The sequence below is a fragment of the Entelurus aequoreus genome, linkage group LG01 (assembly GCF_033978785.1).
Source record: "Entelurus aequoreus isolate RoL-2023_Sb linkage group LG01, RoL_Eaeq_v1.1, whole genome shotgun sequence".
NCBI classification, from domain to species: domain Eukaryota; kingdom Metazoa; phylum Chordata; class Actinopteri; order Syngnathiformes; family Syngnathidae; genus Entelurus; species Entelurus aequoreus.
Window position 1 is genome coordinate 33,771,500 of NC_084731.1, and position 576,716 is coordinate 34,348,215.

A 576,716-nucleotide genomic window follows, 5' to 3' on the forward strand; every position below is an offset into this window, starting at 1 on the left:
TGTGCCAGTTCTTCTGTACAGATTCCCTTCCGCCCGCTGAGAGGGTCAAGATCAAGGTCATCAAACGCAAGTGGACGGAGCTCAGGTGGACTGGTACCTTCAAGGTCGTGGAACGGACGTCCCACGCCCTTCGACTGGCTGGTGGAGGGGACACCTGGTACCACCTCTCCCTCTGCACTACAGCTGAAGAACCTGACAGATCACCAGGGGATGTCATTGCTGACATCGCCACAACATCTGCCCCTCAGCCCAGGAGACGAGAGAGATTTTCTACCTACATTACTCTTTTCAACTTCTATATTGTATATCCTTGTGTGAGACCAATCCAGTATGCTAAATGTTTCTTAGTTTTTCTTGCTTGTTTTCAGCATAACTATATGTGTCGTTACATTAAGTGAAAAGTGTGATGTTTATCCCCGTTTTGTTACCTAAATTACTCTGATATTGATAGACGAAAGGCAGGATGTTACACCCGGTAGTGTTCCCTGACGGACTGGTGCTTGGGCGTGTTCTACTGTCTTTGTGTCTTAGTTCATCCTTCCTGACGACAGTGACTGACAAGTGTCTAAGAACATATAGCGGACTTTAAATAGACCGGGTCAAAGGGGATAGCAAGACTTATTTTTGACCTGTGTAGTGTGATTAATTATGGGGGACACAATAGCTATTACCGTGGAAATAACCTCTATATTTGTTACGACTCAACCCTGAACCATTGGTGTCAGATGCAGACAACATACTCTGGTAAGTTGTGCCCATCGTCCCTTTTATTTTGTTTTGGGGCTTGACCTGACTGATACAGACGCTAAAGGAATTATTAAAATTAATGTCCTTGAGAGGGCGTTCACTACCTCTACACCCTCTATAGCACCTAAAGTACCACCCCACCTCGGTGGTGTTTCAAAGGCTCTCACATCTGTGCGTGCTAATGACATCACCACCGAAGGCCTGGTAACTTTGACCTTAGGAGCGGGTGCAGAGAACCTGTGGCTCAGGTGGAGGCCAAAACCTGGGTGACTGTGTTGCTTCTTCCGCTGGACGTCCCTTTTCCCACACTTACCCCGCCCCTTTTAAGTTGACTGACATGTGTACCCTTCTGTTGACAATGCCACCCGACTTCTTCCCTTTGTGGCCCAAAAGCTGAATTACACGCGTTTTCAAATTACAGGACCCTCTTCGTCCCCCAACAAATTGGGTGACATTAACCGTTACTGGTGCACCACACTGATAGATGGCTCTAGGATAGGCCCTTGGGCACGAGCTGACTTATTCTGGTGTTGTGGGCAGCACAAATTGTACATTAGAATCCCGACGTCAGCCGTTGGGCTTTGTGCTATGGTTAGACTGGTGACCCCAGTCACCAAATTAACACCCCTTGGAACTCCTGTTTCAGGGGCCTCTCTAACTCCCCGCCGCCGTTGAGACTAACCAACCTGACTCGTGACGCAGTTGAGGGACTTGCTGAACAACTTTCCCCGACCTCCCTCAAGACCATCCAGAACCGCACAGCCCCCTGTGCTAAGTGTCACTAAAGGGGGTCTAGCAAAGTGGTAACTTTAAGACTTTAATGTGGGGCGTGCTTTATAAGTTTTGTACAAGTAATAAAGATCTTATTAGAAGATCTTAAAGGGGGACTTGTGGGAAGCAGATCAGAATCATATCCATATTTAAGTGTTACTTCTTTCTAAACTCCTATAGTCATATTTACATCAGCTAATGTCTCGTGTGGTACAAAGTGCTTGGATTCGAGTGTCCTTGAGTAGACAGGCAGAGCGCTGTTGGGACTGCCATAACATTCCTAAGATAAGGAGCACAGGGCAGTGCTGAGCTTGGGGGGACAGGAGGTGGAGGGAAGACCGAGCTAGACCGATCTGGGCCGGGCTGGGGAACGCTGGTGTGCTAGATTGGTCTCAGGTTTGTCCTCTAAGCTTGGAGAATAAACCACAAAATACCATCTACTGCCTGTTGATTGAATATAAACATCAGCGTATTGCCATAAAAAGAATCTGGGAGAGACTAGCAATTTGAATTCCCCATTGGAGGAATGCTGGTCAACGCAACTCTACTGTGTTGTATGTATCATGTCAATCCATCGTCCTCACAGCGTGATAATCAACAGCTGCCTCTGAAAAATAAATCTTTATTTCAACAGGCAGCTGCACAATCCAGTTCATGTCAATCATAAAATAGCATATTTGCTAATTAATCCCACATATTTAGGCAACATCCTCTGTGTTATTGTCTGTATCAATGTGCATTATCCCTTTGAATATATGAACATGGTCAAATACATGAGCACACTTGTGACAAATATCTCGCAGCACTGATTGTTGCCATACGCGCAGATTAAAAAGTTGCATATTAATAATGATTTGCAAAAAGAGTCGCTTTTTTTCCAGGCATTTTAGATTAATTTGGCCCTTAATTGATTGATTGAGACTTTTATTAGTAGATTGCACATAGTAGATTGCACAGTACAGTACATATTCCTTACAATTGACCACTAAATGGTAACACCCGAATAAGTTTTTCAATTTGTTTAAGTCGGGGTCCACGTTAATCAATTCATGATAAAATTATTACAATTATGGGTGACTTTCACCAGAATTACATCCCAAATTAACATAAAAAGTCACTTTTTTTTGTTTGATTATATTTCTCAAAACAGGATTGATTAAAAGTTGTGTTACATTTAATGGGGCCTGACTACTTCTGAAAACAAATCCTGTGCTGTGAGGTTAAACAAAATAATGCTCACTGTCTGTGCTAGTCTTGGATTACTGATCTTTTCTGCCCTCTAGCGGCAAAACGGTGAGCTACATCAAACAAAGCGTAAATCCATTTCGATTGTAACTTCCGGTTCAGTTGTTGAATGGAGAATTAAAAACAATATCACACGATCTTTATCCTTGGTTGAAATCATTCCTAATACAGCTGAAAATGTTGTCACCAATATCTAATATCCCTCAAATTACAATTAGATTCTATGAATTTAAATTGACATTGTAAACAGGAAGTATATGAAATCCCAATTGATAATTTTGGTGCTTTCCAAAATCATGCTTCACAATATATTCCATCCATCCATCCATTTTCTACCGCTTGTTGCTCTCTTGGAGATATCAATATTTACTTGATATTGTAATCACAGCAAATGTTTTTTTAATCAAAAATAATAAACACATTTACAGCAGTGTCAAATACATTTTCATTGAGGGCCAAATTGCAATTATGGCTTGAAACAGTTAATTGATATAAATAGCAATGTATAATCAACTTATTATATTATTTAATTGCTTATGTATTTGATGATTATTTAATAAAATAAATATAAATATTTGACCTACTCAGTGGCCTAGTGGTTAGAAGAGTGTCCGCCCTGAGATCGGTAGGTTGTGAGTTCAAACCCCGCCCGAGTTATACCAAAGACTATAGAAATGGAACCCATTACCTCCCTGCTTGGCACTCAGCATCAAGGGTTGGAATTGGGGGTTAAGTCACCAAAAATTATTCCCGGGCGCGGCCACCGCTGCTGCTCCCTGCTCCCCTCACCTCCCAGGGGGTGATCAAGGGTGATGGGTCAAATGCAGAGAATAATTTCACCACACCTAGTGTGTGTGTGACAATCATTGCCTCAAATTAAATTCAAGTTTGATTGAAAAAAAAAAAAATCACATAACGTGTGAAAATCTTTTGTAGTGGGCGACTTGAATTAAAATTCTGGGGTGCTTCATATGAAATTCCAACTTATTCCTCGCCCCTTCCTGCTCCATCACTGGTATGAATATACAAGTAATAGCTCAAATACAATGACATCATCACCCTCACCTGTGGTGCGCAGCACTAATGTACTGGTCTTACAAGGCAGACATGGCAGGTTTGCTTCCCGACAGCAGCTGTGACAGTTTTAATTATGTTAAATTTGTTATTTTGCACTAAAAATATTTGTTGTACAATATCATTCCCATTAATTGGTCTTAGTCCCAAATAAACATCAAATCAAATTTGAGTTTGAGTCAAATAGAATAAAAATTGGTACTTTAACTTTAATTATATTTTAACAGACAAATTGATGGATATTGCTTTGAAATCGGTTACAATCTGTCCCATTTATATTTTATATGTTCATTAATGTGCATTGTTTCATGTCACAAAGTTATAACAAATGGCAACTTCCTATGAGGAGTTTTATTCTACATCCATAAAAAAGCTTATTGGTGTGTTTAGTGGGACAGGAGGAAGTTAAGCAGTCGTTTATAAATTATTTAATGTTTCTCTGCGTCACGGACCGGTACCGGTTTATAAAGTCTGGAAATATGTCCCTGGACACAGGAGAACTTGAATTATGACCAATGTATGACCCTGTAACTACTTGGTATTGGATTGATACCAAAATGTGTAGTATCCCCAAATAACAAAGGAATGAGTGCTTATAACATTTAACACAAGTTTAGATAGAACATGTTAAAATAGAAATTAATAATAATAAATAATTATACATTTTACTTTTAAGGCGCCTTTCTAGGTACATACAAAAACCATACAAAAACAAAACAATTACATCAATTTGATAAAAACAACAACAACAAAGATAAATCAAATGTACAGTGAATAAGCAGTCAGGAACAGATGTATTTTGAGTCTTGATTTAAAGAGGGGAATAGAGTCCATATTGCAAAGGTCTGGTGGTAGTGAGTTCCAAAGATGAGGGCTGAGCGGCTGAAGGTTCGGACCCCCATGTTGGACAGTATATAGAAGGGGACAGTCAGATGGACGGATGACGAGGATCTTAGGGAACGTGAGGGTCAGAAAGATATGACGTGGCGAAGTCATGGATAGCTTTGAAAGTGAGCAGAAATATTCTAAATTGGATACAGTGTTTGATGGGTAGCCAGTGCAGTTGTTGCTAAACAGGTGTGATGTGCTGGATTTAAGGGGTTCTAGTTATTATCTGAGCAGCAAAGTTGTGGAAACTGATGTTTGTGGAGCGACTTGTGAGGGAGACCAAACAGGAAAGTAAGCGGATATTAACAGTAAATGAACAAGTGCATTAATAACCCATTTTCTACCGCTTGTCCCTCACAATTTTGACAAAATAATAGTCTGAGGGGCGTTGCATGCGGGCCTGCCGCGGAACGGGGTGTGCCAGGACCGGCCTTGAAGACAGCGACAGGTGAGTAGATGGCCAAGGTGGGCCTTGTTATCTAATCACCTGTCGCCTTTATTAGCAGAAGCCGGAATGAGACACGTTGTTGGAGTTGGAGGTGCTGATGAGCGGACGCAAGGGAAAAGACATTTTGCTGGAAAGCAGAAGCCTGTCGAGATTGATGAAAATAAAACAGTGTTATACCCTGAATTCCGGGCTTTCCTGGCAGTATGTGGTGGTCCGAGGAACCCACTAGAGGGCAACCTCTACAAATAGAATGGGAAATGACACAATATAAGTAGTTGTCTAGAATGTTCACTTATTTTGGGACAAAAATATTATTTGATTGCAGAAAGAAACATGTTTATCCTATCATAAGATTTTCTGTTAAAATAAAGCCAACGGTAAAAAAAAAATTGTGGTACCCTTTATTTTGAAAAGTATGGAAAAACATTTTGATACCGGTACAGGACAGTTGTAATATCAGAGACACAAAGTAGTTTCAACTATTGAATTAAGAGATATTTTTTACCTTGCACGGCGGAGCCTCCTTTATCCTGGAGCACGTCACCGTGGACATATTTCTTCCAGCATGTCCTGCAGCCAGTGTGTTACTATGTCGGTGATGGATGTCAGATCACCTGTGCGACGTGCACACATCTGGAGGCTGCCGGCTTCTCTGACCTCAAACTAAGACATATTGAAGCGCCACTCATCTTCAACAAAGCACACGTCCTGGGGTACGGCCTAAAGTAGATTTATAGACTTCGTGCTCACCTGACGCTAAAGACACCATGTCAGGTCCTCATTGTCACTTCTCGTCACCTCAGGGCTGTTTTTATCTTCTAGTTACAAGATCCACAGCACTTTTTTATTTATTTTGAATACAGATGAAATGCTGACACTGGAACTATAGTTGGGGGAAAATTAGTACAGGTTACACGTATAACACCAAGGTTTTGCCCGCAGAAGCACATGTAAAGTGTCAATTACTGAATGACATGGCACTTCATATTACATTTTACCACAAACATATTTCTAACCCCTTCCTGCTCCATTACTGATAAGAATATAATGGGAAATTTCCCACAGCAATACCACCATCCCTTGTAGCACACAACATTAGTGCTGGTCTTGTAAGGCAGTGTTATTGGGGCCGATCCCTGGTCGGATCTGTGCCAGGAAGGTTGGCAAATGTATGTTTTGGTTACGTTAAATTGTGCACTAAAAACACATTTTATTTTCTCATGAATTAGTTTTAGTACATACAGTAACATGGAGCAAATTAAATTCAAGTTTGATTAATCCTAATGCTGACTTTTTAGTCCTTTCCTGGCCACCATTTTTGTTTTGTTGCTCCCTTTCACATATCTCCCCCAAATTTTCACGTTTTAAAATTTCCATGTCCAACTCTTTCACAGGTGATACACAACAGGTGTTCCATGTTCTGTCATCCTACAATACCCCAAAGCCAAAGAGGATATAAAAGTCCTCTATTTTTCAATGGACATAAAAACTATTTGGTTTCTTTTTTTTAACCATTTAAAGGGATTTTGATCAAATGATGTCACAGTTTGGTAGTATCAAATTTACATAACATTACTTATGTAACTAATTCAAACCTGATTAAAAGACCTTCAAAAATTACATAGTTGATATTTTTGTTTAGGACATACGGAGCCCCTAAAGCAGACCTGGGCATTCTGCGGCCCGCGGGCCGCATCCGGCCCTTTGTACGTCCCTGTCCGGCCCGCGTGAGGCCAATTATAAATTACAAAATACATTTTAAAAAGTATCTATTTCGAGTGTGCAATACAACGGTGCTGCTTTTGTTTTGAAAAGCGTTATTTGTATTACTTCCATGTGGGTGTATGCCCGTGCGCGCAGCGGCAATCACAAATTACAAAATAAATTTAAAAAAACATCTTTGTCGTGCGTGCAATACAACTGTGCTGCTTTTATTTTGAAAAGTGCTATATGTGCTTATGTCCTGTGAGGGAAGGTGCACAGCGACAAGTGATGCCCGGTTATCCCCGAGACTGTCATGACGCGGAGTCGAACCCACGTTTCCTCTGCAGCTGGAGCTGCAGGCACCTCTGCTAACCCCTCTGCTGGCAGCATGCTCAGACACGCCTCTGCTCGTGCTGAGAACAACACGCCCACACAGCAACAAGCCTGCAAGCAATCAATGATCAACGCACCTGGACTTGACGAGGGGGAGCGGCATAAAGACCAGCGGACCCGAGGAACCTTTGCCAGAACGTCGCTAACCTTCCAGTAAGCATCACGTCTGGCATTCCCTTATCCCAGTGATTTCCTCGTCCTTGTGGTTGCTCTATCTCTCCGTGTTTTCCTCCTGGTTCATGCCCTTTTGTATTTCCACAGTGACTCCCCTGTCCTCCGTGATCGTGCCTTGTCACTCGATACCCATCCGGATTCCTGACTGCTCTCCCCGATCCACGACCTCCCTGCTCGGAACCAGACCACGCTGCCCTGCTCTTGCCCACGACCTCTTGCCTGTCCATGAACTGCCTCTTCGCCTTGCCCCTTTGGATAACGACGAAAGATACAACCAACATTTTCTGACAACAACTCATGGTAACATTTACATTATTAATATTACACATAGACAACACTCATTCACTTTGAGTAGCATACACACGCTACGTATACATCAAAGGTTTAAAATAAACCTTGAAAACCGCAGTCCTGCCCTGGTTGTCGCCTCCTTCCCTTCTCTGATATACAACAGTACGTTCTGGCCAACAACATGTCGGAACCAGGCGACAACGGCAAGCCCCAGGCCCAGATAGCCATATCTTCCGACCTAGCTATCCTTAGCTCCGTTGTTAGCGAACATCAGGTTCGGTTTACTGCCCTTGAGGATCATCTAGAGAGAGCCTTCACCAGACTATATTCCAGGCTGGACAACATGTGCCCCTGGGCCAGTCCTGGACCGGTGGTACCTCCTCGTGCTTCTCCAGTCCTTGGACCCGAAAACAGCATTTTGGCACGTGAGCCCAGAATTGCCAGCCCTAAACCCTTTGAAGGGGACTTTGAACTTTGTAGAGGGTTTTTGGTTCAATGTGACCTCATTTTCCGTCACCAGCCCTCCCGTTATTCCCCCGACGGCGCCAGAATAGCATTTATTTTTTCCTTACTTTCCGGTCCGGCTCTCAAGTGGGCTACAGCTGCAGTCGACAGGACCGTTGGGCTTAACTCCGACTATTCTGCCTTCCGTGCTGAATTTCGGGCTGTTTTTGATCACCCCAAGGATGGGGGGGACGCGGCCGGACGTCTGCACTCCATCTCGCAGGGATCCCGCTCCGTGGCAGCCTACACCTTAGAGTTCCGGACTTTGGCGGCAGACAGCGGTTGGGGTGACCGGGCGCTCCAAAGCACATTCCGTCGCGGTCTTTCTGAGGAAATCAAGGACGGTCTACTGAGGGACAGACCCACGTCCTGCAGAGATCTCATCGAACTGGCCCTCCAATTTGACCTAAGACTTTGTGAGCGAGCAGCAGAGCGAGACCAGAGAGCTGCCTCTAGGAGCCAAACTCTGCCTACCTTCAAGGCAGAAGTGGAACCAGACCGCTCCCCTAGTACATCTATGGCAGTCCTGGTGAGCCATACTTTAAATCCCCCGTAATGAAGAAAACCCTGACATACTGCTAGCCGCTATTCTGGCCTGGGACAAGAGGAGCATTCAAGTACAGGCATTTGTGGACTCTGGAGCTGACGAAAGTCTTTTGGACTACAAATTCAGAGACGTTCCCCTGATCTCCCTGGACAAAACGCTGTCAGCACAGGCCCTGGATGGACGGCCATTGGGCCCCATCAAGTACCGCACAGAGCCCCTTTCCATGACCATTTCTGGTAACCACAAGGAGACCATCAGCCTATGGGTGCTGGAAGCTCCAGTAGCCCCACTTGTGCTTGGAAGATCTTGGCTTCGTCACCACAATCCCCATATTTCCTGGACTTCCGGCAGAATCCTAGCCTGGAGCACACCCTGCATGGCCAATTGTCTGGGGTCAGCGTCTCCTCCGGTCCACCACTCCACTACCCCGACTCCCCAGGCCGATCTATCCATGGTTCCTGCTTGCTACCATGACCTAGCCGAGGTCTTCGGCAAAGTACGTGCTCTGGGACTACCCCCTCATAGACCCTACGACTGTGCCATTGAACTACTTCCTAACGCTACCCTGCCGTCTAGCCGCCTTTACAATTTGTCAGAACGGAATTTGGACTTCCGGCAGAATCCTAGCCTGGAGCACACCCTGCATGGCCAATTGTCTGGGGTCAGCGTCTCCTCCGGTCCACCACTCCACTACCCCGACTCCCCAGGCCGATCTATCCATGGTTCCTGCTTGCTACCATGACCTAGCCGAGGTCTTCGGCAAGGTACGTGCTCTGGGACTACCCCCTCATAGACCCTACGACTGTGCCATTGAACTACTTCCTAACGCTACCCTGCCGTCTAGCCGCCTTTACAATTTGTCTCTTCCAGAGAAGGAAGCAATGAGGAAGTACATTACAGAGGGCCTTGCCTCGGGCATCATTACCCCGTCCAAGTCTCCACTGGCGGCGGGATTCTTTTTCGTGGCCAAGAAGGACGGGTCCCTTCGACCCTGCATTGATTACCGTCATCTTAACAACATTACCATCAAAAACAAGTACCCCCTTCCGCTACTCAACTCTTCCTTTGAGTCCATGGCACCTGCAACCATATTCACCAAACTGGATCTTCGTAACGCCTATCACCTGGTACGAATCAGAGAGGGAGACGAGTGGAAAACGGCCTTCAACACCCATATGGGGCATTACGAGTACCGGGTAATGCCTTTCGGACTTACTAATGCACCTGCAGTTTTTCAAACACTTGTTAACGACATCCTCCGGGACATGCTGGATCAATTCGTGGTTGTGTACCTTGACGATATTTAGATTTTCTCCCGTAACCTCTCTGATCACCAGCAACATGTTCGACGTGTCCTGCAAAGTCTTTTGGAGAATTGCCTATTTGTTAAGGCAGAAAAATGCTGCTTCCACTCCTCTTCAGTGGAGTTCCTGGGATTTGTGGTCGAAAGGGGTCACATAAGACCCGACCCGAAGAAGGTGGAGGCCGTGGTGAAGTGGCCGCAACCAACCACGAGGACGGAACTTCGGAGGTTCCTCGGCTTCGCCGGCTTCTACCGACAATTCATCCAGGACTTCAGTAGGGTTGCGGCACCGCTCCATTCTCTCACGTCAACTAACGTGCCTTTTGTATGGACTCTTTTGGCTAGGAAGGCCTTCGAGGAATTAAAGGAGCGTTTTGTTTCGGCCCCCATTCTGGTCCACCCTGACTTGGACACTGCCTTCTTGGTGGAGGTGGACGCCTCGGACTCAGGGATTGGGGCTATTCTCTCTCAAAGATCCAAGAATGACAAATTAATTCATCCTGTTGCCTTCTTTTCTAGACGCCTGACTCAGGCCGAACAAAACTACGATGCTGGGAATAGAGAATTATTGGCGGTCCACGAGGCCCTGGTGGAATGGAGACACTGGCTGGAAGGGGATAGACACCAGTTCCAGATCCTGACTGGCCACAGCAACCTTCTGCACATCCGAGCTGCCAAAAGAATCAACAATCGCCAGGCAAGGTGGCAGCAGTATTTTTCCCGCTTCAATTACGTGCTCTCTTTCAGGCCAGGATCCAAGAACACTAAGGCTGACGCTATATCCCGTTTATTCGTAAGAGAGCCCACTTGTCCATCAGTAGCGGAACCCATCCTTCCTCCCACTCGCATTGTGGGAATGGTAACCTGGAAGGTGGAGGACCTGGTAAAATCTGCGCTGCGCTCCAATCCAGGACCAGGAGGTGGACCACCCAACAAACTATTTGTCCATCGGGAGCTACGACCCAGAGTCTTGGATTGGGGGCACTCCAGCCTGTTCTCTTGCCATCCAGGTTTTCAACGAACTCTATCACTGCTGCGAAGACGTTTTTGGTGGCCATCCATGGCCAAGGACACTCATGAGTTCATCGCTGCTTGTTCTACTTGTGCCCGTAGCAAGACGTCACACAGGCCTCCCGCTGGTCTCCTTCACCCTCTCTCCATTCCTTCCCGTCCTTGGTCACACATTGCCCTGGATTTCGTCACAGGATTTCCAGCCTCTAGAGGTAACACCACCATCTTAACTATTGTTGACCGTTTTTCCAAGGCAGCCCACTTCATTCCGCTGCGCAAGTTACCTTCTGCCTCAGAGACTTCTGATCTCCTCACTCTACACGTCGTCAAGCAACATGGTATCCCGGTGGATATCGTCTCTGACCGTGGCCCTCAGTTTACGTCACAAATCTGGAGAGCCTTCTGCAAGGGAATCGGGGCCTCGGTCAGCCTCACATCGGGATACCATCCCCAAAGCAACGGGCAGGCTGAGAGGGCGAATCAAAGCTTGGAGACCATGCTCCGCTGTGTCGCCAGTCATCAACCCACATCCTGGAGCAAGGCTGAGAGGGCGAATCAAAGCTTGGAGACCATGCTCCGCTGTGTCGCCAGTCATCAACCCACATCCTGGAGCAAGTTTCTGCCTTGGGTGGAGTTTTCCTATAACTCCTTGAAGAGCTCCGCTACCGGTATGTCTCCATTTGAGTGCTCATTGGGTTATCAACCCCCCTTGTTTCCCCAGCAGGAACTGGAAATCGCTGTGCCCTCAACAAGGGCTCATATTAGACGGTGTCAGAGGGTGTGGAGAGCCGCTCGTGCAGCTTTGGAAAGGGCATCCGAGAGGATGTGTCGCAACGCAAACCGTCATCGCATTCCAGCCCCATCCTATAAACCTGGACAACAAGTGATGCTTCTCACTAAGGACCTCAGTCTCCAGGTACCATCAAGGTCCATTCTCCATCATGTCGATCATAAATCCTGTATCTGTTAAATTGGCCCTCCCACCCTCGGTCAAGCGACATCCAGTTGTCCATGTGTCTCAGATTAAACCGGTAGCGGAGAGCGCTCTGTCCCCTCCTGTCCCTGCCCCCCCACCCTCTAGGTTCTTGTCTAACGGAGATCAGGTTTGGACGGTTAAGGAAATCCTCAGGGTCCGTCGACAAGGTAGGGGGCTCGTTTATCTGGTCGACTGGGAGGGATATGGACCTGAAGACAGATCTTGGGTGCCAGCCTCCTACCTTGCCGATCCCTCACTTCTAGAGGATTTCTACCGTGCCAATCCTGATGCTCCCCGGCGCTCGTCGGGGGCCTCGCATAAGGGGGGGGGGGGGGGGGGTACTGTCATGACGCGGAGTCGAACCCACGTTTCCTCTGCAGCTGGAGCTGCAGGCACCTCTGCTAACCCCTCTGCTGGCAGCATGCTCAGTCCTGCCCTGGTTGTCGCCTCCTCCCCTTCTCTGATATACAACAGAGACGCTAAAAAGAGAAAAGTTGATGACGAATGGCGTGTTTTCAACAAGACATGGACTGCCAAGTAAAGGTAAAGCCGTGTGCTTATTTGTGGTACACACGTTGCTGTGTTTAAAGAATATAGTGTAACGACCTGCTGAAGTAGATGTTGTCTTCTTGAGTTGCGTAAATGAGGAGTGAGGAGACGTGCGTGTGGAAGGAACGAGATAAGTTGAGCTGTGTTAGTATAGCTTGCTCAATAAAAGTTTAAAAAGAGCGTCAGACTTGGTGTGCACTTCTTCTGGACGCTACAATTGGTATCAGAAGTAAAACTTTGCGCATACTGCACTGTTTGTGTGCTACGTCATCGGGAGGTACGTGCCACGTGAGGAGCTCGCCGCAAAGAGAGAGAGAGAGACAGAGAGAGAGACAGCGTTTACAGGTGCAGCCACGCTGCTTGCCACGGGGGGAATTCCGCCCTCAATGAAGACTCCCAGGTTTGATGGCAAGGCGAACTGGGAGGCATTTCATCCCACTTCTGACATCAATTGTAGCGTCCAGAAGAAGTGCACACCAAGTCTGATGCTCTTTTTAAACTTTTATTGAGCATGCTATACTAACACAGCTCAACTTATCTCGTTCTTTCCAAAAGGAAAACCAATCCTCACTCCTCATTTCCGCAACAGCAACGCTTCCTCCTTCTTCGCCAATCACCTTACAGGCGTGCTACGTTCACAACAAAGAGGATGCAGGATAAAGTGACAGAAATTGAAATTTTTGTATTGTAATATACATCAGGAAGTGTTGTGTAAGAAAGTGTTAAAAATAAAACCATCAAAAGCCATCTGCTTTTGTATAAAGATAAGTTAGGTTAAATGAAAATAATAGTATTATTATTATCTATCTTACGGTATATCAAAAATAATTTGAGCAAAATTTAATTGAAATATTGTCGGTGTGGCCCTCCAGCAGTGCTCGGGTTGCTCATGCGGCAACTTTTCTCTTTTTAGCGTCTCGGGGATAACCGGGCATCACTTGTCGCTGTGCACCTTCCCTCACAGGACATACGCACATATAGCACTTTTCAAAATAAAAGCAGCACAGTTGTATTGCACGCACGACAAAGATGTTTTTTTTAATTTATTTTGTAATTTGTGATTGCCGCTGCGCGCACGAGCATACGTCCACACGGAAGTAATACAAATAGCGCTTTTCAAAACAAAAGCAGCACCGCTGTATTGCACACTCGAAATAGATACTTTTTAAAATTTATTTTGTAATTTATAATTGGCCTCACGCGGGCCGGACAGGGACGCACAAAGGGCCGGATGCGGCCCGCGGCCCGCAGAATGCCCAGGTCTGCTTTAGGGGCTCTGTAAGAAAAGGGTCATATTGTGATTAATTTTTTTGGTCTACAAAACATGTAATGATTATTTGGTGAAAAATGTGCATGGATTTAGTTCTACAGACCTTTTCAAGACATTTTTCTCTCCCTTATGAAACGGTTGATTTTGAGAAGCGGAGTCGTTAGATGCAAACAAACCCCTCCTCACCAAACACCCCTCATGCTCAGTAAGCATTTGCCCCCGCCCGGGAATGAATTAATAATTCCTACTTGGTGAAAATCCTTCCTGCACTCATTATTCAACAGTGTGTTGCTGAAGGAGAACTGCGAGCCTCACCCAGTGCGTCTTCGCGGCCGTTTTATTATTGCTCATCACAAAAAATACGTTACACACATACAGTTGTTGACAAAATACACTGTACATTATATACCTCAGCTAACTAAACTATGGAAATGTATAATATAATTCATATAGCAATACGGTCTCACTGCACAGCAGGCCAGCAGTTAGTCGAGTCATTGCGCAATCCATGGTGAGGCTCAACTGGCTGCTGACTCACCGCAAGTTTCTTCTCAGTATTTGAACGGCAAATGTGAAAATTCAGCGATTTTAAGTTAAATGGAAAATAACTTTATAGTATAATCACTGGATACATATAACAATTACAATTTTTTTTTTCTTTTTACTTTTTTTTTCTTTCCATAATGGCACGTGAGGCCCCGCCTCACCTGCCTCCCCTGACTGCACGTCACTGATCTACACAAAGATTCATAGGGCAACACAAAAGATTACGGAACAGGAATGTATGGAACTGAAAACCTTCTGCAGCATATATTCACAATAGTCCCGAATTAGTTAAGGACATAGATCCAGATAAAAAATGTTTTCTTTCATATCAGGAATAACTGTTACACAGACAAAACATACATTTTTGGGCTAATGGTGTTCTTGTTATTTTGTTTGCTTTGAAAAATTTAACTGTGAGCAAGTTGCAAACCTCCCCTTCAAACTCCTTATTTCCAAATACTCTTAGATTCAAAGGTTTGGATGGAGCCTATTTCTACTTGATTGTACAATGCTGCTATTTCATGCGAAGCATGTCTGCGGTGGAGAATGTATGAGCAATATGCCGGCATGAGTAATATATAATGCTTAACTGCCCTTGGCAAGTTATGCATTACACTGCTCGTAAAACATGAGGAAGTTCAACCAGCTATTCCCAGAAAACATTGCAGCCAAATGTTTGTGCCTGTTTAGTGGAGATAGTTACAACTTTCAAGTGGGTTACATTTCCAGGTGTCCGGATTTAGGCCGGACAGTCCGGATTTTTAATGCCCTGTCCGGCGTCCGGCGCAGCATCAAGCCGGACACGTATTTGTCCTCCTTTTTGAGGCACTAGGCTTGAAAAGCGGAGTTTTTTCATCTTTGCTGGGCTGCAGCGCAATAGCCAATCATAGACCGTAAAAAAATGCCCCCAACGCAGTAACATATCAAATGATTGGCTAAGAGCGGTGTTAGATACAAATCTGCTTATCATTGGTTAAAAAGGTAAACAAGGGTCCAACGTTCCCTCTAAGGTGCGCGCCTGCGCAATTGCGCACCGCTCACGCGTCCTCAGCGCACTGCAAATTAATGCCGCGCAGGAAATCAAAAATCCAATCTGAACTTTAAACAAAATAAACATATTACAATTTATTCTGTATGATTTTGCAATGCAACTCTGTGAGTGACAGGTGACAACAAGAGTGGCCCCAATGAATAAAACAATCTTTGTCAACACAGTTCAATTATCGTCTGTCGAGACACTTTACGGACAGGAATTCCATCAATCACTTTATTGAGCAAAACTGTTTGTAACCACACCAAAAACAAGAACTGGTAATTTTCTGCCATACAAACCAGGCTTAAACCAACGTTGTCATCCGTCATATCAGCAGAAGCCGCTCGCTCTGTCTCACCTGCACCAACACACGCACTCATGGCACTTAGCCAGTGCTGCGTTTATGGCCACAAAAAAAGTCGGACAACCCCAACACCACACAATGTGTAAATGCCAGGTTGTAACACTGACTCCACAATCAGATGTGTGCTTATTTTACTGCCATTTATTAAGAATGTTAATCTAAGGATATTATTCATGAAATATTGTCACTAGATTTCATAAATGCTAATAAAAAGATGTATTTTACAGACAGAACGTTACAGGAACTAAATGTAATCTCTGAAAGGGGTAACATTTCTTTTAAAGGCAGGACCCACAGCCAGACATACAGTACTAGCACAGGTCATGAAAAACATGTTTTTTTGTTATTGTCATTGTAAGGGGGCAAAATCACTTATATCAGAAAATTATTTTAATAAAACATTTAAATTGTTATGATGTCAGGTTTAGGACAGGTGTGACGCTGGTGTGGCCACAGTGTGCACTTCTGATGTCGCTCACATGTGCTCCCCTGAATGCTCAGGGAGTTTGTGCGTTTGCTCACACACATGAAAAATTAGAGGGAACATTGCAAGGGTCCATGTGCTGCTGCGGCATGACATTGACAGAAAGTTAGCATCATGCCAAAACGCAAGACCTCGTTTAATTCTGAATGGATAAAAGAGCACGAATTTATAACGAAAAGCAGTCGAGACTCATTCCATGGCTTCTGCACACTTTGTCGATGTGATGTCGACGTACTGTAAGTAGTCAGAAGAAAGCTGCAATTGAACGGCATGCGGGTACGGATAAACATAAAAATAATAAACGTGCGGCAGGTACCTCTTCAATGAGGACATTTTTTCGTGAAGTTTCGTCGCCCCTGGATGACAAGATAACCGCTGCGGAGCTGTGCAAGGTGTACCATGCTGTAAAGCATCACCAGTCCTACAGAAGTTTAGACTGCGGCATGAAAGTGGACCGGGAGATTTTCAGTGACTCGCCCACAGCTAAAGGGATGGCCTGTGGCCGAACACAAGCCAAGGCATTGTGCGAGAACGTCATCGCTCACTATTCGGTACAGGAACATACCGACTACATAAAAGAAAACAACCTACCCTTTTCCGTGGCAACCGACGCCTCAAATAAAGGAACAAACAAGTATTTTCCCATTGTGGTAAGGTATTTCACTTTGTTTGTTACAATCTCCTTTGTTGTTTATATAAAAGGTTATTCAGGCTTTTTTAAAAAGCATTTTTTTTAAATTATATATGTTACCTGTTAATTGTTGTTTACATTTAAGTCCACACATGTTATGCTCAGTGGCCTAGTGGTTACAGTGTCCGCCCTGAGATCGGTAGGTTGTGAGTTCAAACCCCGGCCGAGTCATACCAAAGACTATAAAAATGGGACCCATTACCTCCCTGCTTGGCACTCAGCATCAAGGGTTGGAATTGGGGGTTAAATCACCAAAAATGATTCCCGGGCGCGGCACCGCTGCTGCCCACTGCTCCCCTCACCTCCCAGGGGGTGATCAAGGGGATGGGTCAAATGCAGAGGACAAATTTCACCACACCTTGTGTGTGTGTGACAATCATTGGTAGTTTAACTTTTAACTTTAACTTTGTGGCACTCTGCACTTGAAAAGATTCATCTCAGTGTCACTTTTTGAACACCACAATGTATTGAATAAATACAAATACTGTTAACAAACACTTGACTTTAATATTTTTTCCTATTCAGCCACACAAACATCCTCTTTAAACCACTCAAAATTGTACTATAAATAAGAGTATACCAGAGTCCTATGTACACCATTGTAATTTATTGATATGCCGCATAATGTCCTCCTTTTTGGTGTCATGGAAATGGTCACCCTAGTCACGTTTCAGGAAACACTATCGAAAGTTAACTTGGACATAATTCAGAGTAGTCGTAGTAGTATTAGAGATCAACCGATTATCGGCCGGGCCAGACGTACAGTACAGGCCAACAGTTTGGACACACCACATTTTCATTCAATGCGTTTTTGTCAGAACGTAGTTTTTCGCAGCTTACTGCGAGGATTGTTTTCCCAGGAAGCAAACGGACTACTCCGGACGTGGCGTGCAGGTGAAAACATGATTTAATCTTGAATCTCAAATGTGAAAACAGAAAAGGCGCACAAGGCGAAGGCACAAACTTAGCGCAGGGAACAAAACTAACACTTAACGTAAACTATGAACAGGGCAAAACAAAAACTAGTTAACTGTGGCATGAATACACAAAACTTACATAGCAATGGGCAACATGAACTGTGGTGACGCATGAAAACAAAAAGCATGAACAGAGCATTACACAATCAGCATGAACTATGGAATAAACAAAACATTAAAAACGCATATCAACAGAGCAATGTCGCCAGGATGACTAACTGGCAAAACAGGCTTAAATAATAGTCTCTGATTAGAGCCAAGTGCGTGTGTCAAATGAGGTAGGTGAAACCAATGAGTCGCCATGGTGACAAACAAGGGAGCGCAAACAGGAACTATGAAGTCTTAAACAGAAAATAACAAAAAACATGATCCAGACCACAGATCATGACAGTTTTCTTTATTTCCATGACTTTTTACTTCGTAGATTGTTACTGAAGGCATCAAAAATATGAATGAACACATGTGGAGTTATGTACTTAACAAAAAAAGGTGAAATAACTGAAAACATGTTTTATATTCTAGTTTCTTCAAAATAGCCACCCTTTGCTCTGATTACTGCTTTGCACACTCTTGGCATTCTCTCGATGAGCTTCAAGCACACCGGTGAAATGAAAACCATTTCAGGTGACTACCTCTTGAAGTTTATAGAGAGAATGCGAAGTGTGTGCGAAAAAGTAGTCAGAGCTTGTCTCTAGTTGCCAGTTAGTGATTGGTGTTCTATTGGCCAGGTAGCTATTGGCGCCCTTGTTGCCAGTTAGAGAATGGTGCTCTCGTGGCCAGCTGGCGATTGGTGCATAGTGGCCAGCTATCGGTTGTTGCGTCAGTTGCCGGCTGGCATTTGGGTCGTCAGCAGTTTCCGGCTAGCGATTAGCGTCAGCAGTTGCAGGCTAGCGATCAGCATCAGCAGTTGCCGGCTAGCGATTGGTGCATCAGCAATTCCCAGCTAGCGATTTGAGCGCCAGTTGCCAGCTAGCAAATAGCAGCACAATACTGCTATTTGAATATGGTTAGTACCCCGCTACCCAGAGACGGACAAGCGGTAGAAAATGAATGAATGAATGAATGGATGGATGGATGGAATATGGTTAGTATTGCACAATAACAAGGTACCTAAATGACCAGTTGAATGTAAAATACAATCCAAATGTCATACAAGGTATATAAGTAGGGGGTCAACGCTCCTTCTCTCCATCAGTTTGAGGATCCTTGGCCAGGAAAACATTAAAGATCCCTGCCCTAAACTATATCCAAGTTTATTTTCTACAGTGTTGCCCTTTGGAAAAATACAATAAATGCAAAAATGTTGGAGGTTTTTACTTTAGTGAGATACGGTATATATATATTTTAATTGCCAATATATTTTTTTTTTCATGCAGGAGAACTGTAAGAATGAGGAAATCCTTCAGTCGTTAAAGTACATCCGACCCGTTAACGGCTTTGAACCCAAGTTACAGCTTTTGGAGAAGGTGGATGTGAACGGCAAGGACGCTCACTCCCTGTTTGTGTTCCTGCGTGAAAGCCTCCCGGTTCCCAGCGACGAGCCTGCTGCCCTGATGAGCGACCCTAAGTTCATCACCTGGAGCCCCGTGTGCAGGAACGATGTGTCCTGGAACTTCGAGAAGTTTCTCATCGGCCCGAACGGCGTGGCCTTCAAGCGTTATAGTCGCAGGTTCCTCACCAGCGACATCGAGGGAGACATCAGGAAGACAGGCAAACTAAGGACCACCTGTGCTCACCTGTGCGCTGTTTTCGGCTCTCTTCACTCCATGAAGGCAACCTCTAAAACCAAGCTGCTTGTGAGGAGGTCACCTGATGCTCTGTGAACAAGCAGAACACCTCAGCTGCACTCAACACCTGTTGTTAAAGAACAGATGACAAATAAATGTTTGTCTTGTCTTAATATTTGCACAATCAGCACTTATCCTGGTCTGAGGCAGACATGCAGCAGCTTGAGAAAGATAAAGACAAACACTCTTTTTTCTGGCATGTTTAAAGGCAAAATGTACGTTTATTTTATGCAGTTACTTTAGTAAGAGCAATCTATGGAGGCCCATGTCGGACAATATCACCTAAATATGTTGTTAGGTCATTCTAATTTGAATTATATACCGTATTTTTCGGAGTATAACTTGCACCGGCCGAAAATTAATAATAAAGAAGGAAAAAAAACATATATAAGTCGCACTGGAGTATAAGTCGCATTTTTGGGGGAAATTTTTTTGATAAAACCCAACACCAAGAATAGACATTTGAAAGGCAATTTAAAATAAATAAAGAATAGTGAACAACAGGCTGAATAAGTGTACGTTACATGAGGCATAAATAACCAACTGAGAACGTGCCTGGTATGTTAACGTAACATATTATGGTAAGAGTAATTCAAATAACTATAACATATAGAACATGCTATATACGTTTACCAAACAATCTGTCACTCCTAATCGCTAAATCCCATGAAATCTTATACGTCCAGTCTCTTACGTGAATGAGCTAAATAATATTATTTGATATTTTACGGTAATGTGTTAATAATTTCACACATAAGTCGCTCCTGAGTATAAGTCGCACCCCCGGCCAAACTATGAAAAAACTGCGACTTATAGTCCGAAAAATACGGTACATGAATGTTACTAAATAACTGATTTCAATATCTAACTACACAAATGTACTGTTCGTAAAATAACTGATAATTACATATAGGAATCTGGTGAAACTTAAAACCGCACAAATAACATTCAATCCTGAAATAATCAACTACCACGAAATATTTTAAAAAAAAGTTCAGAGATAGAGATGCAAAGTATTATTTGAAGGGTAAAATGAATTTAAAGTAACAATTTTAATACGTACACTATGTGCATTTCAGTTTGTGGGGTGAGTCAGTGAAGAAATCAATGCAACGACATCATCCATCCATTTTTTACCTCTTGTCCCTTTTGGGGTTGCAGGGGTTCCTAAAGCCTATGCCAGCTGAATTCGGGCAGAAGGCAGTGTACACCCTGGACAAATAGCCACCTCATCACAGGGCTAACACAGATAGACACCATTCACACTTGCAATAACATAAAAATGAAAAATAAATATAAAAAAATGTTTTAGATCAAATCAACTTTATTTATAAATAGGTAAAACAGGACGAAAGATACAATATCTTAAAAACTATAGTTATTAATACAATTGTAATAAAATAATAAATGGGTTTCTGGTGTGTGTAATTATATATGACATAATATATACTGAATATGGTTATACATCAGTTGATTATGTATTGTATTGTTGATCAACAATTCAGATTATTATATCTGAGTGATGGGTTAGGGTTAACATTTAAAGAAGTGTATACAGATGAGGTAATAAGTGAAAAAAAGAAATGGGCATAGGGTTAGCATTTAAGAAAGTGTACAAAGATGAGATAATAAAGTATTACATTAAGAAAAGAAAATATTTCTAATTTTATGAAAGAAAAATGTTTTAGCGTTTAGGGGAATGGATAAAGAGGAGGTTAGGGTTAGCATTTAAATGGGTCATAGTGTGATTTTTTTTCTTCAACGTTTAAAACACTTCCTTTTCATTTACATGCATGTGGTTTGGTCAGTATAGTAATAAAGTATATATTAATATTATGCTTTACAGACCACCTTCAAGCCGCTTTCTGACCATTTTGTGGGGTGTCTTTTTTACGTGCCTCCACTTCGACTGTGTCTTCTCCTCGTCATCCATGTTGTACTTTTTAGCACTTCTGTATGGAGTCTACTGACGGATATAAGTTCAAACTATATGCTACTTTGTATTAGAAATGGCAACAGCGGAGGATGTATGTGCATGGGCTGTGTACTCTCCCCCTGGCTCTTCTCCCTGTATACAAACTGCTGCACCTCCAGTCACCAGTCCGTAAAGCTGCTCAAGTTTGCGGATGACACTACCCTCATCGGGCTCATCTCGGATGGCGATGAGACCGCCTACAGGAGAGAAGTGGACCGGCTGGCGTCCTGGTGCAGCCTCAACAACCTGGAGCTGAACGCCCAGAAAACAGGGGAGATGATCATGGACTTCAGGAAAGTCACAGCCCCACCATCCCTCCTCACCCTGATTGACTCTCCCACCCCCGTCTCTGTTGTGGTATCCTTCCGTTTCTTGGGCACCACCATCACCCAGGACCTCAAGTGGGAGCCGACCATCAGCTCCCTCATCAAGAAGGCCCAGCAGAGGATGTTTCAATTTCTGTCACTTTATCCTGCATCCTCTTTGTTGTGAACGTAGCACGCCTGTAAGGTGATTGGCGAAGGAGGAAGCGTTGCTGTTGCGGAAATGAGGAGTGAGGATTGGTTTTCCTTTTGGAAAGAACGAGATAAGTTGAGCTGTGTTAGTATAGCATGCTCAATAAAAGTTTAAAAAGAGCATCAGACTTGGTGTGCACTTCTTCTGGACGCTACAATTGAGTGGAGATTCTCTTCATAAATAAAGCACAGTTAAATGTTGCCAGTTATATTAATAAAACAAAAATATCCCACCTCTCTTTTTGTAAAAGTTTGAGTTTGAATTTATTTCAAACATGCAAACAATTACAACATGCAGTGACGTGCGGTGAGGTTCATGGCTGGTGAGGCACTGACTTCATCACAGTCAGATTTACAAACATATGAACCCTAAAGAGTATCTTATTCACCATTTGATTGGCAGCAGTTAACAGGTTATGTTTAAAAGCTCATACCAGCATTCTTCCCTGCTTGGCACTCAGCATCAAGGGTTGGAATTGGGGGTTAAATCACCAAAAATTATTCTCGGGCGCGGCGCCGCTGCTGCCCACTGCTCCCCTCACCTCCCAGGGGGTGATCAAGGGATGGGTCAAATGCAGAGGACAAATTTCACCACACCTAGTGTGTGTGTGACAATCATTGGTACTTTAACTTAACTTTAACTTTACACATACAAACTGTAGCACACAAAAAAGCACATTTAATAAAAAAAACATTATTATGGTCTTACCTTTACTTATAAATGAAGTCCATGTGCCGCTGTTGTGCTGGATTAATGCACCCCCGCCGTAGAATGCACCCCCTGACGGGAGTGTTGTATCAACTGAAGCCCGAACTTAAACTTTCCACGTGCAAGATTGAATCTATTTTAAAAAGTTATTTAATAAGAAGCCAAAAAGTGCAAAAACAATAATGTTTGTGTTGGAGGAGTTGTGAATGAATGAAATATGAAATCCGTGCTGCAGTCTGCAGGTGTACCTAATGTTGTGGCCCTGCAGTCATTCACAACTATTTTTTGTCATAAAAAAATACAATCATGTGTGTTTACGGACTGTATCCCTGCAGACTGTATTGATCTATATTGATATAAAATGTAGGAACCAGAAATATTAATAACAGAAAGAAACAACCCTCTTTTGTGCGAATGAGTGTGAATGGGGGAGGGAGGTTTTTTGGATTGGTGCACTAATTGTAAGTGTATCTTGTGTTTTTTATGTTGATTTAATAAAAAATGAAAAACAATTTTTTAAAAATTATTATATATTTTTTTTATTTCTTGTGCGGCCCGGTACCAATCGATCCACAGACCGGTACCGGGCCGAGGCCCGGTGGTTGGGGTTCACTGGTCTAGACTGTCTATTTGTATTTGTTTGATTTTCTCTTCTACTGTTACCGAACAGCATTATTTTATTTTTACTGAGATTCAAAGATAGTCTGTTTTTGTCAAACCATCTTTTTAATTTATTAATTTCTTCTGGTATTATTTGTATTAGCTTCTGTGTGTTCTCTCCTGAACAAAACGCTGTTGTATCGTTTGCGAATAATACTAACTTTAATTATTTAGTAACTTTAGAAAGGTCGTTTATACAAAGATTGAACAATTTTTGTCAAGTAGCTTCTACTCCAGTTTAAGACCAACCCTCTGATGCCATACCATTCAAATGTTTTGATTAAAATATTGTGATTAATTGTGTCAAATGCTTTAGTAAAAATCCTACAAACATTGCTGCTGCACAATGTTTACCATCTATTGCATTGGTAATTTCCTCTGTTATTTTGATTAAAGTCATCGATGTTGAAAGTAGTTTTAATAGTGATGGAAATATGAGACCTGCTCGATCATAAAGCTGGTCATTGAATGTATACTGTTTGAAGTTAAGTCTGACAAACTACTGTTAAAGAAATATGTTTAAAAAAATTTAAGTCAAACAGGAACAACTTCTATTTAAGACAAAAAAATGTATATTATTCTGTTAAATTTAGTTATTTTGCACAAAAAAATTACTATTGAACAATTTTTTTTCCCATGTATTTGTATTAATCCAGAACCTGCACATCCAATTCAATTCTGCTTGAGTCAAATAGTATAAAAGTATCTATGTAGATTGTCAGTCATCAACTCATACAATCCACAAAGGTTGAATGGAAGAAGAGTCCAGTTGCCTCCATTCAGCCTTTGCGGATAGTATAAAACACACATTTTTAAAACAGGCCAAAAGAAATCAGCTCGACCAGCCTTGCAAGGTGTCACTTTTTTTTTTTTTTACAGGGAATTGGCAACCCTAATTAGGGGTTAGTACATCCTGTTGGTACGTTAACCATCCATCCATTTTCTACCGCTTGTCCCTTCCTGGGTCGCAGGGGGTGCTGGAGCCTATCTCAGCTGCATTTGGGCGGTAGGCGGGGTACACCCTGGACAAGTCGCCACCTCATCGCAGGGACAACACAGATAGACAGACAACATTCACACTCACATTCACACACTAGTGCCAATTTAGTGTTGCCAATCAACCTATCCCCAGGTGCATGTCTTTGGCAGTGGGAGGAAGCTGGAGTACCCGGAGGGAACCCACACTGTCACGGGGAGAACATGCAAACTCCACACAGAAAGATCCCGAGCCCGGGATTGAACTCAGGACCTTCGTATCGTGAGGCACATGCACTAACACCTGTACCACCATGCCGCCCACGTACGTTAACACCTGCTATAAATAATACACTTGCTTACGTCCTAGATTTAATGGACGTAAGATGTGTTAGGAACAGATAGAGAAGAAACAGACGATAGAAGCCATCCCGCTTGGGAGAGGTGGACAGGGTGGCGAAAAGCTAGTGTGGGGTGCATGGGGCCGCCCAGCATGGGGCCACGGGAGCCACTCGCCCCACCTGCAGGGACACCAACGATGGAGATGGAACATCCGGCAACTGCCATGGCGGACCCCCCAAGAAAAGAGGAAAAAAAGAAAAGGAGAAAAGGAAAGGAGATCACAGACACATCGACACACAAGGTCACGAGTCCAACAGCTGCCCGACATGCAACACAGCAGAATACCATGCAACGCACCGAGGTGCCACGATAGAAGTGGAGACTAGACCCAGCAGGCCCCAACCAAGTCCGGCATCTGGAAAGGGGTGGGCGGCGGGGCCAAGGCGCTCCAGACACGGAGTCCGACTGCAGCAGCCCAAGACGCCGACCCCGTGGGGAAAGCAGGCTCCATGAGTTTTTATTTCATCACAGCAATAGTATGTAGTTTATTACTGATTCATTGTGGGGCAGGCACCTCCGCTGGCAGCGCGCTCAGACACGGCCCTGCTCGCGCTGAGCGCAACACGCCCACACAGCAACAAGCCTGCAGACAATCACTGATCTGCGCACCTGGACTTGACGAGGGGGAGCGGCATAAAGACCAGCGGACCCGAGGAACCTTTGCCAGAACGTCGCTAACCTTCCAGTAAGCATCACGTCTGGCATTCCCTTCCCCCGTGCTTTACTCGCCTTTGTTTTGCTCTCTCTCCCCGTGTTTTTTTGATTGATTGAGACTTTTATTAGTAGGTTGCACAGTGAAATACATATTCCGTACAATTGGCCACTAAATGGTAACACCCGAATAAGTTTTTCAACTTGTTTAAGTCGGGGTCCACTTAAATTTATTCATGATACAGATATATGCTATCAGATATATATTATCATCATAATACAGTCTTCACACAAGATAATCACATTGAATTATTTACATTAATTACAATCAGGGGTGTGGAGGGGGGGGGGGTAGGATGTGGACAGCAAGTAGTGGACATAGAGAGAGAGAGAGAGAGAGAGAGAGAGAGAGAGAGAGAGAGGGAGAGAGAGAGAGAGAGAGAGAGAGAGAGAGAGAGAGAGAGAGAGAGAGAGAGAGAGAGAGAGAGAGAGAGAGAGAGAGATCAGAAGGCATAAGAAAAAGTATCTGCATTTGATTGTTTACATTTGATTATTAGCAATCCGGGGAGGGTGTTAGTTTAGGGTGGTAGCTGCCTGGAGGTGAACTTTTATTGCGGTTTTGAAGGAGGGTAGAGATGCCCTTTCTTTTATACCTGTTGGGAGCGCATTCCGCATTGATGTGGCATAGAAAGAGAATGAGTTAAGACCTTTGTTAGTTCGGAATCTGGGTTTAATGTGGTTAGTGGAGCTCCCCCTGGTGTTGTGGTTATGGCGGTCATTTACGTTAAAGGCCTACTGAAAGCCACTACTACCGACCACGCAGTCTGATAGTTTATATATCAATGATGAAATCTTAACATTGAAACACATGCCAATACGGCTGGGTTAACTTATAAAGCGCAATTTTAAAATTCCCGCCACACTTCCGGTTGAAAAACTCCTTTGGATATGATTTATGCGCGTGACGTCACAGAATCCACGGAAGTGGTTGGACACACATCACAGCATGGTGCATGCGCAGAGCGGGTTGATAGAATTTGAGGCAAACCTGATTCAAAGTCAGGTGCACCAGTCTGGGTTGGGTTGGATTAAAGGGAAGACCAACTAACTAAAATGACATTGAAGAGAATAAATCATACAGACATGCCCTTCTTCGGAAAATATGTGAAGATGCTTCAGGTATGTAATGACTTTTGTTTGTCTTTAAAATAATACATTTAGATGGTAAACATCAGTGTTATTTATAGAGTATTACATTTTCTTTAATGACTACTTTTTTAAGACTATCCTTGAAGGGGAACTGCACTTTTTTGGAATTTTGCCTACTGTTCACTATAATTATGATGGACAAGAAGACAAAAGTTATTTTTTTCTTTTGCAGTCTAACATGTAAATATCATATATTGTTCCAAAATTGAACAATATATTGAAACAACACTAACAAAGAAAGTAAAACAAAACAAACAAGAAGCATGTGTGAGAAATAACACTTAAAATATAAAACAAAAAGCAAATAAAAGCATCATATTACATGTTGATTTTTCTTTGATGTAATGTTGGATTTAGAAATATGGAATATTCCTAGTAGACACAACAGTTTGACAGCTTACTCAAGTTTTTATGAAATTTAACTTGTAAGAAAATAACAATGTATTTGAAGTCAAACAGTATATTGTAAGTACTAAACAGTACAACAGAAAGTTCAATCCAGAATAATTGGGAGATTGGACATTCATCAACACTGTATAGTGGACATACTAAACTAGACTGTAACTGAGTGTATGGATGTATGTGTTTACTTTATGTGTAGGTAATGCATATCTGTATCTAAATGTGAGCCTCTAATGCATATATTTATGTGTGCAAAGTAGGTACATGTGCATGGTTGTTGTGCATGTATTGGTAGAGAATTGTGAATGTGTGTAAATTAATTGTGAGAAATGATGACGACATGGGAACACATAACAGGTAGAGAAATAAAAGGGAAAAACAAAAAACATAAGATAAACAGAAAAGAAAAAAAGAGAGAGTGGTGGATTTGACAGGAAGTGAAATAAGTGAGATAGAGACAGAGAGCGGTTTTGTATTGTTTTCATTTTTGAAATATTGAGTGATAATTTTGGTGTATTCTTTTTAATCACCCTGTACTTGCAGTGTATATATATAAATGTTGCTGGAGGGTTTTGATGTTTTTTTAGAGGGCTTTGAAGGCTACAACGGTGACTCCCATTAGCTGCATCTGTCAAGCGTTATTTTGTATCATCTTTAATTTTTTTGTATCATCTTTAAAACCTTTAAAAACAAGATGTGTGTTGTTGTCTCTCATAATGATTGTGAACGATAGGCAAAATCCCACAAACATACAAACCCTAAAGAGTTTCTTATTCACCATTTGATTGGCAGCAGTTAACGGGTTGTGTTTAAAAGCTCATACCAGCATTCTTCCCTGCTTGGCACTCAGCATCAAGGGTTGGAATTGGGGGTTAAATCACCAAAAATTATTCCCGGGCGCTGCGCCGCTGCTGCCCACTGCTCCCCTCACCTCCCAGGGGGTGAACAAGGGGATGGGTCAAATGCAGAGGACAAATTTCATTACACCTAGTGTGTGTGTGACAATCATTGGTACTTTAACTTAACTTTAACTTTACACATACAATCTGTAGCACACAAAAAAGCACATTTAATAAAAAAAAACTTTATTATGGTCTTACCTTTACTTATAAATGAAGCCCATGCGCCGCTGTTGTGCTGGATTAATGCACCCCGCCGTAGAATGCACCCCCTGACAGGAGTGTTATATCAACTAAATCAGAATCAGAATCAGAATCAGCTTTATTGTCATTACGCAGGGTAACGAGATTGAGGCCATTCCATACAGTGCGATAAAACAAGTGTACACTCTATACAAAGGGTGAAATGAATATGTACATGAATATCTACATGAAACAGGGTGGTTGGTGGAATGGGTTATTGCACCGAAGAGACTGCAGTTATGAGGGTCAATGGGGAAGTCTGTTCAGGGTGGTTATGGCCCTGGGGAAGAAGCTGTTTTTTAGCCTGTTCGTCTTGGTTTTAATGCACCTGTAGCGCTTCCCAGAGGGCAGCAGGTGGAACAGGTCAGAGCCAGGGTGGGTGCTGTCCTTGATGATGGCACTGGCTCTGTTGAGGCAGCGGGAGGTGTAGATGTCCATCAGAGAGGGGAGAGGGCGGCCGATTATCTTTTGAGCCGTCTTGACCACTCTTTGCAGCCTCTCCCTGTCTGCTGCAGTGCAGCTGCCGTACCATACTGTAATACAGTAGGTCAGCAGGCTCTCGATGGACGAGTGGTTGAAGGTCAGCAGCAGGTCAGGCTTCAGGTTGTACTTCCCGAGGACTCTCAGGAAGTGTAGCCGCTGCTGAGCCTTCTTGATGATTGCTGTGGTGTTGACTGTCCAGGAAAAGTCGTTAGAGATGTGGACTCCAAGGTACCTGAAGGTGTGGACCCCTCCACACGCTCGCCGTTGATGTAGAGGGGGGCAGGGTTGGTGCTGCTCCTCCTGAAGTCGACGATGATCTCTCTGGTCTTGCTGGTGTTGAGAGCGAGGTTGTTCTCCGAAGACCAGGCCGTCAGCTTCAGGACCTCCTCCCTGTAGGCAGCCTCGTCACCCCTGTGGTATCGTCAGCAAACTTGACGATAAGGTTGTCACTGTGGGCTGGACTGCAGTCATGGGTGTAGAGGCAGTAGAGGAGGGGGCTCAGCACACAGCCCTGTGGGGAGCCGATGCTCAGCGTGCGGGTGGATGAGAGGTGGGGGCCAAGTCTCACATTCTGGGGTCGGTCCGTTAGGAAGTCCCTTAGGAAGTCCCTTATCCAGGCGTTTGTGAGAGGGGGGAGGCCAAGAGTGTCCAGTTTATTGCAGAGTCTGTCCGGGATTATTGTATTGAAGACAGAACTATAATCCACAGAGAGCATCCGGACGTAGCTCTGCTGCTGCTCCAGGTGGTTCAGAGCAGAGTGGAGAGCAACAGCGATGGCGTCCTCTGTGGATCTGTTCGCCCGGTATGCGAACTGGTGGGGGTCAAAGTCTGGAGGGATATGGTCCTTGATGTGCTGGAGAACCAGTCTCTCGAAGCACTTCATGATTACCGGAGTGTGGGCCACTGGTCGGTAATCATTCAGGCTGGTGATGGGAGACTTCTTCGGCACCGGGATTATTGTAGATGACTTCAGGCAGGATGGGATGACTGCCTGAGCCAGGGAGAGGTTGAAGATCCTGGTGAGGGGGGAGCGAGCTGGTGAGCGCACGCCCTGAGCACCTTTCCAGGTACTCCGTCTGGTCCGGCAGCCTTCCTGGGGTTCACAGCCAGGAGCACTCGTCTGACACTGTGCTCCTGTACAGTGAGTGGAGTGGTGCCGGAGCCCGGTGGGGGCGGGGGCAGGGTTGGAGCAGATGAGTGTCGCTGGGGGGTATCGAAACGGGCAAAGAAACAGTTAAGCTCCTCTGCCAGGGTCGCACTCTGATCCGCTGTTGTCACATTGCAGCCTCTGTAGTTCGTGATGTCATGAATGCCCCGCCACACCTCCCGTGAGTTATTGCTGGACAGATGGGACTCTATGCACCTCCTGCAATCCATGTGAGGCTCAACTCAGTGACGTGCCTCAACTGGCTGCTGATAACAGCAAGTCTGTTCTCAGTATTTGAACGGCAAATGTGAAAATTCAGCGATTTTGAATAAAAATAATCTAAAACTGGTGAAGTAAATGGAAAATAACTTTATAGTATAATCACTGGATACATATAACAATTTAATAATTTTTTTTTCTTTTTACATTTTTTTTCTTTCCATGATGGCACGTGAGGCCCCGCCTCACCTGCCTCCCCTGACTGCACGGCACAGGTACAGAACAATCAAATTCCGGAGGGCCCGCCTCTGTCTTATCCCTGCAGCTATAGCCGCCCTAAACAGCAGGCCCGGCCGACCTGTCTGACAAGCCTGTAAATGTGTTGGTTATGTATGATGTCTTTTTTAAATTTTTGTTCGTGATGTGTAATGTCTATTGTTTAAATGTACGGCAGTGAAAATGAATTTCCCCAACGGGGACCAATAAATCTAAATCAAAATCACCCGCCTTCCGCCCGAATGCAGCTGAGATAGGTTCCAGCACCCCCCGTGACCCCAAAAGAGACAAGCGGTAGAAAATGGATGGATGGAAATATATCAAGTACAGTACATTCAATAACAGTAATTAGGGATGGGCACCAATATACAGTTCCATAATAGCAGCAAAGTAATTGGTAGTTACAGACAGACCGATGTTTTTATGTAAGTATGGAATGGATGCATGTGCATTGAACCACGGTCAAATAAGGTGAATGGTTCCCCGAGGCTAAATTTTTGACACCATTCTTTAAAATGTTTATGTGCTGCCTGTTGGGGACATCATCAGGGGACACGGCATCAGTTTTCACGGTTACAGTACGCTGATGACCAATAAATACCCTTTTTAACTGCATTTTAGACATCAACTCCCTGATGGCAGTGGATTTCCTACAGCTCAGCAAGGACAAAACACAGGTTTTAGTTATAGGTAGTAATTTATGTATCTCCAAAAGAGGGAGGCCATGGAGGGCCTGCCGTGGTGCAGAACTTGCCGCCCCAAAAAGGTGTCATTTAGGAATGTGCAAAAAGCTGAATGACTAGGAAAAAAAGTTAGGGTTAATTTTCTTTGTTTTAGTACAAAACTAGAATATTTTTTAAAATAAAACAACATGCAAGTTAAGGAAAAACATTTGCAAGAGTGGGAAAAACAACATTTCGACACTTTGCATGTAAAGTGAATACATTTTAGAAAGAAAGTTGTATTTGAGAATTTTTAATGTAAGTTTGAAAATAAAAATAAAAATATACAAGGACAGGAAAAAAAATACAATACAAAAATGGTTAGGTTTAAGAAAGTGTACAACAATGACAAATTTCAAACCTAATTTGTTTGAATAAATAGTTCCATCTTATGTAGGAAAAATGTTGAGGTTCGCATTTTAAAAAGTTTATAAAGATGAAGGGGTTAGCGTAATTCAAACGATGATTTAATGAATGAAAACAATACAATAATAAAACTACTATAAAAACAAATGGATTTAGAAAATATATGATGATCGGATGAACTTTTGAACTGTTCTGAGCTTTTATGTTGTGATTATCTACGGGTTGCGGCGCATCTTCATGTTTCGAAATTTTGCGTCTTTGAGGCTAGCAGTTAGCATTTGGAGTAGGTGTAATTTCATTTATAAAACAGTTTGTTAAGTAGGCTGACCATATTGTGAAATCCCAAAAAGAGGACACACATATGCGTAGGGATGATGTTTGATAAGGAATTATCGAGTTCGAGCCTATTATCGAATCCTCTTATCGAACCGATTCCTTATCAATTCTCTTATCGAGTCCAGATAGGTTGTTGTATATGGAAAAAAACACACAATTTTTGGTTTAACAAAAGCTCACTTTTGTTATATAATTAAAAAAAAAAAAATCTAATAAATAAATAAATATTGACTGTTACCCACCTAAAAAAATAAAATAAAATAAATAAATATTGACTGTTGTTACCCAAAGTATATTAAGTGGGATTTTTCAGAGAAACAAATATATACAGTAACACAAAAACAACCTGTCTCTATGATTACTATAGGTGTATAAATAATAATATAGTGTTAAATAAAATCAGTCCCTTGGGCACAAAACTGAAAATAATACAGCTCTCCAAAAAGTGCACTTCTGCTGCTATTTGACATAACTGTTTGTTATGATGCTTTGACATTTTTGCACTTTATTTCTTTATTGAAGAGAAAAGTTGTTTGCAAATGTGGTTACAATGCTAAAAAATGAAAAGTTAAAGCTAAAAAAAGAAATACACTTTATAGAGTTAACATTATTTCTTTATATGGGGAAAAATGTTATGAGCTAGAGCAGGGGTCGGCAACCTTTACCACTCAAAGAGCCATTTTGGCAAGTTTCACAAATTAAAGAAAATAATGGGAGCCACAAAAAAAATTTTTTAATTTAAAATGAAAAACACCGCATACAAAGCTTAAATTGCTTTGTGCTATGTTAACCAGGGGTCTCAGACACACGCACCGGCACGCACTTTAATATGGAAATTTGATGTTAGTGCGGGCCACGAGTTTTGAATGAATGGCGCTTGATAGCGTCATACTTGCCAACCCTCTCATTATTTCCGGGAGACTCCCGAATATCAGGAGGTGATGGCACTGCTTTTGGCGCCCTCTACAGCCTGCCCAAACAGTGTACCTGCTCGACCACACGTAGAATGCAGCTTCAGCTTGCTCACGCAAGTGACAGCAAGGCGTACTAGGTCAGCAGCCACACAGCTTACACTGACGGTAGCCGTATAAAACAACTTTAACACTGTTACGTTACAAATATGCGCCACACTTTGAACCCACACCAAAAAAGAATGACAAACACATTTCTAGAGAACATCTGCACTGTAACACAACATAAACACAACACAACAAATACCCAGAATCCCATGCAGCACTAACTCTTCCGCTCAACCGATGCACGGTGAAGGGGGGGTGTATAATCTAGACCGGAAGCGTTAGGGCTGCATGGGATTCTGGGTATTGGTTGTGTTGTGTTTATGTTGTGTTACGGTGGGATGTTCTCCAGAAATGTGTTTTTCATTCTTTTTTGGTGTGGGTTTACAGTGTGGCGCATATTTGTAACGTAACAGTGTTAAAGTTGTTTTATACGGTACGGCTACCGTCAGTGTAAGCCAGGGGTGGGCAATTAATTTTCACCGGGGGCCGCATAAGCAACCCGAGCACTGCTGGAGGGCCACACGACAATATTTCAATTAAATTTTGCTCAATATTATTTTTGATATACCATAAGATAAATAATAATGATGATAATAATTAATAATAATAATAATAATAATTTCATTTAACCTAACTTAACTTTATACAAAAGCAGATTGCTTTTTAAGGTCACTTTATCCTGCATTATCCAACATTTTTCCCCATCAGATTTGGACAACCATCTGTTGTTAAAAATAGTTTTTAATCATATCTATTCTATATTGTTTTTTATATTGGTTTTATATGTAATTGTTTTTTCTTTTTATTCAGTCATTGGTGGAGCTAAGGATAATATTTGAATATTGTTTGTAATATTGTTGTGCAGCACTTTGGAAACATTTTGTTGTTTAAATGTGCTATATAAATAAAGTGGATTGGATTGTCACACCTGCCAGCGTGTCCCAACACGCATTTACCTCTGTGAACAAGTCATTACCTGTGGTTGTCTCTTTAATTGACTGCATCAGAGCTCTCATCCAAAGTTAGCGAAAAACAGTCCTGTCTCCGGGCATTATCAGCGCAACAAAGTCCAATAAGCACTCCTTAATAAACTCTCCGTCAGAAAACGCCTTACTTTTTCTGGCGCTTTTGTGAGAAATGACGAAACTTGTCCTGACGGCTGCATCTCTGGGGGTGTGAAATATGGCACAAAGTCCTTGTTGGGTTTGCAGTTTTACCATCAACGCATCAGCCTCCCTTGCGCGCGCTTCATCAGACACATCCCGGTATTTTCCCTCGTGTTTCTTCGTGTAGTGGCGAATAAAATGATATTTAAACACAGCAACCTGTGTACCACACATTAAGCACACGGCTTTACCATTAATTTATGTAAAGAAATACTTGGCAGTCCATGCCTTGTTGGAAACACGCCATTCCTCATCAACTTTTCTTTTTTTAGCGTCTCATCACTTGTCTCTATGCACCTTCACTCACAGGTTCCCTCCGGACATACGGCATAAATAACACATTTCAAAATAAAAGCAGCACAGTTGTATTGCGCGCACGACATAGATGTTTTTTAAACTTTATTTTGTAATTTGTAATTGCGCCGTTCAATTCACTCACAATCGCACACGCGCATACGTCCACACGGAAGTAATACAAATAACGCTTTTCAAAACAAAAGCAGCACCGTTGTATTGCACACTCGACATAGATACTTTTTTAAATTTATTTTGTAATTTATGATTGGCCTCACGCGGGCCGGACAGGGATGCGCAAAGGGCCGGATGCGGCCCGCGGGCCGTACAATGCCCAGGTCTGGTGTAAGCTGTGTGGCTGATGACTAACTATGCTTTGCTGTCTCCTACGTGTGCAGGTAAAAGCTACATACAACATGTGGCCGGGCTGGCACGCTGTTTGTAAATGCTATAGGGGACAATTATTGTAGTGCAATTAGGGCACGCCCTTAATTTAGTAATTACAGTGAAAATAGGATTATATTTGCCCTGGGAGTTATCTAGGAGAGTCACTGAGATCCATGAGTCTCCTGGTAAAATCGGGGGGGTCGCAAGTATGCAGCTGAGCCGCATCAGAGTGGTCAAAGAGCCGCATGCGGCTCCGGAGCCGCGGGTTGCCGACCCCTGTTCTAGTGTCATTTATTAGGAATCTTCATTTATAAATATTAATCATTAAATGCTGTTAGTATATTAAATAAATACTAATAAAAATATATTTTTTACAAGCAGGAAGTTGCAGGAATGTACACATGATCCCCTGCTTACATCTCATTGTGCAACATGTGAATGTTTTAATGGGAACTAAATGCAATGTCTGAAAGGGGTACAAATGATTTCCAAAGCAGGACCTCCACCCAGACAAACAATACAAGTACACAGTTCATGAAAAACAATATTTGTTGTTATTGTCATTGTAAGTGGGCCTAAACACTTCTATTACAAATGGAAATGACTGCTGTAATTTGATTATAATAATAAGAGAATGTTGTCTGTCTATCTGTGTTGGCCCTGCGATGAGGTGGCGACTTGTCCAGGGTGTACCCCACCTTCCGCCTAAATGCAGCTGAGATAGGCTCCAGCGACCCCGAAAGGGACAAGCGGTAAAAAATGGATGGATGGATGGAGATTAAAGTTGTTATTTAGTCAGGTTTGGGCCAGGTGTGCTGCTGGTGTAGCCACAGTGTGCACGTCTGATGTTGCTCACATGGCCTCCACTCAATGCTCAGGGACTTTTTGCGTTTGCTCACACATGAAAAATTACAGGGAACATTGACTGACAGAGTGTGTACCTTCAGTGCTGAATGATGAGCAGAGGCAGAGTTAATCCTTAAAGGCCTACTGAAACCCACTACTACCGACCACGCAGTCTGATAGTTTATATATCAATGATGAAATCTTAACATTATAACACATGCCAATACGGCCGGGTTAACTTATAAAGTGACATTTTAAATTTGCCGCTAAACTTCCGGTTCGAAGCGCCTCTGAGGATGACGTATGCGCGTGACGTAGCCCGGGGAACACGGGTATGCCTTCCACATTGAAGCCAATACGAAAAAGCTCTGTTTTCATTTCATAATTCCACAGTATTCTGGACATCTGTGTTCGTGAATCTGTTGCAATCATGTTCATTGCATTATGGAGAAAGAAGCTGAGCAAGCAAAGAAGAAAGTTGTCGGTGCGAAATGGACGTATTTTTCGAACGAAGTCAGCAACAACAGTACACAGCCGGCGCTTCTTTGTTTACATTCCCGAAAGATGCAGTCAAGATGGAAGAACTCGGATAACAGAGACTCTAACCAGGAGGACTTTTGACTTCGGTACACAGATGCCTGTAGAGAACTGGGACAACACAGACTCTTACCAGGATTACTTTGATTTGGATGACAAAGATGCAGACGTGCTACTGTGAGTATGCAGCTTTGGCTTCTAAACATTTGATGCTTGACCGTATGCTCGCAACTTTTTTTTGCGTATGTACGTAACTTTTTTAAAATATATAAGCTTTATGAACCTTGGGTTAGGTGAACGGTCTTTTGGGCTGAGTGATTGTGTGTGTTGATCAGGTGTTTGAATTGTATTGGCGTGTTCTATGGAGCTAGGAGCTAGCATAGGAGCTAGGAGTTAGCATAACAAAGACCTAGGTGTTTTTATGCAGGATTAATTTGTGTCATATTAAATATAAGCCTGGTTGTGTTGTGGCTAATAGAGTAAATATATGTCTTGTGTTTATTTACTGTTTTAGTCATTCCCAGCTGAATACCAGGTACCGTGAGTATGCAGCCTTGGCTGCTAAACATTTGATAGCTTGACCGTACGTTCGCGTCACGTACGTAACTTTTTAAAAATATATGAGCTTTATGAACCTTGGGTTAGGTGAACGGTCTTTTGGGCTGAGTGATTGTGTGTGTTGATCAGGTGTTTGAATTGTATTGGCGTGTTCTATGGAGCTAGGAGCTAGCATAGGAGCTAGCATAACAAACACGTAGGTGTTTTTATGCAGGATTAATTTGTGGCATATTAAATATAAGCCTGGTTGTGTTGTGGCTAATAGAGTATATATATGTCTTGTGTTTATTTACTGTTGTAGTCATTCCCAGCTGAATATCAGGTACCGTGAGTATGCAGCCTTGGCTGCTAAACATTTGATAGCTTGACCGTATGTGCGCGTCACGTACGTAACTTTTTAAAAATATATAAGCTTTATGAACCTTGGGTTAGGTGAACGGTCTTTTGGGCTGAGTGATTGTGTGTGTTGATCAGGTGTTTGAATTGTATTGGCGTGTTCTATGAAGCTAGGAGCTAGCAGAGGAGCTAGGAGCTAGCATAACAAACACGTAGGTGTTTTTATGCAGGATTAATTTGTGGCATATTAAATATAAGCCTGGCTGTGTTGTGGCTAATAGAGTATATATATGTCTTGTGTTTATTTACTGTTATAGTCATTCCCAGCTGAATATCAGGTCACCCCCGGCTCTCACAGCATCTTCCCTATCTGAATAGCTTCAACTCCCCACTAGTCCTTCACTTGCACTTTACTCATCCACAAATCTTTCATCCTCGCTCAAATTAATGGGGAAATTGTCGCTTTCTCGGTCCGAATCTCTCTCACTTCATGCGGCCATCATTGTAAACAATAGGGAACTTTGCGTATATGTTCAATTAACTACGTCACGCTACTTCCGGTAGGGGCAAGCCTTTTTTTTATCAGATACCAAAAGTTGCAATCTTTATCGTCGTTGTTCTATACTAAATCCTTTCAGCAAAAATATGGCAATATCGCGAAATGATCAAGTATGACACATAGAATAGATCTGCTATCCCCGTTTAAATAAAAAAAATTCATTTCAGTAGGCCTTTAAGTGGTGGTGGTGGAGGGAAAGTAGCATTGGAGTCTCTGTCTCTCTTTACTAGCTTCGTCGAAGCATGTTGCTTATGTAGCTTGTTTCAGCACATTTGAATTGCTGTTTTGGGTAGTAGATGGGATCTTTGATCCAAAGCACAATTTACATTTAACTAAAATGTTATTTTCTTTGTGCTCGACAAAAGGAAAGTAGTGAAAATATCTCCATGTAACAAACTCGACTGCAGCTCCGCCATGATCAGACACGCCCCCCTCTCTCTCTTCCATCCCCTCGCACACACACAAAGAGCGTACGTCTCTCTGGGAGGAGGGGGCGTAATGTTGTAACAAATAATATTTCTATTAAATAGGCTTTACTTTGCATTTTAATTAACGTGGGATTATTTTTTGTATTTAAAAATAATAGTACCAACTTTTTTTTTTTTTTTCTCCAACATTTGTGGCACTGGCGTGGCGCCCCCTGATGGACGGCGCCCTTAGCATTTGCCTATACGGCCTATGCCACGGGCCGGCCCTGCTCGAACTTGCTTTATAAATAATATATTTATTTAAATAAAACATTTGTTCTCCTCTGTTGACAGCAGTGTTGGCGCTAGGAATTTTCAAAATGGGGTCCCAGAGACCCCATCAAGTCATAAAAATGGGGTCCCACAGTAAATTTTTGGGGTCCCACTTTTTTGTAAGCATTTTGAAAACAAAGGGTAAATGTATGCATTATCCTGTTATATCTCACATTCTATATAGTGATTTGGAAACATGTTGTCATAAACGTTACTTCATTCATTAAAAGAAATAATAAAAAAAGAAAACAAATTTGTATACATACTGTATGTAAATGTATTCAGTTATAAACATTCATTCACTTTCTTCTTTCCTTCATGGATCTAAACTTAACGCTGCTGGTAGTTTTTTCTATGTTTTTATTTAATAAGTTGTAGGTGTATTTATTTCAGTATAAAAGTGTAAAAAGTGTTTTGCTTTGGTCATGAAATGATGATAATGGTGTGCCAGGACATACATACATTTTATATTTAACGCTTAAATCTCTGGAGTCTACATCAACTTTTAGGTTTTTTTATGTTGTTTTTATGTTGTTTTTTTGTTTCTTTGTTTTTCGCCCTTTTTTGTCAAACAAAGCTATGTTTTTAATGGCAAACACACAATATATGCAAAATCTTCCACCAAAAATATGTTTCAAAGTGAAATATTTGATGTGAAGTAATCGGAACCTTGGATAGGTCAATAATTCATAATAACATTGATTTTGATTCAATATTATGTTTTGAGCGATGACAGTTTGAAAGAAAAAAAAACAGCTTTGTTTTATTAGTCAACATTGCAACTTTTTCTAAATTACATTTCACCTTTAAGCTTTTTTATTTCACTTTTGTTATGTTTTTGTTTATTTTAATAGTATTTTTAGAATGTGCCATGGGCCTTTAAAACATTAGCTGTGGGCCACAAATGGCCTCCGGGGCATACTTTTGACACCCCTGCTATAGATAATAAAAAATTAAATCTGATAAATCAATGGATAAAAAGCAGAGCCTGGCGACGCATGCATGTTTATCATAACGCACAGTCACCATCTGTGCTTCAGTAAACAATGACGGTGATGACGTCACTGTCAGCGATGCTAACTTGTCATCCACTTCTTCAAGAGACTCCTTTTGAACACTCCTCGCACATTAACACTTCAAAAGGGAAACAATTGTCACGTTTTTTGACCTGCAAAGTATGTTTTTGGGGTGGAGGAGTCTGCTCGGGTGCTGGTTAGCTTGAAGCTAACAGCTAATCTGTCTCCATCCTTGAACGATGTGCATCCAGCGGGAGATAAAACTGAAGTTTCCATGGACTCACAAAGACTAAAATATCTCATTTACTGGAGTTAAAAATGTTGACTTTACACTCACCTTAGTGTTTACCATGAAGTCTTTATTTTGACAGCCCCTCGCGGTAAACTTGTCCGAGTGCAAACTGAGGCAGTAGTTGTCATTAATAAAACTTTTGGCGAATCAAAATAAAAACGCAATAAACTGGGACGGAAATTGACCCGGCAAATATAAACAAAACAAAACACTGGCGGAAAGCAATAATCGATAGAATAAAAAAAAAACAAGCAAACCGGGTGTCTTGTCTGTCTCTCCACTCCCTTTACCATGAATTGATTAATGTGGACCCCGACTTAAACAAGTCGAAAAACTTATTCGGGTGTTACCATTTAGTTGTCATTTGTACGGAATATGTATTGTACTGTACAATCTACTAATAAAAGTTTCAATCAATCAATCAATCAATCAATCAATCAATCCCTCGCTCGCTCTCTCTGTCTCTGCCCCTCCCTCACGAATGTTGCTGCGTGCGCACACCTTCACAATTAGTTTTGTTTTTAACCCCTTCTTAATCCTGAACGTACATTGAAAATACACGCAACCCTAACTCAAAATGCCGGACATTTGAGGCATTTAAGAAATTTCGATCCAAACGTGTTGAACGGGTAAGAATATTCTGAATGGCTTGTTTACTGGAGCATTTTTATTCCAGCTGGGCTTTTAATCCGATTAAATGTGTTCATGTGCGCATAGCTTGAGACATTAACAAAACAGCCTTTGGTAATAAAAAGTGGTTAGAGCTAACTTAAAAATGGCTTTAAAAAAGTAGAAAAACACAAATATTCAGTCTAAGCCTGGGCCCCTGGAGAGGGGTTCCAGACTGAAGCCAAGGAAAAAACAAGTCATAGCCATAGCACACATAAACATGTATTTAAGAGGGAAACATCAAAGAATACAAAGGACATTAAAGACATTAAAAGAGCAGAGCTGATGCAACCAGCTGCCACTCCAGCAGTGCCATTTCTACATACAGCTACAAAAGTAAAACAACAAAAAAACTAAATTTAATTAACCAATAATACATATTGCGCACACACGATTGCACCATGCATAGACAAGCAACCAAACAAAAACATAATTTCAACACCCATATGCTATGCGGTGGCCATCGTTTGCTGGGGTGGGGTGAGCATGGCCAGAGACAGGAGGGGACCCAACAAAGCAACCAAGAGAGCCGACTCCACCCTAGGCCGCCCACTAACTCTCGGCCAGTGTCCAGTCTGCATGGATGAGCGAGGATGCGTCTAAGGCATGGGTGTCCAAAGTGCGACCCGGGGGCCATTTGCGGCCCGCAGCTAATTGTTTACCGGCCCGCCACACATTCTGGAAATGCTATTGCAAAAATAAAAAAGAACATTAAAAAAAGTGGAATGAGGTGAAATCTAACGAGAAAAAGTTGCAACGTTGACACAAAGCTGCCGTACAGGCTGTTTTTTTTCTTTTGTCTTTCTTTTTCTTTTTTTGCCATTGCTCAAAAAAAAAAATTATTACAAAAAATCCATGTTATAATGAATTATTTTCAAGGCTCCAATTACTTCAAATATTTAACTTTAAAATGTTTTATGTGGTAAATATTGCATATATTGTGTAGTTGCCATATAAAAACATCAAAGTTTTCTTTGACAAAAGCGCATAAAACAAACAAAATAATAGTTCAAACGTAAAATCGACAGATATATCTGAAGTTGATCTCGTAACTTAAGTGTTGAAAGTAAAAGAAAAACCTAATAAAAATGTATCACTTTATGAGTGGGGCACCTTTTGGATCCCAAATATATTTAGTGGTATTTTATTTATCTTTTCACTGTGATTACTCAAAAATATTAAAGAGTTGAAATCAATGGTGTCCTGCATTATTGATATTTTAGGGCTGTAATTACTAAATACTGCATATTTCAGTTTTACTATAAAAAAACAAAGGGTTTTTTTGACAGAAAAGCCATAAAACCTTATTTTTTAAATGTTTTATTACTTTATATCAACTTGAAGTTACTATAGAGATTTACTGTAAGTGTTAAATAAAAAAATAAAAAAATAAAAATTCACTTATTTTTAACATTTTAATGCTTGAGACCCTTTATGGTCCCCGGGACCCCTAAAGCTAAAATCAATTTTTAAAAATCCATATATTTTGTTATGGTTTGAAAATGAAAAATATCAAAAAGGCCCCCACAAGCTTTAATTTTTCCGTGTGCGGCCCTCAGTGAAAAAAGTTTGGACACCCCTGGTCCAAGGAGACCGAGGTGTCTGATACCTGCTCATTCAGCCAAGACACTGGGAAGCCCGTCCGTCCCGGTGCTCAGCGCCAACTCCGCAGCCCTGTCTCTTCATCCGCATCTCCTCCAGTCTCTCCATATGGACTCTGGTGTGGCAGAGACCCAACAGCTGGTCTCCACTTGGTCTACAATCAAGATGACGCCTTACACACTATAAAAATGACAAAATTAAAAATGGCGTATACGTCCGGTTATAGGTCATAATCATTATGATGTATTGACAACAAATCAGATTTATTAATAAAAACTACAAAAATAGAATGGCTGCTGGATATGACATATGCTTCCGGGTTCCGGTTTAGGGTAAAAAAAACACCCAAAATTGGTGGTATGTATAAGCCACGCCCCCATGAACTTTTGACCCCACAGAATCCTCCGCGGGCGACCCCTATCACCCCCATCTTTTGGATATACATATTACCACTAAAGGTCCTGAAATCAGAACTCTTCAATTATTACAAAACTCAGCTGCACGTGTGCTGACAAGGAGCACATTACACCAGTTTTAAAGTCGCTGCATTGTCTCCATGCCCACTTCAGGGTAGATATTAAAGTTCTATTATTAGTTTTTAAATGTCTTAATGGCTTTGCACCTTCTTATCTATCTGACCTGCTTTTACTGTATCAACCCGCGTAGATCCTGACATTCTATGGCACCAAACATTTATCTTTACCAGTGTACCCCGCCTTCCACCCGAATGTAGCTGAGATAGGCTTCGGCACCCCCCGCAACCCCGAACGGGACAAGCGGTAGAAAATGGATGGATGGATGGAAATACTAGAACAAAGACGAGCGGTGAGGCGCCATTTAGCCAACTGTGGCGCCCACCTGCAGTACAGCCTGCCAAAGAGCCCCTCAGCACTAAAGAGACCATTGATATTTTACAAAAAAGGTTAAAGACACACCTTTTTAATCAGGCTTTTTACTGATCATGTCAAACTCTTCTTAGGTTCTCCATTTTTATTGTGTTATTTTCTATTTTAAATATTGCTATAGTAATATTACTAATATTAATATTACTGTTCCTTTTCTCTTGTAACAGTGCAATCACACCAAAAAGGCTACACTACAATTATTCCTCTGCTTCCTCTGCATCCTCTGTGTTTTGATGCTGAGTCTTCATTACGACTGGCTGAGGGAATCCTCGTTTTCAGCTGCTTCCTCCTCCAAAAACTCCAAGCAACACAATGTAACCATCCTGCAGTGGCACTGGCCCTATGAAAACGTTTTGAATTTCAGCCAGGACATCTGCTGGAAACACTTTGGCATCCCAAACTGCAGGGTCGTGACACAGAGGTCCTTGTTTTCAGAGGCGGACGTGGTGGTGTTCTTTAACCGAGAGCTTAGTATTAACAAGGAGAAACTGCCCCTAGAGCTTCCCAGACCGCCAGGCCAGAGATGGGCTTGGATGACCATGGAGGCGTCTGTGCGCAACGGAGACCGGAGACGATTTGCAGGTTTGTTCAACCTCACTGTGCACTTCAGGAGGGACGCAGATGTTAGCATACCATACGGTGGACTTCTACCACAGGATTCTAAAAATCCAATGGAAAACATCCAATGGAATAAAACAGATCTGGTCTGCTGGGTGGTCAGCAACTACAAAGAGTCCTACAAAAGAAGCCAAGTGTACAAAGAACTCAGCGCTGTCGTCCCCGTGAAGGTCTACGGACGGTGGGCAAATGTTCCTCTTGCGGCCAAAAACCTTCTTCCCACCCTATCTCGCTGCTATTTCTATTTAGCCTTCGAGAACACCATCGCCAAAGATTACATCTCCGAGAAGCTGTGGAGGAATTCTTACCAATCTGGGGCGGTTCCGGTCGTCCTGGGAGCATCTGTGCAAGATTACGAGGCTGTGGCGCCGCCTCACTCGTTCATCCACGTTGACCAGTTTGCGTCGGTGAAAGAGCTTGGCAAGTATCTGCAGCAGCTGGCGGGCGACGTCAATCACTATCGCGAGTATCTGCAATGGAGGAGAGAGTGGAAGGTGGAATTGCACAACAACTTGAAGTGGAGACTGTGTCAGATCTGTTTGCGGTATCCCAGCTTCCCTCCGTACAAGGTCTACGATGACCTGGAGGCCTGGGATAATGCTGTGTAGGAGGGAGGGAGGGAGGGAGGGAGAGAGAGACCTGCTGCAATGTTTAGTCAGTCAGATTATACCTCCTTTAAATACAACAACTTTGCATTTGTGGAATTAGAACAACAAGTGTGTCTGTTTTCTGCTGTAAATTGTGAACTTGTATTTAGTTTCCGTGTTTTGGTTTGTTAACTGTGAAAAATTAGAACACAACACACATATGTATATCATAACATCATATATATAACAACACATGGATCTCACTGGATTTAACTCAACTCTAAATAAGCAAAAAAAACTACAGGATGACAGGTAATGAAATATACAATATTATTGGGCCAAAAAATAAATAGACATCTCTAATCAAAGCTAAAGACACCACTGATACAGCTTTCAAAACTCTGATACCAATGATAATGATGTATTTTTCTTTATGGCATTGATGCACATGTGAATGTTTGATGTGTTTGATTCCTTATATTATGTGACGTGCATAAAATATATTAGAGAGAAATGTTAGAGTTAAGTCATCTGATGCGGATGCAATGGACAAAAGTACAAGAATGGAATTATAATGAGTAAAGACCGTAGAGACCACTGGTATGTAATTACTATTGTTGGTCCTAAGATACAGTTGGATATAAATACTATGTATATATTGATGGATTTTTACAAAGTATTAAATGGTTACTGCGAGTAGTGTTTGATGCTATCCCTCTTTGATTTAAAGAAAAACTGCATTTTCTTTTAAAATGTTGCCTATCATTCACAATCCGTATGTATCACAAACACACATGTTTTTCTTTTTTTTTAATGGATTCTAACTATTAAATAAACAGGTGTAAAAGTCAGCTTACAATGGAGCCTATTGGAGGCGATTCTAAAGATTGGTTCAAAGTGAAGTTGGAAATATTCGTAAATTTTGGAAGTTGTATCCTCAATACTTTGTCACTATATTTATTGTACAATAACTGAAGTACACATTTCTACAAATGTCTTATATTTTCAGAATATTGAGGAATGTTTATTCCTCTCCCCAAATGTGTCACTATCGAAACAGCAATAAATTACAAATAAAAACTATTATGCTAACCTGTTACTATGGTTACTTCCCTTGTGTAGAGATTATTTTTAAATAATTGATGTTTTTCACAATAAAATCCATAAAAATGATTTTTTTCAACAATATTTCTTACTTCAATACACGCAATCTTTTTTTCTGAAATGCAAACTAAAATTGACTTCAGAGTTAATGATTTATGAAATTGATAATAGACTTAACCAATCGGTATAATATTTTAATTGATAACTCAATACACTTGTCTTTTCTTTGTGAACGCAGAGTGTTACGGTAGTGACTGCACATGTTTCTGTAGTGACCACTATTTTGTTTGCAAGGTTGTATCATAATCCCTCAAATTCATTGCTTGATATTAACTTATTCATGCTTGATGTTGGATATATTACAAACGCTTGTTTTGTGGTCAATAAAATAATTTTTTTTTGGAATAAACTTAATATCAGTTGAAAATAAGTACCCACATGGGTTCAGTCTTCAGTGGCAGCACAGTGGGTAGCGCTCGTGCCTCACAGCGAGAAGGTCCTGGGTTCCATCCCCAAGCTCGGGGTCTTTCTGCGTGGAGTTTGCATGTTCTCCCTGTGACTGTGTGTACTTTGGGCTTCCTCCCACCTCCAAAGACATGCACCTGGGAATAGGCGTATTGACAACATTAAATTGTCCCTAGCGTGTGAACGTGGGGGTCCCACCCTCCTGTCTGTTTCAGTTTAAAACCTATCTTGAGAGCTGTTTATTGAGAACAATGAAGGGGTTTGTCGAACCTGGGTGTGGAAAACGTGCGTGTTTGTGGATTTTATCAATGGTGTCTGAGCATTCTAACTGTGACAGGGCCAAGCTTCAATCGTCACAGGACCAAGAGTTGTAACTCCAGTGACAGCGGTAAATTTGAGAGTACTGTAAAATGACACAATATATATATTTTTGTGTTTAGTATATGTTTAATCCTGTTAATAAAATTAAAATTGCTCTGTTTTAAGAATCGGAATAGTCACAGCCTTCATGATTGAATGTAATCACGCTCCCCATTGTTGGATGATGCTGAGACAACTGATTATACAATGACATCGCAATGTCAAATCAGTTTCTACCTAACACTGCTTACTATCTTAAAGAAAATGTTGAAACACTGTTTTATGTGCTCCATTTAATCTTGCTTTATATCACAGTCAAATTAAGGAAGTTAAAAATAAGTATTTATTTGTTTTTAACATATATCTTGATTTTAAATACCACCAACAGAGTAAATATTTTTACCAACATTAAAATATAATATGCAACAATAGCTTAGACAATACTACAAATAATACTAAAGGCATGTCGTTGATTGTATGGTTGAGTTGAGGTTTAAGCCACTCAAGCAGTTAAAAAATATGAACAATTAGTTTCATATGAATGGTAAATGTTTAAAGCTAATAATGCCAAAGTTTTTCAAATCTTCCCATACTAATTTTTAAACTTTAAAATGTCTACTCTTTATCATTGTAAGATTTTCAGGAAAATACATCAATACAATCTTTTTCTAATGTTCACATGTTTAATCTCCAACACCCAACATGACCCCGAGAGGGACAAGCGGTAGAAATTGGATGGCTGGATATTGTACTACAATACAACAAAATTAAATTGAATGAATAGCTGCAAGTCAACTTTAGCTTCTTGATTTTTAAGTGTTTCGTGTAGTGAGAATTTTTTGGTGCTTTTAGACTACCAACCATCCCCATGCTTTTACCATTGCTTTTTCCTAAGTCTAACCTTGTTTATGTGTATGTGTTCTTCACAAGCAGATAATAGTTTCTTGTTTGTTAGTATTTTCGAATGGCCGTTTTTCAAAACTAACAGACATAATAATGCAAAATATATTTGTATGTGTATCTCATTTTCCTAGTTTAATGATTGGTATTACAATTGTACACCATGCACATGTGTGCATTAGTACACATCATGGAAAAGCAGGGTCTTCCTACTGCATTTGTACATCTATTCATTAAAGTCATGTTAAATCAGAGCAAAACCTGTTCACCCAATTACTTTTTTAATCTTTTTTTCTGTTTCCATCCATCCATCCATTTTCTACCGCTTGTCCCACTGTTTCTTTTTCATTCAATACTCAGTTTTTCAGTATTTATAGAAGTTTTTTTTCAAATCCTATTCAAAAAAATTTAAAATTCAAGATGGCTGTTGGCTAGATGCACTGGGTCACACAGCTCCAACAATCCATGAAAACGCTTGAATATAAGTTGACATCCATCCAGCAGAGCAACATCTTCATGTTTATGAGGAAGATAAACATCAAACTGCTGGATAATTTTTGTGATTTTGGACTTGTTGAAGACTTTTTGATGACATGTGCTTCAATGCACTGACACACTATCAATACTGGATTGCCTGGAATCTGATAATATTCTGAAAGATCACCGGAATTATGCGACTAAGAAGTTATCAGAAGAAATGGAAGAGGTGAAAAAGTCTCTGAATTTCATGTCAGAGGAACTGAGCAAAGTAGTAATACAGCAAATGGACCTTCTGGATTTAATTGATGAACTTAAGCCATACTTGCCAACCCTCCCGTTTTTAGCGGGAGACTCCCGGTATTCAGCGCCTCTCGATAACCTCCCGGCAGAAATTTTCTCCCGACAAACTCCCGGTATTCAGCCGGAGCTGGAGGCCACGCCCCCTCCAGCTCAATGCGGACCTGAGTGGGGACAGCCTGTTCTCACGTCCGCTTTCCCACAATATAAACAGCTTGCCTGCCCAATGACGTCATAACATCTATGGCTTTTAGAGAGTAGAGTGCACAACTGCGCACACAACAAGGAGACGAAGCAGAAGAACGAGGAAGTTACAGACATGGTGACGCCGTCGACGAGCAAGACGAAGAAACACGCTTGCAAGTTCCAAAACAAACGGAAACAAGAATTTCAGTTCATCCAGGACAGTCGAAAGGGAAGGGGTATGTTGCCTGTACATTTTGTAGAACAGACTTCTCCATTGAACACGGTGGCCGAAATGATATACTCATTCATGAACGGAGAAGTTAAACAGGACAATGCTGCCATCTACTGGATAGCCTCCAGAACACTGAAGTTCAAGTATTTATTTTATTTATATGTATAATAAAATATATATATATATATATATATATATATATACTGTATATATATATATATATATATATATATATACATATATATAAATATATATATATATATATATATGTGTATATATATATATATATAGCTAGAATTCACTGAAAGTCAAGTATTTCATACATATATATATATATATATACATATATATATATATATATATACATATATATATATATATATATATATATATATATATATATATATATATATATATATATATATATATATATATATATATATATATGAAATACTTGAGTTGGTGAATTCTAGCTGTAAATAAACTCCTCTTAACCACGCCCCCAACCACATACCCCGCCTCAACCACGCGCCCCGCCCCGCCCCGCCCCCCCATCCCCCCCCCCTCACCTCCCGATATCGGAGGTCTCAACTCAAGGTTGGCAAGTATGACTTAAGCAGCTAAAGGCAATAATCAAAGACAAGAAGATTGAAGAGCTTGAAAGAAGAGTGGACAATCTAAAGCAGTACTCGAGGATGGATTACCTGGTGATTTCTGGGTTTGAGACAAGCCACCGCTCCTATGCACGGATCACAGCAGGTGACAAGGAGGGAGAAGATGCACCAAGAGGTGAACTGCACACGCTTGAGCAGTAAGTCATCAACTTCTTCAACAACAAAAGGAATTCCTGTATGTGTGATGCCTTCACAATATGGGATATACTGTATATGTTTTTTGTCAATCACTTTTTATAGACAAAGGTTATAGCCGTTTTCCATCCATGTTAGTGTAAAGACAGAAATGAAGAGCAGAACTAATGTGTAGTGAAGTAGTTGCCCATAGGTCCCTTTTTAGGTGTGGGTATTTCCTCCCCCTCCCCTCAGAGGAAACTTGAGAAGCTTCAAGGATTGTTCGTGTCTTCACTCTTCTTAAACATTGCCTGTGTTTTCCAGGTTAGTAATGTTGCGAAATATCTCAAATGTAAACGTTTGGTAATTAAACACCCTACAATTCAAATGTAATATGGTTCAGCGACAGAGATTGATGTTTTAGTGCCTTTAGACTTTAATACCACAGTGTGTTAGCATCTAGCTAGCTCTTCTATACGTGTGGGTCAGTTGAGAGCAGTTAACCCTTTTAATGCCAACCGAAGAGCACTGCAGTGTGTATATATAGTTCTGTGTTGTAGAGAAATACTCTTCTATCTCTATCTCACACAAGGTCTTATTATTGTCTGTGTAAATATGTTATTGTTGTTTCTTATATTTGTAAATAGATAATGAACTGAGTGATGTGGATACATTTTGTTTGACTCCAAGTATACTTCCCAAGGACATTTCATGTCTAAAAGATACTTCCCCATTTGTAAAAGAGTCTATTACTCAAGATGTTTCTGTAACAACACTATATAGAAATGTGAATATACAGACGTATATACCATTATAATAGCTATTGTGCTATGGAGAAGATATGTTTTGAGAATGTAATATTGAATTTAGAGAATAATAATTATATTGTTATTGTGGATTATAGGAAATATATATAATGTGTAATAAAGAGAGGAAACTTGGGAAGCTTCAAGAATTGTCCGTGTCTTCACTCTTCTTAAACATTGCCTGTGTTTTCCAGGGGTTAGACTATGAACACAACCTTTTGTCTACTGAACTCACACGCCTGTGAGACCTGTAACAAATAGTGGGGGCTCGTCCGGGATCTCTAGTCCACTTAAGCGGAGGAGCTGATCCAGAGATATCAGAACCGTAAAACCAGGGTGACTGCAGCCTACAAGGGGACCAGCAGGTGTCCACAGTGAGCAGGATTCCAGCGTCACAGAGGGAGCCGTGCTGTTTAACCAGGGGCCACCAGCCATCCCGCGAGCACAACTGATTCAACAAGATCACGTTGTAAAACTACGAAACTCTCCAACATGACAGACGCGCGTAAGGAAATGGTGTGGAGTATCAAAAAGAACTTGTTTCAGCTCTCAAGTGCCAATCTTCACCAAGTAGCAAGGAGCATTGCAGCCGATGAACAAGAATTTGTCAAGACAAATGTAAGCAATGAGGAGGGTGCCATGGACTTTATCATCATCTATCTTCAGTCCCCCACCTTACTAGAACTGGAAGATGAAGGTATGGGAAATTTGTTGATGCTGAATGATTTAATCTGTCAGATGATTTCCTGTGTTGCTGCTGATTTACCTGTAAATGTAGACAGTGATGTTGTACATGTTTCGCCTAGCTCCACCCCACTCACTGTAACTACAGGCACTACATTACCATCATCATACCAACATTCCCACAACACAGTCACAAAGCTATATGCTAATAATGCTACTAACATGAGCTGTGACACAACTGCACAGTCAGTAGGAGAACTTAGAAGAGTGTATGACGAGTTAAGTGAAAGGCTTAAAACGGTATGAGGCTGAAGGTATTGCTCAACCCACTACACCTAACCTTGTAAGACCACAGCAGATGACTGAGAGGTTAGTTACCTTTAACGACCACCTATTTTCAAAGCTGAGAATTTTAAAGTACAAAAGTACATGGTGGACAAATTGCAGATCATACATCAGACATTAGCTACAACAATGTTTGCAAACAAATTAATGAAGGGGTTAAAGAGGGTTTTAGAGGGCCAGAAGTAGTTTTAAGGGTTGTTAAACCAGGCACTTTTCGAGACATGCTTGTAAATAAAGATGAAATTAGCATCCCTGAACTCAAGGGCTTCCTAAGGTCCCACCTAGGGGAAAACGCAACCACCGAAATGTTCCAGGAGCTAATGTGTGCTCGACAAACTGAACATGAGTCACCCCGACAGTTCCTTTATCGCATGATTGGGCTAAAACTAAAAATTTTATTTCAGTCAAGGCAGGCTGGCACAGACGTTTCTTATGACCCAAAGACAATCCAGGAAGTGTTCCTCCACACAATTTACCAGGGGTTTGGAGCCAAATATATTGACCTTCGGCAGAGACTGAGGCCCATCATTTCTAACCATCAAATAAGCGATGAAGAAATCCTCAGCCATGTCATGAAAATCATTAATGATGAAAATGAACACCTTCGTAGACTTGGTCAAACAACCCGTCAGAAAACAATACACGCTAACAGTGCCAAAGTGGACACAGAGGGCCATTGTTATGAACAAGGTAGAGATGCATCTGTAAATAGCACAAACACACAGACACTGGAGCAACTCTGTAACCAAGTTGCCAACCTGACACAACTGGTGACAACACTGATGGAACGGCAAGCTGTTAGCACCCATACCCCCGCAATGGTTTCAGGCCATCGTACCCCAATATCCATAGCACCTTTGGTTGGTAATAAAAGACTGTTGGATTGCCTAATAAGTGGCTATCCCGTGAGGGTCCTATTTGATTCAGGCTCCCACGTGAGCATAATTGATCGTGATTGGACAGACACACACATTCCTAACTATGCAGTAAGGCCACTTAAGGAACTTATTGAGGAGAACCTGGATGTTTATGTAGGTGTACACCTAATATTGTGCACATATTTCTTTATGTATCTCTAATAACCTGAGATCCTTCAAAATGTTTTCATCCAATCGCACCCAGGACCTTGGCCATAGGCTCGGCCAATCAATGACTTGCAAGCTGGTGGACTGGCGAATGGGAGGAGAGGAGAGGCGGGACAAGACAGAGGAGGGAAAAACACAGAAAAGAGACAGAAGATGGCGGCGCCCGAAGAGCTCCGAGGCTGACGAAGATTTTCGGTAATATAACAATAAATAACAGTTTAGCTCTTAGTTACCGCGTGTGTGACAGGGTAATCTGAGCTAAGGAACTGCTAAGGATTGAGTGGCGTGTGGAAGAGTGGAAGACTCCACGCTAACAACGCTGAGGATTCGTCCGCCATTATACCAGCAACAAGTACAGGTCGCGTAGTGCGAGGCACACGTCCTCGTTAAGTATAGGGAAAAGTGTTTTTACTGAAGTATATAACTAACCGTCGTCAACGTGGGGGCCTCTTCCCGTCAGAGAAGGACGACGCCAGCCTGTTGACTGCTGCAGTACGGACGTGTTGGTGGCTCCTCTCCCTGCTCTCCTCCTCATCCTCTCACGCCAGTGATATACGGTGCGGTTGGTGAGTAAAAAGACTTCCCTGCTACACATAACTTCACCATTTGGACCGGACAATGCGCTCATGATGGACACGGGGTTTTTTTTGTATTTCAAACGGAACGTTGCGTGAGACAATCCAAACCGAAAAGGAACTTTGAATTGACTGTGAACAAGGAGAGGACATTGAATACTGTGCAAACTGTGTGAGACTGTTTTTGGGTTTACTATTAATAGCAAAGGTACTGTGTGTGCATTGTGTTCACAAGCATACGACTACTATTTGCATATGTGGGAATTTTGCTGGTTTTTTTGTGTATAGACACATGCTGATGGTGTTTAATCCAGTTTGCAGGTGTTATTGTGCCACTCTAGTGAAGTGAAGGTGAACACAACGTTTTGGGGTTCGTATAGTGGTTACAAATTATTCGAAAAGTCATTCCTACAAGTCTATATTTTGTTTATATATTTTTTTATTTACTTTTTTATTTTACTTAGTATTAGAGTACTAATACTAGTGTAATAAATCACAATCTTTTTCAACTTTCACAATACTGATTTTATTGTGCGGTTTTTTCCTTTCTCTGAAGTAGGGGCGTCTCGTCCCCTGTTCTGGAGCATAATAGTTAAGGGGAATACAGTAAGTCCCACACACTGACACTTACTCACTTATTCTGTACTTTAGGTTCTCACCGTGACAGGTAAAATCCTAGAGCCTAAACTATTGTGTTTTGACTGGGCAGGCAGAGTGGACACGAGACTAATAGGCCTGGGGGTTAGGGATTTAGCTCCTCTAACTTCCTGCCATTCAGGGAAGAGTGATTTACCCCTACTAAGCAGACGTAGGTCCTGTCTGTTACATTTTGCCGTCACAAACAGGATAACTTCTTGTAGCGTCGTAGTTTTTGCACGATGGCTGAGATGGAAGAGTTAAGGAAGCAATTTAATGATCTCCAGAAAACAGTTACAGCTCAGACAGCTAGGCTGGGAGAACAAGCAGTACTTCTTGATCAGGTCAGACAAGATCAGAGGGAAGCGCTGATGATGGCTAAAACTGTTATCGAACAGCAGGCCAAGAACCCTACGTCTTTGTATATCCCAAGAGAGAGAAAATGTTCCGATTTCTCTGGTAGCCCAGCCCTAGGGGAGCCTTGCGTTGAGGAGTGGATAGCCTCCATGAAGTCTAGTTTCAAGATAGCCAGAGTTCCAGAAGAAGATCAAATTGAGCTGCTCAGACAGCACCTCAAGGGGGAGGCAAAATTGACAGTTAGGTTTCTGTTAAGTGAAGGAAATACTGATATCACAAAAGTCTTTGAAGTTCTAGAGAAAACCTATGGCGACAAGGTCCCGGTTGGTACTCGCCTTAGAGAGTTTTATGACAGGAAGCAAGGGCTAGGTGAAAAGATACGTGCCTATGCTTATGATCTTCAGGAGAAACTATGTAAGCTGAAACGACGAGACCCAGGGCGAGTCCAAGATTCAGACCAAATGCTGAAAGAGCAATTTGTACTTGGGTTAAGAGATGACTTCTTACGGCGTGAAACAAAGAGACAAGAGAAAGCCCAACCAACGATGTCCTTCCTGGACCTGATGCAAGCAGCCATCACGTGGTCTGAAGAAGAAGAAGCTCCTCCAGCTGCGGCTGGAGGGGTTCATGCAGCGGCTGCTGAAGAAACCTCCTCTCCACTGACCCTGAAATCACTATATGAAGCTATTCAAAACATTTCGGCCCGCCAGGAGGAACTCTACAAAGCAGTTCACGGCAGAGAGCAAACTGTAATGCCCACTAGACTTGCTAGACCACCTGTAAGATCAATCAATCAATCAATGTTTATTTATATAGCCCTAAATCACAAGTGTCTCAAAGGGCTGTACAAGCCACAACGACATCCTCGGTACAGAGCCCACATACGGGCAAGGAAATACTCACCCCAGTGGGATGTCGGTGAATGACTATTAGAAACCTTGGAGAGGACCGCATATGTGGGTAACCCCCCCCCCCCCCCCCTCTAGGGGAGACCGAAAGCAACGGATGTCGAGTGGGTCTGACATAACATTGTGAAAGTCCAGTCCACAGTGGATCCAACACATCAGCGGGAGTCCAGTCCACAGCGGGGCCAACAGGAAACCATCCCGAGCGGAGACGGGTCAGCAGCGCAGAGATGTCCCCAACCGATGCACAGGCTAGTGGTCCACCCGGGGTCCCGGCTCTGGACAGCCAGCACTTCATCCATGGCCACCGGACCTATGCAACTCCCCCTCGCAAGGGACAGGGGAGAAGAGGAGAGAAGAAAAGAAACGGCAGATCAACTGGTCTAAAAAAGGGGGGGTCTATTTAAAGGCTAGATTATACAAATGAGTTTTAAGATGGGACTTAAATGCTTCTACTGAGGTAGCATCTCTAACTGTTACCGGGAGGGCATTCCAGAGTACTGGAAAGACGACTAATTTGCTATTCCTGCAATAAACCCGGCCACACGAGCCGTACATGTCGGCAGGGTAAACCAGCAGAGCATAGAGCGATGATGACAGCCGTTGCCACATCAGAGTGTCAAGCCGAAAATGACACACAAGGCTCTGGTGGTTTGGCTTCAGCTGGCATTAAAGCCGTTACCCAGACCAACGAGAGGGACTCAGCGGCTTCTAGTGGTGCATTTGGGGAGTGCTTCAAAATTGATGTTTTGATAGATGGAGTAAAAACCAGCTGCCTTTTAGACACTGGTTCCGAGGTCACTACCATTACAGAGAGTTATTTCAGGGAACATTTCCAGGGGACCGAGTACTGTCTGTCACCAGCTAAATGGGTTCGTCTAACAGCGGCTAATGGCCTTGAAATTCCAGTGATCGGGTGTTTGGAGGCGGATATTGAGTGTATGGGCAGGATGTTGAAGGGTCGTGTGTTTTTGTGCTGAAAGACAGTTGCAGCGGCCAGAAAGAAAAGGGAAAACCACCGGGTATTCTGGGAATGAATGTAATCGGAGGGCTCAAGGGCTTCCTGTCTGATTTCAAGGGTGTTAAGAAGCTTGACCGAGGTACTCTACAGCCAGGCCATGCCAGCCTACGTCGTATACTGGCAACTATGGAAGAAGAGGAACGGTGTATAGGTCCGAACGGGCGGATCGGGTTCGTAAAAGTCGCAGGGAGACGGGCGGTCACTATTCCCCCGTTCAGTGAAAAGGTGATTGAAGGTCGCTGTAGGATACCACCCAGAGCAACATGCAAAGTGTTGGTTGAGGCATCAGCCAGGGCCAGTCTCCCATGTGGTCTACTGGTGGCCAATGTACTGGCCCAGGCTACTGAAGGGAAGGTCCCAGTGCGTGTACTCAACTCAAGTGAGAAGACCATCACATTGTTCCCAAGGTGCAGAGTGGCAGAGTTGAGTAAACCCGATGTGATCTTACTAAGGGAAGTAGTGTCCGTGGAGGAGGTGGTTGGAGAAGTGTACGTGAGGAAGGTTAGTCGTGGGGAGGTTATTAAGTCAGCAGAGGGGGATGGATCATTGTCTGTTCCGGTACAGGCAAATCTCGAGGGCCTGACGTCATCCCAGGTGCAGAAGCTGGACGATCTTCTCAGGAAACACTGGGATGTGTTCTCAGAGCATAAAAGTGATTTTGGGTACACTACCACGGTGACCCACCATATTCAGACTGGAGATGCAAGGCCAATTAAGCAAAGACACCAGCGTATACCTCCACACATATTTCAAGAGTTTAAGAGACACGTGCAAGACTTAGTCGCACAGGGTGTACTTAAGGAGAGCTTCAGCCCGTGGGCCTCTCCTGCGGTAATTGTCATTAAGCCAGACCAATCTGTACGGTTCTGTTGTGATTACCGTAAGCTAAATGGTGTTACATTGAAAGACGCCTATCCACTACCAAGGGTTGAGAAGTCATTGGATGCTCTTGGAAAGGCAAAGCTCTTTTCATCGCTAGATTTGACAGCAGGATATTTTCAGGTGGCAGTCCATGTAGACGATCAGGAGAAAACAGCTTTTACCACCCCATTTGGTCTATTCCAGTGGACTAGAATGCCATTTGGTCTTTGCAATGCCCCTGCCACATTTCAGAGGCTGATGGAGGTGGTCCTAGGTGATCTGGCATTTGACGTGTTACTGATATATCTGGACGATGTCCTGGTTTTTTCCAACGACTTCGATAGCCACTGCGAGAAACTGGACTTAGTATTCAGTCGTCTGAAGGAACATGGGCTGAAGCTTAAGCCAAACAAGTGCTTCCTACTAAAGTCAGAGGTCAAATTCTTAGGCCATATTGTTTCGGCAGGAAGGTCTTGTGTGCAGGGGGCTTCCCAAGCTGCTGTTGCAGCGAAGGTTGCTGGGTATAGCTGGGAGGAGCTTCAGCAACTTCAGGTAGAGGATCCTGTAGTGGGCCCTATAGCACGGGCAACGAAATGTAACGCTCGGCCCAACAAGAACCAGTTACAGGGAATGGCCCCGGAACAGAAAAAACTGTCCTCACAATGGGATCGGCTGAGCATCCGTTATGGTGTCCTATTTCGTAGCATTTGTGACCCCAGAGACGGTGAAGAGGTGTACCAGTTGGTATTACCAGAGTCTCTGCGGAAACATGTAGTGCCTGTGGTCAAGGCTCATATCGTTCAGTTTCGCTCCCACACCAACGGCACAACATCATTTTTACTTCATAAAATAGATTTACTGGTAGTAAGTAAGATACCAAAAGTTCGGAAATTGACACCTAGCCCATTTTGTGTAATCGGTGTTGAAAGCCGGTACTATTTTTCAGTGAGGCGCAGTGATATCTAGTGGGGAGTGGCGCGGTTTTGGTCACATGGACCAATCAGGTAGCAGCTTTATTCTAACAACATACCTGCTATGGCGACGACAACATCCGAGAGTGAAGAGGAACGAAAGACCTCAAAAGTTAGAAAAAAAGTGCGTAAAGAGGAAAATAAAAGATGCTATATGCATCTTTCATCTGTGAACAATGAGGACGTCCAGCACTTCACTCGGACACGGTGGGACACATACAGAAACTATTTAAAACAGTGGCTTTGTCTGCAAGACCAGAACAAGCATCTGGCAGAAATCTATAAACATTGCTCGGATGTAGATTTTGACGCTATTCCTGACGACGCTGGGTTTCACGCAAAATGCTACCGACGTTTTACAGATAAATCTGCATTGTTTTATGCCGAGAAAAGGACCGCACGGGCGGTGGGAGAACCATCTGCAGCCGCAGGTCAGTCAGCAGGCACGTCTGAAACTCCCCGAAAGAAACTTCGATCTCGTTCAGGTTTGCCCGTTGCTTCTGCCGGCCCCGTCCTGCCAGCCATCTGTATAATTTGTCAAAAAGTGGAAAAGTACACTCGTGTGGGAGGAAAACGCCAGAGGGATCAACTCACACAAGCAGAAACCGTGTCGGCAGGTATGTGACACACACACACACACACACACACACACACACACACACACACACACACACGTGTGTGAATCTATAGTAATAATGTTACAGTACATAGCGTAGGATTGAAAGAATGTGTTGTTACTTTGTAATAACCAAATGGACCATTTATACACTGTCAGAGTTAAGGGGAGACCTTGGAATTTAAAAGTTTGAGAACCACTGGCCTAGAAAAGGAAGCCCCACCCATCCCCCCATATACCTTCACACCACAGCCCCAATCTCTCTCTCCCCCCCACACACACACACACACACACACACACCCCTGGACTGATTTACACATCACAACCCCCACCCCTCCCCCCGCACACCTTCACACCTCACCCCTCATCCCTGAACTGACTGAACTGTGACCACTACCCACATCCCTGCTGTGACTTCATGTCACCTCCACTGCTGCTACAATAATTGAAGAATGCATAGTGCACTTTATACATCATCATTGTCATATCATCCATTATCATCTTCACTGTGAACTGAATGTGCAATACTGCTTCTGTCTACTCATGCCCACTATAGATCTGTTGTAAGATCCACACTTTAATTTACTTTATCTTATTTCTTTATTTTTGTTTCTTATTTTATTTTATTATATTTATTAGTATTAAACATCCTTAGCATTTACATTTTTAGTAAGTTTATTGTAAGTGTGCAATATAGTTTAAGTTTATTCTTGTTTAATTTTTATATTCTGTGATTCTTTATTTAGCTTAAGTTTATATTTATATTTATATTTTGTGAATTTGCAAGGGGGACCAGCAAAATAAGCTTTTCATTGTGCAGTGTGACTGTCTGTTTATCTGTGCATATGACAATAGATATCTTGAATCTTGGAATGTTTAGCTGGGAGTTCAGCAGCTCACATCACAGAGTCGTAAATCACAGGGTCATAAATACCTCTCCAACCCCCCACTCAAGACACACACACACACACACACACTTTTTTACTTGTAAATCTCTGATTTTGCCAATAAAGCTTATTCTAATTATTTTTCTTTTAAAGGCCAGTTGCTGAAGGCAGCTGAGATTAAGAAAGATGCTGCCATTCTTCTGCACATCAACGACAAAGACTGTGTTGCTATAGAGGTCCGGTACCATAGGACCTGTTACAGACAGTACACCAGGTTCTTGTCACTGTCTACAGCAACGCACACTGCAACCAGAGATGAAGAAATGTGAGTAATTACACTGTACTGTCATTTTGCTCACATTTAAAAAGTAAAAAAAATTTCAACAACATGCAGCTTATATTTAGTTTTGCTTAAGATACAGCTTTGAAAGCATGACTCTTTGCACATGTTAAGTGTGTGTGTGTGTGTGTGTTTTCAGACAACCCTTTGCTGACAGCTACAACCTCTTCTGTGACCAAGTGATCCGTCAAAGGATTATAATTGACAAAGAGGTGCTGAGAATGGACAAGCTAAGGAAGTTGTTCGTGGACACCGTTAAGAAGCACGAAGATCTTGATGCTTCAGGCTACAGGTAACTGAAACAAAAATAATAAAATATTCATACTGAAAAGTTTATTATTTATAGATTTAGTCTCTCCCCATAAAGGCTATGAGAGTATGTTTAAAGTAATTTGATTATCATTGATGTGTGTGTGTGTGTGTGTGTGTGTGTGTGTGTGTGTGTGTGTGTGTGTGTGTGTGTGTGTGTGTGTGTGTGTGTGTGTGTGTGTGTGTGTGTGTGTGTGTGTGTGTGTGTGTGTGTGTGTGTGTGTGTCTGTGTCTGTGTGTCTGTGTGTAATGTGCTCATATTTCCCTTTAACTTTATGTTTCAGGAGGGATAAACTGAAAAGAAGGTTGGTCCGTGATTTCCCCCAGCTGGTTTTCCACTGCCCTCCCCAGCGCAACGTCTCTGAAATGGTTTTTGTTGAGACATTATCGTTAGCAGACAGGGTACCTCTGCCATCAGGCACATCACCATCAACTACCGAGTCAACTGAGGTGAGCCAAGCTGAAAGCCAAGCTGAAAGTGACAGTGAACACACGGCTAGTACAACAGCTGGTCAGAATACCACGGAGAACACAAGGACACTTTACAGTGCAGGGCTGATATTGAAGCGCCTTCTAAGTGACTCTCCCGGTATGAAATGCCCGTGGCCTCCCACAGCAGAGGATTTAAATGTATCTGAAGCTAAATCTGTTGTGCCTGTTGAACTGTACAACTTCATTGCCTGGATTATAGGTGCAACAGAAGAGCCAACACTAGCCTGTTATGTTGATGTTCCTGATGATGTGAATCTAAAGGTTATCTCTCTTTGTCAAGACATTGTGTATCTGGCATCTAAAGGTCGAAAGCAGACACCCAAGTCATTGTGTCTTGGTCTAACTGTTCGCCATTTAACAGGTTCATCAAATGTTCTGTCACTGCTGAATAGGTTAGGACATTGTGCTTCACGGGACACAGTTGTCAGTCTTGACACTAGCCTTGCTCAGCTACAACTTTTAGAGGGTAGAAACAAAATACCCAAGGGATTCGCACAGAAGGCACCCACAATACTGGTGTGGGACAACATTGATTTTGGGGAGGAGACACTGTCAGGTCATGGAACTACTCACCACACAAATGGCATTATGCTCCAAAGTTCTGTCACTGAAACTGTGTCGAGAACAGAGAGACAGCCACTACAGAAGGCAGTTAAATCATTCAAACCACCTCCTAGCTACCCCGTAGAACACTACCAACAGTCTAAAAGACACGGGCCACAGAACTTGAGTCACCATGGAAGTGTTCCATTGGATGCAGAAACATACAGGTTGAACACTGTATCTGCTGCCAAAACTGAACTGGCATATGTTTCAGTAAAGTACACAGATGCTGAAGCATGCACAGTGCCAAGCTGGACAGGTTTCCATACACTGCTCCAAAGTGGGGCCACTCTGCCAAAGTCAGCACTGTATTATCTTCCAGTCATTGAGGCTTCACCGACGGAGATGTCAACAGTTAACACGATTTTGAAGCGAAGTGTTGAAATTGCTGATCAGCTAGCACTGGACCATGTAGTGGTAGTTTTTGACCAGGCTATATATGCCAAAGCTCAGCAAATCCGCTGGAAGGACCAGGAATTGACAAAACGCCTTGTGATTAGACTTGGTGAGTTTCATACTTGCATGTCTTTCCTAGGGATTATAGGAAAAAGGTTTGGTGATGCAGGACTGCAAGACATACTCATTGAGTCTGAAGTTGTTGCCCCAGGTTCCATCAATGGTGTGATCAGTGGTCATCATTACAACCGCAGCATGAGGGCACAGAAACTTATGTATGAGAGCCTGCAACGTGCCAGATTCAGCACATTCTTAGACTCTTTGACACCAGCGGGGAGAGATGAGTGCATGGCTGTCATCAGTGAAATCAAAGACACATTCCCAGACAGAACAGTGGATGTTTTGTGTGCAAACCAGAAATTTGACCAAATGTGTTCAAAGTATGCTCTCTTTGTGGAAAAGAGAACTGCCGAAAACCCAACGTTTGCTTTCTGGAGTTCTTACATTGACATGGTGCAAATACTCCTTCTGTTTGTGAGAGCTACACGAGAATCAGACTGGCAGCTTCACCTGTCAACAGTGCGCTTGATGATGGCATGGTTTTTTGCTTATGATCGTGTAAACTATGCTAGGTATTTGCCTACATACTGGATGGAAATGGTCAACTTGCCTATAACACACCCTTCTTGTCACAAAGACCTCAGTGTGAAAGGTCAGTGGACTGTTCAACGTCAAAGTGCCCATGGATTTGCCTCCATTGCTTGTGACCAGGCTATTGAGCAAACATGCAACAGAGATTCAAAGACAAAGGGTGGCTGGACAGGAATAACTCTAAATAGGGCTGCAGTGTCTCGCTGGATATTGTCACAACATGAACGAGCTGCCATAGCTAGACAATGTGAGTCAATGTCTGGAAAATCCCCAGAAACACGAAGGCGAAAAGATCTAGACCGCTCACGGATTCATGCCGATGAAGAAGCTGTGACCAGAATAAGTTCCACCATTGATTCCATGCTGAACCCATTTGACTTACACCAAGATGGCATTGTTTGTCTTAGCTCAGGGACAGTAGCATCTGAAGGGGTCAAGAAGGATTTGCTTGCAGCACCAGAAAGGGGGGAAGAAGCTGTCAAAGTCTTTATTGACCAAAGACTGTTAACAAAATCAGTCGACATTTTTGCCCCCATCAAGGCTCAAAAACTGAAGACCTTTAGTGACCAGGCAAAAACAAAGACAAAATCTGCAGCAGCCAAAGATGTCATTCTGCGTGCAGACAAGAAACTTTTCTCCAGGCTACTCATTATTGGTCAAAGTAGAAAGGTAGACCTGAGGCAAATTCTGTCCTACTCCTTGGGAACGGTTTCATATCCCTTAGCCAGTACTGATGGGTCACTTGCTAAAACAGACAAATCTGCCTTGATGAATATATTGGAGAACAAAGACAAAGACTGCTTAGTTCAGCAAGTTCCGTCAGATGGAGCTATTCTCTTCGATGGCATGGCAGTCATTCAAGCCATGCATTCCAAACCAGCTACCTTTGGAGAGTTGGCTGACAACTTACTCCAGTACGTGGTCAAGATAGCTCTGCAGCACAAGTGTACAAGGATAGACTTTGTCATTGACCAGTATCCAGAAATCAGTATTAAAAACCTAGAGCGGTCACGGAGAGCTGAGGGTGGTACACAACAGGTGCAGATCTATGGACGGGATCAGAAGGCACCCACACAGTGGAAAAAGTTTCTATCTAATGGGACCAACAAAGCAGCACTGGCAGAATTCCTCTTTGTTGCATGGCGAGATGCTGATCTCACCATTTTGGGCAGGGACTTCAGCTTGTACATAGCACATGGAGAACTGTGTCACTGTGTTACTGTGAAAGAGGGTTCACAAACTGTCAGTGCTGTTCACGAACTGACATGTGACCATGAGGAATGTGACACTAGGGTGTTTTTACATGCACAGCATGCTGCACAAGAACATCAAACTGTTGTCATCAAAAGCCCTGACACTGATGTGGCAGTGATTGCTGTAAGTCTTCAAAGAGCTTTACAGTGTAGCTTGTATTTTTTCACGGGAGTAGGCAACAGAACGAGGATCATAGACGTGGCTAAGGTGGCAGCAGCTCTTGGCAACAGTGTTTGTTCTGCACTCATTGGCATCCATACCTTCACAGGTTGTGACTCGACCAGTGCCTTTCATGGCAAGGGCAAAAGGAAGACATTTTCTCTTGCTTGTCAGAAAGACGAATACCTGACTGCGTTCTCAAATCTGGGCAGCAGTTTTAACCTTGACCAGTCTACGTTCAAAACACTGAGCAAATATGTGTGCCACCTGTATGGACAGGCATCTGCCAAAGACGTGAACGATGCAAGATACAAAGCATTCTGTATGGCATCGTCAGCTTTGCCAGAACTGTCCATTCCCCCAACAAGTGATGCCCTCCACCAACACTGCAAAAGGGCAAACTACCAAGCAGCAGTAATGCGACATTCCCTGACTGGTATGATGTGTGCCCCTTCACCCATTGGCAATGGATGGTACATTGAGGATGGGGAGTTAACAGTAAGATGGATGACTAGAAATCCTGCCCCAGATAGTGTGCTGCAGGTAGTCCACTGTGGTTGCAAGACAAGCAAATGTGAAACAGAAAGATGTTCATGTATGTCTGCAAAAATGTCTTGTACTGATTTATGTCACTGCCAGAACTGTGGAAATGTTTCAAAGGAAACAGAAGAAAGAGGTGCATGGGATGATGACACAGATGAAAGTGATATTGATGAGTAATTACGCACCATGTCACCATGTAAAATTTGCCACTTTTGTTTCTTTATCAAGATGTTTGATTATCGAGATGCCACACTGCCATTTTAACGGTAAAGCTTAAATAATGTCTGTATTACCTTTTTTTTCAAATTTGTTTTGGTCTTTTGTGTGTGTTTGTGTGTGTGTGTGTGTGTGGGGGGGGGGGGGTGGGGGGTATAAATGACACATGCTGTGAAACAATTTGCTACTTTAATAAATATTTATCATATTTTATACCAATTTGGGCCTTTACTGCATCTATTTTAATCTTGTCCATTTTTGCCTTATTCCAGTTTTGGGGTGCATGGTAATATTTTGCTAGATTTAAAGCCACTTTTGGCCACGGTGTGTTACTTCTTTTGTACCTTTGATTACATAGAAGGTTGTGACATTTTTTTAATGTATGATACATAAGCTTTTAGCTAAATTTAATAAGTGTGTGCTTCATTGTGCTGGGGCAAATCACTTCAGTTGAATCGTTTTTTAAGAAATTTGCTACATTTCATGATCTAAATTCACATATGAGTATACTAAGGCACCAATATTTGTTTCAGATGTTAGGTATATGTATTTATGATATTTGAGAAAGATTTTGTGTTGCCAAAATGAATAAGACATATTTTACAAGCCAAAACTGCAGCACAAGATTTTCGTTTTTTGTGATTTACCTCTATATACATTTCTGGCTTGTGACAAAATTTGGCTAGGTATCATGTTCTGAACTTTTAACCCAAAGTCCAGAAGGGTATTATCTATGCAAAAATGCATTGAACAAGTTGTGCTTAGACGTGGGAGCGAAATTCATTTTCTAGGCACTTTTTCTCATGTCAGCTCACCGTCTAATGTGTTCAGTATGGAGCATGAACATGGGGGTCATTTTAGTCAGAAGGGTACACTTGCACGTATGACACGCAGTTTTTACTGGCCCTCAATGAGCAGAGACGTACATAAGTGGGTGAAGCAGTGTAAGCGTTGTGCACTTGCCAAAGACATATTTCCAACTATCCGAGCCCCATTGACATGCACTAATGTGACCACCCCTCTAGAGGTACTGGCCATGGATTACACCCGTTTGGAGATGTCTGTGGGTGGCTATGAGAATGTGTTAGTCATGACTGACATGTTCACACGCTTTACAATGGCTGTGCCCACGAAAGACCAGTCTGCTAAAACCACAGCCAGGGCCATAGCCAAGCACTGGTTTGTGTACTATGGCTGCCCCTCTAGGCTTCACTCAGATCAGGGCCGCAGTTTTGAAGCCAGTATTATCAAAGAACTCTGTCGTATCTATGGCATCGCCAAGAGTCGTACAAGTCCATATCACCCCCAGGGCAACGCTCAATGCGAGCGATTCAATAGGACGATGCATGATATGCTTAGAACTTTGACACCCGAGAGGAAACGAAATTGGAAGGAGTATCTTCCTGAGCTTGTGATGGCTTATAACAGTCACGTTCACTCCTCGACGGGATACTCCCCGTTTTATCTCCTCTTCGGCCGAGATGCACGACTGCCTCAGGACATTCTGGGGGGAAAAGACTTGGAGCCCAGTGATATTGACAACCTCGATGATTGGGTCCTCGACCACCATGAGAGGCTGAAAGTGGCCGCGGAGGCCGCCGGGGACGCAGCTCAGGATGCGTCACGGCGACGCAAACGTCTCTACAACCGGAAGTCACGCGCTGCACTTGTCCGATCAGGCGATCGAGTACTGCTGAGAAATCATCGACCAAGGGGAAGGAATAAGATCCAGGACAAGTGGGAGCCAGAGCCATATATAGTTGTCAAGCAGAACCACCCCGACATACCTGTATTCACAGTCAGGCCTGAAACAGGGGGCCCGTCAAAAGTAGTGCATCGAAACCAGATGAAACATTGCACCTTCCAGAAGTAGTTGCTCCCAGGCACAAGAGAGCTGCATCTGGTTCAGACACTGACTCTGTAGGGTTAGTTTGCATTCCTTGCACCCTTCACAATGCACCAACACCAGGCGAGGGTATTGGAGATAGTCAAAGGGAATTGCGGGATGTTGAGCCAGAGGCAGTTTTTGGCGGTAGCCGGGAGGGGGTGTCTGATCATGAAAGTGGGGAAGCCTCTAATGCTAACTCTGGGGACGGGTCTGTTTTGGGGGTTTTATCGGAAAATGCAGATAACTCAGAGTCAGACAACGAATCTGTGATAGTGAGGCGTCCACAGAGGAAAACTAGGGGTCAGTTACCCGTTAGGTATCGGGAGGAGTATGTTCTGAAGTGAATTCCTTTTCTTTTGTCATGTTTTGTGTCTTCATATGTGATATGTGATATGTGATTTTGTTTTACACTGAAAAAAATCGAAAAGGAATTAATGTGTGTGTACTTCTGACCTATGTTCTTAAGCTGTAAGCAAACAGAGAAGTCTATGATGTGGCAGGGTTTGGAAGGGGGGAATGTAGGTGTACACCTAATATTGTGCACATATTTCTTTATGTATCTCTAATAACCTGAGATCCTTCAAAATGTTTTCATCCAATCGCACCCAGGACCTTGGCCATAGGCTCGGCCAATCAATGACTTGCAAGCTGCTGGACTGGCGAATGGGAGGAGAGGAGGGGCGGGACAAGACAGAGGAGGGAAAAACACAGAAAAGAGACAGAAGATGGCGGCGCCCGAAGAGTTCCGAGGCTGACGAAGATTTTCGGTAATATAACAATAACAGTTTAGCTCTTAGTTACCGCGTGTGTGACAGGGTAATCTGAGCTAAGGAACTGCTACGGATTGAGTGGCGTGTGGAAGAGTGGAAGACTCCATGTTAACAACGCTGAGGATTCGTCCGCCATTATACCAGCAACAAGTACAGGTCGCGTAGTGCGAGGCACACGTCCTCGTTAGGTATAGGGAAAAGTGTTTTTACTCAAGTATATAACTAACCGTCGTCAACGTGGGGACCTCTTCCCGTCAGAGAAGGACGACGCCAGCCTGTTGACTGCTGCAGTACGGACGTGTTGGTGGCTCTTCTCCCTGCTCTCCTCCTCATCCTCTCACGCCAGTGATATACGGTGCAGTTGGTGAGTAAAAAGACTTCCCTGCCACACATAACTTCACCATTTGGACCGGACAATGCGCTCATGATGGACACGGGGTTTTTTTTGTATTTCAAACAGAACGTTGCGTGAGACAATCCAAACCGAAAAGGAACTTTGAATTGACTGTGAACAAGGAGAGGACATTGAATACTGTGCAAACTGTGTGAGACTGTTTTTGGGTTTACTATTAGTAGCAAAGGTACTGTGTGTGCATTGTGTTCACAAGCATACGACTACTATTTGCATATGTGGGAATTTTGCTGGTTTTTTTGTGTATAGACACATGCTGATGGTGTTTAATCCAGTTTTCAGGTGTTATTGTGCCACTCTAGTGAAGTGAAAGTGAACACAACGTTTTGGGTTTCGTATAGTGGTTACAAATTATTCGAAAAGTAATTCCTACAAGTCTATGTTTTGTTTATATATTTTCTTATTTACTTTTCTATTTTACTTAGTATTAGAGTACTAATACTAGTGTAATAAATCACAATCTTTTTCAACTTTCACAATACTGATTTTATTGTGCAGTTTTTTCCTTTCTCTGAAGTAGGGGCGTCTCGTCCCCTGTTCTGGAGCATAATATTTAAGGGGAATACAGTAAGTCCCACACACTGACACTTACTCACTTATTCTGTACTTTAGGTTCTCACCGTGACAGGTAAAATCCTAGAGCCTAAACTATTGTGTTTTGACTGGGCAGGCAGAGTGGACACAAGACTAATAGGCCTGGGGGTTAGGGATTTAGCTCCTCTAACTTCCTGCCATTCAGGGAAGAGTGATTTACCCCTACTAAGCAGACATAGGTCCCGTCTGTTACCTTTATGCTGTAAATGGACGAGCAATCCCCTATGATGGGTGGGTTGAATTTACTGTTAATCTGGCAGGCAATGATAATCCAAACCTAACTAAACAAGTCCCATTCCTAGTCAGCCAGTTGTCGCTATCTCAGCCACTTGTATGTGCAAATGTGATTGAGGCAATCATCTAAACATCGGAGTCATCTGGGGATGCAGCCGCCAGGGTTACCAGCCTCCTATGTCGCACATTTAAGATGGAAGCAGATGAAATAAAAGCCACGGTAAACATTTTCCAGGTTCCCCATGGAGCAAACTGTGACCCAGTCACAGTGAGGGTAGGAAAAGATAACATCATCATCCCAGCTGGAAAAATGGTACATGTGTGGTGTAGAATACCGCAAAACTTCAACACCTCAGACCCACTAGTCCTGTATGAACCCATGGAGGAAAACACAGCTTTAAGACAGTTCAGTGTAGGAGAGGGTGTTTTAGAGATCTACAACAGTCAACGACCTTACATAAAAATACCTGTTGCCAACCATTCAAAACATGACATTATTTTACCAAAGAGAACTGCCATGGGCACTATACAGCACATAGACAACATTTTAGAGACAGATACACCAGACACCCAGCAGACTGCACAGACAAATGTAAAAATATAGTGCAACTGAGGTAAGGGCAGTCTCTTCAAACAACCCTGTTGAGCATTGGTTGCCCCCTGTCGATCTCAACCACCTGAGTGCCAAACAACAAGAACTTGTGAACAAAGTACTTTGTAAGAAGTCAGGTGCATTTTCCCGTACTAGTGATGACATTGGTTGCATCTCGTCCCTTCAAATGGAGGTCATAGTCAAAGATGACATTCCAGTTAAAAAGTCCTATGCATCAATCCCAAAACCCCTTTACAAAGAAGTAAAAGAGCTTTTAGTGAAGGGATGTATTGTTAAGTCCCGGTCTCTTTATGCAGCCCCAGTCATATGTGTAAGAAAAAAAGATGGCACCTTACGGCTATGTATAGACTATAGGCTTCTGAATAATAAAACTGTACCCGACAGACACCCCTTGCCTGGGATCCAGGACCTCACTGACTCCCTGTGAGGTTACAACTGGTTCTCAATTCTCGATCAAGGAAAAGCTTATCATCAGGGCTTCATTGCAGAGGGGTCAAGATATCTGACGGCATTCACAACTCCTTTCGGTCTGTACGAATGGGTCAGGATCCCATTAGGACTATCAAATGCTCCAGCTGCATTCCAAAGGAGCATGGAGGAGATGCTCAGCACCCTCCGAGACGAATGCTGCATCTCCTACCTCGACGATGTGCTGTGTTATGCCAAATCATTTGACGAGCATTTGGAGGTGCTGCGCAAAGTCCTCCAAGCTTTACAACGACATGGAGTGAAGTTAAAACCTGAGAAGTGTGAGTTATTTTGCAAAGAGGTCCGGTATGTTGGTCGACTAGTTTCAGCTGAACGTGTGAGAGTTGATCCCAAAGACCTAGAAGCTGTCCAGGCACTGACACAAAAGACACCACAGACAGTTAGAGATGTCAGGCAGTTAATGGGATTTTTGAGGTACATATGTGCAGGATTTCTCAAGAATAGCAAAACCTTTGTATGACCTGCTCCAGGTGAGGATCGACACCCAACAGTCTCATGCGTCACATGGAAAGAACAAGAGTGCCCAGCAGTCATCTCGAACCCCAGTGAACTGGTGTGAGGATCATCATAGAGTTCTGGAAAGCCTAATTGACATGCTCACCAAACCGCCAATACTGGCCTACCCCGATTTTGACAGCCCTTTTATTCTCCACACAGATGCTTCCCAGGAAGGCTTAGGAGCAGACCTCTATCAGAATCAAAATGGAAAGATGAGGATCATTGGATATGGTTCACGTACATTGACACCAGCAGAGCAGAATTACCATCTACAAAGTGGGAAGCTTGAGTTTTTAGCCCTGAAGTGGGCAGTATGTGATACATTTAGGGATTATCTGTTTTACGCACCCCACTTCACGGTCTACACAGACAACAATCCCTTGACATATGTGCTTAGCACTGCCAAACTCAATGCTGTGGGTTACTGTTGGGTGAGTCAGCGCATGGATTTCAATTTTGATATCAATCAATCAATCAATGTTTATTTATATAGCCCTAAATCACAAGTGTCTCAAAGGGCTGTACAAGCCACAACGACATCCTCGGTACAGAGCCCACATACGGGCAAAGAAAAACTCACCCCAGTGGGACGTCGGTGAATGACTATGAGAAACCTTGGAGAGGACCGCATATGTGGGTAACCCCCCCCCTCTAGGGGAGACCGAAAGCAACGGATGTCGAGTGGGTCTGACATAACATTGTGAAAGTCCAGTCCACAGTGGATCCAACACATCAGCGGGAGTCCAGTCCACAGCGGGGCCAACAGGAAACCATCCCGAGCGGAGATGGGTCAGCAGCGCAGAGATGTCCCCAACCGATGCACAGGCTAGTGGTCCACCCGGGGTCCCGGCTCTGGACAGCCAGCACTTCATCCATGGCCACCGGACCTATGCAACTCCCCCTCGCAAGGGACAGGGGAGAAGAGGAGAGAAGAAAAGAAACGGCAGATCAACTGGTCTAAAAAAAGGGGGGGTCTATTTAAAGGCTAGATTATACAAATGAGTTTTAAGATGGGACTTGAATGCTTCTACTGAGGTAGCATCTCTAACTGTTACCGGGAGGGCATTCCAGAGTACTGGAGCCCGAATAGAAAACGCTCTATAGCCCGCAGACTTTTTTTTGGCTCTGGGAATCACTAATAAGCCGGAGTTCTTTGAACGCAGATTTCTTGTCGGGACATATGGTACAATACAATCGGCGAGATAGGCTGGAGCTAAACCGTGTAATATTTTATACGTAAGTAGTAAAACCTTAAAGTCGCATCTTAAGTGCACAGGAAGCCAGTGCAAGTGAGCCAGTATAGGCGTAATATGATCAAACTTTCTTGTTTTTGTCAAAAGCCTTGCAGCCGCATTTTGTACCAACTGTAATCTTTTAATGCTAGACATAGGGAGGCCCGAAAATAATACGTTACAGTAATCGAGACGAGACGTAACGAACGCATGAATAATGATCTCAGCGTCGCTAGTGGACAAGATGGAACGAATTTTAGCGATATTACGGAGATGAAAGAAGGCCGTTTTAGTAACACTCTTAATGTGTGACTCAAACGAGAGAGTTGGGTCGAAGATAATACCCAGATTCTTTACCGAGTCTCCTTGTTTAATTGTTTGGTTGTCAAATGTTAAGGTGGTATTATTAAATAGATGTTGGTGTCTAGCAGGACCGATAATCAGCATTTCCGTTTTCTTAGCGTTGAGTTGCAAAAAGTTAGCGGACATCCATTGTTTAATTTCATTAAGACACGCCTCCAGCTGACTACAGTCCGGCGTGTTGGTCAGCTTTAGGGGCATGTAGAGTTGAGTGTCATCAGCATAACAGTGAAAGCTAACACCGTACTTGCGTATGATGTCACCCAGCGGCAGCATGTAAATACTAAAGAGTGCAGGGCCAAGAACCGAACCCTGGGGAACTCCGCACGTTACCTTGACATAGTCCGAGGTCACATTGTTATGGGAGACGCACTGCATCCTGTCAGTAAGATAAGAGTTAAACCAAGACAAGGCTAAGTCTGACATACCAATACGTGTTTTGATACGCTCTAATAAAATATTATGATCGACGGTATCGAAAGCGGCGCTAAGATCAAGAAGCAGCAACATAGATGACACATCAGAATCCATCGTTAGCAATAGATCATTAGTCATTTTTGCGAGGGCTGTCTCCGTAGAGTGATTTGCCCTGAAACCGGATTGAAAAGGTTCACAGAGATTGTTAGTCACTAAGTGTTCATTTAGCTGCTGTGCAACAGTTTTTTCGAGAATTTTGGAAATAAACGGAAGGTGGGAGACCGGTCGGTAGTTTACCATGAGGTCAGGATCGAGGTTAGGTCTTTTGAGCAGAGGATGAATAACCGCTTTTTTGAAGGCTAGGGGAACAGTGCCGGAGGAAAGTGATAAGTTTATAATATTTAACACTGATGGACCTAATAATACAAACAGTTCCTTGATAAGTTTCCCAGGAAGTGGGTCAAGTAAACATGTTGTTTGTTTTATCCCACTTACACGCTGTAATAATTCCTCTAATGTTATTTCATCAAAAATAGAGAGACTATTTTGGAGGGCAGTGTCCGTCGTATATACAGTCGTATTTGTGTTAATAGAGCCCAGTTGTAGCTGGGATGCGTTGTCTTTAATCTCCTTTCTAATGAGTTCAATTTTCTTATTAAAGAAATTCATAAAATCATCTGCCGAGTGGGTGGAGCTACTGGGAGGAGTCCCTTGTTGGGTTAGCGATGCTACTGTACTAAACAGAAATTTAGGATCGTTTTTGTTGAGGCGGATGAGATTTGAGTAGTATTTAGCTTTAGCTAAGGTAAGCATGCGTTTATAAGTTATTAAACTATCACTCCATGCTTGATGGAAAACCTCAAGTTTAGTCGCGCGCCATTTGCGTTCCAGTTTTCTACATGATAATTTATGAGCTCTAATTTCTTCTGTAAACCATGGGGTGCGCCTTTTAGGGGCCCTTTTTTGCTTTAGCGGTGCTATACTATCAATAATTTCGCGCAAGGCATCGTCAAAGTTGTTAGTGAGTTTATCAATAGAGCCGACATAATTTGGGAATGGTGCTATTACCGAAGGCAGTAGGTCAGCAAGAGTCATCGTTGTGGAAGCATTAATGTTGCGGCCGCTATAGCAGTTATTATTATTATTAGCTTGTTGACAAAGAGTCAAAACTTCAAATTTTATAAGGTAATGATCGGACATTACTTTAGTATATGGAAGTATCATAACTTTGGAGGTGGTGACACCCCTGACAAGCACTAGATCTATTGTATTACCGTTGCGATGCGTGGGTTCATGTATTATTTGTGTAAGACCACAGCTATCAATTATGGTTTGGAGCGCCACGCACTGAGGGTCCGATGGGGTATTCATATGGATATTAAAGTCCCCCATTATGATTATATTGTCGGCGTGCGTCACTAGATCAGCAACGAACTCTGAGAATTCACTGATAAAGTCCGAATAGGGCCCAGGGGGGCGGTAGATAACAGCCAGGTCGAGAGGTAGCGGTGTGACAGACCTCATAGTAAGCACCTCAAACGATTTATATTTATTATTTAGGTTAGGGGTAAGGTTGAAATTTTCATTGTATATTAGTGCGACACCCCCTCCCCTTTTAAGAGGGCGGGCAACATGCGCATTCGTATAGTTAGGAGGAGATGCCTCATTGAGCGCAAAAAATTCGTCCGGTTTGAGCCAGGTTTCGCTAAGACCAATGACGTTAAGATTGTTGTCTCTAATGACCTCATTAACCAATAACGCCTTGGGAGACAATGATCTTATGTTTAAAAAGCCCATATTATAGGTATTGGGCTGTTTTGACGAGTTTTTGTTAAGATTATCCGTAGTGGCAATATTAACAATGTTGCGTTTATTATGCGTAGTGCACTTTAAATAGTTTCGACCATATCTAGGAATTGATATGACGGGAATTTCCCGATTGTTTGCTTGGTGCTGCAATAGACTGGACATATCATAATTTGCCACCTCAGTAGAATGCATGTCCACCTCTGACACAGACACAACAGAAAAAACATTATGTGAATTGTGTATTATTCTAAGAGAATTGCTATGCGTACATGGATTATCCAGCCTGGCGCTGGCTAGTTCTAGCTTAACTGACTCCTCACCCGGACTAACAGACATTGTAATTGCCTGTGACCGGGCTTGCTCTAGTGTAGTCAGTCAAGTGAGACTTAAATAGTAGTCTATGTTTCTAGACAGGATGATGGCGCCTTCCTGGTTAGGGTGAAGGCCGTCTCTCATCAGCAAGCCTGGTTTGCCCCAGAAAGAGGGCCAGTTATCAATAAACGTTAGTCCCTGCGTCCTACAGTAGCTAGCCAACCACTTGTTAAGCGAGACTAATCTGCTATATCTCTCATCATTGCCTCTCGCAGGCAGGGGGCCAGAGACAATTACTCGATGCCTGGACATCTTTCTGGCGAGATCACAAGTCCTGGCTATGTTTCTCTTTGTAATCTCTGACTGTCTCATTCTAGTGTCATTGGAGCCAACGTGTACAACTATATTCGCATAATTAGTGGTGCGATTAGCCTGTCGTACGTGTTTACTAGGCCTGTTGCGAGTTAGCTCCCTAAGATTAGCTTCAATGACAGGTGCTCTGGCCCCGGGGATACACTTTATTGTGGCTGGTTTGCTAAGCTTTATGTTTCGGGTGATGGAGTCCCCTATAACTAAGGTGTGGTGCCCGGTAGACTGGGGTGTAGGACTAGCTAAAGAGCTAAATCTATTATGCGTCTCAACCGGTACACCGTAGCTTGTAGGCCGCTTAGGACTGCTACAAGCTGGGCTAGTTAGCTCGCTACAGCTAACGCTAGCAGATGTGTCCGCAACATCTAAAGTTACGACATTACTCTGCTCTAACTGGCGGACACGGCCCTCTAGCAGAGCCAACCTCTCCGTGAGTATGGTGCAAGACGCGCAGGAAGCCATTACTCACAGTGTTTTCTGTCACCGAGTGAAGTTCCTGCTGTCCTCAGGGAAGTGGTCGCGGTCTGTAGGAGTAGCTTCTTACTGACCGGCGCTGCCTTTCTCCGCGCTAGCTTAGCAGCTAGCTAGCTGAGGAAAGGGTGGTGGGACAGAGATCGGGTGATTTGCAAGTTAAATAGTACCACTAAAAATGTTTGAGAAGTGATAAAGAAAGCTGTAGAACAATTAAAAGCACACAGATAGAGCGCTACTTAGCTTTTTCGCAACAGCGAACAGACGGCGAGCAGTCACGCACGGTGAACCGGAACCGGAAGTCAAAAAAAAAAAACAAAAAAAAAAACAAAAAAAAAAAAAAAAAAAAAAAAATATAGACCCGGCAGAAATAACATCGATGCAGAAACTTTGTCTCGCTGCCCCTTGGATATTGGATCCTTAATAGATGAGTGTTCCGAAGAACTATCTCAAGAAGCGGTAGGTGCAATATGGGAAGGGAGTCGGCGAGGCCAACAAGGGGCTGTAGCCTGGGTGGCAGCTCTTAACTTTATATCTGAGGACCAACCCCAAACGGAACCTCTGCCACAGATAAGTCATGACGAGTTGGTCAGAGAACAAAGGAAAGATGCAGCAGTTGGAAAAGTTATGGAACTTAAAGAGAAAGACATGACACTCACACAGGTGGACAAACTTAAATCTGACATAAACATCAGAAAACTGTTATGAGAATGGAGTAGACTAGTTATAGAGGATGACCTTCTTTATAGGAAGACTACAGAAATAAGATAAGTAGTAATTCCCGCCACCTATAAGCAGACAGTTCTTGTCCACCTTCACAACCGCATGGGCCACATAGGTGTCGAAAAGGTGCTAAACTTAGCAAGAGCCAGGTTCTACTGGCCTTTCATGAAAAGGGATATTGAGGAGTATGTAGCTAGAAAGTGCCCCTGTATCAAGCAGAAAAAACCCACATTGCACAAAAGAGCACCCATGAGTAACATTACATCAAACTCACCTCTGGAGCTCATGTGTATTGACGTTCTGCATTTAGAAGCTAGCCGTGGAGGATTTGAGTACATTTTGGTTGTTATAGACCAGGGGTCGGCAACCTTTACCACTCAAAGAGCCATTTTGGCAAGTTTCACAAATTAAAGAAAATAATGGGAGCCACAAATAAAATTTTTAAATTTAAAATGAAAAACACTACATATAAAACTTAAATTGCTTTGTGCTATGTTAACCAGGGGTCTCAGACACACGCACCGGCACGCACTTTAATATGGAAATTTGATGTTAGTGCGGCCCGCAAGATTTGAATGAATGGCGCTTGATAGCGTCATACTTGCCAACCCTCTCATTATTTCCGGGAGGCTCACGAATATCAGGGTGGGATGGCACTGCTTTTGGCGCCCTCTACAGCCTGCCCAAACAGTGTACCTGCTCGACCACATGTAGAATGCAGCTTCAGCTTGCTCACGTACGTGACAGCAAGGTCAGCAGCCACACAGCTTACACTGACGGTAGCCGTACCGTATAAAACAACTTTAACACTGTTACGTTACAAATATGCGCCACACTTTGAACCCACACCAAAAAAGAATGACAAACACATTTCTGGAGAACATCTGCACTGTAACACAACATAAAAACAACACAACAAATACCCAGAATCCCATGCAGCACTAACTCTTCCGCTCAACCGACGCACAGAGAGGGGGGGGGGTTTGATGTGTGGGGGGGTTTGGTGGTAGCGGGGGTGTATAATCTAGACCGGAAGAGTTAGGGCTGCATGGGATTCGGGGTATTGGTTGTGTTGTGTTTATGTTGTGTTACGGTCGGATGTTCTCCAGAAATGTGTTTTTCATTCTTTTTTGGTGTGGGTTCACAGTGTGGCGCATATTTGTAACGTAACATTGTTAAAGTTGTTTTATACGGCTACCGTCAGTGTAAGCTGTGTGGCTGATGACTAAGTATGCTTTGCTGTCTCCTACGTGTTTAAGTAAAAGCTACATACAACATGTGGCCAGGCTGGCTGGCACGCTGTTTGTAAATGCTATAGAGGACAGTTACTGCAGTGCAATTAGGGTACGCCCTTAATGTAGTAATTAGAGTAAAGATAGGATTATATTTGCCCTTGGAGTTATCTAGGAGAGGCACTGAGATCCATAAGTCTCCTGGGAAAATCGGGGGGGGTCGGCAAATATGCAGCCGAGCCGCATCAGAGTGGTCAAAGAGCCGCATGCGGCTCCGGAGCCGCGGGTTGCCGACCCCTGTTATAGACCATTTCACTCGTTTTGCACAGGCCTATCCCACCCGTAACAAAGCTGGCAAGACAGCAGCCGATCGACTGTTCAATGACTTCATCCCTAAGTTTGGGTACCCCACCAAACTCCACCATGATCAAGGCCGGGAATTCGAAAACAAATTGTTCAGGAGACTCAGGCAACTGTCTGGTATTGGGCACTCAAGGACTTCCCCCTACTACCCACAGTCCAACCCAGCTGAAAGGCTAAACCGTACATTGTTGCAAATGTTAAGGACCCTTGAAGAAAAGGAGAAGGAACAGTGGAAGGACCATTTACCCCATGTCATGCATGCATACAACTGCACAAAACATGAGGCTACAGGCTTTTCCCCCTATTGTTGTATGGCAGACACCCCCGTCTCCCAGTTGACCTTTCCTTTGGGCTCATGAATGATGAAGGAGTTGACAGTCCAAAAGGATATGTTGAGAAATGGGCTAGAAAGATGAGTGAGGCATACCGGATTGCTAATTCAAACAGCCAACAATCAAGCGCAAAGGGAAACGCACATTATGATAAGAGATGCCGAGGAGTGACTCTTCAAGTCGGTGACGAGTCCTTGTCCGCAAAGAGGCGGACCTGGTAAACTGAAAACTTACTGGGAACAGAATATCTATGTGGTAAAAGAACAAGTAGGGGACAACCCTGTCTACAAAGTGATCCCAGAATCTGGAGGCTTCTACACCCGCACACTACATAGAAACTTGTTATTACAAGTTAATGACTTGCCAGTTGAGACCCCTCAAAGCTTACCTGATAAAACAGCCCAAATGCAGAAGAAACTTAAAAGAAGCCAAACACACACACAGAACATTGAACAGGCACAAAGGTCAGACAGTGGTTCAGATGATGACAGTGATGAGGCTCAAAATCCTTGTCAATATTGGCTCCGGGTCCCTACAGTACACCAGAACAGAAAGAACAAATTCCACGACCACCTTATAACACGGGAGACCCCAGATCAGCCAGAGCTTACAAGGGCAGCTGAGCCAGGACAAGGATCTCATCCTGACCGTGACAGTGACATAAGAAACTCTGTTGAGAGACAAGAGATATTGCATGTGAGTGGACCTGACCAAGGGCTAGAACCCATGCCATCGAATGTGCAAGATGTTAATCAGGACCAAGAAGTAAATGTAATACGACACAGCCCTAGGCCACTGAGACAATCAACTCGAGAGCGAAGACCAGGCTATGTGTTCACGTACCCCTCTCTTGGCCAACCAACCTATCAGTTACGCCCTACCATTAGCGCAGTTGAAATATATCCAACACAGTACACTCAAATGCAACACATTCCAGCTTATCCCTATACATTCCACCATCCAATTTTAAACCCATATCTGTACTTACCTGCCACACACTCTGCTACCTGTTAATGACATTTAAAACACTCACAGTATCTGTTGGAAATAATTCATGAATGTTGTGATATTTGAGTTGATAAAAATGAATTGTTCCAATGAAAAAAAATTTGTATTAGATTGTGCAAGATGAGTTTATGATTCTGTTATTCTTACGTGCCAGGAGCCACTTTTGTTTGTCGGGAAGTATGTGTGATGCAGTGGCGTGCGGTGAGGATAATGTCTGGTGAGGCACACTGCATCATCACAGTCAAATTTAAAAACATATGAACCGGCAGTGCAGGTGTACCTAATGTTGTGTCCCTGCGGTCGTTCGCGGCTCCTGCAGCGCGAGCATTGTTGTTTTTGCACTTTTTGGCTTTTTGTTAAGTGACTTTTTTTGGGTGGATTCGGTCTTGCACGTGGAGGGTTTGGGTGTGGGCTTTGGTTGGTGTGGCCGCGGTGCTCCCGTCGGGGGTGCATTCTGCGGCGGAGGCGCTTGGCACCAGGAGGCGGGGTTATGATACGAGCCTCACACAGTGTGTCTCCGCAGCAGATTTATGATCGTTCAGCACTAAAAATACGTTACACGCATACAGTTGTTGACAAAATACACTGTACATTATATACCTCAGCTAACTAAACTATGGAAATGTATAATATAATTCATATAGCAGTACGGTTTCACTGCACAGCAGGCCAGCAGTTAGCCGAGTCGCAATCCATGGTGAGGCACAAGTGCCTCAACTGGCTGCTGATCACCGCACCGTCTCTTCTCAGTATTTGAACGGCAAATGTGAAAATAAAAATAAAAATAATAAACTGGTGAAGTTAAATGGAAAATAACTTTAGTATAATCACTGGATACATATAACAATTTAATTAATTTTTTTTTTTTATCTTTTTTTTTTCTTTCCATGATGGCAGGTGAGGCCCAGCCTCCCCTGCCTCTAGTGACTGCACGCCACTGGTGTGATGCCTTCACAACGTGGGATATATATATTTTTTGTCAATCACTTTTTATTGACAAAGGTTATAGCTGTTTTCCATCCATGTTAGTGTAAAGACAGAAATGAAGAGCGGAACTAATGTGTAGTGAAGTAGTTGCCCGTAGGTCCCTTTTTAGCTGTGGGTATTTCCTCCCCCTCCCCTCAGAGGAAACTTGGGAAGCTTCAAGGATTGTTCGTGTCTTCACTCTTCTTAAACATTGCCTGTGTTTTCCAGGTTAGTAATGTTGTGAAATATCTCAAATGTAAACGTTTGGTAATTAAACACCCTACATTTCAAATGTAATATGGTTCAGCGACAGAGATTGATGTTTTAGTGCCTTTAGACTTAAATACCACAGTGTGTTAGCATCTAGCTAGCTCTTCTTTGCGTGTGGGTCAGTTGAGAGCAGTTAACCCTTTTTATGCCAACCGAAGAGCACTGCAGTGTGTATATATAGTTCTGTGTTGTAGAGAAATACTCTTCTATCTCTATCTCACACAAGGTCATATTATTATCTGTGTAAATATGTTATTGTTGTTTCTTATATTTGTAAATAGATAATGAACTGAGTGATGTGGATACATTTTGTTTGACTCCAAGTATACTTCCCAAGGACATTTCAAGTCTAAATGATACTTCCCCATTTGTAAAAGAGTCTATTATTCAAGATGTTTCTGTAACAACACTATATAGAAATGTGAATATACAGAAGTATATACCATTATAATAGCTATTGTGCTATGGAGAAGATATGTTTTGAGAATGTAATATTGAATTTAGAGAATAATAATTGTATTGTTATTCAGAGATGGGACCAAGTCATTGTTTTGCAAGTCACAAGTAAGTCTCAAGTCTTTGCCCTCAAGTCTCGAGTCAAGTCCCGAGTCAAGACAGGCAAGTCCCGAGTCAAGTCCAAAGTCAAGACTGGAAAGTCTCAAGTCAAGTCCCAAGTCCTGCATTTTGAGTTTCGAGTCCTTTCAAGTCCTTTTAACCACAGACTAATATATTTACACAGATTGTGTATACTAGGCTGACCATATTCTGAAATCCCAAAAAGAGGACACACATAAGCGTGCCAAGGCGGGCAGCACGCCAAGGCCGGGACTAGGTGAAAATTTGCCAATGATACTCGAACTTGCTTCATAAGTAATATATTTATTTAAATAAAGCATTTTTTCTCCTATGTTGACAGTAGTGTTGGCGCTAGGAATTTTCAAAATGGGGTCCCAGGGACCCCATCAAATCATACAAATGGGGTTCCACAGTAAATTTTTGGGGTACCACTTTTTTGTAAGCGTTTTGAAAAGAAATGACAAATGTATGCATTATCCTGTTATATCTCACATTCTATGTTGTGTTTTGGAAAAAGGTTGTCATAAACGAGCTCTCGCCCTGCACAGCTGTTTTGTGCTTTGTAGCGTCGTTATGGCCTTGTAGATCTTTATTTGCCACAGATATACACGTTCCTGCTTTGCACACAGTGCATTCTGCTTCCCATGTGTCACGGCCAGGACCAAAACACAAATACTTTTTCCGCAAATCATCCGTGAAGTTGCATTTACTTTTCGGCATTTCTTGTTTTCATGTCTGTCTCCACTCACTAGCTCTCTCGCTCTGTGTCTCTGCCCCTCCCTCACAAATTTTTCTGCGTGCGCACCTTCACAGCTTGTTTTGTTTAACCCCTTCTTAACTTAACCCTAGGGTCTAGGGTCGGCAACCTTTATCACTCAAAGAGCCATTTTGACGAGTTTCACAAATGAAAGAAAACAATGGGAGCCTCAAAACTCTTTTGAAATTTAAAATGAAATAACACTGTATACAAAGCTTTTTTTTGCTTTGTGCTATGTTTAAACCAGGGGTCTCAGACACGCACCCCGGCCCGCACTTTAATATGACAGTTTAAAGTTAGTGCGGCCCTCGAGATTTACATGAATGGCGTTCAACAGCGTCATAGTTGCCAATCCTCCCACTTTTCCCGTGAGACACCCGAAATTTGGGCGTGATGGCACTGTTTTTAGTAGTGTTGTGTCGTTCGCGAACGATTCGTTCGAAAGAACGAATCTTTTGAGTGAACGTACTGAACCGAATCACTTCATGAACTGATTCGTTCCTTTCTCAGTTCAGTTGAGCTCCGCCGCGACCATGCCGGTATGAGTGGAACTGGCGCATTCTGTGACTCACTGAACCCTCGACGTCGGCGAACGACGCAGCCAATGAGAGGGCGGGGGGAGGGACTGAGCGAACGATTCGTTCACCGCGGATTAACGACATGAATCACTCAGTGAACGTCAACGCTCTCGCTCTCTGCTCTGCTTGCCCCAATGCCGCGAGTGATTCTCCCCCCGTCGCGGGGATATGTTTCATGCCATTGGCATCCGTTCTCCATTCATTCTCCAAGCTAACGGCTAATGTTGACTCAAGCCACATGAAAACAAACACACGTCCCCATTATCTCAACACATAAAGTTAAAGAAAATCCGTGCAGGCTGAGCAGCAGCGACGCAAGGGGGAGGGGCGGAGGGTAACGTGTAGGGCAGGCTGTTTTGAGAAGATTTAAAATTAAAATAATAACTAATGTATGTACACATACATAGGCTATTATTTACACAGTTATTGTAACAAAAATACATTTGTCCTTGGGGATCAATTCTGATTCATATTATTATTATTATTATTATTATCCATTCTACTGCAACTGTTGTTGTTGTTGTTGTTTAGTAGCTATCATCATCATTATAATAATGCTGATTTGCAATTAAACTGTACTGCTGCTGCAGAAGTGATTCGGTACACGTACTGAACTGGCCACCGTGTGGCGTTGTCAGTCACTGATTCTAGTGATCCGTACTGTCAAAAGAACTGCAGAAGAGATTCGGTACACGTACTGAACTGGCCACCGTGTGGCGTTGTCGGTCACTGATTCTAGTGATCCGTACTGTCAAAAGAACTGCAGAAGAGATTCGGTACACGTACTGAACTGGCCACCATGTGGCGTTGTCAGTCACTGATTCTAGTGATCCGTACTGTCAAAAGAACTGCAGAAGAGATTCGGTACACGTACTGAACTGGCCACCGTGTGGCGTTGTCAGTCACTGATTCTAGTGATCCGTACTGTCAAAAGAACTGCAGAAAATATTCGGTACATGTACTGAACTGCGGCCACAGTGTGGCGTTGTCAGTCACTGATTCTAGTGATTCGTACAGTCAAAAGAACTGCCGATCCCATGAAAACAAGCCACATGAAAACAAAATGAGAGTAGACTAGTAGAGGAGACAGAAAGAAGGGGCGGGGGGTAAAGTGTAAGCAGGCTGTTTTGAGAAGATTTAAAATAAAAATAATAACTAATGTATGTACACATACATAGGCTATTATTTACACAGTTATTGTAACAAAAATAAATTTCTCCTTGGGGATCAATTCTGATTCATATTATTATTATTATTATTATTATTATTATTATCCCTTCTACTGCAACTGTTGTTGTTAGATTAACGCGAGTCCCTACGCCGTGCGCGAATGTCTGCACTGTACTGTCTGTACTACGCACGCCCCCCCCCAATTTTTTTTTTTGGGGGGGGTGATTCGGTGAACGAATTTTTTGAACGAATCAATTTAAGGAACTGATTCTAGTGATTCAGTACAGTCAAAAGAACTGCCGATCCCATCACTAGTTTTTAGCGCCCTCTACAGCATGCTTAAACAGCATACCTGCTTGGCCACATGGTGAATGCATCTTCTGCTACAACACAAAATTGACAACAAAGCTTACTTGCTCAGCAGCCACACAACTTACACTGACGGTGCCCGTATAAAACAACTTTAACACTGTTACGTTACAAATATGCGCCACACTGTGAACCCACACTAAAAAAGAATGAGAAATGCATTTCTGGAGAACCTCCGCACCGTAACACAACATAAACACAACACAACAAATACCCAGAATCCCATGCAGCCCTAACTCTCCCAGTCTACACGCCCCGCTAGCACCAAACCCCCCCACACATCATTCCCCCCCCCCCCCCCCCCCCCCCTCAGTGCGTCAGTTGAGGTTAGAGAGTTAGGGCTGCATGGGATTCTGGGTATTTGTTGTGTTGTGTTTATGTTGTGTTACGGTGCGGGGGTTCTCCAGAAATGTATTTGTCATTCTTTTTTGGTGTGGGTTCACAGTGTGTCGCATATTTGTAACGTAACAGTGTTAAAGTTGTTTTATACGGGCACCGTCAGTGTAAGCTGTGTGGCTGTTGACTAAGTATGCCTTGCTGTCTCCCACGTGTGCAAGTTAAAGGCCTACTGAAAGCCACTACTACCGACCACGCAATCTGATAGTTTATATATCAATGATGAAATCTTAACATTGCAACACATGCCAATATGGCCGGGTTAACTTATAAAGTGCAATTTTAAAATTCCCGCCACACTTCCGTTCGAAAAACTCCTTTGCATATGATGTATGCGCGTGACGTCACAAGAGCTACGGAAGAGGTTGGACCCTATCGGACCCGACATAAAAACCTCTGTTTTCTTCGAGAAAATTCCACAAAATTCCACAGTATTCTGGACATCTGTTGGTGAATCTTTTGCAATTTGTTCAATTAACAATGGAGACTACAAAAAAGAAAGCTGTAAGTGGAAAGCGGTGTGCTGCTGCGGGATGTAGCAACACAAAGACAAACACAACTGGTGTTGCGATGTTTTTATTCCCAAAAGATGGCGGCCAAGCTTTACTATGGAACAAAGAAGTCAAGCGAACACGGTTGGATTGGACCACACACACAAAGTACAGTGTATTATGCAGCGAGCATTTCGAACAATCATGTTTCGAAGAGGGTCCCTTGCAAAGGGCAGCGATGGGCATCGCTACCACCCGTCGACTCGTGCTGAAGAAAGGTGCGAAGCCAACTATTTTCAACAGACCACGGCCATGCTTAAGTGCAAGTTCGACAAGTTCAGAGCACCCCACACCCTCCACAAGTGGACAGACTGTGCACACGAGGTCTGCATTTGCCAAAAGGGAAAGGAAGAGGGTAAGAATCTTGATTTCCAGTTTCCATAGTCAGACTACACTGTTCCAATATCCATTTCTTTGTTCTCAATTGTTGATGACTGATGATAACAACCAAACCTAACCCCTCCACACCCCGGATTGTAAATAATGTAAATAATGCAATGTAATTATCTTGTGTGATGACTGTATTATGATGATAGTATATATCTGATAGTATATATCTATCATGAATCAATTTAAACAAGTTGAAAAACAAGTTGAAAAACTTATTGGGGTGTTACCATTTAGTGGTCAATTGTACAGAATATATACTTCACTGTGCAACCTACTAATAAAAGTCTCAATCAATCAATCAAAACTCACACACACAGTCATAGACTACTCCAGTGGTTCTCAACCTTTTTTCAGTGATGTAACCCCTGTGAACATTTTTTTAACTCAAGTATCCCCTAATCAGAGCAAAGCATTTTTGTTTGAAAAAAAGAGAAAAAAAAAGTAAAATACAGCACTATGTCATCAGTTTCTGATTTATTAAATTGTATAACAGTGCAAAATATTGCTCATTTGTAGTGGTCTTTCTTGAACTATTTGGAAAAAAAGATATAAAAATAACAAAAAACTTGTTGAAAATAAACAAGTGATTCAATTATAAATAAAGATTTCTACACATAGAAGTAATCATCAACTTAAAGTGCCCTCTTTGGGGATTGTAATAGAGATCCATCTGGATTAATTCTAAACATTTATTTTGTTGAAGTATTATTCAATAAATATATGTATAAAGGATTTTTGAATTGTTGCTATTTTTAGAATATTTAAAAAAATTCTCACGTACTCCTTGGCATACCTTCAAGTACCCCCAGGGGTACGCGTACCCCCATTTGAGAACCACTGGTCTACTCCATGAACAATGAAATAAATTAACAATAAAATAGTCTACATATAATTATTGCTTCAAGTTCTAGTCAAGTTCTTCTGCAGTATAAAGTATCGTACATTTACTGACATTACTGTCAATAGTGTCAATAGATTACAATAGACCAGGGGTCGGCAACCTTTACCACTCAAAGAGCCATTTTGGCAAGTTTCACAAATTAAAGAAAGTAACGGGAGCCACAAAATAATTTTTAAAATGAAAAACACCGCATACAAAGCTTAAATGCTTTGTGCTATGTTAACCAGGGGTCTCCGACACACGCACCAGCACGCACTTTGATGTGGAAATTTGATGTTAGTGCAGCCCGCGAGTTCCCGGGAGACTCCCGAATATCAGAGCGTGATGACACTGCATTTGGCGCCCTCTACAGTCTGCCCTAACAGTGCACCTGCTCGACCACACGTAGAATGCAGTTTCAGCTTGCTCACGTAAGTGACAGCAAGGTGTACTTGTTCAACAGCCACACATCTTACACTGACGGTACCAATACCCAGAATCCCATGCAGCACTAACTCTTCCGCTCAACCAATGCACGGAGAGGGGGGAGGGGGGGTTGATGTGTGGGGGGATTTGGTGGTAGCGGGGGTGTATAATGTAGACCGGAAGAGTTAGGGCTGCATGGGATTCTGGGTAATGGTTGTGTTGTGTTTATGTTGTGTTACAGTGGGATGTTCTCCAGAAATGTGTTTTTCATTCTTTTTTGGTGTGGGTTCACAGTGTGGCGCATATTTGTAACGTAACAATGTTAAAGTTGTTTGATACGGCTACCGTCAGTGTAAGCTGTGTGGCTGATGAGTAAGTATGCTTTGCTGTCTCCTGTGTGTGCAAGTAATAACAACATGCAACATGTGGCTGGACTGGCATGCTGTTTGTAAATGCTATAGAGGACAATTACTGCAGTGCAATTAGGGCATGCCCTTTATTTAGTAATTAGAGTGTAAATAGGATTATTTTTTCCCTGGGAGTCATCTATGAGAGGCACTGAGATCCATAAAACTCCTGGGTAAATCGGGGGGGTCGGCATGTATGTAGCTGAGCCGCATCAGAGTGGTCAAGGAGCCGCATGCGGCTCCGGAGCCGCGGGTTGCCGACCACTGCAATAGACAATAATATAAAGTATTGTACATTTACAGACAATAGATCAGATCATGGCCAGTACGACTACGGCATCAGTGGCGGATGCGGTGGATGAACCAATGGCAATGGCACTAGATTTGCCTGATGAGGAGGGCGATCAAGATCAGGTTCGATTTGTTTTCCTAATCAATGTTCAAATGGATTACAGTTCAAGCCCAATACAAAAGTATTCATAATTTATGTAAATGAGGTATCCATATTACATGTAGCTGTTTCTCCATTTCTAGGGAAATACAAGAGAACAAGGATGCCAGACAGACTGCGTACCGATTGGGAGAGCACCAACAGCAATGACCAGTAGCAAGAGCACCCAAACAGGGAAAATACATCATAGATCAAAGGGTATGTCTATTTCGGTGATGAACATGATTCTGCACATCACAGTACACATTGCACAGCTGCCTGTACAGAGTAGAGTAAATAAATAAATGATAAATGGGTTGTACTTGTATAGCGCTTTTCTACCTTCAAGGTACTCAAAGCGCTTTGACAGTATTTCCACATTTACCCATTCACACACTGATGGCGGGAGCTGCCATGAAAGGCGCTACCAGCAGCCATCAGAGGCAAAGGGTGAAGTGTCTTGCCCAAGGACACAACGGATGTGACTAGGAAGGTAGAAGGTGGGAATTGAACCCCAGTAACCAGCAACACTCCGATAGATAAATTAGGTGATTCAAAGACAATAAGTAGTATGTGATTCTAGTTTAGTTTTAATAGATTATATAAAACAACTTGTGTTTGATTTTATTGCTAGGACACCAGGTGACCCCAGAGATCCTCGAGAGGGTTAGAGCTCGGCTGGCCAGGGTTAGTGAAGTCCCATCGTCAAGTGTAGCAGCTCCATCTGACAGCCCCGAGATGCAGACTAACATAGCAACTCCAGGTGCTCCTGCATTGTTTGATGTAGGACCAGCATCAAGTCCCACTGCGCCTTTTGTTAGTGGTTCTTCCAATGACAGCTATGTGCCGAGTGAGTCATCGACATCGGATCCGTGTCAATCTGACGGGTCGCCAGATCGCCCACGTACTCACCAGATGCGTGAAGAGGGCTGCCACAAGGAACCGAAGTACATCATCTTTGAGTCGTGCCTCCAGAGTCTCGTCAAGTGGTGTCACTGTCCAGTCTGTGGCAGCCAGGACATAAGCCCTTCTTGGGATTCAAACAGTACACAGCTGACCATGACTCTTCAATGTGCATCATGTGACCAGAGGAGTAGTTGGAGCAGCCAGCCAAATATTGGCCCTTATGCCGCGGGCAACATCCTGCTATCTGCTGGCATGCTCTTCGCTGGCGCATCTTCTGGCAAGGTGTTGCAAGTGCTGAACAGCATCGGAGTGGTCACGTATGTGAAGAGGACATTTTTCAACCACTAGGAGCTCATCCTGCAGCCAGCCATCAAAAAGGTGTGGGAGGAACAGCAACGGATGCACCTCACCATGCTGCAGGTGGAAGGCCGACCCCTCGTCCTTGGTGGTGATGGGCGAGCAGACAGTCCGGGACACAGTGCCAAGTTTGGTACCTACACCACAATGGAGCTTGTGGCCAATGTGGTTCTCGACCTTCAGGTTGTACAGGTACGACCATATAATCTCACTAAAACACTAGTAACATAATAAGCAGAGAAGGGATTTTCCAGAATTATCCTAGTAAATTTGTTTAATAACATTAACCATTTCAATGTATACTAAGCCCCTTTTTCATATTTTTCTTTGCTCATTCCTTTTCTGTTATATATATTTCAGAGCAACGAATGTCTTGGCAGCTACCATATGGAGATGGAAGGACTGAAGAGGATGGTGGAGCTGCTGATCAGCTGGGACCTGGATGTCGGGGTGCTGGTGACAGACCGACACAGACAGATCGCTAAATGGATTCGCGAAAACATGCCCAATACACGGCACTGCTATGACATCTGGCATGTTGCAAAATGTTAGTTGGATTATTTGTATGCATGACAAGTTGTGAAGTAGTGTGTACATATTAGTGATCAGATGAATGCCATATTGTATTTAATCCACAAATTTCTGCTTTTTTCTGTTTGTAGCCATCGGAAAGAAACTGAATGCCATTGTCAAGCATAAGGACTGTGAAGACCTGAAGCCCTGGGTGCAAAGTATAATCAACCACCTCTACTGGGCAGCAGTGTCTACACCGCCTGGAGAGGGGGAACTTCTGGTTGCCAAGTGGAAGTCTGTGGAGCGACACATTCAAAACATCCACAAGGACCATGGCGACCTCTTCCCAATTTGTACTCAAGGACAACTGCAATGGCAAAAGAAATGGCTCAAACAAAGTGAGTAGGCAAATAAGTTGCCCGAAAGCAGTGAGGGACTAGCAGTATTTTCCTGCACATCTTTTGAAAGTCAAAAAATTCAGATAAACTTGTAAGTAAATAACCAGTTTAAGTTGACTGGAACATTTTTGTAGAAACGTTGTTCTATTTTAAATTTATGTTTAGGTTCACGCTCAGCAGTGAAACTGGAGGAGGTGGTCAACAACAAGTCCCTGCTAAAAGATATCGCCATGCTGTCGGGTGAACACCAGACTTCCAAGGTGGAGGCGTTCCATAGCCTTATCATACAGGTGAGAATTAGACTGATCGCCTGTAGGTGGTGTCGGTGGTTACCACCTGCCACTAGGACTTTGGTGGCCAGGGAGCAAAATACTAGAGCATACTAAATGTAGCCTTGATACAGTCAGTGTAAGCAAGAGAATGTTGGAGGTCCAACATAGTGGCTGGCATCTTGGTGAGAAAGATTGCAAACAATTCTGGCGTGGTGTTAACATTGAAAACAAAACAGCTTCATTACTGCAGGAGATCAAGCTTTAATAGCTGACTATTAACAGTTTAATACACAAACATTTGTATTCAAATTTACAAACAATTTATAAATTTACACACACATTGTATGGACGCATGACTGAATAAAGTGTCTTTTATCTTATACAGTTCGCACCGAAAATGTATGTCTTCTCATACATCGGAATGCTGTGCAGGTATGTTTCCACACTAATCTAAGTGTCACTAGTGTGTGCCATACTTTAGTACTAATTATTACATTATTCTGTTACCACACCTAGGAACCTGCTTGCTGGGCTGCACTGGAACGAAAATTCGAGCCGCCCTATAGCCACTACACAAGCGGGTGCTGAGCGCTATGCAGTACGCTACCCGAAGTATAAAGCAGGGGGCCATGTGGTCAAGAAAATTGCGACAGAGCCAACATACCGTAAGTGTAGAGGACACAAAACATGTAAACACTTGACACTTTGTATCATGATAATAATACTGTCAAGTTTCACTCTCCATGAGTATATTATGTTGTGAGCAAGAACATGTACAATTGTATTTTGCAGGCTACGTAGATGACTTGATCAGGGAGGTTGTTGCTGGCTGCAGACAGACCCCTGACGAGAGAACACCAGTCAGCGTCACTGTGGATGTGCCTCCCTTCCTCTGCGATGAACTGGAGAAGCCAGACAAGGAGGAAGCCATCGCCAAGCACAGGAGTCGCTTCGGTAAGTGTGAAATGCCCTCCCGGTAACAGTTAGAGATGCTACCTCAGTAGAAGCATTTAAGTCCCATCTTAAAACTCATTTGTATACTCTAGCCTTTAAATAGACCCCCTTTTTAGACCAGTTGATCTGCCGTTTCTTTTCTTTTCTCCTCTGCCCCCCCCCCCACGTGGAGGGGTTATTCCGGTGACCATGGATGAAGTGCTGGCTGTCCAGAGTTGGGACCCGGGGTATACCGCTCGCCTGTGCATCGGTTGGGGACATCTGCGCTGCTGACCCGTCTCCGCTCGGGGTGGCCTCCTGCTGGCTCCACTGGACCCTCACTAATATGTTAGACCCACTCGACATCCATTGCTTTCGGTCTCCCCTAGAGGGGGGGGGGTTACCCACATATGCGGTCCTCTCCAAGGTTTCTCATAGTCATTCACATCGACGTCCTACTGGGGTGAGTTTTCCTTGCCCGTGTGTGGGCTCTGTACCGAGGATGTCGTTGTGGCTTGTGCGGCCCTTTGAGACATTTGTGATTTAGTGCTATATAAATAAACATTGATTGATTGACTGATTGATTGATTGATTTTATTGATTAAGTACAGTGGCCATGTAGATTCTGTTGCAGTCACTGCACGTCTTGGAACCCCGTGTAGTCCATCGATGGGAATGTTGTCCTAATCTTATGTACTACACAAGCTGGTAGTACCACCCTTATGTCCTTTCCCAGATATCCCCAGCAGAAGCGGACAAACTGTCGATAGGCTGTGTGTCGTCTCCGCCTGCAAGTAGCAAATGATGGCAGCTGTTATTATCCGGACATGGATACACAGTGACTCACTGTTCTCTGAGATTCAAAAGACATTGTCATGCATTCTATTCATTTGTCATTTACTGTTGCAGTAAATTGTAAATATTGTTGACATCTACGGTCCATCTATGTAATACTTCTATGATATATAATGTCATGTGCATTGTAGCACAGTACATTTCACAGAATAAGAATAAGATAAGAAAGTGCTCATTCTGACTTATCTTCCAAAGGTTGATAGAATAAAGAATTATTTAAACTTATTAGTGCCTCACTCATTTTGCTGTTGCTGCAGCATGCCATATTGCTGTTTGTAGGCGTTATACGCTGTCTGCAGCACCCATTCATCCAGACACACAGATGGAAAGCCATGGTGGTCTATGATGCACGTCTTCACCCCCTCCTCCTCCATCGTTCTGGTCACTGCCTCTATTTCACTACAGCAGACACACTCAGCCACTGTCTCCATGTTCACACAGTTTTGACATGTACACCTGGAAATAGAAATGTTCATAATATTTGTAAATCAATTCATATTATTGACACCTGCCATCTGCAAACATGTGGAATAATTAATATTATCATTGTCTTGTTGTGGATCTTATTAATCTGCATGCATATTTTTAGTATTGCCGGTATATGGAGCTGTGGCCCATAGAAATAATGGGTAATTAATTAGGTTTGACATTGTGTCAATGATAGATACTTAGTGTATAGATAGGCCTGGGGTGTAAGTTGTAACACTAACAGTAACACATTGTGTCAATGATAGATACTTAGTGTATAGATAGGCCTGGGGTGTAAGTTGTAACACTAACAGTAACACATTGTGTCAATGATAGATACTTAGTGTATAGATAGGCCTGGGGTGTAAGTTGTAACAGTAACAGTGCAAGACTAGGCCACAAACTAAAACTAGTCTATAAATAAATAACATATTACCATTCTGTATTCTCAAGGCGATCTATGTCGTGTGCTCCTCCAGCATCAATAGCAGCAGCGTCCTCCTGACCGTCTTCATCAGCGTCGGGTTCAAAGCGGTATGGCTCTATCCCTCTCACAGCTTCTTCCCTATCTGAATCGCTTCCACTCCCCACTAGTCCTTCACTTGCACTTTCCTCATCCACAAATCTTTCATCCTCGCTCAAATTAATGGAGAAATCGTCGCTATCTCGGTCAGAATCGCTCTCAGATCTGGCGGCCATCATTGCAAACAATAGGGAGCTTTGCGGATATGTTCAATTGTCTACGTCACGCTACTTCCGGTAGGGGCAAGGCTTTTTTTTGTCAGATACCAAAAGTTGCGATCTTTATCGTCGTTTTTCTATTCTAAATCCTTTCAGCAAAAATATGGCAATATCGCGAAATGATCAAGTATGACACATAGAATAGATCTGCTATCCCCATTTAAATAAAAAAATTTCATTTCAGTAGGCCTTTAAACAAATCTAATTTCATTGAAAACCTGGTCTGTTGAATATAAGGCCCTTTTTTTAAAAATAAAATAAAATAAGATAAATAAATAAACATTTTCTTGGATAAAAAAGAAAGTAAAACAATATAAAAATAATTACATAAAAAATAGTAATTAATGAAAATGTTAGTGGACCAGCAGCCTATACAATCATGTGTGCTTCAGGGACTGTGTCCCTTGCAGATGTGTTGTCTATGTTGTGGGAACCAGAATATTGGTAGCAGAAAGAAATAACCCCTTTTGTGTGAGTGGGTGTGGATGAGTGTGCATGGGGGAGGTTGTTTGGGTTGATGCACTGATTGAAAGTGTATCTTGTGTTTTTTCTATGTAGATTTAATTTAAAAAAAAAAAAAAAAAAAAAAAAATTTTTATTTTTATTTTTTTATATTTTTTTTTAGAACAGGTCCGCGGGCGACTCATCTGGTCCTTACGGGCGACCTGGTGCCCGCGGGCACCGCGTTGGTGACCCCTGCATTAAACAATGTAACAAGGTTTTCCAAAATAAGAGAACAACTTCAACTCAAGTTATGGAAAAAAGTGCCAAAATGGCAGTGTCATATTTATTATTGAAGTCACAAAGTGCATTATTTTTTTTAACATGCCTCAAAACAGCAGCTTGGAATTTGGGACGTGCTCTCCCTGAGATAATCCTGATACCCACTACAACTATGGGAAATACTATACTTTTACTTTCACAAAGTGCATTATTTTTTATTTTTTTAAACATGCTTCAAAACAACAGCTACAAAAACAATGAAGGCACACAGCTTCAGTCCAGAGTATACTAGAGTAATAAAGTAAACATAGTTATCCTTTAGTGCAAGACTGCCTGGCATACTGTATAACAGGGAATTATAAACTGGGCTCACACCCATCTTCCGCTTGTATTCATCGTGTAACTCCTTAGGATTCTTGAAGAGGTGGGAGATCTAATTGCTCGTATTAAAGTAAGACGTTTTGGTTCCTCCTCGCATTACCAACTTTTTGCAGTCATTGCAAATTGCCTGTTTTTTATCCGTCAGACACACTTTAAAATAATCTCAAACCATAGACATGGTGTCGTTAGTTAGTCACCGAGCTCACTCGCTTGTTAGCCACGGCTACAGCACCGGCAACAACACACTCTTGTTGTTGTGCTCCGCTCGCGGCGGTTTGATGAGGTCATCAAGCGTCGCCAGTAAACCTCTCATGCTGCAGTCGTCAACTCCTGTGTTGTGTGTGGGAGAGGGAAGAGGGAAGAGGGGAGGGGCTGCTGATTGAGACGCAACTGCTCTGTACTTCTCCCTACGTCCGTGTTTTACCAGATACGTACTGCTACGTACAGCGGCGTTTTCAAAAGTCATTAATTTTAATTTTTGAAACCGATACCGATAATTTCCGATATTACATTTTAAGCATTTATCGGCCGATAATATCGGCCTGTATCGGCCGACATCTCTAATCAAAGCTAAAGACACCACTGATACAGCTTTCAAAACTCTGATACCAATGATAATGATGTATTTTTCTTTATGGCATTGATGCACATGTGAATTTTTGATGTGTTTGATTCTTGATATTATGTGACATGCATAAAATATATTAGAGAAAAATATTAGAGTTAAGTCATCTGATGCGGATGCAATGGACAAAAGTACAAGAATGGAATTATAATGAGTAAAGACCGTAGAGACCACTGGTATGTAATTACTATTGTTGGTCCTAAGATACAGTTGGATATAAATACTATGTACATTAATAGATTTTTACAAAGTATTAAATGGTTACTGCGAGTAGTGTTTGATGCTATCCCTCTTTGATTTAAAGGAAAACTGCATTTTCTTTCAAAATTTTGCCTATCATTCACAATCCTTATGTATGACAAACACACATGTTTTTCATTTTTTTAAATGGATTCTAACTATTAAATAAACGGGTGTAAAAGTCAGCTTACAATGGAGCCTATTGGAGGGGATTCTAAAGATTGGTTCAAAGTGAGGTTGGAAATATTTGTAAATTTTGGAAGTTGTATTCTCAATACTTTGTCACTATATTTATTGTACAATAACTGAAGTACACATTTCTAGAAATGTCTTGTATTTTCAGAATATTGAGGAATGTTTATTCCTCTCCCCAAATGTGTCACTATCGAAACAGCAATAAATTACGAATAAAAACTATTATGCTAACCTGTTACTATGGTTACTTCCCTTGTGTAGAGATTATTTTTAAATAATTGAGGTTTTTCACAATAAAATCCATAAAAATTATTTTTTTCAACAATATTTCTTACTTCAATATATGCAATCTTTTTTTCTGAAATGCAAAGTAAAATTGTTTTCAGAGTTAATGATTTATGAAATTGAACATAAACTTAACCAATCGGTATAATATTTTAATTGATAACTCAATACACTTGTCTTTTCTTTGTAAACGCTGAGTGTTTCGGTAGTGACTGCACATGTTTCTGTAGTGACCACTATTTTGTTTGCAAGGTTGTATCATAACCCCTCAAATTCATTGCTTAATATTAACTTATTCATGCTTGATGTTGGATATATTACAAACGCTTATGTTTTGTGGTCAATAAAATCATTTGTTTTTGGAATAAACTTAATATCAGTTGAAAATAGGTACCCAACATGGGTTCAGTATTCAGTGGCAGCACAGTGGGTAGCGCTCGTGCCTCACAGCGAGAAGGTCCTGGGTTCCATCCTCAAGCTCGGGGTCTTTCTGCGTGGAGTTTGCATGTTCTCCCTGTGACTGTGTGTACTTATTCTGTTTTTATATGTTTAAATTGATCTTAAGGTCTGCAATAAAGATTGATGATGATGATGATGATGAAAAGTATGACCCGAGAGCCGGATCAGGCCCGCGAACAGGTTTTATGCGGTCCGCGGGATGAGTTTGCCAAGTATAAAAATGTACCTGATTTTTTAATGAAACAGCTGTTCTAAATGTGTCCACTGGATGTCGCAATAGCAATTGCATCTTTGTAGATGATGCTACATATGTACAAAATAAACCACATGTTAGTACATCAGTCGAGGAAAATGATCAAACTACGTACACAACATACTGTAATTTGATTTTGATTACTGGCTAAAATGTTTTGTTTTCTCATCGAATTGAACGCAGTCAGTGAAGATTGTTTATTAGATGTGTGAGGTATCACTCCGGGGGTTTTTTGTTGGCCAAACTGTTTTACTGAACCACTAGGGAGGGGTTGGAGAAGAACAAAGCTTGTTTATTAGACTTCATCTTCATTAGCCAAACTGCTTTTGTGTTTTATTTTGATATCACAAAGGAAACAGGTTTTGTTTACATGAATTGTGTTTTTTTTTCATGTCAATTCAAAAATCATTCATGTGACATCATTTTGTTAATGTGTTATTGTGTATAGATAATTCCTATATGACATATTTCTGCTCAAACTCATAATGCATCTGTCCCGATACAGCATCTACATGATGTACATAACTTTAAAAAAAAAAAAAAACTATCAAAATGTAAAAATAAAGATAAAGGCATCATGTAATGACAAAAAACTGACAAGTTGATGTTATTAAATAATTTTTTTTTAAAAAGATATTTAAATATATGGATAACATTTATAGTGTTTTTATTAGACATTACAAATGACATGATGGTATAACGTTCACACCCCAACACTGCTTTACTTAAGTAATGTTTGCCTTGGTGCCCTAAAACATGAGCCCTCCTTTAAGGCGACACTTGCCTTGACCTTAAAAAGTTAAAATTCGAGACCTGTAGGAACTATATTTGCTTTTTTGCAAAATCTTCAAATTTGCTTATTTTTTCAAAAAAAAATTTAAATCTAGTTTTTGCTAAAAGCCAATAAGAAGTAAGCTACTAATGGCCTTCAGGCTGTATTTTGGAGACCCTTGAGCTAATGCAATTAAACAGTTGGTGATACAATGAAAAAATAGATCAAGACAACTGTTTTGCATTAACACATAACTCTCACAAAACTAAACATGACTGTTGATCTAAAAAAAAAAAAAAAAAGGACATTACCATACTTTGCGTGCATGCTTGAGTAGACCCTGTCTGACGTGCTGCATGGGGGAAAAAACATATTTAGGTTATGACTTCCAATTAAAGCATGTGACCAAATTACTGGTGACAGGCTTTCGTCCATACATACCAAGTAGTCAGTGAACCTAACAAGTATCTGGAGAAAAGCAACAAAAGCATAAAACAAAATGTGAAGACAAACTTCTGTACATTCAACCACTTTGTTACATTTTTGTGTATTCCAGGGTGGAGCTTTCTACTTCATGGAACATGTGGTGTCAAGTCCCTCCACCTGGACACACTTCCTGCAACACACACTTGAGCCCTTGTGGCTCTATATTGAAGATGGATGCATCATTACGAGAGCGACATGGAAAGATCTGGAGTCAGCTGGCTTTTCTCAAGTCAACATTAAACACTTGGAGGCTCCAATCTCTCTAGTGATACGACCACATATCCAGGGATATTGCATTAAATAAAAATACCTAATATGATTGTCAACATTATTTCTAAACCAAATTAACCGCTGGTGTAAAGATAAAACATAATAAAATACAAATATAATATTCCAAGTACACCCTTTAAGATGCAATAAACTAATATTTCTTGTATATATTTTCACATTGTAATTAAATTGTCAATTTAAATAAAAAATATATGTCAGAATAATTGTATATAAGTTATCACACAACTTGTTTGCTTGCAGTTCAGGTTGCCCTGCGTGAAGACCGGTTGCCCTTACTATCCACTGGTGCACACAAAGCTGTCTTTGATCTTATCAAGCAAAAGGCGGACAGCTTGTAAAACTCCACTGTGTGCAATGGAATGCGCCGTAGAGGTGTCGGTTTCTCAGATCTGGACAGCCACGGGAAGGGCCTTATCAGGACCCAAAATCTACGAGCAGAGAGGGGGCAAACCTGACACCGCTTCAAGCACCTTTTGTTTTAACTGTATATGACCCAGTGCAGCTGCTGCATAATGAGACCCCTCCCCTTAGAAGCAGCTGCAGCTATGTAATCAGGGAAATTCCCAAATAAATGGGGAGGCGTGGAACTTTTTCCTCAGAGCGTGGGGTGACACTGTACGAGGGTGCAGTTTCCACGCGCTCTCATCATAAGCTAAATTGAATCTTTTCTCTGTTTGATTCCTTGCTTCTTGTCCTGTTTAATAGATAGTTCTGTGTTTGAACCTGACAATATATACATACACTCAGTCACGGTTATCGCAGTATTGTTTCGGATAAGCGGAAGATGGATGCATGGCAGTATTGCTGAATGTGCTCAAAAAGTACTTAAATAGACCAAAATCTTTCAACCAAGTGTTCTTTTTTTAAAATGACAAATAAAAAGACACACAACATACATTCTTGGCAGAGAAAACATCAAATATTGTTTTGGCTTCATAAAAGCCGTATAATTTTTATTTATGTGTTTAAATATGTTTATCTTCTTCCATTTTCATTTGTAAATGTTACAGAATATTTCTTAATGAATGCAAATTGGGTGTTCATTTTGCTTCACTTCTGGTTTATGTGACGTTCCCTACCTGTTGAAGACAGTCTATTTCCAACGTGACACTGTGTCATAACGTGGTGGGGGAATGGGTTGTTTGTTTTCCCGAGATGCAAGTAAAGTTGGAGCGGGCAAGGCGTGAAGGTCATCTTTTATTTGAACACTAACTACAAAATACAAACAAAAGGGTACAAACAAAAGGCGCGCACAAAAGGCGGAGAACAAACTTGACTAATGAAACCAAAACTAGCACTTGGGCAAAAAACTATGAACAATAAACAAATCTTATATGGAACGCAGGGAACTATGGCATAGATTTCAAAGGTAGCATGGAGGTACAGAAGTAGCATGGCATTAAGTGAGCAGAGGTAAAGTCGCCAGGCTGACTTCCTGGCAACAATGGGCTTAAATAATACAAACATGATTGACAACAGGTGCGCGAGTGCAAAACGTGAGACAGGTGCATGACATGAGGACAGGTGAAAACTAATGGGTTGTCATGGAAACAAAACAAACAAGAGTGCACAAAGGGTCCAAAAACCAAACCGAACATAACCAAAACAAAACATGATCACACAGACATGACACACTGTATAAATCGATCAGTTTGTGCAAAAAAGCACAGCCTTTAATTTCAATGTGAATGCTGTATCTTAGTTGTTTAGACAGTAATGTGTTCATACAGATTTAGATTTCTTATTGGGGAAAGACAAACATTTCTCTTGTTTTCATGTTAGCATTTAAGTTAACTAGCAAACTAACGCTAGTCAGTCCAAAAGTTTATCAACGTGTGGTTATCAATCACGTTTTTTTATCATTTTAATTGAATACGGTACTACTAACCGTCGGGAGTTTTACAGCGGTTATCATTATTACAGTTTAAGTGCATGTAGTACAAACAAAACCGATGCAAAGAGTGACCACTTATGCAGCCCGTAAACACGCATGCACATGGCGATTTACTGAGGCTGGCAAAGTTATCACTTTCATTTTCATTTATCGTTCGTTTAATTGACTTATCAAATATCGCCACAGGTCTTCATAAAACTACAGTAGTTGTTTGCGGTAAATTCTGTTGTATTGTTTTGTCATACAATAGATCACACCTAAAAGTTTTTTTAAAGGCATGTTACATAAAATTGTGCATTCAATCGATCCCAACTGGACTGCTTGGTTTGTCTTGGAAGACCTTTCGCCTCTCATTTGAGTAGGCTTCATCAGTTTGTGCTCATAGACTTAGATTGGTCAGATCTAGTCTAGCGACTGGTGCCAAATCCCCAAATATTCATGCTCCAAAAACCAGGAGGGTGTGCCTGGGCAAGGATGGTTTTGCCCTATCTTAGTGAGAAAAACAACTGTTTAATACAAAACGAGCAATCCTAACTCTCAAAGCCAACGGCAGTTGTTGAAGTGTTATTTCCCCTCGTTAGCATTGAGGTATTGTGTGGCAGAACCATATCTGCCAACTTTTGAAACTCAAAAAGGCTTTTTAATAAACACCATGCCAGTACACTTCAAACCAGGCAAATCCCTGAGACAGAGACTGGTGCATCCTAAAGACCGGACACCCCACACCCACAAAAACAATCTGGTGTATGCTATGAAGTGTAATGATGAATGCACTGATTCATATATTGGGGAAACAAAACAACCACTAAGCCGACACATGGCACAACATAGACGGGCAAACTCTTTAGGCCAAGACTCAGCTGTATACCTGCACCTCAGGGAGAAACAGCACTTCTTAGAGGACACAAATGTACAGATTCTGGACAGGGAGGACGGATGGTACGAAAGACGTGTGAGGGAAGCCATCTATGTCAAGGTTGAAAAACCATCCCTGAAAAGAAGAGGTGGTCTGCGACACCACCTGTCTCCCACATACAACACTGTCCTTTCAACCATCCCTAAAAGACTTGAGCCTCCAACAAATAACAGGAGTTAGAACACATTCTGCTCACAGTAGGTGACCAAAATGCCATTTCTTTACAACTGAATGAAATACTTACACGGGAGATTTCGACTACTTTGACTGGTAGTAGTCCATCCACAGTGATCGTTCTGCCACACAATACCTCATTGCTAACGAGGGGAATTTACACTTCAACAACTGTCGTTGGAAACTAGGGTTGTACGGTATACCGGTATTAGTATAGTACCGCGATACTAATGAATCATATTCTGTACTATACCGCCTCTGAAAAGTACCGGCGTCACAACATCTTCTTTTGTTTTTTTAAAATGTATATTATGTTTATAAACTCAGGAAATATGTCCCTGGACACATGAAGACCAATGTATGATCCTGTAACGACAAATTTGTGGTATCATCCAAACAACAGAAGAATAAATGATTATTACATTTTAACAGAAGTGTAGATAGAACATGTTAAAATAGAAAGGAAGCAGATATTAACAGTAAATGAACAAGTAGATTAATAGTTCATTTTCTACCACTTGTCCTTAATAATTTTGACAAAATAATAGAATGGAAAATGACACAATATGTTACTGCATACGTCAGCAGCTAAATTAGGAGCCTTTTTGTTTTGTTACTCCATTTCACATATTTCCCCTAAAAAAATTTTCACGTTACATTTTAAAATTTCAATGTCCAACTCTTTCACAGGTGATACACAACAGGTGTTCCATGTTCTGTCATTCTACATTACTCCAAAGCCAAACAGGATATAAAAGTCCTCTATTTTTTCATTGGGCATAAAAACTATTTGGTTTCTTTTTTTAACCATTTAAAGGGATTTTGATCAAATGATGTCACAGTTTGGTAGTATCAAATTTACATATTACTTATGTAACTAATTCAAACCTGACCAAAAGACCTTAAAAAATTACATAGTTGATATTTTTGTTTAGGACAGAAGTTTAAAGAGAAAAAAGTAAAGCAAAAATATGACACCAAAAATGTTTTATTCCCTTCAAAAACGTCAAGGAAAGGGTCATATCATGATTACTTTTTTTAAAACACTTCCTTGTGGTCTACTAAACATGTAATGATTATTTGGTGAAAAATGTGCATGGATTTTGTTTTACAGACCTTAAGACATTTTTTTCTCCCTTATGAAACGGTTGATTTTGAGAAGCGGACTCGTTAGATGTAAACAAACCCCTCCTCACCACACACCCCTCAGTAAGCATTCGCCCCCGCCCGGTGGTAAATGAATAATTCCTATTTGGTGGAAATCCTTCCTGCACTCATTATTTAACAGTGTGTTGCTGAAGGAGCTCCTCCTCTACTGTGTTCATTAGGTCAGAGCAGTGGTTCTAAAACTTTTTTCACCAAGTACCACCTCAGAAAAAAACTTGGCTTTCCAAGTTCCACTATAATGACCACATTATTATACAGTAGCGTAGTAGGCTCAAGTATTCACAAAAAATAAAACAGAGGTTTTATTTAACAAATACATTTAATATTTTGGCCACTGTAACATTACACACAGTTTGAATACTAACACTGTGTATGGAACAAGTCTGGAACTATACACTGACTAAGGTTACATTCCTCCCGAGTCTGTAACTTTCTAATGCTAGATCCTGGACGTATACATGTGTACATTGACAATAAAAGGCTTTACTATTCTATATCATGTAAACAACTCCGCTCCTCGGCTGTTTGGAATTATAAATAATTAGTGACGTGATTGATATTTATAATGCGCTTTTCTCTAGAGACTCAAAGCGCTTTACATAGTGAATATCTACATCATTAAGCTACATTTAAACCAGTGTGGCTGGCAGTGAGAGCAAAGTAAAGTGTCTTGCCCAAGGACACAACGGAAATGATGAGGATGGCGGAAGCAAAGATCGAACCTGGAACCGTCAAGTTCAGGGGTGGGCAATTAATTTTTACCAGGGGCCGCATGAGCTACCCGAGCACTGCTGGAGGGCCACATCGACAATATTTCAATTAAATTTTGCTCAATATTATTTTTGATATATACCGTAAGATAAATAATAATAATAATAATAATAATAATAATAGTAATACTTCAACATAGTGTGTGTAACAGCATTCCATGACTAATATATATAAATTAACATTAATAATAAATGACAGTAAAATAAGCACACGTATGACTGAGGAGTCATAGTGTAACTTTGTGTGGTGTTTGAGTTGTCCGACTTTTTGTGTGGCCTTAAACGCACCAGTGGTTTAGTGGTATGCGTGTTGGTGACAGATGACAAGTTGGTTTTGGCCTGGTTTGTACGGCAGAAAATGACTAGTTTTTCGAGATAGAATTGTTTTACTCATGTTTTTGGTGTGGTTATGTCCGAATATAAACAGTTTTGTTCAATAAAGTGATCGATATAATTCCTGTCCTCGAAGCATCTCGATAGACGTTACAATAATTGAACGGTGTTCAATTGAACGGTGTTGACGAACACCGTTAGGGCCGCTTGTTGTCACTGTCACTCAAAGTTGCATTGCAAAATTCCATAGAATAAATATGTTTATTTTGTTTAGAATTCAGATGGGATTTGATTTGGTGCGCGGCATATATACTTGCTGCGCGCAGCGGACGCTTGAGCAGTGCGCAATTGCGCAGGCACGCACCTTAGGTGAGGGGACGTTGCTTTGCAGTTCATGTGTTGTTGAAAACACGCCATTCCTCATCAACTTTTCTCTTTTTGGCGTCTCGGGTGTAAACCGTGCATCACTTGTCGCTGCATGTGCACCTTCACTCGCAGGTTACACACGGACACACGCCCATAAATAATACTTTTCAAAATAAAAGCAGCACAGTTGTATTGCGCGCAGGACATACATGTTTTTTCAACTTTATTTTGTAATTGCAGTTGTTCACATTCACTCACAATCACGCATACGTCCACACGGAAGTAATACAAATAACGATTTTCAAAACAAAAGCAGCACCGTTGTATTGCACACTCGACATAGATACTTTTTAAAATTTATTTTGTAATTTATAATTGGCCTCACGCGGGCCGGACAGGGACGCACAAAGGGCCGGATGCGGCCCGCGGGCCGCAGAATGCCCAGGTCTGGTCAAGTTGCTGGTACGGCCGCTCTACCAACCGAGCCACACCGCCCGGCTAAAGGTTATCAGCTGTGTTACGTGTGACACGGTGATTGTAATAACAGATTATATAACTTACTCGTCCATTGCCAAACACAGAAAGCACTGATTAAAAGAAGGATCATTATTTTGCCAGAGGACAATGACGCAGTTGTCTTGCATTAATTAGAAGACTAAGCTCGCTCCACAACAAATCAAGTTAAAACTGCTGAAGTATATTTAATATATTTATCTTGTGTGGCCAAACTGTTAATTTCATTCCTAATATTTCTTATTTCCCTTAATGTATCCTGTCCCAAATCTACTTTGTGTCTTCTTTCTAATTCTTTTAATATATTTTTTTTAAGTCATCTGATTTTGTATTCTCATTTTTTTTTTCTTAAATGAAGATATTGCTATAATTTTCCCTCTTAAAACAGCCTTCAGGGTATCCCATAACATGGGGGGCGAAACCTCTCCTGTGTCATTGAACTCCAAGAAGAGATTCATTTCAGATGTATTTTGTGCCTTAAAGGATAGGTCATTCAGCAGACTTGAATTTAGTTTCCATGTATTATTTTTTGCCCTCAGATTAAAGTCAACAGATAAGTATATAGATGCATGGTCACTTAGATCTATCGTCCCAATTTCACAGCTACATATTTTATCTTTATCCTTCCCAAATGTTAGAAAATAATCTATTCTTGGCGGCGTGGCGAAGTTGGTAGAGTGGCCGTGCCAGCAATCGGAGGGTTGCTGGTTACTGGGGTTCAATCCCCACCTTCTACCATCCTAGTCACGTCCGTTGTGTCCTTGGGCAAGACACTTCACCCTTGCTCCTGATGGCTGCTGGTTAGCGCCTTGCATGGCAGCTCCCGCCATCAGTGTGTGTGAATGTGTGTGTGAATGGGTGAATGTGGAAATACTGTCAAAAGCGCTTTGAGTACCTTGAAGGTAGAAAAGCGCTATACAAGTATAACCCATTTATCATTTATAAAGACAGTGGGGAGCAGAGAAATAAGTATAATCCCTTCTGTCAGGGAAAAGGTCTCGCCATATGTCAATTAAGCCTACTTCCTCAAAAAGTGTATTTACTTTCTTATAAAGGGGCTTGGTGTTATGTATTTTTATACTAGATGAGTCCAATTTTGGCTGTAAATATATACATAAATCCCCACCACAAATCAAAAGACCTTCGCTTTCCGTTACCATAATATTGGTGATTTTTTGGAAGAAATGAATATCACTCCCAGGAGGGCATTCAGTAGGGTGATTGGGTTCCCATCTATCTTTCCCTTTAAATAAATCTACCCTCCTTATCACCAAATTCCAGTACTTTTTCAAAATGTTGCTTATATGAGATGAGGATAGCAAATCCTCTCCTATGTCCTAATTTATATGACGAAAAAAACAAACGAGTGAAGCCCATTCTCTTTAGTTTTACATGCTCCTTGTCAGCCAAGTGGGTCTCCTGTAAATACACTATGTGGGCTTGTTCTGTCCTCACCTTCGATAAGATTTTACTGCGTTTAATTGAGCTCAATAGTCCATTAACATTAAACGATACACATTTTACTTTGTCACACCAACGGTTTCACTTCACTACCTAGCAACCATGAGCACGATAAGACAAAGTCAACGGAGCAATAGATCATTGCCAGAAGTGAAACCGGACTTAAAAGCATTAAAAAGAACTCTACAAAACAATCTCCAAGAACAGACTCTCTGAGAGAGTCAAAGAATATTGTGATAATGATAGAAATTCAAAAGTTCAGAGAAGAAATGAAAATTCTTAGTGAAGACAACACAGCATTAAGACGGGAGATGGAGAAGCTGATAGAGAAGAATGCAACATTGTACCAACAATCGAATGCCAAGCAACAAGATAACACTGATTTGGGGAACTTTAGGGAGGAGATGGCATCATTGAGACAACAGCTCAATGTCAGACAACAAGATCCCACCCATCTGGAGAATATCAGTGTTTTGGAAAACATCAAAGAGGAAATAGATCAGTTTAAAAGACAGAATGGCATAATCATTGCAGGGCTACACATCAATCCTGGATCCTATACAAGAGTAGTTGACAACAGAGGACAACCAGACGACATGGACGCGGTTTCAACAGAGCAACAAGTGGTCAACTTTCTGCAATCAAAAATAATTTATGTCGATATTAACACCATTGATAGGTGCATTTCAGTGAATAGGAGAGACAACAGCACCACGGCAGTCATCACTGTGAAGCTTGCCAACAGGAAATCCAAATTGGCATTGCTGAGACAGAGAAAAAAGCTGAAGGGCACAAATATGTACATGAACATATTCATTACCTCACTAAACGCAATGCAGATATCGCCAAGAGAGCACGCGACTTGAGGAAACGGGGGCAAATTCAGGGAAGTTTGGACGTCAACTGCAAAATCTACATCAAACTGAATAGGGCTCCAGAAGAAAGAGTCCTAGTTGTCACAGACATCAAGGATTTGGACAAATATTGCAACCACAACAACCAAAACAACAATAATGGAGTCTGACGGAAAACAAACATCGACATTCAACTACAAAACTACGACGCTCCAAAGAATTACCAAACAAAAAGATCTGTACTCAGATGCATATTCGGGCCACTCCCAGTTAAAGACTCCCTGAAAACCACTGGTTTGGTTTATATAAGCTACAATAACACCCAATAGGTACATGAATTGGCTATCATAATTTAATCAGGTTTCTCTATTAAGGATTAAAAAAACTAATCCTGTACAGTTACAGAAAACTATGTTATAAAGATGCCACAATTGGGATTACTAGCAGGATTACAATTTAAAATACATTTAGTGTTCATTGTGTATTTATCCGCTAACTAGAGATTTCATCAATTTTGCAAATTATTTATCTATTAATAAAAATAGAGTTGTGTTTCCTTCAGCCACCGAAGGTGGAGTATTCAAGGCACATAACTTGTAAATAGCCGACATCTGTAGTTTTTTTCACAGAGATCTCTATGATGAAATAAAGAAATCTTAGTGAATGTCTAACGTTAATGACCTATATTGTTTAGGCACCGTCTAGCAACACATCAACTGCCTGTCGAACAAACTTCCATCATCAGGGTTCCTAATAGTTTCTGAAGGAGAACAGCATTACAGCTTTTGAAGAAGAACCCGCGTTTTCACAACAAAGGGCCACATAGCGATAGCATAGACTAGAGCAGGGGTGTCAAACTCATTTTAGCTCAGGGGCCACATTAAATGCCTACTGAAACCCACTACTACCGACCACGCAGTCTGATAGTTTATATATCAATTAGTTTATATATCAATGATGAAATCTTAACATTTCAACACATGCTAATACGGCCGGGTTAGATTAGTAAAGTGCAGTTTTAAATTTTGCGCAAAATATCCAGCTGAAAACATCTCGGTATGATGACGTCTGCGCGTGACGTCACGGATTGTAGAGGACATTTTGGGACAGCATTGTGGCCAGCTATAAGTCGTCTGTTTTTATCGCAAAATTCCACAGTATTCTGGACATCTGTGTTGGTGAATCTTTTGCAATTTGTTCAATGAACAATGGAGACAGCAAAGAAGAAAGCTGTAGGTGGGAAGCGGTGTATTTCGGCCGGCTGCAGCAACACAAACACAGCCGATGTTTCATTGTTTACATTCCCGAAAGATGACAGTCAAGCTTTACCATTGGCCTGTGGAGAACTGGGACAACAGAGACTCTTACCAGGAGGACTTTGAGTTGGATACACAGACGCGGTACCGTGAGTACGTACGCAGTTGCGGCTTCCAAACATTTGATCGCTTGCCCGTACGTGCGTGCCGCTATGTGCATGTCACGTACGTAACTTTGGGGAAATATATGTGCTGTATGAACTTTGGGGAGGTGAACGGTACTTTGGGCTGTGGGATTGAGTGTGTTGTGCGGGTGTTTGATTTGTATTGGCGGGTTATATGGACGGGAGGGGGAGGTGTTTGTTATACGGGATTAATTTGTGGCATATTAAATATAAGCCTGGTTGTGTTGTGGCTAATAGAGTATATATATGTCTTGTGTTTATTTACTGTTTTAGTCATTCCCAGCTGAATATCAGGTCCCACCCGCCTCTCACAGCATCTTCCCTATCTGAATCGCTTCCACTGCCCTCTAGTCCTTCACTCTCACTTTCCTCATCCACGAATCTTTCATCCTCGCTCAAATTAATGGGGAAATCGTCGCTTTCTTGGTCCGAATCGCTCTCGCTGCTGGTGGCCATGATTGTAAACAATGTGCAGATGTGAGGAGCTCCACAACCGGTGACGTCACACGCATATCGTCTGCTACTTCCGGTACAGACAAGGCTTTTTTATCAGTGACCAAAAGTTGCAAACTTTATTGTCGATGTTCTCTACTAAATCCTTCAGCAAAAATATGGCAATATCGCAAAATGATCAAGTATGACACATAGAATGGACCTGCTATCCCCGTTTAAATAAGAAAATCGCATTTCAGTAGGCCTTTAAGGAAAATGTATTCCCAAGTGGGCCGGACTGGTAAAATCATTAAATGATAACTTCAAAATAAAGACAACTTCAGATTTTCTTTTTTTTAAATAGAACAAGCACAACCTGAAAATATACAAATTATAATGTTGTAAGGTTGTTTTTACACTTACAGTATTATATCTTCCTTTGTCGTTATTTCTACTTCCTGAATAAATGATGTAATAATGTTCATCAGTCAAATAGGTGGAATTGAGTCTGGCAGAGTTTTTAAATGCCTCCATTGATGTTCATTTTTAATCTATCAGAAGATTGAATGAATAATAATATAAAAATCCAATTACAGGATGTTATTATTGTACTTTACCCATTTTCCTCAACTGATGTACTAACATCATGTAGTTTATTCTGTACATATTTAGCATCATCTACAACAAAACTTGTGAATTTGGGCTTATTTCATTAATCACACATGAAGTTTAAGGGGGATACAAATTATTTCAGCATATTTATGTGCGCCCAGATAATGTGTCCCCAGTCCTATCTTAACAGGGCACATAGCTCCGCCCCCTCTGAAGTCATGCACGCTCTAGAGACAGAGGACACAAATAATTGCTATTGTGACATTCAGTGTGTAGAAACCTAACCTATAGTGTGATTTTGGTCTTTTTTGATTTGGTTTGTTTTTGGCTTTTATCTAGGTTATTTTTTTTGTTTGTGGTTTTTTGGTTTTTTTATTTTTTTTGTTTTTTTTGTGGATTTTGGGTTTTGTTTTTTTTGTCTCTTAAAGGGGCCGTGCCCATTTTCACAACATTACATCCCTCCTTTTCTTTCAAAGGAAATGTCCTTGTTTCTGATGAAAAAAATGGACTGTATGATGACACTTAACTTAAGTCAAACTAAAAATTTTGCCAGCTCAAACTTTAACAATGATAATACAATACAAATATTTTAAATGGATAACAAATGCCTCCTGACATTAGTATACACGAGCAAATAGAGGTTAATTCAGTCTAAGAGTCTCCTTGGGGGGAGTCTGTCTGCTCTGACAGGGTAGTTCCTCTGGTCTTGATCCGGACCTTGTTGTTGTCGTTGTTGATCCTGGTCATGAATCTGATCACCGGTACTGTCCTCATCATCATCATCCTCACTGCTGTCACTGTCACAATTCAGTGGGACAAATGACTGGTGTTTGAGAAGCTTATACAGAGACCTGTGCCTGGTGACTTCATGTCCCTGTCTTTTTGCGGTGACCATTGTTCCTTTCACTGAGATGACCTTGTATGGCTTGGGGTTGAATGGTGTGACCATTTTCCCGGTTCTCCTGACGTATCAGGACAACATCACCCTTTTTCAACTGTGAGTGCACGGCATTCCTCCTTTCAGTTTGATTTTCGTCTTCCTTAGTGCATCAGTTTGCCTGAGGTCATCGTCGTTAGTGGGGTGAGAGATGGAGGGCAGTTTTATTGACATGGGTCGACCAAAGAATAATTCTGCTGGAGACCGGTTGATGGTGTGGTGAGGAGTGGCGCGATAGTTGCAAAGGAACTTGTACAAATCTGGCTTCCATGGCTTGCCTTCAACCATGGCAGTGTGCACAGCCTTGATCAAAAGGTCTGTTGAATCTTTCAACTTCCGCATTGGCCTGTAGCCAGTATAGTGTCACTCTTGACGACTTTTGGCGTGCCCACCAAGGAAAATATTTTATCTATGACAGGGATCAGTGTGTGTGCCGAGGTTGAGGATGTGATCTCGACGAAGGGGAATCTTGAGTACTCTTCCAGCATAACAAACAGGTAATCACCGGAGGGTAGAGGACCGCAAAAGTCCACGGAGACATTTTTACCGGGTCTAGTTGGGAGTTCAGACATTTGTAGTGGCTGGTGTTCCGTTCTCGGTACTGATGCACTGAGACACTAGTTATTCTGCTTGCTTATCTATTCCCGGGAACCAGACCTTTTCTCTGAGTAGCTGCTTGGTCTTAACTACGCACTGATGTCCTTCATGAGCGAGAGCTAGAGCTCTAGTTTGTAGCGTCTGTGGCAGTACCAGTCTGTTGCCTCTAAGGATGAGGCTGCCGTCACCCAGGACTGTGAGCTCTTCCCTGACTTTGTGGAAGGCTTTTAACATTGAGCGATCAAATTCCGAGGGGCCGTCATACAGGTGGGTCCAGTCGCCGGAGTGAATCACTTTTTTCAGGTCTAGCAGCACTGGATCCTTGACTGTCTCTCATTTTACTTCTTGGAGAGTCATTGCTTTGGGGATTGCATGCTCTGCGATGAACCTGACATAGATGGGTTCTACATGTAAAGCGACTTTGGGTACTTAGAAAAGCGCTATATAAATCCCAGGTATTATTATTATTATAGATCTCAGTGTCAATGTCATCATTTGTCACACACTGGTGGAGAGTTTGTGGGTGGCGTGACAGTCTGCTGGATTGGATTTACCCGCTTTGTGGACCACTTTAAACTTGTAGGGTTGGAGTCTGAGAGCCCATCTTTCCATGCGTACTGGGGGTTTGGACTTCGGATTGTTGAAAATCAGTTCCAGTGGTTTATGGTCCGTGACCATGACAAAATCCGATCCACATAGGTAGAGGTGGAAGTGTTCGCAACTCCAGACTATTGCAAGTGCTTCCCGCTAAGTCTGGGAGTACGTTTGTTCCACTGGAGTCAGGGCTCTGCTGGCATAGGCCACAATGTGCGTTTTGTTGTTTGTTTTGTCTGTTTTTGCAAGGATGGCGCTGAGACCAACCGGGCTTGCATCCACAGTGACTTTTGTCTTTCTTCCTGGATGGAAGTAGCTCATGACTGGGTGGCTGATTAGTCTGTCTTTTAGCTGAGTCAGGGCTTTTGTATGTTGTTCTGTCCAGTGCCAGGCCGCATCTTTCTTTGTAAGTTCACGAATTGGCTGGGTGATTGATGAGAAGTCTGGAATGAAGCGAGCTCTGTAGTTGGCCATTCCCAGTAGACTGCGGACTTCACTCTGGTTCTGAGCCAGCAGCATGTGTGTGATGGCCTGTATCTTCTTAGGGTCAGGTGAAACACCATCTTTTGAAAAGACAAAGCCATAGAATTCCAAAGACTGTTTAACTCACATTTTTGCTCATGATTGTGAGGTTGTTCTCAGCGAGTTTCTTGAAGACTGCCTCCATGGAACGATCGTGATCTGCAGGTGTGGCCCCAAATATGATATAGTCACTGAAATATCTGACCCCTGGTATTCCGTACAGCACGTTTTGAATTGTGTGCTGGAAAACTTCTGCTGACGACGATATTCCAAAGATGACCCTCGTATATCTCCTGAGTCGAAAATGTGGTTATGTATCTTGATTCGGGTGCTAATTCCAGTTGATGGTATCCTGCGTTGAGGTCCAGCTTTGAGAAGATAGTTGCACCGTTGAGATCGTGTATGATGTCATCCACTGTAGGTGATATGTGCCTTTCTCTCTGGACAACTGTGTTGGGCAGGCGCATGTCAATGCGGAGACAGATGTTTTCTGGATTTTGGGTTTTGGAGTCGCTACGATGGGGGACACCCATGGCGTTGGGCCATGAACTGTCTCAATAATGCCCTGGTCCTCTAGGTGTTGCAGTTCCTGCTCTACTTTCTTTTGCATGTGGAAAGGCATGCGACGATGTGGTTGGACTAGAGGTCGTACGCTGTCGTCGAAGTGACTTGGAAATTCTTTAGTTTCCCTATGCCCGTGGTGAGATTTGGATATTGCAGAAATAGCTGTGTAGCCTTGGACATGTCCTGCTTCTTGGTCTGTGTGCAACACACTATGTGCAGTAAGCCTAGTTCAGTTCCTGTTGAGTGGCCCAGTAGGGCGCCATGAGCTCCTTCACCCACATACAAAGTTGCTTGGACAGTTTTGCCATTTGCCGAGACTGTTGTGTTTATTTTTCCTCTGAGTGGGAGTGGAGTATTTGAGCCATAGGGAAATATTTTCTTTCTAGCTTGTTTGAGCTTTACATTTGACTGTATTGTGCCGAAGGCTGTCTCATCAAGAATGTTGGCTGAAGCACCTGAATCGACCAGAACGTTCATGTTTTCACCAGATATCACAAGCTGCCGCACTGGTGGTAGTGCGCCACCAGCTGTGCTTATGACAAATAGGTACTCATCATCTGTGCAGCTACATGGCTGACAGAGGTGTGAGGTAGTTCGTCTGCATCAGTCTGAAGTGATCTGACTTGTTTGTGCTGTTTTGTGCATACTGTGTGTTTGTTTGGTTGTCTGTTGTGAGAGACAGCAACGAGCATAATGATTGAGTTTCCCGCATGCATTGCACGAGACGCCTTTTGGGCATGCTGATTGTCTTCCCTGGTAAGGAAATGTGCCCCCATAATTCCTGCATTTTGTTTTTGATTGCTGTTGTTGTGCACTGTTCATCTTTGATCTGTGGGGCAGCGAGCCTGTCCATCTTTTGTTGCTTGTGCTAGCTATGGCTGCAATCTTGCCTGTTTTATTTTTGTTTTCTATGTCAGAAGCTTGTAATTCAGATGTTTCGAATGCCCTGGCAAGATCCAGTAGGTCTTTGAGAGTCATCCTAGGGTCTCTTAGTGCTCTCCTCCTGAGACGAGACGACATGCAGCAGAGTATGATTTGTGATTTTATTTATTTATTTTCGTCACTGAATTCACAGTTTCGGGCCAGTTTCCGTAGTCTAGTATGGAATGCATCCATTGTTTCTCCCTCGTTTTGTTTTGCTTGTCTAAACGTGTAGATTTCAAACTCCACATTACGCATACTTGTCAACCCCTCCCGAATTTTCTGGGAGACTCCCGAATTTCAGTGCCTCTCCTGAAAATCTCCCGGGACAACCATTCTCCCGAATTTCTCCTGATTTCCAGCCGGACTTAAGGCACGCCCCCTCCAGGTCCGTGCGGACCTGAGTGAGGACAGCCTGTCGTCACGTCCGCTTGGCCAACCAAAAAGTAACCACAGAACACTATACCGTGTTCTGTGGTTACTTTTTGGTTGGCCAACGGTTTACGTTGTATTGCGCACCCTGACGGCAAGTGTGGGAGTCGGTTCTGAAGTGTGAAGTAAAGAGACGTAACTTCATCTCCTCGCCTGGTTATTGACTCCAACCCAGAATATTACACTGCCCATACATATGCTCCTTCAAAGGCTGTGCTACTGGCTGCAAGCATTGCACTTTCAAATACAACAATGAGTAGAGGAGTGTTGTGTGTGTATATGTGTAAATAAATGAACTCTGAAATTGAAGTATTTATTTTATTTATATGTATATACGTACAGTGTATATATATATATATATATATATATATATATATATATATATATATATATATATATATATATATATATATATATATATATATATATATAGCTAGAATTCACTGAAAGTCAAGTAATTATATATATATATATATATATATATATATATATATATAAGAAATACTTGAATTTCAGTGAATTCTAGCGATAAATATACTCCTCCCCCCTTAACCCCGCCCCCGACCACCTCAAACCCCCCTCCCAAATCTCCCGAATTTGGAGGTCTCAAGGTTGGCAAGTATGACATTACAACTTGGGCTAGAGTATGCAGTGAGTAGCTCAACTGCTTTATCATAGTCCTTTTTCAGTAAAAGTCTTGAAAATATCTTGCACTGGTTCCCCAGCATAATACAGTAGCATAGCCCTTTTACGTGTTGCATCCGTTATGGCTGCTAAAGCGAGAAACGTTTCAAAACTAAACATCTATTTCTTCCATTTTGAGGAGAGGGAGGCAGGTTCAGTGCTAATATCAAAGTGTGGGAACTGCGGGAGCCCAGCTAATGCCGCCATCTAGCTTGTTTCCATGTTTATTGGTAGAGTGGCCGTGACAGCAACTTCAGGGTTCCAGGTTCGATTCCCGCTTCCGCCATCCTAGTCACTACCGTTGTGTCCTTGGGCAAGACACTTTACCCACCTGCTCCCAGTGTCACCCACACTGGTTTAAATGTAACTTAGATATTGGGTTTCACTATGTAAAGTGCTTTGAGTCACTAGAGAAAAGCGCTATATAAATATAATTCACTTCACTTCACTTGTTTTCGTTGTTTTTTTCCCATTTGAATCTCTCTTTCGTTCTGTCTGTAGTGCTGGTTAGCAGTGGAGTAGCATGTATGGTTCAATGGTTTTCACTTACGGCCGATCAGCTTCGTAGCGTGTCATGATACTGCCCTCTGCAGTGAATGGGGCAGACGGTGCTGGAGGGGAAAATCGATGGGTTCTTTCACAGCTTGTGCTCCATATCCTCGTCGCCAATGTAGAAACGTGATGGCCACTCGTTTTATATAACTGTGTTTAATGAACACCTTCATACATCAATCATACTCCGTTGTACTCTTTACCGGCATCGCTACCGTTCTCTGTGCTATCAACATCTAACTTGCGGGAACACGTGATTGACTCGAGAACTCAGTCTCTTAAAGGGGCCCATTTTCACAACTTTACACAGTGGATACATTTAAAACAGCAGTTTCTTTCATTCCAAACATTCTCCTTATTTTATGCTTAGCAAACTCATCTCGCGGGCCGAATTAGGCCATGCGAAACAAACTGGACTAGAGCATGTAGTTGGCATCCACAATTTAATCGTATTTAACAGCATTATTATCATGGAAAACAAGTCTAACCTACCCCTAAAAGAGGATGCTCAGCGTCGCTGCTTCCCGGCTGCTGGTAGTGTGTACAATTTGGATTTGGCAAGACGACGACTGGCGAGTGTCAACTTTTCATCACATCTTTACCTTAAAAAACCTCTAAAGGCCTTAGTGGCCACATGCGTGGACAGCACCTTTTAGCTCGTATTTCCAAAATTGTTTACACTACTGAATTGGGGTCTTATGCCGACATATGGACACTTATACTGCTATCTGGTGGTGTCAGAAGAGTATAACATACAATGGAATTTGGGGGGAAAAAAAGTAAAAATAAAAGTTAGCATGTCACTACACACATACTTGCCAACCCTCCCGAATTATCCGGGAGACTCCCGAATTTCAGTGCCTCTCCCGATAATCTCCCGGGACAACCATTCTCCCGAATTTCTCCCGATTTCCAGCCGGACTTAAGGCACGCCCCCTCCAGGTCCGTGCGGACCTGAGTGAGGACAGCCTGTCGTCACGTCTGCTTGGCCAACCAAAAAGTAACCACAGAACACTATAGTGTTCTGTGGTTACTTTTTGGTTGGCCAACGGTTTACGTTGTATTGCGCACCCTGACGGCAAGTGTGGGAGTCTTTTTTTTTATTTTTTATAAACCTTTATTTATACATTTCAACATTTACAAAACAGTTGAAAATAATAATCAAAGTAAATACAAAAACAGTACAAAAACAATACAAAGCATCGCCTGGGGGTTGTAAATTCAAAGTAACTAAAATAGAATACAAAATATATATATATAATAAACAAAGTGCAAAGCCACAGGCTCACTCAATTTCAGTAAATAACTTAAATTTGGCACACAGCATCATCGTTTTCACAGCTTTTTGGTTGTTAGCGGTAGAAAGTGTTTTAATGTAGAGTTCTAAATATTTTTTAAAGGCACAAAAAACTGGTCGGGTATTGAGAAACTTACATTTATGAATATAAAACTTAGCCAATAGTATAATGAGGTTGCAAAGGTAAAATTCCTTTTCAAATTTTTTTTCATACAGTGTAAATCCAAATAGCACATATTTAATGCAAGTGTGGGAGTCGGTTCTGAAGTATGAAGTAAAGAGACGTAACTTTGTCACCTCGCCTGGTTATTGACTCCAACCCAGAATATTACACTGCCCTTACCTATGCTCCTTCAAAGGCTGTGCTACTGGCTGCAAAGCATTGCACTTTCAAATACAACAATGAGTAGAGAGGAGTGTTGTGTGTGTATATGTGTAAATAAATGAACACTGAAATTCAAGTATTTATTTTATTTATATGTATATATATATATATATATATGTGTGTGTATATATATAAGAAATACTTAAATTTCAGTGAATTCTACCTATAAATACACTCCTCCCCCTTAACCCCGCCCCCGACCACTTCAAACCCCCCCAATCTCCCGAATTTTGAGGTCTCAAGGTTGGTAAGTATGACTACACAAGAAGTACACGTTTGTGTACTTATGGACCAAGTACATCATATCAAACGATGATTTTTAGTTTTTATTCTATTTAGGGTCCAATAAGCCCAAATAGCAAAGAGAAATAAAAAAAGCATGTAAACAAACAGCTTGGGCCTTAAGAAGTTAAAGGCCTACTGAAATGCGATTTTCTTATTTAAACGGGGATAGCAGGTCCATTCTATGTGTCATACTTGATCATTTCGCGATATTGCCATATTTTTGCTGAAGGATTTAGTAGAGAACATCGACGATAAAGTTCGCAACTTTTGGTCGCTGATAAAAAAGCCTTGCCTGTACCGGAAGTAGCAGACAATATGCGTGTGACGTCACCGGTTGTGGAGCTCCTCACATCTGCACATTGTTTACAATCATGGCCACCAGCAGCGAGAGCGATTCGGACCGAGAAAGCGACGATTTCCCCATTAATTAGAGCGAGGATGAAAGATTTGTGGATGAGGAAAGTGAGAGTGAAGGACTAGAGGGCAGTGGAAGCGATTCAGATAGGGAAGATGCTGTGAGAGGCGGGTGGGACCTGATATTCAGCTGGGAATGATTAAAACAGTAAATAAACACAAGACATATATATACTCTATTAGCCATAACACAACCAGGCTTATATTTAATATGCCACAAATTAATCCCGCATAAAAAACACCTCCCCCCCTTCCATATAACCCGCCAATACAAATCAAACACCCGCACAACACACTCAATCCCACAGCCCAAAGTACCGTTCACCTCCCCAAAGTTCATACAGCACATATATTTCCCCAAAGTCCCCAAAGTTACGTACGTGACATGCACATAGCGGCACGCACGTACGGGCAAGCGATCAAATGTTTGGAAGCCGCAGCTCATGCGTACTCACGGTACCGCGTCTGCGTATCGAACTCAAAGTCCTCCTGGTAAGAGTCTCTGTTGTCCCAGTTCTCCACAGGCCAATGGTAAAGCTTGACTGTCATCTTTCGGGAATGTAAACAATGAAACAACGGCTACGTGTTTGTGTTGCTGCAGCCGGCCGAAATACACCGCTTCCCACCTACAGCTTTCTTCTTTGCTGTCTCCATTGTTCATTGAACAAATTGCAAAAGATTCACCAACACAGATGTCCAGAATACTGTGGAATTTTGTGATGAAAACAGACGACTTAATAGCTGGCCACAATGTTGTCCCAAAATGTCCTCTGTTGGTGCGATCGGTGTATTAGCGGCGGACTACAGCAACACAACCAGGAGGACTTTGAGATGGATAGAAGACGCGCTACCTTGAGTACAGCTTTGGCTTCCAAACATTTGATCGCTATGTGCATGTCACGTACGTAACTTTGGGGAAATTATCTTTCTTGCCTACTCTGATGGCGGCCGGGGTGTCGTCGAAAGCTACAACGCCCGCCGCCGTCCCGTAGCTAAGTTAGCTTCAATAGCATCGTTAGCAACAGCATTGTTAAGCTTCGCCAAGCTGGAAATAATTAACCGTGTATTTACATGTCCATGGTTTAATAGTATTGTTGATCTTCTGTCTATCCTTCCAGTCAGGGGTTTATTTATTTTGTTTCTATCTGCCTTTGAGCCCGATGCTATCACGTTAGCTCAGTAGCTAAAGAGCTTCGCCGATGTATTGTTGTGGAGATAAAAGTCACTGTGAATGTCCATTTCGCGTTCTCGACTCTCATTTTCAAGAGGATATAGTATCCGAGGTGGTTTAAAATACAAATCTGTGATCCACAATAGAAAAAGGAGAAAGTTTGGAATCCAATGAACCCTTGTACCTAAATTACGGTCAGAGCGAAAAAAGATACGTCCTGCACTGCACGCTAGTCCTTCACTCTCACTTTCCTCATCCACAAATCTTTCATCCTCGCTCAAATTAATGGGGTAATCGTCACTTTCTCGGTCCGAATCTCTCTCGCTCCATTGTAAACAATGGGAAAATGTGAGGAGTCCTTCCTCCTGTGACGTCACGCTACTTCCGGTATAGGCAAGGCTTTTTTTATCAGCGACCAAAAGTTGCAAACTTTATCGTCGTTGTTCTCTACTAAATCATTTCAGCAAAAATATGGCAATATCGCGAAATGATCAAGTATGACACACAGAATGGATCTGCTATCCCCGTTTAAATAAAAAAAAATCATTTCAGTAGGCCTTTAAGCATACTTGCCAACCAACTGGATGCGGATGGTCCAAGATGGCGGACTAAGCAGCGTGGCTTTCCGGAGAAATTCACATTTACGACCATATTAATAGAAAAAAAAAAAAAGACTTTGAGTTTGGAGTGACGGCGTGTTATCTGAAGTGAAGACAGAGAGGAGGCTAGCCGGCAGGAGCGGCGAAGGGACCCTGCGGAAGACGTCGGTGGCGAGGGAGAGGCCTGGCTAGCAGCTAGCAGCAGCTAGCAGAAGCAAGACCACCTCGCGACGACGGGACCGGTAGGTGACGGCGGCGGCGAGTGACGGCAGCGGGGCGGCGAGGTAGAGGCCCGGCTAGCAGCCAGCAGCAGTTGGACCACCACCTCACGGCGGCGAGAGCGACAGATTTCTAGCGGCGGCGTGTGACAGCAGCAGAGTGGCGAGGGAGAGGCCCGGCTAGCGGCTAGCAGAAGCGGGACCACCTCGCGACGACGGGACCGGCAGGTGACGGCGGCGGCGAGTGACGGCAGCGGGGCGGCGAGGGAGAGGCCCGGCTAGCAGCCAGCAGCAGTGGGACCACCACCTCACGGCGGCGAGAGCGACAGCTTTCGCGTGGTGGCGTGTGACAGCAGCAGAGCGGCGAGGGAGAGGCCCGGCTAGCGGCTAGCAGCAGCTAGCAGAAGCGGGACCACCTCGCGACGACGGGACCAGGGACAGCCTTGGCTGAAGGTGGTAAACACCCGCAACAGCCAAAATCAACATGGGGCCAAAGAAGGTGCTCTCTCCTGATGAAGGTGAGGAGATAAGGCGATCACTTGAATTTTTAACAGCAGAGGTATCAGCCATTAAGCAGTACCAACAGACAATTATGCAGCTGGTGGAGGAGGTAAAAATTCTACGAGTCGAGAATGATGCAAAAACTTTACAAATAGAACAATTAACAGACCGAGTGGATGAACTGGAACAATACACAAGAATAAATGACGTTATTTTGACCGTGCTTAATATTAAGCCCCGTTCATATGCTCGGGCGGTGACCGCCAGTGGTGGAGAAGAGCCTGGGAATTTGGACATCTCCACAGAGAGGCAAGTGGCAACATTCATGGAGTCAAAAGGCATATTCTTGGACATGGCAAATGTGGAAGCTTGCCACCCACTCCATGAGAAGAAAGATAATTCAGCACCAGTAATAATAATGAGATTTGTCAATAGGAAACATAAAACCGCATTCCTAAAACAAGGGAGGAAGCTGAAAGGAACAGACGTGTACATAAATTAACATTTACCAAAGAAAAACGCAGACATAGCCAGAAAAGCATGTAGCTTAAGAAAACAAGGAAAAATACAACAAACATGGACAGCAAACTGTAAAATATTTATTAAACTAAATGGAACACTAGAGGAAGCAAGAGTAATAGTCATAAGGAAAATAGCAGAGCTGGATAAATATCAATAACGATAAAAAAATTAAACACAACCATGACACAAACAAACAATAATCAATCAAACAGAGAATTTATAACCTTTTCCAGCACCGACTATAACAGGACGGAATTGGACAGTGCTATAGATCCAGACATACATTTTTTTTCTCACATGGACAATAATTGTTTATATTATACAGAAGTACAGTACAACACCAACATTAATTCCAATAACAAACTGTCAATTATTCATATTAACTGCAGAAGCTTGTATGCCAATTTTAACAATATGAAATTATTTTTGGAACAATTTAAAGAACCTTTCAAAATTATCGCTGTATCAGAGACATGGATGGATCCAAAAAAAGGAATGGACTTTGGACTAGAAGGATATGAACTCAATTATATTAATAGAGTAAATAAGAATGGAGGCGGAGTTGCTGTATATGTGATGAAGGACTTCCATTACAAGGTGGTAAAAGACATGTCACTGGCTATTGACAATGTTTTAGAGTGTATAACCATTGAGATATGTCATGAAAGAAATAGAAATGTATTGATCAGTTGTATATATAGGGCACCCAACTCAAGTATTGAAGGATTTGAAGACTGGATTAAGGGAACTTTCAATGGAATCAGTCAAAAAGTACTCTTTTTATGTGGAGACTTCAACATTGATCTCTTGAACCCCAACAACCAAAAGTGCATTAATGATTTCACAGATACAATGTATAGTATGAGTTTGTATCCTCAAATCACAAGGCCAACCAGAATTGCAAGTCACAGTGCTACACTTATTGACAATATATTCACTAATGTCTTTGATAATAATATAACAAGTGGACTGTTAACAACCGACATCAGCGACCATCAGCCAGTCTTTACTATTTATGATGGGAACTACAGGAAGAAGAACATTGACAAAAAGACATTTCAAAGACTATGTACAGAGGAAGGAATGATTTTCTTCAAGAAGGATCTGAGGAAACAAATTTGGGACAATGTATATAATGAAGATGATGTAGATGATGCATATGGGAATTTTGTCAACACCTTTCTAACACTCTATGATAAACATTGCCCATGGAAAGAACGTAGTAAGAAGCAAAAGAAAAACAACCAACCGTGGATGACAAAAGGACTGAAAAATGCTTGTCACAAAAAAAAGACATTGTATCGAATATTTATAACACAAAGATCTATAGAGGCAGAAAATAAGTATAAGAAATATAAAAACAAGCTAATTGGTATACTACGAACATGTAAGAAGGAATACTACAGTCAATTATTAAACAAGAACAAAAACAACATGAGAGCAACATGGGGCATCCTAAATAGCATCATTAAAAATGGTGCTAAGAAAGATTACCCCCAGTACTTTCTAGATGGACATACAAAAAATGACAATATGAACCAAATAGCTGAACGTTTCAATGATTATTTTGTTAATATCGGAACAAATCTGGATCAAAGAATTCCAAATGCAGATGATGGGTCAGTTGAGGACTTGAGTGAGCTCATAGACAGAAATCCCAATTCCATGTTTCTTAAAAGTGTAACAAAAGAAGAAATAATCAAAATTGTAAAAAATTGTAAATCCAAGACTTCAACTGACTGTCATGGAATAGATATGGTAACGATAAAAAAGGTTATAGAAGACATTTCAGAACCTCTGACATATATCACCAATGTATCATTTTTAACCGGAAAATTCCCAGACAAAATGAAAATTGCAAAAGTCGTAGCAATCTATAAGAATGGAGACGTACACCAGTTTACTAACTACAGACCAGTTTCATTACTTCCACAATTCTCCAAAATCATGGGAAAATTATTCAATAGTCGATTAGATTTATTTATTAACAAAAGTGGGACGCTCGTGGAGAACCAATATGGATTTCGAGCAAATATCTCAACATCAATAGCATTAATTAAAATAACAGAGGAAATTACCAATGCAATAGATGGTAGAGAATGTGCGGCAGCAGTATTCATGGACTTAACAACAGCATTTGATACAATTAATCATGATATTTTAATACAAAAATTAGAACGATATGGCATCAGAGGTTTGGTCTTGAACTGGGTAAGAAGCTATTTAACCAACAGGAAGCAATATGTGAAGATGGGTGAAAATATGTCAACACGGCTTGATATATCCTGTGGTGTGCCGCAGGGATCAATACTGGGACCAAAATTGTTTAATCTTTATATAAACGACATTTGTAAAGTTGCAAAGGACTTAAAGTTAGTTTTATTTGCAGATGATACAACTGCTTTCTGTTCAGGAGAGAACACACAGAAGATAATACAAATAATAACAGAAGAAATGAACAAATTAAAAAGATGGTCTGACAAAAACAGACTATCTTTGAATCTCAGTAAAACTAAAATAATGCTATTTGGTAATAGTAGGAAAGAGCATCATACGCAAATACAAATAGATGGAGTAGACATCGAAAGGGTAAAAGAAACCAGATTTTTGGGAGTATTAATAGATGATAAAATGAACTGGAAATCTCATATACAAAACATACAACATAAGGTAGCAAAAAACATTTCAATAATGAATAAAACAAAACACGTCCTGGGCCAAAAATCACTTCATATTCTCTACTGCTCACTAGTGTTACCATATCTGAGTTATTGTGCAGAAATATGGGGAAATAACTACAAATGTGCGCTACATTCGTTAACCATGTTACAAAAAAGATCAGTTAGAATAATACATAATGTTGGATATAGAGAACATACAAACCGTTTATTTATTAAGTCAAAAATATTAAAGTTTGGTGATTTGGTAAAATTGCAAACAGCTCAAATGATGTACAAAGCAATCTATAACCTGCTACCAAAGAATGTACAACATTTCTTCTCAACTAAAGAGGAGAAATATAACCTTAGAGGAAAAAATAATTTAAAACATTTATATGCACGTACAACACTTAAAACTTTTAGCATAACAGTATGTGGAATTAAATTATGGAATGGATTAAGTAAAGAAGTTAAAAATTGTACTGACATGATCCAGTTTAAGAGGTTGTTTAAATTAATAGTGCTTACAAAGTACAAAGAAGAAGAATTATGAGAAAAACTTCCAACCTTATTGAAAATATTCTTCATCTCAGTATGTTAATAATGACTGAATTAATTAATTACATATTACAAACTGTTGTATATACTAATTCATAGATGTTATTTTATTATATAAAAAGGTCAGTAAATGATTTTATATAATTGTAAACGCTTTGAAGTGGGAAAGGGGTAGGATTAAATAAGCTTTGCTTCTTCCTACTCCTTTTCGGGCATGATGTAAATGAAATGATATGAAATTGTGTGATGTATTATGATGTAAATGTGTTCATGTTCGAAATAAACTAAAAGAAAGAAAGAAATCCTCCCGGTTTTACCGGGAGACTCCCGGTATTCAGCGCCTCTCCCGATAACCTCCCGGCAGAAATTTTCTCCCGACAAACTCCCGGTATTCAGCCGGAGCTGGAGGCCACGCCCCCTCCAGCTCAATGCGGACCTGAGTGGGGACAGCCTGTGCCCTGTTCTCACGTCCGCTTTCCCACAATATAAACAGCTTGCCTGCCCAATGGCGTCATAAGTGAAGTGAAGTGAATTACATTTATATAGCGCTTTTTCTCAAGTGACTCAAAGCGCTTTACATTGTGAAACCCAATATCTAAGTTACATTTAAACCAGTGTGGGTGGCACTGGGAGCAGGTGGGTAAAGTGTCTTGCCCAAGGACACAACGGCAGTGACTATGATGGCGGAAGTGGGGATCGAACCTGCAACCCTCTAGTCACTGGCACGGCCGCTCTACCAACCGAGCTATACCGTCCCATCTACGGCTTTTAGAGAGTAGAGTGCACAACTGCGCACACAACAAGGAGACGAAGCAGAAGAACGAGGAAGTTACAGACATGGCGACGCCGTCGACGAGCAAGATGAAGAAATACGCTTGCAAGTTCCAAAACGAATGGAAACAAGAATTTCAGTTCATCCAGGACAGTTCGAAGGGGAAGGTGTATGTTGCCTGTACATTTTGTAGAACAGACTTCTCCATTGAACACGGTGGCCGAAATGATATACTCATTCATGAACGGAGAAGTTAAACAGGACAATACTGCCATCTACTGGATAGCCTCAGGAACACTGAAATTCAAGTATTTATTTTATTTATATGTATAATTAAAAAATATATATATATATAGATATGAAATACTTGAGTTGGTGAATTCTAGCTGTAAATATACTCCCCTATTAACCACGCCCCCCGACCCACCCCCGACCACCCCACCTTCCGGTATCGGAGGTCTCAAGGTTGGCAAGTATGTCTTTAAGCATGCTTCCTTCATTCAGCAGGTGTCGTAATGAACGAGACAGCGATTCATTTCCCCTCAGAGACCGATGGGGGAAAAAGTGGCGCATTGCATGAGAAATCAGCGAGAGCAGCCAGAAGAAGAAGAGACTTTGCAGCGACCAATCAAATGAGGTCCCGGGAGCGCGGTCATCCCTGCTCTGCGCTAGGGTTTCTAAACTTGCGACTGGTTTTCACTTCCGGGCAGAAGTCACGTGACATAACACAGTAATTAGGAAGCTCACTTCAGCTTCAAAATAGCGCAGTTGAGACTCTCACCACACATTTTATAAGGTATTACCTGCAGTAAGCTTGTGGGGTTTAAGTGTCAGGACTAAAGAGGATTATCAGAAATGACTTCTTGGCTTCTGAAGACTTGCAAGCTGCTTTGCTTGTGCTTCACTTTACCTTTGCGCCTCCTGGATGTGTTCGGTTTACGCGCGGCGTACAAACGTCTCTTCCCCCGGCTCATGTACAACATGACGTTCCGGTACAACGACTTAATGCACAGAGAGAAGAGACAACTCTTCAGGAACGTGAACACGTTTGCCAACAGCGACGGAACGCTTCGCCTGCTTGAGATCGGCTGTGGCAGCGGCGCCAACTTCCAGTTTTACCCGTATGGTTGCACCGTGCTCTGCGCCGACCCCAACCCGCACTTTGAGACCTACCTGCGGAGGAGCATGGACGCCAACAAGCACCTGACCTACGAGGCCTTCCTGGTGCTCCCTGCAGAGGACATGAGGGAGGTGGAGGACGCGTCTGTGGACGTCGTGGTGTGCACGTTGGTGCTGTGTTCTGTCCAGGACGTCAAGAAGGTTCTGCAGGAAGTTCGACGCGTGCTGAAAACAGTTGAGTATGGGCCGCTGCCTTCAGGTGCTGTAGGAAATTGTGGTTGTAGCATTATGTGATCATTAGGATGATCTGATACAGGGGTGTCAAACGTACGGCCCGAGGGCCGGATCAGGCCCCCAAACGGGTTTTATCCGGCCCGCGGGATGAGTTTGTTAAGTATAAAAATGTACCTGATTTTTTAAAGAAACAGCTGTTCCAGGTGTGTCCACTGGATGTCGCAATAGCAATTGCATCTTTGTAGATGCTACATATGTACAAAATAAACCACATGTTAGTACATCAGTCGAGGAAAATGATCAAATTACATAAACATACTTTAATTTGATTTTCATATAATTTTTTTATCTTGATAGATTGAAAATTAACACCAATGAGTTGACTGATGAATATTATCACATAATGTATTCAGAAAATATAAATAACGACAAAGTATATATACTATTAACTGCAACAGGTAATTGTAAAAGACATAACAAAAAAACATCATGATTTGTACAATTTTAGAATGTTATTGTTCTATTTTTAGACAAAGAAAAACGTTCTGAAGTTATCTTTATTTTTAAGTTATGATGCTGTGATTTTACCAGTCCGGCCCACTTGGGAGTAGATTTTTCTCCATGTGGCTGCCGATCCAAAATGAGTTTGACACCCCTGATCTAATACTATTGGGTATTGGTGATTACACGCGTGTGTGACTACAAACGTTTTGCACCTTCCACAAAAGTACAGTAAATTTTAAAGAACTGAATTATGACTTTATAAATGTAATTATAAAGAGCTGGCTGATGTTAGCTCAATTCCGTAGGGGTGGACGACACCAATATTCTTTACTTGAAATATCATAATTGTGGTGTGGCGATAATGGAAAAAATTATTGTGCCTATATTTTGCATTTTCAAAAATAGATTTAATGTTTTACAAATCAGGTACAGTCATACAGTTTATCGCTGGTAATTGGTTCCAGACATGGCCGTGATAAATATATTTTAGTAAAGTAGGAATCATTCATTATAAATCAAATGTCTTCATAGGTAGAGCATAAAAAACATGTTTACGACCTTTTAAATGTTTTCCAACATAATTAGAGCCCTCTTAACATGAAGTAAAACTCTAAAAAGAAGAACTGCACTTTTTTGAAATTTGGCCTATCGTTAATATTCCTTATGAGAGACAAGAAGACAAAAGTGTTTTCTTTTGCATTCTAATTTGTAATATTTGGCTTGTTTTAGGTGTCTAGTAATGCAGCTAATAGGATCAATCCATTCTGCCTCTAAATTACTTTGAAAATGCATCCAAAAACCACCAAAAGTACTTAATTTACATTCTGTAACCTGTGTAATAACCAAGCTGTAGCGACATTGTTAGCCCACATTTCTTGTTTTGTTTGTACACAGCTAGATCGACAGTGTATGTATAGTTGTCATAACAAGCATGACGTTCTGCATGTACCATGATCAGTATCATAGTGACTCACTCGATGGACATTTGTCCATTTGGTCCAGTTGGCCGGGGAAGTTTTTTCAAGTTGACTTTGGGAAAGCACTCCATTTATGTTGGCATAGCTTTGCTCCAAGTTCCACATTTAAAGCGTCAAGTCACACCGACCTCATTCTCTTGGCTTCTGTCTGCTCCAGCGTATTACCCTTTATTCGTGCTTGCTTCTATAAACCGTAGTTTATCCTCCATATATTCAGGTTAAAAAAGATAAGGTTCTGAATCCTCATTTTTCAAAAAATAGTCATCTTTGTTGTCTATTACTAAGCCTGCCATGATTACAACACACTTGCGTTTGTTTCCGGAAATAGGAACACACATTTGTTTCCTGAAAGTCAGAAGAGCGCTGCTATGGAAACGAAAATAAATGCGCTGAGTCAGAAAGAAGTTCCGGTAATGCATAAAATGACCAAAATGCTGAAAATATTGTACATATTACATATTGTTTTGAACATGTTTGTTACTAAATTATATTTATACTTGCAGTGTGTATATAAAACATTAATGGATGATTTTGAAGTTGTTTTAGAGCGGGGGTCTCAGACACGCGACGCGGCCCGCGAGACGTTATTTTGCGGCCCGCACCTTAATATGGAAATGTAATGTTAGTGCGGCCTGCAAGTTTTATATGAATGGCGCTTGACAGCGTCATACTTGCCAACGCTCCCGATTTATCCGTGAGACTCCCGAAATTCAGGGCAACTATTCTCTCGAATTTCTGCCGATTTTCACCCAAACAACAATATTAAGGGCGTGCCGTGATGTCACTACCTTTAGCGCCCTCTAAAACTGTACAAACAGCGTGCCAGCCCAGTCACATGTTGTATTTGGCTTCTGTATACACACGTAAGTGACTGCAAGACATACTTGATCAACAGTCATACAGGTCACACTGAGGGTGGCCGTATAAACAACTTTAACACTGTTACAAATATGCGCTACACTGTGAACCCACACCAAACAAGAATGACAAACACATTTTGGGAGAACATCCGCACCGTAACACAACATAAACACAACAGAACAAATACCCAGAATCCCTTGCATCCCTAACTCTTCTGGGCCACAATATTCACCCCTGCTACCACCAAACCCCGCCCCCCCCCTTTGTGCGTCGGCTGAATACAAATATATATTCTACAACCCCAAACATGTCTTTTTCAAAGCCTGCAGTGAAGAGAAAGGTTAGTGATGAGCAAAGACAATTCCAGGAAAAGTGGGAGATGCAATATTTCTTTGTTGAGCATAGGGGCACCCCGACGTGTCTTATTTGCACAGAGAAAGTTGCGGTGCACAAGGAATACAATTTGAAACGTCATTATACAACAATAACAGTGTTAGTTGTTTATACGACCACCCTCAGTGTGACCTGTATGGCTGTTGATCAAGTATGTCTTGAAGTCACTTACGTGTGTCTGCAGATGCCTCATACAACATGTGACTGAGCCGGCACGCTGTTTGTTAGGTGAAAAAGCGGACGCGACGACAGGTTGTAGAGGACGCAAAGGCAGTGCCATCACGGCACGCCCTCAATACTGTTGTCCGAGTGAAAATCGGGAGAATGGTTGCCCCGGGAGATTGTCGGGAGGGGCATTGAAATTCGGGAGTCTCCGGGTTGGCAAGTACTGGTATGTTGCTAGGGCGGGAAAGCCATTCAAAGAAGGTGAATTAATTAAAAAGTGCATGTTAGATTTTTTTTAAGAAATCTTTTCTTGCGGCCCAGCCTCACCCAGTTTCTGCATCCAGTGGCCCTCAGGTAAATTGAGTTTGAGACCCCTGGTTTAGAGGCTTTGTAGGCTACAGCGGTGACTCCTTTCAGCCGCATCTTGCAAGCAAGAATCCTAAAAAAAATAAGAAAAAAAGACATGCGCGTTCTTGTTTTTATATAATGATTGTTATGATTGTTAAAAGGGCCGTTCCCCTTTAATAAAATTCTGCCTGACAGACAATGGCCACAGTACTGAAAAGCACATTCTTGTTTTGCCTCTTTGTTTAGTCAATGTTATGCTTGAAAATGCTTAAATGTAGGACAAAAAAAATGTAGAAAACACTTTTTAAAAAATTAACAATTACTTAAATAAAATACAAATATTGTTTTTTTTTTATCCGAAATGTAGTGAGGGATGAATGCATCTAATATTAGGTACTATAATTTCTTTTTTGCAAAACCTTCAAATTTGCTACTTTTTCACAATTTTTTTTTATCTACCATTGCTAAAAGCCAATAAGAAGTAAGCTACTAATGACCCACAGGCTGTATTTTGGAGACCCTTGAGCTAATGCAATTAAACAGTTGGTGATACAATGAAAAAATAAATAAATCAAAACAACTGTTTTGCATTAACACATAACTCTCTCAAAACTAAACATGACTGCTGATCTAAAAAAAAAAAAAGAAAAGGACATTACCGTACTTTGAATCCCTTTAATCGCAGCGTGCATGCTTGAGTAGACCCTGTCTGACGTGCTGCATGGGGGAAAAAACATATTTAGGTTATGACTTCCAATTAAAGCATGTGACCAAATTACTGGTGACAGGCTGTCGTCCATACATACCAAGTAGTCAGTGAACCTAACAAGTATCTGGAGAAAAGCAACAAAAGCATAAAACAAACTGTGAAGACAAACTTCTGTACATTCAACCACTTTGTTACATTTTTGTGTATTCCAGGGTGGAGCTTTCTACTTCATGGAACATGTGGTGTCAAGTCCCTCCACCTGGACACACTTCCTGCAACACACACTTGAGCCCTTGTGGCTCTATATTGTAGATGGATGCATCATTACGAGAGCGACATGGAAAGATCTGGAGTCAGCTGGCTTTTCTCAAGTCAACATTAAACACTTGGCGGCTCCAATCTCTCTAGTGATACGACCACATATCCAGGGATATTGCATTAAATAAAAATATTTTTTGAGATGAACAGGAAAAAAATTTTCAGAAAACAATATTGAGTGAAAATATATATTATTTACTTACAGAATCAGCAACATTTCAAACATTGTTCCGCATCTTCGCACCTTTCAAGACCAAATAAAATATCACTTGGACAAAATGTGCTTCGCCCTCATTGTCTAGGTAAGGGCCAAGAAAGACTTGCACATTCATATATATTTTTTACCCTTTTCCTCCCATTGTACAAAAATAAGGAATGAAAACTGTAACATTTCCTTATTGGGAATAAGAGACACTGCTGTGTAGCAATTCATTAAGAAATAACACAAGTTCTGTGAATGTTATTGGGAGACCTACACAACAAAGAAAACCCCAATAACATTATTTTAAAAACACAAGCAAGAAATGAGACAAATCCAGAAAAGGACATTCAGAAATTGAGACTAAAAAAAGCTCATTATTTCAAATCTGCCGTTTAAAAATATACACAACTATAAATGTTATAGCATTAGTAAATACAAAAAAATAAGTGGAAAAATGTCCAAATTCTTTTGTTTAGATATATAAAAGTATATATCTGATTGTTATATCAAGCAAAACGTAAAAAGATGGAGGATCTCAACCTGAAGTGTTCCAAGAAACCTGATCGTATCCAAAGAGCTGAAAGCCCAACTCGTCTCTGCGCTTGAACACGTTATCCAGTTTTGACACAATAAAGTTCTTTCAAAGTTTTGAGCTCCTCGATCAGGGTTTTGTTTTGGTTCTCAAGCACGGCCACTCGGTTCTCCAGGCATTTGACATATTCCTTCTTCTTTCGTCGACACTCGCGGGCTGCTTCCCTGCGACGGAGCAGCAGGAGGAGAGTTGTCAGTCCCAAGTCACACAGCTTTAATACATATAGTGACTTCCTGTTCGTTGTAAATTCATCTTTAAAATAAAAGCATGGCCGTATCTTGAATTAACTTAATTTTTGATGACCAGGTGCACACTGTTTTATTGACAGGGAAATACAAATACAGTGGTACCTTGCAATAAGGATGCCACAGATTACAAGTTTTATAGGATACAGGTTGTCTCTCAGCTAATTTTTATGTTTTAGGTAACGAGGAAATATTCTGGTTAGGAGCCTAGTTAGTTAGCGTAGCAAATGTCACAGTGAAGCCCATAAGAGCCGATCAAAACATTCGGTCTTATTCGCTAGCATTAGCTCATAGCTAGAGATTGAGATAACTTTGTCAATTGTTTTAATGCAAACGAGCATTCCTAACTCAAAGCCAACGACAGTCGTTGAACTGTAATTTCCCCTCGTTCGCACCATGGTATTGTGTGGCAGAACCATACCTGCCAACTTTTGAAACTCAAAAGTAGAAGCATTTAAAAGCTTTTAATAGACACCCCTTTTAGACCAGTTGATCTGCCGTCTCTTTTCTGTTCTGCCCCCCTCTCCTGCATGGAGAGGTTATCAGGTGACTACAGATGATTCGCTAGCTGTTCAAAGTCGGGACCCGGGGCATCAGTTGATGACGCCTCTGCGCTGCTGGCTTGTCTACACTCGAGATGATCTCCTGCTGGCCCCACTATGGACTGGACTCTCACACTATTAACTAGATCCACTCCACGTCCATTGCACCGGTCACCCAAGGGGGGGTCCTCACATCTGCGGTCCCCTCCAAGGTTTCTCATTGTGTTGAGTTTTTTCTTGCCATGATGTGGGATCTGAGCTGAGGATGTCGTTTTGGCTTGTGCAGCCCTTTGAGACACTCGTGATTTAGGGCTATATAAATTAACTTTGATGATTGATTGATTGATTGAAAAATACTTTTTAACAAACACACCATCCCAGTACACTTCAAACCAGGCAACTCCCTGAGACAGAGACTGGTGCATGCTAAAGACCATCTGTTCATCCCTGAACAGAGGAGGTGGTCCGCGACACCACCTGTCTCCCACATACAACACTGTCCTTTCAACCATCCCTAAAAGACTCTGCAATTGAGCTTCCAACAAATAACAGGAGTTAGAACACATTCTGCTCACAGTAGGTGACCAGAATGCCGTTTGTTTACAACTGAATGAAATGCTTACACGGGAGATTTCGACTACTTTCGACTGGTAGTAGTCGATCCACAGCGATTGTTCTGCCACACAATACCTCATTGCTAACGAGGGGAATTTACACTTCAACAACTGTCGTTGGCTTTGAGAGTTAGGATTGCTTGTTTGCATTAAAACAGTTGTTTTTCTCACTACGATAGGGCAAAACCATCCTTGCCCAGGCAAACCCTCCTGGTTTTAAGAGTATAATTATTTGGGGTTTGGGCAGGAGCCGCTGGACTAGATCTGACGTCTTCTAAGACAAACCAAGCAGTCCAGTTGTGATTGATTGAATGCCCTGAGATGACACTGACCTAGATTAAGGATAACCTTCATTGACTTAAAATTGTGCAGTTCTAGGGGAGTGGTGGTAGTGGGCTGTGGGTATTTGGGGGATACGCAAGGTTAAAATTGATTTAAAGTTGTTTCAATGGTTGACACAGTTTTACAATACAAGTTTTTCCGATTTGTTGCTGCTTCCAGAACCGGTATACTTAATTTGTTCTCATCAGATGCATTTTATTTGTAGAGGGTTGTGGTGTGGCGTTAGAGAAGTTTACCTTTTATGTGAATCTGTCTTGGGTTTAATAAATATTGACAGTCAATATGAAACCCTTACATTTATGTCATTGTTTTTAAGGCTGAGATTTTCCCTAGTAGCAGGATTTCCTATTTTTTCTGACTTCCTTTTATGACTTCATACTTACCCTAAGTTGCCTTTTGGCACATACATACATTGGACATATCTTACTTGCCTGTAGAGGAGTTAGCTAAAGCCTCATATAAAATTAACAATAACGATAATAATAATAATAACAATGTAAAAGCAAATTAACTTCTGGTATTAGAATAGTATTGGCAGATATCCAAATTCAGGTATTGGGATCAGATCAGAAGTGAAGAATGTAAATAGGTGCATACTTAATTAGGTTCCAACAGCATGTTTTACAACCTTGCGTCTTTTTACCTGTTCTTTGCGAGTCTAATTTCCCTCTTCATTGTTGGATCATCGGGTTTGCTCTGAGACAGACCTAGGGATGAGGCCATCACTAAGGCTTGAGGCAGAGAGCCTGATGTCGGCGCCGTGCGAATTTGGTACGTTTGTACTTCTCCTCCTGCATCTTGGAAAAATGGGAGATATTTTGTCACAGATTGATGCTGCAAGACCATGTCCACAAAACTTCATAAAAGAGACAATATCCTCACCCTGCACAACGACCTGGTTACTTGGTACCAATATCTGCTGGCCGTCGGGGGTCTGAGCATACTGGAGGATGGTTGTCCCCTGCTGGCCTCCAGTAGGGTTGGCCATGGCCACCTGCAGTTCCTGAACGCCATCAGGTCCTGGGTTTGTCAGCTGGATGGTTCCATTAGGAGTTACGGTGACTAACATAAACACGGATCAGTAAAAGGTTTTAACGCAGTCCAGTTATTTAATGTGCGTGCAAGAGAGGCGAGGTACACACTGTACTGGCCAGTGGTGGTCTGGTAGATGGGTGCAGGTATGGTCACACCCGACACTCCTGAGGTGGTCGAGCTGTCCTTCCCCTCGGTGGGTGGTAGTCCCTCGGATGAAAGTTCATTGAGGATTTTTCTAAAGAGTCATCAAGTGAGGTGGTAAATACACTCTTCTTTATGTTGCGTGAAAATGAGTTTTTGCTAGTCTAACCTGTATGACGGCCGTCTGGCCAGTAGCTCTCTGGTTTTTTGCGGTGTAACTCCACTGTCTGAAGAATCATGTGAATCGTCGCTATCTGAACCCTTTATCAGAAACATGTGAGGTGAGTCGTCAGCCAAGAACCATAGTGTTTTAAAAAAGCAAAAAAGTACACTCCTCACATTTCATTGGTCAGTGATAGTGATGTCATCGCTCGTGGATGGAGATGAGCATGAACGAGTGAGCGCAGCTACTAGCAACAACATTGCGGGTGAAAACATGTTAAGTGTGGGAACATTTCACCCTTATCCCGTTAGAGACATCACTTGCTAATTTTGCAAAATTTTAGCCAAAGTCCACGAGCTAAACATTGTCTATATCAATTAAAGTACTTTATTTAACCAATAGGAACTTCAGGTGTGTAGCAGCGTCAATTTGCAGCACAAAGAAGAAAGAAACAATAACAAACGTCAATTACACAAACATGCGACACCCCTGTGCCACTTTCATTAAATAATATACAATCTAATAAACGGCTTACATATTGACAATGAATCCATAACACAGTAACATACAATGAGTCTATTACAGTAGCCCTCTAGAATTGCAAGCAATTAATCAATCGACCTTAGTGCAGCTTTTCATTTTGAGGAAGTTAGATAGCTTAGAAGTTTTTATCTATTGCTGCTATTTTGACTGACCTTTGTTTTCATAAGAAATGATCCCTTGTTTTTGTCAGCATTTGCCTGTTCTGGCTTCTAAATGGACAAAAGTTTAAAGGGGAATTGCACTTTTTTGTGAATGTTGCCTATCATTCACAATCCCTATGTAAGACAAGCACACGTGTTTTTCATTTTTTTATACATTCTAAGTTGTTAAATACGGAAAGTACGAGGTAACAAAAGCTAATGAGAGTAAATCCATTAAATCCACCACAACAAAGTACAAAGATGTATCAGAAGATCATGTGAGAAATGAAAATCGTAACCGTCAAATTTAACGCTGTGCTTATTGATGCCAAGGGCTGCTACATAGCTTATGCAGCTATTTACATACTGAGCTGCTGCATGGCCTCTGAGTTGATCAAAGTTCATTCTACATTATAAATCATGCCTCTCACTTGTATAGTCAAAGGTTGTTGCCATAAACCGTAAGGTTGTCCAACTTTGACATTCAACTTAGACCCAGAGATGGCAAGAAAGACACAAAATTATAAATATAAATGCGGTCAACAAAGTAAGACTTTGCCATTTACCCTCTCAGACAATTTATAAAAATGATAGGTGAACAGCTGATTTTATTACTGCTAACGTACCACACTCCATGTGACTCACATTCCCGTCAAGCACCAATAAGTTATTTGTCATGCAAAAAAAATAAACACCACAAAGCCTACAAATAACATTAGCTGGCAACTACACTTACATTTTAGCAACCATTTTTATGAAAGTTTAGCTTCTTGAAGGACAGTAGCATTGAAAGTACCGTATAGTGGTTAGAGTGTCCGCCCTGAGATCGGTAGGTTGTGAGTTCAAACCCCGGCCGGGTCATACCAAAGACTATAAAAAATGGGACCCATTACCTCCCTGCTTGGCACTCAGCATCAAGGGTTGGAATTGGGGGTTAAATCACCAAAAATGATTCCCGAGTTAGCTTTTATGATGACGCCGGCTGGAAAGTTCACTTTTGGCAAGGTCTTCCTTTTGAATATCACCATGGGTGGAAGTTTCTGGCCGTTAGCATGGCAAGCTAGAACCACAGTGAAGGACGACTTCTCATTCCCTGCGGTGGGAATATTCACCGTACGTGTTCCCGTTGTATCCACAGTGCGGTTCACATAAATATCAAAAGTCAGTGGAACCTTGTACGCGTGTCTCTTAGTAGGAGACATTTTGTGGTCTTTACAGAAACACACAAATGAAATGAAACGTAATATCCGTGCGCTTCTTATTCTACGGGGGTGGGTGCTCACCTTGGCGGTTGCTTACAGTAGAAGAAGAAGCGCTTCCTCTTCTATGGGGGCGGTTGCTTACCGTAGAAGAAGAAGCGCTTCCTCTTTTACGGGGAAAAAAGATGGCGGCTGTTTACCGTAGTTGCGAGACCTAAACTTTATGAAAATAAATATTAATATTAATCCATATATAAAGTGCACCGGGTTATTAGCCGCACTGTCAGCTTTTGAGAAAAATGTTGGTTTTTAGGTGCGGCTTATGGTGCGGAAAATACGGTAAACTTAGATATAATTTACATTAGTCAATGTATAGCTTGTACAGCAGCATAGATTTATGATTCAATGAAAATGACTCAACACCAAGTAGGGCTGGGCGGTATACCGGTATTATAGTTAATACCGGTGTATTTCAGAAAGCGGTATATATTTGAGACAATACCGCCATTCTGGCTATAAGTTTTGGTCCATATCGCCCAGCCCTGACACCAAGCCATTATTGTCTAAATAGCTAGCAACATAAGTGAGTAGCAAGATAATTGTGTCTTACGGTCAGTCGTGTTGGTGGTGGTATAGTATTGTTATGTTCTGGGCCGCATGAGTGCTTCCAGGTTGTCAGGGGAAACATGAATTCCGAAAAATGACTGTGTCACATTATGAAGCAGAGCATGATACCCTACTCCTGAGAAACTGGGCTGCATGGCAGTTTTCTGACAAGATAAGGAGTCCAAACACACCTCCAAGATGAAATGCTAAGTTGAAGAAGTTGAAGGTGATGGAGTGGCCAAGTATGTCGCCTCCAAGGCTGAACCCTTGAACTTCTGTGTGGAAAACGGAACAAAAGAAGGTAGAGGAGCGCAAGGTGTCCACTGGAAAGAGGATTCCAGTAACAACCTCTGGAGCTCTACTCAATTCCATGCTTAAGGCAGTGCTAAATATTGATGATCACACTAAATAGCCACACCAAAGCCAATTTGTTCAATGTGAGGTTTCACCGTTTTTTCCCACTTATTTAGACAATAATGGCAGTGTGTTTACTTATTTTGTGAGGACAGTTTATCTATACTGTTTTCCAAGATGTACACTGACTACTCTAAACTATATGCAAGTTTCATTTTATAGTATTGGTAGTGTTACCTTAGTCTCTCCCAAAAGCAAGAGAGTTAATTTAATTTAATTTCCCATATAGCACTGAATCGTACAAGCAGCTATTTTAATACACTTAATAAAGAACAGGTACATACATTGCGTTTTTATTAAACAAACTACATGGTCTTGTTTACAAATTGTCATGTTATCTGTATCAGATGAGAAGTAGGAATCGGCTTCAATTAACGACATGTCTCTATTTTGACTTTGTAGATTATTTTGGAGTCTTTGCTTTCTTTTACTAGTTTGGGAAATGTAACTGTGGAGGAGTGATTGCGATTATGGCTGGGAGATATATCGATATACTTGATATATCGCGGGTTTGTCTCTGTGCGATATAGAAAATGACTTTATCGTTATATTCGAGTATACATTCTCACGCATTTGCTTTTAGCTGCTGGCATTACACTACAGGCTCTTCCCACTCCTTGTGTCTCCTTCTCACAGACAGCAAGCGCACCTTCTTACACACGTCACATACTGTCACGTAATACGTGACATACGTATACGCCCTCGTGGAGCAGAGAGGTAGCAGCATGGGTAACGTTAGCTGTCGTGCTAGCGGAGCCATGCGAAATACGAGAGAAAGAAGATGTGAATCTGGTAAAAAATGAAGGAAGAATTAATTCCCAAGAAAAACAGCAGGGGGTCCATCGTCTGGCGGTGGTTTGGCTTCAAGTGGGAATACCTGTATGTCGAACAGACAACTGTAATTTGTCAAGTGTGGGGCAAAAGTGTTGCTACAAAAAGTAGCATTACTGCTAATATGTAGCATCATTTGAAAAGTCCCCTGCTAGAGAATGAAGAGTGCTTGAAACTCCGCATGTCAACATCTCCGTTCGGTGCCACACCATCAAAATGCAGAGGCAAACATTTCCAGATCAACACCGTATGAAAAAAATAGTCAACAACAAAAGAAGATAATGTCCACAGTAACCTACCACATAGCGAAGGACATACACTATTTGATTTCCTATTATGCAGCTCATTTCTATTATTGAAAGGCCTACTGAAATGACATTTTTTTATTTAAACGGGAATAGCAGATCCATTCAATGTGTCATACTTGATCATTTTGCGATATTGCCATATTTTTGCTGAAAGGATTTAGTATAGAACAACGTCGATAAAGTTTGCAACTTTTGGTCTCTGATAAAAAAAAACCTTGCCCCTACCGGAAGTAGCGTGACGTTGTCAGTTGTTCACTCCCTCATATTTTCCTATTGTTTTCAACGCAGCTAGCTATTCGGGCCATTACCCCATGAATTTGAGCGAGGATGAAAGATTCGTGGACGAGGAACGTTAGAGTGACGGACTAGAATGCAGTGAAATACATATTTTTTTTCGCTCTGACCGTAACTTAGGTACAAGCTGGCTCATTGGATTCCACACTCTCTCCTTTTTCTATTGTGGATCACGGATTTGTATTTTAAACCACCTCGGATACTACATCCTCTTGAAAATGAGAGTCGAGAACGCGAAATGGACATTCAGTGCCTTTTATCTCCACGACAATACCTCGGCGAAACGCTTTAGCTACGAGCTAACGTGATAGCATCGTGCTTTAACTGCATATAGAAACAAAAAAAAATAAACCCCTGACTGGAAGGATAGATAGAAAATCAACAATAGTATTAAACCGTGGACATGTAAATACACGGTTAATGCTTTCCAGGCTGGCGAAGGTTAACAATGCTGTGCTAACGACACCATTGAAGCCTACTTAGCAACCGGACCGCACAGAGCTATGCTAAAAACATTAGCTCTCCACCTATGCCAGCCAGCCTTCATCTGCTCATCAACACCCGTTCTCACCTGCGTTCCAGCGATCGGCGGAAGGACGAAGGACTTCACCCGATGCGTTTGGCGGCCCGGAGACGTAGGAAGTCAAGGTGAGGTCGCCGGCTAGCGCGTCTGCTCTCCAACAAAGTCCTCCTGGTTGTGTTGCTGTAGTCCGCTGCTAATACACCGATCCCACCTACAACTGTCTTCTTTGCAGCCTTCATTGTTCATTAAACAAATTGCAAAAGATGTCCAGAATACTGTGGAATTATGAAATGAAAACAGAGCTTTTTGTATAGGATTCTACGGGGTACCATAACTTCCGTTTAACTGACTACGTCACGCGCATACGTCATCATACCGCGACGTTTCAGCCGGATATTTCCCGGGAAATTTTAAATGTCACTTTATAAGTTAACCCGGCCGTATTGGCATGTGTTGCAATGTTAAGATTTCATCATTGATATATAAACTATCAGACTGCGTGGTTGGTAGTAGTGGGTTTCAGTAGGCCTTGAAATATGTTGTGTGACCTCATGCACAAAAGTGCACTTTATTTGTTTTAAACTATTGTAGTGGCGTTCTGTACAAAAAGTGCACTTTAATTTAGTGTTGTTTTGATATGTCATCTTAGTGACATCATGCACAAAAGTGCACTGATAGCTTGTTTTAAAATGTATCTGACAATCTTGCACTTTCTGTTTTGGAAATGACATGAATGTTTGTGCCACTGCTTAATTGTTTAATAAATACAGTTTTGGTCAATTGACTTAGTTGTGATTTCCTTCTCTGCATGAAAATTTAAAATGAGCATATGCAGTATGAACAAAAATGTTTTTATGTAGACACATAGAATCATCATACTGGTGTGATTATATGCATCAAGTGTTATTTCAGGGCTAAGGCAAAATATTGAGATATATATCGTGTATCGCGATATGGCCTAAAAATATCGAGATATTAAAAAAAGGCCATATCGCCCAGCCCTAATTGCAATACAGTCGGCTACACTGTACACATGCGGTGAGCCAAAGACCCCACCCAATTCTAACTATGTGAAACGCCAAAATAAAATGTGAGGAGTGTGCTCACTTTTGTTAAGACTGTGATGACTTATTGATTTGTTTGACGGACAATGGTAAGCAACACAAATGGAGGTCTGACCTGCGAAGTCTGCACCTGTGGGGCCTGAATGACCGACGACTGAGGAGACTGGATCACTCCTTGCACCTGTAACTGACCCCCTGGCAGCTGGACGACGGTCACAGGAGAACCACCAAGTGACATCTAAAATGAAAAAAAAAACAACCCACACATCTTTGCATTAAAAACTAGATTCAGGACCTTGGGACTAGAAGCCATACTAACAAATACACTGGAAAAAAGGCCATCACCAAAGAACACGTTCTGTGTTCTGAAATCTCACGTATTTAGTAATGATACACCAAAAGACTCATCACTGAAACAACATTGCAGAAACAGAAAACACACCATAGGAAAAAAAAAAAAAAAGAGTATTGTCTGGTGCCCCATTTAGTATATAGCCTGTATTTTTTTATTACATCATATTGCTATAATACCAATGGTAAATAAAAATAATGTGTTAAGGATAAATATTAATTTGTGCAATTGCAATGCTTTAATTTTAGCGAGGTTAGTACACAGTCATAGTCATAAATGCCATTGTACAAATTATTGACATCAAATTATTTTGGTGTTTTGGGCTTGCCGTCCTCATTTTCGGTTTCGGACAAGAATTTACATTTTGGTGCATCCCTAATATTTAGCCTGAAATTCACAAATAGCATGACTCATTTTGTCACCTATTGACTGCATTGCACTTACAAATGATAGTGTTCTCAAAGTCTTGACAACTGCAAAGGGACGGCGTGGCGAAGTTGGTAGAGTGGCTGTGCCAGCAATCGGAGTGTTGCTGGTTACTGGGGTTCAATTCCCACCTTCTACCTTCCTAGTCACGTCCGTTGTGTCCTTGGGCAAGACACTTCACCCTTTGCCTCTGATGGGTGCTGGTTAGCGCCTTGCATGGCAGCTCCCGCCATCAGTGTGTGAATGTGTGTGTGAATGGGTAAATGTGGAAATAGTGTCAAAGCGCATTGAGTACCTTGAAGGTAGAAAAGCGCTATACAAGTATAACCCATTTATCATTTATAAATAATTTTAAAAGCAGAATATTTTAAAAAATACGTATCGTAAAGTCCTTGTCAATACCGAGCACCTACATACAACAGCCTTAAAATGGACAGTCAGTATAGAAAATTAATCGATCAATGAAAGTGTGAAGTCGCTGTCATCCGTTTGTGACAATGCGATCAACAGTTTGCTCACACATATTGCACCTTGGTCTGAGCTGATAGTACATAAATCAATTATTCGAAAGAAAAATGAAAATGACCTTGATAACTTCCATAATGGATTAATTGCTACGTCCATGTGTGCTTGTTTTCTTTATCTCTTGCTTTAAGACACGGTGCAGGAGGGTAAAATGAACGCAGTGAATCTTCTTGTCAGTCATCCACAATCTTTGTCTCGGTGGGTGGAGGCGGGATCGCTAGCTTACACCAGGGTTCGTACACCTTTTCCATGGCCAAATTCAGGCACTTTTTAAGGACTTTCAAGATCAATTTTCCAGTTTTTCCAGTACCCTTTAAAAGGCGAAAACCAGTTTGAGGTCACCAAATGCTGCCTGTAGGAAAAATATGGAAAATCTGCTAAAACTTAAGCCTAACATTGAACCAGCAGTTATCATTAACTGAATGGGGCATAGAAAATGAAGCAGTGTTTCTGTAGACTATTCAATGTCATTGGTGTTTGCAAACGTGTCTCCATTTGTGTTGTTTTTCAAATTTCTTGTCCTCTTTCTTACTTACAGCACTCAATGACATTGAACAGCACGGATTGATTCACACCGCATTTGTGCTTGTAAACTGCATAATGTGATATAAATACACGCACCCTCAAAATTTCAATTTCACTCATTTATTAACAAAACTGTTCCACATTAATATAAGGATAATAAATGTACAGGAAATATTGGGATCTTTTTGTGTGGAGTTTGCATGTTCTCCCAGTGAATGCATGGCTTCCCTCCGGGTACTCTGGCTTCTTCCCACCTCCAAAGACATGCACCTGGGTATAGGTTGATTGGCAACACTAAATTGTCCCTAGTGTGTGAATGTGAGGGTGAATGTTGTCTGTGTTGGCCCTGCGATGAGTTGTCGACTTGTCCAGGGTGTACCCCGCCTTCTGCCCGAATGCAGCTGAGATAGGCTCCAGCACCCCCCGTGACCCCGAAAGGGACAAGCGGTAGAAAATGGATGGATGGATATTTTGTTTGTTTCACAATACCTCAGTCACCTTTCATTAAGCACATCTAGCCTTATAACTGTGGCTATGATAACAAATTAACAAAAATACAATAGTAAACTTGTTTTGCTTTCACTGAGGGAGCCAGACAAGTTAAGTAGACAATGAAAATAATAGAGCAAGTAATGCATACAACCATGCTTGTGTAAAAACAACAAAATCCTTCAAATTAACTCAGCTCTAAGTTGTGAAAAAGGTTACAAATTATACATTACAGTAGATCTTGATGCTTTTTTCCTAACATCAAAAACAGGGGGCAATTTTTAAAATGGTTTACCTTTAAGTAGCCTATCAATAAGATAGGCTACTGAAAATATCTTTTATCAGCTGCACCTAAGCCTACTGTTCAAATATTTAGGCTACAAACTTCTGTTTTTAATGCATGTCTCTCTCTTTAGTTTTTATGGTTGTAATTCCATCTAAATGTTACCAATGAAAATATAATCAGACGACTAAACATGAAAATATAGATGTCAACTTCTTTTCTATAACTTAGTCATTCACATCCTTGCAACTGTAGACTAGCCATGGCACCCAGTGTTTACCTTAGGCATATTATGCGCTAACGTCAGATGACCTTAGATTTTTAGTTGAGGGAAGTTCTTAACATTTTAATTTGTCATTGACAAACGCTAGCTTTTTTCCTTTCATAGCTTGTAATAACTGTCCGTAATTGACATGTAATCTAGCGCTGATCTCACAGTTTAGGTCTACCATGTACCAAAAGGTTAGAAAACAAAACTTTAGCTAACGTTAGTTAACTTGTAAGGCTAGTAATCTCTGTGGCTTACCTTTCATATGACTCAATTTCCTTTTTGCATACTTTGCAGCAGGCTACACATGAATTTGGTCCACGTTTTATCCAAAGTTTGTGTTGGTCATTTTCCATCCAATGTTCATTAAAAGGACAACCTCCCGGCATAATGGACCGATGCACCACTGTCCTCTTGGGGGCGACACAGAGCCATAGGCTCTGGCATGACAACAACCTAATGCAGGGGTCACCAACGCGGTGCCCGCGGGCACCAGGTAGCCCGTAAGGACCAGATGAGTAGCCTGCTGGCCTGTTCTAAAAATAGCTCAAATAGCAGCACTTACCAGTGAGCTGCCTCTATTTTTTAAATTTTATTTATTTACTAGCAAGCTGGTCTCACTTTGCTCGACAACAGATTTAGTGTCCAGTTCAAAGTGTGACATGATTTAAAAATTTGAGAGTTGACTTCTGTATTTTACATGAGTTATTATTTGTACAAACATGGTGCAAAGTAATTCATGATTTGTTAAAAAATGTTAGTGGCTAGCTAGTTAAAATGGGATATTGGGATTTCACAAGACTGTCTTAGAAATGATCATTTGAAAATGTTCAATTTGAAAAATGTGCACTTAGAGAAAATATAAAAATAAAGTGTTGCATATTGATATTTATCTGTTTCTATATATATTGTGAGAAATCATTAAGATGATCAGTGTTTCCACAAAGATAAATATCATTAATTATTAATAATAACAAGAGTTAAAGGTAAATTGAGCAAATTGGCTATTTCTGGCAATTTATTTAAGTGTGTATCAAACTGGTAGCCCTTCGCATTAATCAGTACCCAAGAAGTAGCTCATGGTTTCAAAAAGGTTGGTGACCCCTGACCTAATGTAAGGGCTCGTGCAAAGCCAACAGATCAAGCGTGTAGCTTTCATTTCTAAGGAAACTTATTTTATTTTTTCCTTTTTATAATTAGCCTATTGAGTCAGACTGCCGAGAAATATGATGAACATTTCCAAGCACTTCACCCAAAATTCTGGCATTTTTCAAACCTTGAAAACACAACATTAAAATCCAAGCATTGTCAAGGTTTTTAAGCACCCGTACGAACCCTGTTACACACAGGGAATGGTAGTCGCTAATAAGCACCACGACGTAACAAAAAGTATGAAGGAAAAAAATTTGATTACAAAAGCAAATGTCCCGTGTGGAAATATTTTGGCTTCAAACGAGTTTGCAAGATGAATCTATCAACAAAGACGAACAAGCAAATATACCCAATTTGTTGGAAAGTGATAGCAACAAAAACCAACTAATCACCTACCCAGTTTTTTCAACTAGGTAAAAACTGAGTCAATTTTAATTTCATTATTGTTCATCTATTTACGATAATTAAAAGTTATTGACCTTCCAATTACAAAGTAAAAAAACACTAATTACAAAATCAAAGTTTGTTGCTTTTGAAAATAATTTTTGGTTTATTACTATTATATGATTACATTGGTGCTTAATTTGGTCTGAAAATAATGCTGACAATAATATTGTTTATCAGCAATAATTTTGGAACAATATATCTTCCATCCATCCAGCTTTTTCCGCTTATCCGAGGTCGGGTCGCGGGGGCAGCAGCCTAAGCAGAGAAACACAGACTTCACTCTCCCCAGCCACTTTGTCCAGCTCTCAGCGGGAGATCCCAAGGCGTACTTGGGCCAGCTGGGGGACATAGTCTCCCAACCGTGTCCTGTGACTTCCCCGTGGCCTCCTAGGCATTCGGGGGAATCCTGATTAGATGCCCTAACCACCTCATCTGGCTCCTCTTGATGTGGAGGAGCAGCGGCTTTACTCTGATCTCCTCTCGAACGAGAGAGCTCCCACCCCATCTTTAGGTAGAGCCCCGTCACCCCATGGAGGAAACTCATTTTGGCCGCTTGTTCCATGATCTTGTCCCTTTGGTCACAACCCAAAGCTCATGACAATCGGTGAGGATAGGAACTTAGATCGACAGGTTAATTGAGAACTTTGCTTTTTGGCTCAGTTCCTTCTTCACCACAACGGATCAATACAGCGTCTGCATCACTGCAGATGGCGCACCAATCCGCCTGTCAATATCCCGATCCACTGTTGCCTCACTCGTGCAAAAAAGACTAAACTTGGGACAAGATCTCTTCTCCAATACACAGCCCTACTCACAACAAAATAATATCGTCCAGCAAAATGTATTATCGGCTAAGGCATAAGCCACCATATAAAGACAGCATTGTCATCACCAGCCATGTATCGTATGAGGGGAAAAATTACTTTTAGTTCTGATTCAAATTCTTTGACAATTTCCCCCCCAAAACCCTCCTGTCAAATGACTTATCCTAAGTTTGTAAACATAAAGTGGTACCTTAACTTGAGTGCCCCAACTTAAGAGTGTTTTGAGATAAGCGCCGTCTCTCGGCCAATTGTTATGCTTTAAAGGCCTACTGAAACCCACTACTACCCACCACGCAGTCTGATAGTTTATATATCAATGATGAAATCTTAACATTGCAACACATGCCAATACGGCCGGGTTAACTTATAAAGTGCAATTTTAAATTTCCCGGGAAATATACGGCTGAAAACGTCTCGGTATGATGACGTTTGCGAGTGACGTCACGGATTGTACCAGACATTTTGGAACAACACGTGGCCAGCTTAAGTCGTCTGTTTTCATCGCAAAATTCCACAGTATTCTGGACATCTGTGTTGGTGAATCTTTTGCAATTTGTTTAATGAACAATGGAGACAGCAGTAGGTTGGATCGGTGTATTAGCAGCTGGCTACAGCAACACAACCAGGAGGACTTTGAGTGGGATAGCAGACGCGCTATCCGACGCTAGCCGCCGACCGCACCGATGATCGTGGTGAAGTCCTCCGTCGCTCGCTGGAACGCAGGTGAGCACGGGTGGTGATGAGCAGATGAGGGCGGGCGTAGGTGGAGAGCTAATGTTTTTATCATAGCTCTGTCGAGGTCCCGTAGCTAAGTTAGCTTCAATGGCGTCGTTAGCAACAGCATTGCTAGGCTTCGCCAGGCGGGACAGCATTAACCGTGTGGTTACAGGTCCAGGGTTTGGTTCGGTGTCTCCTGATAGTAGAAGTAATAGTAGTATTGTTGATCTTCGGTCTATCCTTTCAATCAGTGGCATGTTTCTTCTGTTTCTATCTGCAGTTAAGCACGATGCTATCACGTTAGCTCCGAAGCTAAAGTGTTTCGCCGATGTATTGTCGTGGAGATAAAAGTCACTGTGAATGTCCATTTCGCGTTCTCGACTCTCATTTTCAAGAGGATATAGTATCCGAGGTGGTTTAAAATACAAATCCGTGATCCACAATAGAAAAAGGAGAAAGTGTGGAATCCAATGAGCCCTTGTACCTAAGTTACGGTCAGAGCGAAAAAAGATACACCCTGGCGTCCTGCACTGCACTCTAATCACTCTCACTTTCCTCATCCACGAATCTTTCGTGGATGAGGAAAGAGATCTGCTATCCCCGTTTAAATAAGAAAATCTCATTTCAGTAGGCCTTTAACTTGAGTGCCCCAACTTAAAGAGTGTTTTGAGATAAGCGCCGTCTCTCGGCTAATTGTTATGCTTTAAGTTGCAAGCAAAAATTTGAGTTACAAGCATTCCCGCCATTAGTTGGTGTAGCAAATGTCACAGTGAACCCCGTAAGATCTGCCCAATCATAATATCTTACTCGTCAGCATTAGCTTATAGATAGAGATCGACATAACTTGGTTTTCCAATCATGGGAAGGGAGAATATGGGTGTGAAGGACAACGTTGAGAAGAAGTGGATGATATTCATTAAATTAACAAATAAACTGTCAAAAAACACGACTGAGGGTGTAGCCAACTTGGCAAGGCAACTCGAGTGTATAACTGCTAGTCTGCAATCATACTGAAGCACAATGAGTCTAAAGTAGGGCTGGGCGATATATCGATATATGCGATATATCGCGGGTTTGTCTCTGTGCGATATAGAAAATGACTATATCGTGATATTCGAGTATACGTTCTCACGCAGTTGCTTTTAGCTGCTGGCATTACACGACAGGCTCTTCCCACTCCTTCTGGTGTCTCCTTCTCACAGACAGCAAGCGCACCTTCTACACACGTCACATACTGTCACGTCATACGTCACATACGTATACGCCCTCGTGGAGCAGAGAGGTAGCGGCATGGGTAACGTTACCTGTGTTGCAAGTGGGGACGGCGTGGCGAAGTTGGTAGAGTGGCCGTGCCAGCACTCGGAGGGTTGCTGGTTACTGGGGTTCAATCCCCACCTTCTACCATCCTAGTCACGTCCCTTGTGTCCTTGGGCAAGACACTTCACCCTTGCTCCTGATGGCTGCTGGTTAGCGCCTAGCATGGCAGCTCCCGCCATCAGTGTGTGAATGTGTGTGTGAATGGATGAATGTGGAAATACTGTCAAAGCGCTTTGAGTACCTTGAAGGTAGAAAAGCGCTATACAAGTATAACCCATTTATCATTATATGCATCAAGTGTTAATTCAAGGCTAAGGCAAAATATCGAGATATATATCGTGTATTGCTGCAAAGAGGAAGGAAGACAGCTCCTGTGTGGACTCAGAAGACGCAACTGCTAGCTAGCTGCTAAGCTAGCGCGGAGAAAGGCAGCGCCGGTCAGAAGGTAAGTAGGAAGCTACTCCCGCAGACCGCGACCACTTCCCTGAGGACAGCAGGAACTTCACTTGGTGACAGAAAACACTGTGAGTAATGGCTTCCTGCGCGTCTTGCACCATACTCACGGAGAGGTTGGCTCTGCTAGAGGGCCGTGTCCGCCAGTTAGAGCAGAGTAATGTCGTAACTTTAGATGTTGCGGACACATCTGCTAGCGTTAGCTGTAGCGAGCTAACTAGCCCAGCTTGTAGCAGTCCTAAGCGGCCAACAAGCTACGGTGTACCGGTTGAGACGCATAATAGATTTAGCTCTTTAGCTAGTCCTACACCCCAGTCTACCGGGCACCACACCTTAGTCATAGGGGACTCCATCACCCGAAACATAAAGCTTAGCAAACCAGCCACAGTAAAGTGTATCCCCGGGGCCAGAGCACCTGACATTGAAGCTAATCTTAGGGAGCTAACTCGCAACAGGCCTAGTAAACACGTACGACAGGCTAATCGCACCACTAATTATGCGAATATAGTTGTACACGTTGGCTCCAATGACACTAGAATGAGACGGTCAGAGATTACAAAGAGAAACATAGCCAGGACTTGTGATCTCGCCAGAAAGATGTCCAGGCATCGAGTAATTGTCTCTGGCCCCCTGCCTGCGAGAGGCAATGATGAGAGATATAGCAGATTAGTCTCGCTTAACAAGTGGCTGGCTATCTTCTGTAGGCAACAGGGACTAACGTTTATTGATAACTGGCCCTCTTTCTGGGGCAAACCAGGCTTGCTGATGAGAGACGGCCTTCACCCTAACCAGGAAGGCGCCATCATCCTGTCTAGAAACATAGACTACTATTTAAGTCTCACTTGACTGACTACACTAGAGCAAGCCCGGTCACAGGCAATTACAATGTCTGTTAGTCCGGGTGAGGAGTCAGTTAAGCTAGAACTAGCCAGCGCCAGGCTGGATAATCCATGTACGCATAGCAATTCTCTTAGAATAATACACAATTCACATAATGTTTTTTCTGTTGTGTCTGTGTCAGAGGTGGACATGCATTCTACTGAGGTGGCAAATTATGATATGTCCAGTCTATTGCAGCACCAAGCAAACAATCGGAAAATTCCCGTCATATCAATTCCTAGATATGGTCGAAACTATTTAAAGTGCACTACGCATAATAAACGCAACATTGTTAATATTGCCACTACGGATAATCTTAACAAAAACTCGTCAAAACAGCCCAATACCTATAATATGGGCTTTTTAAACATAAGATCATTGTCTCCCAAGGCGTTATTAGTTAATGAGGTCATTAACGCCAACAATATAATCATACTGGGGGACTTTAATATCCATATGAATACCCCATCGGACCCTCAGTGCGTGGCGCTCCAAACCATAATTGATAGCTGTGGTCTTACACAAATAATACATGAACCCACGCATCGCAACGGTAATACAATAGATCTAGTGCTTGTCAGGGGTGTCACCACCTCCAAAGTTATGATACTTCCATATACTAAAGTAATGTCCGATCATTACCTTATAAAATTTGAAGTTTTGACTCATTGTCAACAAGCTAATAATAATAATAACTGCTATAGCGGCCGCAACATTAATGCTGCCACAACGATGACTCTTGCTGACCTACTGCCTTCGGTAATGGCACCATTCCCAAATTATGTCGGCTCTATTGATAACCTCACTAACAACTTTGACGATGCCTTGCGCGAAATTATTGATAGTATAGCACCGCTAAAGCAAAAAAGGGCCCCTAAAAGGCGCACCCCATGGTTTACAGAAGAAATTAGAGCTCATAAATTATCATGTAGAAAACTGGAACGCAAATGGCGCGCGACTAAACTTGAGGTTTTCCATCAAGCATGGAGTGATAGTTTAATAACTTATAAACGCATGCTTACCTTAGCTAAAGCTAAATACTACTCAAATCTCATCCGCCTCAACAAAAACGATCCTAAATTTCTGTTTAGTACAGTAGCATCGCTAACCCAACAAGGGACTCCTCCCAGTAGCTCCACCCACTCGGCAGATGATTTTATGAATTTCTTTAATAAGAAAATTGAACTCATTAGAAAGGAGATTAAAGACAACGCATCCCAGCTACAACTGGGTTCTATTAACACAAATACGACTGTATATACGACGGACACTGCCCTCCAAAATAGTCTCTCTATTTTTGATGAAATAACATTAGAGGAATTATTACAGCGTGTAAGTGGGATAAAACAAACAACATGTTTACTTGACCCACTTCCTGGGAAACTTATCAAGGAACTGTTTGTATTATTAGGTCCATCAGTGTTAAATATTATAAACTTATCACTTTCCTCCGGCACTGTTCCCCTAGCATTCAAAAAAGCGGTTATTCATCCTCTGCTCAAAAGACCTAACCTCGATCCTGACCTCATGGTAAACTACCGACCGGTCTCCCACCTTCCGTTTATTTCCAAAATTCTCGAAAAAATTGTTGCACAGCAGCTAAATGAACACTTAGTGACTAACAATCTCTGTGAACCTTTTCAATCCGGTTTCAGGCCAAATCACTCTACGGAGACAGCCCTCGCAAAAATGACTAATGATCTATTGCTAACGATGGATTCTGATGCGTCATCTATGTTGCTGCTTCTTGATCTTAGCGCCGCTTTCGATACCGTCGATCATAATATTTTATTAGAGCGTATCAAAACACGTATTGGTATGTCAGACTTTGCCTTGTCTTGGTTTAACTCTTATCTTACTGACAGGATGCAGTGCGTCTCCCATAACAATGTGACCTCGGACTATGTCAAGGTAACTTGCGGAGTTCCCCAGGGTTCGGTTCTTGGCCCTGCACTCTTTAGTATTTACATGCTGCCGCTGGGTGACATCATACGCAAGTACGGTGTTAGCTTTCACTGTTATGCTGATGACACTCAACTCTACATGCCCCTAAAGCTGACCAACACGCCGGATTGTAGTCAGCTGGAGGCGTGTCTTAATGAAATTAAACAATGGATGTCCGCTAACTTTTTGCAACTCAACGCTAAGAAAACGGAAATGCTGATTATCGGTCCTGCTAGACACCAACATCTATTTAATAATACCACCTTAATATTTGACAACCAAACAATTACACAAGGCGACTCGGTAAAGAATCTGGGTATTATCTTCGACCCAACTCTCTCGTTTGAGTCACACATTAAGAGTGTTACTAAAACGGCCTTCTTTCATCTCCGTAATATCGCTAAAATTCGTTCCATCTTGTCCACTAGCGACGCTGAGATCATTATTCATGCGTTCGTTACGTCTCGTCTCGATTACTAACGTATTATTTTCGGGTCTCCCTATGTCTAGCATTAAAAGATTACAGTTGGTACAAAATGCGGCTGCAAGGCTTTTGACAAAAACAAGAAAGTTTGATCATATTACGCCTATACTGGCTCACCTGCACTGGCTTCCTGTGCACTTAAGATGCGACTTTAAGGTTTTACTACTTACGTATAAAATACTACACGGTTTAGCTCCAGCCTATCTCGCCGATTGTATTGTACCATATGTCCCGACAAGAAATCTGCGTTCAAAGAACTCCGGCTTATTAGTGATTCCCAGAGCCAAAAAAAAGTCTGCGGGCTATAGAGCGTTTTCTATTCGGGCTCCAGTACTCTGGAATGCCCTCCCGGTAACAGTTAGAGATGCTACCTCAGTGGAAGCATTTAAGTCCCATCTTAAAACTCATTTGTATAATCTAGCCTTTAAATAGACCCCCCTTTTTTAGACCAGTTGATCTGCCGTTTCTTTTCTTCTCTCCTCTTCTCCCCTGTCCCTTGCGAGGGGGAGTTGCATAGGTCCGGTGGCCATGGATGAAGTGCTGGCTGTCCAGAGTCGGGACCCCGGGTGGACCACTAGCCTGTGCATCGGTTGGGGACATCTCTGCGCTGCTGACCCGTCTCCGCTCGGGATGGTTTCCTGTTGGCCCCGCTGTGGACTGGACTCCCGCTGATGTGTTGGATGACTGTGGACTGGACTTTCACAATGTTATGTCAGACCCACTCGACATCCATTGCTTTCGGTCTCCCCTAGAGGGGGGGGGGGTTACCCACATATGCGGTCCTCTCCAAGGTTTCTCATAGTCATTCACCGACGTCCCACTGGGGTGAGTTTTTCCTTGCCCGTATGTGGGCTCTGTACCGAGGATGTCGTTGTGGCTTGTACAGCCCTTTCAGACACTTGTGATTTAGGGCTATATAAATAAACATTGATTGATTGATTGATATGGCCTAAAAATATTGAGATATTAAAAAAAGGCCATATCCCCCAGCCCTAGTCTAAAGGCATATATATTAGCTAAATAACAGACATTTTTTTAATGAAAATATTTAAAAGCTGCTGATGGTTTGTTGACTGAAAAGCAGCTGGAAATGAACACCATAGATGTCCACTATCCAAGAAAAGGGTATTTAACTGCTGAGTTCAGTTCGAAACTTGGAAGAGACTTTAATAGTTGTGCATACAGATGATGTTTGATAAGAAATTATGGAGTTTGAGCCTATTATCGAATCCTCTTATCGAACCGATTCCTTATCGATTCTCTTATCGAGTCCAGATAGGTTGTTGTATATGGAAAAAAACACAAAATATTTGGTTTAACAAAAGCTCACTTTTATTATGTAAGAAAAAATAAAATCTAATAAATAAATAAATATTGACTGTTTCCCCCCTAAAAAAATAAAATAAATAAATATTGACTGTTGCTACCCAAAGTATATTAAGTGGGATTTTTCAGAAAAACAATTATGTACAGTAACACAAAAACAACCTGTCTCTGTGATCACTATAGGTGTATAAATAATAATATAGTGTTAAATAAAATCAGTCCCTTGGGCACAAAACTTAAAATAATACAGCGCTCCAAAAAGTGCACTTCTGCTGCTATTTGACATAACTGTTTGTTATGATGCTTTGACATTTTTTCACTTTGTTTCTTTATTGAAAGAAAATTCTATGAAGAGAGAAGTTGTTTGCAAATTTGGTTACAATGCTAAAAAATGAAAAGTTTAAGCTAAAAAAAGAAATACACTTTATTGAGTCAACATTATTTCTTTATAGGGGGAAAGATGTGATGTTATGTGCTAGACTAGGGAATATAACTACACTACCCAGCATGCAACGGGAGTGACGAACACGCGCGGTAGCCCCGAAAAGTGTTGTTGCATGTCGTCACGTAAGAATGAGGTTATGAGCAGGCTGTGAAAGTAAACGTCAAGAGCTCAGCCAACACGCCTCGTCTGCTTTATTTATAATTAGACAGACAACACATATACAGTGTGATTTTGTTTTGTTTACAAGGAAAGAAAAACAAACGTTAAAAAAGGGAGATGTCATATATGTTGTATATATATGTATGTGCTGCGGTTGCTTTAAGAACGTTGCGACAGCTGCCGTAAAGGAGGTGCGTTGCTAGCCCGGTTGCTATGTTTCCGGTTGGTCGTAAAAGTGTTCGTCATGTGTTTGGACCCTGCTCAAATCTCTCAGTAAAATTATTCATTGGATTATACCTTTTTGTTTTTAACTTTATTACACCTTGGAGCGCTTTTGTTTTTCCTGCTTTCCCTACCTGCGCCTAATGACTGAGCTACGTGACGTAATTTCTTGTGATGTCTCACAGGGCATTTCTGGTCGGGACAGGATTCATTCCCAGGGATTCGAATAAAGAACCAACTCTTTTTCTTTACTATAGTGTTCTCGATAACGGGTACCGGTTCTCAAAAAGGGATTTGAGTCTGAGGACTCGGTTCTTTTCTTATCGAACAACCGGGAAAACCGGTTTCGAGTACCATCCCTAGTTGTGCAGCATATTAAATATAACAAAAACACAAGAGCTTTCATTGAACCTGTGTAAACAAACTGGCAGATCCTTGCATTGACATTTTAACCTCCTAAAGGCTAGCGTCCACTGCAGTGCATAAATTTGCTATTTTTTTTCCTGAAATTTGTAACTTCAACAAAATATATAGACCAAAAACAAATATCCCCTACAGAGAATATTGACTCTCAAAATAAGAATAATAATTAGTACCCCACCCCTTCCTTGGCGTTCTAGAACAATTAAGTTGAATAGCCCTGCTCTAAGCTAAATGCTTTACATAATTGTTACATTACTTTATAAAGTGAGAATATGTCAATTGTATGATGTATCTCATATTGTGAGTGCATATATTTTCAAAATAAACTTAAATCAAACAAAACAAAAATACTGTGGTTGTTAGTAGTACATTCAATGTATTGTTTATTGTTCTTATTTAAAAGGAATGTTACATGTTAAAATCGAGCTGTTCAGGGCCAAGCACAGATTAAATGTATTTAAATGCAAAACTATCTTGTAAATTGAGGTACAGTTTTTTTGGGTTTTTTTTAAATATCACTGAATAAGCGGTAGAAAATGGATGGATGGATGGATGGATGAGGTAATATCAATATTGGGAGGGTTATGCCCACCTTTATATATATACTTGTATTATGTTCAACTTTAAACATGAGCACAGTAATAGTAATAAGGAATGCTTCCGCTTTATCCCGCCAGAATGTCAAGGCATGTTTTGAAATGCACGTTTACGTAATCGACACAACGATTCTGATCTCTGATGCCCCCCCCCCTGCGCCCAGACCAAGTCCACATATCTCATCTCGCCTCTTTTACTAAAAAACTGGAGTCGATCTCAGCTGCATAAGGGCGGAAGGCACATACACCCTGAACAAGTCGCCACCTCATCGCACGGCCAACACAGATAGACAGACAACGTTCACACTCACATTCACACGCTAGGGCCAATTTAGTGTTGCTAATCAACCTATCCCCATTAAGTTTAATAGCCCTGCTGTAAGGTAAATGCTTTACATAATTGTTACATTACTTTATAAAGTGAGAATATGTCAATTGTATGATGTATCATATTGTGAGTGCAAATATGTTCAAAATAAACTTAAACCAAACCAAAAAAAACTGCTATAGTTGTTAGTAGTACATTCAATGTATTGTTTATTGTTCTTATTTAAAGTTAGTCGTTTTCCTTTGAACAGAAAACATGTTCAAATCGAGCTGTTCGGGGGCCAAGCACAGACTAAATGTATTTAAATGCAAAACCATCTTGTAAATTGAGGTAGTTTTATTTTTTATTTTTAAATATCCCTGGATTGGGTAATATCAATATTGGGAGGGTTATGCCCACCTTTATATATATATATATATATATATATATACTTTTATTATGTTCAACTTTAAACATCCATCCATTTTCTACCGCTTGTCACTTTTGGGGTCGCGGGGGGGTGCTGTAGTGTATCTCAGCTGCATTCAGGCGGAAGGCAGGGTACACCCTGGACAAGTCGCCACCTCATCGCACGGCCAGCACAGATAGACAGACAACATTCACACGCTAGGGCCAATTTAGTGTTGCCAATCAACCTATCCCCATTAAGTTGAATAGCCCTGCTCTAAGGTAAATGCTTTACATAATTGTTACATTACTTTATAAAGTGAGAATATGTCAATTGTATGATGCATCATATTGTGAGTGCAAATATGTTCGAAATAAACTTAAACCAAACCAAAAAAAACTACTATAGTTGTTAGTAGTACATTCAATGTATTGTTTATTGTTGTTATTTAAAAAAGTTAGTCGTTTTCCTTTTAACAGGAAGTATGTTCAAATTGAGCTGTTCGGGGGCCAAGCACAGATTAAATGTATTTAAATGCAAAACCATCTTGTAAATTGAGGTAGTTTTTTTATATATATATAGAGCAGCACGGTGGAAGAGGGGTTAGTGCGTCTGCCTCACAATACGAAGGTCCTGAGTAGTCGTGAGTTCAATCCCGGCCTCGGGATCTTTCTGTGTGGAGCTTGCATGTTCTCCCCGTGACTGCGTGGGTTCCCTCCGGGTACTCCAGCTTCCTCCCACCTCCAAAGACATGCACCTGGGGATAGGTTGATTGGCAACACTAAATTGGCCCTAGTGTGTGAATGTGAGTGTGAATGTTGTCTGTCTATCTGTGTTGGCCCTGCGATGAGGTGGCGACTTGTCCAGGGTGTACCCCGCCTTCCGCCCGATTGTAGCTGAGATAGGCTCCAGCGCCCCCCGCGACACCGAAGGGAATAAGCGGTAGAAAATGGATGGATGGATGTCTATATATATATATCCCTGGATTAGGTAATATCAATATTGGGAGGGTTACGCCCACCTTTATAAATATATATACTTTTATTATGTTCAACTTTAAACATCCATCCATTTTCTACCGCTTGTCACTTTTGGGGTCGCGGGGGTGCTGGAGTCTATCTCAGCTGCATTCAGGCGGAAAGCAGGGTACACCCTGGACAAGTCGCCACCTCATCGCACAGCCAACACAGATAGACAGACAACATTCACACTCACATTCACAGGCTAGGGCCAATTTAGTGTTGCCAATCAACCTATCCCCATTAAGTTGAATAGCCCTGCTCTAAGGTAAATGCTTTACATAATTGTTACATTACTTTATAAAGTGAAAATATGTCAATTGTATGATGTATCACATTGTGAGTGCAAATATGTTCAAAATAAACTTAAACCAAACCCAAAAAACTACTATAGTTGTTAGTAGTACATTCAATGTATTGTTTATTGTTCTTATTTAAAAGTTAGTCGTTTTCCTTTTAACAGGAAACATGTTCAAATCGAGCTGTTCGGGGGGGGGCAAGCACAGATTAAATATCCCTGGATTAGGTAATATCAATATTGTGAGGGTTACACTCACCTTTATATATATATACTTGTATTATGTTCAATGTATTGTTTATTGTTCTTATTTAAAAAGTTAGTTGTTTTCCTTTCAACAGGAAACATGTTCAAATCGAGCTGTTCGGGGGCCAAGCAGTTTAAATGTATTTAAATGAAAAACCATCTTGTAAATTGAGGTAGTTTTTTTTATATATATATATCCCTGGATTAGGTAATATCAATATTGGGATGGTTACGCCAACCTTTATATATATATATATATATATATATATATATATATATATATATATATACATATATATATATATATATGTGTATATACATATATATACACATATATATATATATATATATATACATATATACACTTTTATTATGTTCAACTTTAAACATGAGCACAGTAACAGTAATAAGGGATGCTTCCGCTTTATCCCGCCAGAATGTTAAGGCGTGATTTGAAACGCACGGTTTTGCCATACACTTTTTTTTTAAGTATAAAGAGAGAACTTCCTCTTTAGACTTCTTAGTTTTGCGTCTTTTATGTAAAACCGCGCGCCATTGGCAGGCCCCGCACTGTTTAAACGCGCTAAAAACCAAGTCGCGTTCGCCATATTGCAAGTTTAGCATTTCCAAAAAAGGGGGCGCCTTCCTTTAAAACAAAACAAAGTTAAGAGTATTTTGTAATGGAGTCAGGACGTTGTGACCGCGCGTCGAATTTGTCCAGCTAACATGTGTTAAAAAAAATAAATGAAAAAAAACACACTAAAAAGTGCACTCTTTGAAAGGCTCAAATCAACAGTTGCTTCACAGGACGGACGAAGTTGTGTAAGTCTCTGGTGAGCAAATGTCTACAACTCTGTCACTGGCACTCGGCTCGCCGCGTCAAGAGACGTCAGCAACACGGGGGAGCAGCTCAGCTAACTACACTCATCTGCCAGGCGGCGGAGAGGAGTTACCGAGAAGCCGAACAGCCGCCATTACGACCACGGCGCCGACTTACCGACGACCCGGACAAACTTACCTTTCACAGGCCGCGTAGCTGCTCCCGATCCCGGCGTGGAGTTTGTCGAATTGGTTGTGGTTGTAATTTTCACACCGCAAAATATTATGGAAAGTTACTTCGCGGGTATGGTTAAAAAAAAAATGTTTTTGAATAAAAGCTACAGATACAAGCTAGCTTGTATCCAGGGCCAAAATTGCTCCCAAATAATATCTAAGATCAATAAGTGTCCCACAGAAAAAAAAACTGACGTCATTAATTTGGGCCTCGTACGGCAGAGTCTCTGTGACAAAGTACGTCACAGAGCATGGCGCACGTCACCACGCCTTCGGCCCGCCTACTTTTCTTCTTCTCGGCAGCACAACACTCATTCGGATGCGCTACTGCCGCTTCTGGTCCAAGTCTATCACTGCAACCACACGCAAGTACAGCACGTCTCATGAGTACTTCTGAAGGTATTTATTTCAGTGGTGCCGTTCAAAACTCAACTTATGGTCAATACAGAGTGAAATATTATAAGGATGTATTTTTGTAATTTCGCAATAATTTGACAACTTATCAAAAACAAATCCAGTACAATAAAGCCCTCGTTTGTCGCGGTTACTTGGTAAATTATTTTCCGCACAAGAGGAATCCATCCATTCATTTTCGACCGCTTGTTTGCAAACCAATGTTAAAGTTGGCCAACGATCGTCACACACACACACACACTGGGTGTGGTGAAATGTGTCCTCTGCATTTGACCCATCCCCATGTTCACCCCCTTGGAGGTGAGAGGAGCAGTGAGCAGCAGCGTGCGCCACGCTCGGGAATCATTTGGTGATTCAACCCCCAATTCCAACCCTTGATGCTGAGTGCTGTTGGGATATATTGTGATTGGGATACAGTCCCACCACTCTGGTCGCTTTGGTGTAGAACACATTAAAGCCTTCTACAGAAAGCTAAGAGTATCCAACGATGATTTCAAATTAGAAATGGTCACAGCTGATGAGGTGTTTAAAAAATTGAGCGCGCTCCACCCTAACAAGGCCACCGGCCTTGATAATATTCCCTCCAGATTCCTCAGGGACTCTGCCTCCATCATTGCCCCCATCATCACGCACATAATAAACCTCTCAATTACACAAGGCCAAGTACCAAAAGATTTTAAGATTGCAAGAGTAACTCCCCTCTTTAAAAAAGGAAGCAAATTGGAACCTGGCAACTACCGACCTGTTTCTATTCTCAGTTCCATTTCGAAAGTAATGGAAAAAATTGTTTATGAACAGGTCGATAGTTACCTTGCCACTAATAAACTCATGTACAAATTCCAATCCGGCTTCAGAACTAACCACTCCACTGACACATGCCTTCTCTATCTGACCGACCACATAAAACATGAGGTGGACGCGGGCAAATACTGCGGCATGGTCATGCTGGACCTTCAGAAGGCCTTTGACACCGTTAACCACGCTATACTGTTGGATAAGCTCAGAGCAATCGGATTTAACAAAACCTCATGGAGCTGGATGCAATCTTACTTGGAGGGGAGGGAGCAGGTGGTAGAGGTGAACGGCACCGTGCCCCCCCCCCCCCTCTTGGTGAGCTGTGGAGTCCCCCAAGGCAGTATATTGGGACCTTTACTGTTCCTAATATACATGAACGACATGTCATCGACATGCGACTGTGAATTGTTTTTGTTGGCGGATGACTCTGCCTAGCTGGTATCCGGCAAGGACAAGTCACAGGTGGAGAAAATCCTCAGTGCTGAGCTCTGTAGAACTTGCACCTGGCTCGCTGACAACAAGCTATCCATACACTTGGGTAAAACAGAATCCATCCTGTTTGGGTCCCACATCAACCTCAAGAAAGTCAATGACTTCACCATAAAAGTGGGTGACATTGTTATCACCAGGAAAGATGAGGTCACCTACCTAGGTTCCATTCTAGAGGCTAATCTTTCCTGTGATAAAATGGCAACCAAGGTAATCAAAAAGGTTAACCAACGAACGAGATTTCTCTACAGAATCTCCTCTCTGGTCAACAAAAGCACCTTGAGGATTCTGGCGGGAACTCTCGTTCAACCCTTTTTCGATTACGCATGCACCTCCTGGTACCCTAGCACCTCCAAAACCCTCAAATCTAAACTCCAAACATCTCAGAACAAGCTAGTCAGGTTACTTCTAGACCTCCACCCCAGATCCCACCTCACTCCTACCCACTTCTCTAAAGTGGGCTGGCTCAAGGTGGAGGACAGAGTTAAACAACTTGCACTGAGCCTAGTCTATAAAATCCGCTACACCTCCCTGATACCGAAGTACATGTCAAACTACTTCCTTAACGTAAATGACCGCCATAACCACAACACCAGGGGGAGCTCCACTAACCACGTTAAACCCAAATTCCGAACTAACAAAGGTATTAACTCATTCTCTTTCTATGCCACATCAATGTGGAATGCGCTCCCAACAGCTCCTCCTTCAAAACCGCAATAAAAGTTCACCTCCAGGCAGCTACAATCCTAAACTAACACCCACCCCGGATTGCTAACAATCAAATGCAGATACTTTTTCTTATGCCTTCTGATCTCTCTCTCTCTCTCTCTCTCTCTCTCTATGTCCACTACTTGATGTCCATATCCTAACCCCCCCCCCCCCTCCACACCCCTGATTGTAAATAATGTAAATAATTCATTGTGATTATCTTGTGTTATGACTGTATTATGATGATAGTATATATGATAGTATATATCTGTATCATGAATCAATTTAAGTGGACCCCGACTTAAACAAGTTGAAAAACTTATTCGGGTGTTACCATTTAGTGGTCAATTGTACGGAATATGTACTTCACTGTGCAACCTACTAATAAAAGTCTCAATCAATCAAAAAAACACAACATCCGGTTGTTCCAAACTGATTGGAAAAAATCATTTCAGTTCATCCAGGACAGCTCGAAGGGCAAGGGGTATGCTGCCTGCAAATTTTGTAGATCAGACTTCTGCCATAACCGCAGCACCAGAGGGAGCTCCACTAACCACGTTAAACCCAGATTCCGAACTAACAAAGGTCTTAACTCATTCTCTTTCTATGCCACATCAATATGGAATGCACTCCCAACAGGTGTAAAAGAAAGGGCATCTCTATCCTCCTTCAAAACCGCACTAAAAGAACACCTCCAGGCAACTTCAACCCTAAACTAACACCCTCCCTTCCACATCATACCTCTTCGGATTGTAAATAATCAAATGTAGACACTTTTTCTTATACTTTCTGATCTCTCTCTTTATGTCCACTACTTGCTGAACATATCCTACCAAGTCAGTCCTACATTGTTTCAATGTCCATTTCTCTGATGCAATTGTTGATGTTGATTGTTGATGACTGAAGTGTTGATACCAACCAAACCTACCCCCCCCCCCCACCCCCCTCCATATCCCACACCCCGGATTGAATGAATGAATGAATGAATGATCTTTATTGTCATTGTGCATGTACAGGTTTGTAAATAATGTAAATAATTCAATGTATATACTGTGATGATTATCTTGTGTGAGGACTGTATTATGATGTTAGTATATATTTGATAGTATATATCTGTATCATGAATCAATTTAAGTGGAGCCCGACTTAAACAAGTTGAAAAACGTATTCGGGTGTTACCATTTAGTGGTCAATTGTACGGAATATGTACTTCACTGCAATTTACTAATAAAAGTTTCAATCAATCAATCAATCAGACAGTGCCAAGCAGGGAGGCAATGGGTCCCATTTTTTGTAGCCTTTGGTATGACTCGGCTAGGATCTGTTACAGAGAATAACAATACATTGCTGGGTCTCAGGAAGACATAAATTAAGGTTTTTATTTTATGGAATGGAACTTCCATAAAGTCCACAATCCAAGGAGAATGTCCAGTAAACGCCATTAAAACATTGCAGTAAGACCCTTTGTGTGTTTACAATAAAATAATCAATGGAAACTGCAACACACCTACTACAAAAGATTAAATGCTTTTCTTAATTTATTCTGCATTACTTGTACATAAAGTATAAAACAAAGGTACAACCAAGCAAATGATAAAATAAGTAAATAAGGGGGGTGAGGGGGAATCACATGTTCATGGACCAGTTAAGAATTCATGAAATACTTAATATTTATACAACATGCTGAGGGGGTGCACACACAATATCAACTGAACAACTCAAGAGGTGAATATCGTCATTAAAAAAAATAAATTTCAATGTTATCAGTGACTTAGAAAATGTAGAAGCGTCGTTCACAAGACTGTGCAAACTTCAACAAAATTGCACTGTCGTCAAGTTTTGCATAGTGTGTGTAGAGGTTGACGTAAAAAGAACAGGAAAATCCCAAAATGTGGACTTCTTAGCAATGCAGGAGATGGTCATGGACAGTGTTAAATATTATTTCATCGTTTGCACCATGGGACCAGCTGGTCCACCATCCCTGGGTTAGCTGAGTTGTATTCCCTGAATATTTCATACATACATGTCTATATATATCTATATTTATATAATTTTTCTCTCTTCTGCCTGGAGATAAGCACTCTGCTGCACCATTAACCTCCTAAACCCTGGGCTTTAGAGGCTTGCTAGAAAAAATAAATTAATCTCTAAATCTACACGGATGAGATTGGTGACAAAGAGAAGGAGACTTTGATGCTTGCTGTAAATATGAAAATGTACATGCTGAACGGTGGTACCTCCATCGTCGGTAGTAATCTGTTCCAAAAAGTAAGAGGAAAACGGAAGCAATTTTTTACATAATGCAAGTCCAATTAATCCGTTACACACACCCGAAATATTAACACAAATCTTTTTAAAGAGAATACAGTAATTATAGCTTTACTTCCAAAAACAATGCAAAAAATGTATTAAATGAATTGACGCTTTAATGCGGATTAATTTTTAACATCAATATTAATCTGAAAATTTAACACCACCCATCTGGAGCGCAGTATGACTGAAAATCCCTGAAACGTCTCTAGCAACACATTTTGTCTGCATAAATAGAACTGATTTAGTAAAAGTGAGTAAATGCAGTCGTACACCAAAACAAAAACAAACAAAAAAAAAGCAGACGTGTCAAATTGTTTTTGGGGCCCTCAATTCCGCGGGGAAACGGACTAGCTTGTTCTGCTGTAAGACGACCGAGATGGTATTTTGGCGAAAATTTTGGTCAAAAACCAAATCATGTAAAGCAGGGCGTACGAAAACCGCGGCACCGCTTTGTGTTGCTACCGGGTAAGAGTGATTGAAGATGCTTGTTTGGGAAGTTTCGGCGGTTGGAAGGGCTGAGTGTTAGCTTTCAAACAGTGCTACTGTAAATTTGTCGCATCCGCGTTTTGTTTTGTGAAATTATTCATGACATATGCTTCTAAATCAGGGGTGTCAAATGTACGGCCTTTGCTAAGTAAAAAAATGAGCCAAAATTTTTGAATGAAAGAAACCGCTGTTCTAAATGTGTCCACTAGATGTCGCAATAGCAATTATTTGTATCTTTGTAGATGATGCTACATATGTAAAAAAAAATAAACCAGATGATGTTAGTGCACCAGTCGAGGAAAATGAGCAAACTACATTAATACCATTCTGTAATTTGATTTTGATATTTTTGTTATCTTGATAGATTAAAAATGAACACCTATGTGTTGACTTATGAACATTAGCACATCATTTATCAGGGAAGTATAGATAACGACAGATAAAGGTAGAATACTATTAACAGCAACATGTAAGTAAAAAAAACCAACATGATTTGTACATTTTCAGAATGTGCTTGTTCTATTTTTAAACAAAGAAAACAATCTGAAATTGTCTTTATTTCTAAGTTATCATGCCGTGATTTTACCAGTCCGGCCCACTTGGGAGTAGATTTTTCTCCATGTGGCCCCCGATGTAAAATGAGTTTGACACCCCTGCTCTAAGTCCTTGTGGTTTAGATTGTATCCTGTTTTTCCTCCAATTCCAGTTCAGTGGAGTTTTTAGCTAACGTTTTAGCTAATGTTAGGTGGCGTATATTGATGTAAGCGTCAAGGTAATTAACATATCTTGCAAGGATTTTTCCAACATTGTCAGTCACATTGTAATGGGACGTAAAGTCTAACAAAAAATATGTACATGTTAAAAGTTAGGGTTTAACACAGATACTATGTTGTCCAGTACAAAGAGCCTACATATGATGGCAAAGAGCACAAGAAAAGTACACCAAATTACAATTTGCACATGCTTCTTGATGAAAATCATATTTTTCAGTCAACGAAATGGATCTCCACCGTGCTTTTTGCTACTCGTGCTTACGAGATTTAGAGACTGAATCCAGTGAAGAACCCCCATGTGCTAATCTCCAACTCCAAACAACAACATGGCGAAATGATGCAATCCAAAAACTAATTTGATGAACATATTCTGCATGAATAACCTTGCAGCCTGTAAAAAGTTGGATTCATAAAGTAGTTGCTCCTGCGCGTTTGAGCTGGTTAGATACCGTGCTCGTGGTCAGCGTGTGATTGGCCGGACAAGGCGACGGTGTACAGTAAAGCGCGTAGAAAGGCGCGTTTTAAGTGCTTTTATATTTTTTATGGCCTTAAACGCAATACAACTTTCCTGAAATATTAGTTAGAATATCTCATTGTTGTAATAAAATATATATTTTTTGGAAGAAAGTGCAACATATGTGTCGTGTCTATAACAATGATTTACAGGTTTATTATTCATAACCTTCCATCACGTGACTACTATTGCAAGTACCGTCATAGCTCTTTAATCTTATTTACAGTCTTCTTCATCTCCCAGCCGATTCAAGTTAGTCAACCACCTAGGATCAATCAGTAGATGAAAGTAGAGTTTTATACAATTTATACAATTAAAAACATCTTTATAGTTACATAAGTGTATCTAAAATACAAAGAGGGCTTTTGACATAGAAGCCTCTTTTATTTGCATCCTTTGGTTGTCTCATCAGGATTTCCGATTAAAGCCAAAGGAAAACAAACTGCCTTTAAAAATAGATTCAATCCAATGAAAGAGGAATGTATAACTTTTTTATAAGGCAGGAAATAGTGTATATTAGGGCAGGAAAGCTGTGAAAAGATTTGGCTTTTAATATCTTAGGACATGTAAGCTAAATAACTAAGACTATAGAGGCTGCGTTCACACTTGTGGTTTGGTACTTGGTTGGGACCAGAAATGTAAAGATTGTTGGTGATACTTTGGTGCGGTTCCGCTCACAGTTCACACTTTTGTTACACTTTACAGGATGTGACTCACATTTTCCAAATCAAAATGCAAATATAAAATAACATAATACTATTAATATGTATAAGTAAATTATATACACTATATTGCCAAAAGTATTTGGCCATCTGCCTTGACTCACATATGAACTTGAAGTGCCATCCCATTCCTAACCCATAGGGTTCAATATGAAGTCAGTCCACCTTTTGCAGCTATTACAGCTTCAACTCTTCTGGGAAGGCTGTCCACAAGGTTGCGGAGTGTGTTTATAGGAATTTTCGACCATTCTTCCAAAAGCGCATTGGTGTGGTCACACACTGATGTTGGTCGAGAAGGCCTGGCTCTCAGTCTCCGTTCTAATTCATCCCAAAGGTGTTCTATCGGGTTCAGGTCAGGACTTTGTGCAGGCCAGTCAAGTTCATCCACACCAGACTCTGTCATCAAATTCTTCATGGACCTTGCTTTGTGCACTGGTGCACAGTCATGTTGGAAGAGGAAGGGGCCCGCTTCAAACTGTTCCCACAAAGTTGGGAGCATGGAATTGTCCAAACTGTTTTGGTATCCTGGAGCATTCAAAGTTCCTTTCACTGGAACTAAAGGGCCAAGCCCAACTCCTGAAAAACAACCCCACACAATAATTCCTCCTCCACCAAATTTCACACTCGGCACAATGCAGTCCGAAATGTAGCGTTCTCCTGGCAACCTCCAGACTTAGACTCGTCCATCAGATTGCCAGATGGAAAAGCGTGATTCATCACTCCAGAGAACGCATCTCCACTGCTCTAGAGTCCAGTGGTGACGTGCTTTACACCACTGCATCCCACACTCTGCATTGGACTTGATGATGTATGTCTTAGATGCAGCTGCTCGGCCATGGAAACCCATTCCATGAAGCTCTCTGCGTATTGTACGTGGGCTAATTGGAAGGTCACATAAAGTTTGGAGCTCTGTAGCAACTGACTGCAGAAAGTCGGCAACCTATTTGCACTATGCGCTTCAGCATCCACTGACCCCTCTGTCAGTTTACGTGGCCTACCACTTTGTGGCTGAGTTGCTGTTGTTCCCAAACTCTTCCATGTTCTTATAATAAAGCCGACAGTTGACTTTGGAATATTTAGGAGCGAGGATATTTCGCGACTGGATTTGTTGCACAGGTGGCATCCTATGACAGTTCCACGCTGGAAATCACTGAGCTCCTGAGAGCGGCCCATTCTTTTACAAATGTTTGTAGAAACAGTCTCCATGCCTAAGTGCTTGATTTTATACACCTGTGGCCGGGCCAAGTGATTAGGACACTTGATTCTGATCATTTGGATGGTTGGCCAAATACTTTTGGCAATATAGTGTATATATAATATATATTAAAATATTTAGGAATGTTTTTACCAGCTTAAATTTCACCAAAATATTCTGAAAAACTTTAAAAGAGTGCACACAAAGAAAGAAGGCAGAGAAACAGCCTTTTCTCATACATATTTGTCATTTTTTTACACAATTTTTGCTGTCAGTTTAACACATCTCCATGTCTTTGGTCTGTGTAGCGTTCAATTTCTGCTCAAGTGAAGTAAACCACACCAAAGTTCACATGTAAGAAGACTGCAACCTAAACTCTCAGTCATTCCGCTTAATCAAACATGACATGTTATTGTGGTTTGTTGCTCTGGTCCGGACCAATGATCAAAAACAGAAACTCGGTGCATACTTTGGTGCGGCTCTTTTAGCGTTCACACGTATATTTTTGTCATGGCACCAAAGGCCGCGCAGTAAAGAACATAAGCATAAAGTAGGGACTTGTTTTCATGACATTAATATGTGACAAAACTCACATATTCACAACCAAAACACCTTTTTAGATTTTACCAAAAGCCTCTAAAATGTACCTTAAAGAGCAGTTATCGCAAACACACAGTGAGAGAACTTTCAACACATTTTCTCACATATTTGTCATTTTTGCATTACTTTTGTTATCATTTCAACACCGGTCTGTGTCTTTGGTTCTTGTAGCATTCACTTTTGCGAAAGAACCACCCCAGAGTTCACTTAAAGAACAGGCCGAGTCTCATCTACGCCTGTTTGGTGCACACCAGGGTTCAGATGATTAAGTTTGGAATTAATCGAACGATCCTTTCTAGCAGAGTAACTGCACCAAAGTTCCTTTTAAACGATTCAAACGTGCCAAGGTTGAACGCAGCATGAAACAAGCTGCATTTGCTTTTTTTTCCGACACCATTGAGGGTAAAGACAGGCTCAACACAAGCGTGTGTGCATTTGTTTGAAAGCTGCATGTAAAAAAGATTTCAAGTTGAGTAGTAGCTCTTGGAATCAGTGTCACCACAAGTGTTTCAAAAGGTTTGTGGTAACTAACTATATAGCAGGTAGATTGTTCTTTTTAAATATATATACCGTGTATATACTAATAAAGGCAATAACATGGAATTTCCAAAGTGGTCCTGTGTGAAAGGCCCTTTACATAGGAAGGGCAATTCAACTTTTTTGGAGGGGGCCTTTTATAACGAAACGCTCCTGGCGGTTTCGTCTTCCTGCTTCGGACTGATTTGCACGTCAATAAAACACAGTGACCATTCAAACAGGACGGGTCCAGTCACACGCCAGCAGGCCTGGACCGCCACCAACCCTTACATGTTGTAAGCGACATAAATGGGATCCAGCTGGTCGGCCAGAAATGAGTCCCGAAGGTGCATGCGTTGCTTCTCCCCCCGTGAGTTGATGGGAATGACCCCGGGGTCCACGATGACAACCACGCCCACAATGAGGTGGTGCTCCTCCAGGACCACGTTTGTAATCAAGGGCACCAGGTCCAGCGCGTCTTGCTCTGAACCGCACAGCTCCGACACCACCACCAGTAGGTTGGTCCATGTAAACACAGCACTGCGGGGGACAAGAGCATAACTGCAACATTTGCTGAAACATGTTGGATTTCAAAGAACTAAAGCCTGGTTTATGCATTGACAGCGCTCTTTTTGAAATCCTGCCTCAGGTGTTGAATGCGTGCTCTGCAATCTTCCTCCAAACTCTAGGGGCAGTGTTTTCCAGTAAGTCAAGGGCAATCGGACCCTTGTTGATGATAGAGGAACTTTGATTTACCAGCTTTTTTGTGTTTTGAACAGAGTTCGTAAATATAAAAGTTTGTATATTGAAGCAAATTACTCCATAAGAAACAATGTAAACACGAATAATGCGTTCCAGCCTCGACAAAAGTCCATTATTTAGTAAAAGTGTGTACACTTTGAAGACAATGTATAGTGCTATACAGTAGTGATGTTCCAATCAGAGATTCTATATGCTGCTGATTCCGATACGATCATCCATGAGTGAAAAAGGTCGATACCAATTCCGATCACATGTATTAAACTGTAAATCTTTCAATGTATTTATGGTGAGTGCTATTGACAGTTTAACAATATCAGCACAATATTTTAACCAGTTCCTTATTCTCTTTTATTACATACACTTCTGTTGCAAGTCTCGAGTTGAATGTTGTAATATGTATATGTGCTTTGCTATGGAGTTTTTTTCCCACTCCAGACTGGGCCCCCTTAGGAGCCCAGTCTAGATTGTATTTTTTTACTCATCCTCCCCCAGCGTTTACCCTTTTCCCCATCTTTTACAGGGCGCCTTGTGGCGACCTATTAGCGTTCCTGTTCAGTAACCCTGGACACTGTTTGTTTGTCTAATCTTGAACGGGTTTGTGCTGAAAACAAAGTGTTGTCGTACTTGTGCAATGACAAAGACCTACCTACCTACCTACTTGTTTGAGCAAAGTCAATCGGACATAATATATAAACACAATCAAAAACTACCATCTATTACTCATTGAAATAAAATTGTCCAGGGACTTATTCTCTGGATTTGTAAACATTAAGAAAATGGATTTTGAGAAAATAATATTGACCTAATCATTTTGTGTTGATCATATAGTGATTTTTACCCTTGGTGTCAACAGTAACAAATCAAAATCACTAATAAAGCACACACAGTAACACAGTAACTAATGCCTGGAACATTGGGTTGACAAAGAATGAGCACAGAAGATCGATCAAGACGCCCACAATACAGTCCGAAAACGATATGTTATAATTTAATTTCAAAAACATATCGTAACGATATGTGTTTGAAATGATTTAAGCCTTTATCGTGTCCGAAAAATGAAAGAGTTGGCCATTTCTATGGTATTAAATGTGATTGTAAAGGACTGTTATTGATCCGATGTTGATGTGCTAAAACCTCTTTCTTGTTTAAAAGATACATTCAATATTAGTGGCATTGTGGTTAGAGTGTCCGCCCTGAGATCGGTAGGTCGTGAGTTCAAACCAAGTCATACCAAAGACTATAAAAATGGGATCCATTACCTCCCTGCTTGGCACTCAGCATCAGGGGTTGGAATTGGGGGTTAAATCACCAAAAATGATTCCCTACTGCTCCCCTTACCTCCCAGGGGGTGGAACCAGGGGATGGGTCAAATGCAGAGGATAATCTCACCACACCTAGTGTGTGTGTGACAATCATTGGTACTTTAACTTTTAACTGTTCTTTGTTCATGCACATAATAAATACTAATAAAGTGTATGGTTAATGGCTGCCAAAAAGTGATTCAATATAATGCTTTGATATTGACACATCTCGTCTGTGGATAAATTATTAGATTACCCATAGGAGAGTTACTTATATGATAATAAAATACATTACTGTTTTGTTGAATTACCCTTACAAAAACGACAACTTAGTGGTTGCCAAAAAGCGATTCAAAGTAATATTGTAATATAGACACATCTCCTCTGTGCATCTCCTAAGGTTATTCTAGTAATGTATGCACAGATGAGATGTGTCCATATCACAATATTACTTTGAGACCCTTTTTAGCAACCAAGAATACATTAATTTAATGAATACATCCAAACACTTTATTAGTATTTATTATGTGCATGAACAAAGAACAGTTAATATTTTATGTAGCTTTTAAACAAGACAGGTTTTAGCACATCAACATCAAATCAATCACAGTCCTTTACAATCACATTTATACCATAGAAATGGCCAACTCTTTCATTTTTCGGACACGATATAGTCTTAAATAATTTCAAACACATGTCCTTACAATAACCATAAATATAAAGTATTTGTCTTACAGTTGACAGAGGAAGCCCCAGCAGTGCAGCTTTAACTTTAGTTTTAAGCGTGTGTGCTCTCGCAGTGGGAGTCAATTTCTGGCAGGGGCCCCCTTGAAAAAATCCAATGCCCACCCTTAAAAGAAAATTCTGCAGTCGGGTCTGTCACAATTGCTGCTGCTGGGCACAAAATGGCTGCGCTGCAATGCACACAATGGGTGAATGGCACGTTCTTACACAGAGACAAGGCTTGTAAACCAAAGTATATTCTGTCTATGGTTCGTAAATAGAAAAGTTGTATGATGAAGGATTTGTAAATCAAGGTATTAGCTTCGTATCTTCCTTCTTCACGAGTAAACAATCGCTATTAAAGAGTGTTTATTGAGCAGGAAGTAATCGGTGTGACTTTCTGCACTACAGCTAAGCTAGTTAGCATCTTACTTTTGCTAACCCCATAAACCTCCCTCTCATCCGCGACCACACAACCCCTCCAAATACAAGTTGCGCATTCCAGCCATTAGTTAAGTGGCTCCCAATCCACTGACCAGCATGGCTCAGGGAGTGAGGTTTACGTAACGTTCTAGCGCACAGCTAAGCTATCTGCCATTTGTTACATCTTAACGCAGGTGTCTTTTTTTTGGCAAAGGTTGATCCGAAATCTGAGAACAATACATTCTCAAAGGCGGGCTATTTTTTTTGCCTGTGTAAGTGCGGATGTTGCCCAAATGTGTGACAGTCAAAGTCATGGACCCTCTCACCTCTCAGCGATACTGCGGTGGGCACGAGACACGGATGTCTCAATGTCAATGGGGTGGTAGCGAAGCCCACGGAGCTCCAGGGTCTCGCCCAGCGATCCCACCACAAAAAGAGCATCATGCCGATCTGAGAATGCAGATGTGTTAACATCGCTAAGGTGTTACTCAAGATAAATTGATGAATTGTACTGTCAAATAAACTGTGTTAATGTGTACCTCCACTGGCATCCAGGAGCTCGGTCCTCTTCACAAAGCCCAAGTATCCGGTTCTGGCCCATAAGGTCTGCGGGTCCCCAAAGCTCAGCTTGGTGTTAAAGTGGTCGGCCTGAAGACTTTCCTCTCCGTAGATTGTGTAGTAACCACTGGCATTATGAGGGCTGTTTACCCAAATCTACATGAGAAAAGCTGATGTTAAGTCACAAATCACTTAAATTGTGGTTTAAACGACACCTTATACTACCTCTCCGAGATGAGAGTCTCCGAGCGGCCCTCTGGTCTCTGGGTTCACGATTATGACTCGAACGCCTGGCAATATCTGAAAATAAACAACTTACAGTCATACCGTCCAATTTCACCGCCAAGAAAACTTTCAATGTCTTAAATTGGGACTTGATTCTATAAGTTCCTTTTGGAGTGGTTGTCATGTGACTATACAAGGTTATGGCTTCCCAAAAATGGCAGTGTTATGTAGCTAGGTAATTTTTTCAAAAACTTGTTTATGCCATTTAGGCATTTGATACAATTAGCCATGACGTTCTCATCTCATCCATCCTGTGTTTGTATCTTCGCTCAGACACACTCCCACACACACGCACACACACATAGCATACTTCCAAGTTTCGATGATGAGAAGAGCTGCTGGGTATGGTTTCTAGAGATTGGTCTTCTCTCCAGTGCTGGAATTGCTATAATGTTTATATTTACTCCATTTGTAGAACAAATTGGTAAACTTCAATTCTAAAGTTCTGGCTTTATTTAGACCAGGGGTGTCAAACTCATTTTAGCTCAGGGGCCACATGGAGACAATTATATTCCCAAGTGGACCGGATTGGAAAAATCATGGCGTAATAACTTAAAAATAAAGACTACTTCAAATATGTTTTCTTTGTTTAAAAATAGACCAAGCACATTCTGAAAATGTACAAACATAATGTTCTTTTAAACATACATGTTGCGGTTAATAGTATTCTATTTTCATTTGTCGTTATTTATACTTTTTGAATAAATGATGCGATCATGTTCATCAGGTGGAATTGAGTCCTGCAGTTCTAAAATGCTCCCATTAGTGTTAATTTTAAATCTATCAAAAGATGAAATAAATAATGTTAAAATCAATGTTATTAATTTAATTTGCTAATTTTCAACTCATGTACGAACATAGTGTGGGTTTTTTCTGAATTTGGACTCATTTCATTACTCACACATGAAGTTAGAAGTCCCTGTACAACATGAATTGTACAGATTATCAAAAGTATTCATTTGGGTAGAAATGTCACAGGTTACATTACTAACAACTGATTTGACAATCAAGGCATTAACGTAACAATCCACATTTTGTATGCTATCGCTAATAAGCAGCGTAAGTACGTAGTGTCCAAACATGGACGTGTTGACACGACACCTGGCTCCGCCCCCTCTCAGGTCACATGCACTCATGGCAGAGGATAAAAAGAATTGCTATTGCGACATCCAGTGGACACATTTAGAACAGCAGTTTCTTTTTGTCAAAACATTTATCTCACTTTTATACTTAGCAAACTCATCTCACGGGCCGGATAAAACCTGTTCACAGGCCGTATGTTTGACACCCCTGATTTAGACTTACTGTAGAACAAGAAACTGGGAGGACTTTGCCCTTCAAAAGGGAAGCCCCCGAACACAAGTTCCCCTTGAAAAACAAAATCGTCCCGTATTCAAAAGTAAAAGTACACATCCCCTATTAAACTGAAAAGATACTCACTTTGTCCCTTATTATCCTGAAAATAAAAAACTGTCTGTAAATTGTCAATGCATCAGCTTGGCGGCAGATAGCCCGCTAGCTAGTCATACTAATTATCAGTCTAGCTTCTGTTGTTTGCACAAAATGTGACTTTTTTTGTCTTTAAAAACAGAGCAATAACACACATATTTGCTTAAGTATTACAATAAAAATGGTTTCACATAAATAAAGGCAAAACAAGGACAACCCGGTCTGGCCCTGCCAGCAAGATGTCCTTTAAGCCTTAGGATCAAGTTCAAATAATACATTTACCATAAATGCCCAATGTAACATCCATCCATCCATTTTCTATCGCTTATTCCCTTCGGGGTCGCGGGAGGTGCTGGTGCCTATCTCAGCTACAATCGAGCGGAAGGCGGGGTACACCCTGGACAAGTCGCCACCTCATCGCAGGGCCAACACAGATAGACGGACAACATTCACACTCACATTCATAATGTACAAATAACATCACACGCATCCTTAAAATTGAATATTTTACAAAAAAACATAGAACATGTATTTTATGTGTTCATCACTTCACAGGCACAAATTGACATGTGTTAACTTTTTTTGTGTGTTTTTACTAAAATAACAGACTGAGTGACTCAGCAGCGGCAATGGCCAATAAACTGCAGGAGAAGATCATATTGTGTTTATATTGGATACATCTGAAACATTTATTCACGTTCACTTAGGTGCTTTAACGAGACACTTGTTTTTACCTTGCCAGACTCCATCAGTGGAAGACTCTGAGGAGCTCCTCTCTCAACCAGTCTCACCCTGAAACAGCACACAGACACATTTTCTGAAACCAGTGTCTGCTGCAGTAAAAATTAGTTTTTAGTCTATTTTGTCAGCGTTACAAATGTCCCTGTTCAGCAGAACACAAATGTCTACTGCAAAGAATGCCGTATTTTAGGGGAGTTAGGATTTATGACAAATTTAGCAGTCTTTTAGTTCTTATGTTGTATAGATTAACGTCAAATTGTACACCAGCATACATCCACTTTATAAAATGTTGACTACGTTGTTTTCATCACATTTGGATGAGGAGAAAAGTTTAAATTATGAATGGTAAAGCAGAAGGCGTGGTCAGTGCTGCTGTTACCTGTCATGGCGAAGCGACTTCATGTCCACGTACACTGTACAAGGATCAGGACCAGTGGTACCCTGCAACATCACAACAAAAACACACTGAGGGTCACATAGCTCTAGATTGGGTTTTCTAGCTATGAAAAACATCCTAGGAGCAGCAGTGAGCTCAGCAATTATGGACTTGATTTTAGATAAGTATATTGTAACTGAATTGTAACTAGATGCTAGTTGGCTTCCTGCCTACAGAGTCGTGCACAACACCATCACGCTGTCATCTGTCCTTGCTGGTGGATGTAAAGACCCTTTGGGATCCTCCACCTTCCTTCCTTCTGCTTGAAGATGTCACGCAGGCGCTTGGCTGCCTGGTTCAGTCCCGACCACTCGAACCTGGATCGTCCGGCATTAGTGATGAACGTGCTAGCTATTGAGTTAAAAGCCCAAGCTATCACCTAAATGTCCAATACTAGTTCTTAAAGTTGACAAGGTGTGAGGTTTACCAATGAACACATGGTCCAGCTTCAATGGCAGGCATATGTTACCAATAGTATACTTACTATACTGCCATATAAACAGTACACTCACTAATCTAAATTGTATCCAAGTTGTATTTCTATAGTATTGACGCTTGAGATGTAATAAAAATGGTTGCAGTGGACTGTCTAGGAATTAAATTAAGACTCTTGTGCCACAAAGTGAAGCTGGCCTACCTGCAGACAGACAGCCAGGTTAACCCTGGATCCAAAAGCGGTGCTGACAGCCCTGGTTGACAACCCCAGATCTTTAAACAGCTTAGAGAAAGAGTGTGTGAGGGCCAGACGAGGGCGCTCCTCTGCAATCACCACGCAGCTTCGCACGCACGACAGGTTGACGCCACGAGCCTATAAAATGCAGAGAATTTTGACTTATTTTTTTCAATCACATAGAGTAGGTGTGGTCCTGGCCTGCCCACCTTGAGCAACTCCGTTTGAGTGCCCAGTCCTTTGGTGCAGAACTCCATGACGGAGTAGGAGCAGAAGGTGTCTCTGACACGATACTGACTGAGCGTGCTGAGCCACAGGGACAAGCAGGTCTCCAGCTCAAACGGAGGAATCAGGATGGACTGATGACCTGAGTAAACACTGCAAGACAAATCAAAGCAGGGCAGCATGAGAGGGTGACAGTGACACACCTGACAGAGTCTCACCTACTATTATCTTCCCTCTACGGAATCCCTCCATGGCCTTAAGAAGGTTGAACATTTTTATTTTATTCATAGCAACGTATCATAACACGTACAGTAATTGTCATACTAAGTAATTTAGGGATAGTGTTCATATAGAAGGGGTCAATACTTAAGGGTTTTTTTAATCAAAAAGTGAAATAGCTTTACTTGATCTTATTTACACAACAACATGCCATTAAAATTCATTGTCTGCTCGCTGTATTGCATGCAGAGGAGCAATCAAATACAGGTACAGGATGATTTTTTTCCCCTCCTCAGACCACAGTACCACATCCTGCCTTACGGCTGTCTGGACAATTCGGGGGAAGTGCAGCCTTCTCTCGAGATTGACTTCTATTTCCCACGATTGAGCCTTTTGTAGAAAACTGGTTCTTATTGTTGGTCCGTCCTTGACAAACTGGATTGCTGTTTTTCAAAGGGGCTAGTGTTTCTGAATTCTCTTCTGCTCTAGAGTGTTAGCAAGTGTCATGAGCGCCTCATCTTGGCGCCACCTGTACCTTCCTTGAATGAGAGCTATTTTACATCCAGACCAGAAAGTGTGCAATGGTGCCACCCTTCGCTCAAAGCATGCACTGTGGGTCCTCTCTCATACCCCACATGCTCAAGTTTGTTGGCGTTGGAAGTGTCATACACTGATCTCAGCAGGAAAGAAATGCAGAACGGCTCCAGTCTCCATAATATGTCAAACCAGGTGATCTTCCTCTGGGGAAGGTCCCACTTGGCCCAAGCTCCTTGTGAGCCTAACTCCTGTGTCTTTCCTCCTCCAGATTCTGTACCTCCTCCTGGATCATGGCTCTTCTGTCACTGGTTCCTGCTTTCCTCCATTGCTTGATATGGGAAGTTCCGACGCCCTGTTTTCCAATACATGGAGCTCCAATGATGTCACATAGCTTCAGGATGTTTTCGGCTTGCGCAACAGATGTTTTAGCTGCCCACTTGCTTCCTGATCTTGTGGTGACGCCTGCAGGTCTCACAAGCTCATCCTGGGTGTCATTGCGACTGCACTTAGCTACAGTACCTTGAATTACTCTACCAAAAATGAAAGAGGAAGTTAGCGTTGGCCTGATCTTATGTAGAGGCCCACTGCAGTGAAGCTTGGACAACCACTTTCCGAGGTATTGCTCTTTCGCTCCACTCCTTTCACACTTTTTTTGGAACCTCATACACGGTCATCATCCACATGAGTCTTGGCAGCAGTCTGTGCAACTTCACCAAGAGCCACGATTCTTAATCCTCCTTAACTATTTTACACACACACACACACACACACACACACACACACACACACACACACGCACACACACACACACACACACACACACACACACACACACACACACACACACACACACACACACACACACCTCAATTGTTGTTTCATCTGACATCACAAGGACAAAGATAAGACCTTCTGGAGGAAAGTTCTGTGGTCAGGTGAAACAAAAATTGAGCTGTTTGGCCACAATACCCAGCAATATGTTTGGAGGAGAAAAGGTGAAACCTTCAATCCCAAGAACATCATTCCTACCGTCAAGGATGATGGTGGTAGTATTATGCTCTGGGCCTGTTTTGCTGCCAATGGAACTGGTGCTTTACAGAGAGTAAATGGGACAATGAAAAAGGAGGATTACCTTCAAATTCTTCAGGACAACCTAAAATTATCAGCCCGGAGGTTGGGTCTTGGGCGCAGTTGGGTGTTCCAACAGGACAATGACCCCAAACACACGTCAAAAGTGGTAAAGGAATGGCTAAATCAGGCTAGAATTAAGGTCTTAGAATGGCCTTCCCAAAGTCCTGACTTAAACGTGTGGACAATGCTGAAGAAACAAGTCCATGTCAGAAAACCAACAAATTGAGCTGAACTGCACCAATTTTGTCAAGAGGAGTGGTCAAAAATTCAACCAAAAAGTTGCCAGTAGCTACCAGTTGTAGCTAGTTGTGGTTTGTGAAGCCCTTTGAGGGACTTGTGATTAAAGGCTATATAAATAAATGTTGATTGATTGACTGTCCCTGTAGACCGCACACAACTCATTGGTTGGCTTTGTTTCCCATTCATATTACTCCAAAACATGCCCCCCTTTCAAGCCACGCCCCCTGTGCGCTAGCCAGTGGTGTTCCACCCTTGACTGCTGAGATCCAAATTTCGTCCCCGGTCGGCCGTCATGCCAACGATGAGTAAAATGGCAGCGTTTGATAAAAATAATTTTGAAATACATTTTTTTTTAAATGGTGTCAGTTAGAAGCTTGATCGCATTTTATTGAGAATGAAAACATTTTTTTTGCAACCATATTTTGAATTATCTTCATAATGCATTTGATTATGATGTTTTGCTTTGCGTGTGCATATGTGTCAATATTTGTAAGCCCCGCCCCCCAAAAGCTGCAAATCTAGGGGAAACACTGCTGAGGGTTATTTCACTGTACCTAGCGAGGCACCACAAGACAAAGCCCAGACCGCAGTAAGGATCCAGGCAGATGGCGATTTGGCGAGAAGAGTAAAGCTCACACTGCAGTTTTATAGAGCGGCACAGCGCACTGACCGCTGCATGAGAGATCTGCACAGAAAGACAATAGACAGCATATTAATACATTGAATAAGTTTTCTTTGTTCAAACCATGGGCCTGGATTGACATGAAGTTACGATACTGGTTATGGCATCTACCAGAGACGTGCGCTGAGGTTCATGACTGGTGAGGCACTGACTCCTTGAGTTGTTTTATTTTACTTTAAATTTGTGTGTTTACCAGTGTAATACAGGTTGCTCATTAAAAGGAGAATAAGAAAATTTGAATATTTAACTTCGGGTAAAAAAAAAAAAAGTCCTCCTTATTTTAGTTTTCAAAGTCTATTTTCTTCCCTGTAGAAAGACAGCAGCGACAAGAACCTACCAGCTCATGTACGCCCCCCTAATGGTGAGACAGAGTAGTGTGCGCCTCACTGTGTGACATTTCTTTGCATTCTATTGTCTGATTATCAAGAATAAGAATTTCACATACATTACACAGGCTTTAGAAAGTCATGTAGAAAAGTCACAAATGAGGCAAATTCGGGTCGTTTAGCGGAAGTACTGTATGAAGGAAGGCAAGTTGGTTTTATAAATATCTTTGAAATGCCTAAATGGTTGATTTAAAATTTTTGGGAAACCAAATACAAAACAGCAGGTACCAATAGGTAAGAAAAGTTGGTTTTGCATAATAAGGCTCCTTTAAAAAAAACTGAGAACATTTGAAATCATACAGAAAACACATTTATAACCCAGCTAAAAGGACAAATATCCTTTTTGTAATTTTTCATGACAGGGCGACCCTGACCGCACGTCCCTGGCTTCTACTTTAAACAAGATGATGGAGTCTGTGGTTGTTGTCCAATTCATGAAATGTGAGTTCACTGAGAGGCCTTGGCATGGATCAAACCTTCTTTTTCTTACCCACAAACTCATCCAACCTCAAGACATTTGTCCACTTTTGGAAGACAATCCTGTCTCATCTCACCTTGACTCCAGTGAGCATGCCCGTAGTGGACACACTGAAGTCCAGATAGGCTATCATCTCGGCTGTGGGCGGCTTATAGATCTGAGGAGGCCGGCGGCGAGGAAGGTCATCTGCAAACAACGATGGCTGCATTACAGTCAATCTATCCGATATGAAGTCAAATAAATGCAAATGTAATTCGCTCAATTGTTGCATTCCAATGTGTTTTAGGTGTTTGCGTGCAGCTTACCAGTGTCTATGATTGTCGGCCATGTTTTAATGTTTACAGATGCTGCAGCATCTTTGGAGCGAAGTATCCGCATCAGATTTTGAGTTGTGAGGATACATGCTGCTTTACTGACCTGGTGACAAGCACACATTAAGCAAGTTGAACTGATCTTCTGACATCAACAGTAGAATTAATCCTTTGTCACTAGTCACAATTAGGCAAACTTACACAATCTAATAAGATTCACTACAAAGAATGATACCTTTACAAAGATAATGCATATTGTCACACAGTCTGAGAGGTAATCATTTAATTTCTTAGTTCTCACTCATGTGTCACTAATGACTGCTGTAAATATATTTTTCCCCACTTTAAATGAGTCCACCTTACTAATTGAGCTTGAAATATACATACTAGATACTAATTGTGTTTTAAGGAAAAACACACATTTGACTGTTTTCTGAAATGATAAGTCATTGCTTATCATTTCAGAAAACAGTCAAATGTAAGACATTTTGCAGCAGGCTTTGAATGCGACAAAAGTAGTGCCATTTGGTGGACACATAAAACATATTAAATTGAAAGCAGGTCCACATTAACATTTTAACATAAATGACAATAAATAAGATTGAAAATGTAAATTTTAGAGTTTTGTAATGGGACACTTTTGTTTTTAGGAACAACTGTGCCAGTTTTTTGTGTAGTTTTGCAATTTTAGGGTATTTAAGGAACACATGAAATGAGATAGGCTCCAGTGACCCCCCGCTACCCTGAAAAGGGACAAGCGGTAGAAAATGGATGGATGGATGGATGAAATGTTTATGGTATTATTATAATTTTTTTAAATTCCTATATAATAATAAAATAAACATGATCTGGGAAATTTGATCTGAACCCATTCAACACAGTCTAAATGGCTTATAAAAAAATAAAATAATATGCGCGAAATATCAAAATATTTAGGATCTCATAAGCTTTAACTATATATACATCAGAGGTATCCCAAAACAACTTTTTCACTTCCGATACAATACTGATATTGGAGCTTTGAGTATTGGCTGATGCTGATCATTTTTGTAGAGTGAAATGGAATGTTAGAAAACCTTGATCAAGTGAAACTACCCACACAGAACAATGTTGGGTATGAAAAACACTAACCTGTTTATTGTTAACCATATGGAATGGACTTATACTGTCTTTAAGTCTAAGTGGAGTGGTAATTGTTTTTTTTTTTTGCCGCACGTAGTGGCCACAATAATTCATGAACTTAAATTCATTATGCAGTAAATATATTGATGCGGACACATTTGTTACTTTCTAAAACACTTCTGTCTTGGAGAGTTTGTATGTGCAAGTAATATGTAACTATAAATAGTTGATACTTTTTTATAATGACAAATGTGCTGTTTTAGACTACAATTGTACAATTAAGGACACTTATAACATATATCTAGCTTGTGTCTATTGTATGCTTAGTTGTTGTGCAGCTGCTAGCTCCTAGTAGCCTATAGCCTACCATGTTTACCTTTTGTAAAAGACTTAAATAAAATACAAGAAAAAAAACAACCTTATTGGAGGACAGTTAGATGTTAACTGGCTGTCCAGCTTTGCATAAGTAAACACACTGCAGAACTACATGTATCGGAACACTTTTATCAGAGACTTTAGAAAACAAGCCAATATAATCCAGTATTGGACCTGTATACGATATTGTTATTGGATTGGGACACCCCCAATATAATTACAAAGTGTGCTACGTTTTGATTTGTTGAAAGCTTTAGGGACATTTCTCATAACATGTCAATCACATGATGACACAAAAGCACACACAAACTTACATCAATGATCATACGGACAGTAGGCAGCGTGGCCGCCAGGTTCTGAGGGTGTGGAGGTCTGACGTTTACGGGGACACAGCCAGCGTAGAGGCAGCCATAAAAGGAGGCGATCAAGTCAATACCTTGCAGAGTGAGACAAAAGAAAATGATCAATATCTTCCAATAAATGAAGACAACGGCAGGAACTGCAGCGGAGCCTACCAGGAGTATAAAGCAAGACAACGTTCTCGCCGGTGTTGATGCTGCCTTTCTCCATGAGCGCCGCCGCAATCTTCTCGGCTCGCTTGTGAAGCTGAACGCAGGTTGCCGTGCTCACAGCCACTCCCTGCAGGATATCATAGAGACATAAACTTTACACGTGTAAAAATGATTGTTTGAGTCCTCCCCTGTTAGGGTTTTTCAAAGCAATTAGCTACCTTGGCGTTAAGAAGCACGTAAAGAACATGGTCTGGATCAGTCTGTGCCCTCCACTGTAGTGCTTCTGCCAAATACTGATGCTGCAGGAAAAAACATTTGTCGGTAAGGTTTTGGTATTAAATTAACATAAAGTCATAGGGTAATACAGTGCATACAGTGACCAGCCACAACATTAGGTACAACTGCGCATTCTGCTTTTGCTCAGTTTTGATTTGACACTGTCAGAAAGGTATTTGTAATTGTGCACAGCACCTCATCACATTAAGCTATCTTTGATTTTTTTTACACTTATACACAGTTAATTGAGGTACAACATTTGAAAAATTATGCTGAACAAACTACAATGACAACAATAAAGATGCTATCGAACAACAATGGTGAGGTTTAACAATGCTAACTTTCAAACTGTACACCTTGTGCATATTTTGACGTGTACATTTCGTCATTCTGATTCATGAGCTAATCAGACACATGAAGGAAAATGCTTATGCTTATCCAAATCTCAGTGTTAAATAATATCGGCACTACCTGTCTGCCCCCTTTCATACACTGTTGTCGTTTCAACTGCGTACAATAGGTGTCATTCTAACTGTGCTTCTTAACATACCTCGTGAGCACCTGTTCTGCCAGAGAATAAGAAGACGTCGCAGAAGGATTGAGTGTTGCCAACTTTGTCCCTATAACTACAGAGTGCTCAGACTCCTCTTGATTGGGTTCATTAAAAAAGCGATAAGCAACAAATCTAGTGACTTTTTCGGCTATTATCGGACCCTTTTGGAGGCTCGATTATGAAAATACGTATCTATGGCGTCAGAACAGTGCTAAAATTCTCTCGCGTCAAGAACGTGCTTGCGGACTCCTTTTGCGTGCGCTTGGACTCATGTTGGGCTTGAGCAGTCTCGCTGTTTAAAGTGACTAATCAGAAAGGAGGGGAGTTAATGAGGCGTGTATTCAATGCCCGCCGCTGAATGTGCCAAAAGGATGGAATGTTGCGCATGTAGAGAAAGAGAAAGACACATCGCCAGCGCAAAAAGATGCTGTGTGCATGCAAAAAGACGCCACGCACATACAACTTTGTCTACGCACACGCAGAATGTATTTTTTACGCATGAGGATTTTGGCACTGTTCTGACGCTATACTAAAATGTACTGGGTTTTATCTATCTACGTTAACCAATTACTGTATCTGAAAGTCTCTGACAAACTTTTGTGAAAAGCGCTTAAGTAGTTTTGGTGGTAATAACACTTTTTTGACAGTGTGTGTGTTTGTATTGCATCCCATTAGAATGTGTTGGTGTACCTAATGAAATTTGTACAGTGTGTGCACAAAAACAAGGAACTGTTGTATTCCTTAAGCAGACAGCTGCATAGCACGGAACATTAATAAGAACCAAACCTTAGGTGCTATAACCCAGCTCTTAGAAATAGCAATAATAAAGAATATGAAAAGGAAGCTTAAAAAAATTGCTATTACAAAAGGATGGAAATGCACAGACTTTTGTATGTGTCGGTCAAGAACACAAGCGACCAAAATAAAAGCACAATACAGCACTGGTTAGCGAATGGCAAAAATAAAGACGGGTGACAAAAAGATGCTGTTAGAGGCCGTGATTCTTACCATGACAGTGGGCCACATACAGAGCTACATCCAAAGAAAAGTGAAAAAAAACAGAGAGAGAGCAGATTTTTGTTTTGTTTGACATCTCTAACTGAACTATTGCGGTCTCCAAGCCTAACTGTCAACCATTAGACCACAACCTAGATATACTTGATGATGAACGTGCACGAAGATCCTCTGTGGACAGTTACAGATTATAACGCATCTGGTCCGCCAAAGAATATGAAAACATAGCAGGAGCTATTTGTGTTGCCAATTTAGCGACATTGTGCTATATTCAACTAGTAATCAGATGCCTCTGGGTACAATTTTTCAACAAGCCGACTAGCGACAAATCTAGTTAAGTTATGGAAAGTCTGATACAAAAGTACGTATCTCTCTTCCTAGACCAGGACACTATGTCTTGTTTGTTAAGCCACAGAAGAATTGTAATCGTAGTAAACAAATGCGAAAACAGATTTGTTTTGCTTTAATTTTTTTCCCAATTTCTTTGCAAATGCGTCATACTGAAATACGCAAAAATCACTGATTACATCATTCCACCTTGCCCGCAACCAACCACACTACAAATAGATTGCAGTCCCATGGTAGACACTGTATTGACTATTTAATTGAACATAATAAAAAGGTATAATTGGAATATTTTGTTGATATTGTTACTAGGAGTGCCCCGATATATCCTTTCAATTCCGATATGATACCGATATTAATCCAATACAGTATCAGCACAAATCATAGTAAATACTTATTATTTTGTAGTGTGGAATGTTAGAAAAGGCTTCATCAAGAGAAATTACTCAGCGAACAATGGTAGGTATGAAAAACACCAACCTATTTATCATTAACCATCTGGAATGTATTTATGCTGTCTTTAAGTTGAAGTGGAGTGGTAATTTTTTTGGTGACACCTAGTGGCCACAATAATTCCTTAGATCAACATCATATTGCAGTATTAATCCAGTATTAATATATCATAATAACACTGGATACTTTCTAATATGCTTCTGCCTTGGAGACTTAGCGTCTGTAAATAATATGCAACTATAATTATTTGATACTTGTTTATATTGACAAATGTGCTGTTTAAACTGCAATATTGTTCAATTAAGGACACTTATTATGTCTCGCTTGTGTGCTAAGCTGTTGCGTAGCTGCTGGCTCCTAGTAGCCGATACCTACCATGTTCACCTTTTGTAAATGACTTCCCAAAAATAGAAGAAGACCAACTTTGTGTGTTTATTGGAGGACATTTAAATGTTAACTGGCTGTCAATCTTTGCACAAGTAAACACTGCAGGAACGCTCGTGTCAGAGCGCTTCTCAGACATTTTACATGCAAGCCGATATCATCCAATATTTGTTTTGTTTTTTTGCTGATATCGAACCAATATCTTGTATTATTATTGGATGGGGATACCCAAATTGTTACATTGTCTATATTATTGTGTTAAGTATTGTTAAATTGTGCAGAAATAAGTTTATAAAAATTATAGTTTTGGTTTGCGTAAAATTTTGGAGTTGTTGGAATTATGATCCTGATTGTTAAATTAAAAGCAATATCACAAAGTCTTTCAATTATCGTGAAAAATCTAGAATAAAAAGTATCAGTATCGGTAATACTGACCACGAATTGTTATTAAATCGGCTCAACATGTGCTGTATCACCCTCTCCTAGTTTCTGGTGTACATCTGGTGGGTGTTGCTGGATGACATACTTTCCGGACAAGATCCTGATCTTCAATCACGCCGAGCTCTCTGCCTGATGCCTGGGCGATCCTCTTCCCTGCCACCAGGTTTCCCACCATCACGGATGCAGGACCAACGCCAACTACAGGAAACAGAAAGTTGAGAAGATGGGGCTAAAGACCAAAAATTGTCGCTATAACGAATATTTCCGATTATAGCTCAGTTCATTCAAAAGTCAAAACCCCTTCTACGTTTTCAAGACTTGACATCCCAGGGATTTTTGTTGCCGGTGCTCAGCTTTCAAATATGACATTGTTGAAAGATATCTATTGTATACAACCCACTGGAGACTTTTTATTTTAATAGTCTATAAAGCCAAACGGGACATAAAAATCCTTAAGTTTTTATGTCTTGTTTGGTTTTAGGGTATTGTTGAATAACTGACAGTGTATCATACTTTCACAGATGTACGATACACTGGCAGTTATTCAACAATACCCTAAAACCAAACAAGACATAAAAACTTAAGGATTTTTACATCTGTGAAAGAATTACGGTCGATATTGAAATGTATAAATAACAAACTTCGAAAAAATTATGTATACTGGCGTAACACAACAAAAATTAGGGCCAAAAATACAGCAACAAACTACTGAAAGGACAAAAAAAAACTCAGCCTTTGTCCCTTGAAGGTTAAGATAAATATTATTCCATCCAAATATAACACAAATATTAGGTATCGGTAGTTATCTTGTAAACACACCCTTCATGAATATGCAGTAGAGCAGTGTTTCTTAACCATATGGCCAGGGCCCATTGTTCGGCCCCTAGAGGGCCACCAAAAAATATCTGTTTCTCAGCTGAGTCCGTATGGGCTGCAGCAGTACTCATTTGTAATACACTTTTTCACCACTTGTGGCAGTAATGACAGCATCAAACAAACATAAGAAGTCTGGAGCTTAAGTCATACAGAAGTTTCTTAGGCGCAAACATTATGACTAAAGTGGTGAAGCTGTATTTTCATTTGCACTTTCATTTTATTGACAGTTTATTCAAGAAACACACATATACATATACATATATATATATATATATATATAGAATATATATATAAGTTATTGTTAATTTAGTTGTATTTATTTTAGCACTTTGTAATTGTATGTAAATGTATTTTTCATCAGTTTTTAAGTCCCTTCTTTTGCAGTATATTTGATTAGTATTTATATTTGTAATCAGCTTGACCTATACCTTGATAATAATCTTTGTGAATAACACATGCTTTCATATAAACTATATACCGACTGTAAGTAGGTAAGATAGAATTATTGAATATGATTAAAATCAAGAGTGGAAAAGTTTGGCCCCAAGGTCAAAAAGGATAGGAACCCCTGCAGTAGAGGATACATCGTTCACCCCCCTGCTGACTGGGAATGAAGACGCATGCACGCGTACACACATTAACACACTCACTCACTCACTGTACCTGGCTGCTTCTGCCGGGGTTTGGGCAGGTTGGTGACACAGGTGTGTGGACACATGAGGATGTTGCAAGGGTGGAGGTTGCCCTCTAAGAAGAACTGCTTGGTGTCGGAAATGTGGATGCCCCCCAGAGGTGTTTTTGGTAAGGTGTTGGCTGGGACTAGAGCAAGGCAGTAGAGGCCGACCTGGTGGATACTGTCAATGGCCTGCAGGGGAAACATGGAGTGCGTGGTGGGTGACTACATTATACACAGCATGGTTGGCAGAGAACTACTATATTTACTGACGCTGTTGTCCTCATCTGGGATTTAAAGGAAGGGCTTGGCTCGTACCTGAAGGACGCGGCTCATCCACTGGAAGCTGTCCTCCTCGCTGGCGTCCGGCCTCTGCTCGGCCACAATCACGACCCTCTCGTCGTAGAACACAGTGACTGAGAAGACAGCGATCCTGACACACACGCACACAAACATAAGTCACTCAAACAGAATCCTTGCAGTACTCAAAATGCGCTTAAAACATTGACTTATTTATATAGTACTGTTGGTGTGTATTGCCTATAGAAGGAAACCAATCTTCAAGAAACTTAATTTTTAATTGCTTGTATAAACAAATGTTGGTCTCTGAGTTGTCATCTCAACCCTGAAGTGGGGAGTTACACAACCTAACAACTCGACTAGGTAAGTGCTATAGTTGCCTATTTCAGAAAATATGTCCACGAGCAAAACATTCTGATTTTGTGCAGAATCTGCCCATAACTCAGAAGTTCCCTCAGGAAAAACAGTCATCGTGTTTTCTTGCAAGCTACTACACAGAAGAGTCGTCATGCCAAAGCCCTAACCTAAAGCCAGGTACACATATGTATATAAAAACTTCTAAATCTAAAAAAGATTATTTATCTGTTATAGACCCCGTGCAAAAAGATAAATAAAATAGGTATTAAACATTTTTTATCCTAATGTGTGTGATGTGCTAAGATAATATCAATCACTAGCACACACATTATTGATCCAGATTATATTCCTCTAAAAACCAAAAACTCGCATGAACAAAGGTGATCCAACAAAATTGAAGAAAAAGAAACACAGCAACCTCCATAGCAACAACCAGAACATAAAAAAAACGGCAACACGAAAAGAAGACACACGAGACGAGGGAATGATGGTGTTCTTGGCACTACTTTTGACATTAAAATAACAAATTTTAAAAAAGAAGAAAGTGTGGAAAATGTCATGAAAACGGCGTCAACACTGACTTTATAATCTACTGAGTGAGCTACAGATGAGTTGTTATCTGACTGAGCGGCTAGCCTATTATTACAAAGACCTAAATGTAACCTAGGTAAATAAATCTGGCAGCCATTAAAAAAGAGACACTGTATGATTGGCTACTTTCTGTGCTGCGTCACAATTCATGGAGCTATGAGGTAATTAGGCGTTTGCCATCTTTGGTCGAAAGGGGATATCGGGACAAAAACCATTGTCTTCGTGTATGTACCCCGCTTTATTAAGCAGATCCGCAGTGTTGCTGGATGCAAACACATCATAACATCACATCAAAGTGGATTTATTTTTTTCATGACTAAAAATGTTTCCGGCCGGCTGTTCTGAACAAGGCTGTTTAGATGGATGCTGTTAGTCTTGATCACTGGTGGGTTTTACTGAAGCATTTCACAGGCATGTTATTAAAACACCTTTCAACTCTAAAAAGGAAGGGCATAATGTGTTCCCCTTAGGTGTTCAAAAATCAAACTTGCATCCTACAAATTGCCAGCCCGAACGCGTTTTTTTGTGGAAACACGCTCAAAACTTTTGTTCAGTTGTAACATGTTTACATTGCAAGAAGATCTGATTATTGCAATATTTCGACAACTTGGATGTATTGATAAACTGAACATTTTAAATAAAAATTATCGAAAAACAAGGATTGATAACTGCACTTACTGTAGATAAACTCACAGACTGAATCTTAAATGGCAACATGAAAACAAGAGATATTAACGTCTTTCCCGATTAAGAAACAACATACCACAATTTAAACCTATACAAACACATTATGTCTGAGCAACTAAGTCAGATATTCAATGGTGCACATTGAACCTACAGACTATGCTCTCTTAGAACAGAGTGATCGTACTATACTCAAGAGGAATACAAGATGGAGGTGTTTATACGGTGCGTTTAAGGACTGCTGAACAGAGTAGGACGACACGACGCCCGCCAGAAATAATAAATAATAAAATGAGATTTTATTTGTTGCACACTTAAAGTGCTACAGTACAAACCAATATTTAAAACAATAAAAGTTCAGGCATTAAAACAGATAAAATACTAAGACTAAAACACTGTAAGTGAAGCATAAGAAAGACAAAAGTATGTGTCTATGTATTTGAGTGATTTAAAAAAACGTGTTCAAAATATTTCAGTACTTTTTGAGCACATTAAATATACCCTGATAATAATGATCACCGTGATACTTTTGGTCACAATAACCGTGATATGATATTTTCATATTGTTACATCCCTAACTCGTACTATTAAAATCTGACAACTGGTTAAAATCTAAAGTCAAATAACAAAATTATATCAAGTTCCTCCAATGCAAATAGTAAAAAAAAAAAAATTCCAGTGACCCCGAAAGGCACAAGCAGTAGAAAATGGATGAAAATGGACAATTTCTATAATTCTACTTAACGAGCTGCATCACTGCACTGGTACTCAATGACTCGCGCGGCACACAACCCTTTCTCTTTGGTCTTTCAGTCCACCAACAAGCTTCACTGGCCAGGACTGGTTGGCTCTGCTGCCCTGGTCCTCCATGACAATGGCCAAACTACCTGCCTGTTGTTCATCGGATTGTGAGAGGAGCTATTGCATTCATTAATGGACTTTTCTGTTTTATAACATGTATGAATGTACTGCTGCGTGAGAAAGCGGGCAATGTTTTTAACTTAATGGATTATTTTCAGTCTTTATAGTCATTTCTCCTAAGAAAGTTCCCTGTCAACCGTTTTTCCGGGACCTCCCTTTGAGAATAGTAGAAAAAACATTGACAGTTTATTTAAAGCAGAGCAAGACAATGAGGAGGACAATTATAACAAATAAAAACCAAGTGTTTGTGCTTGTGCTTGTCTGTGTGGAAAAATCCTCCCAGGGAATTGCATTCTCAATTCTAAGCAATCGAATGGTGATTCACATTTTATATATCTTATTGTCCACTCTGCTCACCTCCCGCGGTACACAGTCTTGACCGGCTCCACGGCGAGTGCAGTGGCCACTAGGTCGTCGGCGTTGTGTCTCCGTCCGCTCACTTGTAGGAGACCCTCCATCTTGCCCACAACAAAGATCAGACTTCCCTGTGTACGCACAGCGGTGTTATTAGTTCCAAAGAAAGATGGGCTCATGTTGCCACAGATGTGATCAAACAGTCTTAACTTACCGGACCAACAAACCCCAAGAGTCCTGACCGCACAAATGGAATCTCTCCAATGGGGACTCCATTAGCATTGACCGGTATCACCTGAGCACAAAGCCAAATAGGACGGCAAAATTACACAAAAACATGTAAAACAATTTTGCTTTGCTTTCGTACCTCAAATGTGTTTTTGGTGACCCCGGGCAGGCCATAGTACATTGTGCCCCCAGCTCGGGAGTTGATTATTATCTCTCCGATCTCATCGGTTTTACATAACTGAGGAGGCCCGTCCGGTTTAACAATGCACATCAGAGCTGGAGACACACAAAGACAAAAAAAACAAAAAACGAACGCATAATTGTGTGATTATTTTTTTATTTCCTTCAGTTTTATTTTATCGTGCTCTATGCTCACCTCCTGGCATAACATGCCCCACGTCCTGCACGGTGAGGGCTGAGTTCTTGTCTTCTGTATTGACCCTGATGACCCCATGGCTCAGGCCGCCAAGGGAAAGGACAGCTCGGGCGGGAAGTGGCGCGCCCGGTAACCCAGGTCTACAATTTGGGAGGTAACCAATCATCCGTTAGTCGGCAAAATACTTTTTATTCTCATTGGTAGACCAGCAAAAGGTACAATTAATTTGTAAGCGAAAATCTATATTTGTAATGTTTCTCATGTAAAATATGTAAAATGTACTTTTTAATAATGGTCTAACAGGAAAATGTTTTTTGAGCGAGCAAACCAAATGGATCATCTCCCTCATAAGTTCCAGGTTTTCATGATGTCCTGAAGGAAAAAACACCTTTGTGGATGGGCAGTAGGCTTTGCTACATATCTTAAAATGCAGCCATTTTACAGATACAGAGCTGTAAATTGGATTATTTTGTTTTTCTTTCTAGTGAATATGCTAACCCAGCATGATGTTGCTATCAAAATGTGACTAACGTTAGCACTGTAACTCACATAGCTACGCTAGCGCTGCTAACTCATGTCCTTAAAGTACCAGTAGAGTATAAAACAAGTTGCCTCTATTATCGTATATATGTGATGTATGACACTGAAAGACTAACAAAGTTTGCGAACAAGTAGTATCAATCTCACGGAGATTCCCGCTGCATTTTGAGAGCTAATGAGTTAGCCAGAGGTAGGAATCACAGATCCCTTCATCACCAACAACAAAGCAAATCATGCAGACTTTTTGAAAGCCAATAACGATTACTTTGGGAAAATTATGATCCAGAACCTTATATTTTTGATCCTGAATAGGAGGAGGATGAGCTACAAGTTTTAGAAGCTCTGCTAAACAGATGCAGCTTTAGTGAAACACTAAGCATCATGTAGCAGTATTGCTAAGTGCTAAACAAGAAATACAAACTACAAACATAAAACAATCGCTTACTGTACAATGTCTGCTCTCACTGTGATGATGACTGATAGGGTGTCCATATCTTCCCGTTTAGATGAAAAATTAATCATGATGCACACGAAGGGTTAACAAGAAAAACTCTCCCTGTAGGCACTGTCTTCAGTTGTGTGTGTTTGTCTCCATCTCAGGGTATACATTGAATGTCACAGATGAACAACTTCTAGATTGATGGCGAAATCCTCCTAATATCCGGATGAGCGGCGTGATTTATAATCTAGAATAACTTTGACGAGCCGAGACATGATGATGCGGGAGCAGCAGGACATCACGGCCAGCTCACAGGAAAGCAGCAGAGGGCTACTTAGCTGTGTGCTATCAATCCGCCGCAAAAAAATAGTTTGTCTGTGTTAGCGCTTACAATAACAATATTGCTAATATTTGGTTAATATTCAGGTCAGAATATGTGTATAGAGCAGGGGTCACCAACCTTTTTGAAACCAAGAGCTACTTCTTGGGTACTGATTAATGCGAAGGGCTACCAGTTTGATACACACTTAAATAAATTGCCAGAAATAGCCAATTTGCTCAATTTACCTTTAACTCTATGTTATTATTAATAATTAATGATATTTATCTTTGCGGAAACACTGATCATCTTAATGATTTCTCACAATAAATATATATAGAAACCGATAAATATCAATATGCAACACTTTATTTTTATAATTTCTCTGAGTGCACATTTTTCAAATTAAACATTTTCAAATGATCACTTCTAAGACAGTCTTCTGAAATCACAATATCCCATTTTAACTAGCTAGCCACTAACATTTTTTAACAAATCATGAATTATTTTGCACCATGTTTGTACAAATAATAACTCATGTAAAATATAAAAGTCAACTCTCAAATTTAAAAAAAAATCATGTCACACTTTGAACTGGACACCAAATCTGTGATCTGTTTATTTGTCAGTTAGTGAAGACCAAGTCTTTAAAATATTTTCTTGGATTTTCAAATTCTATTTGAGTTTTGTCTCTCTTAGAATTAAAAATGTCGAGCAAAGCGAGACCAGCTTGCTAGTAAATAAATAAAATTGAAAAAATAGAGGCAGCTCACTGGTAAGTGCTGCTATTTGAGCTATTTTTAGAACAGGCCAGCAGGCTACTCATCTGGTCCTTACGGGCTACCTGGTGCCCGCGGGCACCGCGTTGGTGACCCCTGGTATAGAGTATTGTTGTCGGGTTTTGGATGGTTATTTAGAGGGTTTTGTGAGCGGAATAGAGATCCCCCATTTACTACATTGTCAGCTGACTTTTTATGTATGTATTTATTTATGACTTAAAATGCATAAAAAAGAAAAACCATATGTCTTATATAAGGGTTGTGAATGATAGACAGCACATCACTCTCTAGTTTTTGTGGATTTCCAGTATGACTGATTTGATGCTATGGTCGGAGTGCTGAAGTGTTACTCCAGTGACGTCAATCTCCGGAAATGACCGAAGATGTTTGGAGTGGAATAGTCAAAATGGATGACTGAATTTGTGGCATTTTGAGATGTTTAGACGGTATTCTCACATACTTTTACAGATTGTAAATACAATTGGATATGGTTTAATGGATACAATGAAACCCACTTAAGCATATAAAGTCAACTTGTTTTCTCACTCTGCTAGCACTTTAATAGTACGTTGTTGTATTTGATATATGGCATCTATTACGTTGGAAAAGTGCAGAGTTAAAGTGTATACGTTCAAAGTGTATAAAGTACACAATAGCGCTTATTCTTGGAGGTTGATATATGGCATCTATTACGTTGGAAAAGTGCAGAGTTAAAGTGTATACGTTCAAAGTGTATAAAGTACACAATAGCGCTTATTCTTGGAGGTGCAGTCTGTTTTGAGAAACACCGATCATTAGCATTACAGTTACAGGGCTTATTAAAACACCTTTTAAGTGTCTAAATTCCAGCAGCAAGGCTAGATTTTGGACCACAAACTTCCAATACACTATTGTAGAATCTCTAATAAATCATGTAACCTTGGAAAAAATGCCAAAGAACAATTCATGTAAATATGTGTCAGTGACTGACCTGCGTATAGCCACTGTCATGGCCTCAGGGGATGTAGCGCAGGGACAGATGACTTCAGGCTTCAGCCCGTGAGACTGGAACACGTTCAGGAAGGCATCACAGGAGGAAACTGACCCTAAAATCAAAAGATACAAAGAAATAGGCAGAGGTCCAACTCTTTCTGAGTTGCTTGGAAAAGAAGACGCCAGGGGGGATTACTCACAGGGGTTGGCGCCATCAGCAACAATCAGCATCCGCAAAGACACCAGGCTAATGTCTCTCTGCTCCCGATGAGCCATCATGGCCCAGTGCAGGTCCCGGCACTTCACCAAAGCTAAACGAGCTGGAGAGTAGAAAAGTACAAAAATAACTCACACAGGGATATCCAAACTTATTCAAAAAGCGGTTATTCATCCTCTACTCAAAAGACCTAACCTCGATCCTGACCTCATGGTGAACTACCGGCCGGTGTCCCACCTTCCGTTTATCTCGAAAATCCTCGAAAAAAATTGTCGCACAGCAGCTAAATGAACACTTAGCGTCTAACAATCTCTGTGAACCTTTTCAATCCGGTTTCAGGGCAAATCACTCTACGGAGACAGCCCTCGCAAAAATGACTAATGATCTATTGCTAACGATGGATTCTGATGCGTCATCTATGTTGCTGCTTCTTGATCTTAGCGCCGCTTTCGATACTGTTGATCATAATATTTTATTAGAGCGTATCAAAACGCGTATTGGGATGTCAGACTTAGCCTTGTCTTGGTTTAACTCTTATCTTACTGACAGGATGCAGTGTGTCTCCCATAACAATGTGACCTCAGACTATGTTAAGGTAACGTGCGGAGTTCCCCAGGGTTCGGTTCTTGGCCCTGCACTCTTTAGTATTTACATGCTGCCGCTAGGTGACATCATACGCAAATACGGTGTTAGCTTTCATTGTTATGCTGATGACACCCAACTCTACATGCCCCTAAAGCTGACCAACACGCCGGATTGTAGTCAGCTGGAGGCGTGTCTTAATGAAATTAAACAATGGATGTCCGCTAACTTTTTGCAACTCAACGCTAAGAAAACGGAAATGCTGATTATCGGTCCTGCTCAACACCGACATCTATTTAATAATACCACCTTAACATTTGACAACCAAACAATTAAACAAGGCGACTCGGTAAAGAATCTAGGTATTATCTTCAACCCAACTCTCTCGTTTGAGTCACACATTAAGAGTGTTACTAAAACGGCCTTCTTTCATCTCCGTAATATCGCTAAAATTAGTTCCATTTTGTCCACAAACAATGCTGAGATCATTATCCATGCGTTCGTTACATCTCATCTCGATTACTGTAACGTTTTATTTTCGGGCCTGCCTATGTCTAGCATTAAAAGATTACAGATGGTACAAAATGCGGCTGCTAGACTTTTGACAAAAACAAGAAAGTTTGATCATATTACGCCTATACTGGCTCACCTGCACTGGCTTCCTGTGCACCTAAGATGCGACTTTAAGGTTTTACTACTTACGTATAAAATACTACACGGTCAAGCTCCTGCCTATCTTGCCGATTGTATTGTACCATATGTCCCGGCAAGAAATCTGCGTTCAAAGAACTCCGGCTTATTAGTGATTCCCAGAGCCCAAAAAAAGTCTGCGGGCTATAGATACTCCAGCCTTTAAATAGACTCCCTTTTTAGACCAGTTGATCTGCCGTTTCTTTTCTTTTCTTTTCTACTCTGCTCCGGGGTGGACCGCTAGCCTGTTCATCAGATGGGGACATCTCTACGCTGCTGACCCGTCTCCGCTCGGGATGGATCCTGCTGGCCCCACCATGGACTGGACTTTCGCTGATGTGTTGGACTTTCACAATATTATGTCAGACCCACTCGACATCCATTGCTTTCGGTCTCCCCTAGAGGGGGGGGGGGGGGGGGGTTACCCACATATGTGGTCCTCTCCAAGGTTTCTCATGGTCATTCACATTGACGTCCCACTGGGGTGAGTTTTCCTTGCCCGTATGTGGGCTCTGTACCGAGGATGTCGTTGTGGCTTGTACAGCCCTTTGAGACACTTGTGATTTAGGGCTATATAAATAAACATTGATTGATTGATTGATTCCAAGAGGACCTCCAGTTGGAACATGTACCAACTTTTTTAAATGATTGTTTTAACGGTGTGATGAAAATAAATAAAAATCCTGTCACAGTAGCGCATGGATGCTACGGAGACAATAGGCAAAGTGCAGATAAGAAGGGCTTTCACTTCAAAATACACACCATGAAGTTTGTCACAATAGGCAAAAGCCAAAGGAAGCAACAGTGACAGATAAACCCTCCTATTTAGTCATTTAGAGGCAGGTGAGTCCCCTGATCACTAATGAACAGCGTTCAAAAAACAGTTATGAAGTCACTGGAAGACATAACTGAAACAGAAAGTGAAACAAAAAAAAGCACGCTCACCATTAATAAACACTAAACACTAGAAAACAACACAACAACACAAAAACTGTCACGGATATCAAGACAAATCCCTCATTTTCCTGGAAAATTTGACCATGTTTTGAAATACAAAGTTTGACAGATATGGGTTGAAATGAGCGTTGAATCGGCCTAATCCTAATTTTTTGCTTATTGCTTTGATTAAATTGTTCTTTAATTGGCAAATATCAAACTGAAACAACTACATTTTTACTTGTAATAACCAAATACATGTTTTTGCATGGCTAATAGTCATGATTTCTCATGACATTTATTAGTTTCTGGTATTTTTTCTATTATTTTCTGTCCAGCGCTTTTCATGTTTCCCTTTTGTGTTTGTCTCCATTTGCCACTATTTCCCCTGTCTGGGCGCTGGCTTCCTCACCTGCCCTTGAATGGCAATCAGGACACACCTGTTCTGGGTTGCCAATCAGGATGCTCTATATGTCAGCCATGTTATCCAGACACTTCTTGCTGTGCTATTTGCTTTTGTTACTAAATACATTTTTACCTGTGCTACATCTGCCTTCTCTGCATTCTGTTTTTTTTTTGTTTTTTTTAAGATAAAGATTATTTATTTATTTATTTATTTAATATGTGTTTACTTACTATGATACATTATTTATTTATTCACTGTTCTGTTACAGAGAACAAGGAAATGGGATAAAATTGCTATGGTATGAAAAGGGGTAGGATTAAATAAATTCAGCTTCTTCCTACTCCTTTTCGGACGTGCTATAATGAAACAACTGGAAATATGTGACGCATTACATTGTATCGTATGCATGTTCGAAATAAACTGAAACGGAACTGAACTGAACTGAACTGGACGCTTAAAGCTAAGCTTTTGCAGAAAATAACAGCGTCTTTTGGTTTTGATAACATTTTGCAAAGCATTTTTTTGTTTTAGATTAACTATAACTATAGTTTGACATACAGTATTAATCAAGTAATGATGTGCTTTATTGATTATTTTTTTAATTTTTCCAAAACGAAAAATCTTATGGCAAATGTCATTTACATTTTAGGAGTGAAAATTATATTTTCTATAGTTTTTTACATACTGGTGTATGGGTGGGTTGCAATCACATGACCTAGAGCAGGGGTCGGCAACCCGCGGCTCCGGAGCCGCATGCAGCTCTTTGACCACTCTGATGCGGCTCAGCTGCATACTTGCCGACCCTCCCGGTTTTCCCAGTATACTTAACGACCCCCCGATTTTCCCAGGAGACTGCCTCTCCTAGAAATCTCCCAGGGCAAATATTATCCTATTTTCACTCTAATTACTTAATCAAGGGCGTGCCCTAATGGCACTGCATTAATTGTCCTCTATAGCATTTACAAACAGCGTGCCAGCCCGGCCACATGTTATATGTTGCTTTTACTTGCACACGTAGGCGACAGCAAGGCATACTTGCTCAACAGCCACACAGCTTACACTGACGGTGAACGTATAAAACAACTTTAACACTGTTACGTTACAAATATGCGCCACACTGTGAACCCACACCAAAAAAGAATGACAAAAACATTTCTGGAGAACATCCGCACCTTAACACAACACAACAAATACCCAGAATCCCATGCAGCCCTAACTCTTCCGGTCTACATTATACACCCCCGCTACCACCAAACCCCCCCACCCCCTTTCCGTGCGTCGGTTGAGCGGAAGAGTTAGGGTTGCATGGGATTCTGGGTATTTGTTGTGTTGTGTTTATGTTGTGTTACAGTGCAGATGTTCTCCAGAAATGTGTTTGTCATTCTTTTTTGGTGTGGGTTCAAAGTGTGGCGCATATTTGTAACGTAACAGTGTTAAAGTTGTTTTTGTACGACTACCGTCAGTGTAAGCTGTGTGGCTGTTGAACAAGTATGCCTTGCTGGCACTTACGTGAGCAAGTAAAAGCTGCATTCAACATGTGGCCAAGCAGGTACGCTGTTTGGGCAGGCTGTAGAGAGCGCTAAAAGCAGTGCCAGCACGTCCTGAAATTTGGGATAAGATGCGTGCCGGTGCGTGTGTCAGAGACCCCTGGTTAAAATAGCGCAAAGCAATTTAAGCTTTGAATGCAGTGTTTTTCATTTTAAATTTTCTAAATTTTTTTGTGGCTCCCATTGTTTTCTTTAATTTGTGAAACTTTCCAAAATGGCTCTTTGAGTGGTAAAGGTTGCCGACCCCTGACCTAGAGGCACATCCGGGCACTACAGGGTTTCAGGTGATGGTCTGAACTCATTAGGCTACTGTTTATTTACCTGAATCAGTGCAGATTTATAAAGGCTTTTTTTGAAAGATTTAGAGACAAATAAAAAACGATCATGTAAAAAATATTTTAAATGGGCTGGAGTGGATTTTTACAATCTTAATAAAACTTTTTTTTATAAATGTATTTATACCACTTATTATTATTATGCATGCTATACTAATGCTAACTATTTTTCATAACCTTTTTTTGTTGTTGTTTTCAGTATAGTCCTATTCCGTCGTCAGTATGATCTGATGCCATGTTGAATTGTATACCTTTAAAACACTAGAACACAATAAAAAACACAGGGGAGCAACAAGTGTTTTTTTACCTTTGTGGATGTGGACCCTCTGCACCCAGGAGAGAGGACACGCCTTCATGACTGCATAGGGAACACTTATAGTGTGGATCCTGTTCATCACAGCCTGTAAAGAAACAACACCTGATCAAGCAGCTAATCAACCTCCAAGTAAGTTAGTAAGTCAAACCTTCTTGAACAGAATTCAGCGGACATATTGTGTCATAATGAGATCAGTGTACAGTATATACATGACATTCATATATCCCACTAACCGTGAGAACCCCATGCCACAGACCCATGTCTTTCTTAAAGTCCAGAACATTCACTAATGTTTCCCCTGTGAAAAATAAATAGAAGACATCAGACTTATATGGGCTGCAGAGTGCGAACCAATCATGAGAGAGCAGGTGTTTACCCTCGCAGTAGTTGCAGGCCTGAGTCAGTGCCTGGCAGTGGGTCAGCATGGCCACTTTGGACACAGCCACACCCACCACGGTGCCCTCTTTATTGGCCTTGTACTGTGCAACGAGAGGACGCCATCACAGGGAAGACGACAAAGATAGTTCAGTTCAGGTTGCATCGTGTAATCCAGGGGTGTCAAAACCTTTTCCACCCAGAAGTTGAAGGATGTGTGCTTTTGATACATTTTTTGTATATTGAAGATACTGAGCGCGATCAAATGTAGGCTAATACATGCTAAGCTATCTGAACAAAACATAATAATCAAAATAGTGTATTATTCAATAAGAGTCAGCCCCATTTAGTGGGGAACTGCACTTTTTTTGGAAAAGAAGACAAGGGTTTTTTTTTTGCATTATAATTTGCAATAATCGGCTCATTCTCAGTGGCTAGCTAATGGGAGCAATCCATTCTGCCTCTAAATCACTTTAAAAATGCTTCCCAAAAATGCCAACGATACTTCATTTACGTTCCGTAAACTGCAGATTAACCAAGCTGTAGCGACTTTGTTATTGTAAGAGCGAACACTAAGTACCGTATTTTTCGGACTATAAGTCGCAGTTTTTTTCATAGTTTGGCCGGGGGTGCGACTTATACTCAGGAGCGATTTATGTGTGAAATTATTAACACATTACCGTAAAATACCAAATAATATTATTTAGCTTATTCACGTAAGAGACTAGACGTATAAGATTTCATCGGATTTAGCGATCAAGAGTGACAGATTGTTTGGTAAATGTATAGCATGTTCTATATGTTATAGTTATTTGAATGACTCTTACCATAATATGTTACGTTAACATACCACGCACGTTCTCAGTTGGTTATTTATGCGTCATATAACGTACACTTATTCAGCCTGTTGTTCACTATTCTTTATTTATTTAAAATTGTTTTTCAAATGTCTATTCTTGGTGTTGGATTTTATCAAATAAATTTCCCCAAAAAATGTGACTTATACTCCAGTGCGACTTATATATGTTTTTTTCTTTCTTTTTTATGCATTTTCGGCCGGTGCGACTTATACTCCGGAGCAATTTATACTCCGAAAAATACGGTAACTATTTTTCTAGCGTACTAACACGTCGCCTTGCGGCGACGTGCTACGACATGCTACGATATTTAGCCATAAGCGAGCTTCTGCGTCAACAGCTGACTGGCTTTTGAGTTTTTAATGCACACAATGCAATGGGACACCAATCCGTACTGACTAAAAACACGATCATAAACACAATCATATAACAGTATGTGTAAAGTATTAGCACACATTTAATTATTTGTTTGTACACAGCTGGTTTGACAGCGAATGTACTGTAGTTGTAATACCAAGCACGATCATAATCAATATTATAGCGACTCACTCGATGGACAGTTTTCTGTTTGGTCCAGCTAGCCAGAGACATTTCAAATGGATTTTGAGTAAGCACGCCATTTATGTCAACATAGCTTGGCTCCGAGTTCCACATTTATACTTGCAAGTCAACTCCAACATTTCACCATCTATTCGTGCTTGCTTCTATAAGCTGTAGTTCATCCTCCGTATATTCAGGTCCAAAAAGATAAGGTTGTGAATCCTCATTTGTCCAAAAATAGTCGTCTTCGTTGTCTATTACCAAATCTGTCATTATTACAACAGTTTGTTTCCTGAAGTAGGAACACACATTTGTTCCTGTAAGTCGGAAGTATGCTGCTGTGAAAACGGAAACAAGTTGCAGTATTGCCTAAAGGGGAACTGCACTTTTTTGGGAATTTTGCCTATCGTTCACAATCATTATGAGAGACATGAAGATGGACGTTTTTTTTTTTCCATTCTAAACATTAAATAAATGCGATCAAAAGTTTGCTTACAATGGAGCTTATGGAAGCCGCACAATTCCGCCTATAAAGCCCTTAAAAAAACATCCAAATACCTCTATTGAGATGTTATGTATATGATGTAAGTATATATGTAATGTAGTAACGGGCACATTTATAATAACATTTAATATTTACGTATTTTGATCATTTTAAGCATAAGCGGTGCATTAATTTAAAAAACGCTTCACAATCTTTGCTTTTTTTATTTCTTCATCACTGATTATTACTCTCTGCAGCCAACAAACATAATAAAACATCACTTCCTGTACAATGTTTTCTGTCATTAGGATGCTGACTGCTAGGATTTTTTTTAGAACATGCCAAAAATGACCCCGAGATGTAATTTGGACACCCCTGATTCAGTTCATGCCAGACACAGAATTCGGCATAGTTACCTCGATGTATGCTGGGTCAGTATTGGCCGTCGGGATGTGCGGCTGCCAGTCTTTAGAAGGCTTAGTCAGATATTTGGAGTCTGTAATCACCCACTTCATCCGAGGCCAGCCTGGAAGACCAAGGCACCAGTGAGGGTTAATGGCTGTGAAATTCATTCTACGTAGATCATTTCATCAGACCACCTGGATTCATACTGTTGTATGTCTCTAAATATTTCATATTTTGATGCTTTTCCTCAAAGCAATTCAAATATTAACCAAGGATACTGATTAGGGGTGGATGTTACAAGGAGGTGCACTACTTGGCTGCTACCAGTAGAGGCGCCGCTGATTTAGTCTTAGATAGTGGTCAAAACAACACTGAAAAAGTAGTTCAGGATATAATGTACATTAAAAGTTATATATACCAATTAATCATGAATTTACCACATAATCAAACAAACATTTCTTATATAGATACCAATTGGAGCTGACCTTTGAACTGCATTATTTCTCCAGCTGGGGTCTTAGGTAAACCCTTCAGACAAATCTCGCTAGTCAGTGCCAGGCCGACACCACAGCTACCGAGGAGAAACCCCACCTGGCTGATGCCCGCATCCTACATGTCCAGCAACACACACACACACACACAGACTTAATTATGCAGGATTAATAATATTAGGAACTCATACACCTCACCTTGCGAGACAGGGGCACCTCTATGGGTACAGGTATGACCTCAGCCAGGAGGCAGCCATAGAAGGCCACCCAGAACATCCCAGGGTCACTGTTAGGGAACACCAGTGCCACCTACCAACAAAATAAACAAACATTGAGCTATATTGTTAAACAAATACTTTTTTTTTTTGAAAATACAGTGACTAATATTTCCATGCTAGGACAACACTCAGTAGTGGGGAGACCTCCCCCAATGTTAAAAAACGGGTTATAAGGAGCATCAAGATTGTTTGCCAAGGGAAAGGACGACACATTATATGTTAGTCAGCCAGTGACTCTTTATTGACATTAATAGACCAGCAAAGGGAAAATTAATTTGGAAGCAAATTTAACATATACTGTAAATTAGGGCTGGGCGATATGGCCTTTTATTAATATCTCAATATTTTTAGGTCATGTCACGATACACAATATATATCTCGATGTTTTGCCTTAGCCTTGAATTAACACTTGATGCATATAATCACACCAGTATGATGATTCTATGTGTCTACATTAAAACATTCTTGTTCATACTGCATTAATATATGCTCATTTTAAACTTTCATGCAGAGAGGGAAATCACAACTAAGTCAATTTACCAAAACTGTATTTATTAAAAGGTTATTAAGCAGTGGCACAAACATTCATGTCATTACAAAACAGAAAGGGCAAGATTGTCAGAGACATTTTAAAACAAGCTTGTACACTTTTGTGCATGATGTCACTAAGATGACATATCAAAACAACACTAAATTAAAGTGCACTTTTTGTACAGAACGCCACTACAATATTCTAAAACAAATAAAGTGCACTTTTGTGCATGATGTCACACAAGATATTTCAATAAGTGTCAAATAAAAATTGGCTGTATAATAGGAAATAAAATTGTGTATGTCCTTCGCTATGTGGTAGGTTACTGCAGGCGTTATCTCCTTCTGTTTTTGACTATTTTTCTCATACGGTGTTGATGTGGAAATGGAACACGCCAGGCTCAATTCGGTCAGAGCTGGTTGCTTCGGCATTTTGTTGGGTGTGGCACCGGCCGGAGATGTTGACATGCGGAGTTTCAAGCACTCATTCTCTAGCGGGTGACTTTTCAAATGATGGTACAAATTAGTAGTGTTGCTACTTTTCGTAGCAACGCTTTGCCGCATACTTTACATATTACGGTTGTCTGTTCAACATCTTCCCGCTTGAAGCCAAACCACCGCCAGATGATGGACCCTGTTCTGTTTTTCTTGGAAATTAATTCTTCTTCCTCCATTTGTTACCAGATTCGTACCTTCTCTCTCTAGTATTACCACTTGCACGGCTCCGCTTGCACCACCTGCCACTGCTAACTTTACCTATGCCGCTACCTCTCTGCTCCGCGAGGGTGTATGACGTTGCACGCGTGTCAGTATGTGACGTATGTAACAAGGTGCGCTTGTTTTATCACTCTGTGAGGAGAGACAAGAACGAGTAAGAAAAGCCTGTACTGTAGTGCCCGCAGCTAAAAACAACTGCGTGAGAACGTATACTCGAATACTCACGATATAGTCATTTTCTACATCGCACAGAGACAAACCCGCGATATATCGAGTATATTCAATATATCGCCCAGCCCTACTGTAAATCAACTTTTCCCCAAATCTTCAGAGCCGTTCTTAATAAGGTACACACTATCAGGGTACATATAAAATATTCTCATTCATCCAGGTATTCTAAGGGCATTTGATTAATCACAACTGGACTGCTCAGAATGTCTTAGACAAAGTTTCACTTTTCATCTGAGCAAATTTCATCCATTCATGCTCAAGGACTAGATAGGACAGGTTTAGTATGTAGATCTTACTCAAACTGTATTTTATCAACAATCGTTAGGCTTCCCAAAAGGGTAAAACATTTGTCAGGGCAAACCACTACCTTAGAGGATACCGTAATTTCCGGACTATAAGCCGCTACTTTTTCCCCTCGTTTTGGTCCCTGCAGCTTTTACGACGGTGCAGCTTTTTTACGGCTTTACGGTAACCAGGGGCGCGCACTACCGAGAGCAAAACAAAGAGTAGGAGAGCGTCAGCGACAGTTTGCGCGAAGGAAGTATTCATGCAAACACCCTCAATATGGAAAACAAACGGATTATTGCATATGATGCTGCTTTTAAGTTAAAGGCAATCGATCTGACTGTCAAAGAAGGAAATAGAGCTGCTGCACGTACCGTTGACTTGGCTGACGACGCCATTTTGGACGTGTTTTTCTCCGACACCGACGAAGAGGATTTCGGTGGTTTTAGTACGCAGGAGGAAGACGATGACACAATGATTAAAGACTGACTACCGGTAATACCGTTGTATTATTTGTACTCTGCACGAATGCTGTTCACCATGTCAAAGATGTGAAAGTTTGATTGAATGATTGAAAGCTTTATTGTTAATAAATGGGACGCTTTGCGTTTCCAAACAGTCATCTTTGTCCCGACAATCCCCTCCGTGGTAGCAGGAACCCCTATATACTACGGTAATTACACATCAAAACGCCTGCGGCTTATAGTCGGGTGCGGCATATATATGGAGCAATCTGTATTTTCCCCTAAATTTAGCTGGTGCAGCTTATAGGCAGGTGCGGCTTATAGTACGGAAATTGCGGTATATAATTGCACCCTGCACCATTCTCTCAGACTAAAGATGTCCTATCTGGTCTTTAAGCATGAACTGAAAGATTAAACCAGGGGTCCCCAAACTACGGCCCACGGGCCAGATCCGGCCCGCCAGCGTCCAATATCAGGCCCGCGGAAGTCCCAAGTATAAAAAAATAAAAAAAATAAAAATGGTTTTTCTTTTTTTTCCTGTCTTTTCTTATCCACTTTGTACCGCTTGCTACTCACGGTGTCTCCTAGCCGCTCAGGCAAATCATATTGTCTAAAAATGCATTTTCTCATCGACAACGTGACATCATCACGCGCGCGGAAAGTGCGCTATATACTGTATATCTAATATATACATATATATATATATATATATATATATATATACATATATATATATATATATATATATATATATATATATATATATATATATATATATATATATATATATATATATACACACATACATATATATATATACAGCCCGGTCCCCGGCCAAATTGTTTTAACCCAATGCGGCCCCCGAGTCAAAAAGTTTGGTGACCCCAGGATTAAACAGTCCAGTTGTGATTCAATAGCCTTAGAAAGATACATAATGGTACCACTTTCAGACAAAGATGTACTATTTGCGGTCAAGGTCCCAGTGACCAGACCCTGTACCTTTAAAGATAAAAGTACAACACCATACTTCTTTTTTCTAAGGAGTGTGTAGGATGCTCATGTGTTCTCACCCTATCACCGGGTTTGAGAATCTGCTCATTCTTGGTGCCCAGCTTATTGAGAAGAGTGAACGCCAGCTTCACACTGCGACTCCACAGCTTCCCTAACAGACGGCAGGGCAGAGAGTCACAATGTTACAACATTATTTAAAAAAAAAAAATAGTAGTATATTATCTTTGGAACACACCTAATGTCCCGACTACTAAAACCAAAGTCACATGTCTCACCATACGTCAGCGTGTACAGCGGTTTGCCTGTGATGTCCAGAGCTGTGAGGGCCGGGCTTTTTCCCTGTGTGGCCCCCCACCGGGCCAACGCAGCCTGCAAGGCTGGGGGCCAGTTACTGACCACCCCCAAAGGCTCGCCTTTCACCGGGATGATCTGACGGCCTTCCGGCTTGGGTGTGTTAGGGTCCGGCTGGGGCACTGAATTATATAGCAACAGAAAAAAATTTACTACGAGAATATGTTCAAGTTGACATTCCTCGGACTGGCTGACTGATGTCGATATCAGCGGTTGTCAACATCACCAAAATAAAACATATCCAAATAAAATATTGTATATTTATAATGTCTATGTTTAATGTCAGGTTATACTCATTTCAGAAACGTTTAAAAATAATATTGGATCCTGGTGAGTCAAACTACTTCCTTAACGTAAATGACCGCCTTAACCACAACACCAGGGGGAGCTCCACTAACCACGTTAAACCCAGATTCCGATCTAACAAAGGTCTTAACTCATTCTCTTTCTATGCCACATCAATGTGGAATGCGCTCCCAACAGGTGTAAAAGAAAGGGCATCTCTATCCTCCTTCAAAACCGCACTAAAAGTACACCTCCAGGCAACTTCAACCCTAAATTAACACCCTCCCCGGATTGTTAATAATCAAATGTAAATATAGAAATGTAGATACTTTTTCTTATGCTTTCTGATCTCTCTCTCTCTCTCTCTCTCTCTATGTCCACTACTTGCTGTACATATCCTACCAAGTCAGACCTACACTGTTTCAATGTACATTTCTCTGTATATACAATTGTTGATGACTGAAGTGATGATATCAACCAAACCTAGCCCCCCCCCCCCCACCTCTTCCCACACCCCGGATTGTAAATAATGTAAATAATTCAATGTATATACTCTGATGATTATCTTGTGTGATGACAGTATTATGATGATAGTATATATCTGATAGTATATATAAGTTGAAAAAACTTATTCGGGTGTTACCATTTAGTGGTCAATTGTACGGAATATGTACTTCACAGTGCAATCTACTAATAAAAGTCTCAATCAATCAATCAAAACGATAGGAAGTTTCTTTTTATAAAATCCATAAATCTCAAGTTGTGTAAAGGGTAAATCTGCATTCTTCTCCTTTAGGCTGACATGCCCGAATTTTGAACCCCCTCCCCCACCACGCAATACTGCATAGAGACACACCCCCTCAACCGGTTATGTACTAATGGTTATCAGCAAACAATAAAGCAAAATTGGGTTTTGAACATAATTGGCTAAATATTGGAAAATCTGAGGGAAGACTGCGTTTTGTTAACGAAACAGCTGTGAAGTGACGAGACCAAAGAAGCAGTGACCGTGATGTTCCCTCGGAAACAAAAATTATTTACATTGCTGCCATACTCTAGTTTAGATACACAATTCTTTTACATTCAAAGAAATACCTTCTGGTCTACCTTTTTAACAGGTTTATAGCACTTATTCTTTTGCAGTTTCTCAACTGCACATTCAAGCTTGCTTAGCGTTTAGCATGGCTTCACGTCGCCTACCTGCGTTTTTGCTGTGTTACCGTGCTAGTTTCACATTTAAGAACTGTCTGTATTACTTCAATGATTTATTTATTCATGTACTTGAGAATCGATATTTGGACGTTTGTCAATCGATTCCAAATAGTCCACGTCCCAATCGTGAAGCATCAAAGAATCAATAATTTTTCTTACTCCGAGTTGTGACGTGAGAAATTTGAACGATCTCGTGGAAATCTTGTGAAGTTCTCGTACTTGACCATTAATGAAAAACCTCAGACCTTAATACTTATATTCGTACATCTCACTTTTTGTTGGATTTAGTTTTAAACAAACATTTTCACAAAAATGATGCCCTGATTTCCCTACATTGTCTGGGTTGTCGTGTCTCAAACATTTCATGTAACAAACTCCAACAAAGAATCCCGCGCGTCTTTGTGCTTTTTATTACGACTGCAAAACAAGCCACCTTGGGGCCAAAGAAAGTTGTGAGGCAGTATTCTCTTCTTCTAGTTAAATTCCTATTTAGCTAAACAAGCTGAAATGACCACAATCGCCCTCTAGTGTACAAGAGGCACACTTTGTATAGCCAACAGTCGAGAGATAGAATTTGTGAAAATAGAAGAAACCAAATTATTTGAGAAATCAGACTAATTTAGTGCGTGAAACGTACTGAGTGTGTCAGTATGATTTTTCTATATTTATTAGCAAGAATAATGATGTCACACGTACATTAAATACATTAGACAGGCTGTAAATTTTAAAGTGTAGAAGGTGTTGTGTTTCTGGAAACGTTATATTGGTGACATTGCTAACAAAAATAAATAGCCACGCCCTCAGCTAGCGGGCCAGAGAGTGCACTAAATGAGAAAACAAACACTGCACTGCCTCATCTGGTTTCTATGATGTATTCATTTAGTGCACTCAGTACATAGCACACTGCACAATGATTGGTAAGTTTGCATATTAAGCAGACAGGAGTGTCTACAGCGGCAGCCTCATAATAGCTTCCTGCAATATATATAAATCAGGAAATACGCACATTTTTGAGATCTTGAGAACATGTTAAAAAAATAGATGCAATTATACAGAACATTTATTTATTCATTATTTATTTATTTGTTTATTCGCACAATATAAACGGTACAAAAGGTAACATTGTTAAGACAATAAATGAGTAATGAGAAATCGGTAATAAGAAATAAGTGCAGGTGAGAAAAGAAACCCAAAAAGGGCTTATGCAAGGTTCTCACCTAAAGCAGTAAATTAACAAACAAAATTAAACATAGTATATAAAAATAAGACAACAACAAGAAGTCTACTTTGTGTGGATTGAGTCTAAGTGTGTGTGTGTGTGTGTGTGTGTGTGTGTGTGTGTGTGTGTGTGTGTGTGTGTGTGTGTGTGTGTGTGTGTGTGTGTGTGTGTGTGTGTGTGTGTGTGTGTGTGTGTGTGTGTGTGTGTGTGTGTGTGTGTGTGTGTGTGTGTGTGTGTGTGAGGAAGTATAGGGCTACATTATAAGGTAGGAACAAATGGAGAATGTTAATTCATCAGGCTGGCCCTTAATCTATGTTTAAAGTTACTGAGTGAAGATGAGGAGTTTGCAATACATAGGTGAGTATTCCAGAGTAAAGGACCTCTGTGTTTAATGGAAAACTGGCTAAGACTGATACGGCCAAAGATAGGACGGAGATTATCAGTTTGTCTGGAATCATGATCATGAACTTGCTGGTCTTAAAGTAATCTTTGAAAGGTGTAGGAAGCGTATTAGGGAGGTAAGTACATTTATAGATAAAAGAAGAGGACTGAACTGTGTTGATATCATAAATAGATAGTACATTTAGTTTCCTAAACAGAGGAGCAGATGGAGCCAAAAAGTTAGAGGAGGTAGCTATTCTTACAAATTTATTTTGCATAATGAGTCATTTGTGTAAATTTAATGGATATGTACTAGCCCAGACAATATTGCAATAGATAAGATATGGATAAATTAAACTGTAATAAAGAATTAAGAGGCATGCCTGATGAACCAAACCCCTGATTCTTCTGAGGATACCAAGAGATCTTGACACTTTGTTGGTTACTGAACCTATCTGTTCTGTCCATGACAATTTTTCATCGACTAGGATAACTAGAAATTTGTTAGATGAAACTAGACTAATTTCGATTCCTCCAATAGAAATCTTAGCACTCTGTCTACTGTATGCTTTGTTTTTGCTTGCAAACACAATAAAGTTGGATTTTTTTACATTTAGTGATAGCCTATTAACAAGGAATACATTTATAACACAGTTTAACGAACAAAGCTAGAGGGACAAGCAGTATAAAACGGATGGATGGATATTAATATTCATTTTATTATTTATGGATGGTTAATATCAGTCTTCTCTCCAAAAAAAAAAAGAGACCTATTGGCACTAACAACGTGTTGATGTGTGCGTGTCTCACCTTCGACTATCTCTTCAGAGTCGTCCGTGAAAAACTCACTGAGGGGTGGCCTCTTTGGCCTCTTCAGGGTGTTTAGCAGTTGCTGGATCTTGGTGGACACTCTGCTGTTCACTGGAACTCCTACAAGGACGAGGGATGCGGGTGGTGGTGGTGGAGGGTGTAGTGGGAGTATCAGGACAAACAATCACACACAAACTCTGTCGTGCACACCGTACCAAAAGTTATTTGAGCAACATTTCATCTCACAGTCTGCTGCTCCTCAACCCCAAAAAACATGTTGCCAAACATTTGCCTTGATTGCAGAAGAGGTTGAGAATTGAAAAGCAGCACACGCGAGTGGGATCATCACGAGGAAAACAAGGTGAGAACTGGGGTAAAGAGTGTTTTTAGATTGGGACTGCATGTCCGTAGGTTGCTATTCAGTAGTTCCAAACAAGAGGGACAATAAGGGCAAACACAGCAAAGACATATAAGGCTGCGGACAATATGCATGAAGGAGTGCCCTTACTCTGGAGATTAATTCTTCCTAAAAAAAGCGACAGGGCAGAGAAAGAGCGAAGAGCAAAAGAAAGCAGTGCAGTCTGATTAATTGGAATTGAAATGAGAGATTTAGAGGCTCCCAGAAAGATGATAGAAGCAAACAAAAAACGGCGAGGCTGCTTTTTTACCGTCTGCGGTCTCCATCATGCTGGAGCGACTCTGCCCTCGACTCATCCCACGGACGGTGGCGTTGGAGGGCAAGTCCACCCGCGGGCCTCTGGCTGGGAGAGCAACGGCGGTCACATCTGGAGGCGGGGCACTGCTCTCAGAGGGGGCTGCAGGTAGGAGGTGAAGGGCATGGGACAGCTAATTTAATGTACACAAGCATAGAGAGAGGCTATGTATGGATAATCTGAAACACATCAAATATATGTTTGGTATGCATGCATAACACTTGTTTTCTCGATTTAAGTCTATTTGATTGAACAAATCATTAAGTTATGTTAGAAATTTCTTTGAATTGGAGAAGGGGTAGGATTAAAAAGATCTTCTTCTTCCTACTCCTTTTTAGACGTGTATCATATTCACTTCGCTTATCGGTACCTGCCGGCTGCCTCTTGAGTCCCATGAGCCAAAAAGACCCAAATGACTCCTTCTTCATCTTGACTGTGTCCGCCAGAAGGTTCTGGGCTTACCGCCATGCCAGGCACCAACCACTTTGCGGCCACAGCTTCGATCGGCCGCCTCGACAATAGAGGCACAGTACACTGTAAAAAAAAAAAAGTTGAGAAAACACAAATTTTCAAGGCAACATGATGCAACAAGATTTTTGCGTTTTCTCAACTTTTGACTACTATTGTTGACTCAACTAAGATTTACAAGTTGAGATAAGAGTTATGTCACATGTCATATGTCATATGTCACATGTCATATGTCACATATGTCATATGTCACATAACTCTTATCTCAACTTGTAAATCTTAGTTAAGTCAACAATAGTAGTCAAAAGTTGAGAAAACGCAAAAATCTTGTTGCATCATGTTGCCTTGAAAATTTGCATTTTCTCAACTTTTTTTTTTTTTTTTACAGTGTACATGGCCCATTCAGATCAAATGTCCCTCGCCTCCATTGGAACATGCTCAAACTCTTTAGATCTCTCTCTATCAGATCATCCAAATGCCCTTGGGCCTGTCAGGATTGACCGGCATCCTCCCGCCATCTTTCCCCACCATCGGAGCCAACTCACCACAAAGCAGTGATTGGTGGAACCCGAGTGTCCAAGACATGGGACAGCATGGCCAAAGACACAGCCACAAAGTCGAACTTCAAACTGCGGCCCAGGGTGTTCTGGTGCCAGGTGCACATATGGACAACCTTATGTATGAACATTGTGTTCATTATGGAAAATCTGTGACAAGCACAAAAGTCCAGTAACAAAACACCACTCGAGTTCAAATACGGGCGGCCGTTCCACCCAATCAAGTGAAGGAGCACTCGTCAGTAATCCTTCTAGGGAATCAAAAAAGGGCTTGTATTACTACTGTAAACTACTGTTTGGGTGCATAAGCACAAACAGTCAGGACACGACACCCCATCCGGAAGCGCAGGATTTGTGTCTTTGTTATAAATGTTCTATATAGTACATATGCATTTTTCTTGGTACAAGCATTTTTCAATATCTTTATCATCCAAGGTTGACAGTTAGAATGTGCTCTTAAATCCAGGTCTTCTTGTTCAGTGGTCCCTTTATAAATACAGTAGTGTAGATATTGAATGTTGATGTGTGTTTTCCCTTCACTCCATTACCGTTGTTGTCTTTAATATTTGTACAGATACTTGATGTCTTTGACAAGTACTATAGCTCCTTGTCCTCCATTCAGATTGATGTAGATTCTGCAGTTGCTTTCCTGGAGATGTCAGCATTGCATTTTGTGAGGTGCTCATTCATGTACACATTTGTAGCCTTCAACTTCTTTCTCTGTTTCAGGAGTGCAATTTTGAATTTCATGTTGGCGAGCTTCACAATGATGCCTGGCGTGGTAGTGTTGTCTCTTCTATTCAGTGGAATGCACACGTCGATGGTGTCAATATCAATATCGACTTCCTTTTATTGCAGAAAGTTAATAATTTGTGGCTCAGTTGAGGCAACAGCCGGAACTGATTTGGCATAGGATTTGGGAGTAATTTGCTGCCCAGTCACGATCACATCATTCACTCATGTATTCTGGTCCATCTCATCCATGAAATTCTGCAGAGTGGTGTTGTCTTATTGCAAGACCTTCAGTTCTTGGCACATTGCTGCGTTTTCTTCTTGCAGGACCTTCAAATCGTGTCAATTCGATTCAAAATCGATTTTTTTCGATTTAACACGATTCTCGATTCAAAAACAGTATTTTCCCGATTCAAAACGATTCTATATTCATTCAATACATAGGATTTCAGCAGCATCTACCCCAGCCTGCTGACATGCAAGCAGAGTAGTAGATTTTTGTAAAAAGCTTTTATAATTGTAAAGGACAATGTTTTATCAACTGATTGCAATAATGTAAATTTGTTTTAACTATTAAATGAACCAAAAATATGACTTATTTTATCTTCGTGAAAATATTGGACACAGTGTGTTGTCAAGCTTATGAGATGCGATGCAAGTGTAAGACACTGTGACCCTATTGTTCTTTTTTTTTTATTTTATAAATGTCTAATGTCAATGTCAATGAGGGATTTTTAAGCACTGCTATGTTGAAATTGTAACTAATATTGATACTGTTGTTGATAATATTCATTTTTGTTTCATTACTTTTGGTTTGTTCTGTGTCGTGTTTGTGTCTCCTCTCAATTGCTCTGTTTATTGCAGTTCTGAGTGTTGCTGGGTCGGGTTTGGTTTTGGAATTGGATTGCATTGTTATGTTATAGCTGTGTATTGTTTTGTTGGATTGATTAATTAAAAAATAAATTAAAAAATAAGAAGAAGAAGAAGAAGAATTTTTTTTAAAAACGATTTTTTTAAAATGAGAATCGATTTTCAATAGCACAACGTGACAATCGCGATTCGAATTCGAATCGTTTTTTTCCCACACCCCTAGTAACAAAACCAGGAATAGCATCAGCATATGGTTGATACTACAGTGATTAAATTGATATTTTTTACTATTACAAAATATTTTATTGTTTTTGTTATTGTTTACAAATTTAAGAAATTAATCCCTGGACACAGGAAAACTTTAAAAACAAAAGGATTTAAATCAAAGCCAATACTAGGAAACAATTTAAATATTTATTGTACAAATTTAGTCATTCAATTATCTTTTTTTACTTTATTGTGATTTATGTCATTATCGCAGGAGGCTGCAATATATATTGCAATATAGATTTTAGGCCATATCGCCCATCACTACTACAAGTATATATATACCTTGTATCCCTACAAAATAACACAAATTTTATCATACTTCAACAATTGTTCCTGTTTTTCATTGTACTAATTCTACAACTAATCAATAATGTTATTTTGAAAGTGTGTGTGTTGAATAATAACAACAACAACACTATGAAATAGTGCATAGTAAGCAAATTTTGTGATATCATTTTGAGACATTATCCCACCGATGCGGCTGTGCGCCATCATGTCGGTGACGGCGGCGGCGTGTGGCTCCTGATGGGGTTGATAGTGCGGCTGGTACTGAGGCTTGTACAGAGGTTGGTACTGAGGCTTGTACTGAGGCTGAGGCTGGTTCTGAGACTGAGGTTTGGGCTCTCCGTGGGACATGGTGGAGGAGGCCGATGAGGACGTAGACGAACCCTGGGTGGTGCGGTTAATCCAATAGTCGAGGCTCTGCGCGTTGGGATTGTGCAAAGGGACGGGGATGACCAATGACGACTGTCTACGCACAGACGTTTCGTCTTCAGAGGCCGACGAGGAGTCTGAGGGGAAATAGTATGCATTTAGATTGTATTTATAATGATTCTGAAGGCATCTGTACCCTCGTACCCTACCTGGTGGCGTACGCATTTCGATGGGCGACGGCACATAGGTTGAGCGGCGTTTTGTAGGCATGGGCAGCGCCATCTTTTCCTCTTTATGTTTAGCCAGAGCAGCTTGGACAGCTTCAGAGTGGATATCTGAGAAGAGCAAAACAATTTTAAAAACACACAGATTAAAAACTATTGAATATTTTTCTATTTTTAAGAAGAACGTATAGATACAGATTTTACACCCCAGAATAGATGTTTGTCACACACAAAAAAGGACAGCATAATGTATATCTCACGACTATAACATTCAATAATTATACAGTTTGTTTTTGGGAGTTTTTTGCATTTACAAAATATACTAAACAAAAAATAAGAATATAATACACGCATATACACGCACGCACACTATTTATCCCCCAGATGAAACCCTGAATAGAAAATGCATGATTAGATTGTGTGATGAAAAAGTGTGATTATTTGGCTCAATAGGGCCTTTTTGTCTTCATTGGTACAAGTCGGGTTTAGATCATTTCTCAGTAACTGATTGACCAACGAAGACATTTTAAAGTACAGTTTAAAAGTTTAATATCAAAAAAATATTCCATATGGACTAACAGAACGAAGATGGTGGCCCAAAAGGAGAGAAAAAATGACAAAAAGTCTCATGTTGTCTGAGGCAGTGGTTTTCAACCTTTTTTCAAAAAGTATCACCTCAGAAAACACTTGGCTATCTAAGCACCACCATAATAACTAACATTAAAATTCAGTAGTGTAGTAGGCCTAAGTATTCATTAAAAACTAGGCAAAAGTTTTATTTAACAAGTATATAAAATATTTTTTTAATCCAATTATTATTAGACATACCACTAGATGGAGTCCCCGTACCACAGTTTGAGAATACGTAGTCTAAGGGGGTTTTAATAGCAAAATAAATACAGTTCATTTTTAAAGTGAATTAAAATTATGTCAGTATTTAGCTACAATGCCCACCCCTCTCTCTCAGCAACCAAATAGCATTTATTGCTTTGATTGGTTGATAGTTTGTTTTCCAAACACAGAAAGGCAGTGTCATGTTTCATTACCTGCAGATACTTTGAGTTTGCAAGTGGATGCCTCTCCTTACGTCCTGCACCAAAAGTGCATTCAAACGTGATTACAAAAAGCCAGAATTATGGCGAATATTGTTTGTCATACAGAAAAACTGTTTTGACTTGACCGATTTACACCATTTAAAGACCAGTTTGGAACTTAAAGTCTGCACTTGGAACCCAAGTTCATGCAGTGCATCTATTGTCTTGACCAGTATTGTAACAAATTATGGATATCTTCAACTCCTAAAATTAGTATTTTAATTAATTGGAAAATAGATGAATTGGCTTTAACATTAAACAACACAGGGTATATAAGAGAGGCATTGCACATCTCGCAACATTAAAACATTAATGACCTGCAAAATTATACAAATACAGTGCCCTCTATACAAAGCAGTGAAGAATCTTGCATAGGAAATGAGTGAGTTGCTACCTTTGAGCAATGCAAGAAAGATAAACATTGTTTTATTCCCTTTGAATCAATTAGAACTATGTATACATTGTGTGATCAAATAAATAAGGAAGAAACTGGAATTGTGTTTTCTCAGCGAACTCGAAATCATAACAAGAGCATGCAAGCTGCTAACTGTTCATTAACCCACACAGCTGCACATAATTGCAGGCGCTTTCACTCACCGACACCCACGGGCCCTTTAAAAAGCACACGAGCAGCCAGGCGATCACAGTGCGCATCGTTAACGTGCGATAACCAATGGCATCTACTGACTTCATTCAGGCATCAAAACATTTAGAAAAAAAATCACATGGGAATGTTGCTCAAATTGAGCGCCACAATTACATAACTGGTGATCTGCTGCGTGTATATATTTATGATGTATCATATTAATGATGTGCCATCCTTCACACGCACACTGGAGAAAACGGATTCCTTACACAGTGCATTTCTTTTAATGGAAGGAGAGAAATATAGAGATATTGACTATTGCGGTTATTTATTTCTCTTTTGTTCTGGAACATTTTCATTCATGAGAAGATTCTTCAAAGTAAAAATCTAAAGTAGGGCTGGGTATTGTCAAAGACTTCACGATACAATACATAACATGATACTTGAGTCACGATACCATACAGTGTTGTGAAATGTCGATATAATGCAATATAGTTCAGATATAAATATAAAATGCAGCTTAAAATAAAAGTTATGTATAAAGAACATATTTATATACACATACATACATATGTATATATATATATACATATATGTGTGTGTGTGTGTGTGTGTATATATATACACTACCGTTCAAAAGTTTGGGGTCACATTGAAATGTCCTTTTTTTTTTAAGGAAAAGCACTGTACTGTTCAATGAAGATAACTTGAAACATTTTTATTCTTCTCATAAAAAGGAAAATATAACCTTGGAGGAAAATGTAATTGAAAACATTTTTATACACGCACAACACTTAAAACTTTTACATCTTGAACTTTGTTGAAAATGAGATATTATTATGTCTCATTATGTGAATCATGACTTGTTTAACTATTAAGAGAACTGTTGTATTTCATTGGTGTAAATTTTGTTACAATTACTAGATCAGAAGGGGAAGTAAACACGTGTGTTAGTAATTGCTATGAATTGGAAAAGGGGTAGGATTAAATAAGCTTTGCTTTTTCTACTCCCTTTTGAACATGTTGTAAAGAGAAATTAAAATAAAGTGTATCTGTATACATGTTCAAAATAAATTAAACCATAACCATTGTTTTCTCTTAGTGGGGACATAAAGGGTTGATAGAAGGAAGTAAAAAGTTCAATGTGGGGTTTTTAAATGTCTTTTTTCAAAATAAGCGCAGGAATAGGAGTGCTAAGAGGTGTGTATCACTCTGCAGGGAGTTGAATTTTAAAGCCTCTTCCACCTCCACTCCACTGCTCAGCTGCTTTATTTCCCTCCAGATAAACATTCCTGCATTCTCCACAAAACCAGCTCCTACATGGCCAGGAAGTGATGTCACTTTGCAAACAGGGGGGTTCTCACTGAGGGGGCTCCTCCAGCCGCAAGGTTGTCTCTGAGGCGCGCACACACACACAAGCGCTTTCTTACAAAGTTACAGTTCTGACCTGATCGGTAGCGGTCATCCCTGGTTCCGCCATTGCGATGCGTTCTACGGGAGCGCCTTTCGCGGTAACGGGATGAGCTGGAAGGAGGGGGGCCGTGGCTGGAGGAGGAACTGGGAGCTGGCGGCCGCCCGTCGTTCCTCGGGGGCGGTTCCACTGTGAGGAGAAATCATCATAAAAATATGGTTTTAATGCTAACAGAAAGAGAAATGCTAAACGTTGTTGCTGCCAAAAATGTCCCGTGGTTGAGGTTAAGTACTTCTTGTCCCAGTCAGCAATACTTGCAATAAAGCAAAGTCTACTGTACGTGAGGAAAACACCCTACTGGCTTGATGATTTTGAGTGCTTTATATATCTCTTACAAATAAACAAAAAAATTACTTTAATGTCACTGTTTGCCCAGCAACCAATCTCTCACCGAAAGTCACTGATAGACTCCAGCTGACCTGTGACCCTAATGATGAACAATAAAAACTAGTAAAATATATATATTTTTTCAACTCATCCCCTTAAACACCCAACATGCCACAAATACACTGCAGTCCTGTGGAAACCCTAAATCAGGAATTTGTCAATCGAAATGTTGGCTTATCTGGCACTGAGTCTTAACTCTTCATCTTAGAACAGAGACAATTTAGCCCAGTAATATGGTTTGTATAGGCACTTTTTTACAGCAGGACAAGCTATGACCATTAAGGCATGACTGGTTGAGTTTGGTGCGAAAGAACATTGGTATCAGAATGTACCGATTTCCGTGATAAAGTACATGGTTGGCCAACGCCAATTACCGTAATTTCCGGACTATAAGCCGCTACTTTTTCCCCTCGTTCTGGTCCCTGCGGCTTATACAAGGGTGCGGCTTATTTACGGCCTGTTCTTCTCCGACACCGACGAAGAGGATTTCGGTGGTTTTAGTACGCAGGAGGAAGACGATGACACAATGATTAAAGACTGACTTTTCATATACCGGTAGGCTGGTTATTTTGATAACGTACAGGTGAGCACTTTGTATTACTTTGCACCGTTGTATTATTTGTACTCTGCACGAATGCTGTTCGCCATGTCAAAGATGTGAAAGTTTGATTGAATGATTGAAAGATTTATTGTTAATAAATGGGACGCTTTGCGTTCCCAAACAGTCATCTCTGTCCCGACAATCCCCTCCGTGGTAGCAGGAACCCCTATATACTACGGTAATTACACATCAAAACCCTGCGGCTTATAGTCGGGTGCGGCTTATATATGGAGCAATCTGTATGTTCCCCTAAATTTAGCTGGTGCGGCTTATAGTCAGGTGCGGCTTATAGTCCGGAAATTACGGTAGTGCTGATCACATAAGCCAATCCCCGCTGGCTGATACTTTATTTATTTTGGTCTCCCGGCTGACAGAGGCAGCTAGCAGCTAACCATGTATGCCCATACACAGTTTGGAGACACTCCCCTAAATGAATAATCCTCAATTGCGGCAAATAAACTGCCTTTCTTACAGGTATTATTATAATTGGAGGACTGGAGGTCTAGGCTAAACATGTTAGACACCGAGTAAGAACAAGCAGAAACAGACAAGAAGGCATGTTAATCGCTAAACTAGCTGCTAAGCTATCTTAAAAGAACACACAAAATAAGTGCTTAGCAAACTCTAAGACAGGGGTGTCAAACTCATTTTAGATCGGTGGCCACATGGAGAAAAATCTACTCCCAAGTGGGCCGGACTGGCAAAATCACGACACGATAACTTAAAAATAAAGACAACTTCAGATTGTTTTCTTTGTTTAAAAATAGAACAAGCACATTCTTAAAATGTACATATCATAATGTTGTTGGTTTTTTTTTTACACTTACATTTTGCGGTTAATAGTATTCTACCTTTGTTTGTCGTTATTTATACTTTCTGAATAAACTATGTGATAATAATGTTCATCAGTCAACTCAATGGTGTTAATTTTCAATCCATCAAGATAAACAAATAAAATCAAAATCAATTTACAGGATGTACTGATGCACTAACATCATGTGGTTTATTTTATTTTTTTACATATACAGCATAATCTACATAGATACAAAGAATTGCTATTGCAACATCTACTGGACACATTTACAACAGCAGTTTCTTTCATTCAAAAATTTTGGCTCATTTTTAAACTTAGCAAACTCATCCCGCGGGCCGGATAAAACCGGCCTTACGTTTGACACCCCTGCTCTAAGAGTTACATAGAACAACGTTACAGCAGATAGTAACTAGCTATGATTAGGAAATTGAGGGACATTAGCGAGGACGCTACATTTGGGTTAAGGACGCGTTCTTTCGGTTGTCGTTGCCAAATTTGCGGACACAGCTAGAATGTGTAATCAACATGCAATAGAACAACGTTACAGCAGATAGTAACTAGCTATGATCAGGAAATTGAGGGACATTAGCGAGGACGCTACATTTGGGTTAAGGAATCGTTCTTTCGGTTGTCGCTGCCAAATTTGCGAACACAGCTAGAATGTGTAATCAACATGCATCATTACAATATAATGTCAGCCAAATTTAGATCATTTACTGTATATCGTATATCGTCTATATCGCGCAATCCTGTCAATAGCACTCACAAAATGACCGTTAATACATGTGATTGATAACGGCAGATCTCACTCATGGATGATTGGTATCGGAATCGACAACATAAAACCCTGATTGCAATATCCCTAGCACAGACCTTTAACCCCATCAATGATTAAATGTAATACAGATATCTTAATTTTCATAATCATTCAACAAAGACATTCAGTTCAGTGTTTCTGCAAAAAGGTTTTGCTAGATGGCGGCCATATTTTTTAACTATCTTGCTCAAGTTTTACTCCACATGTGCTGGTCAGTCCCCTAAATGTGTATACCAAATGTTATGGCAATTTGGCTGAACACCATACATTTACAGATTGTGTGTTTGTAGAGCGCAATGAGCTGTTTGAGAAATATTAAGTCAATTCAATTCGGCGTGGCGAAGTTGGTAGAGTGGCCGTGCCAGCAATCGGAGGGTTGCTGGTTACTGGGGTTCAATCCCCACCTTCTACCATCCTAGTCACATCCGTTGTGTCCTTGGGCAAGACACTTCACCCTTGCTCCTGATGGCTGCTGGTTAGCGCCTTGCATGGCAGCTCCCGCCATCAGTGTGTGAATGTGTGTGTGAATGGGTGAATGTGGAAATACTGTCAAAGCGCTTTGAGTACCTTGAAGGTAGAAAAACGCTATACAAGTATAACCCATTTCTCATTAATAATTCATTGGGCTTACAAAACAGCGCTACTGTGAATTTGTCAGAAAAATTACAATGTTTGGAGACACTTTGACTATTTTGTGTGCAGTGGTTCAGGAGTAGAAGAGTTACATAAACAAATACAGTCATTTGGAAAAATAGCGACAGTACATTGGTTCTATTTTTCACTTCCTGTGGATTTAAAGTACCAGTAGAGTAGAAAAACAAGTTGACTTTATATGTTTCATTGTATCCATTAAACCATATACAATCGTGTTAACACTCTGCAAAGTATGTAAAAACATCACAAAATGCCATAAATTAAGTCAGCCATTTTAAATACTCCGCTCCGAATACCTTCGGCTATTTACGGAGATTAACGACTAACGATTAACAATGGGTACGCTTCTGCACTCTGACTGACCATAGTATCAGTCAAATTGGAAATACAGAAAAATTAGACAGAAATGTGCTGTTTATCATTCACAATCTCCATATAAGACATGAACACATATGTTTTTCTTTTTTTATGCATACTAAGTCGTAAATAAATAAATACATAAAAAGTCTGCTAACAATGTAGTCAATTGGGCCTCACTATTGTGCCCACAAAACCCTCTAAATAACCATCTAAAACTCGCCAACAATACTCTTTATTCATATCGTGACCTGAATATTAACCAAATAGTAGCGATGTTATTATAAGTGCTAACGCAAACAAACTATTTCTTAGCGGCACAAAGATACAAACCCCGTTTCCATATGAGTTGGGAAATTGTGTTAGATGTAAATATAAACGAAAAAGAATGATTTGCAAATCCTTTTCAACCCATATTCAGTTGAATGCACTACAAAGACAAGATATTTGATGTTCAAACTCATAAACTTTATTTTTTTTTGCAAATAATAATTAACTTAGAATTTCATGGCTGCAACACGTGCCAAAGTAGTTGGGAAAGGGCATGTTCACCACTGTGTTACATGGCCTTTCCTTTTAACAACACTCAGTAAACGTTTGGGAATTGAGGAGACACATTTTTTAAGCTTCTCAGGTGGAATTCTTTCCCATTCTTGCTTGATGTACAGCTTAAGTTGTTCAACAGTTGTGGTATTTTAGGCTTCATAATGCGCCACACATTTTCAATGGGAGACAGGTCTGGACTACAGGCAGGCCAGTCTAGTACCTGCACTCTTTTACTATGAAGCCACGTTGATGTAACACGTGGCTTGGCATTGTCTTGCTGAAATAAGCAGGGGCGTCCATGGTAACGTTGCTTGGATGGCAACATATGTTGTTCCAAAACCTGTATGTACCTTTCAGCATTAATGGCGCCTTCACAGATGTGTAAGTTACCCATGTCTTGGGCACTAATACACCCCCATACCATCACAGATGCTGGCTTTTCAACTTTGCACCTATAACAATCCGGATGGTTCTTTTCCTCTTTGGTCCGGAGGACACGACGTCCACAGTTTCCAAAAACAATTTGAAATGTGGACTCGTCAGACCACAGAACACTTTTCCACTTTGTATCAGTCCATCTTAGATGAGCTCAGACCCAGCGAAGCTGACGGCGTTCCTGGGTGTTGTTGATAAACGGTTTTCGCCTTGCATAGGAGAGTTTTAACTTGCACTTACAGATGTAGCGACCAACTATAGTTACTGACAGTGGGTTTCTGAAGTGTTCCTGAGCCCGTGTGGTGATATCCTTTACACACTGATGTCGCTTGTTGATGCAGTACAGCCTGAGGGATCGAAGGTCACGGGCTTAGCTGCTTACGTGCAGTGATTTCTCCAGATTCTCTGAACCCTTTGATGATATTATGGACCGTAGATGGTGAAATCCCTAAATTCCTTGCAATAGCTGGTTGAGAAAGGTTTTTCTTAAACTGTTCAACAATTTGCGCACGCATTTGTTGACAAAGTGGTGACCCTCGCCCCATCCTTGTTTGTGAATGACTGAGCATTTCATGGAATCTAGTTTTATACCCAATCATGGCACCCACCTGTTCCCAATTTGCCTGTTCACCTGTGGGATGTTCCAAATAAGTGTTTGATGAGCATTCCTCTACTTTATCAGTATTTAATGCCACCTTTCTCAACTTCTTTGTCACGTGTTGCTGGCATCAAATTCTAAAGTTAATGATTATTTGCAAAAAAAATAAAGTTTATCAGTTTGAACATCAAATATGTTGTCTTTGTAGCATATTCAACTGAATATGGGTTGAAAATGATTTGCAAATCATTGTATTCCGTTTATATTTACATCTAACACAATTTCCCAACTCATATGGAAACGGGGTTTGTACAAACAGCCAAGTCGCCCTTTGCTGCCATTACTGTGAGCCGGCAGCGATGTCCTGCTGCTCCCGCGTCATCGCGTCTCGGCTCGTCAAAGGTATTCTAGATTATTAATTATGCCAGTCATCTCAATAATAGGAGGATTTAGCCTTGAATCTAGAAGCTGTTCATCTGTGACATTCAATGTATACCCTGAGATGGAGACAAACACACACAACTGGAGACAGTGTCTGCAGGGAGACTTTTCCTTGTTAACCCTTCGTGTGCATTATGAAAAATTGTTAATCTTAACGGGAAGATAGGGACACGCTATCAGTCATCATCGAAGTAAGAGAAGACGTTCTACAGTGAGCTATCATTTTATTATGTTTGTAGTTTGTATTTCTTGTTTAGCGCTTAGCAAGACTGCTACATGATGCTATAGAGTTTCACTAAAGTTTCACTTTAGCAGAGCTTCTAAAACATGTAGCTCATCCCATCCTCTTTATATCCAAGATCAACAGTATAAGGTTCAAGATCATAATTTTCCCCAAAGTAATCATTATTGGCTCTCACAAAGTCTGCATAATTTGCATTGTTGTGGGTGGGGAAGGGATCTGCGGTCCCTACCGCTATGTCACGCGATGACTTGACTGGCTTCCTCATTATCTCTCAAAATGGCTCGGGAATCTCCATGAGATTGATACTATTTTGATCATATCTATTTATTCGCTAACTGTCAAAGTATTTAGGTGTCATACATCAGATATATATGATAATAGCTTCAATATGGAGGCAACTTGTTTTTGTACTCTACTGATACTTTAATACCCGGGAGTCTCAATTATTTTGTCCACAGAGTGAATAGTGTTCAAGTGCGTGACTCTGCAATGTCAACATGAGATCATAAATCTATGGTCAGTGGGTACGAGTAGTGGCAAATGTGTGATGTCACTAGGGGGCAGCAGTGATCAATGCCAAGTCAATGCATGGTTGCACTGACATTTAAGGCTGGAACCTTGTTTTGATGCTTTAAAGATGAAGATAAAGCAGATTAATAGAGCATGACAGTCACCTGGGGTGTGGATGATGTATGGCACCAGGAGTTTGGTCCTTTTCTTCTCGTAGCCCTTCTGTGTGATGTCACCTGCACAAGAAAATAGATTTTTTTTACTGAGAGTCAGACCACAACCTAAACCCGCTTGACTACATCCATTTTCCACCAGCAAATCCTGTGTTTCATAAATGTGTGCATATGGCTTTTCGCCACCTATTTCAGCGTCAGAGACAAAAACAGATGGTTGCCACAGACATATATGCAACACGGCGGGGGGGTAAACAAAACAGCACCTAAATTTGGAATTGTACGGAAGCGTGGGCAAAAAAGGATGATTCAGAGATACCCGGAGGAGCATCGCAGCAGAGGAGGACGAGGAGGGATGAAATCATGAAGACATGAGAGCAAGGCAGGACAACAAAGCAAGAGATAAGAGAGATTTGGTGGCCTACCTAGCAAGGGTGGTCTGAACCTGGAACTTGGACACTTTCAAAAATAATTTTAGTATTTTCCTTATGTCATCTATTCATTTTCTGTACTAGGGTTGCACAATATAGACAATACATGATATAAATGATATGAATTAGGCTGATTATAGAGCTTTTATAGTGCTAATAATGCATGTTGATGCGTTCTTGCTAGCGGCGAAAGTCCCTCCACGGTGCAAAGCCGCTTTTAAGTCAGCAATCCTTGCCTCCACCGTTTTTAGAAGTATCATTGGAGGACGAGGAATAGCTAAACTTGCTACACTACACATTGCCACACCGTAGAAGGGTATGCTAACGGCTAAGTTAGAGCTCTTGGATGTAAACAGAGATAGGCTGATCAATACAAATATCAACACTAACAATACCAAGCATAGTATGGTTAATAGTACATTAGTTAGATATTTTTAATCATTAAAAATATTTTGTCATTTTTGTTCACAAACTTAAAATAAGTCCCTGGACAATAATAGAAAATTATCTAAATATTTAATTTTTATTGTTACACCGCCATCTTGTGTTTTGGCTGATTATAGTTGTGATTAAAAATGGAATTATTAAACGATCTTGAAATGTTGAAGTATTAGTATCAGCATTGGTATATGATCAATACTGCCACTGTACCTACTTGGTATTGGATAAATACCCAAATTTGAAGTACCACACAAAACGAATGTAAAGTATCCTAACAACAGAATAATTAGTAGTTAGTACATTTGCAGTTCAGATCAGGTTAGTTTTGTTTAACCTATATACAGCTTTAAAATGATGTATCACATTTTTATATTTTCTTTACAACATGTCCAAAGAGGCTCTGGTTCGAGACCCATTGCTCGTTCTGAGGAAAGTAACAGCACGCCTCGGTGAAGGAAAGCGAGCTAGCCGCCTTTTGCCAAAATCATAACACCGGCTCCAGCTAGACGCCATCTGGCTTTGCCACAGCATCGTCTCCAGTTAGCCGGCACCAACTATCCGCCATCAAACACACATCATCAGCACCAGCTCGCTGCCATCCAGCTCAAATGCCATCATCCGGTCCTGCTACACCACTCCACTCGCAGGCTGCCATACAGACACCAACCGGCCACCAACTGCGTCATCAGCTCTCTGACATACGCTTGTTCATGAAATATTATTGGACAATTTGTATAAATATGGAATAAGAGGAGTGGCACATGAGTGGGTCAAAAGTTACCTGAAGGACAGAAAATAGTTTATGGAAGTTAATAATAGGAAGTCTGCCTTACATAATATTAGTTGTGGAATACCACAAGGATCAGTCCTTGGACCAATACTGTTTCTTATGTATGCCAATGATATTAGGCTTCCAAACTGTTTGAGTGTATTTTACACAACCTTATTTTAATTCAGGATAAAATATTAAGGATGTGTTAGATGTGGTTGAAAACAAATTTATCAAAATGAAAAGATGGTTTGATGTAAATAAATGATCCTTGAATACTGGTCAAACTAAATTTATGATTTTTTGGAGTAGCAGGAAAAGTGTGGATGCCTCGAGATTCAATGAACACGAGAGATTACGTTTTTGGTGTTAAAATTGATGAACATACGTCATGGAAATCACATATCAATGATACAAAGGTTAAAGTATCTAAAACTATTTCTACTTTACACAAAGTGTATGATTTTTTTAAATCAAAAAGCATTGTATATTTTGTATAATTCAATGATTGTTCCGTATCTAACATATTGTGTAGAAGTGTGGGGTAGTGCCTGTAAAACATTTTTAAAACCAATCTTCCTTCTGCAGAAAAGAGCAGTAAGAAAGAGAACCCACAAACCCAATATTCATTTCAAACAGTTACTTAAATTTCATGAATTGGTACAGTACAAAAATCATGTACAAAGCACATACAAATCTGCCTAACAGCATTCAAAACAAATTTCTTAAAATAGAAAGTAGTTATAATCTAAAAGGAACTGAGCTCTTTACTAAATCGAGATTTAGAACAAGGATAAAGGAGAGAAGCATTTCAATCAAAGGTGTTAGTTTATGGAAAAATCTTGACACTGGAATAAAATAATCTAAATCTTCTACTGTATTAAAAAAATTAAAAATTAAAAATGATGAAAATATAGGAGTTTATAGAAAAATCTTGACACTGGAATAAAATAATCTAAATCTTCTACTGTATTAAAAAAAAAAAAAAAAATCATAATGATAAAAATATAGGATTCGGAGTAAATTATTGTTTCCATGTTTAGTTATATGTTATGAAATATGTATAATATGAGTATAAATAGCGAGTCTTCTGAGTTGAACAACAAATGTAACTGTATGAATAGGGGGCAGATATAATACATTTGACTTCTTTCTGCTCTTTTTCGTTCATTATTTGACATTAAATGAATGAAATAAAATAAACAAACATCTGACCGCCAGACATACAGCTGCCCTCCGGTCCAGCCTGGGCTACAACTGCGCCACCATCTCGCTGGCAGAACAAAAGTGTAGATAGAACCATGGTACAACAAAAAATAAAGAGTTGTTAATAGGAGATCAATAATAGTTTTGAGAAAATAACACTACCAGGAATGACGCAATATGTTACCGCATTAGTCAGCAGCCAAATTAGAAGTCTTGGTAACCCGTTTTGGAAGGGTTCTATTATCATTTATATACCAAATAATATACTGTGATATATAGCGTTGTTGCAGGAGGCTGCAATATATATTACGCTTATAAATTGGAGGCCATATCACCCATCCCTATTCTATACTGCTTGTCCTCATTAGGGTCACAGGTGAGCTGGAGCCTATCCTAGTGCACTTTGAGTGAAGTGAAGTGAAGTGAAGTGAAGTGAATTATATTTATATAGCGCTTTTCTCTAGTGACTCAAAGCGCTTTACATTGTGAAACCCAATATCTAAGTTACATTTTTAAACCCTCAAATTGCTGGCACGGCCACTCTACCAACCGAGCTATACCGTGAGAAGCAAGATGAACCCTGATCACAGGACACATAAAAATAAACCATTCAGAATCCTTATCAGTAGAGGTGTGGGAAAAAATAGATTCAAATTCGAATCGCGATTCTCACATTGTGCGATTCAGAATCGATTCTCGTTTTTTAAATATCAATTTATTTATTTTTCTTCTCTTTTTTTCTTTCTTTTTTTTTTTTTAATAAATCAATCCAACAAAACAATACACAGCAATACCATAACAATGCAATCCAATTCCAAAACCAAACCCGACCCAGCAACACTCAGAACTGCAATAAACAGAGCAATTGAGAGGAGACACAAACACGACACAGAACAAACCAAAAGTAGTGAAACAAAAATGAATATTATCAACAACAGTATCAATATTAGTTACAATTTCAACATAGCAGTAATTAAAAATCCCTCATTGACATTATCATTAGACATTTATAAAAAAAATTTAAAAAAGAACAATAGTGTCACAGTGGCTTACACTTGCATCACATCTCATAAGCTTGACAACACACTGTGTCCAATATTTTCACAAAGATAAAATAAGTCATATTTTTGGTTCATTTAATAGTTAAAACATATTTACATTATTGCAATCAGTTGATAAAACATTGTCCTTTACAATTATAAAAGCTTTTTACAAACATCTACTACTCTGCTTGCATGTCAGCAGATTGGGGTAGATCCTGCTGTAATCCTATGCATTGAATGAATAGAGAATCGTTTTGAATCGGGAAAATATCGTTTTTGAATCGAGAATCACGTTGAATCGAATAAAATCAATTTTGAATCGATCGTGACCCCAAGAATCGATATTGAATCGAATCGTGGGACACCCAAAGATTCGCAGCCCTACTTATCAGATTTATTGGCCAAGTATGTTCAAACTCTCATTCACATCTATGAGCAATTTAAAGTCTCCGATTAACTCAGTACTTGCCATTTATTTTATGTCATGCCCCCACAGGAGACAGTATAATTTTTCATTTCCTTCTGTCGGCAGCGGCCATTGTTGTTCATATGAATACAATTAATGGTTTTGATCAGCATTTGACACAAAACCGTCAAAGCATCAAAATGTGACATACTGTAAATATTGGGTGGACCACTTTGATACATTTAATCCTTTGAAGATGCTACAACCAATCAATGTAGGTCAGCATATGCTAAGTTATTTGTACAACACACTGACGTCTTCGCTGTTGTGTTATAGGTGGTGACAAAGCCAATTACCATTATACTGGATATCTTATTAAAACCTTATTAATTTTTAAATTCAGAATATGCAAAGTGGCCAATAAAAAAAATTAGCTGCAGGGCGACAATGCCTCTAACTGCTCAACTCAGACTTTGCTATAACCACCATAATTACATCATATTTGAATTTCTTGTCATGCTTGCCTAAAACTTGTTTTAGAACAAACAACACATACAAGCCCTACAGTGACAAGCAAGACAAACTCGTTTTTTCCACGCCGTTTAACACCTCTAAAGATAACATGGAGGTTCTGGTACACTGCCATGATCCATATAAACTGTAGAGCAGGCAATGCCAACCTGCGGGCTGCCGGCCAAAATACACCCACCATAGTTTTCCAGGTGACCCTCAGAATTGCTTGGATTTTACTCATGTGCCGTCCATCAATTTGCGTTGTGGTCAAGCTAGCTCTGTTCTAAGAAAAAATGCTCTATGCTCGTGTCGTTTTCGGCTGTACAAATCGTTCAAATCGGGAAAAGGATAAAAGTTTCTTCAGAGTTCCTCGGGTGGTAATCAAAAAGGGCGGAAGAGTGCAAGATTTTACGAAACAACGACGAGAAGAGCATGCAGCCCATACTCCAGTCCAAGGGAGCAGAGTCGAATAATACATGAGTTTGCAGTGATCACTTGGTTAAAGGTTTGTTTGATATACTTTTAACGTTTATTATTTCTCTCTTAAGTATTATCTTGGTATTATTTGTATTTCTTAAAAACATGTCCACGACAAGTGTTTTGAAAAGCACCAACCTAGTGAGTCTAAATAAAATAAATTAATGTCAGCAAAACCTAAAAGAGTTAAGCTTTTACCAAAGACAGCAATCATAGATGAAGCTTTCAGCACATACACAATGTTGACATCTATAGTTATATTTTGATAAAGACGGGGAAAAACACGAGTACTACAAAACAGTGCATACAACAACAAACATGGCTTATTTAAACACAAAGTTAAATCATGAAATGCAACCTTACCCGAGCAAAAACAATGCATATTTATCCGGGAGAGTTTTGATACCAATTGCCTTGACCCAGCCACACACAAAGAAGTTGTAGACCTCCATGCTTTTCCAAGTTTCCATCTTTTTTTTTCGTGTAAAATGGCATCTGGAGCACAAGATAGTTTGACAAATCTGGGAAGGCCAGATATCCTAGATATCACTCAACAAATCTTTATTTGATAAAGCGTAGGGATCTATTCCATTGCATAGTTAGATTTTTTGCTCGTATCTACTTTTTGCAGGAAGATTTAAGCCTCTTTTTTACTTAGATAGTTCACACGCTGCTTGCGGTCAACAGCCATCTTGGTTTGGTTGACCACCACTGCAGGTAACGCGGAATCTATTTATGTCGACCCGCCACAAATAATTGAATGTATAGAAAACACAGTCAATTATCACATCCCCAATTGAATTTCAGGTTCTCATGGTCTTCAAAATGTGCATACACTGCAATTTCCAAACATAAACACAACATAGGGATATTCACCCCAACACGCCGGGGGCCTGCAGATCTTTTCTTTCTGTAGCAAAAAAAAGGCAGAAAAGTAAACACTTCCATAAGTAATGCATGAACAGAACGCTTGGCCTTGCTCAGTCACATGATTTATTTTTAGCTCATGTGAACAGGCAGTTTGACTGCGGAGTAGAAGGGGAAAGAGATGGTGTCTGCTATAGGGGGGAGGGGCTGGACAATCTCTAAGTAATCACTCTTCCATCTGGATGATTTGAAATTCAGCTGTTTTTTTACACAGTATATGTCGTTCCCATCTTTGCATCATATAGCTGAGTTGGGCTGCGATACCAGCCTTGGATAAATTACGTAAACACTTTACTCGAGTAAAAATAAAGATATCTTTCAAGAAAATTGATGTTTCTGCACTAATGTGGCTTTCAGCCCACATAAAATACAGAATATCACTAAAATGAGGTGCATAAAAGTGCTTTCACTTGGCTTTCTTAAATTAACTCTACGTACCAGAATGTTTGGAACACAGAACAATTATAATCTCAATCTGTAAAAACTAATCGCTCAATCAACAAAATAACTGGTAATATCCTGCATCAACCAAAGGTACGAATATTATACAAACTAGTTGAGACTGAACCAACAGCACCTCTGGTGGTTGCAACCGAGTATCATCAATCAATCAAAGTTTTAGCCCCAAATCACGAGTGTCTCAAGCCACACAGATCCCACATCAGGGCAAGAAAAAACTCAATAGTATTGCACTATTTTGCCTCAATTGCTTCAAGACATGAATAATAACAAACAATTCCACGCAATCAACCGCATTTGTAGTCATTCATTTATCCATAATTTACCATGCTGACCAGAATATGAGACAAATCCAAAGAAAGAAAGTCATAGATCTGAGGATTGCCAATGTTTGCCAAAACAGCAGCCAACAGGTTCTTACTAAGGTTGGTTTAGGCTTCTGCATATTCAATTTACAGTTTACAACGGCGTCGAAAGTGACGCCATTGTAAACTGTCCGAAGTTTCGCGTCAGGGTTGGGTGAATGCCGTGCAACGGTCAAAGACGCCAAGCAACTGTGACACTTGTCAGTTTCCTTCCGCACTAATGCACAATGGCAATTAAATGGCAATTTAAAAAGAAACAGGGTATGTTTATTGGAACTATAATCAGTGTGTGACAACAATGACTTTTATGGAAAATGTTGATCCGAAATTGGAGAAGGCGTTTGCGAAGGTGGCCTGAATGAGTCGTATACACACAGGGAGTACTGTACTAAAAGCCAATCACGACCAACGAAGGTCAATGATGGCGCTACACAATTTTAGTAGTGTGAGCCGGAGGAGCATGAGGCGGAGTATCACAAGATGGCGTAGCGTGACCTGGAGTAGCACGAGATGGCGTACTGTGAGCCGGAGTAGCGCGAGATGGTGTAGCGTGAGCCAGAATAGCGCGAGATGGCGTAGCGTGAGCTGGTGTAGCGTTAGCCGGTGTAGTATTACCCGGAGTATCATGAGATGGCGTAGCGTGAGATGGCGTAGCGTGAGATGGCGTAGCGTGAGATGGCGTAGCGTGAGATGGCGTAACGTGAGATGGCGTACTGTGAGCCGGAGTAGCGTGAGATGGCGTAGCGTGAGATGGCGTAGCGTGAGATGGCGTAGCGTGAGATGGCGTAACGTGAGATGGCGTACTGTGAGCCGGAGTAGCGCGAGATGGCGTAGCATGAGCCGGAATAGCGCGAGATGGCATAGCGTGAGATGGTGTAGCGCGAGATGGCATAACGTGCAATGGCGTAGCGCAACATGTTGGCATATTATACGCTGGCGAAGCATGTGCTGGCTTACATGAGCCGGCTTAGCGTATGTTGGCAAAGCGTATGTTGGCATAGTGTAAGCTGATGTAGCGTGAGCCGGTGCAGCTTGAGGTGGTGTAGCTCGAGATGGCGTAGTGTGTGCTGGCGTAGCATGAGCCTGCTTAGCGTGTGCTGGCGTAGCATGAGCCTGCTTAGCGTGTGCTGGCGTAGCGTGGCATGAGCTGGTGCCTCAACCCACAAGCATAAACCAGTGAGCGCTTTTCTTCCTGTCACTCGCGCACTGTAGCTACCTGGAGAGAAGCAGCAGTGACACACAAACCTGCTGAAAAAGTGTCTCAAAAATGTTTAACACGTTAGCAAACAACAGAAGAGTTATGGCACTAATTTCAAGAAATAAGTGAGTCTTCGAACAATTGCTTAAATGCTTACCGTATTTTTCGGACTATAAGTCGCAGTTTTTTTCATAGTTTGGCCGGGGGTGCGACTTATACTCAGGAGCGACTTATGTGTGAAATTATTAACACATTACCGTAAAATATCAAATATTATTTAGCTCATTCACGTAAGAGACTAGACGTATAAGATTTCATCGGATTTAGCGATTAGGAGTGACAGATTGTTTGGTAAGCGTATAGCATGTTCTATATGTTATAGTTATTTGAATTACTCTTCCTATAATATGTTTCGTTAACATACCAGGCACATTCTCAGTTGGTTATTTATGCGTCATATAACGTACACTTATTCAGCCTGTTGTTCACTATTCTTTAATTATTTTAAATTGCCTTTCAAATGTCTATTTTTGGTGTTGGGTTTTATCAAATAAATTTCTCCAAAAAATGCGACTTATACTTCAGTGCGACTTATGTATGTTTTTTTCCTTCTTTATTATGCATTTTCGGCCGGTTCGACTTATACTCCGGAGCGATTTATACTCCGAAAAATACGGTAATTGAATTTTACAATCAGCATTGTCTTGTATTTGGATCAATTCTGTAATTATTATCCTCATTCTTAATGAAAAAATGTGTTCCATCAGCAAACTTTTAACTCTAAGAGACTATATAAGAAATTTGAAATAAAAATATATATAAAAACAGCATGTCAGATTGCTCCACCAGACAGGCCAACACTGGGACAACAAAAAGAAAAAAACAAGTGAAGGTAATAAAAGGATCTATGCTTAAGAAGCATAGCATTGCTGAACTTTGGTAATGAGGCCCAATCTTGTTAACCCACTTTCACACAATGACCCACTCACTAACACTTCCAGAAGTGATTAATCTGAAACTGAAAAAAGTTAAGGAGTTGCATTTTTAACAACCAAAAAAGCAGAAGGATGAAAGCAGCAAAAAACAAAAAAAAAGTTCTTATCATTTTTTCTTGCTAATCTGAGATGATTTCAATTGCAGCGACTCGCTTTTCCCTTCACCTTGCTGAAACTCCGTTTGAATTGTAATTCAGCACCGACCACTATCGCCTTTCCTTGCATTTTTCTCATCACACACTCGCTTGCTTTCTCTGGAAAATATTTAAATTACTTCGGGCACCTGCATAATGAAAATCATCTAACACATGCTTGAATTCTCCAGCTGGTATTTCACAGAAGACAAAAGCCTTCGTTTGTCGGGAGGGTTTAGTTTATTTCAATAAGCTTCATAATAAACACAAATTACATTGAAGAGCATCACTCGCAAAATACAAACCCCGTTTCCATATGAGTTGGGAAATTGTGTAACATGTAAATATAAACGGAATACAATGATTTGCAAATCCTTTTCAACCCATATTCAGTTGAATGCACTACAAAGACAAGATATTTGATGTTCAAACTCATAAACTTTTTTTTTTTTTTGCAAATAATAATTAACTTGGAATTTCATGGCTGCAACACGTGCCAAAGTAGTTGGGAAAGGGCATGTTCACCACTGTGTTACATGGCCTTTCCTTTTAACAACACTCAGTAAACGTTTGGGAACTGAGGAGACACATTTTTTAAGCTTCTCAGGTGGAATTCTTTCCCATTCTTGCTTGATGTACAGCTTAAGTTGTTCAACAGTCCGGGGGTCTCCGTTGTGGTATTTTAGGCTTCATAATGTGCCACACATTTTCAATGGGAGAAGGTCTGTACTACAGGCAGGCCAGTCTAGTACCCGCACTCTTTTACTATGAAGCCACGTTGATGTAACACGTGGCTTGTCATTGTCTTGCTGAAATAAGCAGTGGCGTCCATGGTAACGTTGCTTGGATGGCAACATATGTTGCTCCAAAACCTGTATGTACCTTTCAGCATTAATGGCGCCTTCACAGATGTGTAAGTTACCCATGTCTTGGGCACTAATACACCCCCATACCATCACAGATGCTGGCTTTTCAACTTTGCGCCTATAACAATCCGGATGGTTCTTTTCCTCTTTGGTCCAGAGGACACGACGCCCACAGTTTCCAAAAACAATTTGGAAATGTGGACTCGTCAGACCACAGAACACTTTTCCACTTTGTATCAGTCCATCCTAGATGAGCTCAGGCCCAGCGAAGCCAACGGCGTTTCTGGGTGTTGTTGATAAACGGTTTTCGCCTTGCATAGGAGAGTTTTAACTTGCACTTACAGATGTAGCGACCAACTGTAGTTACTGACAGTGGGTGTCTGAAGTGTTCCTGAGCCCATGTGGTGATATCCTTTACACACTGATGTCGCTTGTTGATGCAGTACAGCCTGAGGGATCGAAGGTCACGGGCTTAGCTGCTTACGTGCAGTGATTTCTCCAGATTCTCTGAACCCTTTGATGATATTACGGAGCGTAGATGGTGAAATCCCTAAATTCCTTGCAATAGCTGGTTGAGAAAGGTTTTTCTTAAACTGTTCAACAATTTGCTCACGCATTTGTTGACAAAGTGGTGACCCTCGCCCCATCCTTGTTTGTGAATGACTGAGCATTTCATGGAATCTACTTTTATACCCAATCATGGCACCCACCTGTTCCCAATTTGCCTGTTCACCTGAGGGATGTTCCAAATAAGTGTTTGATGAGCATTCCTCTACTTTATCAGTATTTATTGCCACCTTTCCCAACTTCTTTGTCACGTGTTGCTGGCATCAAATTCTAAAGTTGATGATTATTTGCAAAAAAAAAATGTTTATCAGTTTGAACATCAAATATGTTGTCTTTGTAGCATATTCAACTGAATATGGGTTGAAAATGATTTGCAAATCATTGTATTTCGTTTGAATTTACATCTAACACAATTTCCCAACTCATATGGAAACAGGGTTTGTACAAAATGTTCAATAAAATGTGAAAAGCAGCAAAGCTTATCTAATTCTGACCTTTCTTCATGTCTCAGCAATTACGGATAATCTGTTCACTTCGTATGTTTGAATACAAACATTTTAAAATTGGGAAAGAGAAGAATAGAAAAGGTACTACAAGACATAAGTTGGTGTATGCCAGGAGTGTCCAAACCTTCTCCACCAAGGGTTTCATACTGAAAAATCAAAAGGATGCTTTTACGTTTGCTGCATGGTGTTGTTGGTTTTGAATTCAATTTTCCCTGCGGTCGTATTTCTCCCCTCTTGTTGAAAAAAATGTTTTGTTTGTGCATGATTTTAGCGTTTTAAAGAGTAGCCAGATCAGTATATTTCAATATCTATATTAGGGCTGGGCGATATGGATGAAAAAGTATATCTCGATATATTTTTACTTAAACTCCATATTCGATATATATCTCGATATATTTTCCAATGAAAGTATACTTATAAAGACATTCATTTTTGAGCGAGATGCACTGAAAGTGAAGTGAATGACAACTGTACTGTAGTCAGTCAGTGGTGCTTTTATTAACCCAGTTAGTCAAGATGGGTATTAACAGCACAGAAAATAAACTGTGTAAGTAGCACAGAATGACATAACATAAATAAAATAGAAACATATTATTTCTACGTAAAATAAATAACATAGCTGTGCAAATAATACAAAATGTATCAAACTCAGATAAAAAATAAATTTGCAGGCAGGTACTTTTTATTTTCCAGTCAACGATGTAATGGACTGTCACACACGTATGGTTCTGGTCAGCGCCAAGTAAGTGACTTTAGTTAATTGTGCGGCTATGATCTTCCTCACTTCGGCATACATTTTTGGCAGCATTTCTCGTGCGAAATATGCCCGGCTTGGTAACTGGAGAACAGTTTTGATTTGGGCTTACATGGTAAACAACTCAAATGAATGTTTTATCCAGACGCATACATTTGTCCAAATGTGTTCAAGTAGACGCATTGGGGGTTTTCTGGACATCGTCTACATCATTAAAAGAAAAATCTAAGGAACAGAATCCCACTGCCATCTTCCACTAGTTTTTTTTAAATATATAAATCACTCGCTTGAAAATTCCCTCTTCTCTTCTCCGACTCTCTCGTCGTCATTTGGGATGTCTGTTGTGATTTCCCTTCCTGGTTCGATGACCTGCCCTATCTTGCCTCTGATTGGCCTGTCACTAATGTTTTGCTGTAATCTCAACCAATCGTGACTCATCATAGTAAACAACCAACCAATCAAGCACGTCTTGGAAGGAGGAAGGGGAGGGGTTTAGTAGGGAGTGGGAAGCGGGGGAGAACAAGGAACACAACAAATAAGCGGTGTTTGGTTATTTTAATGTGAAATAAATTACATCGATATTACGATATTTTCTTAATTCATATCTTGTTTAAAAATATATCGATACATCTTACAAACTCGATATATTGCCCAGCCCTAATCTATATATATATTTATATTTATTCATATGTTTGCGTGTTATTGTTTACCATCGTTACGTTTTAACCGAATTGCCCTTCCTTGCATATATTTGGTCAATAAAGTGTGCTTTTGTAATATCTCCTCACAATAATTCAGATTTGGTAACTCCATAAGACAAGAGAGACACCCCAGATTGAATGTTTAACAACTAAAGATGACATAATGTCGGCACCATGTGTTAACATTATTTACATGGGAAGATAGTTCCTCATTCGCCAACTCCCCCTTAAAAAGGTACGTTTTAAAACTCAAAGTACTGTAGCAAGCATCCTACACAATGCCGCCAACAACCTCCTTGCACCAACAGCGTGCACTCAGAAGATTGCCCACTCACTGCGACCACACACAAACACAACTACACAATATTGATTATCAAAATCTAAATACTTGATGACATGGCTTCATATTTGTTAGACTAGTGTGCCGTGGAAGATTTTCTAATTTCACCTATTTGGGTTAAAAATATTTTTTGCAAACCAGTAGTTATAGTCTGCAAATTATGTGTTGTTGTTGAGTGTCGGTGCTGTCTAGAGCGCGGCAGAGTAACCGTGTAATACTCTTCCATATCAGTAGGTGGCAGCCGGTAGCTAATTGCTCTGTAGATGTCGAAAACAGCGGGAGGCAGTGTGCAGGTCAAAAGGTATCTAATGCTTAAACCAAAAATAAACAAAAGGTGAGTGCCCCTAAGAAAAGGCATTGAAGTTTAGGGAAGGCTATGCAGAACGAAACTAAAACAGAACTGGCTACAAAGTAAACAAAAACAGAATGCTGGACGACAGCAAAGACTTACTGTGGAGCAAAGACGGCGCCCACAATGTACATCCAACATGACAATCAAAGATGTCCCCACAAAGAAGGATAAAAACAACTGAAATATTCTTGTTTGCTAAAACAAAGTAGATGCGGGAAATATCGCTCAAAGGAAGACATGAAACTGCTACAGGAAAACACCAGAAAAAGAGAAAAAGCCACCAAAATAGGAGCGCAAGACACAAACTAAAACACTACACACAAGAAAACAGCAAAAAACTCAAAATAAGTCACGGTGCAATGTGACAGGTTGTGACAGTACACCTACTTTGAGACAAGAGCTGTATTGATGCATGCTTAGTTATGGTTTAAATTCATATCCAACAATTGCGACAACGACTTTTTACTGTCAACTGAGTTTCGTTTTTAATGATTTCTGCTGGTGGTGTGCCTCTGGATTTTTTCAACGCAAAAAATGTGCCTTGGCTCAAAAAAGGTTGAAAAACACTGTGTTAGACACTACTGGGCGGTCCTGGTTTGTGTTGTCTATCAAACACACACAGAGGGGGTGCAACCTGTCATAGCAAACATTCGCTTGTTGTTACTGTTATTCATTTTACTGAGAAAGAACAGAAAGGTGTTGAAGTGCAATCATAATATGTAAAATAACTTTCTGCTTACACTGTATATTATATTTTGTCCAACACATTATCCAGGGGAAATAGGCCTTGTTCCACCAGAGGGCACTAGCTTTTCTTTATCAGTAGTGCATTGCAAAATTGCATTGTCTCATAATCTTCATTTAATGTCTAAATGAGTTTGTTTGGTCTTATACATTACAGCGGAACCTTGTCTTTTTTTCTGTCTCTCGCCACATCGCGCCTCTTTTTTCGTCCTTTTTGGTTTACATCGCAGCAAATATGCTTGTGTGTGGGGACCACGTCACGGCGTACGAACACTTCATTAATTTTGCATGCCGCTTGAAGTCATCGGGGACTGCCGTTTTAATGACACCACTTCCATTTTGAAAAGGCTGGGCCCCCTACGTCACATCCTTTTTGCATCCTGCACACACACGCACAGCCATTTAAGAGAGCTTCGAGGGCTAGCTGCACTTCTAACTTGTTTACAGGTATTTCCACAATTGTCGTAACTCGCGCCAATCAGAGCTGTGTCAGCCTGTCTTAGAGATCACTTTGTGTGATCAGAAATGCTTCAAAAGTGTCCAAACTCTCACAGTCTCTGTATAGCTTTGGGTTGCTAGGCAACTGCTCTGACTTAGCGTTTTGGCCAGTTAGCTTTATTTTGCGACTTCTTCACTTCAAGAAACAGGTCCACAATTGCAACAATTATAAAAAAGAAGGACATTTACATGGTTGCTGATCTTGCCAAAGGGGTTAAATGTCTTCCAAAAGGACGGAGAGACACTGTAAGATGTCATTCGCAAAAAGAGTCACAATTTATGTGGCAACTTGATGTCCAGAGGCAGAACCAGCACAGAAGAACGATTTGAGGCGAGCCGTGAGTAATCAAAAAGTTTAAAAAGAAGACGGTACTCACAGCTTGATGGCGAGGCTGTTCTTTAATTGTGATGAGACCTAAAAAGATGCCACAGCAGACCTTTATTACAGCGAAGGGGAAGGCACTACCGGGACACAAGCCGATGAAGGATCGCCTCACACTGCTTGTTTGTGCTAACGCTAGCAATGACTGTAAGGGGAAGCCACTGCCCTGAAAGCCCCAGTGTTCAACAAGTGCCACTAATATTCGCACAGGGTAAAATTATTTTCCTTTTTTTGTCTTTTATTGTAGACACATTATTGTTAATTTGTTTGTTTTGACATTTAAGCTTGCTGCAATGTTGTTAGAGATTGTTGAGCCATTACCCCCTTGTTACGTTAGATATTTATACAGTATATGTATATATATTATAGTGTAGTCAAGATGTGCCAATTGTTACTAAAATAGAGAATTTTGTCTAGGCTAAAACCAAATATTGATGTTACAGTTACACTGTTCAGTGTTTCCCATAAACTGCCAAGATACCTGTGGCGGTGGGGGCGTGGCCACGGGCGTGGCTATGGGCGTGGTCACCATGACATCATCAAGTAATTTGCATAATTTACTACAATGATATGATTTTCTCTAAAAAGGCTCAAAAAATTTATACTTACTAATTAATAATAACAGTTTTGTTTTAAACGTCCATCCATCCATCCATTTTACAATATAATTACAACACTTTATGTACATATTTATATACAGATTTGAACAATAAGTTATTCACTGAAATATATTTATTAATTGTGGTTCTTACAAAAAATATATCTTATAAAAATATAAAAGCTAAAATGTCTCTTAAAGCTCTGCCCCTTTAATTAGTGCATACTAAATAATTTAACTTTAGCCTACTACTACTATTATTATTAGCCTTTATTTAACCAGGTAAAATCCCATTGAGATCAAAGATCTCTTTTCCAAGGGAGACCTGGCCAAGAGGGCAGCAGCAAGGTTACATTAAAAACAGTAAACAAATACATAAAACATCACATTTACGACATTAAAACTTGCTCACATAACACATGTGCATACAGACAAGGTAGACTGCAGTCCTTTCACAGAAGCTTTAAACTCAACCATATTATTTACCAGCAACATAAAGTGAAACAGAGGCAGAGGTGTCCTGCCACAGTCAGTAACAAATAAACAGAAAACAGTAGTGGTGGTAGATAGACACAGAGCTTCATCAAACATCTGATCCACTGAACAAAGAGCTCCAAAAATCTTGATCCTACACTTCTCTTTTGTAAAGTAAATCTGAACAGCCGATATGGGCATCTACATCAACTATATGATTTGCCTGAGAAGCTGGACAGGACAAAAAAAAAAAAAAAAAAGCCGAAAAATCTATTTGTGGCGGCCTTAATTCTTTCGTGGCGGGCCGCAACAAATAAATGAATGTGTGGGAAACACTGCTGTTTCCTCTGGGGAACTCTGCTTCACTTTACAAACTTTTCGGTTTATAAGCCATGTTTAGGAACCAATTACGTTTATAAACCGAGCTTCCACTGTATAACTGTACTCCTGCAAGGTGCACAATTGGCCATTACGCATGTGCATGTAGTTTTTATGGGCACTTTGGGAGAGACAAAAAGTGCCCAAAAAACATGAAAATGAAAACAAATACATTTAGAAATAGAAATGGCGTCCACAAAGTACATCCGTACATGACATGACAATCAACAATGTCCCCACAAAGAAGGATAGCGTACCCACAACTTAAATAGTCTTGATTGTGAAAACAAAGCAAGTGCGGGCAATAGCACTCAAAGGAAGGCGTGAAGCTCCTACAGGAGAACACCAACAGGAAGGCTCTCCAAAATATCAGCGCAAGACAGGAACTAAAGCACTACACAAAGGAAACAACAACAAACTCAAAATAAGGCACGACAACCTGGTGGAGTTTCATTTGTTTTTACCTTTTCTGCCGGTGATGTGCCTCCGTATTTTTTTAATGAAAAAAATGTGCCTTGGCTCAAAAAAGGTTGAAAAACACTGCTGTACTGAACAGTATAGCAGCATCAAAGGATGTAGGGATATGAAAATAAAATATCACGGTTATTGTTTCCAAAATGATCACGGTTATCATTATTATCATGGTATCGTTGAATGTGCTTGAAAAGTAGGCTACTTATACACAAACTGAACAATTTCAACCAAGTTTTACATAAAAATTAATTTAAAAAAATAAAAACCAACACACACAATACATATCTTTGTCTTAACAGGGCACAGTGTTTATACAAGTTTAGACTGGGTTATGATGTTTGTAATTGTTAAAGACTATTATATATATTTTATTGAAGTTAGCATTTAAGCGAGGTAGCGATTGAATTCAGGCAATGGTTAAACAACAACAAATTCTCTCCTTGCATGTCTGAAGTGACTGGGTATAGTTAATTCAGGTAACGGAGTGAATCACGTTTCAGTCCACACGCTCGTTTAAAACTCAGCTCGGGCAAAGAATGCTGACGCAACATGCATAAAGTCACACACACAGACACACACACACACATGCACATAGAACACACAAATAAACAGTCACACACATGTGCATGCACACAAAGAGCCTTGGGAGAGCAGCAAAGGAGTGCAAGGAGTTAACGGAAAATAAGACGTGACTTGGCCACACAGGCTGCACTCCAGCTCCTCTGTGCAAGAAGAGACAAGAGGTGTGGTTGACACACCTGACACACTACACTTTACACACATCAACACACTGTATGCAGACACATACACTCTTGTGGGATTTACAAGCTTGCCATGACAGTGGTATGACAGAACTTTTGAGAAAAAGCTGTGATTTATATTATTTTGCTTTGATTCATCGTTTAATAAATGTAACTTATAACAATCAATAAAATCCAAACCGCATGGAGTTTCCGGAACTTTACATACATGGACATAATTTCCGCATATCCGCTGCAATACAGCGCACATGAGAGCAGACAGACGAGAGTTTTTTGTTTTGTTTTATAATGTAAACATTTTAAAGGCCTACTGAAACCCACTACTACCGACCACGCAGTCTGATAGTTTATATATCAATGATGAAATCTTAACATTGCAACACATGCCAATACGGCCGGGTTAACTTATAAAGTGCAATTTCAAATTTCCCGCTAAACTTCCGGTTGAAAATGTCTATGTATGATGACGTATGCGTGTGACGTCAATCGTTGAAACGGAAGTATGCAGACACATTGAATCCTATACAAAAAAGCTCTGTTTCCGTCTCAAAATTCCACAGTATTCTGGACATCTGTGTTGGTGAATCTTTTGCAATTTGTTCAATGAACAATGAAGACTACAAAGAAGAAAGTTGTAGGTGGGATCGGTGTATTAGCGGCGGACTACAGCAACACAACCAGGAGGACTTTGAGATGGATAGCAGACGCGCTAGCCGCCGAACTCACCTTAACGTCCTCCGTCTCCAGGCCGCCGACTGCATCTGTGATCGGGTGAAGTCCTTCGTCGCACCGTCGATCGCTGGAACGCAGGTGAGCACGGGTGTTGATGAGCAGATGAAGGCTGGCTGGCGTAGGTGGATAGCTAATGTTTTTAGCATAGCTCTGTGAGGTCCGGTTGGTAAGTTAGCTTCAATGGCGTCGTTAGCAACAGCATTGTTAAGCTTCGCCAAGCTGGAAAGCATTAACCATGTATTTACAGGTCCATGGTTTAATAGTATTGTTGATTTTCTGTCTATCCTTCCAGTCAGGGGTTTATTTATTCTGTTTCTATCTGCAGTTAAGCACGATGCTATCACGTTAGCTCCGAAGCTAAAGTGTTTCGCCGATGTATTGTCGTGGAGATAAAAGTCACTGTGAATGTCCATTTCGCGTTCTCGACTCTCATTTTCAAGAGGATATAGTATCCGAGGTGGTTTGAAATACAAATCCGTGATCCACAATAGAAAAAGGAGAGTGTGGAATCCAATGAGCCAGCTTGTACATAAATTACGGTCAGAGCGAAAAAAGATATGTCTTGAACTGCACACTAGTCCTTCACTCTAACGTTCCTCATCCACGAATCTTTCATCCTCGCTGAAATTAATGGGGTAATCGTCGCTTTCTCGGTCCGAATCGCTCTCGCTGCTGGTGTAAACAATGGGGAAATGTGAGGAGCCTTTCTACCTTTGACGTCACGCTACTTCCGGTACAGGCAAGGCTTTTTTTTTATCAGCGACCAAAAGTTGCAACTTTATCGTCGATGTTCTCTACTAAATCCTTTCAGCAAAAATATGGCAATATCGCGAAATGATCAAGTATGACATATAGAATGGATATGCTATCCCCGTTTAAATAAAAAAAAATTAATTTCAGTAGGCCTTTAAAGTTGCTATTTCAATATTGACGATGTGCATTTATTTAAAAAAAAAAAATGAAGGTTATGGAAAGCAGAAAACTGTTGATTTCAACTATTTTCCCTTAAATATGGCATTGAGGCTATATAGTGTGTTGTGTTTTTACCGATTACTCAATTAATCGAGCAAACTAATCGATAGATTACTCGATTACTAAAATAATCAATAGCTGCGGCCCTACTATGTATTAAAATATACTTTTTAAAACAACAATACTATAGAAATTAAACTAAGATACACTTTAGAGTAGTCATTGTACAGCCTGAATAGCAGTACTGTGGAACCTTGATTTATGAACTTTTCGATTTACGAACCATAGAATACGCTTTGTTGTACTAACCTTGTCTATGTGTACGACTGTTTCATCCCCCCATTGTGTGTCTCACAGCAAAGCCATATTGTGCCCGGCAGCACATCCATTGTAGGCGGGCTGATGGATCTCCGGTGCTTATTGAGTCGTCAGCTACTGTGCTACTTTGTGTGTGCCTTTTAAGCATTTGTTTCAGCATTTTTACAACATGTTTCTAGTTTTGCGAGCTCAATATGAGTCCAAAAATACGAAGGACAAGTGATGTGTGGTTTGAAACATTAAGGAAGTATCCACAGCGTTGTCAACAGTGCCGTCCCTCCTCCGTCTCCCTCTCCCTTCCACTGAGTACAAAAAAGATTAACCAACAAGGTGAAGTGGCCAAGTATGTCTACTTCAGACCTGAACCTAATTGAGCACCATAAACGTAAGGAAGAAAGGTGAAGGAGCACACGATATGTCTAGCATCCACCAGCTCGATCCTTCAATCAATCAATCAATCAATGTTTATTTATATAGCCCCAAATCACAAGTGTCTCAAAGGGCTGCACAAGCCACAACGACATCCTCGGTACAGAGCCCACATGTATATAATAATCCTTGATGTCATTATGTAAATTTGGTCCATCAGTTCTGTTGTGTGTGTTCACTTGTGTGCAGAAAGAAAGTTGAAAGACGATACCCGGCTTGCAAATGTAGGTTGAAGACCTCAATACTAGCTTTGCAAAGCATCCGATTGCTGTGCGTGTGCAACATATGGCCGTTCTAATTCAGAAAGGGCTTATGGGAAAATCACAGTACACAGTGTGGAAGAGTGGCTTGATGGGGCGGCCAGCTATGAGCCAGCGATACAAAATATGTGTCAAACATTCTACCTTTAGAAATATGATCATGTAGAGTCAGACTGACCATTAATGCTGTAAAGGCGCACTTTTTCATACAGCTTTTGTATTGACTCTCATTAGATTGTATACACAGTATATAGTCATACCTATACGAAAAGTCAAACCAAAACCCGAATCGTACAAAAACCGAAGCAATTTTTCCCATAAGAAATACTGCAAATCTAATTAATTCATTCCAGACACCCAAAAATTATACACAAGCACATTCTATATACAATAATTATAGTTTTACACAATGTGAAATTTATATAAATGACAAATTTACATAAACATGCTCAAAGTAAAATGTTTCTAAATATAACAAGAACACCACAGGCTAGCTTATGTTATAATTAGTGGTTTAACAGAACATATTTTTTCAAAGTGTATGTTTTACAATTATTCATTTTATTGAATAACAATTGGCCGAGGCGTTCAAGGCTGTCACTCAGCGCCCCCAGAGCGTGTGCACATAAACAAAAGCAGTCCCAGAGAAGCAACCAACAACTTGCAGCCATGTTGTTTTTATGGTAGAATATACTGTACATTCAATGCTAGTTAAAGGAGCCACATGTAATAATGTGGCCAGAAATGGTACTGCAATCACGGTCAAAATTCTGTAGTCCCCTCCCTCTCTCCCTGACTGAGGTTGCCAGATACGCAGCAGAATCCAGCTCGATCGAATGGGCTACTCCAAGGAACTTCAAACTTCCACTGTCTTCCACTGTGCTGAGACCATAATAGCTGAATAGACAAGCGTTTTGTCAATAACAAATCTCTAACAAACACATTTTACACAGAAATGAGTCTATTTTCAGGAAGACGTACATCATGCCTGCGTACAATATCACAACAAATGGCAATCATATGGTTATTGTCAGTACTATCAGAAAACAAAGACTAAAACAAACTACAACCAACGCTAGCAATGGTTATATTGGTGAAAATAAATAGAGCATGCTTAGCAGCCTAATGTACGCCCAAAACTAAAGAGGAGACATTTTACCTAGGTATGTCTATAGGCTACACGAATGAGGAATTATTTTATCATGTGATTTGGCTGTCTCCATACGTTTCACATTGCCATGATGACAGCCGTGCTAATGTTGGAACCCATTTCCTTAGCGTAGCAGCATATTGAGAACGAAATAGGCACTGACACTACCTATATCCACTTAGGTTTTATTTGTTGAAAATATATTTTGCCCTGTCAGATGGATGACACATCGACATACAGGCTAACGAGCATATATTTCCCCCGTTAGCCTGTATGTCGATGTGTCATTGTCTGGGCTAGCATGCTAATAAGCATTACACTAGGAGCTGAGCACCAACACACTAAGCATTCGTTGCACGAACATACTACCTTTGTTAGACTGGCACGGCCGCTCTACCAACCAAGCCACGCCGTCCCCTCATGTGGAGCAGCAGCCGCATATAGGTTGCGACCAGCCCCTTTCACTGGATAAATAAGCATTTAACATCACTGTGGAGGGAGATGTTGCAAGCGCTGCCTGCAGGAGCAAAGGTCACCGCCTCTGTCCATGGTGCTGAGGACAGAGCACCAACTGACGGAGGGCGTGACAGTGCTGACGACGAGACACAGCTGGAAGGTGATTAGATTTCACAGGTGGTACGTGGTGATCTAATAATCTGTTGTCTTTAACAGTAAGCGGCTGGGAGCAGGACGGGAGAGAGGATACGGACGTGACTGAAAGGTCACGTTCTGCGGAAGAAAGACTTTGATAAAAACCTATGTGCATTAAAACTTTGTTAAAACGGCACGCTTGGCTCCTGGGAAGTGTCTGTCAGTGGGACCGCTAGGAAGCGACTTCCACAATCACTTTCAACTTTATTGAAGAATCTGCATTTTTGTTCTTTTTTATGAGTTTCTGAAAAAATGAGTGTTGTTTTACTTTTAAATCGCTCGCAGTCGCAACTTACTTCGGCCCCTTCATGGTTTATTTTACATTCATACTCATTAAATGGAGTTTGGCTCTTGATTCAAGGAAATGAAACGTGTGGAAACGGGACTCATTTGTTATGTTCAACATTTGGCCTACAATGATGAGACCGTAAACAAAAACGGGTGCAACATTTTTTTGTTGAAAACTAAATCATACGTAAAGCGGGGTGTACAAAAACTGAGCTAGCACTGTATATAAATAGGAAATATCACAGAAATTAAGATGTCTGAATAGCTCAATGGGTAATGACGCCTGCTCTTATGAACAAGGGGACCTAGGTTAAAGGCCTACTGAAACCCACTACTACCGACCACGCAGTCTGATAGTTTATATATCAATGATGAAATCTTAACATTATAACACATGCCAATACGGCCGGGTTAACTTATAAAGTGACATTTTAAATTTGCCGCTAAACTTCCGGTTCAAAATGCCTCTGAGGATGACGTATGCGCGTGACGTAGACCGGGGAACACGGGTATGCCTTCCACATTGAAGCCAATACGAAAAAGCTCTGTTTTCATTTCATAATTCCACAGTATTCTGGACATCTGTGTTCGTGAATCTGTTTCAATCATGTTCATTGCATTATGGAGAAGGAAGCTGAACAAGCAAAGAAGAAAGTTGTCGGTGCGAAATGGACGTATTTTTCGAACGTAGTCAGCCACAACAGTACACAGCCGGCGCTTCTTTGTTTACATTCCCGAAAGATGCAGTCAAGATGGAAGAACTCGGATAACAGAGACTCTAACCAGGAGGACTTTTGACTTCGATACACAGACGCCTGTAGAGAACTGGGACAACACAGACTCTTACCAGGATTACTTTGATTTGGATGACAAAGACGCAGACGTGCTACTGTGAGTATGCAGCTTTGGCTTCTAAACATTTGATTTCTTGACCGTATGTGCGCAACTTTTTTTGCGTATGTACGTAACTTTTTTAAAATATATAAGCTTTATGAACCTTGGGTTAGGTGAACGGTCTTTTGGGCTGAGTGATTGTGTGTGTTGATCAGGTGTTTGAATTGTATTGGCGTGTTCTATGGAGCTAGGAGCTAGCATAGGAGCTAGGAGCTAGCATAACACGTACCGTACCGTACGTGCGCGTCACGTACGTAACTTTTTAAAAATATATAAGCTTTATGAACCTTGGGTTAGGTGAACGGTCTTTTGGGCTGAGTGATTGTGTGTGTTGATCAGGTGTTTGAATTTTATGTTAAAGAGGTTCATTTAGCCTACTAATGTGTATTTATAAATAGTTGATTTATATAGGCTAGTAAGGTAAAGTTTTGTACCTGACAAGTTTCGGCTATCTTGCTTCTGCAGCCTTCCTCAGAGGTGTCACGTGATGTTAGTGTGACGTCATCTGTGACGTGTTATATGGATTGTTCCACAGATGACGTCACACTAACATCACGTGACACCTCTGAGGAAGGCTGCAGAAGCAAGATAGCCGAAACTTGTCAGGTACAAAACTTTACCTTACTAGCCTATATAAATCAACTATTTATAAATAAAAAAGGTGTTTGAATTGTATTGGCGTGTTCTATGGAGCTAGGAGCTAGCATAGGAGCTAGGAGCTAGCATAACACGTACCGTACCGTACGTGCGCGTCACGTACGTAACTTTTTAAAAATATATAAGCTTTATGAACCTTGGGTTAGGTGAACGGTCTTTTGGGCTGAGTGATTGTGTGTGTTGATCAGGTGTTTGAATTGTATTGGCATGTTCTATGGAGCTAGGAGCTAGCAGAGGAGCTAGGAGCTAGCATAACAAACACGCAGGTGTTTTTATGCAGGATTAATTTGTGGCATGTTAAATATAAGCCTGGTTGTGTTGTGGCTAATAGAGTATATATATGTCTTGTGTTTATTTACTGTTGTAGTCATTCCCAGCTGAATATCAGGTACCGTGAGTATGCAGCCTTGGCTGCTAAACATTTGATAACTTGACCGTATGTGCGCGTCACGTACGTAACTTTTTAAAAATATATAAGCTTTATGAACCTTGGGTTAGGTGAACGGTCTTTTGGGCTGAGTGATTGTGTGTGTTGATCAGGTGTTTGAATTGTATTGGCGTGTTCTATGGAGCTAGGAGCTAGCAGAGGAGCTAGGAGCTAGCATAACAAACACGCAGGTGTTATTATGCAGGATTAATTTGTGGCATATTAAATATAAGCCTGGTTGTGTTGTGGCTAATAGAGTATATATATGTCTTGTGTTTATTTACTGTTGTAGTCATTCCCAGCTGAATATCAGGTCACCCCCGGCTCTCACAGCATCTTCCCTATCTGAATAGCTTCAACTCCCCACTAGTCCTTCACTTGCACTTTACTCATCCACAAATCTTTCATCCTCGCTCAAATTAATGGGGAAATTGTCGCTTTCTCGGTCCGAATCTCTCTCACTTCATGCGGCCATCATTGTAAACAATAGGGAACTTTGCGTATATGTTCAACTGACTACGTCACGCTACTTCCGGTAGGGGCAAGCCTTTTTTTTATCAGATACCAAAAGTTGCAATCTTTATCGTCGTTGTTCTATACTAAATCCTTTCAGCAAAAATATGGCAATATCGCGAAATGATCAAGTATGACACATAGAATAGATCTGCTATCCCCGTTTAAATAAAAAAAATTCATTTCAGTAGGCCTTTAAAGAATTAAAAAAATGGGGTTTTTTTCTCCTTCCTGGGGGGACGTAACAGAAAATATTTGCGAAGCACTGGATTAAGCAAAGAAGTTAAACAATGTACTAATATGATCCACTTTAAGAAGTGTTTACAAAGTACAAGGAAGAATAATTTTGATAAACATCTTGAACCTTGTTGAAAATGGGATGTAACCCATCTCATTATGGCAAATATAACTGACTTAACTACTTATCAAGAGAACTGTTGTATTTCACTGATGTAAATAGTGATCCAATATGGAAATAGGAAGTTATCATTTGTGTCAGTAATAGCAATGAATTGGAAAAGGGGTAGGATTAAATAAGCTTTGCTTGTTCCTACTCTTTTTCGGACATGTTGTAAAAAGAAATGCGAATATGTAAATTGTACGATGTATTATATTGTGACTGCATACATGTCCGAAATAAACTTAAACCAAACCAAACTAAAACAATTTATGTATTACCATGATCTATGGCAGACCTGGGCATTCTGCGGCCCGCGGGCCACATCCGGCCCTTTGTACGTCCCTGTCCGGCGCGCGTGAGGCCAATTATAAATTACAAAATACATTTTAAAAAGTATCTATTTCGAGTGTGCAATACAACGGTGCCGCTTTTGTTTTGAAAAGCGTTATTTGTATTACTTCCGTGTGGACGTATGCTCATGCGCGCAGCGGCAATCACAAATTACAAAATACATTTTAAAAAACATCTTTGTCGTGCGTGCAATACAACTGTGCTGCTTTTATATTGAAAAGTGTTATATGTGCGTATGTCCTGTGAGGGAAGGCGCACAGCGACAAGTGATGCCCGGTTATCCCCGAGACGCTAAAAAGAGAAAAGTTGATGACGAATGGCGTATGTTTTCAATAAGACATGGACTGCCAAGTAAAGGTAAAGCCGTGTGCTTATTTGTGGTACACACGTTGCTGTGTTTAAAGAATATAGTGTAACGACCTGCTGAAGTAGATGTTGTCTTCTTGAGTTGCGTAAATGAGAAATGAGGAGACGTGCGTGTGGAAGGAACGAGATATGTTGAGCTGTGTTAGTATAGCTTGCTCAATAAAAGTTTAAAAAGAGCGTCAGACTTGGTGTGCACTTCTTCTGGACGCTACAATTGGTGGCAGAAGTAAAACTTTGCGCATACTGCACTGTTTGTGTGCTACGTCATCGGGAGGTACGTGCCACGTGAGGAGCTCGCCGCAAAGAGAGAGAGAGAGAGAGAGAGAGAGAGAGAGAGAGAGAGAGAGAGAGAGAGAGAGAGAGAGAGAGAGAGAGAGAGAGAGAGAGAGAGAGAGAGAGAGAGAGAGAGAGAGAGAGAGAGAGAGAGAGACAGCGTTTACAGGCGCAGCCACGCTGCTTGCCACGGGGGGAATTCCGCCCTCAATGAAGACTCCCAGGTTTGATGGCAAGGCGAACTGGGAGGCATTTCATCCCACTTCTGACATCAATTGTAGCGTCCAGAAGAAGTGCACACCAAGTCTGATGCTCTTTTTAAACTTTTATTGAGCATGCTATACTAACACAGCTCAACTTATCTCGTTCTTTCCAAAAGGAAAACCAATCCTCACTCCTCATTTCCGCAACAGCAACGCTTCCTCCTTCTTCGCCAATCACCTTACAGGCGTGCAAGAGGATGCAGGATAAAGTGACAGAAATTGAAATTTTTGTATTGTAATATACATCAGGAAGTGTTGTGTAAGAAAGTGTTAAAAATAAAACCATCAAAAGCCATCTGCTTTTGTATAAAGATAAGTTAGGTTAAATGAAAATATTATTATTATTATTCTCTATCTTACGGTATATCAAAAATAATTTGAGCAAAATTTAATTGAAATATTGTCGGTGTGGCCCTCCAGCAGTGCTCGGGTTGCTCATGCGGCCCCCGGTAAAAATTAATTGCCCACCCCTGATCTATGGTGAGAGTTTGGACTTTAATATTGGTTTTCTGTACTTTGCATTATTGTCTGTCTAGCGCTCTAATTTTTTACACCCCCTTTATGTCACTACTTCCCATCTGGTCTAAGCGCTGTTTTTATCACCCGTTTCCTGTATGGCAATCGATCAATCAATTAATTACCTTACACTTTTTACCCGAGAGCAATAGTGTCACTGAACACAAGACAATAATGACTGTGCATGTGAGCTGTGTGCTTGGTATTTTTTTGTATTTTATGTATTTTTATCTATTCATCTATGTTCTTATGTTTTTATGTGTTATTATGAATTTGCACTAAATTAGTTTTTTGCTTACAATTTCGTTGTACAATGTACAATGACAATAAAGATATATTCTATTCTATTCTATAATCCATTTTTATTTGTAACATGTAAAAAAACAAAACTTCACAAGCACATATTTTGCTCAAATGATTAACTGTCAAAAAGAGTGTGAAGAAGCAGAGCTCGTCTGGCCCCAAGCCTGTGCCGTAAACAGCATTCCAAAGAGCGAAATAAAGAAAGACAGAAAGAAAGAAGGAAGGATCAGATGACAGCTATCCCTGGTTGTCAATCAGGATGCTTCTTATGATCATTTTACATTCTTGTTCCTTGTTGCTTTTTTTATGCTTCCCTGCTGCACTATTTCTGTTGCGTTTTCCCTAATAAAAATGATTGCCCCGCACTTTACCTGCTGTCTCTGCATCCTGGGGTCCAAATCATCCAAATTATGTATTTGAGCTGTATTTCAATTTTAAATGGCGAAAATTGCCATGTGCCTTGTTGCACTGTACCTAATGAAGTGACCAGAGTATGCATATATGCAGTGGGGTTATTGGACTGCAAGAGTAGATCGAAGAGTCAATTATGGTATTTCATCGCTAATCATCAATACAAAGTCAGAGATCAAATGAACCAGTAGATGAGGAGTAAAAGGAGGCAAGTCCAACTGAGAGGTTATCATTGTGGAGTTAAAAGGGAAGCTATTTCAGTGACCCAGCTGTGTTTGCGTGGGGGTTCGGTCTAAATTATTCAGTCTTTCTTGTCCAACAAAGCTTCAACGCATTCATCTCGGTACTGTGGTGTTTATGTGTGAGTGTCTGCATTTAAGTATGGTGAAATTAGACACGTAAGATGTTACGTAACACTGGGGATTCATTTCCCAAAAACTGGTGTGACACACCGGGAGCGGCAGAGGTGCGCTCGGTGGCCCCGAGCGAGACAGATCATAGAGCATGGGAAGAGCTTTTGTACAGCACTTAATGAGCTTTTAAAAAGACAGGCTGAATCGACTTCACTTCTGCCTACTGTATGTACTGTATGCCTTGTGCTGTACAGTATGCACTCATGCATGAACGCACACGCAGGAGTGGACACTATTATATTAGGAGGGCGCGCCACCCTCCCCAATAAGTTTCTTTTCTATTTCGTCCAGATCACATTTCTTTTAAAAAATACTTTGTCCTTTCATTAAACAAACAGCCTTATCCTAATTATCTTATTCAAACAACATGTTTTTCAAATGTTCACCTGCTATCTGCATTGTGTGCAAATGAGCAATCACATTAATTAAAAGACACATTTTTATTTGGATTTTTTAGAGATGTCCGATAATATCGGCCTGCCAATATTATCAGCCGATAAATGCTTTAAAGGCCTACTGAAATGGAATTTTTTTTATTTAAACGGGGATAGCAGATCCATTCTATGTGTCATACTTGATCATTTTGCGATATTGCCATATTTTTGCTGAAAGGATTTAGTATAGAACAACGTCGATAAAGTTCGCAACTTTTGGTCTCTGATAAAAAAAAACCTTGCCCCTACCGGAAGTAGCGTGACGTTGTCAGTTGTTCACTCCCTCATATTTTCTTATTGTTTTCAACGCAGCTAGAGCTATTCGGACCGTGAAAGTGACAATTACCCCATTAATTTGAGCGAGGATGAAAGATTCGTGGACGAGGAACGTTAGAGTGACGGACTAGAATGCAGTGAAATACTTTTTTTTTTTCGCTCTGACCGTAACTTAGGTACAAGCTGGCTCATTGGATTCCACACTCTCTCCTTTTTCTATTGTGGATCACGGATTTGTATTTTAAACCACCTCGGATACTATATCCTCTTGAAAATGAGAGTCGAGAACGCGAAATGGACATTACAGTGCCTTTTATCTCCACGACAATACATCGACGAAGCTCTTTAGCATCTTTAGCATGAGCTAACGTGATAGCATCTGTCTCAAATGCAGATAGAAACAAAATAAATAAATCCCTGACTGGAAGGATAGACAGAAGATCAACAATATAATTAAACCATGTACATGTAACTACACGGTTAATAGATCTCAGCCTGGCAAAGCTTAACAATGCTGTTGCTAACGACGCTAATGCTAACTTAGCAACCGGAGCTCACAGAGCTATGATGAAAACATTAGCGCTCCACCTACGCCAGCCAGCTCTCATCTGCTTTGCTCAGCAACACCCGTGCTCACCTGCGTTCCAGCGATTGACGGCGCGACGAAGGACTTCACCAGATCATCCGTGCGGTGGGTCTGCTAGCATCGGCTAGGCGTCTGCTAGCATCAGCTAGGCGTCTGCTAGCATCGGCTAGGCGTCTGCTATCCGAGTAAGTAGTCCTTGTGTTGCTACAGCCACCTACAACGTTCTTCTTTGCAGCCTCCATTGTTCATTAAACAAATTGCAAAAGATTCACCAACACAGATGTCCAGAATACTGTGGAATTATGAAATGAAAACAGAGCTTTTTTGTATTGTATTCAATGGAGAAGGCATACCTCCGTTCCTCGGGCTACGTCACGCGCATACGTCATCCTTCGAAGGCTTTTTCAACCGGAAGTCCATCCATCCATCCATCTTCAACCGCTTATCCGGAATCGGGTCGCGGGGACAGCAGCTCCAGCAAAGACCCCCAGACTTCCCTCTCCAGAGCAACATTTGCGACTTCCTCCTGGGGAATCCCGAAGCGTTCCCAGGCCAGAGAGGAGATGTAATCCCCCCATCTGGTCCTTGGCCTGCCGGGGGGCCTCCTCCCAGTGGGACGTGCAACAAGGACCTCCCTAGGGAGACGCTCGTGAGGCATCCGCACGAGATGCCCGAACCACCTAAGCTGGCTCCTTTCCAAGCGAAGGAGCAGCGGCTCTACTCCGAGTCTCTCTCGGGTGACTGCACTTCTCACCCTATCTCTAAGGGAGATGCCAGCCACCCTTCTGAGGAAACTCATTTCGGCCGCTTGTATCCGCGATCTTATTCTTTCGGTCATTACCCACACTTCATGACCATAGGTGAGAGTAGGAATGTAGATAGCTCGGTAGACCGAGAGCTTTGCCTTCTGACTCAGCTCCCGTTTCGTCACAACAGTGCGGCAGAGAGACTGCAATACTGCCCCAGCTGCTCCGATTCTCCGGCTGATTTCCTTCTCCATCTTTCCCTCACTCGTGAACAAGACCCCGAGATACTTAAACTCCTCCACCTGGGACAGAGTCCTGTCCCCTACCCGGACTGTACAAACCATCGGTTTCCTGCTGAGAACCATGGCCTCAGATTTGGAGATGCTGATCCTCATTCCAGCCGCTGAACACTCGGCTGCGAACCGATCCAGTGAGAGCTGAAGGTCACGAACCGAAGGTGCCATCAGGACCACATCATCTGCAAACAGCAGTGACGCAACCTTTAGCCCCCCGAGACGTATACCCTCTCCGCCATGGCCACGACTCCGCCTAGAAATCCTGTCCATGAAAATCACAAACAGGATAGGTGACAGAGCGCAGCCCTGGCGGAGACCAACCCCCACTGGAAACGGATCCGACTTACATCCAAGCACCCGGACACAACTCTCGCTTTGGTTGTACAGAGATTGGATGGCCCTCAGCAGGGTTCCCCTCACTCCGTACTCCCTCAGCACCTCCCACAAGATCTCCCGAGGGACGCGGTCATACGCCTTCTCCAAATCCACAAAACACATGTAGACTGGATAGGCATACTCCCAGGCCCTCTCCAGGATTCCCGCAAGCGTAAAGAGTTGGTCAGTTGTTCCACGACCAGGACGGAATCCACATTGCTCCTCTTGAATCTGAGGTTCGACTATCGGCCGGACCCTCCTTTCCAGTACCTTGGCGTAAACTTTCCCAGGGAGGCTGAGTAGTGTGATACCCCTGTAATTAGCACACACCCTCTGGTCCCCCTTTTTGAAAAGGGGAACCACCACCCCAGTCTGCCACTCCCTCGGCACTGTCCCAGACTTCCACGCAATGTTGAAAAGGCGTATCAACCAAGACAGCCCATCAACACCCAGAGCCTTCAGCATTTCTGGACGGATCTCGTCAACCCCCGGAGCTTTGCCACTGTGGAGTTGTCTAACTACCTCAGTGACTTCACCCCGAGAGATCGACGTCGATCCCCCATCATCCTCAGGCCCTGCTCCTATCAGGGAGGGTGTGTCTGATGTATTTGGGTTCAGGAGTTCCTCAAAGTGCTCTTTCCAACGCCCTACGACTTCCTCACTTGAAGTCAGCAAAGTCCCATCCTTGCCGTACACAGCTTGGATGGTTCCCTGCTTCCCCCTCCTGAGGTGCCGTATGGTCTTCCAGAACAGCTTTGGTGCCGCCCGATAGTCCTTCTCCATGGATTCCCCGAACTGCTCCCACACCCTCTGCTTAGCCTCGTCCACAGCCACGGCCGCTGCCCTTCGGGCCCGTCGGTACCTTGCAACTGCCTCCGGAGTCCCCTGGGATAACATACCCCGGTAGGACTCCTTCTTCAGTCGGACGGCTTCCCTGACCACCACTGTCCACCAGGGTGTTCGAGGGTTACCGCCCCTTGAGGCACCTAAGACCTTCTGGCCACAGCTCGCAGCTGCAGCTTTAGCAATAGAGGCTTTGAACACTGCCCATTCCTGTTCAATGTCCCCAACCTCCACAGGGATGGCAGAGAAGTCCCGCCGGAGGTGGGAGTTGAAGTCCTTCCGGACAGAGGACTCCTCCAAACGTTCCCAGTTCACCCGCACTACACGCTTGGGTTTGCCAGGTCTGTCCAGAGGTTTCCCCCGCCATCTAACCCAACTCACCACCAGATGGTGATCAGTTGACAGTTCAGCCCCTCTCTTCACCCGAGTGTCCAAAACATACGGCCTCAGATCAGCTGATACGATTACAAAATCGATCATTGATCTTTGGCCTAGGGTGCTCTGGTACCAGGTACACCTATGAGCATCCTTATGCTTGAACATGGTGTTTGTTATCGCAAGTCCGTGACTAGCACAGAAGTCCAATAACAATCCACCACTCAGGTTCAGATCAGGGAGACCGTTCCTCCCAATCACGCCAGTCCAAGTATCACTGTCATTGCCCACGTGCGCGTTGAAGTCCCCCAGCAAGACTATGGAATCCCCTGCCGGTGCCCCATACAGGACCCCATGCAAGGTATCCAAGAAGGCTGAATACTCTGAACTCCTGTTTGGTGCGTATGCACAAACAACAGTCAGAGTTTTCCCCCCTCCAACCCTAAGGCGAAGGGAGGCGACCCTCTTGTCCACTGGGGTGAACTCCAACGTACAGGCACTCAGCCGGGGACTCGTGAGTATCCCCACACCCGCCTGTGCCCTCACGCCCTGAGCAACTCCAGAAGTGAACAAGGTCCATCCCTTGTCCAGGAGTGTGGTTTCAGAGCCCTTGCTATGCGTAGAGGTAAGCCCCACCAGATCCAACCGGTAGCGCTCCACCTCTCGCACCAGCTCAGGCTCCTTCCCCACCAGCGTAGAGACGTTCCACGTCCCGAAAGTCAGCCTCTGCTGCCCCGAATTGGTCCGTCTGGAGCCTCCACTTTCACTGCCATCCACTTGGCAGCGCACCCGACCCCACTGGTTCCGACCGCGGGTGGTGGGCCCACGTGGCAGAGAAGATGGTGTGTCCACGTAGCTTCTTCGGGCTGTGCCCGGCCGGGCTCCGTGGCAAGCCCGGCCACCAGGCGCTCGCTGACGAGCCCTACCTCCGGGCCTAGCTCCGGAGGAGGGCCCCGGGCTTCCTCCGGGCCGGGTAACGCATCCTCTTATAGTATAGTTCATGGGGGGTATCGTAACCCTGATGGGGGGGGCATTCGGGTACTACACCTTGCCCAAGGGTGACCCGGAACTATGTAAGGCAGGGGCGTTCAACTCCCTGAGGCTTAATACAAGCCCACAACCGGAAGTGTGGCGGGAAATTTAAAATTGGCATGTGTTGCAATGTTAAGATTTCATCATTGATATATAAACTATCAGACTGCGTGGTCGGTAATAGTGGGTTTCAGTAGGCCTTTAAAATGTCAATATAGATCAATACAGTCTGCAAGGGATACAGTCCGTAAGCACACATGATTATGTATCCTGCTGGTCCACTAATAGTACTAACCTTTAACAGTTCATTTTACTATTTTTTTTTATTAATTACTAGTTTCTATGTAACTGATTTTATATTGTTATATTTTCTTTTTTATTCAAGAATTTTTTTTAAATGTATTTATCTTATTTTATTTTATTAATTTTTTTAAAAAGGACCTTATCTTCACCAAACCTGGTTGTCCAAATTAGGCATAATAATGTGTTAATTTCACGACTGTATATATCGGTATCGGTTGATATCGGTATCAGTAATTAAGAGTTGGACAATATCGGAATATCGGAAATCGGCAAAAAAGCCATTATCGGACATCCCTAGATTTTATACATTATTTTGGAGTCTTTCAATTCATTTTCAATATGAAAGTTTGTAAAATATTATATAGCATTTGTTGGACCAGCACCTGCTTGAAATGTTATATTGTTTCACATATTTGTTTTACTTCCGCACGATTGTAGCTGAGATAGGCTCCAGCGCCCCTCCGCGACCCCGAAGGGGATAAGCAGTAGAAAATTGATGGATGGATGGGTTTTACTCTTTATACGAACTATACTGTAAAGCAGCGATTCTCAAACTGTGGTACGACTGTTACGCCAAATAAGTCTGTAAATATGAACTGTATATGGAATATCATTGTTGATGTTTGTGCAGTGTGTGTACATTTGTAGTGCCCACAAATGTACTTATAAAACCTCTGCCTTGTTTTTAATGAATACATAGGCCTCTTACGCTACTGTATTTTAATGTTGGTCAAAATGGTGGTACAGTATTTTTCGGATTATAAATCACAGTTTTTTTCATAGTTTGGCCGAGGGTGTGATTTATACTATGGAGCAATTTATGTGTGAAATTATTAACACATTACCGTAAAATATCAAATAATATTCTTTATCTCATAAGAGTCTCGTAAGAGACTAAGCGTATATCAGCAATCGTCACACACACGTCAACCAATAACAATTTGGCGGGGGCGGGTCATGGCAGAAGTGCATTGTGAAAAAAAAAATGCTACCTGCTAATACTTCCGTACCTATGAAAATGTATCATTTCAACATTGGCGGTAGGGCTGCAACTAACAACTAATTTGATAATCGATTAATCTGTTGATTATTACTTCGATTAATCGATTAATAATCGGATAAAAGAGACAAACTACATTTCTATCCTTTCCAGTATTTTATTGGAAAAAAAACAGCATACTGGCACCATACTGTCACCATACTTATGTTGATTGTTGTTTCTCAGCTGTTTGTAAATGTTGCAGTTTACAAATAAAGGTTTATAAAAAAATAAAAATAAAAAGTAGCCTCTGCGCATGCGCATAGCATAGATCCAACGAATCGATGACTAAATTAATCGCCAACTATTTTTATAATCGATTTTAATCGATTAGTTGTTGCAGCCCTAATTGGCTGTAACTTATAAAAACTGAGAAGGGCTGAACTAAAATGGCACCGAAAAGGAAATCATATATACTGCAGGTTACAAGCTGGAAGTAGTGAAATATGCAGCAGAAAACGGCAAGCGTCATATAACGTACACTTATTCAGCCTGTTGTTCACTATTTTTTATTTATTTTAAATTGCCTTTCAAATGTCTATTCTTGGTGTTGGATTTTATCAAATACATTTCCCCAAAAAATGCGACTTATATATGTTTTTTTCCTTCTTTGTTATGCATTTTCAGCTGGTGCGACTTATACTCGAGTTACAATCTGAAAAATACGGTACTTGGACAGCCAAGTGTTTTCTGAGGTGGTACATGGTGAAAAAAGTTTGAAAAGACTGCTCTATGGGAAAACTGCACTTTTTGGGGAATTTTGCCCATCCTCCACAGACAAGAACACACATGGCTTTCCCTCATGTGTTTTCAAATTAGCGAAAAATTGCTTGGCATTGGTGATACATGATGACTTAGTGTTTCACTATAGCTGGATCTGCTCAGCACCCAGCTTCTAAGTAGCCCATTCAAGCTCAAAAAGATGCAGTTCTGGATTAAGGTCGTCGTCACAAAGTCTGCTATAATCAGTGGTAGCAAACACAAAGAGCTCTGTATGTTGTGGTTGTTGACGGAAGTAGCATTCATTCCTATGCGCTCTGTAAAATCATTGCGCCGTGGGAAGAAGTTGCAGTAATGCTTGAATGACCAAAATACTGTAATTATTAAATGTTATCATGAATGTGCCTGCTACCTAAATGGTTACAGCATGTATTTAAAACCTTGTTGGAGGTTTTTTAGAGGGCTTTATCGGTGACATTGGTGAATCGCCATTACCTGCATTGTTAGCCGCATTGTGCTAGCAGTTTTTCACTATTTAGAATGCACAGAAAGTGAAAGACGTGTGTTCTTGTCTCACACAAGCACTGTAGACAATAGACAAAATAACAAACTGCTGCGTTCCTCAAATAAATCCCTCAATTGTAAGTAAAACGGTGTAAAATATGCTGTGCACTTGAGCTTAACATGCAAGAAAACATTTTGTTCTATTTGTTGAAATCTTGTGGTTTTTGGGGCTTACGGTTACAAAGAAAATCACCAGCTGATGCAATGTTATTGAATTAAATAAGTTTTTAAGCTTTTTCCGCAACTTTGTGACAAAAGGTGCTGTGAAATCAGGCATTCTAATTTTGCAACAATCACAAAAAAAGCCAGCAAAATCCTGCAACGATTACACAAACTGCAAACTGATGGCTTGGGGTTTCTTGGTTGGCAAAGTTAGCACGTCAATACGTGTCAGGATTGACTGTCACGTGTCGCCACGTTCAAATTAGTTTTAACGAGGCAATTAATTGTCCGGAGTTAACTGCAATATGATCCATTGCAAAACAGAGTTTATTGTAGAGGTGCAAGCTTTATTTAGTAGTTTGAAGCACAGTAGTTAGCACTGCGGTCTCACCGCAGTATTATTAAAATCCATCCATCCATTTTCTACTGCTTGTCCCTTTTGGGGTCGCTGGGGGTGCTGGACAAGTCGCCACCTCATCGCAGGGCCAACACAGATAGACAAAATGACTTTTTTGATTGACTAATCATCCTTAGCTCCTAAACACCTGAATGCACAGCAAGAACAATATGTCCATAAATGCATGCATCTTGAGATTTTTTGGACAACAGGAAATGTGTATAACGACTGCGGTATGACAATGAGGAGGATGAAGTCAAATATAGACAATAAAAGAGCAGCGCAAGACAAGGACCTTTGTGGCGTCATGGTGGTAGATACGAGAGGTTCGCGGCATCCCGGCCCAGTGTGGCTCTCAGGCTTGTTGCCCCCTGATGCTCTGTGACCTAGATTGAGAGACGCAGCCAGAACCGTAATCTCTCACTTCTCCATCCCCCTGTCAGTATGGAACAGGCAGCTACAAAGCTTTAAACGTTAGCATGCTAACATGTAAAGCCTGTATATTTTTGTGGAACCTGAATGCTGGATTAGAAGACCAGTATTCATATCTTCTTGGATGGAAAAACATTTTTTCCTGAGAAGCTGATGTGGAGTGAAGGGTGCTCTTATTGGACTGGTAGAAAAATGCTGTAGCGAGCTAAACCTCTTCTACTACACTGCATTGTAAACATGCATTAGTATAAACCATATGATCACAAAATATAAACAAAACTAAGTGATGAACTGTAGAGAGTCATTAAAGGTCAAGTTAAAGTCCCAACGATAGTCACACACACACTAGGTGTGGTGAAATTATCCTCTGCGTTTGACCCATCCCCATGTTCACCCCCTGGGAGGTGAGGGGAGCAGTGAGCAGCAGCGGTGTCCGCGCTCGGGAATTATAGATTATAGGTCAAAGTCATATATCACTAGAAGAGAGGCACATGGAATTGTGTTGCAGTACTCTATGTGACCACTACAACAAAAATGTGGAGCATTTTGGAAAAATTAAACTCGAAAGCATTGTCCACAACCACAGGGGGTAGAGTGGTTACACATTATAGTAATGTCATGTACATAGTAACCTGTTACCTTTGAAAAACCCAGATTGAATGCCAAAAAACGACCTTCTCTCCCAATAGCAAATAAAAGTCCTGAATCCAGAAGCTGATCCGGATCACCCCTTAAAATGTTATCACTTGTTCCTTATCCCATTTCTGACAGTTCCTTAAAGTAAATAAAAATACACCCATAACCTTTTGAGTTATTTATACCATAGTGAAAGATATGGAGTGAATCCTCTTGTCAGTCATTCACTGTCTTTGTCTTTGTGGGTGGAGTTGGAGCCGCGAGCATACACAAAGAGGTTGAAACTCCTAATGTAAACGTAACATAACATAGTAGAAATAATCCGGCTTCAAAATGTAATCACTTGATTTTAATCCCATTTCTGACATTTACTGAAAAGTAGATGAAAATCCACCATTAATTTATATAACTCTATGGCGGAATTAAATAAACGGAGTGAACACTCTTGACCGTCTTTATTATCTTTGTCTCTGCAGGGCCGCAAGCACACACACAGATACACACATACAGAAGTGTAAACGTCAGGTAAGGTAGTAGAAATGATCCGAATCAGGTCCAAAATCAAGTCAGTTGTTCCTTATCCCATTTCTGACATTTCCTGAAAGTTTCATGAAAATCCGCTCATAACTTTTTGAGTTATGTTGCTAACTAACTAACCGACAGAAACAAACGGCAATGATTACATAACTTCCTAGCGGAGGTTGAATTGGTGAGAAGTACATACATAAATAATCGATAGCTGCAGCCCTAATCTGCAGCTATCGATTATTTTAGTAATTAAGCAATCTATCAATTAGTTTGTTCAATTAATCAAGTAATTGGATAAACCAACCTTTATAGCCTCAATGCGTATTTTAGAGAAACGATTGTATGCTTGTCTTAACTTTCATTCTTCTTTTCCAATAAATACCAAAATTGAAATAAATTAAAAAATGTCCATTGTTAGCCACTACATTGTTCATGGCACCCACTGGTGCGCAAACTATGTACGCGTATTTGAAGTTCAGGATTTTATAATTTTATACAGTTATTAAAAAAATAAAAGAATATAAATAGAAGATTTTTTCAAATCAAATGAACCTATTTATTTGATTAACCATTGAAGCACTACAGCAAATAGGTAATAAATAAATAGATGGTCGCAAAGTTCAATTAAGGAACAGATGCCATCATGGCTGCACGTTACCAAGCTGAACAGCTTCAATAGTTGTGGTTCTGAGCTCCAAATTCCAGTCCGACTCAATCACAAAGTCTTTGATCCCCTCAATGGCTTTCTTTGTTTTCTTACTCAAAGACGTCAAAGTGGGTGCAGTTTCTCTCGTACGCACACAAGCTAATACACACACACACACACACACACACACACACACACACACGCATGCACGCTTGCAACTGACGACAACCGTATCTGTGATGCATATTCTCCTCATCTTGTTGCTAAGGGAGTCCCAGCGCAAACAACAATGAGAAGATTGTTGCCACGAAAAAAGATATCCATGAGAGAAGCACGGACTCTAATGGAGCACCAGTTGATCGCTCGGTTCGTCCTCGCAGGGCCATCGCTGAGCAGCCGGCGAATGTATTTGACAATTGGGGAACATGTGGCGACACGGGGCAACAGACTGGTGAATGTTGTAAGCAAAGACGGAGACATTGTCCTGGGAGGCCCGCCGGGACAACCCCAGTCTAGGTGTCAGCTTACTAATCCCAGCCCAGCCTTAAAAGCATCTCCTGCCCATCCATGCGTATGTCTCACTGGTGCTACAATGGTGCCAGGCATCATCCCACACATGGAGAAAGTTGCAAAAGCCTACAACAAAAGAGAGGATGGTCATCCCCTCTTTGGAAGGAAGTGTTGGTTCTGATGCTGCAAAGCTGTGGTCAACCTTGACATCATGTTGATAGATAGCATAGTCCAAGTCTCGTCTTATTAAGTGGACCATAGGGACAGCGTTTTCTGCTGTGGTTGTGTAATTTTAAAAAACTATTGATTAGGGATGGGCGATATGGACAACAAATCTACAAATCTGATGTATATTGCAGCCTGTTACGATTTTGATTTCTATGTATTGTTTTAATTGGTTTTACCCTTAAAAGTCGTTTTTAATCATATTTATTTTTATATTGATTTCATATTGGTTTTATATTTATTTATTTATTTGTTTTGTATTCAGTCATTGGCAGAGCTAAGGATAATATTTGAATATTGTTTTTAATATTGTTGTGCAGCACTTTGGAAACATTTCTGTTGTTTAAATGTGCTATACAAATAAAGTGGAAGTGGAAGAACAATATACAGTACATCACATTATATAATTTGTTATGTAAATTATTTATTTGTCAAAACAGGTTACAAAGGCTTCTAATTTGGCTGCTGACGTATGCCGTAACATATTGACCCATTTCTGGTTGTATTATTTTTCTCAAAACTTTCACTTATCTACTTGATAATTTACTGTTAATATCTCGTTACTTCCTGTTGTAACATGTTTCTATCTACAGTAATGTTCAAATGTAATAAACACTTATTCTTCTGTTTTGGATACTTTAAATTAGTATTGAGCTATACTACAAATTGGGTATTGATCCAATACCAAGTAGTTACAGGGTCAGTATTTGTCATACCAATGCTGATACTTAAAATTTTCAAGATCATTGAATGATTCCATTTTTAACACAATTATAGTCAGACAAAAGCACAGGATGGAGGTATAACAATATCATTTTAATAATTAAATTGTTTCCTACTATTGGTTCTGATTCAAATCCCTTGATTTCTGGCCTTAAAGTCCTCCTGAGTCCAGGTACTTAGTTCCTGGGTTTGTAAACAATAACAAAAACAAAACATGATTTTGTGTACAGTAAACATATTGATGGAACTATTGTAGTTTTGACTACATACACTCTCATCATTGGTATCGTTACTGTCGATATTTGTATTGATCCACCCACCTTTGTTTACATTCAAGAGTGCTAGCTTGCTGTTAGGGGTTTGCATGGCTTATTGTATCCTCCTACAGTGTATAGTGAAGCATTTTTACCTATTCCTCGTCCTCCAGTAAGAATGATACTTGTAAGAAACAGTTTATTTTCTGCCATGGAGGCGAGAATTGCTGACTTAGTGGCTCAGTGGAGGGAAGTTAGCCGCTAGCAAGAATGCTACAGTGCGTTGAGGACCCGTTCGTTTGCTTGTCGCTGTCAAATTTGCGGGACACAGCTAGAATGTGTAATCAACATGGAACGAAAGTATTAAAAACTCTATTGTTGGCCAAATTTATATCATTAATATCGTATATTGTTTATCTTGCGCAAGTTTAAGAGGCTGTTCAAACTACAAGTGTTTACAAAGAACAAGGAAGAAGAATGATGATAAACGTCTTGAACTTAATGAAAATGAGATACTATGCATCTCATTATGTGAATCATAACTGACTTAACAGCCAACTGCACTTTTTAGGAATGTTGCCTATCGTTCACAATCATTATGAGAGACAAGAACACACATGCCTTTTTAAAGATGATAAAAAACGCGTGCAAGATGAGGTTAATGGGAGTCACCGATGTAGCCTTCAAAGCTCTCTAAAACAACTTCAAAACCTTCCATCAATGTTTTATATACACACTGCAAGTCTATATATAATGTAGGGCTGCAACAACTAATCGATTAAATCGATTAAAATCGATTATAAAAATAGTTGCCGATTAATTTAGTCATCGATTCGTTGGATCTATGCTATGCGCAGGCGCAGAAGCTTTTAAAAAAAAACAACCTTTATTTATAAACTGCAACATGTACAAACAGCTGAGAAACAATAATCAAAATAAGTATGGTGCCAGTATGCTGTTTTTTTCCCAATAAAATACTGGAAAGGATAGAAATGTAGTTTGACTCTTTTATCCGATTATTAATCGATTAATCGAAGTAATAATCGACAGATTAATCGATTATCAAATTAATCGTTAGTTGCAGCCCTAATATAATGTAGGAACAGACATGTTCATAACAATATGTGATATTTTTGATATTTGGGTCATTTTGTGCAATATTTATTTATTTCCGTTCACAAAGCAGCGCACTTCCGACTTCTGGCAACAAACGCGAGAGTGTTCTAATCATGGCAGTCTTGGCAACAGACAACAAAGACGCCTGTTTTGGACAAATGAGGATTTACAACCTTATCTTTTTTAATCTGCACATACGGACGATGAACTGATGCTTATAGAAGCGAGCACGAAGGAAGGGCGAAACGCTGGAGCAGACGAAAGCCGAAAGAGTAAGGTCGGCGTGACTTGACGCTGTAAATGTGGAACTCGGAGCCAAGTCTGTGAAGGCTGTCATTCATCCAGGTCATGATATTTGATAATGATACTTAGATGAAATGCAGATAAAATGCAGTTTATTTGCCGTAATGAGAGTGAGGATTATTAACTTCGGAGCGTGGCTCCACATTGTGTATGAAGACACAATTAGCTGCTACCTTGTCAGCCGGGGTACTAAAATACAATACAATACAATATCAGCCAGAGAGGTCGGCCTTTCAGATTGGCTTTAAAAGGCATTTATCTGCAATGGCGATCACATACTTTTTGAAGAAAATCATCCAATACTGATCGGTGACTGATCAATCGGCACAGCCCTAAAAATGTATAAACAATATAGACACAATATATATCTTCATATTTATATTCAATATATACCGTAATTTCCGGACTATAAGCCGCACCTGACTATAAGCCGCACCAGCTAAATTTAGGGGAAAATACAGATTGCTCCATATATAAGCCGCACCCGACTATAAGCCGCAGGGTTTTGATCTGTAATTACCGTAGTATATAGGGGTTCCTGCTACCACAGAGGGGATTGTCGGGACAGAGATGACTGTTTGGGAACGCAAAGCGTCCCATTTATTAACAATAAATCTTTCAATCATTCAATCAAACTTTCACATCTTTGACATGGCGAACAGCATTCGTGCAGAGTACAAATAATACAACGGTGCAAAGTAATACAAAGTGCTCGCCTGTACGTTATCAAAATAACCAGCCTACCGGTATATGAAAAGTCGGTCTTTAATCATTGTGTCATCGTCTTCCTCCTGTGTACTAAAACCACTGAAATCCTCTTCGTCGGTGTCGGAGAAGAACGGGCCGTATATAAGCCGCACCCTTGTATAAGCCGCAGGGACCAGAACGAGGGGAAAAAGTAGCGGCTTATAGTCCGGAAATTACGGTATATTTTACATATATACTTGTTTTCATGTTAGCATTTAAGATAGCCAACGATTAGCAGCATTATTTGCTACCTAGTGATTAACGGCATTAGTCAGCAATTAGAGAGCTAGCTTTCTTCACCAGGAAATAAACAGTATCACCAGTCCATGAGTTTATTGAATTGAGGTTATCAATTAGGGTTCTACGATTTGAAAGAGTGATAATAACCGTCCAGAGTTTTATTGCAGTTTATCATTAATACTGGTAATCGTTACATCTACCTACTCAGTGGCCTAGTGGTTAGAGTGTCCGCCCTGAGATCGGTAGGTTGTGAGTTCAAACCCGGCCGAGTCATACCAAAGACTATAATAATGGGACCCATTGCCTCCCTGCTTGGCACCCAGCATCAGGGTTGGAATTGGGGGTTAAATCACCAAAATGATTCCCGGGCGCGGCACCGCTGCTGCCCACTGCTCCCCTCACCTCCCAGGAGGTGAACAAGGGGAGGGGTCAAATGCAGAGGACAAATTTCACCACACCTAGTGTGTGTGTGTGTGTGTGTGTGTGTGTGTGACAATCATTGGTACTTTAACTTTAATCCCTACTGCATAGTAATGAATCTAGATTTTGTTTGAGCTGTTACAGTCCACTTGAACTAGGGAGAAGTGGCTCCAGCACTCCCACGACCCCGTAAGGGTCAAGCGGTAGAAAATGGATGGATGGATGGAGGAAAAACACCCTAGTTAGGTGAGCCCACCCAATTATAAACGCTCACCATTTTGTATAAAGGAAAGTTTTGCCATATATCCTAAAATGCATCATGGAGTTTCACCAACTATCTGCCAGTCAGATACAGACAGAGCTGTAAGTTTTATTTTTAGGCAATATGGTAACCATAAGCTTAATGTTGCTGTTAAAATATTAGCACTGTTGCTATCATAGCTATGCTAGTGTTGCAAACGTTTTTTGTGCTCCTTTCAGGGATGCACGATACCAATAACTTCCTGCCTCTAGAGACTTTTTTTTTTTTCATCAAATGTGGTTTGTGTTCACAGCACGTCATAGTTAAGAGAAAAGAAGTGTTTGATTTGCTCACTCATTTAAAAAAAAAAAAAAAATCTGATTTATTGGTATGATGTTATAAGTCCTCATGTTAGTTAAAGTACCAATGATAGTCACACACACTAGGTGTGGTGAAATTATTCTCTGCATTTGACCCATCATCAGCCTAATAATCACCAGTGCTATATTTATCATGCATCCACAGTAACGCTTCTTGGAGACAGCTACTCCGTCGGGGACAGATGTAAACAAACACAGCTCATTAGCATTGAAGCTACAGGCATAGAAAACTAAAAGCACGTTTAAACCGTCTAAATTCCAGCTTGAAGGTTACATTCTGGACAACACACTTCAAATTGTTTAAAAAATACAAAAATATCATACCTAGAAAGTGCAGCTGTGTCTAACATGGTGGCCATTGAGTATAATTACACACCATTATTAAGTGTAATATTACAAATATATATAATAATACAGTATATATAATATCATATATACATTAGGTCAGGAAAAAACACAGAGGCTATTTCATCCCTACAAGCCTGTTTCGCAGATTTCTCTGCTCTTCAGGGGATTTTATTGAGCAGAGAAACCTACGAAACAGGCTTGTAGGGATGAAATAGCCTCTTGTGTTTTTTCCTGACCTAGTGTATACCGCTCTACCCCAGTATCAAGCACTGTATAAACCACAGAAACCTCAACTAATATCATATATATGTAATATTATATAGATATAATATAATTAAAAAATATATATATAATATAAATATTCAAATTACAGCTGTCAAATGATTTTTAATAAGATTAATCACATTTTGGAATTTGGATTACTCATGATTAATCACATGATTACTCGCTTGCGTGATTAAAGTTTGCTTAGAAAAGACTCCAATATTTGTACACAAATACATTTTTATTGTCAGAATGTCATCCAGGAATGTTTTTAAAAGTTTTACTTGAATACATGTCATTTATTTGCACAAAACTTGGTAGCAGTTTTGTCTAAAGTTCTTTTAAGCTGTTTTAAGAGCAGCAGTTCTGAAACTGTTTTCACCATGTAACAACTCAGAAAAAAACCTTGTCTGTTTGCTTTGTACATAATTTTAGCCGTTTGCAAATGCACCAAATCGTTGAATTTCAATAATTGTGATTTAATAAATAAAGGGTTTGTATGTTCTCTAAATCCAATATTATGTATTATTCTAATTGATCTTTTTTGTAACACAGTTAGTGAACGAAGCGCACATTTGTAGTTGTTTCCCCATATTTCTACACAATAACTCAGATATGGTAACACTAGCGAGCAGTAGAGAATATGAAGTGATTTTTGGTCTAGAACATCCATCCATCCATCCATCCATTTCCTACCGCTTGTCCCTTTTGGGGTAGCGGGGGGTGCTGGAGCCTATCTCAGCTGCATTCGGGCGGAAGGCGGTGTACACCCTGGACATATTTTGCTTTATTCATTATTGACATGTTTCTTGCTACTTTATGTTGTATATTTTTTACCTGAGATTTCCAATTAATTGTATCATCTATTATTACACCCAAAAATGTGTTTTCTTTTACCCTATTTGTATTTGTGTTTGACTTTCTCTTCTACTGTTGTCAGACCCACTCGACATCCATTGCTTTCGGTCTCCCTTAGAGGGGGGGGTTACCCACATATGCGGTCCTCTCCAAGGTTTCTCATAGTCATTCACATTGACGTCCCACTGGGGTGACTTTTCCTTGCCCGTATGTGGGCTCTGTACCGAGGATGTCGTTGTGGCTTGTACAGCCCTTTGAGACACTTGTGATTTAGGGCTATATAAATAAACATTGATTGATTGATTGATACTGTTACCAAATAGCATTATTTTAGTTTTGCTGAGATTCAAAATTAGTCTGTTTTTGTCAAATCACCTTTTTAATTTGTTAATTTCTTCTGTTATTTGTATTAGCTTCAGTGTGTTCTCTCCTGAACAAAATGCAGTTGTATCATCCCAAAATAATACTAACTTTAAGTCCTTTGTATCTTTACAAATGTCATTTATATAGAAATTGAAATATTTTGGTCCAAGTATTGATCCCTGAGGTACGCCAAAAAATATTTTCAGCTCCGTGGAAGTGTGTTCGCCTATCTTCACGTATTGCTTCCTGTTGGTTAAGTAGCTTCTTACCCAGTTCAAGACCAACCCTCTGATTGCATACCTTTCTAAGTTGTTTATTAAGATGCTGTGATTAATTGTGTCAAATGCTTTTGTTCGATCCATAAACACTGGTGCGAAAAACGAAAAAAACGCCACAAGTTGTGCAAATTCCAAACGGCTCATTTGGCGGATCTACTGTATGAAGCGAGGCAAGATTGTTTTATAAATATATCCGCAATGCCTCCACAGTTTGCTTTCAAATTTTCATGACTTATGCAGATCCCAAACACACAACAGCAGGTACTAGAGATGTCCAATAATATCGGACTGCCAATATTATCGGCCCATAAATGCTTTAAAATGTGATATCGGAAATTATCGGTATCGGTTTCAAAAAGTAAAATGTATGACTTTTTAAAACGCTGCTGTATGGAGTGGTACACGGACGTAGGGAGAAGTACAGAGCGCCAATAAACCTTAAAGGCACTGCCTTTGCGTGCCGGCCCAATCACATAATATCTACGGCTTTTCACACACACAAGTGAATGCAACGCATACTTGGTCAACAGCCATACAGGTCACACTGAGGGTGACCGTATAAACAACTTTAACACGGTTACAAATATGCGCCACACTGTGAACCCACACCAAACAAGAATGACCAACACATTTCGGGAGAACATCCGCACCGTAACACAACATAAACCCAACAGAACAAATACCCAGAACCCCTTGCAGCACTAACTCTTCCGGGACGCTACAATATACAACCCCCGCTACCCTCACCTCAACCCCGCTCACCTCAACCTCCTCATGCTCTCTCAGGGAGAGCATGTCCCAAATTCCAAGCTGCTGTTTTGAGGCATGTTAAAAAAAATAATGCAGTTTGTGACTTCAATAATAAATATGGCAGTGCCATGTTGGCATTTTTTCCATAACTTGAGTCGATTTATTTTGGAAAACCTTGTTACATTGTTTAATGCAGGGGTGCTCACACTTTTTCAGCATGCGAGCTACTTATAAAATGATCAAGTCAAAATGATCTACCTACTACAAAAATATATATATAGATAATATTTCTGCCTTATTTTTAAAGTCTCGGAACAATGAGTCAGCTGCTTCAACGAATGCCTCCTTTACCATCTCTCCGTCTTGGAAGGACTTCTTGTTATTAACGATGATGTGACTCACCCGGAACGATGCTTCGGTGGCGGCTTTCGCTTTTAAAGTTTGTTGTGTGAAAAATGACTGCTGTCCGGACAACTGGGATTTCAGTTCCTTCACCTTTCTTTTTCTCAGCTCCCTTTTCAGCGGGAAGTCAGTGTCGTATTTTCCATGAATAGTCAGAAAATGCCGCTCCACATTTCCCTTCTCTGGTATTGCGATGGCAGACTTGCAGATGAAGCAAACGCACTTCAAAAATGTCATTGTGAAAAAAAAGTCCTCCTCCCATTCCGTATGAAAGTGATACGTTTTTGTCTTCTTACTTGGTCCAGCTCCCCCACTCATTTTATACCCTTTCTTAGGTTTAAGAGAAAAAACTGAGGGCTGAAAATTGGCGGTAACTCGCTGACAAGCTTGTTAGTTTTGCTGCACTGAGCGCCGTTGTTTGCGCATGCGCAGTGACTTAAAGGCCTACTGAAACCCACTACTACCGACCACGCAGTCTGATAGTTTATATATCAATGATGAAATCTTAACATTATAACACATGCCAATACGGCCGGGTTAACTTATAAAGTGACATTTTAAATTTGCCGCTAAACTTCCGGTTCGAAAAGCCTCTGAGGATGACGTATGCGCGTGACGTAGACCGGGGAACACGGGTATGCCTTCCACATTGAAGCCAATACGAAAAAGCTCTGTTTTCATTTCATAATTCCACAGTATTCTGGACATCTGTGTTCGTGAATCTGTTTCAATCATGTTCATTGCATTATGGAGAAGGAAGCTAAGCAAGCAAAGAAGAAAGTTGTCGGTGCGAAATGGACGTATTTTTCGAACGTAGTCAGCAACAACAGTACACAGCCGGCGCTTCTTTGTTTACATTCCCGAAAGATGCAGTCAAGATGGAAGAACTCGGATAACAGAGACTTTAACCAGGAGGACTTTTGACTTCGATACACAGACGCCTGTAGAGAACTGGGACAACACAGACTCTTACCAGGATTACTTTGATTTGGATGACAAAGACGCAGACGTGCTACTGTGAGTATGCAGCTTTGGCTTCTAAACATTTGATCGCTTGACCGTATGTGCGCAACTTTTTTTTGCGTATGTACGTAACTTTTTTAAAATATATAAGTTTTATGAACCTTGGGTTAGGTGAACGGTCTTTTGGGCTGAGTGATTGTGTGTGTTGATCAGGTGTTTGAATTGTATTGGCGTGTTCTATGGAGCTAGGAGCTAGCAGAGGAGCTAGGAGCTAGCATAACACGTACCGTACCGTACGTGCGCGTCACGTACGTAACTTTTTAAAAATATATAAGCTTTATGAACCTTGGGTTAGGTGAACGGTCTTTTGGGCTGAGTGATTGTGTGTGTTGATCAGGTGTTTGAATTGTATTGGCGTGTTCTATGGAGCTAGGAGCTAGCAGAGGAGCTAGGAGCTAGCATAACATGTACCGTACCGTACATGCGCGTCACGTACGTAACTTTTTTAAAATATATAAGCTTTATGAACCTTGGGTTAGGTGAACGGTCTTTTGGGCTGAGTGATTGTGTGTGTTGATCAGGTGTTTGAATTGTATTGGCGTGTTCTATGGAGCTAGGAGCTAGCAGAGGAGCTAGGAGCTAGCATAACAAACACGCAGGTGTTTTTATGCAGGATTAATTTGTGGCATATTAAATATAAGCCTGGTTGTGTTGTGGCTAATAGAGTATATATATGTCTTGTGTTTATTTACTGTTGTAGTCATTCCCAGCTGAATATCAGGTCACCCCCGGCTCTCACAGCATCTTCCCTATCTGAATAGCTTCAACTCCCCACTAGTCCTTCACTTGCACTTTACTCATCCACAAATCTTTCATCCTCGCTCAAATTAATGGGGAAATTGTCGCTTTCTCGGTCCGAATATCTCTCACTTCATGCGGCCATCATTGTAAACAATAGGGAACTTTGCGTATATGTTCAACTGACTACGTCACGCTACTTCCGGTAGGGGCAAGCCTTTTTTTTATCAGATACCAAAAGTTGCAATCTTTATCGTCGTTGTTCTATACTAAATCCTTTCAGCAAAAATATGGCAATATCGCGAAATGATCAAGTATGACACATAGAATAGATCTGCAATCCCCGTTTAAATAAAAAAAATTCATTTCAGTAGGCCTTTAAAGGCCTACTGAAACCCACTACTACCGACCACGCAGTCTGATAGTTTATATATCAATGATGAAATCTTAACATTGCAACACATGCCAATACGGCCGGGTTAACTTATAAAGTGCAATTTTAAATTTCTCGCCACACTTCCGGTTGAAAACGTCTACATATGATGACGTATGCGCGTGACGTCAACGGTTGATACGGAAGTATTCGGACCCATTGAATCCAATACAAAAAAGCTCTGTTTTCATCCCAAAATTCCACAGTATTCTGGACATCTGTGTTGGTGAATCTTTTGCAATTTGTTTAATGAACAATGGAGACTGCAAAGAAGAAAGTTGTAGGTGGGATCGGTGTATTAGTGGCGGCCTACAGCAACACAACCACGAGGACTTTGAGGATAGCAGACGCGCTAGCCGAACGACCTCACCTTGACTTCCTCCGTCTCCAGGCCACCAACCGTATCGGTGATGGGGTGAAGTCCTTCGTCGTACCGTCAATCGCTGGAACGCAGGTGTGCACGGGTCGTGATGAGCAGATGAGAGCTGGCGTAGGTGCAGAGCTAATGTTTTTAGCATAGCTCTGTCGAGGTTCCGTAGCTAAGTTAGCTTCAATGGCGTCGTTAGCAACAGCATTGCTAGGCTTCGCCAAGCTGGAAAGCATTAACCGTGTAGTTACATGTCCAGAGTTTGGTAGTATTGTTGATCTTCTGTCTATCCTTCCAGTCAGGGACTTATTTGTTTTGTTTCTATATGCAGTAAAGCCAGATGCTATCACGTTAGCTCAGTAGCTAAAGAGCTTCACCGATGTATTGTCGTGGAGATAAAAGTCACTGTGAATGTCCATTTCGCGTTCTCGACTCTCATTTTCAAGAGGCTATAGCAGGGGTCGGCAACCCGCGGCTCCAGAGCCGCATGCGGCTCTTTGACCACTCTGATGCGGCTCAGCTGCATGCTTGCCGACCCCCCCCCCCATTTTCCCAGGAGACTTATGGATCTCAGTGCCTCTCCTAGATAACTCCCAGGGAAAATATAATCCTATTTTCACTCTAATTACTAAATTAACGGAATGCCCTAATTGCACTGTAGTAATTGTTCTCTATAGCATTTACAAACAGCGTGCCAGCACGGCCACATGTTGTATGTAGCTTATACTTGCACACGTAGGAGACAGCAAGGCATACTTAGTCATCAGCCACACAGCTTACACTGACGGTAGCCGTATCAAACAACTTTAACACTGTTACGTTAAAAATATGCGCCACACTGTGAACCCACACCAAAAAAGAATGAAAAACACATTTCTGGAGAACATCCCACCATAACACAACATAAACACAACACAACCAATACACAGAATCCCATGCAGCCCTAACTCTTCCGGTCTAGATTATACACCCCCGCTACCACCAAATCCCCACACACATCAACCCCCCCCCCCCCCCCCCCCCCCCCTCCGTGTGTTGGTTGAGCGGAAGAGTTAGGGCTGCATGGGATTCTGGATATTGGTTGTGTTGTGTTTATGTTGTGTTACAGTGCAGATGTTCTCCAGAAATGTGTTTGTCATTCTTTTTTGGTGTGGGTTCAAAGTGTGGCACATATTTGTAACGTAACAGTGTTAAAGTTGTTTTATAAGGCTACTGTCAGTGTAAGATGTGTGGCTGCTGACCTAGTACGCCTTGCTGTCACTTACGTGATCAAGCTGAAACTGCATTCTACATGTGGTCGATCAGGTACACTGTTTGGGCAGGCCGTTGTGGGCGTCAAAAGCAGTGCCATCACGCCCTGATATTCGGGAGTCTCCCGGAAAAAATGAGAGGGTTGGCAAGTATGACGCTATCAAGCGCCATTCATTCAAAACTCGCGGGCCGCACTAACATCAAATTTCCACATTAAAGTGCGTGTGTCTAAGACCCCTGGTTAACATAGCACAAAGCACTAAAGCTTTGTATGCGGTGTTTTTCATTTTCAATTTTAAAATTTTTTTTGTGGCTCCCATTATTTTCTTTAATTTGTGAAACTTGCCAAAATGGCTCTTTGAGTGGTAAAGGTTGCCGACCCCTGGGCTATAGTATCCGAGGTGGTTTAAAACACAAATCCGTGATCCACAATAGAAAAAGGAGAGAGTGTGGAATCCAATGAACCCTTGTACCTAAGTTACGGTCAGAGCGAAAAAAGATACGTTCTGCACTGCACGCTAGTCCTTCACTTTCCTCATCCACGAATCTTTCATCCTCGCTCAAATTAATGGGGTAATCGTCGCTTTCTCAGTCTGAATCTCTCTCGCTGCTGGTGTAAACAATAGGAAAATGTGAGCAGTCCTTCCTCCGGTGTCGTCACGCTACTTCCGGTAGGGGCGAGGCTTTTTTTTTTTTATCAGAGACCAAAGGTTGCGAACTTTATCGTCGTTGTTCTATACTAAATCCTTTCAGCAAAAATATGGCAATATCGCGAAATGATCAAGTATTACACATAGAATGGATCTGCTATCCCCGTTTAAATAAATAAAAATCATTTCAGTAGGCCTTTAAGTGTTAGAAAAACGCAAATATTATCTGACTGGCTGCCCTGTTTATCAATCAAAAGACGGGATGGATGATAGGCTGGCGTCAATTTTTTCTATTTTTTTTTTTTTAATGTAATGCAAATTTTTTTTAATGTAATGCGATCTACCAATACTACCTTTGCGATCGACTGGTAGATCGCGATCGACGTATTGAGCACCCCTGGTTTAATGCATCCAGCGGGGCATCACAACAAAATTAGGCATAATAATGTGTTATTTCCACGACTGTATATATTGGTATCGGTTGATATCGGAATTGGTAATTAAGAGTTGGACAATATCGGAATATCGGCAAAACAGCCATTATCGGACACCTCTAGCAGGTACCAATAGGTAAGCAAAGTTGGTTTAGCATAATAGGGTCATCTTATATCAACTTCTCTGCAATCCAGACAAGCAAATGCTGTCAGGATAAAGTGTTTCATTTCACATATTACTAAATGAGTATGCATCTGGATGCTGTTTATTATGTGCCTATTAAGTGAGAGTGAGCCACAATTCTTCCTGCAGCATATGAGCAAGTAGGCCCCACTGTGAGGGCTCTCCATGCCAAACATGACATTACTCATCCAGCCCCAGGCACCTGAGAGCTGCACAGCACCAATCAGACTGCTGCACTGTGATTCACTCACTTGCATAACAGCCACCACCATATTCCATTTTGTTTTTTTAACTGTAGCACTCCCACAACAAGTAAGCCTCCTGTCTCTCAGGCAATGGAGGTGCATGCAGCAGCAGCATCATTAAAGTGAAGATGCAGGACTTGACCCATTTTCCTCTGACAGCTCAAATCAACGCGCAAACTAAGAAGACATTCATCGAAAAAGGCTTTAAAATGAGGTCAGTGGGTGTTTTGTTGCGGGTTCACGTCCAAAAAAAACCAACATGACACCTGCACCGTTTTGGCGTCCGTCCAGCACCTTAAAAGAAAAAGTCTTACCTTCGGACAGCTCCAAGTCCAACTCCGCCAGCTGGTCCCTGACCTCTTTAGGCAGAGCCGACAAATCGACGCCTCGGTCGGCCATGGCGGGGAGCGCGGGCAGCCTGCTGCTGGGTGTTCGCGATATCTCTGCCGGCGCAGGCGACGGTCCCGCATGAAGGAGGCGAGAAGGAGTCAAGAGGCGGCGGCTGCGGCGTTTACTCCATCCCGGAGTCTCCCAGCAGCAGCAGCAGCAGCAGCAGCAGACACCGCCATGACTGACTGACTCCACTGGGAGCACAACCGCCAAGTGGGCGTCACGTGACCAATAGAAAGTAGCGGCGCAGCGTTGACGCGCCCTCTGGTGGTGACTTTGTGTGTCGGCAGGAAGAAGAACAACTCGCCAGTTTACACTGAAGCTGGGCGATTTTGCAAATTGTGGTATCAAATAGATACCAAGTTTAAAAAAAAAACACGAATGAATCGATTTAAACTATTTCACAAACATCGGGTCTGGTTCAAATATAGAGATGAGGGTCTTTAATTTGATCTGACTTTGTCTCAAAGTGTTAACATGTGCTAAATGTTTCCTTACCATTAGGGGTGTGGGAAAAAAATCGATTCGAATTCGAATCGCGATTCTCACGTTGTGCGATTCAGAATCGATTGTCATTTTTAAAAAATCGATTTAATATTTTTAATTTTTTTGTTTTTTTTAAATGAATCAATCCAACAAAACAATACACAGCAATACCACAACAATGCAATCCAATTCCAAAACCGACCCAGCAACACTCAGAACTGCAATAAACAGAGCAATTGAGAGGAGACACAAACACGACACAGAACAAACCAAAAGTAGTGAAATAAAAATGAATATTTTCAACAACAGTATAAATATTAGTTACAATTTCAACATAGCAGTGATTAAAAATCCCTCATTGACATTATCATTAGACATTTATAAAAATAAAAATAAAAGAACAATAGTGTCACAGTGGCTTACACTTGCATCGCATCTCATAAGTTGACAACACACTGTGTCCAATATTTTCACCAAGATAACATAAGTCATATTTTTGTTTCATTTAATAGTTAAAACAAATTTACATTATTGTGATCAGTTGATAAAACATTGTCCTTTACAATTATAAAAAGCTTTTTACAAAAATGTACTACTCTGCTTGCATGTCAGCAGACTGGGGTAGATCCTGCTGAAATCCTATGTTTTGAATGAATAGAGAATCGTTTTGAATCTGGAAAAAAAAATCGTTTTTGAATCGAGAATTGTGTTGAATTGAAAAAAAATCGATTTTGAATCAAATCGTGACCCCAAGAATCGATATTGAATCGAATCGTGGAACACCCAAAGATTCACAGCCCTACTTACCATTATTGCTATGTTGTCTAGACTTAGACTTAGATTTAAACAAACTTTAATGATCCACAAGGGAAATTGTTCCACACAGTAGTTCAGTTACAATGATGGAAAGTGTAAGGATGGAAAGGACAAAGCAGGTATAAATAGACTAAATATAGCAATATAAAATATAACATATATACGTAATATATAAATAATATATGTACAGTATATTATACATACTGATATATTATGTCTATATCATATATACAATATACAACAATTACCATGTACAATGTTACAGTATATGTGACAGAAGCAGCATAAAATAGAGAGTAAATCCAGCAGAAAATAGAAAATAGACATTAAAAACAAAGAAGTAGCTAACATAGAAGGTGTCAGGTAATAGTCAGGTATTACCATTGTTGGTATGTTCATTCTTCCTAAATTGTTGATACACATTATTGTTAAATTATCTCATTGTCATCCCATTGGGTTGAGTTTTTTTTGCCCTGATGTGGGATCTGAGCCGAGGATGTCGTTATGGCTTGTGCAGCCCTTTGAGACACTCGTGATTTAGGGCTATATAAGTAAAATTCGATTGATTGATTGATTACAGTGTAATAATTATTGTTACCTGTGGTAATGCCACTATGAGACAACATTTGTATAATCCTTAAACATAGAAACAGTGAAACTCAGTGTATCAATCACTGAATGGAGAACTGGGGGTGGGATTAAATAAATGATCTTCTTCCCACTCCCTTTCAGGCAAAACTGGACCATCATGCTTACATACTGTACATTACCTTTTTCATTATATTAATTTATGCTATTACGTGTTGTCAATCTTGTACTTTTTTTATGTCATTGCCTGAAATAAATGAATAAATGAAAAATGAATTGAACAATAATTACAAACAAAGAAGCATTTTCAATGTAGTGTCGTTGACAAATTTCAGAAAAACAGATTACTTATAAATATTAAAAAAACCTGTATTGATTGCCTTTGGAATTTTGCCTTTAAATTTGTTAATTATAATTGTCAGAAAAAAATAGTAGGCATATAAACCCCATCAATACATTTTCTACCACATGTCCCTCTCAAAACAAAAAAATCAATCACATACACTATATTGCCAAAAGTATTTGGCCACCTGTCTTGACTCACATATATTCCTAACCCATAGGGTTCAATACGATGTGGGTCCACCTTTTGCAGCTATTACAGCTTCAACTCTTCTGGGAAGGCTGTCCACAAGGTTGCGGAGTGTGTTTATAAGAATTTTCGACCATTCTTCTAAAAGCGCATTGGTGTGGTCACACACTGATGTTGGTCGAGAAGGCCTGGCTCTCAGTCTCCGTTCTAATTCATCCCAAAGGTGTTATATCGGGTTCAGGTCAGGACTCTGTGCAGGCCAGTCAAGTTCATCCACACCAGACTCTGTCATCCAAGTCTTCATGGACCTTGCTTTGTGCACTGGTGCACAGTCATGTTGGAAGAGGAAGGGGCCCGCTCCAAACTGTTCCCACAAGGTTGGGAGCATGGAATTGTCCAAAATGTTTTGGTATCCTGGAGCATTCAAAGTTCCTTTCACTGGAACTAAGGGGCCAAGCCCAACTCCTGAAAAACCACCCCACACCATAATTCTTCCTCCACCAAATTTCCCACTCGGCACAATGCAGTCCAAAATGTAGCATTCTCCTGGCAACCTCCAAACCCTGACTCGTCCATCAGATTGCCAGATGGAAAAGCGTGATTCATCACTCCAGAGAGCGTGTCTCCACTGCTCTAGAGTCCAGTGGCGAAGTGCTTTACATCACTGCATCCGACGCTTTGCATTGGACTTGGTGATGTATGGCTTAGAGGCAGCTGCTCGGCCATGGAAACCCATTCCATGAAGCTCTCTGCGTATTGTACGTGGGCTAATTGGAAGGTCACATGAAGTTTGGAGCTCTGTAGCAACTGACTGTGCAGAAAGTCGGCGACCTATTTGCACTATGCGCTTCAGCATCCGCTGACCCCTCTGTCAGTTTACGTGGCCTACCACTTCGTGGCTGAGTTGCTGTTGTTCCCAAACTCTCCCATGTTCTTATAATAAAGCCAACAGTTGACTTTGGAATATTTAGGAGCGAGGAATTTTCACGACCGGATTTGTTGCACAGGTGGCATCCTATGACAGTTCCACGCTGGAAATCACTGAGCTCCTGAGAGCGGCCCATTCTTTCACAAATATTTGTAGAAACAGTCTCCATGCCTAAGTGCTTGATTTTATACACCTGTGGCCGGGCCAAGTGATTAGGACACCTGATTATGATCATTTGGATGGGTGGCCAAATACTTTAGGCAATATAGCATATAAATACAACATAAGGCAATGCAACAAAAACTTTGTGGATACAGGACTCGAACATTATAAATACATTTAATTTAATCAAATTGGAATAATAGGATATTGAGACTGATTTGGTGGATTTGAAGATTCCTTTTTTATTTATAAATGAAATTGTAAATGGGTATTTGGTGGGTAGATTTTGAAATGTATTGTATTGTACTGTATTTTGTATATTGTATGATGATGTATATTTTAACTGTGGGTCCCTGTCCATAAACTGTGTGCTTCCAGGGATGACCTTTTTTGCAGAACGGACTCTGATATTAACAAAAGAAACAATGAAATACAAAACTGTCTGTAAATAATTAAATACATTAAAAAAATAAAAAGGAACATGAAAAAAATCCATAAAATAAAAAAAAATCCATCAAACAGGGCTTCACGAATTTAAATCAAACCAATTTAATTAATACTGATACCAGATAAATACAGAGCCAGTATTATACTTTTTACTTTAATTTTTTTTAAAGGTCATTTTATTGCTTTTGAGATTTTTCCTTTAGATTTGTTGATTATGATTATTGTCAAAATAACATAGCAGGCAAACAAAACAAAAAAATAAACAATATATAATACAATATGAGAAATTGCAGCAAAACGTTATGTAAACGGGACCAGAAAAAAAAATAGTTAAAAGAAAACTAAAAAGATCAATAAATAAAATAGAAATTCATCAAACAAAAATCAAAGCTATTTATTACATACTGATACCAAACAAATACAGGGCCAGTATTATTCTATTTACTCGCATATTTTTTTAAAGATCATTTGATTGCCTTTGGGATTTTGCCTTTAAAGTTGTTGACTATGATTAGTGTCAGAATAAAATAGTAGACAGACAAAACAAAAAATCTATCATATATAAATACAACAATTAACGATATAAGGCGATGCAACAAAAACTGTATATATACACACATAGGACCAGAAAAGGATACAATATTGAATAAAAAGCTCAATTCCAAAAAATCAGTAAGATAAAAATGCATTGATATGCGGTATGCAACAAAAACATATTCATACTGGTGAACCAAGCAGGGTTTGACTAAATCAAATCAAAGCTATTTAATAAATACTGGTACCATTTTTTTTTTTTAAAAGATCATTTGATTGCTTTTGTGATTTTTCCTTTAAATTTAATTGTTTGACAGAATAAGACAGCAGGCAAACAAAAACAAAAAAAATCAACAATATAAATAAATACAATTTCAACATATTTCGTTATTACATACAATTACCGTCATTCCTTGCCACATCATGTTTTAAATATTGCAGCTTTACCACATTGTGGATATGGTTTGAACATATTATACAAAATATTTCCCTAAACAAAGCATTTAAAAAATAACAAAAAAAGTAAAGTACCTCTGATGACACACACTAAGTGTGGTGAAATTACCCTCTGCATTTGACCCATCCCCTTGTTCCAACACCTGGGAGGTGAGGGGAGCAGTGAGCAGCAGCGGTGGCCGTGCTCGGGAATCATTTTGGTGTTTTAACCCCCAATTCCAACCCCTGTGGCTGATTAAACTAAATATATCAAAACTGTAGTATTTGAGGAGACCAAACCAGGCATGCTTTTAGTATAGTAGCCACTGATTGGCTCGTATGCTGGATTAAAAGTGTGATGGTGACTAAAGGGTGTTATTTCATAATGTTGACAAACATATTTAGAACGTCGTGAACAGGTTTTTTATGCTCTAGCTATGAAATTATATGAAATAAATATTATACTAAATTATATAAATGTATCAAATATTAAGTATAGATTCATAATTGCCGATTCTTACTTCGCAGAAATTCATTTATTGTAGTTATGTCTAGAACCAATTAACAGCGATAAACGAGGGATTTGTGCACACAGGACCAGAAAAGGATAAAATAAAGGATTAAAAAAGTGAAAAGATGAAAAATAAAATAAAAATACTTAAACAGGACTTGACTAAATTAAATCAATTAAATACTGATAGCTAGTGCTGGGTAAATGACGCCTCAGTGAGTGTGTGGTCCACTCACTGGCTGTATTGACACTGCACTGATACTTTGTTAGTGTTTCATAAAGGTTGTCCGCCATCTGCTGGATTAAAATAGTCACTACATTTGACCGACGAATACAATTATTATTTTTTGTTATTTTCAAACAAATTGCTGCACAGAAAGGAAAATGAAACACATAACTTTGGTAAATGAGCCACATAGTAAACAGAAAAAAGGTACAGGTGCTTGAGTAATTAGGTAATTTTACTGTTTTAGTTCAATTTAGGTCGTTAATGGAGACAAAAAAACGCATGTCAAAACACGTTCCACAACTCCCCTGACTTTTTTCAGGAACTATCACTATTGCCAGTTGATGATAAACAGTTAGGCCTTTTGCAGTCAAATGACACAGCTGTTGTATCAGTCACGTTTTTTTTCTTAAAGGGACACACGCATCAAGGTATCGAGAGACACGGTATCACTCCCTAATGTTTCAGAGGGCATTGATGCTTCTGTATCGTTTAACCCACCACTACTGATACCAAGTAAATACAAAGCCAGTATTGTACCTGATTTTTTTGTACTTTTTGACTTTTTAAAAGGTCATTTAGATGCTTTTGTGATTGAAAACACGGTGAAAACACTTTTTTTTGTCCATTAAGTTATTTTATTTTCCCAAGACAATGTATTCATTAGCCTATACACACGTATTTCTCCCATCTTGAGGCCTGAGTATCCGAGCAACTCCCTCTGAACAAATATCTTCGAGAGACATTTCTCTATGTGGTTCAACCTCTGTTAAATATACAAGACTGGTTCAAAAATATTTATGACATGATGGGCGGGAGAGGGGTTTGGGGGCACACAGACATTTAAAAAAACAAAAACGAAAAGGGTTGTCAAGGTGACAGTGACGAGGGGGAAACGACAGGACAGTCTTGGAAGTACAAGGCGTTAAAAAACAATCTGCAATTACAAACTGAACATTTCAAAAGAAGCACCTTGCACAAGTACTTTTGTCTACTTCATGATACAAAACCGCAAACCCAGGACAAGTGCGATGTCCGACCAACGTGCATAACCGCCGATCGCATCCATTCAAGAACACACGCATTCACATTCTGCTCGACCGCGCCGCTCTCTCAGTGACTGCGCAGAACGCAAAAAACATTGAGACTTAATATAAAAATATATTGCACAACTCTTTGCTCAAATGAAATGCATTCAATCCGCTAGTTCTCTCTCCAATTGTTTTAAAAGGGCATCTAAAGCTAACCGTTAATCCATGAGTCACCAAGGTGGTGTTGTAAAATGGCTAAAATGCCACTCGGTGTGATGAATTAAGTGGTTTACATCAACCTTGAATAATCCATTCGGTCTATAGGGTTTTATATATTATTTATGTCTAATAGAACACTCTGAAGGGGAGGATTGTTGAAGATGAAAGCGGTCTGGCAACACTCAGCGGGCTTGTAAAGCACTAAAATAAATGTTATTCAGGAACAATTAACTCCAAGTAAGAAATACACTGCCAGGCCCAAATTTGACAGGTTAGAGTAAGACAACTGATATGAGGGGTACAGCAGGACTCATAGATCGTTAAGTTAGTTTCTTAAAGTGTCAAATGACATGAGAAAGGTTGGCTAGATTCATCTTGCAAAAAAATTATTAAAATGGGTTTAAATAATGGCTTAATAAGTGTTGGCAACCCGGATTTCTCCTACCACGTCGTCTTATTCTCTGGCAGACCAAGTGCTTATCATTCCTTCGAAGAAGGGTAGTTACAATACATGCCGCCACCTATTGTATGGACTGAGTTGTAAGAACAAAAGGTACATTCGCGGACACTCTCATTAAAGTGTGTTTATAAGCGAGGGTGAAAAGGTAGCTTCAATGAATGTATGAGAAACACTGGAGTTAATCTAATCCAGTAAATTAAAGAAAATGTTGGGTGATACAATCAAGTCCTAATGGAAAGGATGTACAAGTGAAAATCTACGCAACAGTGAGCAAATCTAAATATATGATAATATTGTAAGCTGCTCTTATGTCTGGACACAAATGATTGATTGTGACATGGACATGAGACGTGTGTTATGAAATTAAAGATAAAGGCGATCCAACTAAATTACTGTGAATATTTGGGCCAGCCAGTGTCCAAACTTTACAAAAAACGTACTATTTAGCATTTTGTTTACAGGCTAAAAGTCAATTCAGTGTAGATATGCTATGAAAAAAACAGCTTGCATCTCTGCTTAGTGTGTAGGAGACGAAGCATGTTATCATTATAAATTATGTCTCCTTAAAATGATGCTCTTTTTGCTGTAACTTTCTAGATTAAATTTTTTTTATATACCCCGGTGCCAATTAAAAACAAGCTGCAGTTTGGATATCCCTGGTGTAGATATTTAAAAAGGAGCGAGAAATGCTTTAAAAACAAAGCAGAAAGCGACAACAGCTTGCATTAAGCCACCCGCACTTCAGCGGAAGGTCACTGCATTACTAAAACACTGTTGGGCGTGTGCTAACAGGTTGGTGGGAGGGGGTGAGTGTGGGGCAGGTGGTGCTAATTCATTACAGTTTAGTTTATGGGCCACACAGAGACAGGCACTGGATTTCGTGTGGGATTGATAAAAGTGAGCTTTAAAGATTTTTCATTCATACTTCTCATTCAAACAAGAACTTTTGAACAGGAACCCATAGCTCCCAGAGTGTTTTCCCTATTTACAGACACAGAGACAGGAAGGGCTAGCAGCAGCCCGATGTCTTTGTGTGATTATCATTGGCGTGATGGGAGGCAAGGGTCCTAGTCTGAGGGTGTGGGAGTGATGGAGGCTCCTCCGTTATACCACCTTGCACCTGTCCGGCCTCCAAATGCCACTCGAGTCTATACTGGCTACCTGCGTCGGCACATCATCTCGGTGTTGACTGGGACTGCGTCACCATGACGACCCCTCCGGGCTGGCCCGATCCCATGCCAGCCAAGACGGACATAGCCACCGCCTCTGCGGCGCGGACGCTCATCCCGTTGATGGTGGGCCCCGGGCTGGAGGGCGGGGCGGCGGGCGACGACCCGTGTTGGATAACAGCTGCTGGGGATCCGATGGGCTCGGCGGAAGTCTCTCTAGAGGCTTCCTCTCCTCCTGCAGCTGAAGGCAGAAAAAGAAACATTCACCCTTAAGAGAGGTGAGCGGGTAAGGAGAACACATTAGATGGATGAGATGATAAATGGATCCTACATAGCACACAGCATTGGATGACTGGTGGCGGGAGTGGATGGTTTACCTAAGAAAGCTGCTTTCTTCTGCATAACAGTGACGGGGCAATCTTTGTGGGCCAGGAGGAGCTGCTTCAGCTGAGCCACCTCGTTCCTCAGCAGCGTTACTTCATTCTGCCAAAAACACAAACCAAAAGGCAGACAATGATTATTATTAGAGATGTCCGATAATGGCTTTTTTGACGATATCCGATATTGTCCAACTCTTAATTACCGATATAAACCGATACCGATATATACAGTCATGGAATTAACACATTTTTATTCCTTATTTTGTTGTGATGCCCCGCTGGATGCATTAAACAATGTAACAAGGTTTTCCAAAATAAATCAACTCAAGTTATGGAAAAAAATGCCAACATGGCACTGCCATATTTATTATTTATTTACATACCTCAAAACAGCAGCTTGAAATTTGGGACATGCTCTCCCTGAGAGAGCCTGAGGAGGTTGAGGTGGGCGGGGATGTATATTGTAACGTCCCGGAAGAGTTAGTGCTGCAAGGGGTTCTGGGTATTTGTTCTGTTGTGTTTATGTTGTGTTACGGTGCGGATGTTCTCCCGAAATGTGTTTGTCAATCTTGTTTGGTGCGGGTTCACAGTGTGGCGCATATTTGTAACAGTGTTAAAGTTGTTTATACGGTCACCCTCAGTGTGAGCTGTATGGCTGTTGACCAAATATGCGTTGCATTCACTTGTGTATGTGAAAAGCCGTAGGTATTATGTGATTGGACCGGCACGCAAAGGCAGTGCCTTTAAGGTTAATTGGCGCTCTGTACTTCTCCCTACGTCCGTGTACACAGCGGCGTTTTTACTTTTTGAAACCGATACCGATCATTTCTGAACAGATACCGATAATTTCTGATAGTACATTTCAAAGCATTGATCGGCCGATAATATCGGCAGCCCGATATTATCGGACAGCTCTAATTATTATATAATCTCACATGCTGTGTTTTTTCAATCATCACTGTGGGCTCAAGTGCAGTAAAACCGGGAGACTCCCGGTAAAACCGGGAGGGTTGGCAAGTATGAAATGGATAAAAGTAGAGATGTCCAATAATGGCTTTTTTGCCGATATCCGATATTCCAATATTGTCCAACTCTTAATTACCGATTCCGATATCAACCGATACTGATATATACAGTCGTGGAATTAACACATTATTATGCCTAATCTTGTTGTGATGCCCCGCTGGATGCATTAAACAATGTAACTTTACCATGAATTGATTAACGTGGACCCCGACTTAAACAAGTTGAAAACCTTATTCGGTTGTTACCATTTAGTGGTCAATTATACGGAATATGCACTGTACAATCTACTAATACAAGTTTCAATCAATCAATCAAAAACAAGGTTTTCCAAAATAAGAGAACAACTTCAACTCCAGTTATGGAAAAAAGTGCCAACACGGCACTGCCATATTTATTATTGAAGTCACAAAGTGCTTTTTTTTTTTAACATGCCTCAAAACAGCAGCTTGGAATTTGGGACATGCTCTCCCTGAGATAATCCTAATACCCACTACAACTATGGGAAATACTATACTTTGACTTTCAAAAAGTGCTTTTTTTTTTTTTTTAAACATGCCTCAAAACAACAGCTACAAAAACAATGAAGGCACACAGCTTCAGTCCAGAGTATACTAGAGCATACTTGCCAACCTTGAGACCTCCGAATTCCGGAGATGGGGGTGGGACGGTTGAGGTGTGACCTGTATGGCTGTTGACCAACTATGCGTTGCATTCACTTATGTGTGTGTAAAAGCCGCATATATTATGTGACTGGGCCGGCACGCTGTTTGTATGGAAGCAGACGTGAGGACAGGTTGTAGAGGACTCTAAAGGCAGTGCTTTTAAGGCCCGCCCCCAATATTGTTGTCCGGGTGGGAATCGGGAGAAATTCGGGAGAATGGTTGCCCCGGGAGATTTTCAGGAGGGGCACTGAAATTCGGGAGTCTCCCGGGAAAATCGGGAGGTTGAAACAGATACCGATAATTTCCGATATTAAATTTTAAAGCATTTATCTGCCGATATTATCGGACATTTCTAGATAAAAGTTTCTTCAAAGTTCCTCGAGAGGCAATCAAGAAGGGCGGAAGAGTCCAAGATTTTACCAAATGACAAACGAGAAAAGCAGCACACACTCCAGTCCAAGGGAGTGAAGTCAAAGAACGCACAACTTTGCAGTGATCTCTTCGTTAAAGGTTGGTTTGATATACTTTTAACGTTTAGTGTCTCTCATTTAAGTATTATCTTGATATTGTTTGTATTTCTGAAACACATTTTTGCTGTGAGTGTTTCGTAAAGCACAAACTCGGTGAGACAAAAAAAATAATAAAGCAATTGTGAGCAAAACCTGAAATAGTTAAGCTTTTACCAAAGGCAATGATCATAAACGAAGCTTTCAGCACATACACAATGTTGACGTCTATAGTTAAATATTTAAAAAGATGGGGAAAACATGCGTACTTGTAAACGCCGCGTGTAACAACAACAGACATGGCAGTTGACGCAAAGTTAAATCATGAAATGCAACTTTACCCGAGCAAAAACAATGCATATTTATACAGGAGAGTCTTGATACCAATTTCCTTGACACAGCCACACACAAATAGGTTGTAAACCTCCATGCTTTTCCAAGATTCCATCTGTTTTGTCGTGTAGAATGATGTCTGGAGCACCAGATAGTTCGATATGTTTGGGAAGGCAACCGACGGATAATCCTTGATATCAGTCGACAAACCTTTTTTTTTTTTAAAGTATAGGGATCTATTCCATTGGACCAGGGGTGGCCAACAAGCGGCTCGCGAGCCTCATGCGGCTCTTTGGCTGGTTTCATGCGGCTCTTAACTCTATTAGAAAAAAAATAAATAATAAAAAAAATAAAAATAAAAAATCTATTAGTGCCCACGAGGTGTAGACGCGACAAACTCTTTGATATCGGAGGCCCACGTTGCCGTGTTACTGTACTGTAGTATATCTCATACCCTCCCGATTTTCCCGGGAGACTCCCGAATTTCAGTACCCCTTCCGAAAATCTCCCGGGGCAACCATTCTCCTTAATTTCCCCCGATTTCCACCCGGACAACAATACTGGGGGCGTGCCTTAAAGGCACTGCCTTTAGCGTCCTCTACAACCTGTCGTCACGTCCGCTTTACCTCCATACAAACAGCGTGCCGGCCCAGCCACATAATATATGCAGCTTTTAAACACACTTAAGTGAATGCAAGGCATACTTGATCAACAGCCATACAGGTCATACTGAGGGTGATCGTATAAACAACTTTAACACTGTTACAAATATGCGCCACACTGTCAACCCACACCAAACAAGAATGACTAACACTTTTCGGGAGAACATCTGCACCGTAACACAACAGAACAAATACACAGAACCCCTTGCAGCACTAACTCTTCCGGGACGCTACAATATACACCCCCCGCTACCACCAAACCCCCCCACCCCCTGAATTCGGAGGTCTCAAGGTTGGCAAGTATGGTATATCTACTGTCCCTGGCGTTCGCCGAGACATACGGCCGCTTCATTGACTTCCGCTCAGCACAAAGAGGGCGTTTTCTCAAAATCTAGCTTGTAAAACACTGTGGCGTTCAACACGAGGCCTCTTCTATCGGCCGTGATCGTGATCATCACGAAAAAAAAAGGAAATACTTGGATTACAATACTCTGATTACTTTTTTCGCCCGGCTTAAGCCGGTTTGAGTTGGACAAAAGAAGAAGAAGAAGCCGAAGCCGGTTTGAGTGACGTCAAACGTGCATGTGTGGGAGATCACAGTAGTAAACAATTTGTGACAAGTTCGCTCTCAAAATGGCAGGGAAAAAAAGCACATCAAAACGAAAATATGAAGAACACAGGACATTTTAACAGTGTGGGAGAGTTTATATTTTTTTGTTGAACGTAATGGCAAGCCATTCTGCCTTATATGTCAGGCGTCATTAGCGCATTTCAAAGCTTCAAATCTTCAGCGTCACTTCAGCTCACTCCATGCTAACATCGATCAGGAATTCCAAAAGGGACAGAACTTCGTAAGCACAAGTTGGCCACTTTGAAAAGTCAGGCAGAAAAGCAGAAACAGTTTTTCCAAAAATTTACGAAGCACTCAAAGACCGTAACGCTTGCATCATATCAACTGGCTTGGAACATTGCACAGGCTAAAAAGCCATACAATGAAGGGGACTTCGTTAAAAAATGCCTCAGTCATGCTGTTGAAATCTTGTCTCCTGAAGACGACAAACTAAAAAGAAGGGTATAAGAAGTCCAACTGTCCCGCCACACTGTTGAACGCAGAATATCGGACATTAACACCGCTATTGAATCACAGTTGCACTCTGACCTTCAAGCATGTGAGTATTTTAGTGTCGCATTGGATGAGAGTTGTGACATACAAGACAAGCCTCAGTTAGCAATATTTGCACGGTCTGTGTCAAACAATTGTGTGCTAAAAGAAGAACTCCCTAATATTGTGCCATTAAAAGACAGAACCCGTGGCATAGATGTGAAAGAAACAATGATGGCTGCATTTGCGAAAGCAAATCTGCCCATACAGAAACTAACTGCAATAGCCACGGATGGAGCACCAGCCATGATCGGATCTGTGAATGGGCTTGTGGGGCTGTGCAAAGCTGACGAAACATTTCCAGAGTTTTGGAATTTCCACTGCATTATCCACAGGGAGCAACTCATGTCTAAATCATTGAATTTAGACAACGTCATGAAGCCCGTGATGGAAATCGTCAATTACATCCGCACACATGCACTTAACCACAAGCAATTCAGGAATCTTATCGCTGAGCTGGACCAAGGGCTTCCAGGTGACCTGCCGCTGCACTGCACTGTGAGGTGGCGTTTAAAAGGTAAGGTACTCTCTCGCTTTTTTGAGCTTTTGGATGCTGTGAAACTGTTCATAGAAGAGAAGGACAAGGACTATCCCGAGCTCTCGGACCTCGAGTGGATTATGGATCTGGCCTTTTTGGTCGACATGCTGTGTCACTTGGACAGACTGAACCTGACCCTGCTGGGTAAGTTAAAAATGCTGCCTGACCTGGTGCAAAGTGTGTTTGCGTTCATCAACAAACTGAAGCTGTTCAAGGCACATATTCAAAAGGCAGATTTAACACATTTTCCCACTCTGCTAAAAGCCAGCGGGCAAGTCACCAGAGCCGCCCTGAAAAAAAAAAAGAGAGATATACGACACTGGTTGAAAACCTGCACGAAAGCTTTGTGACCCGGTTCCGTGATCTACAACTGAAAAAAAAAAAGACGTGTGTTCTCCCTCATAATGAGTGTGAACGATAGGCAAAATTCCGAAAGAAGAGCAGTTCCCGTTTAAATCTAAATGTAAATAGAATAGATACAAATTAGTTATCGGTATCGGCCTTGGGAAACCAGAAGTTATCTGTACATCTCTAAAATCCACCCTAGCTCACCGTTAGCGAGATGTTCATGCTGACGAGATCATCCGCCTTCTTTTCCAAAGAGTTCACCCACAGCTTTCGCTTTTGCCTGCAGCGTGAGGCAGCTGCTCGGTTCCTCTCCAGAAAACGCTGCCTCCTCTCGTCGGGGTCCATCTCGGAGGCTCGCCGCCGCCGGCCCCCGGTTGGCTGTGCAGGGGACACCTGAGGATGAGGAACGCCTTTTGAATTGTCGTTTTTACTAAGCAGTATAGTCTAATAGGAAGGTTGTAACTGTACATGTTTTCCTCATTTAATTTTTCTGTGTGGAACATTCAGAGACTTATTGCATTCGCACACGGTACACGCTGAGTAAGTGATAGGAAGTGTTTCTCACATCACATGACTACACAATAAAAAAAAATTAGAGGAACATTTATGTCGACACTCCTTGGACTGGCTGACTCACGTTGAAATAAGCAGTTGTTGCTGAAACTTTTTTTTTTCTGTTTTCATTAGCGATGTCCCAATGCCGAATATGTGATTGGCTCGGGCTGATATTTTGCCTCTTTAACTGATTGGTGATCGGCTGATGAACTGACAAGTCCGCCCAATCTTTACCACAGCTGTGTCCTATTGTTTACATGGCTAAAGATTGTACTCAACTGAAAGATTCCTTTAAAAAAAGGGAAGCACGCTCAGAGAGACACAATCACATTTCCATATTCCCTGTTATACACATGCAGGAAGTGCGTGCGTGAATTCCAGGAGGCTGTGTGTCTTGCCAGAACACCGGCTCGAATTTGAGAGCAAGCTGCAACGAGCGTGACGTCTAGAAGCTGTTTCTAAAATACTAATCCTCACCACCATGGCAGAAAATAAACTGAGTTTATTCCAAGAGCATTATCACTAGAAGACGAGAGGAAAATAAATGGCTAAGCATGCTACACAAACAGGCACATGCAGAGACACACACAAACACACACACACACACACACACACAAGGAACAGGACAACACGAGAGGCTAACCACTAAAGCGTCAAGTGAGCTACGGGTGATCGATCTAGACATCGATACTGCTGACACCATCAGTATATACAGTAAATTATACTAAAGTGATTAGATTGATATTGTTCTTCTTCTTGTTCTTACTATTACAAAATAGTTTCTAGTTTGTTTTTTTATTGTTTACAAACTCAGGGAGTAACTCTCTGGATATACATTACTGCTTTGAGAACAAACCCCAAACGATTTAAACGGGAGACAATAGTAATTTTGCTTTTGTTTACTTGCTGTGCTCTAGACACTTTTGTTAAAAACATTGTGTAGCATTCACTACCACATATTAAATGTTTAATCACCTATATAAGGAGTACTAGCAAATACTACAATTAATAAGACAAACTTTATAAAAATGTGCTTTTGTGTTTACTTACTTACTGTGGGGCGGTATAGCTCGGTTGGTAGAGCGGCCGTGCCAGCAACTTGAGGGTTGCAGGTTCGATCCCCGCTTCCGCCATCCTAGTCACTGCCGTTGTGTCCTTGGGCAAGACACTTTACCCACCTGCTCCCAGTGCCACCCACACTGGTTTGAATGTAACTTAGATATTGGGTTTCACTATGTAAAGCGCTTTGAGTCACTTGAGAAAAAGCGCTATATAAATGTAATTCACTTCACTAATTCACTTCACTTACTTACTTCCCTGCTGCAAAACATTTTCAGTTCTATAATCTATTGCCAAAGTGTCGGGTCAAGGCTTGAAATCAGATAAAATCTGAGGCCAAAAAAATCTGCTTAGAGGCTAAAAATGGTGATCAGGACATCTGTAGTTGTTGTATAATGTTTTATACACGTGAATAGAGATGTCCGATAATGGCTTTTTGGCCGATATCCGATATTCCGATATTGTCCAACTCTTAATTACCGATTCCGATATCAACCGATACCGATATATACAGTCGTGGAATTAACACATTATGCCTAATTTGTTGTGATGCCCCGCTGGATGCATTAAACAATATAACAAGGTTTTCCAAAATAAATCAACTCAAGTTATGGAAATAAAATGCCAACATGGCACTGCCATATTTATTATTGAAGTCCCAAAGTGCATTATTTTTTTTAACATGCCTCAAAACAGCATTTTGGAATTTGGGACATGCTCTCCCTGAGAGAGCATGAGGAGGTTGAGGTGGCGGGGGGTAGGGGGTAGCGGGGGGTGTATATTGTAGCGTCCCGGAAGAGTTAGTGCTGCAAGGGGTTCTGGGTATTTGTTCTGTTGTGTTTATGTTGTGTTACGGTGCGGATGTTCTCCCGAAATGTGTTTGTCATTCTTGTTTGGTGTGGGTTCACAGTGTGGCGCATATTTGTAACTGTGTTAAAGTTGTTTATACAGCCACCCTCATTGTGACCTGTATGGCTGTTGACCAAGTATGCTTGCATTCACTTGTGTGTGTGAAAAGCCGTAGATAGTCTTTAAGGCACGCCCCCAATATTGTTGTCTGGGTGGAAATCCGGAGAAATTCGGGAGAATGGTTGCCCCGGGAGATTTTCAAGTATGACTGGGAGATGCAACTGCTCTGTACTTTTCCCTAGGTCAGTGTACCACTCCGTGCAGCGGCGTTTTAAAAAGTCATACATTTTACTTTTTGAAACAGATACCGATAATTTCCGATATTACATTTTAAAGCATTTATCGGCCGATAATATCGGCAGTCCGATATTATTGGACATCTCTACACGTGAACGGTAATAAGTTAGTCATAAGAGCACTGTGGACCAAGACTTGATGAATTGGTCGACATTGACACAAAGCCCAGTGTTTGGCTAGCGGGAGTCACAGTTAGCGACAGTGCCAAAGCTTGAAAAGCCTCTTCAAGATACCTCAGTAGAGTTAGAAATGTAATGTTAATATCAGAGGGGCACTAATGAATCTACCTGTACATGTACTGTAAATACATGATCTGTATTCAATTACTGTCTGCAGCCCACAGCGATATGATATTATTTAGTACCTGTGGTTGGGCAGGTGATGGTGCATCTGAATTTTGAGTGGGCTGCTGGCCGTGTTCCTGCCTCTGGGGAACGGCTGGGAAGGATCCCGCCCCCCCGCTACCGCCTTCGTGCGCTCCTATGCCTTGATTACTCAGGGCTGCTTTCAAACGCTGCAGACATACAGACATGCGACAGGCTGGGTCCAACAAATCACACGAACTGGTGAAGGAGGCTTACATGATGACTCATCTTACCATCTTGGTCTCAGATTGCAGATGATACCCTGATGGTGAAGATGAACCGCTGCTGGCCCCGCCCACTTGGGGACCTGGGATCCCAGGGATGTTGGGCACAGTTTTGCCAGGTCTTGCAAGCTTTACGTAACAACAAGAAATGGGAGCGATATCCATATTACATGAGACAAAGCATTAAAATAATATTATTTCACAGTTTGTTTGTCTCTTGCTTGAGGACACTTTAAAATGAAGACTTACAGATATGACTGAAGTCAGCTGAACAGGACTGGGCAGAAGAGGGACTGTCTGCCCGTTAGCAAGGTGCCTTACTAGCGGATATGAACTTGTTGGTGAGCTGTGGACAATAAAATACATTGTTTACTCCACCCTGAAGACATTTATACATCAAGATTTAAAGAAATGAATGAATTGCATTTTTTTTTTATCATGAGGCAAATACCTGCACAATACCTTGCAATAATTTCACCAGGACATCCTCAAATTTGGAAAAATGATATGCATTTTTCAACAACAACACCAAGTGAATTGTGTTAATATAGCTAACACAAAATGAGTTGTATTTAGAATAAAATTACCTTTTCTATAGTTCATTTAAAGTTGCATGCGCTGAAAATAAATGAAATGAATAAGAACGGGGCTGGAAATATTAATGCTGCCCTTCAACCTTTAAGAAACTTTCATTTACTAAAAATTAGGTCTGTCAAACGATTACAAATATTTAATCGCTTAATCGCATTTTGTTCAGTTAACTCAAAATTAATCTTGATGATCGCAGATAGGTATCATTTTAATCATTAATAAGTTTTCCCCTAGACAAATAAAAAAAAAAAAATTGGGGGGGGGGGGGGGGGGGGTGCCGCCGCTATCCCAGCTGCAATCTGTGATTTTTCTAACTGAATAAATGCTTCTGATATTCTGTACATTACATGATGTACAAGTTAATGGTCTTCATATTGCTGCATGACAATGTTTTAACCTTCTCTATTAATTAATCAAATGTAATATTGAGCCTGCTAATAATTCTGTAATTGAGGATTTGACCAGAACATGTTATAAAATAATTTACACAATATTTCAGCCAGCAAATCCCCACCCACCGTCATAATCCTCAACTGATGTACTAGTATTTATATAGGTGCAAATATCATAGAATAACATTACAAAACATCTCTGACAATGCATGATCGTAATGTCAGACATTTTTATTTTGTTAATGTCAGGGTTTCCCTTTAAATTGCCAAAATACCTGTGGCGGTGGGGGCGTAGTTAGGGGTGTGGTCGATATGTCATTGCATTATTTGCTAAGATGCATATATTTTTTTAAAAGACAAAAAAATTTGAATATACATTTAAAACAAATCTGTTATTAAGTATACAGTGGCAAGAAAAAGTATGTATACCATTTGGGATTACTTGGATGTGTTTTGATCTTCATCGAAGCCACACCAATAGACAAACACAGACTGCCTAAACTAATACCGCACAAAAAAATTATAGGTTTTCATCTTTTCATTGAACACAACATGTAAACATTCACAGTGCAGTGGAAAAAGTATGTGAGCCCCTAGGCTAAAGACTTCTCCAAGAGCTGATTGGAGCAAAGACTCAGACAACATAGAGTCTTATAAATGTGACAAGATCATATGTGTTGGTTAAAGCTGCCCTTCCCTATAAAAAACACACACCTGTGATAAGTGTGCTGTTCTCAAGAAGCATTGCCTGAAGCTCAACAGAGGATGGGTAATCCAACAGGACAACGACCCCAAACATAGAAGTAAATCAACAACAGAATGGGTTCAACAGAAGAAAATACGCCTTCTGTAGTGGCCCAGTCAGAGTCCTGACCTCAACCCGATTGAGATGCTGTGACATGACCTCAAGAGAGCGATTAACACCAGACATCCCAAGAATATTGCTGCACTGAAACAGGAAAGGTCCAAAATTCCTCCTGACTGCAGGAAACGTTTGGTTGAGGTTATTGCTGCCAAAGAAGGGTCAACCAGTTATTAAATCCAAGGGTTCACATACTTTTTCCACCCTGCACTGTGAATGTTTACATGTTGTGTTCAATAAAAAGACTATCGACGTACTGCTGACTGCCTTTCATTTCTGTTGAGCTTTTATGTCATCTTACTTACTAAAGCAGTCACAGTAACAATCTAAATGTTATGTTATCACTGCACCTTAATCGTAATCTGAACACGGATGTGAAGCACCACCCAACTCTTTGATGCGCGCAGCAGGTGTTTGCTGCAGGGATGTCGCCTCGCTTGTGGCTCATCAGTCGCAAATGAACTGCAGCTAAGTTCCCCCACTACGGCATGGCCCGAGTGTCAAAAAGGAAGTGTTTGCGTTAATCGCCTGATAACAACTTAGTGCCGATATTGAAATTTAGAGTTAATGCGTTATCATCATGTTAACTTTGACAGCCATACTAAAAATAGAAGAATAATTCAAACTTGTCTGCATCGTTGCTCTATCCTAAAAAAAGAAATGGGGTGCCACTTTCCTCCTGTAACTTTTTTAAATTGGCCTTTGGTATATTCTAAAATTAAAATGATCAATGATGTGTATTATTAGATATTACACTACACTTACAGTACATATGATATACCACATTGTCTGTATGCATGTTCGAAAACAAATGGATACCATAACACTTACTGGCTTTGTCACCTCTAACACAAAGCTATGATACGTATGTTTTGTTTAGACCTACAGTACTTCAAATTACTTTTAGTACTCCTTTAGGACACTCCTCATATCAGGGTTTTTAAAAATGTAATTAGATCCCAGCGGTGCACTATAGGAAGTTTATTTTAATAAAATACACCATACAGTTAATCTCAAGTTGTGTGCAGGGTATATCTGCCTTTTTGCCTTCTTGGCCGACATCTGTGATTGTGCAGCCTCCACCGCGACCACGCCTACTACGTTTCAATTGGTAAAAGGTCGGTTTCAGCTCCCCACCCACACACGCTGCATAGACACACCCTTAATTGGTAAAGTGCTAATGGTTATCAGCAAACAAGAATTGGATGTTGGATATAATTGGATTTGTATTGGACATAGTGGCTTTGAAATGTGCTTTTTTTTAAGCTGAAAGTATAAGAGCAGTGACCGTGAGCTAGGTCTTTCGCACCACAGAAAATTGCAATTATTCCCATTGATATAAGAAATAAGAAAGTTTTGACAACCATGGTATATTATTTCTTCCCTCCGGGTACTCCCGGAGACATGCACCTGGGGGTAGCTTGATTGGCAACACTAAATTGTCCCTAGTGTGTGAATGTGAGTGTGAATGTTGCCTGTCTGTGTTGGCCCTGTGATGAGATGTCGACTTGTCCAGGGTGTACCCCACCTTCCGCCCGATTGTAGCTGAGATAGGCTCCAGCACCCCCCGCGACCCCGAAAAGGATAAGCGGTAGAAAATGGATGGATGGGAATATTATTTCATATTTCTTTCAAAAATGTTTTGAGTCGGACTGTTAAGTCATGTGATTAAGCACAAAAAAATATCGCATTGATCGTGCATACACAGAGATTAATCACGCAATTCATTTTGTGCGCACATGCTCCTTTATATTGACCGCGGACGGTTACGTGAAAGGCTGCTTGGGATGCTTTGTGCAAAGATGAGTGAGAAGACTGGTAGATATTTTTTGCTTCAAAATAAACCCCAACGGAACTTCAGATAAAACTAAGGTAATTTGCATATATTTTAGCAATGAATTCTCTTACCGCAGCACAACTAGTTTAAAATAACATCATGGTTTCCCCTACATGTAATTGATCGCAGCGCACCGCCACGGTAAAATAAAAGCCGCCAGACTTAAAAAATTACTTGTTTTTCTTTACATGAAAACAAATTTAAGTTATCTATTGTATGAATGGGTGTATATAGCATATTATTTGTGCATAACTGACGAGTGATGCACCGAAAATTTGTAACAGACATCAAGCGACAGAAGTGAAGTATCTCCAAACACGAGTACAGTCTCCACTAACACCAGAAAAAAATTACAAGATTTGTTGCTGTTTTCAAAAAGAAAAAGTCACTTAAAGAATAGGAAAAGTCCCTGGAAACTTGAAAAATTCTCAACAGAGTGCAGCGCGTGTTATTGACAATAAGCACAAACAATGGAAAATTGGAGCAAAACTATATCGGACAAAATATACCGTAATTTCCGGACTATAAGCCGCTACTTTTTCCCCTCGTTCTGGTCCCTGCGGCTTATACAAGGGTGCGGTTTATTTACGGCCTGTTCTTCTCCGACACCGACGAAGAGGATTTCGGTGGTTTTAGTACGCAGGAGGAAGACGATGACACAATGATTAAAGACTGACTTTTCATATACCGGTAGGCTGGTTATTTTCATAACGTACAGACGAGCACTTTGTATTACTTTGCACCGTTGTATTATTTGTACTCTGCACGAATGCTGTTCGCCATGTCAAAGATGTGAAAGTTTGATTGAATGATTGAAAGATTTATTGTTAATAAATGGGACGCTTTGCGTTCCCAAACAGTCATCTCTGTCCCGACAATCCCCTCCGTGGTAGCAGGAACCCCTATATACTACGGTAATTACACATCAAAACCCTGCGGCTTATAGTCGGGTGCGGCTTATATATGGAGCAATCTGTATTTTTCCCTAAATTTAGCTGGTGCGGCTTATAGTCCGGTGCGGCTTATAGTCCGGAAATTACGGTATTTTAAATACTAATTAATAATAAAAGACTTGTTTTTAAACATACAGTAGGTATAACATTTCATTAAAGGTGTTTATACAAAAACTAAGAAAAGTTATGTTTTGAATTGTGTTCCTTTAATGCAGCCAAAATGAGTCTAGTTTGTTCAGACTATTTACTAAGCGTGTACTAGGGCTGCCGATATAGACAACATACAATATAAATTATATGAATTTGATCGATGATCGAGCGTTTAATAAAATTGTCACATCGAGGTAATGCATGTTTATAACACACTCCAGCTGTGTCTTGCAAACTTGACAGCGACAAGCGAACGAACGCGTCCATAACGCAATGTAGCGTCCTCGCTATCAGCTAAAGTCCCTCCACAGTCCAAACCCCATTCTAAGTCAGTAATCCTCACTGCCATGGCGACAAACAAACTATGTTTCTTACAAATATCATCTCAGGAGGACGAGGAATAGCTAAACATGCTACACTACACAACAAAGAAGAATATGCTAACCACAAAGCTGGAGCTTTCAAATGTAAAACAAGGTGGTTGGGTTGATACAACTAGAGACAGAAATGATACAGAGTAGTATAATATCAGGTTAATACCACAGTGGCTCGGTATTAACTATCAAAAAAATATTTTGTCATTTTCGTTATTGTTTACAAACACAAGATGATCGTTTTTTTAAATATATATCAATTATATTCTTACACCTCCATCCTGTGTTTAATTATAATTATGATCAAAAATTAAATTATTCAATGATCTTGAAAACCTGAAGTATTAGCATTGGTATAACTGCCCCTGTAACTACTTGGTAATAGATCAAAACCAAAACTTGTAGTGTATATTACATACATATTAACAGTAAATTAACATGAAAAACAATAAATAATACATCCGGAAAATATTTAATATGTTACTGCAGCTAAATTGGGAACCTTGTAATCAATTTTAGAATGGTTCTATAATCATTTATATGCCAAATAATATATTGTGATTAGGGCTGCAACTAACGATTAATTTGATAATCGATTAATCTGTCGATTATTACTTCAATTAATGGATTAATAATCAGATAAAAGAGACAAACTACATTTCTATCCTTTCCAGTATTTTATTGAAAAAAAACAGCATACTGGCACTATACTTATTTTGATTATTGTTTCTCAGCTGTTTGTACATGTTGCAGTTAATAAATAAAGGTTTATACATTTTTTTTATTTTTTTAAAAAATAATAAATAATAATAATTGCCTCTGCGCATGCGCATAACATAGACCCAACGAATCAATGACTAAATTAATCGCCAACTATTTTTATAATCGATTTTAATCGATTAATTGTTGCAGCCCTAATATATCATTATAGCAGGAGGCTGGACTATATATTGCAATATAGATTTTAGGCCATATAGATAGATAGATAGTACTTTATTGATTCCTTCAGGAGAGTTCCCTCAGAAAAATTTAAATTCCAGCAGCAGTGTACAAAATTGAGATCGAATTTAAAAAGTAAAAAGTAAATAATGGGGGTATAAATGGAAATAAAATAGAAAATATAACAATAGAAATAAAAACAAACAATAAGAATAAAAAATGTAACAGTAAAAATAAGAATATAACAAGAGAAACTAGACAGTAGTGACCATGTTATGAAAATGTATTGCACTGTTTTTTGTTGCAGTTTATTTCAGTATTGTTATTGTTTTGCATCATCCTAGTACCCCCCTCCCCTCCAGAGAGGAGTTGTACAGTCTGATGGCGTGTGGGACAAAGTGTACAATTTATACATTTCAACATAATTTTTACTTGCAAGTGTTGGATCACTATTATGTGAATTTTCCTTTACATTCTCTCCAAACGCCGTATAGATCCAAGCAATGCTACCACAAGCCTTCAACACAAAAGACACAGCAGCCTACCTGAGCTGGCGGTTGGAGGGCGGAGCCTGCGTGATGACAGACGTGGGAGATGGCAGCGTAGGGTGTAGCAAATCATTGCTATGGTGTAGAGGCAGAGAACCTGGACGCACAATGGTTGGAGTCGGGGCAGAACTTGGCTTTGTGAGAATCTCCTGTTGATTAATTAAGGAGCGTGAATTGGTTTGAGCAGAGGTATTTGCTTTTCCTTAAGTTTAAGTCCATAGCGGAGCTTGTGGTCGAGTGATGAGTTTTCACCCTGGAGTCTTTGCTGTCGTCTGACATGCAGGAGGAAGAATCTGGACTATCAGGAGGAGAAGAATCTACTTCTAAAGGATCCTCATCTTCATCTTTTGCCGCTCTTTGGGTTTGTGGAGCTGCTCCTTGTGATTGTAACGCTGCAGCCTTAAGGAGGGAGGAAGCAGATGTCCATTAGACATGTTAGAAAAATACTGAGAAATATTGTTAGCGGACAATTTGGGCGGAAAAAGCAACCATAACACTTCTAAGGAGCTTTTTATTCTCACCAGGTTTTTTGCCCTTTGCTCCTCATCCTGTGCTTTACAAAAGTCCTGTTCAAAGGAGTTGGCCAGCTCATTGAATAGTCCAACTTCCTCACAGTTCTTCAGGAAACGAGTGGGTGTGGGAGTCTGGTCTAAGAGTTCAAAACAAATAATCAAAGTAATCAAGTCAATCTATTTACGGCAAATACAGGCCACGCGTAACACAAGTACCTGCTATGATGACAGAGTCTGTCCTCGCAGGACCAAATTTCAATGTCATTTCATGCTTGTGTTTATGCACAGCAAGATGATCTTCGTTGGTGAATCCCTGCAACAAACGAGAGCAGTGCTAAACTATTTGTGCACATGTCAACAGAGCTTCCGTGAGCTCGGTAGATACGTCAATAAAAATCGGACTGGAATGTGATAGGACAGTAAAAAAAGCATAGTAAATATTTATGCAGAAACTACCTGCCCGCATCCAGGGGCAGTACAGACAAATGGGCGGTCATCCCCCATCTCACACTGAAGTTCTGCAAAAAAAAAATACATCAAGCTTTTAAGGCAGTAGTTCTTAACCTGGGTTCGATCGAACCCTGAGTCGGGCTCAGGGGTTCGGCGGAGGTCAAGACACACCCGGACTCATCGTGTAAATAAAAACTTCTCCCTATCGGCGTATTACGGATACGGCAACAGCAGAAGTCACACTGATTTGCAGGTGTGTAATTTGTTGTGAGTTTATGCACTGTGTTGGTTTTGTTCTTTGAACAAGGTTCATTTTGTGCACAAGTAATTAAACATGGTAACACTTTAGTATGGGGAACATTCACCATTAATTAGTTGCTTATTAACATGCAAATTAGTAACATATTGGCTCTTAACTAGTCATTATTAAGTACTTATGAATGCCTTATTCGGCATGGCCTTATTATAACCCTAACCCTAACCAAATAACTCTAAATTAGGTCTTTGTTACTTAGAATATGTTCCCCTAGTGTCCAAAAAACTCTACATTAAGTCTTTGTTACTTAGAATATGTTCCCCTGGTGTCCAAAAAACTCTCAATTAAGTCTTTGTTACTTACAATATGTTTCCCATATTAAAGTGTTACCAAAAACATACAACTTTGTCTTGAATTTGAAAAAAAACATTTTATCTTTCACTAAAGAACGGTTCGGTGAATGTGCATATGAAACTGGTGAGGTTCGGTACCTCCAACGAGGTTAAGAACCACTGTTTTAAGTTGGTGTAGAAATGGGATGCATGCTGGAGTTTAGTGACGTGAATATTATGTATGGTACACATTTGGTATGTATTAGCCCAGGGAAGAGCTGGACGAAGTGGCTGGGGAGAGGGAAGTCTGGGCTTCCCTGCTTAGGCTGCTGCCCCCGCGACCCGACCTCGGATAAGCGGAAGCAGGGGCGCCGCTAGGGATTTTGGGCCCCATGAAAATAATCTTTACAGGGCCCCCTGTATTATAATTTCATCATCATTAGGGGCCTCTCTAGGCCCCCCTCCATCATGGGCCCCTAGAGTCCGTCTCCTTTACCCCCCCTTTTTGGCGCCCCTGAGCAGCAGAAGATGGATGGATGGATGGATGGATGGATAGCCTCATTGACATTTAATGGTAAATGGTCGCTTATACTGGGCAGCACGGTGGTACAGGGGTTAGTGCATGTGCCTCACAATACGAAGGTCCCGAGTAGTCCTGAGTTCAATCCCGGGCTCGGGATCTTTCTGTTTGCATGTTCTCCCCGTGACTGCATGGGCTTCCTCCCACCGCCAAAAACATGCACCTGGGGATAGGTTGATTGGCAACACTAAAATTGGCCCTAGTGTGTGAGTGTGAATGTTGTCTGTGTTGGCCCTGTGATGAGGTGGCGACTTGTCCAGGGTGTTCCCCGCCTTCCGCCCGAATGCAGCTGAGATAGGCTCCAGCACCCCCCGCGACCCCCAAAAAACGGACAAGCGGTAGAAATGGATGGATGGTCGCTTACACTGCCTGATATATCATCTCCTGTATATCTAAATTACGGACGCCGACAGGTTAACATATTTACGATGCTACAGCATTTAAAGTGTATTAAGCATTTTAATGTTAATACCATGAGGAACAGTAAATGGGAGGAGGCTTTAAAAATGGTGGGTGGTTTCACTCCAAGAGCGAAATCTTTGGCTAGGTTTGTGACAGGCCCGCAGCTAGCATGACGTTCTCGCTAGCCACAACAATCCATATTGTTTCCACAGTGACAGCAATGTCGTCACTACGAGCGTGAAAAGCTGCATCACGGGACACCAGGAACGTGTAACCGGCACCCAAATACGATAATCGAGGCGGCAAATATTTCAAATATTCCCTCATGCTGACCCGCTCCTGTCAAAACGTGAGCTAAGCAGATGCTAACAGCTAGCGGAGGCTCGCTAGCTTTTGGCTTCTGTCACGCTATAGTGGGCTAATAATGCTATGGCAAAAATGATCGTCAATAAAACAGTGAAATAAACATTAGGGAGAGTGGTATTTTAAAAAATATATTTACAATTCAGAGGACAGGAAAAAGGACCGGGCTCACCGGACGATCGAGCCGCCTCGTCGCGCCCCCTCCCAGCTCTGGACACTTGTGCTGCGGCGGTGGAGGCGCTGTCGTCTCCTCCTTGTTGACACTTGACATTCCCATGGGCCAAGTCTCGCGAGAGTTGCTCACCCCATATTGCGTTACGTAAGAGGTATGAAGCTGTGAGTATTCCCTTCCATTGATAAAGCTTGTATTGTTTTCAGGATTTTTGTTTGTTTTATATGATTATGGTTTATTTCGAACATTGTGAGGCATTTTGTATATTTTCACAAAGCACATTCATCAATAAAAAAAGTAAACCATCACTGTATGATATCCATTTATGTGAAACCAAATTTTGTGAACATACTGTTTGAAAATACATCGGGATTCAAAATAAAAATACAATGCAATAACTGTGCTTTACATTCACAAGCACATTTTGTCTCATATGCGTTAATGCAGCATATATATTTTTTCACTGCCAGCAAACAAGGCGTGTCCAGTGTGGTAAAGAAGTACTTTTCAATTAACCACCAATAATAAGGCACTTGAGTTTGCTTCAGATTTTCTAATTATTGTTGAAGTCGTGACTGGATGTAACATAAATCCATTGACATATACAAATGACAAACCTCAAAAAAAGACCACTTATGACCAGCCTCGCAATTAAGACAATTAGTCAAATCTAAACATTTATCTGCCAACATCTATATGTATATTTACACATATTTAAGACAATCAGAGTTTGTTACAACACACACAAATGTCTACTATGGAAATAATTACAGTAACACACACAAATAACTACCACATAACATTTAAAAAACCAGACAAAGTGGTATAAAGTCGGTATTTCAGCAGTCCACTTTTAAATGTAGATCTAGATCAGTGGTTCTTAACCTTGTTGGAGGTACCGAACCCCACCAGTTTCATATACGCATTCACCGAACCCTTCTTTAGTGAAAAATAGAATGGTTTAAAAAAATTTTTTTTTAAAAGTTAGGTTGTTTTTTTTACTGGTGCACAAAATGAACCGTGCATGAACATCGCCTTGTTAAAAGAACAAAACCAACACAGAGCATGAACCCACAACAAATTACACAACTGCAAATCAGTGTGACTTCTGCTGTTGCCGTATCAATAATACGTTGATAGGGAGAAGTTTTTATTTACACGATGAGTTGGGTGTGTCTAGACCTCCGCGGCGGAGGCTCCATCGAACCCCTGAGGCCGACTCATCGAACCCATAGGGTTTGATCGAACCCATAGGGTTTGATCGAACCCAGGTTAAGAACCACTGATCTAGATTATAGTTGCCTTACGAACATGTATTTAATTTAAAATCTGATTTCACGTTATCAGTCATGATTTCATTCCTAGGCCATATGCTCAATGAAACATGACATTTGAATTTGTTAAATTCAGAGACACTTGGCTCAAAAACGTGTTTCAGGTGTTAAACCAGCTGAAGGTGAATTCGACCCATCAGTTTAATTAAGACAACTCAACAGGACGCTAAGTGCGATTAAGGTGTATCCATGTACCGAACGTGATATGAGGAATGAAAGCGACCTTTTCCTGAGTACTGCTGACCATGTATAAGTTGTCATTGTCATGTCAATCACCAACAAGCGTATAATTAATTAAAGATACATTCACGCCACAAAAAGCTGTGATGGAACAGCAAGTCAGCATTGCAGAATATCCCAGTGAAACAACAGCACCTTAGAGGTGTGCGATTAGTACATTAAGCATTATTATGCAGGTTGCATTTCTTATCAGTACAGTGGTACCTCGGTATTCGTACGCCTCATTTTACCTCAAATTCGTTGACTAAAATGTTCACCAAAAGTTTGCCCGTGTTTTCATCTACTGTCTGTGATCGCACAGCCAAATATTGCACGTAACAAGTAAGCCTGCATCTCATTTTGCAGATTTGCGTGCCAAAACAAATCATTCAACGCATTGGTCTTGCCCTCCTATTCATATACACCGGGAGTGCAACTGTGTTAGTCTGTACATGTCTTCATAACACAGTAATTACACATCTGTTTCTTTTAATTGAAAAGGGCTGCAAAACAAAGCCACCATTGGGCCGAAGAAACGTTGTGAGTGCCAGTACTTTAACACTATTGAATTCAGGACAAGGTCTTAGTCATCAAGTTTTTGAAAAACGTAAAAGTTCTGCGAGATGATTTATCCATTTCATTCATCATTTATATGCATTGTCATGTAATCCATGTACAGCATGAGTGCAACTGTGCCTGTACATGTTTATCACACAGTAATTACACATCTGTGCTTTTTTTTTAATTGAGTAGGGCTGCGAAACAAAGCCAATATGGGGCTGATGAAAGTTGTGTCAGCATTTCAAGAAACCCTATTTAATTCAGAAAAATATTTTAGTCAGCAATATTTGAAATAGGTAAAAGTTATGCTAGATGTTATTTATCAATTTCATTCAATATTTTTATGCATTTTGTATCACTTTATGCATTTAAACTAATAATTGAGTGCTTTGGTTTCATCCTTATTCACCATTTCTTAATTACTTAAAAGAGCTGGTGTTAATTATGTTGCTGACAGAAACCAGACATCACATGTACAGTATAAAAGTGAAGTTATTTTTGGGACAGAAAATGTATCATGCTAAACAGAGTAAGACTTTTTTTTTTTTTTAAAGTATTCGTGCATGGTTGCAAACTTGCAACTGTTGACGATTAAACCAGAAGCTGAACTAAAATTGTTCACTCACACTAGTTTGGTAAGTCTAGTCTGTCCTATACCTGAAATGCTCCTGTATACACTAGATTTGTATACTGTATATGCTTATATTACTTATTTACACATATCTCGTGTCAGCTTATCATGAAGTGGGGATTGGTCTGCGTGGTTATTTTGGCGATATCGGGGGAATGTTTTGTTCCTTGCCACTCCTGGCTCCGCGCTGTGGGAAAAAGTTTTTGTTTGTGTATTCCCCTCGGGGATGCTCACGATTCTTCAGCCCGCCACCTCCGCTTCTGGACCAGCGATTCAAGCCACCAAATGAGCGCAAAGCTTGACGAGGAGGGCCATTGTTCTCCGATTTATCTGCAGCGTGTCCGTTGGTGCAAGGATCCTCCCCTCTGTTGACTTTGAGCTCCTGAAGGGGCTGGAAGGCTGTAGAGGAGGCAGTGGCTGGAGACGGTGGTGTATCCTTAGTCAGCCGCTGGCACACTTCTGCATAGCTGAGCTTTCTTGGTTCCTGTTTAGAGTTAAGAAAGGAAACTATTTTTAGACAATGAATATAACAATCATAATGGATCAATTTATACTCCTGACAACCAGCATCCTCTACAGTAAACATTTGTGTTTTGCATAGCAGGGTTATTGTTCTTACAAAAAAAATAGACCAACAACAAATGCCAACTTCACGAGAAAATAGCGCCTTTCCGGACACCAAAAGTACTGACACCTATTATTCATTGCAGTCACACATAAGTGGGGGTAAGCTACATCTGGCTGACAATTCGCATCAAAAATTTCACCAGTATTAGCTGAAACATGCAGTAAAATTAATAGGCGATCAGAACAGATGGGGCAGAAGTTGACAGCTCTATCCAACAAACACACCTGTTAACTCTCTGTCACCTGTCAATACATCACCAACATTGCCACAAAAGGGGCATCTTATTACAATGTTTTCTAATCTCTGAAGTAGGGCTGGCCGATATATCAATATACTCGATATATCGCGGGTTTGTCTGTGTGATATAGAAAATGACTATATCATGATATTCGAGTATACGCTCTCACGCAGTTGCTTTTAGCGGCGGGCATTACACTGCATGGGTTTCCCACTCTTTCTTGTCTCTCCTTCTCACAAGAGACTTAAATCAAGCGCACCTTCTTACATAAGTCACGTGTGCAACGTCACACACTCCCACGGAGCAGACAGGTAGCGCCATGGTAGCGTTAGCTGTGATGCTAACGGTGCGGTGCGAGTGGTAATACGAGAGAGAGATAGTGCGAATCTGGTAACAAATGAAGGAAGAATTAATTCCCAAGAAAAACAGCACGGGGTCCATCGTCTGGCGGTGGTTTGGCTTCAAGCGGGAAGATGTTGAACAATTATGCGGCAAAAGCGTTGCTACAAAAAATAGCACCACTGCTAATTTGTAGCATAATTTGAAAAGTCACCCGCTAGAGAATAAGGAATGCTTGAAACTCCGCATGTCAACATCTCCGTTCGGTGCCACACCAACAAAATGCCGAAGCCACTATTTCCAGATCAACACCGTATGAAAAAAATAGTCAACAACAAAAGGAGATAACGTCCGCAGGAAGCTACAACATAGCGAAGGACATATACTATTTGATTTCCTATTAAGCAGCTCATTTTTATTTGACACTTATTGACATATCTTGTGAGACATCATGGACTAAAGTGCACTTTATTTGTTTTAAACTATCGTAGTGGCGTTCTGTACAAAAATTGCACTTTAATTTAGTGTTTTGATATGTCATCTTAGTGACATCATGCACAAAAGTTCACTCATAGCTTGTTTTAAAATGTCTGACAATCTTGCACTTTCTCTTTTGAAAAGACATGAATGTTTGTGCCACTGCTTAATAACTGTTTAATAAATACAGTTTTGGTAAATTGACTTAGTTGGGATTTCCCTCTCTGCATGAAAGTTTAAAATAGGCATATATTAATGAAGTATGGACAAGAATGTTTTAATGTAGACACAGAATCATCATACTGCTGTGATTATATGCATCAAGTGTTCATTCAAGGCTAAGGCAAAATATCGAGATATATATCGTGACATGGCAGAAAAATATCAAGATAATAAAAGGCCATATCGCCCAGCCCTACTCTGAAGCCTCTTTAATTATGTAATATCTGGAGGGATGAGTCATCAAGCTCCTATTAGAAGTAATACCTTACCTGTTCTAAGGTGGGAAATGGGGGATTAGCTACGTTGGAGGCGCCATGGCTACAGGTGGAGGGAGAACCTTCCGTAGGAGATTCAGGCTTGACAGCTGTTGACGTGTCCTTCAGAACAGGAGCGTCGGCCTCGTCCATCTCCTTTACTGGCAAATGCACGCTGAAATTCAGGTAAATGCATATTTTCGGTTAGTTTATGTTATGCAGTGATAAAAGAAAACAGAAAATAAAATATGTTAAAGATAACTTAAAATGAATAGTACGATTAAAAATATAAGAATACTGAATTGAATAAAAAATAAAACTATTGGAGAATTATATAAGAGATTAAAGATGAAAGTATAAATCATTTCTGTAGTAAAAACAAACCTGACCGTAATGTGAATCATAAATGACAAATCAACTAATAATCAATGAATTAAATATATTGCTTGATATCGCTAGAATTTGGGAACAAGATTAAAAAGCTATTAGTGTCCCAACCAAATATATGTATTGCTAGTAAGTATTTCAAATTAGTAGGGATGCTCCAACAAATCGGTTACTGATCAGTATCCAACGATTTCTGTGAAAAAGTATGTGATCCACCAATGACGATCACAAGAGCCGATGCACTCTGGCTAGATGCAAAGCTGCTCCCCTAAGTTAACAATCATCTCCTCAACTGTGGCAAATAAACTGCATTTTGTTACACCTATCATCACTGGAGGACAAGGTTAAACATGTTCTTACGCATCAAGTAAGAGAAAGCGGAAGCAGACCAGGCATGTTAATCGTTAAACTAGCTTAAAACAACAAAGTGCTTAGTAAACTTAAAAGTCTAGATGGAACCACATTACAGCAGAAAGTAAGCAGCTGTAAAAGGAAATTAACAAGTACCTTAATTGGAATCTAGGAAAAGATCATCTAACAGTGCTCTGCTGCTGTGAAAGTGGCCAGGTGTACATGTAAGGGGAGGGCAAATCGACCTCAGAGTTTAGTAAAAATGTAAATGGTCATTTATGCTTTTATTTATTTATTAAATACTATTGACTTTTACTGTTTTTCTTTAGCTTTATGTTATAAAAGAAAAAAGGAAATAATTTAAAAGGTGGCGTTTCCAACTTCCTTGCAGTCACATTTTTCAAAGCAAAAAATAAGACCACCACCGGCAAGCTTATGTTACCATTAGTGGTTTAACAGAACACATTTGTTTGACAATTGTCTATATTTATACCATTTACAAAAGTTGATGAAATACATTTTTTACCAGCCGGAAAAAAATGATTGGTGTTTACGGCGGTCAATCACCTGGTCTCGTCAACACGTACGTGCAGGAAGTTCGTGCACACTTACAAAAGCAGTTCAAAATACGCAATGAACAATTTGCAGTCATGTTGTTGTTATGATAGAATATACATTTAATGACAGCCAACGCTAGCTATCCAAATTGTTATTAGCTAATGCGAGAAGCCATGAGAGGGCGGGATAATGCGTGAAATACATTGGAAAGTTGGTGCCCTCTAGGCATCTGTTAAGTGTTGCAAACAGCCCCTTTAAATGTTGTGTTGATAATGTTACACTGTCAACCTGATTAAATATGTACTTGGTATTGGTTGATATTACTGTATTTTCCGCACTATAAGGCGCACCTAAAAACCTCCCAATTTTGTCAAAAGCTGACAGTGCGCCTTATAATCCGGTGCGCCTTATATATGGACCAATATTGAGCCTCCAACAGGTAAAAGTTTCAATCAATCAATCAATCAATCGCAACTACGGCAAGCAGCCGCCGACTTCATTTTCCCCTGTCTTCATTTTACCCCGTAGAAGAAGAAGTTCTTCTACGGTAAGCAGCCGCCCCCGTAGATGAAGAAGAAGCGTGCGGTGCATGCTGGGATATATGACTGGGCGAGGCGTGCCGTTTTGAATTCCATTTGTTTGTTTATGTAAAGACCCCAAAATGGCTCCTATTAAGAGACACTCTTACGACACAGAGTTTAAACTTAAGACGATCAGTCACAAAGTAAAACACGGTAATAGAGCAGCAGCGGCACTGACTCGATTAATGACGACTTCGACGAGACATGTTGGATGCCATATCCGCCCAACTGTTTAATTCGGACACTGAAGAAGAAGAATACGAGGGATTCGTGGATGAGGAATAACTTCATAAAGTGAGCTTTACATGTTTATTTTGTGTGTTGTGTTGTGTGACAATGTTTGAGCAACGTTGAGTTATTGATATATTGTTATTGCTCTGCACTATTTTGAGTGTTACTATATTTTGATTGCACTAACGTTTGATTTACCGTAACAGTATCACTGTTTTTTACGTGTTTATTGAATCAGGGAAAAGTTCCCCTCCACTATGTGATATGCAGTGTTGGGACTAACGCGTTTGTAACGCCGTTAGTTTCGGCGGTAACTAGTAATCTAACGCGTTATTTTTTATATTCAGTAACTCAGTTACCGTTACTACATGATGCGTTACTGCGTTATTTTACGTTACTTTTTATGTAGTATTGGCTTGAAACAGAAGATATGAGTGTTTTGTGGCAGCGCTACGGCGTCGTTTTTCTGAATCTCTTGTGTCACACGGAGGAGCCGCGCTGTGTGTGTGTCTGAGTGTGGGAAGGGGAGGGAGGGGTGCGCGCAGCAGCAATCGTGAGGGAGGGGCGGAGACAGAGAGAGCGAGAGAGTTGTTAACATGCATGTGTCGCCAGGCTCAGCTTTTTATCGATAGATTTATCAGATTTAATTTTGTATTATCTATAGCAGGGGTGTCAAAAGTGTGCCCCGGAGGCCATTTGCAGCCCACAGCTAATGTTTTAAAGGCCCACAGCCCTTTCTAAAAATACTATTAAAATAAACAAAAACATAACAAAAGTGAAATAAAAAAGCTTAAAGGTGAAATGTAATTTAGAAAACGTTACAATGTTGACTAATGAAACAAAGCTGTTTTTTTTTCTTTCAAACTGTCATTGCTCAAAACATAATATTGAATCAAAATCAATGTTATTATGAATTATAGTACACACACTCTGTCAATTCTCTTATGTACTCTTTATTTCTAGACTTCTAGAGTGTTTGATTATCACATCCCTCTAAATGTATAAAAAACAAAGTTCACAAACATAAAGAGGGATCCTAGTGGGCCAGGCCAATATTTCCTTATCTCTAAACTAAAACTGGGAAAATGTGTAGTGTGTTTTGGGCTTCAGACATGATTTTATTTCAGAATTCCTTGAGAGAAAAAATGCCTGGTTAGGCTTTGGTATGTAAAAATAAAGTTAAAGTACGTATTTCGTTTACAGCTATGTTGTTATTATGCTGTTTGTTACTTATGTATGTTATGTTGCAGCTATTTAAAATAGTTTGTCAATTTGTTCTGGCCTGAAATAAGTTGGCCCTTTGAAACATATATTTGTCTTTGTGTGTTGTATGTAGACCACATTGCTTAGCAGAGTTCAGTGATGCAAATGCATGTCAAGTTGATAAACACATTGTATTAATCTCCAGTGCAATAACAGTACTGAAATGAAGGCTTAAAGGGCATTAATGGGAGCTTTAAAAAAATAAGTAACTAAATAGTTACTTTTCACAGTAACGCATTACTTTTTGGTGTAAGTAACTGAGTTACTTTTGAAATAAAGTAACTAGTAACTGTAAATAGTTACTGGTTTTCAGTGACTAACCCAACACTGGTGATATGTGACCCGTACTGGCAAAATGAGTCGGAATACGCACAGGCTAATTTTGACCTACAGGCAAATAAGTGAAAAAAATGTATCTTGGTTGAAATTGAGATTTTCACAAAAATGAGTCCATAAAGCCACAATCTAGCGATCCCAATCATCGAAATAGCAAGAAAACATCTTAAATCACCTTTATTTGAAGGTTTTGTACGAGGTATGTCTTCAGAAATTAGTCCTTTGTGTTAAAATTCCTTGAGAAAATCAAGTGTTTTCAACGCTCACTTGTGGCAATAAGGGGGAATCCCCCTAGCCATATTTGGTATCATTGTGACGCCAAGTTTACCTACTTTATAAAAATGAGCATGGAATTCCCGATGACGCCATTCTGAACCAATAGAATTCGAGTTTTTAAACCTGTAAACAAATCCGGCTTGTTGCTAACCGGTCGCTGTGAGGCGTACCCTCATTGGTTGAATCACCCCGTGCGGTGCATTGTGGTATCATGGCAGCGCCCTGATGAAAAACAACACACAGTAATTCGAGCGGAATATTTGGTGAAAAAAGGTGATTTTCGAACATTTAATTATTATTTTTGTGGATAAGTTACTGTTTTACATTCCATAATGGATTTAGAAGGTGGAGAGGGTACACAGGCGGTTGCAAGTGCGTTAAATTCACTGCAGTCGGCGAATCTTCTTAGTGTTGCTGGTCAGGAATATTACGGACAGCTGATTGATGATTATTTTGGTGGTCAGGACCATACTTGCCAACCTTGAGACCTCCTATATGTGGAGGTGGGGGTTTGGTGGTGGGGGTTGGGGTGTGTGTGTGTGTGTTTGGGGCGGGGGGCGTGGTTGGGGCGGGGGGCGTGGCTAAGGGCGTGGTTAAGAAGAGAGTATATTTACAGCTAGAATTCACCAAATCAAGTATTTCATATATATATTATATATATATACATATGTATGAAATACTTGACTTTCAATGAATTCTAGCTATATATATATATATATATATATATATATATATATATATATATATTTATTTTATTAATTTATTTTTTAAATTTTATTATACATATAAGTAAAATACTTGAATTTCAGTATTCTGCAGGCTATCCAGTAGATGGCAGTATTGTCCTGTTTAAGAGTGTCACAACATTGCTGTTTACTGCAGACAAACTGCTTTACGGTAGACTAAACGTGACTGCTGTTGTTGTGTGTTGGTACCGCGCTGGGAGGACGTTAATGAAACTGCCTAACAATAAACCCACATAAGAAACCAAGAACTCTCTCCTTGTTGTGCACTCTACCCTCTAAAAGCCGTAGATGTTAGGACGTCATTGGGCAGGCAAGCTGTTTATATTGTGGGAAAGCGGACGTGAGAACGGCTGTCCCCACTCATGTCCGCATTGAGCTGGAGGGGGCGTGGCCTCCAGCTCCGGCTGAATACCGGGAGTTTGTCGGGAGAAAATCTCTGCCGGGAATTTGTCGGGAGAGGCGCTGAATACCGGGATTCTCCCGCTAAAAACGGGAGGGTTGGCAAGTATGGTCAGGACCCTGTTAGTAGCGATAATGACTCAGAAATGGATGAAAGTGACTCTGAGGAGGCTTCTCCTCTCTAGACAATCTCAACGATTACGAGAACGTTTTGCATATCCTTTAGACATGGGATTTGACTTTAATTGTACCAATTTTGGTGTTGCTACAAGGACTTTTAAGGTATGGTTGCTATGGAGTTTTGTTTTGGAACATTCTGTTCTGGAACAGTAAACTTTAAGCTGGTTTTTCTCAAAACGGACCCTCAAACTTGGTCGACTTCAATCGGATGTAACTCGGTCATTTTCTGTCCGATTCCAACAAACCATATATCATTTTGAAGGTCTTTAGATGGAGAATGTGTAAATAACAATAACTCTCAGTTTTTAAAATGTCCTCATTGTGACTCATTTTGCCAGCACAGGTCACATATAAATGTTGCACTACATGTTATACCTTGCTGTTGTTAAAAGATAAACAAAACACGACGTCACTGACTTTACCTCTGGGAAAATAATAAAACAGCTGTTTATTCAATTTGGGAGTGAACAGAGTTGTCAGAACGGTGGTTTGTAATATATTAATAAAGTTTGACTGACCTATCTGACTGTTTTGTTGACATTCCCTTTAGCGCAGCTTCATCTAATGGATGCATAGGTGCGCCTTATAATCCGGTGCGCCTTATATATGAACAAAGTTTTGAAATATGCCATTCAGTGAAGGTGCGCCTTATAATCCGGTGCGCCTTATAGTGCGGAAAATATGGTACTCATGGCTGATGGTATTGGAAGTCTAAAACCCTGCTCGAACAACCCAACAAAAACGTGACTGCAAAAGAGTTGGTTAAAAGATGACCCTCCATCTGAATGAGTCTTTTATTTGATTTGATGTAACTTTTGTCCACTTTCTTGATGTTTTTTTCTTTTTACAGTTATTTCAAAACAAAATGAAGAACTGGACGCTAAATACAGAGCAACTAAAAAAAGGTACCTTGTAACAGGCTGTGCTGGTGTCTGTGTCACTACTTCACTTGGTTTCACATCTTGTCTTGGTGCTGGAAGTTCTGAGACGTTTGGGGGTTTCACTTCATTTACCTTGATGGTTACAATCTTGATAAGAGTAGAGCAAAAATTATATTACATATTTGCCATAAATCGCCAGGTATTTTGATATGAGAGAGCATTCGTTACCTTGTTGGTCACTTTTAGACCACGTACAACATCAGAAAGACGCATCTCGGGCGTTGTCTCCTCCGCTACACTGACCACACATCCTGGCAATGGAGGGAAATTAGAAGCTTCCAGGTCGAACTTTGGTGGAGGCGGCAGCTCGACTTCCATCACAGGGACGGACCACTACAATATTCATTTCAGCAAAAGGTCACATTTTTGGCACGCGCACACGAAAGTAATAGTGTCTCAAATTTAATTATAATGTTAATAGAGGTAAAAATGCTGACCATGTTCTGTTCATCATCTCTTTTCCTCCTCATGCCCCTGTAGTTGTTACTTCTCCTAAAATAAAAACAGCTTACTGTTATGATTATATACACAGTGCATCCCCAACATATTTACAACTCAGCATTTGCAGCCCTCCATTTATCAAAAAGAAAAAGTTTTTTTGGCCATAGTTTTTTTTTTGTTTTTTTAAAAATCTTTGTAGATTTGAAGCTATCTGCTCGCCCTCTCTCACAAACACATTATATTAGGACTGCCTGAGTAGCTTGTAGTTACAACTTTAAACATCATATGACATTATTACTCTGCATAGTCAAAACCCAAACATCTGTGATTTAGTATATACAACAGTTTTGTAATATGTAATTAATTCAGTCATTATTAATATACTGAGATGAAGAATATCTTATTTTCAATAAGGTTGAAAGTATTTCTCATGCTTCTTTGTACTTTGTAAGCACTATTTGAACAACCTCTTAAAGTGGATCATATCAGTACAATGTTTAATTTCATTACTTAATCCATTCCATCATTTAATTCCACATACTAATGCTAAAGACTTAATAACAGACACCCTAGTCTTCAAATTCAGCCAATTTCCCCCCTAATTCTATGCTGTGTCTGTCCCTCATTATCCCTCCAGGACAAGGACGTGCAGTCATTCCTGGAGGAGGCCACACTGATGGACCCCAGAAGGATGTTCCAATAGCAGCAGAAGTGCACTTTTTGGAGAGCTGTATTATTTTCAGTATTGTGCCCAAGGGACTGATTTTATTTAACACTATAGTATTATTTATACACCTATAGTAATCACAGAGGCAGGTTGTTTTTGTGTTACTGTATATATTTGTTTTTCTAAAAAATCCCACTTAAAATACTTTGGGTAAGAACAGTCAATATTTATTTATTTTATTTTATTAGTGGGGTAACAACAGTCAATATTTATTTATTTATTTCTTATAAAATAATAGTGAGCTTTTGTTAAACGAAATGTGTTTTTTTCCATATGCAACAACCTATCTGGATTCGATAAGGAATCGGTTCGATAAGAGGATTCGATAATGGGCTCGAACTCGATAATTTCTTATCAAACATCATCCCTACGTAAAATATCAAATAATATTTATCTCATTCGCGTAAGAGACGAAGCAAATGGCAGCAATCGTCACACACACGTCAGCAATCGTCACTCACACGTCAACCAATAAGAATTTGGCGGGGGAGGGTCATGCCATGGGATGCTAACTACTATATGCTACTGCCGTAGCTATTAAAATGGATCACATCAACATTGGCGGTAACTTATAAAAACTGAGAAGGACTGAACAAAAACGGCACCGAAAAAGGAAATCATATACTGCAGATTACAAGCTGGACGTAGTGAAATATGCAGCAGAGAACAGCAATCGAGCAGCAGAAAGAAAGGACATACCAGAGGCGACACCAGGGAGGAAGATTTAATCGGATTTAGCGATCGGGAGTGACAGATTGTTTGGTAAACATATAGCATGTTCTATATGTTAGTTATTTGAATGACTCTTGCCATGTGTTGCGTTAACATACCAGGCACGTTCTCAGTTGGTTATTTGTGCGTCATATGGCGTACACTTATTCAGCCTGTTGTTCACTATTCTTTATTTTAAATTGCCTTTTAAATGTCTATTCTTTGTGTTGGATTTTATCAAATAAATTTCCCCCAAAAATGCGACTTGTACTCCAGTGCAACGTATATATGTTTTTTTCCGTCTTTATTGTGAATTTTCGGGCTGTGCGACATATATATATATATCCGGAGCGATTTATAGTCGGAAAAATACGGTATGTACACTACCGTTCAAAAGTTTGGGGTCACCCAAACAATTTTGTGGAATAGCCTTCATTTCTAAAAACAAGAATAGACTGTCGAGTTTCAGATGAAAGTTCTCTTTTTCTGGCCATTTTAGCGTTTAATTGACCCCACAAATGTAATGCTCCAGAAACTCAATCTGCTCAAAGGAAGGTCAGTTTTGTAGCTTCGGTAACGAGCTAAACTGTTTTCAGATGTGTGAACATGATTGCACAAGGGTTTTCTAATCATCAATTAGCCTTCTGAGCCAATGAGCAAACACATTGTACCATTAGAACACTGGAGTGATAGTTGCTGGAAATGGGCCTCTATACACCTATGTACCGTATTTTCCGCACCATAAGCCGCACCTAAAAACCACAAATTTTCTCAAAAGATGACAGTGCGGCTAATAACCCGGTGCGCCTTATATATGGATTAATATTAATATTTATTTTCATAAAGTTTAGGTCTCGCAACTACGGTAAACAGCCGCCATCTTTTTTCCCCGTAGAAGAGGAAGCGCTTCTTCTACGGTAAGCAACCGCCCCCATAGAAGAGGAAGCGCTTCTTCTTCTACTGTAAGCAACCGCCAAGGTGAGCACCCGCCCCCGTAGAAGAAGCGCGCGGATATTACCTTTCATTTCATTTGTGTGTTTCTGTAAAGACCACAAAATGGCTCCTACTAAGAGACACGCATACAAGGTTCCACTGACTTTTGATATTCCTGTGAACCGCACTGTGGATACAACGGGAGCACGTACGGTGAACGATAAACCGATGCGACCGAGTATTCGGTTCAACAAGTAAACGATTAGATTGCATCGGTAGCAGACTCCTCAATCAATGCGAATAATCCATGAATTCCTAGCTGAATCGGTTATAGAGTCATGGATCGGTTATCGCTAGACTTTGCATGGGTTGGCTAGATTACAATATGCGTCAGCATAAAACAACGCGAGAGCTGAAGCTACTCGCCAAACGCGGTAGCCACCTAACTGGTATTAGCACGAGTGATAAACAAGAGACAACACGGAAAATGAATGTGGAGGAGAACGAAAGCGTCAGTCTGACCGAAGGTGATAATGGACCGAGAAAGATTTTCAAAAAACCCACTGCAGTGGTGGAAAGAGCAGCAGGACTTGCCACTGCTGTCATCTCTCGCTAAAAGATACCTCTGCATCCCGGTGTTGTGCCGGGAAACGCACCCCTGCCGTAAAATGCACCCCCTGACGCGGGAGCGCGCTTACGTCACTCGTCTCGAAAAGTATATCTAAACTCGGCTGTAATGACCGAAGTGGCTGAAATCGCCTCTTTTAAATCGCCTCTTTCGGCATAAAAAAGTACATAAAGTGAAATAATCCAAGTTTTCTTTACTTGTGGATGGATTACAAATTGTGAGCCTTAAATGATTTCGCCGTCATTCAAGTGGCTGAAATCGCCTCTTTCGGCATAAAAAAGTACATGAAGTGAAACACACGGAATCTGAACGCGTGTTCAGTACTGCGGGAGACATTGTTTCCACAAAACATAGTCTGCTCAAACATGAGCATGTGGATCAGTTGATTTTCCTTAAAAAAAAATCTGCCCTCCAAAAAAACAGGACAGTGATGATGAAAATGCACAGGCATAGTGTAAGTGAACTACTGCTTTTTGACCTGGGAAACGGTACCTCTCACACAGTAGTTTGATTTTTCTTTTTACATATGTATTTATTTTCTCTATTCTTTTACACAAAGCACTTGGTTCGATTCCCACCTTCTACCAACCTAGTCACGTCCGTTGTGTCCTTGAGCAAGACACTTCACCCTTGCTCCTGATGGCTGCTGGTTAGCGCCTTGCATGGCAGCTCCCGCCATCAGTGTGTGAATGTGTGTGTGAATGTGGAAATACTGTCAAAGCGCTTTGAGTACCTTGAAGGTAGAAAAGCGCTATACAAGTATAACCCATTTATCATTTATTTGTCACTGTGCTAATTTTGAGATGTGTACTAGGTGTGTAACTTGTTTACATTGTAATGTTGCACCTTTGTTACCTACCTCCAGTGTTCATTGTTACCTACCTCCAGTGTTCAAAACACTATATGCTCAGGTTGAAATATTGAATCTTTGTTACCTACCTCTAGTGTTCATTGTTACCTACCTCTAGTGTTCAAAACACTATATGCTCAGGTTGAAATATTGAATCTTTGTTACCTACCTCTAGTGTTCAAAACTATGCTCAGGCTGAAATATTGCACATTGTTGTTACTATTCTGTGCTACTTTTACCTCTGGAGTTCCCATCCTACAATTCAGCCAGAATTTTTTTGGTCCATGTCTAAAGATAAATACATTGACATGTGATTTTGTTATTCTGTTTTTTTTTGCCAGTGACGTAAAGCTACAATGCTTGGGGATTTGGAGTCTTGAATATTAACCGTCAAATCGAATCGTATCGTTCGGAATCGAATCGGTCTGTAATAAAAGGATATCGTTTTTGAATCGAATCGTAACCTGTGTATCTAGATGCATATCGAATCGTTTATCAGAGAGAGATGTGCAACCCTAATATATATATATATATATATATATATATATATATATATATATATAGTGATTGCGATTCGATGTGCAATTTTTCTATTTCATATATAGAAATGCATAAAACTGCAAAAATAACAAGTAAAAGAAGAAATATTAGACTGTCAACATATTCTTGTCTCAAGGTGACACACATTACAAAAATATACAATAATTAACTTTAAAAAATATGTGGATTCATGCAGACGGATTCAGAGCTATATATATATATATATATATATACATATACATATATATATATATATACATATATATATATATATACATACATACATATATATATATATACACATATATATATACACACACATATATATATATACATATATACACATATATATATATATATATACACACACATATATATATATATATACACACACATATATATATATATATACACACATATATATATATATATATACACACACATATATATATATATATACATATATATACATATATATATATATATATATACATACATACATTATATATATATATATATATATATATATATATATATATATATATATATATATATTTTAAGAGCATGATGTAGACCAGTGTTTTTCAACCACTGTGCCACGGCACACAGTCTGGTGTGCTGTGGGAGATTATCTAATTTCACCTATTTGGGTTAAAAATATTTTTTGCAAACCAGTAATTATAGTCTGCAAATGATGTGTTGTTGTTGAGTGTCGGTGCTGTGTAGAGCTCGGCAGACTAACCGTGTAATACTCTTCCATATCAGTAGGTGGCAGCCGGTAGCTACCGTATTTTCCGCACCATAAGCCGCCCCGTGTTGTAAGCCGCACCTTCAATGAATGGCATATTTTAAAACTTTGTTTACCTATTAGCCGCCCCGTGTTATTAGCCGCACCTACGCTACGCTAAAGGGAATGTCAAAAAAACAGTCAGATAGGTCAGTCAAACTTTAATAATATATTAAAAACCAGCATTCTAACAACTCTGTTCACTCCCAAAATGTAATGTGCAAATGTGCAATCACAAAAATAGTAACACTCAAAATAGTGCAGAGCAATAGCAACATCAATAACTCAACGTTGCTCATACGTTAGTGTCACACAACACACAAAATAAACATTTAAAGCTCACTTTCTGAAGTTATTACTCATCCACAAATCCCTCGAATTCTTCTTCTTCGGTGTGCTTCACTTGTTTTTTGACACCATCTGTGATGTGGACGCGCATGCAGTCATAGATCAACAGGGACGGCTGTGTGAAAAAAGTCACCCGGTCTCTTCGCTCATTTTTTCTTCATCCATCCATCCCTTCGAGTTAGCTTTTATGATGACGCCGGCTGGAAAGTTCTCTTTTGGCAAGGTCTTCCTTTTGAATATCACCGTGGGTGGAAGTTTCTGGCTGTTAGCATGGCAAGCTAGAACCACAGTGAAGGACGACTTCTCATTCCCTGTGGTGCGAATATTCACCGTACGTGTTCCCGTTGTATCCACAGTGCGGTTCACAGGAATATCATAAGTCAGTGGAACCTTGTACGCGTGTCTCTTAGTAGGAGACATTTTGTGGTCTTTACAGAAACACACAAATGAAATGAAACGTAATATCCGCGCGCTTCTTCTTCTACGGGGGCGGGTGCTCACCTTGGCGGTTGCTTACAGTAGAAGAAGCGCTTCCTCTTCTATGGGGGCGGTTGCTTACCGTTGAAGAAGAAGCGCTTCCTCTTTTACGGGGAAAAAGATGGCGGCTGTTTACCGTAGTTGCGAGACCTAAACTTTATGAAAATAAATATTAATATTAATCCATATATAAGGCGCACCGGGTTATTAGCCGCACTGTCAGCTTTTGAGAAAAATTGTGTTTCTTAGGTGCGGCTTATGGTGCGGAAAATACGGTAATTGCTTCGTAGATGTCGGAAACAGCGGGAGGCAATGTGCAGGTAAAAAGGTATCTAATGCTTAAACCAAAAATTAACAAAATGTGAGTGCCCCTAAGAAAAGGCATTGAAGTTTAGGGAAGGCTATGCAGAACGAAAATAAGACTGAACTGGCTACAAAGTAAACAAAAACAGAATGCTAGACGACAGCAAAGACTTACTGTGGAGCAAAGACGGCATCCACAAAGTACATCCGAACATGACATGACAATCAACAATGTCCCCAAAAAGGATAAAAACAACTGAAATATCTGTGATTGCTAAAACAAAGTAGATGCGGGAAATATCGCTCAAAGGAAGACATGAAACTGCTACAGGAAAATACCAAGAAAACAGGAAAAGCCACCAAAATAGGAGCGCAAGACTAGAACTAAAACACTACACACAGGAAAACAGCAAAAAACTCAAAATAAGTCACGGCGTGATATGACAGGTGCTGACAGTACACCTACTTTGAGACAAGAGCTATAGTGATGCATGCTTGGTTATGCTTTAAAGTCATATCCAACAATTGCGATAACGACTTTTTACTGTCAACTGAGTTTTGATTTTTAATGATTTCTGCTGGTGGTGTGCCTCCGCATTTTTTCAACGCAAAAAATGTGCCTTGGCTCAAAAAAGGTTGAAAAACGCTGATGTAGACAACAGCTCTGAATCCGTCTGCATAAATCCACATATTTTTTTAAAGTTAATTATTGCATATTTTTCTAATGTGTGTCACCTTGAGAGAAGAATATCTTGACAGTCTAATAACATGTCTTCCTTTACTTGTTATTTTCGCAGTTTTATGCATTTCTATATATGAAATAGAAAAATTGCACATCGAATCGCAATCACAATTTGAGAAATAGATCGCAGTAATTATGTTTGTGCATCCCTAGCGTCAAATTGTACACTGTGCAGTAACAATAAAGTATTGCCTGTTCTATATTTCAAAATTCCAGACCAAGAAACACCACTTGCGCCTATTCTGAACAAATACAACCCCAAAACCAACCCAAGAGTGAATTGTAAAAAACAGAACCACAAACCTTGTCCGCCCGTCTCCGCTAAGCTCTCCTGTCGGGACAGTGGCCTTTAGAGAATTATTTTTAGAGCTCATGGAGAGCAGGCTCACTGTTGTGGTTCCTGATGTCTGGAGGGGCTGTGAGCGGACAGGACCCAAATGACCATCCATCAGAGCAGGGGGAGCCAAAGGTGGGGAATTGAGTGCATTTGTAGGCCTAAAGGACCCCTTTACGTGATTTCTGAGGGAACAGAGATGATCAGTTTTTGTAGAATCATCATTTAGACATACTGTATGCTAACTAACAGAAGAGGGTTAAAAGAAAGACTAAGGGCCAGATCTATGGTACTAATAGTTTGCGTGTACTAAAACAAATGCAAACTTGATTTGACGCAAAACTGATCTACTAAACTTGTGCACAGAGGATTCCATCTCTTAAGTGAGCCGAATAAGGAGAGCAACCCATTTAGCCTATCTTTACGAATATGCAGAATATATGCTAATCATCAGAAAACCATAATACTGGGAGGAGAAAATACAAATCTAATTATTTAGCACACAGTGAAATTTATCAAGACTAATATTTTTGTTTTGCGTCTTTATTTAGTACGTCCAGAAAGGACATGCAAACTAGAGTTACACACACGGTAAGAAAAGGTAATCGCACTGTAAAACAGACGATGGACAGAAAATCCTCTGTCCGACTTGTGTCAACATATTTGGACTGTCAGAAATAAAAAAATATTAAGGCATATTTATTCAGCAATATTAATTTCGAATTTTGTAGCTGCTGTGTGACTTAAAGGCTGATTAAAACAATATACATTGATTCGTTTTAGTGTGTGCTGGCGTTTTTTTTTTTTTTTAAATGCAGTTCTTTCATTTAGGAAGCATAATATATCTCCCACTTAAAAAATAATAATAATAAAAAAAAAAAATTCTGTATGCATTTTCTTGCAATTGAGTCATTCCGGATGCATTAATGCGCCGCAATGCTGTAATGGTCCACCACCACTCTAAACAGCGCACCGTCAGTGAGCTAAAAATAGCTTGTTGTCTTCATTGCGATTCTATACTGCAGGGTGGTGCATTTCATAGATGTGTGATGCTAGTTCAACAACATTGCACACCGTTGGAGCGCTTAACAACATGAATGTGGGGTGTTTCCATGGCCACAACCAGTAGTACATGCAAAAGCCTCATTTAAATAGGCGGTCTGCACAAGTTATCAATTGTACACGCAGTCGTAGTAGATCACATGCAACACGCACAGAAATAGTACACACAATTTTTTTTTGCACACATTTAGCACCTGGTTTTTGGATCTTAGATAAAGCCCTAGGGGTTAAAGGGGCTTTTTGCAACATTTACACAGACGTCTATAGGGTGCTAATTTTCCAATGTTATATGCTGCCCTCTTATGGCTTCTTGGACGTAATGATGTACGTAAGCGCATTAGTTTTGGGTGTTGTTACCATATCGATTTAGACAGTTAGCGTTAGCTGCTATTAAATGTAAATTCTATCATAACAACATGACTGCAAATTGTCTGTTGCTTGTCTTATACTGCTTTTGTATGTGTGAACGCGCACCCTACACGTATGTGCTGACGAGACAGAGTGAGTGACCAACGTACACACCAACCATTTTATACGGGCAAGTAAAATTTTTTATTACACAAACTTAGTAATTGTGAAAAATATAGACCGTTTTAAAAACATTATGTTCCGTTAAACCACTTACAGTAACATAAGATAGCCAATGGTGTTCTTGTTGTGTTTTTTGCTTTGAAAAATGTAACCGTGAGCAAGTTGCAAACAGCACCTTTAACAGAACTTTTTATTATAAGTAACCTACCGGTTCCTGCTCCCAGGTGGATTAGAGCTTGAACTTGCTTTATAGTTGCCCCCACCGTTGTAAGCAGGCACAAATCCATTGTTAGGGAACGGTGCCTGAAAAAGAAGTTATGAACGCCCGGTGTCTAGTTATAACTTGTACATAAATAAATATAACATTTGTTGGTGGTCTGTTGTGACTTACCAGAGGGGTTTCAAAGTAAGGCGTAGTTGTATGGTTCCAGGACTGGACCAGGGCTGGATACACAGGGTACTGCTGCTGCTGAGCATTATACACCTGCTGCATGTACACAGGTGAGCTGTACGGAGCTGGTGGCTGAGCATGCTGGTTGTACAAACTGGAGTCCGCGCTAGTGAAGCCAGGCTTGCTGAAGAAGGTGTTGATGGCCTTTATGCGGGCCTAAATAGACAAAATGGACTAGATGAGACAGGAGACGTTTTTAAAAAAAGTATGAGGCATCAATTTTATTGTATTGCCATAGTAACGGTCATCTTTGCCCCCCTCAGATCTCATAATCTTACGGTCATTAGGTCAAAAAACACTGCCCTGACTGGAGGGGGGGGACGGGGGAGTAATGGAAAAAGGGGAGAGGAGGGATGAAGATGAAATAGCAAATAGGTCAGGAAGAGACAACAGCAGAAAAACAGCAAAGCAAAGTTCCTCCAGCCAGTGTCAGTGTATTTGGGACCTTCCAAGCGCGATACTGGTCATCACTGGGGCTCAAGATACTAATTATATTTTTAAATGAACAATTCTGAAAATGGTTAAAAGAAAAAACTCCTTATTCAGTGGAGCAACCAGCCTTGGGACTAATGACTGCACAGCAGTTCTGTCATACATTTGAGGAGAGGCTGCTGGGTTTTTCTGGTGTAACATGAGACACTCATTGAACTTACCATTATAGGTTTTCCCTGGAACACTTTTACTTCCTCCCGCAGATATCTGTAAGCCTGATGACAAAAAGGCAGGTCAAAACAAAAACAAACAAATGGATCCAAGTATTTTTTCTTAAGTTTCCAGTTTCTGTGAAAAGTTGTTTTTTGTTATCCTCATGTGAAGGCTGAGATATTTTATGTCTGAGATGCCTTTCTCTTGTAAGATCCCACCAAAACATTCACTAGCAATAGATTATAGCTCGAGATGGACATAAATGTTTTTCCAACCGTGGAAAGGAAGAAAGAGTGTGAAGGACAGGGCTGAGAAGAAGTGGATAATATTCATTGACTTAGAGAGAAATCATCAAAAACATGACCTAGTGTGTAGACAACTTGGTGAAGCAGTTGGAGCGCAGCACTGCTAGTGTGTGCCATACTCAAGTAGAATGAGTTAATGACAGCCAAGGATGTTAAAAGTATCCAAGTATCATTTATCACTGAAAATATGGAGAACCTGCTGAAATAAATGTTTAAAAAAATGACATTTAAAAACAAAGCTTTGCATTACTGTTTCATTACTGCTTGTAGGGCAATGTTAACGCATGTAAATAAGAAAACAAATGTATTGCATTATCATAAATGAATGACGATTAACCACAGTGTTTGTTTTTGACTGCCGGAAGGCGGCGCGGCGCGCATTGCACAGGCACTGATCACATCTCAAATCAAACTCCGACAAAACTTTAGACAAAACTAAGGTAAATGGATGTATTGCCGCAACAAACTATGTTGGCTGCGTTTACCACAGATAAATTAAACAATGCCTTTTCTAAAAGTACAGCCACTGTATGTAGGCCACTTAACATCTGTGAAGACCTAGTGCTGCAAAATGTCGTTCCAGGCCCCCAAATAGCATCGTACCAACAGATGGTTACGGAAGGTAACGATGGTTCTATGAATAAAGATCAACACTCCACCGTATGGGTTCCTCTTCGAGGGTGAGCTGTTTCAGGAGACAATGTAGCAAATTATTTTAATTAACGCCTCTGCCATGCGGGCACAATCAGAGCACGCACACACGCACACGCACACACACACACAACTGTGCAAATGCCTGTTCAGTCTCTTCCGTGACCGAAGCCAATTCAGCCTTTCTGAGTGATACTGCAAGCTAGCGTGTTGACCTTTATTCACAGAACCACGGTTACCTTACTTACATTTGTTCTGTCATATCAGGTCAACACGCCACCGTATGGGTCAACAGCAGGATTTTCCCTACATGTATCTGATCGTGGTGCAGCGCCACAGATAAATTGAAGCCGCCAAACCTTCAAAATTAGGATTTTTTTTTTCGTGGAAACAAATTAAAGTAATATATTGTATGACTGGAGGTATAGCCTATATTATTTAAGCATGATTGATTAGTGATGCGCAGAACATGTGGCCACTGAAAAACTGATAAACCGCAAGCAAGACACAAGCGTCTTGAGCCTCGACGGTAAGACGAGGCGCCACACCTTTGCTCCAGGGGCTGGCGGCTTGGGTGATGGGGCGGCGTCTGTCAAGCGGCGGGACGCACACAGCCCCGCTTTGCACACTAGCCAGACCCACCCAGCCCTTAGTCTTTGTCCTGAAGTTATGGATCTGACTTGCAGACTTCTCTTACCCGCAGCATTGTTCTAACATGTGATGCCAGATATACAGCAGTGACAACTGCAAGAGAAAAAAGTGGTCAAATATGTTTTATGTTTGCATTTCATTGACTGAATGCACTAAGATGCATTTAACTTTAGTTTAAAATCAGCTACTCTGATGACAGTTGCCGCAACTTTTTTCATTGATGTGGTAGCGTCATAGTGCTGGACTAGACAATCATTGAAAAAATACTCGACTTTGTCCCGCCCACGGACGATGAGCAAATAACAGTGATTGAAAAGGGGGTTGTTGGGCTTCCGCATGATGATTGGATGACCTGTCTGGGCTGAATCCCTTTTTGATTGACAGCAAAATGAGTGAATCAACAATTACAGAGACAGCACCGTTCACTAGCCTGCTTTCAGAATGGTAGAAACCATTGATGGAGCAAAATTTAGCCTGCAAACCCTTGGGAAAGTCCCAGAAGAGGCTAACAGGCTGTTGCACAAATGTTCTCTACGCCACCAGAGGCAGCTATCCCTCTGGTGGAGTGGGCCACCACTCCCCTAGATGGAGGGACCCTAGCACCCTCATAGGTCAGAGCTATGGCTTCGACAACCCACCGGGCCAAACACTGCTTGGACAGAGCTTGGCCCAGCTTAGCTTCTCCATAGCACACATAGAGCTGATTGGTTTAACAGGGCGTGGGCGGTCAGTGTACACCCCCAAGGACCGGGCCGGCAACTGAGCTGTCTTTGCAGATTCATGGGGAGGACGCTGAAAGGGTTCCAGAACCAAGGGCCTCAACACAAGAGAGTGAAGGAACACCTTCGGCAAAATAAAATAAAAGGATTAGGCAGGAGAGAGATGGCAGATCGTTCTAATCTCAGACAAGACGGCTGCGCAGACAGGACATGCAGTTTGAAGACCAACTTCGCTGAAGCCATGGCAAGGAGAAAGACTGTTTTTAGGTAAAGTATCTCCAGCCCTGAATTGACCCAAGGCTAAAAAGTAAGCGCTGACAGAGCCCAGAGCATCAACTACAAACACCACGACTGGGCGGCATGCCTGGACCACTGAGGCTCTTGACCAAGGGCCTGAGCAAGCGCACTAGATCCCTCATATGGGCCGTCTCACCACTCGGGGCTACTGAACCCACCCACATCCTGCAGCAGGCTCTCCATATAAAGCAGCAACAAAAAATGGTGAACCCCAGCCTTGCTGCAAAAGCTGAGGCATGGTAAGCTTGGCGGAGATGGTTATTAGTTGCCCTGCAGCACCTGTTAAGGTGATTTGCATCCTTGCCATTTCTTGCCACAGCTCCTGCTAGCATAGCAAAGGTAGGCCCAACTTGGGGGGCCATGGCCACCCCATATGTTTCCGCCCCTGCAATGTTGACCCTATGTTGGGTCCTCGGGAGGGCTGCGGAACAAGGATCCCCCACAAGGGCTGCAGTGGAGTCACAAAAACAAGGAGGACAGAGGCCCGTCCGACCTGCTTCAGCATGAGCCCCTGTCAAACACTGAAGCAGCTGGAGAAGGAGCTTCGCAGACTAGCTCGAAGCGTGCTGCTGCTCTCACATTCACAGCCTTTTGGAGGCTACAACCCATTATATTACTTAAATTTGTTTCCACGTAAAAAAAACCCCACTTATTTTCAAGGTGTGGTGACCATGAAATTGCCGTGGCTGTGCTCCACATTCTGTTACCATGAGGGGAAACCCTGTACTGTCAAAAAAAAAACAGGAAATGTTTAACAATTGGATAAAAGTGATGATATACCTTTAGTGCATCCATATCAGACTGAAAGGTTATGTACCAGTTGCTGTTGTGTGCAAATTCAGCACTTAACACATTTGGGCAGTGTTCACTTTTAAAAAGGGCCTTCACTTCCTGTAAAAACAAACAAAAAAAACCTTATATTAAAACAAATATGCTACAACAAGTTTTGAGGTGTGCGCCATTTGCATTATAAGATCATATTCACCTCTACTGGTGTTGTCTCTGGCACCTCCCTTAGAATAATAATGGAGCGTCTGTGATTTGGACGCACTCTTTCTCCAGCTTCATCAACTTGAACCGATGGAGATTCTGTAACAAAGACATGTTGAAAGATGACAGAAAAGTGTGATAACGACTGTTTGATGATGCACCTGATGATTATTTATCCAGTATTTCCTACGGAAAAAAATAGCTTCAAAATGTAAATGCTATAGTCGGCTAGTATTATGGTACAGATTGTGTTTAAGATTGGAGATTCTACAGCAATGTCAGAAACTACAAAGAGCTGCTCTGGTACCTCGCAGTACATCCAGGATGAGGTCTGTATTGGTGGTGAGGGCTTTGATGTCCTCCATGCATGCTATGGTCCAGATTGGTACAAACTGATCACCGTCCATCTGGGATATCAGGTACTGGTCATTAGATAGGTTCTCTCTGGAAAGAGAACACACAAAAAACAAGTGTTTAACAAGCAAACAAATTAATGAATGATGCTAGGGAGGAGGGGAAATGCGTTACATTCAAAAGTTAAACACCTTGAAAAGCAGAACTCCAGTTGTTTCTTTAAAGACTCTCGTAGACACTCAGGCGTAGGTTTTTCTTGTATGGCATCGATGGCTGACTCATTTTGGGGGCCAAGAGGTAAACAACCTGCGTCAAATGTATCAGTACTGCTCACACTGTCCTCAGTAGGTGCATACGCGTAGACAGTACTGTCAGGAAAGTCCGGGTCGCATCCTTTTTCCCCAGAAGACAGAAGATCAGTGTACTCTAAGATGGAAGGGCAGGTTTTATTATTGACATGGCATTATTAATGACACCTCCCGTAAGTAGCCTATACTTGCATATATTTCAACAATAGCAGTACCTTCGGTCATATCAGGGTTGGGAGGATACGACTGCAGCCAAAAGGAATCATCTGTCACCTCTGAGATGTCATTCTGGTGGGCAGGAATCTCCTGCCACACTTTGGCATTGGGGTTCAGACTGGTTTCCTTTGTGGTGACCTACACATCATATCACATGTTTTCATAAAAGAAATGAAGATGGAACATAATGTCATTGCAATAAGTTCAGAAAAGAACAGCACTGGCATTTCCCCCTTAAAATATTACACCAAATATCTGCCAATCTATCTCAGTATCTTTAACCGAACCCAAGCCCTTCAGTTTATGCCAGTCTTCAAGTGCTCAAGCGCCAAACAGCTAGGGTTAATTGCATCACAGAATAATTATGATCAATAAAATATTCACAATTGATTTAGATACCATACTAGTGGGGGTGCTGGAAAAAGTTTTACTTCCAATTCTTATTACAATTCTGAATCAAGTCTAATTTTTCAAGAATCTATTTAAAAAAAAAAAGTTTTTAGGCCATCTGCGCAGTTTCCTGCTTTGAGTGTATCATACGTCAGTCAAATATATTGTAAAAATAGGTTTGAATCGAGAATTGTCACCCCAAAAATCTGAATAAAATTGAATAATTCTCCAAATGTGTACAATATGTATAAATATTGATAGTTGTTTTACTTTTGTAGCTGTATGTACAAATGCGCTGAAATGTCAGCTTGTTGCATTAGCTTTGAATGTCTTATGTCCTTTGTGTTCTTTAATGTTTCCCCTCTTGTTTTCATGTGTTTCTTTTTACATTTTGTGTACTTTTTTTTTATCTGCACTGCAACCACACAATGTTCCCATTGTGGAATAAATACATTTTATCCTGTCCCACATGTTGTAAGCTCCACGTCCCTAATAAGTCACACTTTTAAAAAAAATATTAAGGTCCTTAAAATTCCCATTTGACATGAACAAGCCTGTAATAAGTCTGACTATACAATTTAGTAGTAAATTCATAAATATTTTGCATAAAAATGTTTTTATCACATCGACTCACCCACATAAAAACACACTTTCAGTAGTAAGGCACCCTTATAATAGAAGTGTAAGGTGAGAAATCTTGCTGCATGCTTTGTATGGGCAAACAGTAGTAGACATAAAAATTGAAGGTGTATTCCTACTTTCCCGAACATGCGTATTTTGTTCTTGTATCCTGGAAGCTTGTTTTCTGTATTTACTTATTTTTTATTTTACTCCCCGGTACTGCCAGCAGCCGCAGTGGCATAGATTCCAGTCTACTTGCCTCAGAAAAACTGGATAAATATCGCCTGTTAAAAGTCATGCCTTTAAAATAAAAGCACAACAGGAAAACACAGCACTGTGCTGGAGACACAGGGGCGGCTTGTGACGGACGTTATAATACAGGACTAGGACTGTTACGATAAATGGTACAAGGAAAAATCGCGGTGCAACTCTCAACAGTATTACCATTTTAAAAATGGTATTACCGTTTTAAATATCCTAAAACCGTGATTGATGACACTGCTACTGCTCATTTACTGGAAAGGCATAGTATCGCTAGCTCTTTAGCTAGCCAGCCTAAATTCTAACACTAATAATACGAGATTCATTAACGCCTTTCCCCATTAAAAGACATTCCCCAATTCAAACTTGTACGAACCCATTGCTGTCTGAGAAAATAAACTATTTAGTTGTGCACATTGAACCTACAGACTGTGCAATCAGAGTGATCGCTCTATACTCAAAGATAAAATAACAGGAAGTTAACTCACGTTAGGGCTGGGCGATATGGCCTTTTTTTAATATCGCAATATTTTAAGGCCATATCGCGATACACGATATATATCTCAATATTTTGCCTTAGCCTTGAATGAACACTTGATGCATATAATCACAGCAGTATGATGATTCTATGTGTCTCCATTAAAACATTCTTCTTCATACATTAATATATGCTACTTTAAAACTTTCATGCAGAGAAGGAAATCACAACTAAATAAAAATCACTATTTTTTCTTACGGTGTTGATCTGGAAATTTTTGCCTCTGCATTTTGATGGTGTGGGCGTGTGGCACCGAACGGAGATGTTGACATGCGGAGTAAGCACTGTTCATTCTCTAGCAGGTGACTTTTCAAATGATGCTACTTTTTATAGCAACGCTTTCGCCCCACACTTGACAAATTACGGTTGCCTGTTCGACATATTCCCACTTGAAGCCAAACCACCGCCAGACGATGCTGTTTTTTGGGGGAATTAATGATTCCTTCATTTGTTACCAGATTCGCACCTTCTTTCTCTCGTATTACCGCTCACACGGCTACGCTAGCATCACAGCTAACGTTAGCCATGCTGCTACCTCTTTGCTGCGCGAGGGCGTATACGTATGTGACGTATGACGTGACAGTATGTGACGTGTAGAAGCTGCACTTGCTGTCTGTGAAAAGGAGAGACAGGAAAGTGCGAGGAAAGCCTGTAGTGTAATGCCAGCAGCTAAAAGCAACTGCGTGAGAACGCATACTCAAATATCACGATAGTAATTTTCTATATCGCACAGAGACAAACCCGCGATATATCGCGTTTATCGATATATCGCCCAGCCCTAACTCACGTCATATGCGCCCAAAACCCTTTTTTATTTGTAATAAAAAATTTAACTAACACTAAAACATTGATTAAAAAGGAAGGTTAACATATTTTAACACTCAAAAATGCCACACAAAGATTAATATTTCTACTGTCAATTAAAGTATATTGTGTGTCAAATCTATTTATTTATTTATTAAATAAAACCCGGTTCAAAGAGAGAGATATACATATATATATATATATATACATACATATGTATACACACACACACACACATACATATATATATATATACACAATATATAAATATATTGTAAAAATAGGTTTGAATCGAGAATTGTCACCCCAAAAATCTGAATAAAATTGAATAATTCTCCAAATGTGTACAATATGTATAAATATTGATAGTTTTTACTTTTGTAGCTGTATGTACAAATGCGCTGAAATGTCAGCTTGTTGCATTAGCTTTGAATGTCTTATGTCCATTGTGTTCTTTAATGTTTCCCCTCTTGTTTTCATGTGTGTTTCTCTTTACATTTTGTGTACTTTTTTTTTTATCTGCACTGCAACCACACAATGTTCCCATTGTGGAATAAATACATTCTATCTTTAAAAAATATTAAGGTCCTTAAAATTCCCATTTGACATGAACAGGCCTGTAATAAGTCCGACTATACAATTTAGTAGTAAATTCATAAATATTTTGCATAAAAATGTTTTTATATATATATATATATATATATATATATATATATATATATATATATATATATATATATATATATATATACATACATATATATATACACATATACATATATATATTAGGGCTGCAACTAACGATTAATTTGATAATCGATTAATCTGTCGATTATTACTTCGATTAATAATCGGATAAAAGAGACAAACTACATTTCTATCCTTTCCAGTATTTTATTGAAAAAAAAAAGCATACTGGCACCATGTTGTGGACATTGGGGGTGCAGCATACACCAACAATAACACAGAAATGTAACTCATCTGAACTGAATGAGATATTGTACACGTTTCTGTTGTGAATAATAAAGGATTAATTTTAGGCTGCCTCTGAATAATAGCATGAAATATTCCAGCACCTTCATAACGTTTAGTTATACTAAAGCGTCACTCAAATCTAAATATATTTATATAGCTTTATCAGCCCGGCTACATTGATCCATTATGAAACCAACCTGAGATATTTCTGTCCGTTACGTTTATTTCGAAATTGGTAACCGTGCTTTTTCTCTCTCAAAACGGAGTCAAATGCGCCGGAGACACATTATCAGCCCCGCGTTGCAACAAAGGCATAACTTTATCGTTACTCACAAAAAAGCTGAACTCATGAATGCTTGTTGCCACTATGGACTTAAAAAGTTACGTACAGTGAGTATTTCCCTTCATCCATGGCTCCAACATTTTTCTTCTTCAGGTGCTCCTGAAGCAATGTTGTACTTCCGTGCCATTTTGCAAGATACGGTCTTCTTTGAAGTCTTTAAAGTGAAGTGTTCCCACACTTTTGACGACTTAGGTCGTACACTTTTCTCCATTGAAACAATAACCTCAAGATGTTTCTCCGCTAAACTATCGGTAGTGTTTTCCTGCGCCATTTTTCGAATTTTTCCAGCAAAGGAGACGCCGTCACGTGAGCTGCACATGACACATCATTGGCAAGCTTACGCCACCTCATGAGACGTAGCCTCAGTGCCGCCCTGGCGCTGTTTTGTACTTATTTTGATTATTGTTTCTCAGCTGTTTGTAAATGTTGCAGTTTATAAAAAATTTTTTAAAAAAGCCTCTGCGCATGCTTATAGCATAGTTCCAACGAATCGATGACTAAATTAATCGCCAACTCTTTTGGTAATCGATTTTAATCGATTAGTTGTTGCAGCCCTAATATACACACACACACACACACACACACACACACACACACACACACACACACACACACACACACACACACACACACACACACACACACACACACACACACACACACACACACACACACACACACACACACACACACACACACACACACACACACACACACACACACACACACACACACAACTGTGCAAATGCCTGTTCAGTCTCTTCAGTGACCGAAGCCAATTTTTGACGTCCAACTATACTGTGAAAATAAACATGGTTTTGGTCACCATAACCATGATATGAAATTTGCACATCGCTATGACAGGCTATTTATCTCCCAATGGGGGAAATTGTGTGGTTGCAAATTCAAAAAGTCGACAAAAAAAACAAAAAACATGAAAAAGGGAAACATTTAAGAACACAAAGGACACAAAAAGATATCAAAAGAGCACAGAACTGATGCAACAAGCTGCCATTGCAAGGCAGGGCTGTACGCTTAGCTTTTTCACTAGTAGTACCGGTGCAATTAATTGGAAAAAATTAGTAGCACAAAATTTTTTTTGTAGCAATATGAAATGTCTCAAATATCACAATTTCATTATTACTGAACATACGCCTGAACACTCATATACACAATGCCATCATAAGGCCTACTGTAACGCTCAAACACAGACATCATACCTAAACTGTGCTAGCACTGTCGCTAACATGACTGCATGGTTGGGTGATATGGATCAAAACTCATAGCCTGTATAGTTTGGCCCATAAACTAACCCGGAAATATCAGTTGACGTAACTAAATATCTCAACCATGCCTTGATTTTAAATTTCAGGACTGATGAGGATCCCAAATACACAAAAACAGGTACCAACAAGTAAGACAGGTAGGTTTTGAATAATAGTATCCCAATTCAAGTGGTGTTTTGAGATAAGAAAAAAGAAAAAGCCTTCGAAATATTATAACTCAAATATAATTGCCAAACTTCTTTAAAAAAACAAAAACATTCAGCTATGCTCAATTCTTCTGCTGACAAAAACAAAATAACAGAGTGAAATAAAGTGAAATAAAATGCCCTAGTTTAAGAGGACATGTTTAAACATCAGCAGCAACAGGAAAATAATTGACCTTCAACAACGGTGTTTATAAGTAAACATTATTATAGGACATACACACACAAAGATGTTAGCCAGGAACACCAACCTGCCAACTGATTCATGATGCTGTGGCAGGCTGTGTTCTGAAAAATACTTTAAAAGTCATTATGGTTACTTCACCAAAAAGTAATTGAATTACCAACAGAATTACTCTTTAATAAATGTAATTAATTACTAGGGAAAATAGTTATTGCGCTTAATTCAAATATCTGGCATAAAATAAGTTTGTGTATGCATCTGTGTGTGTGCCTTTTAAAAGGCCGTGCCTGTTGCCTAGTGACGTGTGACGTCAGCGAGTCCACACTCAGTAGCTTGAACTGTTTTTGTTGGCTTAGCAGGCTGGAAGCGGCAGTTTTTGTTGGCTATGGTGGCATCTCTCTTGAATCTTTCACTGATTTGTGTTACCTCTGCTTATTAAATAGACTGAATGTGCTTCAATTGCTGTATGTTCTTGTCCACATATGTGGTATTGTTTGAATGGCAAGTCTGTCACTTCAATCATTGATTTGTTGTTCAATATTCCCTCCTTGTATTGCATGTTCAAAATAAACTGAAACTAGTTAAAACCCTTTTAGTTACGAGCACGCAGTGCAGTCAATTTTTAAAGTGGTGAAAAAAATTGTCTTTTACTGACCAGTTCCTCCAACTAAGACTTTGTTTATTCCGTGTGAGCTACTGAAGCTCCGCTCCCCTCTGTGCATGGAGGAGGAGAACACGGCTTTGTGGCGCACAGTTCTGCGTCAAACACTTGTCTATTTGGTTATGGTCTAACTTTTTCAAACCTGCTAAACAGATTTTAGTCTGGCTTGATCAACTTTGGCTACATTTAGTTTGGGAGCGAAATGCTATGAAATGGGAAAAATATGTATTCGCATGGTCAAACACTTGTCTATTTGGTTGTGGTCTCATTTTATTTCAAACCTGCTGAACAGATTTTACTCTAGCTTGATGAACTTTGGATGTATTTATTTTGGGAGCGGAATGCTAAACAGATTTTACTCTACCTTGATCAACTTTGGATGTATTTATTTTGGGAGCGGAATGCTAAGAAAGGTTTAAAATCTGTATTCGAATGTGTGCTACTTTTATTTCCAAAAGTCGCACGTATATTTTAGTCAAAAATGCTTGCGCTATACAGTGCTGCAAAGGCGGAATTTCTACATACAGATACTAAAGACAAAAAAATTAGCAATAAATAATAGTGTGAAGTAAATTATATTTATATAGCGCTTTTCTCTAGTGACTCAAAGCGCTTTACATAGTGAAACCCATTATCTAAGTTACATTTAAACCAGTGTGGGTGGGCACTGCGAGCAGGTGGGTAAAGTGTCTTGCTCAAGGACGGACAGTGACTAGGATGGCGAAAGCAGGGAACGAACCTGCAACCCTCAAGTTGCTGGCACAGCCGCTGTACCAACCGAGCCACGCCGCCCCTAATACTGTTTTGCGCACAAAGCATAGACAAACAAAACAAAAATGTCACGTGATTTTAAAAAATTCGCAGCACAAGACAGAGAAAAAAGACAAGTAAAATAGCTAAATGTTGACAATCCCTTATTTTCCTTCGAAATTACCCATATATTCAAATGCAAATGACAGGTATGATTATTTTGTTGATTTTAAATTCTTAAAATCTGCCTGAAATATTTGTCCTCTATTCTGATTACAATCATACGGAGCCCCTTAAAGGGACATGGATGTTTTGCGAGATCTCGCAATACTTTTTGTGAGATTTCGCAAAAAGTTTTTTTTCCTATGTCAGTGAACTGGGAGGGAAACAGACACCGCGATGGAGGAGCAGGAGCATGCGGGAGCCTACCCATCATCTGTGCTCTGTTGTGGGACCATAATACGATTTGATGTCTTTATTCATCCATCCATCCATCTTCATCCGCTTATCCGAGGTCGGGTCGCAGGGGCAGTAGCTTAAGCAGGGAAGCCCAGACTTCGTCCGGCTCTTCCCGGGGATCCAGAAACGTTACCAGGCCAGCTGGGAGACATAGTCTTCCCAATGTGTCCTGGGTCTTCCCCGTGGCCTCCTACCGGTTGGACGTGCCCTAAACACCTCCCTAGGGAGGCGTTCGGGTGGCATCCTGACCAGATGCCCCAACCACCTCATCTGGGCTTCTCTCGATGTGGAGGAGCAGCGGCTTTACTTTGAGCTCCCCTCCGGATGGCAGAGCTTTTCACCCTATCTCTAAGGGAGAGCCCTTTATGTTAGGCCAATACTAAAATAGAAATAAAACTTCTTCCAGGGATGACGAGTAGGCTCCTCCATCACTTTGTCTGTTTCACTTCCAGTTCACCACCGCTGTGTCTGTTTTACTTCCGGTTCACTGACATCGGAAAAAAAACTTTTGGGAGGTCTCCCAATATGCAAAACATTTTTTCCCCCTCCATGTGATTGATTTATTTTGATTGAAACTTTTATTAGTAGATTGCACAGTGAAGTACATATTCCGTACAATTGACCACTAAATGGTAACACCTGAATAAGTTTTTCAACTTGTTTAAGTCAGGGTCCACTTAAATTGATTCATGATACAGATATATATTATTTTCATAATACAGTCATTACACAAGATAATCATCAGAGTATATACAATGAATTATTTACAATCCGGGGTGTGGGATATGGAGGGGGTGAGGAGGGTTTAGGATTGGTTGGTTTCAACATTTCAGTCATCAACAATTGCGTCATCAGAGAAATGGACATTGGAACAGAGTAGGACTGACCGGGTAGGCTATGTACAGCAGGTAGTGGACACAGAGAGAAAGATCAGAAAGTTTTAAGAAAAAGTGTCTACATTTGATTATTTACAATCTGAAGAGGTATGATGTGGAAGGGAGGGTGTTAGTTTAGGGTTGAAGTTGCCTGGAGGTGTCCCTCTAGGGCAGACCTGGGCAAATTAAGGCCCGGGGCCAATTGCGGCCCATTAAGCTTTTTAATCTGGCCCGCCGGACATTCCCAAAAATTTTTTTTAGATGTTTAAGATGTAAAGTGTAGCTGCCATTATGATGTGCAGTCATGTTTTCTAATGACCGTAAGTCTTGAACTATACAAAGTATTTCAATGGTTGGAATCTGCGCTTATGGATGATATACTAGTTACTATGGTAGTCTAATTATTTATTACTACGGTCATCTAATTAGTAACTAAGGTCATCTACGTCACAGCAGCTCAGACGAGGCACCAAGCAGTGTGGGCGGGAAGCATTTCCACAGACGCGGAAGGAGATTTTCGCAACAAAGTTCTTAAGCTTAGTGATGTATCAGATTGTAGGTGGGTTTATTTTGTACCCTTCGCGTTCATATTTCACTGTTTGTTGCATTTTTGTGGCTTTTCACTTGGTTGTAAAAATATGTCGATCGAAAGGGGGTGTGACGTTCATACATTGTCAATATTCAGTGTTTTATCGTACATAGAAAAATGTAAAATTCCATTAAGTTTTTTAAAAGCCTACTGAAACCTACTACTACCGACCACGCAGTCTGATAGTTTATATATCAATGATGAAATCTTAACATTGCAACACATGCCAATACAGCCAGGTTAGATTAGTAAAGTGCAATTTTATATTTCCCGCGAAATATCCTGCTGAAAACATCTCGGTATGATGACGTTTGCGCGTGACGTCACGGATTGTAGCGGACATTTTGGGACAGCATTGTGGCCAGCTATTAAGTCGTCTGTTTTCTTCGCAAAATTCCACAGTATTCTGGACATCTGTGTTGGTGAATCTTTTGCAATTTGTTTAATGAACAATGGAGATAGCAAAGTAGAAAGCTGTAGGTGGGAAGCGGTGTATTAGCGGCCGGCTGCAGCAAAACAAACACATAGCGGCTACGTCGTAGCCGGTGTTTCATTGTTTACATTCCCGAACGATGACAGTCAAGCTTTACCATTGGCCTGTGGAGAACTGGGACAACAGAGACTCTTACCAGGAGGACTTTGAGTTGGATACGCGGTACCGTGAGTACGCAGCTGCGGCTTCCAAACATTTGATCGCTTGCCCGTACGTGCGTGCCGCTATGTGCATGTCATGTACGTAACTTTGGGGAAATATATGTGCTGTATGAACTTTGGGGAGGTGAACGGTACTTTGGCTGTGGGATTGAGTGTGTTGTGCGGGTGTTTGATTTGTATTGGCGGGTTATATGGACGGGAGAGGGGAGGTGTTTGTTATGCGGGATTAATTTGTGGCATATTAAATATAAGCCTGTTATGCGGGATTAATTTGTGGCATATTAAATATAAGCCTGGTTGTGTTGTGGCTAATAGAGTATATATATATGTCTTGTGTTTATTTACTGTTTTAGTCATTCCCAGCTGAATATCAGGTCCCACCCGCCTCTCACAGCATCTTCCCTATCTGAATCGCTTCCACTGCCCTCTAGTCCTTCACTCTCACTTTCCTCATCCACAAATCTTTCATCCTTGCTCAAATTAATGGGGAAATTGTCGCTTTCTTGGTCCGAATCGCTCTCGCTGCTGATGGCCAAGATTGTAAACAATGTGCAGATGTGAGGAGCTCCACAACCTGTGACGTCACGCTACTTCCGGTACAGGCAAGGCTTTTTTTTATTAGCGACCAAAAGTTGCGAACTTTATCGTCGATGTTCTCTACTAAATCCTTTCAGCAAAAATATGGCAATATCGCAAAATGATCAAGTATGACACATAGAATGGATCTGCTATCCCCGTTTAAATAAGAAAATCTCATTTCAGTAGGCCTTTAAGGCGGTCTGTCATAACATTTTTAGCATTCAATTAGACATTATTGTGAGATTTTGTATTAGTGTTCCTAAAAGTAGATTTTTTTCTCTAAATGTTGCCCCTGAGTCAAAATAATTGCCCAGGCCTGCTCTAGGGGCTCTGTACAATCATGATAAACACATTTAGTGCAAAACTGAGAAAAGCAATCAAAATAGTTCAAGGATTAGTATCAGCAATAATGGTTCTGCATTTGTTTGGTGCGAGATCGACCCACAATGTGCAGTATCGCCCCAATGCTACAAAGGAGCCTCATTGGTTTCCGCATGCCGGTTAAGTCCGCCTATCAAGGCGCAGCGCCCTACAAACACGTCTCTGTTCTTTGCCTGCTTTCAACCCGGGCGTGTGGGTACGTCATTAAAATAAACCGTCCCCCCACCACGTTATGAACGCAAATCTGATGCACTTGTAACCTTTTTGGGCATTAGGACCGAGCCTTGAAATTGTAAAAAGCCACATTATAACACGCGTCTTCAAGGCGACGCGCTGTTATGAAGCGTGTCGTTACAAGCCGAGCACATGGCGCTAACGTGCAGCAGCAGCAACTTCAAACAACTCCACTAACCCTTCTAAATCCCATATCGGCGTTTTGTCAACACGTCCTCATTTAATTCAGTCGCTAAAATTTTTTTGACTATTTCCTAATATTGTAACATTGCCGCCGGCGGCGCTCTTTGATAACCACTTAGCTTGTCGCCTAGCTAGAACCCGCTAACATGACGAGTCACATGCAGGCCGAGACCACTTTCAACTCTAAAGCGATGCATGAAGACGTTATTCCACCGCAAGTGTCCAAATGTTTACTTTGTAGGTTCTAAAAACAACATTTGGTCGACAACTACACGTGTCTCGTTAAAATGCGTCCGCTGTCCACCACACATGTGGATTATAAACAGCTAGGCTAGCTAACTGGCTTATGTTTACTAGTTGACTTGCTGTTCACCCTTTAAAGGTTAAACACCAGAACATGCACAAACATCAATGTTATTACCACGTCATGTTAGTAAGAAACATACCCACAAACATATCGAATATTTTTTATATAAAGTCACTCAAGTGTCAGTTTTAGCGCTTTATATGAGCCAGTATTGAAAGTGAGGAACAGGTTGTTTGTATCGGTGTTAGCACAGGAGCTAGGCCGACAACTTACCATGTTTGTCTTCGCGGAGTCTTCCTTCCCTTCACGATTGTAAAAAAAATACAAAAATTAAAAGTTGCTTTTTAGACTCCTCAATTAAATATTTTTGACATAGACCACAATTCTTCGGAGAATTTTCATGAACTACCGTCTCCCAGGTAAGTCGAGGCACAAATGAAACTATCGAGAAAGACTACAACTTTAAATGCGCGGATTTGTAGTTTGCGTTTTCTTCTAAAATGTTGCGGACTCGCTCGGCTTCGATGGCGTGTTCGAACGGCACGTGATAGCTGCGTCCTTCGCTCGCGACCTGCCGACCGGCAGCAGCACCACACACCGCTGCACTCTCGTCTCTACGGCAGGAGTCGTGGGAGTTTCGGCTATTTTAAGGGAGTCGGGTCTTTCGGCTCGTCTCCTTTAAATTTGCCGACTCTTTCACCTCCCCAGCGGCTCCGGAGATTGTTGTTTGAATGTATCACTGACTCAGCTTCAGTGACGGTCTCTACAGCAGTAGTCACGGGTGTTTCGGCTATTTTAAAAGGGAGTGTGTCGACTCTTTCACCTCCCTAACGGCTCCTGAGATTGTTGTTGAAATCTATCACTGACTCAGCTTCAGTTGTAGTCACGGGAGTTTCGGCTATTTTAAGGGAGTCGGGTCTTTTGGCTCATCTCCTTTAAATTTGCCGGCTCTTTCACCTCCCTAGCGGCTCATTGACATTCTTGTTTGAATCTATCACTGACTCAGCTTCAGTGACGGTCTCTACAGCAGTAGTCACGGGTGTTTCGGCTATTTTAAGGGAGTGTGTCGACTCTTTCGCCTCCCTAGCGGCTCCTTGAGATTGTTGTTTGAATCTATCACTGACTCAGCTTCAGTAGTAGTCATGGGAGTTTCAGCTATTTTAAGGGAGTCGGGTCTTTCGGCTCGTCTCCTTTAAATTTGCCGACTCTTTCACCTCCCTAGCGGCTCCTGAGATTGTTGTTTGAATCTATCACCGAGTCAGCTTAAGTAGTAGTCATGGGAGTTTCTGTTTTTAAGGGAGTCTGGTCTTTCGGCTCGTCTCCTTTAAATTTGCCGACTCTTTCACCTCCCCAACGGCTCCGGAGATTGTTGTTTGAATCTATCACTGACTCAGCTTCAGTGACGGTCTCTACAGCAGTAGTCACGGGTGTTTCGGCTATTTTAAGGTAGTGTGTCGACTCTTTCACCTCCCTAGCGGCTCCTTGAGATTGTTGTTTAAATCTATCACCGACTCAGCTTCAGTAGCAGTCATGGGAGTTTCGGCTATTTTAAGGGAGTCTGGTCTTTCGGCTCATCTCCTTTAAATTCGCCGACTCTTTCACCTCCCTAGCGGCTCCTTGACATTCTTGTTTGAATCTATCACTGACTCAGCTTCAGTGACGGTCTCTACAGCAGTAGTCTCGGGTGTTTCGGCTATTTTAAGGGAGTGTGTCGACTCTTTCACCTCCCTAGCGGCTCCTTGAGATTGTTGTTTGAATCTATCACTGACTCAGCTTCAGTAGTAGTCACGGGAGTTTCGGCTATTTTAAGGGAGTCGGGTCTTTCGGCTCGTCTCCTTTAAATTTGCCGACTCTTTCACCTCCCTAGCGGCTCCTGAGATTGTTGTTTGAATCTATCACTGACTCAGCTTCAATGACAGTCTCTACAGCAGTAGTCACGGGTGTTTCGGCTATTTTAAGGGAGTGTGTCGACTCTTTCACCTCCCTAGCAGCTCCTTGAGATTGTTGTTTGAATCTATCACTGACTCAGCTTCAATAGTAGTCATGGGAGTTTCGGCTATTTTAAGGGAGTCGGGTCTTTCGGTTCGTCTCTTTTAAAATTTGTCGACTCTTTCACCTCCCTAGCAGCTCCTTGAGATTGTTGTTTGAATCTATCACTGACTCAGCTTCAATAGTAGTCACGGGAGTTTCGGCTATTTTAAGGGAGTCGGGTCTTTCGGCTCGTCTCCTTTAAATTTGCAGACTCTTTCACCTCCCTAGCGGCTCCTGAGATTGTTGTTTGAATCTATCACCGAGTCAGCTTAAGTAGTAGTCACGGGAGTTTCGGCTATTTTAAGGGAGTCGGGTCTTTCGGCTCGTCTCCTTTAAATTTGCCGACTCTTTCACCTCCCTAGCGGCTCCTGAGATTGTTGTTTGAATCTATTACTGACTCAGCTTCAGTGACGGTCCCTACAGCAGTAGTCATGGGTGTTTCGGCTATTTTAAGGGAGTGTGTCGACTCTTTCACCTCCCTAGCGGCTCCTTGAGATTGTTGTTTGAATCTATCACTAACTCAGTTTCAGTGAAATAAGTAAGAAATCAACAAAATCTAATTCTAACGGGAAAAGACGAGAAGAATACGTACGGGTCACTTAACAGAGCTTTTACCCGTCGTTCACTTCGCCGAGACGGATTGCTCGCGAATGATTGATTGATTGAAACTTTTATTAGTAGATTGCACTGTACAGTACATATTCCGTACAATTGACCACTGAATGGTAACACCCCAACTTGTTTAAAGGCCTACTGAAACCCACTACTACCGACCACGCAGTCTGATAGTTTATATATCAATGATGAAATCTTAACATTGAAACACATGCCAATACGGCCGGGTTAACTTATAAAGTGCAATTTTAAATTTCCCGCGAAACTTCCGGTTGAAAACGTCTATGTATGATGACGTTTGCGCGTGACGTCGATGGTTGAAACGGAAGTATTTGGACACATTGTATCTCAATACAAACAGCTCTGTTTTCATCGCAAAATTCCACAGTATTGTGGACATCTGTGATGGTGAATCTTTTGCAATTTGTTTAATGAACAATGGAGACTGCAAAGAAGAAAGCTGTAGGTGGGATCGGTGTAAATAACCATTGATTGATTGATATTAGCGGCTGGCTGTAGCAACAAGACCAGGAGGACTTTGTCTTGGATAGCAGACGCGCTATCCGACGCTAGCCGCCGACCGCATCGATGATCGGGTGAAGTCCTTCGTCGCGCCGTCGATCGCTGGAACGCAGGTGAGCACGGGTGTTGATGAGCAGATGAGGGCTGGCGTTGGTGGAGCGCTAATGTTTTTATCATAGCTCTGACGAAGTTAAGTTAGCTTCAATGGCGTCGTTAGCAACAGCATTGCTAAGCTTCGACAGGCGGCACAGCATTAACCGTGTAGTTACAGGTCCAGTGTTTGGTTCGGTGTCTCCTGATTAAGGCTGAAACGACGCGTCGACGTCATCGGTTATGTAAATACGTCGACGCCGTTTTTGTGCGTCGACGCGTCGCATAATTACGTCACACTACCGTCATGGCGGAGCGCAAAGCAGACTGTGCGAGCGAGGGGAAAAACGCACGCCAAAAGTCGTCAAAAGTGTGGGAGTATTTCAATACACAGCCTAATAATGTTGTTGTATGCACACTGTGTCGAGCGGAAATGGCCTATCATAGCAGCACAACGGCTATGAACGAACATTTGAAAAGAAAACCATCAACCATCAACTAGTCAATCGTCCGCGTTAGCATACGTTGTCATCATTACACAAAAACATGAATGTGTCATTTGTATCTGCTAGGGGTGTAACGGTATGTGTTTTGTATTGAACCGTTTCGGTACGGGGATTTCGGTTCGGTACGGGGGTGTACCGAACGAGTTTCTAAGCTAAAGCTAACTTTAGCTGCTAAAGTCTTAACAAGTTGCTTTGCTCCTCTGCCTCTGTCTCAGCACGCAGCATTGTCCCACCCATACAACCATCTGATTGGTACACACGAAGCATTATCAGCCAATCAGCAGTGCGTATTCATAGCGCATGTAGTCAGCGCTTCAGCGTCGAGCAGATAGGTGTTTAGCAGGTGAGCATCAGGCAGCGGACTCTCCCCAAATGATAATAAACACCTCCCAGTCAACTACTAGTAACATCACTATGAGCCCGTTGACCTACTAGAAACTTAAACTGCAGCTCAGCTCGCTCGCAGTCCTGGTTTGAGGTGAAGGCTAATTACCTCTCAGTTCCAGCCACATCGACCCCTTCTGAGCGCCTATTTTCAGCTGCTGGGAATATTGTAAACAAGAAAAGAAGCAAAGCAAGTAGACATGCTAACCTTTCTTCATTACAACTGTTAGTCACTCACTGGAATGAGTAGAATTGGTTATTGTGTACTGTGTTGGACTGGATGTTTATTTTGCACATTTTAAAAGCAATACTTAATGTTTACAGTGCTCCAGAATATTTAGATTGGCACTTTTTTGTATTGGATGTTTATCTTTATTTTTGCACATTTTAGCAAATAAGCAATACTTTCACTTTTGTTGAAATGTTTACACTGTTGTTACAGAATATTTCGTTTTGCACTTTTTTGTATTGGATGTTTATCTTTATTTTTGCACATTTTAAAGCAAAATAAGCAAAACTTTTACTTTTTAAATGCTTATACTATTGCAGAATATTAAGATTTGCACTGGATGTTTACTTTTATATTTGCACATTAAAAAGCAAATAAGCTACTTTTAATTTTATTAAATGTTAAAAGTTTTAAATGTTTACATTGTTACAGAATATTTTGTCATGTTGTTGTCAATGTTGACTGAGTGGCCATACTTTTTTTTTTTGTAAATAAAAGCCATGCCTTTTGAAAAAACTGGCCTACTTTTATTTTTTCATCTTCATTTTAAATAAAATAAAATAAAAAATAATCGGTAAAAGGAAAAATAATCTATAGATGAATCGAAAAAATAATCTATAGATTAACCGATTAATCGTAAAAAATAATCATAGATTAATCGATAGAAAAATAATCGTTAGCTGCAGCCTTACTCCTGATAGTAGTATTGTGGATTTTCTGTCTATCCTTCCAGTCAGGGGCTTATTTATTTTGTTTCTATCTGCATTTAAGCACGATGCTATCATGTTAGCATCCGTAGCTAAAGTGCTTCATAGATGTATTGTCGGGGAGATAAAAGTCACTGTGAATGTCCATTTTGCGTTCTCGACTCTCATTTTCAAGAGGATATAGTATCCGAGGTGGTTTAAAATACAAATCCGTGATCCACAATAAAAAAAGGAGAAAGTGTGGAATCCAATAAGACCTTTTACCTAAGTTACGGTCAGAGCGAAAAAAGATACGTCCTGCACTGCACTCTAGTCCTTCACTCTCACGTTCCTCATCCACAAATCTTTCATCCTCGCTCAAATTAATGGGGTAATCGTCGCTTTCTCGGTCCGAATCGCTCTCGCTGCTGGTGTAAACAATGGGGAAATGTGAGGAGCCCTTCAACCTGCGACGTCACGCTACTTCCGGTACAGGCAAGGTTTTTTTTTATCAGCGACCAAAAGTTGCGAATTTTATCGTCGATGTCCTCTACTAAATCCTTTCAGCAAAAATATGGCAATATCACGAAATGATCAAGCATGACACATAGAATGGATCTGCTATCCCCGTTTAAATAAAACAATTTCATTTCAGTAGGCCTTTAAGTCGGGGTCCACCCATTCACAGTTTGGGTGGGCGGATAGAGCCAAATTGACTGTATGGCGATCGATATTAGTGTGAGGGGATCTGATTTTTGCAGTTCTCTTCGGTTAATTTCACAAATATCAGTGTGTTTTTTTATTGTGTCGTTCATATTTTTATATTTGCATAGTGTAATATTTTACTAACTGTTGACTCTATTCTGCTCAGGTAGCAGTAACAAAATACTTGTTTGAACGTGTTGATATTGTAATACTGCCTCATATTGTATATTTTGTTACTGTAGACCAGGGGTGCCAAAGTCAAGGCCCGCGGGCTGGAATGAATTGTCTATGGCCCCCCGGGATGATATTTGATTAGTATTAGAAGCGGCCCGCAGGCCACAGCCACCTGCTGCTGTTTTGCACACACCAATACTCCATCAGTGTTGCCGCTAGGAATTTTTAAAATGGGTTCCCAGGAACCCCATGAAGTCATAAAAATTGGGTCCCACAGTAAACTTTTGGGATCCCACTTTTTAGTAACCGTTTTGAAAACAAAATGATAAATGTATGCATTATTCTGTTATATCTCACATTCTTGTGTTTTGGAAAAAGGTTGTCATAAACTTCACTTAATTCATTAAAAAAAATACAAAAGAAAACACATTTTTATGCATATATTAATGTATTCAGTTATAAACATTCATTCACTTTCTTCTTTCCTTCACGGATCTAACCTTTACAGCTACCGGTATTTTTTTCTTTATTTTATTGTAATATTTAACACTTTATCCACCTGCTCCCAGTGCCACCCACACTGGTTTAAATGTAACTTAGATATTGGGTTTCCCTATGTAAAGCTATTTGAGTCACTAGAGAAAAGCACTATATAAATATAATTCACTTCACTTCACAATTGGTATCAGCAATACTGGCTGTGTTTACTTGACATCGGATTGACACCAAACTGTATCCCTCCTCCACAGCCATCTCTATGGTCATTTCATCTCTGACTGTCAGTGCAGAGTGCAGACACTCCTACTACACTTTTAATGCGGAAGAAGGAAACATGACAGATGCCTAATGACAAATAATGCCAATAAAGTTGCATAATTAAAAAAAAAAGTTAGCTCTAAACACGTGAGTGTGCATGGTGTGTTGAGACAATAAGACACTCAAACACGTCGATGCTGTACTTCCACTTTTGACAATGAATAGAATTGCTTTTAATTACACTGAGGCACGCAGTGTGCATCTATTTCTATTTGTATGTGACTTTCATCATTTCGCTGGGCTCTTACTTCATGATTGTGTCACATATGAATTGTATCGCTGTAAACAACGTGGTCAATATCACTCGCTATGGATCGGTTCTAAAGAACATGTCTTAATTGTGACTTAAATGGTAAAAACATGATCCAAGAGATCGTGAAGTCTTCATTTGGTCAGAGGTTTGTATCCGGCGCATGCCGATATGCGCCTTTTAATATGCTTATTTTTCCATCTTCCTGCTCCTATAAGCATGACAAAGCTTTCAGAGAAGCGTGATTTAAAAGGAAGTAAGATGAAGGAAAGATTACTTTAATTCACACTCATTATAATCTTGTTTTTACCAATTAGCTCAAAGTTAAGACATTCTTTAGAACCGATCCAAAGCGAGCGAGCGTGTCAGCTGGCTTCTGCTTGCACCAAACGTAGATGACTATGCTCACGTAGTTTACAGCAATGTAATGTTCATATGTGACACAATCATGAAGTAATAGCGCAGCAAAATGATGAAAGACATACAAAAAAAAGAGGTGCATGCAGACTGCATACCTCGGAATCAAATCCAGTCATCCCACCTAGTCACTAGAGGCAGGTGAGGCGGGGCCTCACCTGCCATCATGGAAAGAAAAAAAATGTAAAAAGAAAAAAAAAAAAAGAAATTGTTATATGTATTCAGTAATTATACTAGAAAGTTCTTTTCCATTTAACTTCACCAGTTTTAGATTATTTTTATTCAAAATCGCTGAATTTTCACATTTGCCGTTCAAATACTGAGAAGAGACGGTGCGGTGATCAGCAGCCAGTTGAGGCACTTGTGCCTCACCATGGATTGCGGACTCGGCTAACTGCTGGCCTGCTGTGCAGTGAGATCGTATTGCTATATGAATTATATTATACATTTCCATAGTTTAGTTAGCTGAGGTATATCATGTCCAGTGTATTTTGTCAACAACTGTATGTATGTAAAGTATTTATTGTGCTGAGCGATCATAAAACTGCTGCGAAGACGCACTATGGGAGGCTCGCAGTAACCCCGCCTCCTTGTGCCAAGCACCCCCACCGCAGAATGCACCGCCCGACGGGAGCGCCACGCCAACCAAAGCCCACACCCAAACCCTCCACGTGCAAGACCGAATCCACCCAAAAAAAGTCACTTAACAAGAAGCCAAAAAGTGCAAAAACAACAATGCTCGCGCCGGAGGAGCCGTGAACGAGTGCAGGGACACAACATTAGGTACACCTGCAGACTGCAGCACGGATTTCATATTTCATTCATTCACAACTCCTCCAACACGAACACCACTGTTCCCGCACTTATAAGTAAAGGTAAGACCATAACAATGTTTTTTTTAATTAAATGTGCTTTTTTGTGTGCTAGTTTGTATGTGTAAAGTTAAAGTTAGGTTAAAGTACCTATGATTGTCACACACACACACTAGGTGTGGTGAAATGTGTTCTCTGCATTTGACCCATCCCTTTGATCACCCCCTGGGAGGTGAGGGGAGCAGTGGGCAGCAGCGGTGCCGCGCCCGGGAATAATTTTGGTGATTTAACCCCCAATTCCAACCCTTGATGCTGAGTGCCAAGCAGGGAAGAATGCTGGTATGAGCTTTTAAACATAACTCGTTAACTGTTGCCAATCAAATGGTGAATAAGATACTCTTTAGGGCAGTGGTTCTCAAATGGGGGTACGCGTACCCCTGGGGGTACTTGAAGGTATGCCAAGGGGTACGTGAGATTTTTTTGGGAATATTCTAAAAATAGCAACAATTCAAAAATCCTTTATAAATATATTTATTGAATAATACTTCAACAAAATATGAATGTAAGTTCATAAACTGAACATCAAATCAAGTAGGCTATTCCATTAATTACCATAAACCCAGAGTTTCCCCCATGCCATGATGGTTTGACCCTCACCAAAATGTCTGTCAAAAAGAACTGTGAAAAGAAATGCAACAATGCAATATTCAGTGTTGACAGCTAGATTTTTTGTGGACATGTTCCATAAATATTGATGTTAAAGATTTATTTTTTTGTGTAGAAATGTTTAGAATTAAGTTCATGAATCCCGATGGATCTCTATTACAATCCCCAAAGAGGGCACTTTAAGTTGATGATTACTTCCATGTGTAGAAATCTTTATTTATAATTGAATCACTTGTTTATTTTTCAACAAGTTTTTAGTTATTTGTATATCTTTTTTTCCCAAATAGTTTAAGAAAGACCACTACAAATGAGCAATATTTAGCACAGTTATACAATTTAATAAATCAGAAACTGATGACATAGTGCTGTATTTTACTTCTTTATCTCTTTTTTTCAACCAAAAATGCTTTGCTCTGATTAGGGGGTACTTGAATAAAAAAAAATGTTCACAGGGGGTACATCACTGAAAAAAGGTTGAGAACCACTGCTTCAGGGTTCATATGTTTGCAAATCTGACTGTGATGAAGTCAGTGCCTCACCAGTCATGAACCTCACCGCACGTCATTGGCCTTTAGTGATGTCCGACTTCAATGATTACCTCTCAAAATACCATAATTTGTCATCACATGACCATTGCTGGAGAAATACTATACAGAAACACATTTACGCCCTAATGAGCATTGAATCACCACCAACAGTGTACAAAACGGGTTATTTTGTGGCGCATTTAAAAATCAATAAACCCGCATCATCCATTTTCTACCGCTTATTCCCTTTTGGGGTCGCGGGGCACACCAGATTATCTCACGGCACGCTAGTGTGCCGCGGCACAGTGGTTGAAAAACACTGCGCTAGACAAAGCTCAAACTAAATCTTGTTGACATGTATGACTTGAGTGTTATCATGACAATGACAATAAAGAAATTGAATGATTGATTGATTAACTAAGAAAGTGTCTGCACTGAGAGGCAGCGATGTGGGCGCGGCTTTGTGGCTGAGAGGCGTCGGATTGGTGGAATATTGACATCCTATAAACATTAATTTTTACACTCGGCGAGAGACTAAGGGCTCATATTTAGATTTACATTTAGGTTTAGATTTAACATTTAGAGCTCACATAAGATTTATTTTTAACATTTAAGTTTTAATCTAACTTTTATTGTAGCAACATTTGCAAACGTGTATCTCAATCTGTGCAATCAACCCGAGTGTGTGTAATCACATCCGCGTACATGTGTTTAAAGTTGTCTGTCTGTCCGTAATCAAAATTGCGTGAAGAAAGAACCCCCGATAAGCTGTCTCAGGGGCGTCACTAGGTTTGAAAAACAGGGGGTTCCTGTGATTTTACATTTCCGGCACTGTATTAGAATTACACAACAAACACTGAATACATCTAAATGGTTAAAAGTGGAAGTGTAAGAAAGCTTCAGTCATCTTTAGTAAGCATGAGATAGCCCATACACATGAGGACAATGTTGTTGCATGGAAAAGCTAGCAGGCAACTTGCAAACAGGGAAACGTTGCACAGATGATAGCAGTGTAAACAAACTTGCACAGCACTACAGTTGACATGAAAACAGAGGAGGTTCTGGTGGAAATAAACTTTCTTGCCTGGAAAACAGGGACTGGATGTCCACCCACTGGATATGTTGTCTGTGCACAACCTCTTTAATTCAGAATTTTTGCACCTGCAAGATTTTTTTTTTGCTCACAACTTGTTACGGTATTAGAATTACACAGCAAATACTGAAGAAATCGAAATGGTTGAAATTTAATATTTTTAGTTCCCTGTTATTACTGTAATGGTAATTTAATGCATTTAGACCACACGTGTCAAATTCCAAGGCCCACAGGCCACACCTGGCCAGTATGGATGGGTGATATGGACTATCACAATAACCTGCAATTTATAGTGGAAACGATAAAAAACACCCATAGAACTCCATCTTTTTGACTACGAGTCTATCAGTGCATCCAGTCTTGAGAGCCTCCAAAACACTACTCTAAAATAACACTAATACTATTAAATGACATCAATTAAGTTTGAGTTGCACTCCTCTACTGCAAATCTGTAGTAGTGTGATTTGCTTATCATACAGCATGGAAGTTATTTTTCAGTCAGCAATATTATAGATATTATAAGTTTTATATTACATATCAATCAGATAGTTATGATACAACCTAAGTGGGAACTCTCCCGCGCTCTGGTCGCACAAAGGCGAATAATGATGACGCTTATCATAAGCGTCATCGTTATTCACCAAAATAGACAGAAACTAAATAAATAGTTGACAAATTAGCAGAAACAAGCGAAAATAATTTAGGAACTCGCGTCAATAAATGTTCCACCACTGATGGTATGTATTTTTTAATTTTTTTTGTGTGTCATAAAGAAATACAATCATGTGTGCTTACGGACTGTATCCCTGCAGACTGTATTGATCTATATTGATATATAATATAGGAACCAGAAATATTAACAGAAAGAAACAACCCTTTTGTGTGAATGAGTGTGAATGGGGGAGGGAGGTTTTTTGGGTTGGTGCACTAATTGTAAGTGTATCTTGTGTTTTTTATGTTGATTTAATAAAAAACGTTTTTATTTATTTATTTTATTTATTTTTTTTACACTTCTTGTGCGGCCCGGTACCAATGGATCTATGGACCGGTACCGGGCCGCAGCCCGGTGGTTGGGGACCACTGCTTTACACCACTGCATCCGACGCTTTGCATTGGACTTGATGTATGGCTTAGATCAAGCTGCTCGGCCATGGAAACCCATTCCATGAAGCTCTCTGCGTACCGTACGTGGGCTAATTGGAAGGTCACATGAAGTTTGGAGCTCTGTAGCAACTGACTGTGCAGAAAGTCTTTGCACTATACGCTTCAGCATCCGCTGACCCCTCTCTGTCAGTTTATGTGGCCTATCACTTTGTGGCTGACTTGCTGTTGTTCCAAAACTCTTCCATTTTCTTATAATAAAGCCAACAGTTGACTTTGGAATATTTAAGAGCGAGGAAATTTCACGACTGGATTTGTTGCATAGGTGGCATCCTATGGCAGTTCCTGAGAGTGGCCCATTCTTTCATAAATGTTTGTAGAAACAGTCTTCATGCCCAAGTGCTTGATTTTATACACGCCAAGCGATTAAGTCACCTGATTCTGATCATTTGGATGGGTGGCCAAATACTTTTGGCAATAAAGTGTATATCTGAAAAGGCTGCCCACACATGCAGGAGCTCAAATACGGCGAGTGAAATGTTATGTACTTCGGTATTATTGATATAATATAGTTGTAAGCAGGCTGAAAAGTTAACAATTATAATTTAATTTTACAAGAAATGTTTTGCTTTGGCTGTAAATTGTCTTGTTTCTGGATGATCAGATTCCCGTCCCATAGAAGGATGGCAAGACTGTAACCAGAGACCTCATCACGCAGCGGGATTCACGCTCATAGAAAAAATCTTGAGAGCAGTGGTGAAGAAATTAAGAGCAGACAGAGACCCCGGCCCATTCAGGGCAGCTGCCATTTTAACCCTTCATCCAGGACCACAGTAAGTGCATGAAATTAAGCATTACATCTGAGAAAAGTGAGTTAACTGAGAAAAATGTGACTGTTTTTTTACATTCGGTACCTCTATACAAAACAGGACAAACGGCTTAAAATAATACCAAAGTTAAAACATACAGCAGCCTTGCCAACTATGGAGCCAGAACACTGCCATTAATTTGGTGTGGAAAAAAACTTTTGAAATTCTAAAAAAAAGTTTCATTGGCATCGAAACAAGTTTTGGCAACAAACAAATACAAACATAAAAGAAATACCATATTTTAGGCAGGTGTTTTTGATGCCGATATACTTTTTTTTCACTTTTGTTTTTAAGTTATTGAAAGGTTTTTATTATCGCTTCTCTTGACGGTTTTGTTTCTTTACTTTACGGCATACTTGCCAACCCTCCCGAATTTTCCGGGAGACTCCCGAAATTCAGCGCCTCTCCCGAAAACCTCCCGGGACAAATATTCTCCCGAAAATCTCCCGATTTTCAGCATGGAGCCCCCTCCAGCTCCATGCGGACCTGAGTGAGGACAGCCTTTTTTCACGTCCGCTTTCCCACGATATTAACAGCGTGCCTGCCCAATCACGTTATTCCAAACGAGGCGTCCGGCATACCGCAGATGAGCATGGTGCGGATGGAGGAGATCTTCTCTGCGTCCGTGTTGGCACACACGTTGACAAAGCCGACGATGGTCAGACTGCTGAGGGTGAAGTAGAGGGCGGCGATGTACGAGCTGCGCACCGACGGGCCGCCGACCGTGTTGTTGACGTGGGGCAGTGGTCCCCAACAACCGGTGCGTGGATCGATTGGTACCAGGCCGCACAAGAATTTATTTTTTTATTAAATCAACATAAAAAACACAAGATACACTTACAATTAGTGCACCAACCCAAAAAACCTCCCTCCCCGTTTACACTCATTCACACTCATTCATACAAAAGGGTTGTTTCTTTCTGTTATTAATATTTCTGGTTCCTACATTATATATCAATATAGATCAATACAGTCTGCAGGGATACAGTCCGTAAGCACATGATTGTATTTTTTTTATTAACCTCCGTCTGACAAAATTTCAAGCGCAGTTACAAAAAGGTTGGGGACCACTGACGTAGGGCATCTCCAGGCGTTTGCCCAGCTCGTGGAGCCATCCTTGGGGAAGAGACGGGAGGACAACAGGGTTTTTGAGACTTTATTAGTAGGTTGCACAGTGAAGTACATATTCCGTACAATTGACCACTAAATGGTAACACCCGAATAAGTTTTTCAACTTGTTTAAGTCGGGGTCCACTTAAATTGATTCATGATACAGATATATACTATCATATATACTATCATCATAATACAGTCATCACACAAGATAATCACATTGAATTATTTACATTATTTACAATCAGGAGTGTGGAGGGGGGGTGGGGATATGGACATCAAGTAGTGGACATAGAGAGATAGAGAGAGAGAGAGAGGGATCAGAAGGCATAAGAAAAAGAATCTGCATTTGATTGTTTACATTTGATTATTAGCAATCCGGGGAGGGTGTTAGTTTAGGGTTGTAGCTGCCTGGAGGTGAACTTTTATAGCGGTTTTGAAGGAGGATAGAGATGCCCTTTCTTTTATACCTGTTGGGAGCGCATTCCACATTGATGTGGCATAGAAAGAGAATGAGTTAAGACCTTTGTTAGTTCGGAATCTGGGTTTAACGTGGTTAGTGGAGCACCCCCTGGTGTTGTGGTTATGGCGGTCATTTACGTTAAGGAAGTAGTTTGACATGTACTTCGGTATCAGGGAGGTGTAGCGGATTTTATAGACTAGGCTCAGTGCAAGTTGTTTAACTCTGTCCTCCACCTTGAGCCAGCCCACTTTAGAGAAGTGGGTAGGAGTGAGGTGGGATCTGGGGTGGAGGTCTAGCAGTAACCTGACTAGCTTGTTCTGAGATGTTTGGAGTTTAGATTTGAGGGTTTTGGAGGTGCTAAGAACTAAATCATCCAGACTAGAGATAAATTGTATTACTATGTTTATCTTACCTAAAAATAAATATATTTATTAATAAAAAATAAAAATAAAAACTAAATACATTTTTACTATATTTTGCTAAAAACATCCAAATTAATTATATTTTTATTTGTATTTTTTCTGACTCATTACATCCAGCCATATAATTATACAATAGAATAAACATATTTGAAATAATGTTAAATGATCATAATTCATTTAAAATGACCATATTTAATTATTAAAATAATTGCTTGTTTATCAACAACTTTAGCATTTTATTTATTACATTTTGAAGCTCTCAGAAGCCAAGTTATGTTATATTCCTTAAGATTTATTTATGCAAGTTTGAAGTATCAATGATCTAAACAGTTTTGTTTGGAGATTTTCAGGATATATATATATATATATATATATATATATATATATATATATATATATATAATGTATGAAATACTTGACTTGGTGAATTCTAGCTGTAAATTTACTTCTCCCCTCTTAACCACGCCCCCGACCACCCACCTCCCGATATCAGAGGTCTCAAGGTTGGCAAGTATGCTTTACGGTTTCAAACTAAAGGCGGGCACCTGTGGGCGGGGCTTACAAGTTTACCCGAAAGCAGTTTTACTGGACTTGGGCCTGCAAGTAAAACACAGTAGAAGACGAGAAGAGGACCAAGGGCATCTAAATTAAGTTACAAAAGCTTCAAAACATGAAATTATGATGCAAAAGTGTTTTTTGACATTTATCTTGAGTTGGAAGCATGGAATTGTCCAAAATGTTTCGGTATCCTGGAGCATTCTAAGTTCCTTTCACTGGAACTAAGGGGCCAAGCCCAACTCCTGAAAGACAACCCAACACCATAATTCCTCCTCCACCAAAATTCACTCGGCACAATGCAGTCCGAAATGTAGCGTTCTCCTGGCAACCTCCAAACCCAGACTCGTCCATCAGATTGCCAGATGGAAAAGTGTGATTCATCACTCCAGAGAAGGCGTCTCCATTGCTCTAGAGTCCAGTGACGACGTGCTTCACACCAGTGGTCCCCAACCTTTTTGTAGCCGCGGACCGGCCAACGCTTCAAAATTTGTCCCACGGACCGGGGGGTGAGGATGGGGGTTGGGAAGGGGGGTATGGTATGTATTTTTTTTTTTGTCATAAAGAAATACAATCATGTGTGCTTACGGACTGTATCCCTGCAGACTGTATTGATCTATATTGATATATAATGTAGGAACCAGAAATATTAATAACAGAAAGAAACAACCCTTTTGTGTGAATGAGTGTGAATGGGGGAGGGAGGTTTTTTGGGTTGGTGCACTAATTGTAAGTATATCTTGTGTTTTGTATGTTGATTTAATAAAAAAAAAATTATATATATTTTTTTACATTTCTTGTGCAGCCCGGCACCAATCGATCCACGGACCGGTACCTGGTGGTTGGGGACCACTGCTTTACACCACTGCATCCGACGCTTTGGTGATGTATGGCTTAGATGCAGCTGCTCGGCCCTGGAAACCCATTCCATGAAGCTCTCTGCGTACTGTACGTGGGCTAATTGGAAGGTCACATGAAATTAGGAGCTCTGTAGCAACTGACTGTGCAGAAAGTTGGCGACCTCTTTGCACTATGCGCTTCAGCATCCGCTGACCGCCCCTCTGTCAGTTTACGTGGCCTACCATTTTGTGGCTGAGTTGCTGTTGTTCCAAAACTCTTCCATTTTCTTATAATAAAGCAAACCGTTGACTTTGGAATATTTAGGAGCGAGGAAATTTCACGACTGGATTTGTTGCACGGGTGGCATCTTATGACAGTTCCACGCTGGAAATCACTGAGCTCCTGAGAGCGACCCATTCTTTCACAAATGTTTGTAAAAACAATTTCCATCCAATCAAGTGCTTGATTTTATACACCTGTGGCCAGGCCAAGTGATTAGGACACCTGATTCTGATTAGGATGGATGGCCAAATACTTTTGGCAATATAGCGTATTTTAAAAAGTGGCATAAATAAAATATTGTCCCCACAGTATGACTTGCACTGGTTGAATAGTTTGTTCACATACATGCTTTATATTATATACTGTAATAGCCATATATTGTTTTTGTAGTCCAACACTTACTATATTAACCACTTAGGAAATGTTTTTTCGTTACAGTCGCTAACTTCCATTATCCAGTTACAAACTTAACGGACTGTGAGTCCGTTAACACTGAAAAATAATTGCAAACAGTAAATAATGAACACACCATTTCCGGTAAGTGCAGATACTTTTTAAAATGCGTAAGTCTTTACACAGCACACATGGGACATACGTATTGAAGTGCACGATATACATATTCGCAAGTGTTTCTCCGAGAAATATTTCAACTTTATACGGGTTTCGCCTCCGTGAAAGCACCTATCAGTCAACATGTTGGTCTTCTAACACCTAGTTTTTTTTTGATTGATTGAAACTTGTATTAGTAGATTGCACAGTACAGTATACATATTCCGTACAATTGACCACTAAATGGTAACACCCGAATAAGTTTTTCAACTTGTTTAAGTCGGGGTCGACACGTTAATCAATTCATGGTAAAAGTAGTTTCTACTGCAAACAGCAAACATTAAAAGTGTACTTACCTCCCCGGACGCCTGAGCCTGGGTATTGAGTGACGCTCCTCTCTTCAGCACGAGTAGAGACTAGGCCCCAGGTCGAACAATCACACCTGAACTAGTCCCAGCTGATCTTGGCGCTGTGACGTCATCAATGACTGCGCATTATCTGCTCAATGACGTCAGTGCCTTTCAAATGCTGCGTTGACTATTACACCATTATACACTTCACTTTTTTATCTCCGCCAAGGAGCCTGTGTTTGTTAGCACCATCACACAAATTAAAACCCTAATCAAGGGGGCGGGGCGACAGAGACCAAATTTCATCCTACATTTGTTTTCTTGATCTTTTATTAACAATTTGTATTTGACAAACCTTAATTTATCATTTCTTTTAACTTTAATGTCAGTCAGGCATACAGTATACTGTAGCCCTCACATTTCAGCAACAACTTTATGAAAGTATGTTTTCTGACAGAACACTAAAAAAGTAAACTTACATATACTTAGAGTAGTCAGTGTACAGCTTGCATAGCAGTATATATACTTTGGACACTTGTGTTGCCAGCTGTGTTGACTCATTTTCAGTGTAGTCTATTTATACACGCTGTGCACATACTACTCCCAAGTATATACACGTTTTCCTCTCTATAGCATTGTGCCTTAAGAGATCATACTTCTTGCTAAAATGTGTGGCATGTATGCGACTGTTGCACTCATGTTTCCTACTGAAGTACTTACTATGTTGTAGCAAAGATGTCCCTTATGTGGATTGACACTACATCACAATAATGACACGTTACAACAGTAACACATTCATTTTAAGGTTGACGTCGTTAAGCCTTGGCGCTGGTGGCCTGTCCGCTTTGTTGCAGTTGCTGGCTCTTCACGTTCATGACTTCTATCACAGCTGCAAGATACAAAAGACCAGTTAAAAAATTAGGCTTGTCCCTAAACCACTCTGATGAGATACCGATATTGGAGCCTGGCGCATTGACTGATAGCAACATTAATCCGATACAATGTCAGCACGAATCATAATACACATTTTTATTATTTTGTAGTGTGATATGTTTGAAAGGGTTGATCAAGTGAAATTACTCCAAGAACAATTGTAGGTATGGAAAGAAACAACCTTATGACAGATGTATGCTTTTGAAGTGTTTTAGTGACATCTAGTGGCCGCAATTATTTATTAAGTTAACCTCATGATGCAGTAAATTGAATGATAAGCACATTGGTTACTAGATATTTTTTAATACGCTTCTGCCTTGGAGATTTTGTATGTGTAAGTAATATGCAACTATAATAACTTGATACTTGTTTGTATTAACAAATGATGGCTTAACACTAAATATTGTTCAATCAAAGACACTTTTTACCATACTTGCCAACTCTCCCGATTTTCCCGGGAGACTCCCAAATTTCAGTGCCCCTCCCGAAAATCTCCCGGGGCAACTATTCTCCCGATTTCCACCCGGACAACAATATTGGGGGCGTGCCTTAAAAGGCACTGCCTTTAGCGTCCTCTCTCACCTGAAAAGGAGACCAGGGTTTCCCACACATTCATTTATTTGTGGCGGCCCGCCACGAAAGAATTACGTCCGTCACAAATTAAAAAAAAAAAAAATTTAAAAAAAATTATTATTTTTTTTTTTGGTCCTCTCCAGCTTCTCAGGCAAATCATATAGTTGATGTAGATGCCCATATCGGCTGTTCAGATTTACTCTACAAAAGAGAAGTGTAGGATACTTCTCTTGTTGCCTTATTTGTATTTGACTTTATTAAATGTATTTATATTAGAAACACAACATGTGTATATAACAAAGGGTGCAAAGTCTGCAGGCAGTAGGAAACACATGGTTAAGTGTAGGGAGTAAAACTGATGGCAGTCTAAAGTTCAAGATTTTTGGAGCTCTGTTCAGTGGATCAGATGTTTGATGAAGCTCTGTGTCTATCTACCACCACTACTGTTTTCTGTTTATTTGTTACTGACTGTGGCAGGACACCTCTGCCTCTGTTTCACTTTATGTTGCTGGTAAATGATATGGTTGTAGTAGTAGGCTAAAGTTAAATTATTTAGTATGCACTAATTAAAGGGGCAGAGCTTTGAGACATTTTAGCTTTTATATTTTATAAGATATATTTTTTGTAAGAACCACAATTAATAAATATATTTCAGTGAATAACTTATTGTTCAAATCTGTATATAAATATGTACATAAAGTGTTGTAATTATATTGTAAAATGGATGGATGGATGGACGTTTAAAACAAAACTGTTATTAATTAGTAAGTATACATTTTTTGAGCCTTTTTAGAGAAAATCAAATCATTGTAGTAAATTATGCAAATTACTCGATTATGTCATGGTGACCACGCCCATAGCCACGCCCCCACCACCACAGGTATCTTGGCAGTTAATGGGAAACACTGGAGACTATTATATGTCTCCGTTATCCATAGGTTTATCTATAACCCATAAAGTAGGCAGGCACGGAGCCATTTCTCAGCGTGTGTTTATTCCAGCCGGCACGTTAATACACTGACACACAACATCCGGATTCCCATCATGCCTTGCTTCAAAACTACGGCAAGTAGTAATGTCCAAAAACATAAGAGACGAAGCAGAAGACCGAAGAAGAGACATGGCGACGACGAGTAAGAAGAAGTACGCTTGCAAATTCCAAAATGATTGGAAAAAATAATTTTAGTTCAACCAGGACAGCTCGAAGGAGAAGGGGTATGAATGATGTCTGCAAATTTTGTAGATCAGACTTCTCCATTGAACACGGTGGCCGAACGGATATACTCATTCATGAACGGATTATTTATATATATTTATATAAGAAATACTTGAATGTTATCAATGAACTCTTTTATCTCTATCCTTTTGTTGTGGGCATTCATCCTACGCTGTTGCTATTTCTAACAAAGTAGCGTACAGTTGTAACTTAAATCTGTCAGTCTTGCTATGGAAGCATACATGTGTTTTTTTGCTGATATCAATATCGGATCAAGTCACCCTCATTAAAAATGATCCAAATCATGGAATATGACCCTGACCAAGTCAGCTATAGATGTTCTTTCTCATATGCATGCAAAATAGCAGCATCTGAATTGTTGAAGTGAAGAATGTCATACCTTGTTTCATGGCATGTTTTTCCTGAAGGGCGGGCTGAATTTTCTCAATCTGCTTTGTGAGGAAATCTATTTTACGCTTGAAGAACGTCTTTGAATCAGATACATTCTACATTGGAGAGACACGGACACAGGCATAACTCAGTTTGACATATTTGGACAAAGTGTGAATATAAACTGGCCTGCTTACCTTTTCAACATAATATCCTGTGCCCACATCCACTAAGACATGCTCCACATCATTTAACGTTCCAGGCACGTACATCTATAAACACTTAAGGACAATGCATCTCAAAGAAACAATGTAAAACAACATCAGAAAGCATGATTAGAAATGCGTGGTTGACCGTGGGGTTTCAACGTTAAAGTGGAGAACGCCAGCAAGGTTTAAAGAAGGTCAAGCCAGCTCATTCCAGAGGCTTTTAAAATTATATTGATCTAGGAATGTAACAATAAATGGTATCATTCTAAACCACGGTGAAACGCCCCATGGTTAGTATCGCCATTTTAAATTAAAAATATCAAAAAATTGTAATTAAGGACCCTTTCATAAACACTGCTCATTTACTGGAGACGCAAACTACCACTCTTGCTTATTAAATGAATAGGTGACATTGACGTCCTTCTTTAAAATACAACTGCCCCGAATCTAAACTTGTACAAACACATTGGTGTCTGAGCAACTAAGATACTCATTTGTGCATAATAAACCTACAGGCCGCTCTCTTAGAGAGATCGAGGGATACTCGAAGCAATATGACAACAGGAAGTGAATTTGTGCGACGTCACATAAACCGAATGACACGTTTTTCTTTATCATAAAAAAAACAAACACTAACACTTTTACAAATTAAAACGGAATAAGATAAACATATTTAAACACTCAAATAAAAATGATATGGCACCTAAGTATCCAGAATAATATTAAATAACAAACTTCTTCTGTGAAGAAAGTATATTGTGTGGCTATTTATTTATTGTATTACATTTTTTTATTAAACTTGATAAGTATTTTTTGAACATGTTCAGCAATACCGTGATAATTTTGGTGAAAATACTGGGATATGAAAAGTTATATATAATATAGCAGTAAACAATACCGAGCAGGGTATTTATGAGATGCGGCTTGTTCAAGGCGAGGCAAGTTGCCATATATGGACTTCCTACAACTGTGAGGTGAGAAATTCATTAGATCTTGTGAAAGTCTTGTAAAATGTACCTATATAATTGTTAATTAAATTGAGGAGGAGCAGCAACAAAATGAAAGCGAAAATAATCTAAGGGTGACCCATTGACCAAAACCAAATTTTCCTTTTTATCGGTACCTGCTTTTGTGAATTTAGTATCTGCATAAGTTGAGAACATTTGAAATCAAACCATGGAGGAATTGCAGATCTATTTATAAATCATTATAATAATCTTCCCTTCCTTCATACTTTCTCCAAACGAGCCGTTTGAAATTTGCTCGGTCCTGTGACGTTTTCTGCCCTGTGACGTCAGCGGATATCTCCATATATGGTAGAGATTTACCCGTAGTCTGCGATGTAGTCAAAAGCTCCTTATTTCTGGCTATCCTCTTGTTGGTGTCGACACCAAGAAGTTTCACAGACAAGATAAAGTTGATTTTATTTTGTATTTCCAATTACTGTAAGGTAGGGAGATTTGTGATTTTAAATTGAGTGCAACACCGGGCATACAATGAGGACAATGCACTTGTTATTTTGGCTTTGTTATTAAATGAATATGAAGTTGTTCTGTCATCACCTTATGTTTTTTTTATATATAGTTATGTATAGAGATTTATATAGTCTTCATAGTGTACCTACTACTTTTACTAAAATATGGACTTTTGTCGAGTCTGGCACCCATTAGTCATGTTTACAATGTCTCTTACTGGGAAATTTTCTTCAATACACAAACTTTTCTATTTACAAACCCTGTTCAAGAACCATTTATGTTCATAATTTGAAGTTCAACAGTACATGCAAGAGGGATATGATTTCACTGGTCTTTAAAAAGTAAAATACAATTTATATAGGGTGCTAAAAATAAAACAAACCTGGTTTTACCCGAATGGATGTAATAATTCAGATGTTTTAAGTGCATGTGTTTGTAGTGACTGGTGAACATTAGGCACACATGAAAATGAACTGCAAAACTCACTCAAGGATACAGAACTTGTAAGGGGAACCAGTAGTTCTTTCCCTATAACGACACAAGACAAGTTAGTTTTACAGATTTTTAAAATAAACAACTTCAAGAATAGGATACTGTGGAATATTTGTCAACATGTGAAATGCTTATTTTATTGTTACGGAAGGTTTCATTTAAGTCCTAATAAAAAAATTTAAATAAAAGATTGCTTACCTTGGTTGTTTTTATTTAGCGCATTCAAACTGTCTTTTGCTTCAACATATTTGGTCTGGACGACTTTGAGCTGGCCTATTGAGGATGTCAGGAACTCAATCTCCTGCAAAACAATGTTACGATGAAATATTTGATGTGTTATAGAATTTGTATGGACTGGGGGTCAGCAACCCGTGGCTCTCTTTAGTGCCGCCCAAGTGGCTCCCTGGAGAATTTTTAAAAAAAGGATTGAAAATGGAAAAAGATTGGGGAAAAATACAAACAAACGAAACAGTTCGTTTACATGTAAAAACTTCCACTCCTTTGTCTCATTTTGTCCACCAAAAGTTGTATGCTGTGCGTGGATGCACAAAGGTTGTTGGAGCACTAATCAGGCATATTTGGTCAGAGCATGACTGCAAGCTAATCGATGCTAACATGCTATTTAAGCTAGCTGTATGTACACATTGCATTATTACGCCTCGTGTGTAGGTATATTTGCGCTCATTTAATTTCCTTTACTTTTATCCTCTTTGTATATAATTTAGTTTTGTATGTCTCATGACACATTATCTGTATGTAATATTGGCTGCATTTCTGATAGTGATTTTGTTGTTTGTGTGCCATATTGTTCCAGACCACAGCAAACATTTAACCTGACTTTCGCCAGATCTTTGTAGTTCGCTGAGCTCCACACAAGGATCTGGGACTTCTCAATAGGAGATGTATTTCAGAAGGCGGGGCCTTGTAAAAAAAAATCATTTTATGTGATTGGATAAACCACTTGTCTGTTATCTTGAATGACGTGCTACTCCAACCGCTCACATTGAAATCAACCCGTGACGCTGGGAAATCCAAAACAGAACAGCCGACATACTGGATAACGACAGAATAGTTAAAAAACTTTTGCTGAAACAATGCAGCAATGTCAGTAGACGATCAATGTTCGACAAAACAGTTGCAATAGCAAAATCAATGTGAGCACACGCCTCCTCGATCCTGATTGGTTCATTATTTTTTGCTATCATGAAGGAGTTTGCATAGGCCTCGATTTCAGATCCTTGTGTGGAGCTCGGCGAACTACAAGGCTCTGGCGAGAGTCAGGTTAGCAAACATTACCTAGCTTACCAAAGATTGTAATACATCTATTAACAGAAGACTGCCAGCCGTTTCCTTTAACTTGGACACACACATATATACCTTTGACCATTTAAAGCCAGTAATTTCAAGGAGTTCTCACCTGAGTAACCTCTGATTTACTAATGGTTTTTAATTAGGGATGTCAGATATCGGACTGCCGATATTATCGGCCGATAAATGCTTTAAAATGTAATATCGGAAATTATCGGTTTCAAAAAGTAAAATTTATGACTTTTTAAAATGCCACTGTCTACACGTACTTAGGGAGAAGTACAGAGCGCCAATAAACCTTAAAGGCACTGCCTTTGCGTGCCGGCCCAGTCACATATCTACGGCTTTTCTCACACACACACACACACACACACACACACACACACACACACACACACACACACACACACACACACACACACACACACACACACACACACACACACACACACACACACACACACACACACACACACACACACACACACACAAATGCAAGGCATACTTGGTCATCAGCCATACAGGTCACACTGAGGCCGGCTTTATAAACAACTTTAACACTGTTACAAATATGTGCCACACTGTGAACCCACACCAAACAAGAATGACAAAACACATTTCGGCAGAACATCCGCACCGTAACACAACAGAACAAATACCCAGAACCCCTTGCAGCATTAACTCTTCCGGGACGCTACAAATGTTATTTTGTCTGTGCTCGACAAAAGAAAAGTATTGAGGATTTCTCCTTGTTAAAAAAATCGACTCTTGGCTTCGCCTTGATGTCTTGTTAGTTGTTATGATAGTAGCGTTTATGTGTGTGCGTGTGGCCCTTTAAATGACAGCATGTGAGGTGAATGACGTCAGTGAGTGAGTGGGCGAGAGAAGTGAGCGACCGGCGACAGTGAGTGCTTGCAGGTGCTCTCTCTAGCTTGCTGGAGGGCTGCGTCCAATAAAGTCACAAAGTTGCAACAAACCGCCGGCCTCGTCATTCACCCTCAGCTGTAAAGACCACTTCCGGGTAAAGTGAAGGTTGTTAGCCCCGAAGGAACGTCTCCCCTGTGCCCCTCAACTACGGTATGGGAGTCTCCCCCCCCCCGCCCCCACCCACACAAAGCACGTACGCCTCTTATTTTCCACCGCAGCGCTGCCACAAAACACACTCAGATCTTCAGTTTCAAGCAGATACTACATAAAAAATAAAGTAAAATAACGCAGTAACGGTAACTGAGTTACTGAATATAAAAAATAACGCGTTAGATTACTAGTTACCGCCGAAACTAACGGCGTTACAGTCCCAACACTGGGTATCGGTAATTAAGAGTTGGACAATATCGGATATCGGCAAAAAAGCCATTATCGGACATCTCTATTTCTAATGTTGTAAAAATGTGTAGAAGAAATATCAAATTTCAACATTTCTGTCAACAAAGATTTGCTTCAGCCTGCGACAGTCATTAGACACTTCAGTCATGTGTTGCCTTCATTATAAGACATATATACGGCTTTTAATTTTTTGCAGCTCCAGATTAGATTTTTGGTCCAATACGGCTCTTTCAACGTTCTGGGTTGCCGACGCCTGGTTTAGCCCATGTTGACATGCAATGGTTAGCTTCACGCTAACGTTGTCAAGCAGCATGCGCACACTACTTCGACAAACATTCTATCAATGTTCACAGTTTGCATTTGAGTAGTTATTGAAAGCAATAAAACTTCAGCCAAGATAAAATCGACATAAAAAAGAGATTTACCTGATCTAATTGGCTTTTTAGACCCTCAAGCTGAGGCATAGACAAGTCCGCGAGATTCACTGCCATGTTGGGAGTGACGCCGAGTCATCTGCTTCCGGCTCAGGAAGCGCATTAAAGGCAATGTAAAAGGTCGCCCCCTAGTGGGCGGTATATTATTACATCAGGTTACACAATGCTTTTTGTATACGCGTCAAAATGAATTAAAATAGCTTTATTTTCTTAAAAATGCATACAAGTCAATGCGTACTAAAAGCCCGTAGACTGCAATAACTGGCAGTTACCCATGCAGAAAATAAGTAACAAAAATTTAGGATTATAATAGAATTTATGGCAAAGTATTACAACACTGAAATGAATGTCTGCAAAGCACTCAGACTTAAGCCAACTACTGTTAACAACAGATATGTTTGTTATGGCAGGCCAGCACACAAAACATATCGGCTGTGTCTCTGAGCTGCAGCTAGTTGAGAACGGTTACTGAAGATGGATTGGCAGGCCATAGACGACAGGTGCAGCTCCAATCAGGTATTTCAAATTTGTGGCTTGCCGTGAAGGACCAATGTAGTCCAGCAGGGCACTTCCCGACTTAGAAGAAAACCAGGATTCCAGCAAGGCTTGGGCGAAGCGGTCGATATCCCGATCAGTTACATCCCACAGATTTCCCAAAAGAAAGGGACTATGGAATAAAATAAAGTCAAAACATATGTATCAGAAGTTTTACACAACTGAACCTAAAATGTTCAAAAAGGTCATTAAAAAAAACCCTATATCTTACCAGCCCGCTATGAGGTAATTGAGGATAATGCCTTGTCCCTCCTGATCTCCCCGCACAGCCAGAGCGGCGCTGCTGCAACCGATCAGCAGAGAGGCGGCTCTTATTGGTCGCTTCAGGACTGCATGGCTGCCAAGGAAGCGTGCGCCTGCACCGTGACCCATAAAACTGACGTGTCCAGAGGTGCAGGGTACATGACGCACAGGAAAAAAATAATTTAATACATGCACTTCATAAACAAAATGTATTTGTGTGATATATTTTGTTTGAATGCTAGGGATGTGTAATTGTGTTTGAGTTTTAATAACTGGTCTTTATTAGCAATCATTTTTGAATATTCCATTTTCCGAATGGTGCAATGACTGCATAGAGCACCTTTAGTTTTGTTATTCAAGTGACAATGAAAAAGATATGCTAATCTGTTCTAAAGTGAACTACACAAATAATATTAGTCTACATTGTACGATGGGTCAAACACCATAAAACAAATGCAACAGGAATTCAAAACGCTTGAAAGATCAAAAACACATATTTTGTTCTGTTAAAATTTTCTCATGTCGATTTTTGCCGGGGGACGGGTGTTATGCATTTTTCTTTTGCATACGTTTTAAATTTTGAAACATTTGTTTGTCACATTCGGACGTTGCTGCACTTATTGGCCAACGCAACATTGCCTGCACTCCCCAAAACAATGATTAGGTAAAGTGAAAAACAAAAAAGGGTGAAAATGTGTCACCTTAACTTTGTTGTACTGTGTGCTATTAGTTTTCTGATTAAAAACCACACACTGGCACTGTTAATAAAACCCATGAAACTGATTACCTTTAATGTTGTTGCACAGCTTAATAAGTTTTACAAAACACCCACTTTAACTTGACGTCACTACAAAACCTGCTGGACACCTTTAGGGGGACTGACAATTTTAACAAAATTGGTTGAAAACATGGCTGCCATCAATTAAACCTCTTTGCAAGGGCTTGGATGTGACTTGGAAACTATATGCATAAGGATTCTGATATATTTATATCTGAGGATATGTGTTACATGTATGCTGGCATGTCCTCTAAAGCAGTGGTCCCTAACCACCGGTCCGGGGACCAGTACCGGGCCGCACAGTAACATGAATTAATTTATAAACTACCGCATTTTCTCCGACTTATGTTTCACCTGTCACTAAACACACCAATAAGCTTGTTAATAGATGTATATTACAACCCCTTTGTTATAGCACATTGGACAATGCACATTAATGGACATATAAAATGTTAATGTGCCAGATTGTAGGGCTCTGTCCCTATGGTTAAGAAACACTGGTATACAGTACATGCCATCAACAAGACTGCGACCCCGAGAGGGACAAGCGGTAGAAAATGGACCATATCTTCGCAAAGAAACACGCGCAGGGCTCCCACTACTTCAGCGTTAGTGAGTTGATATTTCATGCTCATTTTATTGCGTTTTTTTATCTGGCACTCGCGGAAAGCTGGACCGTAAAAATAATGCACACATTAAACCGGTCCCTGGTGGAAAATAGGTTGGGGAACCCTGCTCTAAAGCATTTTGATCATAACCCACAGGGGGCGCCACTAACAGTAGGTTCTCAAACTCACATGTATAGATCCTTGGTCGCAACAGCTTCTTCCAACTGGCCCGCTTCAGGAGCACTTCCACACACCCCATCCCAATTCGGTTGACTTAAATGAAAGAGAGGTGGTTAGATACCCATCTAAAAACAAGAAAATTAAACATGGGCACTGCCGCACTGGTCTTACCTGCTAAACCACGCTTTGAATCGGTCCTGTGTGCTGCCCAGATTTTTATCAGGGTCCAGAAGATAAAATGTGTTCTTTCTGTCCACACCATTCTTGAGGATTGACTGAGGATCGCTCTAAAGCAGGAAAATGATACAACTATGATGACTGGCATCATAAAGTGCATTGATAGTTATTGTATGGTTGTCCAAAGTGGAAACAACTGGGGTAATTTTTGGCTGGCAACTCATATTTTATTTGCCCTTAACATACTCTAAGAATTAAACAAATTCATTATTTGTGACATATCTATCTATCTAAACATACATACATATTTGGATAGATCACCCACACCCACACACCCACACAATTCATTTGTTGTATCACCTATAACACAAAGCTAACATGTGGATGTTTTGTTCAGATAGCTTAGCATATAAAGACGTACATTTGATAGGTTTTAGCATCTACAAAGTAGGAATGAGTACCGAATTTGGTAATTTTATTGTATTTCTATCAGTACAACTGGGTAACAATTCATGTAAAGTCAAACAATATCATAATGCGATACTTTTGTTACTTGTGACATCACTTCTGGTTACAAGCTCATGCACTTGGCGGGCTAACAGGCGTATTTCATGGCGGACTCCCTTTAGGCAAGGTTGCAATATTCCATGCCAGCCAGGCAAGCAAGCCTGATAGAAGGCGCCCAAAAGTAAGGCTCCACTTTTCAAAATGCAATAGCTCAATGTTAATTGACATTGAATATACCATAAACATGTTAATTCGCATTAGTGATTTCACTTGGCGATTTTAACACCCACTAAATTTGGAAATTAAAACTACAACTAAGATGCATGTTGCAAGTGTGTAATATATACAATAAAGTATTTGAGAGCTCAACAAAACAACCTACCGATCTCAGGGCGGACACTCTAACCACTAGGCCACTGAGTAAGTAAGTATAAGAAAACAATATAGACATTCTGGACAGCACAGTTATCAGCTCACTGCTTAGCATACACAACTACTGAAAATTGGTACCGGTATAGATTCCCAGGAAGAAAAAAAAAAATCACCCGATGCGACAGGATATCCGGTTTGAGAAGTGGCCAGTTCGGCTAAGCCGGTTACAGCCCCCTCAAATCCATAAGGTTCAGTGGTGAATCGAGTGTAAACACAAAGTGGTTATCACGTCAAACTAGAAATCAGCTGACGGTTTATGTCTTTAAAGCAGGGGTCTCAGACACGCAGCTCGCGAGCCAATTGCGGCATGCGAGACGTTATTTTGCGGGCCGCACTAACATTAAATTTTCATATTAAGGTGCGAGTTTTATATGAATGGCGCTTGACAGCATCATACTTGCCAACCCTCCCGATTTTTCCGGAAGACTCCCGAATTTCAGGGCAACCATTCTCTCGAATGTCTGCTGACTTTCACCCAAACAACAATATTAAGGGCGTGCCGTGATGGCACTACCTTTAGCGCCCTCTATCAATCAATCAATCAATGTTTATTTATATAGCCCTAAATCACAAGTGTCTCAAAGGGCTGTACAAGCCACAACAACATCCTCGGTACAGAGCCCACATACAACCTGTACAAACAGCGTGCCAGCCCAGTCACATGTTGTATTTGGCTTCTGTACCACCAAACCCCAACCCCGCCCGGTGGTAGCGGGGGTGTATATTGTAGCCCGGAAGAGTTAGGGCTGCATGGGATTCTGGGTATTTGTTCTGTTGTGTTACGGTGCTGATGTTCTCCCGAAATGTGTTTGTCATTCTTGTTTGGTGTGGGTTCACAGTGTGGTGCATATTTGTAACGGTGTTAAACTTGTTTATACAACCACCCTCAGTGTGACCTGTATAGCTCTTGATCAAGTGTGTCTTGCAGTCCCTTACATGTGTCTGCAGAAGCCGCATACAACATGTGACTGGGCCGGCACGCTGATTGTATGGTGAAAAAGCGGACGCGACGACAGGTTGTAGAGGACGTTAAAGACCTTAAAGGCCTACTGAAACCCACTACTACCGACCACGCAGTCTGATAGTTTATATATCAATGATGAAATCTTAACATTGCAACACATGCCAATACGGCCGGGTTAACTTATAAAGTGCAATCTTAAATTTCCCGGGAAACTTCTGGTTGAAAACGTCTAAGTATGATGACGTTTGCGCGTGACGTCAAGGGTTGAAGCGGAAGTATTCGGACACCATTGTATCCCAATACAAACAGCTCTGTTTTCATTGCAAAATTCCACAGTATTCTGGACATCTGTGTTGGTGAATCTTTTGCAATATGTTTAATGAACAACGGAGACAGCAAAGAAGAAAGCTGTAGGTGGGATCTGTGTATTAGCGGCTGGCTACAGCAACACAACCAGGAGGACTTTGAGTTGATAGCAGACGCGCTACCGTGAGTACAGCTTTGGCTTCCAAACATTTGATCGCTTGCCCGTACGTGCGTGTCGCTATGTGCATGTCACGTACGTAACTTTGGGGAAATATATGTTTCTTGCCGACTCTGATGGCGGCCGGGGTGTCGTCGAAAGCTACAATGCCCGCCGCCGCACCGCTGTCCTCACCTTGACTTCCTCCGTCTCCGGGCCGCCGACCGCATCGATATCGGGTGAAGTCCTTCGTCGCGCTGTCGATCGCTGAAACGCAGGTGAGCACGGGTCGTGATAAGCAGATAAGAGCTGGCGTAGGTGGAGAGCTAATGTTTTTAGCATAGCTCTGTCGAGGTCCCGTAGCTAAGTTAGCTTCAATGGCGTCGTTAGCAACAGCATTGCTAGGCTTCACCAGGCGGTACAGCATTAACTGTGTGGTTACAGGTCCAGAGTTTGGTAGTATTGTTGATCTTCTGTCTATCCTTCCAGTCAGGGGCTTATTTATTTTGTTTCTATCTGCATTTAAGCACGATGCTATCCCGTTAGCTCCGTAGCTAAAGTGCTTCACCGATGTATTGTCGTGGAGATAAAAGTCACTGTGAATGTCCATTTCGCGTTTTCGACTCATTTTCAAGAGGATATAGTATCCGAGGTGGTTTAAAATACAAATCCGTGATCCACAATAGAAAAAGGAGAGAGTGTGGAATCCAATGTACCTTAGTTACGGTCAGAGTGAAAAAAGATGCGTCCTGCACTGCACTCTAATCCTTCACTCTCACGTATCTCATCCACAAATCTTTCATCCTGGCTCAAATGAATGGGGAAATAGTCGCTTTCTCGGTCCGAATCGCTCTCGCTGCATTGAAAACAATGGGGAAATGTGAGGAGCCCTTCAACCTGCGACGTCATGCTACTTCCGGTACAGGCAAGGCTTTTTTTTTTTATCAGCGACCAAAAGTTGCAAACTTTATCGTCGATGTTCTCTACTAAATCCTTTCAGCAAAAATATGGCAATATCGCGAAATGATCAAGTATGACACATAGAATGGATCTGCTATCCCCGTTTAAATAATTAAAAAAATCATTTCAGTAGGCCTTTAATATTGTTGTCCGGGTAAAAATCGGGACAAATTCTGTAGAATGGTTACCCCGGGAGATTGTCGGGAGGGGCACTGAAATTCGAGAGTCTCCCGGAAAAATCGGGAGGGTTGGCAAGTATGTTGCTAGGGCGGGATAGCCATTCAAAGAAGGTGAATTCACTAAAAAGTGCATGTTAGATTTTTTTAAGAAATCTTTTCTTGCGGCCCAGCCTCACCCAGTTTCTGCATCCAGTGGCCCCCAGGTAAATGAAGTTTGAGACCCCTGCTTTAAAGTAAAACAAGAGCCACGCTTGTTGCGTTGCATACGTAACTGGTGACGTGAATAGACGTAGATAGCCAAATAATTAGCCACAAGATACACAATGTCAACGCCGCGGACAGTCTCCGTGCTGTCCGTAAATATCTTAAAACCCCAAGTAATGGCGCCTCAGACAAAATTCCCAGTTTGTCTTTTATTTATCTGATAAAATGCAACGTTCTCATGCAAAGGGCTCAATCTCCTTGTTTTACTCTCATTTTCAGCAAACTTTCTTTGCTGTAAAAAAGGACTGTGTCCATCACCAAATATTTACCATAGAATCGAATCGTTCATACACAGTACCGAATCTTATTGAATCGTTCCCACACTTAATCAAATCACATCAAATTGTTTTGTTTCATAAACAAATCATTTTTGAATTGCATCGTAACACAAATTGAATCATCTACTACAAAGAGATTTACATCCCTAGTCGCCCCACATCCTTCAATTTTTTGTAGCCAGTCGGACACAGTAAATGGGATAAATCTTACCTTTTTCTGAAAGCTCAAACCAACCAAAGACTCAAGGGACGGCATGCGGCTCACAGAGCGAGAGCGTAAGATGGATATGCTCTCCCAGGGCAACTTCTGAAGGTACTGTGTAAAAAAAAAAAAAAAAAGGACACCTACATGATATACCACACATAATGCTTAGAAAGCTCACATTACAATAGGTGAGCTTAGTACCTTGTCAAGAATGAGAACCACGTGACCACAAGGCTCCTTTCGGTCTGTGAGCTGCACAACAGATGACTGGAGAAGCTGCTCACATTTGTCATCCCAGTGGGGACAAACTCCCAGGGTGAAGCTTTTCCAGTCTTTTTGGGAGAGCACAGGGGTGGCAGAAAGCAAAGCCTAGAGAAAGCCAAACCTGGGAGTTTTGTAGATGTTGGAGTTTTCCAAACAGAGCCTTGACTCAAAAAACAAGACAAACAAACCTTTAGCATCTCTTCACTGGCTGTAACTTTGTTGGCACATAATGTTTTGCAAAGGCGCTCGACTTGAGGGGAGAGCTTGGGATCTGATGTAAGAGGCAGAAGAAGGCTCTTCCAGCATCCTAGTAAGTGCTCCATCTCTTTCACCAGTTGCTGAAAAAAAACATAAATTATGCAGAATGACATTTATGGCTTAGGCCAGGCCAAACATATTTATAAAAAGGGTTGCATACAGAAAAAAAATTGGGGGCCATTATAATTTTTGAATGCACTAAAACCTTTAGAGGTGAACTTAATTTGGCCGCTAGAGCGAACCTATGGTAATTTTTCACTTTTTTGACTTGTAAATGTTACAGCGTTGGATAGTCGCGTTAAACGCCTGCCAAATCATAAGGTTCACGCATTTGGACCTGAGCTTGCATGTAGTTCTGGAATCAACGCTGGGTTTTGCAGTCCTTTTACAATTGTGGATATAGTTTGACATCACAGCCTGGTGGACGTAAATACAGTTCACAGAATTATTAGCAATCACATAAAAATGTCAGTTTTTAAAAAATTAAGTATTTCCCAAGTGCAGTTACAGAGTGCAACGCATTTTTAAAACAGCTTTTCCAAGCATTCTACTTTCATTTTAGATGCTTCCAATATTTCTATATTTGCACCCATGAACAAAGTTAATTCACAAAAAATAAAAATGACCAGCGTCTAAATGATTAGCCCCCCCTGATGCTAATAGGTATTCATGTGTCATTTTTACTGCAGACCAGTCTGAAACATTTTGTTAGTTTTCCACAAGTCTCACAAACACACACCTCTGCGCAATCCCAGTCCATTCTTATTTGGCAAACCTCTCACGCTACGCAAGATTTGACAGTATCCTGCCATGGACCTTGGTCTTCAACTCTACCTCAAGATTTTCGATGGGTTTGAAGTCAGGACTTTGTGCGGGCCATTCAATAACATTTACTTCGGTCTTCTGGAGTCTTCACGAGGAGTGACGTTTGTTTTGGGTCTTTCTCATGTTGGAAAACAAAGCGGCGACCCATATCTAGTTTTGCTCAAAGATCTTCAAACATCCTTTCTTCAGGATTCCTTCCACCTTGACAATATTCCAAGTTCCAAATGCAATGAAGCATCCCAAGAGCATAACACTCCCACCAATATGTTTTGTTGTCATTAAGGGTTTTACTAAAACAGCCTTCTTTCATCTCTGTAAGATTACTAAAATTTGTCCCAGTTTGTCCACCACTGACGCTGAGATCATTATTTATGCGTTCGTTAAGTCTTGTCTCGATTACTTTAACGTATTATTTTCGGGTCTGCCCATGTCTAGTACAAACCCCGTTTCCATATGAGTTGGGAAATTGCGTTACATGTAAATATAAACGGAATACAATGATTGGCAAATCCTTTACAACCCATATTCAATTGAATGCACTACAAAGACAAGATATTTGATGTTCAAACTCATAAACTTTATTTTTCCCCCCCAAATAATTAACTTAGAATTTCATGGCTGCAACACGTGCCAAAGTAGTTGGGAAAGGGCATGTTCACCACTGTGTTACATGGCCTTTCCTTTTAACAACACTCAGTAAACGTTTGGGAACTGAGGAGACACATTTTTTAAGCTTCTCAGGTGGAATTCTTTCCCATTCTTGCTTGATGTACAGCTTAAAGGCCTACTGAAACCCACTACTAGCGACCACGCAGTCTGATAGTTTATATATCAATGATGAAATCTTAACATTATAACACATGCCAATACGGCCGGGTTAACTTATAAAGTGACATTTTAAATTTGCCGCTAAACTTCCGGTTCGAAACGCCTCTGAGGATGACGTATGCGCGTGACGTGGCCCGGCGAACACGGGTATGCCTTCCACATTGAAGCCAATACGAAAAAGCTCTGTTTTCATTTCATAATTCCACAGTATTCTGGACATCTGTGTTCGTGAATCTGTTGCAATCATGTTCATTGCATTATGGAGAAGGAAGCTGAGCAAGCAAAGAAGAAAGTTGTCGGTGCGAAATGGACGTATTTTTCGAACGTAGTCAGCAACAACAGTACACAGCCGGCGCTTCTTTGTTTACATTCCCGAAAGATGCAGTCAAGATGGAAGAACTCGGATAACAGAGACTCTAACCAGGAGGACTTTTGACTTCGATACACAGACGCCTGTAGAGAACTGGGACAACACAGACTCTTACCAGGATTACTTTGATTTGGATGACAAAGACGCAGACGTGCTACTGTGAGTATGCAGCTTTGGCTTCTAAACATTTGATCGCTTGACCGTATGTGCGCAACTTTTTTTTGCGTATGTACGTAACTTTTTTTAAATATATAAGCTTTATGAACCTTGGGTTAGGTGAACGGTCTTTTGGGCTGAGTGATTGTGTGTGTTGATCAGGTGTTTGAATTGTATTGGCGTGTTCTATGGAGCTAGGAGCTAGCAGAGGAGCTAGGAGCTAGCGTAACAAACACGCAGGTGTTTTTATGCAGGATTAATTTGTGGCATATTAAATATAAGCCTGGTTGTGTTGTGGCTAATAGAGTAAATATATGTCTTGTGTTTATTTACTGTTGTAGTCATTCCCAGCTGAATATCAGGTACCGCGAGTATGCAGCCTTGGCTGCTAAACATTTGATAGCTTGACCGTATGTGCGCGTCACGTACGTAACTTTTTAAAAATATATAAGCTTTATGAACCTTGGGTTAGGTGAACGGTCTTTTGGGCTGAGTGATTGTGTGTGTTGATCAGGTGTTTGAATTGTATTGGCGTGTTCTATGGAGCTAGGAGCTAGCAGAGGAGCTAGGAGCTAGCGTAACAAACACGCAGGTGTTTTTATGCAGGATTAATTTGTGGCATATTAAATATAAGCCTGGTTGTGTTGTGGCTAATAGAGTATATATATGTCTTGTGTTTATTTACTGTTGTAGTCATTCCCAGCTGAATATCAGGTCACCCCCGGCTCTCACAGCATCTTCCCTATCTGAATAGCTTCAACTCCCCACTAGTCCTTCACTTGCACTTTACTCATCCACAAATCTTTCATCCTCGCTCAAATTAATGGGGAAATTGTCGCTTTCTCGGTCCGAATCTCTCTCACTTCATGCGGCCATCATTGTAAACAATAGGGAACTTTGCGTATATGTTCAACTGACTACGTCACGCTACTTCCGGTAGGGGCAAGCCTTTTTTTTATCAGATACCAAAAGTTGCAATCTTTATCGTCGTCGTTCTATACTAAATCCTTTCAGCAAAAATATGGCAATATCGCGAAATGATCAAGTATGACACATAGAATAGATCTGCTATCCCCGTTTAAATAAAAAAAATTCATTTCAGTAGGCCTTTAAGTTGTACAGTCCGGGGGTCTCAGTTGTGGTATTTTAGGCTTCATAATGCGCCACACATTTTCAATGGGAGACAGGTCTGGACTACAGGCAGGCCAGTCTAGTACCCGCACTCTTTTACTATGAAGCCACGTCGATGTAACACGTGGCTTGGCATTGTCTTGCTGAAATAAGCAGGGGCGTCCATGGTAACGTTGCTTGGATGGCAACATATGTTGCTCCAAAACCTGTATGTACCTTTCAGCATTAATGGTGCCTTCACAGATGTGTAAGTTACCCAGGTCTTTGGCACTAATACACCTCCATACCATGACAGATGCTGGCTTTTCAACTTTGCGCCTATAACAATCCGGATGGTTCTTTTCCACTTTGGTCCGGAGGACACAACGCCCACAGTTTCCAAAAACAATTTGAAATGTGGACTCGACAGACCACAGAACACTTTTCCACTTTGTATCAGTCCATCTTAGATGAGCTCAGGCCCAGCAAAGCTGACGGCGTTTCTGGGTGTTGTTAATAAACGGTTATCGCCTTGCATAGGAGAGTTTTAACTTGCACTTACAGATGTAGCGACCAACTGTAGTTACTGACAGTGGGTTTCTGAAGTGTTCCTGAGCCCATGAGGTGATATCCTTTACACACTGATGTCGCTTGTTGATGCAGTACAGCCTGAAGGATCGAAGGTCACAGGCTTAGCTGCTTATGTGCAGTGATTTCTCCAGATTCTCTGAAACCTTTGATGATATTACGGACCATAGATGGTGAAATCCCTAAATTCCTTGCAATAGCTGGTTGAGAAAGGTTTTTCTTAAACTGTTCAACAATTTGCTCACGCATTTGTTGACAAAGTGGTGACCCTCGCCCCATCCTTGTTTGTGAATGACTGAGCATTTCATGAAATCTACTTTTATACCCAATCATGGCACCCAACTGTTCCCAATTTTCCTGTTCACCTGTGGGATGTTCCAAATAAGTGTTTGATGAGCATTCCTCAACTTTATCAGTATTTATTGCCACCTTTCCCAACTTCTTTGTCACGTGTTGCTGGCATCAAATTCTAAAGTTAATGATTTGCAAAAAAAAAAAAGTTTATCAGTTTGAACATCAAATATGTTGTCTTTGTAGCATATTCAACTGAATATGGGTTGAAAAGGATTTGCAAATCATTGTATTCCGTTTATATTTACATCTAACACAATTTCCCAACTCATATGGAAACGGGGTTTGTATTAAAATGTTAGTTGGTACAAAATGTGTCCGCTAGACTTTAGACAAGAACAAGAAAGTTTGATTACATAACGCTAGGGGTGTAACGGTACACAAAAATTTCGGTTCGGTACATACCTCGGTTTAGAGGTCACGGTTGGGTTCATTTTCGGTACAGTAAGAAAACAACAAAATATACATTTTTTGGTTATTTATTTACCAAATTTGCAAAATCTTCCACCAAAAATATTTTTCTTAGTGGAATATTTTGATGTGAAGTAATCAAAACCTTGGATAGGTCAATAATTCATAATAACATTGATTTTGATCAATATTATGTTTTGAGCAATGACAGTTTGAAAGAAAAAAAACCCAGCTTTGTTTTATTAGTCAACATTGCAACTTTTTCTAAGTTACATTCAACCTTTAAGCTTTTTTATTTCACTTTTGTTATGTTTTTGTTTATTTTAATAGTATTTTTAGAATGTGCCGTGGGCCTTTAAAACATTAGCTGTGGGCCGCAAATAGCCTCCGGGCACACTTTTGACACCCCAGCTATAGATAATAAAAAATGTAATCTGATAAATCTATGGATAAAAAGCATGCGCATGCGCGTTTATCATAACTCTCTCTGTCTCTGCCCCTCCCTCACGAATGCTGCTGCACGCACAATTTTTTTTTTTTAACCCCTTCTTAACCCTGAACGTACATTGAAAATACATGCAACCCTAACTCAAAATGCCGGACATTTGAGGCATTTAAGAAACTCCGCCCTGACAGCTCCGCAAAAAAGGACATGTCCGGTGAAAAGAGGACGTATGGTCAGTCTATCGTAGCCCGTTAGCTGCTAGCATGCCGTGTGTTGTGCCTCGGTGTGCATTGTTTACACAACGTGCGTTACGCTACTTAATATGTCCGTGTGGAAACTCATTCGGTACACCTCCGAATCGAACTGGAACCCCCGTACCGAAACGGTTCAATACAAATACACATACCATTACACCTCTACAAAACGCCTATACTGGCTTTCTGTGCACTAAAGATGCGACTTTAAGGTTTTACTACTTACGTATAAAATAAATAACGGTCTATCTCCATCCTATCTTGCTGAATGTTTTGTACCATATGTCCCGGCCAGAAATCTGCGTTCCAAGAACTCCGGCTTATAAGTGATTCCCAGAGCCCAAAAAATGTCTGCGAGCTTTAGAGTTTTCTATTCGGGCTCCAGTACTCTGGAATGCCTTACCGGTAACAGAGATGCTACCTCAGTAGAAGCATTTCAATCCCATCTTAAAACTCATTTGTATACTCTAACCTTTAAATGGACCCCTTTTTAGACCAGTTGATCTGCCGTCTCTCAGGTGACCACGGATCAGCCTCCATGGAGGAAGTGCTAGCTGTTGCAAGTCAGGACCACTCCTCTGTGCATCAGTTGGTGACTTCTCTGCACTGCTGACTTGTTTTCATTCAAGAGGATATTTTTAAATTTTAACTGATTTCTTTTGTTTTTGGCATGATCCTTTCGGGGTCCTGAATCATCTACTGAATCTTTTGCACTGCTCTACAGGTTCCTCTAATAGAGTTAGTGTCCACTGGTGACTTCAAATTGGTTTGATTAACCAGAACATACGGCTTCAAACACTTGCTATCTCTTAAACTTGTGGGAGTTTTTAAGGGGGCTAATATTTTGGATTCTGGTCATGTTTGTTTTTTCTGAAATAACTTTGTTCCTGTGCCCAAATAAAAATATTGGAAGAATCCATAATTAAAGTAGGATGTTTGGAAAAGCTGTGATAAAAATGATTTGCTCTCTTTAACACCACTTGTGAAATACTTCATAAAAAAATGACATTTTCATGGAAGAGCTAATAATTGAAGCCTCAACTGTATTTGGGCATTTCTAGTATGTGCCAGACTTCTGTCCCTCTGCTTCCAGCTGAGAGACTGTCATGGCTTCAACCTGCGGTGGTATTCCTTCTCATCAAATGTAAGGCTGAAACGACGCGTTGACGTAGTCGACGTCATCGGTTACGTAAATACGTCGACGCCGTTTTTGTGCGTCGACGCGTCGCATATTTACGTCACACTACCGTCATGGCGGAGCGCAAAGCAGACTGTGCGAGCGAGGGGAAAAACGCACGCCAAAAGTCGTCAAAAGTGTGGGAGTATTTCAATACACAGCCTAATAATGTTGTTGTATGCACACTGTGTCGAGCGGAAATGGCCTATCATAGCAGCACAACGGCTATGAACGAACATTTGAAAAGAAAACCATCAACCATCAACTAGTCAATCGTCCGCGTTAGCATACGTTGTCATCATTACACAAAAACATGAATGTGTCATTTGTATCTGCTAGGGGTGTAACGGTATGTGTTTTGTATTGAACCGTTTCGGTACGGGGATTTCGGTTCGGTACGGGGGTGTACCGAACGAGTTTCTAAGCTAAAGCTAACTTTAGCTGCTAAAGTCTTAACAAGTTGCTTTGCTCCTCTGCCTCTGTCTCAGCACGCAGCATTGTCCCACCCACACAACCATCTGATTGGTACACACGAAGCATTATCAGCCAATCAGCAGTGCGTATTCATAGCGCATGTAGTCAGCGCTTCAGCGTCGAGCAGATAGGTGTTTAGCAGGTGAGCATCAGGCAGCGGACTCTCCCCAAATGATAATAAACACCTCCCAGTCAACTACTAGTAACATCACTATGAGCCCGTTGACCTACTAGAAACTTAAACTGCAGCTCAGCTCGCTCGCAGTCCTGGTTTGAGGTGAAGGCTAATTACCTCTCAGTTCCAGCCACATCGACCCCTTCTGAGCGCCTATTTTCAGCTGCTGGGAATATTGTAAACAAGAAAAGAAGCAAAGCAAGTAGACATGCTAACCTTTCTTCATTACAACTGTTAGTCACTCACTGGAATGAGTAGAATTGGTTATTGTGTACTGTGTTGGACTGGATGTTTATTTTGCACATTTTAAAAGCAATACTTAATGTTTACAGTGCTCCAGAATATTTAGATTGGCACTTTTTTGTATTGGATGTTTATCTTTATTTTTGCACATTTTAGCAAATAAGCAATACTTTCACTTTTGTTGAAATGTTTACACTGTTGTTACAGAATATTTCGTTTTGCACTTTCTTGTATTGGATGTTTATCTTTATTTTTGCACATTTTAAAGCAAAATAAGCAATACTTTTACTTTTTAAATGCTTATACTATTGCAGAATATTAAGATTTGCACTGGATGTTTACTTTTATATTTGCACATTAAAAAGAAAATAAGCTACTTTTAATTTTGTTAAATGTTAAAAGTTTTAAATGTTTACATTGTTACAGAATACTTTGTCATGTTGTTGTCAATGTTGACTGAGTGGCCATACTTTTTTTTTTTGTAAATAAAAGCCATGCCTTTTGAAAAAACTGGCCTACTTTTATTTTTTCATCTTCATTTTAAATAAAATAAAAAATAATCGGTAAAAGGAAAAAGAATCTATAGATGAATCGAAAAAAAAAATCTATAGATTAACCGATTAATCGAAAAAAATAATCTATAGATTAATCGATAGAAAAATAATCGTTAGCTGCAGCCTTAATCAAATGCCCTGTGCTCCTTTTCCCCTGCTCGTGCTGTCGTCAACTTCCCCTGAACTCATAGTAAACAAACATGGTGTAGATTGTGAGGGACTGCGTCACGGTTTCAAAATACATTTTGCGTGCTAATTGCACCGATTCTGCAAACACTCAGTGTTAAAAGGGCATGACTAAAACTAAATTAAAAACTGCTGTCAAAATTGACAAAAATGTGTTTTAGTTTGTCAAATTTTAGTCATCTCAAATGATTAAGTTTTAGACAACGAAATTACACATTTTAGTCAGCTAAAATGATAGAACATTTACTAGGCTACACTATTAAATATAAAAGATTAGGTTTCTCTTCAATTTAATTTAAATAATCTTTATTTAGACTACATGTAAAGCATTTAGCAAAAAAACAGCATGATCTTATTGTCAGAAATGATGTAATTAATAATTTTTGCTCCACAGGTCAATGCCAATAGACATTGTTCAAGCACTTTCTCTATTATATTCAATGCTATGTTTCTGGCAAAAGCAGGTATGTATGTGTGTTGTGAAACAGAGTTACTATGTATTTCATTTAAAATCCATTTTCTACCGCTTGTCCCTTTCATTTGTTAATAAATGGCCACCTCAAATAAATAAATAGGAAACGCAACATCAACTTCCTTTTTCGGCTGTGTGTGTGACGTAATCATGTTGGACCAAATTAAAAGTTGTCATGCCTTTATATTTACCAATTAAACGATTCCTTGAGAGAGAGAAAAATTACTTGATAATTTTTTGTAAAGAAGTAATAAAATAGAATTATCTTTAACTTACAGTTGTGTAGATGTCACAAAAGATCGCCTGCTGATGGCATCATAGAATGTCAAAAATTAAATGTGTCCTCTTCACTTTCTCCCAGGTGCACACATATTACGATGTAGAACATGTTGAATCCATACATTTTTGTTTTGGCCATGAGAAATTTTCTCACAAAGAAAAGCATCTGATTGGCTCTCCTTTTTAACTAACTCCGGCCGCATTTCATATGTACGCTGTCAAAGAGGTGTGACTGGATGTATTGCTAACTTGTCCCACCCATCTAAAAGACAAAAATAAATGATTGGATTTTATTTGTCAATATTTTCGTCTCGTTTTTATTCATTGACTAAAATGTAAGTTAATTTTGTCATAGTCTTTGTCAAATTGCATTTGTTTTGATTAGTTATTTTATCTTTGTCAGGTGAAAAAAAGGTTGATGACGATAACTAAGAGGAAAACTATTAGTCACTGAAATTAACACTGCAAACATTCCACGAGGAGGAAAAAAGAACATCAACATTCAACACATCAAACCTTAGCAGTCACCTGAAACGCAAGCATTGCTCAAGTGTTTAGAAAGCATATGAAGACGCTGCTCTAAAGCCAGCCGCAAAGAAAGGTGTGCACTAACTACAAGCAATCTAAATTTAAGAAAACAGATAATTAAGTAAACTGTATCAGTCTTAAGAAGCAGAACTGTATCATGTTGAAAATAAATATTTTGCACCCCATGCATATGTTTTACAGAAAAAACAGCCTTCATAACAACTAATAATTTTGTGAATATACACAAAAAACCTCTTTAGCAATGTTGTGTTCAGCACAGTAATGAATATGATTACATTGTGTGACAATCATTGGTACTTTAACTTAACATTCAGTATTCTATTCTTCAGGTTTCTCAGTCAAAGGGAGAAATGGACACTTAAGTGATCTAATTCGATAAAACATCTGAACCTCCCCTCAGCAGTACCCTGGTTTCCTACCTCGACTCGAGAGTCAAGGTCCCTTCGGCCCCGCCACCACTGAGTTTTTTCAGAGACGCAGTTTAGAGTCTTCTGTTCCACCAGAATACTGTCCATCTCCTGGACCAAACCTCTAATAGAACGCTGTGGAACAAAACAAAGATAGCGTTACAAATCTTAATTTATGCATCATCAAAAAACTGAGTGTTCATGAGGCTGACAATTATTTAGCTTTCTTTAATTTGCAATACAAACTAACACAGATATTCCAAAAACTCAGACAGACGTGAAGATTTTCTTTTTTGTGGAGACAAAACTGACCTTTCTGGCTTCCATCATAAGAAATGTGCAACATTATGTTATGTTTATTTTTCATTTATCAACAGAACAAAAATAATTAGATTATGGTCTCACAAGCGGGTAAATAGACATGCATGATACAATTTATAACGCACGCACGCACGTACGTGTTTAGGGGGGAAAAAAAACTATTTCCTGGGCACTGATTTTAAAGGCCTACTGAAATGAATTGTTTTTATTTAAACGGGGATAGCAGATCCATTCTATGTGCCATACTTGATCATTTCGCGATATTGCCATATTTTTGCTGAAAGGATTTAGTAGAACATTGACGATAAAGTTGCAGCTTTTGGTCGCTGATAAAAAAAGCCTTGCCTGTACCGGAAGTAGCGTGACGTCGCAGGTTGAAAGGCTCCTCACATTCCCCCATTGTTTTCAATGCAGCGAGAGCGATTCGGACCGAGAAAGCGACGATTACCCCATTAATTTGAGCGAGGATGAAAGATTTGTGGATGAGGAACGTTAGAGTGAAGGACTAGAGTGCAGTGCAGGACATATCTTTTTTCGCTCTGACCGTAACTTAGGTACAAGCTGGCTCATTGGATTCCACACTCTCTCCTTTTTCTATTGTGGATCACGGATTTGTATTTTAAACCACCTCGGATACTATATCCTCTTGAAAATGAGAGTCAAGAACGCGAAATGGACATTCACAGTGACTTTTATCTCCACTACAATACATCGGCGAAGCTCTTTAGCTACGGAGCTAATGTGATAGCATCATGCTTAACTGCATATAGAAACAAAATAAATAAATCCCTGACTGGAAGGATAGACAGAAAATCAACAATACTATTAAACCATGGACCTGTAAATACACGGTTAATGCTTTCCAGCTTGGCGAAGCTTAACAATGCTGTTGCTAACGACGCCATTGAAGCTAACTTAGCAACCGGACCTCACAGAGCTATGCTAAAAACATTAGCTATCCACCTACGCCAGCCAGCCCTCATCTGCTCATCAACACCCGTGCTCACCTGCGTTCCAGCGATCGACGGTGCGACGAAGGACTTCACCCGATCACAGATGCAGTCGGCGGCCCGGAGACGGAGGAAGTCAAGGTGAGGTCGGCGGCTAGCGAGTCTGCTATCCATCTGAAAGTCCTCCTGGTTGTGTTGCTGTAGTCCGCCGCTAATACACCGATCCCACTTACAACTTTCTTCTTTGCAGTCTTCATTGTTCATTAAACAAATTGCAAAAGATTCACCAACACAGATGTCCAGAATACTGTGGAATTTTGAGCTGAAAACAGAGCTTTTTGTATAGGATTCAATGTGTCCGCATACTTCCGTTTCAACGATTGACGTCACGCGCATACGTCATCATACATAAACGTTTTCAACCGGAAGTTTAGCGGGGAATTTAAAATTGCACTTTATAAGTTAACCCGGCCGTATCGGCATGTGCTGCAATGTTAAGATTGCATCATTGATATATAAACTATCAGACTGCGTGGTCGGTAGTAGTGGGTTTCACTAGGCCTTTAATATAATGTACATGACAGTAACGTACATATATTGCAGGGTGTGCCCCACAAGCGGCCATGGGGCCATTACAAACCTGCAGCCTATTTTTCTATTGGCCAATGGTATATTTTGTAACAGATCAGTTCTCTACTGTTGATATATTATTACATATTGCACCAATTTGCTTTGTCACCTAAAACACAAAGTTTGATGCCGTTGTACATGCCGCGTGTGTTTCCGGACTCGGCACAGCTCTGTATTTCCTTACACAGTTGTTGCCAATATTCATTGGCACACTGTCTAGCAACACGCTGGGTGGTGTTCCGAGCCCTTCTGAGTGCTGTGAGTGTCTGTTCATTTGGGCATTCCTTGTGTGCTAAGAAGGCTGCACGTTTAGCCTCTATTTCTGGTTTCATCCTTGGAAGGTGGGCTTTGAACCAATCCTGGCAGGGATGTTCTTTCTTGCCAAACGAGGACATGGCCGTGTTGTAAATTTTGTCCCTCATGGCATTCCACTTTCCTGTGGCGTCATGATCTGGCAGGTCCTGTAGGGCTTCATCCAGGTTGGTTACATATGCGTCCACCTTAAGGGGATCTGACATGTGTACTGTGTTGATCCGGGGGCGGCCTTTTGGTTTGGAGTGATGTAGCTTGCGTGGCTGGAGACGCACTTTGCTGCACACAAGGGCATGGTCAGTGTCACAGTCTGCACTATGGTAGCTTCTGGTGATGAGGACATTGTTTAAGGCAGAGCGCCTGGTGATGGCAAGGTCGAGTTGGTGCCAGCGTTGGGACCGCGGATGCCTCCACGACACTCTGTGTGATGGTTTACATTCGAAGAAGGTGTTTGTAATGCAGAGGTCATGGTAGGAGCACAGTTCCAGCAGCCTTTGACCATTCTCATTTACCTTCCCTGTGCCATGACGTCCAAGGCAGGAGGGCCATGACTTGTGATCTGCACCTACTCTGGCATTGAAGTCGCCAAGGAGGAATAAGGGCTCATCTTTTGGGAGGCCCTTTATCAGTTCATCAAGCTGCCCATAGAACTGGTCTTTTGTGTCTTCCGATGAGGTGAGAGTGGGAGCGTACACACTGAGGATGTTGACATGACCAGCAGCAGTGGCGAGGCGGATGGACAAAAGGCGCTCGGTGCCACCTGAGGGAGGCTCCACTGCAGCCAGGAGGGTGTTTTTGATGGCAAAGCCAACACCATGCTGGCGGGGCTCTTCGGGTTCTCTGCCCTTCCAGAAGAAGGTGTAGTTCTCCTCTCTGAGGGAGCCGCTGGAAGGGAGCCGGGTTTCTTGGAGGGCAGCTATGCTGACGTTGAGTCTGGTGAGCTCTCTGTCAATGATGGCTGTCTTTCTGGTGTCTTCCACCACTCTGAGGTCATCTGAGATGCCTGTGCGCATAGTGCGCACGTTCCAGCTACCAAATAGAAGAGCTGGAGTCTTCTTTTTAATTTTCTTATTGTTTGGTGCAAAGATTTACCGTCTGCTCATCGTGCCTTTACAGTACACTAAGCTCCAGGCACCCACTGAAGCAGGCAAACGTTGGCGGGCCGACACCCTACTGACCGGGGGCTGCCCGGTTTAAGGCGGGCAGTAGTCGTCCACTGGGACACTATGATCCCTCCCACCGTCGAAGCTGACCCGTGGCGCCCCATACTTACGCCAATCAGATGGGACTTATAACCCGTAAACTGCCAGCTTCCGTGTTGTGTCCTCACTCTTGCGAGCGAGGCTGGAGTGACCTCTCCAGTTTTTGTGACCTCCATGGCGCAAGCCTGGGCATAAGGTATGGGGACTTTGGGTTGCCCAGTCGTCAGAATCCCCCTCTTGGCTTGGCTGACGGGATCCAAAGGAATGCGGAGCATGACGTTTGGCACCAGCTTTGCTGCAGGAGTTGCCGGAAGGGTGTTGTCTTGCGAGCACCTATCCGCCTTCGGGGCTCCACTCCGGATTTGTAAGGTTTACTCCTTTACACTTGGCCGTTGAGTCCTATGTGGTCTTCCTCCGCCCTAGCCGTTGGCTGACTGGTGCAGCTCCTCCGCCTAGTGGTGCAGAGTACACACCACCCCCTCACGTGGTTTGGTCTGCCAGCTGAGGCAGTGTACCGGGGTGTGGCGCTTGGAGCCAGCACGTGAGAGATTTAGGGGATGGATGAGAACCGGTGAAGCGTGGCCTCCCTACGAGTAGGGAGCAGCTGCCAATCAACAAGGGTGCTATCTCTACCCACCCCCCTACACCCTTAGTGGTACGAAGGATCTGCCCATCATGGAGGAGCTAGATGAAGTGCCCACTATGGAAGAGCTCAGCAAAGCCATTGATGCCCTCCCAAACGACAAAGCACCAGGTAGCGATAACATCCCACCTGAAGCCATCAAGCACGGGAAACCTGCCCTGCTTCAGCCTCTGTATGAGTTGCTCTGCATGTGCTGGGAGGAAGGTGCAGTCCCACAAGACATGCGTGACGCCACCATTGTGACACTGTATAAAAACAAAGGTGACCGCAGTGACTGCAACAACTACAGAGGGATCTCCCTTCTCAGCATTGTCGGCAAAGTGTATGCACGCATCCTCCTCAACAGGCTGCAGAGACTCGCGGATCGTGTCTATCCAGAATCCCAATGTGGCTTCAGAGCAGGCAGGTCGACAACTGACATGATCTTTTCCCTTCGACAGCTCCAGGAAAAGAGTAGAGAGCAAGGCCAGCCACTCTACATGATGTTCATAGACCTCACCAAGGCCTTCGATCTGGTCAGCAGGGAAGGCCTATTCCAGCTCCTTGAGAAGATTGGCTGCCCCCCAAAGCTCGGCAGCATGGTGACCTCCTTCCATGTCAACATGAAGGGCACAGTCCTGTATGACGGATCATCCTCAGAACCATTCTGTATCAACAGTGGTGTCAAGCAGGGCTGTGTACTTGCACCAACCCTTTTCGGGATTTTCTTTTCCCTGCTCCTGTCTTACGCCTTCGACTCCTCCACTGATGGTGTATACCTGCACACCCGGTCTGATGGGAGATTGTTTAACCTGGCGCGACTGCGTTCTAAGACCAAGGTCAGGACAGTTCTCATCAGGGAGATGTTGTTTGCTGATGATGCAGCCCTCATGACTCACACAGAGGATGCCCTTCAGAGTTTGGCTGACCGCTTTGCCGATGCTTGTAAGCAGTTTGGGCTCACAATAAGCCTGAAGAAGACCAACATCAGTGCACAAGACATCAGTACTGCCCCCTCCATCACAGTTGATAACATCAGACTGGACACTGTGGACGAGTTCACCTACTTGGGATCAACAATCAGCAACAACCTCTCACTGGACATCGAACTGGACAGGCGTCTCGGAAAGGCAAATACCATCATGGCTAGACTGACCAAGAGAGTGTGGGAGAACGGAGCGCTGTCAGAACACACCAAGATCCGTGTATATCAGGCCTGCGTTCTCAGCACCCTTCTCTATGGAAGTGAATCCTGGACCACCTATATGAAGCAAGAACGTCGGCTCAACACCTTCCACATGCGGTGCCTCAGGCGCATCCTCAACATCAGCTGGCAGGACCACATCCCATACACCAACATCCTGCAGCGCGCCAAGATCCCCAGCATGTACTCCCTGCTGAGTCAACGCCGTCTCCGCTGGCTCGGCCATGTCCGACGGATGGAGGATGGAAGACTACCTAAGGACATCATGTATGGACAACTGACCATTGGCACCAGACGAGCTGGTCGCCCCCTACTACGCTTCAAGGACGTCTGCAAAAGAGACATGAAAGCATGCAACATCTCTCCTGACAGCTGGGAGGTACAGGCCATGGACAGAAATGCTTGGCGTCAGACTGTCCACAAGGGCAGTGCAGAAGCTGAGGTGGCAAGAGATCGGCTTGCAGCAGAGAAGAGGAGACGCAGGAAGTGCACTGCAGCAACCCCTCAAACCCAGGCCACCTTATTCATTTGCACAAACTGCAATAAAGACTGTCACTCACAGATCGGACTGCGCAGCCATAGCAGACGATGCCAAACAACATGACAAGACTCCAGACGCGCATCAGTATGGTCTCTCGAGACTGAGCTGCCGATGATTGAATGTTCAGATAGCTTAGCATTTAGGGCGGATTTCTGCACATTTGTGATTTAAGAGTATCCCAACTGTGCTGAACTGGGTTTGTATTTGGTTTGCAGTCATAGTTTTTACAATCTATTTGCACTACAGGATAACAATTTATTACATTTTACAATTAATTCTATTTTATACATCCTTGGTTATGAAATGTCACGTCATCTGGTATGACAAAAGTTCCTTAAAATGTTATATTATATTTGACATATATGCATACAGTGTTAGTTTATTTCGAACATGCATACAATTACAATATGATAAATCACATATTTCCAGTTGCTCATTACAGCATGTCTGAAAAGGAGTAGAAAGAAGCAGAGTTTGCTTATCTATAACAATTTACTCTTTTTTTTCCCTTCAAAACATACACCTTTTAAAACAGACAGTCATTTCAGTAGCAAGGCACCTTTGCAGAAAACGTAAAGGGTGAACATTTTTTGCTGCATGCTATGAAAGGGAAAGAATAGTACAATGTAGCAGACTATTATAAAAATCACAAATTGAAGGCCAGTTCTGTGTAGACAAACAATTGCATCTCTGATGCACAAAAGGTATCAAAGTGGCCATCCACATGCTTCAATTATTCTCAATGCGGTTCTCGGTGAAAGCATCAGAATGGAAGACCCAAGTCAGCAGGCTTCTGATTGTACAGAATTACAGAGAGTAAATATGTCTTTATGTGGACAAAGATTGGTTTTAAAACTCCACAGGTGTCGAAAGAGTTGTTTTAACCATCTGTGTGGGGGTACTTTTTATTCAATATCCGCATTTGTGTGGCCATGGCACCACGCACAACAGACACCTACCGTATATTATTATCCTTACCGGCTCTGTGGAGGTGGGAATGTGCACAGTGACAGGAGCAGATCCTCTTTGAAGACGGGACAGGAGGATGCTTTCACCCATTTCCTGAGATTTTACTCCAATCACTGACATCACACACACAGTCACACCTGTGGCAGAGCAAACACTAGGACCACAAGTTTCTGCTTTTGCCTTAACAGTCAAGTCACTAAGGCTATATTTTACCAGATGGAATTTGTTGAATTTGTTCAAGAAACTGTTGGCAGTGGCTTTCAGGGAAGGCTGAAGAATCTGCTGAGGGAAAGGCAAAGATGTTCTCCAACTGGGACAATCTTTGTCCTGTAGTGAAATTACTGGAATCATCGAGAGTGAGGTGGTCCATTTGAGCCGCTAGGTCATTTGATGCATTTTTCAGCTTCCTTTAAAAAGAAAAGAAAAAAATGACCTTTTAACACCAAAAGTTTCCAGTACAGGACTTTATGATTGTGTAAATAAAGAAAGCACTTACAGGACACAGCTGGCTAAATACCTAATGGTGCGATGCCGGCTTGTAATGCCCAAAGACTGGGAATGAAGCATTGCGGTAGTCATTGGGTCCTGTTGTCCTGTTGATAGTCCCAGGAAGGCACAGACTGTTGGAAAAACAGTGGGAGCGGGGAAGTGCTGAAGGGTCACCCAAGCCGAGCGAAGTAATGTCTGAACATCCGCTAATGAAACATAGTCTGAGAAAAAAAATCAGAAGAAAAATGGGTACATTAAATGGCTAAGTATGAGTATCATACCAGCTTATACGTTAACTGTGAAATTGACATTCAAAAAATAAGTTTATTTTCTACATCAAACATTTTTTAAATGTAATCTAAAAAACTGCATCAAACAGATGCTGCCATTTAACGCTGACAAAGGCTGACGCTACATCCTCACTTTCCTCACTCCTCAAGCAACCCTTGCAATCTGAATTGGCTGCCGTGCCCTGGTTCAAGTTTCACTGCTTTCATTTAGCTCTCGTGTGAGGATTGCATTAAGTAATTTACTCTTCTTTATTATGAGCAGGAAAACATTGTTGAATGTTTTTGCCTTATTGGATTATTTTTAGTCTTTCTAGTCATTTCTTTTAAAAAAGGCGACCCATCAACTGTCTTTCCGGGACCTCCTAAGAAGAAAAACCGAAGGACCACTGCATGTTTCTTAGAAGCAGTAATACAATGTGGAATCCAATATTTTAAAAAAGTGTGATTTCTAAAAAAAACAAAAAATAAGCCTTTGAAAGTGTGCCTTTGTGTAAAAAAACAGTCCCAAAGAATTGCGATATCATGTTAATTGGGATCAATAAGGGGATGAGCGAGACTTATTGGTACCAAGACATTTTAGAGAGTTATATGGATAAAATTAGGTTTGTCCAGTGGTTTTAATAGGTCATTGTTCCACTCGTTATTTCTATATAGTTAATGTGATTGTAGTCAGACTCATATAGGTCATCGCTATATAGGTAATACCCAAAATTTTGGCTCTGAACTTTATTCAACTCAATGAGGAAAAAAGGTCTTACACTATCTAGATTTCACACAATACAGAACAAAGTAACACTCCACTTACAGTATATATTTACAGCAGCAGAATATTTTGTCTCTTGAAACTAATGGCTATTTTGTATTTTAAAAAAAACAACATTTTTAATGGCATCTGTAAAGCCTTACCTGGCTTTTCATCCGAGTGAGGAAGATGAGTTTGAGATCCTTTCACTTTACATCCGCTCCTCTGGTCAAGCAAGTGACCACTCTCCAAACCGCAAAACCAATCTCTCCGCAAGACCTCAAACTCGATTTCTTAAGAGAAAATAACATGTATAAGTGTGATTAAATTGTTGACAAACAGTTTGTTGCTATATCTTTACATAGGCACTCGTTTTAAAATTGATAAGCCTCTACTTTTAAATTTCCTTAGAATGCTACGCTATCTACCCATCAATCCACCCATTTTCTACTGCTTGTTCCTCTCGGGGTAAAGGGGGTAGCTGAGGCTTAACCCAGCTGCCTTCGGGCAAAAGGCGGGGTACACCCTGAACAAGTCGCCCCCTCATCGCAGGGCCAACACAGAATAACATTTACACGTTATGCTAATGCTTGTAAATTACCAGTCGTGCGTTATGTTTTCATCATGCTTCAGAGTTTCTGTTAAGTGCTCAACTTAAACCCAGCAGTCATTTCACTTGAGGTCGTTACAGTCCACATTGCCCCAACCCTTCAAAGAAAAGTGTTGTGTGATATCTTCTCAACATTTGTTAGTTTATCTGCTAAAGGCTCAGCATGAACTCAGTCCAGTGATTTCACCTGTGGCTGTTATGGTGCACTTGCATCAGTGCCAAGTGATTAAAAACAGTAACTGATTAAACAAAAGGAGGCATGGGGCTGTTTTGATCTTTTTAATTTTCTCAAAAGTCTAATTCAACTTGTAGATGTGAAGACGTTATACTATGTAAAACAGCCTGCATCTCAGCTTTGTAAGAGGTCATGAGGCGTAGTCGTATTAATTTGTTAGTGCTGACACATTTTTATGCTGTAGGTTTGTTTCAGAGAGTGGTAACAGCCAATCAGCAGTGCGTATTCAGAGCGCATGTAACAGCCAATCAGCAGTGCGTATTCAGAGCGCATGTAACAGACAATCAGCAGTGCGTATTCAGAGCGCATGGAGTCAGTGCTCAGGCAGGCAGAGAGGAGAGACGGTGGGGTGAGCAGATAGGTGTTTAGCAGGTGAGCATAAGGCAGCGGACTCTCCCCAAATGATAAACACCTTTCAGTCCTCTCCAACTCAACTGCTAGCAACATCACTATGAGCCCGTTGACGTTCTAGAAACATAAGCGGCAGCTCAGCTCGCTCGCAGTCCTTGAGGTGAAGGCTAATTAGCTTTTAGCGTAACGTTAACTCACTGTGCGGTGTGCGCATGCGTGTGTGTGCGCCCCACATGAAACGGACAGCAAAACCCTGTCTGTCTGAGAGAAAGACAAGCATTATTGACCTATAGTTAACAACTAAGTTATTTCACTTTACCTTTTTCTGTGTTGAAGCAGCAAAAAACGTCATTATGTTAAATGAAGAGTTTCCTGAAGCTGTCTCTGATAGTTCATATAATGTAAATGCATCAAAAAGCCTACATGAACTCCACGGTGTTCAGGGATGAATAGTCTCTCCTATTGCTATTGTATTATTTTTTCAGCTAGTTACATTAATCGTTAGTAATGTAGCAGCCTAGTTTTGAATGGCAGGGTCCCTGCTATCACATGTTGATAAAAATATAACATTTACATAATAAAAATCAACTACAGGCTTCCCAAATGCTGTAATAAATTAAGCATGATGAGTTGAGCATATGTCAGCATGTGGCCCCACTTTTAACTCTTTTTTTTCAAACGCTTATTGCAAACGCTTTCTAATTTGACTTAGTAAGTCATTATTTTGATTTAGTAAGTCATTATTTTGACTTTGTAAATTACTAAGTCGAAATATTGACTTACTAATAATAATGACATACTTTGTATCTGAGGTAAGTAGGACTGTAGGTAAGTAAGACTGTTCTGTTTTTACTTTACGGAAAAAATATTGAGATATATAGGTATATCACCATTCAGCAAATGGAGTGGAAAACACAACCAAAAATTGCAGGCTTCTTCACACGATGAAGCGGGCCTACTTCACCACAGTCTGTAGTCTATTGCCCCCCCAGGCTGTGGTGGCACAGATGAAGTGGAGAGGTAACAGGGATAGGCCGAGTTACACTGTTCCTCACACCCACCCAGGCGCGAGAACAAGGTTAGGGTGCGCTAATCCCAAGCGTTAATTTTCTCCTGTTTGTCACACTGTAAGCCTGAATTTTTCATGGCGATCATGAGGTACTTTTTTCAATGTTTCAGAGGAAGACTTTTCACATGCTACTTGCACTAAATGATCTGCAAACATTCCGAGGAGGGGAAAAGTTCCAAAACATCAAACCTTATCAGGCACCTTACATGATGACAATGGATAACCAGAACTTTACAATCGCTGAAGATACTGGCATTTGTCAGGACAAACAAACAAACAAACTAAAATATTTCACGGTCTCGAAAAGCAAGAAATTATTGGCATGTTAGGGAAAAAAACTAAAATGGCCTTTGGCCCACACTTTGGACATCTCTGCCCGTCAGTGAAATGTACATATTTTCAGAAGAACTACATTCAGAGTTCCTGATGAAACGTCTCACTTTCACCATAAGTTATTTGCAACTGATAAGCTATCCAGCAGGTGTGTAGCACAGAATTGACTTTACCTGAAGCAGGACAGTCCTTGGTCTCAGTGTCCGACGTCCTTAAATACTCAATGCTCAGGTCAAGAATTTCATCCGATTCCTCCTCAATGGCCCTCATTTTCTCTGGCCCCTCCTCCAACTCCACGCCGTTGCTGGCCACATTTCTGGGTCTTCCCCGTCTTGTTGCAGGCTTATAGATCAGACTTTCATCTTCTGAAGAAGTGTCCCGCGGTAGTGCAATGGTCTTCTTGCGCCTAGTCTGCCTGGTAGGGAGGATCTTCTCCGCAGGGGTAACAGAGACAGCTTTACTTTGGAGTGCGGCTTGTCTCTGGGTGGCTCTCTTTTTGGGATTTTTCTTAATTGGCTCTTTCAGGGTATTGTTCTCTGAATCACTCTCATCACTGAACTCCACCTGTTCAGTGGAAATTGTTGTTAGTTGAAACAAACATGGCAGCAAGTTATGTAATAATTTCATTAGATGCCTACCTGGAAGCGAGACTTCTTTGTGCGTCGTGGAGCGGCAGGCACTATCTGAGCTTTGTCTTGACCTGGCAAGAACTCATCAAAAACTTGAAACTGAAGCTTACAGGCAGTTCTCTGTGTCTTTTGCACGGATTTAGGGGCTTTCGCCTTCTGAACTGGCGTATAGGGTAGTGTAGGATCTATTGTGTTGAAGTCAAAAGCACTAAGTTCCCTTGCTGAAAACTTGGACTTGACCACTGGAGTCATGGAAACCATCACCGGAGTTTTGGGAACCAGGCCCTTCTCTTTAACTGTGGTCCTTGTTTCGTGGCTCCTTGGCTTGTCCGCCTTGACATGTGTCGGCTTTTTCTTTTTCGAAACAGACAAACTTTTATGCTCCTTGAGTGAGGGTTGGTGCAGTGCGGTTTTATTGTCCCATTTAAGTTCATTCAAATGTGTTGGTGCCTTCCAGGTCCACACTTCAGAGAAAAGTTCCTCTATTCTGCAGTCCTTTTTGGCACACATGGCGACCAATGAAGCCAAAGCTTTGATTGCCATCAAACTAGCTGTTAGAGTTCTGAGTTCTGGTGAGGGGACTGACTCGGCAAATGCTAAACCGGCTTTAAGAACTTTCCATATGCTATAGAACTTCCTGTGCCCTGGTTCGAGACTAGAAAAAGCCATGTGAAGGTAGACACGGCCCACCACATCTTGCATTAGGAAGGGTTTAGGGGAGCTTTTGATAGGTAAAGGCATGAGGAATAATTCAGCTAATTTAGTCTCAAGTTTGGCAGTGATCGTCTTACAGCGAACTAATGTGACCAAGTAAAGTTTAAAGCCCACTTTGGCTTCTGAAGGGTCCATTTGGAGAAACATAGCCTCCGAAGCTGCCCAGCGGGCTGTGACGCGGCTCAAAAGTGGTTCCGAGCAGCAGGGACACTCGCAGGCGAATTTGTGTGTGAGGCATGACAGCCAACGACGTGGAACGGCTTTCAGACGCGGAGAGCTTCCCTCATCCTGCAGTATTGGTTCTTTGACAGTCCACCTCGTACTGAGGATGTCCTTAAGGTCATCTTTTAGGACAGGCGATGGAGACGGAACTTTCTGCATAGGACGACCTTTTCTTGGTTTGAATTTTACTTTCGACTTGCACCTTGTGTCTGGAAAATCTGAAGAAGCAAGAAAGAGCGAATTAGAGACTCGGGATGGGCGATACGGCCTAAAATCTATATCGTGATATATCTTGTAACTCTTGCAATAAAATATTGTTTGGTATGTAAATGATAATAAAAACATTTCAAAACATGTACAAAGGCTCCTAATTTGGCTGCTGACATATTGGGTCATTTCCAGTTGTATTATTTAATCAAAACTTATTTACTATTAATATTTGGTTACTTGATGTTGTAACGTTGTATCTACACTTCTGTTCAAATGTAATAAACACTTATTCTATGTTTGTATATTTTATTAGTTTTGGCTTTTTGACTTATTTATTGAATAAATACGACAAAATATTTTTTGATAAAAGATATCGATCTAACCACAGAGAGCTCTAGCTTGCGGTTAGCATAGAGGATCTTCCTACTAAGTTAGTGTAGCAAGTTAAGCTATTCCTCGTCCTCTAGTGATAACGATACTTGTAAGAAATGTAGTTTATATGCGAGGATTGCTGACTTAAAGTGGCTTTGCACTGTGGACTGTTACATTAACTGCTTGCAAGAACACTACATTGCGTGGGGGATGCTTGTCTTTTTCTTGTAGCTGTCAAGTTTGCAGGACAAAGCTGTTTATCAAATGTATACACCAAATGTGTACAATTTATATAATATATTCTACAAAACCACCAAAGTTGGCACATTGTGTAAATCGTAAATAAAAACAGAATACAATGGTTTGCAAATCCTTTTCAACCTATAGTCAATTGAATACATTGCAAAGACAAGATACCTAACGTTCAAAATGGAAAACTTATTTTTTGCAAATATTGGCTAATTTGGAATTTGATGCCTGCAACATATTCCAAAAAAGCTGGCACAAGTGGCAAAAAAGACTGAGAAAGTTGAGGAATGCTCATCAAACACTTATTTGGAATATCCCACAGGTGAACAGGCTAAATGGGAACAGGTGGGTGCCATAATTTGGTATAAAAGTAGATTCCATGAAATGCTTAGTCATTCACAAACAAGGATGGGGCGAGGGTCACCACTTTGTGTACAAATGCGTGAGCAAATTGTCGAACAGTTTAAGAACAACATTTCTCAACTAGCTATTGCAAGGAATTTAGGGATTTCACCATCTACGGTCATTAATATCATCAAAAGGTTCAGAGAATCTGGAGAAATCACTGCACGTAACATTGAATGCCCGTGACCTTCGATCCCTCAGACGTCTGCATCAAAAACCAACATCAGTGTGTAAAGGATTACACCACACGGGCTCAGGAGAACTTCAGAAAACCACTGTCAGTAAAAGTTAAAGTTCAAACTCTACCATGCAAAGCCAAAGCCATTTATCAACAACACCCAGAAACGCCGCTGGCTTCACTGGGCCCGAGCTCATCTAAGATGGACTGATGCAAAGTGTAAAAGTGTTCTATGGTCTGACGAGTCCACATTTCAAATTGTTTTTGGAAACTGTGGAGGAAAAGAACCATCCGGATTGTTCTAGGCGCAAAGTACAAAAGCCAGCATCTGTGATGGTATGGGGGTGTATTAGTGCCCAAGGCATGTTAACTTACACATCTGTGAAGGCACCATTAATCCTGAAAGGTACATACAGGTTTTGGTGCAACATATGTTGCCATCCAAGCAACGTTATCATGGACGCCCCTGCTTATTTCAGCAAGACAATGCCAAGCCACGTGTTACAACAGCGAAGCTTCATAGTAAATGAGTGTGGGTACTAATCTGGCCTGCCTGTAGTCCAGGAGCCGTACTTATCAAGCTTCTTAGAATTACTCCTAAGAAGTCTGCTAAGAGTTGACTTAAGAGTAAATAAATTCTTCGCTGAAAGCTGCACTTAAAAGTTAGTTATCAAGCGTCTTACTCACACTTTCAGCGAAGTGTAGGACTGAATCTTAAGTGTCACACTCAGAGCTGAATTACGACATTACTATGTGCCGTAAACGGAATTTTAGGTGACGTCATTTCTGTGTCCATAGAAATGACCAATTACGGAATGGAATCCGTTGTCTAAGAATAAAGAAATATCTTGGAAATATTTAAGTGGACAATGGGAGTGTATATTTTGACAATAAACTACAAAATAATACAAAACAAACTAGTCCCCGCCGGCCGTCGTCGTCGTCGGCGGTCACTCGAAACGAGTATGACTGTCCTCCGTAGGGTCTTAGGGTGGATTCCCTATATGGAGGACGCCTGTGCGTGGAATCTTTTAATGTGGGGAGACTGGTGCACGGTCAGCCACCACACAGTCCTTGGCATTGAGCGGGCCAGGGTCCAGTGGCATGGAGACCAAGACGACTGGGGACCCGTCTTTGCTGCAGCCTTCATCCGCCTTCCCAGCCGTTGTGGTGCATTCCGCTGCCGCCATCTTCCGCCTGGTCCACCGTTGAGGCGGTTTTCACTATTCGCCCATAGCTGGGGTTATTTACCCATAGCTGGGACAGGGGTTGACTGGGCACCAGGGCATGTCCACACACCGGTGGGCCTGCATGCCCCGTCTCTGGGGCCCCCTGCTGCTCCGAGATCCCGTACAACTTAGCCTGGAACCGCGAGGTTCCAGTTACCGTGTGTGGCCACGAGGAGGCATGTACGAGTCTTGACAATGGAGAGGCTATGTACCGGCTGAGGAGGCTTATGCACTCGGCTCCTCTTTTCGCCCTCTGAGACAGAGGGCTAGCCGGCGGCACTAGCTGAAAGCAATAAGTATCAGGCAGAAGCAGCATGCAGCATAGCAAGCAAAAGCGGCATGCAGCATGCACTAACTACAGGTACTACTACTCCAAGGCTACTGCACTAGACGCATCACATCGCCCTGTGCGATGTTTTCTGCACACACACACAAGGATGGGCCGGCACTCACGCTACCGCTCCCTCTCTTCTATCGCCCACACACTCACTGACGTCACTCACCTCACGGCCACACACATACGCTACTGTCATAATATTTTCTTTCCAATTCATTAATTAGGCAACTAATTTGAAACTGGTGTGGGTGGCTCTATATATACTAGCCCACTGCAGACACATGCAGAAATCAACAAGGAATCGAAAAGTATTACATCTGTGACAAAAATAATATCCGCTCTGTCTAAACGATACCGTTTGATCAGCTGCTCGTCATCAAAAAAAACAAAAAACATTGTTCCGTTCCCTGAACGTTCGCGCACGTCTCTCTCGCCTCAGTGCCATCCCCTGCTGGCAACTCCTAACCACTTAAGACACCTCTGAAGGTCTCTTAAATATCGTGGAGAGTAGGAGTGATTCTTAGACTTAAGAACGTTGATAAAAAGCTTTTATTCTTAAGTTTGAGAGTAGGACTAAATTTCGCAAATTCTTAGGACTTAAGTGTAAAATGGCACTCTAAGAAGCTTGATAAGTACGGCCCCAGACCTGTCTCCCATTGAAAATGTGTGGCGCAATATGAAACCTAAAATACTACAAAGGAGACCCACAACAACTTAAGCTGTACATCAAGCAAGAATGGAAAATAATTCCACCTGAAAAGCTGCAAAAATTGTGGTCTCCTCAGTTCCCAAACGTTTACTGAGTGTTGTTAAAAGGCCATGTAACGCAGTGGTAAAAATGCCCCTCTGCCAACTTTTTTGCAATGTGTTGCTGCCATTAAATTCTAAGTTAATGATTTGCAAAAAAAAAAAATGTTTCTCATTTCGAACATTAAATATCTTGTCTTTGCAGTCTATTCAATTGAATATAAGTTGAAAAGGATTTGCAAATCATTGTATTCGTTTTTTATTTACAAATAACACAATGTGCCGACTTCTCTGGATTTGGGTTTTGTATATCGCACAATCCAATTGGAGACTTAATTTAAAAAAAAGAAACATTTTAGGTGTCTTTTAATGTAGCGACCTCAACTGATCTGTGACTGTTTTTTAGCCTTACCTGTACAATGTTCCAAAAGATTCCTGACTTTGTCTAGATCAAATCCAGTTTCTTCTCGCTCTCCCTGCATTAATTCCAACTCAGCTTTAACCACCCACAGCTCGGCACAACTAAAATAGAAAAACACAAGTATGAATAGCAAAATAGAAATGTAAAATGCATGTGGATTCTGGAAACTTAAAGTTTCAGAAAAATATCCTGTAATTTAGCAAGGACATTCTGTATAGAAGGCAAATACACAGTTGTAAATGTATGAGGACATCAGCGGAAGAACGGGGTTAGTTGGCATATTTATCTTGCCGCCATAGGGCGCCGTCTCCGAAATGTATATGGGCATTTACAGAATTTGGCTTACCTACATAGTCTTCTCTTGTGTAAAACAGTTGAACTTAAGGAGAGAAGACTGTTTTTTAATGTCAAACTGTAAATATGAAGCTCATGAGTATTGGTCATTGACGCTTTTACACAATGTGTTTATTATAACAATTGTTAACCTGAATAAGTTGCAGCTGAGACTACAAATGCAGCTCACCAACATTGTAGTCTGACAGTGGCGAGAATGATTAACAGGTTCTTGGGTCTCAATATAAAAGCGTATTGAGTGTCAAGAAAAGCACGATACAAATCTAATCCATTTTTAAAACAAGAACACCACTGGTTGGCTTATATTATCATTAGTGGCTTTAAAGCAGTGGTCCCCAACCTTTTTGTAGCTGGGGACCGGTCAACGCTTGAAAATTTGTCCCACGGATAAAAAATACAATCATGTGTGCTAACGGACTGTATCCCTGCAGACTGTATTGATCTATACTGATATATATTGTGTTATTTATGTTGATTTAATTAAAAATAAAAATAAAATAAATAAAAATAATAATTTCTTGCGCGGCCTGGTACCAATTGGTCCGCAGACCGGTGGTTGGGGACCACTGCTTTAAAGAATAGTTGCAATGACTAAACATTACATTGGCTTAAATTTTTTGTGTCCGTTAGCGAGCGCATGCCCGTGTCGCATATCCACACACAGGAGAAATCTTCACTTACGAAAGGATACAAAAAAAAAAAACGGATGCAATGGCATCGTGCAGAATTTTAACAGGTGAGCGAGACCATAAATCACTCCAAACACTTTCCTTGTGCCATGGCAATGTTCTTTTTCTCCATGCATACAGTTATGTTCATAATAATAGCAGTGTGTTTAAAAAGGTGAGTAAACCTCAAAATTCCTCAAATAAATTGTATTTTAATGAACACAAATGTATTGGGGACACTGCACATTCCATTTCAAAGCCAGAAAGTTGGAAAAAAGTAATTTAATTTGACAATATTGTACAGAAAGTCAAGAAATATAAAACAAAAAAATAGCAGTGTTGACATCTTTCTTTACAAAACTCAAATGTACTGTATAAACTAAGAAAGGCTTGCAGATTCAACTTTCCTTAGAATTATTAACTATAATTTAGTTGCATAACCACGGTTTCTGTAACTGCTTCACATCTGTGGCACATGGAGTCGACAGGTAATGTAGCCCGGGACAATTGTACTACGTTCCACAATTCCTCTGCATTTTTTGGTTTTGCCTCATGAACAGCATTTTTTATGTCAGCCCACAAGTTTTCAATGGGATTAAGGTTCGGGATTGTGCTGGCCACTCCATTACTTGAATTCTGTTTGTCTGGAACCATGATTTTGCTCGCTTGCTGGTGTGTTTGGGGTCATTGTTTTGTAGAAACACCCATTTTAAGAGCATTTCCTCTTGAGCATACGGCAACATGACTTCTTCCAGTATTATGATGTACTAAAACTGATCCATGATCCCTGGTATGCGATAAATAGGACCAACACCATAGTACGAGAAACATCCCCATATCATGATGCTTGCACCACCATGCTTCACCGTCTTCACCGTGTACTGTGGCTTGAATTCAGTGTTTGCAGGACGTCTGACAAACTGTCTGTGGCCCTTAGACCCAAAAAGAACAATCTTACTCTCATCAGTCCACAAATATTACGCCATTTCTTTTTAGGCCAGTCAATGTGTTTTTTGGCATATTGTAACCGCTTCAGCACACGTCTTTTTTTTAACAATGGGACTTTGCGGGGGCTTCTTGCTGGTAGCTTGGCTACACATAGACGTGGTCTGATTGTTACAGTACTCACAGGCCACCTTAGATCTTCTTTGATCCTCCTGGAGCTGATCATTGGCTGAGCCTTTGCCATTTTGGTTATTCTCCGATCCATTCCAATAGCCGTTTTTCTTTTTCTTCCTTGCCTTTTTGGTTTTGGCTGACATTTTAAAGCGTTTGATATCATTTTAGCTGAACAGTCTATCATTTTCTGCACTTCTTTATAGGTTTTCCCCTCTTTTATTAATTCTTAATCAAAGAACGCTCTTCTTCTGAACAATGTCTTCAACAACCCATTTTACTCTGTTTTTCCAAGGACAAATGCACAGCCTGCATATGCAGCGTCAGTTGCCTGGATCCTAAAATAAGGGCCAGTCGTATAACATATTTTTTTTACACATAATCAATGATGTCACTTATGGAACGCAGCACTGCTATTTTTTTGAACACGCTCCTTTCAGTAAATGATTCAGTTTCACAGAATCAGTAGCATGCACATCATGCCTGTTTGGTCTGTTGGTTTTCTATACCTTTACTAAACCTTGTAGAAACTTACTTGCAGTGTAGAAGTAGAAATTCTAACAAAAACAGTGGTTTATCTTGCTAGTGATGTGGGACTGCTATTATTTTGAACACAACTGTATGTGTAACCTGAAGGTCACAATGTATTTTTCATATACCTCTTTGTTACAATTAGTTGTAAAATGAGTTAAGCTTTAATTTAATCAGGGAATGTCTGGTGGAAGATGTTTTGACGATGAGCAATTCAGACTACAGAATGAAGTGTGACATGAACTTGTGTTTTTTAAAAACTTTGGTCACAGTATTTAGCGCAAGTACTTACTGGCTGAGCGCTTGTAACTTGGTGGCCAGTTTCAAAGCTTCTTGACACTGGAGTCTGGCATCATTGACGGCGCCACAGTTGGTTCTCATCACAATCATTTTCATGGAGCAGTTCAAAAGTTCTGACAGCACTCGCCATTTAAATTCAATGTTATGTCCTGTTCAATAAAAGGGAGGGGGACACAATCATTAGAAATGTTTGTATTTTTTGCTAGTCCCATTGTCCATAGTCCCATTCCCAACATACTTTTGCCACGCACACCTGAGACATTTTTAGTCATTCCATACAAGTCTTTCCCCACTAAAGTGAGCAGCAGTCTGTTGAGAAGCTTGAGGCTTTCATGTAAAGCAAAATCCGGGCTTTTTAAACCTGAAGTAGAAAAACAAAGACCCCAAATTCAATAAAGCTGACATTTTTAATAAAAAAAACAAAAAAAACAATAGTTACAACACACCTAGCTGTGTGATGCAGCTCCGTTGGATTTGTGGCAGTGAAGTTGTGTCCAAACTGAGGTAGGAGCTGCAGATCTGAAGTGCTTGAGCTCGCAGCAAATACCAACTCTTACTACACCGCTGCTCATTGGTCTCTTTAAGCACCTCACACAGATACTCTACCCCACGATCCACCTGGAAATGTGATTTAAAAATATACATCTCATTCATGCAAGTACAGCCAAGATGTCTGTGACTTACCTGTCCAGTACTGTAACAATACTGAGCTTTCAGTAAAATCAGCAGCAGGGAGAGAGTGGAAAGATCTTCAGTTGTTTCATCAGAAGTATTTTTCTCTGCTTGTTCAATCTGGCCCTGAAAAACATAATTGAAGTAATATCATAAATGAGAATGTATGACTTTTTATTTAATCAAAAAGGATGGAAAAAATGTGCATTACCAAAGCCAGTTCAGTGGAACCCAATTCCAAGAGGAGGCTGGCTGACTGACACAGGGAGCGTGAAACTCCCTGGGTGTTGGCAAGTTGGCGATAAAGCTTGATGGCAAGTTGATAGGCCTCCAAAGACTTTAGAGGCTATAAACGCAGAATTTTATCAAGACACATTAAAACATGCAGTGGTTTGAACATGACAAACACTAGACAGGAGAGGGTCATAATAAATCCATTCAGGAATGACACTTAAGGCACAGAGGTGGGACCAGACCAGCTCTGCTTATTCTCACTCCTTTTGGAGAGTTGATCACTTGAGCAAAAATGTGTGCTTGTTAAAGGAGAACAGCACATTTTTGTGGGGAAATTTGCCTATCGCTCACAATCATTATGAGAAACAAGAACACATCTTTTTCTTTTTAGGATTTTAAAGATGATAAAAGCTGAATATATGCAGGATTAACTACTGCTTTTAGAAGTCAGCACAAAGGAAGGGTGAGACATTGGAGCAGCAGGAAACCGAGAGAGGGAGTGACTCAAAAGCTACAAAATGTGAACTTGAAGCCATGCTATTTCAACATAAATGGAGTGCTTACCCAGCTGGACCAAACACACAACTGTCCATCAAGTGGGTCACACTTTCATATTGACCGTGATACACGCAGTACAACACCATACAACGACAGTACATACATATGTCTCCTTGTCTTTCATAATGATTGTGAACGACAGGCAAAATTTTTAAAAAAAGTGCAGTTCCCCTTTAAGTTTTAACATGTTCTAAATAAAATTCACTGTTTTACTGATTGTTTTTAAATGTGACCAAATACTGTATGTGGAATGGAATTTTGATACATCGTATTGTAAAGCATTTGAGGGGCAAAATGGACTGCATCATTCAGTTGCAACCTGCAGAAACACTTTTTATTCAGTCTCAGCTAGTTTGTGGTGGGTTGGAACACTAAATCCTTCCATTATAAATATGATAACAGTACAATCGATGTAGTATAGCAAAAATTATAATATTAACATGCATTTTGATGATAGTAATAAACACCATTGGTTGGCCCACTTTATATCATTTGTATCGCACAACCAGTCGGTAGTTGTTCTGAACGTTTGAAACATAACGTGTGTTATAACGAGTTCTTGAGCCAGTCTAGTGTTCACCGACCAAAATTACTTTTTAAATTAACTTAAGAGAGCACATCTTTAACCACGAAATATTGTAAACCAAGGAACACTCTTATACAATGTTAGGAATATCAGTTTCTCTATCCAGTAACCGATAACTTTCATCAACTATATTCAACATGTACAGGTGGTAATTATTATAAGGTGATGGAAGAAAGTTTAGTTAGAGAAGAGAGATGAAAAACTTGACATTCTTACCTTTCCCATGAGTCTGAAGAGCGATGCAGTGAGCTCAATAGAAATGCAGGTCTGCTTTGGGTTCTTCACAGAAGGCAGAACCGGAGTGTGCAGAAAGGCAGCCCACTCACTGAGTGCTTTTTCCAAAGGTTGGCACAATTCTGTTAGCAAATAATCAAAAAGTGTGGTAAAAATGTCAATATATAAACAAGAAATAATTTATATACACTGTACTATCTATGTAGCTTTAGGTTACCAGTTACCCTATTTACGACTACCCGGTATTCATTTCCATCCATTTTCTACCGCTTGTCCCTTTCGGGGTCACGAGGGGTGCTGCAGCCTATTTCAGCTGCATTCGGGCGGAAGGCGGGGTACACCCTGGACAAGTCGACTAGTGAAATGGAAAATGCACATATCTATAAATAGTATATGTATATTAGGGGTGGAACCATTCAAAAAATGAATGGTTCATGGTCATCTTTATTTTAACACCCCACAACACCATGTATCCTAAAAATCCAGCAATACCATTTTCCTAGATGTATCAATTGCATCATGTACAGTTATAGTGCTGCAACATTTGGTGTTTACAACCCAGTAGAGCTCATTCCACACACTTTTGTCTAAGATCGATACTTTGCAACAATGGTCTTCATTATTATGTGAATTACATTGTGCTTACGGACTGTATCCCTGCAGACTGTATTGATCTATATTGACATACACATACACAATGTGTATATAATGTTTTTTATGTTGATTTAATTTTTAAATTAAAAAACTTTTTTTTATTTCTTGCGCGGCCCGGTACCAATCGGTCCGCGGACCGGTACCGGGCCACGGCCCGGTGGTTGGGGACCACTGCTTTAAGTGACATCGTTGTAGTTGATTAGGCATGTTTTTCGTTTTATTAAAATGATTGTTGTTTGAACAACACCTCGTCGTACTTTCGACATCCAGGCAAAAGCTACAACATTTTAAATACACATTTATAATGCTCCGATACAGCAGACTTTTACAATGACACAGACACATCCTCTATCTGGCTGACTCAGCCCGCAATGGTTTTTTTTTAACACGAATGCCTCCACAACTCTTGTTTCTCTTTCACCTCACATATGATGTGTGTGATCCGAACTACACTCACACACACCCACAAGCTTCAAACGAAGTAGTAAAAAAAAACATAATCCGAACGACAAACGCTCCAAACCGTGTCAGGTCAACCAAATGGTTCAAATTCCTTTCATAAACTGCTGATTCATAATAATAAAATACATATGAATTGACATACACAGGATTATATATTTAGAAAAATATGCATACTGTTGTGTCCAGCCAAGCTGAAATGCAGGTCATCATACAGCGAGATGTTGTCCTTATTCTTCTGCTTGTCTTCATAATCTAAATCGTTGGTCCCACCAGGATTTTGTTCATCTGGAGACTGCAGACGCATCTCCTGAAGCTTCATATCCCTCTCAGTGGCCTAGTAAGACAAGACACAGTTCAAACACCACAGAGGGCATACTGTATGTGTGGCTTCTAAGAATTGCTATGATGCATTAACAAACCAGTTCATTTTGGACTGCATTTCAGATCTCAATTACTTCTTGTGTTTAGGGATCCATGACACATTTGGTTTTGAGTCGATACAGATAACTACCGAGTTCTCAAGACCAATGCCTTTTTTATATATATATATATTTTTTTTAATGTAGATTTGACTCTAGCTTGTAAACATTTGGAGGTAAGAAATACTCAAACAATAGTGAATTTGACAATCTGTACCTGTAGATTTGTCCTAACCAAAGATTACATCACTGTTATGGTAGAGTCAACATGACATCCATAAATCTGTGAGGTTTATGCCCTGATTTCCATATGGTAATGTATGCAGGAGTGAGGCGATTATGTCGTATTTTGAAAGCAAACAGCGGCAGCTTAAAAGGTAGAAACTGTGGGTTCGGGTGTTATTCTAGCCGACAGAGTCCAGTGACTTCTGCATCTCTGATATCGCAGCGGTCAAGTGTATCACCGAGTCAGCTGCTTTGTTGCATCTCTGGGCAGCTCTTAGTAGCATCGGGCTGCTGGGGGAAGCAATCCAGTTTGTTCTAGTGCTTTTCAGTCACGTCTTGGCGTTCATGATTGATAGTTTAGCCTGCTCAGGCATACACACATTGGCTATGGAACTCAAATGAATGAGAGCGGCATTTGGTACGGGCAGTATGCCTTCCTCAGAAAGAGTAAAGACACCATGTTTGCTTACACTCTGAAGTTCTACGAGTTGGGGCAGTTTGGAACCTCCTACATGGTAGGAGCGCTCGATTTTTTCCCCCAAACAGAATGGGTCTTGTCTCATTGGAGCATTTTTAAAATCAGTTACCAAAGCTATTTTTTATTTCCACCGGATTATTAGTGTCAAGTTACAATTCCTAATAATGGCCTGATAATTATTGTTCAACCCTTATTGTGTTATCAACAAAGTAGTCCCTCACCTTCTGAAGATTATTTTCGAGTGTACAAATGTAGAGCCAAAGCCAAGCGTGAGCTTTGGCGTCCTTCAGCTGGTCAGCATTTTCAGGAGTCTCTGGTTCCTCTTCCAAGAGGCGTAAAGCTTCATGGGTAAAATCAACGGGAGTACTAGAAAGTACAGAGAAGAAAACAAATCAATTATAAAAATATAATGAAAGGTCCACACCAAAACTACAGTATAACTCTTACCAATCAGTCTGTTCACTGAAATCCTGAAAACAAACAACCTGAGCCATTTCGCAGAGGTAGACGGCACGCAGATAGGTGTGGGAACTCTCCTCATGACAGATATCAAGCAAATCGCAAAGCGTGTTGTACTGCTCGTGAGAGGTGTCGCCTTGCTCCTCTTTATAGGCACGCAGCTCCTCATCCAAAAGACACAGCATTACTTCTTCCTCCAGAGTGCCAGGACCAAAACCATCACGTATTGTCCTGTGAGGATATAACCAACGAGCTCTGGTTTGGATCAAATCGGACCTATTTAGGTAGGGTAGTATTTTTTTTAAAAATCTTGCGCACACCTGAGTCGGATGTCCTCCTCAGAATTAAATGATGCATCCATCTTTGCTTTCACCCACAAGGAGATTGGTTCTGCCATATACAATTTGAATTTGTCCCCCAGGGCCTTCAGCCACAGGATCACCCAGTCTAGCGCGCGCTCCAAGTGTCCTGCTTTTCGAGACACCTGCACGGCTAGCGAGAAGAGTTGGTTCAACTGGGAAACGTGGAAATTAAGAATTACTCCACAGCAGTGCATTTCAAATAAAAGGTAGTGATGGACTATAAAAGAGCATACCCGATCAACAGGGAGGGAGGCGGGGCAGGTCTTGCCTAGATCCTGACACAGGATCTCAACGAGTGTGAAGGCCTGGTCATACAGACTCCATTTGTACAACCCACGGGCTAAGTTGCTCACTGCAACTACTGTATGGAGAAGGGGGCAGACACATCTGTCCATATAACAAGGTTGTCACAATTCACAGTAAAGACCTACTTTACCTGCTTTGACTAAAAGAGTTTCGTTTGACAGTGTGTGGAGTTCAGTCATCATGCGTCTAGCTAGGGCTTGGCAACAGAGCATCACTTTGGCCAAAGTATCGCCATCCTCCAGCTTGGAAAAAGACAAACCCAAACAATAAACACACAAAGAAATGTTGCCGAGTTACAGCTTTACGAAAGAAAGAAGCACTTCACCTGTGATTCCACCAAGCTATTATTGGCAAACTGAAAGCCTTGGTAAAAACTAAAACAAAGGGTCTCATGCAGTCTGCTGCAACCACTTTGGATTGTCGTGCTCTGAAAATCAAGAAAACACATTTTTCATTCTTCCATAAAGCAGGACATCAAGACTATAAGCCTTTGGGAAATGAAAATGTTACAATATGTTAAGAACACACTTGGGAATGAATGTTTCCCTGGTTGCCAGCTATTTAGATAATAGTGGCGTGGCGGCGGTACACAATATCAACTGATTAGCCATGTCGGTTGTTTAATGTCCTTTTTTATGGTCGTTGTGGGAGACAAAATGAGGAAAAACATGAAAAGAAAAACAAATGTGCTTTGTAAATTAGGAGTGGGAATATTACAACTCACAATTCAATTCAGAATTGATACTAAAAATATATTGTTTGGTATAATAAAACATTTTAAAAACAGATTACAAAAGATCTTCTAGGCTGCTGACGTACACATGCAAAGATGGCCTAAACACTTTTCTAAAAATACTTTTTTTTTTGTAATCGATTTAGAATCAAAATAATAATTGCAATAAGGATGTGAATCCATTTGTATGAGCATCTCTATTACAAATACAAATCAACTTTCTTATGTCAATTATTTGAGTTTTGGTGTATAGTAGCACCGATAGTTTGACGAGAGCAATACACACAGCATGCAAGTTCTATCAAAGCAAAACAATTTGCAAATGTATATCTGTCTGTGCATAATTAGACGTGTACAAAATCTGTATTACGACTTTTAACACGTGATTTTTGTCTGCTACATTTCTGCCGTGGCAAATCTGTATGAGTGCAGCGATCCGAATTTATATGAAAGATTTGTTTCCAACTTTATTTCAACTGTATGGACACTAGATTTGTCGACGGGTGGTATGTATGGTAAGGCTGCAATGATTAAATGGAATAAAAAAATGTAATTTATATTCCGTTGCTTTGATTAATTGTTTAATGAGCGTAACCAATAAAACTTCGTAAAATCGGGACTATATGAAGTGCCCGTATCTTTAAAAATATATTAAATGTTTGCTAAAATGCGACAGGGAAATGATGGCAAACAAAGAGTTTTGTCAGCGCTAACCTTTTGGCGGATCCTTATAATGTGGTTTTGGTGCTCCTTGAGAAAAGAAAAGCAGCTCAGCAGCACAGGTCCACTTAATCCTTTCGTGTGGCTACTTTTCACAGCCCACATCACCAGTCCACATCCTTCCAGGACACAGCGAGCTTCCTGGTCATCGACATCGTGGGGAAGACTCCTCATAGTCATGGCACACTTTTTTAAAACCTGTTCAATTTTCTCTGGAGCGGTCACTGTAGAGATTAGTATTGCCCATTTTCCGAGCTCCAGAGCTGCGGCCTGACTTGTTCCAACATTTCTGATCTTGCCCCTAATTACGTTCAGAAATGCAGAGGCTTGACTGTAATGCCCAGCTTGACACAGCATCTTAATTATAACGAGCACCATTTCAAGTAGAGTATAAACCCTTGATGTAATAATGGAATGCTTAGATTCATCATCCAGGCAGTCTTGACCACATGCCCAACATCTAGGTAAAAATGCGTGCATTTCTTGAACAAGAAACAAAGCGACGTCTTCACTTGTTGCGTCACAACTCCTTGAAAATTCACTGATAGCATTTTCTGCATACACAGGAGCTTTGGAGATGGAAGGAGTGTCACTCTTTGTTTCCGACAACAGAAGGAAGCGCAGGGCTTGAAACTGGTAGCGGAGTTTGTCTCTGGGATTGAGGATGGCAGCATCAGCAAGTCCATTCCAGAGGGTTGTGAAGCAGCTCAGCACAAGAACGTAATAATTGTCATCCTAAGGACAAAGCAGGATGAAAACTGTTAAAAGTGGTCAGGGGATCAATGTAGTGAAAATAGAAAAAAACGTGGGACAAACCTGTTGTGTTGAGGTAAGCCTAGCATAAAGCAATGCTGCAACATGGCTACTGAGACTGTGGACTTGCAGTGGTCTTAGGTTCTTGACAATATGGAAAAGGATCTTTTCCATGTATAACGGACTGGTTTGGGTAACAGTGAAGATATCAAAGCCATGAAGGGCAAGCTCTACAAGTTTTACCAGCTGGCTAATGTGGTCAGGGTCCAGGGATCCAACACTAAGTTGATGGTTGCAGGCTCGGATGACCCGGTCACAATTCGTGCGGCCTTGAAGCCATTGTCGACTCTTAACGCGAGTCTGCAAAGTGTAAAACAAGTTGAGTTTGAGCTTAACTTTAGAAGCGTTTAAAAACGATGCCATAAAATGACCATGTAGAAGAAAGGAAAACATTTTACATTTAGGTCTATGGTGATATATAGTGCTCATAAACAACCAAATAAAATGCAGTCAGACAGCTATTTGTAGTGAAATAAATGATTATCAACGTCAGTTGACTCTTAACGTGAAATATTTATAATAAAATACAATTAGACAATTGTATCTGCCAGTTTAGTTTTTTATAAATGCAAACCTCTAGTTCTTGGAAAAATAGCTGTGTCTCGTTTGTTGAAGCTGTCCGCTTGATGTACTCGTCGACCTTCAAACACCCCATGATGTCTGTACACAGATGTAAAAACACTTTAGTCGCTTTTTAAAAAATTAAGTTGGGAAAAGCTAGCTAGTATAGCTAAAGACACGAAACCACAGCGGCACGACGCTAACGTTCTGACAGTCAACGGCGACTTACTTCAAAGTCGGTGTCCGGAGTCTGCCAGCACTTGTACTTACGTTAGATAACAATATATATCATTTCGTTGTACATTGTGGACAATAATGAAAGACGAAAACTAAGCAGCAAGGACGAGGTTCAAACCGACGGAAAAAAATGGGTGAAACCAAGCAAGCCCCGTCGCGCACTATTTTGAACTATTTACCAACCAATCATGTTGTACATCCGGTTTTCCCGGAAACGCGGTGCATCATTGGTAATGATGTTTCAGTGCAACGGTTTTACAAATATTTATGAAATTTAATGAACTTAAAGCCATATGTAGTGATTTATTTTGCAGTAATTTGTGGAGTACTTTTTTGTACATTTAATAATAGGTCAACAAGATCAAATATACTGTTACGGTTACAGCAACCTTGAAACCTCCGATTTCGGGAAGTGGAGGGGCGGGGGCGTGTTCGGCGGGGGGCGTGGTTGGGGGCGTGGTTATATATATATATAGGGGTCACCAACGCGGTGCCCGCGGGCACCAGGTCGCCCGTAAGGACCAGATGAGTCGCCCGCGGGCCTGTTCTAAAAATTTAAAAATTAAAAAAATTAAAAATTTAAAAAAATAAAAAAATATATTTTTTTAAAATTAAATCTACATAAAAAAAAAACACAAGATACACTTTCAATCAGTGCATCAACCCAAACAACCTCCCCCATGCACACTCATCCACACCCACTCACACAAAAGGGGTTATTTATTTCTGCTACCAATATTCTGGTTCCCACAACATAGACAACACATCTGCAAGGGACACAGTCCCTGAAGCACACATGATTGTATAGGCTGCTGGTCCACTAACCTTTTCATTAATTACTATTTTTTATGTAATTATTTTTATATTGTTTTACTTTCTTTTTTATCCAAGAAAATGTTTTTTATTTATTTATCTTTTTTATTTTATTTTTTAAAAAAAGGGCCTTATCTTCAACAGACCAGGTTGTCAATGAAATTAGATTTGTTTAAAGGGCTTTTTAAACCTGGCCCAGTCCAGATAATGTCCAAGTCGGACTCAGCAGCACACACCTTCATTCATGTACACAGAAAAAAATTAGGGAACACAACAGATTGCATATCATTTATAAACAAAATTACATTTTCAAAATAATCATTTATGTACAGTCCAGATTATGTCCAGGTCACTCAAATTAGGGAACACAACAACAGATATCATATAATCTATAAATATAATTATACTTTCAAAATAAGCCTTTGAGGACTTCTCATCTTTTTTTAAATGTTTTTTGGCATCATTATCGTTTTCAACCATGTAACTTTCTAAAGTTAGAAAATACTGAATAAATGTTTTAAAGAAAGTAATACTAAGTGAATATCTGTTTTTGGCCTTAAAAATAAACATTTTACAGAGTACTATAATTAAATTGACTAAATCATGATTGTCAATGAACTCTCCTAAAATAACAGAAACCACATTAAGCTTCATAAACAAACCAATCCTTAAACACATTTTTACAACTTCCACCCAAAACAAAGACACAATATGACAATACCAAAACAAATGCAGGGTGGATTCAGGCTCCTGACAACAAAATCGGCAATCATCTGACTCTGTCATATTCCATAATTTTAACATTTTCCCTGTGGGTAAGAAGTTATAAATAATTTTAATTTGAAAATAACGATTTTTCACATCGATAGTGGTTTTATAGATTAGTTTGAATATGGCATTCCATGGCAACGGGCAGTCAAAAAAGGCCTCCCATTTTCCATTTGTGTTGTATGAGGCAGCCTTCAAAGATTTCTTTATTAAATAAAAATTATATATTTTTCTATTTATTTTAGTTCCTTTTTGCCAGCTAGAATTTCTTATTAGAGGTTTACAAACTAATAATTTAGTAGTTCCATAATTAATTATTTGTTTCCATCTTTTCCCAATTACTCCAGTTAGTTGATAAAATGAAAAGCTTGAGCAAGCATCACCATACATAGCTCTAAATTCATCATACTTCATAATTTTACCATTCTCGTTGATAATATCATTGACAAAAATGATTAATCTTTCAAACATATTTTTTCCAAAAGAAAGGCTTTTCATCTATTACAATATTAGAGTTCATCCATATTAACTGCTGCAAAATATCGTCTCTTTTTTCTGGCACATAAAATTGAAAACACCACTATTAGTGTATTGTTTCCTTTATGAAACTATGTTTCCCAGCAGACTCTCTGGGAGGGGATCACTTGTAAAAAAGGATACAATTTCTTTTGATACAGTACATGTTTTTGTCCAACAGGACATTTGTGTACCACTCAATGTTTAAATACATCTTTGGAACAATTGATGCTTTTAAAGACAGACACATAGCTTCAAGGTTGAGAAGTTTCAGGCCCCCATATTCATACTCTTTGTACAAAACCTTTCTTTTAATCTTTTCTGGTTTGCCGTTCCAGACAAAATCGAAGACCTTCCGCTCATAAATCTTAGAAAAGTTTTGTGATGGAGCTGGTAATGACAAAAACAAATAAATAAATTGAGGAATAATTAACGAGTTGGCAATAGACATTTTACCATACAAGGTTAGGGATTTCCCTTTCCATAATTGCATAATTTTGTCCAGCTTTCTTAGTCGATTATCATAAATTACTAAGCCTAGATCTTCCAGATTTTCTGGGACAACAACACCAAGTATGTTAACTGGTCCATCTGTCCACAAAACAGGCACTTTGCATTCCATTCGAAAGGACGTTCCCTTTAGATTTCCGATCCTTAACATTTTACATTTATCATAATTAAGCTTAAGGCCAGATTGCTGTGAAAATATGTCCATAAGATTAAGAAGGTTCCGCAAACAATGAGGAAAAATCTTATCTTTGTGAATCAGCCTTTTCTGACATGAACTTCATCAAGAACAAACACAGAACACGCCTCACTGATGCACATCTGCAAGACTCACTCAGAGTTGCAGTGTCAAGTTACACACCAGAGTACAACACACTAGTTAACAGCATGCAATGCCAGGCTTCCCACTAACTGACAAAGAAACAGATAACAGATTTGGTGTCCAGTTCAAAGTGTGACATGATTTAAAAATTTGAGAGTTTACTTTTGTATTTTACATGAGTTATTATTTGTACAAACATGGTGCAAAGTAATTCATGATTTGTTAAAAAATGTTAGTGGCTAGCTAGTTAAAATGGGATATTGTGATTTCACAAGACTGTCTTAGAAGTGATCATTTGAAAATGTTCAATTTGAAAAATGTGCACTTAGAGAAAATATAAAAATAAAGTGTTGCATATTGATATTTATCTGTTTCTATATATATTTATTGTGAGAAATCATTAAGATGATCAGTGTTTCCACAAAGATAAATATCATTAATTATTAATAATAACAGAGTTAAAGGTAAATTGAGCAAATAGGCTACTTCTGGCAATTTATTTAAGTGTGTATCTAACTGGTAGCCCTTCGCATTAATCAGTACCCAAGAAGTAGCCCTTGGTTTCAAAAAGGTTGGTGACCCCTTATATATATATATATATATATATATATATATATATATATATATATATATATATATATATATATATATATATATATATATATATATATATATATATATATATATATATATATATATATATATATATATATATATATATATATATATATATATATATATATATATATATATACATCTACATCCTGAAAATATGCAAACAAAACTGTGTTTAGATAATTGATACTTCAAACTTGCATAAATAAATCTTAAGGAATATAACATAACTTGGCTTCTGAGAGCTTCAAAATGTAATGAATAAAATGCTAAAGTTGTTGATAAACAAGCAATTATTTTAATAATTGAATATGGTCATTTTAAATGAATTATTATGACCATTTAAAATTAATTATTTCAAATATGTTTATTTTAATGTATAATTATATGGCTGGATGTAATAAGGAGTCAGAAAAAATACAAATAAAAATACAATTAATTTTGTTGTTTTTAGCAAAATATAGTAAAAATGTATTTAGTTTAACATTTTTTTTTATAAATATATTTATTTTTAGGTAAGATAAACATAATAATACAATTTATCTGTAGTCTGGATGATTTAGTTCTTGTCACCCTGTTGTCCTCCCGTCTCTTCCCCGAGGATGGCTCCATGAGCTGGGCAAACGCCTGGAGATGCCCTACGTCAACAACACGGTCGGCGGCCCGTCGGTGCGCAGCTCGTACATCGCCGCCCTCTACTTCACCCTCAGCAGCCTGACCAGCGTCGGCTTTGGCAACGTGTGCGCCAATACGGACGCCGAGAAGATCTTCTCCATCTGCACCATGCTCATCGGCGGTTTGCCGGACGCCTCGTATGGAATAACGAGATTGGGCAGGCACACTGTTTATATCGTGGGAAAGCGGACGTGAAAAAAGACTGTCCTCACTCAGGTTCGCATGGAGCTGGAGGGGGCGTGGCCTCCAGCTCCGGCTGAAAATCGGGAGATTTTCGGGAGAATATTTATCCCGGGATGTTTTCGGGAGAGGCCTTGAATTTCGGGAGTCTCTCGGAAAATTCAGGAGGGTTGGCAAGTATGGGTTACAGTGTGTATTTTTTAATTCAATGAAATGGCCGCCCGAATGCAGCTGATATAGGCTCCAGCACACCCCGCGACCCCAAAAGGGACAAGCGGTAGAAAATGGATGGATGGATGGAAATGGCTTTTGCGAGGAATAACCAGAGTTGACTGAAAGTTTTAGGAAACACACAAATGACTACTTTTTGTAGTACAATTGTCTTTGTGAGAGTCCAGTCCCTACAGCATAGGGTCGCAGTTGTCACGGCTCGGGCGCACTGACGTGCGCATTCATTTGTGCGCGGCGCTGAGAGCACCTCCAGGAGCGCGCCAGGCGCGTGTCAGTCCGGCGGCAGCAAGCGGCTGCAATCAATCACCAGCAATCAGCGCACCTGTGGCGGATCAGAGAACCTGCCTTTATAAGCCTGCACAACCTGCTATCCCGCGCCAGAACGTAGCGACCTGTCCTGTACAGTAAGCCGAACCTAGCAAGCTCTATGCAAGTCTTTCTCTCTGTGTTTTCTCACCCGTTGTGCTCAGTTGTCTCGTGTCCTCCTTGTCGCCCCTTCCAGCAGCGTACCTCCGTTTCCACTTTGCGAGCTGTGTGTCTCGTCTTCCCGCATTACCTCTGCTTCCCTTGCTGCCTCTTGGAGTTCCGCCTCTCTCGCTCAACACTCATGGTAACACTCAGCAGTTAATTCCCATACATAGTCACACATCATACACTTTTGGATTTAGTCACACGCCATTCTCTAGTTTATTAATATTATTGTTTGTTATTTATATATATATTATATATATAATAAAACATAGAACTAAACGACATTCCTCCTGTCTGTGCCGTCTTCTTCCCCTGTACAAACACAACAGCAGGACATACTTAGCATGTTTGTTCCTTGAGCCAACACGCACAAACAAGTTTTCAGATATGCTGCTTCCTGGTCATGGAATGACTCGCAAAAGGATCTGAGGTACAGCCAATTTGAAGGATCAAGAAACTGTTTCTATTGGGCATTGTACCGGTACTTGTTTTTAAATTGTTTTTACTGAATCATTTTATATTTTTTGACCTATCATGTGCTTTTATGCATGTCAAGTCATTATTAAATGGCTCTGACATGTCAAAAGGCATTGACAAATCATGTTCTTTTCGAATAGCTCTATAACTGATATCGGTGGTTTAGCCGGGATATGATCATTTCAAAATTAGATTTACAGCCCCGAAATATTATTGTTTTAATTTCGATGTCCAAACCTCCACAGTTTTAACCAATTAGAAAATCCATGAGTGTGTTACATCCAGGTTGCCAGTTACGCACCGCCATCTTCGTCTATCTACTGCCACTGGTAAAGTTACTAAACATGTCAGACCTTAGTAAATCTTAAAGCCCTCGTTACGATTCTCAAGTTATTCATGACAAAGCCAAGAATTTTTTCCACCCAAATTGTGGGGTTGAAGATGAACCCCACCACAACACCTATAACCCTAACTCTAAATCTAACCCTCTGGGATCACATATTTATTTAGTGCGGGAAAATACATATTGGTGATGCATATGTAATACTTTAAACCAGGGGTCCCGAAACTTTTTGACTCGGGGGCCGCATTGAGTTAAAACATTTTGGCTGGGGGCGAAGCTGTGTGTGTGTGTGTGTGTGTGTATATATATATGTATATATATATATATATATATATATATATATATATATATATATATATATATATATATATATATATATATATATATATATATATATATATATATATATATATATATATATATATATATATATATATATATATATATATATATATATATATATATATATATATATATATATAACTGCATCTAAGCCATACATCACCAAGTCCAATGCATAGTATCGGATGCAGTGGTGTAAAACACGTCGCCGCTGGACTCTAGAGCAGTGGAGAGAGGTTCTATGGAGTGATGAATCACCCTTTTCCATCTGGCAATCTGATGGACGAGTCTGGGTTTGGAGGTTGCCAGGAGAACGGTACATTTTGGACTGCATTATGCCGAGTGTGAAATTTGGTGGAGGAGGAATTATGGTGTGGGGTTGTTTTGTCAGGATTTGGGCTTGGCCCCTTAGTTCCAGTAAAAGGAACTTTAAATGCTCCAGGATACCAAAACATTTTGGACAATTCCATGCTCCCAACCTTGTGGGAACAGTTTGGAGCGGGCCCCTTCTTCTTCCAACATGACTGTGCACCAGTGCACAAAGCAAGGTCCATAAAGGCATGGATGACAGAGTCTGGTGTGGATGAACTTGACTGGCCTGCACAGAGTCCTGACCTGAACCCGATAGAACACCTTTGGGATGAATTAGAACGGAGACTGAGAGCCAGGCCTTCTCGACCAACATCAGTGTGTGACCTCACCAATGCGCTTTTGGAAGAATGGTGGAAAATTCCTATAAACACACTCCGCAACCTTGTGGACAGCCTTCCCAGAAGAGTTTAAGCTGTAATAGCTGCAAAAGGTGGACACACATCATATTGAAGCCTATGGGTTAGGAATGGAATGGCACTTCTAGTTCATATGTGAGTCAAGGCAGGAGGCCAAATACTTTTGGCAATATCGTGTTTCTTCATTTCAAATGTAGTTTGATGATGTAGCCAAAAGAGGGCAGCACCAAATCATTTAATTGGCTAAGACGTGACTTCTCCTCCTCCTCCTTCACAAGAGAGCACAATGATAAAGGCTTCATGCAGAACATGCACATTAGCCTTCACTCACTGGTAGATGCACTCAAGATTGTGTGTGCAGATGATGAGTTGCTGTATGGACTGGAGGGATGGGTGTGGGAGGGCTGGGGTTTGACCTGTAAAAGCCGTGAGGCTCCATTTTTCGCTGCATTATTAATGAATCTTTTTCTGGTAACATCTCTCTAGCCTGAAAACTGTGGGAGGGAATAGACAAGTAATCTAATAATCTGGTATATAATCTGTTAGTTTTTTTTTTACCACCCATCCCCACCACCCCACGCACACACATGTCCAACCTACAATAATTGCAGGCAAGGTTAATGCTTTGTGTTTAGACTTCATCTAAAAGGGTTAGAGTTGGGTTAAGGTTAGGGTTAGGAAATCACAGTATGAATGAACGAATGAAAGCCTAAAAGTGGGATAGGGTTAGGGTTGGGGTTGGGGTTAGCCCTGTTGACTGTGAGATGGGTTGGAAAATATTATAATGACCTTTTCTATTCTGGGAGCAGAATGTGGAAGACAGTGTTATGTAAAGGGATTTGTCTGGAAAAGATGGGATCCTCCCTGCACCAACAAGCCAACTACAACTGTTGAAGTCACTGCAGCCTCAGCCTCTGTGGTTAAGCCTCTTACTGTACATAAACACGCACACACACGCACGCACGCACGCATGCACGCACGCACACAGGTGCATGCACATGTTTGCAGTGCTAGTGGGTGGCATCCAGTTTGCTGCATTGAGCTGCAACATTGACACTGGCCTTATTCCATCAATCTTACATACAAAAAAACCCAGTCGTCTTTAAATATTTTAAAGAGCTACTACTCAGAAGCTTTCAGCCTGTGTGTGTGCGTATATGTGTGAGTGTCAAGGGGCAGGGGTTGACTTATGTTAGGGAATGTGTTAGTGCACATGTGTTTCAGTGTGCATGCATGCCAAATGTGGTCTTGCATTTACGTTTAGTACTGAATAGGGTTGATCTACTAAAATCCGAATACCACGCGCTAAACAGCGTGTGCAAACTATAAAGGTGTGTTGTGTGTGATCTACTTAGACCAGGGGTCGGCAACCCGCGGCTCCAGAGCCGCATGCGGCTCCTTGACCACTCTGATGCGGCTCAGCTACATGCATGCCGACCCCCTCGATTTTCCCAGGAGACTTATGGATGTCAGTGTCTCTCATAGACTACTCCCAGGGAAAAATAATCCTATTAACACTCTAACTACTCTATAAAGGGCGTGCCCTAATTGCACTGCAGTAATTGTCCTCTATAGCATTTACTTACAGCATGCCAGGCCAGCCACATGTTGTATGTTGTTATTACTTGCTCACACAGGAGACAGCAAAGCATAGTTACTCATCAGCCACACAGCTTACACTGACGGTAGCCGTATCAAACAACTTCAACATTGTTACGTTACAAATATGCGCCACACTGTGAACCCACACCAAAAAAGAATGAAAAACACATTTCTGGAGAACATCCCACTGTAACACAACATAAACACAACACAACCATTACCCAGAATCCCATGCAGTCCTAACTCTTCCGGTCTACATTATACACCCCTCTACCACCAAATCCCCCCACACATCAACCCCCCCCCCCTCTTCGTGGTTGGTTGAGCGGAAGAGTTAGGGCTGCATGGGATTCTGGGTATTGGTACCGTCAGTGTAAGATGTGTGGCTGCTGAGTTAGTAGCCTTGCTGTCTCTTACGTGAGCAAGCCAAAGCTGCATTCCACTTGTGGCCGAGCAGGTACACTGATTGGGCAGACTGTAGAGGGCGCCAAATGCAGTGTCATCACGCTCTGATGTTCGGGAGTCTCCCGGGAAAAATGAGAGGGTTGGCAAGTGCGACGCAAGCGACATTCATCCAAAACTCGCGGGCTGCACTAACATCCAATTCCCACATTAAAGTGCGTGCCGGTGCGTGTGTCTGAGACCCCTGGTTAACATAGCACAAAGCATGTAAGCTTTGTATGCGGTGTTTTTCATTTCAAATTTTAAAAACATTTTTGTGGCTCCCATTACTTTCTTTAATGTGTGAAACTTGCCAAAATGGCTCTTTGAGTGGTAAAGGTTGCCGACCCCTGACTTAGACTGTGTACAATTGATGACAAGTGAAAAAGTCATGCAGAGCGCCCTATTTAAATGAGCATTTTACGAATACTACCAGCATACTGTGACCATAGAATCACTCATTTTACTCCACATTCATGTTGTATTAGACTTAGACTAAGACTTAGACTTCCTTTTATTGTCATTTAAATTAGAATTTTACAGTACAGATGAGAACGAAATTCCGTTGCATTAGCTCGTTGTAGTGCAGGATAAAAGAGCAATAAGGTGCAGATATAAATTAATACATTACTGTACAGATAAATATATTTCACTTTTGCATATGTATCCACGTTTATGGATGTATGTTATATTGTCTTTACATTCCAGCGAGTTAATTCGTTTTTTGGGGGGGAATTGAGGCGATTATTATGAGGCATTCAAGAGTCTTATGGCCTGAGGGAAGAAGCTGTAACAGAACCTGGAGGTTCTGCTACGGAGGCTGCAGAACCTCTTTCTAGAGTCCAGCAGTGTAAACAGTCCTTGGTGGGGGGGGGGGGGGGGGGGGGGATAGCTCTCTATAGTGCCTCTGTAGAATGTGGTTAGAATGGGGGGGGGGAGAGCTGTGCTCTTTTCATCCGACGCAAAAAGCGCATGCGCTGCTGAGCTCTTTTTACAAGAGCTCCGGTGTGGACCAGGTCATGTTGTCAGTTATCTGCACCCCCAGGAACTTGGTGCTGCTTACCATCTCCACTGCTGTGCAGTTGACGAAGAGTGTGGCTGGACTGATGCCTCCTGAAGTTGACGATGATCCCCTTGGTCTTGTCGACGTTCAGGACCAGATTGTTGGTTCTGCACCAGTCAACCCGATGTTTCACCTCCTCCCTGTAGTCCATGTCGTTGTTGTCACGGATGAGGCCCACTACTGTTGTGTCGTCCGCATACTTCACAATGTTGTTAGTAGTAGACCTGGCGCAGCAGTCATGGGTCATCAATATTCATGTCATACCTGTGAGGATTTGCAATGTTGAACAAGCAGCACACATCTATAATATTTGAAACCTTTATTGCAGTATAAAATCACAATCTAGACAACCAAAACTATTTTAGCGCGCTGACGCTCTTGCAGGGAGGTGGTGGACCATCACAACACCGCATTAATGCATCTGGAATGATTCAAACGCAAGAAAATGCATATGCAAGTCATTTTTCATAAGCGTTTTTTTTCTTTCTTAAAGGAGGTAGTATATTACAGATATATAATAACATATTTTCTAAATGAACCAACGGACCCCATTAAAAAGTACACCAGCAGACACCAACATGGATCAATTCATTCATTTTGATCAGTCCCTTAACATAAATAAATAAATGATAAATGGGTTATACTTGTATAGCGCTTTTCTACCTTCAAGGTACTCAAAGCCCTTTAACAGTATTTCCACATTCACCCATTCACACACATTCACACACTGATGGAGGGAGCTGCCATGCAAGGCGCTACTAGCACCCATCAGGAGCAAGGGTGAAGTGTTTTGCCCAAGGACACAACGGACGTGACTAGGATGGTAGAAGGTGGGGATTGAACCCCAGTAACCAGCAACCCTCCGATTGCTGGCACGGCCACTCTACCAACTTCGCCACGCCATGGTCATATTATGATTTATTTTCCAAATTTAAAGCAATCCTTGTGGTCTACATAACATGTAATGGTGGTTCTTTGGTCAACAATTTGCGTAGATTATGTTTTACAGACCGTCTTCAAGCCGCTTTCTGACTGTCTCTTCAGTCTTATTCACGTATCTCCACTTCGACTGTGTCTTCTCCCTAGCAGACTTTTTAAAGGTGTCTTTGACTTTAGTGGGTCTTATTTAACAAACATGATCTATGACTCACTTGTTTTAGGTAGCATTCCTTGTTGTTTGAAACAATTAAGATGTGGTACAACCAATTTAAAAAAATTAATTCTTGGACCCTTCTGTTTTGTCAAATTTTAAAGGCCAATTTCTAAGTTAACATTTTTATCCAAAATATTAGAGAATGGGGTTTATAATCAACTGCAATTTTACCTTCAAATGAGATTTGTGAAAAGTTCCAATCAGGTTTTAAATCTTGTAACAGTACGGAAACAGCTTTTTTAATAGATGACTTTGGTAGCTGGGCTGTGCTGGTGCTTTTAGATTTGATCTCGGCATTCATCACCGTTTACCACAACATTTTAATATCTCTTCTTGAGTAGGTCTGAAATGCATTTTCCTAAACTGGTTCAAATCTTATCTGACAGACATGTCTTTCGCTGTCAATATTGGACTTTTTTTTATTCCAAAAAGGCCCTTCTAACCTGTGGGGTGCCCTGAAGGATCAATTTTGGGTCGAGTTTTATTCACGCTTTACATGCTTCCACTGGGATACATTTTCAAAAAGCATAAACCCCTTTTCATTTATTTGCAGATGATGTGCAGAATAATTTGACTTTTAATTCCAAATCTGACTCTCCTGAAGAACTGTACTCCAGTGTCTACAAGAGGTAAAAGACAGGATGTCCATTAATGTTTTTAATTTAAACGACAAAAACAACTGAGGTCGTCATTTTTGATGAGCCCGATCTCTTCTGAACAGTGCCCTTGTTCCATTATGGTCCTACTGCCACCCTTCTGCAAAAAGTCTGGGTGTTTATATTGATCATTTTTTTAAACCTGACAAGCAAATAAGCTCAGGGGTCAAAACAACCTTTTTCCGGCTTAGACTACTTCAGAAGGTCATATCATACCCGCTCATAAACCAGTTAGAAACAGTTGTGCATGAACAATAACGTCCTGCTCAGACTACTGTATTTGTTTCTATTTTGGCATTAATCAGTTCTCCACTTGCCGCTTACAGCTGGTCCAAAACGCAGCTGCACGCCAGCTCACAGGAACCAGAAAAAAACAAGCACATCATGCACTGGTTTCACTCCACTGGCTGCCTGTTGTTTTTAAAATTTAGTTTTTATTATATGTTTATGAATTACTCCATGGGCTGGCTCCTCCATATTTATCTGACTTACTTAATTTTAACACCCCGGTCAGAGCTCTTACTGTAAGTCAACTGACCAGTGCTTTTTGCAGTGTTCCAAATCAAGCCCAAATACCTTTTGTTTTAGCAGGCCCTAAACTCTGGAACGCTCTCCCTCTGAATCTCAGAGCTGCTACATTTCTCTAGAAATCTTCTTTAAAACACACTTACAGTATTTGCACTTGCATTTTAAACAAACTGAGCTGTAAATATTTATGGATATGTTTTTTAAAAAGTTTTTATGGACATTCCTCATTTTATTTACAGTGCTTATTTTATTGTGTAAGAATAGTGCAAATTTAGTTTTTACCATTTTATTGATTTGTTTGTTTATGTTCTGTACTTTTGATTTTTATTCAAACTTTTTTTTAACTTTACCCTTTCTGTTTTTAATCCGTACAGCACTTGGAGAAGGTAGTGCGTGGTTTTAAATTGTGCTATATAAATAAATTAACTTTGACCTTGAACCATCAGCCATGATGTAGTTTTAAAGGCCTACTGAAACCCACTACTACCGACCACCCAGTTTGATAGTTTATATATCAATGATGAAATCTTAACATTGCAACACATGCCAATACGGCCGGGTTAACTTATAAATTGCAATTTTAAATTTCCTGCCACACTTCCGGTTGAAAACGTCTAGATATGATCCAAACATCTCAGAACAAGCTAGTCAGGTTACTTCTAGACCTCCACCCCAGATCCCACCTCACTCCTACCCACTTCTCCAAAGTGGGCTGGCTCAAGGTGGAGGACAGGGTTAAACAACTTGCACTGTGCCTAGTCTATAAAATTCACTACACCTCCCTGATACTGAAGTACATGTCAAACTACTTCCTTAACGTAAATGACCGCCATAACCACAACACCAGGGGGAGCTCCACTAACCACGTTAAACCCAGATTCCGAACTAACAAAGGTCTTAACTCATTCTCTTTCTATGCCACATCAATGTGGAATGCGCTCCCAACAGGTATAAAAGAAAGGGCATCTCTATCCTCCTTCAAAACCGCAATAAAAGTTCACCTCCAGGCAGCTACAACCCTAAACAACCCTAAAATTCACACAATTCACACAAACTAACACGCTCCCCGGATTGCTAATAATCAAATGCTATATGTAAACAATCAAATGCAGATACTTCTTCCTATGCCTTCTGATCTCTCTCTCTCTCTCTCTCTCTCTCTCTCTCTCTCTCTCTCTCTCTCTCTCTCTCTCTCTCTCTCTCTCTCTATGTCCACTACTTGCTGTCCATATCCTACCCCCCCCCCACACCCCTGATTGTAAATAATGTAAATAATTCAATGTGATTATCTTGTGTGATGACTGTATTATGATGATAGTATATATCTGATAGTATATATCTGTATCATGAATCAATTTAAGTGGACCCCGACTTAAACAAGTTGAAAAACTTATTCGGGTGTTACCATTTAGTGGTCAATTGTACGGAATATGTACTTCACTGTGCAACCTACTAATAAAAGTCTCAATCAATCAATCAATCAATGATGACGTATGCGCGTGACGGAATCAGTTGATGCGGAAGTATTGGTACCCCATTGAATACAATACAAAAAAGCTCTGTTTTCATTTCAAAATTCCACAGTATTCTGGACATCTGTGTTGGTGAATCTTTTGCAATTTGTTTAATGAACAATGGAGACTGCAAAGAAGAAAGTTGTAGGTGGGATCGGTGTATTAGCGGCGGACTACAGCAACACAACCAGGAAGACAGAGATGGATAGCAGACGCGTTAGCCGCCGAACTCACCTTAACTTCCTCCGTCTCGCCGACCGCATCTGTGATCGGGTGAAGTCCTTCGTCGCACCGTCGATCGTTGGAACGCAGGTGAGCACGGGTGTTGATGAGCAGATGAGGGCTGGCTGGCGTAGGTGGATAGCTAATTTTTTTAGCATAGCTCTGTGATGTCCGGTTGCTAAGTTAGCTTCAATGGCGTCGTTAGCAACAGCATTGTTAACCTTCGCCAGGCTGGAAAGCATTAACCCTGTATTTACAAGTCCCTGGTATAATAGTATTGTTGATCTTCTGTCTATCCTTCCAGTCAGGGATTTATTTATTTTGTTTCTATATGCAGTTAAGCACGAGGCTATCACGTTAGCTCCGTAGCTAAAGTGTTTCGTTGATGTATTGTCGTGGAGATAAAAGTCACTGTGAATGTCCATTTTGCGTTCTCGACTCTCATTTTCAAGAGGATATAGTATCCGAGGTGGTTTAAAATACAAATCCGTGATCCACAATAGAAAAAGGAGAGAGTGTGGAATCCAATGAGCCAGCTTGTACCTAAGTTACGGTCAGAGCGAAAAAAGATATGTCTTGCAGTGCATTCTAGTACTTCACTCGAACGTTCCCCATCCACGAATCTTTCATCCTCGCTCAAATTAATGGGGTAATCGTCGCTTTCTCGGTCCGAATCGCTCTAGCTGCGTTGAAAACAATAGGAAAATGTGAGGAGCCTTTCAATTGACTACGTCACGCTACTTCCGGTAGGGGCAAGGCTTTTTTTTTATCAGATACCAAAAGTTGCGATCTTTATCATCGATGTTCTCTACTAAATCCTTTCAGCAAAAATATGACAATATCGCGAAATGATCAAGTATGACACATAGAATGGATCTGCTATCCCCGTTTGAATAAAAAAAATTCATTTCAGTAGGCCTTTAAGCGCTTCCATATTGGAGTCTACTGACAGATTTAAGTTAGAACTTTGCGCTACTTTGTATTAGAAATGGCAACAGCAGAGGATACATGTGCATGTGCGAACCAGTCTGCCCCGCAACAAGAGGATAGAGAAAAAGAAGGAACTTATTGACTCCAGCGTCGGCCTACAATGGCGGACTTGCACAAAGCACTTTGGGTAAAACTCTACCATGTGACATACCTGAATTGCCCAGGCTGGTTCGTGACAGAGAGCGAGAATTCACTGGCCCCAAGATGGTGCTAGACCACCTGCTTGGGCCCCACACAGAGCTGTCAGAGCATTACAAGTACCGTGTACTCATGGTGCAGCTAAATCTAGTTGAAACAAAGCTCATTGCTGAGTCCTGCAGACATTATGTCTAACCCTATAGGCATTATAGGCATTATAGCGCCAGTATAGACAACTCCGTCAGCTTGCACAAAGTGAGATTGCGGCAATCCTCAATGCCCTGATGTTAGATCTGGAGACACAAAAGGCTTTCAGAGCTTCTCTCTCAGTGTTGATCTGCTAGTAGGACTGCTCATTTCATTAGAAGGGCCCAATGTTACAGAAATAATGTCAACTGGTCATGTCGACAGACTGCTTAGTAAGCTTCCCAAGCATGAGAGACAGCTTTGTTGAGCATCTTCAAACACAAGGCCGTCTTAACACAAGTCGACTCAACCCTTACAACCTCAGAGACCTTGCTGACTGGCTAAAGGTCAAGGCAGAAACTCAAAGACTTTCTGCAAGAATGGCACAACGCCATCGTCCCGAAGAGTCTAATGTCTCCAGGAGAGAAGGCTACGCTCCAACTTCCAGAACAGTAATACTACCAAATGCTGCCCAACGTCTAGCCCTGAAAGGTAAATCAGAGGCTCTCACATTGCGCACCGTCCGCTAAGACGTGGCACATCTCGCCGATGAGGCAGTTTCTTTCTATGTAGCCCCGTTAGCACACCCAAAAGAGCTACAAGTTATACAGCAGGCCAACTAGCTCGAGCAGAGCAGTACTACCCATTGTTGCACTACGACAATATTACCGCCATCTGTAGGACCTATCACTTACAGGCCTCAAATTTTAACTTTTTAAGGTTAAGGCAAGTGTTACCTTAAAGGAGGGCTCATATTTTAGGGCACCAAGGAAAGTTAGAAGGGCACCCAGGCAAACATTATTTTCTTTCCAGGCAGGGGCTCCAAAGCATGCATGCATACATACACAGATTTTTTTATTTATTATTAATATAAACTTGTCAGCTTTTTGTCATTTCATGATGCCTTTATCTCTATTTTTACCTTTTAATAGAGGGAAGTAGTTTTTGTAATTATTTATTTTTTAAGTTATGTACATGTAGATGCTGTATCGCAGGGGTGTCCAAAGTGCGGCCCGGGGGCCATTTGCGGCCCGCAGCTAATTGTTTACCGGCCCGCCACACATTCTGGAAATACTGTTGTAAAAATAAAAAAGAACATTAAAAAAAGTGGAATTAGGTGAAATCTAACGAGAAAAAGTTGCAATGTTGACACAAAAGCTGCCATGCAGGCTGTTTTTTTTCTTTTGTCTTTCTTCATTTTTCTTTTTTTGTCATTGCTCAAAAAAAAAAGATAATGACAAAAAAATCCATGTTATATTGAATTATTTTCAGGGCTCCAATTACTTCAAATATTTCACTTTAAAATGTTTTATGTGGTAAATATTGCATATATTGTGTAGTAGCCATATAAAAACATCAAAGTTTTCTTTGACAATAGCGCATAAAACAAACAAAATAATAGTTCCAGCATAAAATCGACAGATATATCTGAAGTTGATCTCATAACTTAAGTGTTGAAAGTGAAAGAAAAACCTAATAAAAATGTATCACTTTATGAGTGGGGCACCTTTTAGATCCCAAATATGTTTAGTGATTTTCTATTTATCTTTTCACTGTGATTACTCAAAAATATGAAAGAATTAAAATCAATGGTGTCCTGCATTTTGATCTTTTAGGGCTCTAATTACTAAATACTGCATATTTCAGTTTTACTATAAAAAAACTAAGTTGTTTTTGACAGAAAAGCCATAAAACATTTTTTTTAATTTGTATTACTTTATATCAACTTGAAGTTGATATAGAGATTTACTGTAAGCGTTAAATAATTAAAAAAATAATAATAATCTGACTTATTTTTAACATTTTAATGACTGAGACCCTTTATGGTCCCCGGGACCCCTAAAGGTAAAATAAATTAAAAAATGCATATATTTTGTTATGGTTTGAAAATGAAAAATATCAAAATGGCCCCCACATGCTTTAATTTTTACGTGTGCGGCCCTCAGTGGAAAAAGTTTGGACACCCCTGCTGTATCGGAACAGATCCATTAAGAGTTTGAGCAGAAATATGTCATATAGGAATTAACTATACACAATAAAACATTAACAAAATGATGTGTCAAATGTTTTTTTAAAGTAATACTTTTGTGACATGAAAAAAAACAGAAGTATTGTAAAAAAAACCATGACGTTTACTTTTTGGTATCAAAGTAAAACACAAAGTAGTTTGGCTAATGAAGATAAAGTCTAATAAACAAGATGTGTTCTTCTCCAACGCCCCCTTGTGGTTCAGTACAACAGTTTGGCCAGACACTAATATCGGGACGGCGTGGCGCTGTTGGGAGAGTGGCCGTGCCAGCAGCCTGAGGGTTCCTGGTTTGATCCTCTCGTCACGTCCGTTGTATCCTTGAGCAAGACACTTCACCCTTGCTCCTGATGGGTCGTGGTTAGTGCCTTGCATGGCAGCTCCCGCCATCAGTGTGTGTGAATGTGGAAATAGTGTCAAAGCGCTTGGAGTACCTTGAAGGTAGAAAAGTACTATACATTTACATAATATAAATCAGACATTGATAACGTCAAATGGATGAATCACTTCAAACATCTACATGTAAACAACAGAGCAGAAAAAAAGCCAAGATATATTCGTTCTCTAATCGGAGTGTCTGTGGGGATGAAGGGTTCCAGCAAGTCCCCATCAACATTCTAGAGTCCTAGCTCTCTGTTTTTATTGTATAACCTTTCGTGGCAGGAGGGGTTAAATTCAATATGTAAATGTTGTATATTTAAATGAAGCGAGAGCTGACAACGCCACTCGGGATATGATGGCTCCCAGAAACAATACAAGTTTTGTATTGAGGCCGCATCAGGTTAAAATTCCAAAACGAGACAGTGAGCTGAATACATAAATGCACACTTTATTTTATAATATTACAGCACTTGACTCTGTAGGCCTATGGGGATGAATAAAATGCATTAAAATAGTGACACGTTGACAGAATTTATAATAATCGCACAAAAGAACAACAATACAAAGCAAAAGTAAATAACTTAAAAAAAATACAAAATCAGATCAAAAAGGCAGACAACATAACTAATGGAAAACAACACACCAAACTAAATGTTTCACTGCACTAAAAGATACTTAAAATGAGCCAGGCCTACATTTGACGCACTCAAGTGAGCGTGGAATTAGTGCTGTATGTTTGGAGCGCACCTGAACGCACCACCCAAAACGAGATACGTGTCACCACACGCTGTGAGGGGGGGTTAAGCGTTGACACAACGCAATTCAAATGTTGTCCTAAGATACACAGTGGACAAAGCAGTTGACAAAGCATTGTCTCTTCATGTTGGCAGCCTGTATGGCAGACCCGGCTGCAGAACAATACTTAAGGGGACGGACGGGCATTACAGTTTTTCAGGGGGGCCCCTGCCAAAATGTTACGGAGCGTGCACGTGTGTTAAAGCTGCACTGCTGGGAATTAGTCTCTCCACAATTTATATGTCAGACAAACAATTATATTTGTGGTTACACTTACTTTAGTTAAAATTTTAGGTAAAAATCAGTATTTCTTTATTATTAATTCCATATCGTGCTCAACTGTGAGAGTGTGTGTGTTGATCACGTTTAAACAGACGCTTTCACACGGGAACCTCGATTACAATGATTTAAGTCTGCATGTAAATGTCATACCAAATTGAAGAGGGATGTTTGCCAAACATGATAAACATGTAAAAATACAGTACAACCACATTTCAAAAAACAAAAGTTTTACAAAGTGCTGCACAGGAGTTAAAACATACATTTAGAAGCAGAATAAAACTAATGAGAGTCAATTATATAAAACATTTAACTATAAAGAGAATAAATACATAAAAGAAAAGAAAATAGACTATAATCACACAACTCTCATGCTGATTTAAACACCAAGGACTAAAAATATGTTTTAAGACGCGATTTAAAACTCATTAAAGAGGGAGCCGTTCGAATAGCAAGAGGGATATAGTTCCAAAGTTTTGGAGCCACATTAGAACATGCACAAATCTAAAATGAACTGGGAGCCAGTGAAACTGATGTTTTGCTTCGTTGGCTTCAAATACCATATTTTTCAGGCTATAAGTCACAGGGGGGGGGATTTATTTTTTTATTTTTTTATTTTTCATAAAGAAATACAATCATGTGTGCTTATGGACTGTATCCCTGCAGACTGTATTGATCTATATTGATATATAATGTATATATTGTGTTTTTTATGTTGATTTAATAAAAAATAAAAACATTTATTTTTTAAATTTTTTTATTTCTAATTTTTTTATTTCTTGTGTGGCCCGGTACCAATCGGTCCGCCCGGTGGTTGGGGACCACTGATGTAGAATGATGTCTGGAGCACAAGATTGTTCAATATGTCCACCGACGGATAACCCTTGATATCACTGGACAAATCTTTTTTTGAAGTATAAGGATCTATTCCATTGTATAGGGGACGGCATGGCGAAGTTGGGAGAGTGGCCCTACCAGCAATCTGAGGGTTGCTGGTTCAATCCCCACCTTCTACCATCCTAGTCACGTCCGTTGTGTCCTTGAGCAAGACAATTCACCCTTGCTCCTGATGGGACTGGTTAGCGCCGTGCATGGCAGCTCCCGCCATCAGTGTGTGAATGTGTGTGTGTGAATGTGGAAAATAGTGTCAAAGTGCTTTGAGTTCCTTAAAAAGGTAGAAAAGCGCTATACAAGTACGACCCATTTTACCATTTTACCATAGTTAGATTTTTTGTTTCGTATCTGCTTTTTGTAGGAAGATCGAACCCCCTTGCGTACTCTGAGCTGCTTGCTGTACAACAGTCATCTTGGCTTGGTTGACCACCACTGGTTTTCACTTCCGGGAAGAAGTCACATGACGGAATACAAGCAATATGATGTCATATTTACCCGCATGTGCCAACACACCCACACACACACACAACACACACGCGCACACAACAACCCTCTTTTTTGCCACACAGCGCAGCGCAGGTTATAAGGTAACTGGAATATTTTTTTTGGGGGGGGGGTTATATCCTTCTTCTGAGTGTTAAGTTCTACCATGAATTGATTAACGTAGACCCCGACTTAAACAAGTGGAAAAACTTATTCGGGTGTTACCATTTAGTGGTCAATTGTACGGAATATGTACTGTACTGTGCAATCTACTAATAAAAGTTTCAATCAATCAATCAAAGTACAGCAGACACAGACATCAGCGTGGATCTACGTAGCCTTATTTTCAACAATTCCTACGTAAACAACTTACGCAGTGTACGTAACTGCACCACAGTGTACACGTCATTCCCAATCCTTCCACAATCGCTGTTTCGTGGGAATCTACATATATATACATTTATATATACCTGTATATATAGACTCCCACATGTATAATATCAATGTTAATGTAACTGAGGGTGTACAAATGGAACGAATAAGTGTCCATTACTATTAACTATCTGTCATTTAGCTGGGGACACCCTACAACTGCCTCTAGGGGTCGCCGCATCCCACTGTATGTATTTATTTCAGTTTGCCTTTTCTTTGGCCCACCCCTATAATGTTATCCATTTCCTCAACGTATAGTAAAAACAAAACTGCATCCATTTATATATTGACAAATCAAAACAATGCCTTGTGTGTTGTTTGGGAACAGTTGGTAATGGTTATGTGCAGTAAAAAATTTTCATGAACTCAACTCACCTTAATGTGTGTTCCTAAATTTTTGTTGGACGTCTTAGATGAAAAGAGCAGTTATGAGTTTAAAAAAACTAAGATTTTGGTCTAAACACTTACATTTGTCTAAATGGGGCCAAGGACACGCATTAGTGTGGGTTTCCTGGACATTGTCTTCATAATCAAAGGAAAAATCAAATGTGCGGGAGAGAATCCCTCTGTCATTTTCCAGGATGTATGTCTCTTTTTTTATGAGTCGTCAGCTTGAAGCGTCCCTCTGTCTCCGACTCCCTCATCGTCATGTGACATGAGTGTGTGACTGTTATGATTTTGCCTCCTGGTTTTGATGACCCGCCTAATCTTGCCTGTGATTGTCCTGTCCATAGTGTTTGGCCCTAAACTTAGCCGATTGTGACTCATCATACGTACACTAACCAATCATCATGGATCATTCATCCAGGCCATTCTATTTTCTCCGTATTTTTTTGGCCTGGATTTGCAGTCCTTTTTCTTTCTTTGTAGCTTGTAGCTTTGATGTAAGCTACCTCGCTATAATAATAATAATATAATAGTAATAAAAAAGTGGATTGCTCATTGGTTTGCGCAAGGTAATATTATTAATTTGGTGCTGAAATACCCATGATTTCAGCCTTTCAAAGATCCTCTTGGACCAGATTTTAACCTTGGTACTTCTCAGATCCTAGTTACGTTGGTGGTTACACCCCTAATTATCGGAAGAGTCTTGTCTTTTCATTTACAGTTCTTTGTGAACTGACTGCTGATTTCATCAAAATCAGAATGTCTTTTTCCGAGGTTGAGCGATCTCCTCTCTGCAATTCAATTATACTCTGCTAGACCGTTTGAAATTTGTGATTGGTCAGGTCCAGAGAGACGGTCATTGTGTGTTCATGGAGGTTAAGTTGGAGCTCAGCCATCAGATAAATGTTGATGTAAGATAAAAAAAAAAAAACGGCTGCAGAAGCAGAGATTAAGCAGTGTATAAAACTGACTGCTTCTTGAGATTATAATAATATTAATGAAGTGGCACAATACTAAACATTTGAACTTAGCTTCACCCCAACATGATGAATCAACAATTAATAGTTGTTGCTTAGACTTGCCTTGGATTTAGCTTTCATTTTCATTCCTACACAACTTTCTTCTTGCCTGTTTGTTTTTGTTGATATAAAACACATGGACAAGAAACATACCAAACATGAGACTTTATTGGAGGACACAAAACACTTTAGCTTGTGTACATTTGTGTGTATGGAGTGCCGAATGTAAAAGTTCCATCACATTTTTTTAGCAGATATATTTCTCAGATTTAAAGGAGCCATATGTAAGAATTGCATGTCAAGTCATCATTAAATGGCCCAGATATGTCAAAAGGCATGAATAAATCATGTTCTTTTCGAATACCTTTATAACTGATAACAGTAGTTTAGCCGGGATGTGCTCATGACAAAATTAGATTTACAGCCCCGAAATCTTGTTATTGTTTTCATTTCGATGTCCCGCCCTCCACCGTTTTTACCAATTAGAAAGTCAGTGAGTGTGTCACATCCAGGTTGCCAGTTACGCACCGCCATCTTCGTTGAGCTACTGCCACTGGTAAAGTTACTAAACATGTCAGACCTTAGTAATTCTATAAGGCCTTGTTACGATTCTCAACTTATTCATCACAAAGCCCCCCCAAAAATTAGGATTGGTATCGGGGATGCCTTTGAAAGATGCCAAGTAGTTACAGGATCATACATTGGTCATGATTAAGTTCTCATGTGTCCAGGGACGTATTTCCTGAGTTTATGAATATAATATGAATAAAAAAATAATACAAAAAGATTTTGTGATGATAAAAAATATTGATGTAATCATAGTAGTATCGACTAGATATGCTCTTGTACTTGGTATCATTACAGTGGATGTAATGGATAGATGTGGATAGTCCAACTCATACTGACTGGTACACACAAGCTATGCAGATGATATCAGTAAAAAAAACTGCATTTGGTTTAGATAATAATGAGTCATATATTTAAATATGGGATCCATTATTTAAATTTGTTTTAACTAATAAATTAACCTAAAATATGACTTATTTTATCTTTGTGGAAAATATTGGACACAATGTGTTGTCAAGCTTATGAGATGTGATGCAAGTATAAGCCACTGTGACACTATTGTTCTTTTTTTAAATGTTTTTTTATAAATGGCTGTGATGATAATGTAAATGAGCGATTCCTAATCACTGCTATGTTGGAATTCTTAATATTGATACTGTTGTTGATATTACTCATTTTTGTTTGACTACTTTTGGATTGTTTTGTGTCATGTTTGTGTGTCTTCTCAATTGCTCTGTTGATTGCTATTCTGAATGTTGCTCGGCCGGGTTTGGTTTTGGAATTGGAATTGTATTATTATGGTATTATTGTGTATTATTTTGTTGGATTGATTAATAAAAAATAAAAATAATAGTAATAATAATAATTGCAGTGGATGTCAGGTGTAGATCCAGCCATGGCGTTTGTTTACATCGTGATGCCGGTGAGCTATCGTATCCTCCTACGGTGTGTAGTGAAGCATGGTTAGCTATTCCTCGTCCTGCAGGGATGATACTTGTGAGAAACGTACTTTATTTGTCACCATGGAGGCGAGGATTAGTGATTTAGAAGTAGCTAAAACACTGCCGAATGCGGATGGACATTAGCCGCTAGCTAGCCATGTCTGAAAGCACCTCTTCCGGTGGGCGTTTCAGTGTTAGAACTTCACCTTTATCGTTAGTTTTTAAGCCAAAATGCGTCCATTCTCCCTTTTTTGTCTACACACTGTGTCTGCTTGTAAGAACTCTGTGATTGTGCGCTGCCGAACATGCTCCTCTGCTCGTAAAACCAGCAATGTCATGACGTTACGACGCGCCGTCATGCCTGTAAAAAAAATAAAATATGGCGAACCGGTATTTTTCAAACAGAGTATCGTACCGTTTTTGATTCATTAGTACCGCAGATTCCAAGTAGCTTGCCCATCACTGATATGAATGTGTGGCAGAACTCCCTTGAAAAAGAGGTTCTTAATCTCAATTGGATTTACCTGGATGAAGTAAAGGTTGAAACGTTTCTTCATTAGGCAGCAGCCAATCAGTAAATGTGTGACTACACTAGAGCGGTTTTGCAGAGCTACAGAGTTAAACATCTTTGACATTACCCTATGCACGTAACTGAAAACAGGCAAGAACGTGACAACACAAGAAGCTGTCTAAGTTACGGTCCAACAAAATTAACACACAACACATAAAAATTAATGCTGTCAGACGATACATTTCTAAAATTCGACTATTTACACTTTTGAATTTTAAATTAACACAATTAATTGCAGTAAATTACTTTCTTGTATAATTGAAATTAACTTTAAAAAAGACCTCAATGTTTTGACACAAATGCACTTTTGAATGTCACACAGGAACATGAATGAAATGTTATCTTTATTGCTTGAATACTTGAATGTATTTGTTCAAACTTGCTAACTGTAAGGGAGTGTCATCAGGCTTTAATTTTCATGTGAAATATTTCTCACAGAGCATTCGGAATTCGGTACCCGTCCCTAAATGTAATATTATAATAATAGTTATTTTTAATGAACATGCACAGTTTGAAGAGTATGAATAATATACTATATTTTCAGTAAATTATTGGTTATTAATAGCTGAAGTGCAGTAATAATAGTTTAAGCTTGTAGTCCCGTCACCCATCTCTATCAACAATGGCAGCAAACTGCTTAATCCACTTGTATTTTGTCAATTTTTCCAGCTCTGGCTCCTCCTTGGCACTTTGCTGTAGCGAGCCGTGACTCATGCTAGCCAAAAGCTGTACTGTATTTGTTTACGGAGTAGACACACGACTATATCGCAAGGCAATTACTCTATATGTTCGGTCAGGCCTGGCCCTAACCAATCTGGCGCCCTAGGCAAGATTTTAGGTGCCCCCCCCCCACATCGGCAGTGAAGTGTATATACTCACAAGAAACCGAATAGCTTTGTCATTGACCTTTTATTTTTACTTAAAGAAAGCAAATTAACATATATGAGAATGTTATGTTATGATTATCTTTAACCGAATCACAGCAGTGCTCAAATTAAAAAACAGCATTCCCTCTCATGTGATATTGCTTAATTAACATTAATGATGTGCACTTTAACAACTAGGCTTACAACTATACCTAATATATAAAGGGGTGGAAAAGTGACTATTACCTGCAGGGCAAACATTAGCTAACCAGAAGGCAATAACAATGTAAACAAAAAACACCTGCTTAAAAGATCTAATACAAATGTCCCTGAGGAATGTAAGGTGGGAGTACTGTAATTACCTAACGTTACATTATTATTTTCCATAACAATTTAGCCCCCTCCACAATATTAACCCGACGTTAAAACAGAACTAGCTATTTATTGATTAGCAATTGCCGAATCATGTAACATTAGCTTAATGCTAAAAAGCCAGGTTACTATCACATTCTGTAACAGACAAATAATTTCATGTAGGCTAACGTTACCTACCTGCTACCTCTGTCTTTTTCTCGTTTCTCCTCCTCTTCTTTTCTATTTTTTCTTCCCTGGGCACCTGACAGTTTTGGCCGTTTTCACATCTTGTGTTGATTTTTTGATGTGGTAAGAGTCATGATACGGGAAGGGAGGGGGCGCACCGTGCGGGGGGATGGGGGGTGGGGGGGGGCGTAATGTTGTAACAAATAATATTTCTATTAAATAGGCTTTACTTTGCATTTTAATTAACGTGTGATTATATTTTGTATTTAGAAATAATAGTACCAACTTTTTTTTCTTTTTTTTTTCTCCAACATTTGTGGCACTGGCGTGGCGCCCCCTGATGGACGGCGCCCTTAGCATTTGCCTATACGGCCTATGCCACGGGCCGGCCCTGTGTTCGGTGTGGGAACTCGGTACACCTTAACAATTGTTCCATACTGAAAAATCAGATTACAAGCACATGCATCATCCACACAATAATAGAAGTTAATATATGACATGATCAAAAGACAATGAAGACAAAAATGATTATCTCAGACAAAAATGAATGAACATTTGCTGTAAGGCAGGGGTGTCCAAACTTTTTCCACTGAGGGCCGTACACGGAAAAATTTAAGCATGCGGGGGCCATTTTGATATTTTTTATTTTCAAACCTTAACAAAATATATGGATTTTTTTTTTTTTAACATTTAGGGCTCCCGGGGACCTATATGGGTCTCAGTCATTAAAATGTAAAAAATAAGTCAAATTATTATTATTTTTTATTTAACGCTTACGGTAAATCTCTATATCAACTTCAGGTTGATATAAAGCAAAAAAAAAAAAAAAAAAAGGTTTTATGCCTTTTCTGTCAAAGACAACTTTTTTTTTATAGTAAATCTGAAATATGCAGTATTTAGTAATTAGAGCCCTAAAATATCAATAATGCAGGACACCATTGATTTTAATTCTTTAATATTTTTGAGTAATCACAGTGAATTGTTAAATAAAATCCTACTAAATATATTTGGGATCCAAAAGGTCCCCCGCTCATAAAGTGATACATTTTTATTAGTTTTTTTTTTACTTTTAACACTTAAATTACGAGATCAACTTCAGATATATCTGGCGATTTTACGTTTTAACTATTATTTTGTTTGTATTATGCTCTTTTGTTAAAAAAAACTTTGATGTTTTTTTATGGCAACCACACAATATATGCAATATTTTTTCGACATAAAACATTTTAAAGTGATATTTTTTAAGTAATAATTCATTATAATATAGATTTTTAGTCTTTTTTTTTTTTTTAGCAATGGCAAAAAAAAGAAAAATAAACAAAGACAAAATAAAAAAACAGCCTGCATGGCAGCTTTGTGTCAACATTGCAACATTTTCTTGTTAGATTTCACCTCATTCCACTTTTTTTAAATGTTTTTTTACATTTTTGCAATATTATCAATTTTTAAATTTTTGCAGAATATGTGGCGGGCCGGTAAACAATTAGCTGCAGGCCGCAAATGGCCCCCGGGCCGCACTTTGGACACCCCTGCCGTAAGGGCTTTTTGTTGTCTTTCCATAAATAACATCAACATTTGATGTGAACAATCTGTGATGTATAGGCGCAGGACTGAGAACATCACTTAATTATTCATGTTTAAAAGGTTTGGAGAATGCCAGGTTTCCCCATGGGTGAAGTGTGCATTTGACCAAAAAGGCCTGCAGGACTTGATCACGTATGAACCTAAACATAACACCAACAAAAAACATAAGGGAGATTGTGTAAAGCCAAGACAGTGGACTAGATTAAGGCCAACAGGAAGTCCAGCTAAGCAAAGACTGAAGGAAGTCCTTGAAAGCCTGCTTACCACCAGGGAATCTACAGGTCAGATGTGAAAAGAACATGTGTCACTTCACTTGGATCTCAGAGGAGAAATGTGCTGGTCTAATGCTGACGTCGCACATCACACACATCACAAGACGTGTGTGCGTGTGTGTGTGTGTGTGTGTGTGTGTGTGTGTGTACTGCGGAGGCCACGCTGGACCTAATAGGGGAGGAACACAAAGTCAGGTTCTGAGATCATCATCATCACGTCATTTGTGCTATCATCATTGGAATGAAGGTATTGTCATGTTTGATCACGTTGTTACGCCAGCAGATTCTCAACCGCCTGAAGCATAATCACAGCTATCTGAGCTGAATGTGATGTCAGGTTACTAATGAAAGCCTCCACTTGTCTTTGTGAGGATATACACTACCGTTCAAAAGTTTGGGATCACCCAAACAATTTTGTGGAATAGCCTTCATTTCTAAGAACAAGAATAGACTGTCGAGTTTCAGATGAAAGTTCTCTTTCTCTGGCCATTTTGAGTGTTTAATTGACCCCACAAATGTGATGCTCCAGAAACTCAATCTGCTCAAAGGAAGGTCAGTTTTGTAGCTTCTGTAACGAGCTAAACTGTTTTCAGATGTGTGAACATGATTGCACAAGGGTTTTCTAATCATCAATTAGCCTTCTGAGCCAATGAGCAAACACATTGTACCATTAGAACACTGGAGTGATAGTTGCTGGAAATGGGCTTCTATACACCTATGTAGATATTGCATCAAAAACCAGACATTTGCAGCTAGAATAGTCATTTACCACATTAGCAATGTATAGAGTGTATTTCTTTAAAGTTAAGACTAGTTTAAAGTTATCTTCATTGAAAAGTACAGTGCTTTTCCTTCAAAAATAAGGACATTTCAATGTGACCCCAAACTTTTGAACGGTAGTGTACCTATATATATATTCTTTAAATTAATACATTTTAACATGTCCTGTCCAGCCACTCAGGCAAATAATATTGTTGATAGGATGTAGATGCCCATATCAGCTGTACAGAAGTGTGGGATACTTCTCTTCTTGCTTTGTTTGTATTTACCTTTATTAAATGGATATATTTAGGAGGGGTAGGAATAAGAAAAAAAGATGACACGGGGAAATTGCGAGGACAAAAGGGGCGAAAGACAAACAGCGACAACAACAACAACAAAAAACAACAACAACTACAGAACAACATCAGCAGTTACGATATACAGTATGTATGTATGTTTGTACATTGAATGTGTGTGTGTATGTATGTGTATGCACTGTTGTGTATCAGAGAAAAGGGGAGGTGACGGCGACAGACACTAGATGGCAGTATGAACAATTATTTATTATGTATATATATATTCAATATATATAATAATAACAAACAATACTAATAATATAAACTAAGGAAATGGAGTGTGAACTAGATCCAAAAGGGAATGTGTGTGTGGTGTAAGACTATGTGTGTAGTTAACTGAAGTGTTACCAAGTGTTGACGAGAGCAAACGGGCAGTCCATGGGGCAGGCAGGTGATCCGGGCGAGAGAGAAGCGTCAGAAGAAAGTCCAAGCGGGAGGTCGAGAATCCTCCTGGCTGTGCGCACCCGTGGGCGTGTCCCGAGGTGCGCTCACTGGAGCGCACAGACGAAAGAGAGGCGTTGGCAGGAGTCTGAGCCGTAACATGCATGTATGTATGGCAGGCCGTAGACAGAGATTAAGTTTAAGTAGTATGCCGTGTTTCTACCCAGTTTCCCCAGGGGGTGGGGAGGAACAAATTTATTAAATGTTTGATAAAACCTGATTATATGCATGAGTGTATGTATGTACAAAGTATATGTGCATGTGTATGTACAGTCAGGGGCGCCGCTAGGGATTTTGGGCCCCATGAAAAGAATCTTTACAGTGCCCCCATTATTTTTTCTGTATTATAATTTCATCATCATTAGGGGCCTCTCTGGGCCCCCCTCCATCATGGGCCCCTAGAATCCGTCTCCTTTACCCCCCCTTTTCGGCGCCCCTGTGTACAGTATGTGTATGTTTGTACAGTGAATGTGCATGTGAATGTTGTGTACCTTGTGTGTGTATATGTACCTATGTATGTGCGTATGTATGTATGAATGTACGTCTGTATGTGTGTATGTGCATATGTATGTTTGCATGTACTGAACATTATATTTGTATCCCAGTATGTGTGGCCCCAGCCACCCAGAGATCCCGACGCAAAACAGCAGGCGCGGTGCCCAGGGAATAAGGGAATACCAGCCAGGCACAGGCAGGTTGGCCAGCTATAGGACCCCCCAGGACCGTGCCCCCCATTGCCCCGGGCAGGCCAACGGCAGGCCTTAGACAGACGTGCACAGCCGAGGACAAGGCACGGGAGAAACAGAAGACACCCAGCCCCCAAGCCAGCGAGAGATCATATTCCACGCTGGCAGAAGGACGGGACGCCCTGCCCCAAGTTGCCCTGAGACTCCCCGAAGCCGGACAAGAAGACCGGCCCACCCCGCCCCACAAGCAACCAGCCCACCCCATGACACGCCAACACCCAAAGCCACCACCCTAGCAGCTGGCCGCAGCGCATCACATCAGCACGCCACACGTCACACCAAGGCGCCATGACAGACCGCGCATGGGGACTAGACCCAGCAGTCCCCCACTGAGCAGGGCACCCGGAAAGGGCAGGCAGCGGGACCCAGGGGCCCCAGACACGCAGCCCGGCCGTGGCAGACCGGGATGTCGACCCCAAGCTCCGAGGGCAACACCAGTCCCCAACGTCTAAAAAAAGAATAAATACATAAATAAAACAAAAACAATTAACAATAATAATTACATACATACACACACATACACATACTGTATATAAACAAACACATGCACACATAAGTTGGCGGGGCAGCGATCCAGCCTCAAAACACACCGTCCACTGAGAATCGGCCGATCCATCCCCCCTCCAAAAGCACTGCTGCGAGCCACCGCCCCCCAGGGACAACCCCCAACAAGTCTGCACTCAGACGACGGCATGACATCGGGCGCAAAGGACGGCGAAGCAGAGCGCAAGGGTATGCCCGGGCCGACACCCGACAAACCAACCAACACGACGACAAACAAAAACAAAGCTGGCAAGTCCGCCAGCCCCGACAAACCCCATGCGCATGCACAGTCACAGACCACAATAGCGGCCACCGCCTCGCACCAGACCCAGCAGCCGCGGGTAGCTGCACCACAAACAAATGGAAGAAATGACAACTGCTGCAAAACCCCCGACGGCCAGCACCACCGCAGCAAATCAAAACGACCGAAAAAACACGATTGAGAACCACATGCCCCCAAAACCATGGAGAACAACCAGCGCCACTCCCCAAGCCAGCCCTAATGCCAACACGAAAACAAGAGACATTAACACCAACTCCAACTAAAAAATGCCACTCCCCAATCTAAACCTGCCTCTGTGAAGATACATGCGATGGAAATGAGAGGCTGCATGTTATGGTGTGTATGGATATTGATTGAGCAACATCAGCATAACCCCTTTATTTAACTAAATGGCACCACTAAATACAACCATACAGTAAAATTATCATCATCAGATGTATTGCATTGGTTGCACATACTGTAGGTGTTCCTAATAAACCAACACATGTGTGTTCATGCTCTACACCAGAGCGACCGTACTCGTGTCATCTTAAGTCACGCAGGCTGACACTTTGTCACTTTAATCAGGGCAACATGGCTGTGTGTGTGTGCGTGCATGTGTGCGTGTGTGTGTGTGTATCGCGTCAGGAAGTGAGACGGTGAAGGTGTGACAGGTTTGCTGCGCTCCATCATTGTCATCTTTTGCTCAACTGCATGGCCCGAGATGCTAGTCAGAGTAAACAAATCACTCCATGTTGGATTCACAGATTTTGCTTCGACAGCTGTGCTTAAATTGTATAAAGTAGGATCTTAGTTTTCATTAATACCAAATGGTCTGATAAACACTGAATTACAGCAAAACCAAAACATTTTATAAAATAAGAATTAAAATAATTCCACTTATTCCAAATGTCAAATATCAATGAAAAAATATTTAAAAAACCCATTTTTTGTCACGGCGCATGCGCAATCTCGCATGTCATCACCTCCGCTAGAAGCGCGCCGGGACACGCCCTTGCTCGCTCTGCACGCATCGCTGCCAAGCGCCTGCAAGGCTGCAGGTAATCTACAATCAGCGCACCTGGGGCTAATGAAGACAGACAGCATAAAGACCAGCGGACCCGAAGATCCAGTGCCGGAACGTAGTTCACTCCCATAGTAAGCATCCCATCTCTGGCTTCCCTCCCGCTTACTTGATCTCTCCTGTGCCTTCCCTGTTCCCGTGTCTTATGTCCTTTGTGTTCCCCGCAGTGCTTCCCCTGTCTCCCGTGATCGAGCTGTGTGCCTCGACTTCCCTCTGGATTCCGGACTGGCTCCCTCGATCCTCGACCCCTGCTTGGACACATGGCGATCACATCACATGCTAACACAGTAGTATGAAGTGTCATTCAACAACTCCGCTCTCTTGTTGTCGTAAAATAATGTCTTGTTCTCAAAACACTGGTTGTTTATGTAAGTTCTTGAACATAAACACAATGTGTTAAGCTTTATGATAGCGACACTACAGGAGTCTAACAGTTAGCTGGTAATGTAGTAACTCGCCAAAAGGTCAAACATATTTGCTTCAACTCTTAGTATTTTTATAAGTGTTTACTTTTGACCTTATGCTTCTATTTAATTCTGTAGTAGAATTTCTGACCTTTTGACCTATATTTCTTGTCTTTTAAGAATGTCCGCTCATTTTCAATACTCTTGTATTTTTGTGCCATTGAATGGACCAGTTGTGGGACAAAAGTGAATATTAAGTCGTGCCAACCTGTCTACAGAATGTGTTGACTGTCTAAAGGATTCGAGTTGTTATGGAACAGATAGGAAAAGCAAAATAAGACATTGACGCACTCGATAAGGAACGATGACGCACAACAGACATATAAAAAATGGCAGAAGACCGGAACTCGGGGGTGATTTTGGCTTGTGTGTGTCTTGTTTGGGTAACATGTGGTCTGTCTGCACGGCCAACTCAATTCAACCTGCACTTCTGATAATGGGTAAATAAATTTGTTGTACTAAACTACTTTTGTTGCCTGCTTAAGCTTCGGACAATCCACTACACAAATTGGCGTCACGAACAGGATGGTTTAGAAGCTACAGGTCGACAGCCGCTCCGCTCTCTCAGTCAGGCAGACAGTGTGCTGCACGCGCGCATAACAAGGTAAGCGTTTTGCTTAAAGTGTAAACATTTTCTGCCTGGAGAGAGCCGGATCGATAAGACTAATTGCTGAATCTATTTTTGATAAAAGATAGGTTTAGTCAGGTTCTCCAAAAACAACCCGGAATGGGGTAAAATATGGTTGGATTGAGTTGTTTTATATGTGATCATTTGTCTGTGTGTTTGTTGAAAACTTGTGATTTCTTGTTTTTAACATAAGGGGATTGTTGATAGAATTTTGGTGGTTTGGAGTGTTTTTGAAGCATGAGACGATGTGAGACGAAACATTTATTTTAACCTCTTCATCCTCTGTCGTTGTTGGCAGAGGATGCTTTTTTCTGCAAGTACATTAGGTTAGCCGGAGTTAGATACAGCTAAATTATAGGCAAGAGTTGCTAACTTGGTGTGACATTTGGCCCATACAAATTGATGACGTCTATGAAGGTGCGACATATCTGTTTATGTGGAAACTGCAGCGGTGGGAAAAGCCTCTTATAGGTGACCGCTCATTGACTCCGGTAAAGGAGATCAACTGAGCGTATAGCTGTCACGACGAATTTGGAAATTTGCTGCAAATAGACAGGTATTGATCGGGCTGCATATGGTAGAGCTTTGATGAAACTTGGTGAAACTGTATGGACTGACCAGACACGAGTCTGTAGGATGCTGGGTGATTTCCAGTGGTCCTATTGGGCGTTAGGCCAGGTTTTTCCGTGTTGGACAGGGATAACGCAGGTGTTGCTCCAATGAAACGGGTCAATCGCCGTTTTATGAGCAATGATGGAACCTGGTTTTTGTGATATGAGACGGCCGATTCCACAAAAGCATGCGTGCATTAGTTGTTTATATTGGTCCGGACCAGGGGGGAGTGGTTTGTGGGATAAAAATGTGTGTTTTTTAAATTTATATATATATATATCTGCGTATTTTAATAACTTTTGTGTAGCACCTGGTTTCTTATCTGGTTTAATTCCCCCCCTTCCTTTCCCCCCCTCTCGCAACCTCCCCCCTCACAGCCCCGCTATCTGTAAAAGTCTGGAAATTGTCTAAAATGTGTGTGCGTGTGAGAAAGTAGACAAAGTTTATGTACAGAAAACATATGAGTGTATGATCTATCCATTTAATTATCTTATTCCGCTCTCGGAGGTTGGATCGCGGGGGCAGCAGCCTAAGCAGGGAAGTCCAGAATACCCTCCTTAAACTTGACTATTTGTCCATCTAAGAGTGAATGATAAATGTTGTTCTTATTATTAAGGTTCTGATATGATACAGCTGTGCTTCTGGATGAGAAAAATAGTTGTCTATTGCATTTACTTTTAACTGTGCTGGTAAATTCTCTGTGTGAGTGACTGTGTGACGCATATAAAGAAAAAAAAAAAGAAAGAAAAAAAAAGGGAGTCTAAGCTGGAAGACATTTTGAGATAAGAGTGTGTGCGTGTGGCGAGGCTGTGTGAGTGTCAGCTGTACGAGGCGTGGGCCGAAGAGGTGTGACAATGTTAGGATAGCATTGAGCTAGGATAGCATTGAGCTAGGTTAGCATTGTGTTAGCATAGCATTGAGCTAGGTTAGCATTGTGTTAGCATAGCATTGGGCTAGGTTAGCAAAAGTTTGCTTACTGAGGCATAGTAAGGCTAGGTTAGCATCTAGCTTGGCATTACTAAGTGTGGTTGAACAGTTATTCTCGGTCTGTAGAGTGTGCTAGTAGTAGGTGCTTGCTAAGTCCAGTAAAATAATAGATATATGGAAAATTACACGGTTAATTATCAATAAATAAATACGGATTGTGGGACATTGAAACATTGTTTAATTCATCATTCATTTATATGTCTAGTATACTTTTTTTTTTTGGTACAGCCTTGTTGCTTATCTGATCCATCCAGTTTCTGTGTGGAAGTTGAGACAAACACACACGCACGAACATCATAGATTAGGACACATTGTAACTTTGAATTAATAGTTATACAACAAATAAATTAATAATATTGAATTTAAATTTGATAAAGATAAATTGATCATACATTAACATTTTAATTTTTTTTAGGAATAAACACACAATAAAATAAAAGTTAAATTTATATTCTAATACATCTAAGGGCATCTGTGAAACATAGAGTCTGAAGAAGTACAGATAAGAGCCACTCAGCGCCATTGTCAAAACAAAACGTAGAGAAGCGTTAAACAAATTCTAATCAGAAGGAAGACAGACCAAAATATGAGAACTTAAGTAAACAGACAGCAAGTAAACCAGAAATAATAATGTAAATAAATAACAAAGAAAGCAAATTTCCATGTGACATTGGTGCATGTAGAATTACAAATAGAGAATAAAACTAAATGGAAATAACTGTCTGCAAGATGAGCATGACGTCATGAATTGTGCTCGGGTTAGTAATAGATAGATAGATAGACAGATAAAACGTTATTGATTCCTTCAGGAGAGTTCCCTTTGGAAGAAGAACTAAAAAGTAAACAGTAACTAATAAGGGTATAAATGGAAAGAAAATAGATTGTATTAAAAGAGAAACTAGGCATTAACGACCATGATATAAAAAAGTATTGCACTGTCATTGTTTTGCATTCCCTGTCATCCTAGCCCCCCCAAAGAGGAGTTGTACAGTGTAATGATGTATGAGACAAAGGATTTTTTATAGGCTAAACCAGTAGTTCTCAAAGGAGGGTATGGTGTTTCCGCCCGGATAAAAAAGGGAGGTACTTGAAGGTATGCCAAGGGGTACCTGAGATTTTAAATATTTTAAAATAGCGACAATTCAAAATCCTTTATAAATATAATTATAGAAGAATAATTCTTCAACAAAATAAATATTTAGAATTAAGTTCACGAGCCCAGATGGATCTCTATTGCAATATCCAAAGAAGGTTGATGATTGATTATATGTATAGAAATCTTTATTATAATTTAATCACTTGTTTGATTTTTAAAACATTTTAGTTATTCTTATTTTTTTGTTTGTCCAAATAAGTCAAGTAAGACCACAACAAATGAGCAATATGGTGCACTGTTATACAATTTAATAAATCAGAAAATAATGACATTATGCTGTATTTTATTTCTTTATTTTACTGGGAAAAAAGGTTGAAAACCACTGCCCTAAATCATATCTAAAGCTAAAATTATTTTATAAGACTGATTATTTTGTATTATTGTGTTTGTATTGTGAGAGAAGGAGAGAAAGTGAGAGAGAGAGGAAGAGAGAGCAGGTGAAAAAACAGAATGAGGGTGAAGAGGATGGTTTGAGAAAATATGGGAAAAGGATGTTTATAACCTTACGTTATGTGAATGGTTTCTAGGACAAAATAGAAACATTGTGTGAAGTGTAAGGAAGAGATGGATACAGGATGTTGTTTGTAAAGGAAAACGAAAGTGAAGAAAAGATGAGAAAGTGACAAATGAAGGTATTCGTAAATGGTATGCTGTTGATTGTGGTTAGCTGCAAGTTTGTTTATTTGTTTGTTTGTTTAGTTGTTTGAGTGAAATGGGAAGAAATCAATAGGAATAATTACATGCAAAATGGAATAAAACTATGAGTGCGATAGATAATGAATGAATAGATGAAATAGGTTTATTTTGGTCATATAATCAACCATCAACCAATTTGTGTGAGCAGTTTAACAGTAAATTAGACATATTAACAATCATACACATTTACACACAGAACAAAAAAGAAAAAGAATGACCGGAAAAAAAAAAGAATAGGCGGAAGCCAAAGCTTATATTGGCCTATGATATACAATTACTGAACATTAAATTACCTGGAACATCAACGTTAAAAGATGAAAGTAATTGTTACTATATTTTATAATGTTCAAAAAACTTTACCTTTCAAGGGTCTCCAAAACCATAACAAAAAACTACATGTGTTCAGCTCATCACTGAGGATGGTACATTATTTAACTCCTAAAACTGAAATACATTTGTGTTTTTATTTTATTTTACTTGACCTATTTCAAAAATCAATATCCCCCGTAAATGATAGTTTTCTCCTCATAATGTAAACAAGCTAAGAATACAAACTGGAAGGCTGTTGTTCTTTACTTGGAAACATAATTGCCATTGTTTTAAAATCAAATTATCTGAACATTTAACACATTATGACTTATAAAAAATAGATTGGTATGATCATAACAATAATGCTTTGTGTAATATTGAAATGAGCCTTTTAATTTTAAGTATTGGGTCTATATTTCTTCTATAAACATTTCCCCAAACTTCAAAACAATATTACATATGGAAAAATAAATGAATAATATAACATGTGCAGACATTGCTTATTCAGCATGTGTTTTACTTTATACCGAATAGCAATGGATTTGGATATTTTTCTTTAATATGTTCAATATGCGGCTTCCAACATATTAATGATCAATTACTATTCTCAAGAATGTAGTTCATATACTCTGTCAATTTCCACTTGATTCAACTTTAATTTGTGTTTCACAATTTGACTTTGCACCCTGGACAGGTCGCCACCTCATCACAGGGCCAACACAGATAGATAGACAGACAACATTCACACACTAGGGCAAATTTAGTCTTATTAATTTCTACATATTGAGATCTATTACTTAAAATAACTACTTAACCACTGTTGTGAAACACCTTTCTAATTTATGGGAGTATTGGGATAGGATTGAGGAAGATGTCTGCTGTGGTGGTGGTTAGTTTGGAAATTAATTTAATAAAAGTAACTTTAAAGTGCAGTCTGACATTTTAGTTTGGAGTAATTTATATTTTTATTTAGACAAAGCAGTACACCATACTTCTGGATGTTGAGCTAGAAGAGGATAATGGCGTGACAGAATAAAGTTAGAATTAGAGTTGGGGTGCCGGTGATTGTCACACCCACACTGGGTGTGGTGGAATTTGTCCTCTGCATTTGGCCCATCCCCCGTGATTGCCCCTGGGAGGTGGGGAATCATGTTTGGTGATTTGGCTCCCAAATTTTTTGTGGTCTTTGGTGTGACTCGACCGGGGTTTTGAGCTTGCGACCTGCCGATCTCAGGGCGGACACTCTAACCACTAGGCCACTGAGATGAAGTAGGCAAACCAAATCTCAACAGCTTTCAGTTAGCTACAGATTTTGAGAGTATAATGCGAATAACTATAACTTTACAACTGTTTGCTGTGAATAGTGTTGAATAATAATTACAAATAACAGCCTACATTAATAATTAGAATAAGAGCCGATATGTAAAGTTTTAAAAAAATAAAAAATAAAAAAAAATAAAAAATAAAAAAAAGAGGAGAAGTGTGATTAGGCATGGCGCTTAGAGCATGGCCTTGTGTTTTTGTTGTGACTAGGTTGGATAACCAGTCGGAGACATGCAAGGCAAGGCGGGGCAGCTTTGTTTGTGTGGCGTTTTTCCAGGAAAGGACAAGACTCAAAGTGCTTCACAGACAACAAAGTGAAATGAAAGAAAATAAAAGCAAAATTAAAATGCAGACAATAAAAATAAACACAGTACGGACGTTAAAAGTTAAAAGATTAAAAGATTTAGCTGAAAGATAAGGAGAAACGTGAATAAAAACATTCCTTTGTTTTGGAGAGTATCACGCACAGCAGGAGGTCAGAGTGCAAGCATGACAGCTTGCTCGCGCCTACTGATAGACAAATGATAGTTTAAATTAACTTATAGATAATCTTTAAGTGAATTAAAAGGGTACTTAAATACACATGAAGTAGTACATATAATCTTTGAATTAAGGTTATTGATTAGCAATTAATGGGATAGTTAAGACTGTAATTTTAAAACGTGATATGCAAATTCAACTAACCGAGAGGATATGAAAACGATGGGTGTACATGTTTTGAGTTCCAAATTCTGGAGGAAAAAACCTCAACAAAACGTAAAACCATACAGACGGACTTGGGTGGTAGCCACGGTTGTGCTAGGTCAAGCGAGGGTGGAAAGGATATGCAGCCGGGGGACTGCCAGCTTCTCTGAACAAGACAAGCTCCAAGGTGTAGCCAGAACATGCTCACAAAAAATACAGGTGTGACAGCAGGACGAACAGCAGGATACAAACAGACCCCTGCTGGACATAAGTGTCAACGGACAATGTTCAACACAATCTTTGAAGCATTCCTTTGTGGCCAACCTGCACACACCTTGTAATGACCTGCTTACGAACTGTGCCCTGACAATTCAATACCGCACAGAAGGAACTTCCTGATGTTGCCTGACAGCACGACATCAGCGGACAACTAATAGGGACGCCTCCCAGGAACGAATGGAAGACGGGGACTGCTCCAACTGTCCTAGCGCTGGCTGACGAAGGTGCGTCCGTGTGCCCTGCCACCCAAACCGCCAAAGTGTATGATCACCAATTAGACGACTCATAATAGGAGCCTTTTGACTCTTATATATGGTGGGACTCAAGGTATGGCCGCTCATGTGAACTATCCTTACAACAATTAGAATGGTGTGAGATGGACAACTAATGACCCACATTGTTCCCTCTGTCCTGCCTACGAAACCAAAAAATTTAGGTCAAATGATAAAACAGGGCGTAGCTGCCGCTGATTGAACCGATACGCAAATACCACATTTTCAATTATTTTGGTTGTCTGTTAAAAACATAGCTATTGGTTGCAATTTGGACATTCCTGCTGTAGGCTATAAAGAGCTAGCAGCTACACAACAGCTGAGCTAAAACAAAATTTAAGCATATCAAATAATTGTAGTTGTTTATTACATACACAAAGTCGCAGAGAGACAGAAGTCTGTAGAAAGTATTCAGTAACAAACGTGTCCGCATTATTAAACTTTCTACCACAGGAAACATACTGAACAAATACAGCAGTTACTGTCAGACTCTAATCCGGATTACCTTGTCTATCAGAGACATGGTTAAAACCCACAACAACTTTCGTTCTAATTAATGTCCCGGGAGACAAGATTACAGAAAATACAGATCGAGTGACAAAGGGGGGAGGAATTATGATTTATGAAAGGGAAAACATTAAAAGTAGATCAATTTGAGTATGTTGAAATTAAAATTACATTTTCCTCAGAAATGTATTTCAAGGTAATTGTAGTATACCAACCGACCACAGCTAAAGACATTTTTCTTGATTCATTTTCAGACATCCTCAAACAGCATAGTATGAAAGAAGTAACGTCATGGGGGACGTTAATCTGGACTGGTTAAATAAAACACGTAGAAAGAAACTTAAGGATATTATAAACGGCTTCTACATGATACAAATGATAAGCAGCCCTACTAGAATTACAATTGGATGACAAAAATCAAAGAGAACATCTGTAAATACACGAATACAAAACCAGAAAGAAGAGTGCTAAAATAAAAATACCTTGGATTAATAAAACAATTTGGATTCTAATAAAGACATGAGGACTCAGCTCTCATAAGAGAAATTATAACAGGTCTAAATACAGATCGTATGATTTTAAAAGTTTGGAGGAACAAAGTTACAATGTTTATGCGGAAGTCTAAGGCTGACGTTCATTTAGAATTAATCAAAGCTGCAAAAGGGAACAATAGAGAGTTATGGAAAACCAGATACAAACTTACGGAAAGAGAGCAAACAAGAAACAACACTATAACATTAAATATCAATGGCGCTACTATCGCAGACAGTCTGGACATAAGTAATAATTTTAATGAACATTTCATCCAGTCTGTACAAACCCTGAATAAAGAGTCCCTCAAAATCAGTGCAAATAATTGTCATTTATTCAGGATGGACTAATTTTAGAATTAACAAATGAAACAAAGTTAAACAAAATCTTCACTGCATTATCAGACTCACGATCTAGAGATATATATATGGGTTGGACACTATCTTCCTAAAAACACATAAGGATTGTATTATTGCTCGTATAACAACAATTGATAAATAAATCAATAACGGAAAAGACTTTCCCTACCACGTCGAGAAACTGCTACTATAATTAAATCCATAAAGCAGGAAATAAAGAAGACCAGAACATGTACAGACCAATTAGCCTTCTCCACGTTATAACAAAAGGAATAGAAAATTTGAAATTAAAAAGTGGCTTTGGAGCAATCAAGGCTGCTCAGACGGTCACTAAGAGGGGCATTATGTTGACACATCAATTTAATGAGTATTATATTTATCTATGAGAGCATTTTTGTTGTAAATTGTGAGGTATGGCTGTTGAAAGCTTGGTTGTTGTTATGAATGATGACAGATGTGAACAAGAGCATGTATTGTCTTTGTGTGATGATGTAAATAAGGTGTGGTTGTATTGTATATTAAGTATGTGTCCATGAAGGGGCATTTGGTGACTTTTCTTATAATTGATTACATGCTACAGTATGATTATTTTTGATTAATTATTATTATTATTATTATTATGAATGTATATATTTATTATGATTAATTAGTGTCATAATTTTATTGCTTGATTTGTGGATCCCTTTAATTTAGGTAGCCAGGGACTACAGATGGAAAGTAGCTATTTAGATATAATCTGGTACAGAACAAATCTGTTTCTGAACTTAATGTTTCTGTGCATTGTCCCATCATAGATAGACTAAATTAAATACAACTATTTAGTGAATTATTGAGGCCACAATAATTCACTAGGTGTTGTGAAATATCAAAGTACTATTGCAAAAGCGAACAGTGACCTCAAACATGACCTGTCCTCCGCCTCTGTTCTTGCTGCACTTGACTATCAGCTGCCTTTTCTTTTTCTTGGATGTTTCTGAAACTACTAATACTACTACTACTATTACTACTACTATTACTACGACTAACACTGTCCCTGTGAGAGGGACAGAGGGGGGAGGTGAGTTTGGATTGGGTCAAGTTTGAGCGTGTTGAGGTTTTATTTAATCGATATGATCAATCCGGTACAAGGATAAAGGAACGTAATGATTTAGATTGACAATTGCAGTGGTTGGCGAAAGCAACCCCAACCTCAAAGGAGGGTGCCAATTCAGTAATTAAATGTTTTGTGAATGATCTAATATCCAGACATGGTTTCCCCAAAAAGATTAGGTCAAACAATGGCACTTATTTTAAGAAAACAGGTTATCATCTTCAGTCACAAGATCAGCACTTCTCAGGACCAGCAGCTTCCTAGGAAGGTGGAAAGACCATGAGACCAAAATGGTAAGTTTGCAAAATGTAGAATTTGTGTGCCAGTTCCTCTGTGCAGATTTGAGGATGAAAGCAGCCACCCCAGATTCCCTTGCACTCGCTAAGAGGGGCACGGTCAAAGCCGATCCAAGACCATCACCCGATACCGGACTGGGAGGACCCCAAGGAGAGAAAACACCTAGCCAGCAACGATGCGTCCATCGGGACTCCAGCAGCCCTGGAAGGAGGTGTCGGGAGTGCCGAAGCGGCGAGGAGGCTTTGAAGCAAGCCGAGGGCCTGGACCAAAGCCCCAACGCCCCATACTTTGCCCCGCCTTCCCCAAAGCCCCATATTTTTTCTCAGCTTTTCCCCAATTTCGGCCAGCACGGACATGCCACTGAACAGTCTGCCCAATGGACTGAACCACACCCCAAAGAGAGACAGACTGTTTGAGTGGATCTCTTTCTTCACCAAGGCAGCCAAAAGCCCAACGAGGTGTCGGCAGGCCACCAGCCTGAGGCACCACCGAGCCATCTATACGAGCTCTAATCGAACATGGACTCATACGAAATTCAGTTGTGTGTTCAAAATTAATTGGTAATTAACAATATTGGTAACTACATCCATTGCAAATGCCGGGAAAAATATTTTTGCAAATGTCTTACAGTCATAAGTCTATATACATTCATCTATTTATGTTCAATGATGTTCATGATCAAAGTATTTGTTATTCCCTTACTAAATCAAAGGGTAGGCCACTAATTGTGTTCTGTGAGATGGTTTTACTGCAGGCTGGTAACAGCGATCGCTCTGAAGGAGGTCATAGACGGAATTTTTGCCTCGTATAAAAACATTGAGGTTTTTGCCTCTATCTGCGGTAGAGATTTAAGTTAGTGGTCTATATCAGAAATTGTTTTGGTCCAGGGTCTTAAGACCCTGGAAGGCGGGTATGTAGTAGAATTTCTGACCTTTTGACCTATATTTCTTGGCTTTTAAGAATGTCCGCTCATTTTCAATACTCTTGTATTTTTGTGCCATTGAATGGACCAGTTGTGGGACAAAAGTGAATATTAAGTCGTGCCAACCTGTCTACAGAATGTGTTGACTGTCTAAAGGATTCGAGTTGTTATGGAACAGATAGGAAAAGCAAAACAAGACATTGACGCACTCGATAAGGAACGATGACGCACAACAGACATATAAAAAATGGCAGAAGACCGGAACTCGGGGGTGATTTTGGCTTGTGTGTGTCTTGTTTGCTCCGGGGTGACATGTGGTCTGTCTGCACGGCCAACTCAATTCAACCTGCACTTCTGATAATGGGTAAATAAATTTGTTGTACTAAACTACTTTTGTTGCCTGCTTAAGCTTCGGACAATCCACTACAATTCCAAGGGGGGCAAGGATCAAAATGGGAGGAGTAACACCTTTTCTGTTGACCGAAAGCACCTAGGCATCCCAGACTGGTTTCCTCCTATCCAGCGGCATGTGATGCGCAAGCTATGGCAAATGCATTTCTTGCATTCTGAAGACCGTCCACAGTGGCTCCCAGCGCCGTCCCTATTTTGTTTAATTTTTTATACTGAACATAGCGGATCTAGCGGAGCAAACCTCGTAAACCCCCCCCCACCATGCTGGTGGACCACCATACGCACCCCCACATTGAGGGGTCAAGGGTGCTTGCGGTAGTGTCTAATTCCCCAGTCATGAAAGTCCCCTTTGCCATTGGATCTGGAACTCCTCTCCGTAAAGCGGTGTGTGCCTATTGTTGTGCTGCAGTAGTCCCATGATAAATTATCTCATGCACATGGCGTCCACTGAATTAAAGCCCTATGGCGACCGGTGAGATGCGAGGTGGGCAGGATTAGTGAGATATGAGAGTCCCTAGTCTCAAAGTGACACAGTAGGCAACAGACATCTGATTTCAATCGCTCCACTTTTGGACTAAAACAGGTGAGTAGTTCGGCCGGTATATCTGTGACTGAGCAGCCCTCTTTAGGATCCACTCTGCTCACCTCTGGATGGGAAGGAAGCTAAAAAGCCCCTAAAAATAGTCTGTTCCATCCTTCCCTGGCTGGCTTACCACGCCCAGCCGGATCACCATTATTGTGGTCGAAAAACCAACAAGATTAATTTGGGAACCTGGAATGCACGCACCCTACTGGCAACTCTGACCGTCCCAAGAGAGGAACTGCTCTTGCATGGAGGGAACTAAGCTGCTTTGATATTGACATCGCTGCACTCCAGGAAACAAAAAGGATTTGGGCAGCTAAAGGAGGCTGGTGGAAGCTATACCTTCTTCTGTCAAGGTAGACCCGAAGGTCAGCCAAAGATCCACGGCCTCGACTTTGCTATTAAAAACGGCATAATCAACTACCTTTCCGAGCTCCCGCGAGGCATAAATGAACGCATTATGACCTTGCGCTTACACCTGTATCGAAACCAGTATGCTACTATCACATGTGCTCATGCCCCTACTTTAGACACAGAATATGAGGCAAAATAAGTCTACTATTCAACCTTATATTTAATTCTGACCAACATCCATAAAGACAACAAAATTGTTCTCCTCTGCGACTTTAACACAAGTTTAACGCAAGGGTAGGTTGGGATAGCGAGTTCTGGAAGGGCACAATTGGCAAAGACGTGTTGGAAAATGTAACACCAACGATATACTGTTAATCACTCTATGTGCCAAGCACCAGCTTATCATTTCCAACACTTTGTTTCGCCAGAGGAACAAGTTTAAAACAACCTGGCATCATCGTAGGTCAAAGCAATGGCACTTTATTGACTATGCTATCGTACACGCCCGCGACATTAGTGAGGTCAGAATAACAAAGGCGATTGTAAGTGCTGACAACTGTTGGACTGACCATCGACTTATCCGAGCTGTCATGTTTCTTGAGTTACAGCGGAAAAGGCGAAACGCTGCAAACCAAGTGCGACAAAGGCTCGACGTTGGAAAACTCAAAGACCCGAAATAATGTGAATACTTACAACGGTCTCTCTGCCATTCCCTCACTTCTTTTGGCACCGATGATGCTCTGAAATATTGATAAGACCTCAAGAAAGTCATCATCTCCAGCTGTGAAAAATCCATTGGATACAGGTCGCGAAGACATCAGGACTGGTTCAGTTTGAGTGACCATATACGGAACTAATCTCCAAAAAAGGAAAGCTTTTACTGATTGGCAATGTGACTCTTTGAATGACAACAAAAGAAAAGCCTATCACACCATCAGAGCTGATGTCCAGAGACGAATTTGCAGGATGAGGAACGAGTCGTAGGCAAATAAGGCAAACGAAATTCAAAGCCTTGCGGACAAGAGGGATGCCAGCAGCTTATTTAGTGCTATTAAAGCAATTTATGGCCCAACCACGATTGGCACAGCTGCAGTCAAGGACAGCAATGGTAATCTCTTGAAAGAGGCCAAAAGCACTTCAGAGAACTATGCGATTCCCCTGTTGACGAGACCGTTTATGATTAAATCAAGCAGCTACCTATCAGTCTTGATTTTGACAGGAAATTAAGTCCCACCGAGATACGAACAACTATAGCCCAGATAAAAATGGTAATGCTTCAGGTGTTGATAAAATACCAGCAGAAGTATTCAAGAACGGAGGGTTTGAGTTAGAGCGTTGTATCCACAAGCTCACCCTTCTCATCTGGGAAAAAGAGGGACTAGCGCTGGACTTACAAGATGCGCATATAATTACTCGTGTATTGGCAAACCGACTTCTTCCACATGCCGAAATGTTCCTTCCGCAGTCACAGCCACTCTACATGGCCTTTATCGACCTGTCTATGGTCTTCGACTCTGCCAACCGCTAAGCCCTGTGGATGATCCTAGCCAAGTAAGGCTGCCCTGAAACATTTGTTAATATTTCTCCATGAAAGCATGGTTGCAAGAGTCCTTAACAGCTGCTCTAACAGCAAAATGTTTGAGGTGCGGACCGGTGTTAAGCAGGGCTGCCTGATCGCACCTACACTCTTCTCCATCTTCATATCATTAATCTCTCAGTTGATGATGGACAAACTTCCTGAAGGAGTTGCAATCCTCTATTATACTATATATTATCCTCTATATAAGGGGGCCTTTTAAACCTAATAAGGCTGAAAGCGAAAACCAAGACTTGCACAACTGTCATCACCAAGCTTCGACAAGCTGACGACAACTGCATTTGTGCCACTTCTGAGGAGACCCTCCAGGCTGTCCTGAACGGGTTTAGTCATGCATACCAATGACCAACGTTCCCTCTAAGGTGCGCGCCTGCGCAATTGCGCGCCTGCGCAATTGCGCACTGCTCACGCGTCCTTTGCGCACAGCAAATTAATGCAGCGCAGGAAATCAAAAATCCCATCTGAACTTTAAACAAAATAAACACATTACAATTTAGTCTGTGTGATTTTGCAATACAACTCTGTGAGTGACAGGTGACAACAAGAGTGACCCCAATGAATAAAACAATCTTTGTCAACAGTTCAATTATCGTCTGTCGAGACACTTTACGGACAGGAATTCCATCAATCACTTTATTGAGCAAAACTGTTTGTAACCACACCAAAAACATGAGTAAAAAAAACTTGTATCTATAAAAACTGGTAATTTTCTGCCATACAAACCAGGCTTAAACCAACGTTGTCATCCGTTGTTTCTACAGAAGCCGCTCGCTCTGTCTCACCTGCACCAACACACGCACTCATGGCATTTAGCCAGTGCTGCGTTTATGGCCACACAAAAAGTCGGACAACACCAACACCACACAATGTGTAAATGCCAGGTTGTAACACTCTGACTCCTCAATCAGATGTGTGCTTATTTTACTGCCATTTATTAAGAATGTTAATCTAAGGATATTATTCATGAAATATTGTCACTAGATTTCATAAATGCTAATAAAAAGATGTATTTTACAGACAGAAAGTTACAGGAACTAAATGTAATCTCTGAAAGGGGTAACATTTCTTTTAAAGGCAGGACCCGCAGCCAGACATACAATACTAGCACATAGGTTATGAAAAACATGTTTTTTTGTTATTGTCATTGTAAGAGGGCAAAATCCCTTCCATCCATCCATCCATTTTCTACCGCTTGTCCCGTTCGGGGTCGCGGGGGTGCTGGAGCCTATCTCAGCTGCATTCGTGCGGAAGGCGGGGTACACCCTGGACAAGTCACCACTTCATCACAGGGCCAACACAGATAGACAGACCACACTCACATTCACACACTAGGGACCATTTAGTGTTGCCAATCAACCTATCCCCAGGTGCATGTCTTTTGAGGTGGGAGAAAGCCGGAGTACCCGGAGGGAACCCACGCAGTCACGGGGAGAACATGCAAACTCCACACAGAAAGATCCCGAGCCCGGGATTGAACTCTGGACTACTCAGGACCTTCTATTCTGATTCTGATTCTGATTGTGAGGCACATGCACTAACCCCTGTGCCACCGTGCTGCCCGCCACAAATTGTGAGTTCAAATATTATATTTCTTAATTTTTTCACGTTTAATGTTTTTTTGCAATTTCAATTTTGACAGTACCACATAAGATATGTTTTTATTGATTTTTAAATGTGCCAGAAAATAGCCATTTTGTATACTGATCCAATGCGCAGTAGTGCGTTTAATAGGTTTCTGTATACAGTTTGTAGTATTTCTCCAGCAATGGTCATGTGGTGACATCAATTATTGTATTTTGAGAGGTAATCATTGAAGTCGGACATCACTGAAGGCCTAGGTGGGAAACGCATGGCCCGCCACTATGAAGTGAAGTGAAGTATATTTATATAGCGCTTTTCTCTAGTGACTCAAAGCACTTTTACATAGTGAAACCCAATATTTAAGTTACATTTAAACCAGTGTGGGTGGCACTGGGAGCAGGTGGGTAAAGTGTCTTGCCCAAGGACACAACGGCAGTGACTAGGATGGCGGAAGCGGGGATCGAACCTGGAACCCTCAAGTTGCTGGCACGGCCACTCTACCAACCGAGCTATACCGCCCCACTGCGTTTATTTAATGTTTGGAATGCATAAAAAAAAAAAAATCCACCCTCGTCATGTCTTTCATAATGATTGTGATAGATAGGAAAAATTCCCCCAAAAATGCAGTTCCCCTTTAAGTGTTGTAAATACGTACAAATGTGTTGAGTTATATATTTATTAGGGATGTCCGATAATGGCTTTTTGCCGATATCCGATATTCCGATATTGTCCAACTCTTAATTACCGATACCAATATCAACCGATACCAATATCAACCGATACCGATATATACAGTCGTGGAATTAACACATTATTATGCCTAATTTGGACAACCAGGTATGGTGAAGATAAGGTCCTTTTTAAAAAATGTTATAAAATAAGATAAATAAATTAAAAACTTTTCTTGAATAAAAAAGAAAGTAAAACAATATAAAAACAGTTACATAGAAACTAGTAATTAATGAAAATTAGTAAAATGAACTGTTAAAGGTTAGTACTATAAGTGGACCAGTAGCACGCACAATCATGTGTGCTTACGGACTGTATCCCTTGCAGACTGTATTGATATATAATGTAGGAACCAGAATATTAATAACAGAAAGAAACAACCCTTTTGTGTGAATGAGTGTGAATGAGTGTAAATGGGGGAGGGAGGTTTTTTGGGTTGGTGCACTAATTGTAAGTGTATCTTGTGTTTTTTATGTTGATTTAATAAAAAATAAAAACAGATACCGATAATAAAAAAAACATCCATCCATCCATTTTCTACCGCTTATTCCCTTCGGGGTCGCGGGGGGCGCTGGAGCTACAATCGGGCGGAAGGCGTGTTACACCCTGGACAAATCGCCACCTCATCCCAGGGCCAACACAGATAGACAGACAACATTCACACACTGAGGCCAATTTAGTGTTGCCAATCAACTTATCCCCAGGTGCATGTCTTTGGAGGTGGGAGGAAGCCGGAGTACCCGCAGTTAATCCACGCAGTCACGGGGAGAACATGCAAACTCCACACAGAAAGATCCCGAGCCCGGGATTGAACTCAGGACTACTCAGGACCTTCGTTTTGTGAGGCAGACGCACTAACCCCTCTTCCACTGTGCTGCCCAGGCAGACGCACTAACAAATATAACAAAAATAACTAATTGTAAGTGTATCTTGTGTTTTTCATGTTGATTTAATTAAAAAAAACCAAAAAAAAAAACCCAATACCGATAATAAAAAAACGTTATATTACATTTTAAAGGCCTACTGAAACCCACTAGTTTATATATCAATGATGAAATCTTAACATTGCAACACATGCCAAACTTATAAAGTGCAATTTTAAATTTCCCGGGAAACTTCCGGTTGAAAACGTCTATGTATGATGACGTTTGCATGTGACGTCAATGGTTGAAGCGGAATTATTGGGACACATTGTATCCAAATACAAACAGCTCTGTTTTCATTGCAAAATTCCACAGTATTCTGGACATCTGTGTTGGTAAATCTTTTGCAATTTGTTTAATGAACAATGGAGACTGCAATGAAGAAAGCTGTAGGTGGGATCGGTGTATTAGCGGCTGGCTGCAGCAACACAACCAGGTGGACTTTGAGTTGGATAGCAGGCGCGCTATCCGACGCTAGCCGCCGACCGCATCGATGATCGGGTGAAGTCCTTCGTCGCGCCGTCGATCGCTGTAACGCAGGTGAGCACGAGTGTTGATGAGCAGATGAGGGCTGGCGTAGGTGGATAGCTAATGTTTTTAGCATAGCTCTGTCGAGGTCCCGTAGCTAAGTTAGCTTCAATGGCGTCGTTAGCAACAGCATTGCTAGGCTTCGTCCGGGGGTACAGCATTAACCGTGTGGTTACAGGTCCAGAGTTTGGTAGTATTGTTGATCTTCTGTCTATCCTTCCAGTCAGGGGCTTATTTCTTTTGTTTCTATCTGCATTTAAGCACAATGCTATCATGTTAGCTCCATAGCTAAAGTGCTTCACCGATGTATTGTCGTGGAGATAAAAGTCACTGTGAATCATACTTGCCAACCCTCCCGTTTTTAGCGGGAGAATCCCGGTATTCAGCGCCACTCCCGACAACCTCCCGGCAGAGATTTTCTCCTGACAAACTCCCGGTTATCAGCCGGAGCTGGAGGCCACGCCCCCTCCAGCTCAATGCGGACCTGAGACTGAGTGGGGACAGCCTGGAGAAGTTAAACAGGACAATACTGCCATCTAATGGATAGCCACCGGAACACTGAAATTCAAGTATTTTCTTTTTCTTTTTCTATGTAAATAAAATAAATACACATATATATATATATATATATATATATATATATATATATATATATATATATATATATATATATATATATATATATATATATATAGAATTCACTGAAAGTCAAGTATTTCATATATATATATATATATATATATATATATATATATATATATATATATATATATATATATATATATATATATATATATATATATATATATATATGAAATATATATGAAATACTCGAGTTGGTGAATTCTAGCTGTAAATAACCACGCCCCCCGCCCCCACCCCCCACCTCCCGATATTGGAGGTCTCAAGGTTGGCAAGTATGCTGTGAATGTCCATTTTGCGTTCTCGACTCTCATTTTCAAGAGGATATAGTATCCGAGGTGGTTTAAAATACAAATCTGTGATCCACAATAGAAAAAGGAGAAAGTGTGGAATCCAATGAGCCCTTTTACCTAAGTTACGGTCAGAGCGAAAAAAGATACGTCCTGCACTGCACTCTAGTCCTTCACTCTCACGTTCCTCATCCACGAATCTTTCATCCTTGCTCAAATTAATGGGGTAATCGTCGCTTTCTCGGTCCGAATCGCTCTCGCTGCTGGTGTAAACAATGGGGAAATGTGAGGAGCCCTTCAACCTGCGACGTCACGCTACTTCCGGTACAGGCAAGGCTTTTTTTTATCAGCGACCAAAAGTTGCGAACTTTATCGTCGATGTTGTCTACTAAATCCTTTCAGCAAAAATATGGCAATATCGCAAAATGTTTAAGTATGACACATAGAATGGATCTGCTATCCCCGTTTAAATAAGAACATTTCATTTCAGTAGGCCTTTAAAGCATTTATCGGACATCTCTATTTTTTATACTTCTCTTTTGTTGAGAATAATTGTTGTCCATTCTTGGGCAGCAGGTTAATTTTAGCTGTTTGAAAATGCACCAAATCATTGGATTTCAATATTTCTTTGGAATATACAATCATTTTTGGGAGTCTGCTTCGTTAACGCAGTAGGTTTACATGTAAATGAATGCCAACACACTATAAGACCGCACAAGGTCATTAAAGTAGAGCTCACATGCATCACACGGCAGCCATTTTAGGTGTACCACTGCTGCCTCCAGGAAGCTCAGACAAGCATCCTTCTCCACTCCGTGCAGGACCAGGGACGGCGTGCCACTGCGCATGCGCGCGGAAGAAAGCGCGTGGAGAGGACACCTACCTCTCTTATGTGTCCCTCCCCTCCCTCCCCCTCGCATCCGCAGCAGGGACTGGCCAATAAAAGACGGCAAACACGTAAGCGTCGACGGAGGATGCTCAGTGTGAAGCGGCGTCGTCTCGTCTCTCAGCACCGCTCGCGTCTCCCCAGCCACCGAGTGCAGCCCGGGCCCGAACCCCGTCTGAACACCGGCTCTCATTCATCCTAGCCGCGACACAGCACCCGGGGAGGTGAGGAGGTCGGGGGGCGGCGGCCAAAATCGTAGCAAGTCGGGGATCTGTACTAGGAAGGTCATCGCCTCAAGATGTTGGATCCGTCGTCCAGCGAGGAGGAGTCCGACGGGATGGTGGAGGAGGAGAGCAAGGAGGTGATGGCGCCCCAGGCCGGATCCCGCATCTCCCAGAGCAGGACCAGCGAGAGCTCGGGCGGACTGGCGCCGAGCAGCAGCGGCCGCAGCAGCGCCCGCCCGACCAGCCCCAGCCCGTCGGCCGCCAGCGAGGAGAAGGACGACCTGGAGAAGCTGCAGAGGGAGGAAGAGGAGCGCAAGAAGAAGCTGCAGCTGTATGTGTTCGTCATGCGGTGCGTGGCGTATCCCTTCAACGCCAAGCAGCCCACGGACATGGCGAGGCGGCAGCAGAAGGTAAGCGGCGCGCTCCTCTTCCTCCTTCTCCATTCCCGTCAAGCACATGCTCCTTTCACGTCGCAGATGCTGTCATTGATGACCTACATAGGATGTGGGGGGGAGGGCTGCGCTTGTAGTAGCAGGGAATTCAACTCGCCTGCAGTTTGTTGGTGAGAAAAAGAAGTATGGAAGGTGAAGGACACTTGGTGCATGCACAAAGCTCCCGAGTGGGATCAATTGTGCACAGGGCGTGCAAAAGGTTGGATACATGACATCATTGCCTTAACATACAATAACACCATACAATCTCTAATAATAATTCAATGCATGAGTCTTTCCTCTTCCTCCGTATGGCCCTCCCAAGGTGACTTTTAGGCTCAGTTCTTTTAATAACAGATCTCTTCGGAAAGTAATCTCAGGACAGCATGTCAATAATATGCACTTTCACGCAAAATGTTCGACCTGAAACACTATTGATATCGTATAAAATGACCTGACAATTCCAGGATGCCGCGTCAGGTCAGGACGTCCTTACTGTATCCTGTCCAAAGTCGACACGGCGTTGAAAGAAATAGTGTACAAAAAGGCACATTTCAAAGCGTTTATTTCATATTTATTGTGTCCTCTTGCAACATGACTGGCTTTTATTTCACCTGCATTCTCTCTCCAGACAACATACTGTAAGTCTGCATTTTCTGCTGACTCATGCACAAGTGCATGTGGGAGGCATAAAACACCACAATTCCACTTATTTGTTTTGTTTGTAGTGCTGTTTGGCGGGGGTTGGCGACATGCTTAGCAAAGCACTTTAAAAAAAATCTGGCAACCACATTTAGGCTGGCGGCTGAGCCAATACTCGGACAATTAGCCCAAAAGGCAATGAAACTAGAGCAGAAAGTCTGTCAATACAATTTTATTTGGACTACATTGTAACAAAAATAAATGGCATTTTGTGAACATGCAAGAGAAAAAAATATCTTAAAAGTAATTTCAGCGCAATTCAATAAATAGTAAAAGAACGTTATTTCTTTTGGCAGTGTTACAAATTATGGAAAAAATAGCGCTGTTATGTTTGTGCACAAATGTCCACTGCAGAGGACGGCGGTCTTTAGAAAGCAATAGCACTTTTCTTTGTAATTTTGCCTATCATTCACAATCCAAAAGTAAGACAAGCACACGTTTTTATTTTTTTATGCATTCTGACATGCGATCAAAATTCTGCTAACAATGGAGCTAATGGGGAGTAGCTCTATTCTGTCTATATAGCGCTTAAAAAACATCCAAACATTAATTTCACAAATGCATCACAACATTCGCTTTTTCTTTTGACAGCATCACTGATTGTTACTCACTGCAGATTTCATGAGAGTCAACAAACATAATAAAACATCACTTCCTGTACAATGTCTGCTGTCACTGGAATGGCGACTGTTGGCAGCCGAGGTTGTCGTTCTGGCTTGTGCAGCCCTTTGAGACACTTGTGATCAAGGGCTAAATGAATAAACTTTGATTGATTGATTGAAATATTCCCGTTCAGATGAAGAATGACTCATAATACTCGCGAAGAAAAAAGGGGGTGGAACCAAGCGTTTTTTCAGTTCTAAATTGAATGCCAAAGTTGACGAATTTGTTATTATGTCCTCATCCTTCTACTATCCAGGTGAGAGACATAAATTATGATCTAGAATAAACTTTCACCAGCTCTGAGGCAAGAAAGCAGCTCTGTCATGGATAAAGTGATCCATGACAAGGATGCAGAGATAGCAGACGGCTTGCAAGTAAAACTCATTTAATAGTCCAGGAAGAAGGGAACAAACAAAAACAGCACACTAAGCATCAGTCTCAAAAGTACAATGATCCGGCACTGAAGGAGGGACCCAGATGGAACTAAATATAACTAATTAAATGAGAATCAGGTGTGCTGACAAGACATGGAACAGAAAGTAAAGGTGCTTCAAAACACAGAGACCAAACAGGAAATACTGACAAAACAAGAGCACCAGGACAGGAAGAGATTCTAAACACAGGAAGTAGAAACTAGAAAATAACACTGGACAGGAATTAAAACACAGGAAAACCCAAACATGACCAAATTGTCAGTAGCAAGCCTGACAAGCTCACTAGCGCATGAAGTCAATGTAGCGGCAACAAGCTAGTTAGCTCTCCGTGACAATGTGCCACTAAAAATAGTTTGGCTGCATTAGCGCTTCTAATAATAATATCACTAATACTTGGTTAATATTCAGGTCACAAAATGTAAATGGATTATTGTTGGCGGTTTTGAAGGGTTATTCAGAGGGCTTTATGGGTGGAATAGAAGACCTCCCATTGACTCCATTGTAAGCAGACTTTTATTTATGTTTATTTAATTAAAATGCATAAAAAAATACATCTGTCTTGTTGTCTCTCATAAAGATTGTGAGCAATAGAAACAATTCCATAAAAAATGCAGTTTCCCTTTAAATAGTCATTTATTTAGCACATTTCCAATCTACATTTATTAGCTATTACGGATTACTCACATTTATGTGACAAATCTTTTTTTAATGAAAAATCAAAGCCAAAGCAAAACATATGGAGCGGCTCTACTGTAATCCGTTATTAGAGTCTCTTGCAGCAGCCAGTGATGGACTATCACAGAGAAACAGGCAGGGGTTCAAAGTACTGCTGCGTCTTCCGCGGGCTGCTGTAACCTTGTGAAAGGGCAACGCTAAACTGGAGGGAAACTGCGCTTCCCTTTTAAAGGCTGACAGAAATATGAATACATTTTGTTGTTCGATTCTTGTTCATTGCCCAGCGACCCACAATTTACACAAAAGGATATGTTGGGTACTAATGTTACAGGCTATTGTATAGATAGATATACTGCACAGTAACTTGGGCGATATAACCAAAAAGTAACATCTCAGATTTTTCCCCCAAAATATACAGTAGTCTTAAATTGTTTTATATATTGTTGATATATTGTATATTTTTATTATATATTCTAAATGTATTACATTTAATTATACATAATATTAATAATATGCTCCTCCTTTGACTACTGACATGCAGTATTGCGTCAGTTCCGTTTTTTCGATGTAGTGCGCACAGCATGAATATACGTATATATATATAGAGGACTAGATTTGTGAGAACTGTAGTAGCCTGCTCACTGAAAAAAACTAATAAATGTCCCCACTCGGCGAGCAGGCATCCTTGATTCAATTATTGTGCCTTATAAAACCACAGAATGTTCAGACACTTTTCCCCCAGTCGCATTAAAACTTGCGGCTCAAAGATGTGTGCCGTCTCTCTGCTTCCTCGTATCTACGTATGTCTGACAGACGTGTTGCAGAACTGTGTGAATATTATTGTCCCTCCCGATTTATTAATCTATATCAGGGGTGTCAAACGTACGGTCCGTGGGCCGAACAGGTTTTATCTGGCCCGCGTGATGAGTTTGCCAAGTATTAAAAAGAGCTGCATTTTTTTTGAACGAAGGAAACTGCTGTTGTAAATGTGTCCACTGGATGTCACAATACCAATTCTGTTAGAACTAGCAAGAGGTACAAAGTAAAGCGTGGCTGCGGCTCTTCTCCCTCGACCCAAATTAAACCTAAAACCTGCCGTTTTACTTCTGTTTCGAACACATCGTTATTTGGCACTCTTACTCCCCTATAATGTCCAGTGTTTCCCACACATTCATTTATTTGTGGCGGCCCGCCACGAAAGAATTACGTCCGCCACAAATAAAAATAAATAAATAAATAAATAAAAATAAAATATTATTATTATTATTTTTTTCAATTTATTTATTTTTGTCCTGTCCAGCTTCTCAGGCAAATCATATAGTTGATGTAGATGCCCATATAGGCTGTTCAGATTTACTTTACAAAAGAGAAGTGTAGGATACTTCTCTTGTTGCCTTATTTGTATTTGACCACTACTGTTTTCTGTTTATTTGTTACTGACTGTGGCAGGACACCTCTCCCTCTGTTTCACCTTATGTTGCTGGTAAATAATATGGTTGTAGTAGTAGGCTAAAGTTAAATTATTTAGGATGCACTAATTAAAGGGGCAGAGCTTTAAGAGACATTTTAGCTTTTATATTTTATAAGATATATTTTTTGTAAGAACCACAATTAATAAATATATTTCAGTGAATAACTTATTGTTCAAATCTGTATATAAATATGAACATAAATTGTTGTAATTATATTGTAAAATGGATGGATGGATGGATGGATGGACGTTTAAAACAAAACTGTTATTTTTAATTAGTAAGTATACATTTTTTGAGCCTTTTTAGAGAAAATCATATCATTGTAGTAAATTATGCAAATTACTCGATGATGTCATGGTGACCACGCCCATAGCCACGCCCATAGCCACGCCCCCACCGCCACAGGCATCTTGGCAGTTTATGGGAAACACTGATGTCTCTGACAAAAATGATAAAACTTAACCCTTTCGAATAGTTTTTACCTCCGTTTCTTACGATTTGTTGGGTGAGCACTGGATTGATACTTGGACATGACGAATGAGGTATTTGATACGTCAAAGAGTTTACATGTCATGTTTTTTGTTCAATCGCAGCAAGACTGTGACTTACATTCGTAGATACACTGCGACAAAGTCTTAGCTCATTGTGTTTTTGAAACTGCATCAATTTCCTCAGAATTTTCAACAAACTTGAAATGTTTTGTGTTGTGTCTGTTTTCATAATGTGTTTGTTCTATTTTTGGCCAAAGTAAAACAAAGAAAACAACCTGGAGTTGTCTTTATTTTCAAGTTATCATGTCATGATTTTACCAGTCTGGGAATAGATTTTCCTCAATGTGGCCCTTGAGCTAAAATGAGTTTGACACCACTGATCTATATGCTAATTTCCTCTTCTTAGTTGGTTATTTTCTGCTGTAACGCGACTCCAATTAGCTTTCTGTAAAAAAAATTTTGTTCACTACTTCACATTCAAGCTAGCTTAGCGCTGTGGCTCCTCCCTCCTCTGTGTGTTCGCGCTAACCAAGCAAACACATGACGTTAAAAGAATGTTAGCTAATGTTTCTCCCATGGTTAGTTAGAACCAAACCTAGAACTATAATACTGGGCAATATACCAGTATTATAGTTTATACCGGTATATTTTAGAAAGCGGTATATATTTGATACCATACCGACATACTGGTATCTATTGATGTGTCTGTGTTATGGACATTTGGTCTTCTCTGTCCTTGACGGCCAAAGCACAGGTCATTTCCTTTGGCTCAACCCCGCTCCTTGCGTGTTTACGTAGGCTTCTCCGATGCACAACTACGCAAAACAACAAACTTTTCAAAAAAATATGGCGCCCCCACGCCAAGTTCTCGACTCTTGAGTATTACAATGCTTTGGTCAGCGACTGCATTTGGCTTTTGGTGAGTGACTACAGGTTTATTTACACATACACCAATTTGCTTGAGAATGTATCTCTCTCCTTGTAGCGTCTTTATCACTAATATAATCTGTTGACGTGTGCAGCTGAGATAGGTTCCAGCACCCCCCGCGACCCCGAAAGGGACAAGCGGTAGAAAATGGATGGATGTTAGCTTAGCACAGCAGCTAGCGATAAATACTCTCTGCTGCTCGCTCGGTGTGTCAATTGTTTAGCTACTCCTCGGCCTGAAAGTACCTCTCCCCATAGCCCGTGCTGATTAAGCTACTGTAGTATAGCAGCTGGGTGGCTGAAAAGTAGTTTCAAACTTAACAGCCTGCGGCTTTCACCGCAGTGAGTGTTTAGAAACTCCATCTATTCCCGCACATAAGCATGCGAGGCTATAAACCTAACATTGTTGAACTAAATTAATGAAAACTGCTTTGACATAGTAACGACTAACTAATTACTTTATAAGAATAAGCAACACATGACTACTTACATAAAACACTGAGGCAATCTTAAGCACTTTTCACATTTTTTTAAAGATACCGGTATATACCAGTGGTGTGCCGTCAGGGCCAGCAAGGCCTTCTCTGCTGGCCTAACATAACCAGAAATCATGATCATAATTAAAGATAAAAGTATTTTTTAATTTACTTTACCTAAATATCAAAAATTATTAGAGATAACAATACAATGCGAGCCGTTTGTTTGCGAGCCATCCATCCATCCATCAATTTTCTACCGCTTTTTCCTTTCGGGGTCGCGGGAGATGCTGGAGCCTATCTCAGCTGCATTCGGGAGGTAGGCGGTGTACACCCTGGACAAGTCGCCACCTCATCGCAAGGCCAACACAGATAGACAGACAACACTCACATTCACACACTAGGGGCCAATTTAGTGTTGCCAATCAACCTATCCCCAGGTGCATGTCTTTGGAGGTGGGAGGAAGCCGGAGTACCCGGAGGGAACCCACGCAGTCACATCACGGGGAGAACATGAAAACTCCGCACAGAAAGATCCCGGGCACCCAGGACCTTCGTATTGTGAGGCACACGCACTAACCCCTGTTCCACCGTGCTGCCCCTGTTTGCGGGCCATTTTAATAAAACTTGCCAAGGCATGTTGTAAAGCTTGTTATCGCAGCGTGCTATAAATAGTTTGTCTGCATTAGCGCTTATAATATCAATATCACTAATACTAGGTTAATATTCAAGTCACGAAATGTAAATGGAATATTGTTAGCGCTTTTTGAATGGTTATTTTTTTGGATTTTATGGGCGGAATAGAGGACCTCCCATTGGTAACAAGTCAGTCTTTTGAAGGGCTCTGTGAAAGGAACAGCTCCTCAAGATCTGGCTCCCTTCAAAGAGCCATAAAACCCATCTGTAATCTCTGCTAAGGAAATAAGGGGAAGGGCGGAAGCTACAGAAGCTTCTGAGGGCAAAAGCAAGAAGAGAACAACATAGCTTTTTGATTTTTTTCAAATCTTCTGCAACAAAAAACTTGAATTCAACGATAAAATCTATTTATCTCCCCGGCTTAACTGCACTGCTAATTGAGGTGGTTTGTGTTTGATTACTGCCCCTTTTTTTTTATTAATTATCATCCCCACGCCCAGTAGAATTGAATTGAATGCAGTACAACAAAATACTGTATATATTTTACTGTATTATAGGCTTTGGTGGAATTAGATTTAGAGATTGCATTCAAAGTAAAGGCCATACTTTGGTCTATAACTTAAAAGTAATATTTATCCATTGAATTTCTATCCTTGCGAAAATAGCGATGAGCGGTAAAGGAGGAGGAGAGAGCTATGCGAATGCAGCCTTTGTAGTAGTATTTTGCTACGTGTTTTTCATTGAAATTAGGCGTGTTCATCTTCTTTATCAAAGTGCTAACATTCACAACTTGATTTTGTCATGCGCAAAATAACATGATTTGCTTCTTATGTTGCTTTCCATTGCTTCTATTTCTCTGCTCTTATGGTGTTACATCTGTTTTCTGTTTTGTGTTAAATCTCTTCCCTTTATTACTGTCTGCGGAGGCTGCTGTTTGTAATCACTAAATAGGAGCAGATATTATTATAGAGGTTTATTTGAAATAGGGACAGATACAAAAACATAGACATCTGAAACAGTTATCCGATGCATGCATCACAGTGTTTGTAGCCAAAGCTAATTTACAACACTTGTCCCCAACAACAACAACACAGATCCAACATCATTAAAATAGGAAAATAAAAAATAGAATGAGTTGATAATAATGATTATAGTAATAACACAGACAAAGTGCAAACTAGATAAAAGCCAATAATAATAATAATAATAATAATAACACAGACAAAGTGCAGACTAGATAAAAACCAATTAGTAAAAATGAGTAAAAACTAAACATGGGAACACGATTGTTGCTCAACTAGCCATCATTTTGTTTGTTTTTTGAAAGTGACAAGTGCAGGTATGCTTTTCAAAGTGTCCGCTAAAGAATTCCATAGTTGTGGTCCTTTTATTGAAAAGGCAGTCTGGGCAAAAGATGTTCTACGGAATGGAACACAACAGTTGCCTTTTGACACTGCTCGGGTGGTAGATCTGGTACCACTTTGCAGTCTTGTAATTGCCTTGCAGAGCAATTGGGGAGCAGAGTTATGCAAGCATTTAAAAACCAGTTTGACTGTGTGTAACAAAATAAAATTGGTAAAACTTAAAATATTGTATTTGGTTAAAATTTGGCAATGATGATATCGTATATTCTTCTTGTCTAGAACTTTCAAGGTGCGGTTATAAAGACACTCAATGGTCTTGATTGATGACTGGTGTGCCTGGGACCATGTGGTTAAGCCATAAGATATGTGTGACAGAATCATTGCATTCATAAAAGTAAAAGCACAGCTAAGAGTTAAGCAGTGTCTTATAATCTTAAAACAGCCTAGGTTTGCCTTCAGGGTTTTACACATCTTCTTATTGTGACTTTTAAAATTCAGCTGATAGTCTATGATTATGCCCAAATATTTGACTTCAGGTACTTGTTCAATGACCTCCTCATTAATTTTTATATTCAGGTTTGTTTGAGGTAGCTTTTTTATGGAGAAGCAGACATAGTTAGTCTTTTTAGTGTTTAGGGTTAAACAGGATGACTCCAGCCAAGATGCTATTTTGTCTAATTGAGCATTTAACTTCTCAGCAACTAGAGTACAGGTCTTACCTGATGTATATACGACTGTGTCATCCGCATACATCTGTAAATCTATATCTGTGCATACATCTGGTAGGTCATTGATGTATAGACAAATTGGAATCTGATCCTTTCAAATGTGACTTCAGTCTAAACGCAGTCCGACCTGTATGTGACCTGAATGTGATTTTTTTCGTCAGCTTTGGGCGAGCTACGTAACTCGTGTGCGCCGTAAAGAGGGAGTCGCCAGCAGAAATGGATATTTCATCACAACACCCGGTTTTGGTTTCTACTGAAGACGACTGAATTTTCGGTGCATCACTTGTCAATAGTGCGCAAATAATAGGTTATATGTAATATATAGGGTTGGGTATCGTTTGAATTCGAACGATTCCGATTCTGATTCCGATTCTTTGTTTCGATTCCGATTCCTGACGATTCTCGATTCCGATTCTTTTAAGAGGCAAGGTCAAAAAAAAGTTTAGGATATTTTAAATGAGCTAGCTAATCTACAGTCTTTCTGAATGAAATAGTCTGACATTCTCAATCAATTTTAATTCTATTAACTTTTTATGAACTTTACTATAAATTCCTCACAGGGCTGTTTTCAACTAGAATATAAATATCAAATCTATGAACTTGAATATAAATATTATAAATGATGAATACATTTTCCCAGGGGTACACTTTCCTCAAGAGAGCTTTATTTTTGAAAACTTCATGAAAACACATTTACACATAAGTGTATGATGCTGCAGGAAACCTCATGAAAACACATTTACACATAAGTGTATGATGCTGCAGGAAACCTCATGAAAACACATTTACACACACAAGTGTATGATGCTGCAGGTACTTAAAAATGTTACCGTGCTCCCACTGATGGGCTAACCTGGTGCAGAAAAGCAAATAAACAATAAGAAACAACTTGCAAAACCCAGTCCAGATTAGCAGCAGGTACAGTATAAAATCAGAGACAGTTCTTGTTTAGGAAAATGACCATATCCGCCTTCTCAGGCAGGATGCGTGAGCGTTCTGGACAGATAGTGTCTCCTGCTGTGGAAAATACACGTTCGCTGGGTGTGGAAGAAGCTTGAACGCATGAATAGGAGAAAGCGAGATCTGACAGCAAAGGATAAGTCTTTTGTTGGTTCCACCGGACCACCACCATGCAGCAGGGTCGTCAGACATAAGTATCGGTGGAATGTCCTGGTACATCTGCAGCTCTCTCTCCACTCGTTTCTTGATGGACATGGAGCTCTGTTATTTCGCGGTTATTTAATTTTTTTTTGTAAAGTAAAGCCACACTTTCGACCGCCGACGCCCACTATCCATGCTTGAGCTTGACTGACTCGCTCGGCTATGCTAACACTTCCGGCGGTGGGCGCTTCTTCGTTGGTGTTCAGCGGCTTCTTCTTCCGGTTCGGCGGACATATTTTTTTCCGGTCGGCGGACTGGGTATCGAAAATAGGAATCAAAATGTAAACTTTTGAACGATTCCGGGAGAATTGGAAAGTTAGTCCCGGTTCCAATCGATACTCAATCCAATCCAATCCACTTTATTTATATAGCACATTTACACAACAAGAATGTTTCCAAAGTGCTGCACAGCCATGTTAAAAACAATATTAAAAACGATATTAAAAATAATATTAAAAACAATATTATGCTACAACAATGACTGAATAAAAACAAAGAATAAATGAATAGAAAACCAAAACAGAGACAATATAAAAAATAAATATGATTAAAAACGATTTTAAAGGGTAAAACCAATTAAAACAGTAAAATAGACATCAAAATTTATAACCCTAACCCTAATCACACAGGACAACAGAGGACAGAAGACCACACAACTCACGTAGTGTTAAAAGCCAAAGAATAAAAGTGGGTCTTAAGACGAGTCTTAAAACTCTCCACTGTGGGAGCAGTTTGAACATGGAGGGGCAGAGTGTTCCAGAGTTTAGGGCCGACCACAGAGAAGGCCCTGTCTCCCCTGGTTTTAAGTCTCGTCCTGGGCACCACGAGCTGGAGCTGGCTCTCGGACCTCAGAGCGCGCGCAGGTGTGTAAATTTGGATGAGGTCCGAGATATACTGAGGTGCCAGTCCATGTAAAGCTTTAAAAACAAACAGCAAGGATTTAAAATCAATTCTAAAATGAACAGGGAGCCAGTGCAAACTCCGAAGAATTGGGGTTATATGCTCACGTTTCCTGGCCCCTGTTAAAAGTCGTGCTGCTGCGTTCTGGACTAACTGCAACCGGGAGAGAGCTTTTTGGCTAATTCCAGCATAAAGTGCATTGCAGTAGTCCAGGCGACTTGAAAAAAAAAGCATGCACGACTTGTTCAAAAAGGTTAAAAGATAAAAATGGTTTTACCTTTGCTAAAAGACGAAGATGATAAAAACACGATTTTAAAACGCCATTGACTTGTTTGTCAAATTTAAAATCGCTGTCTATAGTGATGCCAAGGCTGGTGACTTTGGGACGCACATGATTTTGCAATGGTCCCAAGTCAGTGAGGGCCGGACCAAAAACTGAAATTTCCGTTTTTCCCTCATTCATTATTAAAAAATTCTGGGCTAACCAAGCCTTGACATCACATAGACAGTTGAGAAGGGGCGTCAGGGGGCCGTGGCCTTTTGAAATTGGCATATACATTTGGCAGTCATCTGCATAAAAGTGATAAGACACTCCATGTTTCTTAAAAATCTCTCCAAGAGGGAGAATGTACAAGGAAAACAGGATGGGGCCTAGAATGGATCCCTGGGGGACACCACAGTAAAGCGGAGCAGAAGAAGAGGTGGCGTCCCCCAGCCTGACAGAGAAGGACCTCTCTGACAGGTAGGATCTGAACCACTCTAATGCAGTCCCCCTGACACCCACACAGTCTCTCAGGCGGTCTAAAAGAATTGTGTGGTCGACTGTGTCAAAGGCAGCTGTAATATCTAAAAGCACTAAAATGGCAGAGCTACCAGAATCAGACATTAAAAGCAAGTCATTAAAAACCTTTAAAAGTGCAGATTCAGTACTGTGCAAAGCCTTGTATCCAGACTGAAATTGATCTAAAGTGCTATTTTCATCTAAAATAGGCTGCAGTTGCGCTAAAACACATTTCTCCAGAATTTTTGACACAAAATGTAATTTGGAAATGTGCCGATAATTTGACAAACATGTCGGATCTAGACCTGTTTTTTTTATCAAAGGCTCGACAACAGCTCTTTTACAAAAAGAGGGGACACAGCCAGAAATCAAGCTGCTGTTGATGATGTCCCTAACAGACAAGTCAATAGTGTCCCAGATTTCTTTAAAAAAGCGAGGGGGGACTGGGTCTGTGGGACAGGACGAGGGTTTCAGTTTGTGGACTATTCCTGTAAGCTCAGGCATGGACACAGGCTCAAAGTGACTAAACACAGCCGAGCACTGAGTGGCCACATTAAAACTCAATGGAGAGCGAGAAAGATTTGCCCGAATAAAAGCAACCTTATCGTTAAAAAAGGAGAGAAATTTTTCACAAGTTTCACTTATCATCTCCAGTAAAGTGGCTGGATTCGGATTAAGAACATAACTAATAGTATTAAAAAGAACACGTGGCTTCCTGATACTATTTAAAATTAAGTCTGACAGATATTTTGTTTTCTCAGCTTTAACCACACTTTGATAGTTCTGACAGTTTTCTTTTAAAATTTGATAAGAAACTTCCAAGTGATCCCCTTTCCACTTGCGCTCCGCCCTTCGCCAATCACGCCGAGCTATGCGTGTGGTTTCATTGAGCCAAGGCTCCTGTTTTGGCTTTGGACGTATAGCTTTGAGGGGCGCTATACTATCCAGAACCTCAGAACATGTAGAAAGAAAAGAGCACATCAATTGTTCAGTGTCTGCAGAGTGTGATATACTCTGCATGGAGACAGTGAATAAAGGGGAGAAGGTGGCTGCGGTGTCAGACCTAATAACACGCCCATGACCCACGGCAAGTGGTTTCACATCAGGGTCCAAACTTAAATTAAACATAACAGGACTGTGATCAGAAAACACAGCATCACCAACAACGACATTGTCAACATTAAAACCATGAGACAATACGAGGTGTAGTGTATGCCCACGTTCATGTGTGGAACCAGACACAGACTGTATAAAATTAAAAGAGTCAATGACATTCAGGAAGCTCCTGGATAGAGGTTCGTCTGGGCAGCAGATGTGAATATTAAAGTCACCAACAATGAGAACACGATCATATTTGGGCAGAATTTCGGCCAGAAATTCAGAAAAATCATTTATGAAGTCTTTGTGGTACTTGGGTGGTCGATAAACTACAGCACACAGGACGACATCAGAAAGACCCAGCTCAAACATGAATAGTTCGAAGCTTGAAAAGGAGGATTGCAGGCGGATCTGACGGCATTTAAAGTCATTTTTAAAAACGACTGCTAATCCTCCTCCTTTTCGGCCAGACGACCGCGGAGAATTATAATACGAGCACTCCGGTGATAAAAGTCCATTTAGATGAGCGAACTCACCAGTTCTCAGCCAAGTCTCCGTCACACAGAGGAAGTCCAGTCCGCGGGAGACGAATAAATCCTTCAGGATAAATGTTTTGTTTGTCAAGGATCTTGCGTTAACAAGACCGAACTTAACGGGGGCCGGCGCGTCCAAGGCCGGTGCTGATCCGGGTGGGGCCCGACACAGAGCCCGCAGGTGGCGGGAATTCACTCCGCAACTCCGGGGGCGGGGACAGCAGGAGCGCGGCGGGGGAGCTTCCTCCTGCAGGCCGACGACAGGAACAATCCAGGACCCGGCGGGATCCAGCAAACGTGGGTGCAGGAAGAAACCAGGTACCGGTCCATACCTCCTTCGGGAAGCCACGGAAAGCCGGGCCAGGAGTGCCCTAACTTTTACCAGCTGGCCGCCACGTTTACTGCGGCGCCGATGACGCTTTCGCCTGGGGAGAGGAGCCAGAGGGCAAAAAAGGAAGGCAGGAATCCGGCCAGGTGAGAAAGCTGACTGGGACGTTGTAAAACTAACGTCGAAGTTGATCATATCCGTGTGAGAGGGACAAAGATCCAACAGCGTTTGGCGGTCATACACAAACAGTGAGTTGACAGGTACAACAAAAGACGCGAACAGCACAAAAACAAGCAAAGCTGACAGCGAGAGACGGCAAGCCTTAGCACATACTGGCGCCATCTTGGATGCTCCAGTATGTGCTAGGGTACTAGGGTTGGGTATCGATACTCGATACCCAACCCTAGTAATATATGAATATATAATTTGATTCAGAAGAAAATAGCGATTATTGAAAGACCGGAATTGACGCTGTGGCGCATTTGCTTTTATGTGAGTTGAAAAATAAAGCTCCCGTGGATCCACTCTGATGTTCGTGTCTCCTCTACTTTTAGTAGCGAATTCCTTCCGGTCAACTTCCTTTGTTTTCATTGTATCGAAGTGTGCATGGAAGTGACGTCGAGGCCACATTGGGACCACATTGGGGCCTGTGCGCGTTTACACTGGACTGATAAAAATCACATTTTACTTGCAGTGTAACAATCCGCTGGAAAAAATCAGATCTAAAAAAAAAAAACGATTTGGGCCACTTTGGTCTGCAGTGTAAATGTAGTCTTAGAGTCTTGTAAGATGACTGCAGATATGGTGCAAGCTCACTATAAAGAAAGGATAGCAAATTTGGGAGGTACTTTTGTGTACATCTTCATCTCCCTGCACTCATGACATTGTCAAGTGCTCTAAAAACCCCAAGAGCACCCTTCTGGCCTTCACAGTCAAATATCTTTGGACTTTTTGACGTTTTATTTCAATCAATCAATCAAAGTTTATTTATATAGCCCTTAATCACACGTGTCTCAAAGGGCTGCACAGGCCACAACGACATCCCCTCAGATCCCACATCAGGGCAGGAAAAAACTCAACCCAATGGGATACAATGAGAAACCTTGGAGGGGGCCGCAGATGTGGGGACACACCCCCTGGGCGACCGGTGCAATGGATGTTGAGTGGATCTAGTTAATAGTGTAAAAGTCCAGTCCATAGTGGGGGGGATCATCTTGAGTGGAGACAAGTCAGCAGCACAGAGACGTCCCCAACTGATGCACAGACGCGTGGTCCACCCCGGGTCCCGACTTTGAACAGCTAGCGCCTCATCTGTGGTCACCTAATAACCTCACCACGCCGGAGAGGGGGCAGGAGCAGAAAAGAGACGACAGATCAACTGGTCTAAAAGGGGGGTCTATTTAAAGGCTAGCCTATACAAATGAGTTTTAAGATGTCACGTGACTTCAAACTTGACACTTCAGGGTCGATTGCTTTAATGGGACTCATACAATACTAGCAAATTTTACATTTAATGAAACACGCTTCATAAAATTTTTACTTTATTTACTAGAACATTTTCAGCACCATAATCTATAATGACACTGTCAAATGCCAAAAGTGCTGATGGGGACATTCTTTCATTCATTCATTCATTATTATAAGCACAGTGGTTCCTTACTTTACCTTTCGGATGCATTCTGTTCTCCTGTTGCCTTTTTTCAATATTTATTTTTGTACTTTGTTTGGACTTGCATGAGCATGATTGAAGACTAGGGTTGGGTATCGAGTATCGAGTATCGATTGGAACCGGGACTAACTTTCCGATTCTCCCGGAATCGTTCAAAAGTTTAAATTTCGATTCCTATTTTCGATACCAAGTCCGCCGACCGGAAAAAAATATGTCCGCCGAACCGGAAGAAGAAGCGCTGAACACCAACGAAGAAGCGCCCACCGCCGGAAGTGTTAGCATAGCCGAGCGAGTCAGTCAAGCTCAAGCATGGATAGCGGGCGTCGGCGGTCGAAAGTGTGGCTTTACTTTACAAAAAAAAATGAAATAACCGCAAAATAACAGAGCTCCATGTCCATCAAGAAACGAGTGGAGAGAGAGCTGCAGATGTACCAGGACGTTCCACCGATACTTATGTCTGACGACCCTGCTGCATGGTGGTGGTCCGGTGGAACCAACAAAAGACTTATCCTTTGCTGCCATATCTCGCTTTCTCTATTTATGCGTTCAAGCTTCTTCCACACCCAGCGAACGTGTATTTTCCACAGCAGGAGACACTATCTGTCCAGAACGCTCACGCATCCTGCCTGAGAAGGCGGATATGGTCATTTTCCTAAACAAGAACTGTCTCTGATTTTATACTGTACCTGCTGCTAATCTGGACTGGGTTTTGCAAATTGTTTCTTATTGTTTATTTGCTTTTCTGCACCAGGTTAGCCCATCAGTGGGAGCACGGTAACATTTTTAAGTACTTGCAGCATCATACACTTGTGTGTGTAAATGTGTTTTCATGAGGTTTCCTGCAGCATCATACACTTATGTGTAAAGGTGTTTTCATGAGGTTTTCAAAAATAAAGCTCTCTTGAGGAAAGTGTACCCCTGGGAAAATGTATTCATAATTTATAATATATATATTCAAGTTCATAGATTTGATATTTATATTCTAGTTGAAAACAGCCCTGTGAGGAATTTATAGTAAAGTTCATAAAAAGTTAATAGAATTAAAATTGATGGAGAATGTTAGACTATTTCATTCAGAAAGACTGTAGGTTAGCTAGCTCATTTAAAATACCCTAAACTTTTTTTTGACCCTGCCTCTTAAAAGAATCGGAATCGAGAATCGTCAGGAATCGGAATCGAAACAAAGAATCGGAATCGGAATCGTTCGAATTCAAATGATACCCAACCCTATTGAAGACACATTTTTTCCTGCACATCATCTCTGTCTCTGAATCTTGGGGTCCAGCCCAAACAAATCATGACATCTTTGCCCCATACTGTTCCCTTGTCAGTTTTCAGTTGTATTGTATTTTATTGTAGACATAACTATGTTATAAAGCCATACTTGCCAACCCTCCCGAATTTTCCGGGAGACTCCGGAATTTCAGTGCCTCTCCCGAAAATCTCCCGGGACAACCATTCTCCCGAATTTCTCCCGATTTCCAGCCGGACTTAAGGCACGCCCCCTCCAGGTCCGTGCGGACCTGAGTGAGGACAGCCTGTCGTCACGTCCGCTTTTCCTTCATATAAACAGCCTGCCGGCCCAGTCACGTTATAATATCTACGGCTTTTGGCGAGTGCACAACTGCACACACAACAAGGAGGAGACAAAGCAGAAGAACGAAGAAGAGACAGTCATGGCGACGACGAGTGACAGAGAATAGACCGAGGATGGACAATTCAACCCTAAACACATTCCTTTCCTGCAAATTAAATTTCACAGATGCTGCCTGTAATAGACTGATCTAAGTTGTTTGTTGCCATCTCCTGGTAAATGTTGAGTATAGTGTTCTGTGGTTACTTTTTGGTTGGCCGACGGTTTACGTTGTATTGCGCACCCTGACGGCAAGTGTGGGAGTCGGTTGCATTGCATTGCACTTTCAAATACAACAATGAATAGAGGAGTGTTATGTGTGTGTATATGTGTAAATAAATGAACACTGAAATTCAAGTATTTCTTTTATTTATATGTATATATATATATATATATATATATATATATATATATATATATATATATATATATATATATATATATATATATATATATATATATATATATATAGCTAGAATTCACTGAAAGTCAAGTATTTATTTTATTTATATTAGGGATGTCCGATAATGGCTTTTTGCCGATATCCGATATTCCGATATTGTCCAACTCTTAATTACCGATATCAACCGATACTGATATCAACCGATACCGATATATACAGTCATGGAATTAACACATTATTATGCCTAATTTGGACAACCAAGTATGGTGAAGATAAGGTCTTTTTTTTAAAAAATTAATAAAACAAAATAAGATAAATAAATTAAAAACATTTTCTTGAATAAAAAAGAAAGTAAAACAATATAAAAACAGTTACATAGAAACTAGTAATTAATGAAAATTAGTAAAATTAACTGTTAAAGGTTAGTACTATCATGTGTGCTTACGGACTGTATCCCTTGCAGACTGTATTGATATATATTGATATATAATGTAGGAACCAGAATATTAATAAGAGAAAGAAACAACCCTTTTGTGTGAATGAGTGTAAATGGGGGAGGGAGGTTTTTTGGTTTGGTAGACTAATTGTAAATGTATCTTGTGTTTTTTAATAAAAAAATAAAAAAACTAAAACAAAATGTTACCGATAATAAAAAAACCGATACCGATATTATCGGACATCTCTAATTTATATATATATAAGAAATACTTGGATTTCAGTGAATTCTAGCTATAAATATACTCCTCCCCCTTAACCCCACCCCAATCTCCCGATTTCAGAGGTCTCAAGGTTGGCAAGTATGACAATAACCAATACAAGATTTGGATTAGTAATTCTGCTTTTACTGGGGTAATGACAGTACTTTAAGTTTAGACACTGACAAGCGTTTCTAACATTTTTAAAAGTAATTCAGTATGATACAGTGCAGTGCAAACTACAACTTTTATAAATAATAAACATATTGTTAAATGAATACCTCTCCTACAGTATTAATACAAAGTGAGCATTGCTAACTATAAACTATGTTGAAAGAGCAAACCAGACTTCAGGAGTGTTGTTTGTTTTGCCTTTCATCCAGACTCTCAGGTGAGACGTCTGCCAGTTAGCCTCTGTGTAGGTTTTTACACTTCCAGTTCCCAGGTGGCGGAGGTCCCATAGTTTGACACTCATTGAAACAATGACAGGTGTGAATGGATGTTAAAGGTGTTCTGGCGGAGATGACATGTTGTCCGTGGTGTCAGAGACCACATCAACTTGTTGACTGATGCTTCTTTCCACTAGTGACTGCTCTGTGGGACGTGACAAGTTGGATGCTAGGCAACAAGTCCTTATGGAAGCAATGGTTCAGACCTAAATCATTTTAGTTCATTGCATTGGAGCCCTATTCAATGCGCTCTGTAATTGTACTCTGCGTATTGATATGCTGTTCATACGCACATAATTTAGATTTTCCCAACTATTTATTCTGGTATATTACTCAAGAGCAGATTATTTGTGTTGTGCATGATTTCAGCCAGTGATGGGCAAGCTACTTGGAAATGTAGTAAGCTAAGCTACAAGTTACTCTTGATTAAATGTTGCCAGGATACCAGTGGCGTGCGGTGAGGTTAATGTCTGGTGAGGCACTGCATCATCACAGTCAGATTTACAAACATATGAACCCTAAATAGTATCTTATTCACCATGTGATTGGCAGCAGTTAACGGGTTATGTTTAAAAGCTCATACCAGCATTCTTTACACAACTGTAGCACACAAAAAAGCACATTTAATAAAAAAAACATTATTATGGTCTTACCTTTCTTGCTGGACATCCACACAGCCAGCCTTTGCGTGTGTACCACGCCGTTTGAAAAGAATGGGTCTTCTGTCCCGAAGTCAAAAGCAAACCTTTTAGCTCCGGCGTTGGTCTACCTTTAATTATTACCTCCTGCTTCGATTGAAAGTCCAGTTTAGAAAACTGTTTTATTTTACATATGTAATCCTCCGTGTTTTTAATAAGAGTCCAGGCGAGAGGAAATAAACAATCGCTTGCAAACTTTTTTTTTTTCTTTTTCTTCTGCGGCCGAGGAATAATCTCTGGGATCACTACCGCCCACTACCACCAAGAGGCCGGATTACTGCGAGCCTCAACCAGTACGTCTTTTGCAGCAGATTTATGAATGCTCAGCACAAGAAATACGTTACACACATACAGTTTTTGACAAAATACACTGTACGTTATATACCTCAGCTAACTAAACTATGCCATAGTTTAGTTAGCTGATATAATTCATATAGCAATACAGTCTCACTGCACAGCAGCTCAGCAGTTAGCCGAGTCATTGTGCACAATCCATGTTGAGGCACAAATCAGTGACGTGCCTCAACTGGCTGCTGATCACCGCACCGTCTCTTCTCAGTATTTGAACGGCAAATGTGAAAATAAAAATAAAAATAATCTAAAACTGGTGAAGTTAAATGGAAAATAACTTTAGTATAATCACTGGATACATATAACAATTTAATTAATTTTTTTTTCTTTTTACATTTTTTTTCTTTCCATGATGGCAGGTGAGGCCCCGCCTCCCCTGCCTCTAGTGACTGCACGCCACTGCAAGATACATGGGAAGCTATCCCAAGAGAATTGTAGCAAGCTGCACTACAAGCTACATGGCAAAAGTAGCTTGCTACATCAACACTACATATTGAATTCAAACTCTTCAGCTCCAAGGACCCCCATTTGAAAAGATACGCCAGGGACCCTCTTAAGAGAAGATTTACAGGTATTACAGCTCTAGCGGTGATTATCATTTTATTTTCAAGCACCCCCAGTTTGACATGCATTAAGCTACTGATCCCCCATTTAATGGCATTTTTATCCATGGGCCCACATATATAATATCAATGTTAATGTAACTGAGTGTACAAATGGAACCATTACTATTAACTAGCTGTCATTTAGCTGGGGACACATTCTATACCCCACTGTATGTATTTATATTAGTTTGCCTTTTCTTTGGCCCACCGCTATAATGGTATTCATTTTCTCGGTTTACTGTAAATAAAAACAGCAGCTTTGTTGGTATTGACAAAAAAGTACAATGATTTGTGTGTTGTTTGGAAGAGTTGATAATGGTTATGTGCAGTAAAACTTTTCATGAACTCCACTCGCCTTAATGTGTCTGCTTAAATTTGTGTTGGACATCATAAATGTCGAGAGCAGTTTGGATGTTGGTTTACAGAGTAAACAATTAAAAACAAAGGTTTTGGGCGTTGTTTTCTCTAAACGCATGAATGTGTCTAAGACTATGTTTACACTGCAGGCCAAAAAGGCACAAATCAGATTTTTCCAAAATCAGATTTTTTCCAGCTGGCTGTTTATACTGCAAGTAAAATGTGATCTTTATCAGACTCCAGTGTAAACACGCACAGGCCCCAATGTGGCCCCAATGTGGCCCCAATGTGGCCCCAATGTTGCCTCGACATCACTTGCATGCACAGTTCGATAAAGTGAGAATAAAGGAAATTAACTGGACTCTGTAAATGAACAAGGAAGTCGCTAATACGACTACAAAATAAAATAAAAGTCGCCACACCTTAAAAATGAGGGTTTTTTACGTGAAAATAAATTAACGTAATATAATGTATGAATGGATATATATAGTGTAATATATTTGGCAGGGTTCTAATCTTATTATGGCTTTTAAGTACAGGCAATACGGACATCAGCGTGGATCTACGTTAGCTTTATTTTTCAACTCACTTACGTTAACAACTTATGTAATGTACCTAACATGGAATCAAATACGCCACAGTCTCAGTTGCTATTTCTTCATAATCAAAATATATATTCATATATTACATATAGCCTATTATTTGTGCACTATTGACTTGTGATGCACCGAGAATTTGTCCGTCGGAAAAACACTTTGCTCACTTCCACTGGTGGGTAATGTCTTTCCCGGCGCACAAAAATGATGTAGCTCGCCCAAAGCTGATTAGTCACATACGGGTTGCATTCAGTTTGCATTGTTATTTAGACTGAAGTCACATTTGAAAAGATCAGATTCCAGTCGGATTTGGACTACCTACCGATGTGGCCTGAATCTGATGCGAAAAGATCAGATTTGAAGCACGTTGGAGCATTCAGACTGGCAAAAAATCTGATCCAATGTCACTTGAAGGCAAAATAATCAGATTTGGTGTGCAGTGTATACAGGGCCTAAATATGGGAAATAATTATTGTCGGTTTCCTGGACATCGTCTTCATCACTAAAGGAAAAATTTGCACAGAGAATCTCTCTGTCATCTTCAAGTATGTTCCTTTTTTTGTGAGTTGTCAGCTTTAAGTTTCTCTCTGTCTTTGACTCCCTCGTTGTCATGTGGCATGTGCATGTGTCTGTTATGATTTTGCTTCTTGGTATCGATGACCCGCCATGTCTTGCCTCTAATTGGCTAGTTTGTAATGTTTAGCCTTAACCTTAGCCAATCGTGACTCAACATTCTTATTCCAACCCAATCGTCATGGATTATCTCCGTATTTTTTCGTCCAACCCTTGAATTTGCAGCTCATTTTCCTTCTTTGTAGTTTGTAGCTTTGATGTAAGCTACCTCATTACATGGGTCTAAAAAAGCTAAGCTATGGGAATCGGTACTGGTTCAAAAAGTACTGGGAATAATAGTTAAGCTACATTGCGTCGCTACTTGTAGCGAGCTACAGTCCAAGACTTCAAGCCGATGGGCGGGTTGGGGACGGGGGGGGGGGGGGAGTTTACACCAACAAGCATACAAAGTAAAGATAGTAAAGATATAGAACAAACTAAGGCACACCAGCATTTCCAATCTGGCCCAAGGTATGTCCTAAGTTTTAAAAAAAAAAGAAGAAATAAAATAAATCATATATATATTTTAAAAACTATACTATCTAGCAGCTCAGGCAAATCATAATGTTGATGTATATGATGCACAGATTTATATATTTACAAAAGAGAAGTGTGGGGTACTTGTTGCATTATTTGTATTTGACTATTAAATGTTTGGATATGTTTCAGCATTTGTATGGCAAAACATATGGCTCTCATCAAATTGAACATGCAAGCATGTTCGGAATAAACCATATTTAGTGAAAAAAAGAAGACAGAAGGGAAATAGTGGGGACAAGAGGGAAACAACACAAAGAAAAATTCAAAAAAATTCTGTGTATACACACACACACACACACACACACACACACACACACACACACACACACACACACACACACACACACACACACACACACACACACACACACACACACACACACACACACACACACACACACACACACACACACACACACGTAGATAGCCCGCCCCCCGGCCAAATTCTTTTACCCTACGTGACATCCGAGCCAAAAAGTTTGGGGAACCCTGATATAGAAACTGAAATAAGTCAATATTTTAAAATAAAGTATATAACAAAACCTATCCATTTAATATGTGTCATGATGTTCTCAAAGAAAACAATTTAAATACTTGATACTACTAGCACATCAAATCTGGAGGAGAGAAAAACCTTTAAACAGCCGTATTTTGAAAATAAAACTTGTTTATACACAATGAAATGAATATCAATCAATCAATCAATCAGTGTTTATTTATATAGCCCTAAATCTCAAAAGTCTCAAAGGGCTGCACAAGCCACAACGACATCCTCGGCACAGAGCCCACACAAGGGACGTCGATGTGAATGACTATGAGAAACCTTGGAGAGGACCGCATATGTGGGTAACCCCCCCTCTAAGTACAGTCCCTAGTGGATCCACATAACAGTGAGAGTCTAGTCCATAGTGGGTCCAGCAGGAGACCATCCCGAGCGGACACAGGTCAGTAGCGCAGAGACATCCCCAACCGATGCACAGGCGAGCGGTCCACCCCGGGTCCCAACTCTGGACAGCCAGCACCTCATCTATGGTCACCGGAACCGGAATAACCCGGCAAAGGGGCAAAGGAGAAAAGAAAACAGCAGATCAACTGGTCTAAAAAAGGGGGGTCTATTTAATACAGAGTAAAAAATTATTATGTGTATGCTGTAGATAGCTGTCAATCACATGACTTGATCGAGTTTAACATCAATCTCATTCATTCAATTTATCCACCACAACATCGTTGTTAATACTTTATGTTGTGATCTAAGATTAAACGTCCATTCACAACAATTGAGACAACATCATTGACATGTAAACTAGCAATTAAAAAATAATACACTGCATAGGTTGTATTAACAGTAAATACTCCAAGCAGTTCACTAACATACTGTATGTATTTTATGTTGTATGTCTCTGATGATCAGAATAATCAGAACTTTCATTTAAACACATTAACATATTACCAACAACACCGAATATCAGTGGAAAGTTGTAGTAATCGGTTAGATTCGGAGCTTGAAAGCTACTAGCTCTAGCTTATTAGCATGGAGCATTTTCTTCTTCTATTTACATTCCAACACAGCTAAAGAAGCTAAATGACTTCAATCGCCCCCTAGTGTACAAGAGGCACACAGCGTATGGCCAAGAATCGCATTAGAGATACAGCACGGAAACTGGGACTTATATGTTGTGTTTGACAGAGGGAGTTGACGGCACAGACACCAGGGGGCAGTAAAGTTCTATGATTTATTATATATATATATATATATATATATATATATATATATATATATATATATATATATATATATATATATATATATATATATATATATATATATATATATATATATATATATATATATATATATATATATATATATATATATATATATATATAGACAAGGTACATATAATAATCATAAACAATACTAACTAGAACTATAGAATGGAGTGTGACAAAACCCAAGAGTGTGTATGTGTGAGGCTATGTGTATGGTTAGCTAAAGTGTGTTACCAAGTGTTGAGGAGAGCGAGAGGAGGGACAAAGCAGGAGGCAGTCCGAGCACAGGCAAGCCGTCGAAGGCAGGAGAGAAGCGACAAGGTCCGTGTCCAGGCGAGGGTCGAGGATCGAGTAAGGTAGTCCAAATCCACAGGGCAACAACGGGAGATCACAAAGGGGTAAGACTCAAGAAGGCACTGTGGGAGGACAACAAGGACGACAGACACGGAGGGAAAACGCAGAGAGAAACAACGAGCATAAGGCTTCGGCTTACGGTACGCAAAAGGGTAATTAAGTTCCCGCAAGGATCCTTCATACAGGTCGCCCTCATCAGTCCCAGGTGTGCAGATTGCCGATCACCCACGTGACGCGGCCAGCGCGAGCAGGGGCGTGTCTCGGCGCGCTGCACGAGCCCGCGCCGTGACATTATAGTTAGCATTAGCTTACAGCTACAGATGGACATAACTTTGTTTTTCCACGCATAGTTGTAAAGAAAGTCAGTGTGCAGGACAGTGGTAAGAAGAATAAGTGGATGATATTCATTGAATTAAAGAAAGAAATCCTCAAAAACATGACAGAGTATATGCTAGCTAACTTGGTGAAGGAGTTGGAGCGTAGCACTGCAGGTCTGCACCATACTGAAGCAAAATAAGTCGATAGCGCCAGCTAAAGATGTTAAAATATTATCCAAACAGTGGACATTTATCCATGAAAATATGGAGAAGCTGCTGATGGTGTGTTTGATGGACAAGCAGCTGGAAGGAGGTACTGTACAAGTCCACTCTCCAAGGTAAATACTGCAGATTATTATTACATAAAGCTAATGTACCTGTTATTACTACATTCTATGTTATTGTTTTTATACAGTATTTATTGTCTTAAAGTTTGTGTTTCGCAATACGACTTTTTCAAAGCACAAGCTGTGTCACAAAATCAATCAAACTCGTATCAAGGGTATCACTCTAACACTATTTTTTTTTACTGATTTAAGTGCTACGGGAATCAAAACGAGGCACCAATATTAACTTTGGTGTTTGGTCTGGTTACAGTGTTTACGTCGGCACTGGTGCATTTATGGGGGAGTTTTGGTACCCAACCTTATTTAGATTTTGTACCATTTTTGATCTTAGGAACTTAGAGTTTATAAGTTTTTTGCATTATGTATTATGCATCATGTATAAATATCTACATATAAATATAAATAAGCGATTTTGGGGGTTTTTGGACTGTTTCGGTCCCCACCAGTATGATTTGTTATTCCCGTAAGTTGGCCTGAGCCAATCAGCTTCTTATAGAGTGGCTCTTGGCTCAGCACTTTCTAATAGCATCCAGCCTCTCCAAGGGAGTCTGTGTGCTGTGAATGTGAAGTAGTCTGAATTCAAATTAGTGCTACTTGGGTGAAGGTTGCCTCAGTCGTGCTGCTCACGGACCAAAAATACAACTAAAAAAAGAACCGAATGAATGTTGATGCTTTCACATCATTTTTCATGAGCTTACTGTCAAATAGGGATAGAATAATCTCCTATGTTGTCTATCGAATGCCTTTTGACTGTTTGTGTCATTCTCTGCTTGTCTTTTTGTGGCTTTTCACCTGTTCTGGAACTTCTTCCTTGTTGGTTTTCCAATTAATTCTGTTATTGCACTCATATGGCTTTCTTTGATCATGTCAATCAAAAGTGAGCATTTCTATTTTTGTTACATTGTGTTAAGGACAAGTCAGTCGCTTGACACATCAGATAAGAAGATGAGACACATTGATAAAAGCCAGTGAGCTAATTGATTCATCTTTGCTGATACATTTGTTCACTTTATGTGGCGTGATGAATCTAGGTAGTATTTAAGCTAATGGACAAAAGACAACTAATTTAGAAGTGACAGAGGCAATAAAATGTCATTTCTAACTCGAAGCGGAAAATTCAATGCAATTATCCACAACAGTGTGTGCGTGTGTGTGTATGTGTGTGTGTTCTTGTATTTCTACCCTTTTTGAGACATCAACAAGGAAAAGTACCTCCCATATGAGGACCGTTGAACAAGTTACGACCGAAATCATGGTCCCAATACGGAAAACCATTGCATCTGATAGACAATGTCTCATTTGCACCCCTGGTGGTGAAATCTATCAAAATTAGGGTGGTCCCAAAAAGGAGGGATTATTCAAATTGCCTGTGTGTTGGTTTTAAGAGTGCTCCCCCTCTGGCCAGCATATGTAATAAGAAGTGTGTGTAAGCAATTGAAATGCGCCCCCTTTGGCTAAAATTAATTTTAAAAAAAAAATAGATATGTATATAGAGACATACTTAAATAACGTGAAGTAAATAATGAAGATTAAAAACCAATTATACACCAATTTTTTTTTACTAAAAGCTTACCTTTTTTATATTTGCATAGTATGTATATATTATTAATGTTGTAAATTCAAATCTTTATATATCTAAAAAGGGTGGTCCTAAACAGGTAGGCATTTTTCAGAGTTCTCAAGAAGGTAACAAATACAAGAATGTGAGTGTGTGTGCATGTGTATGCGTGTGTGTGTGTGTGTTTGGGTGTGTGTGAAACAGAACTAAGGTAGTCAAAAACTAAACAAAACATGAGTGTATTTGAGTGTTTGTATACGTTTATCTTCTACTCTTTTAATTTGTAAAAGTTATTGTGTTTTTTAATGATGAAGAAAGAAACAGGGTGTCACATCCTGTTGTCATATTGCTTCGAGAATTGCTCGATCTCTCTAAGACATACAATTGAATTGTTGTCACAATTGAAAATCTTAATTGCTCATACAGTAATGTGTTCATATAAGTTTGGATTGGGGAAGGTTTTTCTTTTTTGCGGATAGACATAAATGTCTCTTCTATTCATGTTACCATTTCAGCTAGCTCGCGCGAGCTTGCTTCTCCAGTAAATGAGCAGTGTCACCAGTCCGTGGTTTATCGCAGTGTTATTATTCACGGTTTTACAATATTTTCAACCTAAAATGGCAAAACTAATCATGGTGCGTTTTACTGCCGTTATTCATTATACCGTTTATCGTTACATCCCTAGTGGTGTGTGTGGTGTGTATGCGTGTGTATGTTTGGTATGTATGTGTGTGTGTGTGTGAAGAAAATGTTTTGGTTTTGTTACTGTTCTTGCTTTGGCATTGTTACTTCTTCACTTCCGATGCGATAGCAATATCAGAGTCTTGAGTATTGATGATACCGATATTGATACAATATAAAATCAGCAGGAATTCTATATACTTTTACTATTTTATAGTGTAGATTGTTGGAGCAGTTTTGATCAAGTGGAATTAATCAAATTGAGAACAATAGTAGGTATCAAAAACATTTCAGCTCCGAGGAGCCTGTGGCCTACAATATTTACCTTTAAAGTTTAGTGTCACAATCATAAAGTTGGATGTGTCACACTGTTTTTGTTCAACAACTTGGATACGCAACTAGTGTTTTGACAACAATACATTATTATAACAACAAAAAGAGAGCAGAGTTGTTAAATAACTTGTCAAAAAAAAGTGAGCTAGCAATACTGCTAAGTTGACAGGTAACTTGTGGATGAAATAACCACATGTGACTTGCCTTTCAGGCAAAAATGAGCCCTTAGCTCCATTCTTCCTTGTTTTACAACGACAAAATGTCGCCATGGTAAAAAAATCACATATATAGCCTGACCATCAAAAACAAGGCGATATCTAATAGGTTTTTGCCTTAGAGACTTTGTATGTATAAGCAATTTGCAACTCTAATTATTTGATACTTGTTTATATTGACTGCAATATTGTTCAATTATTATTACGTATGTCGAGCTTGGGTGCTATTGTGTGCCTAGCTCTTTTGAAGCTGCTAGCTCCTAGTAGCCTTTAGCCTACTATGTTTACCTTTTGTAAAAGACTTGACTAAAATAGAATAAAAGACCAACCTTGTGTACTTATTGGAGGATATTTAGATGTTAACTGGCTGTCCAGCTTTGCACAAGTAAACACGGTGCAGGACTGCTTGTATCGGACATTATATCACTTATTTACATGCAAGCACATATCATCCCATACTTTTTACATCCCCGTGTATATTGGCTTGGGACACCCCCAATTACAGCTAAAACTGACCAGTTTTGCAATAAAACGATGGTTGATTGACTACCTTCTCGTCACCCTTAAGTCACAGTAGACGCTACAATAGGAGGGTTGCATATGACGTCACATCTGTTTTTCTTCTTCGCGGCTTAATTGACACGATGGTCAAGCAGCTTGAGCGTAGCAATAAAACAAGTGAGAGTGAGTGCAGAAAATGCAGTATTGTTGTTCTGTTCTGGGGTGTTCCAGTCGTTCAAATAGAGCGATAGGAAAGACATTTCATAGAGTCCCGAAAGAAATGGTTCATAAAAGTAATAAAGTCAGGAAAAAACAAAAGTGCATCGAAGGAAATGGCTCTTAAAATATCACTCTCATCATCTTGGGGAATACAATTGGACTGCTTGTGTCTGCAGCGATCACTTTGGAAAATGTTTGTTTGAACATTTTATTTCTTTGTGAAACTTTCAGTGATGCAATCGAGTTTATTCCATACTATATTAGTAGAATTTGAGAGCAGAACTAAACGTAAGGAAAGAAGACAAGATCACATATGTTTGTGTTCTTTTGTGGTTGTTAGGCCTAAATATAATGACGAAGACCTGGTTGTGCAAATAAACCAACGTCATGTTAAGTTCTAGTAGTAAATAATGTGATTGTTGTTCCAATCCACTGTATTTTCTTTCTCGATTTTCATTACAGAAACTAAAAGCTTAGTTGTTGTTGTTGTTGTGCAGGAAAGTGAAGTGCTTTATTTATTCAACACTTATTTATTCGACATGGATGACCACGTTATAGTGCCTTTGGTGATATTTGTTAGCATCAAGTAAATATCCTTAATAGTATTAATAAACTAGCTGAATAAAACTTTCGTAGGCTCAACAGCCTATAATATACGCTAGCAAAGATTCATGCTGAACAACAGCGACATCTACGGCTAAATAATGACACAAAATATACTACACATCATGAAAACAACTGCAGTCATGAATTTTAGATGAGACTAATATTCTTGGTAGGAAATCAATTGCAAACAAATGTATCCTTTATATCATTAGCGTCACGATCACAGCAGCACGTCACTTTGTCTTTCACGGATTAATGTTTAATTTGTGGGCCCCTCGGATGTAAAGACATGATGACCTTCCAAGCTTTTCTTCTCTAAATACCGTAAGTGTCAAGTGAAGTGAGGTAGCAGTAACGTCTTGGTGATGATAAATATTTTAAATCTTTTTTAAAAATCTTTTTCTTAAGAGTGTAAAAATCCACTCCATCCCATCTAAAATATTTTTTTCAGGATCGCTTTTATATTTGCCTTTCAAAATATGCCCAAATCTGCACTGATTCAGGTAAATAAACAGTAGCCTAATGGGACTTAGACCATCACCTGAAACCCAGAAGTTCCCGGAAGTGCCTCTAGATCACGTGATTGCAACCCACCTATACAGTCCGCCCCTTAAAACTGTCAGTGTCTTTTTTTGTTCCGTCCAACTTGCATCGCGTGCATCTAAAGATCAATGTGTCCACACACCCCACGGCAGCATTCGTCACAAGAGCTCAATTCAGTGAGCAACATTAACTGCAACGCTAGCCACAGATTGACTGACTGGTGCGTCGTTAGTTGAAAGTATTTCAGTGCCATGGCTGCCGGAGATGATGCAACGTTGACTGTGGCCAGGATGCGACTGATGGTGGAAACTGGGAGGGTGAAGTGTGTTGTATCTTCTCTGTACACATGCACGACAACAAAGTTTCTGTCTAAAAGAAGTAAGGCACATTTTCAACTAGACTCCATCCATCCATCCGTCTTCTTCCGCTTAACTGAGGTCGGGTCGCGGGGGCAGCAGCCTAAACAGGGAAGCCCAGACTTTCCTCTCCCCAGCCACTTCGTCCAGCTCTTCCCGGGGGATCCCGAGACGTTCCCAGACCAGCCGGGAGACATAGTCTTCCCAACGTGTCCTGGGTCTTCCCCGTGGCCTCCTACCGGTCGGATGTGCCCTAAACACCTCCCTAGGGAGGCCTTCGGGTGGCATCCTCACCAGATGCCCGAACCACCTCATCTGGCTCCTCTCGATGTGGAGGAGCAGCGGCTTTACTTTGAGCTCTCACCCTATCTCTAAGGGAGAGCCCCGCCACCCGGCGGAGGAAACTCATTTCGGCCGCCTGTACTCGTGATCTTGTCCTTTCGGTCATAACCCAAAGCTCATGACCATAGGTGAGGATGGGAACGTAGATCGACCGATAAATTGAGAGCTTTGCCTTTCGGCTCAGCTCCTTCTTCACCACAGCGGATCGATACAGCGTCCGCATTACTGAAGAAGCCGCACCGATCCGCCGGTCGATCTCACGATCCACTCTTCCCTCACTCGTGAACAAGACTCCGAGGAACTTGAACTCCTCCACTTGGGGCAGGGTCTCCTCCCCAACCCGGAGATGGCTTACACCCAAATGATTCCTCATTTTATGTAAATTGATACTGTTTAAACCAGGGGTGTCAAACGTATGGCCCGGGGGCCGTATCAGGCCCACGAACAGGTTAAACCCGGCCCACGGCCCGCAAAATAAATTTAAGTATAACATGAGCTGCAATTTTTTTATGAAAGAAACTGCTGTTCTAAATGTGTCATCTTTGTAGTTAGATTTTAGTTTGTTGACGGCACGATGTGCAACTCCATTGTAAAAATGTGTGTTTCTACATTTGTTGTTTCTTCTATTTTATTTTATGAGTAAATCTACCATGTTCACATTGGTTACGTTTGTAGTTATGTTACCTTTAATTCGGCTATTATGGTGTAATTTTGAACATTGTTTTGATTATATTTAGGGCTGCAACAACTAATCGATTAAATCGATTAAAATCGATTATTAAAATAGTTGCCGATTAATTTAGTCATCGATTCGTTGGATCTATGCTATGCGCATGCGCAGTTTTTTTTAAATTTTTTATTTATTTTTTAATAAACCTTTATTTATAAAATGCAACATTTACAAGCAGCTGAGAAACAATAATCAAAATAAGTATGGTGCCAGTATGCTGTTTTTTTTCCAATAAAATACTGAATAGGATAGAAATGTAGTTTATCTCTTTTATCCGATTATTAAAGGATTAATCGAAGTAACAATCGACAGATTAATCGATTATCAAATTAATCGTTAGTTGCAGCCCTAATTATATTATAATTGTAATATTTGAATGATGGTAAATAAATGTGTTGTGGCAGTTGTGGATGTCACCAATGTGGCCGTTTGAGGAAACCCTCGGTTGCTTTTCCAAACACGTCTTTAATGAACTGCCAACATGATAATGCTGCTGCCCACTGCTCCCCTCACCTCCCAGGGGGTGATCAAGGGTGATGGGTCAAATGCAGAGAATCATTTCGCCACACCTAGTGTGTGTGTGACAATCATTGGTAGGAAAATGAAAGGAAAGGATAATGCTGAACAGGAAGTGCTTAAAGTTTAATGGCTTTGTAAGAACACTGAGACATAGTCTAAGTTCATGGTATTTTGGAAATGGCACCAATTTTTTCCTCAGAGTTTTCCACTAACTTGAAGTGTTTTGCCAAGAGGATTATTTGTCATGTGTACATTTTCAGAATATGCTTGTTCTATTTTTGGCCAAAGAAAACAATTTTGAAGTTGTCTTTATTTTTAAGTTATCATGCCATGATTTTACCAGTCCGCCCCGCGTGGGAATAGATTTTCCTCCATGCGGCCCCTGGGATAAAATTAGTTTGACACCCCTGGTTTAAACTATTAAACACACACGTTGTTAAGAGTATCATTTAAAGAGGACAACTCCTTGCTTTTATTCCTGTGCTTGTAGTGGACACTGGAAGGGACGTTGCAAGGGAGGGAAAAACAGGAATTGTCAGTAATGATAATAATGATACCATATACCTATACTGCTTAGTTATCAGTGTCCATTTCTTAGGAGTAAATTGTTTCACATGTTCAAAAATATATTTTTAATCTTTTATGATGTTCGTGGATATTGATATATACACTTTCTCATAATTTTACCGTGTCTAATTTCACGGTAGGCCCTCACCTTCGGTCTGTGCAGACGGAAGTCATCACACCTTAGAAAACAACTTTAGACTGCAAGTCTAAAAACAGACTTACTGCTTTGTTTAGCTACCAACTCTACCAGGATTAGCCACTTGTAAATTATTCAGATGATAAAGCAGCAGGAGCTGATGAAGTGAACAACAAACCGGGCGACTTGTTAGGAGAAACGCGGTAATTGAAATGAAAATGTCACCCTGAGGGGTTTTTGCAGGACAATGTAGGGTTTGCGCTTTCTCTTTTCATCGCTCACATGGCGCCTGAGTGCATCTGTGCTTGAACGCAGCATCTCACATTCTGACGTTCGCCCTGCACCAGTTGATTTCTATGCCGTTGTGCACGTGTTAATTAAACCTTTATGTCCCTGCAGAGCACACGTGCTGCTGTCTGCCATCCGAAAGCTGCAATTTAATTTGTGCAGCTCCGTGTTAAACGTCTAATTCTAATGCAATGTTGTTTTTCTCTCGCAACCCAGCCTTGACACGCCTGATGATTAGAAGAGAGTACAAAACATTGTTTCATTGTTTTTCAAATCCATAAAGCTCAAAAGGCGCTTGAGGTTAGTTATCGTTAGCCCGTTTGCCCATCCTGATTGATTAATCTGCATGCCACGTCAATCTTCCTCTATAAATTGCTATACAAAACGTAATCCCTTGTCTTCAGTGCATGACAGCTGTCATATAGGACGTAGTGGAATTATGGCAACATCTGGCATGGAATAGTTTGTATGGATCCAAAAGCCTTTAACGGAGAAAATAGACCACTCTGCAATGGTGATTGTATCCATTATTTCTCTGGAGTTTACATGCAGTGCTTCTGTTGCCAGGCACCACATTCAGGTTAATATACCGTATTTTCCAAACTGTAAGGCGCAATTAAAATCTTTTTTTTCCCACAAAACTCGACGCCTAATGTACGGAATAATTCTGGTTTTGCTTACCGACCTCGAAGCAATTTTATTTGGTATATGGTCCAATGATACGTGTGACCAGTAGATGGCAGTCAAACATAAGATATACGTGTAGACTGCACTATGATGGCAATATGACTCAAGTAAATAACACCAACATTTTTAATGTTCCATTGAAAATATAGAATTTTACACACGGCGTTAAAAAATCTATCAAAATGTTTTAGTATGACTTTGGTAAGCTATGAAGCTTACCAAATGGATTGTTGGCGCATTAAACATAGGAGTATTATTATGATGCATGTATAAGGTAAGACATATTATCTGGCATTTTGTTTCGCAATACTATGCAAAAGCAACTTTTCTTACCTTCTGGTACCTGCTGATCTGTATTTGGGATCTACATAAATCCTAAAAAATTGCGCGCGTCCGCCTTTGTAGTCCGTGTTGACACCGTAGTCGATAGGCTTCTTCTGTTTCTCTATCTTCTTGTTATGGGACATTCATCCTCCGCTGTTGCCATTTCTAATGTAAAGTTGTGTAAAGTTCTTACTTATATCTGTCTGTAAACTTACCATGAAAGCGCTAAAACATACCGGTGTAGTGAGTTTACATTATCAATCAACGAACTTTAGTTATTTGAGAGTTCCGGTCGGACGGTTTTTCACAGGACACATTTCCTTGTTGTTGTTTCCGAATGAGGAGATGCTGCTCTGTTATTGATTGAAGTAAAGTGTGAATGTCATTAAAACACTTGACACTTGTGATTTAGGGCTATATAAATAAACATTGATTGATTGATTGATGAAAACAGTTAGCTCCATCTTTTGACATTTCTTCCACTCCCGTCCTTGCACGCTACACCGCTACAAAAAAGATGACGGGGAGAAGACGCTGCCGAAGGTGAGCCACGTAAATAAGACCGCCCACAAAACGGCGCATCTGGAAGCGACTGTCAGAAAGCGGCTTGAAGATGATCTGTAAAACATAATCTATGCAACATTTTGACCAAATAACCACCATTACATGTTATGTAGACCACAATGAAGTCTTTTCAATTTAGAAAAAAATATATATATAACTCCTTTAATGCGCCCTATAATCCGGTGCGCCTTATACATACTTGCCAACCTTGAGACCTCTTATCGGGAGGTGGGGGTGTGGGGGCGGGGCGTTGTCGGGGGTGGGGCGGGGGGGCGTGGTTGGGGCGGGGGCGTGGTTGGTTAAGAGGGGAATATATTTAAGCTAGAATTCACCAACTCAAGTATTTCATATATATATATATATATATATATATATATATATATATATATATATATATATATATATATATATATATATATATATATATATATATATATATATATATATATATATATATATATATATATATATATATATATATATATATATATATATATATATATATACATATATATATACATATATATATATGTATATATATATGTATGAAATACTTGACTTTCAGTGAATTCTAGCTATATATATATATATATATATATATATATATATATATATATATATATATATATATATATATATATATATATATATATATGTATATATATATATATATATATATAAGGGCTGCAACTAACGATTAATTTGATAATCGATTAATCTGTCGATTATTACTTCGATTAATCGATTAATAATCGGATAAAAGAGACAAACTACATTTCTATCCTTTCCAGTATTTTATTGAAAAAAAACAGCATACTGGCACCATGTTGTGGACATTGGGGGTGCAGCATACAGCAACAATAACACAGAAATGTAACTCATCTGAACTGAATCAGATATTGTACACGTTTCTGTTGTGGATAATAAAGGATTCATTTTAGGCTGCCTCTGAATAATAGCATGAAATATTCCAGCACCTTCATAACGTTTAGTTATACTAAAGCGTCACTCAAATCTAAATAGATTTATATAGCTTTATCAGCCCGGCTACATTGATCCATTATGAAACCAACCTGAGATATTTCTGTCCGTTACGTTTATTTCGAAATTGGTAACCGTGCGTTTTCTCTCTCAAAACGGAGTCAAATGTGCCGGAGACACATTATCAGCCCAGCGTTGCAACAAAGGCATAACTTTAAAGTTACTCACAAAAAAGTTGAACTCATGAATACTTGTTGCCACTATGGACTTAAAAAGTTACGTACTGTGAGTTCCTCCCTTCATCCATGGCTCCAACATGTTTCCTTTGCAGGTGCTTCTGAAGCAATGTTGTACTTCCGTGCCATTTTGCAGGAAACAGTCTTCTTTGAAGTCTTTAAAGTGAAGTGTTCCCACACTTTTGACGACTTAGGTCGTACACTTTTCTCCATTGAAGCAATAACCTCAAGATGTTTCTCCGCTAAACTATCTGTAGTGTTTTCCTGCGCCATTTTTCGAATTTTTCCAGCAAAGGAGACGCCGTCGTCACGTGAGCTGCACATGACACATCATTGGCAAGCTTACGCCACCTCATGAGACGTAGCCTCAGTGCCGCCCTGGCGCTGTTTTGTACTTATTTTGATTATTGTTTCTCAGCTGTTTGTAAATGTTGCAGTTTATAAATAAAGGTTTATAAAACAAAAAAAACAAACAAAAACAAACAAACAAACAAACAAACAAAAATAAGCCTCCGCGCATGCGCATAGCATAGTTCCAACGAATCGATGACTAAATTAATCGCCAACTATTTTGGTAATCGATTTTAATCGATTTAATCGATTAGTTGTTGCAGCCCTAATATATATATATATATATATATATATATATATATATATATATATATATATATATATACATATTTATTTTATTTATATGTATAATAATAATATATATATATATATATATATATATATATATATATATATATATATATTATACATATAAATAAAAGAAATACTTGAATTTCAGTGTTCTGGAGGCTATCCAGTAGATGGCGGTATTGTCCTGTTTAAGAGTGTCACAACATTGCTGTTTACGGCAGACGAACTGCTTTACGGTAGACTAAACGTGATTGCTGTTGTTGTGTGTTGTTACCGCGCTGGGAGGATGTTAATGAAACTGCCTAACAATAAACCCACATAAGAAACCAAGAACTCGCCCTCGATCATTCTACAGTTAAGACGTCATTGGGCAGGCAAGCTGTTTATATTGTGGGAAAGCGGTTGTGAGAACAGGCTGTCCCCACTCAGGTCCGCATTGAGCTGGAGGGGGCGTGGCCTCCAGCCCCGGCTGAATACCGGGAGTTTGTCGGGAGAAAATTTCTGCCGGGAGGTTATCGGGAGAGGCTCTGAATACCGGGAGTGTCCCGGTAAAAACGGGAGGGTTGGCAAGTATGGCCTTATGTATGAAAAATTATTGAAAATATTTATCGGCAGTGCGCCTTAAAATCCGGTGCGCCCTACGGTCTGAATAATACGGTACTGCATTGACACAAATACAAATACAAGACAGCATTTCTTTCCTTGAACAAAGTCTGAAAAAACAAGTTGTCTTATATTTAGGGTCAAGAGGTATATACATGCAAACCAGCAGATGGCACTAAACGACTTCTTCTCAAGCAAGTCAGAAGTTTTCTAATGTAATAGGCTCAATTGAAAAAAGGTAGGGGCTTCGGAGGTTGTTAGCAAGTTAGCAAACTTCGGAGATGGTTTTCTGATTCCAATTTTATTATACCATATTTCCGGGACTCTAAGCCACTACTTTTTAAATCTGTGCTTTATAGTCTTGTGCATTAGCTTATAGCTAGGATGAACTTTTAGCTAAAGTTAAAGTTAAAGTACCAATGATTGTCACACACAAAATTACTCTCTGCATTTGACCCATCCCCATGTTCACCCCCTGGGAGGTGAGGGGAGCAGTGAGCAGCAGCGGTGGCCGTGCCCGGGAATCATTATGGTGATTTAACCCCCAATTCCAACCCTTGATTCTGAGTACCAAGCAGGGAGGTAATGGGTCCCATTTTTATAGTCTTTGGTATGACTCAGCCGGGGTTTGAACTCACGACCTCCCGATCTCAGGGCGGACACTCTAACCACAAGGCCACTGAGCTGGCCTAGCTTTATTTAATACCTAGCATCAGCTTATAGCTACAGATGGACATAACTTTGTTTGTCAAGCATGGGAAGGAAGAAAGGGAGTGGGAAGGACAGTGCTGAGAAGAAGTGAATGATATTCATTGAATTAAAGAGATAAATCATCAAAAACATGACAGAGCATGTAGCTAGCTAACTTGGTGAAGCAGTTGGAGCGTAGCGCCGCTTGTCTGCACAATACTGAAGCAAAATAAAGTGGATAACGGCAGCCAAGGATGTTAAAATTAAATCTAACAGTGGACATTTATCCATGAAAATATGGAGTGTTTGACGTAGAAGCAACTCAAAGGGGATATCGTGGAAGTCCATTCTCCGAGGTAATTACTGTAAATTAGGGGTGCCCTGTACGTCAATCACAAGCTACCGGTCAATCTTGGAGGGTGTCAGTCGATCAACAGCCAGGCAAATAAAAAAATAGTCCTAAAAATTAGCGATCATCAATCTTCACTATGACGTCACTTCGTAACTTGTTTGACATTCGCGTCACCCAAAGTTCTCGTGAGATGAAGCTAGGTGCTGCAAGCTCAGTATTGTCACGGTGTGGACTATGGTGACGCAAATTATTGCATGGGTTGCTTTCCTCCCCCCTCCCATCCATATAACCCGCCAATACAAATCAAACACCCGCACAACACACTCAATCCCACAGCCCAAAGCACCGTTCACCTCCCCAAAGTTCATAAAGCACATATATTTCCCCAAAGTCCCCAAAGTTACGTACGTGACATGCACATAGCGGCACGCACGTATGGGCAAGCGATCAAATGTTTGGAAGCCGCAGCTGCGTACTGCGTTACACATACAAATTAAACAAAATGCTTATGGCAACATTCTGGTTGCGTACTCACGGTACCGCGTCTGCGTATCCAACTGAAAGTCCTCCTGGTAAGAGTCTCTGTTGTCCCAGTTCTCCACAGGCCAACGGTAAAGCTTGACTGTCATCTTTCGGGAATGTAAACAATGAAACACCGGCTACGTGTTTGTGTTGCTGCAGCCAGCCGAAATACACCGCTTCCCACCTACAGCTTTCTTCTTTGCTGTCTCCATTGTTCATTGAACAAATTGCAAAAGATTCACCAACACAGATGTCCAGAATACTGTGGAATTTTGCGATGAAAACAGACGACTTAATAGCTGGCCACAATGCTGTCCCAAAATGTCCTCTACAATCCGTGACGTCACGCGCAGGCGTCATCATACCGAGACGTTTTCAGCAGGATATTTCACGCAAATTTAAAATTGCACTTTAGTAATCTAACCCGACCGTATTGGCATGTGTTGCAATGTTAAGATTTCATCATTGATATATAAACTATCAGACTACGTGGTCGGTAGTAGTGGGTTTCAGTAGGCCTTTAAGAAAAATATGACCGACAGGAAGGCGAGTAACGCTTTTTATTTCAACAGACTCTCTCGCCGTACATGATGTCAAAAGCCTAAAGACGGACCGCACAGTTCCTGTCTTCACAATGAAAGTGCTGCTCCATCCTGCCTGCGCTAACAAAATAAGAGTCTCAGAAAGCTTGCGCACACAAGCAAGCAATCTACAGAGTTTGCCGTCAATGTATTTCTTGTAAAGTGTTTAAAAACGAGTATGGAAGCTGAACAAATAAGATGCCTAAAACCAACCACTTTCATGTGGTATTGGACATAAAGGAAGTCTTTTTTTCTCCTCCACAATGTAAATTCAAAAATATCAGCGCTCTTGTGAATCCTGTCTGATTCCAATCAATGCAAGTCATCAGAATCAATTACATTTTGTCTTCATTAAAGAAAGGAATCTATATATTATAGTTATAGTTATGGTTTGAGTATATTTCGAACATGCATACAATTACAACATGATACATGTGTTAAACATACGTTTATTTTTATTAAACACCTTTAACATTTTAACAAAAAACGTCTGTTTCATATGTAAATAAATATTACTTATAAATATAAATTATAAATATATATGTATATAAATATATGTATATATAATTATTATATATATATATATACAGTACAGTACAGAAGATGAGGTAGATCACCTTGACTTGGTAATTTGAAAAGTTGCTTGCCTGCTGAAAAAGTGTGGGCACCCCTGCTGTAAATGATTACTGCATTACATTCTACTGTATTATTTTTCATGTAGTATTTATCAAAACGTTTGTACTTATTTTTAGTAAGTTATGTTACATGTTAAAATTGTGATATTCTGGGAGCCAAGCACTGATTAAGTAGATTTTAATTAGTTTCATTCGACAACGCTGTTTCATAATCCGAGTTTTTTGAGGCACAAACAGAACCAATTAAACTTGTATCACGAGGTACTACTGTGCTTTCTTATCTTATGTTTTCCCCTCATAGTAGCAAGTTTTCCAGTATTCTGCCAATGACGTCTTTTCATTGGTTAGTTATCCAGAGTATGCAAAACCCTTTTTGTGAAAGGGCTTAGAGAAAAACTGCAGTCGACCTTTGTATGGATCTGATAAAAGGTTGTTTTCTGTAATCGGGTGCTGATTCTAATTTGGGTTTTTCAGCCTTGGTGGAGGTCTGCCCTTGACTGCATGTGCTATTCTAGCGAGCATGCAAGGTGGATAAATTGCAATTGGACAAAATAAAATTTGAAAAGATGTTTGTCCTGCCAATTTATCTTATTAGTCTGGTGTAAAATGAACGTGTGATTATGAGCAGCTTCAGAGAAATCGCAGTCATTATTATCTAATTAGTGAGAAATGATTAAACTTTGTTTTATAAATGTGTACAATATTGAACTCGTTTGTCTTTTGTCTCCAGTTGGACACTTTTTTTTTTACTGTTTATTTCACTTCATAAGATGTCCTCTTAACAAAAAAATGTTTCTGCTTCTTGATGATGCAGTTATCATGAGCTGCCAAATGTTCCCTTGAGCCATTTCTACGCTGTTATGTTGCATGAAACATTGCTGCAGAGGGAAAGAATCCAACCGTAATAGGAGTTAGAGATTTTTCCCCCATGTTAAAAGGCACAAGATAGAGCTGTCCAGGCTGTGCAGGGATCATTATCGCTCTTTGACCGAGGCATGGAGAAGGCAAAGAGGCGCCTGGGGCACCGTCAGGCTGCCTGTCAGGTACGAACTCTGACTCTGAGTTTGTCCTTTCCCTTGCTGTCAAAAAGTACAACACGCTTCTGAATGATTGTCAATCTTGCTTAGAAGGGCCCAATCTTGCAAATTGCACGGGCTTTTAAAATGAAATAGGATTCTAGTAAGGTACTCCAACAAATGTATTTTAATAATAAGGCCAACATGCTCGAATTCTGCAGCCTCATTCACTGGATCAATGTAGATCTGAAAAAAAACAAAAAACCCCACACTTTTTATGTCAGGAGCAGGAACACAGCTTAGCAGCGTGACCCCAACGATGCAGCGACGGGAGGCAGAAGATGAGTAAAAAGTAGAGATGTCCGATAATATCGGCCTGCCGATAATATCGGCCAATGAATGCTTTAAAATGTAATATCGGAAATTATCGGTATCGTTTTTTTTATTATTATTATTTTATTTTTTTTATTTTTTTTATTAAATCAACATAAAAAACACAAGATGCACTTACAATTAGTGCACCAACCCAAAAAAACCTCCCTCCCCCATTTACACTCATTCACACTCATTCATACAAAAGGGTTGTTTCTTTCTGTTATTAATATTGTGGTTCCTACATTATATATCAATATAGATCAATACAGTCTGCAAGGGATACAGTGCGTAAGCACACATGATTGTGTGTGCTGCTGGTCCACTAATAGTACTAACCTTTAACAGTTAATTTTACTCATTTTCATTAATTACTGGTTTCTATGTAACTGTTTTTATATTGTTTTACTTTCTTTTTTATTCAAGAAAATGTTTTTAATTTATTTATTTTATTTTATTTTATTATTATTTTTAAAAGGGACCTTATCTTCACCATACCTGGTTGTCCAAATTAGGCATAATAATGTGTTAATTCCACGACTGTATATAACGGTATCGGTTGATAGCGGTATCGGTAATTAAAAGTTGGACAATATCGGATATCGGCAAAAAAGCCATTATCGGACATCCCTAGTAAAAAGAATATTATTTAATACAACAGAAAAGTAATTCACAAAAAAGTGGAGAAAAGAACAAAAGAAGGCGAGTGCAAAACAAAGTGCACAAGTCACAGAACTTCTTTTGTAAAGGGAACAACACATGTACTTGAGACAATACACAAAGCAGTAGGCAGTGTGTGAAACAATGATCCGACTATGTCTGTAAGACAGGGCCGGACTGAAATAGAAGACTGATTGGCAATCGGGTACGGGTGTGTCGTGGTTGCCAATCAGGCAGCAGGTGTGGAAGCCTGTGTACACGGCATGAGGAAGTGAAACATACAAAATAAAAGCACAGGACAGGAACTAAACTACAGGGAAAAAGCAAACAAGAGTCCAAAACATCAACAAGGATGTAACACTTTGGCTGCTGTATTGAGTAAGGGTGTCGCAGTACAAGTTTTTCAACATAGTTTACATACGAAATTTCCATTTCCATTTATTACAAGTAATAAGAAAACGTAAATGCCTGACTTACCTATCAAGGAGGAAATGAGCAAGTTTGGCGTCAGATGAAAACATCTTCTCTGCCTTCAATCGTCTCCATCTTTCAAAGGCATCCTCGTTTTGTTTCTGGCTTTGTCATGAATAAGTTGAGAATTGTAACAACGCCTTTTAGATTTACTAAGGTCTGACATGTTTAGTAACTTTACCAGTGGCAGTAGCTCCACTAAGACGGCGGTGCGTAACTGGCAACCTTGATGTGACACACTCACTGACTTTTTGATTGGTCAAACGGTGGAGGGCGGGGCATCGAAATGAAAACAATACCAATATTTCGGGGCTGTAAATCTAATTTTGAAATGAGCATATCCCGGCTGAACTACTGTTATCAGTTATAAAGGTATTCGAAAATAACATGATTTTTAGTGCCTTTTGACATATCAGGGCCTTTTAATAATGACTTGACATTAAATTATTACATATGGTACCTTTAACTATTTATTTATAAGAACTTCAATTATTTTGTATATGTTTATATATCTAATATTTATTTATGTATTTGTAATATTTGTTTACTTACTTATTGTATATTAATTTACTACTCATTTATTTATTCACTGTTCTGTTGCGAACAGTGAACAAAGAAATAAGATAAAACTGCTAAGATATGAAAAGGGGTAGGATTAAATAAGCTCTGCTTCTTCCTACTCCTTTTTCGGATGTGCTGTAATGAAACAACTGAAAATACTGTATGTGATGCATTACATTGTAATTGTATTCTATGCATGTTCGAAATAAATTGAAACCAACTAAACTAAATAACAAAAAGCGAAGGGGGGTGAAGGGGGGTATGCCACTGCCAGAGCCGGAAACAAAGCCAGTCACGGGTGTTGTCACAAACAGGGTCACCAAGCATGTGGAACCGGCACCTCCCAGCTGCCACCACTCAGCCTAAATAGACATGGTGTTGATTAGTGGATGATGTGCCCAAAAGCAGTGCCAAAAGTAAAGAGAGAGACAGAGACAGAGAGACAAGGAGAGCGAGTACACCAGGGAGCATGTATTCATCACAGTACCCCCCCACCCCATCCTTTAACGGACGCCTCCTGGCAGCTTACTTGGCTTCTCTGGGAAACGGCGGTAAAACTCAGAGAGGAGTCATGAGTCGAGAATAAGGGACCTGGCGACCCATGCCGGCTGATGATGATCAGGGCCGTACCCCTCCCAGTCGGGATGAACTGGAACCCCCTGCCCCTCCTTCTCACATCTAAGATGGTTTTGATTGTGAATGCAGGGTGATTGCCAATAAGCCTAGGAGGAGAAGGCGTTACTTGGGAGGGCTGATGGGAGCTACAGGCTTGTTGTGAGAGATATGGAAGACTGGGTTGCACTTGAGGGCATCCAGGAGGCAAAGCCTGACTGCAGCGCAGTTAAAGATCTTAATGATGGGGTATGGTCCGATGCATTTGGGGTTAGCTTCTTAGAACATGTAGCGAGAGGCAGGTCACGAGAGGAGAGCCATACTTTCTGACCCACCTGATAGCATGGGGAAGGCATGGGGTTAGCCAGACGTTGGTTCCGTACTGAGGTTCTGGTCAGTGTTGCTTTTGTGTTGCGCCATGACAGGCGTGCTCGACGCAGGTGGGTCAACATCGACGGGACCACGACTTCTGACTCCAAGGAAAGGAATGCTAGAGGCTGGAACACGTAACCCAGATGGAATGGCGACAACCCTGTGGCTAAGCTGATGAGGGAATAGTGGACATACTCATTCCAGGGAAATTCAGCTGACCAAGTTGAGGGCTGCTGATAGCAGACGCATCGGATGGCCGCCTCAAGGTCCTGGTTGGTGCGCGCTGTCTGGAGGTGGTTTCCGTAGGGCAGACATTACGACGCACCCAAGGACCTGGAGAATTCCCCCTATACTGACGAAGGAAAACCCTATCGGAGACCACCTCCATCGGGATGCCATTAAAGCGGGATGTAAGGCTTTCCATCATCGCATCTTGCCGCTCGGCAAGTCCTTGGAGACCCATGTCCTTCTTTTTTAGCTGCTCCTTCTGCTGACTCAGGCTTTGGGCTTGGTTGCATCGTGCCATTTTGAGGAGGTCTGTTTCTGCGAGTTCCATCTCTCTGGCCGGTTCCAAGTGTCATGATCTTGTGTTCTACGGAACCCAAGATGCAGAAACCGAGGCCAAATGGCAGTTTACAGTCTTTTTAATCCAGGAAAGGGTTAACAAAAAGCAATAGTGGTGAGGGAGGAAGCACACTGTGAAAAAGACAGAACAAAACAACTCGACTGATGGTCACACCAGGAAAACAGCTGCAGGGGGAGACACTGGTGCCAGAGTGAGAGGGAGCCTTGTAGGATAAATTGTGATCCAGGAACAAAGCCAGTCATGGGATCACAAAGCATGGGGAACTGGTACCTCCCAGAATTCATCTTAAATAGCCCTGGTGTTGTTTAGTGGCCGGTGTGCCCAAAAGCAGTGCCACCAGTCATATGCGCCGATCTACATTTCTGCTGGTGTGTGCTCGGTGTGTATGTATTAAAAAAAATTGTAGCGGTAAAGTCCTATACTCTACTGCTACATGGTTGCCGAATATAAATGAAGCTAGTTCCGACGTGTGCAGCCGGCTAATAACCGATGTCCAGAATGATTTCCGTGTTTAACCAAAATATTTATTAACAGACAGTCATGTAAATTATACTCACTTTCTAACAAAAATGGAAAATAAATGCGAGCAAACAATTAATAGCCTGACACAGTCAAAAACTGTTGCGCCTCCACTCAGCAACACCTGAGCAAGCTCCCAGCCCCTCCCTAAGTAGACTGGCACTTGGCCTTGAGCCAACCCCTCTAGCGACGTCATGAGTTTGACGGACAGAAAAAAGTAAATGGCTCTAACACACCAGCCCCTAATTGCTACTGCCGTGATGAACAGAGCAAATCAATTAAAATACATAAAATAAAAATAGAGCCATAATACCAAAACAAACCCTCCTTTTTAGGTTTTCATGTTCCCTTTTGCAATAATGCAGTTATTTTACTCCATACCTTCACATAGAAGGCATATCTTTGTTACGGGTCTTTCTATTATGCTCGTTTTGGTTTGCAGACGAACTGAACGTACAAGGCCTTTCCTATCAGGAAAGGTTTCCAGTATTCTTCCAAGGATCCAACTTCCTCTTGGTGCTGAAGCATCCTTTTTCATTTGTCCATGTTTGTTGCTCTTGTAGCAACGGTAAATACTCGCAAATCCAGTTTTTCCAAAAAAGGTCAGCGATATAGACTCTGCCTCCATCTTCTCTTTGAGTACTGATCCTTTTTTATTTCTGCTTCCAAACTTTGAGTCTTGCCTTTTCCATTTCTCTCTTTTCCTTCTCCTCGTATTGCTGCTGGAGAAGTGCTTGCTCCAAGGCTCTTTGTCTTTCTAGCTCCAGAGCTCTCTCTCTGGCCAGAGCTTGCTCTCGCTCTTCCTGCTTTTTGGCCAAAGCATGTTCTCTCCTGTCTCTCCTTTTTTCAAAGCAAGTTTTTTCTCCCACTGCAAAGCTTTTCTTGCTCCTCTTTTTCAATGCGGAAGCTTTGAGCCCACTCATAGGACGTTTGGGCTGAATGTGTTCCGCCAATGCTCTGGTTGATAAGCGGTCCCTCCAACCTGTTAACGATTGTGTGGTTAACAGAAACTGTGGAGCTCCCATTATGCTGGTTGTTGCCTTGTATTGGCCCATTAATTACCCACCCCAGTAGGGTTCTGACAGCATAGGGTCTGTCTCCGTGGCTGTTAATCACCTCCCATGGTTCCATTAACTTGGAGGCGTTGGTACCAATTAACAGGTCCACGTTGGCAGTTAGTCGAGGGATTTTGATGCCTTTGAGGTAAGGCCACTTATCTAGCTCTGCTTCACTGATAAGATGGTTAGTACCCACAGGCATCTGCCTTTGAGTGAACGTATCGGGAAGCTCAAAAAACTTACTGCCAGTAAGATTTGAGATTTTCAGGCCATTTACAACACTGCTAGGGACCGCCTTACTGTGCCCCATGGTGCGCAAGTGGACTCTTGTTCTTCGGCCTTCTGTATTCAGCCTGTTCAGTAGCTGTTCAGAACAGAAGGTCCCTGTGCTTCCTGGATCTAGGAAAGCATATGTCTGGACTATCTTGCTGCCCTTTGAGCACTTCACTTGAACAGGCAGGATAGGTAAAATCCCATAGTTGCCAGCCCCTGTATGGCCACAAGTTGATGATGTAGTGCAAATCTTTGCCTCTATCTTTGGCGGATGGCTATTTTCTCCACTTTCCAGATGCCTCCTGTCAATGTGTAGCACTTCGGGATGTGTCTTGTTGCAGTAAGAGCAAGTGATGCGCCTGTCGCAACTCTTGCTCAGGTGCCCTGTGCACAGGCAACCAAAACACAGGCCTTTTTCTTTTAAAAAGTTAAGCTTTTCTCTGTGTGCCTTCTTTCCCAGTATTGGACAGTGCTCCAATGCATGTCGACTTTTACAATAAAGACAGGGAATACAGTTTATCTTGGAGGTGTTCACAAACTTTTTCAAGTGTGGATCTTGTTTAGGTTCAGTGGCAACTGCCACCTGAGTTGCGAAACTGCTTCTTCTGAACTGTAATTTGCTTTGATGCATAGGCTTGGGTTTGGTTATTGTTTTATTTCGAGGAATGTCCTGAATGTCGCCAAAGACAGGATCTGAAGCAATTCGGACCTGCTTTTCAATAAATTTCACAATGTCTATGAAACAAGCACGTCGCTTTTGTTGGTCAACAATGTCAGCTGCTTTTCCTCTCCACTGGTCCCTTAATTTGTAAGGAAGCTTTTGTATGAGCATCTTCATGCTAGCTGGCATATTGAGCTCATCCAAGTATTGCAGCTCTTCCATGGCATTGGAGCATTCTCGCAAGTAGAGTGCATAAGCTTGGAGATTTTTTACATCCTCAGACTTGATGTTTGGCCAAACCATGATTTTGTCCAGGTAGGCTGCTGTTATTTTTAAAGGATTTCCAAAGTGTTCCCTTAGTAGGCGTTTTGCTGTAGCATAGCCTCTCTCTGTAGGCATATGGAGGCAACTGCGCACCAAATCTCTCGGCTGTTCTTTGGTAAACTGCTCCAGATAATATAAGCAGTCACCACAATCATTGGTTTTTGCCTCCACACAATGCTCAAATGCTTTTATGAAAGCCTGAAACTGCAATGGGTCACCTTCAAAAACCGGAATGTCTGTGTGGAAGTAATTGGGAGGTTTGTGCTTGAACCAGGAGTGCCATCATTTCATTTTGCCTTTGTAACACAGTGTGGAATTCACCTGGTACTGTGTTATTGCCTTGAAATGATTGAGCTGCTTGAGGTAAATGTTGCCTTGATTGGTTTTCCACAGGATCCAAAGTTGATGAGCGAAGTGGTTTGTTTGGTTGAGGGTGTAAATGAACCTTGTTTGGGGCATTCTTGGCTGTGTGAAGCTCTGAAGGAGCAGCTTTAACAGACTGCTGAAGTTGTTCAGGCACCTTCTTCAGTTTTGTCCCTAGCCTATAATAGGACTCCATACCATCAGATTTTTTTTACTCCTGCCAGAAACACTGGCTTCATGGAGGACAGACAATTTAGCATTGTGGGCCACTATTTGAGCATCCAACTCCATTTGCTCCTTTTTCCTCCTTATGGCCTCTGCTTGTTCCTCTAATGCATGAATGTCTTTTAAAGCAATAGCACGGGCAATAAGTGCTGCCTTATCTGCCTCTGCTATTATGCAAGCAGAAGAAGTGGAAGAGCTTTTGCTTTTGTTTGAGGTTGTGGAATTATTGACCTTTGATAAGACATTGGATTGAACATTTGAAATGCTGTCGTGGGGTTGTACACTTTCATTTTCAAAACCATCAACAGCAGAACCATCATTTTCAACCTCATCATCATCATTGTCATCATCATCATTTTTAGAATACATCAACCTGTCAACCTTGTCAATAAAACCATCAAAATTCAACATTTTTGCTTTGTACCATATCTCATGTTTAGTACACTCATCATCTGGCAACAGAGACAACAAAGTTTTGTGCACTTTTTTGGTTTCATGATAAAAACCCATAAACCTGCTAAATTCCTCCTTTAGCTCATGTGAACGTGTTTCGTCATTTAACACGGCAATGACGCCCTCTTTCAGCGTTGAGAGTCTTTGCAACATTGATTTTCTTTCCCCCTGCAAACTTTCAATTTTGTGACCTAGAGCCTTGGGTGTCATTTTTACCACACGTTTTTTCCCTTAAACCCCTTGCCCAACATTGTCACGTTCAGCCATATTGTCCTCCTGTGGCTGTTTATGTTCGTCAGCGCACATTTGTGCTCCCGCCTCCTCCATTTGGAAAAGTCGAAGTTTTTTTTAACCCGCGCGCAAGTCAAGTCAAATAGTCACCAATGCATTGGATTGTTCAATATTTGTGTGCACACATTTTAACAATGGCCGTTTTGTTTTTGTTTATGTCGGCGCGCCGCTAAAACATACCACACAGGTGTAGGATGGGCTCAACGCTGCTCCGCGTCCTCCTCCACGCACGGCACGCACGCGCGCGGCTTGGCTCGGTCGGATGATCTGCTGCTGCTGCTGCTGCTGCTGCTCCTAATGAGCGACCCTGTAGCTCTCCAGTGGGACTCGTAGCTGTCGATGCAGAGCTTGATCGCAGAAGGTCTCCGCCGCTTCGCCGATCCGTTTCCTCCGCCGCCGGTCGCCAAACAAACGCTGACAGCGGCCCGTGCGTTCCTCTTCCAAAACGAGCCTCGAAGCTTGTTGCTTCCCAATAAACAACTCGCGTTCCGATGAGGCAGTTTTTGACTAACTGTAGCGGTAAAGTCCTATACTCTACTGCTACATGGTTGCCGAATATAAATGAAGCTAGTTCCGACGTGTGCAGCCGGCTAATAATCGATGTCCAGAATGATTTCCGTGTTTAACCAAAATATTTATTAACAGACAGTCATGTAAATTATACTCACTTTCTAACAAAAATGGAAAATAAACGCGAGCAAACAAATCATAGCCTGACACAGTCAAAAACTGTTGCGCCTCCACTCAGCAACACCTGAGCAAGCTCCCAGCCCCTCCCTAAGTAGACTGGCACTTGGCCTTGACCCAACCCCTCTAGCGACGTCATGAGTTTGACGGACAGGAAAAAGTAAATGGCTCTAACAAAAATAATTAAACGTTCAGCGAAGTTAATATCCCATATGATTTGTAACTTTATTATTTGATAAAACGGACCAAACTCGCCACAAAATTAACAAGATTGATTTATTAAAAAATTATTTTAAAGATTGAAAGTTGCCATCAATCCCACGTGGGTGCTCGGCATTGTCCACGGGATCGGCGCCTATGCCACCAGTGGATCACCCCACTGCAGGAAAGAGAGGGAGAGAGAGGGAGAGAGAGACAGAGAGAGAGAGAGAGCACACCAGGCATGTTATCACCACAGAATGTTAGGAAAGGTTTGATCAAGTGAAATTAGTCAAGCAGAACAATGGTAGGTATGAAAAACACAAATATATTTATTATTAAGAGTCTGGAACACACTCATGCTGTCTTTAAGTTGAAGTGGAGTGGTAATTTTTATGGCAATGCCGAGAGGCCACAATAATTTAGGAAGTTAGGCTCACGATGCAGTAATTTGAATGATGCGAACACATTTGTTACTGGATACTAATAAGCTTCTGCCTTGGAGACTTTGTATTTATGCAACTATAATGATTTGCTACGTGTTCATATTAACAATTTTGTGCTGCTTTAGACTGCAATATTGTTCAATGAAGGACACTTATTACATACGTCTCACTTGTGTGCTTAGCTGTTGTGTAGCTGCTAACTCCTAGTAGTCTATAGCCCAACATGTTTATCTTTTGTAAACGACTTGACTAAAATAGAAGAAAAGACCAACCTTGTGTTCTTATGGGAGGACATTCAGATGTTAACTGGCTGTCCAGTAAATACGCTGCAGGACTGCTTATATTGGATAATTTATCACACATTTTACATGCAAGACCATATCATCCATACTTGTTTTTTGATGTATTGGACAAATATCCGATATCAATATATTGGATATCGAATTAAACCTTCTACTTAAATTTCGGTTAATGCATGATTATCCTCCTCTCAACTACTGCTTCACTTTTTGGTCAAAGCCATCCTGTTTGTCCAAAGAACTGACATGGAATATATGTTGTGTACAAGCTGCTCATGTGTGAGTTTTCCTCCATGACGCTTCTGTGTAGCGTACTAGCTCAGGGGTCGGCAACCTTTACCACTCAAAGAGCCATTTTGGAAAGTTTCACAAATTAAAGAAAACAATGGGAGCCACAAAAAAATTTTGAAAATTTAAAATGAAAAACACCGCATACAAAGCTTAAATTGCTTTGCGCTATGTTAACCAGGGGTCTCTGACACACGCACCGGCACGCATCTTAATAAGGAAATTTAATGTTAGTGCGGCCCGCGACTTTTAATTGAATGGCGCTTGATAGCGTCTTTCTTGCCAACCCTCTCAATTTTCCGGGAGACTCCCAAATTTCAGGACGTGCTGGCACTGCTTTTAGCGCCCTCTACAGCCTGCCCAAACAGCGTACCTGCTTGGCCACATGTAGAATGCAGCTTTTGCTTGCTCACGTAAGTGCCAGCAAGGCATACTTGTTCAACAGCCACACAGCTTACACCAGGGGTCACCAACCTTTTTGAAACCAAGGGCTACTTCTTGGGTACTGATTAATGCGAAGGGCTACCAGTTAGATACACACTTAAATAAATTGCCAGAAGTAGCCAATTTGCTCAATTCACCTTTAACTCTGTTATTATTAATAATTAATGATATTTATCTTTGTGGAAACACTGATCATCTTAATGATTTCTCACAATAAATATATATAGAAACAGATAAATATCAATATGCAACACTTTATTTTTATATTTTCTCTAAGTGCACATTTTTCAAATTGAACATTTTCAAATGATCACTTCTAAGACAGTCTTGTGAAATCACAATATCCCATTTTAACTAGCTAGCCACTAACATTTTTTAACAAATCATGAATTACTTTTCACCATGTTTGTACAAATAATAACTCATGTAAAATACAAAAGTAAACTCTCAAATTTTTAAATCATGTCACACTTTGAACTGGACACCAAATCTGTTATCTGTTTCTTTGTCAGTTAGTGGGAAGCCTGGCATTGCATGCTGTTAACTAGTGTGTTGTACTCTGGTGTGTAACTTGACACTGCAACTCTGAGTGAGTCTTGCAGATGTGCATCAGTGAGGCGTGTTCTGTGTTTGTTCTTGATGAAGTTCATGTCAGAAAAGGCTGATTCACAAAGATAAGATTTTTCCTCATTGTTTGCGGAACCTTCTTAATCTTTTGGACATATTTTCACAGCAATCTGGCCTTAAGCTTAATTATGATAAATGTAAAATATTAAGGATCCGAAATCTAAAGGGAACGTCCTTTCGAATGGAATGCAAAGTGCCTGTTTTGTGGACAGATGGACCAGTTAACATACTTGGTGTTATTGTCCCAGAAAATCTGGAAGATCTAGGCTCAGTAAATTATGATAATTGACTAAGAAAGCTGGACAAAATTATGCAATTATGGAAAGGGAAATCCCTAACCTTGTATGGTAAAATGTCTATTGCCAACTCGTTCCTCAATTTATTTATTTGTTTTTGTCATTACCAGCTCCATCACAAAACTTTTTTAAGATTTGTGAGCGGAGGGTCTTCGATTTTGTCTGGAACGGCAAACCAGAAAAGATTAAAAGAAAGGTTTTGTACAAAGAGTATGAATATGGGGGCCTGAAACTTCTCAACCTTGAAGCTATGTGTCTGTCTTTAAAAGCATCAATTGTTCCAAAGATGTATTTAAACATTGAGTGGTACACAAATGTCCTGTTGGACAAAAAACATGTACTGTATCAAAAGAAATTGTATCCTTTTTTACAAGTGATCCCCTCCCAGAGAGTCTGCTGGGAAACATGGCGGGGTTCATAAAGGAAACAATCCAGTCATAGTGGTGCTTTCAATTGTATGTGCCAGAAAAAAGAGACAATATTTTGCAGCAGTTAATATGGATGAACTCTAATATTGTAATATATGGAAAGCCTTTCTTTTGGAAAAATATGTTTGAAAGAGGAATCATTTTTGTCAATGATATTATCAATGAGAATGGTAAAATTATGAAGTATGATGAATTTAGAGCTATGTATGGTGATGCTTGCTCAAGCTTTTCATTTTATCAACTAACTGGAGTAATTGGGAAAAGATGGAAACATATAATTAATCATGGAACTACTAAATTATTAGTTTGTAAACCTCTAATAAGAAATTCTAGTTGGCAAAAAGGAACTAAAATAAATAGAAAAATATATAATTTTTATTTAATAAAGACATCTTTGAAGGCTGCCTGATACAACACAAATGGAAAATGGGAGGCCTTTTTTGACTGCCCGTTGCCATGGGATGCCATATTCAAACTAATCTATAAAACCACTATCGATGTGCAAAATCGTTATTTTCAAATTAAAATTATTTATAACTTCTTACCCACAGGGAAAATGTTAAAATTATGGAATATGACAGAGTCAGATGATTGCCGATTTTGTTGTCAGGAACCTGAATCCACCCTGCATTTGTTTTGGTATTGTCATATTGTGTCTTTGTTTTGGGTGGAAGTTGAAAAAATGTGTTTAAGGATTGGTTTGTTTATGAAGCTTAATGTGGTTTCTGTAATTTTAGGAGAGTTCATTGACAATCATGATTTAGTCAATTTAATTATAGTACTCGGTAAAATGTTTATTTTTAAGGCCAAAAACAGATATTCACTTAGTATTACTTTCTTTAAAACATTTATTCAGTATTTTCTAACTTTAGAAAGTTACATGGTTGAAAACGATAATGATGCCAAAAAACATTAAAAAAAAAGATGAGAAGTCCTCAAAGGCTTATTTTGAAAGTATAATTATGTTTATAGATTATATGATATCTGTTGTTGTGTTCCCTAATTTGAGTGACCTGGACATAATCTGGACTGTACATAAATGCTTATTAAATAAGGTAAAAGATGTATTAGATTATAAAGCAATGCGTACACTGTATTGTGCACTTGTACTGCCTTATATCAATTATTGTGTGGAAATATGGGGTAGTACATATAAGAGTAACACAAAGCCACTGTACCTCCTTCAGAAGAGAGCGATCAGAATCATACACAAAACAGGTTATAGAGAGCACACAAATGGATTATTTATTAGCTCAGGACTTTACAAATTTTATGAACTAGTTGAGCAGCAGACATTATTGGTTATGTTCAGGGCTAGTAGTCAAGAGCTACCAACAAATCTACAAAAAAATTTCACTTTAATAGAAAAAGAAGGAAGAAGGAAAGGGCACTTTAAGCATCAGCTTGCACGAACAACATCAAAACAAATGTGTACATCAGTGGTGGGAGTAAAACTCTGGAACTCTCTCCATAATGAAATAAAGCAATGTAAAAACACATTTCAATTAAAAAAAGTCTTTAAAAACAGAACTATGATGTTATATGAGCACTGACAAAAGGGACGCAAAGGGAAAAATAAGGGGAAAAAAATAAAAATAAAAAATAAAAATAATAATAAACACACAAAAAAAACAACGCTTACATTATCCTACATGACTGTAGGTATTGTATAGTCTAGCTTTCCTTTCATTTTTTTTTTTTTTTTTTTTTCTTTATCGACATGCACTATGGATCCTTGGTTGAATGATCACATTGTTCTTAGCTTTGTTTGGTTTGAATGATACCTTGTTATGATAGCCTTGTTCTATTCAGTTTTGTTTGGTTTGAATGATTACCTTATTCTTTTTCAGTTTGTTTGGTTTGGATGATTGCCTTGTTCTTTTTCAGTTTGTTTGGTTTGAGTGATTGCCTTATTTTTTCAGTTTTTGTTTTGTTTGTTTATTTTTTGTTCAACTTATCTTGCTTGTTTATTCTTTTCATTGATTGTTTGTTCTATTAATTTCTATGAGTGTGTGCACTGGGTAGGGGTACAAACTTGTAGTTTTTAGGCAACAATAACTTTTCTTGTCAACTGGGTCATACATGTCCTGTAGCCTTTTTTACTACTCTAGAGTCTACGCCCCTGGTGGGTGGGTGCGTGTGGGTGTGGGTGCCTGTGTGTGCATATGTGATATATTGTTTTGTATTGATTTGTTGCATTGGATGTTCTAATGCACTACCGGCAAAGAGATACCAAGAAAATGTTTCTTTTGTGCGAAGGGGCAGGAAATATAAGATTTTCTTCATCCTGTTCCTTTTCGACATGGCTGTGTATTGAATGCAGTAAGGTATGTTAGATTGTTGAAATGTTGTTGAAATGTACACATCCAAGTACGAAATAAATAAATAATTGAATTGAATTGAAAAAAATTATTTTGAAAATGTAATTTTGTTTATAAATTATATGCAATCTGTTGTGTTCCCTAATTTTTTTCTGTGTACATGAATGAAGGTGTGTGTTGCTGAGTCCGACTTGGACATTATCTGGACTGGGCCTGGTTTAAAAAACCCTTTAAACAAATCTAATTTCATTGACAACCTGGTCTGTTGAAGATAAGGCCCTTTTTTAAAAAATAAAATAAAATAAGATAAATAAATAAAAAACATTTTCTTGGATAAAAAAGAAAGTAAAACAATATGAAAATAATTACATAAAAAATAGTAATTAATGAAAATGTTAGTGGACCAGCAGCCTATACAATCATGTGTGCTTCAAGGACTGTGTCCCTTGCAGATGTGTTGTCTATGTTGTGGGAACCAGAATATTGGTAGCAGAAAGAAATAACCCCTTTTGTGTGAGTGGGTGTGGATGAGTGTGCATGGGGGAGGTTGTTTGGGTTGATGCACTGATTGAAAGTGTATCTTGTGTTTTTTCTATGTAGATTTAATTTAAAAAAAAAAAAAAAAAACATTTATTTATTTATTTTTTTTAAATTTTTTTAAATTTTTTTTTTTTAGAACAGGCCCGCGGGCGACTCATCTGGTCCTTACGGGCGACCTGGTGCCCGCGGGCACCACGTTGGTGACCCCTGGCTTACACTGACGGTAGCCGTACAAAAACAACTTTAACACTGTTACGTTACAAATATGCGCCACACTTTGAACCCACACCAAAAAAGAATGACAAACACATTTCTGGAGAACATCTGCACTGTAACACAACATAAACACAACACAACAAATACCCAGAATCCCATGCAGCCCTAACTCTTCCGCTCAACCGACGCACGGAGAGGGGTGGGTGGGGGGGGGGGTGTTGATGTGTGGGGTGGTTTGGTGGTAGCGGGGGTGTATAATGTAGACCGGAAGAGTTAGGGCTGCATGGGATTCTGGGTATTTTTGGTGTTGTGTTACGGTGCGGATGTTCTCCAGAAATGTTTTTGTCATTCTTTTTTGGTGTGGGTTCACAGTGTGGCGCATATTTGTAACGTAACAGTGTTAAAGTTGTTTTAAAGACCGTATACGGTCACCGTCAGTGTAAGCTGTGTGGCTGTTGACCAAGTATGCCTTGCTGTCGCCTACGTGTGCAAGTAAAAGCAACATATAACATGTGGCACGCTGTTTGTAAATGCTATAGAGGACAATTAATGCAGTGCCATTAGTGCACGCCCTTGATTAAGTAATTAGAGTGAAAATAGGATAATATTTGCCCTGGGAGATTTCTAGGGGAGGCAGTCTCCTGGGAAAATCGAGGGGTCGTTAAGTATACTGGGAAAACCGGGAGGGTCGGCAAGTATGCAGCTGAGCCGCATCAGCGTGGTGAAAGAGCCGCATGCGGCTCCGGAGCCGCGGGTTGCCGACCCCTGTACTAGCTAGATGAGACGGTGTCATGTGACTACTTCTTTTTAAGCTGGTTCCCTGGCTATAACTACACAACCAGCAGTGTTGGGTTAGTTACTGAAAACCAGTAACTAGTTACAGTTACTAGTTACTTTATTTTAAAAGTAACTCAGTTACTAACTCAGTTACTTACACCAAAAAGTAATGCGTTACTGTGAAAGTAACTATTTAGTTACTTCTTCTACTTTTTTTTTTTTTAAAGCTCCCATTAATGCCCTTTTAGCCTTCATTTCAGTACTGTTATTGCACTGGAGAATAATACAATGTGTTGATCAACTTGACATGCATTTGCATCACTGAACTCTGCTAAGCAATGTGGTCTACATACAACACACAAAGACAAAGATATGTTTCAAAGGGCCAATTTATTTCAGGCCAGAACAAATTGACAAAACTATTTTAAATAGCTGCAACATAAGTAACAAACAGCATAATAACAACATAGCTGTAAACCTGGCTTCACCTAAGGAAGGCACACGTGACATACACAAAGCCTAACCAGGCAGATTTGAATTGTTGTTTTGGACAGTAGACGGGATCTTTGATCCAAGACACAACTTACACTACCGTTCAAAAGTTTGGGGTCACATTGAAATGTCCTTATTTTTTAAGGAAAAGCACTGTACTTTTCAATGAAGATAACTTTAAACTAGTCTTAACTTTAAAGAAATACACTCTATACATTGCTAATGTGGTAAATGACTATTCCAGCTGCAAATGTCTGGTTTTTGGTGCAATATCTACATAGGTGTGTAGAGGCCCATTTCCAGCAACTATCACTCCAGTGTTCTAATGGTACAATGTGTTTGCTCATTGGCTCAGAAGGCTAATTGATGATTAGAAAACCCTTGTGCAATCATGTTCACACATCTGAAAACAGTTTAGCTCGTTACAGAAGCTACAAAACTGACCTTCCTTTGAGCAGATTGAGTTTCTGGAGCATCACATTTGTGGGGTCAATTAAATGCTCAAAATGGCCAGAAAAAGATAACTTTCATCTGAAACTCGACAGTCTCTTCTTGTTCTTAGAAATAAAGGCTATTCCACAAAATTGTTTAGGTGACCCCAAACTTTTGAACGGTAGGCGTACATTTAACTAAAATGTTCTTTTCTTTGTGCTCGACAAAAGAAAAGAAGTGAGAATATCTCATACTTGCCAACCCTCCCGAATTTCAGTGCCTCTCCCCGGGACAACCATTCTCCCAAATTTCTCCCGATTTCCAGCCGGATTTAAGGCACGCCCCCTCCAGGTCCGTACGGACCTGAGTGAGGACAGCCTGTCGTCACGTCCGCTTGGCCAACCAAAAAGAAACCACAGAACACTATACCGTATAGTGTTCTGTGGTTACTTTTTGGTTGGCCAACGGTTTATGTTGTATTGCGCACCCCCCTCCCCTTCCCTCCTCTCCCCTCCCCTTCCCACACCCACACCCACACCCAGACACACACAGAGCGCGCCTCTTGTGACACAAGAGATTCAGAAGGACGACACTGCAGCGCTGCAATAAAACACACTCAGATCTTCTGTTTCTAGCCGATACTACATAAAAAATAACGTAAAATAACGCAGTAACGCATCATGTGGTAACGGTAACTGAGTTACTGAATATAAAAAATAACGCGTCAGATTACTAGTTACTGCCGAAACTAACGGCGTTACAGTAACGCGTTACTTTGTAACGTGTTAGTCCCAACATTGACAACCAGTAATGTATTTTGAGAGGACTGTATATAAGAAGGGATCTACGGGGGTGGAGGGGTCTGTTAGAACCTCTAAATGTCGGCTTTCATTGTTTTCGGATTAATCACCCAGCCTGAACATGACAAAGGTCTCATTTGTGTAAAACAAAGTCCAATAATAAAGCTCCTAAGATGCCATCACTTATCTTTTCTTTTGAGGTTTTTGCAAATAGAACTGTTCACTTTTGCCGTGACCTTTTCCTACGGGCCCCGCTGATTACAGCCTGCCAAGCATGGAAGTTCACATGTCTATGCCATTTATGTCACAGTTGTGTAAGGGCTCGTTTTCTGCTCAGTAACTGCGTGAGTGAGGAGCGGGCCGAGCAGGATGGGTGCTGTGAGGGAGTGGGTGGTGGTGTGATAATGGCTGTCTGTTACGCCAAGGAGGTTAAGCTGCTGGTGAACGCCGTGTTCTCCTGTGAGCATCAGCAGCCACGACTTAGCAGAACGACAGCGCTGTGCTTTGAGTGCATCTGCAATGCACACACCTCACACACCTGTTCGCTGACCCGGATGAGCCGTTTAATCCCACAATGCCGCATTTGTGTGTGTTTTGGGCGCAAATGTATATGAATTCTGAACATGTCTGCTCTGGGGAGACTAGAGCACCTGTCTGTGTGTTTGTACTTTTTGTGACCACAGTGGCTCCTGTTTTTATTTCGGTGTTTGTCTTTGTGCAGCTGTCTTGTACTCATGCTGTTTGCTCAGATGTGACATAAAATGTGTTTTGTGTTGCTGAAAAGCATGGAAAGCATCTGGTTTGTGCGCATTATTAAATGTGAAAATGAGCCGCTTCATTAGGTACACCTGCACATCTACTGACATCTCTTACAAGAACCGACAGTGAGCTATTCTTTTACTAACGCCTTTATTATCGTGGCTGTGCTTTAAAGAGCGCACATGGAGGTGCATTTTTAAAACGTGGACCTCTTAAGTTAAACCAAATTCTTCAAATGTTTTATTCTTCTTTTTTTCCTATACTTTAAAGGCCTACTGAAATGATTTTTTTTTTTAAACGGGTATAGCAGATCAATTCTATGTGTCATACTTGATCATTTCGCAATATTGCCATATTTTTGCTGAAAGGATTTAGTAGAGAACATCGACGATAAAGTTCGCAACTTTTGGTCGCTGATAAAAAAAGCCTTGCCTGTACCGGAAGTAGCGTGACGTCACAGGTTGAAAGGCTCCTCACATTTCCCCATTGTTTACACCAGCAGCGAGAGCGATTCGGATCGAGAAAGCGACGATTACCCCATTCATTTGAGCCAGGATGAAAGATTTGTGGATGAGGAAAGTGAGAGTGAAGGATTAGAGTGCAGTGCAGGACGCATCTTTTTTCGCTCTGACCGTAACTTAGGTACAAGCTGGCTCATTGGATTCCACACTCTCTCCTTTTTCTATTGTGGATCACGGATTTGTATTTTAAACCACCTCGGATACTATATCCTCTTGAAAATGAGAGTCGAGAACGCGAAATGGACATTCACAGTGACTTTTATCTCCACGACAATACATCGGTGAAGCACTTTAGCTACGGAGCTAACGTGATAGCATCGTGCTTAAATGCAGATAGAAACAAAAGAAATAAACCCCTGACTGGAAGGATAGACAGAAGGTCAACAATACTATTAAACCGTGGACCTGTAACTACACGGTTAATGCTTTCCAGCTTGGCGAAGCTTAACAATGCTGTTGCTAACGACGCCATTGAAGCTAACTTAGCAACGGGACCTCACAGAGCTATGATAAAAACATTAGCGCTCCACCTACGCCAGCCAGCCCTCATCTGCTCATCAACACCCATGCTCACCTGCGTTCCAGAGATCGACGGAAGGACGAAGGACTTCACTCGATCATCCGTGCGGTCGGCGGCTAGCGTCGGATAGCGCGTCTGCTATCCAAGTCAAAGTCCTCCTGGTTGTGTTGCTACAGCCAGCCGCTAATACACCGAACCCACCTACAGCTTTCTTCCTTGCAGTCTTCATTGTTCATTAAACAAATTGCAAAAGATTCACCAACACAGATGTCCAGAATACTGTGGAATTTTGAGATGAAAACAGAGCTTTTTTGTATTGGATTCAATGGTGTCCAAATACTTCCGTTTAACTATTGACGTCACACGCATACGTCATCATACATAGACGTTTTCAACCGGAAGTTTAGCGGGAAATTTAAAATTGCACTTTATAAGTTAACCCGGCCGTATTGGCATGTGTTGCAATGTTAAGATTTCATCATTGATATATAAACTATCAGACTGTGTGGTCGGTAGTAGTGGGTTTCAGTAGGCCTTTAAACAAACTATCAGTAATTGCTCAGGCATGAAGATTAAATAAGCTCTGCTTCTTTCTGCTCCTTTTCGGACTTGTTGAATTGTCTAAAAAGTCTATCGTATTTTTCGGACTATAAGGCGCACTTACAGGGGAACTGCACTTTTTGTGGAATGTTGCCTATTGTTCCCAATCATTATGAGAGACAAGAACAGTGGCCTTGTGGTTAGAGTGTCCGCCCTGAGATCGGTAGGTCGTGAGTTCAAACCCCGGCCGAGTCTTACCAAAGACTATAAAAATGGGACCCATTACCTCCCTGCTTGGCACTCAGCATCAAGGGTTGGAATTGGGGGTTATATCACCAAAATGATTCCCGAGCACGGCAACCGCTGCTGCTCACTGCTCCCCTCACCTCCCAGGGGGTGGAAGAAGGGGATGGGTCGAATGCAGGGCGTAATTTCACCACACCTAGTGTGTGTGTGACTATCAGTGGTACTTTAACTTTAAGATGGGTGTATTTAAAAAAAAAAAGAAGCATTCTTACTCGTAAATATATGTAAATAAAAGTCTGCTTACAATGGAGGCAATGAGAGGTCCTCTCTTCCGTCCACAAAGCCCTCTAAAAAACATCCAAAAAGCGCCAAAATACTCCATTTACATTTCGTGACCTGAATTTTAACCAAGAATTAGTGATATTGTTATTAGAAGCGCTAACACAGACAAACTATAACATAACAACATAAGTCATTCCCCATGTTGCTGTGTTTGGTTGTTTTTTTAGAGCGCTTTTTATGCAGAATAGAGCAACTCCCATAGCCTTCATTGTAAGCAGACTTTTAAACACATTTATTTATTTATTTAGTTAGAATGCATCGTAAAAAGAAAAACATACTGTATGTGTTCTTGTCTTACATAAGTATGGTAAACAATTGGCAAAATGCAATTCAAAAAATCAATAGAGCGCCTGTTGCGCCTTGTGTATGTATTATTTCTGGTTGTGCTTACCAAACTGAACCAATTTTATTTGGTACATGGTGTAATGATAAGTGTGACAAGTACATAGTCACACATAAAGAGATGCGTGTGGACTGCAGGTTGACGCCTGTTCAATAAATGACGCTATCAAGTATCGTAAGCAAGCAAGACCAAAATTTTGATGATGCTTCAACATACGGGTATTATTATGGTGTGTGTATAACGACCCCAAAAGAGCACCTATTAGGATACATTATCTGCCGTTTTGTTTCGCCCTATTTTTCGCAAAACCAACTTTTCTTACCGAGTGGTACCTGCTGTTGTGTATTTGGGATCTGATCTGCATAAGTCCCACCATTGTTAGGATCCGCTGCTCGGATCAGTTTGTTTACAGTTTAGTGTCACGTGTGTTTTGTTTCTGTTGCCATGACGGCAGATTTTTGCTCACCTGCCTCTGGTTAGCGTTTCGGGACGCGCACCTGTTGCCCGAGCGCTAATCAGAGGGCTATTTAGTCTTCGCCCGGGCAGCACTCTGCCTGGCTTCCTAGTTTGTTCTCATGCAACAGCTGACGACCACTTTGCTTCCTGCTAGCTCTCATGCTAGATTATTTTGCTTGCTAGCTCCCATGCTAGTCGTTTTTGTTTTTCTCTTGTCTGATTTAGTTCTAAAATAAATCATTTTCCTACCTGCAAGCTGTGTCCGAGCCCGTCTGCATCCTTGGGAGAACACCTCGCACCACGATGCGACCCGGTCGTTACAGTAGGAAGCCAGCAGACTCTTTATGTTTGGAACTGTTGTATGCAAGACTGCTACATTTCTCTGTTGATGATAATTAAAAGCATCTTACCTGCTCATCCTCCTGCTGGTTCTTGCATCTTGGGGTCACACAAACGGCAGTCATGCGAGTTCCTAACAACCATTGTAGTTTTGACAACAAATAAATACGAACATTGAAAAATACAATATTTTGGGTGGATTTTTTTTTTCTTTTAATATTCTTGTACACTTTTATTGTTTTTGTGTGTTTCAAAGGATTTTATGATCAACTTTTTTTCCCACATTTGCTTCTCTTTAATACAGTTTTGTTTCTTTTTTTGGTTCCATTTCTTTATTTTACGGTTTCAAACCAAAGGCAGTGTTTTAGCGTGAGGGGCTGGTGCCTGTGGGCGGGCCTTACAACAACTTTACCCAGAAGCAGTTTTACTTGACTTGGGCATGCAATTAAAACACCGTAGAAGAACAAAGGAGGACCCAGGGCGTCTAAATTAAGTTTAACAAAAGTCTCAATATATGAAATAATGAGGCAAAAGTAGTTTTTTACATTTATCCCGAGTAGGCCTGTGTGTGTTGCTGTCAGCTGATTTAGCTCCTGCTCAGAGAGAAATCTTGTATTTTTAAACATAATACAGTGAACTACTGTACTTTTACTTTTTGACTACTTATTTAATTCGTAAAGCACTCTGGTCAACTTTGTTACTTTCAAAATTGGTTTAATATATGTAGTAGACTTTAGCACTAAAATGTTGTTAGGATATATTTCTGTGATTTATCCAATGTTTAATTTATTACTATGCATTAATTATTTGTTATTCTTAACAGGATGATCAGCATCCTCTTTACAAAGCAAGTAAAATAACGTTAAAGCAATTATACCTATGTATTAGTTACAATACAGTTTATGGAGGATTTTATATATTATTGCTGTATTAGTTCAATAAAAAAAAAAATGGCAGTCAACCATCAGCCTCGCTCACTTGATGATGATGTTCTGTAGTTGGATGTTCTCCCAGAAACACACCTGTGAAGGAAATCCAGATGATGTCCCAGAAAGGCAGAGGTCTTCATTATCTTTCTTGTTGAATTTAATACAGCAACATCACAAAATACTCCTCAGATATTTTTTAATATAGATTTGTTTAATAAGGTATCTAAGGAAATGTTGAATGCCGGCTTAATGCGGACTCCCCAATGAAATATGAAAGAGAGTGAAGCACATATCACAAACTACAAGGAGAATAATAAAGCGTACACAAACCTCTTCATGTAGCATTTCCAAACTGATTAACAATATCTCTGTATTGCACACAACTGGCAAGATAGTCCAGACTAATAGCAAACCAAGCAACCCGCGCATTGAGACTGGTGCATGCGTGATACTAAGGGTCCTCTCCTGCCGCATGCTCCCCCTCGAGAGATCTGTTTCCAATAACATAATGCAGGTGTGTTAGTCCGACTTTTCAAAAAACTAACATGATCAGATTAAGGTGTTTCCCTGGGTTGTAGGAGGTTTATTTAGAGCCGAACTATTTGAGAAGTCGGACTGATTTAGTGCATGGACACGTACTGACTGTCTTTTGTTTTATACCGTAAAGTGTAAGTGAAAGCGAAAAAAAAACCCTAAACGAAACTGTAAAAAATAGAAGCAAATGTGAAAAAAAAGTTGCTCATAAAAACCTTTGAAACACACAAAAACAAAAAAAAGTGTACAAAAATATGAATATTGGCATCGAAAACAGGTCATGTTAAATACAAATATCCACCAAAGATATTGTGTTTTTTCAATGTTTGTATTTAAATGTTGCCAAAACTTTTTTTTACAATGTCATTTTTTTAAGTCCAAATCTTACTGGTAGTGTTTTGGCTCCATGCTTGAGGGGCATTCATCCTCCGCTGTTGCAATTTCTAATATAAAGCAGCGTATAGTTTGAACTTAATCTGTCAGTAAACTCGCTATGGAAGCGCTAAAAACAATAAAGATGACGGGGAGAAGACCCAATCGAAGTGGAGCCACGCAAATAAGATCGCACATAAAACAGCGCAACCTGAATAGACGGTGAGAAAGCGGCTTCAAGAGGGTCTGTAAAACATAGTCTATGTAACATTTTGACCAAAAACACAATTATATGTTATGTTCACCACAAGAAAGCCTTTTAAATGTAGAAAACAAATCATAATATCCACCCATCCATTTTGTACCGCTTAATATGACCCCTTTAATGCAATGTATACACCGGTGCATCTTGTGTATGACAATAGACCCAAATAGACCCGTTCATCGACAGTGCACTTTATAATCTGGTGCCCCTTGTGGTCCGAAAAATACAGTAACTGATAGGATGCTCCCCTGCGTTACTTATTTAGCATGTCTGAAACAAAGAAAATCATGGCCATTATTATATAGAGTACAATTGACCTTATTTAGCTGGCTACAGTATGTAGCTACCTATTATTTAGCTCGGTATAGATTTTTAGCAGATACACAAGGGAGGGTCAAAATATTAGGAACGGCTCTCAGTCTGATGCAGAGCGTTCTGCATTACTGCAAACTACATATACATACAACACTAACGAGTAGTGCAGCAGGGAAGTGCACAGGTAGGGATGATGTTTGATAAGAAATTATCGAGTTCGAGTCTATTATCGAATCCTCTTATCGAACCGATTCCTTATCGATTCTCTTATCGAGTCCAGATAGGTTGTTGTATATGGAAAAAAACACACAATATTTAGTTTAACAAAAGCTCACTTTTATTATATAAGAAAACAATTTAATCTAATAAATAAATAAATATTGACTGTTGCCCCCCTAAAAAAAAAAAAAGAAAAAAATATTGACTGTTGTTACCCAAAGTATATTAAGTGGGATTTTTCAGAAAAACAAATATATAAGGTAACACAAAAACAACCTGTCTCTGTGATCACTATCGGTGTATAAATAATAATATAGTGTTAAATAAAATCAGTCCCTTGGGCACAAAACTGAAAATAATACAGCTCTCCAAAAAGTGCAATTCTGCTGCTATTTGACATAACTGTTTGTTATGATGCTTTGACATTTGTGCACTTTATTTCTTTATTGAAAGAAAATTCTATGAATAGAAAAGTTGTTTGCAAATGTGGTTACAATGCTAAAAAATGAAAAGTTAAAGCTAAAAAAAGAAATACACTTTATTGAGTTAACATTATTTCTTTATAGGGGGAAAGATGTTATGAGCTAGGGAATATAACAGCTACACTACCCATCATGCAACGGGAGTGACGAGCATGCGCGGTAGCCCCGAAAAGTGTTGTTGCATGTCGTCACCTGTGAAAGTAAACGTCAAGAACTCAGCCAACACGCCTCGGCTGCATTATTTACAATTAGACAGACAACACATATACAGTGTGATTTTGTTTTGTTTACAAGGAAAGAAAAACAAAAGTTGAAAAAGGGAGATCATGTCATATATGTATGTGCTGCGGTTGCTATAAGAACGTTGCGACAGCTGCCGTAAAGGAGGTGCGTTGCTATAGTTTCCGGTTGGTCGTAAAAGTGTTCGTCATGTGTTTGTAGTCTGCTCAAATCTCCCAGTAAAGTTATTCATTGGATTATACCTTTTGTTTTGAACTTTATTACACCTTGGAGCGCTTTTTCCCGTCCATTTTTTCCTGCTTTCGCTATCTGCGCTTAATGACTGAGCTACGTGACTGATTTCTTGTGATGTCACACGGAGCATTTCTGGTCGGGACGGGATTTGTTCCGAGGGGTTTGAATATAGAACCAAGTCTTTTTCTTTACTATAGTGGTCTCGATAACGGGTACCGGTTTTTAAAAAGGGATTCGAGTCCGAGGACTCGGTTCTTTTCTTATCGAACAACCGGGAAAACCGGTTTCGAGTATCATCCCTATGCACAGGAAGCATAAATGCAAGCATGACAGCAAACAAGACAAAGCAAATGATCCAGCCCTGATTGCGTAGCGAGGCTGGAATATAAATCCCTCTGATTAGTGTTTGGAGGGAGGTGAGTATCCTGATCACTAATAAGGGGCAGGTGAGGAAAATAGCGCTTAGAAGAAGGTGTAAAGTCACTGCAGAACAAACCACAAAACAGGAAGTAGAACAACAGTACAGGAAGAAACATAATTTAAAACCCAAAACTGCCGAGCAGACCGTGACACTACAACCACAATAATACATGTAGCTTTTATTTAGATTTTCTTTATAAATATATTTATTCTGACTGAGGTTATTAAATCTAATCTGCAAAGTGTTTATATAGCTTTTGATAGTTTTCAGTTTTGCTTGCGTCTGCGTATTTTGTTGAGGTTTCTATGAAGATTTATCGTTGTATTTCTCATCTTCCGGTCCTTCTATATCTTGCAGGTCCATTTTATAGTTTAATTAAATTGCTCCGCGGCAGTTTACACTTGCACATTTAAATGATACCTTCTGTATGTACTGCACATTTATTTTGTGGCTCTTTAATTTAGAAAAACGCCGTAATTTAACATCAACTATCCACGCCAGAGGAGGAAGCGGGAACTGAATCAGCACAACGAGTTGCCCAGGCTGCATTACATACTTTATTCCTTTGGATAATTAATCCAAAGCACTGCAAGATCAACTATGTCTTGTATCCTTTAAACTAAAGGGGGAGAACATTCTGTAGAGATAAACTGATAGGCAGGCAAGGCTGCATTGAGGCGCACTGTGTTTCATGGAACAAACGTGTATGCTTGTCAATATTTGCCTTTAAAAATATATGACATTTCCAGAGAAAATGGGGAAATTTAAAGGATTATTATTATTATACAGTTAAAAACAAATGAAAGAGTTAATACAGTCGTACCTCCGGGCATGACTCGAGTCTCTCAGCTTACCTGAAAGTCGAACTTTGCTTGCATTGCATGCAGAACGGCCCCGGCCTATGAACACAACACCACTACACCCAAAGACAATGGGCATATACACTAACACACTCCCCACAACCCACCCCACGCCTTCACCACCGATTGATTCCCCTTCGGGGTGATGGACGGCTGAGTAGCACTTTATGGCAGCAGGCTGGCCTCCAGGGTCCCAACTCCCCCCCTCTGTTGCGAGTTGTTGTGATTATACGTAACATGTTTATGTGTGCTATGGCAAATTAGGTTTTTTCCCTTGGACTCAGTCTGGACCCCCTCCCGAGGATCCAGCATTTGACTGATATTTTTTACTCTTCCCCCCTTTCCCAATATCACCTTTTTCCCACCTTTTTTAAGGAGCGCCGTAAGTGGCTGATCCGTTGGCGGTCCCGTCTTGTCTCCCTGTAACGTATGTCTGCTCTTAGTGGGACTGTGCCGAAAATGTAATTTCAGTTCTTATGTGTCTTGTACATGTTAAAGAATGGACAATAATAAAGCATCCTGAATCCTGAATTTTTTGAGTTTTTTAAGATATGAGCTGTCTCTCGACTAATTGTTATGCTTTAGGTTGCGGTTATGAGCCTCCCTACCACTAGTTGGCGTAGTGGTGTCACAGTGAACCCCTGTAAGTTCTGACGTAACAACCATCCGGTTTTACTCACTATAAGACGTGGTAAAAATGATAGATTATCGTAGCATCATGATTAGAACGTGGGCGATTCATAAATTGATGGACAAATGGCCAAATATGGATTATTTCCATCCATCCATTTTCTACCGCTTGTCCCTTACGGGGTTGCTGGGGATGCTGGAGCCTATTTCTGTATGTTAAATAGATGCTTGTGTGACTGTCTGTGTTGGCCACGCAAAGAGGTGGCGACTTGTCCAGGGTGTACCCTGCCTGCCGCCCGAGAGGGACAAGCGGTAGAAAACGGATGAATGGATTAAAATAAATACAGATGGTTCTAAAATGCGGCATTATTTCTATTGTTCTCTAAATGTTAGTTCTAAATTTGGTTCTTACTAACCACGGAAGAAACATTACATATATAACAATACAGTCCAGCCGCTGGCGAGTAGATAGACGACAACACGTATTTGAGCTGCACGTTTGTGGCGACTGAATCCAAAATGTCTGAACAATCTGTGGTTTTAGAAGGTACAGAAATTAAATCTAGGATGCCTGCTCGCCAAGTAGGGACTTTTATGTATTTTTTCACTTAGCAGGCTGCTACATTTTGAATGCATCCATGCTGTGTGCATGACATCGTAGTCTTCCATATATTTATCCATGCTGTGTGCACAACATTTGGTTGTCTATATATTTATCTATGCTGTGTGCATGACATCGTAGTCGTCTATATATTTATCTATTCTGTGTGCACGACATCGTAGTCTTCCATATATTTATCTATGCTGTGTGCACGACATCGTAGTCGTCCATATATTTATCTATGCTGTTTGCATCAGTAGCCAAAGGAGGAGCCTCGTGGACTTATTATTAACAATATTAATAATTAAATGTAATACATTTAGAACATGTAACAATAATAATATGCAATATATTAACAATACACAATGCAATAATATACAATATAACAATTATAGATAATATATAGATAATCAATTTATAATCAAATAATAGCCCCTGAATCATAATCACATCGCGAGGTATCCAAAGATTCACACCTCTGCTCGCTAGCATTAGCTCATTGCTAGCATGAACAAATAGCTAGCGTTAGCTTATAGCCAGAGATGGCCATATCTTTGTTTTTCCAAGCATGGGAAGGAAGATTTTGAGTTTGAAGGACAGTGTTGACAAGAAGAGGTGGATGATATTCACTGAATTAAAGAAATAAATCATCAAAAACATGACAGAGCTCGTAGCTAGCTAACATGGTAAAGCAGTTAGAGCGTAGCACTGCTAGTCTGCATCAAACTGGGGCAGAATGAGCCGATAACGCCAGCCAAGGGCGTTAAAATTATATCCAAACATGTATCCATGAAAATAAGGAGAAGCTGCTGATGGTGTGTTTGATGGAGAAGCAGCTTGAAGGAGATACCGTAGAAATCCCCTCTCCAAGTTAAATAGACTTAGACTTAGACTTAGACAAACTTTATTGATCCACAAGGGAAATTGTTCGACACAGTAGCTCAGTCACAAAGGATGGAAAGGGTAAGAAAGGAAAGGATAATGCAGGTATGAAGTAGACTAAAAATGTACCATAGTAGCAATATAAAATATAACATATATGTAATATTTACATATTATATATACTGTACATTATTATTACATTACTTCATGAAACTACTGTACTTGTTTTACTATATTCTATTTTATTCTTTTTATAGAATATTTATTATCTAAAAGTTGTTTATTTTTTAAAGGCATGTTACATGTTTGGGGGCCAAGAACTCATTAAATTAATTTTAATTCCTTTTAATTGTTGACGCTGTTTCGCAATGCGAGTTTATGGAGGTCTTGCAGTGCAATTCCCTTTTGGGACTCAAACCCAGTCGAGACGTTCTCTAACTTTCAGTTAAAATATATGGTTCCTTAGCGAGGACCCCTGTTATATAATCCTTCACATCGCTTATAATTGAGAAATGTTTAATGCTGGCAGTCATTTCTTCCTTGATATTACAAATCTTACAAAAAGCATGAGGGTGTATTTTTAGGTTAAGATTATACTGAATTTTTCCCATTTGTCAAGGTGTTTACTTAAGGTTTGGATTTTTGGCAGATAGTTCTCCTCCGTCATCTTCAGGACCATCCACATACATATATACATATATACATATGCATACCATATACCTGGTTGATTTGATTGACTCAAAAACATGTGACTCACCGGGCTGCCTGTCACAAGGCCATCCCGGGTGTGGACGAGAAGTAGTCGAGCAGACCCGATATCGCTGTAGTAGCGCCAGTAATGGAGAGGATTTTCATTTATGGAAGACAAACAAAAATCCCCTGGGAAAAAACGCCACGAATGAAGAACACAAAAACGAGATATCCAGCAAAAACGGGAAGGCTGACAGCAATGCAAATGGTGAATATAGTAAATATTGTTACCACCTTCATATTCTTACCAAGCTTCCTTTTTCCTAACTGTTTGCATTGTAGCAAAACACAATAGATAAAAGAAAAGATGCAAATGGCTAATAAGAATAATGCTGTACATCTACTGTAATTTTGGCCAAATCTTTTTAATTCAGGTAAGTCACGGTGGTGACTCAACTAATTGCATAAGAGACCTAGCTAAGACTGGAAGTCAAGTAGTTTGGAGTCGTAATAAAGTTTCTGTGCATAATGCCCTTGCCTGGCTCCTGTATTGATATGCGAGGATTGATTAATGCTTACTTCACTGTAAGCAAATGAATCATTGGGCTGTGCTGCAATCTTGATAAGAGCCATAGAGAGCGAATCAATAAACGCCAAATAGGAGAAATATGTGTTGGGAATGTGGGAACAGATGAAAATGTCGACACATTCCCTCGTCCTTCAATTTGATCACTAATCAGTACATTTCTCCAATCGGCCGTCTCTCGCTCTTGTGCACGCGATGTTGATAACATTGATGACCAGATTAATGGTCTGTCCCTGGTCACGCTAGAGTATGGACAAAACTAAAAATTACATTAAAAAAAATCCATATTTTTCAAGGATTTGTTTTAACGTCATAGAGCACGAAAAGCAACCAATAGGAGAAGCTTCAGGCTTCAGAGTGAATTTCATTGGCTTCATGAATTAATAATTGTTCGGGGAAAAAAAATTGTAGGATAAAGAACGCTGCTTTTGGTAACCTTTTTAAACCGTGGGCCATTTGTGACGTCCAAGATTGATGGGCGTATTTATGTGGGCATGTCTAGACCAGTGTTTCTCACAATGTGGTACGTGTACCACTAGTGGTATGCAGGCTCCATTTCAGTGGCACAACAAAGAATCACTGGATTAAAGTTCAGTATTTTATTTTCCTATCTTCAGACTAGAGTTGTCCCAATACCAGTAATTTGGTACTGGTACCAGTACCAAAATGTATATCGATACTCTTCGATACCTTTCCAAATAAAAGGAACTACAAAAAAGTGTCAATTTTGGCTTTATTTTAACAGAAAATCTTACAATACAATAAACATATGTTTGCTACTGCATTTAAAGAACAATTTTAAAACGTTAAAATATAAATTAAATGGCATTAAACACATTGTGTTTTTCTTGTTGCACTCCAAGAACAATTTACAATTTACCATATTACATATAGACTGCCATAATCAATGATTAGATTACAATATAATAAAACGCTTTATTGACATTATATTAAATGCTTCATGATTTATGGTTGCCAATACTGGTCTGTGCTTTAAGAAAAATACAATTATTAGTAAGTACTGAAAACAAAACTATGGATACATGTACACAGATAAGCCATGTAGCAGGTAAAACACACGTCTGTTAAAGATAAAACACAAATTGTAGCAATTTGTTCCCAATTTAAATAATTTTACTTGCACTAGTTGACGTTAGATGGGCGGTCCTAACTCCGCTAATATTTGGCATCAAGCTAAGCAGCTGTGTGCTCGTCTACGTATCTACATGTTATGTATCTACATGTTATGTATCTACATGTTATGTATCTACATGTGCACAACAGGGGAGCTGGTTAACTTATGACTTATGACGCAAACAGACTGGACAAGCTGGTAAAGAAGGCCAGTAACGTGGTGGGAGTGGAGCTAGACTCTCTGGCGGTGGTGTCAGAGAGGAGAAGTCTAGCAAAACTCCTAGCCATTATGGACAACACCTCCCACCCACTACACTCGGACCTTGCGGAGAGAATGAGCACGTTCAGTGGAAGGCTCAGACTCCCAAAATGCAACACGGAACGACACAGGAGGTCCTTCATACCGATAGCCACCAGACTGTATAATGCACATGTTCCTTCTTGACTGCACTTAAATGTAGAATATATGTAGAATATATATATATATTATTCATATATTATATATTATATATATAATATATTATTTATTATTAATATTGTCTATTGTGAGCGAACTGTGGTGCTGAATTTCCCCCAGGGATCAATAAAGTACTTTCTATTATATTCTATTCTATTCTATTCTATGAGAGTAGTGTACAGTATGTGTGTTTGCGGTAATGTCAACGTGTTGGCTGAGTGACGTCAGTGAGTGAGTGAGCGAGCAAAGAGAGAGAGCGGTAGCGCACTGCGCAGTAGAGTGATGAACGGGTCCGGTTGTGTCCTGCAAAACTAATAATAAAGCAACCAGATTGTCACAAATCAGCAACCTCAAATTCTGATCGGAAAGTGGAGCTTAGCAGACCCACGACTAAAACATAGACTCTGAACATCTGCCCTGTGCTGCTTGACTAGCTGAACAGCAGGAAAGGTGTAACAGCTACATTGTTACCTGTCACTCTTTATAACTCCTTGTGCAGATCTGAATGCTTATTATTTAGATGTTTTCCGACGTTTGACGCAAAGGTGGTCATAATAATTTCCACATTTGTCGAGGCGTATTTTAAAGCAAACTTGAAGTGCGGCACTTTCTTTTTTAAAGCGTTACCTTTATCGTTGGTTTTGAAGCCCAAATACCTCCACATTGCGCTTCACGCACACTCTTTATTAACCAATAGAAATTTAGTTTTTGCCATTCTTCCTCTCCAAGATGTTATTGATTGTATGCCCTTTATGTGTGCGTTTTGATGTACTCAACATCATGCGCCTCGGGTTTGTAGTCACCGCCGCACAGCGGCATTCAGTTGAAAGAACGGTACCGGTAAGTTTCAAAGGCAGTATAGTACGGATTTCAATCAATTAGTATCACGGTACTTTATTAGTACTGGTATACCGTACAACCGTTCTTCAGACACTGTGTTTTTTCTTCAAAAATATTAAATATAATTATTAAATAAAACCCCTGCCTTGTTTTTAATGAATACTTAGGCCCACTACGCTACAGATAGACAGACAACATTCACACTCACATTCACACACTCACATACAATAAAAAAATAAAGTACGAATTATTTAAATAAAATGAACAATTATTCAATACAAGCCAAATCAAAAAGGTTTAAGCCTGCTCATAAAAACATAAACATTCTCTGCAGCCCTGAGCTTCCATAAATGAGGGCCATAATTATGTCCTGACTTTTGGAATAATTAAAAGACAAGTGCCGGATGATCTTAGACATTTGTGAGAGTTCGTAGGGTTAAAGCCAATCTGAAAGAAAAGAAGTTCCAATACCATTAAAAACATTTATAAGCCCTAAGAAGAACCTTAACGTCAATATTTCAGCTTCCTCTCATTATGTCTTTAGCTCTATCTTTTTATAAAAAAAAATTCTACAATGTGCCATGGGCCAATAAATGATGTCTAATGCATTTATTTTTACCTAATATTTTCGGGATCTACTGGTAAAGTCCCAAATATCGATTTGTCGATCGCATGACGGCTTGGCAACCCCTGATCTAGTGGCAAGGGCTTGTTGGTGTTTAATGCACATCATATCTCTAAAATCACAGTGTTATGGTTTTGGCTTTGTTGGCACCAGAGAAATATTATGTTATATTTGTCATTTATTCTAACCTGACTGGAGGGGGTTGGGGAGTGTGACAGGCCCGCAGATGTTAGCGATTGCATGATATGGAATGCTTTTCCATCTCCTCCCACACCCAAGTCTGTCACTTGCAAACACACATACATTTGCACCCACACACACACACACACACACACACACACACACACACACACACACACACACACACACACACACACACACACACACACACACACACACACACACACACACACACACACACACACACACACACACACACACACACACACACACACACACACAGGCAGCTCTTGCGCTTGTATGATATATACACAACAGCTTGAAGTGTAGAAAACATTTGTCTCAAGGAGATGGTCGCTCTATTGACTTTCGGGTCACTGACTCTGTTAGCATGTGTTAAATCAATTCAAGGACATTTCTACCTGATGAGGTGAAACAAAGAGGAAAAGGGATCTGAGAGGCAGAATATTTTAATTAGGTTCCTAATGTACATAGAAAATTTCTCAATGTTGAAGGAAAGGACTTCAAAATTAAGTGTCTTTAAATCATATCAAAATTATAAAAAATATTGTCCAATATGCAAAGCTCCTTTACTTCACCGCCTTTTAAGGTTGTAATGTATACATGTATTTGAAACATGATTTTTTTTTTTTCTGGTACAGAACATTTAGTACGGTATTGTGCCGATTTCTCAAACAGAACATATTGAGCGCAGGACTGGTATGTAACTGCCTTGCAATATGGACACACGAAGACGACAAGACAAAAGTGTGCCTCCATTGTTCAGTAAAGATGAGGAACGGGACTTCAAGCTGAAACTAATAATATTAGCGCTGTTTTAGATTTTGCCCACAGTCGATTATGTACACAATCTTTGACATTGATGTTCTTTTGTTTGTTTTCTGCGCACAGCTCAAAACGTTAAATATCTAAACGGTGGACATTTATCCATGAAAATATGGAGAAGCTGCCAATTGTGTATTTGACAGGTAAGCAACTGGAAGGAGATACCGTAGAACAGGACTATTCAACTGGCGGCTCGGGGGTCCTGTAATGGAACCATGCCGGCCCCCGAGTTCAGTTTAAAACGCGGGAGACTAACATTTTCCCTAAACACACGAGAGTGCTCCTGGAGTTGAACCACTGTAAACACTTTGGCAAATCCTTGCATTGAGATTTTAACTTTGCTAGCAAACATAGAACACTGGGGTCCAAACTTGTGATTTACATAACTGAAGCGTTTCTCATGGCACCCCTTTAAGTCTTCTCCTTTTAGCTTTAACTTCAAACCACGCCCCCACTTACATGCCTTCTGGGTGAGAGGCACAGTCCTAGTGTCCGACTAACAGCTCCTCACCCTTCGTTAATGGCCTCCAACTGCAAAGTACATCCAGAAGGAAAGTTAAGGGGGAAACAAAAACTTCTTAGGGGGCATCACCAACCTGCCGAATTGGCTACACGTCCTCCCTTCGGAGAAGCGAGCAAAAGGAGAAGAACACTCAATCCTGACGTGTAAAGGTATGGATGAGAAATTAGGAGGGTGACCGCAGCGGTTCTTTGTCTGCCACCATGTCTTGAGCCTATCTGACGAAATGCACTGGCTGCGCCCGCCTGTTTCGAGTACAACATGTTTAGGACCGCGATCAAGCACCTTAAACGGGCTGTTGTATTGAGGTTGAAGAGGCATTGAACGTCATGACGCACACAAATCAACAAGCAGACATAAGTTCCGACGGCACAATTGACTGAGGAAAACATTGGTGAACAGGATCAGGAGTTAAAGGCCCCTTTGCAAAAAGGCTGCTAGGCGTAAGTCTCTGACAAAAACTCACCCACAGCACGGAGTGGCTGACCAAGCACCAACTTTGCATGTGCGGCGCCAACATATTTTGACCCAAGGCAAACATTCAATTCAGTTGCCATCTGAGAGAAAAGTTACGCCGCTTTAAAATGGACCTACTATGCAAAACCAACTTTCCTTACCTATTGGTACAGGTTTTCGTGTATTTGGGATCTGCGTAAGTCCTGAACATTTGAAATCAAACCATGGAGGCATTGTGGAGATATTTATAAAACAATCTTGCCTTCCTTCATACTTCCTTTAAACGCGCCATTTGGAATTTGAGGTGTTTCTCAAGGCACCCCTTTAATTCTCCTTTTTGACAGTTACAATTTGTTTTTGTAATGTAACTAAAGTGTTTCTGTAAATTGTTTAACTCACATGCAGTCAGTAGTCATTTGTTCAACTTCCTTAGTTAAACTAGTGGTGTTCCTCAAAGTTCCATTTTAAGTCCCCTCTTTTTCATCATTTGGGTTATTCAACTGTTCAGTACAAAAAACTTGTGAGACACTCAAATTTTTGCAGATGGTCCTTATAAACAGCAGAACACTCCTGTAACTCTGGCAAAATAAATAAACCAAAATCAAATGTCTACTGTAGAGGATGCTGGTTCTCCGGAATATACCAAATAAAACAAATACTGAAGGGAGAAGTCCAAACCCCACAATCCTTAGCTTTCTGGAAATAAATACAAACAATTAAGTTGAATACCCCTGCCGTAGAAGTCCACCCTCCAAGATGACAGTTGTACATTATTATTACATTACTACAGAACACTCGTATAGTTTTATATTGTATTCATACAATATTTAATGTCTAAAAAATAGATTAATTAATTTCAATGGGCGACACTGTTTCACAATACAAGTTTTACGTCACATAACCAATTCAACTCGTAAGTTGAGGTACTACTGCATCTATTATATTGTGGCAGTAAGAAAGAACGCAAAATTGCTGCTTCATAACACGTCTTTATTGTAAGACTGTCAACATAGAACGCCAAACAGGAAATACTGTTCTGGTGCCAAAAAATATGCGCCTCCAAAAACTCTGCTCACCAACCACGCCCACAAACCCACAAGCCTACTAAGTGAGAGGTATGTCCTCTAGTGGCTGCCACAATATACCTTTTCTAATATACAGTACAGGCCAAACGTTTGGCCACACCTTCTCATTCAACGGGTTTTCTTTATTTTCATGACTATTTACATTGTAGATTGTCACTGAAGGCATCAAGACTATGAATGAACACATGTGGAGTTATGTACTTAACAAAAAAAGGTGAAATAACTGAGAACATGTTTTATAATCTAGTTTCTTCAAAATAGCCTCCCTTTGCTCTGATTACTGTTTTGCACACTCTTGGCATTCTGTTGATGAGCTTCAAGAAGTAGTCACCTGAAATGGTTTTCACGTCACAGGTGTCATAGTTTTGATGCCTTCAGTGACAATCTACAATGTAAATAGTCATGAAAATTAAGAAAACACATTGAAATGAGAAGGTGTGTCCAAACTTTTGGCCTGTACTGTATGTATTTTGGATATTTGCATTTATCGAATAATAGTTTTCTGAGCTTTTATTTGAAAAACCAATAAAGGTAAGCGGGGTTTTTTTTTGCATTTTGTTTCCTTACTGGACCCAAAATGATCGGAACAGTGATGTTAAAATGGAAGTATGTACCGAACCGTGATGGTGGTGCACAGTTACACTCCTCCTGCCTTCCCTCACTAGTTGTCTGGCATTCTTGTAATTCTTTAATAAAGAATTTCATCTCCAGAACCCACAGGGACATATTCTTTGTGCAGTAGACTTTATAACAATACATACATGCTGCTGAGCTTTCATCTAACTCTTTTTTTCTATTTGAAGATGCTTTTGGACTGTGACCTACAATATCCATTATTCCCCACATGTGGTGCACAGTTTACTTAGTGCATTTTAAAGGCCTACTGAAATGAATTTTTTTTATTTAAACGGGAATAGCAGATCCATTCTGTGTTATACTTGATCATTTCGCAATATTGCCATATTTTTGCTGAAAGGATTTAGTATAGAACAACGACGATAAAGTTCGCAACTTTTGGTCGCTGATAAAAAAAAATCTTGCCTATATCGGAAGTAGCGTGACGTCACAGGAGGAAGGATTCCTCACAATTCCCCGTTGTTTACAATGGAGCGAGAGAGATTCGGACCGAGAAAGCGACGATTACCCCATTAATTTGAGCGAGGATGAAAGATTCGTGGATGAGGAACGTTAGAGTGAAGGACTAGAGCAGGGGTTGGCAACCCGCGGCTTCGGAGCCGCATGCGGCTCTTTGACCACTCTGATGCGGCTCAGCTGCATACTTGCCGACCCCCCCAATTTTCCCAGGAGACTTCTGGATCTCAGTGCCTCTCCTAGTTAACTCCCAGGGCAAATATAATCCTATTTTCACTCTGATTACTAAATTAAGGGCGTGCCCTAAATGCACTGCAGTAATTCTCCTCTATAGCATTTACAAACAGCGTGCCAGCCCGGCCACATGTTGTATGTCGCTTTTATTCGCACACGTAGGAGACAGCAAAGCATACTTAGTCATCAGCCACACAGCTTACACTGGCGGTAGCCGTATAAAACAACTTTAACACTGTTACGTTACAAATATGCGCCACACTGTGAACCCACAGCAAAAAAGTATGAAAAACACATTTCTGGAGAACATCCCACCGTAACACAACATAAACACAACACAACCAATACCCAGAATCCCATGCAGCCCTAACTCTTCCGGTCTAGATTATACACCCCCGCTACCACCAAACCCCCCCACACATCAACCCCCCCCCCCCCCCCCCCCCCCTCCGTGCGTCGGTTGAGCGGAAGAGTTAGTGCTGCATGGGATTCTGGGTATTTGTTGTGTTGTGTTTATGTTGTGTTACAGTGCAGATGTTCTCCAGAAATGTGTTTGTCATTCTTTTTTGGTGTGGGTTCAAAGTGTGGCGCATATTTGTAACGTAACAGTGTTAAATTTTTTTTTTTACGGCTACCGTCAGTGTAAGCTGTGTGGCTGCTGACCTAGTACGCCAGCTGAAGCTGCATTCTACATGTGGTCGAGCAGGTACACTGTTTGAGCAAACTGTAGAGGGTGCCAAAAGCAGTGCCATCACGTCCTGATATTCGGGAGTCTCCCGGAAATAATGAGAGGGTTGGCAAGCATGACGCTATCAAGCGCCATTCATTCAAAACTCGCGGGCCGCCCTAATATCAAATTTCCATATTAAAGTATGTGCCGGTGCGTGTGTCTGAGACCCCTGGTTAACATAGCACAAAGCAATTCAAGCTTTGTATGCAGTGTTTTTCATTTAAAATTTAAATTTTTTTTTGTGGCTCCCATTATTTTCTTTAATTTGTGAAACTTGCCAAAATGGCTCTTTGAGTGGTAAAGGTTGCCGACCCCTGGACTAGAGTATAGTGCAGGGTGTATCTTTTTTCGCTCTGACCGTAACTTAGGTACAAGGGTTCATTGGATTCCACACTTTCTCCTTTTTCTATTGTGGATCACGGATTTGTATTTTAAACCACCTCGGATACTATATCCTCTTGAAAATGAGTCGAGAACGCGAAATGGACATTCACAGTGACTTTTATCTCCACAACAATACATCGGTGAAGCTCTTTAGCTACAGAGCTAACGTGATAGCATCAGGCTCAAATGCAGATAGAAACAACATTTTAAAAAACCCTGACTGAAAGGATAGACAGAAGATCAACAATACTATTAAACCATGAACATGTAAATACACGGTTAATAATTTCCAGCTTGGCGAAGCTTAACAATTGAAGCTAACTTAGCTACGAAGCTAACTTAGCTACGGAGCTAACGTTATAGCATCAGGCTCAAATGCAGATAGAAACAAAATTTAAAAAAACCCTGAGTGGAAGGATAGACAGAAGATCAACAATACTATTAAACCATGAACATGTAAATACACGGTTAATAATTTACAGCTTGGCGAAGCTTAACAATTGAAGCTAACTACGGAGCGGCGGTGGCGGCGGGCGTTGTAGCTTTCGACGACACCCCGGCCGCCATCAGAGTCGGCAAGAAACATATATTTCCCCAAAGTTACGTACATGACATGCACATAGCGACACGCACGTACGGGCAAGCGATCAAATGTTTGGAAGCCAAAGCTGTACTCCCGGTAGTGCGTCTGCTATCCAGCTCAAACACAACACAACCTCCTGGTTGTGTTGCTGTAGTCCGCTGCTAATACACCGATCGCACCTACAACTTTCTTCTTTGCAGTCTCCATTGTCCATTAAACAAATTGCAAAAGATTCACCAACACAGATGTCCAGAATACTGTGGAATTTTTCGATGAAAACAGAGCAGTTTGTATGGTGACACATTGGGTCCGAATACCTCCGTTGCCGCCGTGACGTCACGCGCATACGTCATCATACATAGACGTTTTCAAGCGGAAGTTTCCCGGGAAATTTAAAATTGCACTTTTTAAGTTAACCCGGCCGTATTGGCATGTGTTGCAATGTTAAGATTTCATCATTGATATATAAACTATCAGACTGCATGGTCGGCAGTAGTGGGTTTCAGTAGGCCTTTAAGGAAGAAGTCAGCAACATTTGAGTTTTACTCATGAGGGATGTATAATAATAAAAACGACTTTAAGATTGACTGCCGCTCAGAAGCATGGCTGCGTCGCTGCAGGCTTTACATCAGCAGTGGCGGGTAAAGACGGGAGCGGATCTGTAAAGCTAAGCTCTCGATTTAACAGTCAATCTTCGCTACTCGCTCGCAACCGAGGTCACGAACCCGGCAGGGTGCCTGGAAGAATAAGATTGCAGATCCAATCAGATAAGATGGACTAGCTCTCGCTGCGATGTCTTTGGATGCGGAGAGATTTTAGGGGCTTGTCATTGAGCTTCTCCTACTTTTGCGCTGACAGCTTCCTCTTGGTGTGTTTTGTGGGCCCAGTGGAGCTCCTGTCTCTAAAAGTTGCACACTGGAAGAGCATGTCAGCCCAGATGAGGATGCAGCGGTGGAATACGTCTCCCAGCTTGCCTGGGAGTGCTTAGCACAAGATAAAGTCTTGGGCTGATTGGACAAGAATGTAGGAAAACTTGGCTGATAGCATCGTTCACGCTAATTTTGACAGTGTTGTCTAATCTGGTTTTAATGTTGCCTTGTTCTTGTTTGTCCTTGCCTCCACAGATAAGCAAGCAGCAGCTTCAGCAGACCAAGGATCGCTTCCAGGCCTTCCTAAATGGAGACACGCAAATTGTGGCCGATGAAGCATTCATCAACGCTGTGCAGAGCTACTATGAGGTACCAGCACACCATAATCCCAGCAACACACACTCAATCAGAAGCATTATTCCTCAGAGCATAGGCTGGAGGACTTTGTGAATTCAATGTACTGTATGTATAAGTACATTTCTGCTGATGATGATATGGCTGCCTGTAGCAATTTGGGACATGCCTGGTATCTGGCACTCTATGTTCAGAGTTGAGCCGTGCAGCTTTTAAGCCATAAATTAAAACAAGCAAAAAAAAAGCCCCACACATAACTGCTCCAGTTTCCATGTCAAAATGCTGGAATTGCAGCAGCTGAGCATTAAAATGGTGGCTGAGGTTTCTCACTGTGCAGATTATGAATGAGTCAGACTTTGTGTCTGACACAACCGCCTTTCTGAGCCCACTCTTCCATCCACATCATGAAGCCCGTCGTTATTATCGTGCATATTATGAAGCTGTAGGACACATAATAGGGAATGTCAAAAGGCTAATTCTTCATCGAAAAAACATGCAAAGGCATAATGGGAAAACTGCAGATGAATCCTTATACATTGCGTAAATGGCTATAGAGGTTAATTAGAGCTTAACCTGCATGTGACAGTTCGTCATTGATGTACTGTAATGTGCTATACTGTATGCTTATGTTGTGACCCAAGGTGGATCGCTCTTCCATGCGTAGCTTTGGGATGACCCGGCCGAGCCCGGAAGAAGACCCTCCATGACAACCGTTGGCTTCCAGATAGACTGGATTCCCATATTATCTATTAATCGATTGTCATTAATTTTTTTGGAATTTTGCCTATTGTTCACGAAAATTATGAGAGACATGACGATTATTTTTATTTATGCATTTTATGGTTGTCCCAGTACTAATATTTTGGTACCGGTACCGGTTAGAGTGAAAAGGTGATGTGGTCATCAGCATCATACTATACTCTCATAAGTCCACCATACATCAATTAGGGGTGTCCCGATCCCATATTGATATGAGATATTGGTCTGATATCAGCAGAAAAAACTGTTTCGGATTATAATAGGCTACGGCTAACATCTAGCATATTAGCGCTTATTAGCGCATATTAGAGTCGATTAGAGACTCCCAGCACTTCTATCCAGCAGTGCCTGGATCGAGCATGCAGAGTCATGTGATCACAACAACCTAGCTGGAAAGATCAACTTTATTAATCCTCTAAAAAGAAGACATTCATTTGCTTTGGCAATAAAAACCTGTGCAACGAAGCGTCGTCAATTGTAGCCTCATCACAGAGGTGATAAACTATTAGCTAAAGTATGTCCATAGCCAGTACAAAGCTGCTATGGGTTTCTTACTCTTGCCTCCATGGCAGCAAAAATACTACATATACTACAGCAATAATCAAATTACAGCAGTCATTTCCATTAGAGTGTTTTCTAATGTTGTGACAGGTGAAGGAATGCATGTTTGGTTCTGTAAAACACGTCTTTACTCCAAGATATTATGTAGCAATAGTAGTGTAGTATTGTAAAAACGTACACAAGCCATTAACTTGGGGTAAACTGCTGTACCGCAGTGCACCTGCACACTCAAGGACTGAGCTGACTTGAGCTCCAACACTGAGGTCTGAACTTAAGTCTCCTGTTCGAGGTGGCCCATTTTTGGACCGCAAGCGCCCCTCGGGAGGGTCGCCCAATAACGGTACTCAGTTGTAATACACTTTTCGACCACTTGTGGCAGAAATGACGATATCAAACAAAGAGAAGAAGTCTGGATCTGAAGGCATGGAGAAGTTTCTTAAGCGCAAAAATCATGACTAAACTGGTGAAGCTGTATTTTCATTTGCACTTACATTGTATTGACAGTTTATTGAAGATAATAGCACGGCGTAATTGTATGTACATTTTTTTAAGTCCCTTTTTTTGCAGTATATTTGTTTATTATTTATTTTTGTAATCAGCATGACCTAAGCCTTGATAATAATCTTTGTGATTAACACATGCTTTCATATCATTTGACAAGCTTTATCTTGTTAAACTATAAATAATTTAGATATAATTATTGAATACGATTCAAATCTAAAGGAAGATTACTAATTCAGTGTTAATATTTGAGTTGGTCCCGGCCAGGTTCCTCTGTTGTGGAAAAGTTGGGCCCCGAGGTCAAAAAGGTTAAGAACCCCTGCCTTAAAGTAATCAAAGAAAACAAGATCACTTTAAAAACATATTAAAGGGGAACTGTACTTTTTTTTCTCCATCATATACAATCCTTACGTGAGACAAGAACACATAAGTTTTTCTTTTTTTTTTTGCATTCTAACTTGTAAATAAATGCTCACAACAGTCAGTTTACAATGGCGATAATGGGATTATAAAGCATCTATAAAAACATCCAAAAACCCCATCAACTTCCATCAACGTGTTATATACATGCTGTAGGTATATAAGTATAAGTATATATGTAAGAGTCGACTTGGAGCAGAGGCTCATTTTCCCCCCAGAGATCGCAACGACCACCCTGCGTCCAGACCTCGTCCTATGGTCTAAAACAATACTTGCCAACCTTGAGACCTCCGATTCCGGGAGGTGGGGGGTGGGGTGGGGCGAGGGCGGGGCGGGGGTTTGTGGTTGGGGGCGGGGGGCGTGGTTGGGGCCGTGGTTAAGAGGGGAGGAGTATATTTACATATATATATATATATATATATATATATATATATATATATATATATATATATATATATATATATATATATATTTGTGTGTGTATGAAATACTTGACTTTCAGTGAATTCTAGCTATATATATATACATACTTATATTTATTTTTTTATACATATAAATAAAATAAATACTTGAATTTCAGTGTTCCGGAGGCTATCCAGTAAATGGCAGTATTGTCCTGTTTAAGAGTGTCACAACATTGCTGTTTACGGCAGACGAACTGCTTTACGGTAGACGAAAACATGACTGCTGTTGTTGTGTGTTGTTACCGCGCTGGGAGGACGTTAATGAAACTGCCTAACAATAAACCCACATAAGAAACCAACAACTCGCCCTCGATCATTCTACAGTTATAACGTGATTGGGCAGGCACGCTGTTTATATCGTGGGAAAGCGGACGTGAAAACAGACTGTCGCCGCTGTCCCCACTCAGGTCCGCATTGAGCTGGAGGGGGCGTGGCCTCCAGCTCCGGCTGAATTCCGGGAGTTTATCGGGAGAAAATTTCTTCCGGGAGGTTATCGGGAGAGGCGCTGAATTCCGGGAGTCTCCCGGTAAAACCGGGAGGGTTGGAAAGTATGTCTAAAACAGGCCTGGGCAATTATTTTACTCAGGGGGCCAGATTTAGATAAAAAAGTGTGTCTGGGGGCCGGTATATCTATTTTTAGAAACATTAATACAAAACCTTACAATAATGATTGAAAGCTAAAAATGTTATGACAGACCGCTTTTTCTGTCTTGCCACTGGTGAGGGCGGTCGCATCTCTCTCCGCTCCCTCCTTCCCTCCCTGCTTGCTCTCTTTGTTTTTGTCTTGTTTGAACTATTTTGAAGCCTCTTTTCTTGAGCTGTCCTCAAATCTAAACATCAAAATGAATTTGATCAACTGGACTCTCGACGCAATTGACACAGTCTTTTCGACAAGGAAAAGAGGCTCGGGGGAGCCTGGCTGCCCTGATGGAACCATTGCTGCGGGGTACGTGAGAGATTCCTGGAATACTTGGAGAATCATGTGCCTCTCAGTCCTTTCCATCGAGGACGTGGAAGACATCTACCTATTTGGAGCTGTGATCGCAGGGCATTTGCTGATTGGGCTGGGCATTGCTCTGGTGTATCGTCAAATTCGGAAGACGATGGCAGCCACTCAAGGGGCCAACAGGCTGTTCAACGCAATGGAAGGAATGGGTCGTGCTGTGGGATCACAGACTGGAGCGATTGCTGATTTGAATCGCAAGGTAGATTCGATCTTGATGATGTTACAGAAAGAATAAATTGGAATTGTCAGAGCCAGCATATAGAGCAGGAATGTCATTGTTTTGACTGCTCGAAGAAAAAAACAACATCTTAATCTACGATTTGACTCCCTCGAATGGCCTTGAGGAACAGGCTGTTTGAAAACACTCCCCCGAGGACTCCTCAAAGATGGACGCTTTTGACCTTTCCCTTTTCTTCAAAAGCACCTGGGTCGGACTCTTGAACTCTTGAACTCTTGGGGCCGGCCTCGGCCCATAAAGACAATCCAACATCTCACCCAAGTTAATTGGGCATACATGCACGCACATACCCTTCCCCAATCAACGCCTTCACCAATGCTTTATTCCTCCGGGGTTGTGGGGGCTGAGCAGCGCTTAATCAGCAGCTGCTGGCCTCCAAGGTCCTGTTGGATGACTTTGTTGCGAGTTTGTTGTGATTAAATGTACCTTGTTTATGTGTGCCATGCTATGTGAGGTTTTTTTCCTCGGACTCAGTCTGGACCATTCCTGAGGGTCCAGCCTCAGACTGATATTTTTTTTACTTCCACCCTCCCCCCAATGTCACCTTTTTCCCACCTTTTTGAGGAGCGCCTAAGTGAGGCTGATCCGTTGGCGGTCCCGTCTTGTCTCCCTGTAACGTATGTCTGCTCTTAGCGGGATTGTGCCGAAAATGTAATTTCAGTTCTTATGTGTCTTGTACATGTAAGAATGGACAATAAAGCTGATTGATTGATTAACAAACGGAATGGAATTTGAATTTTTTTTACTGAATGAGACACCCAGAATGTACATGAAAATAATGAATGTGGGATTTACAATATTAACTATGAAAGATAAAACACCGAATATTGACAACATATTTTACAATAAACCGAAACGCAACCAAAATGCAACAAACATAGTGAGAAAACCCCCACCTACAATCTGAGATATCTCATAGTGACCATAGTATGTAATTAGATGACCATAGTAACTAATTAGATGACCATATTAACTAGTATAAGATGCAGATTCCAAGCATTGAAAGACTTAGTATAGTTGAAGACTTCCGGTCATTAGAAAACATCACTGCACATCATAATGGCAGCTACACTTTACATCTTAAACATCTAAAACAATTATTTGGGAATGTCTGGCGGGTCAGATTGAAAAGCTCAACGGGCCGCATGCGGCCCCCGGGACTTATTTTGCCCAGGTCTGGACTAAAACCTGCCAGCTTGTCTACATCATTGAACTGACAGTTCTGTGGGAGGATGCCATTGAAGAAGCGTATGAGCGCAAGAAGGTGCAGTACCCCCACCTAGCAGCTGAGGCAGAGGACAGAGGCTGGAGGGTAAGGGTGCGCCCAGTAGAGGTGGGGTGTAGGGACTTTGAAGCCAGCACAACAGCGAAGCTCCTTAGGGAGGTTGGAGTCAGGTGGCAGGCTCACAGACAGGCCATTAAAGAGCTGGCCAACACCGCAGAGAGGACGAGCCATTGGCTGTGATTGAAGAGGAGTGACACCAGCTGGGCTGCTAAGGCTAACACCTAATGGGACACACACACCCAGGGATTTGATCACCCTGGGGTGGGCCCTTCCTCGGCAGAGGGTGTCTTGTGGTAAGCCAGGCTGAAACACCCCGTGACGCTGGGGCACACAACTGAAGATGAGTCCCAATGGTGGAAAAGCCTCCCAGCAGCGTCACCTAGGTATGCGGTCAGGTGCAAGCCTGGCTCAGGGAGGAGGATGCCCAGCGATTGTACCAACTAGTCCTTTCAACAAATTCTAATGTACTAATAATAATATAATAATAATAATAAAGTGTATTTTGCGTATTTTAAGCATACGGCGGCGCATTGATTTCACAGACTACTACTACAATTCATGGCAGACTTTATGAGAGCCAAAAATGACCACTTTAGGTCAAATGATGATCCAGAGCCTTATATTTTTGAGCCTGAATATAACGAGGATGAGCTACAAGCTCTGGTTGCTGATTGTGAAGCAGATCCAACAAACATCACTAAACAAGAAATACAAAATACAAACATAATAAAACAATCACTTACTGTACAATGTCTGCTCTCACTGGGATGCCGATTGAAGGGAGGTTCATATATTCCTGTTTAAAAGACGAATGAATCAGGTAAAATAAAAATAAAAAAGTGTGCGCAAACAAGGGTCCTTTTGTGTCTTTCTCACCATCTCTGTGTATAAGTTGATCACGGTGCACCTAAAATAAGTTTCTTGACGTTAGCGCTTATAATAACAATACTCGGTTAATGTTCAGGTCAAAACATTCAAATGGAGTGTTATTGGCGGATTTTGGATGTTTTTCTTTGAGGGCTTTATAGGCGCAATAGATGACTCCCATTAGCTGAATTGTCAGCCACCTCATACTTGCCATAAATTACACATTTGAATGCATTAGGAAAAGAAAAACATATGTGTCCTTGTACCACATATAGACTGTGAATGATACACACAATTCCAAGAAAGTGCAGTTCCCCTTTGAGACACATCTATTTTTAATGAGGTCTTCATTTTAAAACATAAATGTGGTGATCAACCTGTTGTGTTTTACTTCATAAAACAACTCGTTTGTGATTGTTTAAGAGATGTTTAATATTTACTGAGTCACACCACTCTAACAAGTAAATACACTTTGACAAAAGTGATGAAACATCAAATAACGGCAGTGTTTGTTGCAAATAATGCAACTAATGACTTTAGCCAGCCTTTCTTACATCTTTATTGTGAGGGTGATCTAGTACACAACTTTAAACTAGAGCTTTTATTTCAATAAGCTCTGCCATGTGTTTTTGTTACAGTAATTACATTATATTCTAGGAAGTTTGGGTTTTACATTTTTGCTCATTTTGAGCTGTGAAAGTTTGAGAAGCCACCATTACCTTCTTGCTCGGCGTCCTCGGAAACACAATTGACAGCAAAATCACTATAAGTTAAGGCAACTGTCAGCTTAAGGTAGTAAATAGTTGAAGTCCGCAAGAATAAGGAATTTGTGATTGGTAATGTAAATATGATGAAATTCAACATTGATATATCTACGGTTGCTCACTTCTATTATTAAGTACATTTAGAAGGGAACTGTACTTTTTGGGGATTTTACCCATCATTCATAATCCTTATGTGAAACAAGAACACACATTTCTCTTTTCTGCGCGTTCTAAATAGCAAAACAAAAACTGCTTGCAACAGATGGCTAACAATGCAGGTAATTGGGATTGACCTATTTTTCCAATAAAACTCTCTGAAAAATATAAAAAAAACACCAACAAGGTTTTATAAACATGCTGTAAATAGTGGTAACAGGCACGTTAATGATAACTTGTAATATTTGCATTATTTTAGTCATTTTATAGGGGAACTGCACTTTTTTTTTAGCACTTTTGCCTATCGTTTACAATCATTATGAAAGACATGAAGATGGATGTCAAATTTTTTTTTTTTGCATTCAAAATGTTAAATAAATGCAATCAAAAGTCTGCTGACAAGGGAGCCTATGAGAGCCGTGCATTTCCGCCTACATCCAAACACCTTCATTGAGGTTTTATATACATGATGTAAGTATATATGTAATGTAGTAACGGGAACATTTATCATAACATTTAATATTTACGTATTTTGTTCATTTTAGGCATACGTGGTGCATTAATTTCAAAAACACATCACGTTTGCTTTTTTTTTTCTTCGTCACTGATTATTACTCACTGCAGAGTTTATGAGCGCCAAAAAACATAATAAAACATCTCTTAGTGTACAAGGTCTGCTGTCATTAGGATGCCGACTGCTGGGATGTTCATATATTTCAATTTAAATGAAGAATGTCTCATAATACTCACGAAGAAACGGGGTGGGTGCCGGGGGAAACAATTGTATTTTCGTGTCGTACTGGCCATTTTGGGTCCTAAATGGCTGTCAAAGTGTACCAATCTGTCAGATTACTTACTCAGACTTCTTCTGTCCAGGTGAGATGCATGATTTATGATCTACAATATACTTAGAGGGAGCAGGGAAGCAAGAAAGCAGCAGACCACTCGATGATGTAAACATAGGCACTAGGGTTGTACGGTATACCGGTACTAGTATAGTATCGCGGTACTAATGAATCAAAAATGGTACTATACTCTGTTTAAAAAGTACCGGTTCCCCAATTTTTTTTTCTTTTTTTTTTTTTTAACTGGCATGACGGCGCGTCGTCATGTCATTTAATTGCTGGTTTTACGAGCATAGGAGCATGTTTTGCAGCGCACAATCACACAGTACTTATAAGCAGACACGGTGTGTAGACAGAAAAGGGAGAAAGGACGCATTTTGGCCTAAAAACTAAAGATAAAGGTGAGGTCATAACACTGAAACGCCCTCAGGAAGCCGTGCTTTAAACAAAGGCTAGGTAGCCAGCAGCTAACATCCATCCGCAGTCTCCAGTGTTTTAGCTACTTTTAAATCACTAATCCTCGCCTCCATGGCGACAAATAAAGTAAGTTTCTTACAAGTATCATCCCTGCAGGACGAGGAATAGCTAAACATGCTTCACTATGCACCGTAGCTCACCGGCGTCACCACTAATGATGCCGTTCCTGAATGTAAACAAATGCCAAATAAATACAAATACACCTGACATCCACTGTAATGATATCAAGTACAAGAGCGTATCTAGTCGATACTACTATGATTACATCAATATTTTTTATTGACAAAATATTTTTTCCTTTTTTTGTAATTCATATTATGTTTATAAACTCAGGAAATATGTCCCTTGACACATGAGGACTTTGAATATGACCAATGTATGATCCTGTAACTACTTGGTATCGGATCGATACCTAAATTTGTGGTATCATCCAAAACCACTGTAAATTATCCAAACAACAGAAGAATAAGTGATTATTACGTTTTAACAGAAGTGTCGATAGAACATGTTGAAAAGGAAAACAATAGATATTAACAGTAAATGAACAAGTGGATTGATAATCGATTTTTACAGCTTGTCCATCATAATTTTGACAAAATAATAGAATGAAAAATGACACAATATGCTATTGCATATGTCAGCAGACAAATTAGGAGCCTTTGTTTGCTTACTTACTACTAAAAGACAAGTTGTCTAGTATGTTAACTATTCTATTTTTGCAATAAGAAACATATGTTTAATGTGCAGTAAAAACTTTTGTTAAAATAAAGCCAATAATGCCATTTTTTGTGGTCCCCTTTATTTAGAAAAGTATCGAAATGCATTTTGGTTATTTATTAGATTTTATGGGCGAAATAGTTTAGCTCCTATTATCTCTGCTGTAAGCAGACTTTTATTTTTGTTTATTTCATATTTAGAATGCATGAAAAAAAAATCCATCCGTCGTCATGTCTTTCATAATGATTGTGAACGATAGGCAAAATTCTAAAAAATAGTCACCATACCTTCTTTCCTGGGTGCATTGATGTCACAAAGTGCACAGCAATGATCACTACTTCCGTCAACAACAGCTAATCATGGTAGACTTAGTGAGAGCCAAGCACACTAACCAACTGGCACAACTAATCAACGGAGCCCCAAAGAGGACATTGCCAACTAGTGGCACCTTGGAATAAACGACCGGTAAAAGAAATAAACAGAAGAAAACAAAGATACAGAAAGTGGTTACATTATTCATCAATATGAAATTGTCATTATATTAGAACCAGCTCTCTGCACCTTCCAGTTTTTTTTACACAGGTTTTTATTGGATCGTAATGTACTGTGGAGGGGTTTTAGTGTATATAATTGTATACACACATCCTTCGTAGGCACACCGGAGAAATATTGTGAGGAATCGAATACATTTTTTAATCCAACTTTTTTTATTGGCATTTTCAAATACAGAAAAAAGTGCAAGTCGAAACAGTACAATTTTAAAGTCAGAAAATTCTTCACACCCTTTCCCTTAAAACCCAAATCCCCAACCACCCTCCCACCCCACTCAGGTCACACCAACAATTGACATATGACACAATCATATAACAAGTAAGACCACAAAGACAGACATCCTCACATACACACACACATACGAGGCCAGAGACAGACAAACAGGCTGAAAGGAGAGAAAGGGAAAAAATAAAATTAAAATAAAATAAAATAAAATTAAAATAAAATAATAATAATAAATAAAAGGGAGATTATTCCTCATCTGCGTCTGGGGATAAATCAAGAGAGTTGACATACAGCAAGAAAGGACTCCATGAGCTTTCAATCGCTTGAGCCGAGCCTTTTAGCGAAAACCTAAGTTTTTCTAGTTTTAGATTGTAGAGAACCTCTCTAATCCAACGGCCGTGTGATGGGGGGCGAGCCAGCTTCCAATTAAACAAAATCAATCGCCTGGCCAGCAAGGTCGTAAAAGCAACAGCGCGTTTTAATGATACCGGGCACATGTTATCGGGGCATACGCTGATAATGGGTTGGGGGGAAAGTTTTGACCGTATGCTTTCCCGATCGTGTCAAAAATATCCTCCCAAAAGGAACATAGTTTAGAGCAGGACCAGAACATATGGACATGATCGGCCGGAGATTGTTTGCATCTATTGCAGGTATTGCTAAGAGTGGGGTAGATTTTGGATAGTTTTGAGTTAGTGTAATGAATTTTATGGATTACTTTGCATTGGATGAGACTATGGCGGGCACATATTGAGGAGGAGTGAACCAGTTTCAGGGCAGAGTCCCAGTGTTGGTCGGATATGTTGGTATTAAGATCGCTCTCCCACGAGGCTCTTATCACTGATAGAGAGTTTGGAGCAACTGAACTTAAAGAGGCATATAACACAGAGATACATTTTTTATGATTAGGGCTCAAAGATAACAATGTATCTGAATCGAATACATTTTTTAATCAAATACAATTCTTTGGTAATAAAAAAAACAGTCTGAATTAGTGGGGGACACAATAATTAATCAAATCATTGATTCTGTAGGTTTTGTTTGCCTAGCATGAATCAGTGGTAGCTATTTTTTTTTTTTTTAGCATGGTTGCTTTTCAGCCACAGAAAATGTTTTCTTTGTTTCTCTGATGCTGCGCTGTCAGGCTGCCATTGTTGATGAACTTGCTGGCATGAAAAGCTACAACAACTAGATTTGTGTCGTTGTAGACCAGGGGTCCCCAAACTACGGCCTGTGGGCCAGATCCATCCCACAGGACCTACCAAGTTAGAAATAAACAAATAAAGTAAAACAATTATATAATCATTCCATCATAATCATGCTGTTGATGCAGATGCCCATATATGCTGTACAGATTTACTTTACAAAAGAGAAGTGTGGGATTATATCTACTGTTTGGCGCAACCGGAAAGAAAGAAAGAAAAATTAAAAAAAAGACAGACGGGGAAATTGTGTGGAAAATGGGTGGACAAGACAAAAAAAAACAAACAAACAAACAAACAAACAAAATATATATATATATATTTATATATATGTAGATAAAAATAGATAGATAAATGGATAAATAGCCCAGCCCCCGGACAAATTCTTTTAACCCATTGTGGCCCCCGGGTCACAAAGTTTGGGGACCCCTGTTGTAGACCGTCACAATGTATCCCACCAAACATCAGCATAGCAGTGCTATTTTTCTACTGAAATAATGCTATTTATTGGTAACCACTTTGCTCTTATGTCCCGTCTCTCACAACAAAGGTGTTCCTAAAGAGCGACCGCGTGGCTAAAATGGTCCAGAGCGGAGGCTTCTCGGCGAGCGACTTCAGGGATGTGTTCAAGAGGCACATCGAGAAGCGCGTGCGCAGCCTCCCGGAGATCGACGGCCTAAGCAAGGAGACGGTGCTCAGCTCCTGGATGGCCAAGTTCGACACCATCTACCGCGGCGACGAGGATCCACGCAAGGCCCAGCAGCGCATGACAGCCAGCGCTGCCTCTGAGCTCATTCTGAGCAAGGACCAGCTGTACGAGATGTTCCAGAATATCCTCGGCATTAAAAAGTTTGAGCACCAGCTGCTTTACCAAGCTTGTCAGGTACGCAAGATTTCAGTACAAAAACATCCTTTATGCTCATCAAACACACCGAAGGTGTTGGGCGACCCCATTTTAATACGACTGCCAACTAGGGCTGCAACTAATGACTAGTCAGCAATTATTTTAGCGATTAGTCGACTAATCAGATTATGAATTGTACAAATAATCACTGGCTCTAATTTAACCATCTGCTTTTAAAATCCGCTTGAGATATTTTAGGCATGTGCGAACTAACAAAGATGACGACTTCATTCAGAAATATTTATTTATACTGTAGTTGTGATGCTCAATAGGCTGTTACATAAAACAAAATAACTACTAAACTTTTGTCCATTTAAAAGCAAAAACAGGCCCACTGCTGACAAAAACTAATATTTTTTTTTATGAAAACAAAGGACAATAAATAAATAAAAACACACCACAAAAACTTCACAACTTCCTTAAAAATAAACAAGCAAATTGTGATAATGTGTTTAAAAAGTAGCACGCAGGTATATTATGGCTTATTGATCAACTCCTGGTATTGCATATTTATTATGTTATAATATCAGCCGTGGTACCTTGTGTGTATGTGCGAGTGTGTACGTGTGTGTCTCTGCGTGTGATTGACATTTGTTATTGTGCCAATGCTCCTTCACACCTGACGTTCCTGACAAATAAAAAAAGCACTTGAATTAATATAGACAAAGTGTAACTGGCGTACTTTGGCTAAAATGATAGTTAAATCTATTTTTCACACAACTTTGTCTCACACTTGTTAGCTAACTACAGTACAAGTTAAAAAGCCAACTATCTTACCGAGTTGAGATTGCATATTGCAGATGTGTGACATCTTGCATCTGCTTTAAATGCTCCAGTATCACAGATGTACTGCCATGAAAAACAAGGTCCACTTTGCAAAATGAACTAGGCATGTTTTTAACAAGATTAGGGTAAAATGTTTCCACATTTGACATGTTTTCACCTGCGATGTTGTTGCTCTGACAAGTGATGACCTAACACGACTCTTACTAAATTGTATTGTGGATATTTGTATACAGTGTCGATGAATCTTTGCACCCCTACTGCCAACACATGACAGCTTCCACCTTCATTTTGACTTCCAGGCCACAATATGTTATACACTCTATGTGACTTTCTAATTCTTTCACTTGAATGCTTGCTTTATAATGGGCAAAATGTCACATAGCTCAGTTGTATTCCCCCAATGTTTCCTATTTGGAAACACATTTAATAAGTTATTATTTTTGTGACAGCCTAATGAGCAGCACATTTACAGTATGAATAAATATTTCTGAATGAAATTAGTCAATCTTAATTCTTATTAAGCACATTTAGGGCCTGATTTACTAAATATTTGCATGTATTAAAAACATGTGCTCACTTGATAGTACACGCAAAGCAGTTCTACTAAACGTGTGCAAAGTAAATTGTGTCTTTTAAGTGAATAGAATAATAATTTTCCATCCATCCATCCATCTTCTTCCGCTTATCCGAGGTCGGGTCACGGGGGCAGCAGCCTAAGCAGGGAAGGCCAGACTTTCCTCTATCCAGCCACTTCGTCCAGCTCTTCCCGGGGGATCCCGAGGTGTTCCCAGGCCAGCCGGGAGACATAGTCTACCCAACGTGTCCTGGGTCTTCCCCGTGGCCTCCTACCGGTCGGACGTGCCCTAAACACCTCCCTAGGGAGGCGTTCGGGTGGCATCCTGACCAGATGCCCGAACCACCTCATCTGGCTCCTCTCGATGTGGAGGAGCAGCGGATTTACTTTGAGCTCCTCCCGGATGGCAGAGCTTCTCACCCTATCTCTAAGGGAGAGCCCCGCCACCCGGCGGAGGAAACTCATTTCGGCCGCTTGTACCCGTGATCTTGTCCTTTTGGTCATAACCTAAAGCTCATGACCATAGGTGAGGATGGGAACGTAGATCGACCGGTAAATTGAGAGCTTTGCCTTCCGGCTCAGCTCCTTCTTCACCACAACGGATCGATACAGCGTCCGTATTACTGAAGACGCCGCACCGATCCGCCTTTCGATCTCACGATCCACTCTTCCTTCACTCGTGAACAAGACTCTGAGGTACTTGAACTCCTCCACTTGGGGCAAGGTCTCCTCCCCAACCCGGAGATGGCACTCCACCCTTTTCTGAGCGAGAACCATGGACTCGGACTTGGAGGTGCTGATTCTCATCCCAGTCGCTTCACACTCAGCTGCGAACCGATCCAGTGAAAGCTGAAGATCCTGGCCAGATGAAGCCATCAGGACCACATCATCTGCAAAAAGCAGAGACCTAATCCTGCAGCCACCAAACCAGATCCCCTCAACACCTTGACTGCGCCTAGAAATTCTGTCCATAAAAGTTATGAACAGAATCTGTGACAAAGGGCAGCCTTTGCAGAGTCCAACCCTCACTGGAAACATGTCCGACTTACTGCCGGCAATGCGGACCAAACTCTGACACTGATCTTACAGGGAGCGGACCGCCACAATCAGACAGTCAGATAACCCATAATCTCTGAGCACTCCCCACAGGACTTCCCGTGGGACACGGTTGAATGCCTTCTCCAAGCCCACAAAGCACATGTAGACTGGTTGGGCAAACTCCCATGCCCCCTACAGGACCCTGCCGAGAGTATAGAGCTGGTCCACAGTTCCACGACCAGGACGAAAACCACACTGTTCTTCCTGAATCCGAGGTTCGACTATCCGGCATAGCCTCCTCTCCAATACACCTGAATAGACCTTACCGGGAAGGCTGAGGAGTGTGATCCCACGATAGTTGGAACACACTCTCCGGTTCCCCTTCTTAAAGAGAGGAACCACCACCCCGGTCTGCCACTCCAGCAGTACCGCCCCCGATGTCCACGCGATGCTTCAGAGTCTTGTCAACCAAGAGAGCCCCACAGCATCCAGAGCCTTAAGGAACTCCGGGCGGATCTCATCCACCCCCGGGGCCTTGCCACCGAGGAGCTTTTTAACTACCTCAGCAACCTCAGCCCCAGAAATAGGAGAGCCCACCACAGATTCCCCAGGGACTGCTCCCTCATAGGAAGACGTGTTGGTGGGATTGAGGAGGTCTTCGAAGTATTCCCTCCACCGATCTACAACATCCGCAGTCGAGGTCAGCAAAACACCATCCTCACCATACACGGTGTTGACAGTGCACTGCTTCCCCTTATTGAGGCGGCGGATGGTGGTCCAGAATCGCTTCGAAGCTGTCCGGAATTCGGTTTCCATGGCTTCCCCAAACTCCTCCCATGTCCGAGTTTTTGCCTCCGCGACCGCTGAAGCTGCACACCGCTTGGCCTGTCGGTACCTGTCCGCTGCCTTCGGAGTCCGATGAGCCAAAAGAACTCGATAGGACTCTTTCTTCAGCTTGACGGCATCCTTCACCGCCGGTGTCCACCAACGGATTCTAGGATTACCGCCACGACCTTGCGGTAGTTGGTGTCTCTGTATTTGCAGAATATATGCTGATCATCAAAACGGCCACAATAACTGGAGGAAAATATATATATATATCATACAGTACGTGAATTATCAATACTCATCCCCTTTTTGGGAGCAATATTTTGCGTTTTATTCAGCACTTTCTAAAAGGATGCGCAAACTGACAGTTCCTCACACAACTGGGAAAGAAGAGTACTCGTGCTGCAAAGACAAACGAAGGACAGATAATCCTCCATCCTACATGTGTTTAAACAAGTTCGGACGGTCAGAAATAAAAAATATGTGTACATGTTCTTTTCAGCAACACCCTTTTATATTTTATACTGCATGCTGGGTGAATTAGGTGGCTAATTCCAACAAATTCAATTGATGCATTTGATTGTCATTTAATATTTTTTATAATGGTCTTTTTTCACATAAAATATATATTACTAACATATATGCCAAATGATAAAAAATGTTTGAAGTATGCATTTTTTGTGTCTTGAGCACATAAGTGCAGCCAGTCTCTCTCCCTTGAAGTCAATGTAGATGCACTGTAGATCATAAGCAACACGCCCACTAATAGTACATGCAATTTTATTGTTTACTCATGCTGTTGAGGGCGTCGTATTATCTTAGGAAATCGGGCCCAATGTGTCGCCGACTACATGCTCCCCAACACGCTCATCGGAGAAGACGTCGTAGTAAACATCCCACAAATTGCAAAAGGCCAAAATGCTTGCTCTCTTCCTTTTTTAATCTTCTACGGGCAGTAGTCATTCACATCGACGTCCCTTGTGTGGGCTCTGTGCCGAGGATGTCGTTGTGGCTTGTGCAGCCCTTTGAGACTTTTGTGATTTAGGGCTATATAAATAAACATTGATTGATTGATTGATTGAGTAGTCGGTTGAGAAAATGTTGACAAAATCCTTGAAATTGCCAAAAATGTGCCAGTGCTGGAGGCTGACTAGAATTGGAGCCATGTTGACTTCAGTCAACACTGCAGCACGTGTGACGTCATGACATCATGTCTGCATGTGGGCCAGTTTGCGTTAAACATGAGGCATCACATTTTTTTGGAATGTCAATGAAATCATAAAAAGATCAGATTTGCCCAAAAAAAATCTGGATTGGACATTTTACTCTGCAGTGTGAACGTAGCCTAAGTTGTGTAAAAATTTACCTTAACTATCATTTTAGCCAAAGTCCGCCAGCTCAACTTTATATAAATAATTTCAAGTACTTTTTAAAGCAGCGTCAAAGAAGAAAGGCACAATAACAAATGTCAATCGCACACACACACACACACACACACACACACACACACACACACACACACACACACACACACACACACACACACACACACACACACACACACACACACACACACACACACACACACACACACACACACACACACACACACACACACACACACACACACACACACACACACACACACACACACACACACACACACACACACACACACACACTCAACATTAGACACCAATGCACCGGTATCATAAAATGTAGTTTATAGTTTATTGGATAGCTAAAATGTTAAGATTTTATCAATGACACAATTCTATACATTGAGTCTATTCAATTGCTAAAAATGCCAGGAGTTAATCAATAATCAATAATATACCTATATGCAGCTTTTTAAACACACCACCACAAAATTCTTGTTTTGTTTTTGATCAAGTTAAATAGTTTTTGTGTTTTATCATTTGTTATTATTGCTATATTAAATGTTCTTGTTTTACATAAAAATTATACTTTGAGGTTTTTTTTAGCACTTTGCCTGTCCTTGTTATTTTTGTAACAGGCAAATTTACAGTTACAGTATAATTACATACCGTATTTTTCGGAGTATAAGTCGCACCGGCCGAAAATGCATAATAACGAAGGAAAAAAACATATATAAGTCGCATTTTTGGGGTAAATTTATTTGATAAAACCCAACACCGAGAATAGACATTTGAAAGACAATTTAAAATAAATATGAATAAGTGTACGTTATATGACGCATAAATAACCAACTGAGAACGTGCCTGGTATGTTAATGTAACATATTATGGTAAGAGTAATTCAAATAACTATAACATATAGAACATGCTATACGTTTACCAAACAATCTGTCACTCCTAATCGCTAAATCCCATGAAATCTTATACGTCTAGTCTCTTACGTGAATGAGCTAAATAACATTATTTGATATTTTACGGTAATGTGTTAATAATTTGACACATAAGTTGCTCCTGAGTATAAGTCGCACCCCCGGCCAAACTATGAAAAAAACTGCGACTTACAGTCCGAAAAATACGGTATTTATAAATGAAATAGTCATATTTGTTGTCAGTATAGCACCTGCCTAAAATATCTCAAGCTGAATTTAAAAGACGATGGCTACATTACAGCCACTAAATTTGCGTATGCTTTTTAATCCGATCAGTCGACTAATCGTTAAGATAGAATGAAAATAGGGACTCCAAAAAAAATGATCTTTAGGGAAAGTATAGAAGGAGCCCTTGAGTAAGTAAAAACACCACTTAGTGCTGCTTGAACTTTCTCAGATTACAGACTGCGACATAGAATTGTCCTCTCCTGCCGTCTTTCCTGCTCTGAATGTCAAAAGCAGCACTTATTTATTCCCTCTTCATTCTTTTCACTGCGCCATATGAATTAAGGATACCTTTGGTGCTCTGACATGTGTTTACTTCAAGGATAAACCCTGATCTTAAAAGTTAGTGATTGCACCCATGAGGTGACATTGTCTAAAAGTGTTGTTTGGCGGCGTTAAAAATGGGCTCAACGGGCTTCATTAGCTCCATGTTTGTAATGTGAGACATTTCCATGGCCTCCTTGGTGAAGCCTTTGAAGATGCTTAACCTACTTTGGATGATCCACACGCATGTGGGATGAGGTCACAACTTTGCATCCATAGCCTCCGGTGAGTAACACCACTGCAGGGCCAGTGAGCAGCACACAGAATTTACCACACCTCCATGTTGGCTGTCAATAAATAAAACATTTGCATAAAACAATTGGTTTCCAGATGCTTACCGCAGCTGTTTTAGGCGCCACTTCTTATTCCATTTTGCAGCCGTAATGAATATATTAGACGTGTCTAATGGTGACTTTCAGCATCTCCTCAGTAAGCAAAGCCACTATCAATTGAGCTCAATGATCAAATCCTCATGAGGAGGCAAATCCGCCTCACGGCTGCTGGAATTTAATGACACATTTTGGTGGCTTGTATGCGATTCACAGGCTATGTTTTTTACCCCATTGGGATTTCAATTTTTTTGCAAATGTAATGAATATTTCTGCAGAATGCAGGGAGTGACTAATGGACTGATTACTGACCACCACCACAATCATGTGTTCCATCTGTAACTGACAGCACAACAATAGACAACCAACACATACACAATCACGCACGCACAAACACACTATACACACGCGCACACATACACTTTTTATAAGGTACACTTGCACAATGCAAAGATCACATCCATCCATTTTCTACCGCTTGTCCCTATCCAATATTTTTTATTCATTTATTTATAACATTGTCCCTATTGACTAAACAAAGGCTGCCCAAAATACGGCATTTGGCCCGCGAGACGTCAATAAGGAACCTGGCCAAAAGACAATTCAATTCAGTTTGAAAGTCAATTTATACTCTGCTTAGTCACCATCCTGTGGGCAACATGAGTAATTCAGGTCTATTACCACTTATGCTTTGAAAGAAACTAAGTGCAGGATAATTTATATGACCCAATGCAATCAACTTTCTCTAGTCATGATGCAAAAGAAAAATCGAACCAACACAAAATGCCAACAGACATCCTCCATACAACACAATACAACAACATTTGTGGATATTATAAAAAAAAAAAACGTCAATGCCCCATAAAAAAAATCAGAATTCAATCCATTACAAAGCATGATGAGAAAAACACTTTCTCCACACATTTTAGCTGCTTGATATTTCTGAATGATTACAAAACTTTAAGAAGGTTGTCACAGAGCTAACCAAGGTAGGAGTCCAATTTTCACACCAATTATATAGCCATTATATTAATATAATATCTACACACACACACACACACACACACACACACACACACACACACACACACACACACACACACACACACACACACACACACACACACACACACACACACACACACACACACACACACACACACACACACACTCACACACACACATACACACACACACACACACACACACACACACACACACACACACACACACACACACACACACACACACACACACACACACACACACACACACACCTGCCACCCAGGTCATACCGCTGCCATTAATTTGAAACCGGAAAAAAAGAAATAAAACTGTAAACAAGAGAAGTGAATATAAAACAAAAAAGACAAAAAGCATAAAAAAGAGAAGCGAATGTGAAAAGTTGAAAACAAAAACCTGTGAAAAAAATGTACGACAATATAAATATTGGCATCAAAACATTTCATGATACAAAAAAATATACACCAAAAATAATGTATTTTTTCAATGTTTGAATTTATTTGTTGGCAAAACTTGTTTCGTAGCCAATACAATGTTTGCTACAATGTCATTTTTTTCCCGATACCCGATCTTACTTGCCGTGTTTTGGTTCCATATTGGCCGCCCCTCTGTTTGTGAACTCCAGCAAAACATAAAAGTCACAGTTAATGTTTGTCAGTTTTAGTTACCTCACTGTTATTATTATTATTGTTCTCACTAACCCCTGGTGTCTGTGATGTCCTGCATGTGAACATGCACGCTTTGTGCACGCAGTGCGCATTCCTACAGGTCGATCAAGACCGGCTACATCCTGCAGCGACTTCCTGCTCTTGTTGTTCGACATCCCTCGCATTTAAGTTTCACTAATGAAAACCATTAATTGAATTTGAATTTACCATGAATTGATTTACGTGGACCCCGACTTAAACAAGTTGAAAAACTTATTTGGGTGTTACCATTTAGTGGTCAATTGTACGGAATATGCACTGTACTGTGCAATCTACTAATAAAAGTTTTAGTCAATCAATCAAAAAAAAGTCATTTTGTCAGAAGTTAACTTGAGATTGTCACAGTGAAGATAGAGTAGGGACAAGATTAGCGCCCTATTGTTGTTAGCGTTCTAATCTTTAACCGGGAAAAATAACTCAGCTTGGTAAATATTTTCATAATATCGCCACATTATTAAGAAAAAATAGAACAAATACCACACTGTAATACAGTATGTATAATATGCAGATACAACTTCATCTAACACTTAATTTAGGCCAAAAACATGTTAAAGTTAAAGTTAAAGTTCCAATGATTGTCACGCACACATTGGGTGTGGTAAAATTTGTCTTTCTGCATTTGACCCATCCCCATGTTCACCCCCTTGGGAGGTGAAGGGAGTAGTGAGCAGCAGCGTGGGCCGCGCTCAGGAATCATTTGGTGATTTAACCCCCAATTCCAACCCTTGATGCTGAGTGCCAAGCAGGGCGGTAATGGGTCCCATTTTTTGTAGTCTTTGGTATGACTCGGCCGGGGTTAGAACTCACAACCTACCGATCTCAGGGCGGACACTCTAACCACTAGGCCACTGAGCTGGTTGTAAATATGCTTAAAAGAAAAATATATTTATTTTTATTTATTTATTTTTGACAGCAGACACACACACACACACACACACACACACACACACACACACACACACACACACACACACACACACACACACACACACACACACACACACACACACACACACACACACACACACACACACACACACACACGCCAAATCAGGTCTATACATAGAACAGATGCCCTAGGGTAAACTGGGTATAGCACATGGCACACTGACAAAGCTTAACCTATTGTTACTATAACAATCTACAAGGTTAATGTAGGTTGCTTCTCTTTCTTCCCCTCCATTTTTCTGCATTCTTTCGTATCAGAAGTTATCATTACGTATATGTATTGTTGCATTTGAACAATTGTATTGTTGATAATAAAGGTAAAGTACTGGTATTGTTTATTATCAATAGCACTATTTCTATTGGTATTCATATTGCTCCATTTTTAGTGTAATAATGCTCATTGTCATTTCTGTATTTTTATTGTTATTTTCGCTAACTGCTTATTTGCTATTACTTTTACCATCATATTTGTACATGTCGTATTTGCTGATGTTGCTCTGTTGTTGTTGTTGTTGTGTTTGCTGTTGTTGTTTTTGTCTCTCTGTCTAATCCCCCTCTTGTCCCCACAATTCCCCCCTCTGTCTTCCTTTTTCTCTCTCTCTATCCCCTCCTGCTCCGGACCGGCTGCACCAAATGATAATATAAATACATTTAATAAAGTCAAAATACAAGTAAGGCAACAAGAGAAGTATCCTACACTTCTCTTTTGTAAAGTAAATCTGAACAGCCGATATGGGCATCTACATCTGCTATATGATTTGCCCGAGAAGCTGGGCAGGACATTATAAAAAAATAAATAAAAAAAAGAACAGATGCTTCCACTCCTCCTGTTTCCAATCACCTCTTAGTTTGCCATCTAATCCATTGTTGTGCACATCAAAACACTTGTGGCCTCGCTGTCCGTTGCTAACGTCCGTCATTGTTCTGGGAGGCTGACATCAGTCCGGCTGTTGATCTCCTGCCTCTGTTTGCCTCGACTGGGCGCCTTTATGACCCAGCATGCTCCCAGCTTAGCTATCAGGCCAGGAACGCACCTTTTAGCCACTCTCATTAGCAGTGAGATTGCCTGTCCGACTATGTTACGCCTGTAGGCGCGCTGACAACGATGCCCTTTTAGTAGTTGTGGCTGTGCAAAGATTGGGGTGCTGAGGGATAAGCAGCGAGTGCCTACCCACCATCTCGACTTCCTGCGTCACTTCCACCTGCTGCCATGCAGACTTCTTATGCTGTTTTTTGCAGAGCCGTGCTGCCACAATACAATAACTCCTCATTTATTACTACATCCGCCAAGTGCAGTGTTTTGAATGTACATATCTGAGTGTGCCTATTTTAACTCTTCTACCTCTGACATCTACCTATTGGTTTGTTCTGGTAGCGGTGAAGAGGAAGAGCAGACCCATAGCTGAGTCTGGGCACTTATTTTGACTCGCCGGCCATATTGAGAAAAAAAAATGGGGGCCAGTGTGTGTGTATATATATATATATATATATATATATATATATATATATATATATATATATATATATATATATATATATATATATATATATATATATATATATATATATATATATATACATACAGTATATATGGCTCATAAAACATGTTTGTGATATGTTTTATAATTTCAAGAAATTGCATTCTTGCCCAGGCATAACCTCCTGGTGTTGGAGTATAAATATTTATTAAATAAATACATTGATTAAATAGATTTAATCAATCTAAGTCTATGAGCATGAACTGATGAAGCCTACTTGGATGAGAAGCGATGTCTCCTAAGACAAACCAAACAGTCCAGTTGCGATCGACTGAATGCCATGAGAATATGTGTGTGTGTGTGTGTGTGTGTGTGTGTGTGTGCGTGTGTGTGTGTGTGTGTGTGTGTGTGTGTGTGTGTGTGTAAAAATCTATGTGTGCTTTGATCCATTTGTTCAGGCACATTAATACAAAAACACGTGTCAAAATACTAAATGACAGACCACCTTAAAACAACAGAATGGAACTTTAGAGTTGTTTTTTTTTACTGAATGAGACATGAACAATAAAATAAAGAGTATTGAATTTAAAATATTACCTGATGATAAAACAGTGACTATTAACCCTTGGATGCACAACCTACCAATACCTACACGCTTCCACAAGTTGGGTCAAAAATGACCTCATTTAAAATCAATGCGTTTTGCAATTAACTGGGTTGTAATTCTTCAAAATCTTTAAAACGAAGAGTTGTAATACGTTTGTGTTTGAGATATTCCTCATAAAACATGTTTGTGACATGAGGCCATTTGCATTTTTTTTAAAATAATTTTTTCATTATTTTAAGAAATTGCAGTTTTTGTATCACGACTCCTCCACTCTTTCACAAGTCAGATCATAAATGACCCCAATCAATTCCTATGGAATCTTCTATGAACCTTTAATTCTTAGCACCTCTGACTGTTCCATTTACACATCTGATGTCATCTCTCACATCTGATGCACCTATGACTGTCAATACTGTCCCACTTACATGTCTGATAACAGCAGTTTCCCCACCAGGAAGGGGCAATATCTGATCCACTAAAGACATATCTGATCCACTAAAGACTGTAGGACAACATAAAACTAATGAGGTAATTCCAAGTACTGTAAAATCTGGAACTTTTTACATTCCTTTGGCTAATTCTATAGATGTAAAAAAAGCATGGCAGGTTCATTATACATGATGCATTTATTTAACCTATATGTTTTGTGTTATATTTTTCAATATTTGTGTGAGTCAACTATGTAGTAAACTCTGAACATTGAAAGCTAACATGGTACATGTATTTTATCTGCTACTTCTCCTGCCAACATAACCACCAAACAACTAGTCACATGATTTTCTTGCCAACATGGCCACCAAACACAACTAATCATGTGACTCTCCTGCCAACATGGCCACCAAACACAACTAGTCATGTGACTCTCCTGCCAACATGGCCACCAAACAACTAGTCACGTGATTCTCTTGCCAACATGGCCACCAAACACAACTAATAATGTGACTCTCCTGCCAACATGGCCACCAAACACAACTAGTCATGTGACTCTTCTGCCAACATGGCCACCAAACACAACTAGTCAGGTGACTCTCTTGCCAACATGGCCACCAAACACAACTAGTCAGGTGACACTCCTGCCAACATGGCCACCAAACACAACTAGTCAGGTGACTCTCCTGCCAACATGGCCACCAAACACAACTAATCATGTGACTCTCCTGCCAACATGGCCACCAAACACAACTAATCATGTGACTCTCCTGCCAACATGGCCACCAAACACAACTAGTCATGTGACTCTCCTGCCAACATGGCCACCAAATACAATTAGTCATGTGACTCTCCTGCCAACATGGCCACCAAACACAATTACTCAGGTGACTCTCTTGCCAACATGGCCACCAAACACAACTAGTCAGGTGACTCTCCTGCCAACATGGCCACCAAACACAACTAGTCAGGTGACTCTCTTGCCAACATGGCCACCAAACACAACTAGTCAGGTGAATCTCCTGCCAACATGGCCACCAAACACAACTAGTCATGTGACTCTCTTGCCAACATGGCCACCAAACACAACTAGTCAGGTGAATCTCCTGCCAACATGGCCACCAAACACAACTAGTCAGGTGACTCTCTTGCCAACATGGCCACCAAACACAACTAGTCAGGTGAATCTCCTGCCAACATGGCCACCAAACACAACTAGTCAGGTGACTCTCTTGCCAACATGGCCACCAAACACAACTAGTCAGGTGAATCTCCTGCCAACATGGCCACCAAACACAACTAGTCAGGTGACTCTCTTGCCAACATGGCCACCAAACACAACTAGTCAGGTGAATCTCCTGCCAACATGGCCACCAAACACAACTAGTCAGGTGACTCTCCTGCCAACATGGCCACCAAACACAACTAGTCAGGTGACTCTCCTGCCAACATGGCCACCAAACACAACTAGTCAGGTGACTCTCTTGCCAACATGGCCACCAAACACGACCAGTCATGAGACTCTCCTGCCAACATGGCCACCAAACACAACTAGTCAGGTGACTCTCCTGCCAACATGGCCACCAAACACAACTAGTCATGTGACTCCTGCCAACATGGCCACCAAATACAATTAGTCAGGTGACTCTCCTGCCAACATGGCCACCAAACACAACTAGTCAGGTGAATCTCCTGCCAACATGGCCACCAAACACAACTAGTCAGGTGACTCTCCTGCCAACATGGCCACCAAACAAAACTAATGATGTGAGTCTCCTGCCAACATGGCCACCAAACACAACTAATCATGTGAGTCTCCTGCCAACATGGCCACCAAACACAACTAATCATGTGACTCTCCTGCCAACATGGCCACCAAACACAACTAGTCAGGTGACTCTCTTGCCAACATGGCCACCAAACACAACTAGTCATGTGACTCTCCTGCCAACATGGCCACCAAACACAACTAGTCAGGTGACTCTCCTGCCAACATGGCCACCAAACACAACTAGTCAGGTGACTCTCCTGCCAACATGGCCACCAAACACAACTAGTCAGGTGACTCTCCTGCCAACATGGCCACCAAACACAACTAGTCAGGTGACTCTCCTGCCAACATGGCCACCAAACACAACTAATCATGTGACTCTCCTGCCAACATGGCCACCAAACACAACTAGTCATGTGACTCTCTTGCCAACATGGCCACCAAAAACAACTAGTCAGGTGACTCTCCTGCCAACATGGCCACCAAACACAACTAATCATGTGACTCTCCTGCCAACACGGCCACCAAACACAACTAGTCAGGTGACTCTCCTGCCAACACGGCCACCAAACACAACTAGTCAGGTGACTCTCCTGCCAACACGGCCACCAAACACAACTAGTCATGTGACTCTCTTGCCAACATGGCCACCAAACACAACTAGTCAGGTGACTCTCCTGCCAACATGGCCACCAAACACAACTAATCATGTGACTCTCCTGCCAACACGGCCACCAAACACAACTAGTCAGGTGACTCTCCTGCCAACATGGCCACCAAACACAACTAGTCAGGTGACTCTCCTGCCAACACGGCCACCAAACACAACTAGTCAGGTGACTCTCCTGCCAACATGGCCACCAAACACAACTAATCATGTGACTCTCCTGCCAACATGGCCACCAAACACAACTAGTCAGGTGACTCTCCTGCCAACACGGCCACCAAACACAACTAGTCAGGTGACTCTCCTGCCAACATGGCCACCAAACACAACTAATCATGTGACTCTCCTGCCAACATGGCCACCAAACACAACTAGTCAGGTGACTCTCTTGCCAACATGGCCACCAAACACAACTAGTCATGTGACTCTCCTGCCAACATGGCCACCAAACACAACTAGTCAGGTGACTCTCCTGCCAACATGGCCACCAAACACAACTAGTCAGGTGACTCTCCTGCCAACATGGCCACCAAACACAACTAATCAGGTGAATCTCCTGCCAACATGGCCACCAAACACAACTAATCATGTGACTCTCCTGCCAACATGGCCACCAAACACAACTAATCATGTGACTCTGCTGCCAACATGGCCACCAAACACAACTAGTCAGGTGACTCTCCTGCCAACATGGCCACCAAACACAACTAATCATGTGACTCTCCTGCCAACATGGCCACCAAACACAACTAGTCAGGTGACTCTCTTGCCAACATGGCCACCAAACACAACTAGTCATGTGACTCTCCTGCCAACATGGCCACCAAACACAACTAGTCAGGTGACTCTCCTGCCAACATGGCCACCAAACACAACTAGTCAGGTGACTCTCCTGCCAACATGGCCACCAAACACAACTAGTCAGGTGACTCTCCTGCCAACATGGCCACCAAACACAACTAGTCAGGTGACTCTCCTGCCAACATGGCCACCAAACACAACTAATCATGTGACTCTCCTGCCAACATGGCCACCAAACACAACTAGTCATGTGACTCTCTTGCCAACATGGCCACCAAAAACAACTAGTCAGGTGACTCTCCTGCCAACATGGCCACCAAACACAACTAATCATGTGACTCTCCTGCCAACACGGCCACCAAACACAACTAGTCAGGTGACTCTCCTGCCAACACGGCCACCAAACACAACTAGTCAGGTGACTCTCCTGCCAACACGGCCACCAAACACAACTAGTCAGGTGACTCTCCTGCCAACACGGCCACCAAACACAACTAGTCATGTGACTCTCTTGCCAACATGGCCACCAAACACAACTAGTCAGGTGACTCTCCTGCCAACATGGCCACCAAACACAACTAATCATGTGACTCTCCTGCCAACACGGCCACCAAACACAACTAGTCAGGTGACTCTCCTGCCAACACGGCCACCAAACACAACTAGTCAGGTGACTCTCCTGCCAACATGGCCACCAAACACAACTAGTCAGGTGACTCTCCTGCCAACATGGCCACCAAACACAACTAATCATGTGACTCTCCTGCCAACATGGCCACCAAACACAACTAGTCAGGTGACTCTCTTGCCAACATGGCCACCAAACACAACTAGTCAGGTGACTCTCCTGCCAACATGGCCACCAAACACAACTAATCATGTGACTCTCCTGCCAACATGGCCACCAAACACAACTAGTCAGGTGACTCTCCTGCCAACATGGCCACCAAACACAACTAGTCAGGTGACTCTCCTGCCAACATGGCCACCAAACACAACTAGTCAGGTGACTCTCCTGCCAACATGGCCACCAAACACAACTAATCATGTGAGTCTCCTGCCAACGTGGCCACCAAACACAACTAGTCAGGTGACTCTCTTGCCAACATGGCCACCAAACACAACTAGTCAGTTGACTCTCTTGCCAACATGGCCACCAAACACAACTAGTCAGGTGACTCTCCTGCCAACATTGCCACCAAACAAAACTAATCATGTGACTCTCCTGCCAACATGGCCACCAAACACAACTAGTCAGGTGACTCTCCTGCCAACATTGCCACCAAACAAAACTAATCATGTGACTCTCCTGCCAACATGGCCACCAAACACAACTAGTCAGGTGACTCTCCTGCCAACATTGCCACCAAACAAAACTAATCATGTGACTCTCCTGCCAACATGGCCACCAAACAAAACTAATCATGTGACTCTCCTGCCAACATGGCCACTAAACACAACTAGTCAGGTGACTCTCTTGCCAACATGGCCACCAAACACAACTAGTCATGTGACTCTCCTGCCAACATGGCCACCAAACACAACTAGTCAGGTGACTCTCCTGCCAACATGGCCACCAAACACAACTAGTCAGGTGACTCTCTTGCCAACATGGCCACCAAACACAACTAGTCATGAGACTCTCCTGCCAACATGGCCACCAAACACAACTAGTCAGGTGACTCTCCTGACAACATGACCACCAAACACAACTAGTCATGTGACTCTCCTGCCAACATGGCCACCAAACACAACTAGTCAGGTGACTCTCCTGCCAACATGGCCACCAAACACAAATAGTCAGGTGACTTTCCTGCCAACATGACTACCAAACACAACTAGTCATGTGACTCTCCTGCCAACATGGCCACCAAACACAACTAGTCAGGTGACTCTCCTGCCAACATGGCCACCAAACACAACTAGTCAGGTGACTCTCCTGCCAACATGGCCACCAAACACAAATAGTCATGTGACTTTCCTGCCAACATGACTACCAAACACAACTAGTCATGTGACTCTCCTGCCAACATGGCCACCAAACACAACTAGTCAGATGACTCTCCTGCCAACATGGCCCCCAAACACAACTAGTCAGGTGACTCTCCTGCCAACATGGCCACCAGACACAAATAGTCAGGTGACTTTCCTGCCAACATGACCACCAAACACAACTAGTCATGTGACTCTCCTGCCAACATGGCCACCAAACACAACTAGTCAGGTGACTCTCCTGCCAACATGGCCACCAAACACAACTAGTCAGGTGAATCTCCTGCCAACATGGCCACCAAACACAACTAGTCAGGTGACTCTCCTGCCAACATGGCCACCAAACACAACTAGTCAGGTGACTCTCCTGCCAACATGGCCACCAAACACAACTAGTCAGGTGACTCTCTTGCCAACATGGCCACCAAACACGACCAGTCATGAGACTCTCCTGCCAACATGGCCACCAAACACAACTAGTCAGGTGACTCTCCTGCCAACATGGCCACCAAACACAACTAGTCATGTGACTCCTGCCAACATGGCCACCAAATACAATTAGTCAGGTGACTCTCCTGCCAACATGGCCACCAAACACAACTAGTCAGGTGAATCTCCTGCCAACATGGCCACCAAACACAACTAGTCAGGTGACTCTCCTGCCAACATGGCCACCAAACAAAACTAATGATGTGAGTCTCCTGCCAACATGGCCACCAAACACAACTAATCATGTGAGTCTCCTGCCAACATGGCCACCAAACACAACTAATCATGTGACTCTCCTGCCAACATGGCCACCAAACACAACTAGTCAGGTGACTCTCTTGCCAACATGGCCACCAAACACAACTAGTCATGTGACTCTCCTGCCAACATGGCCACCAAACACAACTAGTCAGGTGACTCTCCTGCCAACATGGCCACCAAACACAACTAGTCAGGTGACTCTCCTGCCAACATGGCCACCAAACACAACTAGTCAGGTGACTCTCCTGCCAACATGGCCACCAAACACAACTAGTCAGGTGACTCTCCTGCCAACATGGCCACCAAACACAACTAATCATGTGACTCTCCTGCCAACATGGCCACCAAACACAACTAGTCATGTGACTCTCTTGCCAACATGGCCACCAAAAACAACTAGTCAGGTGACTCTCCTGCCAACATGGCCACCAAACACAACTAATCATGTGACTCTCCTGCCAACACGGCCACCAAACACAACTAGTCAGGTGACTCTCCTGCCAACACGGCCACCAAACACAACTAGTCAGGTGACTCTCCTGCCAACACGGCCACCAAACACAACTAGTCATGTGACTCTCTTGCCAACATGGCCACCAAACACAACTAGTCAGGTGACTCTCCTGCCAACATGGCCACCAAACACAACTAATCATGTGACTCTCCTGCCAACACGGCCACCAAACACAACTAGTCAGGTGACTCTCCTGCCAACATGGCCACCAAACACAACTAGTCAGGTGACTCTCCTGCCAACACGGCCACCAAACACAACTAGTCAGGTGACTCTCCTGCCAACATGGCCACCAAACACAACTAATCATGTGACTCTCCTGCCAACATGGCCACCAAACACAACTAGTCAGGTGACTCTCCTGCCAACACGGCCACCAAACACAACTAGTCAGGTGACTCTCCTGCCAACATGGCCACCAAACACAACTAATCATGTGACTCTCCTGCCAACATGGCCACCAAACACAACTAGTCAGGTGACTCTCTTGCCAACATGGCCACCAAACACAACTAGTCATGTGACTCTCCTGCCAACATGGCCACCAAACACAACTAGTCAGGTGACTCTCCTGCCAACATGGCCACCAAACACAACTAGTCAGGTGACTCTCCTGCCAACATGGCCACCAAACACAACTAATCAGGTGAATCTCCTGCCAACATGGCCACCAAACACAACTAATCATGTGACTCTCCTGCCAACATGGCCACCAAACACAACTAATCATGTGACTCTGCTGCCAACATGGCCACCAAACACAACTAGTCAGGTGACTCTCCTGCCAACATGGCCACCAAACACAACTAATCATGTGACTCTCCTGCCAACATGGCCACCAAACACAACTAGTCAGGTGACTCTCTTGCCAACATGGCCACCAAACACAACTAGTCATGTGACTCTCCTGCCAACATGGCCACCAAACACAACTAGTCAGGTGACTCTCCTGCCAACATGGCCACCAAACACAACTAGTCAGGTGACTCTCCTGCCAACATGGCCACCAAACACAACTAGTCAGGTGACTCTCCTGCCAACATGGCCACCAAACACAACTAGTCAGGTGACTCTCCTGCCAACATGGCCACCAAACACAACTAATCATGTGACTCTCCTGCCAACATGGCCACCAAACACAACTAGTCATGTGACTCTCTTGCCAACATGGCCACCAAAAACAACTAGTCAGGTGACTCTCCTGCCAACATGGCCACCAAACACAACTAATCATGTGACTCTCCTGCCAACACGGCCACCAAACACAACTAGTCAGGTGACTCTCCTGCCAACACGGCCACCAAACACAACTAGTCAGGTGACTCTCCTGCCAACACGGCCACCAAACACAACTAGTCAGGTGACTCTCCTGCCAACACGGCCACCAAACACAACTAGTCATGTGACTCTCTTGCCAACATGGCCACCAAACACAACTAGTCAGGTGACTCTCCTGCCAACATGGCCACCAAACACAACTAATCATGTGACTCTCCTGCCAACACGGCCACCAAACACAACTAGTCAGGTGACTCTCCTGCCAACACGGCCACCAAACACAACTAGTCAGGTGACTCTCCTGCCAACATGGCCACCAAACACAACTAGTCAGGTGACTCTCCTGCCAACATGGCCACCAAACACAACTAATCATGTGACTCTCCTGCCAACATGGCCACCAAACACAACTAGTCAGGTGACTCTCTTGCCAACATGGCCACCAAACACAACTAGTCAGGTGACTCTCCTGCCAACATGGCCACCAAACACAACTAATCATGTGACTCTCCTGCCAACATGGCCACCAAACACAACTAGTCAGGTGACTCTCCTGCCAACATGGCCACCAAACACAACTAGTCAGGTGACTCTCCTGCCAACATGGCCACCAAACACAACTAGTCAGGTGACTCTCCTGCCAACATGGCCACCAAACACAACTAATCATGTGAGTCTCCTGCCAACGTGGCCACCAAACACAACTAGTCAGGTGACTCTCTTGCCAACATGGCCACCAAACACAACTAGTCAGTTGACTCTCTTGCCAACATGGCCACCAAACACAACTAGTCAGGTGACTCTCCTGCCAACATTGCCACCAAACAAAACTAATCATGTGACTCTCCTGCCAACATGGCCACCAAACACAACTAGTCAGGTGACTCTCCTGCCAACATTGCCACCAAACAAAACTAATCATGTGACTCTCCTGCCAACATGGCCACCAAACACAACTAGTCAGGTGACTCTCCTGCCAACATTGCCACCAAACAAAACTAATCATGTGACTCTCCTGCCAACATGGCCACCAAACAAAACTAATCATGTGACTCTCCTGCCAACATGGCCACTAAACACAACTAGTCAGGTGACTCTCTTGCCAACATGGCCACCAAACACAACTAGTCATGTGACTCTCCTGCCAACATGGCCACCAAACACAACTAGTCAGGTGACTCTCCTGCCAACATGGCCACCAAACACAACTAGTCAGGTGACTCTCTTGCCAACATGGCCACCAAACACAACTAGTCATGAGACTCTCCTGCCAACATGGCCACCAAACACAACTAGTCAGGTGACTCTCCTGACAACATGACCACCAAACACAACTAGTCATGTGACTCTCCTGCCAACATGGCCACCAAACACAACTAGTCAGGTGACTCTCCTGCCAACATGGCCACCAAACACAAATAGTCAGGTGACTTTCCTGCCAACATGACTACCAAACACAACTAGTCATGTGACTCTCCTGCCAACATGGCCACCAAACACAACTAGTCAGGTGACTCTCCTGCCAACATGGCCACCAAACACAACTAGTCAGGTGACTCTCCTGCCAACATGGCCACCAAACACAAATAGTCATGTGACTTTCCTGCCAACATGACTACCAAACACAACTAGTCATGTGACTCTCCTGCCAACATGGCCACCAAACACAACTAGTCAGATGACTCTCCTGCCAACATGGCCCCCAAACACAACTAGTCAGGTGACTCTCCTGCCAACATGGCCACCAAACACAAATAGTCAGGTGACTTTCCTGCCAACATGACCACCAAACACAACTAGTCATGTGACTCTCCTGCCAACATGGCCACCAAACACAACTAGTCAGGTGACTCTCCTGCCAACATGGCCACCAAACACAAATAGTCATGTGACTTTCCTGCCAACATGACTACCAAACACAACTAGTCATGTGACTCTCCTGCCAACATGGCCACCAAACACAACTAGTCAGATGACTCTCCTGCCAACATGGCCACCAAACACAACTAGTCAGGTGACTCTCCTGCCAACATGGCCACCAAACACAACTAGTCAGGTGACTCTCTTGCCAACATGGCCACCAAACACAACTAGTCATGTGACTCTCCTGCCAACATGGCCACCAAACACAACTAGTCAGGTGACTCTCCTGCCAACATGGCCACCAAACACAACTAATCATGTGACTCTCCTGCCAACATGGCCACCAAACACAACTAGTCAGGTGACTCTCCTGCCAACATGGCCACCAAACACAACTAGTCAGGTGACTCTCCTGCCAACATGGCCACCAAACACAACTAATCATGTGACTCTCCTGCCAACATGGCCACCAAACACAACTAGTCAGGTGACTCTCTTGCCAACATGGCCACCAAACACAACTAGTCATGTGACTCTCCTGCCAACATGGCCACCAAACACAACTAATCATGTGACTCTCCTGCCAACATGGCCACCAAACACAACTAGTCAGGTGACTCTCTTGCCAACATGGCCACCAAACACAACTAGTCATGTGACTCTCCTGCCAACATGGCCACCAAACACAACTAGTCATGTGACTCTCTTGCCAACATGGCCACCAAACACAACTAGTCATGTGACTCTCCTGCCAACATGGCCACCAAACACAACTAGTCAGGTGACTCTCTTGCCAACATGGCCACCAAACACAACTAGTCATGTGACTCTCCTGCCAACATGGCCACCAAACACAACTAATCATGTGACTCTCCTGCCAACATGGCCACCAAACACAACTAATCATGTGACTCTCCTGCCAACATGGCCACCAAACACAACTAGTCAGGTGACTCTCCTGCCAACATGGCCACCAAACAAAACTAATCATGTGAGTCTCCTGCCAACGTGGCCACCAAACACAACTAGTCAGGTGACTCTCTTGCCAACATGGCCACCAAACACAACTAGTCAGTTGACTCTCTTGCCAACATGGCCACCAAACACAACTAGTCAGGTGACTCTCCTGCCAACATTGCCACCAAACAAAACTAATCATTTGACTCTCCTGCCAACATGGCCACTAAACACAACTAGTCAGGTGACTCTCTTGCCAACATGGCCACCGAACACAACTAGTCATGTGACTCTCCTGCCAACATGGCCACCAAACACAACTAGTCAGGTGACTCTCCTGCCAACATGGCCACCAAACACAACTAGTCAGGTGACTCTCTTGCCAACATGGCCACCAAACACAACTAGTCATGAGACTCTCCTGCCAACATGGCCACCAAACACAACTAGTCAGGTGACTCTCCTGCCAACATGACCACCAAACACAACTAGTCATGTGACTCTCCTGCCAACATGGCCACCAAACACAAATAGTCAGGTGACTCTCCTGCCAACATGACCACCAAACACAACTAGTCATGTGACTCTCCTGCCAACATGGCCACCAAACACAACTAGTCAGGTGAATCTCCTGCCAACATGGCCACCAAACACAAATAGTCATGTGACTTTCCTGCCAACATGACTACCAAACACAACTAGTCATGTGACTCTCCTGCCAACATGGCCACCAAACACAACTAGTCAGATGACTCTCCTGCCAACATGGCCACCAAACACAACTAGTCAGGTGACTCTCCTGCCAACATGGCCACCAAACACAAATAGTCATGTGACTTTCCTGCCAACATGACTACCAAACACAACTAGTCATGTGACTCTCCTGCCAACATGGCCACCAAACACAACTAGTCAGATGACTCTCCTGCCAACATGGCCACCAAACACAACTAGTCAGATGACTCTCCTGCCAACATGGCCACCAAACACAACTAGTCAGGTGACTCTCCTGCCAACATGGCCACCAAACACAACTAGTCAGATGATTCTCCTGCCAACATGGCCACCAAACACAACTAATCATGTGACTCTCCTGCCAACATGGCCACCAAACACAACTAGTCAGGTGACTCTCCTGCCAACATGGCCACCAAACACAACTAGTCATGTGACTTTCCTGCCAACAGGACTACCAAACACAACTAGTCAGGTGACTCTCCTGCCAACATGGCCACCAAACACAACTAGTCATGTGACTCTCCTGCCAACATGGCCACCAAACACAAATAGTCAGGTGACTCTCCTGCCAACATGACCACCAAACACAACTAGTCATGTGACTCTCCTGCCAACATGGCCACCAAACACAACTAGTCAGGTGAATCTCCTGCCAACATGGCCACCAAACACAAATAGTCATGTGACTTTCCTGCCAACATGACTACCAAACACAACTAGTCATGTGACTCTCCTGCCAACATGGCCACCAAACACAACTAGTCAGATGACTCTCCTGCCAACATGGCCACCAAACACAACTAGTCAGGTGACTCTCCTGCCAACATGGCCACCAAACACAAATAGTCATGTGACTTTCCTGCCAACATGACTACCAAACACAACTAGTCATGTGACTCTCCTGCCAACATGGCCACCAAACACAACTAGTCAGATGACTCTCCTGCCAACATGGCCACCAAACACAACTAGTCAGATGACTCTCCTGCCAAC

General features: G+C 40.8%; 12 protein-coding genes and 1 long non-coding RNA gene across 39 annotated transcripts in view; 6 read left to right on the forward strand and 7 right to left on the reverse strand.

The window, feature by feature from the left end:
- The first annotated feature begins 43,125 nt into the window (after nucleotides 1–43,125).
- Nucleotides 43,126–44,118, forward strand: LOC133647828 (alpha-(1,3)-fucosyltransferase 7-like). Its single transcript, XM_062043868.1, has one exon. The coding sequence runs from the start codon at nucleotides 43,126–43,128 to the stop codon at nucleotides 44,116–44,118; it is 993 nt and encodes a 330-aa protein (XP_061899852.1).
- A 499-nt stretch (nucleotides 44,119–44,617) lies between these two features.
- On the forward strand, nucleotides 44,618–53,039 carry LOC133661828 (uncharacterized). The gene is made up of 3 exons (XR_009828005.1): nucleotides 44,618–44,697; nucleotides 49,910–50,412; nucleotides 51,867–53,039. It is a non-coding gene; the product is annotated as an uncharacterized LOC133661828 (long non-coding RNA).
- A 4,045-nt stretch (nucleotides 53,040–57,084) lies between these two features.
- Nucleotides 57,085–63,746, forward strand: LOC133650871 (uncharacterized). Of its 2 annotated transcripts, XM_062048609.1 has the most exons (5): nucleotides 57,085–57,586; nucleotides 57,641–57,772; nucleotides 58,812–58,983; nucleotides 59,138–59,290; nucleotides 59,592–63,746. In XM_062048609.1, exons 1-5 carry the CDS (start codon nucleotides 57,220–57,222, stop codon nucleotides 63,580–63,582), a joined length of 4,815 nt encoding a protein of 1,604 aa, XP_061904593.1. In that variant the 5' UTR covers nucleotides 57,085–57,219; the 3' UTR covers nucleotides 63,583–63,746. The 2 variants fall into 2 exon arrangements, with proteins under 2 accessions (XP_061904593.1, XP_061904584.1); XM_062048600.1 differs by having other exon boundaries at nucleotides 57,085–57,772.
- Nucleotides 63,747–78,890: 15,144 nt separating this feature from the next.
- LOC133650883 (uncharacterized) lies at nucleotides 78,891–90,338 on the forward strand. Of its 4 annotated transcripts, none has more exons than XM_062048632.1 (11): nucleotides 78,919–78,941; nucleotides 83,419–83,735; nucleotides 85,787–85,897; nucleotides 86,018–86,132; nucleotides 86,548–87,368; nucleotides 87,537–87,723; nucleotides 87,839–88,087; nucleotides 88,253–88,377; nucleotides 88,745–88,791; nucleotides 88,876–89,024; nucleotides 89,152–90,338. In XM_062048632.1, exons 5-11 carry the CDS (start codon nucleotides 87,219–87,221, stop codon nucleotides 89,337–89,339), a joined length of 1,095 nt encoding a protein of 364 aa, XP_061904616.1. In that variant the 5' UTR covers nucleotides 78,919–78,941; nucleotides 83,419–83,735; nucleotides 85,787–85,897; nucleotides 86,018–86,132; nucleotides 86,548–87,218; the 3' UTR covers nucleotides 89,340–90,338. The 4 variants fall into 4 exon arrangements, with proteins under 4 accessions (XP_061904629.1, XP_061904616.1, XP_061904606.1 ...); XM_062048637.1 differs by lacking the exon at nucleotides 78,919–78,941 and having other exon boundaries at nucleotides 83,326–83,735; nucleotides 86,548–86,676; nucleotides 86,753–87,368; XM_062048645.1 differs by lacking the exon at nucleotides 83,419–83,735 and having other exon boundaries at nucleotides 78,891–78,941.
- On the reverse strand, nucleotides 89,873–91,926 carry LOC133650901 (uncharacterized). Its single transcript, XM_062048659.1, has 3 exons — nucleotides 91,052–91,926; nucleotides 90,385–90,603; nucleotides 89,873–90,080 (listed from the first exon to the last, which is right to left on the reverse strand). Exons 1-3 carry the CDS (start codon nucleotides 91,315–91,317, stop codon nucleotides 89,927–89,929), a joined length of 639 nt encoding a protein of 212 aa, XP_061904643.1. The 5' UTR covers nucleotides 91,318–91,926; the 3' UTR covers nucleotides 89,873–89,926.
- A 30,878-nt stretch (nucleotides 91,927–122,804) lies between these two features.
- Nucleotides 122,805–128,726, forward strand: tmt1a.3 (thiol methyltransferase 1A, tandem duplicate 3). The gene is made up of 2 exons (XM_062048722.1): nucleotides 122,805–123,537; nucleotides 127,707–128,726. Exons 1-2 carry the CDS (start codon nucleotides 123,040–123,042, stop codon nucleotides 127,938–127,940), a joined length of 732 nt encoding a protein of 243 aa, XP_061904706.1. The 5' UTR covers nucleotides 122,805–123,039; the 3' UTR covers nucleotides 127,941–128,726.
- On the reverse strand, nucleotides 128,001–155,466 carry atf1 (activating transcription factor 1). Its single transcript, XM_062048711.1, has 7 exons — nucleotides 155,164–155,466; nucleotides 137,726–137,848; nucleotides 131,695–131,786; nucleotides 131,492–131,619; nucleotides 131,232–131,411; nucleotides 130,993–131,140; nucleotides 128,001–128,770 (listed from the first exon to the last, which is right to left on the reverse strand). Exons 2-7 carry the CDS (start codon nucleotides 137,846–137,848, stop codon nucleotides 128,626–128,628), a joined length of 816 nt encoding a protein of 271 aa, XP_061904695.1. The 5' UTR covers nucleotides 155,164–155,466; the 3' UTR covers nucleotides 128,001–128,625.
- A 3,154-nt stretch (nucleotides 155,467–158,620) lies between these two features.
- dip2bb (disco-interacting protein 2 homolog Bb) lies at nucleotides 158,621–273,394 on the reverse strand. 4 transcript variants are annotated; one of them, XM_062048672.1, is made up of 40 exons: nucleotides 273,134–273,394; nucleotides 220,328–220,399; nucleotides 213,736–213,888; nucleotides 210,594–210,719; nucleotides 210,204–210,521; nucleotides 206,789–206,935; nucleotides 206,629–206,646; nucleotides 206,121–206,240; nucleotides 202,138–202,335; nucleotides 201,922–202,013; nucleotides 198,544–198,654; nucleotides 198,340–198,463; nucleotides 197,866–197,975; nucleotides 195,570–195,672; nucleotides 195,427–195,491; nucleotides 195,185–195,278; nucleotides 190,365–190,484; nucleotides 190,163–190,277; nucleotides 187,116–187,255; nucleotides 186,879–187,015; nucleotides 186,726–186,806; nucleotides 186,515–186,642; nucleotides 183,623–183,737; nucleotides 183,295–183,496; nucleotides 181,841–181,953; nucleotides 180,127–180,150; nucleotides 178,508–178,588; nucleotides 178,293–178,416; nucleotides 178,092–178,213; nucleotides 176,275–176,386; nucleotides 176,046–176,155; nucleotides 174,978–175,108; nucleotides 172,281–172,449; nucleotides 172,039–172,209; nucleotides 171,345–171,406; nucleotides 170,959–171,016; nucleotides 168,716–168,790; nucleotides 168,472–168,646; nucleotides 168,259–168,382; nucleotides 158,621–165,263 (listed from the first exon to the last, which is right to left on the reverse strand). In XM_062048672.1, the coding sequence occupies exons 1-40, from the start codon at nucleotides 273,216–273,218 to the stop codon at nucleotides 165,011–165,013; spliced, it is 4,878 nt and encodes a 1,625-aa protein (XP_061904656.1). In that variant the 5' UTR covers nucleotides 273,219–273,394; the 3' UTR covers nucleotides 158,621–165,010. The 4 variants fall into 4 exon arrangements, with proteins under 4 accessions (XP_061904656.1, XP_061904665.1, XP_061904674.1 ...); XM_062048681.1 differs by lacking the exon at nucleotides 206,629–206,646; XM_062048690.1 differs by lacking the exon at nucleotides 180,127–180,150.
- A 4,685-nt stretch (nucleotides 273,395–278,079) lies between these two features.
- On the reverse strand, nucleotides 278,080–300,615 carry atf7b (activating transcription factor 7b). 3 transcript variants are annotated; one of them, XM_062048756.1, is made up of 12 exons: nucleotides 300,460–300,615; nucleotides 298,394–298,455; nucleotides 298,154–298,250; nucleotides 297,947–298,074; nucleotides 297,678–297,824; nucleotides 297,423–297,574; nucleotides 291,029–291,125; nucleotides 290,789–290,908; nucleotides 290,555–290,704; nucleotides 287,575–287,763; nucleotides 282,131–282,236; nucleotides 278,080–281,994 (listed from the first exon to the last, which is right to left on the reverse strand). In XM_062048756.1, the coding sequence occupies exons 2-12, from the start codon at nucleotides 298,439–298,441 to the stop codon at nucleotides 281,759–281,761; spliced, it is 1,470 nt and encodes a 489-aa protein (XP_061904740.1). In that variant the 5' UTR covers nucleotides 298,442–298,455; nucleotides 300,460–300,615; the 3' UTR covers nucleotides 278,080–281,758. The 3 variants fall into 3 exon arrangements, with proteins under 3 accessions (XP_061904740.1, XP_061904750.1, XP_061904757.1); XM_062048766.1 differs by having other exon boundaries at nucleotides 300,493–300,587; XM_062048773.1 differs by having other exon boundaries at nucleotides 281,848–282,021; nucleotides 300,460–300,614.
- Nucleotides 300,616–300,775: 160 nt separating this feature from the next.
- Nucleotides 300,776–355,097, reverse strand: LOC133650940 (la-related protein 4-like). Of its 2 annotated transcripts, none has more exons than XM_062048744.1 (15): nucleotides 354,996–355,097; nucleotides 326,645–326,783; nucleotides 326,313–326,547; nucleotides 326,075–326,211; nucleotides 325,763–325,866; nucleotides 325,558–325,668; nucleotides 322,163–322,216; nucleotides 321,450–321,665; nucleotides 321,267–321,361; nucleotides 319,435–319,650; nucleotides 312,082–312,136; nucleotides 311,813–311,977; nucleotides 311,613–311,731; nucleotides 305,411–305,570; nucleotides 300,776–303,721 (listed from the first exon to the last, which is right to left on the reverse strand). In XM_062048744.1, the coding sequence occupies exons 2-15, from the start codon at nucleotides 326,652–326,654 to the stop codon at nucleotides 303,371–303,373; spliced, it is 2,028 nt and encodes a 675-aa protein (XP_061904728.1). In that variant the 5' UTR covers nucleotides 326,655–326,783; nucleotides 354,996–355,097; the 3' UTR covers nucleotides 300,776–303,370. The 2 variants fall into 2 exon arrangements, with proteins under 2 accessions (XP_061904728.1, XP_061904718.1); XM_062048734.1 differs by lacking the exon at nucleotides 354,996–355,097 and adding an exon at nucleotides 338,196–338,801.
- Nucleotides 355,098–355,298: 201 nt separating this feature from the next.
- pfdn5 (prefoldin 5) lies at nucleotides 355,299–363,493 on the reverse strand. The gene is made up of 6 exons (XM_062048797.1): nucleotides 363,337–363,493; nucleotides 360,476–360,578; nucleotides 360,282–360,313; nucleotides 358,299–358,373; nucleotides 358,112–358,217; nucleotides 355,299–355,878 (listed from the first exon to the last, which is right to left on the reverse strand). The coding sequence occupies exons 1-6, from the start codon at nucleotides 363,400–363,402 to the stop codon at nucleotides 355,805–355,807; spliced, it is 456 nt and encodes a 151-aa protein (XP_061904781.1). The 5' UTR covers nucleotides 363,403–363,493; the 3' UTR covers nucleotides 355,299–355,804.
- A 41-nt stretch (nucleotides 363,494–363,534) lies between these two features.
- On the reverse strand, nucleotides 363,535–408,938 carry espl1 (extra spindle pole bodies like 1, separase). The gene is made up of 32 exons (XM_062048786.1): nucleotides 408,772–408,938; nucleotides 408,556–408,641; nucleotides 407,985–408,281; nucleotides 407,163–407,903; nucleotides 406,041–406,142; nucleotides 405,846–405,957; nucleotides 405,643–405,770; nucleotides 405,368–405,561; nucleotides 405,036–405,278; nucleotides 404,810–404,954; nucleotides 403,641–403,800; nucleotides 402,333–402,472; nucleotides 400,950–401,084; nucleotides 400,751–400,864; nucleotides 400,513–400,684; nucleotides 400,305–400,427; nucleotides 400,059–400,215; nucleotides 397,089–397,198; nucleotides 392,023–393,167; nucleotides 391,558–391,948; nucleotides 388,951–389,079; nucleotides 387,762–387,975; nucleotides 387,479–387,672; nucleotides 387,275–387,402; nucleotides 380,527–380,649; nucleotides 370,591–370,740; nucleotides 370,340–370,507; nucleotides 370,145–370,249; nucleotides 365,881–365,996; nucleotides 365,719–365,802; nucleotides 364,112–364,276; nucleotides 363,535–364,012 (listed from the first exon to the last, which is right to left on the reverse strand). Exons 2-32 carry the CDS (start codon nucleotides 408,634–408,636, stop codon nucleotides 363,811–363,813), a joined length of 6,468 nt encoding a protein of 2,155 aa, XP_061904770.1. The 5' UTR covers nucleotides 408,637–408,641; nucleotides 408,772–408,938; the 3' UTR covers nucleotides 363,535–363,810.
- Nucleotides 408,939–460,094: 51,156 nt separating this feature from the next.
- The window catches only part of LOC133651013 (calcium-dependent secretion activator 1), a 241,955-nt gene continuing 125,333 nt past the window's right edge, over nucleotides 460,095–576,716 (forward strand). For 4 of the 17 annotated variants that reach the window (XM_062048876.1, XM_062048885.1, XM_062048904.1 and 1 more), the window contains exons 1-3: nucleotides 460,099–460,765; nucleotides 540,687–540,800; nucleotides 552,375–552,707. In XM_062048876.1, coding sequence (XP_061904860.1) covers nucleotides 460,430–460,765; nucleotides 540,687–540,800; nucleotides 552,375–552,707 — 783 coding nt within the window. In that variant the 5' untranslated portion in view covers nucleotides 460,099–460,429. Of the gene's footprint in view, nucleotides 460,766–540,686; nucleotides 540,801–552,374; nucleotides 552,708–576,716 lie in introns of all 17 variants that reach the window. The other 13 variants (XM_062048890.1, XM_062048913.1, XM_062048897.1 and 10 more) reach the window with 7 other exon arrangements.

Excerpts from the sequence above, each read along its gene's own strand:
- LOC133650871 (XM_062048600.1), top strand. The coding sequence starts at position 57,220 with ATGGCGACGACAACATCCGAGAGTGAAGAGGAACGAAAGACCTCAAAA. Across the intron at positions 57,773-58,811 it reads AGCAGAAACCGTGTCGGCAG|GCCAGTTGCTGAAGGCAGCT; the intron begins GTATGTGACACA and ends TTTCTTTTAAAG. Across the intron at positions 59,291-59,591 it reads CTTGATGCTTCAGGCTACAG|GAGGGATAAACTGAAAAGAA; the intron begins GTAACTGAAACA and ends TTTATGTTTCAG.
- LOC133650901 (XM_062048659.1), bottom strand. The coding sequence starts at position 91,317 with ATGATGGCCGCCAGATCTGAGAGCGATTCTGACCGAGATAGCGACGAT. Across the intron at positions 90,604-91,051 it reads CGCCTTGAGAATACAGAATG|GTGTACATGTCAAAACTGTG; the intron begins GTAATATGTTAT and ends TTCTATTTCCAG. Across the intron at positions 90,081-90,384 it reads CTGCAGCAACAGCAAAATGA|GCGGAGACGACACACAGCCT; the intron begins GTGAGGCACTAA and ends TGCTACTTGCAG.
- LOC133650940 (XM_062048734.1), bottom strand. Across the intron at positions 325,669-325,762 it reads CAGAGACAACACCAGTAGAG|GAAGTGAAGGCCCTTTTTAA; the intron begins GTGAATATGATC and ends TTGTTTTTACAG. Across the intron at positions 303,722-305,410 it reads CATTTCCCACCTTAGAACAG|GAACCAAGAAAGCTCAGCTA; the intron begins GTAAGGTATTAC and ends AACTCTAAACAG.
- pfdn5 (XM_062048797.1), bottom strand. The coding sequence starts at position 363,402 with ATGGCAGTGAATCTCGCGGACTTGTCTATGCCTCAGCTTGAGGGTCTA. Across the intron at positions 358,374-360,281 it reads TGGTTCCCCTTACAAGTTCT|ATGTACGTGCCTGGAACGTT; the intron begins GTATCCTTGAGT and ends AAGTGTTTATAG. Across the intron at positions 358,218-358,298 it reads CAGGATATTATGTTGAAAAG|AATGTATCTGATTCAAAGAC; the intron begins GTAAGCAGGCCA and ends TCTCCAATGTAG.
- atf7b (XM_062048756.1), bottom strand. The coding sequence starts at position 298,441 with ATGGGGGATGACCGCCCATTTGTCTGTACTGCCCCTGGATGCGGGCAG. Across the intron at positions 297,575-297,677 it reads ACGACAGCAAAGACTCCAGG|GAGATTCTCACAAAGCCAAG; the intron begins GTGAAAACTCAT and ends ATTAATCAACAG. Across the intron at positions 290,705-290,788 it reads TGCAATCTGAGACCAAGATG|CGTTTGAAAGCAGCCCTGAG; the intron begins GTAAGATGAGTC and ends GTATGTCTGCAG.
- LOC133647828 (XM_062043868.1), top strand. The coding sequence starts at position 43,126 with ATGCTGAGTCTTCATTACGACTGGCTGAGGGAATCCTCGTTTTCAGCT.
- dip2bb (XM_062048672.1), bottom strand. The coding sequence starts at position 273,218 with ATGGCCGACCGAGGCGTCGATTTGTCGGCTCTGCCTAAAGAGGTCAGG. Across the intron at positions 195,279-195,426 it reads TGTGGCATGGGGTTCTCACG|GCTGTGATGAACAGGATCCA; the intron begins GTTAGTGGGATA and ends GTTTCTTTACAG. Across the intron at positions 165,264-168,258 it reads CACCGCAGTATCGCTGAGAG|TGCTGTGTTTACATGGACCA; the intron begins GTGAGAGGGTCC and ends TGTCCCCCGCAG.
- tmt1a.3 (XM_062048722.1), top strand. The coding sequence starts at position 123,040 with ATGACTTCTTGGCTTCTGAAGACTTGCAAGCTGCTTTGCTTGTGCTTC. Across the intron at positions 123,538-127,706 it reads TTCGACGCGTGCTGAAAACA|GGTGGAGCTTTCTACTTCAT; the intron begins GTTGAGTATGGG and ends TGTGTATTCCAG.
- LOC133650883 (XM_062048622.1), top strand. The coding sequence starts at position 83,400 with ATGTTTTTATTCCCAAAAGATGGCGGCCAAGCTTTACTATGGAACAAA. Across the intron at positions 85,898-86,017 it reads AGGAGGGCGATCAAGATCAG|GGAAATACAAGAGAACAAGG; the intron begins GTTCGATTTGTT and ends CTCCATTTCTAG. Across the intron at positions 86,133-86,547 it reads AATACATCATAGATCAAAGG|GACACCAGGTGACCCCAGAG; the intron begins GTATGTCTATTT and ends TTTTATTGCTAG.
- atf1 (XM_062048711.1), bottom strand. The coding sequence starts at position 137,848 with ATGTCACTTGGTGGTTCTCCTGTGACCGTCGTCCAGCTGCCAGGGGGT. Across the intron at positions 131,141-131,231 it reads TAACCAGGTCGTTGTGCAGG|GAGGAGAAGTACAAACGTAC; the intron begins GTGAGGATATTG and ends TCCAAGATGCAG. Across the intron at positions 128,771-130,992 it reads ATTAGACTCGCAAAGAACAG|GGAAGCAGCCCGCGAGTGTC; the intron begins GTAAAAAGACGC and ends GCTCCGTCGCAG.
- espl1 (XM_062048786.1), bottom strand. The coding sequence starts at position 408,636 with ATGGGGTGTTTGAAGGTCGACGAGTACATCAAGCGGACAGCTTCAACA. Across the intron at positions 389,080-391,557 it reads CAAGGACTGTCCTGCTTCAG|AAATCGAGTTTGAGGTCTTG; the intron begins GTAAAGTCAATT and ends TTTTCTCTTAAG. Across the intron at positions 370,250-370,339 it reads TGGTTCTCATTCTTGACAAG|TACCTTCAGAAGTTGCCCTG; the intron begins GTACTAAGCTCA and ends TTTTTTACACAG.